Source organism: Oryzias latipes, chromosome 1 (genome assembly GCF_053564925.1).
Source record: "Oryzias latipes strain Hd-rR chromosome 1, Olatipes_Hd-rR_3.1".
NCBI classification, from domain to species: Eukaryota; Metazoa; Chordata; class Actinopteri; order Beloniformes; family Adrianichthyidae; genus Oryzias; species Oryzias latipes.
The window spans coordinates 3,268,167-3,751,461 of record NC_136237.1 but is presented as its reverse complement, the minus strand read 5'-3'; the positions used below and the strand labels follow the sequence as shown (position 1 = coordinate 3,751,461).

Sequence of the window (483,295 nt, the reverse complement as noted above, 5' to 3'; positions counted from 1 at the left end):
TTTTCCACTTTCTAACTCGCAGAAATTTCAGAATTTATTTTATACTGCATGTCTTCCTAATAAAAATAATGATGATAAAACAGTTCTCTATCCTGCCTGATGCTTCTGACTCAATGTAAGTCCGTGAACCAGTTTATTGGATCAGAACCTAGAACCCTGTTTGATTCTCATTTGTTGGCTTGTAAACATTGCTGTTGCTGACTGAGAATCTCTGTCCTCTGCGCCCCCGTCAGCACTCTGGACTTCCACATCTGAAGATTTTATGGCAGAGACTAAATCTCCACCCAGTCTCCTCCCGTCAATGACGTTACACTCCTGGCTCTGTCAGTATCCCTCACATGCTGTACATTTGACCGTCCTCCATGGTCCAAAATCAACCTGCTATAAAATAAATGCTGAGACGGTTCTCACTGCTCAGGTTTTAATATGTCATTCACTGATGTAGTAAAAACTGCTTTCTTTCACTCCAAAATGGATCTGTGACTCTGGGTTGGTGAAACTCCTAGTTGCAGGTGGAACATCCTGTATGTTTCCAAACACTGGATCTGTCAAGACTCTTACTTGTTTCTCTATGAACTCTGGAATGTCAGATTACCTGCATCTTTATCCTGTTTTCTCCTGTAGTTCACAAGCTGCTATCCTCCATTTGTCTCTAATCATGTAGGGAAGTTTCTTGATAACACTGAGCATGTTAGCAGGCACATTAGGACCAGAATGCAAATCCTCCATAACATTGCAACAGCTTCTGAGAAAAAGGCTGTAATCTTGTAGGGCCTTAGCATCTTCTGTTGTAATCAAAGGCCATGACAGAACTTTGTCCATGTGAGCTGCTGCCACCTTGTGTTCATATTGTCCACCTTCACTCATGAGGACAGTTGTGCAGTCTCTGGTCTTGTCACATCTGGAGCATTGCTCAGTCATTTAGTGCCGTGCTGCACAGGGGCATCTAAAAATTTTTTACAATTTGCCCGAAATTCGAGCTGCCAGGGTGGCTCTTGGCTGCTCTTATTGGACCAATGGAAATGAAATGAACAGCACTTTAGGTTGGTTGAGGGTTAAAGACAAATAACAACTCAGTCTTCTATGCTTAATGCATAACACCATATTTGAAAAATGGCCAAAATTGTTGGTAAATAAAGTATCATACAGTGGGTGTTGTCATCTACAGTACAGACCATAAGTTTCCCATTCACTTGAATGAGAAGGTCTGTCCAAACTTTTGCTCTGTACTGTAAATCAAACTCGTCAGCTCAGCTCAGTGATTGGATTGTTCTTTTTTCAAGATCTAATTGTATGAGAAGAACAGTGCTATTTAGATCTTCTGTTGCATAGAATCAACTTTCTGGGAGGACAAGGTTTATTTTAATAACAAATGTCATTTCAAAATGATTTTTATAACTAAGATACATGGTCTACTTACAATATACGATTTGTATGATTTCTTGTTATGAAATGTATGTGTTGTTGATATGCTGGTACAAAAATGAATTTGTTTTTTACTTATTTTAACATGTGAAGCTTTTAAGGTAAATATGATAAATTATTTTGTGAATTTTGTGAAATCGTTTTTGTTTTTTGTGAAATTAGTAAAGTCTATGTATTTTATGCTATTAAGACTAGCGACCACTCTGTGAAAGCTAATGGGGTTCCAAATAAACACATTTTCGAGGTGTTTTTTGCAGTTTTAGAATTTAAATAACCTGTTTGGACTCATGTTTTGACGGCTCCGAACCAGTTCCTCAGACAGACCTTACTGTTCCAAGAAATAACGTTGTTCGCTGTTATCCTCAATCTTTTCTTTACGTTGTTCTTAAATGTTCTCATGAACACGTGGTACTGTAGTGGTTCTCCGGCTTTGGCAAAGATGAAACACTTTGCTGATCTATCAGAAGCCTTGTAATTTTGTTTTGCTTTCTCATTATGTTCAACATTGACTGTTGATTTTCCATCACAGTGATTGTGTGTCTGGTGTCCTGGATGTGGACACTTGGATGGACTGAGGGAACTGTTCCTTTGCCGTTTCAGCCCCCATAAAGGTCTTGATGTGAAAGTGGAGTAAACAGATCATCTTTCCACTCCAGAGTTTGTTGTTTTGTTATTTGTCTTTCCATGTAGGAGTTCATTCCATCTGATGATTTAAAACGCCTTTCACTTGCAACACTTTCAGATTTCCGCATTTTCAGTTTGGCCTTTTGTGCACAGATTTCTTCTTCCAGTTTAAGTTTTTCATTCCTCCTCCTCTTCCAGCAGATGTCTTTGTTTTAACACCCTTTGATTTGCCATCAAAGCAGCCAGATCTACTTCTATTTTAATGTATGATGAAGTTGTAAAGGACACTGTCGACTCTCCAGAATGTGACCTTGTTGGTCGTCCCTCCACATTTGACACACTGCAACTGGGTTTTATGTGATGTATGTTTATGTTTGAGAGCAGCAGAAACATCCTTTTGGACCTTAACCTCATCAAGCCACTGTGTCACGCCTCCTATAAAAGCATTGCTGTGATCACAAATATTAGAAAACGACTCGTCTTGAATATTTTGTTCATCCTGAGGGAACAGAGGAAGAATCATAGCATTGGATTCACCAGCGTTTAGTCACAGTTCTGTTAAGTCCACCATAGACTGATCATGTTCAGCATTGTTTTGGTTCGTCATACGTCTCTTTATTTCTAGAATGAGGCCTTTTATTTTGTTCACAGAAATACATTTGTGTTCCTTTAAAAGTCTTTCATTGTTATAAATGAGAGCTTTCACAGTCAGTCTGATTTTCGTCTTTTTTCGTTTGTCTCAATTGCAGAGCCCTCCACGCCTGGTGGGGGTCCAGTGTGGGGCCCTGTCCCTGGAGAGCACCCCGAGCCCCAGATAAGCAGCCCACAACCATCCAGGAGTTCTGAACCAGGGCACACCGAGGGAGACCCATCATGAAGACAGAGCCGTTCATTTATATCCCAATATATGGGATTTGAGTTTATTTATACACATTTATACATTGAATTTTCATTTTTAATTAAAACAAGGATCACATAAAGTAACTACAATGACCTGTTGACTCCATTATTTTCTAAATGAAAGATTAAAATGTGCAGATTTTGTAAACTGTAAATTCAAATTATAAATCAAATAAAAGACAGACTAATTTCAATTTACAAAAACGTGTAGTTTTCTAGAAACTATTTTTAGAACTAAAGTAAAATAATAAAACAGATTTCACCTGGTTTGAAGATTTCTGTTTATAGTGGGGGGGGTAAACTACAGCCCAAATGCAACCTGTTAATTTAATTATTATTATTATTTAGTCTGGCCCACCAAACTGGAAAAAATGATATTGATAATCTTCATTCATGTTTTATTTTATCTGTGGTTCCGGTTTCCTCCCATAGATGACGTCCTACATACACAAATGCTTTGTTGTGGTGCAGAATGTTATTCTGCATTTATGTGGGTGTCATGTTCTATGTCTCAACAATCAGGGGAGTGGGAGATTTATTTAACTAGATGTCATATTACTCCAATTCAATAAATATTTTTTCCATCTTAATGAATAATGATTCTTGACCTGTCATTTGTCTGAGTTTGAGCTGGCAGATATGCTCATTTTTGTGATGATGGGGGGGGTGACATTGTGTGCTTGTGGGGCTCTCATTCATTTGGGACTTTTCCAACCATGCCCTTATGCTATTGTACTGTAGGGGTGCTATATAAACTCATCATCCTTTCCCTCACTCTCACTCATGGTGCAGAGACATAAGCATAGTAGGACAAAATAACTCGGCAAAACACGGAAAAACACAGTAAAACAGCTAAACAACTAAACACATTTAGTCAAAAAGCCACACTTAAACCCAAATCCGTCCAGACAGGCAAAGGGAATGGTATCCCACAATCCCTTGCGGTGCCGATCTAACAGCAGCACCAAAGTTACTCCTACTTAATTGAATTAATTGAATGAAAGTAAAATAACTGTCTGAAAACTACGTGTTATTTTTAAACTGACTTAACAAAAAAATGATTTATCTTAACTGAAGCAAATAATTAAGTTAGATCAAAGTAAAAAAGTTTATCTTTCCAACATCCATATGTGGTCTTATCACCCTCTCACTGTAGAAAAAGTATTATCTGAGCTTCTTCATCCACTAAATCATCTTTAAATGGACACACCATGCTGCTTCACCTCTCTGAAAACAAACTAAGCTTCAACTAAACCTGCTCCAGACCAGGTTATGTGCAGAGCATGAGTTGCCACGGCAACTTGACGTACCCTGAAACATACCTCCATTTCTGGAACCGAAAACTGAGGTTATCAACTGCCTTAACCTCAAACTTACCGTGGGAGCTAGCATAACCTGCTTTCTGGAACACCCCCCAGCTCCAGGAACCAAACCAAAGACACAACCGGGTAAGGACTAAATTGAATTGAGAATATCGGTTGTGTTGATGCTGATTATTGCTGTTAAATTTAAGAACATTTTGTTATGAGTTTAATTTTATTGAAATGTTGGATTGAAATACAGATTTGTGTCTTTTAAGGTTTTCAACCTATCATTATGTTCATCACCACATTGCCAAAATAAACAGCAAATCAAAGCAGAGTGGTTGAGTTGATTCCATGTTCTTTGGACAACAAGGTATATCAAATCGGTCAGCAGCTGGAGGAGACCAAAAGACTCGACTGTTGAAAAGTGGTGTTAGTAGATTTGTTGTTCTGATGTTTGTGTGTTTTTAGAGTCCTACACGCATATCATCATTCCAACAGCACTTGAACAAAGCATTTCTCTGGCCCTGTGTCTGAACACCCACCCTAATCCCTATATAATGCACTATATAGTATGTTCAACATTTTGTGGTGCTGTCCGAATTGCTTTTTAAGTCCAGGTGACTATATAGTCCACCACTATTTAGGGTTTTAGTGGTTTGGGATGAATGTGGGAATTCGGACACACCCCTAAATTTGTGTTTTTCTCTGGACATCAACCCATGGATGAGATCGGCTCTAAAATGTCACTGATTTCAGAGAATCTCCCAGGAGACAACAGAATGAAAGTCTAGTATTTCCATCGGGGTCAACAACGTTGATGACATGAAGAGTCAGCTATGCATGTTATCTGTGTCATCACCAACTAGAATGTCAACTCCAATATAAAGAAATACTAAAACACTTCCATTACTGAAATATTTTATTTACAAACAGCAGGTTAAAAAGGTTTTAAAACTGATTAAAAAAAAGGATTCTATATAAATATTTCATAGTAAAAATAGCTCAAAGTTGAAATACAACTATGTTTGTAACAAAAAGTATTGCGTTTTTTTCAAAAAACCAGAACTGGAAAATGCTTTGGGACTTTGAAAAAGGTGAAAAAGTGCTATTTGAGTAAACTCCATTTACCATTTTACTCTGTTCTGATCCAGTATTGTGTTTTTCAGTCTCATTCACACACTGATGGCGGCTCCACTGCTGAACACTTCCATCCACCAGAGGCTGTGTGGGGTTCAGGGTCTGGCCAAAGGTGCACGTTCATCCACAGACGCGCTCAGATCACCTCACCTGTCGTTTCTCCAGCAACAGATTCAAACACAGGATCACTATTCCAACGTTTTCATGTCTCTGTGGACAAACGCCTCCAAGAAACGCTCTTCATTACTGAAGACGAGCAAAGCAGCTTTGGAGAGATGGGATGTCTTCACCCCAGAGGAGGTTCCTGAACCTACAAGAAGAAAATAAAGGATGGAAGAAACTGAACATTCCAGCAGAAAGATGAGAGACCAGAGAATTCAGGACTCACTTCTGGTTGTTTCCTCTGAAAGACACAAACAGCAGAGATGATCAATAAGGTCAAAAGTCCAAGAACGATCCAGAGAGCCGGTCTAGAGCGACTGATCCGGATCTGGTCTCCTCCTGGATCTGGAGTGGAGATGATGTCAACCTGGGATGTTTCCATGGTTGGAGCTCTGACTCTGTTTGGGTCTGAAACCAAGAGATGACACAATTTCCTGTCTGCTGTTCAGGACAAATGTTCTTCATCTGCAGAGCAAACTCACCAACAACCAGCTGAACCGTCTCCCTGAAATTCTTCCCAGGAATGAAGCATCTGTACTTCCCCTCATCCTGGAGCGACACGTTCCTGATCTCTAACATTGCATCTCCTCGTCTTAGTCCGTCTGGGTTCAGAGACACTCTCGGGATATACGACTCGTTCATGTGTTTAGTCTTGGTCGTCCCTCCCCAGTACAGACACACCAGTGGGACACGGCCCTGTGGATCTGGCTCCATGTCCAGTTTGGTCCACTCCACTGAGAAATAACGCAGATCCTCCTCAGAGTCCAGGCTGCACGGCAGGATGACATCATCACCAGCAGCAGCAATGATTGGTTCACCTGGAAACAAAGAAAACAGAAACTTTTCTAAATCTGAGTCTTTACCTCCAAGTGAAAATGTCTTCTCAACGTTTGATTTCTGCTTCTAAAAGATCCAAAGTATTTCTGTCCAGATAGATATCAGACCAAAGGACATGTGACTTTGATCTGACCAAATAAAGATCCTTTTGAAAATAGAAAATAAAAAATTACTATTGATTGGCTGAAAGCGAACATGCCTGCTCTGTTTTAACACTATTTATTGAACCTCTAGCTGCTGCTATTAGGCAAAGTCGAGACATTGAAGGCATTCAAACCAAAAATCTAGAACACAAAATAAGTCTTTATGCAGATGATGTTTTACTATTTACTCCAAATTCACAATCTTCCATTTGCCAAATCATCTCCCTAATTAATAGATTTTCCTCAGTTTCAGAATACTCCATAAACTGGTCTAAAAGCACAATTCTACCAATTAATTGCAATTATCTAAATCCGTTATCTATTAAAATACAAACAAGCAACATAAAGTACTTAGGTATAAATATCTCCTCTAGGCTTTCTGATTTATTCAAGCTAAACCACACCCAACTACTTAAAACAACCCAGGCTGATCTCACTAGATGGAAAACTCTACCCATTTCTCTAATCGGGAGAGTTGCAACCATAAAAATGACGATTCTCCCCAAAATTAATTACCTGTTTTCAACGATTCCTTCCAAACCTCCAACTACTTGGTTCAAATCATTAGACTCATTCATTTCCCAATACCTCTGGGAAGGTAAACCCCCACGGATCAGTTTAAAAACTATTAAAAAACCTAAAGATAGAGGAGGACTAGGCCTTCCAGACTTCCAGGACTACTACTCCGCGAACAGATTGTGTTATGTACAAAAATGGCTGAATCCTGGTGTGCTAGATGAATCCTGGCTAGACATAGAACAAAATCTCTGTGATAACCTAGATATTTCTAATCTACCTTTCTTCAGTTCTAAAATTAAACAACACAATTGCTTCAGAAGTTTAAACATCAGCTCATCGTTAACAGTCTGGTGGGATTTTCTTAAAAAAAACAACCTCACATTATTTCCATGTAAACTTACCCCCATTTGGAACAACCCTGACATTTTGATTAACAAAAACATGATTAATTTTGCTTCATGGAAGAACAAAGGAATCCAGCAGTTTCAGCATATAATTCAGAACAGAAAATTTATGTCTCTCTCAACATTATCCTCAACCTATGGAATTAATATAAACAAATTTCTAGAATATCAGCAACTTAAATCAGCTATAAGCACTAAATACTGCCTGACCCAAATAGACCGAGACCTTCCCCTTACAGTAACACATTTCATTGACCTTAAAAATCCCAAGCTCACCTCCAAAATTTATAAGATGTTATCGGACATAGATGAAACAATTTACTTACCCATGAAAAAATGGGAGTCTGAGCTATCATTGAATTCTAGTGATCAATTTTGGCTACAGATCTGTTTGAATGCCTTTAATATGACCAAAAGCCCTAATTTGCAACTTATTCAATACAAGATTCTCCACAGAACTCACTACACTGGACAGAGGCTATTTAAAATGGGTCTCAATCAGTCTGCTATATGCACACAGTGCATAGGTAACAACATAGACGACTATTTGCATGCCCTGTGGGTCTGTCCACCTGTCCAATCATTCTGGCGTAAGGTTTGTGAGGATTTATCATAAGATTCCTGCTTGCCCCAAATTCTGCTTATTAGGTGACCTGAATAACATCAACATGGAATCTAACAAGGCTTATATGGTTCTCACCGCTGTATGTATCGCAAAGAAAACTATCCTCCTAAACTGGAAATCTAAAAATAATCTTAGCATCAACCACTACAGAAACCTCATGTCAGAGCATATTAGTTTAGAGATAATGTCCTCCACAAAAAACCTGTCGGCCTCAGACTCTCCCTGGCTCCAGCTGGTTAGTCACATCACCTAATAGGGGTGGGATGGTGATAGGTTGGGCCGGGTCCTGGGTGGTTGGGTGGGCCGGGGTGGGTTTGGGGGTGTGGGCTCTGCCGGGCCTGCCGTTCACCCGGCTCGGGGCTCTGGTTGCCCGGGTGGTGTGGTGGTGGGGGCGCACACTCTGCCGGCAACTTGGCAGGGGTTCCTGGGCGGATGCCTTCTGGGCGCGGGATAGGCAGTGCGGCTGACCGGGAACGGCGGCCGGGTGCCGTGCTGGGTGGCTGGTAGCCGTGGCGGGGGCTGGGGGGGGGGCTTGGGGCTCTGGGGCCTGGGGTCGTCTGCCCATGGCCGGTGTTTCGCCCGTGGCTGGTAGTTGGCGCGTGGCCTGGCCCCCCGGGGGTCGACGCCGCACTCACAGCAGGGGGTTAAGGGCTTCACTTGGGTGGGTTTATTTCATTATTATTTATTATTATTATTATTACTATTACTATTATTATTATAATTATTATTATTATCATTACTATTATTATTATTATCATTACTATTATTATTATTACTATTATTTATTTATTTATTTTATTATTATTATTTTATTTATTTATTTATTTGGGAGGGGGGGCCTGGGGGGGTAGCGTGCTAGTCCTTAGGGAGGTCAGGGTATGAATGGTGGGGCTGGACCCCCTGCCCCTCCGTTCTGGCGCCGGGACCCTTCCTTGCTGGCTGTCTCTCGGCGCTGCGAGGCTCTGGCCTCCAACTGCGGCTTGTCATTTCTGGCTGCCTGGCCGCTCTGGGAGGGGGGGCGCCTACCGCGGCCGGCTGGGGGGCCGGTCGCTCGGGGGAGCCTTCTCCCCCGGTTGTGCCCATCCGCCTGCTCCTCCCCGCTCTCACCTAAACAAATATTGCACACAGGCACATAGGGCTCCGGGAACTGGATGGGAGGGGTATGCTGGCGGGGCTCACTGGGGATACCCCTCTCTGGGTACTCGTCGGCACCCGCCCTCCTCCCCGCTTTTTACTTGCTTATTAGACACTCTGATTCATCTAGGGCCTTGTGGAGGGGGTCTGGTGGAGGGGGGCACGGTGAAACATCCGTGCTCACCTTTCACTGCCCCCCCCCCCCCCCCCCCCCCCCCACAATTTTAACTTCCTCTTTAGACACACACACTGCATGCTAGCAGCACACACACAGCAAATACACACCACACTCAGAGAGACCCCGGAGTGGGGGGCTCTGCGGCTTGGCAGCGGTGGGGCCCCCCACACTGAGGACCTCCTATTTTACCTGCAGCACACACACAGCACTCCCACACCTCCACACATGGGTGGGGTCGGTGGGGGGGGGGGGGGGCGCTCTTCACCTGCCTGGTCTTCTCAGGGCGGCCGGGCTTATGGGAATCCTGTCGGCTGCTGGGGGGTTCGGGCATGCTGCGCTGGGGGTCTGCCGGCTGGGGGGGGGTTACTGCGTGGCGGCGGGGGGTGGGGAGGGTAACCAGATGATTGTGAGTATGTGTGCGTGAGTGCATGGGTAGGACGGACCTGGGGGCTGGCTCGCTGGGACCCTCTGGGGCTTTCCCTCCCCATCACAGAGAGGGGAGGGCACTGAGAGGGTTGGGGAGGGGGGCTCAGATATTATGGCGGGGGGGGGTTGTAGTGTGTAGGGTTGTAGGGTTATGGGGGGTGGCTGTGGGTGCGTGGCGATCCCTGGGTTGCTTAGGTCGCGTGCCTGGGCTGGCTTGCGGAGACGGGGCGCCGGTCGGGTGGTGGACGGCTCATGGGTTCCGGGGGCCCTGGCTTCGTCCCTGGCCCTTGTCTCGGTGTCCAGTGCCCGGTGGCCCCCATGGCTGCCGCCTGGTACGGCAGACCCCCTCCACAAGCGCTCCTGTCTTGTGGCCTGGGGGCCGGACACTGGGTTCGCTTGTGCCTCTGGGCACTGGGGGGGGGCCCTGTAGGGGGGCCCTCTCTGTGCCTGGCCGGTGGGGTGGGCGGTCCCCTCCTCCTCTCCTCCCGGGCTGCCTGGGTGCGGATGCTCGGGGGGCTCCTGGCCTGGGGGGCTCTCCTCCCCTCTCCTGGTCTGGCTGGTCTAGCTGGGTAGGATCTGGTTCCCCTTATGAACACACGGTTCACGTCGGCAGCATGCATGTATCCCCACCCCCACGTGCACGTGCACACTGTCACACTGCTCCCTGTCTGCTTCATCCCTCCTCCTTACCCACAGTGTATTGATGGACAGATTTTTTCTTTTTTTTTTCCACTCATCTTAGTGTCAGATTTTCAACTTTGATGTAACAATTTACTTTCCGGCAGATCTGGTAGAATTGTAACAGCTTAAAATAATAACTTATTCAAATCAGTGCTTGTATCCCCCACCTTTTCACCTCTTCCTTTTACTCTCTTCCACCCCCCCCTCCCCTCACATTCTCCCCTCTCCCTCCCCACACACAAACAAAATGTAACAAATAAATAAAAACTAATACAACAAAAAGGGGTTTATACAAAGCTACACTCTAGTTTCTCGAAGCTATATAACCTCTTTTTGTGAAAGTAAAACCTGTCCAACACAAAAAGCCTTCAGCTCTAATCTGTTTGCTAAACTGTTGGACAGAACAAGTTAAAAAAATAAAAATAAAAAAAAATAAAAATTAAATAAATCATTTTCTAATTCTATCTAAAGGAACGTGTCAATCAATGATTCCTGATGATTATTAATTTAGTCAAATGTTTCATTTTAACCAAAAACGTATTTAAAGTTGCCCAGAGGTAACCCCAAGTAAGGGCTGTGATGGGCGCCCATTACACCCTCCAGACGTGCGAGGAGTGTTTCCACATTTTAATCATTTTCTGTCCGCTTATAAACAAACTTTCTACCAAATTCTGACGTAAGTTCATTGAATAGCCTTCAGGAAGAACCACGCCGGTAAAAGGTTGAAGTTTCTAAACATCAAACAGAGTTGACTTAAAGAACAGAACATTCATGAACTTACCTGCAACGTGAACAGAGCAAGAACCACAAAAGAGTCGAAATCATCACAGAGGAAGCAGAAACAGTCCAGAATTCTGCTGACATCAGGACTGAACCACGACTGAAACAAGAAGGAGCCGCTGTAAACTCATTTATGGGTTAATTCAGTCTCAATAATCAGAAATGCACACAACCGCTTTCACAAATACACACGCTCTGATTCACAACTGTAATTTTCCGCAAACGTGCAATATACATTTGGAAATGCACACATTGTTTCACAAATGCACACCAAGTGTTTCTCACAAATGGACACAATAAATTCACAATAAACCTTTAAGAAATGCACAATAGATGCTTCACAAACATCATTTTTAGGTACACTTGTAATATAAACTCACAGATCGTGCAAATGTTAGACTGTACATTCACAAACTCGCTCTCATTTGTGAATCTCCCCACATTTGTGAGAGATTTCTCTGCGTTGAATATTGAGACTCCTTTGATGGAGCAGGTCAACTAATGTCACCATTGACTAATGAATCTGTCAATCAAACTCATCAGCAGAGCAGGCATGTTCGCTTTCAGCCAATCAAATAGCCCCTTAGACTTTCCCCAGCTTCCACACAGGTGACAAAAAGCCCTGCCCATCTTTGATTCTGTACCGGTTGGTCGTTAGCGTGTTAGCTTTAGCTTGGCTCATAGGCAGTGGCGGTTTTTCATATGGGCGAGGTGGGCGGTGGCCCAGTGCAGCACATATTAGGTGGGCGGCATTTTCCATGCCTGCAGTGTTACATATAAAGAAATAGCTTATTAAAAGTGGAAGACTTTCAGCTTTTATTTTGACATGCCTGCAACAGCCAGTCTTTTGCACTTTTATTTGGACACATCTGACACTGAACTAGGGTTGTGCCGATGGACGATACCATCAATGCAATGTAAGACGCTTGCATTATGGGGTTTCATGGCTGCCATAAAGTGAAAGGGCCTAAAGACAGCTGAGCGGCCATATTCAGGAACTGAGTGTACTGTTCTGACTCATCATGACCTTGTTTTCCTACTACAATGAAGATTATGTAAAAAAAATTCTAGCGTCTTCAGAGCTATTGAGGATTTTTGACCAGAAATAATATTTGAAATATTGACATATTCTTTATTTTAATATGACAATAAGGTCATGATTAGTCCATGCAGAAGGTTTGGTGACAGTAGCTTTAGTATCTTCATAACTACTGATAACTTTAGTTATGATTCATATCTCTAAACATTTGAAAAAGTATATGCAATAAGATAAAATAAAGATGGACTTTCCTACAAAACCTTTATTGTAACAACAATATGCTGACGAGTCTTCATTTTTACAGAATGGTGTTTCACAGAGTTTACACTTTGTTGATGGTCCCTTGGCAGCCGGCTCGCTGCTCTGTCTGCATTTACAGCTTAAAGCGAACAATTCTGATTAAATGGCAAAAAAATGATCTTTTTTCTTTAGAAATGCATTTGTAGTTCACAGTGACAGAGCAGGATCCCCCCCGCTCAGTTAGAATTGCACCTGCGTGGTTGTAGGGTTCCTCACTCCGTCCCTGAACATGCCCGCTCAGTTGTATTATGACATCTATTTGTCAAGGTAAAAACATAATAAATATAAACATTTGACGAAGACTATGAATCTGCTGTGTTCTGATCATGGAAAACGTGTCTGATTTATAAATAATAAAATTACAAACACATTGATGTACATTTAATGTATAGATACCCTGACCAGACATGAACAACCAAGTTAAACTTAAAGGTTTTTTTTAGTTAAACTTAAGCATTTGTTACTAACTGTGCTCAAGGTTACACAATCTGCTGGGTAAGAGTTTAACATTCTTTTTCAACACTGGATTATGATTTGTATAGTCTGATTACATGAAAACCTTGTGAGTTCAAAGTTTTGTATTTTTGTTGTTTTAAACAAAAATACTTTAATTTTTAAAAATTAATGTGAAAATCCCTCCCAAAAAAACAAAGACACATGAGATTTTCCAGCATTCAAAAATACTTTATAAACTAAAATGCAAGACATCAGAATAGATAGAAACATTCCAAAAATAAGATTTAATTTCTTAAATGAAATAATTAATGTTCCGTTTTACAGGGTCTTCTACATCTCTACTGCTTTGCCAACATAAAGGTGTCTGTCCTGGCCCTCTATGATGATGATCAGTCCGACACAAGACTGGATTTTCGGTTGACCATTGGGCATCTGGTGGAGCAGCTTTGGGTTCCTCACCCTCCGGGGGGGCACTGGGGTCCTGGTGTTCCTTTTCTGGCTGGCATGTGGCACATCTCATGTTGTGGTAGCCAGGGCCACTGTGAGGGACATTGTCCACAGGACGGCAGACCGCATCCTCCAGCTGATGCAGAGGGTCATCCGGCTTCCCAGTGGGATTGAAAGAACCATAAGTCGCCTCTGTTTTTTAGCAGCTGCTTCCTTCTGATGGCTGCCACATAAGAATAAAGGCCCTAAAAGAAAATGCAGCTTGTTATTTGAACAGGAAACTTTTTTATTCCATTCAAATGCAGGCTGTATGTGACTCTAATTCCAAATGTATAGATATTTTTGTTGGGAATCCAGAATCAGGCTCTGATTCACTGATTCTGGACAGCCCAATTTATGAAAAACAAAGATACCCACCCGAAGAATACATCCTTTTGGTGGTGGTGGGTATCCCTGCATTGAACATCCCACCATGCTCCTGACACTCTGACAGAGAAGCCCTGAGGAATTCGGTTGAGGCCCGTTACTGTTGTGTTATTTAAGTTAAGGGAAACAAATAAGGGTCCAACTGTTTGCTTGTTAGGGCGCTTTATCCGTACCTTCCTTAGACAGCCTTCAACATGTGTCTCTCCATCCAGCCACGCTTCCTGATGCCCCGACACAGACGCGACGTCATATCAATTCAACCCTGTAGTTCTTTAAAATATTTCAATTTAAACAACGGCATAACACCACTGGCCGCTCTGTACATTTTGGAGAAAATGTAAGACTTTTGTGTTTGCCTTTTGGTTGTGAAAGTACTGTATGTAGAAAATATGATAAAAAGCAGAGAGCCGCATGCAACTCAAGAGACACCTGCTCTGAAAAATGAAAGTCTGGTAAAATCACAACAGTAGTTAGGGATTTGAGGGGGGGAGTACCTGAGAATGCAGAGAACACACAGAACTCCTCACATGGATGAAAAATTCAAGTTTAAGTGTGAACTTCTGACCCATTAATAAATCAACGGCCTCCCACAAAGTAAGCCACCTTTCCCTCCTCGCATGCTTTCTTGATTTTAGGCCACAGCTTCTGCCATCTCTCCCTGTCCTCTTTTGCTAAGCCCTCATTGAAGACAGGCCTTTACCTTGTTGATACAAGTTCTTCTTGGCCGCTCTCCAAACCTCTTCAGGCACCGGTAGAAGGAAATCCAATGATAACGCCTCAACGCCTCCTGGCGTCGTCTTCCCACATCAACAGCATTGGAAAACTTTTGTTTTTCTGATAGCAAAACATGCTGGCAATTGTGGATCATCTACTCAGGCATGTTATCCTTTTCAGCTTTAGAAAGGTCATAAAAGTGCAACCACCATCTGCTCCAGACTGTGAACCACCAATGAGGTTGACTAGGTGCTGCGACCTGTGCCTTATGCCCTCCGAGATCCAGTTGAAGCTCAGTTGAGTAAAATGGAAGCCAAAGGGGTTCTTACACCTGTTCATTACAGTGAATGGGAGGCCCCTAGAGTTAGCATCCCAAAGATGGATAAATGATGTGCGGGGACTATCAAGTGTCTATCAATCCGTGGCTTGAGGTAGATCAGTACTCCATTCCAAAGCCACAAGACTTGTTCACCAAACTAGCCGGAGGTGAACGATTTCCCAAACTGGACTTGTCCCAAGCTTACCAGTAGGTGGAGCTGGATGAAGGTTCAAAACAATTCCTCACAATCAATCCACATAAGGGATTATATCAAGTGAACAGAATCCCTTATGGTGTTGTCAGCCCACCTGCCATTTTCCAAAAGTTGATAGATCAAGTGTTGCAGGGAACGGAAGGTGTCATTTCTTATTTAGATGATATTCTGATAACAGGAAGTGACACAGAGTCACACATGAGACATTTGGAGGAGGTTTTGAAAAGACTAAAGGCTGACAACCTTAGAGTTAAAAGAGAAAAATGTGAGTTTTTTTCAGCACAGCGTGTTTTATTTAGGACATGTCATTGATGCAGAAGGAATTCACCCCATGCAAAATAAATGTGAAGCTGTAGCCAGTGCATCTGTGCCCACTACAGTCACAGAGCTTAAATCATTTTTGTCATTATTAAGTTATTATGGCAAGTTTATTCCAAACCTTTCAACTATCATTGCACCGTTGACAGACCTGTTGCAAAAAGATGTGAAGTGGGAGTGGTCAGTCTTCTGCAAGAAAGCCTTCGAGGAAGCTAAACCGCAGGTAACCTTGAGGAAAGTGCTTGTTCATTACAACCCAGAGCTGCCACTCATGTTAGCTTGTGATGCATCACCTGTAGGAATTGGGGCGGTGATCTCGCACAAATTGAGTGATGGTAGTGAAAATCAATAGCATTGGCTTCCCGAATGTTGACTAAAACTGAAAAAAAAATGACCAGATTGAAAAAGAGGCTTTGGGCTTAGTTTTTGGAGTGATGAAATTCCATGAGTACTTGTTTGGTCGTAAGTTTACTTTAATTACAGACCACAAGCCTTTGCTAAAAGTCTTAGGTCCAAAAACAGGGGTACCTCCCTTAGCAGTGCCCTGAATTTTAAAAGCTATTCAGACCCCTCAATCACTACTCACTATGTAAGCAGATATAATGTCATCGATTTAACAAAGTTAAAATCTAATTAATAAGAGTGTTTTGAGACAATTATTTATGAGTCCACTGTCTTCAGAAGATAAAAACATTGAAGGTTTATTTGAAAAATAAATTTAAATACATATTATTTGACAAAAATGGGTTCAACGCAATGCATTGTGGTCAATATTTGCTGATTTAGTGAGCATTGATGCACACTGGCTTTTCACAGAGACTTCTGGGAAATTTCTAGGGCACTGGATTTTGGAGTTGTAGATTTGGACCGCACTACAACATTATATAATGCACTTTATGATTGATTTAGTGATTATATTTATTTAAGTGTCATGCACTAATGTGCTCAGCCCACACGGGCTCATATGACACTGAATGTTATGGTTAGGGGTTTTCTTTTATTTGGTTTTGTGTTGTTGTGTTTTGTACTTATGTTTTGTCTGCTTTGTGCTTCTGCAGGGTGGCCTGGGGCAGGAAGCGTGGCCTTCTAGACTGGTGTCTCTGCACACCTGCACCCAATCTACACTGTCCTTTAAAAGCCTCTCCCTGGCTCTTCCAACCTGCCAGGTTATTTTCCTTTCCATGTGGCCTCGCCCTTGTTCCTGTGAAAGCTGTCTGTGGCCTAGCCTCCTGCCTTCACCCCCAGTCTGCCTCCTTTGGTTTTGTTCCTGTGGTGAAGCTAATAAACGTCACTTATCTGACACATCCAGTCTGACTCTGCTCTGGGATCCGTCTACACGCTGTGACACTGAAAGACAAAATACATGAAACATATAGAAACATTCCCATCACAAAAATACAATAACCCCCCAGTCAGAGTCTAGCAGAATACAAAGTGTCCATTCTTATTGTCCATGCCTTTGACACAAAATTTGCCAAACAAAAAAATTCATTTTCAAAAAGCCAATGTAAAATGTTATCTTCAGATAACCAAAACAAATCAGGACATTTCTTTTTTATTACCTCATACATACAAAGTCTCTGTTTTTCGTACAAAGGACAATAAAACAAAAATGAAATTCATCCTCCAACACTTCCAGCTAACAGACCTCACAGAGTCTTTCCTCCTCAGGAACGCTGCTAAAGCGCCCTACGTCCACCTGTAGGGGAATTAATCCTGCTCTAAGTTGAGCACATAAGGATCTTTGTCCTCTTTTTAAGTTATACATAACATATGGCTCAGCAGAAAATGTGTCCTTAATTTGCAAATAAGTTCGTAATTTTGGTTTCTGAAGATGTTTCATTTTCCATTTTTTTTCATAACCAACTAAAGTTTCCTTAACATTATCTATGTAACATTTCGAACAATTAAAAAATAATAATTGTAGGTTCACAGAGGACAGAATGTTCAACACGTCTTTACATCAGGGATAAATATGAGCTCTATCCCAATCAAATATTTTACGTGCAAGTCTCTCTGCAGGTAAAGTCACCAACCGGGTCCATAATATGAGAACTTCTGCTCTTTGTATGATAACACAAGGTTCCCACACCATGTCCCGCCATGGAGGGGGACATGGTGTGGAAACCTTGTGTTAATATAGTGCACTATATTGTGCACTAAATAGTGCCCTATTTTTTTTACTTTTTGTTTAAAACAAGTATGGATAACAAAAACAATAGTCATAACAATGATAATATTGCTGGGGGATGGTACATGTATTACAAATAAATATTACAAAACAGATTACTATGAATTTGTAACCCTGCTTAAGTTACTTAGTTATTTTTCTCTTTTATTTAGTGTAACTTTCAGTTTCGCCACTGGTGGCAGTCAACATTTTAAATGTTGGTTTGTTGGATTTGCCAGGAGTGATCATCCTGTCATTTTTTTTTATCTTTGTCGTCTTTTTATCTTTTCTCAAAGCACTGCGTGAGAGGAAAAAAGACTTGAGCGAGGTAAAGAGAGGAAAAAAAGACTGAAATTAATTGTGGTTGTTAAAACTGTATTTGTTCTAAGTTTGGAAAAAAAAGTCACTTCCAACAAGTTAGTGTGTACCCAGTGTTGGAGTATTGCAGCACCACTGCGTTGAACTCGAAGGGAAGAAGTTTACGGAGGCACTTCAACTTTTCACTTGAGCTTTTATTTTAAACTGCTCACAGGAATTGAATATCCGTACAACAACAAGTTGTTTCATCTTCTCTCAGAGAAAACTTTAAAAAAAAAAAAACGTGCGCCTCCTAGCGGCGGGGATGAAATACTGCTCCATAAAGGTACATAAAATAAATTCACAACTTGAGTACATAAATAAAAGATCTCTCAACACCCCCACTTGTACTCAGGTTGCATACACTTAAACAAAAATACTAATACCGTAAACTAAGGTACAGTTATGTATCTCCCCATTCCTTTAGACACCAAACATACTGTTTGTAAACTTCCTCAGTTTTAGCTTAGAAGCAGGTTTGGTCATAATATCAGCAACCATCTCGTCTGTAGTGCAGTATAATAGACACATTTTCCCTTCATTTACAATCGATCTCACAAAATGATACTTGATGTCCACATGCTTGCATCGCTGCCGGTTCACTGGGTTTTTAGCTAAAGCGATTGTTCCCTGGTTGTCTTCATACACTACTGTCTGTGTGTATTTGTAGTCATCAATACCTTTTAATAACTGCTCTAGATATCTGCATTCCTGCATCGTAGACGCTAGAGCCATGTATTCTGCCTCACAAGTAGAAAGCGCTACTGTAGGCTGTTTCTTAGTTTTCCATGAAACTAAAGAACTGTTTTTACTCAAACTTACACAGTAACCTGTAGTGCTCCGCCTGTCTGCAGTGTCACCTGCCCAGTCAGCATCACTATAAGCTACTATGCCCAACCCTTCAGTGTCGTTTCTCCTGAAACATAGCTCCTTGTTTGTAGTTCCCTTGAGATATCTGAAAACATGTTTCACTGTAACCCATTGTTCCTCTGTTGGTTCATGCAAATATTGAGATAACTTGCTCACCACGAAACATAGATCTGGACGTGTACATGTTGTAAGATATATTAGGCTACCCACAGCCTCTCTGTACATCTTCACATCCTTCATCTTAACAGCATCTTCTGTGTAGCATAGTTTCTGGTCACAGGGAGTTTCCCTGGCTTTCCAGTTTTGCATATTGAACCGTGTCAGTATCTTGTTGACATATTTCTCTTGTGACATTTTCACACATCCATCAGACTGAACAAAATCAATTCCGAGAAAATGTTTAAGTTTGCCCAAATCCTTCATCCTGAACTTTGCTGAAAGCATCTCTTTCACATTTTTCATGAGATTTTCATTGCTTGCTGCAATTATGACATCATCAACCCATATTATTATTATTGTCTTACCACTCGCTGTTTCTTTCGTGTAAACACAGTAGTCGGCTGGGCTTTGTGCAAAATCCTTTTCAGTCAAATAGTCATGTAGAATTCTGTTCCAGTTTCGACCAGACTGTTTCAAGCCGTAAAGAGATTTTTGTAGCTTACAAACCAAATTTTTCCCCTCTTCATAACCTTCTGGCTGGTCAGTGTAGATCTCATAATCGATGGGAGCATGTAAGTAAGCTGTTGTTACGTCCATCTGATGAAGTAACAAGTTCTCTTGAGCTGCTTTTTGTAGCAAAACCCTTATGCTTGTCAAGTTAGCTGTTGGTGAAAAAATTTCACCGTAATCTATTCCTTTCTCCTGGCTGTAGCCCTTAGCCACAAATCTGGCTTTGTACTTGTCATTACCATCATTGTCACTTTTTACAGAGTAGACCCATTTACCCCCCACTGTTTTCTTGCCCTGTGGCAGACTAGTGAGAGTAAAGGTGTTGTTCTCTCTCAGTGACTGAATTTCTGCATCCATGGCTTTAATCCAGTGTTTTGCATTATCTGACTCCACAGCTTCTTTGAATGTTTGTGGGATACCACACACTGCTCTGTAACAATAATCGATGTTACTATGAATCTCAGTTACAAAATCCTTCAGGTGACTGGGTTTTCTCCTCTCCCTCGTTGGATATCTTTCACTGACACATGAATCATCTGCTACACCTGGCTCTCTTTGTTCATGCTCATCAGATGTGTCACTTTGTGATTCTTTGTCTTTCACCGCTTGCTCCTGAACTTCCTTAATGTCTCTGTCGGTGTTGTATGTGTTACTGTCAGGAATATGTAGGTTTACTCTACCATAATCATTTACTTCAACTTCACCTGTCTGTGTTTGTCTCTCTGCGCTCATCTTGCTCAAAAACTTGACAAGGCGATGTTTCTGGACTTTTTCTGTCTCAGGATTATAGACCAAATAGGCGGGGCTGTTTTTGTCATAACCAACGAAAAATCCTTTCTCACACTTTGAATCAAGCTTTCCTCTGTCCTGTTTGTATGTATAACATACAGATCCAAATTTTTGCATTTTTGACAGGTCTGGCTTTCTTCCTGTTAGCATTTGGAGAGGGGTCTTCCCTGTTCGCTTATTAAAGCATCTGTTTCGCACTACGGCTGCTGTTTGAACAGCATAGTTCCATAGACTTTTAGGTAAATGACTTTCAATTAGCATACATCTACCCATCTCGAAAAGAGTACGCCAGCCTCTCTCGGCAGTGCCGTTCTGATGAGGTGAATATGGTGCTGATGTCTCATGTTTTATACCATTCTTCCTCAACAAAGTTTGAAAGTCTCTGCATGTGAACTCTGTGCCGTTATCAGATCGAATGCATTTAACCTTTCCAAACGGGGCAATGTCGGCCAAAAATTTCTCTGTTGCGTTTAGTGCATCACTTTTCGCTTTTAAAAAATATACAAATACTGTGCTGGAGTAGTCATCAGTGAATGACTGCGCATATTTGTACCCATCAATAGATTCATTTGCTATTGGTCCTGCTAAGTCTGTGTGTACCATCTGTAGGGGGGCTGTTGCTCTTTCATCAGGATTCCTATTTCGTGTTTGGGTAAATTTCCCCTGAATACACACCTCACAATCGTGGTCAGGCTTGTCTGCTCTGCCCTTAATAGTCATCCCATCTACTACATTTTGCAACCTTAGAATATCCTCATAGTTGCAGTGGCCTAAGATCTCGTGCCATGTCTGCATATCGTGACAGGTGTTACATTTATCATGGTCTTCAACTTCAGTTTGCAAATAATACAACTTGTCATGCACATGAATATCAAAGTTGGTACCGTCTTTGTCGGTTAACACATCCTGCCCTTGTTTAAAGGTGACTGTCGCTCCTGATGCTGTAGCCATCTTCACTGAGAAAATGTCTTGAGGATATGATGGAATATACAATGCTCCTCTCAGGGTTACTTTGTGTTGTTGACCTGTACTGTCTATCAGGAACACTTCCGCATTTCCTCTTCGTTGAGCGACTCCTTTGCACATCGTTCCATCTGCTAATTCCACAACATGCGTCTCCGGTTTGAAGGTTTCATCAAAGCTTTTGAACTTGGCAATATCATTAATGATGTGTGACGTAGCTCCGGTGTCGACCATCAGGCCCTTCTCCTTAATGTGACGTGCAGGTTGCTGCTGGCCTTTGACGTCTGCATTAGTAATCCGGAAAGCGTAATCCGCAGCTGTAGCTCCAGATTCATTGCCGCTCTCATCTGCGACTTTCCTTGCTCCATCCTGTTTGTCTTTGTGTCTACAGGTGGTATCATTGTGTGTGCTGCTCCTGCAATGGTTGCACCACGTTTTCCTCCTGCATGCTTTTGCCCGGTGGCCCTTCAGTCCGCACTTAAAACATTTAATGTCTACATCGCTGTAGTCTCTGCTCTGTGCGTTCGACTTGATGTGCTTTTGACCTGTTCTTGCCATTGTCTTCATCACATTGTCATTTGACTCTGCTACAGTTAACTTCTCCGTGTCTTCGTAACTGCGCAATTCTGTTTTGAACTCAGGAAATGTCATATCATTCTTATTATGAGTCACATGTATTGCAAATGGTTTAAAACTTTCAGGTAGTCCTTTTAGAGCCATAGCAATCAGCAAGCCATCTGCTAATGTCTCTCCCGCGTTGCGTAGTGCCGTAATGGCGGCCTCGGCTCTGATGACGTAATCAGTAACCGTCTCCTCGCGCCGTTTCTGAAGCGAAGTCAGCGTGGTATACAGGCTGATAATGCGGGGTTTTCCTCTTCCAGCGTAGTAGCCTCTCAAAATTTTCAGTGCAGCTCTTCCATTATCGGACGCATCCCTCATAATTAATGACAGACTTTTATCGTCCAACAGTTGAATCATTTCTGCATATGCGTCTGCATTTTTCTTAGCGTCGGCTGCAACCGCGGCCTCAGTCCTCGGTTCATTCAAAACAGTCTCTTTCAACCCTAACAGGTGCAAATGTCCGAGCACTTTAGTTTCCCAAAGCTCATAATTGCTTTCATCTCCGTCAAACATAAGTCGAGGCAACCTACTTGCTCCTCTTTGATCCATGATGCTAGTTTGCCGTAATAGCACGCTGTCCGTCGCGACTTTCTATCGGCAATAAAACATCAAACTTCTTCGAGTTGCTCCTGGGCCCATAACCTGTTGGAGTATTGCAGCACCACTGCGTTGAACTCGAAGGGAAGAAGTTTACGGAGGCACTTCAACTTTTTGTCACAACCAGGACTTGAGGACCACAAAAGATGACAGACCCAAGGAGTACGAGATCTTTAGTTTATTTAAAGGGGGCCAGAGCCGGCAGGATGTTATGCAGAATCTTGACACCAGGGGGCGTGGAGACAGACTGGTGGGAGGCCAGGAGTGAGGGGAGAGAAACAGACAGAGCAGAGTCCAGTGTTCATGGAAGGGGGCGGGACGCCAATTCCTGAATGAGGAAGTCCGTGACAGAGAGGAGCAGAGGAGATGTCTTACGGCTGAGTTTTGAGGCAGAGCTTGGCGATGACGAACAGGTGGTCCCAGCAACAGGTGAGTCAGTAACAGCAACTCAGGAGAAAGCTTGGTTCAGCACGAGCGGCAGGAGTAGTAACGATAGGAAAACCCAGCAACTCAGACTTGAGAGCGAGGAGCGGAGATCCCGATTTGCAGACGAGCGGCAGACTGGAATACAGAGCGTGAGAGCAGGCTGGTGGTCTAGTAATACACTTAGACGTTCCGGCAAGGGACGGAGCGGTGCGACCGCAATATATACTGACGTGGGCAGGTGAGGAGAGTTAGCCCTGATGAGCAGCCGCTGCGGGGCGTGGCGGCGGTTGCCATGACAGTACCCCCTCTTTAACGACCGGCTCCCGACGGTCGTGCGGGCTGGTCTGGATGGTCCACATGAAACTGGGAAATTAAAGCAGGATCAAGAACAAAACGAGCAGGAACCCATGAACGTTCTTCAGGGCCATAGCCCTCTCAATCCACCAGGTACTGTAACCCTCGTCCACGGCAGCGTGAACGGAGCAGACGCCTGACCGTGTAGACGGGACCCCCGTCGATGAACCGGGCCGGAGGTGGGGCAGTGGCAGGAGGAACAAGAGGACTGGTCTTAACCGGCTTCAACTTGGAGACGTGGAAGGTAGGATGAATGCGGAGCGTTCTGGGCAGCCGCAGACGAACAGCCACTGGGTTGATCACCTTAGAGATGGGAAATGGTCCAACAAACCGTGGTGCCAACTTCTTGTTCTCCACACGGAGAGGTAGATTTGCGGTAGACAGCCAAACCCTTTGGCCCACCTGGTAGGAAGGAGCAGCAACCCTTCGTCTGTTAGCACTGGTGCGATAAGCCTCTACAGTTCGTAGGAGAGCCTGCCGGGCCCTGCGCCAGGCCTGCTGACATCTCCTGACAGAAGCGTGGGCAGAAGGGACAGAGACCTCCCCTTCCTGGGAGGCGAACAGGGGAGGCTGGAAACCATACACCACTTGGAAGGGGGATAAACCTGTGGCAGACGAAGGCAGCGTATTATGAGCGTATTCTGCCCAGACCAGGTTACGGGACCATGAAGCTGGCTCTCGAGCACAGAGGAGACGGAGGCTGGTCTCCAACTGCTGGTTGAGCCGTTCTGATTGACCATTAGACTGCGGATGGAAACCGGAAGAAAGGCTCACAGAGACCCCAAGTAGGCGACAGAACTCCACCCAAAACTTAGCTGTAAATTGGGGACCCCGGTCAGAAACTATATCCCTGGGAATGCCGTGAATTCGAATGACATGATTGAGAAGGGTCTCTGCAGTCTCCTTAGCAGTGGGGAGTTTGGGTAGGGCAATGAAATGAACCATCTTAGAGAATCGGTCGACGACCGTCAGAATTACCGTCATCCCATCAGATGGTGGAAGCCCCGTTACAAAATCCAGTGAGATGTGAGACCAGGGCCTCCTGGGAACTGGCAGTGGCTGTAGCAACCCAGCAGGTGGAGAAGACGTGGTTTTGACCTGAGCACATTCCGGGCAAGCAGAGACGTACTCATTAATGTCCTCTCTCATGCTTGGCCACCAAAAGCGTTGTCTGATAACAGAGTAGGTTCTTCTTTGACCGGGATGACAAAACATACGGGAGGAGTGGAACCATTGCATCACTCTAGCCCTGAGATTGTCAGGAACATATAAACATTCTGTGGGGCAGGCTGATGGGGACTGGGAGTCTAACGTAGCAGACCGTACCTCCTCTTCTATATCAGTATTTGTGACTGCTAGTCGGGCTGAGGCAGGCAGGATGAATTCCGGAGGCGTCTCCTCAGAGGGACCATTCTCCTGTCGGGACAGCGCATCAGCCTTGGTGTTCAGTGACCCTGGTCTATAAGACAGAGAAAAGTTGAACCGGTTAAAAAACAAAGACCAACGGGCCTGGCGAGAATTAACCCTTTTGGCAGTTCTAAGGTACTCCAGATTTTTGTGGTCAGTGAAGACTACAAAAGGTTTCTCGGACCTCTCTAACCAGTGACGCCACTCCTCCAGAGCGTCCTTGATTGCAAGCAGCTCTCTATCTCCGACGTCATAGTTCCTTTCAGAACTGGACAGGCGACGAGAAAAGAAAGCACATGGATGAACTCTGTTGTCCTGGCCCCGTTGAGAGAGCACAGCACCGATCCCTGAGTCAGAAGCATCCACTTCCATGATGAATTGTTTGCTGGGATCAGGTGTACACAATACAGGGGCTGAGGTGAAACGCTGCTTCAGATCCTGGAAGGCGGACTCTGCTTCTTGGTTCCAAGAGAAACTCCTTTTGGATGAGGTCAAGGCATGAAGAGGAGATGCTATTTTGCTGTAATTCTTTATGAACCGCCGATAGAAATTAGCAAACCCGAGGAACCGTTGTAGCTGTTTACGGCTCTCAGGTCTTGGCCACTCCAACACAGCCTTTACCTTCATCGGGTCCATCTTGATAATTCCTTCAGAAATAACTAGGCCCAAAAATGAAGTAGTGGTGGTATGAAATTCACACTTCTCTGCCTTGACGTACAATTGGTTTTGGAGTAACCTCAGCAGAACTTTACGCACATGTTGGACGTGTTCCTCCATAGAGCGTGAGAAAATAAGGATGTCGTCTAGATAAATGAAAACGAAGTGATTGATCATGTCACCCAAAACATCATTGACAAGATTCTGGAAAATGGCAGGGGCGTTGGTTAAACCAAAAGGCATGACCTGATATTCGAAATGGCCCGAAGGTGTGTTGAATGCCGTCTTCCACTCATCACCTGCCCTGATCCTGACCAGATGGTAGGCATTGCGAAGATCCAATTTTGTGAAAATCCTGGCCCCCTGTAGGAGTTCATAAGCAGAAGACATGAGTGGCAGAGGATAGCGGTTACGTACAGTGATCTCATTGAGCCCTCGGTAATCAATACAGGGTCTCAAGCCCCCATCTTTCTTCTTTACGAAGAAGAACCCGGCTCCAGCTGGAGAGGAAGAGGGTCTTATGAGTCCGGCAGCCAACGACTCCTTGATGTAGGTCTCCATAGCCTCTCTCTCAGGAGCCGAAAGGGAGTACAAGTGTCCTCGTGGTGGTGACGTACCTGGCAAGAGTTCAATAGAACAGTCATAGGGGCGGTGTGGAGGTAAGGCGGAGGCTTTTAACTTGTTGAACACCTCCTTTAAGTCATGGTAAACGGTAGGTACTTTGGTGAGATCAGGATATTTATCAACAATGGTCTTGACTTTGTCTGAGGATAGTGGCGTTTTCATGGCACCAAGACAGTTACTATGACAGTTAACATCCCAAGCCAGGATCCGACCAGACCGCCAATTGAGTTGTGGATTGTGTTGTTGTAACCAAGACAGACCTAGGATGATCGGAATCTCAGTGTTACGAAGAATATGAAACCTGACCAACTCAAAATGGTTATCAATTTGCATTTTAATTGATTCAGTAACAAGGTGACTGGTATTAATGATATGTCCATCAATGGCTTTTACACTTAGCGGATGCTGCTGGGAAGACACGCTGACACCCCACTTCCGAACAATCTCTTCAGACATAAAATTGCTGTCTGCTCCAGAGTCTATTAAAACAGCTTCAGAGTGTGCCTGATTCCTGACATAAAATGTCGCCTTGGTTCTTGGGTCAGGCTGGAAGGAGGAAGACAGGGAAAGGCTCACACACGTCTCCTTCCTTCGTGTGGAGCCAGACCTTTTACCGGACAGTTCTCAATGCGGTGATCCGGAGAAGCACAGTAAAAACAAAGGTTCTGCTGGAACCGACGGTCCCTCTCCTCCCTGGAGAGTCGTGTGCGGCCTAACTGCATAGGCTCCTCCGTGTTGGATCCTGAAGCTGGGGACGGCTTTGGACTGAAACGAGACTGGGGTTCATGAAAAACTCTGGGGTTACGTGATCCCTGGTGTCTCTCCCTTCCCCTTTCCTGTATGCGTCTGTCTATGCGGGCTGCGAGTGACATCAAATCATTAATCCTTCTTGGGAGTTCACGTGCTGCCAACTCATCCTTAACGCACTCCGACAGACCTTCGTAAAACATATCATAGAGGGCCTCCTCATTCCATGCACTGCTACATGCTATGGTCCGGAAACGTATGATGTGTCTCTTTGTGAGTTGGCGTGCTGCTTCCCGATGGGGTTTCACAGGATCGAAAATTGCCTTGAGTTCCTCTGAAAACTGTCTGTAAGAAGAACAGATGACAGAATCTCGAGACCACTCAGCGGTAGCCCACTGAGCTGCTCGACCAGTTAACAGCGAAATAACATAGGCAACTTTAGATCTTTCTGACGGGAAAGCGGATTCCTGTAGGGAGAAGTTAATCTCACATTGGCAGAGGAAGGTTCGACATGATGCAGGGTTTCCATCGTACTTATCTGGAGGATTAATCCGAATGTCACTGACAGGTTGCACATTAATGGGGGGAGGAGCTGTCTGTGAAATGCTCATAGCAGAGAGTTTCTCAGTAATGTCACACAGGCGAGAGGTAAATTCCGCCATCCGTCTGTCATAATTATGGAAAGCGCCTTCTACCCGAGCCTGGAACTCCTGGGCCGTCTTTGGGTCCATGTTGGCCGGAACGTACTGTCACAACCAGGACTTGAGGACCACAAAAGATGACAGACCCAAGGAGTACGAGATCTTTAGTTTATTTAAAGGGGGCCAGAGCCGGCAGGATGTTATGCAGAATCTTGACACCAGGGGGCGTGGAGACAGACTGGTGGGAGGCCAGGAGTGAGGGGAGAGAAACAGACAGAGCAGAGTCCAGTGTTCATGGAAGGGGGCGGGACGCCAATTCCTGAATGAGGAAGTCCGTGACAGAGAGGAGCAGAGGAGATGTCTTACGGCTGAGTTTTGAGGCAGAGCTTGGCGATGACGAACAGGTGGTCCCAGCAACAGGTGAGTCAGTAACAGCAACTCAGGAGAAAGCTTGGTTCAGCACGAGCGGCAGGAGTAGTAACGATAGGAAAACCCAGCAACTCAGACTTGAGAGCGAGGAGCGGAGATCCCGATTTGCAGATGAGCGGCAGACTGGAATACAGAGCGTGAGAGCAGGCTGGTGGTCTAGTAATACACTTAGACGTTCCGGCAAGGGACGGAGCGGTGCGACCGCAATATATACTGACGTGGGCAGGTGAGGAGAGTTAGCCCTGATGAGCAGCCGCTGCGGGGCGTGGCGGCGGTTGCCATGACACTTTTCACTTGAGCTTTTATTTTAAACTGTTCACAGGAATTGAATATCCGTACAACAACAAGTTGTTTCATCTTCTCTCAGAGAAAACTTAAAAAAAAAAAAACGTGCGCCTCCTAGCGGCGGGGATGAAATACTGCTCCATAAAGGTACATAAAATAAATTCACAACTTGAGTACATAAATAAAAGATCTCTCAACACCCAGGAAGAGAAATCTGGTTAAAGAGCTACGTTGGACTTTGCTAACTTTGTGGAGAAATAATCTTGGTGAGTGAATAATAGCATTGATGTCGCATTAACCTGCTATATTCACTGGAAAAGTGTATTTAGTGATTTAAAAAAGTGATTTATAAACCAAATACTACAGAAAAAAACAGTTGAGGTAACCATGGAAAAGTGTGATCAGAATGAAGTGTAATGTTTTGTTAAATTTAATGCGTGGAGTCTCCTCAGTTGGCCACGTGTTGCAGGCTAGCTGCACAGTAAGCTAGTTTGACTCTTTTTGTTGTTGCATACATGTTAAGTTATATAATTTCGGTGTGTATATTGACTTAAATTCTTGAAGAAAAAAAAAAGGAAAATGACTGTGAAGTAATGTTAAAAGGACAATATATATGGATAACATTTAATGATTTTCTGCACATTTGTGTAGACTGTTTTTTTCTTGGTGTACAGTAAACCCTTGTTTATCGCGGGGGTTACGTTCCAAAAAGAACCCGTGATAGACAAAATCCTTGAAGTAGAAACCTTTTTTTTTTTTTACAATTATTATACAGTTAAAAACTCTATTATACATTGAAAAGAAAGAACAAACTATTTTACAGGCTCAGGCATTTGTTTCACCAATAAAAGTACTTTAGAAACGTTTTTTTCAACAAATAACTTCTGTACTGTGTGAACAGAAGGCTTCAAATCGCAGAGATTAGCCCCGCCCACCGCGACCTGGGAGTAATTGGATTAAACGGCAGAAAATTTAAAATGATTATGAAAAAAAATACAAAGTACAGTGGGACAAGTGACTCAGGTGTATTTCACTGCTCTTCAGACTGAGCCGCTGCATCCTGACTCCGCTCTGCAGTGTTTTCTTCTTTTGAAGCCCGCGGTGCAGCTGTGTTCGTTCATGAGAAGAACATAGTGATAGGCAGTTGTTGTCGCTCTTTTTTCTATGGGTTTTAGAGAAATTCCAAATTCAAGATGATTTGCACGTAAATTTGGCAAGCTGTTTTACATACGTGTACATATTAAACTGCAACGTTATTGACGCACAGGTAGAGAAGAAGCGATGTGACTTTTTAGCCAATTGGAATGCAGAACACAATGCACGATGCAAATCCGTGAAGTAGCGAAACCGTGAAAAGTAAACCTCGTTATAGCAAGGGATCACTGTACATGTGGATCCCCGACCCTTCTTCGTTCAACTCATCTACTCCATCATCATTCCGTCATCTTACCTCCTTGGTTCATCTCATCTCAACTCATCTACTGTTTGGACATTAAGTGGGTAACCTTTATTTCTTTTTTGAGTGCACTCAAAGGGTTATTTGTTTTTTTCTAAAGAAAAGAGAAATTTGAACTCAGATTTAAGTTTTCTTTTTGAGATCTCAATTTTATTTGATCCTCCTTTTCATGTCAGTGGCCACTTGTTTTTTGTTGTCGTGAAGTGTTAAATATAAGAAATTTACTCAGTTCTGCAGACTGTTATTTTGTGTTATTTTATTGCCTAAACTAAGTAATCTTTTCTGGTTCGACTGTAAATCATACAACTTCTTTAGGGTTGAGTATTCCTTGCTTAATATTGGAGTACATGACAGTAGTGATTTAGAGCTGTCACCCACAGCATCACCACCTAGTGGTTACAAATTAAAAAATGTTCAAAGACCGTTTTCATAAATACGTATGGCCTTTTTGTTTAAGCCATTGGAAATATTTAGTGTGTAAATTCTTTAATTATTCTTTAATTATTACAGGGAAAAATTGTTGTGATGAAGAAAATTTTATTTTGTGAAGATGAAACTGACAATTCTGGAGAGAGACGGAGGCGGGTTTGACTTGAATTACCAATCATGAGGAGAAAATATAGTAATGAAGCAATTTTAAGTCAAAAAATGCAGCTTAATATGGAAAATGAAAAAGCATTACTGGTTTTGACTTAATAATGCTAAGGGGTCTTCCCCACAACTACAGTAAGAGGCAAATTTCTAATGAACTACTGCCACTCAAAATAAAACTATGTGAAACGACACAGGTTTATGTGATTTAGGCTGAAAACAGCATAATCATAATTAAAACACCACTGGGAACGTTTAAAATAGCTCAAAAGATCATCAGAGTGAGACTTTAAAGAATTTTTTTAAGAGAAAAGCTTTTTTTTAAATTATAATTAAATAACAGACTTTTAACACAAAAAAGGGAGAAAAAGGTTGGTCTCTCTTTGAAAATGAATTAGGATGTGTGTCATTGTAGGCTAAACTAGTGTTTCATGCCAGTTTCCCTTTGAACATAGAGGATTCCCTGACAGGGAATTGAACCCGGACCATGGTGGTGAAAGCGCCAAATCCTAGCCATTAAACCAGGGGTCTCAAACTCATTTTGATTCGGGGGACGCATTCAAGGCGTCTTTTTTTTTTAACTTGTCCTGTCCAACAGCTGGGCAGGCAAACCAAAGGTATGTCTGAATAATCCCCTTTTGTAATTGAGGCCAAACTTTATTAATTTCAATCATGTTCGAAAATCTTTTGTGTTGGACCGGACGGAAAAGGAAAAGAAGGGAAGAGGAGAGAGGGATGTTAGAGAGGGGGGGGGGGGGGTAGGAGGGTGCTAATAGGAGGGGAGGGGGGATAAGACCATGAAGCAGCATAAAGCAACACGCATTCAAGGCGTCTGATCCAAAGTGGGCCGGACCAGTAACATAAAAGCAAAAAAAAAATTTTTTTTTTTTTTTTTTTTTTTACTCAGTTGGAAAAAATGCCTCGGCCAACATGGTAGCCTAATCACTTATTATTACACATTCATTCACAGTGGCCAATGGATGTAAAATAAAATGCATTTCACTTAAAAAAAATTGTTTTAATTTTATTCAGACTGCATATTTTACATCTGACACTGAATCAATCCTTATAATAAACTCAAGAGGGGCTATGGAAAAAATGAAACACCTGCCTAAAATTTAAAAGTGCAAATCAATGAATAATTAAACTAAATTAAACTTGCAAACATTTGTGAACATAACACGAATTTGGAGTTAACCTCCTTTCAAACTTAAGCCAGCCACCAATATCAGGATTTAGATCCTGTGCAGAAGCATATTTACTGTCATTCAAGTGTGCAAAACACAATGAAATGTCCAAGAATCTTTTCCTGGTTTCTGCCTGAATTGTGTGGCAACACCTGCTTTCTACCTGACCTTTGATGGGCGCCATCAGTGACCAGACTGACATCACATGACCAGTTCACTCCAACATAGTCCAGCACTGTAACAAAAGAGCTGACTATGTCATCAGTTGTTGTTGTGTCCATCAACTCAAGAAACTCCGCTATGACAGTCTCTTCAGCACCTCTAAGAAATATGCACAGTTGTGCAATATCTGCATCTGTGCTTTCATTAATAGTGACTGAAAATATGATAAATGACTGGATTCCTTAATATTCAACAACCCCAAGTCTCCTCAGAGATGTTGTATCTGTAATCATAATCCTTGACAGACTGCTTTTTGGGAACAAGACTTTTGCAGCCTTCAGCATATACCCTCAAGTTCAGCATCTGAAAATGGTTTGGATGTTTACTCCAACTTGTCTGCAATCAGGTGTCTGTCACTGCTCCATCACTGATGTCACGCTGCAGTAAATGCAGATGTTTGTTTTTTTCAGGCCAGCGGTTAGTTGGTAAATCCTCTCTTTTTTTAACTGCAAATAGTGAAACGTTCCTCATTGTGTCATAGTGGTGCTGAATGTTATATTCTTTGAGCACTGCTTCCTGTTAATGACATAACAAGCATGCAGGTTTTGCATTCAACTCCGTAAACAAATAAAACTTTGCCCACTTTTTCTGGAAAGCTCAGCACTTCACTTCAACCATTTTTTTCTTTTTGACAACATCTTGGTCATTAGGGTGTCACTACTGATCATTCTTATAACAATGTAACAGCAGTGGGGCTTGCGGGGAACCAACTACATCTTATTCAGCCATAGAGCCGTTAGGTTTCACTTTTGGCAGGAACAAAGATATGCATTTTCACCTGTTTTGCTTAGCCTTTGCTCCCCGCAGTGGCAGAATTGCGCATTTCGGTTTTTTCTCTAAAAAAAATCATAACTCGCCACAGGAATGGACTACAAAACATGCTTGTTTTTTTTTTTTAAATTCTCATAATTTTTACTCTTCATGACTGGGCCGGATTGGACCATCTGGCGGACCGAAAATGGCCCACGGGCCGTATGTTTCACACCCCTGCATTAGACCATCAGGGAAATTCTCCTGTGGAAATGCTTCAAGAGAGTTGGCATTGGTGGCATAGGGGATGTCATAGCTGGGCGGGTGAATGGCTTGGAACAATGATGGGTTCTTGGACTGGATGTGGGGACTCTTCCTTGCACAACTTTGCACAGTCTTAGACATTCTAGTTTTAATGCGGTGTCTTTTTGACACAGTGGGCATTGGTGGTATAGTGGTAGCATAGCTGCCTTCCAAGCAGTTGACCTGGGTTCAATTCCCAGCCAATGCATTGATTGCTGATTTTGTTATGTTCAGTAACCTTCTTGTGTCATAGTATTTCATTAAAACATGTAGAATGTCAACGTAAAAAGCCCAATGTCGATCTATGACATGGAAAGCTTAGCTCACACTACTGAAATAATGGCATTTTCGTCTTGTAAGAGAAATCATTCAATGCTGAGAGATGCTTTCATTCATTGGGTTATCTTCTTTAGGATGTGGTCAACACACGAGGTTGGTCTCTCTTTGAAAAATGGTTCAAGATGTGTGTCATTGTAGGTTAAACTAGTGTTTACTTTTGTGTCTACTTTAAAAAGTCAAACAGATGTCCAGATGGATCAGGTAACTCTGCCCCACACATGCTGCTAGTACTCCTGGGCTGATAGTTCAAATGCACATTAATTACTGCATAAACATATACATGGGCAAGTAAATGGCTTGTGCCACTGTGCAACAATGATTGGCTCTTGGACTAGAGGCGGGAACTCTTCCCTGCAGAAATTTGCACAGGCTGGGATAGGGCTGGGCGATATTGGATTTTTCATATCACGATATTGTTTTTTTCATATTGTGCGATAACGATATTAAAAACGATATCAAATAACTATATTTTTCAAAGTAATCTTTATTGCACAAAGTTTTAAAAGACCACAAATAAATTCAAATGTTTGAACTTTCAAGTTTAACAGAGAAATAGACAAAAAATTGACACACAATTATGTCAATATAAAAAAAAGTGCAATAAACTAAAAAAACTCCCAAGAAACTCCTCAGTTTCTTTAAAATGCTCTTCAAGAAATTAAAGAAAGCTTAAAAATAAAATGTTCTTATTTAAATACTTTGTGCAACTTCGAATAGCTTTCAAAGACATGTCAAAAAAGAACAACAGATCAACTTAAATGGCCTCCTATTCTGTGAGGCAACAAATAGGCACCATGGTCAGTGTGATTTCTGCTAAATGAACAAAACAGCCTACAGATTGCGGGCAAGGAAGACTTTTTTGTCGTATGGCGTTACATTGGAAAATGCCGAATGTAAAGACTGCTGCTGCAGCGCAGGTCTTACCGTTGTTTTTGAAGTCTGACATTGAGCATGCTCGAGGGGGTGGTGCTGCTTTAAGTGAGAAAAAAGGTTGGTGGTATTTCCACATTTATTAGGAAGGTATCTTTGGCACAATTTGCAGTAGACTTTTATCCGACTTTAGATAACCGAAAAACGTCCACACGGCGGAACTTTTCGGGCCGGTCCGTTCTACAATGCCTCTTGAACCTTCATCTGCGCCCGCTTGGCTCGAGTTTGTTAACTTCTCTTCAGACGGAACATTCATTTTCTGCAAGTGTTAGGATTTGCAACGCATGCAGATACTAGATTGCATCCTAGCTTGTAAATAAAGTTCACTCTAACTAGACGTGGCGCAGTTTATTCAGTGATTGGTCTAGCCCTGTGATACTTAATTCTGATTGGAAAAGAGGGCGGGTCTTCCGGGGATTTCTCCCGTGTTCATTTAAAACGAAAGTTTATCGCAATAGACTCATTTCACTATCGAAAAAAGGTAATATCGCAATAACAGTAATTATTGTTTTATCGCCCAGCCCTAGGCTGGGAGATTCTACCTTTAATGTGGGGGTAGCATCACTTGAGTGGGCATTGGTGGTATAGTGGTAGCATAGCTGCTTGCCATGCAGTTGACCTGGGTTCAATTCCCAGCCAATGCATTGATTGCTGTTTTTGTTATGTTCTGAGAGATGCTTTTATTCATTGGGTTATCTTCTTTAGGATGTGGTCAACACGCAAGGTTGGTCTCTCTTTGAAAAATGGTTCAGGATGTGTGTCATTGTAGGTTAAACCAGTGTTTCATGCCAGTTTCCTTTTGAACATAGATGATTCCCTGACCGGGAATTGAACCCGGACCGTGGGGGTGAAAGCGCCAAATCCTAGCCATTAGACCATCAGGGAATTTCTCCTGTGGAAATGCTTCAAGAGAGTTGGCATTGGTGGCGTAGGGGATGTAATAGCTGGGCGGGTGAATGGCTTGGGCTACTGTGCAACCATGATGGGTTCTTGGACTAGATGCGGGGACTCTTCCTTGCACAACTTTGCACAGTCTTAGACATTCTAGTTTTGATGCGGTGTCCTTTTGACACAGTGGGCATTGGTGGTATAGTGGTAGCATAGCTGCCTTCCAAGCAGTTGACCTGGGTTCAATTCCCAGCCAATGCATTGATTAGTGTTTTTGAGAATTAAACTTCATGCCAAATATTATTGAAATAAAACCTGTAGAATGTCAACCTGTAATGTCTAATGTTGATCCAAGACATGGAAAACATAGCCCACACACTACTGAAGTGTCGAACTTTCCATCTTCATGTCTATATTGCCAGAGAAATCATTCAATGCTGAGAAATGTTTGCTTCTCTTGGAATCCCTTGTTTAGAATGTGTTCAAATGACAAGGTTGGTTCAAGTCTTAGATAAGTCTCTATTGAAAAGTGGTTTATAATGTGTGTCATTATGTGCATAGGCTAAACTAGGGTTTCAGGTGAGTTCTCCTTTAAACATGGTGGATTCCCTGACCGGGAATTGAACCCAGACCGTGGCGGTGAGAGCACCAAATACTAGCCATTAGACCATCAGGGAAATTCGTGCATGAAGCAAACAACATTTTTAACAGACTACAAGAATTAGCATACGTTGCAAAAGACTGCAATTTTGATGTGGCCTTGTTGTAGATATTTCTGATTTTTGGAACAGTGCCCATTTATTTTTACTGTAGCAAATTTCTTCAGTTTGTTGTGTTGTCCATCTTGCTGCCATTGGGATGTTTGTCTTCTTGACTGCAACATGTGTCTACTTTAAAAAGTCAAACAGATGTCCAGATGGATCAGGTAACTCTGCCCCACACATGCTGCTAGTACTCCTGGGCTGATAGTTCAAATGCACATTAATTACTGCATAAACATATACATGGGCAAGTAAATGGCTTGTGCCACTGTGCAACAATGATGGGCTCTTGGACTAGAGGCGGGAACTCTTCCCTGCAGAAATTTGCACAGGCTGGGAGATTCTACCTTTAATGTGGGGGTAGCATCACTTGTGTGGGCATTGGTGGTATAGTGGTAGCATAGCTGCTTGCCATGCAGTTGACCTGGGTTCAATTCCCAGCCAATTCATTGATTGCTGTTTTTGTTATGTTCAGTAACCTTCTTGTGTCAAAGTATTTCATTAAAACATGTAGAGTGTCAACGTAAAAAGCCCAATGTCGATCTATGACAAGGAAAGCTTAGCTCACACTACTGACATGCTGCTGTTTTCGTCTTGTAAGAGAAATCATTCAATGCTGAGAGATGCTTTCATTCATTGGGTTATCTTCTTTAGGATGTGGTCAACACGCAAGGTTGGTCTCTCTTTGAAAAATGGTTCAGGATGTGTGTCATTGTAGGTTAAACTAGTGTTTCATGCCAGTTTCCTTTTGAACATAGAGGATTCCCTGACCGGGAATTGAACCCGGACCGTGGCGGTGAAAGCGCCAAATCCTAGCCATTAGAACATCAGGGAAATTCTCCGGTGGAAATGCTTCAAGAGAGTTGGCATTGGTAGCATAGGGGATGTCATAGCTGGGCGGGTGAATGGCTTGGGCTACTGTGCAACAATGATGGGTTCTTGGACTGGATGTGGGGACTCTTCCTTGCACAACTTTGCACAGTCTTAGACATTCTAGTTTTAATGCAGTGTCCTTTTGACACAGTGGGCATTGGTGGTATAGTGGTAGCATAGCTGCCTTCCAAGCAGTTGACCTGGGTTCAATTCCCAGCCAATGCATTGATTAGTGTTTTTGAGAATTAAACTTCATGCTAAATATTATTGAAATAAAACCTGTAAAATGTCAACCTGTAATGTCTAATGTTGATCCAAGACATGGAAAACATAGCCCACACACTACTGAAGTGTCGAATTTTCCATTTTCATGTCTATACTGCCAGAGAAATCATTCAATGCTGAGAAATGTTTGCTTCTCTTGGAATCCCTTGTTTAGAATGTGTTCAAATGACAAGGTTGGTTCAAGTCTTAGATAAGTCTCTATTGAAAATTGGTTTATAATGTGTGTCATTATGTGCATAGGCTAAACTAGGGTTTCAGGTGAGTTCTCCTTTAAACATGGTGGATTCCCTGACCGGGAATCGTACCCAGACCGTGGCGGTGAGAGCGCCAAATCCTAGCCATTAGACCATCAGGGAAATTCCTGCATGAAGCAAATAACATTTTTAACAGACTACAAGAATTAGCATACGTTGCAAAAGACTGCAATTTTGATGTGGCCTTGTTGTAGATATTTCTGATTTTTGGAACAGTGCCCATTTATTTTTACTGTAGCAAATTTCTTCAGTTTGTTGTGTTGTTCATCTTGCTGCCATTGGGATGTTTGTCTTCTTGACTGCAACATGTGTCTACTTTAAAAAGTTAAACAGATGTCCAGATGGATCAGGTAACTCTGCCCCACACATGCTGCTAGTACTCCTGGGCTGATAGTTCAAATGCACATTAATTACTGCATAAACATATACATGGGCAAGTAATTTGCTTGTGCCACTGTGCAACAATGATGGGCTCTTGGACTAGAGGCGGGAACTCTTCCCTGCAGAAATTTGCACAGGCTGGGAGATTCTACCTTTAATGTGGGGGTAGCATCACTTGTGTGGGCATTGGTGGTATAGTGGTAGCATAGCTGCTTGCCATGCAGTTGACCTGGGTTCAATTCCCAGCCAATGCATTGATTGCTGTTTTTGTTATGTTCAGTAACCTTCTTGTGTCAAAGTATTTCATTAAAACATGTAGAGTGTCAACGTAAAAAGCCCAATGTCGATCTATGACAAGGAAAGCTTAGCTCACACTACTGAAATGCTGGTGTTTTCGTCTTGTAAGAGAAATCATTCAATGCTGAGAGATGCTTTCATTCATTGGGTTATCTTCTTTAGGATGTGGTCAACACACAAGGTTGGTCTCTCTTTGAAAAATGGTTCAGGATGTGTGTCATTGTAGGTTAAACCAGTGTTTCATGCCAGTTTCCTTTTGAACATAGATGATTCCCTGACCGGGAATTGAACCCGGACCGTGGCGGTGAAAGCGCCAAATCCTAGCCATTAGACCATCAGGGAAATTCTCCGGTGGAAATGCTTCAAGAGAGTTGGCATTGGTAGCATAGGGGATGTCATAGCTGGGCGGGTGAATGGCTTGGGCTACTGTGCAACAATGATGGGTTCTTGGACTGGATGTGGGGACTCTTCCTTGCACAACTTTGCACAGTCTTAGACATTCTAGTTTTAATGCGGTGTCCTTTTGACACAGTAGGCATTGGTGGTATAGTGGTAGCATAGCTGCCTTCCAAGCAGTTGACCTGGGTTCAATTCCCAGCCAATGCATTGATTAGTGTTTTTGAGAATTAAACTTAATGCTAAATATTATTGAAATAAAACCTGTAAAATGTCAACCTGTAATGTCTAATGTTGATCCAAGACATGGAAAACATAGCCCACACACTACTGAAGTGTCGAATTTTCCATCTTCATGTCTATATTGCCAGAGAAATCATTCAATGCTGAGAAATGTTTGCTTCTCTTGGAATCCCTTGTTTAGAATGTGTTCAAATGACAAGGTTGGTTCAAGTCTTAGATAAGTCTCTATTGAAAAGTGGTTTATAATGTGTGTCATTATGTGCATAGGCTAAACTAGGGTTTCAGGTGAGTTCTCCTTTAAACATGGTGGATTCCCTGACCAGGAATTGAACCCGGACCGTGGCGGTGAGAGCGCCAAATCCTAGCCATTAGACCATCAGGGAAATTCCTGCATGAAGCAAACAACATTTTTAACAGACTACAAGAATTAGCATACGTTGCAAAAGACTGCAATTTTGATGTGGCCTTGTTGTAGATATTTCTGATTTTTGGAACAGTGCCCATTTATTTTTACTGTAGCAAATTTCTTCAGTTTGTTGTGTTGTCCATCTTGCTGCCATTGGGATGTTTGTCTTCTTGACTGCAACATGTGTCTACTTTAAAAAGTCAAACAGATGTCCAGATGGATCAGGTAACTCTGCCCCACACATGCTGCTAGTACTCCTGGGCTGATAGTTCAAATGCACATTAATTACTGCATAAACATATACATGGGCAAGTAAATGGCTTGTGCCACTGTGCAACAATGATGGGCTCTTGGACTAGAGGCGGGAACTCTTCCCTGCAGAAATTTGCACAGGCTGGGAGATTCTACCTTTAATGTGGGGGTAGCATCACTTGTGTGGGCATTGGTGGTATAGTGGTAGCATAGCTGCTTGCCATGCAGTTGACCTGGGTTCAATTCCAAGCCAATGCATTGATTGCTGTTTTTGTTATGTTCAGTAACCTTCTTGTGTCAAAGTATTTCATTAAAACATGTAGAGTGTCAACGTAAAAAGCCCAATGTCGATCTATGACAAGGAAAGCTTAGCTCACACTACTGAAATGCTGGCGTTTTCGTCTTGTAAGAGAAATCATTCAATGCTGAGAGATGCTTTCATTCATTGGGTTATCTTATTTAGGATGTGGTCAACACGCAAGGTTGGTCTCTCTTTGAAAAATGGTTCAGGATGTGTGTCATTGTAGGTTAAACCAGTGTTTCATGCCAGTTTCCTTTTGAACATAGATGATTCCCTGACCGGGAATTGAACCCGGACCGTGGGGGTGAAAGCGCCAAATCCTAGCCATTAGACCATCAGGGAATTTCTCCTGTGGAAATGCTTCAAGAGAGTTGGCATTGGTGGCGTAGGGGATGTCATAGCTGGGCGGGTGAATGGCTTGGGCTACTGTGCAACCATGATGGGTTCTTGGACTGGATGCGGGGACTCTTCCTTGCACAACTTTGCACAGTCTTAGACATTCTAGTTTTAATGCGGTGTCCTTTTGACACAGTGGGCATTGGTGGTATAGTGGTAGCATAGCTGCCTTCCAAGCAGTTGACCTGGGTTCAATTCCCAGCCAATGCATTGATTAGTGTTTTTGAGAATTAAACTTCATGCTAAATGTTATTGAAATAAAACCTGTAGAATGTCAACCTGTAATGTCTAATGTTGATCCAAGACATGGAAAACATAGCCCACACACTACTGAAGTGTTGAATTTTCCATCTTCATGTCTATATTGCCAGAGAAATCATTCAAATGCTGAGAAATGTTTGCTTCTCTTGGAATCCCTTGTTTAGAATGTGTTCAAATGACAAGGTTGGTTCAAGTCTTAGATAAGTCTCTATTGAAAATTGGTTTATAATGTGTGTCATTATGTGCATAGGCTAAACTAGGGTTTCAGGTGAGTTCTCCTTTAAACATGGTGGATTCCCTGACTGGGAATCGTACCCAGACCGTGGCGGTGAGAGCGCCAAATCCTAGCCATTAGAGCATCAGGGAAATTCCTGCATGAAGCAAATAACATTTTTAACAGACTACAAGAATTAGCATACGTTGCAAAAGACTGCAATTTTGATGTGGCCTTGTTGTAGATATTTCTGATTTTTGGAACAGTGCCGATTTATTTTTACTGTAGCAAATTTCTTCAGTTTGTTGTGTTGTTCATCTTGCTGCCATTGGGATGTTCGTCTTCTTGACTGCAACATGTGTCTACTTTAAAAAGTCAAACAGATGGATCAGGTAACTCTGCCCCACACATGCTGCTAGTACTCCTGGGCTGATAGTTCAAATGCACATTAATTACTGCATAAACATATACATGGGCAAGTAAATGGCTTGTGCCACTGTGCAACAATGATGGGCTCTTGGACTAGAGGCGGGAACTCTTCCCTGCAGAAATTTGCACAGGCTGGGAGATTCTACCTTTAATGTGGGGGTAGCATCACTTGTGTGGGCATTGGTGGTATAGTGGTAGCATAGCTGCTTGCCATGCAGTTGACCTGGGTTCAATTCCCAGCCAATGCATTGATTGCTGTTTTTGTTATGTTCAGTAACATTCTTTTGTCAAAGTATTTCATTAAAACATGTAGAGTGTCAATGTAAAAAGCCCAATGTCGATCTATGACAAGGAAAGCTTAGCTCACACTACTGAAATGCTGGTGTTTTCGTCTTGTAAGAGAAATCATTCAATGCTGAGAGATGCTTTCATTCATTGGGTTATCTTCTTTAGGATGTGGTCAACACGCAAGGTTGGTCTCTCTTTGAAAAAATGGTTCAGGATGTGTGTCATTGTAGGTTAAACTAGTGTTTCTGGCCAGTTTCCTTTTGAACATAGAGGATTCCCTGACCGGGAATTGAACCAGGACCGTGGCGGTGAAAGCGCCAAATCCTAGCCATTAGACCATCAGGGAAATTCTCCGGTGGAAATGCTTCAAGAGAGTTGGCATTGGTAGCATAGGGGATGTCATAGCTGGGCGGGTGAATGGCTTGGGCTACTGTGCAACAATGATGGGTTCTTGGACTGGATGTGGGGACTCTTCCTTGCACAACTTTGCACAGTCTTAGACATTCTAGTTTTAATGCAGTGTCCTTTTGACACAGTGGGCATTGGTGGTATAGTGGTAGCATAGCTGCCTTCCAAGCAGTTGACCTGGGTTCAATTCCCAGCCAATGCATTGATTAGTGTTTTTGAGAATTAAACTTCATGCTAAATATTATTGAAAGAAAACCTGTAAAATGTCAACATGTAATGTTTAATGTTGATCCAAGACATGGAAAACATAGCCCACACACTACTGAAGTGTCGAATTTTCCATCTTCATGTCTATATTGCCAGAGAAATCATTCAATGCTGAGAAATGTTTGCTTCACTTGGAATCCCTTGTTTAGAATGTGTTCAAATGACAAGGTTGGTTCAAGTCTTAGAAAAGTCTTTATTGAAAAGGGGTTTATAATGTGTGTCATTATGTGCATAGGCTAAACTAGGGTTTCAGGTGAGTTCTCCTTTAAACATGGTGGATTCCCTGACCGGGAATTGAACCCGGACCGTGGCGGTGAGAGCGCCAAATCCTAGCCATTAGACCATCAGGGAAATTCCTGCATGAAGCAAACAACATTTTTAACAGACTACAAGAATTAGCATACGTTGCAAAAGACTGCAATTTTGATGTGGCCTTGTTGTAGATATTTCTGATTTTTGGAACAGTGCCCATTTATTTTTACTGTAGCAAATTTCTTCAGTTTGTTGTGTTGTTCATCTTGCTGCCATTGGGAAGTTTGTCTTCTTGACTGCAACATGTGTCTACTTTAAAAAGTCAAACAGATGTCCAGATGGATCAGGTAACTCTGCCCCACACATGCTGCTAGTACTCCTGGGCTGATAGTTCAAATGCACATTAATTACTGCATAAACATATACATGGGCAAGTAAATGGCTTGTGCCACTGTGCAACAATGATGGGCTCTTGGACTAGAGGCGGGAACTCTTCCCTGCAGAAATTTGCACAGGCTGGGAGATTCTACCTTTAATGTGGGGGTAGCATCACTTGTGTGGGCATTGGTGGTATAGTGGTAGCATAGCTGCTTGCCATGCAGTTGACCTGGGTTCAATTCCCAGCCAATGCATTGATTGCTGTTTTTGTTATGTTCAGTAACCTTCTTGTGTCAAAGTATTTCATTAAAACATGTAGAGTGTCAACGTAAAAAGCCCAATGTCGATCTATGACAAGGAAAGCTTAGCTCACACTACTGAAATGCTGGCGTTTTCGTCTTGTAAGAGAAATCATTCAATGCTGAGAGATGCTTTCATTCATTGGGTTATCTTCTTTAGGATGTGGTCAACACGCAAGGTTGGTCTCTCTTTGAAAAATGGTTCAGGATGTGTGTCATTGTAGGTTAAACTAGTGTTTCATGCCAGTTTCCTTTTGAACATAGAGGATTCCCTGACCGGGAATTGAACCCGGACCGTGGCGGTGAAAGCGCCAAATCCTAGCCATTAGACCATCAGGGAAATTCTCCTGTGGAAATGTTTCAAGAGAGTTGGCGTTGGTAGCATAGGGGATGTCATAGCTGGGCGGGTGAATGGCTTGGGCTACTGTGCAACAATGATGGGTTCTTGGACTGGATGTGGGGACTCTTCCTTGCACAACTTTGCACAGTCTTAGACATTCTAGTTTTAATGCGGTGTCCTTTTGACACAGTAGGCATTGGTGGTATAGTGGTAGCATAGCTGCCTTCCAAGCAGTTGACCTGGGTTCAATTCCCAGCCAATGCATTGTTTAGTGTTTTTGAGAATTAAACTTCATGCTAAATATTATTGAAATAAAACCTGTAAAATGTCAACCTGTAATGTCTAATGTTGATCCAAGACATGGAAAACATAGCCCACACACTACTGAAGTGTCGAATTTTCCATCTTCATGTCTATATTGCCAGAGAAATCATTCAATGCTGAGAAATGTTTGCTTCTCTTGGAATCCCTTGTTTAGAATGTGTTCAAATGACAAGATTGGTTCAAGTCTTAGATAAGTCTCTATTGAAAAGTGGTTTATAATGTGTGTCATTATGTGCATAGGCTAAACTAGGGTTTCAGGTGAGTTCTCCTTTAAACATGGTGGAGTCCCTGACCGGGAATTGAACCCGGACCGTGGCGGTGAGAGCGCCAAATCCTAGCCCTTAGACCATCAGGGAAATGCCTGCATGAAGCAAACAACATTTTTAACAGACTACAAGAATTCGCATACGTTGCAAAAGACTGCAATTTTGATGTGGCCTTGTTGTAGATATTTCTGATTTTTGGAACAGTGCCCATTTATTTTTACTGTAGCAAATTTCTTCAGTTTGTTGTGTTGTTCATCTTGCTGCCATTGGGATGTTTGTCTTCTTGACTGCAACATGTGTCTACTTTAAAAAGTCAAACAGATGTCCAGATGGATCAGGTAACTCTGCCCCACACATGCTGCTAGTACTCCTGGGCTGATAGTTCAAATGCACATTAATTACTGCATAAACATATACATGGGCAAGTAAATGGCTTGTGCCACTGTGCAACAATGATGGGCTCTTGGACTAGAGGCGGGAACTCTTCCCTGCAGAAATTTGCACAGGCTGGGAGATTCTACCTTTAATGTGGGGGTAGCATCACTTGTGTGGGCATTGGTGGTATAGTGGTAGCATAGCTGCTTGCCATGCAGTTGACCTGGGTTCAATTCCCAGCCAATGCATTGATTGCTCTTTTTGTTATGTTCGGTGACCTTCTTGTGTCAAAGTATTTCATTAAAACATGTAGAGTGTCAACGTAAAAAGCCCAATGTCGATCTATGACAAGGAAAGCTTAGCTCACACTACTGAAATGCTGGCGTTTTCGTCTTGTAAGAGAAATCATTCAATGCTGAGAGATGCTTTCATTCATTGGGTTATCTTCTTTAGGATGTGGTCAACACGCAAGGTTGGTCTCTCTTTGAAAAATGGTTCAGGATGTGTGTCATTGTAGGTTAAACTAGTGTTTCATGCCAGTTTCCTTTTGAACATAGAGGATTCCCTGACCGGGAATTGAACCCGGACCGTGGCGGTGAAAGCGCCAAATCCTAGCCATTAGACCATCAGGGAAATTCTCCTGTGGAAATGCTTCAAGAGAGTTGGCATTGGTGGCATAGGGGATGTCATAGCTGGGCGGGTGAATGGCTTGGGCTACTGTGCAACAATGATGGGTTCTTGGACTGGATGTGGGGACTCTTCCTTGCACAACTTTGCACAGTCTTAGACATTCTAGTTTTAATGCGGTGTCCTTTTGACACAGTGGGCATTGGTGGTATAGTGGTAGCATAGCTGCCTTCCAAGCAGTTGACCTGGGTTCAATTCCCAGCCAATGCATTGATTAGTGTTTTTGAGAATTAAACTTCATGCTAAATATTATTGAAATAAAACTTGTAGAATGTCAACCTGTAATGTCTAATGTTGATCCAAGACATGGAAAACATAGCCGACACACTACTGAAGTGTCGAATTTTCCATCTTCATGTCTATATTGCCAGAGAAATCATTCAATGCTGAGAAATGTTTGCTTCTCTTGGAATCCCTTGTTTAGAATGTGTTCAAATGACAAGGTTGGTTCAAGTCTTAGATAAGTCTCTATTGAAAAGTGGTTTATAATGTGTGTCATTATGTGCATAGGCTAAACTAGGGTTTCAGGTGAGTTCTCCTTTAAACATGGTGGATTCCCTGACCGGGAATTGAACCCGGACCGTGGCGGTGAGAGCGCCAAATCCTAGCCATTAGACCATAGGGAAATTCCTGCATGAAGCAAACAACATTTTTAACAGACTACAAGAATTAGCATACGTTGCAAAAGACTGCAATTTTGATGTGGCCTTGTTGTAGATATTTCTGATTTTTGGAACAGTGCCCATTTATTTTTACTGTAGCAAATTTCTTCAGTTTGTTGTGTTGTTCATCTTGCTGCCATTGGGATTTTTGTCTTCTTGACTGCAACATGTGTCTACTTTAAAAAGTCAAACAGATGTCCAGATGGATCAGATAACTCTGCCCCACACATGCTGCTAGTACTCCTGGGCTGATAGTTCAAATGCACATTAATTACTGCATAAACATATACATGGGCAAGTAAATGGCTTGCGCCACTGTGCAACAATGATGGGCTCTTGGACTAGAGGCGGGAACTCTTCCCTGCAGAAATTTGCACAGGCTGGGAGATTCTACCTTTAATGTGGGGGTAGCATCACTTGTGTGGGCATTGGTGGCATAGTGGTAGCATAGCTGCTTGCCATGCAGTTGACCTGGGTTCAATTCCCAGCCAATGCATTGATTGCTGATTTTGTTATGTTCAGTAACCTTCTTGTGTCAAAGTATTTCATTTAAACATGTAGAGTGTCAACGTAAAAAGCCCAATGTCGATCTATGACAAGGAAAGCTTAGCTCACACTACTGAAATGCTGGCGTTTTCGTCTTGTAAGAGAAATCATTCAATGCTGAGAGATGCTTTCATTCATTGGGTTATCTTCTTTAGGATGTGGTCAACACGCAAGGTTGGTCTCTCTTTGAAAAATGGTTCAGGATGTGTGTCATTGTAGGTTAAACTAGTGTTTCATGCCAGTTTCCTTTTGAACATAGAGGATTCCCTGATCGGGAATTGAACACGGACCGTGGCGGTGAAAGCGCCAAATCCTAGCCATTAGACCATCAGGGAAATTTTCCTGTGGAAATGTTTCAAGAGAGTTGGCGTTGGTAGCATAGGGGATGTCATAGCTGGGCGGGTGAATGGCTTGGGCTACTGTGCAACAATGATGGGTTCTTGGACTGGATGTGGGGACTCTTCCTTGCACAACTTTGCACAGTCTTAGACATTCTAGTTTTAATGCGGTGTCCTTTTGACACAGTAGGCATTGGTGGTATAGTGGTAGCATAGCTGCCTTCCAAGCAGTTGACCTGGGTTCAATTCCCTGCCAATGCATTGTTTAGTGTTTTTGAGAATTAAACTTCATGCTAAATATTATTGAAATAAAACCTGTATAATGTCAACCTGTAATGTCTAATGTTGATCCAAGACATGGAAAACATAGCCCACACACTACTGAAGTGTTGAATTTTCCATCTTCATGTCTATATTGCCAGAGAAATCATTCAATGCTGAGAAATGTTTGCTTCTCTTGGAATCCCTTGTTTAGAATGTGTTCAAATGACAAGGTTGGTTCAAGTCTTAGAAAAGTCTCTATTGAAAAGTGGTTTATAATGTGTGTCATTATGTGCATAGGCTAAACTAGGGTTTCAGGTGAGTTCTCCTTTAAACATGGTGGATTCCCTGACCAGGACTTGAACCCGGACCGTGCCGGTGAGAGCGCCAAATCCTAGCCCTTAGACCACAGGGAAAAGCTGCATGAACCAAACAACATTTTTAACAGACTACAAGAATTCGCATACGTTGCAAAAGACTGCAATTTTGATGTGGCCTTGTTGTAGATATTTCTGATTTTTGGAACAGTGCCCATTTATTTTTACTGTAGCAAATTTCTTCAGTTTGTTGTGTTGTTCATCTTGCTGCCATTGGGATGTTTGTCTTCTTGACTGCAACATGTGTCTACTTTAAAAAGTCAAACAGATGTCCAGATGGATCAGGTAACTCTGCCCCACACATGCTGCTAGTACTCCTGGGCTGATAGTTCAAATGCACATTAATTACTGCATAAACATATACATGGGCAAGTAAATGGCTTGTGCCACTGTGCAACAATGATGGGCTCTTGGACTAGAGGCGGGAACTCTTCCCTGCAGAAATTTGCACAGGCTGGGAGATTCTACCTTTAATGTGGGGGTAGCATCACTTGTGTGGGCATTGGTGGTATAGTGGTAGCATAGCTGCTTGCCATGCAGTTGACCTGGGTTCAATTCCCAGCCAATGCATTGATTGCTCTTTTTGTTATGTTCAGTGACCTTCTTGTGTCAAAGTATTTCATTAAAACATGTAGAGTGTCAACGTAAAAAGCCCAATGTCGATCTATGACAAGGAAAGCTTAGCTCACACTACTGAAATGCTGGCGTTTTCGTCTTGTAAGAGAAATCATTCAATGCTGAGAGATGCTTTCATTCATTGGGTTATCTTCTTTAGGATGTGGTCAACACGCAAGGTTGGTCTCTCTTTGAAAAATGGTTCAGGATGTGTGTCATTGTAGGTTAAACTAGTGTTTCATGCCAGTTTCCTTTTGAACATAGAGGATTCCCTGACCGGGAATTGAACCCGGACCGTGGCGGTGAAAGCGCCAAATCCTAGCCATTAGACCATCAGGGAAATTCTCCTGTGGAAATGCTTCAAGAGAGTTGGCATTGGTGGCATAGGGGATGTCATAGCTGGGCGGGTGAATGGCTTGGGCTACTGTGCAACAATGATGGGTTCTTGGACTGGATGTGGGGACTCTTCCTTGCACAACTTTGCACAGTCTTAGACATTCTAGTTTTAATGCGGTGTCCTTTTGACACAGTGGGCATTGGTGGTATAGTGGTAGCATAGCTGCCTTCCAAGCAGTTGACCTGGGTTCAATTCCCAGCCAATGCATTGATTAGTGTTTTTGAGAATTAAACTTCATGCTAAATATTATTGAAATAAAACTTGTAGAATGTCAACCTGTAATGTCTAATGTTGATCCAAGACATGGAAAACATAGCCCACACACTACTGAAGTGTCGAATTTTCCGTCTTCATGTCTATATTGCCAGAGAAATCATTCAATGCTGAGAAATGTTTGCTTCTCTTGGAATCCCTTGTTTAGAATGTGTTCAAATGACAAGGTTGGTTCAAGTCTTAGATACGTCTCTATTGAAAAGTGGTTTATAATGTGTGTCATTATGTGCATAGGCTAAACTAGGGTTTCAGGTGAGTTCTCCTTTAAACATGGTGGATTCCCTGACCGGGAATTGAACCCGGACCGTGGCGTTGAGAGCGCCAAATCCTAGCCATTAGACCATAGGGAAATTCCTGCATGAAGCAAACAACATTTTTAACAGACTACAAGAATTAGCATACGTTGCAAAAGACTGCAATTTTGATGTGGCCTTGTTGTAGATATTTCTGATTTTTGGAACAGTGCCCATTTATTTTTACTGTAGCAAATTTCTTCAGTTTGTTGTGTTGTTCATCTTGCTGCCATTGGGATGTTTGTCTTCTTGACTGCAACATGTGTCTACTTTAAAAAGTCAAACAGATGTCCAGATGGATCAGGTAACTCTGCCCCACACATGCTGCTAGTACTCCTGGGCTGATAGTTCAAATGCACATTAATTACTGCATACACATATACATGGGCAAGTAAATGGCTTGCGCCACTGTGCAACAATGATGGGCTCTTGGACTAGAGGCGGGAACTCTTCCCTGCAGAAATTTGCACAGGCTGGGAGATTCTACCTTTAATGTGGGGGTAGCGTCACTTGTGTGGGCATTGGTGGTATAGTGGTAGCATAGCTGCTTGCCATGCAGTTGACCTGGGTTCAATTCCCAGCCAGTGCATTGATTGCTGTTTTTGTTATGTTCAGTAACCTTCTTGTGTCAAAGTATTTCATTAAAACATGTAGAGTGTCAACGTAAAAAGCCCAATGTCGATCTATGACAAGGAAAGCTTAGCTCAAAATAGTGAAATGCTGGCGTTTTCGTCTTGTAAGAGAAATCATTCAATGCTGAGAGATGCTTTCATTAATTGGGTTATCTTCTTTAGGATGTGGTCAACACGCAAGGTTGGTCTCTCTTTGAAAAATGGTTCAGGATGTGTGTCATTGTAGGTTAAACTAGTGTTTCATGCCAGTTTCCTTTTGAACATAGAGGATTCCCTGACCGGGAATTGAACCCGGACCGTGGCGGTGAAAGCGCCAAATCCTAGCCATTAGACCATCAGGGAAATTTTCCTGTGGAAATGTTTCAAGAGAGTTGGCGTTGGTAGCATAGGGGATGTCATAGCTGGGCGGGTGAATGGCTTGGGCTACTGTGCAACAATGATGGGTTCTTGGACTGGATGTGGGGACTCTTCCTTGCACAACTTTGCACAGTCTTAGACATTCTAGTTTTAATGCGGTGTCCTTTTGACACAGTGGGCATTGGTGGTATAGTGGTAGCATAGCTGCCTTCCAAGCAGTTGACCTGGGTTCAATTCCCTGCCAATGCATTGATTAGTGTTTGTGAGAATTAAACTTCATGCTAAATATTATTGAAATAAAACCTGTAAAATGTCAACCTGTAATGTCTAATGTTGATCCAAGACATGGAAAACATAGCCCACACACTACTGAAGTGTCGAATTTTCCATCTTCATGTCTATATTGCCAGAGAAATCATCCAATGCTGAGAAATGTTTGCTTCTCTTGGAATCCCTTGTTTAGAATGTGTTCAAATGACAAGGTTGGTTCAAGTCTTAGATAAGTCTCTATTGAAAAGTGGTTTATAATGTGTGTCATTATGTGCATAGGCTAAACTAGGGTTTCAGGTGAGTTCTCCTTTAAACATGGTGGATTCCCTGACCGGGACTTGAACCCGGACCGTGGCGGTGAGAGCGCCAAATCCTAGCCCTTAGACCATCAGGGAAATGCTGCATGAACCAAACAACATTTTTAACAGACTACAAGAATTCGCATACGTTGCAAAAGACTGCAATTTTGATGTGGCCTTGTTGTAGATATTTCTGATTTTTGGAACAGTGCCCATTTATTTTTACTGTAGCAAATTTCTTCAGTTTGTTGTGTTGTTCATCTTGCTGCCATTGGGATGTTTGTCTTCTTGACTGCAACATGTGTCTACTTTAAAAAGTCAAACAGATGTCCAGATGGATCAGGTAACTCTGCCCCACACATGCTGCTAGTACTCCTGGGCTGATAGTTCAAATGCACATTAATTACTGCATAAACATATACATGGGCAAGTAAATGGCTTGCGCCACTGTGCAACAATGATGGGCTCTTGGACTAGAGGCGGGAACTCTTCCCTGCAGAAATTTGCACAGGCTGGGAGATTCTACCTTTAATGTGGGGGTAGCATCACTTGTGTGGGCATTGGTGGTATAGTGGTAGCATAGCTGCTTGCCATGCAGTTGACCTGGGTTCAATTCCCAGCCAATGCATTGATTGCTGTTTTTGTTATGTTCAGTAACCTTGTGTCAAAGTATTTCATTAAAACATGTAGAGTGTCAACGTAAAAAGCCCAATGTCGATCTATGACAAGGAAAGCTTAGCTCACACTACTGAAATGCTGGCGTTTTCGTCTTGTAAGAGAAATCATTCAATGCTGAGAGATGCTTTCATTCATTGGGTTATCTTCTTCAGGATGTGGTCAACACGCAAGGTTGGTCTCTCTTTGAAAAATGGTTCAGGATGTGTGTCATTGTAGGTTAAACTAGTGTTTCATGCCAGTTTCCTTTTGAACATAGAGGATTCCCTGACCGGGAATTGAACCCGGACCGTGGCGGTGAAAGCACCAAATCCTAGCCATTAGACCATCAGGGAAATTCTCCTGTGGAAATGCTTCAAGAGAGTTGGCATTGGTGGCATAGGGGATGTCATAGCTGGGCGGGTGAATGGCTTGGGCTACTGTGCAACAATGATGGGTTCTTGGACTGGATGTGGGGACTCTTCCTTGCACAACTTTGCACAGTCTTAGACATTCTAGTTTTAATGCGGTGTCCTTTTGACACAGTGGGCATTGGTGGTATAGTGGTAGCATAGCTGCCTTCCAAGCAGTTGACCTGGGTTCAATTCCCAGCCAATGCATTGATTAGTGTTTTTGAGAATTAAACTTCATGCTAAATATTATTGAAATAAAACTTGTAGAATGTCAACCTGTAATGTCTAATGTTGATCCAAGACATGGAAAACATAGCCCACACACTACTGAAGTGTCGAATTTTCCATCTTCATGTCTATATTGCCAGAGAAATCATTCAATGCTGAGAAATGTTTGCTTCTCTTGGAATCCCTTGTTTAGAATGTGTTCAAATGACAAGGTTGGTTCAAGTCTTAGATAAGTCTCTATTGAAAAGTGGTTTATAATGTGTGTCATTATGTGCATAGGCTAAACTAGGGTTTCAGGTGAGTTCTCCTTTAAACATGGTGGATTCCCTGACCGGGACTTGAACCCGGACCGTGGCGGTGAGAGCGCCAAATCCTAGCCCTTAGACCATCAGGGAAATGCTGCATGAACCAAACAACATTTTTAACAGACTACAAGAATTCGCATACGTTGCAAAAGACTGCAATTTTGATGTGGCCTTGTTGTAGATATTTCTGATTTTTGGAACAGTGCCCATTTATTTTTACTGTAGCAAATTTCTTTAGTTTGTTGTGTTGTCTATCTTGCTGCCATTGGGATGTTTGTCTTCTTGACTGCAACATGTGTCTACTTTAAAAAGTCAAACAGATGTCCAGATGGATCAGGTAACTCTGCCCCACACATGCTGCTAGTACTCCTGGGCTGATAGTTCAAATGCACATTAATTACTGCATAAACATATACATGGGCAAGTAAATGGCTTGTGCCACTGTGCAACAATGATGGGCTCTTGGACTAGAGGCGGGAACTCTTCCCTGCAGAAATTTGCACAGGCTGGGAGATTCTACCTTTAATGTGGGGGTAGCATCACTTGTGTGGGCATTGGTGGTATAGTGGTAGCATAGCTGCTTGCCATGCAGTTGACCTGGGTTCAATTCCCAGCCAATGCATTGATTGCTGTTTTTGTTATGTTCAGTAACCTTGTGTCAAAGTATTTCATTAAAACATGTAGTGTCAACGTAAAAAGCCCAATGTCGATTTATGACAAGGAAAGCTTAGCTCACACTACTGAAATGCTGGCGTTTTCGTCTTGTAAGAGAAATCATTCAATGCTGAGAGATGCTTTCATTCATTGGGTTATCTTCTTTAGGATGTGGTCAACACGCAAGGTTGGTCTCTCTTTGAAAAATGGTTCAGGATGTGTGTCATTGTAGGTTAAACTAGTGTTTCATGCCAGTTTCCTTTTGAACATAGAGGATTCCCTGACCGGGAATTGAACCCGGACCGTGGCGGTGAAAGCGCCAAATCCTAGCCATTAGACCATCAGGGAAATTCTCCTGTGGAAATTTTTCAAGAGAGTTGGCATTGGTAGCATAGGGGATGTCATAGCTGGGCGGGTGAATGGCTTGGGCTACTGTGCAACAATGATGGGTTCTTGGACTGGATGTGGGGACTCTTCCTTGCACAACTTTGCACAGTCTTAGACATTCTAGTTTTAATGCGGTGTCCTTTTGACACAGTGGGCATTGGTGGTATAGTGGTAGCATAGCTGCCTTCCAAGCAGTTGACCTGGGTTCAATTCCCAGCCAATGCATTGATTAGTGTTTTTGAGAATTAAACTTCATGCTAAATATTATTGAAATAAAACTTGTAGAATGTCAACCTGTAATGTTTAATGTTGATCCAAGACATGGAAAACATAGCCCACACACTACTGAAGTGTCGAATTTTCCATCTTCATGTCTATATTGCCAGAGAAATCATTCAAATGCTGAGAAATGTTTGCTTCTCTTGGAATCCCTTGTTTAGAATGTGTTCAAATGACAAGGTTGGTTCAAGTCTTAGATAAGTCTCTATTGAAAAGTGGTTTATAATGTGTGTCATTATGTGCATAGGCTAAACTAGGGTTTCAGGTGAGTTCTCCTTTAAACATGGTGGATTCCCTGACCAGGAATTGAACCCGGACCGTGGCGGTGAGAGCGCCAAATCCTAGCCATTAGACCATCAGGGAAATTCCTGCATGAAGCAAACAACATTTTTAACAGACTACAAGAATTAGCATACGTTGCAAAAGACTGCAATTTTGATGTGGCCTTGTTGTAGATATTTCTGATTTTTGGAACAGTGCCCATTTATTTTTACTGTAGCAAATTTCTTCAGTTTGTTGTGTTGTTCATCTTGCTGCCATTGGGATGTTTGTCTTCTTGACTGCAACATGTGTCTACTTTAAAAAGTCAAACAGATGTCCAGATGGATCAGGTAACTCTGCCCCACACATGCTGCTAGTAATCCTGGGCTGATAGTTCAAATGCACATTAATTACTGCATAAACATATACATGGGCAAGTAAATGGCTTGTGCCACTGTGCAACAATGATGGGCTCTTGGACTAGAGGCGGGAACTCTTCCCTGCAGAAATTTGCACAGGCTGGGAGATTCTACCTTTAATGTGGGGGTAGCATCACTTGTGTGGGCATTGGTGGTATAGTGGTAGCATAGCTGCTTGCCATGCAGTTGACCTGGGTTCAATTCCCAGCCAATGCATTGATTGCTGTTTTTGTTATGTTCAGTAACCTTCTTGTGTCAAAGTATTTCATTAAAACATGTAGAGTGTCAACGTAAAAAGCCCAATGTCGATCTATGACAAGGAAAGCTTAGCTCACACTACTGAAATGCTGGCGTTTTCATCTTGTAAGAGAAATCATTCAATGCTGAGAGATGCTTTCATTCATTGGGTTATCTTCTTTAGGATGTGGTCAACACGCAAGGTTGGTCTCTCTTTGAAAAATGGTTCAGGATGTGTGTCATTGTAGGTTAAACTAGTGTTTCATGCCAGTTTCCTTTTGAACATAGAGGATTCCCTGACCGGGAATTGAACCCGGACCGTGGCGGTGAAAGCGCCAAATCCTAGCCATTAGACCATCAGGGAAATTCTCCTGTGGAAATGCTTCAAGAGAGTTGGCATTGGTGGCATAGGGGATGTCATAGCTGGGCGGGTGAATGGCTTGGGCTACTGTGCAACAATGATGGGTTCTTGGACTGGATGTGGGGACTCTTCCTTGCACAACTTTGCACAGTCTTAGACATTCTAGTTTTAATGCGGTGTCCTTTTGACACAGTGGGCATTGGTGGTATAGTGGTAGCATAGCTGCCTTCCAAGCAGTTGACCTGGATTCAATTCCCAGCCAATGCATTGTTTAGTGTTTTTGAGAATTAAACTTCATGCTAAATATTATTGAAATAAAACCTGTAAAATGTCAACCTGTAATGTCTAATGTTGATCCAAGACATGGAAAACATAGCCCACACACTACTGAAGTGTCGAATTTTCCATCTTTATGTCTATATTGCCAGAGAAATCATTCAATGCTGAGAAATGTTTGCTTCTCTTGGAATCCCTTGTTTAGAATGTGTTCAAATGACAAGGTTGGTTCAAGTCTTAGATAAGTCTCTATTGAAAAGTGGTTTATAATGTGTGTCATTATGTGCATAGGCTAAACTAGGGTTTCAGGTGAGTTCTCCTATAAACATGGTGGATTCCCTGACCGGGAATTGAACCCAGACCGTGGCGGTGAGAGCGCCAAATCCTAGCCATTAGACCATCAGGGAAATGCCTGCATGAAGCAAACAACATTTTTAACAGACTACAAGAATTCGCATACGTTGCAAAAGACTGCAATTTTGATGTGGCCTTGTTGTAGATATTTCTGATTTTTGGAACAGTGCCCATTTATTTTTACTGTAGCAAATTTCTTCAGTTTGTTGTGTTGTTCATCTTGCTGCCATTGGGATGTTTGTCTTCTTGACTGCAACATGTGTCTACTTTAAAAAGTCAAACAGATGTCCAGATGGATCAGGTAACTCTGCCACACACTTTCTGCTAGTACTCCTGGGCTGATAGTTCAAATGCACATTAATTACTGCATAAACATATACATGGGCAAGTAAATGGCTTGTGCCACTGTGCAACAATGATGGACTCTTGGACTAGAGGCGGGAACTCTTCCCTGCAGAAATTTGCACAGGCTGGGAGATTCTACCTTTAATGTGGGGGTAGCATCACTTGAGTGGGCATTGGTGGTATAGTGGTAGCATAGCTGCTTGCCATGCAGTTGACCTGGGTTCAATTCCCAGCCAATGCATTGATTGCTGTTTTTGCTATGTTCAGTAACCTTCTTGTGTCAAAGTATTTCAATAAAACATGTAGAGTGTCAACGTAAAAAGCCCAATGTCGATCTATGACAAGGAAAGCTTAGCTCACACTACTGAAATGCTGCTGTTTTCGTCTTGTAAGAGAAATCATTCAATGCTGAGAGATGCTTTCATTCATTGGGTTATCTTCTTTAGGATGTGGTCAACACGCAAGGTTGGTCTCTCTTTGAAAAATGGTTCAGGATGTGTGTCATTGTAGGTTAAACTAGTGTTTCATGCCAGTTTCCTTTTGAACATAGAGGATTCCCTGACCGGGAATTGAACCCGGACCGTGGCGGTGAAAGCGCCAAATCCTAGCCATTAGACCATCAGGGAAATTCTCCTGTGGAAATGCTTCAAGAGAGTTGGCATTGGTGGCATAGGGGATGTCATAGCTGGGCGGGTGAATGGCTTGGGCTACTGTGCAACAATGATGGGTTCTTGGACTGGATGTGGGGACTCTTCCTTGCACAACTTTGCACAGTCTTAGACATTCTAGTTTTAATGCGGTGTCCTTTTGACACAGTGGGCATTGGTGGTATAGTGGTAGCATAGCTGCCTTCCAAGCAGTTGACCTGGGTTCAATTCCCAGCCAATGCATTGATTAGTGTTTTTGAGAATTAAACTTCATGCCAAATATTATTGAAATAAAACCTGTACAATGTCAACCTGTAATGTCTTTTGATCCAAGACATGGAAAACATAGCCCACACACTACTGAAGTGTTGAATTTTCCATCTTCATGTCTATATTGCCAGAGAAATCATTCAAATGCTGAGAAATGTTTGCTTCTCTTGGAATCCCTTGTTTAGAATGTGTTCAAATGACAAGGTTGGTTCAAGTCTTAGATAAGTCTCTATTGAAAAGTGGTTTATAATGTGTGTCATTATGTGCATAGGCTAAACTAGGGTTTCAGGTGAGTTCTCCTTTAAACATGGTGGATTCCCTGACCAGGAATTGAACCCGGACCGTGGCGGTGAGAGCGCCAAATCCTAGCCATTAGACCATCAGGGAAATTCCTGCATGAAGCAAACAACATTTTTAACAGACTACAAGAATTAGCATACGTTGCAAAAGACTGCAATTTTGATGTGGCCTTGTTGTAGATATTTCTGATTTTTGGAACAGTGCCCATTTATTTTTACTGTAGCAAATTTCTTCAGTTTGTTGTGTTGTTCATCTTGCTGCCATTGGAATGTTTGTCTTCTTGACTGCAACATGTGTCTACTTTAAAAAGTCAAACAGATGTCCAGATGGATCAGGTAACTCTGCCCCACACATGCTGCTAGTAATCCTGGGCTGATAGTTCAAATGCACATTAATTACTGCATAAACATATACATGGGCAAGTAAATGGCTTGTGCCACTGTGCAACAATGATGGGCTCTTGGACTAGAGGCGGGAACTCTTCCCTGCAGAAATTTGCACAGGCTGGGAGATTCTACCTTTAATGTGGGGGTAGCATCACTTGTGTGGGCATTGGTGGTATAGTGGTAGCATAGCTGCTTGCCATGCAGTTGACCTGGGTTCAATTCCCAGCCAATGCATTGATTGCTGATTTTGTTATGTTCAGTAACCTTCTTGTGTCAAAGTATTTCATTAAAACATGTACAGTGTCAACGTAAAAAGCCCAATGTCGATCTATGACAAGGAAAGCTTAGCTCACACTACTGAAATGCTGGCGTTTTCATCTTGTAAGAGAAATCATTCAATGCTGAGAGATGCTTTCATTCATTGGGTTATCTTCTTTAGGATGTGGTCAACACGCAAGGTTGGTCTCTCTTTGAAAAATGGTTCAGGATGTGTGTCATTGTAGGTTAAACTAGTGTTTCATGCCAGTTTCCTTTTGAACATAGAGGATTCCCTGACCGGGAATTGAACCCGGACCGTGGCGGTGAAAGCGCCAAATCCTAGCCATTAGACCCTCAGGGAAATTCTCCTGTGGAAATGCTTCAAGAGAGTTGGCATTGGTGGCATAGGGGATGTCATAGCTGGGCGGGTGAATGGCTTGGGCTACTGTGCAACAATGATGGGTTCTTGGACTGGATGTGGGGACTCTTCCTTGCACAACTTTGCACAGTCTTACACATTCTAGTTTTAATGCGGTGTCCTTTTGACACAGTGGGCATTGGTGGTATAGTGGTAGCATAGCTGCCTTCCAAGCAGTTGACCTGGGTTCAATTCCCAGCCAATGCATTGTTTAGTGTTTTTGAGAATTAAACTTCATGCTAAATATTATTCAAATAAAACCTGTAAAATGTCAACCTGTAATGTCTAATGTTGATCCAAGACATGGAAAACATAGCCCACACACTACTGAAGTGTCGAATTTTCCATCTTTATGTCTATATTGCCAGAGAAATCATTCAATGCTGAGAAATGTTTGCTTCTCTTGGAATCCCTTGTTTAGAATGTGTTCAAATGACAAGGTTGGTTCAAGTCTTAGATAAGTCTCTATTGAAAAGTGGTTTATAATGTGTGTCATTATGTGCATAGGCTAAACTAGGGTTTCAGGTGAGTTCTCCTATAAACATGGTGGATTCCCTGACCGGGAATTGAACCCAGACCGTGGCGGTGAGAGCGCCAAATCCTAGCCATTAGACCATCAGGGAAATGCCTGCATGAAGCAAACAACATTTTTAACAGACTACAAGAATTCGCATACGTTGCAAAAGACTGCAATTTTGATGTGGCCTTGTTGTAGATATTTCCGATTTTTGGAACAGTGCCCATTTATTTTTACTGTAGCAAATTTCTTCAGTTTGTTGTGTTGTTCATCTTGCTGCCATTGGGATGTTTGTCTTCTTGACTGCAACATGTGTCTACTTTAAAAAGTCAAACAGATGTCCAGATGGATCAGATAACTCTGCCCCACACATGCTGCTAGTACTCCTGGGCTGATAGTTCAAATGCACATTAATTACTGCATAAACATATACATGGGCAAGTAAATGGCTTGTGCCACTGTGCAACAATGATGGGCTCTTGGACTAGAGGCGGGAACTCTTCCCTGCAGAAATTTGCACAGGCTGGGAGATTCTACCTTTAATGTGGGGGTAGCATCACTTGTGTGGGCATTGGTGGTATAGTGGTAGCATAGCTGCTTGCCATGCAGTTGACCTGGGTTCAATTCCCATCCAATGTATTGATTGCTGATTTTGTTATGTTCAGTAACCTTTTTGTGTCAAAGTATTTCATTAAAACATGTAGAGTGTCAACGTAAAAAGCCCAATGTCGATCTACGACAAGGAAAGCTTAGCTCACACTACTGAAATGCTGGCGTTTTCGTCTTGTGAGAGAAATCATTCAATGCTTAGAGATGCTTTCATTCATTGGGTTATCTTCTTTAGGATGTGGTCAACACGCAAGGTTGGTCTCTCTTTGAAAAATGGTTCAGGATGTGTGTCATTGTAGGTTAAACTAGTGTTTCATGCCAGTTTCCTTTTGAACATAGAGGATTCCCTGACCGGGAATTGAACCCGGACCGTGGCGGTGAAAGCGCCAAATCCGAGCCATTAGACCATCAGGGAAATTCTCCTGTAGAAATGCTTCAAGAGAGTTGGCATTGGTGGCATAGGGGATGTCATAGCTGGGCGGGTGAATGGCTTGGGCTACTGTGCAACAATGATGGGTTCTTGGACTGGATGTGGGGACTCTTCCTTGCACAACTTTGCACAGTCTTAGACATTCTAGTTTTAATGCGGTGTCCTTTTGACACAGTGGGCATTGGTAGTATAGTGGTAGCATAGCTGCCTTCCAAGCAGTTGACCTGGGTTCAATTCCCAGCCAATGCATTGTTTAGTGTTTTTGAGAATTAAACTTCATGCTAAATATTATTCAAATAAAACCTGTAAAATGTCAACCTGTAATGTCTAATGTTGATCCAAGACATGGAAAACATAGCCCACACACTACTGAAGTGTCGAATTTTCCATCTTCATGTCTATATTGCCAGAGAAATCATTCAATGCTGAGAAATTTTTGCTTCTCTTGGAATCCCTTGTTTAGAATGTGTTCAAATGACAAGGTTGGTTCAAGTCTTAGATAAGTCTCTATTGAAAAGTGGTTTATAATGTGTGTCATTATGTGCATAGGCTAAACTAGGGTTTCAGGTGAGTTCTCCTTTAAACATGGTGGATTCCCTGACCGGGAATTGAACCCGGACCGTGGCGGTGAGAGCGCCAAATCCTAGCCATTAGAGCATCAGGGAAATTCCTGCATGAAGCAAACAACATTTTTAACAGACTACAAGAATTAGCATACGTTGCAAAAGATTGCAATTTTGATGTGGCCTTGTTTTAGATATTTCTGATTTTTGGAACAGTGCCCATTTATTTTTACTGTAGCAAATTTCTTCAGTTTGTTGTGTTGTTCATCTTGCTGCCATTGGGATGTTTGTCTTCTTGACTGCAACATGTGTCTACTTTAAAAAGTCAAACAGATGTCCAGATGGATCAGGTAACTCTGCCCCACACATGCTGCTAGTACTCCTGGGCTGATAGTTCAAATGCACATTAATTACTGCATAAACATATACATGGGCAAGTAAATGGCTTGCGCCACTGTGCAACAATGATGGGCTCTTGGACTAGAGGCGGGAACTCTTCCCTGCAGAAATTTGCACAGGCTGGGAGATTCTACCTTTAATGTGGGGGTAGCATCACTTGTGTGGGCATTGGTGGTATAGTGGTAGCATAGCTGCTTGCCATGCAGTTGACCTGGGTTCAATTCCCAGCCAATGCATTGATTGCTGATTTTGTTATCTTCAGTAACCTTCTTGTGTCAAAGTATTTCATTAAAACATGTAGAGTGTCAACGTAAAAAGCCCAATGTCGATCTATGACAAGGAAAGCTTAGCTCACACTACTGAAATGCTGGCGTTTTCGTCTTGTAAGAGAAATCATTCAATGCTGAGAGATGCTTTCATTCATTGGGTTATCTTCTTTAGGATGTGGTCAACACGCAAGGTTGGTCTCTCTTTGAAAAATGGTTCAGGATGTGTGTCATTGTAGGTTAAACTAGTGTTTCATGCCAGTTTCCTTTTGAACATAGAGGATTCCCTGACCGGGAATTGAACCCGGACCGTGGCGGTGAAAGCGCCAAATCCTAGCCATTAGACCATCAGGGAAATTCTCCTGTGGAAATGCTTCAAGAGAGTTGGCATTGGTGGCATAGGGGATGTCATAGCTGGGCGGGTGAATGGCTTGGGCTACTGTGCAACAATGATGGGTTCTTGGACTGGATGTGGGGACTCTTCCTTGCACAACTTTGCACAGTCTTAGACATTCTAGTTTTAATGCGGTGTCCTTTTGACACAGTGGGCATTGGTGGTATAGTGGTAGCATAGCTGCCTTCCAAGCAGTTGACCTGGGTTCAATTCCCAGCCAATGCATTGTTTAGTGTTTTTGAGAATTAAACTTCATGATAAATATTATTGAAATAAAACCTGTACAATGTCAACCTGTAATGTCTAATGTTGATCCAAGACATGGAAAACACAGCCCACACACTACTGAAGTGTCGAATTTTCCATCTTCATGTCTATATTGCCAGAGAAATCATTCAATGCTGAGAAATTTTTGCTTCTCTTGGAATCCCTTGTTTAGAATGTGTTCAAATGACAAGGTTGGTTCAAGTCTTAGATAAGTCTCTATTGAAAAGTGGTTTATAATGTGTGTCATTATGTGCATAGGCTAAACTAGGGTTTCAGGTGAGTTCTCCTTTAAACATGGTGGATTCCCTGACCGGGAATTGAACCCGGACCGTGGCAGTGAGAGCTCCAAATCCTAGCCATTAGACCATCAGGGAAATTCCTGCATGAAGCAATCAACATTTTTAACAGACTACAAGAATTAGCATACGTTGCAAAAGACTGCAATTTTGATGTGGCCTTGTTGTAGATATTTCCGATTTTTGGAACAGTGCCCATTTATTTTTACTGTAGCAAATTTCTTCAGTTTGTTGTGTTGTTCATCTTGCTGCCATTGGGATGTTTGTCTTCTTGACTGCAACATGTGTCTACTTTAAAAAGTCAAACAGATGTCCAGATGGATCAGGTAACTCTGCCCCACACATGCTGCTAGTACTCCTGGGCTGATAGTTCAAATGCACATTAATTACTGCATAAACATATACATGGGCAAGTAAATGGCTTGTGCCACTGTGCAACAATGATGGGCTCTTGGACTAGAGGCGGGAACTCTTCCCTGCAGAAATTTGCACAGGCTGGGAGATTCTACCTTTAATGTGGGGGTAGCATCACTTGTGTGGGCATTGGTGGTATAGTGGTAGCATAGCTGCTTGCCATGCAGTTGACCTGGGTTCAATTCCCAGCCAATGCATTGATTGCTGTATTTGTTATGTTCAGTAACCTTCTTGTGTCAAAGTATTTCATTAAAACATGTAGAGTGTCAACGTAAAAAGCCCAATGTCGATCTATGACAAGTAAAGCTTAGCTCACACTGCTGAAATGCTGGGGTTTTCGTCTTGTAAGAGAAATCATTCAATGCTGAGAGATGCTTTCATTCATTGGGTTATCTTCTTTAGGATGTGGTCAACACGCAAGGTTGGTCTCTCTTTGAAAAATGGTTCAGGATGTGTGTCATTGTAGGTTAAACTAGTGTTTCTGGCCAGTTTCCTTTTGAACATAGAGGATTCCCTGATCGGGAATTGAACCCGGACCGTGGCGGTGAAAGCGCCAAATCCTAGCCATTAGACCATCAGGGAAATTTTCCTGTGGAAATGCTTCAAGAGAGTTGGCATTGGCTGCATAGGGGATGTCATAGCTGGGCGGGTGAATGGCTTGGGCTACTGTGCAACAATGATGGGTTCTTGGACTGGATGTGGGGACTCTTCCTTGCACAACTTTGCACAGTCTTAGACATTCTAGTTTTAATGCGGTGTCCTTTTGACACAGTGGGCATTGGTGGTATAGTGGTAGCATAGCTGCCTTCCAAGCAGTTGACCTGGGTTCAATTCCCAGCCAATGCATTGATTAGTGTTTTTGAGAATTAAACTTCATGCTAAATATTATTGAAATAAAATTTGTAGAATGTCAACCTGTAATGTCTAATGTTGATCCAAGACATGGAAAACATAGCCCACACACTACTGAAGTGTTGAATTTTCCATCTTCATGTCTATATTGCCAGAGAAATCATTCAATGCTGATAAATGTTTGCTTCTCTTGGAATCCCTTGTTTAGAATGTGTTCAAATGACAAGGTTGGTTCAAGTCTTAGATAAGTCTCTATTGAAAAGTGGTTTATAATGTGTGTCATTATGTGCATAGGCTAAACTAGGGTTTCAGGTGAGTTCTCCTTTAAAGATGGTGGATTCCCTGACCGGGAATTGAACCCGGACCGTGGCGGTGAGAGCGCCAAATCCTAGCCATTAGAGCATCAGGGAAATTCCTGCATGAAGCAAACAACATTTTTAACAGACTACAAGAATTAGCATACGTTGCAAAAGACTGCAATTTTGATGTGGCCTTGTTGTAGATATTTCTGATTTTTGGAACAGTGCCCATTTATTTTTACTGTAGCAAATTTCTTCAGTTTGTTGTGTTGTTCATCTTGCTGCCATTGGGATGTTTGTCTTCTTGACTGCAACATGTGTCTACTTTAAAAAGTCAAACAGATGTCCAGATGGATCAGGTAACTCTGCCCCACACATGCTGCTAGTACTCCTGGGCTGATAGTTCAAATGCACATTAATTACTGCATAAACATATACATGGGCAAGTAAATGGCTTGCGCCACTGTGCAACAATGATGGGCTCTTGGACTAGAGGCGGGAACTCTTCCCTGGAGAAATTTGCACAGGCTGGGAGATTCTACCTTTAATGTGGGGGTAGCATCACTTGTGTGGGCATTGGTGGTATAGTGGTAGCATAGCTGCTTGCCATGCAGTTGACCTGGGTTCAATTCCCATCCAATGTATTGATTGCTGATTTTGTTATGTTCAGTAACCTTTTTGTGTCAAAGTATTTCATTAAAACATGTAGAGTGTCAACGTAAAAAGCCCAATGTCGATCTACGACAAGGAAAGCTTAGCTCACACTACTGAAATGCTGGCATTTTCGTCTTGTGAGAGAAATCATTCAATGCTTAGAGATGCTTTCATTCATTGGGTTATCTTCTTTAGGATGTGGTCAACACGCAAGGTTGGTCTCTCTTTGAAAAATGGTTCAGGATGTGTGTCATTGTAGGTTAAACTAGTGTTTCATGCCAGTTTCCTTTTGAACATAGAGGATTCCCTGACCGGGAATTGAACCCGGACCGTGGCGGTGAAAGCGCCAAATCCGAGCCATTAGACCATCAGGGAAATTCTCCTGTAGAAATGCTTCAAGAGAGTTGGCATTGGTGGCATAGGGGATGTCATAGCTGGGCGGGTGAATGGCTTGGGCTACTGTGCAACAATGATGGGTTCTTGGACTGGATGTGGGGACTCTTCCTTGCACAACTTTGCACAGTCTTAGACATTCTAGTTTTAATGCGGTGTCCTTTTGACACAGTGGGCATTGGTAGTATAGTGGTAGCATAGCTGCCTTCCAAGCAGTTGACCTGGGTTCAATTCCCAGCCAATGCATTGTTTAGTGTTTTTGAGAATTAAACTTCATGCTAAATATTATTGAAATAAAACCTGTAAAATGTCAACCTGTAATGTCTAATGTTGATCCAAGACATGGAAAACATAGCCCACACACTACTGAAGTGTCGAATTTTCCATCTTCATGTCTATATTGCCAGAGAAATCATTCAATGCTGAGAAATTTTTGCTTCTCTTGGAATCCCTTGTTTAGAATGTGTTCAAATGACAAGGTTGGTTCAAGTCTTAGATAAGTCTCTATTGAAAAGTGGTTTATAATGTGTGTCATTATGTGCATAGGCTAAACTAGGGTTTCAGGTGAGTTCTCCTTTAAACATGGTGGATTCCCTGACCGGGAATTGAACCCGGACCGTGGCGGTGAGAGCGCCAAATCCTAGCCATTAGAGCATCAGGGAAATTCCTGCATGAAGCAAACAACATTTTTAACAGACTACAAGAATTAGCATACGTTGCAAAAGATTGCAATTTTGATGTGGCCTTGTTTTAGATATTTCTGATTTTTGGAACAGTGCCCATTTATTTTTACTGTAGCAAATTTCTTCAGTTTGTTGTGTTGTTCATCTTGCTGCCATTGGGATGTTTGTCTTCTTGACTGCAACATGTGTCTACTTTAAAAAGTCAAACAGATGTCCAGATGGATCAGGTAACTCTGCCCCACACATGCTGCTAGTACTCCTGGGCTGATAGTTCAAATGCACATTAATTACTGCATAAACATATACATGGGCAAGTAAATGGCTTGCGCCACTGTGCAACAATGATGGGCTCTTGGACTAGAGGCGGGAACTCTTCCCTGCAGAAATTTGCACAGGCTGGGAGATTCTACCTTTAATGTGGGGGTAGCATCACTTGTGTGGGCATTGGTGGTATAGTGGTAGCATAGCTGCTTGCCATGCAGTTGACCTGGGTTCAATTCCCAGCCAATGCATTGATTGCTGATTTTGTTATGTTCAGTAACCTTCTTGTGTCAAAGTATTTCATTAAAACATGTAGAGTGTCAACGTAAAAAGCCCAATGTCGCTCTATGACAAGGAAAGCTTAGCTCACACTACTGAAATGCTGGCGTTTTCATCTTGTAAGAGAAATCATTCAATGCTGAGAGATGCTTTCATTCATTGGGTTATCTTCTTTAGGATGTGGTCAACACGCAACGTTGGTCTCTCTTTGAAAAATGGTTCAGGATGTGTGTCATTGTGGGTTAAACTAGTGTTTCATGCCAGTTTCCTTTTGAACATAGAGGATTCCCTGATCGGGAATTGAACCCGGACCGTGGCGGTGAAAGCGCCAAATCCTAGCCATTAGACCATCAGGGAAATTCTCCTGTAGAAATGCTTCAAGAGAGTTGGCATTGGTGGCATAGGGGATGTCATAGCTGGGCGGGTGAATGGCTTGGGCTACTGTGCAACAATGATGGGTTCTTGGACTGGATGTGGGGACTCTTCCTTGCACAACTTTGCACAGTCTTAGACATTCTAGTTTTAATGCGGTGTCCTTTTGACACAGTGGGCATTGGTGGTATAGTGGTAGCATAGCTGCCTTCCAAGCAGTTGACCTGGGTTCAATTCCCAGCCAATGCATTGTTTAGTGTTTTTGAGAATTAAACTTCATGCTAAATATTATTGAAATAAAACCTGTAAAATGTCAACCTGTAATGTCTAATGTTGATCCAAGACATGGAAAACATAGCCCACACACTACTGAAGTGTCGAATTTTCCATCTTCATGTCTATATTGCCAGAGAAATCATTCAATGCTGAGAAATGTTTGCTTCTCTTGGAATCCCTTGTTTAGAATGTGTTCAAATGACAAGGTTGGTTCAAGTCTTAGAAAAGTCTCTATTGAAAAGTGGTTTATAATGTGTGTCATTATGTGCATAGGCTAAACTAGGGTTTCAGGTGAGTTCTCCTTTAAACATGGTGGATTCCCTGACCGGGACTTGAACCCGGACCGTGGCGGTGAGAGTGCCAAATCCTAGCCCTTAGACCATCAGGGAAATGCTGCATGAACCAAACAACATTTTTAACAGACTACAAGAATTCGCATACGTTGCAAAAGACTGCAATTTTGATGTGGCCTTGTTGTAGATATTTCTGATTTTTGGAACAGTGCCCATTTATTTTTACTGTAGCAAATTTCTTCAGTTTGTTGTGTTGTTCATCTTGCTGCCATTGGGATGTTTGTCTTCTTGACTGCAACATGTGTCTACTTTAAAAAGTCAAACAGATGTCCAGATGGATCAGGTAACTCTGCCCCACACATGCTGCTAGTACTCCTGGGCTGATAGTTCAAATGCACATTAATTACTGCATAAACATATACATGGGCAAGTAAATGGCTTGTGCCACTGTGCAACAATGATGGGCTCTTGGACTAGAGGCGGGAACTCTTCCCTGCAGAAATTTGCACAGGCTGGGAGATTCTACCTTTAATGTGGGGGTAGCATCACTTGTGTGGGCATTGGTGGTATAGTGGTAGCATAGCTGCTTTCCATGCAGTTGACCTGGGTTCAATTCCCAGCCAATGCATTGATTGCTGTTTTTGTTATGTTCAGTAACCTTCTTGTGTCAAGGTATTTCATTAAAACATGTAGAGTGTCAACGTAAAAAGCCCAATGTCGATCTATGACAAGGAAAGCTTAGCTCACACTACTGAAATGCTGGCGTTTTCGTCTTGTAAGAGAAATCATTCAATGCTGAGAGATGCTTTCATTCATTGGATTATCTTCTTTAGGATGTGGTCAACACGCAAGGTTGGTTTCTCTTTGAAAAATGGTTCAGGATGTGTGTCATTGTAGGTTAAACTAGTGTTTCATGCCAGTTTCCGCGGTGTCCTTTTGACACAGTGGGCATTGGTGGTATAGTGGTAGCATAGCTGCCTTCCAAGCAGTTGACCTGGGTTCAATTCCCAGCCAATGCGTTGATTAGTGTTTTTGAGAATTAAACTTCATGCTAAATATTATTGAAATAAAACTTGTAGAATGTCAACCTGTAATGTCTAATGTTGATCCAAGACATGGAAAACATAGCCCACACACTACTGAAGTGTCGAATTTTCCATCTTCATGTCTATATTGCCAGAGAAATCATTCAATGCTGAGAAATGTTTGCTTCTCTTGGAATCCCTTGTTTAGAATGTGTTCAAATGACAAGGTTGGTTCAAGTCTTAGATAAGTCTCTATTGAAAAGTGGTTTATAATGTGTGTCATTATGTGCATAGGCTAAACTAGGGTTTCAGGTGAGTTCTCCTTTAAACATGGTGGATTCCCTGACCGGGAATTGAACCCGGACCGTGGCGGTGAGAGCGCCAAATCCTAGCCATTAGACCATAGGGAAATTCCTGCATGAAGCAAACAACATTTTTAACAGACTACAAGAATTAGCATACGTTGCAAAAGACTGCAATTTTGATGTGGCCTTGTTGTAGATATTTCTGATTTTTGGAACAGTGCCCATTTATTTTTACTGTAGCAAATTTCTTCAGTTTGTTGTTATGTTCATCTTGCTGCCATTGGGATGTTTGTCTTCTTGACTGCAACATGTGTCTACTTTAAAAAGTCAAACAGATGTCCAGATGGATCAGGTAACTCTGCCCCACACATGCTGCTAGTACTCCTGGGCTGATAGTTCAAATGCACATTAATTACTGCATACACATATACATGGGCAAGTAAATGGCTTGCGCCACTGTGCAACAATGATGGGCTCTTGGACTAGAGGCGGGAACTCTTCCCTGCAGAAATTTGCACAGGCTGGGAGATTCTACCTTTAATGTGGGGGTAGCGTCACTTGTGTGGGCATTGGTGGTATAGTGGTAGCATAGCTGCTTGCCATGCAGTTGACCTGGGTTCAATTCCCAGCCAGTGCATTGATTGCTGTTTTTGTTATGTTCAGTAACCTTCTTGTGTCAAAGTATTTCATTAAAACATGTAGAGTGTCAACGTAAAAAGCCCAATGTCGATCTATGACAAGGAAAGCTTAGCTCAAAATACTGAAATGCTGGCGTTTTCGTCTTGTAAGAGAAATCATTCAATGCTGAGAGATGCTTTCATTCATTGGGTTATCTTCTTTAGGATGTGGTCAACACGCAAGGTTGGTCTCTCTTTGAAAAATGGTTCAGGATGTGTGTCATTGTAGGTTAAACTAGTGTTTCATGCCAGTTTCCTTTTGAACATAGAGGATTCCCTGACCGGGAATTGAACCCGGACCGTGGCGGTGAAAGCGCCAAATCCTAGCCATTAGACCATCAGGGAAATTTTCCTGTGGAAATGTTTCAAGAGAGTTGGCGTTGGTAGCATAGGGGATGTCATAGCTGGGCGGGTGAATGGCTTGGGCTACTGTGCAACAATGATGGGTTCTTGGACTGGATGTGGGGACTCTCCCTTGCACAACTTTGCACAGTCTTAGACATTCTAGTTTTAATGCGGTGTCCTTTTGACACAGTAGGCATTCGTGGTATAGTGGTAGCATAGCTGCCTTCCAAGCAGTTGACCTGGGTTCAATTCCCTGCCAATGCATTGTTTAGTGTTTTTGAGAATTAAACTTCATGCTAAATATTATTCAAATAAAACCTGTAAAATGTCAACCTGTAATGTCTAATGTTGATCCAAGACATGGAAAACATAGCCCACACACTACTGAAGTGTCGAATTTTCCATCTTCATGTCTATATTGCCAGAGAAATCATTCAATGCTGAGAAATGTTTGCTTCTCTTGGAATCCCTTGTTTAGAATGTGTTCAAATGACAAGGTTGGTTCAAGTCTTAGATAAGTCTCTATTGAAAAGTGGTTTATAATGTGTGTCATTATGTGCATAGGCTAAACTAGGGTTTCAGGTGAGTTCTCCTTTAAACATGGTGGATTCCCTGACCGGGACTTGAACCCGGACCGTGGCGGTGAGAGCGCCAAATCCTAGCCCTTAGACCATCAGGGAAATGCTGCAAGAACCAAACAACATTTTTAACAGACTACAAGAATTCGCATACGTTGCAAAAGACTGCAATTTTGATGTGGCCTTGTTGTAGATATTTCTGATTTTTGGAACAGTGCCCATTTATTTTTACTGTAGCAAATTTCTTCAGTTTGTTGTGTTGTTCATCTTGCTGCCATTGGGATGTTTGTCTTCTTGACTGCAACATGTGTCTACTTTAAAAAGTCAAACAGATGTCCAGATGGATCAGATAACTCTGCCCCACACATGCTGCTAGTACTCCTGGGCTGATAGTTCAAATGCACATTAATTACTGCATAAACATATACATGGGCAAGTAAATGGCTTGCGCCACTGTGCAACAATGATGGGCTCTTGGACTAGAGGCGGGAACTCTTCCCTGCAGAAATTTGCACAGGCTGGGAGATTCTACCTTTAATGTGGGGGTAGCATCACTTGTGTGGGCATTGGTGGTATAGTGGTAGCATAGCTGCTTGCCATGCAGTTGACCTGGGTTCAATTCCCAGCCAATGCATTGATTGCTGTTTTTGTTATGTTCAGTAACCTTGTGTCAAAGTATTTCATTAAAACATGTAGAGTGTCAACGTAAAAAGCCCAATGTCGATCTATGACAAGGAAAGCTTAGCTCACACTACTGAAATGCTGGCGTTTTCGTCTTGTAAGAGAAATCATTCAATGCTGAGAGATGCTTTCATTCATTGGGTTATCTTCTTTAGGATGTGGTCAACACGCAAGGTTGGTCTCTCTTTGAAAAATGGTTCAGGATGTGTGTCATTGTAGGTTAAACTAGTGTTTCATGCCAGTTTCCTTTTGAACATAGAGGATTCCCTGACCGGGAATTGAACCCGGACCGTGGCGGTGAAAGCGCCAAATCCTAGCCATTAGACCATCAGGGAAATTCTCCTGTGGAAATTTTTCAAGAGAGTTGGCATTGGTAGCATAGGGGATGTCATAGCTGGGCGGGTGAATGGCTTGGGCTACTGTGCAACAATGATGGGTTCTTGGACTGGATGTGGGGACTCTTCCTTGCACAACTTTGCACAGTCTTAGACATTCTAGTTTTAATGCGGTGTCCTTTTGACACAGTAGGCATTGGTGGTATAGTGGTAGCATAGCTGCCTTCCAAGCAGTTGACCTGGGTTCAATTCCCAGCCAATGCATTGTTTAGTGTTTTTGAGAATTAAACTTCATGCTAAATATTATTCAAATAAAACCTGTAAAATGTCAACCTGTAATGTCTAATGTTAATCCAAGACATGGAAAACATAGCCCACACACTACTGAAGTGTCGAATTTTCCATCTTCATGTCTATATTGCCAGAGAAATCATTCAATGCTGAGAAATGTTTGCTTCTCTTGGAATCCCTTGTTTAGAATGTGTTCAAATGACAACGTTGGTTCAAGTCTTAGATAAGTCTCTATTGAAAAGTGGTTTATGTGTGTCATTATGTGCATAGGCTAAACTAGGGTTTCAGGTGAGTTCTCCTTTAAACATGGTGGATTCCCTGACCGGGAATTGAACCCGGACCGTGGCGTTGAGAGCGCCAAATCCTAGCCATTAGACCATCAGGGAAATTCCTGCATGAAGCAAACAACATTTTTAACAGACTACAAGAATTAGCATACGTTGCAAAAGACTGCAATTTTGATGTGGCCTTGTTGTAGATATTTCTGATTTTTGGAACAGTGCCCATTTATTTTTACTGTAGCAAATTTCTTCAGTTTGTTGTGTTGTTCATCTTGCTGCCATTGGGATGTTTGTCTTCTTGACTGCAACATGTGTCTACTTTAAAAAGTCAAACAGATGTCCATATGGATCAGGTAACTCTGCCCCACACATGCTGCTAGTACTCCTGGGCTGATAGTTCAAATGCACATTAATTACTGCATAAACATATACATGGGCAAGTAAATGGCTTGTGCCACTGTGCAACAATGATGGGCTCTTGGACTAGAGGCGGGAACTCTTCCCTGCAGAAATTTGTACAGGCTGGGAGATTCTACCTTTAATGTGGGGGTAGCATCACTTGTGTGGGCATTGGTGGTATAGTGGTAGCATAGCTGCTTGCCATGCAGTTGACCTGGGTTCAATTCCCAGCCAATGCATTGATTGCTGTTTTTGTTATGTTCAGTAACCTTCTTGTGTCAAGGTATTTCATTAAAACATGTAGAGTGTCAACGTAAAAAGCCCAATGTCGATCTATGACAAGGAAAGCTTAGCTCACACTACTGAAATGCTGGCGTTTTCGTCTTGTAAGAGAAATCATTCAATGCTGAGAGATGCTTTCATTCATTGGGTTATCTTCTTTAGGATGTGGTCAACACGCAAGGTTGGTCTCTCTTTGAAAAATGGTTCAGGATGTGTGTCATTGTAGGTTAAACTAGTGTTTCATGCCAGTTACCCTTTGAACATAGAGGATTCCCTGACCGGGAATTGAACCCGGACCGTGGCGGTAAAAGCGCCAAATCCTAGCCATTAGACCATCAGGGAAATTCTCCTGTAGAAATGCTTCAAGAGAGTTGGCATTGGTGGCATAGGGGATGTCATAGCTGGGCGGGTGAATGGCTTGGGCTACTGTGCAACAATGATGGGTTCTTGGACTGGATGTGGGGACTCTTCCTTGCACAACTTTGCACAGTCTTAGACATTCTAGTTTTAATGCGGTGTCCTTTTGACACAGTGTGCATTGGTGGTATAGTGGTAGCATAGCTGCCTTCCAAGCAGTTGACCTGGGTTCAATTCCCAGCCAATGCATTGTTTAGTGTTTTTGAGAATTAAACTTCATGCTAAATATTATTGAAATAAAACCTGTAAAATGTCAACCTGTAATGTCTAATGTTGATCCAAGACATGGAAAACATAGCCCACACACTACTGAAGTGTCGAATTTTCCATCTTTATGTCTATATTGCCAGAGAAATCATTCAATGCTGAGAAATGTTTGCTTCTCTTGGAATCCCTTGTTTAGAATGTGTTCAAATGACAAGGTTGGTTCAAGTCTTAGATAAGTCTCTATTGAAAAGTGGTTTATAATGTGTGTCATTATGTGCATAGGCTAAACTAGGGTTTCAGGTGAGTTCTCCTATAAACATGGTGGATTCCCTGACCGGGAATTGAACCCAGACCGTGGCGGTGAGAGCGCCAAATCCTAGCCATTAGACCATCAGGGAGATGCCTGCATGAAGCAAACAACATTTTTAACAGACTACAAGAATTCGCATACGTTGCAAAAGACTGCAATTTTGATGTGGCCTTGTTGTAGATATTTCTGATTTTTGGAACAGTGCCCATTTATTTTTACTGTAGCAAATTTCTTCAGTTTGTTGTGTTGTTCATCTTGCTGCCATTGGGATGTTTGTCTTCTTGACTGCAACATGTGTCTACTTTAAAAAGTCAAACAGATGTCCAGATGGATCAGGTAACTCTGCCACACACTTTCTGCTAGTACTCCTGGGCTGATAGTTCAAATGCACATTAATTACTGCATAAACATATACATGGGCAAGTAAATGGCTTGTGCCACTGTGCAACAATGATGGGCTCTTGGACTAGAGGCGGGAACTCTTCCCTGCAGAAATTTGCACAGGCTGGGAGATTCTACCTTTAATGTGGGGGTAGCATCACTTGAGTGGGCATTGGTGGTATAGTGGTAGCATAGCTGCTTGCCATGCAGTTGACCTGGGTTCAATTCCCAGCCAATGCATTGATTGCTGTTTTTGCTATGTTCAGTAACCTTCTTGTGTCAAAGTATTTCAATAAAACATGTAGAGTGTCAACGTAAAAAGCCCAATGTCGATCTATGACAAGGAAAGCTTAGCTCACACTACTGAAATGCTGCTGTTTTCGTCTTGTAAGAGAAATCATTCAATGCTGAGAGATGCTTTCATTCATTGGGTTATCTTCTTTAGGATGTGGTCAACACGCAAGGTTGGTCTCTCTTTGAAAAATGGTTCAGGATGTGTGTCATTGTAGGTTAAACTAGTGTTTCATGCCAGTTTCCTTTTGAACATAGAGGATTCCCTGACCGGGAATTGAACCCGGACCGTGGCGGTGAAAGCGCCAAATCCTAGCCATTAGACCATCAGGGAAATTCTCCTGTAGAAATGCTTCAAGAGAGTTGGCATTGGTGGCATAGGGGATGTCATAGCTGGGCGGGTGAATGGCTTGGGCTACTGTGCAACAATGATGGGTTCTTGGACTGGATGTGGGGACTCTTCCTTGCACAACTTTGCACAGTCTTAGACATTCTAGTTTTAATGCGGTGTCCTTTTGACACAGTGGGCATTGGTGGTATAGTGGTAGCATAGCTGCCTTCCAAGCAGTTGACCTGGGTTCAATTCCCAGCCAATGCATTGATTAGTGTTTTTGAGAATTAAACTTCATGCTAAATATTATTGAAATAAAACCTGTAAAATGTCAACCTGTAATGTCTAATGTTGATCCAAGACATGGAAAACATAGCCCACACACTACTGAAGTGTCGAATTTTCCATCTTTATGTCTATATTGCCAGAGAAATCATTCAATGCTGAGAAATGTTTGCTTCTCTTGGAATCCCTTGTTTAGAATGTGTTCAAATGACAAGGTTGGTTCAAGTCTTAGATAAGTCTCTATTGAAAAGTGGTTTATAATGTGTGTCATTATGTGCATAGGCTAAACTAGGGTTTCAGGTGAGTTCTCCTATAAACATGGTGGATTCCCTGACCGGGAATTGAACCCAGACCGTGTCGGTGAGAGCGCCAAATCCTAGCCATTAGACCATCAGCGAAATGCCTGCATGAAGCAAACAACATTTTTAACAGACTACAAGAATTAGCATACGTTGCAAAAGACTGCAATTTTGATGTGGCCTTGTTGTAGATATTTCTGATTTTTGGAACAGTGCCCATTTATTTTTACTGTAGCAAATTTCTTCAGTTTGTTGTGTTGTTCATCTTGCTGCCATTGGGATGTTTGTCTTCTTGACTGCAACATGTGTCTACTTTAAAAAGTCAAACAGATGTCCAGATGGATCAGGTAACTCTGCCCCACACATGCTGCTAGTACTCCTGGGCTGATAGTTCAAATGCACATTAATTACTGCATAAACATATACATGGGCAAGTAAATGGCTTGTGCCACTGTGCAACAATGATGGACTCTTGGACTAGAGGCGGGAACTCTTCCCTGCAGAAATTTGCACAGGCTGGGAGATTCTACCTTTAATGTGGGGGTAGCATCACTTGTGTGGGCATTGGTGGTATAGTGGTAGCATAGCTGCTTGCCATGCAGTTGACCTGGGTTCAATTCCCAGCCAATGCATTGATTGCTGTTTTTGTTATGTTCAGTAACCTTCTTGTGTCAAAGTATTTCATTAAAACATGTAGAGTGTCAACGTAAAAAGCCCAATGTCGATCTATGACAAGGAAAGCTTAGCTCACACTACAGAAATGCTGGCGTTTTCGTCTTGTAAGAGAAATCATTCAATGCTGAGAGATGCTTTCATTCATTGGGTTATCTTCTTTAGGATGTGGTCAACACGCAAGGTTGGTCTCTCTTTGAAAAATGGTTCAGGATGTGTGTCTTTGTAGGTTAAACTAGTGTTTCATGCCAGTTTCCTTTTGAACATAGAGGATTCCCTGACCGGGAATTGAACCCGGACCGTGGCGGTGAAAGCGCCAAATCCTAGCCATTAGACCATCAGGGAAATTCTCCTGTAGAAATGCTTCAAGAGAGTTGGCATTGGTGGCATAGGGGATGTCATAGCTGGGCGGGTGAATGGCTTGGGCTACTGTGCAACAATGATGGGTTCTTGGACTGGATGTGGGGACTCTTCCTTGCACAACTTTGCACAGTCTTAGACATTCTAGTTTTAATGCGGTGTCCTTTTGACACAGTGGGCATTGGTGGTATAGTGGTAGCATAGCTGCCTTCCAAGCAGTTGACCTGGGTGCAATTCCCAGCCAATGCATTGATTAGAGTTTTTGAGAATTAAACTTCATGCCAAATATTATTGAAATAAAACCTGTACAATGTCAACCTGTAATGTCTGTTGATCCAAGACATGGAAAACATAGCCCACACACTACTGAAGTGTTGAATTTTCCATCTTCATGTCTATATTGCCAGAGAAATCATTCAATGCTGAGAAATGTTGGCTTCTCTTGGAATCCCTTGTTTAGAATGTGTTCAAATGACAAGGTTGGTTCAAGTCTTAGATAAGTCTCTATTGAAAAGTGGTTTATAATGTGTGTCATTATGTGCATAGGCTTAACTAGGGTTTCAGGTGAGTTCTCCTATAAACATGGTGGATTCCCTGACCGGGAATTGAACCCGGACCGTGGCGGTGAGAGCGCCAAATCCTAGCCATTAGACCATCAGGGAAACGCCTGCATGAAGCAAACAACATTTTTAACAGACTACAAGAATTCGCATACGTTGCAAAAGACTGCAATTTTGATGTGGCCTTGTTGTAGATATTTCTGATTTTTGGAACAGTGCCCATTTATTTTTACCGTAGCAAATTTCTTCAGTTTGTTGTGTTGTTCATCTTGCTGCCATTGGGATGTTTGTCTTCTTGACTGCAACATGTGTCTACTTTAAAAAGTCAAACAGATGTCCAGATGGATCAGATAACTCTGCCCCACACATGCTGCTAGTACTCCTGGGCTGATAGTTCAAATGCACATTAATTACTGCATAAACATATACATGGGCAAGTAAATGGCTTGTGCCACTGTGCAACAATGATGGGCTCTTGGACTAGAGGCGGGAACTCTTCTCTGCAGAAATTTGCACAGGCTGGGAGATTCTACCTTTAATGTGGGGGTAGCATCACTTGTGTGGGCATTGGTGGTATAGTGGTAGCATAGCTGCTTGCCATGCAGTTGACCTGGGTTCAATTCCCAGCCAATGCATTGATTGCTGATTTTGTTATCTTCAGTAACCTTCTTGTGTCAAAGTATTTCATTAAAACATGTAGAGTGTCAACGTAAAAAGCCCAATGTCGATCTATGACAAGGAAAGCTTAGCTCACACTACTGAAATGCTGGCGTTTTCGTCTTGTAAGAGAAATCATTCAATGCTGAGAGATGCTTTCATTCATTGGGTTATCTTCTTTAGGATGTGGTCAACACGCAAGGTTGGTCTCTCTTTGAAAAATGGTTCAGGATGTGTGTCATTGTAGGTTAAACTAGTGTTTCATGCCAGTTTCCTTTTGAACATACACTGTAAACAAAAACCCGTAGTTTTTACGGTAAAACGCTGGCAGCTGTGGTTGCCAGAAAAATACCGTAAAAACTACGGTGAAACATTTTTTCATTTTACGGCATGAACATATTTTTTTTGTAGATTTTACGATCAAAAACTGTCGTACAGTCAATATTTCACTGTGGAAAAAAATGTTTTTACTTGATGAAAAATCAAAATTTCACTGTAGAAAAAATTGTTTTTACTTGAAGAAAAATCAGAATTTCACTGTAGAAAAAATGTTTTTACTTGATGAAAAATCAATATTTCACTTTAGAAAAAAATGTTTTTACTTGAAGAAAAATAAAAAATAAACCATAATTTTTACGGTAAAACGCTGTCAGCTGTGGTTGCCAGAAAAGTACCGTAAAAATTACGGTGAAACATTTTTCCATTTTTACGGCATGAACATATTTTTGCTGTTGATTTCACGCTAAAAAAAAACTGTCATACAGTTGACATTTCACTCTAGAAAAAAAATGTTTTTCCTTAAAGGAAAAAAAAAAAATCAATATTTCACCCTTAATAAACAATAAAATAAAGCTAAGTCAATAAAAACAAAAATTTTTCCCTGTAAAGGTTACAATGAAAATGATTTTATAAAAGAAAATTCTGTAAAATTACTATAACTTTAACTTTTCTGAATGCTAATTTTATGATAAAATCCTGGCAGCTTAAATGACAAATTATTTATGTATAGAATTTTTTTTTAAATAGAATTAAAATATCTAACCAACTTTGTAGTTTAATTGCCGTTATCAGAAACTACAAAACTTTTCATACATCTGTACTTTTAGTCATTCTCATCTGCAAGCCTAATACACGAAGTATAGATTATTTAATACAGCACAAGTCAAAATGTCCACGTCAGATTTCAATTTAAGTATTTTATTTAATATCTGAAGAAGAACATCAGATATTTGGATTTTTCCACAAATAAACCAAATAATTTTCTCATTGACATCAAGAATAAGCAATTAAAAAAAAAGTTCTCTTACTTGTGGAAAACCAAACTAGAAGCATAACAATACACCCGCTCAGAGATGTAACTGCACATAAGCAGGTTCAAAGGTCAAGACCGATTAACTGTCAAAAAACATGGCGTCAACAAAGCTAAAAACTTACCAAAATCAAAATTTAAACCAAAAGAAAACATTACAATCCCACTTGAGGCACTGAGATAGCTGAGCAAGTCCTTCCAATTAGTTCTAATCAGTACTTCCACATAAAGTGTCTTATAAAATGCATCAAAATCAAAAACGTCCAACTCACATTCCAAACTGTAACGCTTCCATTAACAGAAGAACATCCTCAAAGTATGTAATCCAGCTCCAAGTTGTTCCACAAAAGATGGGTAGTTCTAGATCCATTCATGGTCAGCAATGTCTGTGATGAGACTTAGGACTCTGGGGTTGACTGAGAACACTTTTTTCTTCTTGCACTCAACCTTCGTGCCTCTCTCGGGATTAATCGAAAAGAAACACCTTCAAATAATGAAAAACACAAAATATAGAGGGTTTTAAACATCTGTGTTTTGATATCAAATTGCTAAATCTGACAAATTCACACAAAAATGTTTTAAAAAAATGCATGTTACCTTTGGAGGAACTCCAGTGTTGAACGAAGTTCCACAGGGTAGTGTATATTAAAACAGTAATAACTCCCAAACATTAGGCAAATGGCGGAGGTGAAGGATGAGATGTTGTCATTGACAATCTGCCTGTCGATGCTTAGCATGAATGTTTCAGCAGAGAAGCAGGAGGAACCTGAAAGAGAAAAAAATTGACAGAATCCTGATCAAAGGCTTGATACTAGTTGAGAAAGCGCAAAAAGAATGAAGGGGAGTGAGACACTTGTGGCACGCCACAAGAAATCACACAGCCCATCAAAAGTTGTCATGTGGTATTGTTAAAAAAAATCTTTCAATAAAGTTTTGCATGTGTATTATGGAAACACAGTTACTGTTAGCCAGTGTCAAGCACCTGGATATCAAACGTCTACAGTCATGTGGTTACACCAGAAAAAAAAAAGAAACTTTTTTTTAGTTACTTACCACAGACAATGATGAAGGGTGTTGGTGGTACGCTGTCCATCTCCACATCTTCTGAATGGCTTGTCATCTCAACACAGCGGAACAGAAGCCGTTCATTCTCATCAAAGTGAACCAGCAACAGAAGCAGCATCTCAATGATTTCTTGTGAGCCTCCGGTGGACTGACCTTTTTCCGTCTGAAGCTTGAGAAGAGCTTTCAGCACATGGTTGCGTTTTTTTGAATCAACACATTTGAGAAAGTTTAGCAGACGTGCCCCCTTTTTGTCAACATTAGCAAGGAAGGTCTCAATCAGATTAACACCAGTCAGTTTTTGGAAATGTTCTTTCATTCCAACCTCATTGAAGAGAAAAGGCCATTCCTCGCAGAGTTTCTGGATGCTTGCCCCTTTGTTGATGTCTTTACGCTGCGTATAGTAGGTGCACTTCACTAGTTCTTTCACAAGATCTACGCTGTAGTTCATTTTCTTGAACAGCTTCTTCATTTCTTCTTTTTTTTCAAGCTGACTCTCCACAGTTTCAGAGAGAGGCAAATACTTTGGCTCCCAGCTAACACAGCCATAAGTGTCTTGAACACTTGCTCTTTGTTCAGCAGGTATTTCATCTGTGTCATCATTATCTGACGCAGCTTTGCGTTTTATAACCTTTGGTGTGTTGGGTCGCTTGACATTTTCAACTCTTGACTGAAGTTGCTTTACTAGAGAATGATATCCTAGTCCAATAACATCACCATCAATCACATCTTGAAAAGACTTTGGATACCTGGCCACCATTTGTTTTGCTATTTCAGTAGTGTTTTGTTTAGTTGGATTCCTACAAAGCTTCATCATTTCAGAGACAACAATACGAACCATTGCTCGTCGTTGTCTTGCACTTGGTCTTTTCTGCCTTTCCAAGTTCTGTATCAGCTCTTCAGGAAACCTCTCCCAGGGTATTTCAAATCTATCTACCCAGTTTGGCATTGTTGGTGTTTGGATTCCTGAAGGTGATGAAGCGATGGTGGAAGACCCAGGTGAAGAAGAGATTGAAGGTGAAGATGAAAGGACACGCAATGGAGAGGAATGTCCAGCACTTGGTGTTGAGGTGCTTGAGGCTGTAAAATAAAATATAGCAATAGATTAAAGTAACAAATACTGCTGTAATGTATTAAGTGTTGTTGAGAAAACTTTAATTTACTTTTTTGTTCCAATAAACTCGTAAGGAAATAATTCTGATTTATTACTTTTTGAAGATCATTCACGATTTTTTTAACAGATGTGCGATTAATTAGGTTTTTTTAATAGATTCCCAGCACATTTTTTAAAAACTTTTTTCTGAATAGCAGATTTATTAAAGCATGGTTAAATAATAAAGATGACAACATGTTTGGATTGAGAAAAACTACTTTTAAACCCCCCCAACTTCTATAATCATGTTTAATAGGTTTGATCATGTTCAATAATAATCTTTTAAATTTACCATTTTGGGTCCAGGAAGCCACCAATCTTCTTGCTTGTATGGGCTTTAACACAGGCAGCAAATCATTTTCTGTGATATACTTCAAATCATCTCTAGTTGTTGCACCAAGTGTTTTCAAAGTTTCTTCAACCAATTGGACAAGTTCATCGGGAAGGTCTGGAAGCACTTCAGTTATTGCATCCCCCATGTTCTTCAGCAACTGTGATTCAGCCATATCTGTGAGGAGATACAGACATACGTTTGGTCTCCAGCCCAGCTGCATTAAGGCATTCAGTCTGACAAGATGCTGTGCTTCAGTGGAACAATCTGGTATCCGTTGTTCACATAAGATGACAATGGCCACAAGTCAATCAGTTCACTGATGAGTCTGCATTCTAATCTTCCAGTGTCATTTTTTATAGAGTACATGTTGTAGGAAGAAAGAAATTCTGCAACATGCATTTTCATCAGAAAATGAACAACAGAATCATCTTTAACAAAAATGAGGAGAAGTTGACCAAACTCCACTGAGTCATCATACTTGGTGACAACAAACTGTCCCTTCCTGTAAGTTATTCCATTGTACATGACATCAAGTGGGATCTTTGTGTTTCTTTCAGTAAAGCCAAAATGTAGAACTGCCGTTTTAACCTGTTCACTGTAAAGCTCTGAGTAAAATGGCGAGCCATCTCTCATTTGCAATGCTGGAGGGCTCATTGACCCAGCAGAAAGGAAAGCCTGGAGCATCTGATGTCTTTCTGAAAGAGTCAAACACAAATTTTTGAAGTTTTTAAGATGTCTGGTACATCTTTTGAAGTAACTATGTTTGCTCTCAAACCGCATTGTCCACAGTCTGATGAGTGGACCAAATTTTAGGATCAGTCCTGGATAATGTCGTAAGTAGTGGTGTTTAGGTCTTAAGTTGATGCTAGGAAACAGTGCCTTTCTGGTTTCTAAATATTCTTGGATGAGAACATCCAAATAGGTGACCTGAGCCTTGGAGATTTGCTGAGCACAAACCAAGTCAACAATGTTCTTGAGCTGCAAGGTTAATTGCCACACATCATCTTGTGGGTCCTGCACTTTGTCACCAATTATGAGAGGTAAAAGTCTCAAGAAGTTCCAATTTTGAACTGCTTGTCCACTAAGTTTCAAGGTTTTTGGACTCAGCTCAGAAGGTTTGGAGGAAGCATCAGTTCCTGTGTACTTAAATTGCTTGATGCGCCTGTTCAGAATTTTGTAAGTGAACCATTTTTTTGTGCTTATGAAGTACTTGAGGTAAAGAGCAAGATCGTAAGAGAGGACACCCTCAAAGATGTCATGACCGAGACATGGCGGCATGCCAGGTGTGCAAACATCAAAGTTTTGTAAAGAATTAAATACAGACCTGAACTTTATTCCATGCACTTCTGACACATCCTCTCTTTTCAACTGTTCTGTGGCAGATCTGTAGGTGTCTGGTGTTCGCGGAGCTCCACAGACTGTTGGATCAGCACCCTGAAATGTAGTTCGAGTTAACAGACAATATCTACAAAAGTACAGTGATGAACTGAAATTTTTCCGTAAAACCCCCAATACAATGAGAGCCCAGGTTGTCTCCAGCAATGCAGTAGAGAGTTCCCTTCACAACATTTTCATCTGCCATTGTTATCCCATTCTCCTCCAGCACCTTCAAATCAGTCATGAGTTCTGAAAAAACTCTGTCATGGCCAAATTCCTTGAAGTCTTTCTCTCTGCAGAGTAAAACTAGCTGCATATGATCAACATTTGATCGAGCATGGGGGGGGATGTTGAGTAGGGAAAAGTACACAGCTAAAACCTTGTGCCTCTTTTTGGCAGAACCAAGTGGGTTTACGACTTCAAATGCATCTTGGTATAGAACCAGCTTGAGACTGTTTGGATTTTCCTGAAAAAATGTGTTTGACAGAAACACATTACCATCACAACAGTCACTCAGAACATCCAGATTTGAGACATTAGGACCCATTGACATAAGACCCTGCCAAAAAGTGGATTCCAGCATGTTCTTCAGAGTTTTTAGTACAGGTACATAATAGGCAAATCTATCTGTCCTGTTCTCATCTCTACCCAAAAACACTTTCTGGGGTTCCACATATTTGAACACATTTTTAAAACATTGAACTCTTGAGTAAGCAGTCCTCATTGGCCCTGTATGACAAGCTGAAAACATGTCTGATTGTTTTACTGAATCACAGATTTTTTTAATGTCTTCATCTGAAACTGACATATCTTTTAGAAGTGAGCTTAGTTTATTAAGTGTGTACATCTGTCCTAATTCGTGAATGTTTTGTATTTCTTCAACAATGGTTTGAATGGTGGATGCAGGTAGAAGATGCTGTCCCTGTAGTTTAATATAAAACATACATACATTTCTAAGATAAAGGTCAACAAAATTGGACCCATCTATGCAAGAATTTTCTGCATTTGAGACACCGGTAACCTCCTGTAGGCTGTCACTTGTAGTTGGATTCTGTGACTGAGTCTCTGAGTTTGACCTGAAAATCACATTTTCTAAACGTTTGTGTTTTCTTGACATATGGGAGGTAAAAGTGGATTTAACAGAAAACACACTTTGGCATCCTTTCACTGGACAAGTCACATGTCGGCCCTCCTCTATGTGTTTCTTTAAATGTGCAACTAAAGCTTTTGTTCCCTCACACTGATGTTCACAAAGGGAGACGGTGCATTTGAATACGTCACACTTTACTTCCTGAAAGTTTCTTGTGGTGTCAATGTGATTGCGGTAAAAGTGAGATTTTAAAGCAGCATAGCCAGAAAACACTTGCTTACAACTTGGATCAACACATTTAAAAATACATCGCGGCTCATTACGATGCAGTCTGCAATATAAAACATAAGCTTTCACAGACTGAACAGATTCTCCGCATATGTTACAGTGATACATGCTATACCACCAAGAAGCAAAGTTAGCTAACCTCTCACAGCAGTGCTAACGAACAAAACGCATGCAACTTACACACTTTTCTTGTCGTGTCGGTGGAAAAAGAGCTGAAAATAAAATAAATTCAGTCCGCAACAGGCGGCGTGATGCCGATTCCGAAGAAAATCTTGAGCCGGTGACGAGCGGGAGGAACAGTCCGAGCAGTCCAAACTGTCTAAGCAGGAGCTCTGCTCAGGAGTCTGATGCAATGCGCTGATTGGCCCGTTTGAATTTAGGCGCCGTGGTGTATCAAGCTTTATTCACACCGCCTGCGATTCGCGCGTCAGGATCGGACAGAAGTGATCGGAGTTCAGCGTAAGATGAGCTTTGGGAGCAGCAGGGCAAGAGTTGAAATATCTGGACTTTGGCGAGGTTGCGGCGTTCATTCGTTGTTTTAACCAGCTGGCGCCGCGAGGTTGCCGGGTACTGAGGGGCGAAAGCAGGAAATACCCATAGCGCGCTGGCAGTGCCCGCCCCGCAGCTGCTCTCTGTATGCTTGTCAGTCAGCTAATCTAAGGAGGCAGCCTACTGCTTGTGCCTTTTCTGAACCTTGTAATATTTTTCTTATTTTAATTGAGACATTAATAAATAAAAAAGACCCTTATTGTTTCCACCTCTCGGGTTAATGTGTATGGAGTCCCTAACTGTTCATAATTAAATAAATAAATCTGAACATGTGAAAATACGCAATCAACCAATAAATCTCTCACAAACACACACACAAACATATATATATATATATATATATATATATATATATATATATATATATATATATATATATATATATATATATATATATATATATATATATATATATATCAATGTAGTTAGGGTGCTGCTGCTAATGTCTGAGTAGAGGAGTTGCCAATCACAAAAGTGTCTCCGCCTTGTCTGGTTTGATTGAAAGACAGACTCATTTGCTGAAAAAGCTCATTATGGAACAAATGTGGGACAGCAAGCCCTCAAAACATAGAAACACAGCGGAAGCTGCATTTGGTTTGCTTTGTCAGAGATTCATTCATTCTGATCATTTCGTTTAGTTGGAAACATTGCAGTATAAATGTATATTTCATAATTCCAACGGTAGGCCATTTATTTATTTATCATGTATGCCATTATGGTTTTATACTTGAAGGAATTCCAAGTAAGGAACTCTCAAAAATAATAGCATTAAAAGTTCTTATTAAGTCCAGAAGGACATAAATTGTAAATTTTACCATACTCTCAAATTTCTGCAAAAATCACAACATATCCCAGCAACTGCACATTAACATTTAACCTTAAAAACCTGTGCTTTTGTCAATAAAAACTTGTAAAAATAACAGTGTTTGACTGTTATACGCATTATGGGAAATTTCCGTTAAAATAACAATGTCCAAGTGATTTACGGTAGGATTATGTATTTTTTCCAAAGAAATTATGTACTAATTACAAATTTTACCTGTGAACTGATTAACAGGAACTTTACGTCAAAATTACAGTTTTAAACAGTTTTATAGTTTACTGGATTTTCCTGTCATGGTTTTATGGTTTTTTACTGTTAAAAATAAATAATGTGTGGGCATTGGTGGTATAGTGGTAGCATAGCTGCTTGCCATGCAGTTGACCTGGTTTCAATTCCCAGCCAATGCATTGATTGCTGTTTTTGTTATGTTCAGTAACCTTCTTGTGTCAAAGTATTTCATTAAAACATGTAGAGTGTCAACGTAAAAAGCCCAATGTCGATCTATGACAAGGAAAGCTTAGCTCACACTACTGAAATGCTGGCGTTTTCGTCTTGTAAGAGAAATCATTCAATGCTGAGAGATGCTTTCATTCATTGGGTTATCTTCTTTAGGATGTGGTCAACACGCAAGGTTGGTCTCTCTTTGAAAAATGGTTCAGGATGTTTGTCATTGTAGGTTAAACTAGTGTTTCATGCCAGTTTCCTTTTGAACATAGAGGATTCCCTGACCGGGAATTGAAGCCGGACCGTGGCGGTGAAAGCGCCAAATCCTAGCCATTAGACCATCAGGGAAATTCTCCTGTGGAAATGCTTCAAGAGAGTTGGCATTGGTGGCATAGGGGATGTCATAGCTGGGCGGGTGAATGGCTTGGGCTACTGTGCAACAATGATGGGTTCTTGGACTGGATGTGGGGACTCTTCCTTGCACAACTTTGCACAGTCTTAGACATTCTAGTTTTAATGCGGTGTCCTTTTGACACAGTAGGCATTGGTGGTATAGTGGTAGCATAGCTGCCTTCCAAGCAGTTGACCTGGGTTCAATTCCCAGCCAATGCATTGATTAGAGTTTTTGAGAATTAAACTTCATGCTAAATATTATTGAAATAAAACCTGTAAAATGTCAACCTGTAATGTCTAATGTTGATCCAAGACATGGAAAACATAGCCCACACACTACTGAAGTGTCGAATTTTCCATCTTCATGTCTATATTGCCAGAGAAATCATTCAATGCTGAGAAATGTTTGCTTCTCTTGGAATCCCTTGTTTAGAATGTGTTCAAATGACAAGGTTGGTTCAAGTCTTAGATAAGTCTCTATTGAAAAGTGGTTTATAATGTGTGTCATTATGTGCATAGGCTAAACTAGGGTTTCAGGTGAGTTCTCCTTTAAACATGGTGGATTCCCTGACCGGGAATTGAACCCGGACCGTGACGGTGAGAGCACCAAATCCTAGCCATTAGACCATCAGGGAAATTCCTGCATGAAGCAAACAACATTTTTAACAGACTACAAGAATTAGCATACGTTGCAAAAGACTGCAATTTTGATGTGGCCTTCTAGTAGATATTTCTGATTTTTGGAGCAGTGCCCATTTATTTTTACTGTAGCAAATTTCTTCAGTTTGTTGTGTTGTTCATCTTGCTGCCATTGGGATGTTTGTCTTCTTGACTGCAACATGTGTCTACTTTAAAAAGTCAAACAGATGTCCATATGGATCAGGTAACTCTGCCCCACACATGCTGCTAGTACTCCTACGCTGATAGTTCAAATGCACATTAATTACTGCATAAACATATACATGGGCAAGTAAATGGCTTGTGCCACTGTGCAACAATGATGGGCTCTTGGACTGGATGTGGGGACTCTTCCTTGCACAACTTTGCACAGTCTTAGACATTCTAGTTTTAATGCGGTGTCCTTTTGACACAGTGGGCATTGGTGGTATAGTGGTAGCATAGCTGCCTTCCAAGCAGTTGACCTGGGTTCAATTCCCAGCCAATGCATTGATTAGTGTTTTTGAGAATTAAACTTCATGCTAAATATTATTGAAATAAAACCTGTAAAATGTCAACCTGTAATGTCTAATGTTGATCCAAGACATGGAAAACATAGCCCACACACTACTGAAGTGTCGAATTTTCCATCTTCATGTCTATATTGCCAGAGAAATCATTCAAATGCTGAGAAATATTTGCTTCTCTTGGAATCCCTTGTTTAGAATGTGTTCAAATGACAAGGTTGGTTCAAGTCTTAGATAAGTCTCTATTGAAAAGTGGTTTATAATGTGTGTCATTATGTGCATAGGCTAAACTAGGGTTTCAGGTGAGTTCTCCTTTAAACATGGTGGATTCCCTGACCGGGAATTGAACCCGGACCGTGGCGGTGAGAGCGCCAAATCCTAGCCATTAGAGCATCAGGGAAATTCCTGCATGAAGCAAACAACATTTTTAACAGACTACAAGAATTAGCATACGTTGCAAAAGACTGCAATTTTGATGTGGCCTTCTAGTAGATATTTCTGATTTTTGGAGCAGTGCCCATTTATTTTTACTGTAGCAAATTTCTTCAGTTTGTTGTGTTGTTCATCTTGCTGCCATTGGGATGTTTGTCTTCTTGACTGCAACATGTGTCTACTTTAAAAAGTCAAACAGATGTCCATATGGATCAGGTAACTCTGCCCCACACATGCTGCTAGTACTCCTACGCTGATAGTTCAAATGCACATTAATTACTGCATAAACATATACATGGGCAAGTAAATGGCTTGTGCCACTGTGCAACAATGATGGGCTCTTGGACTGGATGTGGGGACTCTTCCTTGCACAACTTTGCACAGTCTTAGACATTCTAGTTTTAATGCGGTGTCCTTTTGACACAGTGGGCATTGGTGGTATAGTGGTAGCATAGCTGCCTTCCAAGCAGTTGACCTGGGTTCAATTCCCAGCCAATGCATTGATTAGTGTTTTTGAGAATTAAACTTCATGCTAAATATTATTGAAATAAAACCTGTAAAATGTCAACCTGTAATGTCTAATGTTGATCCAAGACATGGAAAACATAGCCCACACACTACTGAAGTGTCGAATTTTCCATCTTCATGTCTATATTGCCAGATAAATCATTCAAATGCTGAGAAATATTTGCTTCTCTTGGAATCCCTTGTTTAGAATGTGTTCAAATGACAAGGTTGGTTCAAGTCTTAGATAAGTCTCTATTGAAAAGTGGTTTATAATGTGTGTCATTATGTGCATAGGCTAAACTAGGGTTTCAGGTGAGTTCTCCTTTAAACATGGTGGATTCCCTGACCGGGAATTGAACCCGGACCGTGGCGGTGAGAGCGCCAAATCCTAGCCATTAGAGCATCAGGGAAATTCCTGCATGAAGCAAACAACATTTTTAACAGACTACAAGAATTAGCATACGTTGCAAAAGACTGCAATTTTGATGTGGCCTTGTTGTAGATATTTCTGATTTTTGGAACAGTGCCCATTTATTTTTACTGTAGCAAATTTCTTCAGTTTGTTGTGTTGTTCATCTTGCTGCCATTGGGATGTTTGTCTTCTTGACTGCAACATGTGTCTACTTTAAAAAGTCAAACAGATGTCCAGATGGATCAGGTAACTCTGCCCCACACATGCTGCTAGTACTCCTGGGCTAATAGTTCAAATGCACATTAATTACTGCATAAACATATACATGGGCAAGTAAATGGCTTGTGCCACTGTGCAACAATGATGGGCTCTTGGACTAGAGGCGGGAACTCTTCCCTGCAGAAATTTGCACAGGCTGGGAGATTCTACCTTTAATGTGGGGGTAGCATCACTTGTGTGGGCATTGGTGGTATAGTGGTAGCATAGCTGCCTGCCATGCAGTTGACCTGGGTTCAATTCCCAGCCAATGCATTGATTGCTGTTTTTGTTATGTTCAGAAACCTTCTTGTGTCAAAGTATTTCATTAAAACATGTAGAGTGTCAACGTAAAAAGCCCAATGTCGATCTATGACAAGGAAAGCTTAGCTCACACTACTGAAATGCTGGCGTTTTCGTCTTGTAAGAGAAATCATTCAATGCTGAGAGATGCTTTCATTCATTGGGTTATCTTCTGTAGGATGTGGTCAACACGCAAGGTTGGTCTCTCTTTGAAAAATGGTTCAGGATGTGTGTCATTGTAGGTTAAACTAGTGTTTCATGCCAGTTTCCTTTAGAACATAGAGGATTCCCTGACCCGGAATTGAACCCGGACCGTGGCGGTGAAAGCGCCAAATCCTAACCATTAGACCATCAGGGAAATTCTCCTGTGGAAATGCTTCAAGAGAGTTGGCATTGGTAGCATAGGGGATGTCATAGCTGGGCGGGTGAATGGCTTGGGCTACTGTGCAACAATGATGGGTTCTTGGACTGGATGTGGGGACTCTTCCTTGCACAACTTTGCACAGTCTTAGACATTCTAGTTTTAATGCGGTGTCCTTTTGACACAGTGGGCATTGGTGGTATAGTGGTAGCATAGCTGCCTTCCAAGCAGTTGACCTGGGATCAATTCCCAGCCAATGCATTGATTAGTGTTTTTGAGAATTAAACTTCATGCTAAATATTATTGAAATAAAACCTGTAAAATGTCAACCTGTAATGTCTAATGTTGATCCAAGACATGGAAAACATAGCCCACACACTACTGAAGTGTCGAATTTTCCATCTTCATGTCTATATTGCCAGAGAAATCATTCAAATGCTGAGAAATGTTTGCTTCTCTTGGAATCCCTTGTTTAGAATGTGTTCAAATGACAAGGTTGGTTCAAGTCTTAGATAAGTCTCTATTGAAAAGTGGTTTATAATGTGTGTCATTATGTGCATAGGCTAAACTAGGGTTTCAGGTGAGTTCTCCTTTAAACATGGTGGATTCCCTGACCGGGAATTGAACCCGGACCATGGCAGTGAGAGAGCCAAATCCTAGCCATTAGACCATCAGGGAAATTCCTGCATGAAGCAAACAACATTTTTAACAGACTACAAGAATTAGCATACGTTGCAAAAGACTGCAATTTTGATGTGGCCTTGTTGTAGATATTTCTGATTTTTGGAACAGTGCCCATTTATTTTTACTGTAGCAAATTTCTTCAGTTTGTTGTGTTGTTCATCTTGCTGCCATTGGGATGTTTGTCTTCTTGACTGCAACATGTGTCTACTTTAAAAAGTCAAACAGATGTCCAGATGGATCAGGTAACTCTGCCCGACACATGCTGCTAGTACTCCTGGGCTGATAGTTCAAATGCACATTAATTACTGCATAAACATAAACATGGGCAAGTAAATGGCTTGTGCCACTGTGCAACAATGATGGGCTCTTGGACTAGAGGCGGGAACTCTTCCCTGCAGAAATTTGTACAGGCTGGGAGATTCTACCTTTAATGTGGGGGTAGCATCACTTGTGTGGGCATTGGTGGTATAGTGGTAGCATAGCTGCTTGCCATGCAGTTTACCTGGGTTCAATTCCCAGCCAATGCATTGATTGCTGTTTTTGTTATGTTCAGTAACCTTCTTGTGTCAAAGTATTTCATTAAAACATGTAGAGTGTCAACGTAAAAAGCCCAATGTCGATCTATGACAAGGAAAGCTTAGCTCACACTACTGAAATGCTGGCGTTTTCGTCTTGTAAGAGAAATCATTCAATGCTGAGAGATGCTTTCATTCATTGGGTTATCTTCTGTAGGATGTGGTCAACACGCAAGGTTTGTCTCTCTTTGAAAAATGGTTCAGGATGTGTGTCATTGTAGGTTAAACTAGTGTTTCATGCCAGTTTCCTTTTGAACATAGAGGATTCGCTGACCGGGAATTGAACCCAGACCGTGGCAGTGAAAGCGCCAAATCCTAGCCATTAGACCATCAGGGAAATTCTCCTGTGGAAATGCTTCAAGAGAGTTGGCATTGGTGGCATAGGGGATGTCATAGCTGGGCGGGTGAATGGCTTGGGCTACTGTGCAACAATGATGGGTTCTTGGACTGGATGTGGGGACTCTTCCTTGCACAACTTTGCACAGTCTTAGACATTCTAGTTTTAATGCGGTGTCCTTTTGACACAGTGGGGATTGGTGGTATAGTGGTAGCATACCTGCCTTCCAAGCAGTTGACCTGGGTTCAATTCCCAGCCAATGCATTGTTTAGTGTTTTTGATAATTAAACTTCATGATAAATATTATTGAAATAAAACCTGTACAATGTCAACCTGTAATGTCTAATGTTGATCCAAGACATGGAACACAGCCCACACACTACTGAAGTGTCGAATTTTCCATCTTCATGTCTATATTGCCAGAGAAATCATTCAAATGCTGAGAAATGTTTGCTTCTCTTGGAATCCCTTGTTTAGAATGTGTTCCAATGACAAGGTTGGTTCAAGTCTTAGATAAGTCTCTATTGAAAAGTGGTTTATAATGTGTGTCATTATGTGCATAGGCTAAACTAGGGTTTCAGGTGTGTTCTCCTATAAACATGGTGGATTCCCTGACCGGGAATTGAACCCGGACCGTGGCGGTGAGAGCGCCAAATCCTAGCCATTAGACCATCAGGGAAATTCCTGCATGAAGCAAACAACATTTTTAACAGACTACAAGAATTAGCATACGTTGCAAAAGACTGCAATTTTGATGTGGCCTTGTTGTAGATATTTCTGATTTTTGGAACAGTGCCCATTTATTTTTACTGTAGCAAATTTCTTCAGTTTGTTGTGTTGTTCATCTTGCTGCCATTGGGATGTTTGTCTTCTTGACTGCAACATGTGTCTACTTTAAAAAGTCAAACAGATGTCCAGATGGATCAGGTAACTCTGCCCCACACATGCTGCTAGTACTCCTGGGCTGATAGTTCAAATGCACATTAATTACTGCATAAACATATACATGGGCAAGTAAATGGCTTGTGCCACTGTGCAACAATGATGGGCTCTTGGACTAGAGGCGGGAACTCTTCCCTGCAGAAATTTGCACAGGCTGGGAGATTCTACCTTTAATGTGGGGGTAGCATCACTTGTGTGGGCATTGGTGGTATAGTGGTAGCATAGCTGCTTGCCATACAGTTGACCTGGGTTCAATTCCCAGCCAATGCATTGATTGCTGTTTTTGTTATGTTCAGTAACCTTCTTGTGTCAAAGTATTTCATTAAAACATGTAGAGTGTCAACGTAAAAAGCCCAATGTCGATCTATGACAAGGAAAGCTTAGCTCACACTACTGAAATGCTGGCGTTTTCGTCTTGTAAGAGAAATCATTCAATGCTGAGAGATGCTTTCATTCATGGGGTTATCTTCTGTAGGATGTGGTCAACACGCAAGGTTGGTCTCTCTTTGAAAAATGGTTCAGGATGTGTGTCATTGTAGGTTAAACTAGTGTTTCATGCCAGTTTCCTTTTGAACATAGAGGATTCCCTGACCGGGAATTGAACCCGGACCGTGGCGGTGAAAGCGCCAAATCCTAGCCATTAGACCATCAGGGAAATTCTCCTGTGGAAATGCTTCAAGAGAGTTGGCATTGGTAGCATAGGGGATGTCATAGCTGGGCGGGTGAATGGCTTGGGCTACTGTGCAACAATGATGGGTTCTTGGACTGGATGTGGGGACTCTTCCTTGCACAACTTTGCACAGTCTTAGACATTCTAGTTTTAATGCGGTGTCCTTTTGACACAGTGGGCATTGGTGGTATAGTGGTAGCATAGCTGCCTTCCAAGCAGTTGACCTGGGTTCAATTCCCAGCCAATGCATTGATTAGTGTTTTTGAGAATTAAACTTCATGCTAAATATTATTGAAATAAAACCTGTAAAATGTCAACCTGTAATGTCTAATGTTGATCCAAGACATGGAAAACATAGCCCACACACTACTGAAGTGTCGAATTTTCCATCTTCATGTCTATATTGCCAGAGAAATCATTCAAATGCTGAGAAATATTTGCTTCTCTTGGAATCCCTTGTTTAGAATGTGTTCAAATGACAAGGTTGGTTCAAGTCTTAGATAAGTCTCTATTGAAAAGTGGTTTATAATGTGTGTCATTATGTGCATAGGCTAAACTAGGGTTTCAGGTGAGTTCTCCTTTAAACATGGTGGATTCCCTGACCGGGAATTGAACCCGGACCGTGGCGGTGAGAGCGCCAAATCCTAGCCATTAGACCATCAGGGAAATTCCTGCATGAAGCAAACAACATTTTTAACAGACTACAAGAATTAGCATACGTTGCAAAAGACTGCAATTTTGATGTGGCCTTGTTGTAGATATTTCTGATTTTTGGAACAGTGCCCATTTATTTTTACTGTAGCAAATTTCTTCAGTTTGTTGTGTTGTTCATCTTGCTGCCATTGGGATGTTTGTCTTCTTGACTGCAACATGTGTCTACTTTAAAAAGTCAAACAGATGTCCAGATGGATCAGGTAACTCTGCCCCACACATGCTGCTAGTACTCCTGGGCTGATAGTTCAAATGCACATTAATTACTGCATAAACATATACATGGGCAAGTAAATGGCTTGTGCCACTGTGCAACAATGATGGGCTCTTGGACTAGAGGCGGGAACTCTTCCCTGCAGAAATTTGCACAGGCTGGGAGATTCTACCTTTAATGTGGGGGTAGCATCACTTGTGTGGGCATTGGTGGTATAGTGGTAGCATAGCTGCTTGCCATACAGTTGACCTGGGTTCAATTCCCAGCCAATGCATTGATTGCTGTTTTTGTTATGTTCAGTAACCTTCTTGTGTCAAAGTATTTCATTAAAACATGTATAGTGTCAACGTAAAAAGCCCAATGTCGATCTATGACAAGGAAAGCTTAGCTCACACTACTGAAATGCTGGCGTTTTCGTCTTGTAAGAGAAATCATTCAATGCTGAGAGATGCTTTCATTCATGGGGTTATCTTCTGTAGGATGTGGTCAACACGCAAGGTTGGTCTCTCTTTGAAAAATGGTTCAGGATGTGTGTCATTGTAGGTTAAACTAGTGTTTCATGCCAGTTTCCTTTTGAACATAGAGGATTCCCTGACCGGGAATTGAACCCGGACCGTGGCGGTGAAAGCGCCAAATCCTAGCCATTAGACCATCAGGGAAATTCTCCTGTGGAAATGCTTCAAGAGAGTTGGCATTGGTAGCATAGGGGATGTCATAGCTGGGCGGGTGAATGGCTTGGGCTACTGTGCAACAATGATGGGTTCTTGGACTGGATGTGGGGACTCTTCCTTGCACAACTTTGCACAGTCTTAGACATTCTAGTTTTAATGCGGTGTCCTTTTGACACAGTGGGCATTGGTGGTATAGTGGTAGCATAGCTGCCTTCCAAGCAGTTGACCTGTGTTCAATTCCCAGCCAATGCATTGATTAGTGTTTTTGAGAATTAAACTTCATGCTAAATATTATTGAAATAAAACCTGTAAAATGTCAACCTGTAATGTCTAATGTTGATCCAAGACATGGAAAACATAGCCCACACACTACTGAAGTGTCGAATTTTCCATCTTCATGTCTATATTGCCAGAGAAATCATTCAAATGCTGAGAAATATTTGCTTCTCTTGGAATCCCTTGTTTAGAACGTGTTCAAATGACAAGGTTGGTTCAAGTCTTAGATAAGTCTCTATTGAAAAGTGGTTTATAATGTGTGTCATTATGTGCATAGGCTAAACTAGGGTTTCAGGTGAGTTCTCCTTTAAACATGGTGGATTCCCTGACCGGGAATTGAACCCGGACCGTGGCGGTGAGAGCGCCAAATCCTAGCCATTAGACCATCAGGGAAATTCCTGCATGAAGCAAACAACATTTTTAACAGACTACAAGAATTAGCATACGTTGCAAAAGACTGCAATTTTGATGTGGCCTTGTTGTAGATATTTCTGATTTTTGGAACAGTGCCCATTTATTTTTACTGTAGCAAATTTCTTCAGTTTGTTGTGTTGTTCATCTTGCTGCCATTGGGATGTTTGTCTTCTTGACTGCAACATGTGTCTACTTTAAAAAGTCAAACAGATGTCCAGATGGATCAGGTAACTCTGCCCCACACATGCTGCTAGTACTCCTGGGCTGATAGTTCAAATGCACATTAATTACTGCATAAACATATACATGGGCAAGTAAATGGCTTGTGCCACTGTGCAACAATGATGGGCTCTTGGACTAGAGGCGGGAACTCTTCCCTGCAGAAATTTGCACAGGCTGGGAGATTCTACCTTTAATGTGGGGGTAGCATCACTTGTGTGGGCATTGGTGGTATAGTGGTAGCATAGCTGCTTGCCATACAGTTGACCTGGGTTCAATTCCCAGCCAATGCATTGATTGCTGTTTTTGTTATGTTCAGTAACCTTCTTGTGTCAAAGTATTTCATTAAAACATGTATAGTGTCAACGTAAAAAGCCCAATGTCGATCTATGACAAGGAAAGCTTAGCTCACACTACTGAAATGCTGGCGTTTTCGTCTTGTAAGAGAAATCATTCAATGCTGAGAGATGCTTTCATTCATGGGGTTATCTTCTGTAGGATGTGGTCAACACGCAAGGTTGGTCTCTCTTTGAAAAATGGTTCAGGATGTGTGTCATTGTAGGTTAAACTAGTGTTTCATGCCAGTTTCCTTTTGAACATAGAGGATTCCCTGACCGGGAATTGAACCCGGACCGTGGCGGTGAAAGCGCCAAATCCTAGCCATTAGACCATCAGGGAAATTCTCCTGTGGAAATGCTTCAAGAGAGTTGGCATTGGTAGCATAGGGGATGTCATAGCTGGGCGGGTGAATGGCTTGGGCTACTGTGCAACAATGATGGGTTCTTGGACTGGATGTGGGGACTCTTCCTTGCACAACTTTGCACAGTCTTAGACATTCTAGTTTTAATGCGGTGTCCTTTTGACACAGTGGGCATTGGTGGTATAGTGGTAGCATAGCTGCCTTCCAAGCAGTTGACCTGTGTTCAATTCCCAGCCAATGCATTGATTAGTGTTTTTGAGAATTAAACTTCATGCTAAATATTATTGAAATAAAACCTGTAAAATGTCAACCTGTAATGTCTAATGTTGATCCAAGACATGGAAAACATAGCCCACACACTACTGAAGTGTCGAATTTTCCATCTTCATGTCTATATTGCCAGAGAAATCATTCAAATGCTGAGAAATATTTGCTTCTCTTGGAATCCCTTGTTTAGAACGTGTTCAAATGACAAGGTTGGTTCAAGTCTTAGATAAGTCTCTATTGAAAAGTGGTTTATAATGTGTGTCATTATGTGCATAGGCTAAACTAGGGTTTCAGGTGAGTTCTCCTTTAAACATGGTGGATTCCCTGACCGGGAATTGAACCCGGACCGTGGCGGTGAGAGCGCCAAATCCTAGCCATTAGACCATCAGGGAAATTCCTGCATGAAGCAAACAACATTTTTAACAGACTACAAGAATTAGCATACGTTGCAAAAGACTGCAATTTTGATGTGGCCTTGTTGTAGATATTTCTGATTTTTGGAACAGTGCCCATTTATTTTTACTGTAGCAAATTTCTTCAGTTTGTTGTGTTGTTCATCTTGCTGCCATTGGGATGTTTGTCTTCTTGACTGCAACATGTGTCTACTTTAAAAAGTCAAACAGATGTCCAGATGGATCAGGTAACTCTGCCCCACACATGCTGCTAGTACTCCTGGGCTGATAGTTCAAATGCACATTAATTACTGCATAAACATATACAAGGGCAAGTAAATGGCTTGTGCCACTGTGCAACAATGATGCGCTCTTGGACTAGAGGCGGGAACTCTTCCCTGCAGAAATTTGCACAGGCTGGGAGATTCTACCTTTAATGTGGGGGTAGCATCACTTTTGTGGGCATTGGTGGTATAGTGGTAGCATAGCTGCTTGCCATGCAGTTGACCTGGGTTCAATTCCCAGCCAATGCATTGATTGCTGTTTTTGTTATGTTCAGTAACCTTCTTGTGTCAAAGTATTTCATTAAAACATGTAGAGTGTCAACGTAAAAAGCCCAATGTCGATCTATGACAAGGAAAGCTTAGCTCACACTGCTGAAATGCTGGTGTTTTCGTCTTGTAAGAGAAATCATTCAATGCTGAGAGATGCTTTCATTCATTGGGTTATCTTCTTTAGGATGTGGTCAACACGCAAGGTTGGTCTCTCTTTGAAAAATGGTTCAGGATGTGTGTCATTGTAGGTTAAACTAGTGTTTCTGGCCAGTTTCCTTTTGAACATAGAGGATTCCCTGACCGGGAATTGGACCCGGACCGTGGCGGTGAAAGCGCCAAATCCTAGCCATTAGACCATCAGGGAAATTCTCCTGTGGAAATGCTTCAAGAGAGTTGGCATTGGTAGCATAGGGGATGTCATAGCTGGGCGGGTGAATGGCTTGGGCTACTGTGCAACAATGATGGGTTCTTGGACTGGATGTGGGGACCCTTCTTTGCACAACTTTGCACAGTCTTAGACATTCTAGTTTTAATGCGGTGTCCTTTTGACACAGTGGGCATTGGTGGTATAGTGGTAGCATAGCTGCCTTCCAAGCAGTTGACCTGGGTTCAATTCCCAGCCAATGCATTGTTTAGTGTTTGTGAGAATTAAACTTCATGCTAAATATTATTGAAATAAAACCTGTAAAATGTCAACCTGTAATGTCTAATGTTGATCCAAGACATGGAAAACATAGCCCACACACTACTGAAGTGTCGAATTTTCCATCTTCATGTCTATATTGCCAGAGAAATCATTCAATGCTGAGAAATGTTTGCTTCTCTTGGAATCCCTTGTTTAGAATGTGTTCAAATGACAAGGTTGGTTCAAGTCTTAGATAAGTCTCTATTGAAAAGTGGTTTATAATGTGTGTCATTATGTGCATAGGCTAAACTAAGGTTTCAGGTGAGTTCTCCTTTAAACATGGTGGATTCCCTGACCGGGAATTGAACCCGGACCGTGGCGGTGAGAGCACCAAATCCTAGCCATTAGACCATCAGGGAAATTCCTGCATGAAGCAAACAACATTTTTAACAGACTACAAGAATTAGCATACGTTGCAAAAGACTGCAATTTTGATGTGGCCTTGTTGTAGATATTTCTGATTTTTGGAACAGTGCCCATTTATTTTTACTGTAGCAAATTTCTTCAGTTTGTTGTGTTGTTCATCTTGCTGCCATTGGGATGTTTGTCTTCTTGACTGCAACATGTGTCTACTTTAAAAAGTCAAACAGATGTCCAGATGGATCAGGTAACTCTGCCCCACACATGCTGCTAGTACTCCTGGGCTGATAGTTCAAATGCACATTAATTACTGCATAAACATATACATGGGCAAGTAAATGGCTTGTGCCACTGTGCAACAATGATGGGCTCTTGGACTAGAGGCGGGAACTCTTCCCTGCAGAAATTTGCACAGGCTGGGAGATTCTACCTTTAATGTGGGGGTAGCATCACTTGTGTGGGCATTGGTGGTATAGTGGTAGCATAGCTGCTTGCCATACAGTTGACCTGGGTTCAATTCCCAGCCAATGCATTGATTGCTGTTTTTGTTATGTTCAGTAACCTTCTTGTGTCAAAGTATTTCATTAAAACATGTATAGTGTCAACGTAAAAAGCCCAATGTCGATCTATGACAAGGAAAGCTTAGCTCACACTACTGAAATGCTGGCGTTTTCGTCTTGTAAGAGAAATCATTCAATGCTGAGAGATGCTTTCATTCATGGGGTTATCTTCTGTAGGATGTGGTCAACACGCAAGGTTGGTCTCTCTTTGAAAAATGGTTCAGGATGTGTGTCATTGTAGGTTAAACTAGTGTTTCATGCCAGTTTCCTTTTGAACATAGAGGATTCCCTGACCGGGAATTGAACCCGGACCGTGGCGGTGAAAGCGCCAAATCCTAGCCATTAGACCATCAGGGAAATTCTCCTGTGGAAATGCTTCAAGAGAGTTGGCATTGGTAGCATAGGGGATGTCATAGCTTGGCGGGTGAATGGCTTGGGCTACTGTGCAACAATGATGGGTTCTTGGACTGGATGTGGGGACTCTTCCTTGCACAACTTTGCACAGTCTTAGACATTCTAGTTTTAATGCGGTGTCCTTTTGACACAGTGGTATAGTGGTAGCATAGCTGCCTTCCAAGCAGTTGACCTGGGTTCAATTCCCAGCCAATGCATTGATTAGAGTTTTTGAGAATTAAACTTCATGCTAAATATTATTGAAATAAAACCTGTAAAATGTCAACCTGTAATGTCTAATGTTGATCCAAGACATGGAAAACATAGCCCACACACTACTGAAGTGTCGAATTTTCCATCTTCATGTCTATATTGCCAGAGAAATCATTCAATGCTGAGAAATGTTTGCTTCTCTTGGAATCCCTTGTTTAGAATGTGTTCAAATGACAAGGTTGGTTCAAGTCTTAGATAAGTCTCTATTGAAAAGTGGTTTATCTTCTTTTCTCTTTCGGCTTTTCCCATCAGGGGTCGCCACAGCGAATCATCCTTTTCCACCTCACTCTATCATGGACATCTTCTACCCTAACATTAGCCAACTTCATGTCCTCTGTTAAGACATCCATGTATCTCCTCTTTGGCCGTCCTCTCGCCCATGTATCTCCTCTTTGGCCGTCCTCTCGCCCTCCTGCCAGGCAGCTCCATCTCCAACATCCTTCTACCAATATATCCACTATCCCTCCTCTGAACATGTCCAAACCATCTCAGTCTGGCTTCTCTGACTTTGTCCCTAACACAGGCAACATGAGCCGTCCCTCTGATGTACTCGTTCCTTATCCTGTCTAACCTGGTCACTCCTAAGGAGAACCTCAACATCTTCATCTCCGCTACCTCCAAATCATCTTCTTGTCTCTGTCTCACTGCTACCGTCTCTAACCCATAGAGCAGAGCTGGTCTCACCACTGTCTTGTACACCTTTCCTTTGAGTCTTGCTGGCACTCTTCTGTCACACAACACTCCTGACACTTTCCTCCACCCGCTCCAACCTGCCTGCACTCGCCTCTTCACCTCTTTTCCACACTCCCCATCACACTGAACTGTTGACCCCAAGTACTTAAACTCCTGCACCTTCTTCACCTCAGCCCCCTGTAACCTAACGCTTCTACCTTGATCCCTCTCGTTCAGACACATGTATTCTGTCTTACTACGACTGACCTTCATGCCTCTTCTTTCCAGAGCAAACCTCCACCTCTCTAGCTGTTCCTCCACCTGCTCTCTACTCTCACTGCAAATTACAATGTCATCCGCAAACATCATTGTCCAGGGAGATTCCTGTCTTACCTCGTCTGTCAGCCTGTCCATCAACATAGCAAACAAAAAAGGACTCAAAGCTGATCCTTGGTGTAGTCCCACCTCCCCTCCTCCCTCCTCCTCCTGAAAAGTGGTTTATAATGTGTGTCATTATGTGCATAGGCTAAACTAGGGTTTCAGGTGAGTTCTCCTTTAAACATGGTGGATTCCCTGACCGGGAATTGAACCCGGACCGTGGCGGTGAGAGCGCCAAATCCTAGCCATTAGACCATCAGGGAAATTCCTGCATGAAGCAAACAACATTTTTAACAGACTACAAGAATTAGCATACGTTGCAAAAGACTGCAATTTTGATGTGGCCTTGTTGTAGATATTTCTGATTTTTGGAACAGTGCCCATTTATTTTTACTGTAGCAAATTTCTTCAGTTTGTTGTGTTGTTCATCTTGCTGCCATTGGGATGTTTGTCTTCTTGACTGCAACATATGTCTACTTTAAAAAGTCAAACAGATGTCCAGATGGATCAGGTAACTCTGCCCCACACATGCTGCTAGTACTCCTGGGCTGATAGTTCAAATGCACATTAATTACTGCATAAACATATACAAGGGCAAGTAAATGGCTTGTGCCACTGTGCAACAATGATGGGCTCTTGGACTAGAGGCGGGAACTCTTCCCTGCAGAAATTTGCACAGGCTGGGAGATTCTACCTTTAATGTGGGGGTATCATCACTTGTGTGGGCATTGGTGGTATAGTGGTAGCATAGCTGCTTGCCATGCAGTTGACCTGGGTTCAATTCCCAGCCAATGCATTGATTGCTGTTTTTGTTATGTTCAGTAACCTTCTTGTGTCAAAGTATTTCATTAAAACATGTAGAGTGTCAATGTAAAAAGCCCAATGTCGATCTATGACAAGGAAAGCTTAGCTCACACTGCTGAAATGCTGGTGTTTTCGTCTTGTAAGAGAAATCATTCAATGCTGAGAGATGCTTTCATTCATTGGGTTATCTTCTTTAGGATGTGGTCAACACGCAAGGTTGGTCTCTCTTTGAAAAATGGTTCAGGATGTGTGTCATTGTAGGTTAAACTAGTGTTTCTGGCCAGTTTCCTTTTGAACATAGAGGATTCCCTGACCGGGAATTGAACCCGGACCGTGGCGGTGAAAGCGCCAAATCCTAGCCATTAGACCATCAGGGAAATTCTCCTGTGGAAATGCTTCAAGAGAGTTGGCATTGGTAGCATAGGGGATGTCATAGCTGGGCGGGTGAATGGCTTGGGCTACTGTGCAACAATGATGGGTTCTTGGACTGGATGTGGGGACTCTTCCTTGCACAACTTTGCACAGTCTTAGACATTCTAGTTTTAATGCGGTGTCCTTTTGACACAGTGGGCATTGGTGGTATAGTGGTAGCATAGCTGCCTTCCAAGCAGTTGACCTGGATTCAATTCCCAGCCAATGCATTGTTTAGTGTTTGTGAGAATTAAACTTCATGCTAAATATTATTGAAATAAAACCTGTAAAATGTCAACCTGTAATGTCTAATGTTGATCCAAGACATGGAAAACATAGCCCACACACTACTGAAGTGTCGAATTTTCCATCTTCATGTCTATATTGCCAGAGAAATCATTCAATGCTGAGAAATGTTTGCTTCTCTTGGAATCCCTTGTTTAGAATGTGTTCAAAGGACAAGGTTGGTTCAAGTCTTAGATAAGTCTCTATTGAAAAGTGGTTTATAATGTGTGTCATTATGTGCATAGGCTAAACTAGGGTTTCAGGTGAGTTCTCCTTTAAACATGGTGGATTCCCTGACCGGGAATTGAACCCGGACCGTGGCGGTGAGAGCGCCAAATCCTAGCCATTAGACCATCAGGGAAATTCCTGCATGAAGCAAACAACATTTTTAACAGACTACAAGAATTAGCATACGTTGCAAAAGACTGCAATTTTGATGTGGCCTTGTTGTAGATATTTCTGATTTTTGGAACAGTGACCATTTATTTTTACTGTAGCAAATTTCTTCAGTTTGTTGTGTTGTTCATCTTGCTGCCATTGGGATGTTTGTCTTCTTGACTGCAACATGTGTCTACTTTAAAAAGTCAAACAGATGTCCAGATGGATCAGGTAACTCTGCCCCACACATGCTGCTAGTACTCCTGGGCTGATAGTTCAAATGCACATTAATTACTGCATAAACATATACATGGGCAAGTAAATGGCTTGTGCCACTGTGCAACAATGATGGGCTCTTGGACTAGAGGCGGGAACTCTTCCCTGCAGAAATTTGCACAGGCTGGGAGATTCTACCTTTAATGTGGGGGTAGCATCACTTGTGTGGGCATTGGTGGTATAGTGGTAGCATAGCTGCCTGCCATGCAGTTTACCTGGGTTCAATTCCCAGCCAATGCATTGATTGCTGTTTTTGTTATGTTCAGAAACCTTCTTGTGTCAAAGTATTTCATTAAAACATGTAGAGTGTCAACGTAAAAAGCCCAATGTCGATCTATGACAAGGAAAGCTTAGCTCACACTACTGAAATGCTGGCGTTTTCGTCTTGTAAGAGAAATCATTCAATGCTGAGAGATGCTTTCATTCATTGAGTTATCTTCTTTAGGATGTGGTCAACACACAAGGTTGGTGTCTCTTTGAAAAATGGTTCAGGATGTGTGTCATTGTAGGTTAAAGTAGTGTTTCATGCCAGTTTCCTTTTGAACATAGAGGATTCGCTGACCGGGAATTGAACCCAGACCGTGGCGGTGAAAGCGCCAAATCCTAGCCATTAGACCATCAGGGAAATTCTCCTGTGCAAATGCTTCAAGAGAGTTGGCATTGGTAGCATAGGGGATGTCATAGCTGGGCGGGTGAATGGCTTGGGCTACTGTGCAACAATGATGGGTTCTTGGACTGGATGTGGGGACTCTTCCTTGCACAACTTTGCACAGTCTTAGACATTCTAGTTTTAATGCGGTGTCCTTTTGACACAGTGGGCATTGGTGGTATAGTGGTAGCATAGCTGCCTTCCAAGCAGTTGACCTGGGTTCAATTCCCAGCCAATGCATTGATTAGCGTTTTTGAGAATTAAACTTCATGCAAAATATTATTGAAATAAAACCTGTAAAATGTCAACCTGTAATGTCTAATGTTGATCCAAGACATGGAAAACATAGCCCACACACTACTGAAGTGTCGAATTTTCCATCTTCATGTCTATATTGCCAGAGAAATCATTCAAATGCTGAGAAATATTTGCTTCTCTTGGAATCCCTTGTTTAGAATGTGTTCAAATGACAAGGTTGGTTCAAGTCTTAGATAAGTCTCTATTGAAAAGTGGTTTATAATGTGTGTCATTATGTGCATAGGCTAAACTAGGGTGGATTCCCTGACCGGGAATTGAACCCGGTCCGTGGCGGTGAAAGCGCCAAATCCTAGCCATTAGACCATCAGGGAAATTCTCCTGTGGTAATGCTTCAAGAGAGTTGGCATTGGTGGCGTAGGGGATGTCATAGCTGGGTGGGTGAATGGCTTGGGCTACTGTGCAACAATGATGGGTTCTTGGACTGGATGTGGGGACTCTTCCTTGCACAACTTTGCACAGTCTTAGACATTCTAGTTTTAATGCGGTGTCCTTTTGACACAGTGGGCATTGGTGGTAAAGTGTTAGCATAGCTGCCTTCCAAGCAGTTGACCTGGGTTCAATTCCCAGCCAATGCATTGATTAGTGTTTTTGAGAATTAAACTTCATGCTAAATATTATTGAAATAAAACCTGTAAAATGTCAACCTGTAATGTCTTATGTTGATCCAAGACATGGAAAACATAGCCCACACACTACTGAAGTGTCGAATTTTCCATCTTCATGTCTATATTGCCAGAGAAATCATTCAAATGCTGAGAAATATTTGCTTCTCTTGGAATCCCTTGTTTAGAATGTGTTCAAATGACAAGGTTGGTTCAAGTCTTAGATAAGTCTCTATTGAAAAGTGGTTTATAATGTGTGTCATTATGTGCATAGGCTAAACTAGGGTTTCAGGTGAGTTCTCCTTTAAACATGGTGGATTCCCTGACCGGGAATTGAACCCGGACCGTGGCGGTGAGAGCGCCAAATCCTAGCCATTAGACCATCAGGGAAATTCCTGCATGAAGCAAACAACATTTTTAACAGACTACAAGAATTAGCATACGTTGCAAAAGACTGCAATTTTGATGTGGCCTTGTTGTAGATATTTCTGATTTTTGGAACAGTGCCCATTTATTTTTACTGTAGCAAATTTCTTCAGTTTGTTGTGTTGTTCATCTTGCTGCCATTGGGATGTTTGTCTTCTTGACTGCAACATGTGTCTACTTTAAAAAGTCAAACAGATGTCCAGATGGATCAGGTAACTCTGCCCCACACATGCTGCTAGTACTCCTGGGCTGATAGTTCAAATGCACATTAATTACTGCATAAACATATACATGGGCAAGTAAATGGCTTGTGCCACTGTGCAACAATGATGGGCTCTTGGACTAGAGGCGGGAACTCTTCCCTGCAGAAATTTGCACAGGCTGGGAGATTCTACCTTTAATGTGGGGGTAGCATCACTTGTGTGGGCATTGGTGGTATAGTGGTAGCATAGCTGCTTGCCATGCAGTTGACCTGGGTTCAATTCCCAGCCAATGCATTGATTGCTGTTTTTGTTATGTTCAGTAACCTTCTTGTGTCAAAGTATTTCATTAAAACATGTAGAGTGTCAACGTAAAAAGCCCAATGTCGATCTATGACAAGGAAAGCTTAGCTCACACTACAGAAATGCTGGCGTTTTCGTCTTGTAAGAGAAATCATTCAATGCTGAGAGATGCTTTCATTCATTGGGTTATCTTGTTTAGGATGTTGTCAACACGCAAGGTTGGTCTCTCTTTGAAAAATGGTTCAGGATGTGTGTCATTGTAGGTTAAACTAGTGTTTCATGCCAGTTTCCTTTTGAACATAGAGGATTCCCTGACCGGGAATTGAACCCAGACCGTGTCGGTGAAAGCACCAAATCCTAGCCATTAGACCATCAGGGAAATTCTCCTGTGGAAATGCTTCAAGAGAGTTGGCATTGGTAGCATAGGGGATGTCATAGCTGGGCGGGTGAATGGCTTGGGCTACTGTGCAACAATGATGGGTTCTTGGACTGGATGTGGGGAATCTTCCTTGCACAACTTTGCACAGTCTTAGACATTCTAGTTTTAATACGGTGTCCTTTTGACACAGTGGGCATTGGTGGTATAGTGGTAGCATAGCTGCCTTCCAAGCAGTTGACCTGGGTTCAATTCCCAGCCAATGCATTGATTAGCGTTTTTGAGAATTAAACTTCATGCTAAATATTATTGAAATAAAACCTGTAAAATGTCAACCTGTAATGTCTAATGTTGATCCAAGACATGGAAAACATAGCCCACACACTACTGAAGTGTCGAATTTTCCATCTTCATGTCTATATTGCCACAGAAATCATTCAATGCTGAGAAATATTTGCTTCTCTTGGAATCCCTTGTTTAGAATGTGTTCAAATGACAATGTTGGTTCAAGTCTTAGATAAGTCTCTATTGAAAAGTGGTTTATAATGTGTGTCATTATGTGCATAGGCTAAACTAGGGTTTAGGGTGAGTTCTCCTTTAAACATGGTGGATTCCCTGACCGGGAATTGAACCCGGACCGTGGCAGTGAGAGCGCCAAATCCTAGCCATTGGACCATCAGGGAAATGCCTGCATGAAGCAAACAACATTTTTAACAGACTACAAGAATTCGCATACGTTGCAAAAGACTGCAATTTTGATGTGGCCTTGTTGTAGATATTTCTGATTTTTGGAACAGTGCCCATTTATTTTTACTGTAGCAAATTTCTTCAGTTTGTTGTGTTGTTCATCTTGCTGCCATTGGGATGTTTGTCTTCTTGACTGCAACATGTGTCTACTTTAAAAAGTCAAACAGATGTCCAGATGGATCAGGTAACTCTGCCCCACACATGCTGCTAGTACTCCTGGGCTGATAGTTCAAATGCACATTAATTACTACATAAACACATACATGGGCAAGTAAATGGCTTGTGCCACTGTGCAACAATGATGGGCTCTTGGACTAGAGGCGGGAACTCTTCCCTGCAGAAATTTGCACAGGCTGGGAGATTCTACCTTTAATGTGGGGGTAGCATCACTTGTGTGGGCATTGGTGGTATAGTGGTAGCATAGCTGCTTGCCATGCAGTTGACCTGGGTTCAATTCCCAGCCAATGCATTGATTGCTGTTTTTGTTATGTTCAGTAACCTTCTTGTGTCAAAGTATTTCATTAAAACATGTAGAGTGTCAACGTAAAAAGCCCAATGTCGATCTATGACAAGGAAAGCTTAGCTCACACTACTGAAATGCTGGCGTTTTCGTCTTGTAAGAGAAATCATTCAATGCTGAGAGATGCTTTCATTCATTGGGTTATCTTCTTTAGGATGTGGTCAACACGCAAGGTTGGTCTCTCTTTGAAAAATGGTTCAGGATGTGTGTCATTGTAGGTTAAACTAGTGTTTCATGCCAGTTTCCTTTTGAACATAGAGGATTCCCTGACCGGGAATTGAAACCGGACCGTGGCGGTGAAAGCACCAAATCCTAGCCATTAGACCATCAGGGAAATTCTCCTGTGGAAATGCTTCAAGAGAGTTGGCATTGGTGGCATAGGGGATGTCATAGCTGGGCGGGTGAATGGTTTGGGCTACTGTGCAACAATGATGGGTTCTTGGACTGGATGTGGGGACTCTTCCTTGCACAACTTTGCACAGTCTTAGACATTCTAGTTTTAATGCGGTGTCCTTTTGACACAGTGGGCATTGGTGGTATACTGGTAGCATAGCTGCCTTCCAAGCAGTTGACCTGGGTTCAATTCCCAGCCAATGCATTGATTAGTGTTTTTGAGAATTAAACTTCATGCTAAATATTATTGAAATAAAACCTGTAAAATGTCAACCTGTAATGTCTAATGTTGATCCAAGACATGGAAAACATAGCCCACACACTACTGAAGTGTCGAATTTTCCATCTTCATGTCTATATTGCCAGAGAAATCATTCAATGCTGAGAAATGTTTGCTTCTCTTGGAATCCCTTGTTTAGAATGTGTTCAAATGACAAGGTTGGTTCAAGTCTTAGATAAGTCTCTATTGAAAAGTGGTTTATAATATGTGTCATTATGTGCATAGGCTAAACTAGGGTTTCAGGTAAGTTCTCCTTTAAACATGGTGGATTCCCTGACCGGGAATTGAACCCAGACCGTGGCGGTGAGAGCAGCAAATCCTAGCCATTAGACCATCAGGGAAATGCCTGCATGAAGCAAACAACATTTTTAACAGACTACAAGAATTAGCATACGTTGCAAAAGACTGCAATTTTGATGTGGCCTTGTAGATATTTCTGATTTTTGGAACAGTGCCCATTTATTTTTACTGTAGCAAATTTCTTCAGTTTGTTGTGTTGTTCATCTTGCTGCCATTGGGATGTTTGTCTTCTTGACTTCAACATGTGTCTACTTTAAAAAGTCAAACAGATGTCCATATGGATCAGGTAACTCTGCCCCACACATGCTGCTAGTACTCCTGGGCTGATAGTTCAAATGCACATTAATTACTGCATAAACATATACATGGGCAAGTAAATGGCTTGTGCCACTGTGCAACAATGATGGGCTCTTGGACTAGAGGCGGGAACTCTTCCCTGCAGAAATTTGCACAGGCTGGGAGATTCTACCTTTAATGTGGGGGTAGCATCACTTGTGTGGGCATTGGTGGTATAGTGGTAGCATAGCTGCTTGCCATGCAGTTGACCTGGGTTCAATTCCCAGCCAATGCATTGATTGCTGTTTTTGTTATGTTCAGTAACCTTCTTGTGTCAAAGTATTTCATTAAAACATGTAGAGTGTCAACGTAAAAAGCCCAATGTCGATCTATGACAAGGAAAGCTTAGCTCACACTACTGAAATGCTGGCGTTTTCGTCTTGTAAGAGAAATCATTCAATGCTGAGAGATGCTTTCATTCATTGGGTTATCTTCTTTAGGATGTGGTCAACACGCAAGGTTGGTCTCTCTTTGAAAAATGGTTCAGGATGTGTGTCATTGTAGGTTAAAGTAGTGTTTCATGCCAGTTTCCTTTTGAACATAGAGGATTCCCTGACCGGGAATTGAAACCGGACCGTGTCGGTGAAAGCGCCAAATCCTAGCCATTAGACCATCAGGGAAATTCTCCTGTGGAAATGCTTCAAGAGAGTTGGCATTGGTAGCATAGGGGATGTCATAGCTGGGCGGGTGAATGGCTTGGGCTACTGTGCAACAATGATGGGTTCTTGGACTGGATGTGGGGACTCTTCCTTGCACAACTTTGCACAGTCTTAGACATTCTAGTTTTAATGCGGTGTCCTTTTGACACAGTGGGCATTGGTGGTATAGTGGTAGCATAGCTGCCTTCCAAGCAGTTGACCTGGGTTCAATTCCCAGCCAATGCATTGATTAGAGTGTTTGAGAATTAAACTTCATGCTAAATATTATTGAAATAAAACCTGTAAAATGTCAACCTGTAATGTCTAATGTTGATCCAAGACATGGAAAACATAGCCCACACACTACTGAAGTGTCGAATTTTCCATCTTCATGTCTATATTGCCAGAGAAATCATTCAAATGCTGAGAAATATTTGCTTCTCTTGGAATCCCTTGTTTAGAATGTGTTCAAATGACAAGGTTGGTTCAAGTCTTAGATAAGTCTCTATTGAAAAGTGGTTTATAATATGTGTCATTATGTGCATAGGCTAAACTAGGGTTTCAGGTAAGTTCTCCTTTAAAAACGGTGGATTCCCTGACCGGGAATTGAACCCAGACCGTGGCGGTGAGAGCAGCAAATCCTAGCCATTAGACCATCAGGGAAATGCCTGCATGAAGCAAACAACATTTTTAACAGACTACAAGAATTAGCATACGTTGCAAAAGACTGCAATTTTGATGTGGCCTTGTTGTAGATATTTCTGATTTTTGGAACAGTGCCCATTTATTTTTACTGTAGCAAATTTCTTCAGTTTGTTGTGTTGTTCATCTTGCTGCCATTGGGATGTTTGTCTTCTTGACTGCAACATGTGTCTACTTTAAAAAGTCAAACAGATGTCCAGATGGATCAGGTAACTCTGCCCCACACATGCTGCTAGTACTCCTGGGCTGATAGTTCAAATGCACATTAATTACTGCATAAACATATACATGGGCAAGTAAATGGCTTGTGCCACTGTGCAACAATGATGGGCTCTTGGACTAGAGGCGGGAACTCTTCCCTGCAGAAATTTGCACAGGCTGGGAGATTCTACCTTTAATGTGGGGGTAGCATCACTTGTGTGGGCATTGGTGGTATAGTGGTAGCATAGCTGCTTGCCATGCAGTTGACCTGGGTTCAATTCCCAGCCAATGCATTGATTGCTGTTTTTGTTATGTTCAGTAACCTTCTTGTGTCAAAGTATTTCATTAAAACATGTAAAGTGTCAACGTAAAAAGCCCAATGTCGATCTATGACAAGGAAAGCTTAGCTCACACTACTGAAATGCTGGCGTTTTCGTCTTGTAAGAGAAATCATTCAATGCTGAGAGATGCTTTCATTCATTGGGTTATCTTCTTTAGGATGTGGTCAACACGCAAGGTTGGTCTCTCTTTGAAAAATGGTTCAGGATGTGTGTCCTTGTAGGTTAAACTAGTGTTTCATGCCAGTTTCCTTTTGAACATAGAGGATTCCCTGACCGGGAATTGAAACCGGACCGTGTCGGTGAAAGCGCCAAATCCTAGCCATTAGACCATCAGGGAAATTCTCCTGTGGAAATGCTTCAAGAGAGTTGGCATTGGTGGCATAGGGGATGTCATAGCTGGGCAGGTGAATGGCTTGGGCTACTGTGCAACAATGATGGGTTCTTGGACTGGATGTGGGGACTCTTCCTTGCACAACTTTGCACAGTCTTAGACATTCTAGTTTTAATGCGGTGTCCTTTTGACACAGTGGGCATTGGTGGTATAGTGGTAGCATAGCTGCCTTCCAAGCAGTTGACCTGGGTTCAATTCCCAGCCAATGCATTGATTAGTGTTTTTGAGAATTAAACTTCATGCTAAATATTATTGAAATAAAACTTGTAGAATGTCAACCTGTAATGTCTAATGTTGATCCAAGACATGGAAAACATAGCCCACACACTACTGAAGTGTCGAATTTTCCATCTTCATGTCTATATTGCCAGAGAAATCATTCAAATGCTGAGAAATATTTGCTTCTCTTGGAATCCCTTGTTTAGAATGTGTTCAAATGACAAGGTTGGTTCAAGTCTTAGATAAGTCTCTATTGAAAAGTGGTTTATAATGTGTGTCATTATGTGCATAGGCTAAACTAGGGTTTCAGGTGAGTTCTCCTTTAAACATGGTGGATTCCTAGACCGGGAATTGAACCCGGACCGTGGCGGTGAAAGCGCCAAATCCTAGCCATTAGACCATCAGGGAAATTCTCCTGTGGAAATGCTTCAAGAGAGTTGGCATTGGTAGCATAGGGGATGTCATAGCTGGGCAGGTGAATGGCTTGGGCTACTGTGCAACAATGATGGGTTCTTGGACTGGATGTGGGGACTCTTCCTTGCACAACTTTGCACAGTCTTAGACATTCTAGTTTTAATGCGGTGTCCTTTTGACACAGTGGGCATTGGTGGTATAGTGGTAGCATAGCTGCCTTCCAAGCAGTTGACATGGGTTCAATTCCCAGCCAATGCATTGATTAGTGTTTTTGAGAATTAAACTTCATGCTAAATATTATTCAAATAAAACCTGTAAAATGTCAACCTGTAATGTCTAATGTTGATCCAAGACATGGAAAAAATAGCCCACACACTACTGAAGTGTCGAATTTTCCATCTTCATGTCTATATTGCCAGAGAAATCATTCAAATGCTGAGAAATATTTGCTTCTCTTGGAATCCCTTGTTTAGAATGTGTTCAAATGACAAGGTTGGTTCAAGTCTTAGATAAGTCTCTATTGAAAAGTGGTTTATAATGTGTGTCATTATGTGCATGGGCTAAACTAGGGTGGATTCCCTGACCGGGAATTGAACCCGGACTGTGGCGGTGAGAGCGCCAAATCCTAGCCATTAGACCATGAGGGAAATTCCTGCATGAAGCAAACAACATTTTTAACAGACTACAAGAATTAGCATACGTTGCAAAAGACTGCAATTTTGATGTGGCCTTGTTGTAGATATTTCTGATTTTTGGAACAGTGCCCATTTATTTTTACTGTAGCAAATTTCTTCAGTTTGTTGTGTTGTTCATCTTGCTGCCATTGGGATGTTTGTCTTCTTGACTGCAACATGTGTCTACTTTAAAAAGTCAAACAGATGTCCAGATGGATCAGGTAACTCTGCCCCACACATGCTGCTAGTACTCCTGGGCTGATAGTTCAAATGCACATTAATTACTGCATAAACATATACATGGGCAAGTAAATGGCTTGTGCCACTGTGCTACAATGATGGGCTCTTGGACTAGTGGCGGGAACTCTTCCCTGCAGAAATTTGCACAGGCTGGGAGATTCTACCTTTAATGTGGGGGTAGCATCACTTGTGTGGGCATTGGTGGTATAGTGGTAGCATAGCTGCTTGCCATGCAGTTAACCTGGGTTCAATTCCCAGCCGATGCATTGATTGCTGTTTTTGTTATGTTCAGTAACCTTCTTGTGTCAAAGTATTTCATTAAAACATGTAGAGTGTCAACGTAAAAAGCCCAATGTCGATCTATGACAAGGAAAGCTTAGCTCACACTACAGAAATGCTGGCGTTTTCGTCTTGTAAGAGAAATCATTCAATGCTGAGAGATGCTTTCATTCATTGGGTTATCTTCTTTAGGATGTGGTCAACACGCAAGGTTGGTCTCTCTTTGAAAAATGGTTCAGGATGTGTGTCATTGTAGGTTAAACTAGTGTTTCATGCCAGTTTCCTTTTGAACATAGAGGATTCCCTGACCGGGAATTGAACCCGGACCTTGGCGGTGAAAGCGCCAAATCCTAGCCATTAGACCATCAGGGAAATTCTCCTGTGGAAATGCTTCAAGAGAGTTGGCATTGGTAGCATAGGGGATGTCATAGCTGGGCGGGTGAATGGCTTGGGCTACTGTGCAACAATGATGGGTTCTTGGACTGGATGTGGGGACTCTTCCTTGCACAACTTTGCACAGTCTTAGACATTCTAGTTTTAATGCGGTGTCCTTTTGACACAGTGGGCATTGGTGGTATAGTGGTAGCATAGCTGCCTTCCAAGCAGTTGACCTGGGTTCAATTCCCAGCCAATGCATTGATTAGTGTTTTTGAGAATTAAACTTCATGCTAAATATTATTCAAATAAAACCTGTAAAATGTCAACCTGTAATGTCTAATGTTGATCCAAGACATGGAAAACAGCCCACACACTACTGAAGTGTCGAATTTTCCATCTTCATGTCTATATTGCCAGAGAAATCATTCAATGCTGAGAAATGTTTGCTTCTCTTGGAATCCCTTGTTTAGAATGTGTTCAAATGACAAGGTTGGTTCAAGTCATAGATAAGTCTCTATTGAAAAGTGGTTTATAATGTGTGTCATTATGTGCATAGGCTAAACTAGGGTTTCAGGTGAGTTCTCCTATAAACATGGTGGATTCCCTGACCGGGAATTGAACCCGGACTGTGGCGGTGAGAGCGCCAAATCCTAGCCATTAGACCATGAGGGAAATTCCTGCATGAAGCAAACAACATTTTTAACAGACTACAAGAATTAGCATACGTTGCAAAAGACTGCAATTTTGATGTGGCCTTGTTGTAGATATTTCTGATTTTTGGAACAGTGCCCATTTATTTTTACTGTAGCAAATTTCTTCAGTTTGTTGTGTTGTTCATCTTGCTGCCATTGGGATGTTTGTCTTCTTGACTGCAACATGTGTCTACTTTAAAAAGTCAAACAGATGTCCAGATGGATCAGGTAACTCTGCCCCACACATGCTGCTAGTACTCCTGGGCTGATAGTTCAAATGCACATTAATTACTGCATAAACATATACATGGGCAAGTAAATGGCTTGTGCCACTGTGCAACAATGATGGGCTCTTGGACTAGAGGCGGGAACTCTTCCCTGCAGAAATTTGCACAGGCTGGGAGATTCTACCTTTAATGTGGGGGTAGCATCACTTGTGTGGGCATTGGTGGTATAGTGGTAGCATAGCTGCTTGCCATGCAGTTGACCTGGGTTCAATTCCCAGCCAATGCATTGATTGCTGTTTTTGTTATGTTCAGTAACCTTCTTGTGTCAAAGTATTTCATTAAAACATGTAGAGTGTCAACGTAAAAAGCCCAATGTCGATCTATGACAAGGAAAGCTTAGCTCACACTACAGAAATGCTGGCGTTTTCGTCTTGTAAGAGAAATCATTCAATGCTGAGAGATGCTTTCATTCATTGGGTTATCTTCTTTAGGATGTGGTCAACACGCAAGGTTGGTCTCTCTTTGAAAAATGGTTCAGGATGTGTGTCATTGTAGGTTAAACTAGTGTTTCATGCCAGTTTCCTTTTGAACATAGAGGATTCCCTGACCGTGGCGGTGAAAGCGCCAAATCCTAGCCATTAGACCATCAGGGAAATTCTCCTGTGGAAATGCTTCAAGAGAGTTGGCATTGGTAGCATAGGGGATGTCATAGCTGGGCGGGTGAATGGCTTGGGCTACTGTGCAACAATGATGGGTTCTTGGACTGGATGTGGGGACTCTTCCTTGCACAACTTTGCACAGTCTTAGACATTCTAGTTTAAATGCGGTGTCCTTTTGACACAGTGGGCATTGGTGGTATAGTGGTAGCATAGCTGCCTTCCAAGCAGTTGACCTGGGTTCAATTCCCAGCCAATGCATTGATTAGTGTTTTTGAGAATTAAACTTCATGCTAAATATTATTCAAATAAAACCTGTAAAATGTCAACCTGTAATGTCTAATGTTGATCCAAGACATGGAAAACATAGCCCACACACTACTGAAGTGTCAAATTTTCCATCTTCATGTCTATATTGCCAGAGAAATCATTCAAATGCTGAGAAATACTTGCTTCTCTTGGAATCCCTTGTTTAGAATGTGTTCAAATGACAAGGTTGGTTCAAGTCTTAGATAAGTCTCTATTGAAAAGTGGTTTATAATGTGTGTCATTATGTGCATAGGCTTAACTAGGGTTTCAGGTGAGTTCTCCTATAAACATGGTGGATTCCCTGACCGGGAATTGAACCCGGACCGTAGCGGTGAGAGCGCCAAATCCTAGCCATTAGACCATCAGGGAAATGCCTGCATGAAGCAAACAACATTTTTAACAGACTACAAGAATTAGCATACGTTGCAAAAGACTGCAATTTTGATGTGGCCTTGTTGTAGATATTTCTGATTTTTGGAACAGTGCCCATTTATTTTTACTGTAGCAAATTTCTTCAGTTTGTTGTGTTGTTCATCTTGCTGCCATTGGGATGTTTGTCTTCTTGACTGCAACATGTGTCTACTTTAAAAAGTCAAACAGATGTCCAGATGGATCAGGTAACTCTGCCCCACACATGCTGCTAGTACTCCTGGGCTGATAGTTCAAATGCACATTAATTACTGCATAAACATATACATGGGCAAGTAAATGGCTTGTGCCACTGTGCAACAATGATGGGCTCTTGGACTAGAGGCGGGAACTCTTCCCTGCAGAAATTTGCACAGGCTGGGAGATTCTACCTTTAATGTGGGGGTAGCATCACTTGTGTGGGCATTGGTGGTATAGTGGTAGCATAGCTGCTTGCCATGCAGTTGACCTGGGTTCAATTCCCAGCCAATGCATTGATTGCTGTTTTTGTTATGTTCAGTAACCTTCTTGTGTCAAAGTATTTCATTAAAACATGTAGAGTGTCAAAGTAAAAAGCCCAATGTCGATCTATGACAAGGAAAGCTTAGCTCACACTACAGAAATGCTGGCGTTTTCATCTTGTAAGAGAAATCATTCAATGCTGAGAGATGCTTTCATTCATTGGGTTATCTTCTTTAGGATGTGGTCAACACGCAAGGTTGGTCTCTCTTTGAAAAATGGTTCAGGATGTGTGTCATTGTAGGTTAAACTAATGTTTCTGGCCAGTTTCCTTTAGAACATAGAGGATTCGCTGACCGGGAATTGAACCCGGACCGTGGCGGTGAAAGCACCAAATCCTAGCCATTAGACCATCAGGGAAATTCTCCTGTGGAAATGCTTCAAGAGAGTTGGCATTGGTAGCATAGGGGATGTCATAGCTGGGCGGGTGAATGGCTTGGGCTACTGTGCAACAATGATGGGTTCTTGGACTGGATGTGGGGACTCTTCCTTGCACAACTTTGCACAGTCTTAGACATTCTAGTTTTAATGCGGTGTCCTTTTGACACAGTGGGCATTGGTGGTATAGTGGTAGCATAGCTGCCTTCCAAGCAGTTGACCTGGGTTCAATTCCCAGCCAATGCATTGATTAGAGTTTTTGAGAATTAAACTTCATGCTAAATATTATTGAAATAAAACCTGTAAAATGTCAACCTGTAATGTCTAATGTTGATCCAAGACATGGAAAACATAGCCCACACACTACTGAAGTGTCAAATTTTCCATCTTCATGTCTATATTGCCAGAGAAATCATTCAAATGCTGAGAAATACTTGCTTCTCTTGGAATCCCTTGTTTAGAATGTGTTCAAATGACAAGGTTGGTTCAAGTCTTAGATAAGTCTCTATTGAAAAGTGGTTTATAATGTGTGTCATTATGTGCATAGGCTTAACTAGGGTTTCAGGTGAGTTCTCCTATAAACATGGTGGATTCCCTGACCGGGAATTGAACCCGGACCGTGGCGGTGAGAGCGCCAAATCCTAGCCATTAGACCATCAGGGAAATGCCTGCATGAAGCAAACAACATTTTTAACAGACTACAAGAATTAGCATACGTTGCAAAAGACTGCAATTTTGATGTGGCCTTGTTGTAGATATTTCTGATTTTTGGAACAGTGCCCATTTATTTTTACTGTAGCAAATTTCTTCAGTTTGTTGTGTTGTTCATCTTGCTGCCATTGGGATGTTTGTCTTCTTGACTGCAACATGTGTCTACTTTAAAAAGTCAAACAGATGTCCAGATGGATCAGGTAACTCTGCCCCACACATGCTGCTAGTACTCCTGGGCTGATAGTTCAAATGCACATTAATTACTGCATAAACATATACATGGGCAAGTAAATGGCTTGTGCCACTGTGCAACAATGATGGGCTCTTGGACTAGAGGCGGGAACTCTTCCCTGCAGAAATTTGCACAGGCTGGGAGATTCTACCTTTAATGTGGGGGTAGCATCACTTGTGTGGGCATTGGTGGTATAGTGGTAGCATAGCTGCTTGCCATGCAGTTGACCTGGGTTCAATTCCCAGCCAATGCATTGATTGCTGATTTTGTTATGTTCAGTAACCTTCTTGTGTCAAAGTATTTCATTAAAACATGTAGAGTGTCAACGTAAAAAGCCCAATGTCGATCTATGACAAGGAAAGCTTAGCTCACACTACAGAAATGCTGGCGTTTTCATCTTGTAAGAGAAATCATTCAATGCTGAGAGATGCTTTCATTCATTGGGTTATCTTCTTTAGGATGTGGTCAACACGCAAGGTTGGTCTCTCTTTGAAAAATGGTTCAGGATGTGTGTCATTGTAGGTTAAACTAATGTTTCTGGCCAGTTTCCTTTTGAACATAGAGGATTCGCTGACCGGGAATTGAACCCGGACCGTGGCGGTGAAAGCACCAAATCCTAGCCATTAGACCATCAGGGAAATTCTCCTGTGGAAATGCTTCAAGAGAGTTGGCATTGGTAGCATAGGGGATGTCATAGCTGGGCGGGTGAATGGCTTGGGCTACTGTGCAACAATGATGGGTTCTTGGACTGGATGTGGGGACTCTTCCTTGCACAACTTTGCACAGTCTTAGACATTCTAGTTTTAATGCGGTGTCCTTTTGACACAGTGGGCATTGGTGGTATAGTGGTAGCATAGCTGCCTTCCAAGCAGTTGACCTGGGTTCAATTCCCAGCCAATGCATTGATTAGAGTTTTTGAGAATTAAACTTCATGCTAAATATTATTGAAATAAAACCTGTAAAATGTCAACCTGTAATGTCTAATGTTGATCCAAGACATGGAAAACATAGCCCAAACACTACTGAAGTGTTGAATTTTCCATCTTCATGTCTATATTGCCAGAGAAATCATTCAAATGCTGAGAAATATTTGCTTCTCTTGGAATCCCTTGTTTAGAATGTGTTCAAATGACAAGGTTGGTTCAAGTCTTAGATAAGTCTCTATTGAAAAGTGGTTTATAATGTGTGTCATTATGTGCATAGGCTAAACTAGGGTGGATTCCCTGACCGGGAATTGAACCCGGACTGTGGCGGTGAGAGCGCCAAATCCTAGCCATTAGACCATGAGGGAAATTCCTGCATGAAGCAAACAACATTTTTAACAGACTACAAGAATTAGCATACGTTGCAAAAGACTGCAATTTTGATGTGGCCTTGTTGTAGATATTTCTGATTTTTGGAACAGTGCCCATTTATTTTTACTGTAGCAAATTTCTTCAGTTTGTTGTGTTGTTCATCTTGCTGCCATTGGGATGTTTGTCTTCTTGACTGCAACATGTGTCTACTTTAAAAAGTCAAACAGATGTCCAGATGGATCAGGTAACTCTGCCCCACACATGCTGCTAGTACTCCTGGGCTGATAGTTCAAATGCACATTAATTACTGCATAAACATATACATGGGCAAGTAAATGGCTTGTGCCACTGTGCTACAATGATGGGCTCTAGGACTAGAGGCGGGAACTCTTCCCTGCAGAAATTTGCACAGGCTGGGAGATTCTACCTTTAATGTGGGGGTAGCATCACTTGTGTGGGCATTGGTGGTATAGTGGTAGCATAGCTGCTTGCCATGCAGTTGACCTGGGTTCAATTCCCAGCCAATGCATTGATTGCTGTTTTTGTTATGTTCAGTAACCTTCTTGTGTCAAAGTATTTCATTAAAACATGTAGAGTGTCAACGTAAAAAGCCCAATGTCGATCTATGACAAGGAAAGCTTAGCTCACACTACAGAAATGCTGGCGTTTTCGTCTTGTAAGAGAAATCATTCAATGCTGAGAGATGCTTTCATTCATTGGGTTATCTTCTTTAGGATGTGGTCAACACGCAAGGTTGGTCTCTCTTTGAAAAATGGTTCAGGATGTGTGTCATTGTAGGTTAAACTAGTGTTTCATGCCAGTTTCCTTTTGAACATAGAGGATTCCCTGACCGTGGCGGTGAAAGCGCCAAATCCTAGCCATTAGACCATCAGGGAAATTCTCCTGTGGAAATGCTTCAAGAGAGTTGGCATTGGTAGCATAGGGGATGTCATAGCTGGGCGGGTGAATGGCTTGGGCTACTGTGCAACAATGATGGGTTCTTGGACTGGATGTGGGGACTCTTCCTTGCACAACTTTGCACAGTCTTAGACATTCTAGTTTTAATGCGGTGTCCTTTTGACACAGTGGGCATTGGTGGTATAGTGGTAGCATAGCTGCCTTCCAAGCAGTTGACCTGGGTTCAATTCCCAGCCAATGCATTGATTAGTGTTTTTGAGAATTAAACTTCATGCTAAATATTATTCAAATAAAACCTGTAAAATGTCAACCTGTAATGTCTAATATTGATCCAAGACATGGAAAACATAGCCCACACACTACTGAAGTGTCAAATTTTCCATCTTCATGTCTATATTGCCAGAGAAATCATTCAAATGCTGAGAAATACTTGCTTCTCTTGGAATCCCTTGTTTAGAATGTGTTCAAATGACAAGGTTGGTTCAAGTCTTAGATAAGTCTCTATTGAAAAGTGGTTTATAATGTGTGTCATTATGTGCATAGGCTTAACTAGGGTTTCAGGTGAGTTCTCCTATAAACATGGTGGATTCCCTGACCGGGAATTGAACCCGGACCGTAGCGGTGAGAGCGCCAAATCCTAGCCATTAGACCATCAGGGAAATGCCTGCATGAAGCAAACAACATTTTTAACAGACTACAAGAATTAGCATACGTTGCAAAAGACTGCAATTTTGATGTGGCCTTGTTGTAGATATTTCTGATTTTTGGAACAGTGCCCATTTATTTTTACTGTAGCAAATTTCTTCAGTTTATTGTGTTGTTCATCTTGCTGCCATTGGGATGTTTGTCTTCTTGACTGCAACATGTGTCTACTTTAAAAAGTCAAACAGATGTCCAGATGGATCAGGTAACTCTGCCCCACACATGCTGCTAGTACTCCTGGGCTGATAGTTCAAATGCACATTAATTACTGCATAAACATATACATGGGCAAGTAAATGGCTTGTGCCACTGTGCAACAATGATGGGCTCTTGGACTAGAGGCGGGAACTCTTCCCTGCAGAAATTTGCACAGGCTGGGAGATTCTACCTTTAATGTGGGGGTAGCATCACTTGTGTGGGCATTGGTGGTATAGTGGTAGCATAGCTGCTTGCCATGCAGTTGACCTGGGTTCAATTCCCAGCCAATGCATTGATTGCTGTTTTTGTTATGTTCAGTAACCTTCTTGTGTCAAAGTATTTCATTAAAACATGTAGAGTGTCAACGTAAAAAGCCCAATGTCGATCTATGACAAGGAAAGCTTAGCTCACACTACAGAAATGCTGGCGTTTTCGTCTTGTAAGAGAAATCATTCAATGCTGAGAGATGCTTTCATTCATTGGGTTATCTTCTTTAGGATGTGGTCAACACGCAAGGTTGGTCTCTCTTTGAAAAATGGTTCAGGATGTGTGTCATTGTAGGTTAAACTAGTGTTTCATGCCAGTTTCCTTTTGAACATAGAGGATTCCCTGACCGGGAATTGAACCCGGACCGTGGCGGTGAAAGCGCCAAATCCTAGCCATTAGACCATCAGGGAAATTCTCCTGTGGAAATGCTTCAAGAGAGTTGGCATTGGTAGCATAGGGGATGTCATAGCTGGGCGGGTGAATGGCTTGGGCTACTGTGCAACAATGATGGGTTCTTGGACTGGATGTGGGGACTCTTCCTTGCACAACTTTGCACAGTCTTAGACATTCTAGTTTTAATGCGGTGTCCTTTTGACACAGTGGGCATTGGTGGTATAGTGGTAGCATAGCTGCCTTCCAAGCAGTTGACCTGGGTTCAATTCCCAGCCAATGCATTGATTAGTGTTTTTGAGAATTAAACTTCATGCTAAATATTATTCAAATAAAACCTGTAAAATGTCAACCTGTAATGTCTAATGTTGATCCAAGACATGGAAAACATAGCCCACACACTACTGAAGTGTCGAATTTTCCATCTTCATGTCTATATTGCCAGAGAAATCATTCAATGCTGAGAAATGTTTGCTTCTCTTGGAATCCCTTGTTTAGAATGTGTTCAAATGACAAGGTTGGTTCAAGTCATAGATAAGTCTCTATTGAAAAGTGGTTTATAATGTGTGTCATTATGTGCATAGGCTAAACTAGGGTTTCAGGTGAGTTCTCCTTTAAACATGGTGGATTCCCTGACCGGGAATTGAACCCGGACCGTGGCGGTGAGAGCGCCAAATCCTAGCCATTAGACCATCAGGGAAATGCCTGCATGAAGCAAACAACATTTTTAACAGACTACAAGAATTAGCATACGTTGCAAAAGACTGCAATTTTGATGTGGCCTTGTTGTAGATATTTCTGATTTTTGGAACAGTGCCCATTTATTTTTACTGTAGCAAATTTCTTCAGTTTATTGTGTTGTTCATCTTGCTGCCATTGGGATGTTTGTCTTCTTGACTGCAACATGTGTCTACTTTAAAAAGTCAAACAGATGTCCAGATGGATCAGGTAACTCTGCCCCACACATGCTGCTAGTACTCCTGGGCTGATAGTTCAAATGCACATTAATTACTGCATAAACATATACATGGGCAAGTAAATGGCTTGTGCCACTGTGCAACAATGATGGGCTCTTGGACTAGAGGCGGGAACTCTTCCCTGCAGAAATTTGCACAGGCTGGGAGATTCTACCTTTAATGTGGGGGTAGCATCACTTGTGTGGGCATTGGTGGTATAGTGGTAGCATAGCTGCTTGCCATGCAGTTGACCTGGGTTCAATTCCCAGCCAATGCATTGATTGCTGTTTTTGTTATGTTCAGTAACCTTCTTGTGTCAAAGTATTTCATTAAAACATGTAGAGTGTCAACGTAAAAAGCCCAATGTCGATCTATGACAAGGAAAGCTTAGCTCACACTACAGAAATGCTGGCGTTTTCGTCTTGTAAGAGAAATCATTCAATGCTGAGAGATGCTTTCATTCATTGGGTTATCTTCTTTAGGATGTGGTCAACACGCAAGGTTGGTCTCTCTTTGAAAAATGGTTCAGGATGTGTGTCATTGTAGGTTAAACTAGTGTTTCATGCCAGTTTCCTTTTGAACATAGAGGATTCCCTGACCGTGGCGGTGAAAGCACCAAATCCTAGCCATTAGACCATCAGGGAAATTCTCCTGTGGAAATGCTTCAAGAGAGTTGGCATTGGTAGCATAGGGGATGTCATAGCTGGGCGGGTGAATGGCTTGGGCTACTGTGCAACAATGATGGGTTCTTGGACTGGATGTGGGGACTCTTCCTTGCACAACTTTGCACAGTCTTAGACATTCTAGTTTTAATGCGGTGTCCTTTTGACACAGTGGGCATTGGTGGTATAGTGGTAGCATAGCTGCCTTCCAAGCAGTTGACCTGGGTTCAATTCCCAGCCAATGCATTGATTAGTGTTTTTGAGAATTAAACTTCATGCTAAATATTATTCAAATAAAACCTGTAAAATGTCAACCTGTAATGTCTAATGTTGATCCAAGACATGGAAAACATAGCCCACACACTACTGAAGTGTCAAATTTTCCATCTTCATGTCTATATTGCCAGAGAAATCATTCAAATGCTGAGAAATACTTGCTTCTCTTGGAATCCCTTGTTTAGAATGTGTTCAAATGACAAGGTTGGTTCAAGTCTTAGATAAGTCTCTATTGAAAAGTGGTTTATAATGTGTGTCATTATGTGCATAGGCTTAACTAGGGTTTCAGGTGAGTTCTCCTATAAACATGGTGGATTCCCTGACCGGGAATTGAACCCGGACCGTAGCGGTGAGAGCGCCAAATCCTAGCCATTAGACCATCAGGGAAATGCCTGCATGAAGCAAACAACATTTTTAACAGACTACAAGAATTAGCATACGTTGCAAAAGACTGCAATTTTGATGTGGCCTTGTTGTAGATATTTCTGATTTTTGGAACAGTGCCCATTTATTTTTACTGTAGCAAATTTCTTCAGTTTGTTGTGTTGTTCATCTTGCTGCCATTGGGATGTTTGTCTTCTTGACTGCAACATGTGTCTACTTTAAAAAGTCAAACAGATGTCCAGATGGATCAGGTAACTCTGCCCCACACATGCTGCTAGTACTCCTGGGCTGATAGTTCAAATGCACATTAATTACTGCATAAACATATACATGGGCAAGTAAATGGCTTGTGCCACTGTGCAACAATGATGGGCTCTTGGACTAGAGGCGGGAACTCTTCCCTGCAGAAATTTGCACAGGCTGGGAGATTCTACCTTTAATGTGGGGGTAGCATCACTTGTGTGGGCATTGGTGGTATAGTGGTAGCATAGCTGCTTGCCATGCAGTTGACCTGGGTTCAATTCCCAGCCAATGCATTGATTGCTGTTTTTGTTATGTTCAGTAACCTTCTTGTGTCAAAGTATTTCATTAAAACATGTAGAGTGTCAAAGTAAAAAGCCCAATGTCGATCTATGACAAGGAAAGCTTAGCTCACACTACAGAAATGCTGGCGTTTTCATCTTGTAAGAGAAATCATTCAATGCTGAGAGATGCTTTCATTCATTGGGTTATCTTCTTTAGGATGTGGTCAACACGCAAGGTTGGTCTCTCTTTGAAAAATGGTTCAGGATGTGTGTCATTGTAGGTTAAACTAATGTTTCTGGCCAGTTTCCTTTAGAACATAGAGGATTCGCTGACCGGGAATTGAACCCGGACCGTGGCGGTGAAAGCACCAAATCCTAGCCATTAGACCATCAGGGAAATTCTCCTGTGGAAATGCTTCAAGAGAGTTGGCATTGGTAGCATAGGGGATGTCATAGCTGGGCGGGTGAATGGCTTGGGCTACTGTGCAACAATGATGGGTTCTTGGACTGGATGTGGGGACTCTTCCTTGCACAACTTTGCACAGTCTTAGACATTCTAGTTTTAATGCGGTGTCCTTTTGACACAGTGGGCATTGGTGGTATAGTGGTAGCATAGCTGCCTTCCAAGCAGTTGACCTGGGTTCAATTCCCAGCCAATGCATTGATTAGAGTTTTTGAGAATTAAACTTCATGCTAAATATTATTGAAATAAAACCTGTAAAATGTCAACCTGTAATGTCTAATGTTGATCCAAGACATGGAAAACATAGCCCACACACTACTGAAGTGTCAAATTTTCCATCTTCATGTCTATATTGCCAGAGAAATCATTCAAATGCTGAGAAATACTTGCTTCTCTTGGAATCCCTTGTTTAGAATGTGTTCAAATGACAAGGTTGGTTCAAGTCTTAGATAAGTCTCTATTGAAAAGTGGTTTATAATGTGTGTCATTATGTGCATAGGCTTAACTAGGGTTTCAGGTGAGTTCTCCTATAAACATGGTGGATTCCCTGACCGGGAATTGAACCCGGACCGTGGCGGTGAGAGCGCCAAATCCTAGCCATTAGACCATCAGGGAAATGCCTGCATGAAGCAAACAACATTTTTAACAGACTACAAGAATTAGCATACGTTGCAAAAGACTGCAATTTTGATGTGGCCTTGTTGTAGATATTTCTGATTTTTGGAACAGTGCCCATTTATTTTTACTGTAGCAAATTTCTTCAGTTTGTTGTGTTGTTCATCTTGCTGCCATTGGGATGTTTGTCTTCTTGACTGCAACATGTGTCTACTTTAAAAAGTCAAACAGATGTCCAGATGGATCAGGTAACTCTGCCCCACACATGCTGCTAGTACTCCTGGGCTGATAGTTCAAATGCACATTAATTACTGCATAAACATATACATGGGCAAGTAAATGGCTTGTGCCACTGTGCAACAATGATGGGCTCTTGGACTAGAGGCGGGAACTCTTCCCTGCAGAAATTTGCACAGGCTGGGAGATTCTACCTTTAATGTGGGGGTAGCATCACTTGTGTGGGCATTGGTGGTATAGTGGTAGCATAGCTGCTTGCCATGCAGTTGACCTGGGTTCAATTCCCAGCCAATGCATTGATTGCTGATTTTGTTATGTTCAGTAACCTTCTTGTGTCAAAGTATTTCATTAAAACATGTAGAGTGTCAACGTAAAAAGCCCAATGTCGATCTATGACAAGGAAAGCTTAGCTCACACTACAGAAATGCTGGCGTTTTCATCTTGTAAGAGAAATCATTCAATGCTGAGAGATGCTTTCATTCATTGGGTTATCTTCTTTAGGATGTGGTCAACACGCAAGGTTGGTCTCTCTTTGAAAAATGGTTCAGGATGTGTGTCATTGTAGGTTAAACTAATGTTTCTGGCCAGTTTCCTTTTGAACATAGAGGATTCGCTGACCGGGAATTGAACCCGGACCGTGGCGGTGAAAGCACCAAATCCTAGCCATTAGACCATCAGGGAAATTCTCCTGTGGAAATGCTTCAAGAGAGTTGGCATTGGTAGCATAGGGGATGTCATAGCTGGGCGGGTGAATGGCTTGGGCTACTGTGCAACAATGATGGGTTCTTGGACTGGATGTGGGGACTCTTCCTTGCACAACTTTGCACAGTCTTAGACATTCTAGTTTTAATGCGGTGTCCTTTTGACACAGTGGGCATTGGTGGTATAGTGGTAGCATAGCTGCCTTCCAAGCAGTTGACCTGGGTTCAATTCCCAGCCAATGCATTGATTAGAGTTTTTGAGAATTAAACTTCATGCTAAATATTATTGAAATAAAACCTGTAAAATGTCAACCTGTAATGTCTAATGTTGATCCAAGACATGGAAAACATAGCCCAAACACTACTGAAGTGTTGAATTTTCCATCTTCATGTCTATATTGCCAGAGAAATCATTCAAATGCTGAGAAATATTTGCTTCTCTTGGAATCCCTTGTTTAGAATGTGTTCAAATGACAAGGTTGGTTCAAGTCTTAGATAAGTCTCTATTGAAAAGTGGTTTATAATGTGTGTCATTATGTGCATAGGCTAAACTAGGGTGGATTCCCTGACCGGGAATTGAACCCGGACTGTGGCGGTGAGAGCGCCAAATCCTAGCCATTAGACCATGAGGGAAATTCCTGCATGAAGCAAACAACATTTTTAACAGACTACAAGAATTAGCATACGTTGCAAAAGACTGCAATTTTGATGTGGCCTTGTTGTAGATATTTCTGATTTTTGGAACAGTGCCCATTTATTTTTACTGTAGCAAATTTCTTCAGTTTGTTGTGTTGTTCATCTTGCTGCCATTGGGATGTTTGTCTTCTTGACTGCAACATGTGTCTACTTTAAAAAGTCAAACAGATGTCCAGATGGATCAGGTAACTCTGCCCCACACATGCTGCTAGTACTCCTGGGCTGATAGTTCAAATGCACATTAATTACTGCATAAACATATACATGGGCAAGTAAATGGCTTGTGCCACTGTGCTACAATGATGGGCTCTAGGACTAGAGGCGGGAACTCTTCCCTGCAGAAATTTGCACAGGCTGGGAGATTCTACCTTTAATGTGGGGGTAGCATCACTTGTGTGGGCATTGGTGGTATAGTGGTAGCATAGCTGCTTGCCATGCAGTTGACCTGGGTTCAATTCCCAGCCAATGCATTGATTGCTGTTTTTGTTATGTTCAGTAACCTTCTTGTGTCAAAGTATTTCATTAAAACATGTAGAGTGTCAACGTAAAAAGCCCAATGTCGATCTATGACAAGGAAAGCTTAGCTCACACTACAGAAATGCTGGCGTTTTCGTCTTGTAAGAGAAATCATTCAATGCTGAGAGATGCTTTCATTCATTGGGTTATCTTCTTTAGGATGTGGTCAACACGCAAGGTTGGTCTCTCTTTGAAAAATGGTTCAGGATGTGTGTCATTGTAGGTTAAACTAGTGTTTCATGCCAGTTTCCTTTTGAACATAGAGGATTCCCTGACCGTGGCGGTGAAAGCGCCAAATCCTAGCCATTAGACCATCAGGGAAATTCTCCTGTGGAAATGCTTCAAGAGAGTTGGCATTGGTAGCATAGGGGATGTCATAGCTGGGCGGGTGAATGGCTTGGGCTACTGTGCAACAATGATGGGTTCTTGGACTGGATGTGGGGACTCTTCCTTGCACAACTTTGCACAGTCTTAGACATTCTAGTTTTAATGCGGTGTCCTTTTGACACAGTGGGCATTGGTGGTATAGTGGTAGCATAGCTGCCTTCCAAGCAGTTGACCTGGGTTCAATTCCCAGCCAATGCATTGATTAGTGTTTTTGAGAATTAAACTTCATGCTAAATATTATTCAAATAAAACCTGTAAAATGTCAACCTGTAATGTCTAATATTGATCCAAGACATGGAAAACATAGCCCACACACTACTGAAGTGTCAAATTTTCCATCTTCATGTCTATATTGCCAGAGAAATCATTCAAATGCTGAGAAATACTTGCTTCTCTTGGAATCCCTTGTTTAGAATGTGTTCAAATGACAAGGTTGGTTCAAGTCTTAGATAAGTCTCTATTGAAAAGTGGTTTATAATGTGTGTCATTATGTGCATAGGCTTAACTAGGGTTTCAGGTGAGTTCTCCTATAAACATGGTGGATTCCCTGACCGGGAATTGAACCCGGACCGTAGCGGTGAGAGCGCCAAATCCTAGCCATTAGACCATCAGGGAAATTCCTGCATGAAGCAAACAACATTTTTAACAGACTACAAGAATTAGCATACGTTGCAAAAGACTGCAATTTTGATGTGGCCTTGTTGTAGATATTTCTGATTTTTGGAACAGTGCCCATTTATTTTTACTGTAGCAAATTTCTTCAGTTTGTTGTGTTGTTCATCTTGCTGCCATTGGGATGTTTGTCTTCTTGACTGCAACATGTGTCTACTTTAAAAAGTCAAACAGATGTCCAGATGGATCAGGTAACTCTGCCCCACACATGCTGCTAGTACTCCTGGGCTGATAGTTCAAATGCACATTAATTACTGCATAAACATATACATGGGCAAGTAAATGGCTTGTGCCACTGTGCAACAATGATGGGCTCTTGGACTAGAGGCGGGAACTCTTCCCTGCAGAAATTTGCACAGGCTGGGAGATTCTACCTTTAATGTGGGGGTAGCATCACTTGTGTGGGCATTGGTGGTATAGTGGTAGCATAGCTGCTTGCCATGCAGTTGACCTGGGTTCAATTCCCAGCCAATGCATTGATTGCTGTTTTTGTTATGTTCAGTAACCTTCTTGTGTCAAAGTATTTCATTAAAACATGTAGAGTGTCAACGTAAAAAGCCCAATGTCTATCTATGACAAGGAAAGCTTAGCTCACACTACAGAAATGCTGGCGTTTTCGTCTTGTAAGAGAAATCATTCAATGCTGAGAGATGCTTTCATTCATTGGGTTATCTTCTTTAGGATGTGGTCAACACGCAAGGTTGGTCTCTCTTTGAAAAATGGTTCAGGATGTGTGTCATTGTAGGTTAAACTAGTGTTTCATGCCAGTTTCCTTTTGAACATAGAGGATTCCCTGACCGGGAATTGAACCCGGACCGTGGCGGTGAAAGCGCCAAATCCTAGCCATTAGACCATCAGGGAAATTCTCCTGTGGAAATGCTTCAAGAGAGTTGGCATTGGTAGCATAGGGGATGTCATAGCTGGGCGGGTGAATGGCTTGGGCTACTGTGCAACAATGATGGGTTCTTGGACTGGATGTGGGGACTCTTCCTTGCACAACTTTGCACAGTCTTAGACATTCTAGTTTTAATGCGGTGTCCTTTTGACACAGTGGGCATTGGTGGTATAGTGGTAGCATAGCTGCCTTCCAAGCAGTTGACCTGGGTTCAATTCCCAGCCAATGCATTGATTAGTGTTTTTGAGAATTAAACTTCATGCTAAATATTATTCAAATAAAACCTGTAAAATGTCAACCTGTAATGTCTAATGTTGATCCAAGACATGGAAAACATAGCCCACACACTACTGAAGTGTCGAATTTTCCATCTTCATGTCTATATTGCCAGAGAAATCATTCAATGCTGAGAAATGTTTGCTTCTCTTGGAATCCCTTGTTTAGAATGTGTTCAAATGACAAGGTTGGTTCAAGTCATAGATAAGTCTCTATTGAAAAGTGGTTTATAATGTGTGTCATTATGTGCATAGGCTAAACTAGGGTTTCAGGTGAGTTCTCCTTTAAACATGGTGGATTCCCTGACCGGGAATTGAACCCGGACCGTGGCGGTGAGAGCGCCAAATCCTAGCCATTAGACCATCAGGGAAATGCCTGCATGAAGCAAACAACATTTTTAACAGACTACAAGAATTAGCATACGTTGCAAAAGACTGCAATTTTGATGTGGCCTTGTTGTAGATATTTCTGATTTTTGGAACAGTGCCCATTTATTTTTACTGTAGCAAATTTCTTCAGTTTATTGTGTTGTTCATCTTGCTGCCATTGGGATGTTTGTCTTCTTGACTGCAACATGTGTCTACTTTAAAAAGTCAAACAGATGTCCAGATGGATCAGGTAACTCTGCCCCACACATGCTGCTAGTACTCCTGGGCTGATAGTTCAAATGCACATTAATTACTGCATAAACATATACATGGGCAAGTAAATGGCTTGTGCCACTGTGCAACAATGATGGGCTCTTGGACTAGAGGCGGGAACTCTTCCCTGCAGAAATTTGCACAGGCTGGGAGATTCTACCTTTAATGTGGGGGTAGCATCACTTGTGTGGGCATTGGTGGTATAGTGGTAGCATAGCTGCTTGCCATGCAGTTGACCTGGGTTCAATTCCCAGCCAATGCATTGATTGCTGTTTTTGTTATGTTCAGTAACCTTCTTGTGTCAAAGTATTTCATTAAAACATGTAGAGTGTCAACGTAAAAAGCCCAATGTCGATCTATGACAAGGAAAGCTTAGCTCACACTACAGAAATGCTGGCGTTTTCGTCTTGTAAGAGAAATCATTCAATGCTGAGAGATGCTTTCATTCATTGGGTTATCTTCTTTAGGATGTGGTCAACACGCAAGGTTGGTCTCTCTTTGAAAAATGGTTCAGGATGTGTGTCATTGTAGGTTAAACTAGTGTTTCATGCCAGTTTCCTTTTGAACATAGAGGATTCCCTGACCGTGGCGGTGAAAGCACCAAATCCTAGCCATTAGACCATCAGGGAAATTCTCCTGTGGAAATGCTTCAAGAGAGTTGGCATTGGTAGCATAGGGGATGTCATAGCTGGGCGGGTGAATGGCTTGGGCTACTGTGCAACAATGATGGGTTCTTGGACTGGATGTGGGGACTCTTCCTTGCACAACTTTGCACAGTCTTAGACATTCTAGTTTTAATGCGGTGTCCTTTTGACACAGTGGGCATTGGTGGTATAGTGGTAGCATAGCTGCCTTCCAAGCAGTTGACCTGGGTTCAATTCCCAGCCAATGCATTGATTAGAGTTTTTGAGAATTAAACTTCATGCTAAATATTATCCAAATAAAACCTGTAAAATGTCAACCTGTAATGTCTAATGTTGATCCAAGACATGGAAAACATAGCCCACACACTACTGAAGTGTCAAATTTTCCATCTTCATGTCTATATTGCCAGAGAAATCATTCAAATGCTGAGAAATACTTGCTTCTCTTGGAATCCCTTGTTTAGAATGTGTTCAAATGACAAGGTTGGTTCAAGTCTTAGATAAGTCTCTATTGAAAAGTGGTTTATAATGTGTGTCATTATGTGCATAGGCTTAACTAGGGTTTCAGGTGAGTTCTCCTTTAAACATGGTGGATTCCCTGACCGGGAATTGAACCCGGACCGTGGCGGTGAGAGCGCCAAATCCTAGCCATTAGACCATCAGGGAAATGCCTGCATGAAGCAAACAACATTTTTAACAGACTACAAGAATTAGCATACGTTGCAAAAGACTGCAATTTTGATGTGGCCTTGTTGTAGATATTTCTGATTTTTGGAACAGTGCCCATTTATTTTTACTGTAGCAAATTTCTTCAGTTTATTGTGTTGTTCATCTTGCTGCCATTGGGATGTTTGTCTTCTTGACTGCAACATGTGTCTACTTTAAAAAGTCAAACAGATGTCCAGATGGATCAGGTAACTCTGCCCCACACATGCTGCTAGTACTCCTGGGCTGATAGTTCAAATGCACATTAATTACTGCATAAACATATACATGGGCAAGTAAATGGCTTGTGCCACTGTGCAACAATGATGGGCTCTTGGACTAGAGGCGGGAACTCTTCCCTGCAGAAATTTGCACAGGCTGGGAGATTCTACCTTTAATGTGGGGGTAGCATCACTTGTGTGGGCATTGGTGGTATAGTGGTAGCATAGCTGCTTGCCATGCAGTTGACCTGGGTTCAATTCCCAGCCAATGCATTGATTGCTGTTTTTGTTATGTTCAGTAACCTTCTTGTGTCAAAGTATTTCATTAAAACATGTAGAGTGTCAACGTAAAAAGCCCAATGTCGATCTATGACAAGGAAAGCTTAGCTCACACTACAGAAATGCTGGCGTTTTCGTCTTGTAAGAGAAATCATTCAATGCTGAGAGATGCTTTCATTCATTGGGTTATCTTCTTTAGGATGTGGTCAACACGCAAGGTTGGTCTCTCTTTGAAAAATGGTTCAGGATGTGTGTCATTGTAGGTTAAACTAGTGTTTCATGCCAGTTTCCTTTTGAACATAGAGGATTCCCTGACCGTGGCGGTGAAAGCACCAAATCCTAGCCATTAGACCATCAGGGAAATTCTCCTGTGGAAATGCTTCAAGAGAGTTGGCATTGGTAGCATAGGGGATGTCATAGCTGGGCGGGTGAATGGCTTGGGCTACTGTGCAACAATGATGGGTTCTTGGACTGGATGTGGGGACTCTTCCTTGCACAACTTTGCACAGTCTTAGACATTCTAGTTTTAATGCGGTGTCCTTTTGACACAGTGGGCATTGGTGGTATAGTGGTAGCATAGCTGCCTTCCAAGCAGTTGACCTGGGTTCAATTCCCAGCCAATGCATTGATTAGAGTTTTTGAGAATTAAACTTCATGCTAAATATTATCCAAATAAAACCTGTAAAATGTCAACCTGTAATGTCTAATGTTGATCCAAGACATGGAAAACATAGCCCACACACTACTGAAGTGTCAAATTTTCCATCTTCATGTCTATATTGCCAGAGAAATCATTCAAATGCTGAGAAATACTTGCTTCTCTTGGAATCCCTTGTTTAGAATGTGTTCAAATGACAAGGTTGGTTCAAGTCTTAGATAAGTCTCTATTGAAAAGTGGTTTATAATGTGTGTCATTATGTGCATAGGCTTAACTAGGGTTTCAGGTGAGTTCTCCTATAAACATGGTGGATTCCCTGACCGGGAATTGAACCCGGACCGTGGCGGTGAGAGCGCCAAATCCTAGCCATTAGACCATCAGGGAAATGCCTGCATGAAGCAAACAACATTTTTAACAGACTACAAGAATTAGCATACGTTGCAAAAGACTGCAATTTTGATGTGGCCTTGTTGTAGATATTTCTGATTTTTGGAACAGTGCCCATTTATTTTTACTGTAGCAAATTTCTTCAGTTTGTTGTGTTGTTCATCTTGCTGCCATTGGGATGTTTGTCTTCTTGACTGCAACATGTGTCTACTTTAAAAAGTCAAACAGATGTCCAGATGGATCAGGTAACTCTGCCCCACACATGCTGCTAGTACTCCTGGGCTGATAGTTCAAATGCACATTAATTACTGCATAAACATATACATGGGCAAGTAAATGGCTTGTGCCACTGTGCAACAATGATGGGCTCTTGGACTAGAGGCGGGAACTCTTCCCTGCAGAAATTTGCACAGGCTGGGAGATTCTACCTTTAATGTGGGGGTAGCATCACTTGTGTGGGCATTGGTGGTATAGTGGTAGCATAGCTGCTTGCCATGCAGTTGACCTGGGTTCAATTCCCAGCCAATGCATTGATTGCTGTTTTTGTTATGTTCAGTAACCTTCTTGTGTCAAAGTATTTCATTAAAACATGTAGAGTGTCAACGTAAAAAGCCCAATGTCGATCTATGACAAGGAAAGCTTAGCTCACACTACAGAAATGCTGGCGTTTTCGTCTTGTAAGAGAAATCATTCAATGCTGAGAGATGCTTTCATTCATTGGGTTATCTTCTTTAGGATGTGGTCAACACGCAAGGTTGGTCTCTCTTTGAAAAATGGTTCAGGATGTGTGTCATTGTAGGTTAAACTAATGTTTCTGGCCAGTTTCCTTTTGAACATAGAGGATTCGCTGACCGGGAATTGAACCCGGACCGTGGCGGTGAAAGCACCAAATCCTAGCCATTAGACCATCAGGGAAATTCTCCTGTGGAAATGCTTCAAGAGAGTTGGCATTGGTAGCATAGGGGATGTCATAGCTGGGCGGGTGAATGGCTTGGGCTACTGTGCAACAATGATGGGTTCTTGGACTGGATGTGGGGACTCTTCCTTGCACAACTTTGCACAGTCTTAGACATTCTAGTTTTAATGCGGTGTCCTTTTGACACAGTGGGCATTGGTGGTATAGTGGTAGCATAGCTGCCTTCCAAGCAGTTGACCTGGGTTCAATTCCCAGCCAATGCATTGATTAGAGTTTTTGAGAATTAAACTTCATGGTAAATATTATTGAAATAAAACCTGTAAAATGTCAACCTGTAATGTCTAATGTTGATCCAAGACATGGAAAACATAGCCCACACACTACTGAAGTGTTGAATTTTCCATCTTCATGTCTATATTGCCAGAGAAATCATTCAAATGCTGAGAAATATTTGCTTCTCTTGGAATCCCTTGTTTAGAATGTGTTCAAATGACAAGGTTGGTTCAAGTCTTAGATAAGTCTCTATTGAAAAGTGGTTTATAATGTGTGTCATTATGTGCATAGGCTAAACTAGGGTGGATTCCCTGACCGGGAATTGAACCCGGACTGTGGCGGTGAGAGCGCCAAATCCTAGCCATTAGACCATGAGGGAAATTCCTGCATGAAGCAAACAACATTTTTAACAGACTACAAGAATTAGCATACGTTGCAAAAGACTGCAATTTTGATGTGGCCTTGTTGTAGATATTTCTGATTTTTGGAACAGTGCCCATTTATTTTTACTGTAGCAAATTTCTTCAGTTTGTTGTGTTGTTCATCTTGCTGCCATTGGGATGTTTGTCTTCTTGACTGCAACATGTGTCTACTTTAAAAAGTCAAACAGATGTCCAGATGGATCAGGTAACTCTGCCCCACACATGCTGCTAGTACTCCTGGGCTGATAGTTCAAATGCACATTAATTACTGCATAAACATATACATGGGCAAGTAAATGGCTTGTGCCACTGTGCTACAATGATGGGCTCTAGGACTAGAGGCGGGAACTCTTCCCTGCAGAAATTTGCACAGGCTGGGAGATTCTACCTTTAATGTGGGGGTAGCATCACTTGTGTGGGCATTGGTGGTATAGTGGTAGCATAGCTGCTTGCCATGCAGTTGACCTGGGTTCAATTCCCAGCCAATGCATTGATTGCTGTTTTTGTTATGTTCAGTAACCTTCTTGTGTCAAAGTATTTCATTAAAACATGTAGAGTGTCAACGTAAAAAGCCCAATGTCGATCTATGACAAGGAAAGCTTAGCTCACACTACAGAAATGCTGGCGTTTTCGTCTTGTAAGAGAAATCATTCAATGCTGAGAGATGCTTTCATTCATTGGGTTATCTTCTTTAGGATGTGGTCAACACGCAAGGTTGGTTTCTCTTTGAAAAATGGTTCAGGATGTGTGTCATTGTAGGTTAAACTAGTGTTTCATGCCAGTTTCCTTTTGAACATAGAGGATTCCCTGACCGTGGCGGTGAAAGCGCCAAATCCTAGCCATTAGACCATCAGGGAAATTCTCCTGTGGAAATGCTTCAAGAGAGTTGGCATTGGTAGCATAGGGGATGTCATAGCTGGGCGGGTGAATGGCTTGGGCTACTGTGCAACAATGATGGGTTCTTGGACTGGATGTGGGGACTCTTCCTTGCACAACTTTGCACAGTCTTAGACATTCTAGTTTTAATGCGGTGTCCTTTTGACACAGTGGGCATTGGTGGTATAGTGGTAGCATAGCTGCCTTCCAAGCAGTTGACCTGGGTTCAATTCCCAGCCAATGCATTGATTAGTGTTTTTGAGAATTAAACTTCATGCTAAATATTATTCAAATAAAACCTGTAAAATGTCAACCTGTAATGTCTAATATTGATCCAAGACATGGAAAACATAGCCCACACACTACTGAAGTGTCAAATTTTCCATCTTCATGTCTATATTGCCAGAGAAATCATTCAAATGCTGAGAAATACTTGCTTCTCTTGGAATCCCTTGTTTAGAATGTGTTCAAATGACAAGGTTGGTTCAAGTCTTAGATAAGTCTCTATTGAAAAGTGGTTTATAATGTGTGTCATTATGTGCATAGGCTTAACTAGGGTTTCAGGTGAGTTCTCCTATAAACATGGTGGATTCCCTGACCGGGAATTGAACCCGGACCGTAGCGGTGAGAGCGCCAAATCCTAGCCATTAGACCATCAGGGAAATGCCTGCATGAAGCAAACAACATTTTTAACAGACTACAAGAATTAGCATACGTTGCAAAAGACTGCAATTTTGATGTGGCCTTGTTGTAGATATTTCTGATTTTTGGAACAGTGCCCATTTATTTTTACTGTAGCAAATTTCTTCAGTTTGTTGTGTTGTTCATCTTGCTGCCATTGGGATGTTTGTCTTCTTGACTGCAACATGTGTCTACTTTAAAAAGTCAAACAGATGTCCAGATGGATCAGGTAACTCTGCCCCACACATGCTGCTAGTACTCCTGGGCTGATAGTTCAAATGCACATTAATTACTGCATAAACATATACATGGGCAAGTAAATGGCTTGTGCCACTGTGCAACAATGATGGGCTCTTGGACTAGAGGCGGGAACTCTTCCCTGCAGAAATTTGCACAGGCTGGGAGATTCTACCTTTAATGTGGGGGTAGCATCACTTGTGTGGGCATTGGTGGTATAGTGGTAGCATAGCTGCTTGCCATGCAGTTGACCTGGGTTCAATTCCCAGCCAATGCATTGATTGCTGTTTTTGTTATGTTCAGTAACCTTCTTGTGTCAAAGTATTTCATTAAAACATGTAGAGTGTCAACGTAAAAAGCCCAATGTCGATCTATGACAAGGAAAGCTTAGCTCACACTACAGAAATGCTGGCGTTTTCGTCTTGTAAGAGAAATCATTCAATGCTGAGAGATGCTTTCATTCATTGGGTTATCTTCTTTAGGATGTGGTCAACACGCAAGGTTGGTCTCTCTTTGAAAAATGGTTCAGGATGTGTGTCATTGTAGGTTAAACTAGTGTTTCATGCCAGTTTCCTTTTGAACATAGAGGATTCCCTGACCGTGGCGGTGAAAGCGCCAAATCCTAGCCATTAGACCATCAGGGAAATTCTCCTGTGGAAATGCTTCAAGAGAGTTGGCATTGGTAGCATAGGGGATGTCATAGCTGGGCGGGTGAATGGCTTGGGCTACTGTGCAACAATGATGGGTTCTTGGACTGGATGTGGGGACTCTTCCTTGCACAACTTTGCACAGTCTTAGACATTCTAGTTTTAATGCGGTGTCCTTTTGACACAGTGGGCATTGGTGGTATAGTGGTAGCATAGCTGCCTTCCAAGCAGTTGACCTGGGTTCAATTCCCAGCCAATGCATTGATTAGTGTTTTTGAGAATTAAACTTCATGCTAAATATTATCCAAATAAAACCTGTAAAATGTCAACCTGTAATGTCTAATGTTGATCCAAGACATGGAAAACATAGCCCACACACTACTGAAGTGTCAAATTTTCCATCTTCATGTCTATATTGCCAGAGAAATCATTCAAATGCTGAGAAATACTTGCTTCTCTTGGAATCCCTTGTTTAGAATGTGTTCAAATGACAAGGTTGGTTCAAGTCTTAGATAAGTCTCTATTGAAAAGTGGTTTATAATGTGTGTCATTATGTGCATAGGCTTAACTAGGGTTTCAGGTGAGTTCTCCTATAAACATGGTGGATTCCCTGACCGGGAATTGAACCCGGACCGTAGCGGTGAGAGCGCCAAATCCTAGCCATTAGACCATCAGGGAAATTCCTGCATGAAGCAAACAACATTTTTAACAGACTACAAGAATTAGCATACGTTGCAAAAGACTGCAATTTTGATGTGGCCTTGTTGTAGATATTTCTGATTTTTGGAACAGTGCCCATTTATTTTTACTGTAGCAAATTTCTTCAGTTTGTTGTGTTGTTCATCTTGCTGCCATTGGGATGTTTGTCTTCTTGACTGCAACATGTGTCTACTTTAAAAAGTCAAACAGATGTCCAGATGGATCAGGTAACTCTGCCCCACACATGCTGCTAGTACTCCTGGGCTGATAGTTCAAATGCACATTAATTACTGCATAAACATATACATGGGCAAGTAAATGGCTTGTGCCACTGTGCAACAATGATGGGCTCTTGGACTAGAGGCGGGAACTCTTCCCTGCAGAAATTTGCACAGGCTGGGAGATTCTACCTTTAATGTGGGGGTAGCATCACTTGCGTGGGCATTGGTGGTATAGTGGTAGCATAGCTGCTTGCCATGCAGTTGACCTGGGGTCAATTCCCAGCCAATGCATTGATTGCTGTTTTTGTTATGTTCAGTAACCTTCTTGTGTCAAAGTATTTCATTAAAACATGTAGAGTGTCAACGTAAAAAGCCCAATGTCGATCTATGACAAGGAAAGCTTAGCTCACACTACAGAAATGCTGGCGTTTTCATCTTGTAAGAGAAATCATTCAATGCTGATAGATGCTTTCATTCATTGGGTTATCTTCTTTAGGATGTGGTCAACACGCAAGGTTGGTCTCTCTTTGAAAAATGGTTCAGGATGTGTGTCATTGTAGGTTAAACTAATGTTTCTGGCCAGTTTCCTTTAGAACATAGAGGATTCGCTGACCGGGAATTGAACCCGGACCGTGGCGGTGAAAGCACCAAATCCTAGCCATTAGACCATCAGGGAAATTCTCCTGTGGAAATGCTTCAAGAGAGTTGGCATTGGTAGCATAGGGGATGTCATAGCTGGGCGGGTGAATGGCTTGGGCTACTGTGCAACAATGATGGGTTCTTGGACTGGATGTGGGGACTCTTCCTTGCACAACTTTGCACAGTCTTAGACATTCTAGTTTTAATGCGGTGTCCTTTTGACACAGTGGGCATTGGTGGTATAGTGGTAGCATAGCTGCCTTCCAAGCAGTTGACCTGGGTTCAATTCCCAGCCAATGCATTGATTAGTGTTTTTGAGAATTAAACTTCATGCTAAATATTATCCAAATAAAACCTGTAAAATGTCAACCTGTAATGTCTAATGTTGATCCAAGACATGGAAAACATAGCCCACACACTACTGAAGTGTCAAATTTTCCATCTTCATGTCTATATTGCCAGAGAAATCATTCAAATGCTGAGAAATACTTGCTTCTCTTGGAATCCCTTGTTTAGAATGTGTTCAAATGACAAGGTTGGTTCAAGTCTTAGATAAGTCTCTATTGAAAAGTGGTTTATAATGTGTGTCATTATGTGCATAGGCTTAACTAGGGTTTCAGGTGAGTTCTCCTATAAACATGGTGGATTCCCTGACCGGGAATTGAACCCGGACCGTAGCGGTGAGAGCGCCAAATCCTAGCCATTAGACCATCAGGGAAATTCCTGCATGAAGCAAACAACATTTTTAACAGACTACAAGAATTAGCATACGTTGCAAAAGACTGCAATTTTGATGTGGCCTTGTTGTAGATATTTCTGATTTTTGGAACAGTGCCCATTTATTTTTACTGTAGCAAATTTCTTCAGTTTGTTGTGTTGTTCATCTTGCTGCCATTGGGATGTTTGTCTTCTTGACTGCAACATGTGTCTACTTTAAAAAGTCAAACAGATGTCCAGATGGATCAGGTAACTCTGCCCCACACATGCTGCTAGTACTCCTGGGCTGATAGTTCAAATGCACATTAATTACTGCATAAACATATACATGGGCAAGTAAATGGCTTGTGCCACTGTGCAACAATGATGGGCTCTTGGACTAGAGGCGGGAACTCTTCCCTGCAGAAATTTGCACAGGCTGGGAGATTCTACCTTTAATGTGGGGGTAGCATCACTTGCGTGGGCATTGGTGGTATAGTGGTAGCATAGCTGCTTGCCATGCAGTTGACCTGGGGTCAATTCCCAGCCAATGCATTGATTGCTGTTTTTGTTATGTTCAGTAACCTTCTTGTGTCAAAGTATTTCATTAAAACATGTAGAGTGTCAACGTAAAAAGCCCAATGTCGATCTATGACAAGGAAAGCTTAGCTCACACTACAGAAATGCTGGCGTTTTCATCTTGTAAGAGAAATCATTCAATGCTGATAGATGCTTTCATTCATTGGGTTATCTTCTTTAGGATGTGGTCAACACGCAAGGTTGGTCTCTCTTTGAAAAATGGTTCAGGATGTGTGTCATTGTAGGTTAAACTAATGTTTCTGGCCAGTTTCCTTTAGAACATAGAGGATTCGCTGACCGGGAATTGAACCCGGACCGTGGCGGTGAAAGCACCAAATCCTAGCCATTAGACCATCAGGGAAATTCTCCTGTGGAAATGCTTCAAGAGAGTTGGCATTGGTAGCATAGGGGATGTCATAGCTGGGCGGGTGAATGGCTTGGGCTACTGTGCAACAATGATGGGTTCTTGGACTGGATGTGGGGACTCTTCCTTGCACAACTTTGCACAGTCTTAGACATTCTAGTTTTAATGCGGTGTCCTTTTGACACAGTGGGCATTGGTGGTATAGTGGTAGCATAGCTGCCTTCCAAGCAGTTGACCTGGGTTCAATTCCCAGCCAATGCATTGATTAGTGTTTTTGAGAATTAAACTTCATGCTAAATATTATCCAAATAAAACCTGTAAAATGTCAACCTGTAATGTCTAATGTTGATCCAAGACATGGAAAACATAGCCCACACACTACTGAAGTGTCAAATTTTCCATCTTCATGTCTATATTGCCAGAGAAATCATTCAAATGCTGAGAAATACTTGCTTCTCTTGGAATCCCTTGTTTAGAATGTGTTCAAATGACAAGGTTGGTTCAAGTCTTAGATAAGTCTCTATTGAAAAGTGGTTTATAATGTGTGTCATTATGTGCATAGGCTTAACTAGGGTTTCAGGTGAGTTCTCCTATAAACATGGTGGATTCCCTGACCGGGAATTGAACCCGGACCGTAGCGGTGAGAGCGCCAAATCCTAGCCATTAGACCATCAGGGAAATTCTCCTGTGGAAATGCTTAAAGAGAGTTGGCATTGGTAGCATAGGGGATGTCATAGCTGGGCGGTTGAATGGCTTGGGCTACTGTGCAACAATGATGGGTTCTTGGACTGGATGTGGGGACTCTTCCTTGCACAACTTTGCACAGTCTTAGACATTCTAGTTTTAATGCGGTGTCCTTTTGACACAGTGGTCATTGGTGGTATAGTGGTAGCATAGCTGCCTTCCAAGCAGTTGACCTGGGTTCAATTCCCAGCCAATGCATTGATTAGAGTTTTTGAGAATTAAACTTCATGCTAAATATTATTGAAATAAAACCTGTAAAATGTCAACCTGTAATGTCTAATGTTGATCCAAGACATGGAAAACATAGCCCACACACTACTCAAGTGTCGAATTTTCCATCTTCATGTCTATATTGCCAGAGAAATCATTCAAATGCTGAGAAATATTTGCTTCTCTTGGAATCCCTTGTTTAGAATGTGTTCAAATGACAAGGTTGGTTCAAGTCTTAGATAAGTCTCTATTGAAAAGTGGTTTATAATGTGTGTCATTATGTGCATAGGCTTAACTAGGGTTTCAGGTGAGTTCTCCTATAAACATGGTGGATTCCCTGACCGGGAATTGAACCCGGACCGTAGCGGTGAGAGCGCCAAATCCTAGCCATTAGACCATCAGGGAAATTCCTGCATGAAGCAAACAACATTTTTAACAGACTACAAGAATTAGCATACGTTGCAAAAGACTGCAATTTTGATGTGGCCTTGTTGTAGATATTTCTGATTTTTGGAACAGTGCCCATTTATTTTTACTGTAGCAAATTTCTTCAGTTTGTTGTGTTGTTCATCTTGCTGCCATTGGGATGTTTGTCTTCTTGACTGCAACATGTGTCTACTTTAAAAAGTCAAACAGATGTCCAGATGGATCAGGTAACTCTGCCCCACACATGCTGCTAGTACTCCTGGGCTGATAGTTCAAATGCACATTAATTACTGCATAAACATATACATGGGCAAGTAAATGGCTTGTGCCACTGTGCAACAATGATGGGCTCTTGGACTAGAGGCGGGAACTCTTCCCTGCAGAAATTTGCACAGGCTGGGAGATTCTACCTTTAATGTGGGGGTAGCATCACTTGTGTGGGCATTGGTGGTATAGTGGTAGCATAGCTGCTTGCCATGCAGTTGACCTGGGTTCAATTCCCAGCCAATGCATTGATTGCTGTTTTTGTTATGTTCAGTAACCTTCTTGTGTCAAAGTATTTCATTAAAACATGTAGAGTGTCAACGTAAAAAGCCCAATGTCGATCTATGACAAGGAAAGCTTAGCTCACACTACAGAAATGCTGGCGTTTTCATCTTGTAAGAGAAATCATTCAATGCTGAGAGATGCTTTCATTCATTGGGTTATCTTCTTTAGGATGTGGTCAACACGCAAGGTCGGTCTCTCTTTGAAAAATGGTTCAGGATGTGTGTCATTGTAGGTTAAACTAATGTTTCTGGCCAGTTTCCTTTAGAACATAGAGGATTCGCTGACCGGGAATTGAACCCGGACCGTGGCGGTGAAAGCACCAAATCCTAGCCATTAGACCATCAGGGAAATTCTCCTGTGGAAATGCTTAAAGAGAGTTGGCATTGGTAGCATAGGGGATGTCATAGCTGGGCGGGTGAATGGCTTGGGCTACTGTGCAACAATGATGGGTTCTTGGACTGGATGTGGGGACTCTTCCTTGCACAACTTTGCACAGTCTTAGACATTCTAGTTTTAATGCGGTGTCCTTTTGACACAGTGGGCATTGGTGGTATAGTGGTAGCATAGCTGCCTTCCAAGCAGTTGACCTGGGTTCAATTCCCAGCCAATGCATTGATTAGAGTTTTTGAGAATTAAACTTCATGCTAAATATTATTGAAATAAAACCTGTAAAATGTCAACCTGTAATGTCTAATGTTGATCCAAGACATGGAAAACATAGCCCACACACTACTGAAGTGTCGAATTTTCCATCTTCATGTCTATATTGCCAGAGAAATCATTCAAATGCTGAGAAATATTTGCTTCTCTTGGAATCCCTTGTTTAGAATGTGTTCAAATGACAAGGTTGGTTCAAGTCTTAGATAAGTCTCTATTGAAAAGTGGTTTATAATGTGTGTCATTATGTGCATAGGCTAAACTAGGGTGGATTCCCTGACCGGGAATTGAACCCGGACCGTGGCGGTGAGAGTGCCAAATCCTAGCCATTAGACCATGAGGGAAATTCCTGCATGAAGCAAACAACATTTTTAACAGACTACAAGAATTAGCATACGTTGCAAAAGACTGCAATTTTGATGTGGCCTTGTTGTAGATATTTCTGATTTTTGGAACAGTGCCCATTTATTTTTACTGTAGCAAATTTCTTCAGTTTGTTGTGTTGTTCATCTTGCTGCCATTGGGATATTTGTCTTCTTGACTGCAACATGTGTCTACTTTAAAAAGTCAAACAGATGTCCAGATGGATCAGGTAACTCTGCCCCACACATGCTGCTAGTACTCCTGGGCTGATAGTTCAAATGCACATTAATTACTGCATAAACATATACATGGGCAAGTAAATGGCTTGTGCCACTGTGCAACAATGATGGGCTCTTGGACTAGAGGCGGGAACTCTTCCCTGCAGAAATTTGCACAGGCTGGGAGATTCTACCTTTAATGTGGGGGTAGCATCACTTGTGTGGGCATTGGTGGTATAGTGGTAGCATAGCTGCTTGCCATGCAGTTGACCTGGGTTCAATTCCCAGCCAATGCATTGATTGCTGTTTTTGTTATGTTCAGTAACCTTCTTGTGTCAAAGTATTTCATTAAAACATGTAGAGTGTCAACGTAAAAAGCCCAATGTCGATCTATGACAAGGAAAGCTTAGCTCACACTACTGAAATGCTGGCGTTTTCGTCTTGTAAGAGAAATCATTCAATGCTGAGAGATGCTTTCATTCATTGGGTTATCTTCTTTAGGATGTGGTCAACACGCAAGGTTGGTCTCTCTTTGAAAAATGGTTCAGGATGTGTGTCATTGTAGGTTCAACTAGTGTTTCATGCCAGTTTCCTTTTGAACATAGAGGATTCCCTGACCGGGAATTGAACCCGGACCGTGTCGGTGAAAGCACCAAATCCTAGCCATTAGACCATCAGGGAAATTCTCCTGTGGAAATGCTTCAAGAGAGTTGGCATTGGTAGCATAGGGGATGTCATAGCTGGGCGGGTGAATGGCTTGGGCTACTGTGCAACAATGATGGGTTCTTGGACTGGATGTGGGGACTCTTCCTTGCACAACTTTGCACAGTCTTAGACATTCTAGTTTTAATGCGGTGTCCTTTTGACACAGTGGGCATTGGTGGTATAGTGGTAGCATAGCTGCCTTCCAAGCAGTTGACCTGGGTTCAATTCCCAACCAATGCATTGATTAGTGTTTTTGAGAATTAAACTTCATGCTAAATATTATTCAAATAAAACCTGTAAAATGTCAACCTGTAATGTCTAATGTTGATCCAAGACATGGAAAACATAGCCCACACACTACTGAAGTGTCGAATTTTCCATCTTCATGTCTATATTGCCAGAGAAATCATTCAATGCTGAGAAATGTTTGCTTCTCTTGGAATCCCTTGTTTAGAATGTGTTCAAATGACAAGGTTGGTTCTAGTCATAGATAAGTCTCTATTGAAAAGTGGTTTATAATGTGTGTCATTATGTGCATAGGCTAAACTAGTGTTTCAGGTGAGTTCTCCTTTAAACATGGTGGATTCCCTGACCGGGAATTGAACCCGGACCGTGGCGGTGAGAGCGCCAAATCCTAGCCATTAGACCATCAGGGAAATGCCTGCATGAAGCAAACAACATTTTTAACAGACTACAAGAATTAGCATACGTTGCAAAAGACTGCAATTTTGATGTGGCCTTGTTGTAGATATTTCTGATTTTTGGAACAGTGCCCATTTATTTTTACTGTAGCAAATTTCTTCAGTTTGTTGTGTTGTTCATCTTGCTGCCATTGGGATGTTTGTCTTCTTGACTGCAACATGTGTCTACTTTAAAAAGTCAAACAGATGTCCAGATGGATCAGGTAACTCTGCCCCACACATGCTGCTAGTACTCCTGGGCTGATAGTTCAAATGCACATTAATTACTGCATAAACATATACATGGGCAAGTAAATGGCTTGTGCCACTGTGCAACAATGATGGGCTCTTGGACTAGAGGCGGGAACTCTTCCCTGCAGAAATTTGCACAGGCTGGGAGATTCTACCTTTAATGTGGGGGTAGCATCACTTGTGTGGGCATTGGTGGTATAGTGGTAGCATAGCTGCTTGCCATGCAATTCACCTGGGTTCAATTCCCAGCCAATGCATTGATTGCTGTTTTTGTTATGTTCAGTAACCTTCTTGTGTCAAAGTATTTCATTAAAACATGTAGAGTGTCAACGTAAAAAGCCCAATGTCGATCTATGACAAGGAAAGCTTAGCTCACACTACAGAAATGCTGGCGTTTTCGTCTTGTAAGAGAAATCATTCAATGCTGAGAGATGCTTTCATTCATTGGGTTATCTTCTTTAGGATGTGGTCAACACGCAAGGTTGGTCTCTCTTTGAAAAATGGTTCAGGATGTGTGTCATTGTAGGTTGAACTAGTGTTTCATGCCAGTTTCCTTTTGAACATAGAGGATTCCCTGACCGGGAATTGAACCCGGACCGTGGCGGTGAAAGCGCCAAATCCTAGCCATTAGACCATCAGGGAAATTCTCCTGTGGAAATGCTTCAAGAGAGTTGGCATTGGTAGCATAGGGGATGTCATAGCTGGGCGGGTGAATGACTTGGGCTACTGTGCAACAATGATGGGTTCTTGGACTGGATGTGGGGACTCTTCCTTGCACAACTTTGCACAGTCTTAGACATTCTAGTTTTAATGCGGTGTCCTTTTGACACAGTGGGCATTGGTGGTATAGTGGTAGCATAGCTGCCTTCCAAGCAGTTGACCTGGGTTCAATTCCCAGCCAATGCATTGATTAGTGTTTTTGAGAATTAAACTTCATGCTAAATATTATTCAAATAAAACCTGTAAAATGTCAACCTGTAATGTCTAATGTTGATCCAAGACATGGAAAACATAGCCCACACACTACTGAAGTGTCGAATTTTCCATCTTCATGTCTATATTGCCAGAGAAATCATTCAATGCTGAGAAATGTTTGCTTCTCTTGGAATCCCTTGTTTAGAATGTGTTCAAATGACAAGGTTGGTTCAAGTCTTAGATAAGTCTCTATTGAAAAGTGGTTTATAATGTGTGTCATTATGTGCATAGGCTTAACTAGGGTTTCAGGTGAGTTCTCCTATAAACATGGTGGATTCCCTGACCGGGAATTGAACCCGGACCGTGGCGGTGAGAGCGCCAAATCCTAGCCATTAGACCATCAGGGAAATGCCTGCATGAAGCAAACAACATTTTTAACAGACTACAAGAATTAGCATACGTTGCAAAAGACTGCAATTTTGATGTGGCCTTGTTGTAGATATTTCTGATTTTTGGAACAGTGCCCATTTATTTTTACTGTAGCAAATTTCTTCAGTTTGTTGTGTTGTTCATCTTGCTGCCATTGGGATGTTTGTCTTCTTGACTGCAACATGTGTCTACTTTAAAAAGTCAAACAGATGTCCAGATGGATCAGGTAACTCTGCCCCACACATGCTGCTAGTACTCCTGGGCTGATAGTTCAAATGCACATTAATTACTGCATAAACATATACATGGGCAAGTAAATGGCTTGTGCCACTGTGCAACAATGATGGGCTCTTGGACTAGAGGCGGGAACTCTTCCCTGCAGAAATTTGCACAGGCTGGGAGATTCTACCTTTAATGTGGGGGTAGCATCACTTGTGTGGGCATTGGTGGTATAGTGGTAGCATAGCTGCTTGCCATGCAGTTGACCTGGGTTCAATTCCCAGCCAATGCATTGATTGCTGTTTTTGTTATGTTCAGTAACCTTCTTGTGTCAAAGTATTTCATTAAAACATGTAGAGTGTCAACGTAAAAAGCCCAATGTCGATCTATGACAAGGAAAGCTTAGCTCACACTACAGAAATGCTGGCGTTTTCGTCTTGTAAGAGAAATCATTCAATGCTGAGAGATGCTTTCATTCATTGGGTTATCTTCTTTAGGATGTGGTCAACACGCAAGGTTGGTCTCTCTTTGAAAAATGGTTCGGGATGTGTGTCATTGTAGGTTAAACTAGTGTTTCATGCCAGTTTCCTTTTGAACATAGAGGATTCCCTGACCGGGAATTGAACCCGGATCGTGGCGGTGAAAGCGCCAAATCCTAGCCATTAGACCATCAGGGAAATTCTCCTGTGGAAATGCTTCAAGAGAGTTGGCATTGGTAGCATAGGGGATGTCATAGCTGGGCTGGTGAATGACTTGGGCTACTGTGCAACAATGATGGGTTCTTGGACTGGATGTGGGGACTCTTCCTTGCACAACTTTGCACAGTCTTAGACATTCTAGTTTTAATGCGGTGTCCTTTTGACACAGTGGGCATTGGTGGTATAGTGGTAGCATAGCTGCCTTCCAAGCACTTGACCTGTGTTCAATTCCCAGCCAATGCATTGATTAGAGTTTTTGAGAATTAAACTTCATGCTAAATATTATTGAAATAAAACCTGTAAAATGTCAACCTGTAATGTCTAATGTTGATCCAAGACATGGAAAACATAGCACACACACTACTGAAGTGTCAAATTTTCCATCTTCATGTCTATATTGCCAGAGAAATCATTCAATGCTGAGAAATGTTTGCTTCTCTTGGAATCCCTTGTTTAGAATGTGTTCAAATGACAAGGTTGGTTCAAGTCTTAGATAAGTCTCTATTGAAAAGTGGTTTATAATGTGTGTCATTATGTGCATAGGCTTAACTAGGGTTTCAGGTGAGTTCTCCTTTAAACATGGTGGATTCCCTGACCGGGAATTGAACCCGGACCGTGGCGGTGAGAGCGCCAAATCCTAGCCATTAGACCATGAGGGAAATTCCTGCATGAAGCAAACAACATTTTTAACAGACTACAAGAATTAGCATACGTTGCAAAAGACTGCAATTTTGATGTGGCCTTGTTGTAGATATTTCTGATTTTTGGAACAGTGCCCATTTATTTTTACTGTAGCAAATTTCTTCAGTTTGTTGTGTTGTTCATCTTGCTGCCATTGGGATGTTTGTCTTCTTGACTGCAACATGTGTCTACTTTAAAAAGTCAAACAGATGTCCAGATGGATCAGGTAACTCTGCCCCACACATGCTGCTAGTACTCCTGGGCTGATAGTTCAAATGCACATTAATTACTGCATAAACATATACATGGGCAAGTAAATGGCTTGTGCCACTGTGCAACAATGATGGGCTCTTGGACTAGAGGCGGGAACTCTTCCCTGCAGAAATTTGCACAGGCTGGGAGATTCTACCTTTAATGTGGGGGTAGCATCAATTGTGTGGGCATTGGTGGTATAGTGGTAGCATAGCTGCTTGCCATGCAGTTGACCTGGGTTCAATTCCCAGCCAATGCATTGATTGCTGTTTTTGTTATGTTCAGTAACCTTCTTGTGTCAAAGTATTTCATTAAAACATGTAGAGTGTCAACGTAAAAAGCCCAATGTCGATCTATGACAAGGAAAGCTTAGCTCACACTACAGAAATGCTGGCGTTTTCATCTTGTAAGAGAAATCATTCAATGCTGAGAGATGCTTTCATTCATTGGGTTATCTTCTTTAGGATGTGGTCAACACGCAAGGTTGGTCTCTCTTTGAAAAATGGTTCAGGATGTGTGTCATTGTAGGTTAAACTAGTGTTTCTGGCCAGTTTCCTTTTGAACATAGAGGATTCGCTGACCGGGAATTGAACCCGGACCGTGGCGGTGAAAGCACCAAATCCTAGCCATTAGACCATCAGGGAAATTCTCCTGTGGAAATGCTTCAAGAGAGTTGGCATTGGTAGCATAGGGGATGTCATAGCTGGGCGGGTGAATGGCTTGGGCTACTGTGCAACAATGATGGGTTCTTGGACTGGATGTGGGGACTCTTCCTTGCACAACTTTGCACAGTCTTAGACATTCTAGTTTTAATGCGGTGTCCTTTTGACACAGTGGGCATTGGTGGTATAGTGGTAGCATAGCTGCCTTCCAAGCAGTTGACCTGGGTTCAATTCCCAGCCAATGCATTGATTAGAGTTTTTGAGAATTAAACTTCATGCTAAATATTATTGAAATAAAACCTGTAAAATGTCAACCTGTAATGTCTAATGTTGATCCAAGACATGGAAAACATAGCCCACACACTACTGAAGTGTCGAATTTTCCATCTTCATGTCTATATTGCCAGAGAAATCATTCAAATGCTGAGAAATATTTGCTTCTCTTGGAATCCCTTGTTTAGAATGTGTTCAAATGACAAGGTTGGTTCAAGTCTTAGATAAGTCTCTATTGAAAAGTGGTTTATAATGTGTGTCATTATGTGCATAGGCTAAACTAGGGTGGATTCCCTGACCGGGAATTGAACCCGGACTGTGGCGGTGAGAGCGCCAAATCCTAGCCATTAGACCATGAGGGAAATTCCTGCATGAAGCAAACAACATTTTTAACAGACTACAAGAATTAGCATACGTTGCAAAAGACTGCAATTTTGATGTGGCCTTGTTGTAGATATTTCTGATTTTTGGAACAGTGCCCATTTATTTTTACTGTAGCAAATTTCTTCAGTTTGTTGTGTTGTTCATCTTGCTGCCATTGGGATGTTTGTCTTCTTGACTGCAACATGTGTCTACTTTAAAAAGTCAAACAGATGTCCAGATGGATCAGGTAACTCTGCCCCACACATGCTGCTAGTACTCCTGGGCTGATAGTTCAAATGCACATTAATTACTGCATAAACATATACATGGGCAAGTAAATGGCTTGTGCCACTGTGCAACAATGATGGGCTCTTGGACTAGAGGCGGGAACTCTTCCCTGCAGAAATTTGCACAGGCTGGGAGATTCTACCTTTAATGTGGGGGTAGCATCACTTGTGTGGTTATTGGTGGTATAGTGGTAGCATAGCTGCTTGCCATGCAGTTGACCTGGGTTCAATTCCCAGCCAATGCATTGATTGCTGTTTTTGTTATGTTCAGTAACCTTCTTGTGTCAAAGTATTTCATTAAAACATGTAGAGTGTCAACGTAAAAAGCCCAATGTCGATCTATGACAAGGAAAGCTTAGCTCACACTACAGAAATGCTGGCGTTTTCGTCTTGTAAGAGAAATCATTCAATGCTGAGAGATGCTTTCATTCATTGGGTTATCTTCTTTAGGATGTGGTCAACACGCAAGGTTGGTCTCTCTTTGAAAAATGGTTCAGGATGTGTGTCATTGTAGGTTAAACTAGTGTTTCATGCCAGTTTCCTTTTGAACATAGAGGATTCCCTGACCGGGAATTGAACCCGGACCGTGGCGGTGAAAGCGCCAAATCCTAGCCATTAGACCATCAGGGAAATTCTCCTGTGGAAATGCTTCAAGAGAGTTGGCATTGGTAGCATAGGGGATGTCATAGCTGGGCGGGTGAATGGCTTGGGCTACTGTGCAACAATGATGGGTTCTTGGACTGGATGTGGGGACTCTTCCTTGCACAACTTTGCACAGTCTTAGACATTCTAGTTTTAATGCGGTGTCCTTTTGACACAGTGGGCATTGGTGGTATAGTGGTAGCATAGCTGCCTTCCAAGCAGTTGACCTGGGTTCAATTCCCAGCCAATGCATTGATTAGTGTTTTTGAGAATTAAACTTCATGCTAAATATTATTCAAATAAAACCTGTAAAATGTCAACCTGTAATGTCTAATGTTGATCCAAGACATGGAAAACATAGCCCACACACTACTGAAGTGTCGAATTTTCCATTTTCATGTCTATATTGCCAGAGAAATCATTCAATGCTGAGAAATGTTTGCTTCTCTTGGAATCCCTTGTTTAGAATGTGTTCAAATGACAAGGTTGGTTCAAGTCATAGATAAGTCTCTATTGAAAAGTGGTTTATAATGTGTGTCATTATGTGCATAGGCTAAACTAGGGTTTCAGGTGAGTTCTCCTTTAAACATGGTGGATTCCCTGACCGGGAATTGAACCCAGACCGTGGCGGTGAGAGCGCCAAATCCTAGCCATTAGACCATGAGGGAAATTCCTGCATGAAGCAAACAACATTTTTAACAGACTACAAGAATTAGCATACGTTGCAAAAGACTGCAATTTTGATGTGGCCTTGTTGTAGATATTTCTGATTTTTGGAACAGTGCCCATTTATTTTTACTGTAGCAAATTTCTTCAGTTTGTTGTGTTGTTCATCTTGCTGCCATTGGGATGTTTGTCTTCTTGACTGCAACATGTGTCTACTTTAAAAAGTCAAACAGATGTCCAGATGGATCAGGTAACTCTGCCCCACACATGCTGCTAGTACTCCTGGGCTGATAGTTCAAATGCACATTAATTACTGCATAAACATATACATGGGCAAGTAAATGGCTTGTGCCACTGTGCAACAATGATGGGCTCTTGGACTAGAGGCGGGAACTCTTCCCTGCAGAAATTTGCACAGGCTGGGAGATTCTACCTTTAATGTGGGGGTAGCATCACTTGTGTGGGCATTGGTGGTATAGTGGTAGCATAGCTGCTTGCCATGCAGTTGACCTGGGTTCAATTCCCAGCCAATGCATTGATTGCTGTTTTTGTTATGTTCAGTAACCTTCTTGTGTCGAAGTATTTCATTAAAACATGTAGAGTGTCAACGTAAAAAGCCCAATGTCGATCTATGACAAGGAAAGCTTAGCTCACACTACAGAAATGCTGGCGTTTTCGTCTTGTAAGAGAAATCATTCAATGCTGAGAGATGCTTTCATTCATTGGGTTATCTTCTTTAGGATGTGGTCAACACGCAAGGTTGGTCTCTCTTTGAAAAATGGTTCAGGATGTGTGTCATTGTAGGTTAAACTAATGTTTCTGGCCAGTTTCCTTTTGAACATAGAGGATTCGCTGACCGGGAATTGAACCCGGACCGTGGCGGTGAAAGCACCAAATCCTAGCCATTAGACCATCAGGGAAATTCTCCTGTGGAAATGCTTCAAGAGAGTTGGCATTGGTAGCATAGGGGATGTCATAGCTGGGCGGGTGAATGGCTTGGGCTACTGTGCAACAATGATGGGTTCTTGGACTGGATGTGGGGACTCTTCCTTGCACAACTTTGCACAGTCTTAGACATTCTAGTTTTAATGCGGTGTCCTTTTGACACAGTGGGCATTGGTGGTATAGTGGTAGCATAGCTGCCTTCCAAGCAGTTGACCTGGGTTCAATTCCCAGCCAATGCATTGATTAGAGTTTTTGAGAATTAAACTTCATGGTAAATATTATTGAAATAAAACCTGTAAAATGTCAACCTGTAATGTCTAATGTTGATCCAAGACATGGAAAACATAGCCCACACACTACTGAAGTGTTGAATTTTCCATCTTCATGTCTATATTGCCAGAGAAATCATTCAAATGCTGAGAAATATTTGCTTCTCTTGGAATCCCTTGTTTAGAATGTGTTCAAATGACAAGGTTGGTTCAAGTCTTAGATAAGTCTCTATTGAAAAGTGGTTTATAATGTGTGTCATTATGTGCATAGGCTAAACTAGGGTGGATTCCCTGACCGGGAATTGAACCCGGACTGTGGCGGTGAGAGCGCCAAATCCTAGCCATTAGACCATGAGGGAAATTCCTGCATGAAGCAAACAACATTTTTAACAGACTACAAGAATTAGCATACGTTGCAAAAGACTGCAATTTTGATGTGGCCTTGTTGTAGATATTTCTGATTTTTGGAACAGTGCCCATTTATTTTTACTGTAGCAAATTTCTTCAGTTTGTTGTGTTGTTCATCTTGCTGCCATTGGGATGTTTGTCTTCTTGACTGCAACATGTGTCTACTTTAAAAAGTCAAACAGATGTCCAGATGGATCAGGTAACTCTGCCCCACACATGCTGCTAGTACTCCTGGGCTGATAGTTCAAATGCACATTAATTACTGCATAAACATATACATGGGCAAGTAAATGGCTTGTGCCACTGTGCTACAATGATGGGCTCTAGGACTAGAGGCGGGAACTCTTCCCTGCAGAAATTTGCACAGGCTGGGAGATTCTACCTTTAATGTGGGGGTAGCATCACTTGTGTGGGCATTGGTGGTATAGTGGTAGCATAGCTGCTTGCCATGCAGTTGACCTGGGTTCAATTCCCAGCCAATGCATTGATTGCTGTTTTTGTTATGTTCAGTAACCTTCTTGTGTCAAAGTATTTCATTAAAACATGTAGAGTGTCAACGTAAAAAGCCCAATGTCGATCTATGACAAGGAAAGCTTAGCTCACACTACAGAAATGCTGGCGTTTTCGTCTTGTAAGAGAAATCATTCAATGCTGAGAGATGCTTTCATTCATTGGGTTATCTTCTTTAGGATGTGGTCAACACGCAAGGTTGGTTTCTCTTTGAAAAATGGTTCAGGATGTGTGTCATTGTAGGTTAAACTAGTGTTTCATGCCAGTTTCCTTTTGAACATAGAGGATTCCCTGACCGTGGCGGTGAAAGCGCCAAATCCTAGCCATTAGACCATCAGGGAAATTCTCCTGTGGAAATGCTTCAAGAGAGTTGGCATTGGTAGCATAGGGGATGTCATAGCTGGGCGGGTGAATGGCTTGGGCTACTGTGCAACAATGATGGGTTCTTGGACTGGATGTGGGGACTCTTCCTTGCACAACTTTGCACAGTCTTAGACATTCTAGTTTTAATGCGGTGTCCTTTTGACACAGTGGGCATTGGTGGTATAGTGGTAGCATAGCTGCCTTCCAAGCAGTTGACCTGGGTTCAATTCCCAGCCAATGCATTGATTAGTGTTTTTGAGAATTAAACTTCATGCTAAATATTATTCAAATAAAACCTGTAAAATGTCAACCTGTAATGTCTAATATTGATCCAAGACATGGAAAACATAGCCCACACACTACTGAAGTGTCAAATTTTCCATCTTCATGTCTATATTGCCAGAGAAATCATTCAAATGCTGAGAAATACTTGCTTCTCTTGGAATCCCTTGTTTAGAATGTGTTCAAATGACAAGGTTGGTTCAAGTCTTAGATAAGTCTCTATTGAAAAGTGGTTTATAATGTGTGTCATTATGTGCATAGGCTTAACTAGGGTTTCAGGTGAGTTCTCCTATAAACATGGTGGATTCCCTGACCGGGAATTGAACCCGGACCGTAGCGGTGAGAGCGCCAAATCCTAGCCATTAGACCATCAGGGAAATGCCTGCATGAAGCAAACAACATTTTTAACAGACTACAAGAATTAGCATACGTTGCAAAAGACTGCAATTTTGATGTGGCCTTGTTGTAGATATTTCTGATTTTTGGAACAGTGCCCATTTATTTTTACTGTAGCAAATTTCTTCAGTTTGTTGTGTTGTTCATCTTGCTGCCATTGGGATGTTTGTCTTCTTGACTGCAACATGTGTCTACTTTAAAAAGTCAAACAGATGTCCAGATGGATCAGGTAACTCTGCCCCACACATGCTGCTAGTACTCCTGGGCTGATAGTTCAAATGCACATTAATTACTGCATAAACATATACATGGGCAAGTAAATGGCTTGTGCCACTGTGCAACAATGATGGGCTCTTGGACTAGAGGCGGGAACTCTTCCCTGCAGAAATTTGCACAGGCTGGGAGATTCTACCTTTAATGTGGGGGTAGCATCACTTGTGTGGGCATTGGTGGTATAGTGGTAGCATAGCTGCTTGCCATGCAGTTGACCTGGGTTCAATTCCCAGCCAATGCATTGATTGCTGTTTTTGTTATGTTCAGTAACCTTCTTGTGTCAAAGTATTTCATTAAAACATGTAGAGTGTCAACGTAAAAAGCCCAATGTCGATCTATGACAAGGAAAGCTTAGCTCACACTACAGAAATGCTGGCGTTTTCGTCTTGTAAGAGAAATCATTCAATGCTGAGAGATGCTTTCATTCATTGGGTTATCTTCTTTAGGATGTGGTCAACACGCAAGGTTGGTCTCTCTTTGAAAAATGGTTCAGGATGTGTGTCATTGTAGGTTAAACTAGTGTTTCATGCCAGTTTCCTTTTGAACATAGAGGATTCCCTGACCGTGGCGGTGAAAGCGCCAAATCCTAGCCATTAGACCATCAGGGAAATTCTCCTGTGGAAATGCTTCAAGAGAGTTGGCATTGGTAGCATAGGGGATGTCATAGCTGGGCGGGTGAATGGCTTGGGCTACTGTGCAACAATGATGGGTTCTTGGACTGGATGTGGGGACTCTTCCTTGCACAACTTTGCACAGTCTTAGACATTCTAGTTTTAATGCGGTGTCCTTTTGACACAGTGGGCATTGGTGGTATAGTGGTAGCATAGCTGCCTTCCAAGCAGTTGACCTGGGTTCAATTCCCAGCCAATGCATTGATTAGTGTTTTTGAGAATTAAACTTCATGCTAAATATTATCCAAATAAAACCTGTAAAATGTCAACCTGTAATGTCTAATGTTGATCCAAGACATGGAAAACATAGCCCACACACTACTGAAGTGTCAAATTTTCCATCTTCATGTCTATATTGCCAGAGAAATCATTCAAATGCTGAGAAATACTTGCTTCTCTTGGAATCCCTTGTTTAGAATGTGTTCAAATGACAAGGTTGGTTCAAGTCTTAGATAAGTCTCTATTGAAAAGTGGTTTATAATGTGTGTCATTATGTGCATAGGCTTAACTAGGGTTTCAGGTGAGTTCTCCTATAAACATGGTGGATTCCCTGACCGGGAATTGAACCCGGACCGTAGCGGTGAGAGCGCCAAATCCTAGCCATTAGACCATCAGGGAAATTCCTGCATGAAGCAAACAACATTTTTAACAGACTACAAGAATTAGCATACGTTGCAAAAGACTGCAATTTTGATGTGGCCTTGTTGTAGATATTTCTGATTTTTGGAACAGTGCCCATTTATTTTTACTGTAGCAAATTTCTTCAGTTTGTTGTGTTGTTCATCTTGCTGCCATTGGGATGTTTGTCTTCTTGACTGCAACATGTGTCTACTTTAAAAAGTCAAACAGATGTCCAGATGGATCAGGTAACTCTGCCCCACACATGCTGCTAGTACTCCTGGGCTGATAGTTCAAATGCACATTAATTACTGCATAAACATATACATGGGCAAGTAAATGGCTTGTGCCACTGTGCAACAATGATGGGCTCTTGGACTAGAGGCGGGAACTCTTCCCTGCAGAAATTTGCACAGGCTGGGTGATTCTACCTTTAATGTGGGGGTAGCATCACTTGCGTGGGCATTGGTGGTATAGTGGTAGCATAGCTGCTTGCCATGCAGTTGACCTGGGTTCAATTCCCAGCCAATGCATTGATTGCTGTTTTTGTTATGTTCAGTAACCTTCTTGTGTCAAAGTATTTCATTAAAACATGTAGAGTGTCAACGTAAAAAGCCCAATGTCGATCTATGACAAGGAAAGCTTAGCTCACACTACAGAAATGCTGGCGTTTTCATCTTGTAAGAGAAATCATTCAATGCTGAGAGATGCTTTCATTCATTGGGTTATCTTCTTTAGGATGTGGTCAACACGCAAGGTTGGTCTCTCTTTGAAAAATGGTTCAGGATGTGTGTCATTGTAGGTTAAACTAATGTTTCTGGCCAGTTTCCTTTAGAACATAGAGGATTCGCTGACCGGGAATTGAACCCGGACCGTGGCGGTGAAAGCACCAAATCCTAGCCATTAGACCATCAGGGAAATTCTCCTGTGGAAGTGCTTAAAGAGAGTTGGCATTGGTAGCATAGGGGATGTCATAGCTGGGCGGTTGAATGGCTTGGGCTACTGTGCAACAATGATGGGTTCTTGGACTGGATGTGGGGACTCTTCCTTGCACAACTTTGCACAGTCTTAGACATTCTAGTTTTAATGCGGTGTCCTTTTGACACAGTGGTCATTGGTGGTATAGTGGTAGCATAGCTGCCTTCCAAGCAGTTGACCTGGGTTCAATTCCCAGCCAATGCATTGATTAGAGTTTTTGAGAATTAAACTTCATGCTAAATATTATTGAAATAAAACCTGTAAAATGTCAACCTGTAATGTCTAATGTTGATCCAAGACATGGAAAACATAGCCCACACACTACTCAAGTGTCGAATTTTCCATCTTCATGTCTATATTGCCAGAGAAATCATTCAAATGCTGAGAAATATTTGCTTCTCTTGGAATCCCTTGTTTAGAATGTGTTCAAATGACAAGGTTGGTTCAAGTCTTAGATAAGTCTCTATTGAAAAGTGGTTTATAATGTGTGTCATTATGTGCATAGGCTTAACTAGGGTTTCAGGTGAGTTCTCCTATAAACATGGTGGATTCCCTGACCGGGAATTGAACCCGGACCGTAGCGGTGAGAGCGCCAAATCCTAGCCATTAGACCATCAGGGAAATTCCTGCATGAAGCAAACAACATTTTTAACAGACTACAAGAATTAGCATACGTTGCAAAAGACTGCAATTTTGATGTGGCCTTGTTGTAGATATTTCTGATTTTTGGAACAGTGCCCATTTATTTTTACTGTAGCAAATTTCTTCAGTTTGTTGTGTTGTTCATCTTGCTGCCATTGGGATGTTTGTCTTCTTGACTGCAACATGTGTCTACTTTAAAAAGTCAAACAGATGTCCAGATGGATCAGGTAACTCTGCCCCACACATGCTGCTAGTACTCCTGGGCTGATAGTTCAAATGCACATTAATTACTGCATAAACATATACATGGGCAAGTAAATGGCTTGTGCCACTGTGCAACAATGATGGGCTCTTGGACTAGAGGCGGGAACTCTTCCCTGCAGAAATTTGCACAGGCTGGGAGATTCTACCTTTAATGTGGGGGTAGCATCACTTGTGTGGGCATTGGTGGTATAGTGGTAGCATAGCTGCTTGCCATGCAGTTGACCTGGGTTCAATTCCCAGCCAATGCATTGATTGCTGTTTTTGTTATGTTCAGTAACCTTCTTGTGTCAAAGTATTTCATTAAAACATGTAGAGTGTCAACGTAAAAAGCCCAATGTCGATCTATGACAAGGAAAGCTTAGCTCACACTACAGAAATGCTGGCGTTTTCATCTTGTAAGAGAAATCATTCAATGCTGAGAGATGCTTTCATTCATTGGGTTATCTTCATTAGGATGTGGTCAACACGCAAGGTCGGTCTCTCTTTGAAAAATGGTTCAGGATGTGTGTCATTGTAGGTTAAACTAATGTTTCTGGCCAGTTTCCTTTAGAACATAGAGGATTCCCTGACCGGGAATTGAACCCGGACCGTGGCGGTGAAAGCACCAAATCCTAGCCATTAGACCATCAGGGAAATTCTCCTGTGGAAATGCTTAAAGAGAGTTGGCATTGGTAGCATAGGGGATGTCATAGCTGGGCGGGTGAATGGCTTGGGCTACTGTGCAACAATGATGGGTTCTTGGACTGGATGTGGGGACTCTTCCTTGCACAACTTTGCACAGTCTTAGACATTCTAGTTTTAATGCGGTGTCCTTTTGACACAGTGGGCATTGGTGGTATAGTGGTAGCATAGCTGCCTTCCAAGCAGTTGACCTGGGTTCAATTCCCAGCCAATGCATTGATTAGAGTTTTTGAGAATTAAACTTCATGCTAAATATTATTGAAATAAAACCTGTAAAATGTCAACCTGTAATGTCTAATGTTGATCCAAGACATGGAAAACATAGCCCACACACTACTGAAGTGTCGAATTTTCCATCTTCATGTCTATATTGCCAGAGAAATCATTCAAATGCTGAGAAATATTTGCTTCTCTTGGAATCCCTTGTTTAGAATGTGTTCAAATGACAAGGTTGGTTCAAGTCTTAGATAAGTCTCTATTGAAAAGTGGTTTATAATGTGTGTCATTATGTGCATAGGCTAAACTAGGGTGGATTCCCTGACCGGGAATTGAACCCGGACCGTGGCGGTGAGAGTGCCAAATCCTAGCCATTAGACCATGAGGGAAATTCCTGCATGAAGCAAACAACATTTTTAACAGACTACAAGAATTAGCATACGTTGCAAAAGACTGCAATTTTGATGTGGCCTTGTTGTAGATATTTCTGATTTTTGGAACAGTGCCCATTTATTTTTACTGTAGCAAATTTCTTCAGTTTGTTGTGTTGTTCATCTTGCTGCCATTGGGATATTTGTCTTCTTGACTGCAACATGTGTCTACTTTAAAAAGTCAAACAGATGTCCAGATGGATCAGGTAACTCTGCCCCACACATGCTGCTAGTACTCCTGGGCTGATAGTTCAAATGCACATTAATTACTGCATAAACATATACATGGGCAAGTAAATGGCTTGTGCCACTGTGCAACAATGATGGGCTCTTGGACTAGAGGCGGGAACTCTTCCCTGCAGAAATTTGCACAGGCTGGGAGATTCTACCTTTAATGTGGGGGTAGCATCACTTGTGTGGGCATTGGTGGTATAGTGGTAGCATAGCTGCTTGCCATGCAGTTGACCTGGGTTCAATTCCCAGCCAATGCATTGATTGCTGTTTTTGTTATGTTCAGTAACCTTCTTGTGTCAAAGTATTTCATTAAAACATGTAGAGTGTCAACGTAAAAAGCCCAATGTCGATCTATGACAAGGAAAGCTTAGCTCACACTACTGAAATGCTGGCGTTTTCGTCTTGTAAGAGAAATCATTCAATGCTGAGAGATGCTTTCATTCATTGGGTTATCTTCTTTAGGATGTGGTCAACACGCAAGGTTGGTCTCTCTTTGAAAAATGGTTCAGGATGTGTGTCATTGTAGGTTCAACTAGTGTTTCATGCCAGTTTCCTTTTGAACATAGAGGATTCCCTGACCGGGAATTGAACCCGGACCGTGTCGGTGAAAGCACCAAATCCTAGCGATTAGACCATCAGGGAAATTCTCCTGTGGAAATGCTTCAAGAGAGTTGGCATTGGTAGCATAGGGGATGTCATAGCTGGGCGGGTGAATGGCTTGGGCTACTGTGCAACAATGATGGGTTCTTGGACTGGATGTGGGGACTCTTCCTTGCACAACTTTGCACAGTCTTAGACATTCTAGTTTTAATGCGGTGTCCTTTTGACACAGTGGGCATTGGTGGTATAGTGGTAGCATAGCTGCCTTCCAAGCAGTTGACCTGGGTTCAATTCCCAACCAATGCATTGATTAGTGTTTTTGAGAATTAAACTTCATGCTAAATATTATTCAAATAAAACCTGTAAAATGTCAACCTGTAATGTCTAATGTTGATCCAAGACATGGAAAACATAGCCCACACACTACTGAAGTGTCGAATTTTCCATCTTCATGTCTATATTGCCAGAGAAATCATTCAATGCTGAGAAATGTTTGCTTCTCTTGGAATCCCTTGTTTAGAATGTGTTCAAATGACAAGGTTGGTTCTAGTCATAGATAAGTCTCTATTGAAAAGTGGTTTATAATGTGTGTCATTATGTGCATAGGCTAAACTAGTGTTTCAGGTGAGTTCTCCTTTAAACATGGTGGATTCCCTGACCGGGAATTGAACCCGGACCGTGGCGGTGAGAGCGCCAAATCCTAGCCATTAGACCATCAGGGAAATGCCTGCATGAAGCAAACAACATTTTTAACAGACTACAAGAATTAGCATACGTTGCAAAAGACTGCAATTTTGATGTGGCCTTGTTGTAGATATTTCTGATTTTTGGAACAGTGCCCATTTATTTTTACTGTAGCAAATTTCTTCAGTTTGTTGTGTTGTTCATCTTGCTGCCATTGGGATGTTTGTCTTCTTGACTGCAACATGTGTCTACTTTAAAAAGTCAAACAGATGTCCAGATGGATCAGGTAACTCTGCCCCACACATGCTGCTAGTACTCCTGGGCTGATAGTTCAAATGCACATTAATTACTGCATAAACATATACATGGGCAAGTAAATGGCTTGTGCCACTGTGCAACAATGATGGGCTCTTGGACTAGAGGCGGGAACTCTTCCCTGCAGAAATTTGCACAGGCTGGGAGATTCTACCTTTAATGTGGGGGTAGCATCACTTGTGTGGGCATTGGTGGTATAGTGGTAGCATAGCTGCTTGCCATGCAATTCACCTGGGTTCAATTCCCAGCCAATGCATTGATTGCTGTTTTTGTTATGTTCAGTAACCTTCTTGTGTCAAAGTATTTCATTAAAACATGTAGAGTGTCAACGTAAAAAGCCCAATGTCGATCTATGACAAGGAAAGCTTAGCTCACACTACAGAAATGCTGGCGTTTTCGTCTTGTAAGAGAAATCATTCAATGCTGAGAGATGCTTTCATTCATTGGGTTATCTTCTTTAGGATGTGGTCAACACGCAAGGTTGGTCTCTCTTTGAAAAATGGTTCAGGATGTGTGTCATTGTAGGTTAAACTAGTGTTTCATGCCAGTTTCCTTTTGAACATAGAGGATTCCCTGACCGGGAATTGAACCCGGACCGTGGCGGTGAAAGCGCCAAATCCTAGCCATTAGACCATCAGGGAAATTCTCCTGTGGAAATGCTTCAAGAGAGTTGGCATTGGTAGCATAGGGGATGTCATAGCTGGGCGGGTGAATGACTTGGGCTACTGTGCAACAATGATGGGTTCTTGGACTGGATGTGGGGACTCTTCCTTGCACAACTTTGCACAGTCTTAGACATTCTAGTTTTAATGCGGTGTCCTTTTGACACAGTGGGCATTGGTGGTATAGTGGTAGCATAGCTGCCTTCCAAGCACTTGACCTGTGTTCAATTCCCAGCCAATGCATTGATTAGAGTTTTTGAGAATTAAACTTCATGCTAAATATTATTCAAATAAAACCTGTAAAATGTCAACCTGTAATGTCTAATGTTGATCCAAGACATGGAAAACATAGCCCACACACTACTGAAGTGTCAAATTTTCCATCTTCATGTCTATATTGCCAGAGAAATCATTCAATGCTGAGAAATGTTTGCTTCTCTTGGAATCCCTTGTTTAGAATGTGTTCAAATGACAAGGTTGGTTCAAGTCTTAGATAAGTCTCTATTGAAAAGTGGTTTATAATGTGTGTCATTATGTGCATAGGCTTAACTAGGGTTTCAGGTGAGTTCTCCTTTAAACATGGTGGATTCCCTGACCGGGAATTGAACCCGGACCGTGGCAGTGAGAGCGCCAAATCCTAGCCATTAGACCATGAGGGAAATTCCTGCATGAAGCAAACAACATTTTTAACAGACTACAAGAATTAGCATACGTTGCAAAAGACTGCAATTTTGATGTGGCCTTGTTGTAGATATTTCTGATTTTTGGAACAGTGCCCATTTATTTTTACTGTAGCAAATTTCTTCAGTTTGTTGTGTTGTTCATCTTGCTGCCATTGGGATGTTTGTCTTCTTGACTGCAACATGTGTCTACTTTAAAAAGTCAAACAGATGTCCAGATGGATCAGGTAACTCTGCCCCACACATGCTGCTAGTACTCCTGGGCTGATAGTTCAAATGCACATTAATTACTGCATAAACATATACATGGGCAAGTAAATGGCTTGTGCCACTGTGCAACAATGATGGGCTCTTGGACTAGAGGCGGGAACTCTTCCCTGCAGAAATTTGCACAGGCTGGGAGATTCTACCTTTAATGTGGGGGTAGCATCACTTGTGTGGGCATTGGTGGTATAGTGGTAGCATAGCTGCTTGCCATGCAGTTGACCTGGGTTCAATTCCCAGCCAATGCATTGATTGCTGTTTTTGTTATGTTGAGTAACCTTCTTGTGTCAAAGTATTTCATTAAAACATGTAGAGTGTCAACGTAAAAAGCCCAATGTCGATCTATGACAAGGAAAGCTTAGCTCACACTACTGAAATGCTGGCGTTTTCGTCTTGTAAGAGAAATCAATCAATGCTGAGAGATGCTTTCATTTATTGGGTTATCTTCTTTAGGATGTGGTCAACACGCAAGGTTGGTCTCTCTTTGAAAAATGGTTCGGGATGTGTGTCATTGTAGGTTAAACTAGTGTTTCATGCCAGTTTCCTTTTGAACATAGAGGATTCCCTGACCGGGAATTGAACCCGGATCGTGGCGGTGAAAGCGCCAAATCCTAGCCATTAGACCATCAGGGAAATTCTCCTGTGGAAATGCTTCAAGAGAGTTGGCATTGGTAGCATAGGGGATGTCATAGCTGGGCTGGTGAATGACTTGGGCTACTGTGCAACAATGATGGGTTCTTGGACTGGATGTGGGGACTCTTCCTTGCACAACTTTGCACAGTCTTAGACATTCTAGTTTTAATGCGGTGTCCTTTTGACACAGTGGGCATTGGTGGTATAGTGGTAGCATAGCTGCCTTCCAAGCAGTTGACCTGGGTTCAATTCCCAGCCAATGCATTGATTAGAGTTTTTGAGAATTAAACTTCATGCTAAATATTATTGAAATAAAACCTGTAAAATGTCAACCTGTAATGTCTAATGTTGATCCAAGACATGGAAAACATAGCCCACACACTACTGAAGTGTCAAATTTTCCATCTTCATGTCTATATTGCCAGAGAAATCATTCAATGCTGAGAAATGTTTGCTTCTCTTGGAATCCCTTGTTTAGAATGTGTTCAAATGACAAGGTTGGTTCAAGTCTTAGATAAGTCTCTATTGAAAAGTGGTTTATAATGTGTGTCATTATGTGCATAGGCTTAACTAGGGTTTCAGGTGAGTTCTCCTATAAACATGGTGGATTCCCTGACCGGGAATTGAACCCGGACCGTGGCGGTGAGAGCGCCAAATCCGAGCCATTAGACCATCAGGGAAATGCCTGCATGAAGCAAACAACATTTTTAACAGACTACAAGAATTAGCATACGTTGCAAAAGACTGCAATTTTGATGTGGCCTTCTTGTAGATATTTCTGATTTTTGGAACAGTGCCCATTTATTTTTACTGTAGCAAATTTCTTCAGTTTATTGTGTTGTTCATCTTGCTGCCATTGGGATGTTTGTCTTCTTGACTGCAACATGTGTCTACTTTAAAAAGTCAAACAGATGTCCAGATGGATCAGGTAACTCTGCCCCACACATGCTGCTAGTACTCCTGGGCTGATAGTTCAAATGCACATTAATTACTGCATAAACATATACATGGGCAAGTAAATGGCTTGTGCCACTGTGCAACAATGATGGGCTCTTGGACTAGAGGCGGGAACTCTTCCCTGCAGAAATTTGCACAGGCTGGGAGATTCTACCTTTAATGTGGGGGTAGCATCAATTGTGTGGGCATTGGTGGTATAGTGGTAGCATAGCTGCTTGCCATGCAGTTGACCTGGGTTCAATTCCCAGCCAATGCATTGATTGCTGTTTTTGTTATGTTCAGTAACCTTCTTGTGTCAAAGTATTTCATTAAAACATGTAGAGTGTCAACGTAAAAAGCCCAATGTCGATCTATGACAAGGAAAGCTTAGCTCACACTACAGAAATGCTGGCGTTTTCATCTTGTAAGAGAAATCATTCAATGCTGAGAGATGCTTTCATTCATTGGGTTATCTTCTTTAGGATGTGGTCAACACGCAAGGTTGGTCTCTCTTTGAAAAATGGTTCAGGATGTGTGTCATTGTAGGTTAAACTAGTGTTTCTGGCCAGTTTCCTTTTGAACATAGAGGATTCGCTGACCGGGAATTGAACCCGGACCGTGGCGGTGAAAGCACCAAATCCTAGCCATTAGACCATCAGGGAAATTCTCCTGTGGAAATGCTTCAAGAGAGTTGGCATTGGTAGCATAGGGGATGTCATAGCTGGGCGGGTGAATGGCTTGGGCTACTGTGCAACAATGATGGGTTCTTGGACTGGATGTGGGGACTCTTCCTTGCACAACTTTGCACAGTCTTAGACATTCTAGTTTTAATGCGGTGTCCTTTTGACACAGTGGGCATTGGTGGTATAGTGGTAGCATAGCTGCCTTCCAAGCAGTTGACCTGGGTTCAATTCCCAGCCAATGCATTGATTAGAGTTTTTGAGAATTAAACTTCATGCTAAATATTATTGAAATAAAACCTGTAAAATGTCAACCTGTAATGTCTAATGTTGATCCAAGACATGGAAAACATAGCCCACACACTACTGAAGTGTCGAATTTTCCATCTTCATGTCTATATTGCCAGAGAAATCATTCAAATGCTGAGAAATATTTGCTTCTCTTGGAATCCCTTGTTTAGAATGTGTTCAAATGACAAGGTTGGTTCAAGTCTTAGATAAGTCTCTATTGAAAAGTGGTTTATAATGTGTGTCATTATGTGCATAGGCTAAACTAGGGTGGATTCCCTGACCGGGAATTGAACCCGGACTGTGGCGGTGAGAGCGCCAAATCCTAGCCATTAGACCATCAGGGAAATTCCTGCATGAAGCAAACAACATTTTTAACAGACTACAAGAATTAGCATACGTTGCAAAAGACTGCAATTTTGATGTGGCCTTGTTGTAGATATTTCTGATTTTTGGAACAGTGCCCATTTATTTTTACTGTAGCAAATTTCTTCAGTTTGTTGTGTTGTTCATCTTGCTGCCATTGGGATGTTTGTCTTCTTGACTGCAACATGTGTCTACTTTAAAAAGTCAAACAGATGTCCAGATGGATCAGGTAACTCTGCCCCACACATGCTGCTAGTACTCCTGGGCTGATAGTTCAAATGCACATTAATTACTGCATAAACATATACATGGGCAAGTAAATGGCTTGTGCCACTGTGCAACAATGATGGGCTCTTGGACTAGAGGCGGGAACTCTTCCCTGCAGAAATTTGCACAGGCTGGGAGATTCTACCTTTAATGTGGGGGTAGCATCACTTGTGTGGTTATTGGTGGTATAGTGGTAGCATAGCTGCTTGCCATGCAGTTGACCTGGGTTCAATTCCCAGCCAATGCATTGATTGCTGTTTTTGTTATGTTCAGTAACCTTCTTGTGTCAAAGTATTTCATTAAAACATGTAGAGTGTCAACGTAAAAAGCCCAATGTCGATCTATGACAAGGAAAGCTTAGCTCACACTACAGAAATGCTGGCGTTTTCGTCTTGTAAGAGAAATCATTCAATGCTGAGAGATGCTTTCATTCATTGGGTTATCTTCTTTAGGATGTGGTCAACACGCAAGGTTGGTCTCTCTTTGAAAAATGGTTCAGGATGTGTGTCATTGTAGGTTAAACTAGTGTTTCATGCCAGTTTCCTTTTGAACATAGAGGATTCCCTGACCGGGAATTGAACCCGGACCGTGGCGGTGAAAGCGCCAAATCCTAGCCATTAGACCATCAGGGAAATTCTCCTGTGGAAATGCTTCAAGAGAGTTGGCATTGGTAGCATAGGGGATGTCATAGCTGGGCGGGTGAATGGCTTGGGCTACTGTGCAACAATGATGGGTTCTTGGACTGGATGTGGGGACTCTTCCTTGCACAACTTTGCACAGTCTTAGACATTCTAGTTTTAATGCGGTGTCCTTTTGACACAGTGGGCATTGGTGGTATAGTGGTAGCATAGCTGCCTTCCAAGCAGTTGACCTGGGTTCAATTCCCAGCCAATGCATTGATTAGTGTTTTTGAGAATTAAACTTCATGCTAAATATTATTCAAATAAAACCTGTAAAATGTCAACCTGTAATGTCTAATGTTGATCCAAGACATGGAAAACATAGCCCACACACTACTGAAGTGTCGAATTTTCCATTTTCATGTCTATATTGCCAGAGAAATCATTCAATGCTGAGAAATGTTTGCTTCTCTTGGAATCCCTTGTTTAGAATGTGTTCAAATGACAAGGTTGGTTCAAGTCATAGATAAGTCTCTATTGAAAAGTGGTTTATAATGTGTGTCATTATGTGCATAGGCTAAACTAGGGTTTCAGGTGAGTTCTCCTTTAAACATGGTGGATTCCCTGACCGGGAATTGAACCCAGACCGTGGCGGTGAGAGCGCCAAATCCTAGCCATTAGACCATGAGGGAAATTCCTGCATGAAGCAAACAACATTTTTAACAGACTACAAGAATTAGCATACGTTGCAAAAGACTGCAATTTTGATGTGGCCTTGTTGTAGATATTTCTGATTTTTGGAACAGTGCCCATTTATTTTTACTGTAGCAAATTTCTTCAGTTTGTTGTGTTGTTCATCTTGCTGCCATTGGGATGTTTGTCTTCTTGACTGCAACATGTGTCTACTTTAAAAAGTCAAACAGATGTCCAGATGGATCAGGTAACTCTGCCCCACACATGCTGCTAGTACTCCTGGGCTGATAGTTCAAATGCACATTAATTACTGCATAAACATATACATGGGCAAGTAAATGGCTTGTGCCACTGTGCAACAATGATGGGCTCTTGGACTAGAGGCGGGAACTCTTCCCTGCAGAAATTTGCACAGGCTGGGAGATTCTACCTTTAATGTGGGGGTAGCATCACTTGTGTGGGCATTGGTGGTATAGTGGTAGCATAGCTGCTTGCCATGCAGTTGACCTGGGTTCAATTCCCAGCCAATGCATTGATTGCTGTTTTTGTTATGTTCAGTAACCTTCTTGTGTCAAAGTATTTCATTAAAACATGTAGAGTGTCAACGTAAAAAGCCCAATGTCGATCTATGACAAGGAAAGCTTAGCTCACACTACAGAAATGCTGGCGTTTTCATCTTGTAAGAGAAATCATTCAATGCTGAGAGATGCTTTCATTCATTGGGTTATCTTCTTTAGGATGTGGTCAACACGCAAGGTTGGTCTCTCTTTGAAAAATGGTTCAGGATGTGTGTCATTGTAGGTTAAACTAGTGTTTCTGGCCAGTTTCCTTTTGAACATAGAGGATTCGCTGACCGGGAATTGAACCTGGACCGTGGCGGTGAAAGCACCAAATCCTAGCCATTAGACCATCAGGGAAATTCTCCTGTGGAAATGCTTCAAGAGAGTTGGCATTGGTAGCATAGGGGATGTCATAGCTGGGCGGGTGAATGGCTTGGGCTACTGTGCAACAATGATGGGTTCTTGGACTGGATGTGGGGACTCTTCCTTGCACAACTTTGCACAGTCTTAGACATTCTAGTTTTAATGCGGTGTCCTTTTGACACAGTGGGCATTGGTGGTATAGTGGTAGCATAGCTGCCTTTCAAGCAGTTGACCTGGGTTCAATTCCCAGCCAATGCATTGATTAGTGTTTTTGAGAATTAAACTTCATGCTAAATATTATTGAAATAAAACCTGTAAAATGTCAACCTGTAATGTCTAATGTTGATCCAAGACATGGAAAACATAGCCCACACGCTACTGAAGTGTCGAATTTTCCATCTTCATGTCTATATTGCCAGAGAAATCATTCAAATGCTGAGAAATATTTGCTTCTCTTGGAATCCCTTGTTTAGAATGTGTTCAAATGACAAGGTTGGTTCAAGTCTTAGATAAGTCTCTATTGAAAAGTGGTTTATAATGTGTGTCATTACGTGCATAGGCTAAACTAGGGTGGATTCCCTGACCGGGAATTGAACCCGGACTGTGGCGGTGAGAGCGCCAAATCCTAGCCATTAGACCATGAGGGAAATTCCTGCATGAAGCAAACAACATTTTTAACAGACTACAAGAATTAGCATACGTTGCAAAAGACTGCAATTTTGATGTGGCCTTGTTGTAGATATTTCTGATTTTTGGAACAGTGCCCATTTATTTTTACTGTAGCAAATTTCTTCAGTTTGTTGTGTTGTTCATCTTGCTGCCATTGGGATGTTTGTCTTCTTGACTGCAACATGTGTCTACTTTAAAAAGTCAAACAGATGTCCAGATGGATCAGGTAACTCTGCCCCACACATGCTGCTAGTACTCCTGGGCTGATAGTTCAAATGCACATTAATTACTGCATAAACATATACATGGGCAAGTAAATGGCTTGTGCCACTGTGCTACAATGATGGGCTCTTGGACTAGAGGCGGGAACTCTTCCCTGCAGAAATTTGCACAGGCTGGGAGATTCTACCTTTAATGTGGGGGTAGCATCACTTGTGTGGTTATTGGTGGTATAGTGGTAGCATAGCTGCTTGCCATGCAGTTGACCTGGGTTCAATTCCCAGCCAATGCATTGATTGCTGTTTTTGTTATGTTCAGTAACCTTCTTGTGTCAAAGTATTTCATTAAAACATGTAGAGTGTCAACGTAAAAAGCCCAATGTCGATCTATGACAAGGAAAGCTTAGCTCACACTACAGAAATGCTGGCGTTTTCGTCTTGTAAGAGAAATCATTCAATGCTGAGAGATGCTTTCATTCATTGGGTTATCTTCTTTAGGATGTGGTCAACACGCAAGGTTGGTCTCTCTTTGAAAAATGGTTCAGGATGTGTGTCATTGTAGGTTAAACTAGTGTTTCATGCCAGTTTCCTTTTGAACATAGAGGATTCCCTGACCGGGAATTGAACCCGGACCGTGGCGGTGAAAGCGCCAAATCCTAGCCATTAGACCATCAGGGAAATTCTCCTGTGGAAATGCTTCAAGAGAGTTGGCATTGGTAGCATAGGGGATGTCATAGCTGGGCGGGTGAATGGCTTGGGCTACTGTGCAACAATGATGGGTTCTTGGACTGGATGTGGGGACTCTTCCTTGCACAACTTTGCACAGTCTTAGACATTCTAGTTTTAATGCGGTGTCCTTTTGACACAGTGGGCATTGGTGGTATAGTGGTAGCATAGCTGCCTTCCAAGCAGTTGACCTGGGTTCAATTCCCAGCCAATGCATTGATTAGTGTTTTTGAGAATTAAACTTCATGCTAAATATTATTCAAATAAAACCTGTAAAATGTCAACCTGTAATGTCTAATGTTGATCCAAGACATGGAAAACATAGCCCACACACTACTGAAGTGTCGAATTTTCCATTTTCATGTCTATATTGCCAGAGAAATCATTCAATGCTGAGAAATGTTTGCTTCTCTTGGAATCCCTTGTTTAGAATGTGTTCAAATGACAAGGTTGGTTCAAGTCATAGATAAGTCTCTATTGAAAAGTGGTTTATAATGTGTGTCATTATGTGCATAGGCTAAACTAGGGTTTCAGGTGAGTTCTCCTTTAAACATGGTGGATTCCCTGACCGGGAATTGAACCCAGACCGTGGCGGTGAGAGCGCCAAATCCTAGCCATTAGACCATGAGGGAAATTCCTGCATGAAGCAAACAACATTTTTAACAGACTACAAGAATTAGCATACGTTGCAAAAGACTGCAATTTTGATGTGGCCTTGTTGTAGATATTTCTGATTTTTGGAACAGTGCCCATTTATTTTTACTGTAGCAAATTTCTTCAGTTTGTTGTGTTGTTCATCTTGCTGCCATTGGGATGTTTGTCTTCTTGACTGCAACATGTGTCTACTTTAAAAAGTCAAACAGATGTCCAGATGGATCAGGTAACTCTGCCCCACACATGCTGCTAGTACTCCTGGGCTGATAGTTCAAATGCACATTAATTACTGCATAAACATATACATGGGCAAGTAAATGGCTTGTGCCACTGTGCAACAATGATGGGCTCTTGGACTAGAGGCGGGAACTCTTCCCTGCAGAAATTTGCACAGGCTGGGAGATTCTACCTTTAATGTGGGGGTAGCATCACTTGTGTGGGCATTGGTGGTATAGTGGTAGCATAGCTGCTTGCCATGCAGTTGACCTGGGTTCAATTCCCAGCCAATGCATTGATTGCTGTTTTTGTTATGTTCAGTAACCTTCTTGTGTCAAAGTATTTCATTAAAACATGTAGAGTGTCAACGTAAAAAGCCCAATGTCGATCTATGACAAGGAAAGCTTAGCTCACACTACAGAAATGCTGGCGTTTTCATCTTGTAAGAGAAATCATTCAATGCTGAGAGATGCTTTCATTCATTGGGTTATCTTCTTTAGGATGTGGTCAACACGCAAGGTTGGTCTCTCTTTGAAAAATGGTTCAGGATGTGTGTCATTGTAGGTTAAACTAGTGTTTCTGGCCAGTTTCCTTTTGAACATAGAGGATTCGCTGACAGGGAATTGAACCCGGACCGTGGCGGTGAAAGCACCAAATCCTAGCCATTAGACCATCAGGGAAATTCTCCTGTGGAAATGCTTCAAGAGAGTTGGCATTGGTAGCATAGGGGATGTCATAGCTGGGCGGGTGAATGGCTTGGGCTACTGTGCAACAATGATGGGTTCTTGGACTGGATGTGGGGACTCTTCCTTGCACAACTTTGCACAGTCTTAGACATTCTAGTTTTAATGCGGTGTCCTTTTGACACAGTGGGCATTGGTGGTATAGTGGTAGCATAGCTGCCTTTCAAGCAGTTGACCTGGGTTCAATTCCCAGCCAATGCATTGATTAGTGTTTTTGAGAATTAAACTTCATGCTAAATATTATTGAAATAAAACCTGTAAAATGTCAACCTGTAATGTCTAATGTTGATCCAAGACATGGAAAACATAGCCCACACGCTACTGAAGCTTCGAATTTTCCATCTTCATGTCTATATTGCCAGAGAAATCATTCAAATGCTGAGAAATATTTGCTTCTCTTGGAATCCCTTGTTTAGAATGTGTTCAAATGACAAGGTTGGTTCAAGTCTTAGATAAGTCTCTATTGAAAAGTGGTTTATAATGTGTGTCATTACGTGCATAGGCTAAACTAGGATGGATTCCCTGACCGGGAATTGAACCCGGACTGTGGCGGTGAGAGCGCCAAATCCTAGCCATTAGACCATGAGGGAAATTCCTGCATGAAGCAAACAACATTTTTAACAGACTACAAGAATTAGCATACGTTGCAAAAGACTGCAATTTTGATGTGGCCTTGTTGTAGATATTTCTGATTTTTGGAACAGTGCCCATTTATTTTTACTGTAGCAAATTTCTTCAGTTTGTTGTGTTGTTCATCTTGCTGCCATTGGGATGTTTGTCTTCTTGACTGCAACATGTGTCTACTTTAAAAAGTCAAACAGATGTCCAGATGGATCAGGTAACTCTGCCCCACACATGCTGCTAGTACTCCTGGGCTGATAGTTCAAATGCACATTAATTACTGCATAAACATATACATGGGCAAGTAAATGGCTTGTGCCACTGTGCTACAATGATGGGCTCTTGGACTAGAGGCGGGAACTCTTCCCTGCAGAAATTTGCACAGGCTGGGAGATTGTACCTTTAATGTGGGGGTAGCATCACTTGTGTGGGCATTGGTGGTATAGTGGTAGCATAGCTGCTTGCCATGCAGTTGACCTGGGTTCAATTCCCAGCCAATGCATTGATTGCTGTTTTTGTTATGTTCAGTAACCTTCTTGTGTCAAAGTATTTCATTAAAACATGTAGAGTGTCAACGTAAAAAGCCCAATGTCGATCTATGACAAGGAAAGCTTAGCTCACACTACAGAAATGCTGGCGTTTTCGTCTTGTAAGAGAAATCATTCAATGCTGAGAGATGCTTTCATTCATTGGGTTATCTTCTTTAGGATGTGGTCAACACGCAAGGTTGGTCTCTCTTTGAAAAATGGTTCAGGATGTGTGTCATTGTAGGTTAAACTAGTGTTTCATGCCAGTTTCCTTTTGAACATAGAGGATTCCCTGACCGGGAATTGAACCCAGACCGTGGCGGTGAAAGCACCAAATCCTAGCCATTAGACCATCAGGGAAATTCTCCTGTGGAAATGCTTCAAGAGAGTTGGCATTGGTAGCATAGGGGATGTCATAGCTGGGCGGGTGAATGGCTTGGGCTACTGTGCAACAATGATGGGTTCTTGGACTGGATGTGGGGACTCTTCCTTGCACAACTTTGCACAGTCTTAGACATTCTAGTTTTAATGCGGTGTCCTTTTGACACAGTGGGCATTGGTGGTATAGTGGTAGCATAGCTGCCTTCCAAGCAGTTGACCTGGGTTCAATTCCCAGCCAATGCATTGATTGGAGTTTTTGAGAATTAAACTTCATGCTAAATATTATTGAAATAAAACCTGTAAAATGTCAACCTGTAATGTCTAATGTTGATCCAAGACATGGAAAACATAGCCCACACACTACTGAAGTGTCGAATTTTCCATCTTCATGTCTATATTGCCAGAGAAATCATTCAATGCTGAGAAATGTTTGCTTCTCTTGGAATCCCTTGTTTAGAATGTGTTCAAATGACAAGGTTGGTTCAAGTCTTAGATAAGTCTCTATTGAAAAGTGGTTTATAATGTGTGTCATTATGTGCATAGGTTAAACTAGGGTTTCAGGTGAGTTCTCCTTTAAACATGGTGGATTCCCTGACCGGGAATTGAACCCGGACCGTGGCGGTGAGAGCGCCAAATCCTAGCCATTAGACCATCAGGGAAATGCCTGCATGAAGCAAACAACATTTTTAACAGACTACAAGAATTAGCATACGTTGCAAAAGACTGCAATTTTGATGTGGCCTTGTTGTAGATATTTCTGATTTTTGGAACAGTGCCCATTTATTTTTACTGTAGCAAATTTCTTCAGTTTATTGTGTTGTTCATCTTGCTGCCATTGGGATGTTTGTCTTCTTGACTGCAACATGTGTCTACTTTAAAAAGTCAAACAGATGTCCAGATGGATCAGGTAACTCTGCCCCACACATGCTGCTAGTACTCCTGGGCTGATAGTTCAAATGCACATTAATTACTGCATAAACATATACATGGGCAAGTAAATGGCTTGTGCCACTGTGCAACAATGATGGGCTCTTGGACTAGAGGCGGGAACTCTTCCCTGCAGAAATTTGCACAGGCTGGGAGATTCTACCTTTAATGTGGGGGTAGCATCACTTGTGTGGGCATTGGTGGTATAGTGGTAGCATAGCTGCTTGCCATGCAGTTGACCTGGGTTCAATTCCCAGCCAATGCATTGATTGCTGTTTTTGTTATGTTCAGTAACCTTCTTGTGTCAAAGTATTTCATTAAAACATGTAGAGTGTCAACGTAAAAAGCCCAATGTCGATCTATGACAAGGAAAGCTTAGCTCACACTACAGAAATGCTGGCGTTTTCGTCTTGTAAGAGAAATCATTCAATGCTGAGAGATGCTTTCATTCATTGGGTTATCTTCTTTAGGATGTGGTCAACACGCAAGGTTGGTCTCTCTTTGAAAAATGGTTCAGGATGTGTGTCATTGTAGGTTAAACTAGTGTTTCATGCCAGTTTCCTTTTGAACATAGAGGATTCCCTGACCGGGAATTGAAACCGGACCGTGTCGGTGAAAGCGCCAAATCCTAGCCATTAGACCATCAGGGAAATTCTCCTGTGGAAATGCTTCAAGAGAGTTGGCATTGGTAGCATAGGGGATGTCATAGCTGGGCGGGTGAATGGCTTGGGCTACTGTGCAACAATGATTGGTTCTTGGACTGAATGTGGGGACTCTTCCTTGCACAACTTTGCACAGTCTTAGACATTCTAGTTTTAATGCGGTGTCCTTTTGACACAGTGGGCATTGGTGGTATAGTGGTAGCATAGCTGCCTTCCAAGCAGTTGACCTGGGTTCAATTCCCAGCCAATGCATTGATTAGAGTTTTTGAGAATTAAACTTCATGCTAAATATTATTGAAATAAAACCTGTAAAATGTCAACCTGTAATGTCTAATGTTGATCCAAGACATGGAAAACATAGCCCACACACTACTGAAGTGTCGAATTTTCCATCTTCATGTCTATATTGCCAGAGAAATCATTCAAATGCTGAGAAATATTTGCTTCTCTTGGAATCCCTTGTTTAGAATGTGTTCAAATGACAAGGTTGGTTCAAGTCTTAGATAAGTCTCTATTGAAAAGTGGTTTATAATGTGTGTCATTATGTGCATAGGCTAAACTAGGGTTTCAGGTGAGTTCTCCTTTAAACATGGTGAATTCCCTGACCGGGAATTGAACCCGGACCGTGGCGGTGAGAGCGCCAAATCCTAGCCATTAGACCATGAGGGAAATTCCTGCATGAAGCAAACAACATTTTTAACAGACTACAAGAATTAGCATACGTTGCAAAAGACTGCAATTTTGATGTGGCCTTGTTGTAGATATTTCTGATTTTTGGAACAGTGCCCATTTATTTTTACTGTAGCAAATTTCTTCAGTTTGTTGTGTTGTTCATCTTGCTGCCATTGGGATGTTTGTCTTCTTGACTGCAACATGTGTCTACTTTAAAAAGTCAAACAGATGTCCAGATGGATCAGGTAACTCTGCCCCACACATGCTGCTAGTACTCCTGGGCTGATAGTTCAAATGCACATTAATTACTGCATAAACATATACATGGGCAAGTAAATGGCTTGTGCCACTGTGCAACAATGATGGGCTCTTGGACTAGAGGCGGGAACTCTTCCCTGCAGAAATTTGCACAGGCTGGGAGATTCTACCTTTAATGTGGGGGTAGCATCACTTGTGTGGGCATTGGTGGTATAGTGGTAGCATAGCTGCTTGCCATGCAGTTGACCTGGGTTCAATTCCCAGCCAATGCATTGATTGCTGTTTTTGTTATGTTCAGTAACCTTCTTGTGTCAAAGTATTTCATTAAAACATGTAGAGTGTCAACGTAAAAAGCCCAATGTCGATCTATGACAAGGAAAGCTTAGCTCACACTACAGAAATGCTGGCGTTTTCATCTTGTAAGAGAAATCATTCAATGCTGAGAGATGCTTTCATTCATTGGGTTATCTTCTTTAGGATGTGGTCAACACGCAAGGTTGGTCTCTCTTTGAAAAATGGTTCAGGATGTGTGTCATTGTAGGTTAAACTAGTGTTTCTGGCCAGTTTCCTTTTGAACATAGAGGATTCGCTGACCGGGAATTGAACCTGGACCGTGGCGGTGAAAGCACCAAATCCTAGCCATTAGACCATCAGGGAAATTCTCCTGTGGAAATGCTTCAAGAGAGTTGGCATTGGTAGCATAGGGGATGTCATAGCTGGGCGGGTGAATGGCTTGGGCTACTGTGCAACAATGATGGGTTCTTGGACTGGATGTGGGGACTCTTCCTTGCACAACTTTGCACAGTCTTAGACATTCTAGTTTTAATGCGGTGTCCTTTTGACACAGTGGGCATTGGTGGTATAGTGGTAGCATAGCTGCCTTCCAAGCAGTTGACCTGGGTTCAATTCCCAGCCAATGCATTGATTAGAGTTTTTGAGAATTAAACTTCATGCTAAATATTATTCAAATAAAACCTGTAAAATGTCAACCTGTAATGTCTAATGTTGATCCAAGACATGGAAAACATAGCCGACACACTACTGAAGTGTCGAATTTTCCATCTTCATGTCTATATTGCCAGAGAAATCATTAAAATGCTGAGAAATATTTGCTTCTCTTGGAATCCCTTGTTTAGAATGTGTTCAAATGACAAGGTTGGTTCAAGTCTTAGATAAGTCTCTATTGAAAAGTGGTTTATAATGTGTGTCATTATGTGCATAGGCTAAACTAGGGTGGATTCCCTGACCGGGAATTGAACCCGGACTGTGGCGGTGAGAGCGCCAAATCCTAGCCATTAGACCATGAGGGAAATTCCTGCATGAAGCAAACAACATTTTTAACAGACTACAAGAATTAGCATACTTTGCAAAAGACTGCAATTTTGATGTGGCCTTGTTGTAGATATTTCTGATTTTTGGAACAGTGCCCATTTATTTTTACTGTAGCAAATTTCTTCAGTTTGTTGTGTTGTTCATCTTGCTGCCATTGGGATGTTTGTCTTCTTGACTGCAACATGTGTCTACTTTAAAAAGTCAAACAGATGTCCAGATGGATCAGGTAACTCTGCCCCACACATGCTGCTAGTACTCCTGGGCTGATAGTTCAAATGCACATTAATTACTGCATAAACATATACATGGGCAAGTAAATGGCTTGTGCCACTGTGCTACAATGATGGGCTCTTGGACTAGAGGCGGGAACTCTTCCCTGCAGAAATTTGCACAGGCTGGGAGATTGTACCTTTAATGTGGGGGTAGCATCACTTGTGTGGGCATTGGTGGTATAGTGGTAGCATAGCTGCTTGCCATGCAGTTGACCTGGGTTCAATTCCCAGCCAATGCATTGATTGCTGTTTTTGTTATGTTCAGTAACCTTCTTGTGTCAATTTCATTAAAACATGTAGAGTGTCAACGTAAAAAGCCCAATGTCGATCTATGACAAGGAAAGCTTAGCTCACACTACAGAAATGCTGGCGTTTTCGTCTTGTAAGAGAAATCATTCAATGCTGAGAGATGCTTTCATTCATTGGGTTATCTTCTTTAGGATGTGGTCAACACGCAAGGTTGGTCTCTCTTTGAAAAATGGTTCAGGATGTGTGTCATTGTAGGTTCAACTAGTGTTTCATGCCAGTTTCCTTTTGAACATAGAGGATTCCCTGACCGGGAATTGAACCCGGACCGTGGCGGTGAAAGCGCCAAATCCTAGCCATTAGACCATCAGGGAAATTCTCCTGTGGAAATGCTTCAAGAGAGTTGGCATTGGTAGCATAGGGGATGTCATAGCTGGGCGGGTGAATGGCTTGGGCTACTGTGCAACAATGATGGGTTCTTGGACTGGATGTGGGGACTCTTCCTTGCACAACTTTGCACAGTCTTAGACATTCTAGTTTTAATGCGGTGTCCTTTTGACACAGTGGGCATTGGTGGTATAGTGGTAGCATAGCTGCTTTCCAAGCATTTGACCTGGGTTCAATTCCCAGCCAATGCATTGATTGGAGTTTTTGAGAATTAAACTTCATGCTAAATATTATTGAAATAAAACCTGTAAAATGTCAACCTGTAATGTCTAATGTTGATCCAAGACATGGAAAACATAGCCGACACACTACTGAAGTGTCGAATTTTCCATCTTCATGTCTATATTGCCAGAGAAATCATTCAAATGCTGAGAAATATTTGCTTCTCTTGGAATCCCTTGTTTAGAATGTGTTCAAATGACAAGGTTGGTTCAAGTCATAGATAAGTCTCTATTGAAAAGTGGTTTATAATGTGTGTCATCATGTGCATAGGCTAAACTAGGGTTTCAGGTGAGTTCTCCTTTAAACATGGTGGATTCCCTGACCGGGAATTGAACCCGGACCGTGGCGGTGAGAGCGCCAAATCCTAGCCATTAGACCATCAGGGAAATGCCTGCATGAAGCAAACAACATTTTTAACAGACTACAAGAATTAGCATACGTTGCAAAAGACTGCAATTTTGATGTGGCCTTGTTGTAGATATTTCTGATTTTTGGAACAGTGCCCATTTATTTTTACTGTAGCAAATTTCTTCAGTTTATTGTGTTGTTCATCTTGCTGCCATTGGGATGTTTGTCTTCTTGACTGCAACATGTGTCTACTTTAAAAAGTCAAACAGATGTCCAGATGGATCAGGTAACTCTGCCCCACACATGCTGCTAGTACTCCTGGGCTGATAGTTCAAATGCACATTAATTACTGCATAAACATATACATGGGCAAGTAAATGGCTTGTGCCACTGTGCAACATTGATGGGCTCTTGGACTAGAGGCGGGAACTCTTCCCTGCAGAAATTTGCACAGGCTGGGAGATTCTACCTTTAATGTGGGGGTAGCATCACTTGTGTGGGCATTGGTGGTATAGTGGTAGCATAGCTGCTTGCCATGCAGTTGACCTGGGTTCAATTCCCAGCCAATGCATTGATTGCTGTTTTTGTTATGTTCAGTAACCTTCTTGTGTCAAAGTATTTCATTAAAACATGTAGAGTGTCAACGTAAAAAGCCCAATGTCGATCTATGACAAGGAAAGCTTAGCTCACACTACAGAAATGCTGGCGTTTTCGTCTTGTGAGAGAAATCAGTCAATGCTGAGAGATGCTTTCATTCATTGGGTTATCTTCTTTAGGATGTGGTCAACACGCAAGGTTGGTCTCTCTTTGAAAAATGGTTCAGGATGTGTGTCATTGTAGGTTAAACTAGTGTTTCTGGCCAGTTTCCTTTTGAACATAGAGGATTCCCTGACCGGGAATTGAACCCAGACCGTGGCGGTGAAAGCGCCAAATCCTAGCCATTAGACCATCAGGGAAATTCTCCTGTGGAAATGCTTCAAGAGAGTTGGCATTGGTAGCATAGGGGATGTCATAGCTGGGCTGGTGAATGGCTTGGGCTACTGTGCAACAATGATGGGTTCTTGGACTGGATGTGGGGACTCTTCCTTGCACAACTTTGCACAGTCTTAGACATTCTAGTTTTAATGCGGTGTCCTTTTGACACAGTGGGGATTGGTGGTATAGTGGTAGCATAGCTGCCTTCCAAGCAGTTGACCTGGGTTCAATTCCCAGCCAATGCATTGATTAGTGTTTTTGAGAATTAAACTTCATGCTAAATATTATTCAAATAAAACCTGTAAAATGTCAACCTCTAATGTCTAATGTTGATCCAAGACATGGAAAACATAGCCCACACACTACTGAAGTGTTGAATTTTCCATCTTCATGTCTATATTGCCAGAGAAATCATTCAATGCTGAGAAATGTTTGCTTCTCTTGGAATCCCTTGTTTAGAATGTGTTCAAATGACAAGGTTGGTTCAAGTCTTAGATAAGTCTCTATTGAAAAGTGGTTTATAATGTGTGTCATTATGTGCATAGGCTAAACTAAGGTTTCAGGTGAGTTCTCCTTCAAACATGGTGGATTCCCTGACCGGGAATTGAACCCAGACCGTGGCGGTGAGAGCGCCAAATCCTAGCCATTAGAGCATGAGGGAAATGCCTGCATGAAGCAAACAACATTTTTAACAGACTACAAGAATTAGCATACGTTGCAAAAGACTGCAATTTTGATGTGGCCTTGTTGTAGATATTTCTGATTTTTGGAACAGTGCCCATTTATTTTTACTGTAGCAAATTTCTTCAGTTTGTTGTGTTGTTCATCTTGCTGCCATTGGGATGTTTGTCTTCTTGACTGCAACATGTCTCTACTTTAAAAAGTCAAACAGATGTCCAGATGGATCAGGTAACTCTGCCCCACACATGCTGCTAGTACTCTTGGGCTGATAGTTCAAATGCACATTAATTACTGCATAAACATATACATGGGCAAGTAAATGGCTTGTGCCACTGTGCAACAATGATGGGCTCTTGGACTAGAGGCGGGAACTCTTCCCTGCAGAAATTTGCACAGGCTGGGAGATTCTACCTTTAATGTGGGGGTAGCATCACTTGTGTGGGCATTGGTGGTATAGTGGTAGCATAGCTGCTTGCCATGCAGTTGACCTGGGTTCAATTCCCAGCCAATGCATTGATTGCTGTTTTTCTTATGTTCAGTAACCTTCTTGTGTCAAAGTATTTCATTAAAACATGTAGAGTGTCAACGTAAAAAGCCCAATGTCGATCTATGACAAGGAAAGCTTAGCTCACACTACAGAAATGCTGGCGTTTTCATCTTGTAAGAGAAATCATTCAATGCTGAGAGATGCTTTCATTCATTGGGTTATCTTCTTTAGGATGTGGTCAACACGCAAGGTTGGTCTCTCTTTGAAAAATGGTTCAGGATGTGTGTCATTGTAGGTTAAACTAGTGTTTCTGGCCAGTTTCCTTTTGAACATAGAGGATTCGCTGACCGGGAATTGAACCCGGACCGTGGCGGTGAAAGCACCAAATCCTAGCCATTAGACCATCAGGGAAATTCTCCTGTGGAAATGCTTCAAGAGAGTTGGCATTGGTAGCATAGGGGATGTCAAAGCTGGGCGGGTGAATGGCTTGGGCTACTGTGCAACAATGATGGGTTCTTGGACTGGATGTGGGGACTCTTCCTTGCACAACTTTGCACAGTCTTAGACATTCTAGTTTTAATGCGGTGTCCTTTTGACACAGTGGGCATTGGTGGTATAGTGGTAGCATAGCTGCCTTCCAAGCAGTTGACCTGGGTTCAATTCCCAGCCAATGCATTGATTAGAGTTTTTGAGAATTAAACTTCATGCTAAATATTATTGAAATAAAAACTGTAAAATGTCAACCTGTAATGTCTAATGTTGATCCAAGACATGGAAAACATAGCCCACACACTACTGAAGTGTCGAATTTTCCATCTTCATGTCTATATTGCCAGAGAAATCATTCAAATGCTGAGAAATATTTGCTTCTCTTGGAATCCCTTGTTTAGAATGTGTTCAAATGACAAGGTTGGTTCAAGTCTTAGATAAGTCTCTATTGAAAAGTGGTTTATAATGTGTGTCATTACGTGCATAGGCTAAACTAGGGTGGATTCCCTGACCGGGAATTGAACCCGGACTGTGGCGGTGAGAGCGCCAAATCCTAGCCATTAGACCATGAGGGAAATTCCTGCATGAAGCAAACAACATTTTTAACAGACTACAAGAATTAGCATACGTTGCAAAAGACTGCAATTTTGATGTGGCCTTGTTGTAGATATTTCTGATTTTTGGAACAGTGCCCATTTATTTTTACTGTAGCAAATTTCTTCAGTTTGTTGTGTTGTTCATCTTGCTGCCATTGGGATGTTTGTCTTCTTGACTGCAACATGTGTCTACTTTAAAAAGTCAAACAGATGTCCAGATGGATCAGGTAACTCTGCCCCACACATGCTGCTAGTACTCCTGGGCTGATAGTTCAAATGCACATTAATTACTGCATAAACATATACATGGGCAAGTAAATGGCTTGTGCCACTGTGCTACAATGATGGGCTCTTGGACTAGAGGCGGGAACTCTTCCCTGCAGAAATTTGCACAGGCTGGGAGATTGTACCTTTAATGTGGGGGTAGCATCACTTGTGTGGGCATTGGTGGTATAGTGGTAGCATAGCTGCTTGCCATGCAGTTGACCTGGGTTCAATTCCCAGCCAATGCATTGATTGCTGTTTTTGTTATGTTCAGTAACCTTCTTGTGTCAAAGTATTTCATTAAAACATGTAGAGTGTCAACGTAAAAAGCCCAATGTCGATCTATGACAAGGAAAGCTTAGCTCACACTACAGAAATGCTGGCGTTTTCGTCTTGTAAGAGAAATCATTCAATGCTGAGAGATGCTTTCATTCATTGGGTTATCTTCTTTAGGATGTGGTCAACACGCAAGGTTGGTCTCTCTTTGAAAAATGGTTCAGGATGTGTGTCATTGTAGGTTAAACTAGTGTTTCATGCCAGTTTCCTTTTGAACATAGAGGATTCCCTGACCGGGAATTGAACCCGGACCGTGGCGGTGAAAGCGCCAAATCCTAGCCATTAGACCATCAGGGAAATTCTCCTGTGGAAATGCTTCAAGAGAGTTGGCATTGGTAGCATAGGGGATGTCATAGCTGGGCGGGTGAATGGCTTGGGCTACTGTGCAACAATGATGGGTTCTTGGACTGGATGTGGGGACTCTTCCTTGCACAACTTTGCACAGTCTTAGACATTCTAGTTTTAATGCGGTGTCCTTTTGACACAGTGGGCATTGGTGGTATAGTGGTAGCATAGCTGCCTTCCAAGCAGTTGACCTGGGTTCAATTCCCAGCCAATGCATTGATTAGTGTTTTTGAGAATTAAACTTCATGCTAAATATTATTCAAATAAAACCTGTTAAATGTCAACCTGTAATGTCTAATGTTGATCCAAGACATGGAAAACATAGCCCACACACTACTGAAGTGTCGAATTTTCCATCTTCATGTCTATATTGCCAGAGAAATCATTCAATGCTGAGAAATGTTTGCTTCTCTTGGAATCCCTTGTTTAGAATGTGTTCAAATGACAAGGTTGGTTCAAGTCATAGATAAGTGTCTATTGAAAAGTGGTTTATAATGTGTGTCATTATGTGCATAGGCTAAACTAGGGTTTCAGGTGAGTTCTCCTTTAAACATGGTGGATTCCCTGACCGGGAATTGAACCCAGACCGTGGCGGTGAGAGCGCCAAATCCTAGCCATTAGACCATGAGGGAAATTCCTGCATGAAGCAAACAACATTTTTAACAGACTACAAGAATTAGCATACGTTGCAAAAGACTGCAATTTTGATGTGGCCTTGTTGTAGATATTTCTGATTTTTGGAACAGTGCCCATTTATTTTTACTGTAGCAAATTTCTTCAGTTTGTTGTGTTGTTCATCTTGCTGCCATTGGGATGTTTGTCTTCTTGACTGCAACATGTGTCTACTTTAAAAAGTCAAACAGATGTCCAGATGGATCAGGTAACTCTGCCCCACACATGCTGCTAGTACTCCTGGGCTGATAGTTCAAATGCACATTAATTACTGCATAAACATATACATGGGCAAGTAAATGGCTTGTGCCACTGTGCAACAATGATGGGCTCTTGGACTAGAGGCGGGAACTCTTCCCTGCAGAAATTTGCACAGGCTGGGAGATTGTACCTTTAATGTGGGGGTAGCATCACTTGTGTGGGCATTGGTGGTATAGTGGTAGCATAGCTGCTTGCCATGCAGTTGACCTGGGTTCAATTCCCAGCCAATGCATTGATTGCTGTTTTTCTTATGTTCAGTAACCTTCTTGTGTCAAAGTATTTCATTAAAACATGTAGAGTGTCAACGTAAAAAGCCCAATGTCGATCTATGACAAGGAAAGCTTAGCTCACACTACAGAAATGCTGGCGTTTTCGTCTTGTAAGAGAAATCATTCAATGCTGAGAGATGCTTTCATTCATTGGGTTATCTTCTTTAGGATGTGGTCAACACGCAAGGTTGGTCTCTCTTTGAAAAATGGTTTAGGATGTGTGTCATTGTAGGTTAAACTAGTGTTTCATGCCAGTTTCCTTTTGAACATAGAGGATTCCCTGACCGGGAATTGAACCCGGACCGTGGCGGTGAAAGCGCCAAATCCTAGCCATTAGACCATCAGGGAAATTCTCCTGTGGAAATGCTTCAAGAGAGTTGGCATTGGTAGCATAGGGGATGTCATAGCTGGGCGGGTGAATGGCTTGGGCTACTGTGCAACAATGATGGGTTCTTGGACTGGATGTGGGGACTCTTCCTTGCACAACTTTGCACAGTCTTAGACATTCTAGTTTTAATGCGGTGTCCTTTTGACACAGTGGGCATTGGTGGTATAGTGGTAGCATAGCTGCCTTCCAAGCAGTTGACCTGGGTTCAATTCCCAGCCAATGCATTGATTAGTGTTTTTGAGAATTAAACTTCATGCTAAATATTATTCAAATAAAACCTGTTAAATGTCAACCTGTAATGTCTAATGTTGATCCAAGACATGGAAAACATAGCCCACACACTACTGAAGTGTCGAATTTTCCATCTTCATGTCTATATTGCCAGAGAAATCATTCAATGCTGAGAAATGTTTGCTTCTCTTGGAATCCCTTGTTTAGAATGTGTTCAAATGACAAGGTTGGTTCAAGTCATAGATAAGTCTCTATTGAAAAGTGGTTTATAATGTGTGTCATTATGTGCATAGGCTAAACTAGGGTTTCAGGTGAGTTCTCCTTTAAACATGGTGGATTCCCTGACCGGGAATTGAACCCAGACCGTGGCGGTGAGAGCGCCAAATCCTAGCCATTAGACCATGAGGGAAATTCCTGCATGTAGCAAACAACATTTTTAACAGACTACAAGAATTAGCATACGTTGCAAAAGACTGCAATTTTGATGTGGCCTTGTTGTAGATATTTCTGATTTTTGGAACAGTGCCCATTTATTTTTACTGTAGCAAATTTCTTCAGTTTGTTGTGTTGTTCATCTTGCTGCCATTGGGATGTTTGTCTTCTTGACTGCAACATGTGTCTACTTTAAAAAGTCAAACAGATGTCCAGATGGATCAGGTAACTCTGCCCCACACATGCTGCTAGTACTCCTGGGCTGATAGTTCAAATGCACATTAATTACTGCATAAACATATACATGGGCAAGTAAATGGCTTGTGCCACTGTGCAACAATGATGGGCTCTTGGACTAGAGGCGGGAACTCTTCCCTGCAGAAATTTGCACAGGCTGGGAGATTCTACCTTTAATGTGGGGGTAGCATCACTTGTGTGGGCATTGGTGGTATAGTGGTAGCATAGCTGCTTGCCATGCAGTTGACCTGGGTTCAATTCCCAGCCAATGCATTGATTGCTGTTTTTGTTATGTTCAGTAACCTTCTTGTGTCAAAGTATTTCATTAAAACATGTAGAGTGTCAACGTAAAAAGCCCAATGTCGATCTATGACAAGGAAAGCTTAGCTCACACTACAGAAATGCTGGCGTTTTCATCTTGTAAGAGAAATCATTCAATGCTGAGAGATGCTTTCATTCATTGGGTTATCTTCTTTAGGATGTGGTCAACACGCAAGGTTGGTCTCTCTTTGAAAAATGGTTCAGGATGTGTGTCATTGTAGGTTAAACTAGTGTTTCTGGCCAGTTTCCTTTTGAACATAGAGGATTCGCTGACCGGGAATTGAACCCGGACCGTGGCGGTGAAAGCACCAAATCCTAGCCATTAGACCATCAGGGAAATTCTCCTGTGGAAATGCTTCAAGAGAGTTGGCATTGGTAGCATAGGGGATGTCATAGCTGGGCGGGTGAATGGCTTGGGCTACTGTGCAACAATGATGGGTTCTTGGACTGGATGTGGGGACTCTTCCTTGCACAACTTTGCACAGTCTTAGACATTCTAGTTTTAATGCGGTGTCCTTTTGACACAGTGGGCATTGGTGGTATAGTGGTAGCATAGCTGCCTTCCAAGCAGTTGACCTGGGTTCAATTCCCAGCCAATGCATTGATTAGAGTTTTTGAGAATTAAACTTCATGCTAAATATTATTGAAATAAAACCTGTAAAATGTCAACCTGTAATGTCTAATGTTGATCCAAGACATGGAAAACATAGCCCACACACTACTGAAGTGTCGAATTTTCCATCTTCATGTCTATATTGCCAGAGAAATCATTCAAATGCTGAGAAATATTTGCTTCTCTTGGAATCCCTTGTTTAGAATGTGTTCAAATGACAAGGTTGGTTCAAGTCTTAGATAAGTCTCTATTGAAAAGTGGTTTATAATGTGTGTCATTATGTGCATAGGCTAAACTAGGGTTTTAGGTGAGTTCTCCTTTAAACATGGTGGATTCCCTGACCGGGAATTGAACCCGGACCGTGGCGGTGAGAGCGCCAAATCCTAGCCATTAGACCATCAGGGAAATGCCTGCATGAAGCAAACAACATTTTTAACAGACTACAAGAATTAGCATACGTTGCAAAAGACTGCAATTTTGATGTGGCCTTGTTGTAGATATTTCTGATTTTTGGAACAGTGCCCATTTATTTTTACTGTAGCAAATTTCTTCAGTTTATTGTGTTGTTCATCTTGCTGCCATTGGGATGTTTGTCTTCTTGACTGCAACATGTGTCTACTTTAAAAAGTCAAACAGATGTCCAGATGGATCAGGTAACTCTGCCCCACACATGCTGCTAGTACTCCTGGGCTGATAGTTCAAATGCACATTAATTACTGCATAAACATATACATGGGCAAGTAAATGGCTTGTGCCACTGTGCAACAATGATGGGCTCTTGGACTAGAGGCGGGAACTCTTCCCTGCAGAAATTTGCACAGGCTGGGAGATTCTACCTTTAATGTGGGGGTAGCATCACTTGTGTGGGCATTGGTGGTATAGTGGTAGCATAGCTGCTTGCCATGCAGTTGACCTGGGTTCAATTCCCAGCCAATGCATTGATTGCTGTTTTTGTTATGTTCAGTAACCTTCTTGTGTCAAAGTATTTCATTAAAACATGTAGAGTGTCAACGTAAAAAGCCCAATGTCGATCTATGACAAGGAAAGCTTAGCTCACACTACAGAAATGCTGGCGTTTTCGTCTTGTAAGAGAAATCATTCAATGCTGAGAGATGCTTTCATTCATTGGGTTATCTTCTTTAGGATGTGGTCAACACGCAAGGTTGGTCTCTCTTTGAAAAATGGTTCAGGATGTGTGTCATTGTAGGTTAAACTAGTGTTTCATGCCAGTTTCCTTTAGAACATAGAGGATTCCCTGACCCGGAATTGAACCCGGACCGTGGCGGTGAAAGCGCCAAATCCTAACCATTAGACCATCAGGGAAATTCTCCTGTGGAAATGCTTCAAGAGAGTTGGCATTGGTAGCATAGGGGATGTCATAGCTGGGCGGGTGAATGGCTTGGGCTACTGTGCAACAATGATGGGTTCTTGGACTGGATGTGGGGACTCTTCCTTGCACAACTTTGCACAGTCTTAGACATTCTAGTTTTAATGCGGTGTCCTTTTGACACAGTGGGCATTGGTGGTATAGTGGTAGCATAGCTGCCTTCCAAGCAGTTGACCTGGGTTCAATTCCCAGCCAATGCATTGATTAGTGTTTTTGAGAATTAAACTTCATGCTAAATATTATTGAAATAAAACCTGTAAAATGTCAACCTGTAATGTCTAATGTTGATCCAAGACATGGAAAACATAGCCCACACACTACTGAAGTGTCGAATTTTCCATCTTCATGTCTATATTGCCAGAGAAATCATTCAAATGCTGAGAAATGTTTGCTTCTCTTGGAATCCCTTGTTTAGAATGTGTTCAAATGACAAGGTTGGTTCAAGTCTTAGATAAGTCTCTATTGAAAAGTGGTTTATAATGTGTGTCATTATGTGCATAGGCTAAACTAGGGTTTCAGGTGAGTTCTCCTTTAAACATGGTGGATTCCCTGACCGGGAATTGAACCCGGACCATGGCAGTGAGAGAGCCAAATCCTAGCCATTAGACCATCAGGGAAATTCCTGCATGAAGCAAACAACATTTTTAACAGACTACAAGAATTAGCATACGTTGCAAAAGACTGCAATTTTGATGTGGCCTTGTTGTAGATATTTCTGATTTTTGGAACAGTGCCCATTTATTTTTACTGTAGCAAATTTCTTCAGTTTGTTGTGTTGTTCATCTTGCTGCCATTGGGATGTTTGTCTTCTTGACTGCAACATGTGTCTACTTTAAAAAGTCAAACAGATGTCCAGATGGATCAGGTAACTCTGCCCCACACATGCTGCTAGTACTCCTGGGCTGATAGTTCAAATGCACATTAATTACTGCATAAACATAAACATGGGCAAGTAAATGGCTTGTGCCACTGTGCAACAATGATGGGCTCTTGGACTAGAGGCGGGAACTCTTCCCTGCAGAAATTTGCACAGGCTGGGAGATTCTACCTTTAATGTGGGGGTAGCATCACTTGTGTGGGCATTGGTGGTATAGTGGTAGCATAGCTGCTTGCCATGCAGTTTACCTGGGTTCAATTCCCAGCCAATGCATTGATTGCTGTTTTTGTTATGTTCAGTAACCTTCTTGTGTCAAAGTATTTCATTAAAACATGTAGAGTGTCAACGTAAAAAGCCCAATGTCGATCTATGACAAGGAAAGCTTAGCTCACACTACTGAAATGCTGGCGTTTTCGTCTTGTAAGAGAAATCATTCAATGCTGAGAGATGCTTTCATTCATTGGGTTATCTTCTGTAGGATGTGGTCAACACGCAAGGTTTGTCTCTCTTTGAAAAATGGTTCAGGATGTGTGTCATTGTAGGTTAAACTAGCGTTTCATGCCAGTTTCCTTTTGAACATAGAGGATTCGCTGACCGGGAATTGAACCCAGACCGTGGCAGTGAAAGCGCCAAATCCTAGCCATTAGACCATCAGGGAAATTCTCCTGTGGAAATGCTTCAAGAGAGTTGGCATTGGTAGCATAGGGGATGTCATAGCTGGGCGGGTGAATGGCTTGGGCTACTGTGCAACAATGATGGGTTCTTGGACTGGATGTGGGGACTCTTCCTTGCACAACTTTGCAAAGTCTTAGACATTCTAGTTTTAATGCGGTGTCCTTTTGACACAGTGGGGATTGGTGGTATAGTGGTAGCATAGCTGCCTTCCAAGCAGTTGACCTGGGTTCAATTCCCAGCCAATGCATTGTTTAGTGTTTTTGATAATTAAACTTCATGATAAATATTATTGAAATAAAACCTGTACAATGTCAACCTGTAATGTCTAATGTTGATCCAAGACATGGAACACAGCCCACACACTACTGAAGTGTCGAATTTTCCATCTTCATGTCTATATTGCCAGAGAAATCATTCAAATGCTGAGAAATGTTTGCTTCTCTTGGAATCCCTTGTTTAGAATGTGTTCCAATGACAAGGTTGGTTCAAGTCTTAGATAAGTCTCTATTGAAAAGTGGTTTATAATGTGTGTCATTATGTGCATAGGCTAAACTAGGGTTTCAGGTGTGTTCTCCTATAAACATGGTGGATTCCCTGACCGGGAATTGAACCCGGACCGTGGCGGTGAGAGCGCCAAATCCTAGCCATTAGACCATGAGGGAAATTCCTGCATGAAGCAAACAACATTTTTAACAGACTACAAGAATTAGCATACGTTGCAAAAGACTGCAATTTTGATGTGGCCTTGTTGTAGATATTTCTGATTTTTGGAACAGTGCCCATTTATTTTTACTGTAGCAAATTTCTTCAGTTTGTTGTGTTGTTCATCTTGCTGCCATTGGGATGTTTGTCTTCTTGACTGCAACATGTGTCTACTTTAAAAAGTCAAACAGATGTCCAGATGGATCAGGTAACTCTGCCCCACACATGCTGCTAGTACTCCTGGGCTGATAGTTCAAATGCACATTAATTACTGCATAAACATATACATGGGCAAGTAAATGGCTTGTGCCACTGTGCAACAATGATGGGCTCTTGGACTAGAGGCGGGAACTCTTCCCTGCAGAAATTTGCACAGGCTGGGAGATTCTACCTTTAATGTGGGGGTAGCATCACTTGTGTGGGCATTGGTGGTATAGTGGTAGCATAGCTGCCTGCCATGCAGTTGACCTGGGTTCAATTCCCAGCCAATGCATTGATTGCTGTTTTTGTTATGTTCAGTAACCTTCTTGTGTCAAAGTATTTCATTAAAACATGTAGAGTGTCAACGTAAAAAGCCCAATGTCGATCTATGACAAGGAAAGCTTAGCTCACACTACTGAAATGCTGGCGTTTTCGTCTTGTAAGAGAAATCATTCAATGCTGAGAGATGCTTTCATTCATTGGGTTATCTTCTTTAGGATGTGGTCAACACGCAAGGTTGGTCTCTCTTTGAAAAATGGTTCAGGATGTGTGTCATTGTAGGTTAAACTAGTGTTTCTGGCCAGTTTCCTTTTGAACATAGAGGATTCCCTGACCCGGAATTGAACCCGGACCGTGGTGGTGAAAGCGCCAAATCCTAGCCATTAGACCATCAGGGAAATTCTCCTGTGGAAATGCTTCAAGAGAGTTGGCATTGGTAGCATAGGGGATGTCATAGCTGGGCGGGTGAATGGCTTGGGCTACTGTGCAACAATGATGGGTTCTTGGACTGGATGTGGGGACTCTTCCTTGCACAACTTTGCACAGTCTTAGACATTCTAGTTTTAATGCGGTGTCCTTTTGACACAGTGGGCATTGGTGGTATAGTGGTAGCATAGCTGCCTTCCAAGCAGTTGACCTGGGTTCAATTCCCAGCCAATGCATTGTTTAGTGTTTGTGAGAATTAAACTTCATGCTAAATATTATTGAAATAAAACCTGTAAAATGTCAACCTGTAATGTCTAATGTTGATCCAAGACATGGAAAACATAGCCCACACACTACTGAAGTGTCGAATTTTCCATCTTCATGTCTATATTGCCAGAGAAATCATTCAATGCTGAGAAATGTTTGCTTCTCTTGGAATTCCTTGTTTAGAATGTGTTCAAATGACAAGGTTGGTTCAAGTCTTAGATAAGTCTCTATTGAAAAGTGGTTTATAATGTGTGTCATTATGTGCATAGGCTAAACTAGGGTTTCAGGTGAGTTCTCCTTTAAACATGGTGGATTCCCTGACCGGGAATTGAACCCGGACCGTGGCGGTGAGAGCGCCAAATCCTAGCCATTAGACCATCAGGGAAATGCCTGCATGAAGCAAACAACATTTTTAACAGACTACAAGAATTAGCATACGTTGCAAAAGACTGCAATTTTGATGTGGCCTTGTTGTAGATATTTCTGATTTTTGGAACAGTGCCCATTTATTTTTACTGTAGCAAATTTCTTCAGTTTGTTGTGTTGTTCATCTTGCTGCCATTGGGATGTTTGTCTTCTTGACTGCAACATGTGTCTACTTTAAAAAGTCAAACAGATGTCCAGATGGATCAGGTAACTCTGCCCCACACATGCTGCTAGTACTCCTGGGCTGATAGTTCAAATGCACATTAATTACTGCATAAACATATACATGGGCAAGTAAATGGCTTGTGCCACTGTGCAACAATGATGGGCTCTTGGACTAGAGGCGGGAACTCTTCCCTGCAGAAATTTGCACAGGCTGGGAGATTCTACCTTTAATGTGGGGGTAGCATCACTTGTGTGGGCATTGGTGGTATAGTGGTAGCATAGCTGCTTGCCATACAGTTGACCTGGGTTCAATTCCCAGCCAATGCATTGATTGCTGTTTTTGTTATGTTCAGTAACCTTCTTGTGTCAAAGTATTTCATTAAAACATGTAGAGTGTCAACGTAAAAAGCCCAATGTCGATCTATGACAAGGAAAGCTTAGCTCACACTACTGAAATGCTGGCGTTTTCGTCTTGTAAGAGAAATCATTCAATGCTGAGAGATGCTTTCATTCATGGGGTTATCTTCTGTAGGATGTGGTCAACACGCAAGGTTGGTCTCTCTTCGAAAAATGGTTCAGGATGTGTGTCATTGTAGGTTAAACTAGTGTTTCATGCCAGTTTCCTTTTGAACATAGAGGATTCCCTGACCGGGAATTGAACCCGGACCGTGGCGGTGAAAGCGCCAAATCCTAGCCATTAGACCATCAGGGAAATTCTCCTGTGGAAATGCTTCAAGAGAGTTGGCATTGGTAGCATAGGGGATGTCATAGCTGGGCGGGTGAATGGCTTGGGCTACTGTGCAACAATGATGGGTTCTTGGACTGGATGTGGGGACTCTTCCTTGCACAACTTTGCACAGTCTTAGACATTCTAGTTTTAATGCGGTGTCCTTTTGACACAGTGGGCATTGGTGGTATAGTGGTAGCATAGCTGCCTTCCAAGCAGTTGACCTGGGTTCAATTCCCAGCCAATGCATTGATTAGTGTTTTTGAGAATTAAACTTCATGCTAAATATTATTGAAATAAAACCTGTAAAATGTCAACCTGTAATGTCTAATGTTGATCCAAGACATGGAAAACATAGCCCACACACTACTGAAGTGTCGAATTTTCCATCTTCATGTCTATATTGCCAGAGAAATCATTCAAATGCTGAGAAATATTTGCTTCTCTTGGAATCCCTTGTTTAGAATGTGTTCAAATGACAAGGTTGGTTCAAGTCTTAGATAAGTCTCTATTGAAAAGTGGTTTATAATGTGTGTCATTATGTGCATAGGCTAAACTAGGGTTTCAGGTGAGTTCTCCTTTAAACATGGTGGATTCCCTGACCGGGAATTGAACCCGGACCGTGGCGGTGAGAGCGCCAAATCCTAGCCATTAGACCATCAGGGAAATTCCTGCATGAAGCAAACAACATTTTTAACAGACTACAAGAATTAGCATACGTTGCAAAAGACTGCAATTTTGATGTGGCCTTGTTGTAGATATTTCTGATTTTTGGAACAGTGCCCATTTATTTTTACTGTAGCAAATTTCTTCAGTTTGTTGTGTTGTTCATCTTGCTGCCATTGGGATGTTTGTCTTCTTGACTGCAACATGTGTCTACTTTAAAAAGTCAAACAGATGTCCAGATGGATCAGGTAACTCTGCCCCACACATGCTGCTAGTACTCCTGGGCTGATAGTTCAAATGCACATTAATTACTGCATAAACATATACATGGGCAAGTAAATGGCTTGTGCCACTGTGCAACAATGATGGGCTCTTGGACTAGAGGCGGGAACTCTTCCCTGCAGAAATTTGCACAGGCTGGGAGATTCTACCTTTAATGTGGGGGTAGCATCACTTGTGTGGGCATTGGTGGTATAGTGGTAGCATAGCTGCTTGCCATACAGTTGACCTGGGTTCAATTCCCAGCCAATGCATTGATTGCTGTTTTTGTTATGTTCAGTAACCTTCTTGTGTCAAAGTATTTCATTAAAACATGTATAGTGTCAACGTAAAAAGCCCAATGTCGATCTATGACAAGGAAAGCTTAGCTCACACTACTGAAATGCTGGCGTTTTCGTCTTGTAAGAGAAATCATTCAATGCTGAGAGATGCTTTCATTCATGGGGTTATCTTCTGTAGGATGTGGTCAACACGCAAGGTTGGTCTCTCTTTGAAAAATGGTTCAGGATGTGTGTCATTGTAGGTTAAACTAGTGTTTCATGCCAGTTTCCTTTTGAACATAGAGGATTCCCTGACCGGGAATTGAACCCGGACCGTGGCGGTGAAAGCGCCAAATCCTAGCCATTAGACCATCAGGGAAATTCTCCTGTGGAAATGCTTCAAGAGAGTTGGCATTGGTAGCATAGGGGATGTCATAGCTGGGCGGGTGAATGGCTTGGGCTACTGTGCAACAATGATGGGTTCTTGGACTGGATGTGGGGACTCTTCCTTGCACAACTTTGCACAGTCTTAGACATTCTAGTTTTAATGCGGTGTCCTTTTGACACAGTGGGCATTGGTGGTATAGTGGTAGCATAGCTGCCTTCCAAGCAGTTGACCTGTGTTCAATTCCCAGCCAATGCATTGATTAGTGTTTTTGAGAATTAAACTTCATGCTAAATATTATTGAAATAAAACCTGTAAAATGTCAACCTGTAATGTCTAATGTTGATCCAAGACATGGAAAACATAGCCCACACACTACTGAAGTGTCGAATTTTCCATCTTCATGTCTATATTGCCAGAGAAATCATTCAAATGCTGAGAAATATTTGCTTCTCTTGGAATCCCTTGTTTAGAACGTGTTCAAATGACAAGGTTGGTTCAAGTCTTAGATAAGTCTCTATTGAAAAGTGGTTTATAATGTGTGTCATTATGTGCATAGGCTAAACAAGGGTTTCAGGTGAGTTCTCCTTTAAACATGGTGGATTCCCTGACCGGGAATTGAACCCGGACCGTGGCGGTGAGAGCGCCAAATCCTAGCCATTAGACCATCAGGGAAATTCCTGCATGAAGCAAACAACATTTTTAACAGACTACAAGAATTAGCATACGTTGCAAAAGACTGCAATTTTGATGTGGCCTTGTTGTAGATATTTCTGATTTTTGGAACAGTGCCCATTTATTTTTACTGTAGCAAATTTCTTCAGTTTGTTGTGTTGTTCATCTTGCTGCCATTGGGATGTTTGTCTTCTTGACTGCAACATGTGTCTACTTTAAAAAGTCAAACAGATGTCCAGATGGATCAGGTAACTCTGCCCCACACATGCTGCTAGTACTCCTGGGCTGATAGTTCAAATGCACATTAATTACTGCATAAACATATACAAGGGCAAGTAAATGGCTTGTGCCACTGTGCAACAATGATGCGCTCTTGGACTAGAGGCGGGAACTCTTCCCTGCAGAAATTTGCACAGGCTGGGAGATTCTACCTTTAATGTGGGGGTAGCATCACTTTTGTGGGCATTGGTGGTATAGTGGTAGCATAGCTGCTTGCCATGCAGTTGACCTGGGTTCAATTCCCAGCCAATGCATTGATTGCTGTTTTTGTTATGTTCAGTAACCTTCTTGTGTCAAAGTATTTCATTAAAACATGTAGAGTGTCAACGTAAAAAGCCCAATGTCGATCTATGACAAGGAAAGCTTAGCTCACACTGCTGAAATGCTGGTGTTTTCGTCTTGTAAGAGAAATCATTCAATGCTGAGAGATGCTTTCATTCATTGGGTTATCTTCTTTAGGATGTGGTCAACACGCAAGGTTGGTCTCTCTTTGAAAAATGGTTCAGGATGTGTGTCATTGTAGGTTAAACTAGTGTTTCTGGCCAGTTTCCTTTTGAACATAGAGGATTCCCTGACCGGGAATTGGACCCGGACCGTGGCGGTGAAAGCGCCAAATCCTAGCCATTAGACCATCAGGGAAATTCTCCTGTGGAAATGCTTCAAGAGAGTTGGCATTGGTAGCATAGGGGATGTCATAGCTGGGCGGGTGAATGGCTTGGGCTACTGTGCAACAATGATGGGTTCTTGGACTGGATGTGGGGACTCTTCCTTGCACAACTTTGCACAGTCTTAGACATTCTAGTTTTAATGCGGTGTCCTTTTGACACAGTGGGCATTGGTGGTATAGTGGTAGCATAGCTGCCTTCCAAGCAGTTGACCTGTGTTCAATTCCCAGCCAATGCATTGATTAGTGTTTTTGAGAATTAAACTTCATGCTAAATATTATTGAAATAAAACCTGTAAAATGTCAACCTGTAATGTCTAATGTTGATCCAAGACATGGAAAACATAGCCCACACACTACTGAAGTGTCGAATTTTCCATCTTCATGTCTATATTGCCAGAGAAATCATTCAAATGCTGAGAAATATTTGCTTCTCTTGGAATCCCTTGTTTAGAACGTGTTCAAATGACAAGGTTGGTTCAAGTCTTAGATAAGTCTCTATTGAAAAGTGGTTTATAATGTGTGTCATTATGTGCATAGGCTAAACTAGGGTTTCAGGTGAGTTCTCCTTTAAACATGGTGGATTCCCTGACCGGGAATTGAACCCGGACCGTGGCGGTGAGAGCACCAAATCCTAGCCATTAGACCATCAGGGAAATTCCTGCATGAAGCAAACAACATTTTTAACAGACTACAAGAATTAGCATACGTTGCAAAAGACTGCAATTTTGATGTGGCCTTGTTGTAGATATTTCTGATTTTTGGAACAGTGCCCATTTATTTTTACTGTAGCAAATTTCTTCAGTTTGTTGTGTTGTTCATCTTGCTGCCATTGGGATGTTTGTCTTCTTGACTGCAACATGTGTCTACTTTAAAAAGTCAAACAGATGTCCAGATGGATCAGGTAACTCTGCCCCACACATGCTGCTAGTACTCCTGGGCTGATAGTTCAAATGCACATTAATTACTGCATAAACATATACATGGGAAAGTAAATGGCTTGTGCCACTGTGCAACAATGATGGGCTCTTGGACTAGAGGCGGGAACTCTTCCCTGCAGAAATTTGCACAGGCTGGGAGATTCTACCTTTAATGTGGGGGTAGCATCACTTGTGTGGGCATTGGTGGTATAGTGGTAGCATAGCTGCTTGCCATACAGTTGACCTGGGTTCAATTCCCAGCCAATGCATTGATTGCTGTTTTTGTTATGTTCAGTAACCTTCTTGTGTCAAAGTATTTCATTAAAACATGTAGAGTGTCAACGTAAAAAGCCCAATGTCGATCTATGACAAGGAAAGCTTAGCTCACACTACTGAAATGCTGGCGTTTTCGTCTTGTAAGAGAAATCATTCAATGCTGAGAGATGCTTTCATTCATGGGGTTATCTTCTGTAGGATGTGGTCAACACGCAAGGTTGGTCTCTCTTCGAAAAATGGTTCAGGATGTGTGTCATTGTAGGTTAAACTAGTGTTTCATGCCAGTTTCCTTTTGAACATAGAGGATTCCCTGACCGGGAATTGAACCCGGACCGTGGCGGTGAAAGCGCCAAATCCTAGCCATTAGACCATCAGGGAAATTCTCCTGTGGAAATGCTTCAAGAGAGTTGGCATTGGTAGCATAGGGGATGTCATAGCTGGGCGGGTGAATGGCTTGGGCTACTGTGCAACAATGATGGGTTCTTGGACTGGATGTGGGGACTCTTCCTTGCACAACTTTGCACAGTCTTAGACATTCTAGTTTTAATGCGGTGTCCTTTTGACACAGTGGTATAGTGGTAGCATAGCTGCCTTCCAAGCAGTTGACCTGGGTTCAATTCCCAGCCAATGCATTGATTAGAGTTTTTGAGAATTAAACTTCATGCTAAATATTATTGAAATAAAACCTGTAAAATGTCAACCTGTAATGTCTAATGTTGATCCAAGACATGGAAAACATAGCCCACACACTACTGAAGTGTCGAATTTTCCATCTTCATGTCTATATTGCCAGAGAAATCATTCAATGCTGAGAAATGTTTGCTTCTCTTGGAATCCCTTGTTTAGAATGTGTTCAAATGACAAGGTTGGTTCAAGTCTTAGATAAGTCTCTATTGAAAAGTGGTTTATAATGTGTGTCATTATGTGCATAGGCTAAACTAGGGTTTCAGGTGAGTTCTCCTTTAAACATGGTGGATTCCCTGACTGGGAATTGAACCCGGACCGTGGCGGTGAGAGCGCCAAATCCTAGCCATTAGAGCATCAGGGAAATTCCTGCATGAAGCAAACAACATTTTTAACAGACTACAAGAATTAGCATACGTTGCAAAAGACTGCAATTTTGATGTGGCCTTGTTGTAGATATTTCTGATTTTTGGAACAGTGCCCATTTATTTTTACTGTAGCAAATTTCTTCAGTTTGTTGTGTTGTTCATCTTGCTGCCATTGGGATGTTTGTCTTCTTGACTGCAACATGTGTCTACTTTAAAAAGTCAAACAGATGTCCAGATGGATCAGGTAACTCTGCCCCACACATGCTGCTAGTACTCCTGGGCTGATAGTTCAAATGCACATTAATTACTGCATAAACATATACATGGGCAAGTAAATGGCTTGTGCCACTGTGCAACAATGATGGGCTCTTGGACTAGAGGCGGGAACTCTTCCCTGCAGAAATTTGCACAGGCTGGGAGATTCTACCTTTAATGTGGGGGTAGCATCACTTGTGTGGGCATTGGTGGTATAGTGGTAGCATAGCTGCTTGCCATACAGTTGACCTGGGTTCAATTCCCAGCCAATGCATTGATTGCTGTTTTTGTTATGTTCAGTAACCTTCTTGTGTCAAAGTATTTCATTAAAACATGTAGAGTGTCAACGTAAAAAGCCCAATGTCGATCTATGACAAGGAAAGCTTAGCTCACACTACTGAAATGCTGGCGTTTTCGTCTTGTAAGAGAAATCATTCAATGCTGAGAGATGCTTTCATTCATGGGGTTATCTTCTGTAGGATGTGGTCAACACGCAAGGTTGGTCTCTCTTTGAAAAATGGTTCAGGATGTGTGTCATTGTAGGTTAAACTAGTGTTTCATGCCAGTTTCCTTTTGAACATAGAGGATTCCCTGACCGGGAATTGAACCCGGACCGTGGCGGTGAAAGCGCCAAATCCTAGCCATTAGACCATCAGGGAAATTCTCCTGTGGAAATGCTTCAAGAGAGTTGGCATTGGTAGCATAGGGGATGTCATAGCTTGGCGGGTGAATGGCTTGGGCTACTGTGCAACAATGATGGGTTCTTGGACTGGATGTGGGGACTCTTCCTTGCACAACTTTGCACAGTCTTAGACATTCTAGTTTTAATGCGGTGTCCTTTTGACACAGTGGTATAGTGGTAGCATAGCTGCCTTCCAAGCAGTTGACCTGGGTTCAATTCCCAGCCAATGCATTGATTAGAGTTTTTGAGAATTAAACTTCATGCTAAATATTATTGAAATAAAACCTGTAAAATGTCAACCTGTAATGTCTAATGTTGATCCAAGACATGGAAAACATAGCCCACACACTACTGAAGTGTCGAATTTTCCATCTTCATGTCTATATTGCCAGAGAAATCATTCAATGCTGAGAAATGTTTGCTTCTCTTGGAATCCCTTGTTTAGAATGTGTTCAAATGACAAGGTTGGTTCAAGTCTTAGATAAGTCTCTATTGAAAAGTGGTTTATCTTCTTTTCTCTTTCGGCTTTTCCCATCAGGGGTCGCCACAGCGAATCATCCTTTTCCACCTCACTCTATCATGGACATCTTCTACCCTAACATTAGCCAACTTCATGTCCTCTGTTAAGACATCCATGTATCTCCTCTTTGGCCGTCCTCTCGCCCATGTATCTCCTCTTTGGCCGTCCTCTCGCCCTCCTGCCAGGCAGCTCCATCTCCAACATCCTTCTACCAATATATCCACTATCCCTCCTCTGAACATGTCCAAACCATCTCAGTCTGGCTTCTCTGACTTTGTCCCTAACACAGGCAACATGAGCCGTCCCTCTGATGTACTCGTTCCTTATCCTGTCTAACCTGGTCACTCCTAAGGAGAACCTCAACATCTTCATCTCCGCTACCTCCATCTCAGCCTCTTGTCTCTGTCTCACTGCTACCGTCTCTAACCCATAGAGCAGAGCTGGTCTCACCACTGTCTTGTACACCTTTCCTTTGAGTCTTGCTGGCACTCTTCTGTCACACAACACTCCTGACACTTTCCTCCACCCGCTCCAACCTGCCTGCACTCGCCTCTTCACCTCTTTTCCACACTCCCCATCACACTGAACTGTTGACCCCAAGTACTTAAACTCCTGCACCTTCTTCACCTCAGCCCCCTGTAACCTAACGCTTCTACCTTGATCCCTCTCGTTCAGACACATGTATTCTGTCTTACTACGACTGACCTTCATGCCTCTTCTTTCCAGAGCAAACCTCCACCTCTCTAGCTGTTCCTCCACCTGCTCTCTACTCTCACTGCAAATTACAATGTCATCCGCAAACATCATTGTCCAGGGAGATTCCTGTCTTACCTCGTCTGTCAGCCTGTCCATCAACATAGCAAACAAAAAAGGACTCAAAGCTGATCCTTGGTGTAGTCCCACCTCCCCTCCTCCCTCCTCCTCCTGAAAAGTGGTTTATAATGTGTGTCATTATGTGCATAGGCTAAACTAGGGTTTCAGGTGAGTTCTCCTTTAAACATGGTGGATTCCCTGACCGGGAATTGAACCCGGACCGTGGCGGTGAGAGCGCCAAATCCTAGCCATTAGACCATCAGGGAAATTCCTGCATGAAGCAAACAACATTTTTAACAGACTACAAGAATTAGCATACGTTGCAAAAGACTGCAATTTTGATGTGGCCTTGTTGTAGATATTTCTGATTTTTGGAACAGTGCCCATTTATTTTTACTGTAGCAAATTTCTTCAGTTTGTTGTGTTGTTCATCTTGCTGCCATTGGGATGTTTGTCTTCTTGACTGCAACATGTGTCTACTTTAAAAAGTCAAACAGATGTCCAGATGGATCAGGTAACTCTGCCCCACACATGCTGCTAGTACTCCTGGGCTGATAGTTCAAATGCACATTAATTACTGCATAAACATATACAAGGGCAAGTAAATGGCTTGTGCCACTGTGCAACAATGATGGGCTCTTGGACTAGAGGCGGGAACTCTTCCCTGCAGAAATTTGCACAGGCTGGGAGATTCTACCTTTAATGTGGGGGTATCATCACTTGTGTGGGCATTGGTGGTATAGTGGTAGCATAGCTGCTTGCCATGCAGTTGACCTGGGTTCAATTCCCAGACAATGCATTGATTGCTGTTTTTGTTATGTTCAGTAACCTTCTTGTGTCAAAGTATTTCATTAAAACATGTAGAGTGTCAATGTAAAAAGCCCAATGTCGATCTATGACAAGGAAAGCTTAGCTCACACTGCTGAAATGCTGGTGTTTTCGTCTTGTAAGAGAAATCATTCAATGCTGAGAGATGCTTTCATTCATTGGGTTATCTTCTTTAGGATGTGGTCAACACGCAAGGTTGGTCTCTCTTTGAAAAATGGTTCAGGATGTGTGTCATTGTAGGTTAAACTAGTGTTTCTGGCCAGTTTCCTTTTGAACATAGAGGATTCCCTGACCGGGAATTGAACCCGGACCGTGGCGGTGAAAGCGCCAAATCCTAGCCATTAGACCATCAGGGAAATTCTCCTGTGGAAATGCTTCAAGAGAGTTGGCATTGGTAGCATAGGGGATGTCATAGCTGGGCGGGTGAATGGCTTGGGCTACTGTGCAACAATGATGGGTTCTTGGACTGGATGTGGGGACTCTTCCTTGCACAACTTTGCACAGTCTTAGACATTCTAGTTTTAATGCGGTGTCCTTTTGACACAGTGGGCATTGGTGGTATAGTGGTAGCATAGCTGCCTTCCAAGCAGTTGACCTGGATTCAATTCCCAGCCAATGCATTGTTTAGTGTTTGTGAGAATTAAACTTCATGCTAAATATTATTGAAATAAAACCTGTAAAATGTCAACCTGTAATGTCTAATGTTGATCCAAGACATGGAAAACATAGCCCACACACTACTGAAGTGTCGAATTTTCCATCTTCATGTCTATATTGCCAGAGAAATCATTCAATGCTGAGAAATGTTTGCTTCTCTTGGAATCCCTTGTTTAGAATGTGTTCAAAGGACAAGGTTGGTTCAAGTCTTAGATAAGTCTCTATTGAAAAGTGGTTTATAATGTGTGTCATTATGTGCATAGGCTAAACTAGGGTTTCAGGTGAGTTCTCCTTTAAACATGGTGGATTCCCTGACCGGGAATTGAACCCGGACCGTGGCGGTGAGAGCGCCAAATCCTAGCCATTAGACCATCAGGGAAATTCCTGCATGAAGCAAACAACATTTTTAACAGACTACAAGAATTAGCATACGTTGCAAAAGACTGCAATTTTGATGTGGCCTTGTTGTAGATATTTCTGATTTTTGGAACAGTGACCATTTATTTTTACTGTAGCAAATTTCTTCAGTTTGTTGTGTTGTTCATCTTGCTGCCATTGGGATGTTTGTCTTCTTGACTGCAACATGTGTCTACTTTAAAAAGTCAAACAGATGTCCAGATGGATCAGGTAACTCTGCCCCACACATGCTGCTAGTACTCCTGGGCTGATAGTTCAAATGCACATTAATTACTGCATAAACATATACATGGGCAAGTAAATGGCTTGTGCCACTGTGCAACAATGATGGGCTCTTGGACTAGAGGCGGGAACTCTTCCCTGCAGAAATTTGCACAGGCTGGGAGATTCTACCTTTAATGTGGGGGTAGCATCACTTGTGTGGGCATTGGTGGTATAGTGGTAGCATAGCTGCCTGCCATGCAGTTTACCTGGGTTCAATTCCCAGCCAATGCATTGATTGCTGTTTTTGTTATGTTCAGAAACCTTCTTGTGTCAAAGTATTTCATTAAAACATGTAGAGTGTCAACGTAAAAAGCCCAATGTCGATCTATGACAAGGAAAGCTTAGCTCACACTACTGAAATGCTGGCGTTTTCGTCTTGTAAGAGAAATCATTCAATGCTGAGAGATGCTTTCATTCATTGAGTTATCTTCTTTAGGATGTGGTCAACACACAAGGTTGGTGTCTCTTTGAAAAATGGTTCAGGATGTGTGTCATTGTAGGTTAAAGTAGTGTTTCATGCCAGTTTCCTTTTGAACATAGAGGATTCGCTGACCGGGAATTGAACCCAGACCGTGGCGGTGAAAGCGCCAAATCCTAGCCATTAGACCATCAGGGAAATTCTCCTGTGGAAATGCTTCAAGAGAGTTGGCATTGGTAGCATAGGGGATGTCATAGCTGGGCGGGTGAATGGCTTGGGCTACTGTGCAACAATGATGGGTTCTTGGACTGGATGTGGGGACTCTTCCTTGCACAACTTTGCACAGTCTTAGACATTCTAGTTTTAATGCGGTGTCCTTTTGACACAGTGGGCATTGGTGGTATAGTGGTAGCATAGCTGCCTTCCAAGCAGTTGACCTGGGTTCAATTCCCAGCCAATGCATTGATTAGCGTTTTTGAGAATTAAACTTCATGCTAAATATTATTGAAATAAAACCTGTAAAATGTCAACCTGTAATGTCTAATGTTGATCCAAGACATGGAAAACATAGCCCACACACTACTGAAGTGTCGAATTTTCCATCTTCATGTCTATATTGCCAGAGAAATCATTCAAATGCTGAGAAATATTTGCTTCTCTTGGAATCCCTTGTTTAGAATGTGTTCAAATGACAAGGTTGGTTCAAGTCTTAGATAAGTCTCTATTGAAAAGTGGTTTATAATGTGTGTCATTATGTGCATAGGCTAAACTAGGGTGGATTCCCTGACCGGGAATTGAACCCGGTCCGTGGCGGTGAAAGCGCCAAATCCTAGCCATTAGACCATCAGGGAAATTCTCCTGTGGTAATGCTTCAAGAGAGTTGGCATTGGTGGCGTAGGGGATGTCATAGCTGGGTGGGTGAATGGCTTGGGCTACTGTGCAACAATGATGGGTTCTTGGACTGGATGTGGGGACTCTTCCTTGCACAACTTTGCACAGTCTTAGACATTCTAGTTTTAATGCGGTGTCCTTTTGACACAGTGGGCATTGGTGGTATAGTGTTAGCATAGCTGCCTTCCAAGCAGTTGACCTGGGTTCAATTCCCAGCCAATGCATTGATTAGTGTTTTTGAGAATTAAACTTCATGCTAAATATTATTGAAATAAAACCTGTAAAATGTCAACCTGTAATGTCTTATGTTGATCCAAGACATGGAAAACATAGCCCACACACTACTGAAGTGTCGAATTTTCCATCTTCATGTCTATATTGCCAGAGAAATCATTCAAATGCTGAGAAATATTTGCTTCTCTTGGAATCCCTTGTTTAGAATGTGTTCAAATGACAAGGTTGGTTCAAGTCTTAGTTAAGTCTCTATTGAAAAGTGGTTTATAATGTGTGTCATTATGTGCATAGGCTAAACTAGGGTTTCAGGTGAGTTCTCCTTTAAACATGGTGGATTCCCTGACCGGGAATTGAACCCGGACCGTGGCGGTGAGAGCGCCAAATCCTAGCCATTAGACCATCAGGGAAATTCCTGCATGAAGCAAACAACATTTTTAACAGACTACAAGAATTAGCATACGTTGCAAAAGACTGCAATTTTGATGTGGCCTTGTTGTAGATATTTCTGATTTTTGGAACAGTGCCCATTTATTTTTACTGTAGCAAATTTCTTCAGTTTGTTGTGTTGTTCATCTTGCTGCCATTGGGATGTTTGTCTTCTTGACTGCAACATGTGTCTACTTTAAAAAGTCAAACAGATGTCCAGATGGATCAGGTAACTCTGCCCCACACATGCTGCTAGTACTCCTGGGCTGATAGTTCAAATGCACATTAATTACTGCATAAACATATACATGGGCAAGTAAATGGCTTGTGCCACTGTGCAACAATGATGGGCTCTTGGACTAGAGGCGGGAACTCTTCCCTGCAGAAATTTGCACAGGCTGGGAGATTCTACCTTTAATGTGGGGGTAGCATCACTTGTGTGGGCATTGGTGGTATAGTGGTAGCATAGCTGCTTGCCATGCAGTTGACCTGGGTTCAATTCCCAGCCAATGCATTGATTGCTGTTTTTGTTATGTTCAGTAACCTTCTTGTGTCAAAGTATTTCATTAAAACATGTAGAGTGTCAACGTAAAAAGCCCAATGTCGATCTATGACAAGGAAAGCTTAGCTCACACTACAGAAATGCTGGCGTTTTCGTCTTGTAAGAGAAATCATTCAATGCTGAGAGATGCTTTCATTCATTGGGTTATCTTGTTTAGGATGTTGTCAACACGCAAGGTTGGTCTCTCTTTGAAAAATGGTTCAGGATGTGTGTCATTGTAGGTTAAACTAGTGTTTCATGCCAGTTTCCTTTTGAACATAGAGGATTCCCTGACCGGGAATTGAACCCAGACCGTGTCGGTGAAAGCACCAAATCCTAGCCATTAGACCATCAGGGAAATTCTCCTGTGGAAATGCTTCAAGAGAGTTGGCATTGGTAGCATAGGGGATGTCATAGCTGGGCGGGTGAATGGCTTGGGCTACTGTGCAACAATGATGGGTTCTTGGACTGGATGTGGGGAATCTTCCTTGCACAACTTTGCACAGTCTTAGACATTCTAGTTTTAATACGGTGTCCTTTTGACACAGTGGGCATTGGTGGTATAGTGGTAGCATAGCTGCCTTCCAAGCAGTTGACCTGGGTTCAATTCCCAGCCAATGCATTGATTAGCGTTTTTGAGAATTAAACTTCATGCTAAATATTATTGAAATAAAACCTGTAAAATGTCAACCTGTAATGTCTAATGTTGATCCAAGACATGGAAAACATAGCCCACACACTACTGAAGTGTCGAATTTTCCATCTTCATGTCTATATTGCCAGAGAAATCATTCAATGCTGAGAAATATTTGCTTCTCTTGGAATCCCTTGTTTAGAATGTGTTCAAATGACAAGGTTGGTTCAAGTCTTAGATAAGTCTCTATTGAAAAGTGGTTTATAATGTGTGTCATTATGTGCATAGGCTAAACTAGGGTGGATTCCCTGACCGGGAATTGAACCCGGTCCGTGGCGGTGAAAGCGCCAAATCCTAGCCATTAGACCATCAGGGAAATTCTCCTGTGGTAATGCTTCAAGAGAGTTGGCATTGGTGGCGTAGGGGATGTCATAGCTGGGTGGGTGAATGGCTTGGGCTACTGTGCAACAATGATGGGTTCTTGGACTGGATGTGGGGACTCTTCCTTGCACAACTTTGCACAGTCTTAGACATTCTAGTTTTAATGCGGTGTCCTTTTGACACAGTGGGCATTGGTGGTATAGTGTTAGCATAGCTGCCTTCCAAGCAGTTGACCTGGGTTCAATTCCCAGCCAATGCATTGATTAGTGTTTTTGAGAATTAAACTTCATGCTAAATATTATTGAAATAAAACCTGTAAAATGTCAACCTGTAATGTCTTATGTTGATCCAAGACATGGAAAACATAGCCCACACACTACTGAAGTGTCGAATTTTCCATCTTCATGTCTATATTGCCAGAGAAATCATTCAAATGCTGAGAAATATTTGCTTCTCTTGGAATCCCTTGTTTAGAATGTGTTCAAATGACAATGTTGGTTCAAGTCTTAGATAAGTCTCTATTGAAAAGTGGTTTATAATGTGTGTCATTATGTGCATAGGCTAAACTAGGGTTTAGGGTGAGTTCTCCTTTAAACATGGTGGATTCCCTGACCGGGAATTGAACCCGGACCGTGGCAGTGAGAGCGCCAAATCCTAGCCATTGGACCATCAGGGAAATGCCTGCATGAAGCAAACAACATTTTTAACAGACTACAAGAATTCGCATACGTTGCAAAAGACTGCAATTTTGATGTGGCCTTGTTGTAGATATTTCTGATTTTTGGAACAGTGCCCATTTATTTTTACTGTAGCAAATTTCTTCAGTTTGTTGTGTTGTTCATCTTGCTGCCATTGGGATGTTTGTCTTCTTGACTGCAACATGTGTCTACTTTAAAAAGTCAAACAGATGTCCAGATGGATCAGGTAACTCTGCCCCACACATGCTGCTAGTACTCCTGGGCTGATAGTTCAAATGCACATTAATTACTACATAAACACATACATGGGCAAGTAAATGGCTTGTGCCACTGTGCAACAATGATGGGCTCTTGGACTAGAGGCGGGAACTCTTCCCTGCAGAAATTTGCACAGGCTGGGAGATTCTACCTTTAATGTGGGGGTAGCATCACTTGTGTGGGCATTGGTGGTATAGTGGTAGCATAGCTGCTTGCCATGCAGTTGACCTGGGTTCAATTCCCAGCCAATGCATTGATTGCTGTTTTTGTTATGTTCAGTAACCTTCTTGTGTCAAAGTATTTCATTAAAACATGTAGAGTGTCAACGTAAAAAGCCCAATGTCGATCTATGACAAGGAAAGCTTAGCTCACACTACTGAAATGCTGGCGTTTTCGTCTTGTAAGAGAAATCATTCAATGCTGAGAGATGCTTTCATTCATTGGGTTATCTTCTTTAGGATGTGGTCAACACGCAAGGTTGGTCTCTCTTTGAAAAATGGTTCAGGATGTGTGTCATTGTAGGTTAAACTAGTGTTTCATGCCAGTTTCCTTTTGAACATAGAGGATTCCCTGACCGGGAATTGAAACCGGACCGTGGCGGTGAAAGCACCAAATCCTAGCCATTAGACCATCAGGGAAATTCTCCTGTGGAAATGCTTCAAGAGAGTTGGCATTGGTGGCATAGGGGATGTCATAGCTGGGCGGGTGAATGGTTTGGGCTACTGTGCAACAATGATGGGTTCTTGGACTGGATGTGGGGACTCTTCCTTGCACAACTTTGCACAGTCTTAGACATTCTAGTTTTAATGCGGTGTCCTTTTGACACAGTGGGCATTGGTGGTATACTGGTAGCATAGCTGCCTTCCAAGCAGTTGACCTGGGTTCAATTCCCAGCCAATGCATTGATTAGTGTTTTTGAGAATTAAACTTCATGCTAAATATTATTGAAATAAAACCTGTAAAATGTCAACCTGTAATGTCTAATGTTGATCCAAGACATGGAAAACATAGCCCACACACTACTGAAGTGTCGAATTTTCCATCTTCATGTCTATATTGCCAGAGAAATCATTCAATGCTGAGAAATGTTTGCTTCTCTTGGAATCCCTTGTTTAGAATGTGTTCAAATGACAAGGTTGGTTCAAGTCTTAGATAAGTCTCTATTGAAAAGTGGTTTATAATATGTGTCATTATGTGCATAGGCTAAACTAGGGTTTCAGGTAAGTTCTCCTTTAAACATGGTGGATTCCCTGACCGGGAATTGAACCCAGACCGTGGCGGTGAGAGCAGCAAATCCTAGCCATTAGACCATCAGGGAAATGCCTGCATGAAGCAAACAACATTTTTAACAGACTACAAGAATTAGCATACGTTGCAAAAGACTGCAATTTTGATGTGGCCTTGTAGATATTTCTGATTTTTGGAACAGTGCCCATTTATTTTTACTGTAGCAAATTTCTTCAGTTTGTTGTGTTGTTCATCTTGCTGCCATTGGGATGTTTGTCTTCTTGACTTCAACATGTGTCTACTTTAAAAAGTCAAACAGATGTCCATATGGATCAGGTAACTCTGCCCCACACATGCTGCTAGTACTCCTGGGCTGATAGTTCAAATGCACATTAATTACTGCATAAACATATACATGGGCAAGTAAATGGCTTGTGCCACTGTGCAACAATGATGGGCTCTTGGACTAGAGGCGGGAACTCTTCCCTGCAGAAATTTGCACAGGCTGGGAGATTCTACCTTTAATGTGGGGGTAGCATCACTTGTGTGGGCATTGGTGGTATAGTGGTAGCATAGCTGCTTGCCATGCAGTTGACCTGGGTTCAATTCCCAGCCAATGCATTGATTGCTGTTTTTGTTATGTTCAGTAACCTTCTTGTGTCAAAGTATTTCATTAAAACATGTAGAGTGTCAACGTAAAAAGCCCAATGTCGATCTATGACAAGGAAAGCTTAGCTCACACTACTGAAATGCTGGCGTTTTCGTCTTGTAAGAGAAATCATTCAATGCTGAGAGATGCTTTCATTCATTGGGTTATCTTCTTTAGGATGTGGTCAACACGCAAGGTTGGTCTCTCTTTGAAAAATGGTTCAGGATGTGTGTCATTGTAGGTTAAAGTAGTGTTTCATGCCAGTTTCCTTTTGAACATAGAGGATTCCCTGACCGGGAATTGAAACCGGACCGTGTCAGTGAAAGCGCCAAATCCTAGCCATTAGACCATCAGGGAAATTCTCCTGTGGAAATGCTTCAAGAGAGTTGGCATTGGTAGCATAGGGGATGTCATAGCTGGGCGGGTGAATGGCTTGGGCTACTGTGCAACAATGATGGGTTCTTGGACTGGATGTGGGGACTCTTCCTTGCACAACTTTGCACAGTCTTAGACATTCTAGTTTTAATGCGGTGTCCTTTTGACACAGTGGGCATTGGTGGTATAGTGGTAGCATAGCTGCCTTCCAAGCAGTTGACCTGGGTTCAATTCCCAGCCAATGCATTGATTAGCGTTTTTGAGAATTAAACTTCATGCTAAATATTATTGAAATAAAACCTGTAAAATGTCAACCTGTAATGTCTAATGTTGATCCAAGACATGGAAAACATAGCCCACACACTACTGAAGTGTCGAATTTTCCATATTCATGTCTATATTGCCAGAGAAATCATTCAAATGCTGAGAAATATTTGCTTCTCTTGGAATCCCTTGTTTAGAATGTGTTCAAATGACAAGGTTGGTTCAAGTCTTAGATAAGTCTCTATTGAAAAGTGGTTTATAATGTGTGTCATTATGTGCATAGGCTAAACTAGGGTGGATTCCCTGACCGGGAATTGAACCCGGTCCGTGGCGGTGAAAGCGCCAAATCCTAGCCATTAGACCATCAGGGAAATTCTCCTGTGGTAATGCTTCAAGAGAGTTGGCATTGGTGGCGTAGGGGATGTCATAGCTGGGTGGGTGAATGGCTTGGGCTACTGTGCAACAATGATGGGTTCTTGGACTGGATGTGGGGACTCTTCCTTGCACAACTTTGCACAGTCTTAGACATTCTAGTTTTAATGCGGTGTCCTTTTGACACAGTGGGCATTGGTGGTATAGTGTTAGCATAGCTGCCTTCCAAGCAGTTGACCTGGGTTCAATTCCCAGCCAATGCATTGATTAGTGTTTTTGAGAATTAAACTTCATGCTAAATATTATTGAAATAAAACCTGTAAAATGTCAACCTGTAATGTCTTATGTTGATCCAAGACATGGAAAACATAGCCCACACACTACTGAAGTGTCGAATTTTCCATCTTCATGTCTATATTGCCAGAGAAATCATTCAAATGCTGAGAAATATTTGCTTCTCTTGGAATCCCTTGTTTAGAATGTGTTCAAATGACAAGGTTGGTTCAAGTCTTAGATAAGTCTCTATTGAAAAGTGGTTTATAATATGTGTCATTATGTGCATAGGCTAAACTAGGGTTTCAGGTAAGTTCTCCTTTAAAAACGGTGGATTCCCTGACCGGGAATTGAACCCAGACCGTGGCGGTGAGAGCAGCAAATCCTAGCCATTAGACCATCAGGGAAATGCCTGCATGAAGCAAACAACATTTTTAACAGACTACAAGAATTAGCATACGTTGCAAAAGACTGCAATTTTGATGTGGCCTTGTTGTAGATATTTCTGATTTTTGGAACAGTGCCCATTTATTTTTACTGTAGCAAATTTCTTCAGTTTGTTGTGTTGTTCATCTTGCTGCCATTGGGATGTTTGTCTTCTTGACTGCAACATGTGTCTACTTTAAAAAGTCAAACAGATGTCCAGATGGATCAGGTAACTCTGCCCCACACATGCTGCTAGTACTCCTGGGCTGATAGTTCAAATGCACATTAATTACTGCATAAACATATACATGGGCAAGTAAATGGCTTGTGCCACTGTGCAACAATGATGGGCTCTTGGACTAGAGGCGGGAACTCTTCCCTGCAGAAATTTGCACAGGCTGGGAGATTCTACCTTTAATGTGGGGGTAGCATCACTTGTGTGGGCATTGGTGGTATAGTGGTAGCATAGCTGCTTGCCATGCAGTTGACCTGGGTTCAATTCCCAGCCAATGCATTGATTGCTGTTTTTGTTATGTTCAGTAACCTTCTTGTGTCAAAGTATTTCATTAAAACATGTAAAGTGTCAACGTAAAAAGCCCAATGTCGATCTATGACAAGGAAAGCTTAGCTCACACTACTGAAATGCTGGCGTTTTCGTCTTGTAAGAGAAATCATTCAATGCTGAGAGATGCTTTCATTCATTGGGTTATCTTCTTTAGGATGTGGTCAACACGCAAGGTTGGTCTCTCTTTGAAAAATGGTTCAGGATGTGTGTCCTTGTAGGTTAAACTAGTGTTTCATGCCAGTTTCCTTTTGAACATAGAGGATTCCCTGACCGGGAATTGAAACCGGACCGTGTCGGTGAAAGCGCCAAATCCTAGCCATTAGACCATCAGGGAAATTCTCCTGTGGAAATGCTTCAAGAGAGTTGGCATTGGTGGCATAGGGGATGTCATAGCTGGGCAGGTGAATGGCTTGGGCTACTGTGCAACAATGATGGGTTCTTGGACTGGATGTGGGGACTCTTCCTTGCACAACTTTGCACAGTCTTAGACATTCTAGTTTTAATGCGGTGTCCTTTTGACACAGTGGGCATTGGTGGTATAGTGGTAGCATAGCTGCCTTCCAAGCAGTTGACCTGGGTTCAATTCCCAGCCAATGCATTGATTAGTGTTTTTGAGAATTAAACTTCATGCTAAATATTATTGAAATAAAACTTGTAGAATGTCAACCTGTAATGTCTAATGTTGATCCAAGACATGGAAAACATAGCCCACACACTACTGAAGTGTCGAATTTTCCATCTTCATGTCTATATTGCCAGAGAAATCATTCAAATGCTGAGAAATATTTGCTTCTCTTGGAATCCCTTGTTTAGAATGTGTTCAAATGACAAGGTTGGTTCAAGTCTTAGATAAGTCTCTATTGAAAAGTGGTTTATAATGTGTGTCATTATGTGCATAGGCTAAACTAGGGTTTCAGGTGAGTTCTCCTTTAAACATGGTGGATTCCTAGACCGGGAATTGAACCCGGACCGTGGCGGTGAGAGCGCCAAATCCTAGCCATTAGACCATCAGGGAAATTCCTGCATGAAGCAAACAACATTTTTAACAGACTACAAGAATTAGCATACGTTGGAAAAGACTGCAATTTTGATGTGGCCTTGTTGTAGATATTTCTGATTTTTGGAACAGTGCCCATTTATTTTTACTGTAGCAAATTTCTTCAGTTTGTTGTGTTGTTCATCTTGCTGCCATTGGGATGTTTGTCTTCTTGACTGCAACATGTGTCTACTTTAAAAAGTCAAACAGATGTCCAGATGGATCAGGTAACTCTGCCCCACACATGCTGCTAGTACTCCTGGGCTGATAGTTCAAATGCACATTAATTACTGCATAAACATATACATGGGCAAGTAAATGGCTTGTGCCACTGTGCAACAATGATGGGCTCTTGGACTAGAGGCGGGAACTCTTCCCTGCAGAAATTTGCACAGGCTGGGAGATTCTACCTTTAATGTTGGGGTAGCATCACTTGTGTGGGCATTGGTGGTATAGTGGTAGCATAGCTGCTTGCCATGCAGTTGACCTGGGTTCAATTCCCAGCCAATGCATTGATTGCTGTTTTTGTTATGTTCAGTAACCTTCTTGTGTCAAAGTATTTCATTAAAACATGTAGAGTGTCAACGTAAAAAGCCCAATGTCGATCTATGACAAGGAAAGCTTAGCTCACACTACTGAAATGCTGGCGTTTTCGTCTTGTAAGAGAAATCATTCAATGCTGAGAGATGCTTTCATTCATTGGGTTATCTTCTTTAGGATGTGGTCAACACGCAAGGTTGGTCTCTCTTTGAAAAATGGTTCAGGATGTGTGTCATTGTAGGTTAAACTAGTGTTTCATGCCAGTTTCCTTTTGAACATAGAGGATTCCCTGACCGGGAATTGAAACCGGACCGTGTCGGTGAAAGCGCCAAATCCTAGCCATTAGACCATCAGGGAAATTCTCCTGTGGAAATGCTTCAAGAGAGTTGGCATTGGTGGCATAGGGGATGTCATAGCTGGGCGGGTGAATGGCTTGGGCTACTGTGCAACAATGATGGGTTCTTGGACTGGATGTGGGGACTCTTCCTTGCACAACTTTGCACAGTCTTACACATTCTAGTTTTAATGCGGTGTCCTTTTGACACAGTGGGCATTGGTGGTATAGTGGTAGCATAGCTGCCTTCCAAGCAGTTGACCTGGGCTCAATTCCTAGCCAATGCATTGATTAGTGTTTTTGAGAATTAAACTTCATGCTAAATATTATTGAAATAAAACTTGTACAATGTCAACCTGTAATGTCTAATGTTGATCCAAGACATGGAAAACATAGCCCACACACTACTGAAGTGTCGAATTTTCCATCTTCATGTCTATATTGCCAGAGAAATCATTCAAATGCTGAGAAATATTTGCTTCTCTTGGAATCCCTTGTTTAGAATGTGTTCAAATGACAAGGTTGGTTCAAGTCTTAGATAAGTCTCTATTGAAAAGTGGTTTATAATGTGTGTCATTATGTGCATAGGCTAAACTAGGGTTTCAGGTGAGTTCTCCTTTAAACATGGTGGATTCCCTGACCGGGAATTGAACCCGGACCGTGGCGGTGAGAGCGCCAAATCCTAGCCATTAGAGCATCAGGGAAATTCCTGCATGAAGCAAACAACATTTTTAACAGACTACAAGAATTAGCATACGTTGCAAAAGACTGCAATTTTGATGTGGCCTTGTTGTAGATATTTCTGATTTTTGGAACAGTGCCCATTTATTTTTACTGTAGCAAATTTCTTCAGTTTGTTGTGTTGTTCATCTTGCTGCCATTGGGATGTTTGTCTTCTTGACTGCAACATGTGTCTACTTTAAAAAGTCAAACAGATGTCCAGATGGATCAGGTAACTCTGCCCCACACATGCTGCTAGTACTCCTGGGCTGATAGTTCAAATGCACATTAATTACTGCATAAACATATACATGGGCAAGTAAATGGCTTGTGCCACTGTGCAACAATGATGGGCTCTTGGACTAGAGGCGGGAACTCTTCCCTGCAGAAATTTGCACAGGCTGGGAGATTCTACCTTTAATGTGGGGGTAGCATCACTTGTGTGGGCATTGGTGGTATAGTGGTAGCATAGCTGCTTGCCATGCAGTTGACCTGGGTTCAATTCCCAGCCAATGCATTGATTGCTGTTTTTGTTATGTTCAGTAACCTTCTTGTGTCAAAGTATTTCATTAAAACATGTAGAGTGTCAACGTAAAAAGCCCAATGTCGATCTATGACAAGGAAAGCTTAGCTCACACTACTGAAATGCTGGCGTTTTCGTCTTGTAAGAGAAATCATTCAATGCTGAGAGATGCTTTCATTCATTGGGTTATCTTCTTTAGGATGTGGTCAACACACAAGGTTGGTCTCTCTTTGAAAAATGGTTCAGGATGTGTGTCATTGTAGGTTAAAGTAGTGTTTCATGCCAGTTTCCTTTTGAACATAGGGGATTCCCTGACCGGGAATTGAAACCGGACCGTGTCGGCAAAAGCGCCAAATCCTAGCCATTAGACCATCAGGGAAATTTTCCTGTGGAAATGCTTCAAGAGAGTTGGCATTGGTAGCATAGGGGATGTCATAGCTGGGCGGGTGAATGGCTTGGGCTACTGTGCAACAATGATGGGTTCTTGGACTGGATGTGGGGACTCTTCCTTGCACAACTTTGCACAGTCTTAGACATTCTAGTTTTAATGCGGTGTCCTTTTGACACAGTGGGCATTGGTGGTATAGTGGTAGCATAGCTGCCTTCCAAGCAGTTGACCTGGGTTCAATTCCCAGCCAATGCATTGATTAGTGTTTTTGAGAATTAAACTTCATGCTAAATATTATTGAAATAAAACCTGTAAAATGTCAACCTGTAATGTCTAATGTTGATCCAAGACATGGAAAACATAGCCCACACACTACTGAAGTGTTGAATTTTCCATCTTCATGTCTATATTGCCAGAGAAATCATTCAATGCTGAGAAATGTTTGCTTCTCTTGGAATCCCTTGTTTAGAATGTGTTCAAATGACAAGGTTGGTTCAAGACTTAGATAAGTCTCTATTGAAAAGTGGTTTATAATGTGTGTCATTATGTGCATAGGCTAAACTAGGGTTTCAGGTGAGTTCTGCTTTAAAAATGGTGGATTCCCTGACCAGGAATTGAACCCGGACCGTGGCGGTGAGAGCGCCAAATCCTAGCCATTAGACCATCAGGGAAATGCCTGCATGAAGCAAACAACATTTTTAACAGACTACAAGAATTAGCATACGTTGCAAAAGACTGCAATTTTGATGTGGCCTTGTTGTAGATATTTCTGATTTTTGGAACAGTGCCCATTTATTTTTACTGTAGCAAATTTCTTCAGTTTGTTGTGTTGTTCATCTTGCTGCCATTGGGATGTTTGTCTTCTTGACTGCAACATGTGTCTACTTTAAAAAGTCAAACAGATGTCCAGATGGATCAGGTAACTCTGCCCCACACATGCTGCTAGTACTCCTGGGCTGATAGTTCAAATGCACATTAATTACTGCATAAACATATACATGGGCAAGTAAATGGCTTGTGCCACTGTGCAACAATGATGGGCTCTTGGACTAGAGGCGGGAACTCTTCCCTGCAGAAATTTGCACAGGCTGGGAGATTCTACCTTTAATGTGGGGGTAGCATCACTTGTGTGGGCATTGGTGGTATAGTGGTAGCATAGCTGCCTGCCATGCAGTTGACCTGGGTTCAATTCCCAGCCAATGCATTGATTGCTGTTTTTGTTATGTTCAGAAACCTTCTTGTGTCAAAGTATTTCATTAAAACATGTAGAGTGTCAACGTAAAAAGCCCAATGTCGATCTATGACAAGGAAAGCTTAGCTCACACTGCTGAAATGCTGGTGTTTTCGTCTTGTAAGAGAAATCATTCAATGCTGAGAGATGCTTTCATTCATTGGGTTATCTTCTCTAGGATGTGGTCAACACGCAAGGTTGGTCTCTCTTTGAAAAATGGTTCAGGATGTGTGTCATTGTAGGTTAAACTAGTGTTTCTGGCCAGTTTCCTTTTGAACATAGAGGATTCCCTGACCGGGAATTGGACCCGGACCGTGGCGGTGAAAGCGCCAAATCCTAGCCATTAGACCATCAGGGAAATTCTCCTGTGGAAATGCTTCAAGAGAGTTGGCATTGGTAGCATAGGGGATGTCATAGCTGGGCGGGTGAATGGCTTGGGCTACTGTGCAACAATGATGGGTTCTTGGACTGGATGTGGGGACTCTTCCTTGCACAACTTTGCACAGTCTTAGACATTCTAGTTTTAATGCGGTGTCCTTTTGACACAGTGGGCATTGGTGGTATAGTGGTAGCATAGCTGCCTTCCAAGCAGTTGACCTGGATTCAATTCCCAGCCAATGCATTGTTTAGTGTTTGTGAGAATTAAACTTCATGCTAAATATTATTGAAATAAAACCTGTAAAATGTCAACCTGTAATGTCTAATGTTGATCCAAGACATGGAAAACATAGCCCACACACTACTGAAGTGTCGAATTTTCCATCTTCATGTCTATATTGCCAGAGAAATCATTCAATGCTGAGAAATGTTTGCTTCTCTTGGAATCCCTTGTTTAGAATGTGTTCAAATGACAAGGTTGGTTCAAGTCTTAGATAAGTCTCTATTGAAAAGTGGTTTATAATGTGTGTCATTATGTGCATAGGCTAAACTAGGGTTTCAGGTGAGTTCTCCTTTAAACATGGTGGATTCCCTGACCGGGAATTGAACCCGGACCGTGGCGGTGAGAGCGCCAAATCCTAGCCATTAGACCATCAGGGAAATTCCTGCATGAAGCAAACAACATTTTTAACAGACTACAAGAATTAGCATACGTTGCAAAAGACTGCAATTTTGATGTGGCCTTGTTGTAGATATTTCTGATTTTTGGAACAGTGACCATTTATTTTTACTGTAGCAAATTTCTTCAGTTTGTTGTGTTGTTCATCTTGCTGCCATTGGGATGTTTGTCTTCTTGACTGCAACATGTGTCTACTTTAAAAAGTCAAACAGATGTCCAGATGGATCAGGTAACTCTGCCCCACACATGCTGCTAGTACTCCTGGGCTGATAGTTCAAATGCACATTAATTACTGCATAAACATATACATGGGCAAGTAAATGGCTTGTGCCACTGTGCAACAATGATGGGCTCTTGGACTAGAGGCGGGAACTCTTCCCTGCAGAAATTTGCACAGGCTGGGAGATTCTACCTTTAATGTGGGGGTAGCATCACTTGTGTGGGCATTGGTGGTATAGTGGTAGCATAGCTGCCTGCCATGCAGTTGACCTGGGTTCAATTCCCAGCCAATGCATTGATTGCTGTTTTTGTTATGTTCAGAAACCTTCTTGTGTCAAAGTATTTCATTAAAACATGTAGAGTGTCAACGTAAAAAGCCCAATGTCGATCTATGACAAGGAAAGCTTAGCTCACACTACTGAAATGCTGGCGTTTTCGTCTTGTAAGAGAAATCATTCAATGCTGAGAGATGCTTTCATTCATTGGGTTATCTTCTTTAGGATGTGGTCAACACACAAGGTTGTTCTCTCTTTGAAAAATGGTTCAGGATGTGTGTCATTGTAGGTTAAACTAGTGTTTCATGCCAGTTTCCTTTTGAACATAGAGGATTCGCTGACCGGGAATTGAACCCAGACCGTGGCGGTGAAAGCGCCAAATCCTAGCCATTAGACCATCAGGGAAATTCTCCTGTGGAAATGCTTCAAGAGAGTTGGCATTGGTAGCATAGGGGATGTCATAGCTGGGCGGGTGAATGGCTTGGGCTACTGTGCAACAATGATGGGTTCTTGGACTGGATGTGGGGACTCTTCCTTGCACAACTTTGCACAGTCTTAGACATTCTAGTTTTAATGCGGTGTCCTTTTGACACAGTGGGCATTGGTGGTATAGTGGTAGCATAGCTGCCTTCCAAGCAGTTGACCTGGGTTCAATTCCCAGCCAATGCATTGATTAGCGTTTTTGAGAATTAAACTTCATGCTAAATATTATTGAAATAAAACCTGTAAAATGTCAGCCTGTAATGTCTAATGTTGATCCAAGACATGGAAAACATAGCCCACACACTACTGAAGTGTTGAATTTTCCATCTTCATGTCTATATTGCCAGAGAAATCATTCAATGCTGAAAAATGTTTGCTTCTCTTGGAATCCCTTGTTTAGAATGTGTTCAAATGACAAGGTTGGTTCAAGACTTAGATAAGTCTCTATTGAAAAGTGGTTTATAATGTGTGTCATTATGTGCATAGGCTAAACTAGGGTGGATTCCCTGACCGGGAATTGAACCCGAACCGTGGCAGTGAGAGCGCCAAATCCTAGCCATTAGACCATCAGGGAAATGCCTGCATGAAGCAAACAACATTTTTAACAGACTACAAGAATTCGCATACGTTGCAAAAGACTGCAATTTTGATGTGGCCTTGTTGTAGATATTTCTGATTTTTGGAACAGTGCCCATTTATTTTTACTGTAGCAAATTTCTTCAGTTTGTTGTGTTGTTCATCTTGCTGCCATTGGGATGTTTGTCTTCTTGACTGCAACATGTGTCTACTTTAAAAAGTCAAACAGATGTCCAGATGGATCAGGTAACTCTGCCCCACACATGCTGCTAGTACTCCTGGGCTGATAGTTCAAATGCACATTAATTACTGCATAAACATATACATGGGCAAGTAAATGGCTTGTGCCACTGTGCAACAATGATGGGCTCTGGGACTAGAGGCGGGAACTCTTCCCTGCAGAAATTTGCACAGGCTGGGAGATTCTACCTTTAATGTGGGGGTAGCATCACTTGTGTGGGCATTGGTGGTATAGTGGTAGCATAGCTGCCTGCCATGCAGTTGACCTGGGTTCAATTCCCAGCCAATGCATTGATTGCTGTTTTTGTTATGTTCAGTAACCTTCTTGTGTCAAATTATTTCATTAAAACATGTAGAGTGTCAACGTAAAAAGCCCAATGTCGATCTATGACAAGGAAAGCTTAGCTCACACTACTGAAATGCTGGCGTTTTCGTCTTGTAAGAGAAATCATTCAATGCTGAGAGATGCTTTCATTCATTGGGTTATCTTCTTTAGGATGTGGTCAACACGCAAGGTTGGTCTCTCTTTGAAAAATGGTTCAGGGTGTGTGTCATTGTAGGTTAAACTAGTGTTTCATGCCAGTTTCCTTTTGAACATAGAGGATTCCCTGACCGGGAATTGAACCCGGACCGTGGCGGTGAAAGCTCCAAATCCTAGCCATTAGACCATCAGGGAAATTCTCCTGTGGAAATGCTTCAAGTGAGTTGGCATTGGTAGCATAGGGGATGTCATAGCTGGGCGGGTGAATGGCTTGGGCTACTGTGCAACAATGATGGGTTCTTGGACTGGATGTGGGGACTCTTCCTTGCACAACTTTGCACAGTCTTAGACATTCTAGTTTTAATGCGGTGTCCTTTTGACACAGTGGTATAGTGGTAGCATAGCTGCCTTCCAAGCAGTTGACCTGGGTTCAATTCCCAGCCAATGCATTGATTAGAGTTTTTGAGAATTAAACTTCATGCTAAATATTATTGAAATAAAACCTGTAAAATGTCAACCTGTAATGTCTAATGTTGATCCAAGACATGGAAAACATAGCCCACACACTACTGAAGTGTCGAATTTTCCATCTTCATGTCTATATTGCCAGAGAAATCATTCAATGCTGAGAAATGTTTGCTTCTCTTGGAATCCCTTGTTTAGAATGTGTTCAAATGACAAGGTTGGTTCAAGTCTTAGATAAGTCTCTATTGAAAAGTGGTTTATAATGTGTGTCATTATGTGCATAGGCTAAACTAGGGTTTCAGGTGAGTTCTCCTTTAAACATGGTGGATTCCCTGACCGGGAATTGAACCCGGACCGTGGCGGTGAGAGCGCCAAATCCTAGCCATTAGACCATCAGGGAAATTCCTGCATGAAGCAAACAACATTTTTAACAGACTACAAGAATTAGCATACGTTGCAAAAGACTGCAATTTTGATGTGGCCTTGTTGTAGATATTTCTGATTTTTGGAACAGTGCCCATTTATTTTTACTGTAGCAAATTTCTTCAGTTTGTTGTGTTGTTCATCTTGCTGCCATTGGGATGTTTGTCTTCTTGACTGCAACATGTGTCTACTTTAAAAAGTCAAACAGATGTCCATATGGATCAGGTAACTCTGCCCCACACATGCTGCTAGTACTCCTGGGCTGATAGTTCAAATGCACATTAATTACTGCATAAACATATACATGGGCAAGTAAATGGCTTGTGCCACTGTGCAACAATGATGGGCTCTTGGACTAGAGGCGGGAACTCTTCCCTGCAGAAATTTGCACAGGCTGGGAGATTCTACCTTTAATGTGGGGGTAGCATCACTTGTGTGGGCATTGGTGGTATAGTGGTAGCATAGCTGCTTGCCATGCAGTTGACCTGGGTTCAATTCCCAGCCAATGCATTGATTGCTGTTTTTGTTATGTTCAGTAACCTTCTTGTGTCAAAGTATTTCATTAAAACATGTAGAGTGTCAACGTAAAAAGCCCAATGTCGATCTATGACAAGGAAAGCTTAGCTCACACTACTGAAATGCTGGCGTTTTCGTCTTGTAAGAGAAATCATTCAATGCTGAGAGATGCTTTCATTCATTGGGTTATCTTCTTTAGGATGTGGTCAACACGCAAGGTTGGTCTCTCTTTGAAAAATGGTTCAGGATGTGTGTCATTGTAGGTTAAAGTAGTGTTTCATGCCAGTTTCCTTTTGAACATAGAGGATTCCCTGACCGGGAATTGAAACCGGACCGTGTCGGTGAAAGCGCCAAATCCTAGCCATTAGACCATCAGGGAAATTCTCCTGTGGAAATGCTTCAAGAGAGTTGGCATTGGTAGCATAGGGGATGTCATAGCTGGGCGGGTGAATGGCTTGGGCTACTGTGCAACAATGATGGGTTCTTGGACTGGATGTGGGGACTCTTCCTTGCACAACTTTGCACAGTCTTAGACATTCTAGTTTTAATGCGGTGTCCTTTTGACACAGTGGGCATTGGTGGTATACTGGTAGCATAGCTGCCTTCCAAGCAGTTGACCTGGGTTCAATTCCCAGCCAATGCATTGATTAGTGTTTTTGAGAATTAAACTTCATGCTAAATATTATTGAAATAAAACCTGTAAAATGTCAACCTGTAATGTCTAATGTTGATCCAAGACATGGAAAACATAGCCCACACACTACTGAAGTGTCGAATTTTCCATCTTCATGTCTATATTGCCAGAGAAATCATTCAATGCTGAGAAATGTTTGCTTCTCTTGGAATCCCTTGTTTAGAATGTGTTCAAATGACAAGGTTGGTTCAAGTCTTAGATAAGTCTCTATGGAAAAGTGGTTTATAATATGTGTCATTATGTGCATAGGCTAAACTAGGGTTTCAGGTGAGTTCTCCTTTAAACATGGTGGATTCCCTGACCGGGAATTGAACCCGGACCGTGGCGGTGAGAGCGCCAAATCCTAGCCATTAGACCATGAGGGAAATTCCTGCATGAAACAAACAACATTTTTAACAGACTACAAGAATTAGCATACGTTGCAAAAGACTGCAATTTTGATGTGGCCTTGTTGTAGATATTTCTGATTTTTGGAACAGTGCCCATTTATTTTTACTGTAGCAAAATTCTTCAGTTTGTTGTGTTGTTCATCTTGCTGCCATTGGGATGTTTGTCTTCTTGACTGCAACATGTGTCTACTTTAAAAAGTCAAACAGATGTCCAGATGGATCAGGTAACTCTGCCCCACACATGCTGCTAGTACTCCTGGGCTGATAGTTCAAATGCACATTAATTACTGCATAAACATATACATGGGCAAGTAAATGGCTTGTGCCACTGTGCAACAATGATGGGCTCTTGGACTAGAGGCGGGAACTCTTCCCTGCAGAAATTTGCACAGGCTGGGAGATTCTACCTTTAATGTGGGGGTAGCATCACTTGTGTGGGCATTGGTGGTATAGTGGTAGCATAGCTGCTTGCCATGCAGTTGACCTGGGTTCAATTCCCAGCCAATGCATTGATTGCTGTTTTTGTTATGTTCAGTAACCTTCTTGTGTCAAAGTATTTCATTAAAACATGTAGAGTGTCAACGTAAAAAGCCCAATGTCGATCTATGACAAGGAAAGCTTAGCTCACACTACTGAAATGCTGGCGTTTTCGTCTTGTAAGAGAAATCATTCAATGCTGAGAGATGCTTTCATTCATTGGGTTATCTTCTTTAGGATGTGGTCAACACACAAGGTTGGTCTCTCTTTGAAAAATGGTTCAGGATGTGTGTCATTGTAGGTTAAAGTAGTGTTTCATGCCAGTTTCCTTTTGAACATAGGGGATTCCCTGACCGGGAATTGAAACCGGACCGTGTCGGCAAAAGCGCCAAATCCTAGCCATTAGACCATCAGGGAAATTTTCCTGTGGAAATGCTTCAAGAGAGTTGGCATTGGTAGCATAGGGGATGTCATAGCTGGGCGGGTGAATGGCTTGGGCTACTGTGCAACAATGATGGGTTCTTGGACTGGATGTGGGGACTCTTCCTTGCACAACTTTGCACAGTCTTAGACATTCTAGTTTTAATGCGGTGTCCTTTTGACACAGTGGGCATTGGTGGTATAGTGGTAGCATAGCTGCCTTCCAAGCAGTTGACCTGGGTTCAATTCCCAGCCAATGCATTGATTAGTGTTTTTGAGAATTAAACTTCATGCTAAATATTATTGAAATAAAACCTGTAAAATGTCAACCTGTAATGTCTAATGTTGATCCAAGACATGGAAAACATAGCCCACACACTACTGAAGTGTTGAATTTTCCATCTTCATGTCTATATTGCCAGAGAAATCATTCAATGCTGAGAAATGTTTGCTTCTCTTGGAATCCCTTGTTTAGAATGTGTTCAAATGACAAGGTTGGTTCAAGACTTAGATAAGTCTCTATTGAAAAGTGGTTTATAATGTGTGTCATTATGTGCATAGGCTAAACTAGGGTTTCAGGTGAGTTCTGCTTTAAAAATGGTGGATTCCCTGACCAGGAATTGAACCCGGACCGTGGCGGTGAGAGCGCCAAATCCTAGCCATTAGACCATCAGGGAAATGCCTGCATGAAGCAAACAACATTTTTAACAGACTACAAGAATTAGCATACGTTGCAAAAGACTGCAATTTTGATGTGGCCTTGTTGTAGATATTTCTGATTTTTGGAACAGTGCCCATTTATTTTTACTGTAGCAAATTTCTTCAGTTTGTTGTGTTGTTCATCTTGCTGCCATTGGGATGTTTGTCTTCTTGACTGCAACATGTGTCTACTTTAAAAAGTCAAACAGATGTCCAGATGGATCAGGTAACTCTGCCCCACACATGCTGCTAGTACTCCTGGGCTGATAGTTCAAATGCACATTAATTACTGCATAAACATATACATGGGCAAGTAAATGGCTTGTGCCACTGTGCAACAATGATGGGCTCTTGGACTAGAGGCGGGAACTCTTCCCTGCAGAAATTTGCACAGGCTGGGAGATTCTACCTTTAATGTGGGGGTAGCATCACTTGTGTGGGCATTGGTGGTATAGTGGTAGCATAGCTGCCTGCCATGCAGTTGACCTGGGTTCAATTCCCAGCCAATGCATTGATTGCTGTTTTTGTTATGTTCAGAAACCTTCTTGTGTCAAAGTATTTCATTAAAACATGTAGAGTGTCAACGTAAAAAGCCCAATGTCGATCTATGACAAGGAAAGCTTAGCTCACACTGCTGAAATGCTGGTGTTTTCGTCTTGTAAGAGAAATCATTCAATGCTGAGAGATGCTTTCATTCATTGGGTTATCTTCTCTAGGATGTGGTCAACACGCAAGGTTGGTCTCTCTTTGAAAAATGGTTCAGGATGTGTGTCATTGTAGGTTAAACTAGTGTTTCTGGCCAGTTTCCTTTTGAACATAGAGGATTCCCTGACCGGGAATTGGACCCGGACCGTGGCGGTGAAAGCGCCAAATCCTAGCCATTAGACCATCAGGGAAATTCTCCTGTGGAAATGCTTCAAGAGAGTTGGCATTGGTAGCATAGGGGATGTCATAGCTGGGCGGGTGAATGGCTTGGGCTACTGTGCAACAATGATGGGTTCTTGGACTGGATGTGGGGACTCTTCCTTGCACAACTTTGCACAGTCTTAGACATTCTAGTTTTAATGCGGTGTCCTTTTGACACAGTGGGCATTGGTGGTATAGTGGTAGCATAGCTGCCTTCCAAGCAGTTGACCTGGATTCAATTCCCAGCCAATGCATTGTTTAGTGTTTGTGAGAATTAAACTTCATGCTAAATATTATTGAAATAAAACCTGTAAAATGTCAACCTGTAATGTCTAATGTTGATCCAAGACATGGAAAACATAGCCCACACACTACTGAAGTGTCGAATTTTCCATCTTCATGTCTATATTGCCAGAGAAATCATTCAATGCTGAGAAATGTTTGCTTCTCTTGGAATCCCTTGTTTAGAATGTGTTCAAATGACAAGGTTGGTTCAAGTCTTAGATAAGTCTCTATTGAAAAGTGGTTTATAATGTGTGTCATTATGTGCATAGGCTAAACTAGGGTTTCAGGTGAGTTCTCCTTTAAACATGGTGGATTCCCTGACCGGGAATTGAACCCGGACCGTGGCGGTGAGAGCGCCAAATCCTAGCCATTAGACCATCAGGGAAATTCCTGCATGAAGCAAACAACATTTTTAACAGACTACAAGAATTAGCATACGTTGCAAAAGACTGCAATTTTGATGTGGCCTTGTTGTAGATATTTCTGATTTTTGGAACAGTGACCATTTATTTTTACTGTAGCAAATTTCTTCAGTTTGTTGTGTTGTTCATCTTGCTGCCATTGGGATGTTTGTCTTCTTGACTGCAACATGTGTCTACTTTAAAAAGTCAAACAGATGTCCAGATGGATCAGGTAACTCTGCCCCACACATGCTGCTAGTACTCCTGGGCTGATAGTTCAAATGCACATTAATTACTGCATAAACATATACATGGGCAAGTAAATGGCTTGTGCCACTGTGCAACAATGATGGGCTCTTGGACTAGAGGCGGGAACTCTTCCCTGCAGAAATTTGCACAGGCTGGGAGATTCTACCTTTAATGTGGGGGTAGCATCACTTGTGTGGGCATTGGTGGTATAGTGGTAGCATAGCTGCCTGCCATGCAGTTGACCTGGGTTCAATTCCCAGCCAATGCATTGATTGCTGTTTTTGTTATGTTCAGAAACCTTCTTGTGTCAAAGTATTTCATTAAAACATGTAGAGTGTCAACGTAAAAAGCCCAATGTCGATCTATGACAAGGAAAGCTTAGCTCACACTACTGAAATGCTGGCGTTTTCGTCTTGTAAGAGAAATCATTCAATGCTGAGAGATGCTTTCATTCATTGGGTTATCTTCTTTAGGATGTGGTCAACACACAAGGTTGTTCTCTCTTTGAAAAATGGTTCAGGATGTGTGTCATTGTAGGTTAAACTAGTGTTTCATGCCAGTTTCCTTTTGAACATAGAGGATTCGCTGACCGGGAATTGAACCCAGACCGTGGCGGTGAAAGCGCCAAATCCTAGCCATTAGACCATCAGGGAAATTCTCCTGTGGAAATGCTTCAAGAGAGTTGGCATTGGTAGCATAGGGGATGTCATAGCTGGGCGGGTGAATGGCTTGGGCTACTGTGCAACAATGATGGGTTCTTGGACTGGATGTGGGGACTCTTCCTTGCACAACTTTGCACAGTCTTAGACATTCTAGTTTTAATGCGGTGTCCTTTTGACACAGTGGGCATTGGTGGTATAGTGGTAGCATAGCTGCCTTCCAAGCAGTTGACCTGGGTTCAATTCCCAGCCAATGCATTGATTAGCGTTTTTGAGAATTAAACTTCATGCTAAATATTATTGAAATAAAACCTGTAAAATGTCAGCCTGTAATGTCTAATGTTGATCCAAGACATGGAAAACATAGCCCACACACTACTGAAGTGTTGAATTTTCCATCTTCATGTCTATATTGCCAGAGAAATCATTCAATGCTGAAAAATGTTTGCTTCTCTTGGAATCCCTTGTTTAGAATGTGTTCAAATGACAAGGTTGGTTCAAGACTTAGATAAGTCTCTATTGAAAAGTGGTTTATAATGTGTGTCATTATGTGCATAGGCTAAACTAGGGTGGATTCCCTGACCGGGAATTGAACCCGAACCGTGGCAGTGAGAGCGCCAAATCCTAGCCATTAGACCATCAGGGAAATGCCTGCATGAAGCAAACAACATTTTTAACAGACTACAAGAATTCGCATACGTTGCAAAAGACTGCAATTTTGATGTGGCCTTGTTGTAGATATTTCTGATTTTTGGAACAGTGCCCATTTATTTTTACTGTAGCAAATTTCTTCAGTTTGTTGTGTTGTTCATCTTGCTGCCATTGGGATGTTTGTCTTCTTGACTGCAACATGTGTCTACTTTAAAAAGTCAAACAGATGTCCAGATGGATCAGGTAACTCTGCCCCACACATGCTGCTAGTACTCCTGGGCTGATAGTTCAAATGCACATTAATTACTGCATAAACATATACATGGGCAAGTAAATGGCTTGTGCCACTGTGCAACAATGATGGGCTCTGGGACTAGAGGCGGGAACTCTTCCCTGCAGAAATTTGCACAGGCTGGGAGATTCTACCTTTAATGTGGGGGTAGCATCACTTGTGTGGGCATTGGTGGTATAGTGGTAGCATAGCTGCCTGCCATGCAGTTGACCTGGGTTCAATTCCCAGCCAATGCATTGATTGCTGTTTTTGTTATGTTCAGTAACCTTCTTGTGTCAAATTATTTCATTAAAACATGTAGAGTGTCAACGTAAAAAGCCCAATGTCGATCTATGACAAGGAAAGCTTAGCTCACACTACTGAAATGCTGGCGTTTTCGTCTTGTAAGAGAAATCATTCAATGCTGAGAGATGCTTTCATTCATTGGGTTATCTTCTTTAGGATGTGGTCAACACGCAAGGTTGGTCTCTCTTTGAAAAATGGTTCAGGGTGTGTGTCATTGTAGGTTAAACTAGTGTTTCATGCCAGTTTCCTTTTGAACATAGAGGATTCCCTGACCGGGAATTGAACCCGGACCGTGGCGGTGAAAGCTCCAAATCCTAGCCATTAGACCATCAGGGAAATTCTCCTGTGGAAATGCTTCAAGTGAGTTGGCATTGGTAGCATAGGGGATGTCATAGCTGGGCGGGTGAATGGCTTGGGCTACTGTGCAACAATGATGGGTTCTTGGACTGGATGTGGGGACTCTTCCTTGCACAACTTTGCACAGTCTTAGACATTCTAGTTTTAATGCGGTGTCCTTTTGACACAGTGGTATAGTGGTAGCATAGCTGCCTTCCAAGCAGTTGACCTGGGTTCAATTCCCAGCCAATGCATTGATTAGAGTTTTTGAGAATTAAACTTCATGCTAAATATTATTGAAATAAAACCTGTAAAATGTCAACCTGTAATGTCTAATGTTGATCCAAGACATGGAAAACATAGCCCACACACTACTGAAGTGTCGAATTTTCCATCTTCATGTCTATATTGCCAGAGAAATCATTCAATGCTGAGAAATGTTTGCTTCTCTTGGAATCCCTTGTTTAGAATGTGTTCAAATGACAAGGTTGGTTCAAGTCTTAGATAAGTCTCTATTGAAAAGTGGTTTATAATGTGTGTCATTATGTGCATAGGCTAAACTAGGGTTTCAGGTGAGTTCTCCTTTAAACATGGTGGATTCCCTGACCGGGAATTGAACCCGGACCGTGGCGGTGAGAGCGCCAAATCCTAGCCATTAGACCATCAGGGAAATTCCTGCATGAAGCAAACAACATTTTTAACAGACTACAAGAATTAGCATACGTTGCAAAAGACTGCAATTTTGATGTGGCCTTGTTGTAGATATTTCTGATTTTTGGAACAGTGCCCATTTATTTTTACTGTAGCAAATTTCTTCAGTTTGTTGTGTTGTTCATCTTGCTGCCATTGGGATGTTTGTCTTCTTGACTGCAACATGTGTCTACTTTAAAAAGTCAAACAGATGTCCATATGGATCAGGTAACTCTGCCCCACACATGCTGCTAGTACTCCTGGGCTGATAGTTCAAATGCACATTAATTACTGCATAAACATATACATGGGCAAGTAAATGGCTTGTGCCACTGTGCAACAATGATGGGCTCTTGGACTAGAGGCGGGAACTCTTCCCTGCAGAAATTTGCACAGGCTGGGAGATTCTACCTTTAATGTGGGGGTAGCATCACTTGTGTGGGCATTGGTGGTATAGTGGTAGCATAGCTGCTTGCCATGCAGTTGACCTGGGTTCAATTCCCAGCCAATGCATTGATTGCTGTTTTTGTTATGTTCAGTAACCTTCTTGTGTCAAAGTATTTCATTAAAACATGTAGAGTGTCAACGTAAAAAGCCCAATGTCGATCTATGACAAGGAAAGCTTAGCTCACACTACTGAAATGCTGGCGTTTTCGTCTTGTAAGAGAAATCATTCAATGCTGAGAGATGCTTTCATTCATTGGGTTATCTTCTTTAGGATGTGGTCAACACGCAAGGTTGGTCTCTCTTTGAAAAATGGTTCAGGATGTGTGTCATTGTAGGTTAAAGTAGTGTTTCATGCCAGTTTCCTTTTGAACATAGAGGATTCCCTGACCGGGAATTGAAACCGGACCGTGTCGGTGAAAGCGCCAAATCCTAGCCATTAGACCATCAGGGAAATTCTCCTGTGGAAATGCTTCAAGAGAGTTGGCATTGGTAGCATAGGGGATGTCATAGCTGGGCGGGTGAATGGCTTGGGCTACTGTGCAACAATGATGGGTTCTTGGACTGGATGTGGGGACTCTTCCTTGCACAACTTTGCACAGTCTTAGACATTCTAGTTTTAATGCGGTGTCCTTTTGACACAGTGGGCATTGGTGGTATACTGGTAGCATAGCTGCCTTCCAAGCAGTTGACCTGGGTTCAATTCCCAGCCAATGCATTGATTAGTGTTTTTGAGAATTAAACTTCATGCTAAATATTATTGAAATAAAACCTGTAAAATGTCAACCTGTAATGTCTAATGTTGATCCAAGACATGGAAAACATAGCCCACACACTACTGAAGTGTCGAATTTTCCATCTTCATGTCTATATTGCCAGAGAAATCATTCAATGCTGAGAAATGTTTGCTTCTCTTGGAATCCCTTGTTTAGAATGTGTTCAAATGACAAGGTTGGTTCAAGTCTTAGATAAGTCTCTATGGAAAAGTGGTTTATAATATGTGTCATTATGTGCATAGGCTAAACTAGGGTTTCAGGTGAGTTCTCCTTTAAACATGGTGGATTCCCTGACCGGGAATTGAACCCGGACCGTGGCGGTGAGAGCGCCAAATCCTAGCCATTAGACCATGAGGGAAATTCCTGCATGAAACAAACAACATTTTTAACAGACTACAAGAATTAGCATACGTTGCAAAAGACTGCAATTTTGATGTGGCCTTGTTGTAGATATTTCTGATTTTTGGAACAGTGCCCATTTATTTTTACTGTAGCAAAATTCTTCAGTTTGTTGTGTTGTTCATCTTGCTGCCATTGGGATGTTTGTCTTCTTGACTGCAACATGTGTCTACTTTAAAAAGTCAAACAGATGTCCAGATGGATCAGGTAACTCTGCCCCACACATGCTGCTAGTACTCCTGGGCTGATAGTTCAAATGCACATTAATTACTGCATAAACATATACATGGGCAAGTAAATGGCTTGTGCCACTGTGCAACAATGATGGGCTCTTGGACTAGAGGCGGGAACTCTTCCCTGCAGAAATTTGCACAGGCTGGGAGATTCTACCTTTAATGTTGGGGTAGCATCACTTGTGTGGGCATTGGTGGTATAGTGGTAGCATAGCTGCTTGCCATGCAGTTGACCTGGGTTCAATTCCCAGCCAATGCATTGATTGCTGTTTTTGTTATGTTCAGTAACCTTCTTGTGTCAAAGTATTTCATTAAAACATGTAGAGTGTCAACGTAAAAAGCCCAATGTCGATCTATGACAAGGAAAGCTTAGCTCACACTACTGAAATGCTGGCGTTTTCGTCTTGTAAGAGAAATCATTCAATGCTGAGAGATGCTTTCATTCATTGGGTTATCTTCTTTAGGATGTGGTCAACACGCAAGGTTGGTCTCTCTTTGAAAAATGGTTCAGGATGTGTGTCATTGTAAGTTAAACTAGTGTTTCATGCCAGTTTCCTTTTGAACATAGAGGATTCCCTGACCGGGAATTGAAACCGGACCGTGTCGGTGAAAGCGCCAAATCCTAGCCATTAGACCATCAGGGAAATTCTCCTGTGGAAATGCTTCAAGAGAGTTGGCATTGGTGGCATAGGGGATGTCATAGCTGGGCGGGTGAATGGCTTGGGCTACTGTGCAACAATGATGGGTTCTTGGACTGGATGTGGGGACTCTTCCTTGCACAACTTTGCACAGTCTTAGACATTCTAGTTTTAATGCGGTGTCCTTTTGACACAGTGGGCATTGGTGGTATAGTGGTAGCATAGCTGCCTTCCAAGCAGTTGACCTGGGTTCAATTCCCAGCCAATGCATTGATTAGTGTTTTTGAGAATTAAACTTCATGCTAAATATTATTGAAATAAAACTTGTAGAATGTCAACCTGTAATGTCTAATGTTGATCCAAGACATGGAAAACATAGCCCACACACTACTGAAGTGTCGAATTTTCCATCTTCATGTCTATATTGCCAGAGAAATCATTCAAATGCTGAGAAATATTTGCTTCTCTTGGAATCCCTTGTTTAGAATGTGTTCAAATGACAAGGTTGGTTCAAGTCTTAGATAAGTCTCTATTGAAAAGTGGTTTATAATGTGTGTCATTATGTGCATAGGCTAAACTAGGGTGGATTCCCTGACCGGGAATTGAACCCGGACCGTGGCGGTGAGAGCGCCAAATCCTAGCCATTAGACCATGAGGGAAATTCCTGCATGAAGCAAACAACATTTTTAACAGACTACAAGAATTAGCATACGTTGCAAAAGACTGCAATTTTGATGTGGCCTTGTTGTAGATATTTCTGATTTTTGGAACAGTGCCCATTTATTTTTACTGTAGCAAATTTCTTCAGTTTGTTGTGTTGTTCATCTTGCTGCCATTGGGATATTTGTCTTCTTGACTGCAACATGTGTCTACTTTAAAAAGTCAAACAGATGTCCAGATGGATCAGGTAACTCTGCCCCACACATGCTGCTAGTACTCCTGGGCTGATAGTTCAAATGCACATTAATTACTGCATAAACATATACATGGGCAAGTAAATGGCTTGTGCCACTGTGCAACAATGATGGGCTCTTGGACTAGAGGCGGGAACTCTTCCCTGCAGAAATTTGCACAGGCTGGGAGATTCTACCTTTAATGTGGGGGTAGCATCACTTGTGTGGGCATTGGTGGTATAGTGGTAGCATAGCTACTTGCCATGCAGTTGACCTGGGTTCAATTCCCAGCCAATGCATTGATTGCTGTTTTTGTTATGTTCAGTAACCTTCTTGTGTCAAAGTATTTCATTAAAACATGTAGAGTGTCAACGTAAAAAGCCCAATGTCAATCTATGACAAGGAAAGCTTAGCTCACACTGCTGAAATGCTGGTGTTTTCGTCTTGTAAGAGAAATCATTCAATGCTGAGAGATGCTTTCATTCATTGGGTTATCTTCTTTAGGATGTGGTCAACACGCAAGGTTGGTCTCTCTTTGAAAAATGGTTCAGGATGTGTGTCATTGTAGGTTAAACTAGTGTTTCTGGCCAGTTTCCTTTTGAACATAGAGGATTCCCTGACCGGGAATTGAACCCGGATCGTGGCGGTGAAAGCGCCAAATCCTAGCCATTAGACCATCAGGGAAATTCTCCTGTGGAAATGCTTCAAGAGAGTTGGCATTGGTAGCATAGGGGATGTCATAGCTGGGCGGGTGAATGGCTTGGGCTACTGTGCAACAATGATGGGTTCTTGGATTGGATGTGGGGACTCTTCCTTGCACAACTTTGCACAGTCTTAGACATTCTAGTTTTAATGCGGTGTCCTTTTGACACAGTGGGCATTGGTGGTATAGTGGTAGCATAGCTGCCTTCCAAGCAGTTGACCTGGGTTCAATTCCCAGCCAATGCATTGATTAGAGTGTTTGAGAATTAAACTTCATGCTAAATATTATTGAAATAAAACCTGTAAAATGTCAACCTGTAATGTCTAATGTTGATCCAAGACATGGAAAACATAGCCCACACACTACTGAAGTGTCGAATTTTCCATCTTCATGTCTATATTGCCAGAGAAATCATTCAAATGCTGAGAAATATTTGCTTCTCTTGTAATCCCTTGTTTAGAATGTGTTCAAATGACAAGGTTGGTTCAAGTCTTAGATAAGTCTCTATTGAAAAGTGGTTTATAATGTGAGTCATTATGTGCATAGGCTAAACTAGGGTTTCAGGTGAGTTCTCCTTTAAACATGGTGGATTCCCTGACCGGGAATTGAACCCGGACCGTGGCGGTGAGAGCAGCAAATCCTAGCCATTAGACCATCAGGGAAATGCCTGCATGAAGCAAACAACATTTTTAACAGACTACAAGATCTAGCATACGTTGCAAAAGACTGCAATTTTGATGTGGCCTTGTTGTAGATATTTCTGATTTTTGGAACAGTGCCCATTTATTTTTACTGTAGCAAATTTCTTCAGTTTGTTGTGTTGTTCATCTTGCTGCCATTGGGATGTTTGTCTTCTTGACTGCAACATGTGTCTACTTTAAAAAGTCAAACAGATGTCCATATGGATCAGGTAACTCTGCCCCACACATGCTGCTAGTACTCCTGGGCTGATAGTTCAAATGCACATTAATTACTGCATAAACATATACATGGGCAAGTAAATGGCTTGTGCCACTGTGCAACAATGATGGGCTCTTGGACTAGAGGCGGGAACTCTTCCCTGCAGAAATTTGCACAGGCTGGGAGATTCTACCTTTAATGTGGGGGTAGCATCACTTGTGTGGGCATTGGTGGTATAGTGGTAGCATAGCTGCTTGCCATGCAGTTGACCTGGGTTCAATTCCCAGCCAATGCATTGATTGCTGTTTTTGTTATGTTCAGTAACCTTCTTGTGTCAAAGTATTTCATTAAAACATGTAGAGTGTCAACGTAAAAAGCCCAATGTCGATCTATGACAAGGAAAGCTTAGCTCACACTACTGAAATGCTGGCGTTTTCGTCTTGTAAGAGAAATCATTCAATGCTGAGAGATGCTTTCATTCATTGGGTTATCTTCTTTAGGATGTGGTCAACACGCAAGGTTGGTCTCTCTTTGAAAAATGGTTCAGGATGTGTGTCATTGTAGGTTAAAGTAGTGTTTCATGCCAGTTTCCTTTTGAACATAGAGGATTCCCTGACCGGGAATTGAAACCGGACCGTGTCGGTGAAAGCGCCAAATCCTAGCCATTAGACCATCAGGGAAATTCTCCTGTGGAAATGCTTCAAGAGAGTTGGCATTGGTAGCATAGGGGATGTCATAGCTGGGCGGGTGAATGGCTTGGGCTACTGTGCAACAATGATGGGTTCTTGGACTGGATGTGGGGACTCTTCCTTGCACAACTTTGCACAGTCTTAGACATTCTAGTTTTAATGCGGTGTCCTTTTGACACAGTGGGCATTGGTGGTATAGTGGTAGCATAGCTGCCTTCCAAGCAGTTGACCTGGGTTCAATTCCCAGCCAATGCATTGATTAGAGTGTTTGAGAATTAAACTTCATGCTAAATATTATTGAAATAAAACCTGTAAAATGTCAACCTGTAATGTCTAATGTTGATCCAAGACATGGAAAACATAGCCCACACACTACTGAAGTGTCGAATTTTCCATCTTCATGTCTATATTGCCAGAGAAATCATTCAAATGCTGAGAAATATTTGCTTCTCTTGGAATCCCTTGTTTAGAATGTGTTCAAATGACAAGGTTGGTTCAAGTCTTAGATAAGTCTCTATTGAAAAGTGGTTTATAATGTGTGTCATTATGTGCATAGGCTAAACTAGGGTTTCAGGTGAGTTCTCCTTTAAACATGGTGGATTCCCTGACCGGGAATTGAACCCGGACCGTGGCGGTGAGAGCGCCAAATCCTAACCATTAGACCATGAGGGAAATTCCTGCATGAAGCAAACAACATTTTTAACAGACTACAAGAATTAGCATACGTTGCAAAAGACTGCAATTTTGATGTGGCCTTGTTGTAGATATTTCTGATTTTTGGAACAGTGCCCATTTATTTTTACTGTAGCAAAATTCTTCAGTTTGTTGTGTTGTTCATCTTGCTGCCATTGGGATGTTTGTCTTCTTGACTGCAACATGTGTCTACTTTAAAAAGTCAAACAGATGTCCAGATGGATCAGGTAACTCTGCCCCACACATGCTGCTAGTACTCCTGGGCTGATAGTTCAAATGCACATTAATTACTGCATAAACATATACATGGGCAAGTAAATGGCTTGTGCCACTGTGCAACAATGATGGGCTCTTGGACTAGAGGCGGGAACTCTTCCCTGCAGAAATTTGCACAGGCTGGGAGATTCTACCTTTAATGTTGGGGTAGCATCACTTGTGTGGGCATTGGTGGTATAGTGGTAGCATAGCTGCTTGCCATGCAGTTGACCTGGGTTCAATTCCCAGCCAATGCATTGATTGCTGTTTTTGTTATGTTCAGTAACCTTCTTGTGTCAAAGTATTTCATTAAAACATGTAGAGTGTCAACGTAAAAAGCCCAATGTCGATCTATGACAAGGAAAGCTTAGCTCACACTACTGAAATGCTGGCGTTTTCGTCTTGTAAGAGAAATCATTCAATGCTGAGAGATGCTTTCATTCATTGGGTTATCTTCTTTAGGATGTGGTCAACACGCAAGGTTGGACTCTCTTTGAAAAATGGTTCAGGATGTGTGTCATTGTAGGTTAAACTAGTGTTTCATGCCAGTTTCCTTTTGAACATAGAGGATTCCCTGACCGGGAATTGAAACCGGACCGTGTCGGTGAAAGCGCCAAATCCTAGCCATTAGACCATCAGGGAAATTCTCCTGTGGAAATGCTTCAAGAGAGTTGGCATTGGTGGCATAGGGGATGTCATAGCTGGGCGGGTGAATGGCTTGGGCTACTGTGCAACAATGATGGGTTCTTGGACTGGATGTGGGGACTCTTCCTTGCACAACTTTGCACAGTCTTAGACATTCTAGTTTTAATGCGGTGTCCTTTTGACACAGTGGGCATTGGTGGTATAGTGGTAGCATAGCTGCCTTCCAAGCAGTTGACCTGGGTTCAATTCCCAGCCAATGCATTGATTAGTGTTTTTGAGAATTAAACTTCATGCTAAATATTATTGAAATAAAACTTGTAGAATGTCAACCTGTAATGTCTAATGTTGATCCAAGACATGGAAAACATAGCCCACACACTACTGAAGTGTCGAATTTTCCATCTTCATGTCTATATTGCCAGAGAAATCATTCAAATGCTGAGAAATATTTGCTTCTCTTGGAATCCCTTGTTTAGAATGTGTTCAAATGACAAGGTTGGTTCAAGTCTTAGATAAGTCTCTATTGAAAGTGGTTTATAATGTGTGTCATTATGTGCATAGGCTAAACTAGGGTTTCAGGTGAAATCTCCTTTAAACATGGTGGATTCCCTGACCAGGAATTGAATCCAGACCATGGCGGTGAGAGCGCCAAATCCTAGCCATTAGACCATGAGGGAAATTCCTGCATGAAGCAAACAACATTTTTAACAGACTACAAGAATTAGCATACGTTGCAAAAGACTGCAATTTTGATGTGGCCTTGTTGTAGATATTTCTGATTTTTGGAACAGTGCCCATTTATTTTTACTGTAGCAAATTTCTTCAGTTTGTTGTGTTGTTCATCTTGCTGCCATTGGGATGTTTGTCTTCTTGACTGCAACATGTGTCTACTTTAAAAAGTCAAACAGATGTCCAGATGGATCAGGTAACTCTGCCCCACACATGCTGCTAGTACTCCTGGGCTGATAGTTCAAATGCACATTAATTACTGCATAAACATATACATGGGCAAGTAAATGGCTTGTGCCACTGTGCAACAATGATGGGCTCTTGGACTAGAGGCGGGAACTCTTCCCTGCAGAAATTTGCACAGGCTGGGAGATTCTACCTTTAATGTTGGGGTAGCATTACTTGTGTGGGCATTGGTGGTATAGTGGTAGCATAGCTGCTTGCCATGCAGTTGACCTGGGTTCAATTCCCAGCCAATGCATTGATTGCTGTTTTTGTTATGTTCAGTAATCTTCTTGTGTCAAAGTATTTCATTAAAACATGTAGAGTGTCAACGTAAAAAGCCCAATGTCGATCTATGACAAGGAAAGCTTAGCTCACACTACTGAAATGCTGGCGTTTTCGTCTTGTAAGAGAAATCATTCAATGCTGATAGATGCTTTCATTCATTGGGTTATCTTCTTTAGGATGTGGTCAACACGCAAGGTTGGTCTCTCTTTGAAAAATGGTTCAGGATGTGTGTCATTGTAGGTTAAACTAGTGTTTCATGCCAGTTTCCTTTTGAACATAGAGGATTCCCTGACCGGGAATTGAAACCGGACCGTGTCGGTGAAAGCGCCAAATCCTAGCCATTAGACCATCAGGGAAATTCTCCTGTGGAAATGCTTCAAGAGAGTTGGCATTGGTGGCATAGGGGATGTCATAGCTGGGCGGGTGAATGGCTTGGGCTACTGTGCAACAATGATGGGTTCTTGGACTGGATGTGGGGACTCTTCCTTGCACAACTTTGCACAGTCTTAGACATTCTAGTTTTAATGCGGTGTCCTTTTGACACAGTGGGCATTGGTGGTATAGTGGTAGCATAGCTGCCTTCCAAGCAGTTGACCTGGGTTCAATTCCCAGCCAATGCATTGATTAGTGTTTTTGAGAATTAAACTTCATGCTAAATATTATTGAAATAAAACTTGTAGAATGTCAACCTGTAATGTCTAATGTTGATCCAAGACATGGAAAACATAGCCCACACACTACTGAAGTGTCGAATTTTCCATCTTCATGTCTATATTGCCAGAGAAATCATTCAAATGCTGAGAAATATTTGCTTCTCTTGGAATCCCTTGTTTAGAATGTGTTCAAATGACAAGGTTGGTTCAAGTCTTAGATAAGTCTCTATTGAAAAGTGGTTTATAATGTGTGTCATTATGTGCATAGGCTAAACTAGGGTGGATTCCCTGACCGGGAATTGAACCCGGACCGTGGCGGTGAGAGCGCCAAATCCTAGCCATTAGACCATGAGGGAAATTCCTGCATGAAGCAAACAACATTTTTAACAGACTACAAGAATTAGCATACGTTGCAAAAGACTGCAATTTTGATGTGGCCTTGTTGTAGATATTTCTGATTTTTGGAACAGTGCCCATTTATTTTTACTGTAGCAAATTTCTTCAGTTTGTTGTGTTGTTCATCTTGCTGCCATTGGGATATTTGTCTTCTTGACTGCAACATGTGTCTACTTTAAAAAGTCAAACAGATGTCCAGATGGATCAGGTAACTCTGCCCCACACATGCTGCTAGTACTCCTGGGCTGATAGTTCAAATGCACATTAATTACTGCATAAACATATACATGGGCAAGTAAATGGCTTGTGCCACTGTGCAACAATGATGGGCTCTTGGACTAGAGGCGGGAACTCTTCCCTGCAGAAATTTGCACAGGCTGGGAGATTCTACCTTTAATGTGGGGGTAGCATCACTTGTGTGGGCATTGGTGGTATAGTGGTAGCATAGCTGCTTGCCATGCAGTTGACCTGGGTTCAATTCCCAGCCAATGCATTGATTGCTGTTTTTGTTATGTTCAGTAACCTTCTTGTGTCAAAGTATTTCATTAAAACATGTAGAGTGTCAACGTAAAAAGCCCAATGTCGATCTATGACAAGGAAAGCTTAGCTCACACTACTGAAATGCTGGCGTTTTCGTCTTGTAAGAGAAATCATTCAATGCTGAGAGATGCTTTCATTCATTGGGTTATCTTCTTTAGGATGTGGTCAACACGCAAGGTTGGTCTCTCTTTGAAAAATGGTTCAGGATGTGTGTCATTGTAGGTTCAACTAGTGTTTCATGCCAGTTTCCTTTTGAACATAGAGGATTCCCTGACCGGGAATTGAACCCGGACCGTGTCGGTGAAAGCGCCAAATCCTAGCCATTAGACCATCAGGGAAATTCTCCTGTGGAAATGCTTCAAGAGAGTTGGCATTGGTAGCATAGGGGATGTCATAGCTGGGCGGGTGAATGGCTTGGGCTACTGTGCAACAATGATGGGTTCTTGGACTGGATGTGGGGACTCTTCCTTGCACAACTTTGCACAGTCTTAGACATTCTAGTTTTAATGCGGTGTCCTTTTGACACAGTGGGCATTGGTGGTATAGTGCTAGCATAGCTGCCTTCCAAGCAGTTGACCTGGGTTCAATTCCCAGCCAATGCATTGATTAGAGTTTTTGAGAATTAAACTTCATGCTAAATATTATTGAAATAAAACCTGTAAAATGTCAACCTGTAATGTCTAATGTTGATCCAAGACATGGAAAACATAGCCCACACACTACTGAAGTGTCGAATTTTCCATCTTCATGTCTATATTGCCAGAGAAATCATTCAAATGCTGAGAAATATTTGCTTCTCTTGGAATCCCTTGTATAGAATGTGTTCAAATGACAAGGTTGGTTCAAGTCTTAGATAAGTCTCTATTGAAAAGTGGTTTATAATGTGTGTCATTATGTGCATAGGCTAAACTAGGGTTTCAGGTGAGTTCTCCTTTAAACATGGTGGATTCCCTGACCGGGAATTGAACCCAGACCGTGGCGGTGAGAGCGCCAAATCCTAGCCATTAGACCATGAGGGAAATTCCTGCATGAAGCAAACAACATTTTTAACAGACTACAAGAATTAGCATACGTTGCAAAAGACTGCAATTTTGATGTGGCCTTGTTGTAGATATTTCTGATTTTTGGAACAGTGACCATTTATTTTTACTGTAGCAAATTTCTTCAGTTTGTTGTGTTGTTCATCTTGCTGCCATTGGGATGTTTGTCTTCTTGACTGCAACATGTGTCTACTTTAAAAAGTCAAACAGATGTCCAGATGGATCAGGTAACTCTGCCCCACACATGCTGCTAGTACTCCTGGGCTGATAGTTCAAATGCACATTAATTACTGCATAAACATATACATGGGCAAGTAAATGGCTTGTGCCACTGTGCTACAATGATGGGCTCTTGGACTAGAGGCGGGAACTCTTCCCTGCAGAAATTTGCACAGGCTGGGAGATTCTACCTTTAATGTGGGGGTAGCATCACTTCTGTGGGCATTGGTGGTATAGTGGTAGCATAGCTGCTTGCCATGCAGTTGACCTGGGTTCAATTCCCAGCCAATGCATTGATTGCTGTTTTTGTTCTGTTCAGTAACCTTCTTGTGTCAAAGTATTTCATTAAAACATGTAGAGTGTCAACGTAAAAAGCCCAATGTCGATCTATGACAAGGAAAGCTTAGCTCACACTACTGAAATGCTGGCATTTTTGTCTTGTAAGAGAAATCATTCAATGCTAAGAGATGCTTTCATTCATTGGGTTATCTTCTTTAGGATGTGGTCAACACGCAAGGTTGGTCTCTTTTTGAAAAATGGTTCAGGATGTGTGTCATTGTAGGTTAAACTAGTGTTTCATGCCAGTTTCCTTTTGAACATAGAGGATTCCCTGACCGAGAATTGAACCCGGACCGTGTCGGTGAAAGCACCAAATCCTAGCCATTAGACCATCAGGGAAATTCTCCTGTGGAAATGCTTCAAGAGAGTTGGCATTGGTGGCATAGGGGATGTCATAGCTGGGCGGGTGAATGGCTTGGGCTACTCTGCAACAATGATGGGCTCTTGGACTAGAGGCGGGAACTCTTCCCTGCAGAAATTTGCACAGGCTGGGAGATTCTACCTTTAATGTGGGGGTAGCATCACTTGTGTGGGCATTGGTGGTATAGTGGTAGCATAGCTGCTTGCCATGCAGTTGACCTGGGTTCAATTCCCAGCCAATGCATTGATTGCTGTTTTTGTTATGTTCAGTAACCTTCTTGTGTCAAAGTATTTCATTAAAACATGTAGAGTGTCAACGTAAAAAGCCCAATGTCGATCTATGACAAGGAAAGCTTAGCTCACACTACAGAAATCCTGGCGTTTTTGTCTTGTAAGAGAAATCATTCAATGCTGAGAGATGCTTTCATTCATTGGGTTATCTTCTTTAGGATGTGGTCAACACGCAAGGTTGGTCTCTCTTTGAAAAATGGTTCAGGATGTGTGTCATTGTAGGTTAAAGTAGTGTTTCATGCCAGTTTCCTTTTGAACATAGAGGATTCCCGGACCGGGAATTGAACCCGGACCGTGGCGGTGAAAGCGCCAAATCCTAGCCATTAGACCATCAGGGAAATTCTCCTGTGGAAATGCTTCAAGAGAGTTGGCATTGGTAGCATAGGGGATGTCATAGCTGGGCGGGTGAATGGCTTGGGCTACTGTGCAACAATGATGGGTTCTTGGACTGGATGTGGGGACTCTTCCTTGCACAACTTTGCACAGTCTTAGACATTCTAGTTTTAATGCGGTGTCCTTTTGACACAGTGGGCATTGGTGGTATAGTGGTAGCATAGCTGCCTTCCAAGCAGTTGACCTGGGTTCAATTCCCAGCCAATGCATTGATTAGTGTTTTTGAGAATTAAACTTCATGCTAAATATTATTGAAATAAAACCTGTAAAATGTCAACCTGTAATGTCTAATGTTGATCCAAGACATGGAAAACATAGCCCACACACTACTGAAGTGTCGAATTTTCCATCTTCATGTCTACATTGCCAGAGAAATCATTCAATGCTGAGAAATGTTTGCTTCTCTTGGAATCCCTTGTTTAGAATGTGTTCAAATGACAAGGTTGGTTCAAGTCTTAGATAAGTCTCTATTGAAAAGTGGTTTATAATGTGTGTCATTATGTGCATAGGCTAAACTAGGGTTTCAGGTGAGTTCTCCTTTAAACATGGTGGATTCCCTGACCGGGAGTTGAACCCGGACCGTGGCGGTGAGAGCGCCAAATCCTAGCCATTAGACTATCAGGGAAATTCTCCTGTGGAAATGCTTCAAGAGAGTTGGCATTGGTGGCATAGGGGATGTCATAGCTGGGCGGGTGAATGGCTTGGGCTACTGTGCAACAATGATGGGTTCTTGGACTGGATGTGGGGACTCTTCCTTGCACAACTTTGCACAGTCTTAGACATTCTAGTTTTAATGCGGTGTCCTTTTGACACAGTGGGCATTGGTGGTATAGTGGTAGCATAGCTGCCTTCCAAGCAGTTGACCTGGGTTCAATTCCCAGCCAATGCATTGATTAGTGTTTTTGAGAATTAAACTTCATGCTAAATATTATTGAAATAAAACCTGTAAAATGTCAACCTGTAATGTCTAATGTTGATCCAAGACATGGAAAACATAGCCCACACACTACTGAAGTGTCGAATTTTCCATCTTCATGTCTATATTGCCAGAGAAATCATTCAAATGCTGAGAAATATTTGCTTCTCTTGGAATCCCTTGTTTAGAATGTGTTCAAATGACAAGGTTGGTTCAAGTCTTAGATAAGTCTCTATTGAAAAGTGGTTTATAATGTGTGTCATTATGTGCATAGGCTAAACTAGGGTTTCAGGTGAGTTCTCCTTTAAACATGGTGGATTCCGTGACCGGGAATTGAACCCAGACCGTGGCGGTGAGAGCGCCAAATCCTAGCCATTAGACCATGAGGGAAACTCCTGCATGAAGCAAACAACATCTTTAACAGACTACAAGAATTAGCATACGTTGCAAAAGACTGCAATTTTGATGTGGCCTTGTAAATATTTCTGATTTTTGGAACAGTGCCCATTTATTTTTACTGTAGCAAATTTCTTCAGTTTGTTGTGTTGTTCATCTTGCTGCCATTGGGATGTTTGTCTTCTTGACTGCAACATGTGTCTACTTTAAAAAGTCAAACAGATGTCCAGATGGATCAGGTAACTCTGCCCCACACATGCTGCTAGTACTCCTGGGCTGATAGTTCAAATGCACATTAATTACTGCATAAACATATACATAGGCAAGTAAATGGCTTGTGCCACTGTGCAACAATGATGGGCTCTTGGACTAGAGGCGGGAACTCTTCCCTGCAGAAATTTGCACAGGCTGGGAGATTCTACCTTTAATGTGGGGGTAGCATCACTTGTGTGGGCATTGGTGGTATAGTGGTAGCATAGCTGCTTGCCATGCAGTTGACCTGGGTTCAATTCCCAGCCAATGCATTGATTGCTGTTTTTGTTATGTTCAGTAACCTTCTTGTGTCAAAGTATTTCATTAAAACATGTAGAGTGTCAACGTAAAAAGCCCAATGTCGATCTATGACAAGGAAAGCTTAGCTCACACTACTGAAATGCTGGCGTTTTCGTCTTGTAAGAGAAATCATTCAATGCTGAGAGATGCTTTCATTCATTGGGTTATCTTCTTTAGGATGTGGTCAACACGCAAGGTTGGTCTCTCTTTGAAAAATGGTTCAGGATGTGTGTCATTGTAGGTTAAACTAGTGTTTCATGCCAGTTTCCTTTTGAACATAGAGGATTCCCTGACCGGGAATTGAAACCGGACCGTGTCGGTGAAAGCGCCAAATCCTAGCCATTAGACCATCAGGGAAATTCTCCTGTGGAAATGCTTCAAGAGAGTTGGCATTGGTAGCATAGGGGATGTCATAGCTGGGCGGGTGAATGGCTTGGGCTACTGTGCAACAATGATGGGTTCTTGGACTGGATGTGGGGACTCTTCCTTGTACAACTTTGCACAGTCTTAGACATTCTAGTTTTAATGCGGTGTCCTTTTGACACAGTGGGCATTGGTGGTATAGTGGTAGCATAGCTGCCTTCCAAGCAGTTGACCTGGGTTCAATTCCCAGCCAATGCATTGATTAGTGTTTTTGAGAATTAAACTTCATGCTAAATATTATTGAAATAAAACCTGTAAAATGTCAACCTGTAATGTCTAATGTTGATCCAAGACATGGAAAACATAGCCCACACACTACTGAAGTGTCGAATTTTCCATCTTCATGTCTATATTGCCAGAGAAATCATTCAAATGCTGAGAAATATTTGCTTCTCTTGGAATCCCTTGTTTAGAATGTGTTCAAATGACAAGGTTGGTTCAAGTCTTAGATAAGTCTCTATTGAAAAGTGGTTTATAATGTGTGTCATTATGTGCATAGGCTAAACTAGGGTTTCAGGTGAGTTCTCCTTTAAACATGGTGGATTCCGTGACCGGGAATTGAACCCAGACCGTGGCGGTGAGAGCGCCAAATCCTAGCCATTAGACCATGAGGGAAATTCCTGCATGAAGCAAACAACATTTTTAACAGACTACAAGAATTAGCATACGTTGCAAAAGACTGCAATTTTGATGTGGCCTTGTTGTAGATATTTCTGATTTTTGGAACAGTGCCCATTTATTTTTACTGTAGCAAATTTCTTCAGTTTGTTGTGTTGTTCATCTTGCTGCCATTGGGATGTTTGTCTTCTTGACTGCAACATGTGTCTACTTTAAAAAGTCAAACAGATGTCCAGATGGATCAGGTAACTCTGCCCCACACATGCTGCTAGTACTCCTGGGCTGATAGTTAAAATGCACATTAATTACTGCATAAACATATACATGGGCAAGTAAATGGCTTGTGCCACTGTGCAACAATGATGGGCTCTTGGACTAGAGGCGGGAACTCTTCCCTGCAGAAATTTGCACAGGCTGGGAGATTCTACCTTGAATGTGGGGGTAGCATCACTTGTGTGGGCATTGGTGGTATAGTGGTAGCATAGCTGCTTGCCATGCAGTTGACCTGGGTTCAATTCCCAGCCAATGCATTGATTGCTGTTTTTGTTATGTTCAGTAACCTTCTTGTGTCAAAGTATTTCATTAAAACATGTAGAGTGTCAACGTAAAAAGCCCAATGTCGATCTATGACAAGGAAAGCTTAGCTCACACTACTGAAATGCTGGCGTTTTCGTCTTGTAAGAGAAATCATTCAATGCTGAGAGATGCTTTCATTCATTGGGTTATCTTCTTTAGGATGTGGTCAACACGCAAGGTTGGTGTCTCTTTGAAAAATGGTTCAGGATGTGTGTCATTGTAGGTTAAACTAGTGTTTCATGCCAGTTTCCTTTTGAACATAGAGGATTCCCTGACCGGGAATTGAAACCGGACCGTGTCGGTGAAAGCGCCAAATCCTAGCCATTAGACCATCAGGGAAATTCTCCTGTGGAAATGCTTCAAGAGAGTTGGCATTGGTAGCATAGGGGATGTCATAGCTGGGCGGGTGAATGGCTTGGGCTACTGTGCAACAATGATGGGTTCTTGGACTGGATGTGGGGACTCTTCCTTGTACAACTTTGCACAGTCTTAGACATTCTAGTTTTAATGCGGTGTCCTTTTGACACAGTGGGCATTGGTGGTATAGTGGTAGCATAGCTGCCTTCCAAGCAGTTGACCTGGGTTCAATTCCCAGCCAATGCATTGATTAGTGTTTTTGAGAATTAAACTTCATGCTAAATATTATTGAAATAAAACCTGTAAAATGTCAACGTGTAATGTCTAATGTTGATCCAAGACATGGAAAACATAGCCCACACACTACTGAAGTGTCGAATTTTCCATCTTCATGTCTATATTGCCAGAGAAATCATTCAAATGCTGAGAAATATTTGCTTCTCTTGGAATCCCTTGTTTAGAATGTGTTCAAATGACAAGGTTGGTTCAAGTCTTAGATAAGTCTCTATTGAAAAGTGGTTTATAATGTGTGTCATTATGTGCATAGGCTAAACTAGGGTTTCAGGTGAGTTCTCCTTTAAACATGGTGGATTCCGTGACCGGGAATTGAACCCAGACCGTGGCGGTGAGAGCGCCAAATCCTAGCCATTAGACCATGAGGGAAATTCCTGCATGAAGCAAACAACATTTTTAACAGACTACAAGAATTAGCATACGTTGCAAAAGACTGCAATTTTGATGTGGCCTTGTTGTAGATATTTCTGATTTTTGGAACAGTGCCCATTTATTTTTACTGTAGCAAATTTCTTCAGTTTGTTGTGTTGTTCATCTTGCTGCCATTGGGATGTTTGTCTTCTTGACTGCAACATGTGTCTACTTTAAAAAGTCAAACAGATGTCCAGATGGATCAGGTAACTCTGCCCCACACATGCTGCTAGTACTCCTGGGCTGATAGTTAAAATGCACATTAATTACTGCATAAACATATACATGGGCAAGTAAATGGCTTGTGCCACTGTGCAACAATGATGGGCTCTTGGACTAGAGGCGGGAACTCTTCCCTGCAGAAATTTGCACAGGCTGGGAGATTCTACCTTGAATGTGGGGGTAGCATCACTTGTGTGGGCATTGGTGGTATAGTGGTAGCATAGCTGCTTGCCATGCAGTTGACCTGGGTTCAATTCCCAGCCAATGCATTGATTGCTGTTTTTGTTATGTTCAGTAACCTTCTTGTGTCAAAGTATTTCATTAAAACATGTAGAGTGTCAACGTAAAAAGCCCAATGTCGATCTATGACAAGGAAAGCTTAGCTCACACTACTGAAATGCTGGCGTTTTCGTCTTGTAAGAGAAATCATTCAATGCTGAGAGATGCTTTCATTCATTGGGTTATCTTCTTTAGGATGTGGTCAACACGCAAGGTTGGTGTCTCTTTGAAAAATGGTTCAGGATGTGTGTCATTGTAGGTTAAACTAGTGTTTCATGCCAGTTTCCTTTTGAACATAGAGGATTCCCTGACCGGGAATTGAAACCGGACCGTGTCGGTGAAAGCGCCAAATCCTAGCCATTAGACCATCAGGGAAATTCTCCTGTGGAAATGCTTCAAGAGAGTTGGCATTGGTAGCATAGGGGATGTCATAGCTGGGCGGGTGAATGGCTTGGGCTACTGTGCAACAATGATGGGTTCTTGGACTGGATGTGGGGACTCTTCCTTGCACAACTTTGCACAGTCTTAGACATTCTAGTTTTAATGCGGTGTCCTTTTGACACAGTGGGCATTGGTGGTATAGTGGTAGCATAGCTGCCTTCCAAGCAGTTGACCTGGGTTCAATTCCCAGCCAATGCATTGATTAGTGTTTTTGAGAATTAAACTTCATGCTAAATATTATTGAAATAAAACCTGTAAAATGTCAACCTGTAATGTCTAATGTTGATCCAAGACATGGAAAACATAGCCCACACACTACTGAAGTGTCGAATTTTCCATCTTCATGTCTATATTGCCAGAGAAATCATTCAAATGCTGAGAAATATTTGCTTCTCTTGGAATCCCTTGTTTAGAATGTGTTCAAATGACAAGGTTGGTTCAAGTCTTAGATAAGTCTCTATTGAAAAGTGGTTTATAATGTGTGTCATTATGTGCATAGGCTAAACTAGGGTTTCAGGTGAGTTCTCCTTTAAACATGGTGGATTCCGTGACCGGGAATTGAACCCAGACCGTGGCGGTGAGAGCGCCAAATCCTAGCCATTAGACCATGAGGGAAATTCCTGCATGAAGCAAACAACATTTTTAACAGACTACAAGAATTAGCATACGTTGCAAAAGACTGCAATTTTGATGTGGCCTTGTAAATATTTCTGATTTTTGGAACAGTGCCCATTTATTTTTACTGTAGCAAATTTCTTCAGTTTGTTGTGTTGTTCATCTTGCTGCCATTGGGATGTTTGTCTTCTTGACTGCAACATGTGTCTACTTTAAAAAGTCAAACAGATGTCCAGATGGATCAGGTAACTCTGCCCCACACATGCTGCTAGTACTCCTGGGCTGATAGTTCAAATGCACATTAATTACTGCATAAACATATACATGGGCAAGTAAATGGCTTGTGCCACTGTGCAACAATGATGGGCTCTTGGACTAGAGGCGGGAACTCTTCCCTGCAGAAATTTGCACAGGCTGGGAGATTCTACCTTTAATGTGGGGGTAGCATCACTTGTGTGGGCATTGGTGGTATAGTGGTAGCATAGCTGCTTGCCATGCAGTTGACCTGGGTTCAATTCCCAGCCAATGCATTGATTGCTGTTTTTGTTATGTTCAGTAACCTTCTTGTGTCAAAGTATTTCATTAAAACATGTAGAGTGTCAACGTAAAAAGCCCAATGTCGATCTATGACAAGGAAAGCTTAGCTCACACTACTGAAATGCTGGCGTTTTCGTCTTGTAAGAGAAATCATTCAATGCTGAGAGATGCTTTCATTCATTGGGTTATCTTCTTTAGGATGTGGTCAACACGCAAGGTTGGTCTCTCTTTGAAAAATGGTTCAGGATGTGTGTCATTGTAGGTTAAACTAGTGTTTCATGCCAGTTTCCTTTTGAACATAGAGGATTCCCTGACCGGGAATTGAAACCGGACCGTGTCGGTGAAAGCGCCAAATCCTAGCCATTAGACCATCAGGGAAATTCTCCTGTGGAAATGCTTCAAGAGAGTTGGCATTGGTAGCATAGGGGATGTCATAGCTGGGCGGGTGAATGGCTTGGGCTACTGTGCAACAATGATGGGTTCTTGGACTGGATGTGGGGACTCTTCCTTGCACAACTTTGCACAGTCTTAGACATTCTAGTTTTAATGCGGTGTCCTTTTGACACAGTGGGCATTGGTGGTATAGTGGTAGCATAGCTGCCTTCCAAGCAGTTGACCTGGGTTCAATTCCCAGCCAATGCATTGATTAGTGTTTTTGAGAATTAAACTTCATGCTAAATATTATTCAAATAAAACCTGTAAAATGTCAACCTGTAATGTCTAATGTTGATCCAAGACATGGAAAACATAGCCCACACACTACTGAAGTGTCGAATTTTCCATCTTCATGTCTATATTGCCAGAGAAATCATTCAAATGCTGAGAAATATTTGCTTCTCTTGGAATCCCTTGTTTAGAATGTGTTCAAATGACAAGGTTGGTTCAAGTCTTAGATAAGTCTCTATTGAAAAGTGGTTTATAATGTGTGTCATTATGTGCATAGGCTAAACTAGGGTTTCAGGTGAGTTCTCCTTTAAACATGGTGGATTCCGTGACCGGGAATTGAACCCAGACCGTGGCGGTGAGAGCGCCAAATCCTAGCCATTAGACCATGAGGGAAATTCCTGCATGAAGCAAACAACATTTTTAACAGACTACAAGAATTAGCATACGTTGCAAAAGACTGCAATTTTGATGTGGCCTTGTAAATATTTCTGATTTTTGGAACAGTGCCCATTTATTTTTACTGTAGCAAATTTCTTCAGTTTGTTGTGTTGTTCATCTTGCTGCCATTGGGATGTTTGTCTTCTTGACTGCAACATGTGTCTACTTTAAAAAGTCAAACAGATGTCCAGATGGATCAGGTAACTCTGCCCCACACATGCTGCTAGTACTCCTGGGCTGATAGTTCAAATGCACATTAATTACTGCATAAACATATACATGGGCAAGTAAATGGCTTGTGCCACTGTGCAACAATGATGGGCTCTTGGACTAGAGGCGGGAACTCTTCCCTGCAGAAATTTGCACAGGCTGGGAGATTCTACCTTTAATGTGGGGGTAGCATCACTTGTGTGGGCATTGGTGGTATAGTGGTAGCATAGCTGCTTGCCATGCAGTTGACCTGGGTTCAATTCCCAGCCAATGCATTGATTGCTGTTTTTGTTATGTTCAGTAACCTTCTTGTGTCAAAGTATTTCATTAAAACATGTAGAGTGTCAACGTAAAAAGCCCAATGTCGATCTATGACAAGGAAAGCTTAGCTCACACTACTGAAATGCTGGCGTTTTCGTCTTGTAAGAGAAATCATTCAATGCTGAGAGATGCTTTCATTCATTGGGTTATCTTCTTTAGGATGTGGTCAACACGCAAGGTTGGTCTCTCTTTGAAAAATGGTTCAGGATGTGTGTCATTGTAGGTTAAACTAGTGTTTCATGCCAGTTTCCTTTTGAACAGAGAGGATTCCCTGACCGGGAATTGAAACCGGACCGTGTCGGTGAAAGCGCCAAATCCTAGCCATTAGACCATCAGGGAAATTCTCCTGTGGAAATGCTTCAAGAGAGTTGGCATTGGTAGCATAGGGGATGTCATAGCTGGGCGGGTGAATGGCTTGGGCTACTGTGCAACAATGATGGGTTCTTGGACTGGATGTGGGGACTCTTCCTTGCACAACTTTGCACAGTCTTAGACATTCTAGTTTTAATGCGGTGTCCTTTTGACACAGTGGGCATTGGTGGTATAGTGGTAGCATAGCTGCCTTCCAAGCAGTTGAGCTGGGTTCAATTCCCAGCCAATGCATTGATTAGAGTTTTTGAGAATTAAACTTCATGCTAAATATTATTGAAATAAAACCGGTAAAATGTCAACCTGTAATGTCTAATGTTGATCCAAGACATGGAAAACATAGCCAACACACTACTGAAGTGTCGAATTTTCCATCTTCATGTCTATATTGCCAGAGAAATCATTCAAATGCTGAGAAATATTTGCTTCTCTTGGAATCCCTTGTTTAGAATGTGTTCAAATGACAAGGTTGGTTCAAGTCTTAGATAGGTCTCTATTGAAAAGTGGTTTATAATGTGTGTCATTATGTGCATAGGCTAAACTAGGGTTTCAGGTGAGTTCTCCTTTAAACATGGTGGATTCCCTGACCGGGAATTGAACCCGGCCCGTGGCGGTGAGAGCACCAAATCCTAGCCATTAGACCATGAGGGAAATTCCTGCATGAAGCAAACAACATTTTTAACAGACTACAAGAATTAGCATACGTTGCAAAAGACTGCAATTTTGATGTGGCCTTGTTGTAGATATTTCTGATTTTTGGAACAGTGCCCATTTATTTTTACTGTAGCAGATTTCTTCAGTTTGTTGTGTTGTTCATCTTGCTGCCATTGGGATGTTTGTCTTCTTGACTGCAACATGTGTCTACTTTAAAAAGTCAAACAGATGTCCAGATGGATCAGGTAACTCTGCCCCACACATGCTGCTAGTACTCCTGGGCTGATAGTTAAAATGCACATTAATTACTGCATAAACATATACATGGGCAAGTAAATGGCTTGTGCCACTGTGCAACAATGATGGGCTCTTGGACTAGAGGCGGGAACTCTTCCCTGCAGAAATTTGCACAGGCTGGGAGATTCTACCTTTAATGTGGGGGTAGCATCAATTGTGTGGGCATTGGTGGTATAGTGGTAGCATAGCTGCTTGCCATGCAGTTGACCTGGGTTCAATTCCCAGCCAATGCATTGATTGCTGTTTTTGTTATGTTCAGTAACCTTCTTGTGTCAAAGTATTTCATTAAAACATGTAGAGTGTCAACGTAAAAAGCCCAATGTCGATCTATGACAAGGAAAGCTTAGCTCACACTACTGAAATGCTGGCGTTTTCGTCTTGTAAGAGAAATCATTCAATGCTGAGAGATGCTTTCATTCATTGGGTTATCTTCTTTAGGATGTGGTCAACACGCAAGGTTGGTCTCTCTTTGAAAAATGGTTCAGGATGTGTGTCATTGTAGGTTAAACTAGTGTTTCATGCCAGTTTCCTTTTGAACATAGAGGATTCCCGGACCGGGAATTGAACCCGGACCGTGGCGGTGAAAGCGCCAAATCCTAGCCATTAGACCATCAGGGAAATTCTCCTGTGGAAGTGCTTCAAGAGAGTTGGCATTGGTAGCATAGGGGATGTCATAGCTGGGCGGGTGAATGGCTTGGGCTACTGTGCAACAATGATGGGTTCTTGGACTGGATGTGGGGACTCTTCCTTGCACAACTTTGCACAGTCTTAGACATTCTAGTTTTAATGCGGTGTCCTTTTGACACAGTGGGCATTGGTGGTATAGTGGTAGCATAGCTGCCTTCCAAGCAGTTGACCTGGGTTCAATTCCCAGCCAATGCATTGATTAGAGTTTTTGAGAATTAAACTTCATGCTAAATATTATTGAAATAAAACCTGTAAAATGTCAACCTGTAATGTCTAATGTTGATCCAAGACATGGAAAACATAGCCCACACACTACTGAAGTGTCGAATTTTCCATCTTCATGTCTATATTGCCAGAGAAATCATTCAATGCTGAGAAATGTTTGCTTCTCTTGGAATCCCTTGTTTAGAATGTGTTCAAATGACAAGGTTGGTTCAAGTCTTAGATAAGTCTCTATTGAAAAGTGGTTTATAATGTGTGTCATTATGTGCATAGGCTAAACTAGGGTTTCAGGTGAGTTCTCCTTTAAACATGGTGGATTCCCTGACCGGGAATTGAACCCGGACCGTGGCGGTGAGAGCGCCAAATCCTAGCCATTAGACCATGAGGGAAATTCCTGCATGAAGCAAACAACATTTTTAACAGACTACAAGAATTAGCATACGTTGCAAAAGACTGCAATTTTGATGTGGCCTTGTTGTAGATATTTCTGATTTTTGGAACAGTGCCCATTTATTTTTACTGTAGCCAATTTCTTCAGTTTGTTGTGTTGTTCATCTTGCTGCCATTGGGATGTTTGTCTTCTTGACTGCAACATGTGTCTACTTTAAAAAGTCAAACAGATGTCCAGATGGATCAGGTAACTCTGCCCCACACATGCTGCTAGTACTCCTGGGCTGATAGTTCAAATGCACATTAATTACTGCATAAACATATACATGGGCAAGTAAATGGCTTGTGCCACTGTGCAACAATGATGGGCTCTTGGACTAGAGGCGGGAACTCTTCCCTGCAGAAATTTGCACAGGCTGGGAGATTCTACCTTTAATGTGGGGGTAGCATCACTTGTGTGGGCATTGGTGGTATAGTGGTAGCATAGCTGCTTGCCATGCAGTTGACCTGGGTTCAATTCCCAGCCAATGCATTGATTGCTGTTTTTGTTATGTTCAGTAACCTTCTTGTGTCAAAGTATTTCATTAAAACATGTAGAGTGTCAACGTAAAAAGCCCAATGTCGATCTATGACAAGGAAAGCTTAGCTCACACTACAGAAATGCTGGCGTTTTCATCTTGTAAGAGAAATCATTCAATGCTGAGAGATGCTTTCATTCATTGGGTTATCTTCTTTAGGATGTGGTCAACACGCAAGGTTGGTCTCTCTTTGAAAAATGGTTCAGGATGTGTGTTATTGTAGGTTAAACTAGTGTTTCATGCCAGTTTCCTTTTGAACATAGAGGATTCCCTGACCGGGAATTGAAACCGGACCGTGTCGGTGAAAGCGCCAAATCCTAGCCATTAGACCATCAGGGAAATTCTCCTGTGGAAATGCTTCAAGAGAGTTGGCATTGGTAGCATAGGGGATGTCATAGCTGGGCGGGTGAATGGCTTGGGCTACTGTGCAACAATGATGGGTTCTTGGACTGGATGTGGGGACTCTTCCTTGCACAACTTTGCACAGTCTTAGACATTCTAGTTTTAATGCGGTGTCCTTTTGACACAGTGGGCATTGGTGGTATAGTGGTAGCATAGCTGCCTTCCAAGCAGTTGACCTGGGTTCAATTCCCAGCCAATGCATTGATTAGTGTTTTTGAGAATTAAACTTCATGCTAAATATTATTCAAATAAAACCTGTAAAATGTCAACCTGTAATGTCTAATGTTGATCCAAGACATGGAAAACATAGCCCACACACTACTGAAGTGTCGAATTTTCCATCTTCATGTCTATATTGCCAGAGAAATCATTCAAATGCTGAGAAATATTTGCTTCTCTTGGAATCCCTTGTTTAGAATGTGTTCAAATGACAAGGTTGGTTCAAGTCTTAGATAAGTCTCTATTGAAAAGTGGTTTATAATGTGTGTCATTATGTGCATAGGCTAAACTAGGGTTTCAGGTGAGTTCTCCTTTAAACATGGTGGATTCCGTGACCGGGAATTGAACCCAGACCGTGGCGGTGAGAGCGCCAAATCCTAGCCATTAGACCATGAGGGAAATTCCTGCATGAAGCAAACAACATTTTTAACAGACTACAAGAATTAGCATACGTTGCAAAAGACTGCAATTTTGATGTGGCCTTGTAAATATTTCTGATTTTTGGAACAGTGCCCATTTATTTTTACTGTAGCAAATTTCTTCAGTTTGTTGTGTTGTTCATCTTGCTGCCATTGGGATGTTTGTCTTCTTGACTGCAACATGTGTCTACTTTAAAAAGTCAAACAGATGTCCAGATGGATCAGGTAACTCTGCCCCACACATGCTGCTAGTACTCCTGGGCTGATAGTTCAAATGCACATTAATTACTGCATAAACATATACATGGGCAAGTAAATGGCTTGTGCCACTGTGCAACAATGATGGGCTCTTGGACTAGAGGCGGGAACTCTTCCCTGCAGAAATTTGCACAGGCTGGGAGATTCTACCTTTAATGTGGGGGTAGCATCACTTGTGTGGGCATTGGTGGTATAGTGGTAGCATAGCTGCTTGCCATGCAGTTGACCTGGGTTCAATTCCCAGCCAATGCATTGATTGCTGTTTTTGTTATGTTCAGTAACCTTCTTGTGTCAAAGTATTTCATTAAAACATGTAGAGTGTCAACGTAAAAAGCCCAATGTCGATCTATGACAAGGAAAGCTTAGCTCACACTACTGAAATGCTGGCGTTTTCGTCTTGTAAGAGAAATCATTCAATGCTGAGAGATGCTTTCATTCATTGGGTTATCTTCTTTAGGATGTGGTCAACACGCAAGGTTGGTCTCTCTTTGAAAAATGGTTCAGGATGTGTGTCATTGTAGGTTAAACTAGTGTTTCATGCCAGTTTCCTTTTGAACAGAGAGGATTCCCTGACCGGGAATTGAAACCGGACCGTGTCGGTGAAAGCGCCAAATCCTAGCCATTAGACCATCAGGGAAATTCTCCTGTGGAAATGCTTCAAGAGAGTTGGCATTGGTAGCATAGGGGATGTCATAGCTGGGCGGGTGAATGGCTTGGGCTACTGTGCAACAATGATGGGTTCTTGGACTGGATGTGGGGACTCTTCCTTGCACAACTTTGCACAGTCTTAGACATTCTAGTTTTAATGCGGTGTCCTTTTGACACAGTGGGCATTGGTGGTATAGTGGTAGCATAGCTGCCTTCCAAGCAGTTGAGCTGGGTTCAATTCCCAGCCAATGCATTGATTAGAGTTTTTGAGAATTAAACTTCATGCTAAATATTATTGAAATAAAACCGGTAAAATGTCAACCTGTAATGTCTAATGTTGATCCAAGACATGGAAAACATAGCCAACACACTACTGAAGTGTCGAATTTTCCATCTTCATGTCTATATTGCCAGAGAAATCATTCAAATGCTGAGAAATATTTGCTTCTCTTGGAATCCCTTGTTTAGAATGTGTTCAAATGACAAGGTTGGTTCAAGTCTTAGATAGGTCTCTATTGAAAAGTGGTTTATAATGTGTGTCATTATGTGCATAGGCTAAACTAGGGTTTCAGGTGAGTTCTCCTTTAAACATGGTGGATTCCCTGACCGGGAATTGAACCCGGCCCGTGGCGGTGAGAGCACCAAATCCTAGCCATTAGACCATGAGGGAAATTCCTGCATGAAGCAAACAACATTTTTAACAGACTACAAGAATTAGCATACGTTGCAAAAGACTGCAATTTTGATGTGGCCTTGTTGTAGATATTTCTGATTTTTGGAACAGTGCCCATTTATTTTTACTGTAGCAGATTTCTTCAGTTTGTTGTGTTGTTCATCTTGCTGCCATTGGGATGTTTGTCTTCTTGACTGCAACATGTGTCTACTTTAAAAAGTCAAACAGATGTCCAGATGGATCAGGTAACTCTGCCCCACACATGCTGCTAGTACTCCTGGGCTGATAGTTAAAATGCACATTAATTACTGCATAAACATATACATGGGCAAGTAAATGGCTTGTGCCACTGTGCAACAATGATGGGCTCTTGGACTAGAGGCGGGAACTCTTCCCTGCAGAAATTTGCACAGGCTGGGAGATTCTACCTTTAATGTGGGGGTAGCATCAATTGTGTGGGCATTGGTGGTATAGTGGTAGCATAGCTGCTTGCCATGCAGTTGGCCTGGGTTCAATTCCCAGCCAATGCATTGATTGCTGTTTTTGTTATGTTCAGTAACCTTCTTGTGTCAAAGTATTTCATTAAAACATGTAGAGTGTCAACGTAAAAAGCCCAATGTCGATCTATGACAAGGAAAGCTTAGCTCACACTACTGAAATGCTGGCGTTTTCGTCTTGTAAGAGAAATCATTCAATGCTGAGAGATGCTTTCATTCATTGGGTTATCTTCTTTAGGATGTGGTCAACACGCAAGGTTGGTCTCTCTTTGAAAAATGGTTCAGGATGTGTGTCATTGTAGGTTAAACTAGTGTTTCATGCCAGTTTCCTTTTGAACATAGAGGATTCCCGGACCGGGAATTGAACCCGGACCGTGGCGGTGAAAGCGCCAAATCCTAGCCATTAGACCATCAGGGAAATTCTCCTGTGGAAGTGCTTCAAGAGAGTTGGCATTGGTAGCATAGGGGATGTCATAGCTGGGCGGGTGAATGGCTTGGGCTACTGTGCAACAATGATGGGTTCTTGGACTGGATGTGGGGACTCTTCCTTGCACAACTTTGCACAGTCTTAGACATTCTAGTTTTAATGCGGTGTCCTTTTGACACAGTGGGCATTGGTGGTATAGTGGTAGCATAGCTGCCTTCCAAGCAGTTGACCTGGGTTCAATTCCCAGCCAATGCATTGATTAGTGTTTTTGAGAATTAAACTTCATGCTAAATATTATTGAAATAAAACCTGTAAAATGTCAACCTGTAATGTCTAATGTTGATCCAAGACATGGAAAACATAGCCCACACACTACTGAAGTGTCGAATTTTCCATCTTCATGTCTATATTGCCAGAGAAATCATTCAATGCTGAGAAATGTTTGCTTCTCTTGGAATCCCTTGTTTAGAATGTGTTCAAATGACAAGGTTGGTTCAAGTCTTAGATAAGTCTCTATTGAAAAGTGGTTTATAATGTGTGTCATTATGTGCATAGGCTAAACTAGGGTTTCAGGTGAGTTCTCCTTTAAACATGGTGGATTCCCTGACCGGGAATTGAACCCGGACCGTGGCGGTGAGAGCGCCAAATCCTAGCCATTAGACCATGAGGGAAATTCCTGCATGAAGCAAACAACATTTTTAACAGACTACAAGAATTAGCATACGTTGCAAAAGACTGCAATTTTGATGTGGCCTTGTTGTAGATATTTCTGATTTTTGGAACAGTGCCCATTTATTTTTACTGTAGCCAATTTCTTCAGTTTGTTGTGTTGTTCATCTTGCTGCCATTGGGATGTTTGTCTTCTTGACTGCAACATGTGTCTACTTTAAAAAGTCAAACAGATGTCCAGATGGATCAGGTAACTCTGCCCCACACATGCTGCTAGTACTCCTGGGCTGATAGTTCAAATGCACATTAATTACTGCATAAACATATACATGGGCAAGTAAATGGCTTGTGCCACTGTGCAACAATGATGGGCTCTTGGACTAGAGGCGGGAACTCTTCCCTGCAGAAATTTGCACAGGCTGGGAGATTCTACCTTTAATGTGGGGGTAGCATCACTTGTGTGGGCATTGGTGGTATAGTGGTAGCATAGCTGCTTGCCATGCAGTTGACCTGGGTTCAATTCCCAGCCAATGCATTGATTGCTGTTTTTGTTATGTTCAGTAACCTTCTTGTGTCAAAGTATTTCATTAAAACATGTAGAGTGTCAACGTAAAAAGCCCAATGTCGATCTATGACAAGGAAAGCTTAGCTCACACTACAGAAATGCTGGCGTTTTCATCTTGTAAGAGAAATCATTCAATGCTGAGAGATGCTTTCATTCATTGGGTTATCTTCTTTAGGATGTGGTCAACACGCAAGGTTGGTCTCTCTTTGAAAAATGGTTCAGGATGTGTGTCATTGTAGGTTAAACTAGTGTTTCATGCCAGTTTCCTTTTGAACATAGAGGATTCCCTGACCGGGAATTGAACCCGGACCGTGGCGGTGAAAGCGCCAAATCCTAGCCATTAGACCATCAGGGAAATTCTCCTGTGGAAGTGCTTCAAGAGAGTTGGCATTGGTAGCATAGGGGATGTCATAGCTGGGCAGGTGAATGGCTTGGGCTACTGTGCAACAATGATGGGTTCTTGGACTGGATGTGGGGACTCTTCCTTGCACAACTTTGCACAGTCTTAGACATTCTAGTTTTAATGCGGTGTCCTTTTGACACAGTGGGCATTGGTGGTATAGTGGTAGCATAGCTGCCTTCCAAGCAGTTGACCTGGGTTCAATTCCCAGCCAATGCATTGATTAGTGTTTTTGAGAATTAAACTTCATGCTAAATATTATTCAAATAAAACCTGTAAAATGTCAACCTGTAATGTCTAATGTTGATCCAAGACATGGAAAAAATAGCCCACACACTACTGAAGTGTCGAATTTTCCATCTTCATGTCTATATTGCCAGAGAAATCATTCAAATGCTGAGAAATATTTGCTTCTCTTGGAATCCCTTGTTTAGAATGTGTTCAAATGACAAGGTTGGTTCAAGTCTTAGATAAGTCTCTATTGAAAAGTGGTTTATAATGTGTGTCATTATGTGCATAGGCTAAACTAGGGTGGATTCCCTGACCGGGAATTGAACCCGGACTGTGGCGGTGAGAGCGCCAAATCCTAGCCATTAGACCATGAGGGAAATTCCTGCATGAAGCAAACAACATTTTTAACAGACTACAAGAATTAGCATACGTTGCAAAAGACTGCAATTTTGATGTGGCCTTGTTGTAGATATTTCTGATTTTTGGAACAGTGCCCATTTATTTTTACTGTAGCAAATTTCTTCAGTTTGTTGTGTTGTTCATCTTGCTGCCATTGGGATGTTTGTCTTCTTGACTGCAACATGTGTCTACTTTAAAAAGTCAAACAGATGTCCAGATGGATCAGGTAACTCTGCCCCACACATGCTGCTAGTACTCCTGGGCTGATAGTTCAAATGCACATTAATTACTGCATAAACATATACATGGGCAAGTAAATGGCTTGTGCCACTGTGCTACAATGATGGGCTCTTGGACTAGTGGCGGGAACTCTTCCCTGCAGAAATTTGCACAGGCTGGGAGATTGTACCTTTAATGTGGGGGTAGCATCACTTGTGTGGGCATTGGTGGTATAGTGGTAGCATAGCTGCTTGCCATGCAGTTGACCTGGGTTCAATTCCCAGCCGATGCATTGATTGCTGTTTTTGTTATGTTCAGTAACCTTCTTGTGTCAAAGTATTTCATTAAAACATGTAGAGTGTCAACGTAAAAAGCCCAATGTCGATCTATGACAAGGAAAGCTTAGCTCACACTACAGAAATGCTGGCGTTTTCGTCTTGTAAGAGAAATCATTCAATGCTGAGAGATGCTTTCATTCATTGGGTTATCTTCTTTAGGATGTGGTCAACACGCAAGGTTGGTCTCTCTTTGAAAAATGGTTCAGGATGTGTGTCATTGTAGGTTAAACTAGTGTTTCATGCCAGTTTCCTTTTGAACATAGAGGATTCCCTGACCGGGAATTGAACCCGGACCTTGGCAGTGAAAGCGCCAAATCCTAGCCATTAGACCATCAGGGAAATTCTCCTGTGGAAATGCTTCAAGAGAGTTGGCATTGGTAGCATAGGGGATGTCATAGCTGGGCGGGTGAATGGCTTGGGCTACTGTGCAACAATGATGGGTTCTTGGACTGGATGTGGGGACTCTTCCTTGCACAACTTTGCACAGTCTTAGACATTCTAGTTTTAATGCGGTGTCCTTTTGACACAGTGGGCATTGGTGGTATAGTGGTAGCATAGCTGCCTTCCAAGCAGTTGACCTGGGTTCAATTCCCAGCCAATGCATTGATTAGTGTTTTTGAGAATTAAACTTCATGCTAAATATTATTCAAATAAAACCTGTAAAATGTCAACCTGTAATGTCTAATGTTGATCCAAGACATGGAAAACAGCCCACACACTACTGAAGTGTCGAATTTTCCATCTTCATGTCTATATTGCCAGAGAAATCATTCAATGCTGAGAAATGTTTGCTTCTCTTGGAATCCCTTGTTTAGAATGTGTTCAAATGACAAGGTTGGTTCAAGTCATAGATAAGTCTCTATTGAAAAGTGGTTTATAATGTGTGTCATTATGTGCATAGGCTAAACTAGGGTTTCAGGTGAGTTCTCCTATAAACATGGTGGATTCCCTGACCGGGAATTGAACCCGGACTGTGGCGGTGAGAGCGCCAAATCCTAGCCATTAGACCATGAGGGAAATTCCTGCATGAAGCAAACAACATTTTTAACAGACTACAAGAATTAGCATACGTTGCAAAAGACTGCAATTTTGATGTGGCCTTGTTGTAGATATTTCTGATTTTTGGAACAGTGCCCATTTATTTTTACTGTAGCAAATTTCTTCAGTTTGTTGTGTTGTTCATCTTGCTGCCATTGGGATGTTTGTCTTCTTGACTGCAACATGTGTCTACTTTAAAAAGTCAAACAGATGTCCAGATGGATCAGGTAACTCTGCCCCACACATGCTGCTAGTACTCCTGGGCTGATAGTTCAAATGCACATTAATTACTGCATAAACATATACATGGGCAAGTAAATGGCTTGTGCCACTGTGCAACAATGATGGGCTCTTGGACTAGAGGCGGGAACTCTTCCCTGCAGAAATTTGCACAGGCTGGGAGATTCTACCTTTAATGTGGGGGTAGCATCAATTGTGTGGGCATTGGTGGTATAGTGGTAGCATAGCTGCTTGCCATGCAGTTGACCTGGGTTCAATTCCCAGCCAATGCATTGATTGCTGTTTTTGTTATGTTCAGTAACCTTCTTGTGTCAAAGTATTTCATTAAAACATGTAGAGTGTCAACGTAAAAAGCCCAATGTCGATCTATGACAAGGAAAGCTTAGCTCACACTACTGAAATGCTGGCGTTTTCGTCTTGTAAGAGAAATCATTCAATGCTGAGAGATGCTTTCATTCATTGGGTTATCTTCTTTAGGATGTGGTCAACACGCAAGGTTGGTCTCTCTTTGAAAAATGGTTCAGGATGTGTGTCATTGTAGGTTAAACTAGTGTTTCATGCCAGTTTCCTTTTGAACATAGAGGATTCCCTGACCGGGAATTGAACCCGGACCTTGGCGGTGAAAGCGCCAAATCCTAGCCATTAGACCATCAGGGAAATTCTCCTGTGGAAATGCTTCAAGAGAGTTGGCATTGGTAGCATAGGGGATGTCATAGCTGGGCGGGTGAATGGCTTGGGCTACTGTGCAACAATGATGGGTTCTTGGACTGGATGTGGGGACTCTTCCTTGCACAACTTTGCACAGTCTTAGACATTCTAGTTTTAATGCGGTGTCCTTTTGACACAGTGGGCATTGGTGGTATAGTGGTAGCATAGCTGCCTTCCAAGCAGTTGACCTGGGTTCAATTCCCAGCCAATGCATTGATTAGTGTTTTTGAGAATTAAACTTCATGCTAAATATTATTCAAATAAAACCTGTAAAATGTCAACCTGTAATGTCTAATGTTGATCCAAGACATGGAAAACAGCCCACACACTACTGAAGTGTCGAATTTTCCATCTTCATGTCTATATTGCCAGAGAAATCATTCAATGCTGAGAAATGTTTGCTTCTCTTGGAATCCCTTGTTTAGAATGTGTTCAAATGACAAGGTTGGTTCAAGTCATAGATAAGTCTCTATTGAAAAGTGGTTTATAATGTGTGTCATTATGTGCATAGGCTAAACTAGGGTTTCAGGTGAGTTCTCCTATAAACATGGTGGATTCCCTGACCGGGAATTGAACCCGGACTGTGGCGGTGAGAGCGCCAAATCCTAGCCATTAGACCATGAGGGAAATTCCTGCATGAAGCAAACAACATTTTTAACAGACTACAAGAATTAGCATACGTTGCAAAAGACTGCAATTTTGATGTGGCCTTGTTGTAGATATTTCTGATTTTTGGAACAGTGCCCATTTATTTTTACTGTAGCAAATTTCTTCAGTTTGTTGTGTTGTTCATCTTGCTGCCATTGGGATGTTTGTCTTCTTGACTGCAACATGTGTCTACTTTAAAAAGTCAAACAGATGTCCAGATGGATCAGGTAACTCTGCCCCACACATGCTGCTAGTACTCCTGGGCTGATAGTTCAAATGCACATTAATTACTGCATAAACATATACATGGGCAAGTAAATGGCTTGTGCCACTGTGCAACAATGATGGGCTCTTGGACTAGAGGCGGGAACTCTTCCCTGCAGAAATTTGCACAGGCTGGGAGATTCTACCTTTAATGTGGGGGTAGCATCACTTGTGTGGGCATTGGTGGTATAGTGGTAGCATAGCTGCTTGCCATGCAGTTGACCTGGGTTCAATTCCCAGCCAATGCATTGATTGCTGTTTTTGTTATGTTCAGTAACCTTCTTGTGTCAAAGTATTTCATTAAAACATGTAGAGTGTCAACGTAAAAAGCCCAATGTCGATCTATGACAAGGAAAGCTTAGCTCACACTACAGAAATGCTGGCGTTTTCGTCTTGTAAGAGAAATCATTCAATGCTGAGAGATGCTTTCATTCATTGGGTTATCTTCTTTAGGATGTGGTCAACACGCAAGGTTGGTCTCTCTTTGAAAAATGGTTCAGGATGTGTGTCATTGTAGGTTAAACTAGTGTTTCATGCCAGTTTCCTTTTGAACATAGAGGATTCCCTGACCGTGGCGGTGAAAGCGCCAAATCCTAGCCATTAGACCATCAGGGAAATTCTCCTGTGGAAATGCTTCAAGAGAGTTGGCATTGGTAGCATAGGGGATGTCATAGCTGGGCGGGTGAATGGCTTGGGCTACTGTGCAACAATGATGGGTTCTTGGACTGGATGTGGGGACTCTTCCTTGCACAACTTTGCACAGTCTTAGACATTCTAGTTTTAATGCGGTGTCCTTTTGACACAGTGGGCATTGGTGGTATAGTGGTAGCATAGCTGCCTTCCAAGCAGTTGACCTGGGTTCAATTCCCAGCCAATGCATTGATTAGTGTTTTTGAGAATTAAACTTCATGCTAAATATTATTCAAATAAAACCTGTAAAATGTCAACCTGTAATGTCTAATGTTGATCCAAGACATGGAAAACATAGCCCACACACTACTGAAGTGTCAAATTTTCCATCTTCATGTCTATATTGCCAGAGAAATCATTCAAATGCTGAGAAATACTTGCTTCTCTTGGAATCCCTTGTTTAGAATGTGTTCAAATGACAAGGTTGGTTCAAGTCTTAGATAAGTCTCTATTGAAAAGTGGTTTATAATGTGTGTCATTATGTGCATAGGCTTAACTAGGGTTTCAGGTGAGTTCTCCTATAAACATGGTGGATTCCCTGACCGGGAATTGAACCCGGACCGTAGCGGTGAGAGCGCCAAATCCTAGCCATTAGACCATCAGGGAAATGCCTGCATGAAGCAAACAACATTTTTAACAGACTACAAGAATTAGCATACGTTGCAAAAGACTGCAATTTTGATGTGGCCTTGTTGTAGATATTTCTGATTTTTGGAACAGTGCCCATTTATTTTTACTGTAGCAAATTTCTTCAGTTTGTTGTGTTGTTCATCTTGCTGCCATTGGGATGTTTGTCTTCTTGACTGCAACATGTGTCTACTTTAAAAAGTCAAACAGATGTCCAGATGGATCAGGTAACTCTGCCCCACACATGCTGCTAGTACTCCTGGGCTGATAGTTCAAATGCACATTAATTACTGCATAAACATATACATGGGCAAGTAAATGGCTTGTGCCACTGTGCAACAATGATGGGCTCTTGGACTAGAGGCGGGAACTCTTCCCTGCAGAAATTTGCACAGGCTGGGAGATTCTACCTTTAATGTGGGGGTAGCATCACTTGTGTGGGCATTGGTGGTATAGTGGTAGCATAGCTGCTTGCCATGCAGTTGACCTGGGTTCAATTCCCAGCCAATGCATTGATTGCTGTTTTTGTTATGTTCAGTAACCTTCTTGTGTCAAAGTATTTCATTAAAACATGTAGAGTGTCAAAGTAAAAAGCCCAATGTCGATCTATGACAAGGAAAGCTTAGCTCACACTACAGAAATGCTGGCGTTTTCATCTTGTAAGAGAAATCATTCAATGCTGAGAGATGCTTTCATTCATTGGGTTATCTTCTTTAGGATGTGGTCAACACGCAAGGTTGGTCTCTCTTTGAAAAATGGTTCAGGATGTGTGTCATTGTAGGTTAAACTAATGTTTCTGGCCAGTTTCCTTTAGAACATAGAGGATTCGCTGACCGGGAATTGAACCCGGACCGTGGCGGTGAAAGCACCAAATCCTAGCCATTAGACCATCAGGGAAATTCTCCTGTGGAAATGCTTCAAGAGAGTTGGCATTGGTAGCATAGGGGATGTCATAGCTGGGCGGGTGAATGGCTTGGGCTACTGTGCAACAATGATGGGTTCTTGGACTGGATGTGGGGACTCTTCCTTGCACAACTTTGCACAGTCTTAGACATTCTAGTTTTAATGCGGTGTCCTTTTGACACAGTGGGCATTGGTGGTATAGTGGTAGCATAGCTGCCTTCCAAGCAGTTGACCTGGGTTCAATTCCCAGCCAATGCATTGATTAGAGTTTTTGAGAATTAAACTTCATGCTAAATATTATTGAAATAAAACCTGTAAAATGTCAACCTGTAATGTCTAATGTTGATCCAAGACATGGAAAACATAGCCCACACACTACTGAAGTGTCAAATTTTCCATCTTCATGTCTATATTGCCAGAGAAATCATTCAAATGCTGAGAAATACTTGCTTCTCTTGGAATCCCTTGTTTAGAATGTGTTCAAATGACAAGGTTGGTTCAAGTCTTAGATAAGTCTCTATTGAAAAGTGGTTTATAATGTGTGTCATTATGTGCATAGGCTTAACTAGGGTTTCAGGTGAGTTCTCCTATAAACATGGTGGATTCCCTGACCGGGAATTGAACCCGGACCGTGGCGGTGAGAGCGCCAAATCCTAGCCATTAGACCATCAGGGAAATGCCTGCATGAAGCAAACAACATTTTTAACAGACTACAAGAATTAGCATACGTTGCAAAAGACTGCAATTTTGATGTGGCCTTGTTGTAGATATTTCTGATTTTTGGAACAGTGCCCATTTATTTTTACTGTAGCAAATTTCTTCAGTTTGTTGTGTTGTTCATCTTGCTGCCATTGGGATGTTTGTCTTCTTGACTGCAACATGTGTCTACTTTAAAAAGTCAAACAGATGTCCAGATGGATCAGGTAACTCTGCCCCACACATGCTGCTAGTACTCCTGGGCTGATAGTTCAAATGCACATTAATTACTGCATAAACATATACATGGGCAAGTAAATGGCTTGTGCCACTGTGCAACAATGATGGGCTCTTGGACTAGAGGCGGGAACTCTTCCCTGCAGAAATTTGCACAGGCTGGGAGATTCTACCTTTAATGTGGGGGTAGCATCACTTGTGTGGGCATTGGTGGTATAGTGGTAGCATAGCTGCTTGCCATGCAGTTGACCTGGGTTCAATTCCCAGCCAATGCATTGATTGCTGATTTTGTTATGTTCAGTAACCTTCTTGTGTCAAAGTATTTCATTAAAACATGTAGAGTGTCAACGTAAAAAGCCCAATGTCGATCTATGACAAGGAAAGCTTAGCTCACACTACAGAAATGCTGGCGTTTTCATCTTGTAAGAGAAATCATTCAATGCTGAGAGATGCTTTCATTCATTGGGTTATCTTCTTTAGGATGTGGTCAACACGCAAGGTTGGTCTCTCTTTGAAAAATGGTTCAGGATGTGTGTCATTGTAGGTTAAACTAATGTTTCTGGCCAGTTTCCTTTTGAACATAGAGGATTCGCTGACCGGGAATTGAACCCGGACCGTGGCGGTGAAAGCACCAAATCCTAGCCATTAGACCATCAGGGAAATTCTCCTGTGGAAATGCTTCAAGAGAGTTGGCATTGGTAGCATAGGGGATGTCATAGCTGGGCGGGTGAATGGCTTGGGCTACTGTGCAACAATGATGGGTTCTTGGACTGGATGTGGGGACTCTTCCTTGCACAACTTTGCACAGTCTTAGACATTCTAGTTTTAATGCGGTGTCCTTTTGACACAGTGGGCATTGGTGGTATAGTGGTAGCATAGCTGCCTTCCAAGCAGTTGACCTGGGTTCAATTCCCAGCCAATGCATTGATTAGAGTTTTTGAGAATTAAACTTCATGCTAAATATTATTGAAATAAAACCTGTTAAATGTCAACCTGTAATGTCTAATGTTGATCCAAGACATGGAAAACATAGCCCACACACTACTGAAGTGTTGAATTTTCCATCTTCATGTCTATATTGCCAGAGAAATCATTCAAATGCTGAGAAATATTTGCTTCTCTTGGAATCCCTTGTTTAGAATGTGTTCAAATGACAAGGTTGGTTCAAGTCTTAGATAAGTCTCTATTGAAAAGTGGTTTATAATGTGTGTCATTATGTGCATAGGCTAAACTAGGGTGGATTCCCTGACCGGGAATTGAACCCGGACTGTGGCGGTGAGAGCGCCAAATCCTAGCCATTAGACCATGAGGGAAATTCCTGCATGAAGCAAACAACATTTTTAACAGACTACAAGAATTAGCATACGTTGCAAAAGACTGCAATTTTGATGTGGCCTTGTTGTAGATATTTCTGATTTTTGGAACAGTGCCCATTTATTTTTACTGTAGCAAATTTCTTCAGTTTGTTGTGTTGTTCATCTTGCTGCCATTGGGATGTTTGTCTTCTTGACTGCAACATGTGTCTACTTTAAAAAGTCAAACAGATGTCCAGATGGATCAGGTAACTCTGCCCCACACATGCTGCTAGTACTCCTGGGCTGATAGTTCAAATGCACATTAATTACTGCATAAACATATACATGGGCAAGTAAATGGCTTGTGCCACTGTGCTACAATGATGGGCTCTAGGACTAGAGGCGGGAACTCTTCCCTGCAGAAATTTGCACAGGCTGGGAGATTCTACCTTTAATGTGGGGGTAGCATCACTTGTGTGGGCATTGGTGGTATAGTGGTAGCATAGCTGCTTGCCATGCAGTTGACCTGGGTTCAATTCCCAGCCAATGCATTGATTGCTGTTTTTGTTATGTTCAGTAACCTTCTTGTGTCAAAGTATTTCATTAAAACATGTAGAGTGTCAACGTAAAAAGCCCAATGTCGATCTATGACAAGGAAAGCTTAGCTCACACTACAGAAATGCTGGCGTTTTCGTCTTGTAAGAGAAATCATTCAATGCTGAGAGATGCTTTCATTCATTGGGTTATCTTCTTTAGGATGTGGTCAACACGCAAGGTTGGTTTCTCTTTGAAAAATGGTTCAGGATGTGTGTCATTGTAGGTTAAACTAGTGTTTCATGCCAGTTTCCTTTTGAACATAGAGGATTCCCTGACCGGGAATTGAACCCGGACCGTGGCGGTGAAAGCGCCAAATCCTAGCCATTAGACCATCAGGGAAATTCTCCTGTGGAAATGCTTCAAGAGAGTTGGCATTGGTAGCATAGGGGATGTCATAGCTGGGCGGGTGAATGGCTTGGGCTACTGTGCAACAATGATGGGTTCTTGGACTGGATGTGGGGACTCTTCCTTGCACAACTTTGCACAGTCTTAGACATTCTAGTTTTAATGCGGTGTCCTTTTGACACAGTGGGCATTGGTGGTATAGTGGTAGCATAGCTGCCTTCCAAGCAGTTGACCTGGGTTCAATTCCCAGCCAATGCATTGATTAGTGTTTTTGAGAATTAAACTTCATGCTAAATATTATTCAAATAAAACCTGTAAAATGTCAACCTGTAATGTCTAATATTGATCCAAGACATGGAAAACATAGCCCACACACTACTGAAGTGTCAAATTTTCCATCTTCATGTCTATATTGCCAGAGAAATCATTCAAATGCTGAGAAATACTTGCTTCTCTTGGAATCCCTTGTTTAGAATGTGTTCAAATGACAAGGTTGGTTCAAGTCTTAGATAAGTCTCTATTGAAAAGTGGTTTATAATGTGTGTCATTATGTGCATAGGCTTAACTAGGGTTTCAGGTGAGTTCTCCTATAAACATGGTGGATTCCCTGACCGGGAATTGAACCCGGACCGTAGCGGTGAGAGCGCCAAATCCTAGCCATTAGACCATCAGGGAAATGCCTGCATGAAGCAAACAACATTTTTAACAGACTACAAGAATTAGCATACGTTGCAAAAGACTGCAATTTTGATGTGGCCTTGTTGTAGATATTTCTGATTTTTGGAACAGTGCCCATTTATTTTTACTGTAGCAAATTTCTTCAGTTTGTTGTGTTGTTCATCTTGCTGCCATTGGGATGTTTGTCTTCTTGACTGCAACATGTGTCTACTTTAAAAAGTCAAACAGATGTCCAGATGGATCAGGTAACTCTGCCCCACACATGCTGCTAGTACTCCTGGGCTGATAGTTCAAATGCACATTAATTACTGCATAAACATATACATGGGCAAGTAAATGGCTTGTGCCACTGTGCAACAATGATGGGCTCTTGGACTAGAGGCGGGAACTCTTCCCTGCAGAAATTTGCACAGGCTGGGAGATTCTACCTTTAATGTGGGGGTAGCATCACTTGTGTGGGCATTGGTGGTATAGTGGTAGCATAGCTGCTTGCCATGCAGTTGACCTGGGTTCAATTCCCAGCCAATGCATTGATTGCTGTTTTTGTTATGTTCAGTAACCTTCTTGTGTCAAAGTATTTCATTAAAACATGTAGAGTGTCAACGTAAAAAGCCCAATGTCGATCTATGACAAGGAAAGCTTAGCTCACACTACAGAAATGCTGGCGTTTTCGTCTTGTAAGAGAAATCATTCAATGCTGAGAGATGCTTTCATTCATTGGGTTATCTTCTTTAGGATGTGGTCAACACGCAAGGTTGGTCTCTCTTTGAAAAATGGTTCAGGATGTGTGTCATTGTAGGTTAAACTAGTGTTTCATGCCAGTTTCCTTTTGAACATAGAGGATTCCCTGACCGGGAATTGAACCCGGACCGTGGCGGTGAAAGCGCCAAATCCTAGCCATTAGACCATCAGGGAAATTCTCCTGTGGAAATGCTTCAAGAGAGTTGGCATTGGTAGCATAGGGGATGTCATAGCTGGGCGGGTGAATGGCTTGGGCTACTGTGCAACAATGATGGGTTCTTGGACTGGATGTGGGGACTCTTCCTTGCACAACTTTGCACAGTCTTAGACATTCTAGTTTTAATGCGGTGTCCTTTTGACACAGTGGGCATTGGTGGTATAGTGGTAGCATAGCTGCCTTCCAAGCAGTTGACCTGGGTTCAATTCCCAGCCAATGCATTGATTAGTGTTTTTGAGAATTAAACTTCATGCTAAATATTATTCAAATAAAACCTGTAAAATGTCAACCTGTAATGTCTAATGTTGATCCAAGACATGGAAAACATAGCCCACACACTACTGAAGTGTCGAATTTTCCATCTTCATGTCTATATTGCCAGAGAAATCATTCAATGCTGAGAAATGTTTGCTTCTCTTGGAATCCCTTGTTTAGAATGTGTTCAAATGACAAGGTTGGTTCAAGTCATAGATAAGTCTCTATTGAAAAGTGGTTTATAATGTGTGTCATTATGTGCATAGGCTAAACTAGGGTTTCAGGTGAGTTCTCCTTTAAACATGGTGGATTCCCTGACCGGGAATTGAACCCGGACCGTGGCGGTGAGAGCGCCAAATCCTAGCCATTAGACCATCAGGGAAATGCCTGCATGAAGCAAACAACATTTTTAACAGACTACAAGAATTAGCATACGTTGCAAAAGACTGCAATTTTGATGTGGCCTTGTTGTAGATATTTCTGATTTTTGGAACAGTGCCCATTTATTTTTACTGTAGCAAATTTCTTCAGTTTATTGTGTTGTTCATCTTGCTGCCATTGGGATGTTTGTCTTCTTGACTGCAACATGTGTCTACTTTAAAAAGTCAAACAGATGTCCAGATGGATCAGGTAACTCTGCCCCACACATGCTGCTAGTACTCCTGGGCTGATAGTTCAAATGCACATTAATTACTGCATAAACATATACATGGGCAAGTAAATGGCTTGTGCCACTGTGCAACAATGATGGGCTCTTGGACTAGAGGCGGGAACTCTTCCCTGCAGAAATTTGCACAGGCTGGGAGATTCTACCTTTAATGTGGGGGTAGCACCACTTGTGTGGGCATTGGTGGTATAGTGGTAGCATAGCTGCTTGCCATGCAGTTGACCTGGGTTCAATTCCCAGCCAATGCATTGATTGCTGTTTTTGTTATGTTCAGTAACCTTCTTGTGTCAAAGTATTTCATTAAAACATGTAGAGTGTCAACGTAAAAAGCCCAATGTCGATCTATGACAAGGAAAGCTTAGCTCACACTACAGAAATGCTGGCGTTTTCGTCTTGTAAGAGAAATCATTCAATGCTGAGAGATGCTTTCATTCATTGGGTTATCTTCTTTAGGATGTGGTCAACACGCAAGGTTGGTCTCTCTTTGAAAAATGGTTCAGGATGTGTGTCATTGTAGGTTAAACTAGTGTTTCATGCCAGTTTCCTTTTGAACATAGAGGATTCCCTGACCGTGGCGGTGAAAGCGCCAAATCCTAGCCATTAGACCATCAGGGAAATTCTCCTGTGGAAATGCTTCAAGAGAGTTGGCATTGGTAGCATAGGGGATGTCATAGCTGGGCGGGTGAATGGCTTGGGCTACTGTGCAACAATGATGGGTTCTTGGACTGGATGTGGGGACTCTTCCTTGCACAACTTTGCACAGTCTTAGACATTCTAGTTTTAATGCGGTGTCCTTTTGACACAGTGGGCATTGGTTGTATAGTGGTAGCATAGCTGCCTTCCAAGCAGTTGACCTGGGTTCAATTCCCAGCCAATGCATTGATTAGTGTTTTTGAGAATTAAACTTCATGCTAAATATTATCCAAATAAAACCTGTAAAATGTCAACCTGTAATGTCTAATGTTGATCCAAGACATGGAAAACATAGCCCACACACTACTGAAGTGTCAAATTTTCCATCTTCATGTCTATATTGCCAGAGAAATCATTCAAATGCTGAGAAATACTTGCTTCTCTTGGAATCCCTTGTTTAGAATGTGTTCAAATGACAAGGTTGGTTCAAGTCTTAGATAAGTCTCTATTGAAAAGTGGTTTATAATGTGTGTCATTATGTGCATAGGCTTAACTAGGGTTTCAGGTGAGTTCTCCTATAAACATGGTGGATTCCCTGACCGGGAATTGAACCCGGACCGTAGCGGTGAGAGCACCAAATCCTAGCCATTAGACCATCAGGGAAATGCCTGCATGAAGCAAACAACATTTTTAACAGACTACAAGAATTAGCATACGTTGCAAAAGACTGCAATTTTGATGTGGCCTTGTTGTAGATATTTCTGATTTTTGGAACAGTGCCCATTTATTTTTACTGTAGCAAATTTCTTCAGTTTGTTGTGTTGTTCATCTTGCTGCCATTGGGATGTTTGTCTTCTTGACTGCAACATGTGTCTACTTTAAAAAGTCAAACAGATGTCCAGATGGATCAGGTAACTCTGCCCCACACATGCTGCTAGTACTCCTGGGCTGATAGTTCAAATGCACATTAATTACTGCATAAACATATACATGGGCAAGTAAATGGCTTGTGCCACTGTGCAACAATGATGGGCTCTTGGACTAGAGGCGGGAACTCTTCCCTGCAGAAATTTGCACAGGCTGGGAGATTCTACCTTTAATGTGGGGGTAGCATCACTTGTGTGGGCATTGGTGGTATAGTGGTAGCATAGCTGCTTGCCATGCAGTTGACCTGGGTTCAATTCCCAGCCAATGCATTGATTGCTGTTTTTGTTATGTTCAGTAACCTTCTTGTGTCAAAGTATTTCATTAAAACATGTAGAGTGTCAAAGTAAAAAGCCCAATGTCGATCTATGACAAGGAAAGCTTAGCTCACACTACAGAAATGCTGGCGTTTTCATCTTGTAAGAGAAATCATTCAATGCTGAGAGATGCTTTCATTCATTGGGTTATCTTCTTTAGGATGTGGTCAACACGCAAGGTTGGTCTCTCTTTGAAAAATGGTTCAGGATGTGTGTCATTGTAGGTTAAACTAATGTTTCTGGCCAGTTTCCTTTAGAACATAGAGGATTCGCTGACCGGGAATTGAACCCGGACCGTGGCGGTGAAAGCACCAAATCCTAGCCATTAGACCATCAGGGAAATTCTCCTGTGGAAATGCTTCAAGAGAGTTGGCATTGGTAGCATAGGGGATGTCATAGCTGGGCGGGTGAATGGCTTGGGCTACTGTGCAACAATGATGGGTTCTTGGACTGGATGTGGGGACTCTTCCTTGCACAACTTTGCACAGTCTTAGACATTCTAGTTTTAATGCGGTGTCCTTTTGACACAGTGGGCATTGGTGGTATAGTGGTAGCATAGCTGCCTTCCAAGCAGTTGACCTGGGTTCAATTCCCAGCCAATGCATTGATTAGAGTTTTTGAGAATTAAACTTCATGCTAAATATTATTGAAATAAAACCTGTAAAATGTCAACCTGTAATGTCTAATGTTGATCCAAGACATGGAAAACATAGCCCACACACTACTGAAGTGTCAAATTTTCCATCTTCATGTCTATATTGCCAGAGAAATCATTCAAATGCTGAGAAATACTTGCTTCTCTTGGAATCCCTTGTTTAGAATGTGTTCAAATGACAAGGTTGGTTCAAGTCTTAGATAAGTCTCTATTGAAAAGTGGTTTATAATGTGTGTCATTATGTGCATAGGCTTAACTAGGGTTTCAGGTGAGTTCTCCTATAAACATGGTGGATTCCCTGACCGGGAATTGAACCCGGACCGTGGCGGTGAGAGCGCCAAATCCTAGCCATTAGACCATCAGGGAAATGCCTGCATGAAGCAAACAACATTTTTAACAGACTACAAGAATTAGCATACGTTGCAAAAGACTGCAATTTTGATGTGGCCTTGTTGTAGATATTTCTGATTTTTGGAACAGTGCCCATTTATTTTTACTGTAGCAAATTTCTTCAGTTTGTTGTGTTGTTCATCTTGCTGCCATTGGGATGTTTGTCTTCTTGACTGCAACATGTGTCTACTTTAAAAAGTCAAACAGATGTCCAGATGGATCAGGTAACTCTGCCCCACACATGCTGCTAGTACTCCTGGGCTGATAGTTCAAATGCACATTAATTACTGCATAAACATATACATGGGCAAGTAAATGGCTTGTGCCACTGTGCAACAATGATGGGCTCTTGGACTAGAGGCGGGAACTCTTCCCTGCAGAAATTTGCACAGGCTGGGAGATTCTACCTTTAATGTGGGGGTAGCATCACTTGTGTGGGCATTGGTGGTATAGTGGTAGCATAGCTGCTTGCCATGCAGTTGACCTGGGTTCAATTCCCAGCCAATGCATTGATTGCTGATTTTGTTATGTTCAGTAACCTTCTTGTGTCAAAGTATTTCATTAAAACATGTAGAGTGTCAACGTAAAAAGCCCAATGTCGATCTATGACAAGGAAAGCTTAGCTCACACTACAGAAATGCTGGCGTTTTCATCTTGTAAGAGAAATCATTCAATGCTGAGAGATGCTTTCATTCATTGGGTTATCTTCTTTAGGATGTGGTCAACACGCAAGGTTGGTCTCTCTTTGAAAAATGGTTCAGGATGTGTGTCATTGTAGGTTAAACTAATGTTTCTGGCCAGTTTCCTTTTGAACATAGAGGATTCGCTGACCGGGAATTGAACCCGGACCGTGGCGGTGAAAGCACCAAATCCTAGCCATTAGACCATCAGGGAAATTCTCCTGTGGAAATGCTTCAAGAGAGTTGGCATTGGTAGCATAGGGGATGTCATAGCTGGGCGGGTGAATGGCTTGGGCTACTGTGCAACAATGATGGGTTCTTGGACTGGATGTGGGGACTCTTCCTTGCACAACTTTGCACAGTCTTAGACATTCTAGTTTTAATGCGGTGTCCTTTTGACACAGTGGGCATTGGTGGTATAGTGGTAGCATAGCTGCCTTCCAAGCAGTTGACCTGGGTTCAATTCCCAGCCAATGCATTGATTAGAGTTTTTGAGAATTAAACTTCATGCTAAATATTATTGAAATAAAACCTGTAAAATGTCAACCTGTAATGTCTAATGTTGATCCAAGACATGGAAAACATAGCCCACACACTACTGAAGTGTTGAATTTTCCATCTTCATGTCTATATTGCCAGAGAAATCATTCAAATGCTGAGAAATATTTGCTTCTCTTGGAATCCCTTGTTTAGAATGTGTTCAAATGACAAGGTTGGTTCAAGTCTTAGATAAGTCTCTATTGAAAAGTGGTTTATAATGTGTGTCATTATGTGCATAGGCTAAACTAGGGTGGATTCCCTGACCGGGAATTGAACCCGGACTGTGGCGGTGAGAGCGCCAAATCCTAGCCATTAGACCATGAGGGAAATTCCTGCATGAAGCAAACAACATTTTTAACAGACTACAAGAATTAGCATACGTTGCAAAAGACTGCAATTTTGATGTGGCCTTGTTGTAGATATTTCTGATTTTTGGAACAGTTCCCATTTATTTTTACTGTAGCAAATTTCTTCAGTTTGTTGTGTTGTTCATCTTGCTGCCATTGGGATGTTTGTCTTCTTGACTGCAACATGTGTCTACTTTAAAAAGTCAAACAGATGTCCAGATGGATCAGGTAACTCTGCCCCACACATGCTGCTAGTACTCCTGGGCTGATAGTTCAAATGCACATTAATTACTGCATAAACATATACATGGGCAAGTAAATGGCTTGTGCCACTGTGCTACAATGATGGGCTCTAGGACTAGAGGCGGGAACTCTTCCCTGCAGAAATTTGCACAGGCTGGGAGATTCTACCTTTAATGTGGGGGTAGCATCACTTGTGTGGGCATTGGTGGTATAGTGGTAGCATAGCTGCTTGCCATGCAGTTGACCTGGGTTCAATTCCCAGCCAATGCATTGATTGCTGTTTTTGTTATGTTCAGTAACCTTCTTGTGTCAAAGTATTTCATTAAAACATGTAGAGTGTCAACGTAAAAAGCCCAATGTCGATCTATGACAAGGAAAGCTTAGCTCACACTACAGAAATGCTGGCGTTTTCGTCTTGTAAGAGAAATCATTCAATGCTGAGAGATGCTTTCATTCATTGGGTTATCTTCTTTAGGATGTGGTCAACACGCAAGGTTGGTTTCTCTTTGAAAAATGGTTCAGGATGTGTGTCATTGTAGGTTAAACTAGTGTTTCATGCCAGTTTCCTTTTGAACATAGAGGATTCCCTGACCGTGGCGGTGAAAGCGCCAAATCCTAGCCATTAGACCATCAGGGAAATTCTCCTGTGGAAATGCTTCAAGAGAGTTGGCATTGGTAGCATAGGGGATGTCATAGCTGGGCGGGTGAATGGCTTGGGCTACTGTGCAACAATGATGGGTTCTTGGACTGGATGTGGGGACTCTTCCTTGCACAACTTTGCACAGTCTTAGACATTCTAGTTTTAATGCGGTGTCCTTTTGACACAGTGGGCATTGGTGGTATAGTGGTAGCATAGCTGCCTTCCAAGCAGTTGACCTGGGTTCAATTCCCAGCCAATGCATTGATTAGTGTTTTTGAGAATTAAACTTCATGCTAAATATTATTCAAATAAAACCTGTAAAATGTCAACCTGTAATGTCTAATATTGATCCAAGACATGGAAAACATAGCCCACACACTACTGAAGTGTCAAATTTTCCATCTTCATGTCTATATTGCCAGAGTAATCATTCAAATGCTGAGAAATACTTGCTTCTCTTGGAATCCCTTGTTTAGAATGTGTTCAAATGACAAGGTTGGTTCAAGTCTTAGATAAGTCTCTATTGAAAAGTGGTTTATAATGTGTGTCATTATGTGCATAGGCTTAACTAGGGTTTCAGGTGAGTTCTCCTATAAACATGGTGGATTCCCTGACCGGGAATTGAACCCGGACCGTAGCGGTGAGAGCGCCAAATCCTAGCCATTAGACCATCAGGGAAATGCCTGCATGAAGCAAACAACATTTTTAACAGACTACAAGAATTAGCATACGTTGCAAAAGACTGCAATTTTGATGTGGCCTTGTTGTAGATATTTCTGATTTTTGGAACAGTGCCCATTTATTTTTACTGTAGCAAATTTCTTCAGTTTGTTGTGTTGTTCATCTTGCTGCCATTGGGATGTTTGTCTTCTTGACTGCAACATGTGTCTACTTTAAAAAGTCAAACAGATGTCCAGATGGATCAGGTAACTCTGCCCCACACATGCTGCTAGTACTCCTGGGCTGATAGTTCAAATGCACATTAATTACTGCATAAACATATACATGGGCAAGTAAATGGCTTGTGCCACTGTGCAACAATGATGGGCTCTTGGACTAGAGGCGGGAACTCTTCCCTGCAGAAATTTGCACAGGCTGGGAGATTCTACCTTTAATGTGGGGGTAGCATCACTTGTGTGGGCATTGGTGGTATAGTGGTAGCATAGCTGCTTGCCATGCAGTTGACCTGGGTTCAATTCCCAGCCAATGCATTGATTGCTGTTTTTGTTATGTTCAGTAACCTTCTTGTGTCAAAGTATTTCATTAAAACATGTAGAGTGTCAACGTAAAAAGCCCAATGTCGATCTATGACAAGGAAAGCTTAGCTCACACTACAGAAATGCTGGCGTTTTCGTCTTGTAAGAGAAATCATTCAATGCTGAGAGATGCTTTCATTCATTGGGTTATCTTCTTTAGGATGTGGTCAACACGCAAGGTTGGTCTCTCTTTGAAAAATGGTTCAGGATGTGTGTCATTGTAGGTTAAACTAGTGTTTCATGCCAGTTTCCTTTTGAACATAGAGGATTCCCTGACCGTGGCGGTGAAAGCGCCAAATCCTAGCCATTAGACCATCAGGGAAATTCTCCTGTGGAAATGCTTCAAGAGAGTTGGCATTGGTAGCATAGGGGATGTCATAGCTGGGCGGGTGAATGGCTTGGGCTACTGTGCAACAATGATGGGTTCTTGGACTGGATGTGGGGACTCTTCCTTGCACAACTTTGCACAGTCTTAGACATTCTAGTTTTAATGCGGTGTCCTTTTGACACAGTGGGCATTGGTGGTATAGTGGTAGCATAGCTGCCTTCCAAGCAGTTGACCTGGGTTCAATTCCCAGCCAATGCATTGATTAGTGTTTTTGAGAATTAAACTTCATGCTAAATATTATCCAAATAAAACCTGTAAAATGTCAACCTGTAATGTCTAATGTTGATCCAAGACATGGAAAACATAGCCCACACACTACTGAAGTGTCAAATTTTCCATCTTCATGTCTATATTGCCAGAGAAATCATTCAAATGCTGAGAAATACTTGCTTCTCTTGGAATCCCTTGTTTAGAATGTGTTCAAATGACAAGGTTGGTTCAAGTCTTAGATAAGTCTCTATTGAAAAGTGGTTTATAATGTGTGTCATTATGTGCATAGGCTTAACTAGGGTTTCAGGTGAGTTCTCCTATAAACATGGTGGATTCCCTGACCGGGAATTGAACCCGGACCGCAGCGGTGAGAGCGCCAAATCCTAGCCATTAGACCATCAGGGAAATGCCTGCATGAAGCAAACAACATTTTTAACAGACTACAAGAATTAGCATACGTTGCAAAAGACTGCAATTTTGATGTGGCCTTGTTGTAGATATTTCTGATTTTTGGAACAGTGCCCATTTATTTTTACTGTAGCAAATTTCTTCAGTTTGTTGTGTTGTTCATCTTGCTGCCATTGGGATGTTTGTCTTCTTGACTGCAACATGTGTCTACTTTAAAAAGTCAAACAGATGTCCAGATGGATCAGGTAACTCTGCCCCACACATGCTGCTAGTACTCCTGGGCTGATAGTTCAAATGCACATTAATTACTGCATAAACATATACATGGGCAAGTAAATGGCTTGTGCCACTGTGCAACAATGATGGGCTCTTGGACTAGAGGCGGGAACTCTTCCCTGCAGAAATTTGCACAGGCTGGGAGATTCTACCTTTAATGTGGGGGTAGCATCACTTGTGTGGGCATTGGTGGTATAGTGGTAGCATAGCTGCTTGCCATGCAGTTGACCTGGGTTCAATTCCCAGCCAATGCATTGATTGCTGTTTTTGTTATGTTCAGTAACCTTCTTGTGTCAAAGTATTTCATTAAAACATGTAGAGTGTCAAAGTAAAAAGCCCAATGTCGATCTATGACAAGGAAAGCTTAGCTCACACTACAGAAATGCTGGCGTTTTCATCTTGTAAGAGAAATCATTCAATGCTGAGAGATGCTTTCATTCATTGGGTTATCTTCTTTAGGATGTGGTCAACACGCAAGGTTGGTCTCTCTTTGAAAAATGGTTCAGGATGTGTGTCATTGTAGGTTAAACTAATGTTTCTGGCCAGTTTCCTTTAGAACATAGAGGATTCGCTGACCGGGAATTGAACCGGGACCGTGGCGGTGAAAGCACCAAATCCTAGCCATTAGACCATCAGGGAAATTCTCCTGTGGAAATGCTTAAAGAGAGTTGGCATTGGTAGCATAGGGGATGTCATAGCTGGGCGGTTGAATGGCTTGGGCTACTGTGCAACAATGATGGGTTCTTGGACTGGATGTGGGGACTCTTCCTTGCACAACTTTGCACAGTCTTAGACATTCTAGTTTTAATGCGGTGTCCTTTTGACACAGTGGGCATTGGTGGTATAGTGGTAGCATAGCTGCCTTCCAAGCAGTTGACCTGGGTTCAATTCCCAGCCAATGCATTGATTAGAGTTTTTGAGAATTAAACTTCATGCTAAATATTATTGAAATAAAACCTGTAAAATGTCAACCTGTAATGTCTAATGTTGATCCAAGACATGGAAAACATAGCCCACACACTACTCAAGTGTCGAATTTTCCATCTTCATGTCTATATTGCCAGAGAAATCATTCAAATGCTGAGAAATATTTGCTTCTCTTGGAATCCCTTGTTTAGAATGTGTTCAAATGACAAGGTTGGTTCAAGTCTTAGATAAGTCTCTATTGAAAAGTGGTTTATAATGTGTGTCATTATGTGCATAGGCTTAACTAGGGTTTCAGGTGAGTTCTCCTATAAACATGGTGGATTCCCTGACCGGGAATTGAACCCGGACCGTAGCGGTGAGAGCGCCAAATCCTAGCCATTAGACCATCAGGGAAATTCCTGCATGAAGCAAACAACATTTTTAACAGACTACAAGAATTAGCATACGTTGCAAAAGACTGCAATTTTGATGTGGCCTTCTTGTAGATATTTCTGATTTTTGGAACAGTGCCCATTTATTTTTACTGTAGCAAATTTCTTCAGTTTGTTGTGTTGTTCATCTTGCTGCCATTGGGATGTTTGTCTTCTTGACTGCAACATGTGTCTACTTTAAAAAGTCAAACAGATGTCCAGATGGATCAGGTAACTCTGCCCCACACATGCTGCTAGTACTCCTGGGCTGATAGTTCAAATGCACATTAATTACTGCATAAACATATACATGGGCAAGTAAATGGCTTGTGCCACTGTGCAACAATGATGGGCTCTTGGACTAGAGGCGGGAACTCTTCCCTGCAGAAATTTGCACAGGCTGGGAGATTCTACCTTTAATGTGGGGGTAGCATCACTTGTGTGGGCATTGGTGGTATAGTGGTAGCATAGCTGCTTGCCATGCAGTTGACCTGGGTTCAATTCCCAGCCAATGCATTGATTGCTGTTTTTGTTATGTTCAGTAACCTTCTTGTGTCAAAGTATTTCATTAAAACATGTAGAGTGTCAACGTAAAAAGCCCAATGTCGATCTATGACAAGGAAAGCTTAGCTCACACTACAGAAATGCTGGCGTTTTCATCTTGTAAGAGAAATCATTCAATGCTGAGAGATGCTTTCATTCATTGGGTTATCTTCTTTAGGATGTGGTCAACACGCAAGGTCGGTCTCTCTTTGAAAAATGGTTCAGGATGTGTGTCATTGTAGGTTAAACTAATGTTTCTGGCCAGTTTCCTTTAGAACATAGAGGATTCGCTGACCGGGAATTGAACCCGGACCGTGGCGGTGAAAGCACCAAATCCTAGCCATTAGACCATCAGGGAAATTCTCCTGTGGAAATGCTTAAAGAGAGTTGGCATTGGTAGCATAGGGGATGTCATAGCTGGGCGGGTGAATGGCTTGGGCTACTGTGCAACAATGATGGGTTCTTGGACTGGATGTGGGGACTCTTCCTTGCACAACTTTGCACAGTCTTAGACATTCTAGTTTTAATGCGGTGTCCTTTTGACACAGTGGGCATTGGTGGTATAGTGGTAGCATAGCTGCCTTCCAAGCAGTTGACCTGGGTTCAATTCCCAGCCAATGCATTGATTAGAGTTTTTGAGAATTAAACTTCATGCTAAATATTATTGAAATAAAACCTGTAAAATGTCAACCTGTAATGTCTAATGTTTATCCAAGACATGGAAAACATAGCCCACACACTACTGAAGTGTCGAATTTTCCATCTTCATGTCTATATTGCCAGAGAAATCATTCAAATGCTGAGAAATATTTGCTTCTCTTGGAATCCCTTGTTTAGAATGTGTTCAAATGACAAGGTTGGTTCAAGTCTTAGATAAGTCTCTATTGAAAAGTGGTTTATAATGTGTGTCATTATGTGCATAGGCTAAACTAGGGTGGATTCCCTGACCGGGAATTGAACCCGGACCGTGGCGGTGAGAGTGCCAAATCCTAGCCATTAGACCATGAGGGAAATTCCTGCATGAAGCAAACAACATTTTTAACAGACTACAAGAATTAGCATACGTTGCAAAAGACTGCAATTTTGATGTGGCCTTGTTGTAGATATTTCTGATTTTTGGAACAGTGCCCATTTATTTTTACTGTAGCAAATTTCTTCAGTTTGTTGTGTTGTTCATCTTGCTGCCATTGGGATATTTGTCTTCTTGACTGCAACATGTGTCTACTTTAAAAAGTCAAACAGATGTCCAGATGGATCAGGTAACTCTGCCCCACACATGCTGCTAGTACTCCTGGGCTGATAGTTCAAATGCACATTAATTACTGCATAAACATATACATGGGCAAGTAAATGGCTTGTGCCACTGTGCAACAATGATGGGCTCTTGGACTAGAGGCGGGAACTCTTCCCTGCAGAAATTTGCACAGGCTGGGAGATTCTACCTTTAATGTGGGGGTAGCATCACTTGTGTGGGCATTGGTGGTATAGTGGTAGCATAGCTGCTTGCCATGCAGTTGACCTGGGTTCAATTCCCAGCCAATGCATTGATTGCTGTTTTTGTTATGTTCAGTAACCTTCTTGTGTCAAAGTATTTCATTAAAACATGTAGAGTGTCAACGTAAAAAGCCCAATGTCGATCTATGACAAGGAAAGCTTAGCTCACACTACTGAAATGCTGGCGTTTTCGTCTTGTAAGAGAAATCATTCAATGCTGAGAGATGCTTTCATTCATTGGGTTATCTTCTTTAGGATGTGGTCAACACGCAAGGTTGGTCTCTCTTTGAAAAATGGTTCAGGATGTGTGTCATTGTAGGTTCAACTAGTGTTTCATGCCAGTTTCCTTTTGAACATAGAGGATTCCCTGACCGGGAATTGAACCCGGACCGTGTCGGTGAAAGCACCAAATCCTAGCCATTAGACCATCAGGGAAATTCTCCTGTGGAAATGCTTCAAGAGAGTTGGCATTGGTAGCATAGGGGATGTCATAGCTGGGCGGGTGAATGGCTTGGGCTACTGTGCAACAATGATGGGTTCTTGGACTGGATGTGGGGACTCTTCCTTGCACAACTTTGCACAGTCTTAGACATTCTAGTTTTAATGCGGTGTCCTTTTGACACAGTGGGCATTGGTGGTATAGTGGTAGCATAGCTGCCTTCCAAGCAGTTGACCTGGGTTCAATTCCCAGCCAATGCATTGATTAGTGTTTTTGAGAATTAAACTTCATGCTAAATATTATTCAAATAAAACCTGTAAAATGTCAACCTGTAATGTCTAATGTTGATCCAAGACATGGAAAACATAGCCCACACACTACTGAAGTGTCGAATTTTCCATCTTCATGTCTATATTGCCAGAGAAATCATTCAATGCTGAGAAATGTTTGCTTCTCTTGGAATCCCTTGTTTAGAATGTGTTCAAATGACAAGGTTGGTTCAAGTCTTAGATAAGTCTCTATTGAAAAGTGGTTTATAATGTGTGTCATTATGTGCATAGGCTTAACTAGGGTTTCAGGTGAGTTCTCCTTTAAACATGGTGGATTCCCTGACCGGGAATTGAACCCGGACCGTGGCGGTGAGAGCGCCAAATCCTAGCCATTAGACCATGAGGGAAATTCCTGCATGAAGCAAACAACATTTTTAACAGACTACAAGAATTAGCATACGTTGCAAAAGACTGCAATTTTGATGTGGCCTTGTTGTAGATATTTCTGATTTTTGGAACAGTGCCCATTTATTTTTACTGTAGCAAATTTCTTCAGTTTGTTGTGTTGTTCATCTTGCTGCCATTGGGATGTTTGTCTTCTTGACTGCAACATGTGTCTACTTTAAAAAGTCAAACAGATGTCCAGATGGATCAGGTAACTCTGCCCCACACATGCTGCTAGTACTCCTGGGCTGATAGTTCAAATGCACATTAATTACTGCATAAACATATACATGGGCAAGTAAATGGCTTGTGCCACTGTGCAACAATGATGGGCTCTTGGACTAGAGGCGGGAACTCTTCCCTGCAGAAATTTGCACAGGCTGGGAGATTCTACCTTTAATGTGGGGGTAGCATCACTTGTGTGGGCATTGGTGGTATAGTGGTAGCATAGCTGCTTGCCATGCAGTTGACCTGGGTTCAATTCCCAGCCAATGCATTGATTGCTGTTTTTGTTATGTTGAGTAACCTTCTTGTGTCAAAGTATTTCATTAAAACATGTAGAGTGTCAACGTAAAAAGCCCAATGTCGATCTATGACAAGGAAAGCTTAGCTCACACTACTGAAATGCTGGCGTTTTCGTCTTGTAAGAGAAATCATTCAATGCTGAGAGATGCTTTCATTTATTGGGTTATCTTCTTTAGGATGTGGTCAACACGCAAGGTTGGTCTCTCTTTGAAAAATGGTTCGGGATGTGTGTCATTGTAGGTTAAACTAGTGTTTCATGCCAGTTTCCTTTTGAACATAGAGGATTCCCTGACCGGGAATTGAACCCGGATCGTGGCGGTGAAAGCGCCAAATCCTAGCCATTAGACCATCAGGGAAATTCTCCTGTGGAAATGCTTCAAGAGAGTTGGCATTGGTAGCATAGGGGATGTCATAGCTGGGCTGGTGAATGACTTGGGCTACTGTGCAACAATGATTGGTTCTTGGACTGAATGTGGGGACTCTTCCTTGCACAACTTTGCACAGTCTTAGACATTCTAGTTTTAATGCGGTGTCCTTTTGACACAGTGGGCATTGGTGGTATAGTGGTAGCATAGCTGCCTTCCAAGCAGTTGACCTGGGTTCAATTCCCAGCCAATGCATTGATTAGAGTTTTGAGAATTAAACTTCATGCTAAATATTATTGAAATAAAACCTGTAAAATGTCAACCTGTAATGTCTAATGTTGATCCAAGACATGGAAAACATAGCCCACACACTACTGAAGTGTCGAATTTTCCATCTTCATGTCTATATTGCCAGAGAAATCATTCAAATGCTGAGAAATATTTGCTTCTCTTGGAATCCCTTGTTTAGAATGTGTTCAAATGACAAGGTTGGTTCAAGTCTTAGATAAGTCTCTATTGAAAAGTGGTTTATAATGTGTGTCATTATGTGCATAGGCTAAACTAGGGTGGATTCCCTGACCGGGAATTGAACCCGGACTGTGGCGGTGAGAGCGCCAAATCCTAGCCATTAGACCATGAGGGAAATTCCTGCATGAAGCAAACAACATTTTTAACAGACTACAAGAATTAGCATACTTTGCAAAAGACTGCAATTTTGATGTGGCCTTGTTGTAGATATTTCTGATTTTTGGAACAGTGCCCATTTATTTTTACTGTAGCAAATTTCTTCAGTTTGTTGTGTTGTTCATCTTGCTGCCATTGGGATGTTTGTCTTCTTGACTGCAACATGTGTCTACTTTAAAAAGTCAAACAGATGTCCAGATGGATCAGGTAACTCTGCCCCACACATGCTGCTAGTACTCCTGGGCTGATAGTTCAAATGCACATTAATTACTGCATAAACATATACATGGGCAAGTAAATGGCTTGTGCCACTGTGCTACAATGATGGGCTCTTGGACTAGAGGCGGGAACTCTTCCCTGCAGAAATTTGCACAGGCTGGGAGATTCTACCTTTAATGTGGGGGTAGCATCACTTGTGTGGGCATTGGTGGTATAGTGGTAGCATAGCTGCTTGCCATGCAGTTGACCTGGGTTCAATTCCCAGCCAATGCATTGATTGCTGTTTTTGTTATGTTCAGTAACCTTCTTGTGTCAATTTCATTAAAACATGTAGAGTGTCAACGTAAAAAGCCCAATGTCGATCTATGACAAGGAAAGCTTAGCTCACACTACAGAAATGCTGGCGTTTTCGTCTTGTAAGAGAAATCATTCAATGCTGAGAGATGCTTTCATTCATTGGGTTATCTTCTTTAGGATGTGGTCAACACGCAAGGTTGGTCTCTCTTTGAAAAATGGTTCAGGATGTGTGTCATTGTAGGTTAAACTAGTGTTTCATGCCAGTTTCCTTTTGAACATAGAGGATTCCCTGACCGGGAATTGAACCCGGACCGTGGCGGTGAAAGCGCCAAATCCTAGCCATTAGACCATCAGGGAAATTCTCCTGTGGAAATGCTTCAAGAGAGTTGGCATTGGTAGCATAGGGGATGTCATAGCTGGGCGGGTGAATGGCTTGGGCTACTGTGCAACAATGATGGGTTCTTGGACTGGATGTGGGGACTCTTCCTTGCACAACTTTGCACAGTCTTAGACATTCTAGTTTTAATGCGGTGTCCTTTTGACACAGTGGGCATTGGTGGTATAGTGGTAGCATAGCTGCTTTCCAAGCAGTTGACCTGGGTTCAATTCCCAGCCAATGCATTGATTGGAGTTTTTGAGAATTAAACTTCATGCTAAATATTATTGAAATAAAACCTGTAAAATGTCAACCTGTAATGTCTAATGTTGATCCAAGACATGGAAAACATAGCCGACACACTACTGAAGTGTCGAATTTTCCATCTTCATGTCTATATTGCCAGAGAAATCATTCAAATGCTGAGAAATATTTGCTTCTCTTGGAATCCCTTGTTTAGAATGTGTTCAAATGACAAGGTTGGTTCAAGTCATAGATAAGTCTCTATTGAAAAGTGGTTTATAATGTGTGTCATCATGTGCATAGGCTAAACTAGGGTTTCAGGTGAGTTCTCCTTTAAACATGGTGGATTCCCTGACCGGGAATTGAACCCGGACCGTGGCGGTGAGAGCGCCAAATCCTAGCCATTAGACCATCAGGGAAATGCCTGCATGAAGCAAACAACATTTTTAACAGACTACAAGAATTAGCATACGTTGCAAAAGACTGCAATTTTGATGTGGCCTTGTTGTAGATATTTCTGATTTTTGGAACAGTGCCCATTTATTTTTACTGTAGCAAATTTCTTCAGTTTATTGTGTTGTTCATCTTGCTGCCATTGGGATGTTTGTCTTCTTGACTGCAACATGTGTCTACTTTAAAAAGTCAAACAGATGTCCAGATGGATCAGGTAACTCTGCCCCACACATGCTGCTAGTACTCCTGGGCTGATAGTTCAAATGCACATTAATTACTGCATAAACATATACATGGGCAAGTAAATGGCTTGTGCCACTGTGCAACATTGATGGGCTCTTGGACTAGAGGCGGGAACTCTTCCCTGCAGAAATTTGCACAGGCTGGGAGATTCTACCTTTAATGTGGGGGTAGCATCACTTGTGTGGGCATTGGTGGTATAGTGGTAGCATAGCTGCTTGCCATGCAGTTGACCTGGGTTCAATTCCCAGCCAATGCATTGATTGCTGTTTTTGTTATGTTCAGTAACCTTCTTGTGTCAAAGTATTTCATTAAAACATGTAGAGTGTCAACGTAAAAAGCCCAATGTCGATCTATGACAAGGAAAGCTTAGCTCACACTACAGAAATGCTGGCGTTTTCGTCTTGTGAGAGAAATCAGTCAATGCTGAGAGATGCTTTCATTCATTGGGTTATCTTCTTTAGGATGTGGTCAACACGCAAGGTTGGTCTCTCTTTGAAAAATGGTTCAGGATGTGTGTCATTGTAGGTTAAACTAGTGTTTCTGGCCAGTTTCCTTTTGAACATAGAGGATTCCCTGACCGGGAATTGAACCCAGACCGTGGCGGTGAAAGCGCCAAATCCTAGCCATTAGACCATCAGGGAAATTCTCCTGTGGAAATGCTTCAAGAGAGTTGGCATTGGTAGCATAGGGGATGTCATAGCTGGGCTGGTGAATGGCTTGGGCTACTGTGCAACAATGATGGGTTCTTGGACTGGATGTGGGGACTCTTCCTTGCACAACTTTGCACAGTCTTAGACATTCTAGTTTTAATGCGGTGTCCTTTTGACACAGTGGGGATTGGTGGTATAGTGGTAGCATAGCTGCCTTCCAAGCAGTTGACCTGGGTTCAATTCCCAGCCAATGCATTGATTAGTGTTTTTGAGAATTAAACTTCATGCTAAATATTATTCAAATAAAACCTGTAAAATGTCAACCTCTATTGTCTAATGTTGATCCAAGACATGGAAAACATAGCCCACACACTACTGAAGTGTTGAATTTTCCATCTTCATGTCTATATTGCCAGAGAAATCATTCAATGCTGAGAAATGTTTGCTTCTCTTGGAATCCCTTGTTTAGAATGTGTTCAAATGACAAGGTTGGTTCAAGTCTTAGATAAGTCTCTATTGAAAAGTGGTTTATAATGTGTGTCATTATGTGCATAGGCTAAACTAAGGTTTCAGGTGAGTTCTCCTTCAAACATGGTGGATTCCCTGACCGGGAATTGAACCCAGACCGTGGCGGTGAGAGCGCCAAATCCTAGCCATTAGAGCATGAGGGAAATGCCTGCATGAAGCAAACAACATTTTTAACAGACTACAAGAATTAGCATACGTTGCAAAAGACTGCAATTTTGATGTGGCCTTGTTGTAGATATTTCTGATTTTTGGAACAGTGCCCATTTATTTTTACTGTAGCAAATTTCTTCAGTTTGTTGTGTTGTTCATCTTGCTGCCATTGGGATGTTTGTCTTCTTGACTGCAACATGTCTCTACTTTAAAAAGTCAAACAGATGTCCAGATGGATCAGGTAACTCTGCCCCACACATGCTGCTAGTACTCTTGGGCTGATAGTTCAAATGCACATTAATTACTGCATAAACATATACATGGGCAAGTAAATGGCTTGTGCCACTGTGCAACAATGATGGGCTCTTGGACTAGAGGCGGGAACTCTTCCCTGCAGAAATTTGCACAGGCTGGGAGATTCTACCTTTAATGTGGGGGTAGCATCACTTGTGTGGGCATTGGTGGTATAGTGGTAGCATAGCTGCTTGCCATGCAGTTGACCTGGGTTCAATTCCCAGCCAATGCATTGATTGCTGTTTTTGTTATGTTCAGTAACCTTCTTGTGTCAAAGTATTTCATTAAAACATGTAGAGTGTCAACGTAAAAAGCCCAATGTCGATCTATGACAAGGAAAGCTTAGCTCACACTACAGAAATGCTGGCGTTTTCATCTTGTAAGAGAAATCATTCAATGCTGAGAGATGCTTTCATTCATTGGGTTATCTTCTTTAGGATGTGGTCAACACGCAAGGTTGGTCTCTCTTTGAAAAATGGTTCAGGATGTGTGTCATTGTAGGTTAAACTAGTGTTTCTGGCCAGTTTCCTTTTGAACATAGAGGATTCGCTGACCGGGAATTGAACCCGGACCGTGGCGGTGAAAGCACCAAATCCTAGCCATTAGACCATCAGGGAAATTCTCCTGTGGAAATGCTTCAAGAGAGTTGGCATTGGTAGCATAGGGGATGTCAAAGCTGGGCGGGTGAATGGCTTGGGCTACTGTGCAACAATGATGGGTTCTTGGACTGGATGTGGGGACTCTTCCTTGCACAACTTTGCACAGTCTTAGACATTCTAGTTTTAATGCGGTGTCCTTTTGACACAGTGGGCATTGGTGGTATAGTGGTAGCATAGCTGCCTTCCAAGCAGTTGACCTGGGTTCAATTCCCAGCCAATGCATTGATTAGAGTTTTTGAGAATTAAACTTCATGCTAAATATTATTGAAATAAAAACTGTAAAATGTCAACCTGTAATGTCTAATGTTGATCCAAGACATGGAAAACATAGCCCACACACTACTGAAGTGTCGAATTTTCCATCTTCATGTCTATATTGCCAGAGAAATCATTCAAATGCTGAGAAATATTTGCTTCTCTTGGAATCCCTTGTTTAGAATGTGTTCAAATGACAAGGTTGGTTCAAGTCTTAGATAAGTCTCTATTGAAAAGTGGTTTATAATGTGTGTCATTATGTGCATAGGCTAAACTAGGGTGGATTCCCTGACCGGGAATTGAACCCGGACTGTGGCGGTGAGAGCGCCAAATCCTAGCCATTAGACCATGAGGGAAATTCCTGCATGAAGCAAACAACATTTTTAACAGACTACAAGAATTAGCATACGTTGCAAAAGACTGCAATTTTGATGTGGCCTTGTTGTAGATATTTCTGATTTTTGGAACAGTGCCCATTTATTTTTACTGTAGCAAATTTCTTCAGTTTGTTGTGTTGTTCATCTTGCTGCCATTGGGATGTTTGTCTTCTTGACTGCAACATGTGTCTACTTTAAAAAGTCAAACAGATGTCCAGATGGATCAGGTAACTCTGCCCCACACATGCTGCTAGTACTCCTGGGCTGATAGTTCAAATGCACATTAATTACTGCATAAACATATACATGGGCAAGTAAATGGCTTGTGCCACTGTGCTACAATGATGGGCTCTTGGACTAGAGGCGGGAACTCTTCCCTGCAGAAATTTGCACAGGCTGGGAGATTGTACCTTTAATGTGGGGGTAGCATCACTTGTGTGGGCATTGGTGGTATAGTGGTAGCATAGCTGCTTGCCATGCAGTTGACCTGGGTTCAATTCCCAGCCAATGCATTGATTGCTGTTTTTGTTATGTTCAGTAACCTTCTTGTGTCAAAGTATTTCATTAAAACATGTAGAGTGTCAACGTAAAAAGCCCAATGTCGATCTATGACAAGGAAAGCTTAGCTCACACTACAGAAATGCTGGCGTTTTCGTCTTGTAAGAGAAATCATTCAATGCTGAGAGATGCTTTCATTCATTGGGTTATCTTCTTTAGGATGTGGTCAACACGCAAGGTTGGTCTCTCTTTGAAAAATGGTTCAGGATGTGTGTCATTGTAGGTTAAACTAGTGTTTCATGCCAGTTTCCTTTTGAACATAGAGGATTCCCTGACCGGGAATTGAACCCGGACCGTGGCGGTGAAAGCGCCAAATCCTAGCCATTAGACCATCAGGGAAATTCTCCTGTGGAAATGCTTCAAGAGAGTTGGCATTGGTAGCATAGGGGATGTCATAGCTGGGCGGGTGAATGGCTTGGGCTACTGTGCAACAATGATGGGTTCTTGGACTGGATGTGGGGACTCTTCCTTGCACAACTTTGCACAGTCTTAGACATTCTAGTTTTAATGCGGTGTCCTTTTGACACAGTGGGCATTGGTGGTATAGTGGTAGCATAGCTGCCTTCCAAGCAGTTGACCTGGGTTCAATTCCCAGCCAATGCATTGATTAGTGTTTTTGAGAATTAAACTTCATGCTAAATATTATTCAAATAAAACCTGTTAAATGTCAACCTGTAATGTCTAATGTTGATCCAACACATGGAAAACATAGCCCACACACTACTGAAGTGTCGAATTTTCCATCTTCATGTCTATATTGCCAGAGAAATCATTCAATGCTGAGAAATGTTTGCTTCTCTTGGAATCCCTTGTTTAGAATGTGTTCAAATGACAAGGTTGGTTCAAGTCATAGATAAGTGTCTATTGAAAAGTGGTTTATAATGTGTGTCATTATGTGCATAGGCTAAACTAGGGTTTCAGGTGAGTTCTCCTTTAAACATGGTGGATTCCCTGACCGGGAATTGAACCCAGACCGTGGCGGTGAGAGCGCCAAATCCTAGCCATTAGACCATGAGGGAAATTCCTGCATGAAGCAAACAACATTTTTAACAGACTACAAGAATTAGCATACGTTGCAAAAGACTGCAATTTTGATGTGGCCTTGTTGTAGATATTTCTGATTTTTGGAACAGTGCCCATTTATTTTTACTGTAGCAAATTTCTTCAGTTTGTTGTGTTGTTCATCTTGCTGCCATTGGGATGTTTGTCTTCTTGACTGCAACATGTGTCTACTTTAAAAAGTCAAACAGATGTCCAGATGGATCAGGTAACTCTGCCCCACACATGCTGCTAGTACTCCTGGGCTGATAGTTAAAATGCACATTAATTACTGCATAAACATATACATGGGCAAGTAAATGGCTTGTGCCACTGTGCAACAATGATGGGCTCTTGGACTAGAGGCGGGAACTCTTCCCTGCAGAAATTTGCACAGGCTGGGAGATTGTACCTTTAATGTGGGGGTAGCATCACTTGTGTGGGCATTGGTGGTATAGTGGTAGCATAGCTGCTTGCCATGCAGTTGACCTGGGTTCAATTCCCAGCCAATGCATTGATTGCTGTTTTTCTTATGTTCATTAACCTTCTTGTGTCAAAGTATTTCATTAAAACATGTAGAGTGTCAACGTAAAAAGCCCAATGTCGATCTATGACAAGGAAAGCTTAGCTCACACTACAGAAATGCTGGCGTTTTCGTCTTGTAAGAGAAATCATTCAATGCTGAGAGATGCTTTCATTCATTGGGTTATCTTCTTTAGGATGTGGTCAACACGCAAGGTTGGTCTCTCTTTGAAAAATGGTTCAGGATGTGTGTCATTGTAGGTTAAACTAGTGTTTCATGCCAGTTTCCTTTTGAACATAGAGGATTCCCTGACCGGGAATTGAACCCGGACCGTGGCGGTGAAAGCGCCAAATCCTAGCCATTAGACCATCAGGGAAATTCTCCTGTGGAAATGCTTCAAGAGAGTTGGCATTGGTAGCATAGGGGATGTCATAGCTGGGCGGGTGAATGGCTTGGGCTACTGTGCAACAATGATGGGTTCTTGGACTGGATGTGGGGACTCTTCCTTGCACAACTTTGCACAGTCTTAGACATTCTAGTTTTAATGCGGTGTCCTTTTGACACAGTGGGCATTGGTGGTATAGTGGTAGCATAGCTGCCTTCCAAGCAGTTGACCTGGGTTCAATTCCCAGCCAATGCATTGATTAGTGTTTTTGAGAATTAAACTTCATGCTAAATATTATTCAAATAAAACCTGTTAAATGTCAACCTGTAATGTCTAATGTTGATCCAACACATGGAAAACATAGCCCACACACTACTGAAGTGTCGAATTTTCCATCTTCATGTCTATATTGCCAGAGAAATCATTCAATGCTGAGAAATGTTTGCTTCTCTTGGAATCCCTTGTTTAGAATGTGTTCAAATGACAAGGTTGGTTCAAGTCATAGATAAGTGTCTATTGAAAAGTGGTTTATAATGTGTGTCATTATGTGCATAGGCTAAACTAGGGTTTCAGGTGAGTTCTCCTTTAAACATGGTGGATTCCCTGACCGGGAATTGAACCCAGACCGTGGCGGTGAGAGCGCCAAATCCTAGCCATTAGACCATGAGGGAAATTCCTGCATGAAGCAAACAACATTTTTAACAGACTACAAGAATTAGCATACGTTGCAAAAGACTGCAATTTTGATGTGGCCTTGTTGTAGATATTTCTGATTTTTGGAACAGTGCCCATTTATTTTTACTGTAGCAAATTTCTTCAGTTTGTTGTGTTGTTCATCTTGCTGCCATTGGGATGTTTGTCTTCTTGACTGCAACATGTGTCTACTTTAAAAAGTCAAACAGATGTCCAGATGGATCAGGTAACTCTGCCCCACACATGCTGCTAGTACTCCTGGGCTGATAGTTAAAATGCACATTAATTACTGCATAAACATATACATGGGCAAGTAAATGGCTTGTGCCACTGTGCAACAATGATGGGCTCTTGGACTAGAGGCGGGAACTCTTCCCTGCAGAAATTTGCACAGGCTGGGAGATTGTACCTTTAATGTGGGGGTAGCATCACTTGTGTGGGCATTGGTGGTATAGTGGTAGCATAGCTGCTTGCCATGCAGTTGACCTGGGTTCAATTCCCAGCCAATGCATTGATTGCTGTTTTTCTTATGTTCATTAACCTTCTTGTGTCAAAGTATTTCATTAAAACATGTAGAGTGTCAACGTAAAAAGCCCAATGTCGATCTATGACAAGGAAAGCTTAGCTCACACTACAGAAATGCTGGCGTTTTCGTCTTGTAAGAGAAATCATTCAATGCTGAGAGATGCTTTCATTCATTGGGTTATCTTCTTTAGGATGTGGTCAACACGCAAGGTTGGTCTCTCTTTGAAAAATGGTTTAGGATGTGTGTCATTGTAGGTTAAACTAGTGTTTCATGCCAGTTTCCTTTTGAACATAGAGGATTCCCTGACCGGGAATTGAACCCGGACCGTGGCGGTGAAAGCGCCAAATCCTAGCCATTAGACCATCAGGGAAATTCTCCTGTGGAAATGCTTCAAGAGAGTTGGCATTGGTAGCATAGGGGATGTCATAGCTGGGCGGGTGAATGGCTTGGGCTACTGTGCAACAATGATGGGTTCTTGGACTGGATGTGGGGACTCTTCTTTGCACAACTTTGCACAGTCTTAGACATTCTAGTTTTAATGCGGTGTCCTTTTGACACAGTGGGCATTGGTGGTATAGTGGTAGCATAGCTGCCTTCCAAGCAGTTGACCTGGGTTCAATTCCCAGCCAATGCATTGATTAGTGTTTTTGAGAATTAAACTTCATGCTAAATATTATTCAAATAAAACCTGTAAAATGTCAACCTGTAATGTCTAATGTTGATCCAAGACATGGAAAACATAGCCCACACACTACTGAAGTGTCGAATTTTCCATCTTCATGTCTATATTGCCAGAGAAATCATTCAATGCTGAGAAATGTTTGCTTCTCTTGGAATCCCTTGTTTAGAATGTGTTCAAATGACAAGGTTGGTTCAAGTCATAGATAAGTCTCTATTGAAAAGTGGTTTATAATGTGTGTCATTATGTGCATAGGCTAAACTAGGGTTTCAGGTGAGTTCTCCTTTAAACATGGTGGATTCCCTGACCGGGAATTGAACCCAGACCGTGGCGGTGAGAGCGCCAAATCCTAGCCATTAGACCATGAGGGAAATTCCTGCATGTAGCAAACAACATTTTTAACAGACTACAAGAATTAGCATACGTTGCAAAAGACTGCAATTTTGATGTGGCCTTGTTGTAGATATTTCTGATTTTTGGAACAGTGCCCATTTATTTTTACTGTAGCAAATTTCTTCAGTTTGTTGTGTTGTTCATCTTGCTGCCATTGGGATGTTTGTCTTCTTGACTGCAACATGTGTCTACTTTAAAAAGTCAAACAGATGTCCAGATGGATCAGGTAACTCTGCCCCACACATGCTGCTAGTACTCCTGGGCTGATAGTTCAAATGCACATTAATTACTGCATAAACATATACATGGGCAAGTAAATGGCTTGTGCCACTGTGCAACAATGATGGGCTCTTGGACTGGATGTGGGGACTCTTCCTTGCACAACTTTGCACAGTCTTAGACATTCTAGTTTTAATGCGGTGTCCTTTTGACATAGTGGGCATTGGTGATATAGTGGTAGCATAGCTGCCTTCCAAGCAGTTGACCTGGGTTCAATTTCCAGCCAATGCATTGATTAGTGTTTTTGAGAATTAAACTTCATGCTAAATATTATTCAAATAAAACCTGTAAAATGTCAACCTGTAATGTCTAATGTTGATCCAAGACATGGAAAACATAGCCCACACACTACTGAAGTGTCGAATTTTCCATCTTCATGTCTATATTGCCAGAGAAATCATTCAATGCTGAGAAATGTTTGCTTCTCTTGGAATCCCTTGTTTAGAATGTGTTCAAATGACAAGGTTGGTTCAAGTCTTAGATAAGTCTCTATTGAAAAGTGGTTTATAATGTGTGTCATTATGTGCATAGGCTAAACTAAGGTTTCAGGTGAGTTCTCCTTTAAACATGGTGGATTCGCTGACCGGGAATTGAACCCGGACCGTGGCGGTGAGAGCACCAAATCCTAGCCATTAGACCATCAGGGAAATTCCTGCATGAAGCAAACAACATTTTTAACAGACTACAAGAATTAGCATACGTTGCAAAAGACTGCAATTTTGATGTGGCCTTGTTGTAGATATTTCTGATTTTTGGAACAGTGCCCATTTATTTTTACTGTAGCAAATTTCTTCAGTTTGTTGTGTTGTTCATCTTGCTGCCATTGGGATGTTTGTCTTCTTGACTGCAACATGTGTCTACTTTAAAAAGTCAAACAGATGTCCAGATGGATCAGGTAACTCTGCCCCACACATGCTGCTAGTACTCCTGGGCTGATAGTTCAAATGCACATTAATTACTGCATAAACATATACATGGGCAAGTAAATGGCTTGTGCCACTGTGCAACAATGATGGGCTCTTGGACTAGAGGCGGGAACTCTTCCCTGCAGAAATTTGCACAGGCTGGGAGATTCTACCTTTAATGTGGGGGTAGCATCACTTGTGTGGGCATTGGTGGTATAGTGGTAGCATAGCTGCTTGCCATGCAGTTGACCTGGGTTCAATTCCCAGCCAATGCATTGATTGCTGTTTTTGTTATGTTCAGTAACCTTCTTGTGTCAAAGTATTTCATTAAAACATGTAGAGTGTCAACGTAAAAAGCCCAATGTCGATCTATGACAAGGAAAGCTTAGCTCACACTACAGAAATGCTGGCGTTTTCATCTTGTAAGAGAAATCATTCAATGCTGAGAGATGCTTTCATTCATTGGGTTATCTTCTTTAGGATGTGGTCAACACGCAAGGTTGGTCTTTCTTTGAAAAATGGTTCAGGATGTGTGTCATTGTAGGTTAAACTAGTGTTTCTGGCCAGTTTCCTTTTGAACATAGAGGATTCGCTGACCGGGAATTGAACCCGGACCGTGGCGGTGAAAGCACCAAATCCTAGCCATTAGACCATCAGGGAAATTCTCCTGTGGAAATGCTTCAAGAGAGTTGGCATTGGTAGCATAGGGGATGTCATAGCTGGGCGGGTGAATGACTTGGGCTACTGTGCAACAATGATGGGTTCTTGGACTGGATGTGGGGACTCTTCCTTGCACAACTTTGCACAGTCTTAGACATTCTAGTTTTAATGCGGTGTCCTTTTGACACAGTGGGCATTGGTGGTATAGTGGTAGCATAGCTGCCTTCCAAGCAGTTGACCTGGGTTCAATTCCCAGCCAATGCATTGATTAGTGTTTTTGAGAATTAAACTTCATGCTAAATATTATTCAAATAAAACCTGTAAAATGTCAACCTGTAATGTCTAATGTTGATCCAAGAGATGGAAAACATAGCCCACACACTACTGAAGTGTCGAATTTTCCATCTTCATGTCTATATTGCCAGAGAAATCATTCAATGCTGAGAAATGTTTGCTTCTCTTGGAATCCCTTGTTTAGAATGTGTTCAAATGACAAGGTTGGTTCAAGTCTTAGATAAGTCTCTATTGAAAAGTGGTTTATAATGTGTGTCATTATGTGCATAGGCTAAACTAAGGTTTCAGGTGAGTTCTCCTTTAAACATGGTGGATTCCCTGACCGGGAATTGAACCCGGACCGTGGCGGCGAGAGCACCAAATCCTAGCCATTAGACCATCAGGGAAATTCCTGCATGAAGCAAACAACATTTTTAACAGACTACAAGAATTAGCATACGTTGCAAAAGACTGCAATTTTGATGTGGCCTTGTTGTAGATATTTCTGATTTTTGGAACAGTGCCCATTTATTTTTACTGTAGCAAATTTCTTCAGTTTGTTGTGTTGTTCATCTTGCTGCCATTGGGATGTTTGTCTTCTTGACTGCAACATGTGTCTACTTTAAAAAGTCAAACAGATGTCCAGATGGATCAGGTAACTCTGCCCCACACATGCTGCTAGTACTCCTGGGCTGATAGTTCAAATGCACATTAATTACTGCATAAACATATACATGGGCAAGTAAATGGCTTGTGCCACTGTGCAACAATGATGGGCTCTTGGACTAGAGGCGGGAACTCTTCCCTGCAGAAATTTGCACAGGCTGGGAGATTCTACCTTTAATGTGGGGGTAGCATCACTTGTGTGGGCATTGGTGGTATAGTGGTAGCATAGCTGCTTGCCATGCAGTTGACCTGGGTTCAATTCCCAGCCAATGCATTGATTGCTGTTTTTGTTATGTTCAGTAACCTTCTTGTGTCAAAGTATTTCATTAAAACATGTAGAGTGTCAACGTAAAAAGCCCAATGTCGATCTATGACAAGGAAAGCTTAGCTCACACTACAGAAATGCTGGCGTTTTCATCTTGTAAGAGAAATCATTCAATGCTGAGAGATGCTTTCATTCATTGGGTTATCTTCTTTAGGATGTGGTCAACACGCAAGGTTGGTCTCTCTTTGAAAAATGGTTCAGGATGTGTGTCATTGTAGGTTAAACTAGTGTTTCTGGCCAGTTTCCTTTTGAACATAGAGGATTCGCTGACCGGGAATTGAACCCGGACCGTGGCGGTGAAAGCACCAAATCCTAGCCATTAGACCATCAGGGAAATTCTCCTGTGGAAATGCTTCAAGAGAGTTGGCATTGGTAGCATAGGGGATGTCATAGCTGGGCGGGTGAATGGCTTGGGCTACTGTGCAACAATGATGGGTTCTTGGACTGGATGTGGGGACTCTTCCTTGCACAACTTTGCACAGTCTTAGACATTCTAGTTTTAATGCGGTGTCCTTTTGACACAGTGGGCATTGGTGGTATAGTGGTAGCATAGCTGCCTTCCAAGCAGTTGACCTGGGTTCAATTCCCAGCCAATGCATTGATTAGAGTTTTTGAGAATTAAACTTCATGCTAAATATTATTGAAATAAAACCTGTAAAATGTCAACCTGTAATGTCTAATGTTGATCCAAGACATGGAAAACATAGCCCACACACTACTGAAGTGTCGAATTTTCCATCTTCATGTCTATATTGCCAGAGAAATCATTCAAATGCTGAGAAATATTTGCTTCTCTTGGAATCCCTTGTTTAGAATGTGTTCAAATGACAAGGTTGGTTCAAGTCTTAGATAAGTCTCTATTGAAAAGTGGTTTATAATGTGTGTCATTATGTGCATAGGTTAAACTAGGGTTTCAGGTGAGTTCTCCTTTAAACATGGTGGATTCCCTGACCGGGAATTGAACCCGGACCGTGGCGGTGAGAGCGCCAAATCCTAGCCATTAGACCATCAGGGAAATGCCTGCATGAAGCAAACAACATTTTTAACAGACTACAAGAATTAGCATACGTTGCAAAAGACTGCAATTTTGATGTGGCCTTGTTGTAGATATTTCTGATTTTTGGAACAGTGCCCATTTATTTTTACTGTAGCAAATTTCTTCAGTTTGTTGTGTTGTTCATCTTGCTGCCATTGGGATGTTTGTCTTCTTGACTGCAACATGTGTCTACTTTAAAAAGTCAAACAGATGTCCAGATGGATCAGGTAACTCTGCCCCACACATGCTGCTAGTACTCCTGGGCTGATAGTTCAAATGCACATTAATTACTGCATAAACATATACATGGGCAAGTAAATGGCTTGTGCCACTGTGCAACAATGATGGGCTCTTGGACTAGAGGCGGGAACTCTTCCCTGCAGAAATTTGCACAGGCTGGGAGATTGTACCTTTAATGTGGGGGTAGCATCACTTGTGTGGGCATTGGTGGTATAGTGGTAGCATAGCTGCTTGCCATGCAGTTGACCTGGGTTCAATTCCCAGCCAATGCATTGATTGCTGTTTTTGTTATGTTCAGTAACCTTCTTGTGTCAAAGTATTTCATTAAAACATGTAGAGTGTCAACGTAAAAAGCCCAATGTCGATCTATGACAAGGAAAGCTTAGCTCACACTACAGAAATGCTGGCGTTTTCGTCTTGTAAGAGAAATCATTCAATGCTGAGAGATGCTTTCATTCATTGGGTTATCTTCTTTAGGATGTGGTCAACACGCAAGGTTGGTCTCTCTTTGAAAAATGGTTCAGGATGTGTGTCATTGTAGGTTAAACTAGTGTTTCATGCCAGTTTCCTTTTGAACATAGAGGATTCCCTGACCGGGAATTGAACCCGGACCGTGGCGGTGAAAGCGCCAAATCCTAGCCATTAGACCATCAGGGAAATTCTCCTGTGGAAATGCTTCAAGAGAGTTGGCATTGGTAGCATAGGGGATGTCATAGCTGGGCGGGTGAATGGCTTGGGCTACTGTGCAACAATGATGGGTTCTTGGACTGGATGTGGGGACTCTTCCTTGCACAACTTTGCACAGTCTTAGACATTCTAGTTTTAATGCGGTGTCCTTTTGACACAGTGGGCATTGGTGGTATAGTGGTAGCATAGCTGCCTTCCAAGCAGTTGACCTGGGTTCAATTCCCAGCCAATGCATTGATTAGTTTTTTTGAGAATTAAACTTCATGCTAAATATTATTCAAATAAAACCTGTTAAATGTCAACCTGTAATGTCTAATGTTGATCCAACACATGGAAAACATAGCCCACACACTACTGAAGTGTCGAATTTTCCATCTTCATGTCTATATTGCCAGAGAAATCATTCAATGCTGAGAAATGTTTGCTTCTCTTGGAATCCCTTGTTTAGAATGTGTTCAAATGACAAGGTTGGTTCAAGTCATAGATAAGTGTCTATTGAAAAGTGGTTTATAATGTGTGTCATTATGTGCATAGGCTAAACTAGGGTTTCAGGTGAGTTCTCCTTTAAACATGGTGGATTCCCTGACCGGGAATTGAACCCAGACCGTGGCGGTGAGAGCGCCAAATCCTAGCCATTAGACCATGAGGGAAATTCCTGCATGAAGCAAACAACATTTTTAACAGACTACAAGAATTAGCATACGTTGCAAAAGACTGCAATTTTGATGTGGCCTTGTTGTAGATATTTCTGATTTTTGGAACAGTGCCCATTTATTTTTACTGTAGCAAATTTCTTCAGTTTGTTGTGTTGTTCATCTTGCTGCCATTGGGATGTTTGTCTTCTTGACTGCAACATGTGTCTACTTTAAAAAGTCAAACAGATGTCCAGATGGATCAGGTAACTCTGCCCCACACATGCTGCTAGTACTCCTGGGCTGATAGTTCAAATGCACATTAATTACTGCATAAACATATACATGGGCAAGTAAATGGCTTGTGCCACTGTGCAACAATGATGGGCTCTTGGACTAGAGGCGGGAACTCTTCCCTGCAGAAATTTGCACAGGCTGGGAGATTCTACCTTTAATGTGGGGGTAGCATCACTTGTGTGGGCATTGGTGGTATAGTGGTAGCATAGCTGCTTGCCATGCAGTTGACCTGGGTTCAATTCCCAGCCAATGCATTGATTGCTGTTTTTCTTATGTTCATTAACCTTCTTGTGTCAAAGTATTTCATTAAAACATGTAGAGTGTCAACGTAAAAAGCCCAATGTCGATCTATGACAAGGAAAGCTTAGCTCACACTACAGAAATGCTGGCGTTTTCGTCTTGTAAGAGAAATCATTCAATGCTGAGAGATGCTTTCATTCATTGGGTTATCTTCTTTAGGATGTGGTCAACACGCAAGGTTGGTCTCTCTTTGAAAAATGGTTTAGGATGTGTGTCATTGTAGGTTAAACTAGTGTTTCATGCCAGTTTCCTTTTGAACATAGAGGATTCCCTGACCGGGAATTGAACCCGGACCGTGGCGGTGAAAGCGCCAAATCCTAGCCATTAGACCATCAGGGAAATTCTCCTGTGGAAATGCTTCAAGAGAGTTGGCATTGGTAGCATAGGGGATGTCATAGCTGGGCGGGTGAATGGCTTGGGCTACTGTGCAACAATGATGGGTTCTTGGACTGGATGTGGGGACTCTTCTTTGCACAACTTTGCACAGTCTTAGACATTCTAGTTTTAATGCGGTGTCCTTTTGACACAGTGGGCATTGGTGGTATAGTGGTAGCATAGCTGCCTTCCAAGCAGTTGACCTGGGTTCAATTCCCAGCCAATGCATTGATTAGTGTTTTTGAGAATTAAACTTCATGCTAAATATTATTCAAATAAAACCTGTAAAATGTCAACCTGTAATGTCTAATGTTGATCCAAGACATGGAAAACATAGCCCACACACTACTGAAGTGTCGAATTTTCCATCTTCATGTCTATATTGCCAGAGAAATCATTCAATGCTGAGAAATGTTTGCTTCTCTTGGAATCCCTTGTTTAGAATGTGTTCAAATGACAAGGTTGGTTCAAGTCATAGATAAGTCTCTATTGAAAAGTGGTTTATAATGTGTGTCATTATGTGCATAGGCTAAACTAGGGTTTCAGGTGAGTTCTCCTTTAAACATGGTGGATTCCCTGACCGGGAATTGAACCCAGACCGTGGCGGTGAGAGCGCCAAATCCTAGCCATTAGACCATGAGGGAAATTCCTGCATGTAGCAAACAACATTTTTAACAGACTACAAGAATTAGCATACGTTGCAAAAGACTGCAATTTTGATGTGGCCTTGTTGTAGATATTTCTGATTTTTGGAACAGTGCCCATTTATTTTTACTGTAGCAAATTTCTTCAGTTTGTTGTGTTGTTCATCTTGCTGCCATTGGGATGTTTGTCTTCTTGACTGCAACATGTGTCTACTTTAAAAAGTCAAACAGATGTCCAGATGGATCAGGTAACTCTGCCCCACACATGCTGCTAGTACTCCTGGGCTGATAGTTCAAATGCACATTAATTACTGCATAAACATATACATGGGCAAGTAAATGGCTTGTGCCACTGTGCAACAATGATGGGCTCTTGGACTGGATGTGGGGACTCTTCCTTGCACAACTTTGCACAGTCTTAGACATTCTAGTTTTAATGCGGTGTCCTTTTGACATAGTGGGCATTGGTGATATAGTGGTAGCATAGCTGCCTTCCAAGCAGTTGACCTGGGTTCAATTTCCAGCCAATGCATTGATTAGTGTTTTTGAGAATTAAACTTCATGCTAAATATTATTCAAATAAAACCTGTAAAATGTCAACCTGTAATGTCTAATGTTGATCCAAGACATGGAAAACATAGCCCACACACTACTGAAGTGTCGAATTTTCCATCTTCATGTCTATATTGCCAGAGAAATCATTCAATGCTGAGAAATGTTTGCTTCTCTTGGAATCCCTTGTTTAGAATGTGTTCAAATGACAAGGTTGGTTCAAGTCTTAGATAAGTCTCTATTGAAAAGTGGTTTATAATGTGTGTCATTATGTGCATAGGCTAAACTAAGGTTTCAGGTGAGTTCTCCTTTAAACATGGTGGATTCGCTGACCGGGAATTGAACCCGGACCGTGGCGGTGAGAGCACCAAATCCTAGCCATTAGACCATCAGGGAAATTCCTGCATGAAGCAAACAACATTTTTAACAGACTACAAGAATTAGCATACGTTGCAAAAGACTGCAATTTTGATGTGGCCTTGTTGTAGATATTTCTGATTTTTGGAACAGTGCCCATTTATTTTTACTGTAGCAAATTTCTTCAGTTTGTTGTGTTGTTCATCTTGCTGCCATTGGGATGTTTGTCTTCTTGACTGCAACATGTGTCTACTTTAAAAAGTCAAACAGATGTCCAGATGGATCAGGTAACTCTGCCCCACACATGCTGCTAGTACTCCTGGGCTGATAGTTCAAATGCACATTAATTACTGCATAAACATATACATGGGCAAGTAAATGGCTTGTGCCACTGTGCAACAATGATGGGCTCTTGGACTAGAGGCGGGAACTCTTCCCTGCAGAAATTTGCACAGGCTGGGAGATTCTACCTTTAATGTGGGGGTAGCATCACTTGTGTGGGCATTGGTGGTATAGTGGTAGCATAGCTGCTTGCCATGCAGTTGACCTGGGTTCAATTCCCAGCCAATGCATTGATTGCTGTTTTTGTTATGTTCAGTAACCTTCTTGTGTCAAAGTATTTCATTAAAACATGTAGAGTGTCAACGTAAAAAGCCCAATGTCGATCTATGACAAGGAAAGCTTAGCTCACACTACAGAAATGCTGGCGTTTTCATCTTGTAAGAGAAATCATTCAATGCTGAGAGATGCTTTCATTCATTGGGTTATCTTCTTTAGGATGTGGTCAACACGCAAGGTTGGTCTTTCTTTGAAAAATGGTTCAGGATGTGTGTCATTGTAGGTTAAACTAGTGTTTCTGGCCAGTTTCCTTTTGAACATAGAGGATTCGCTGACCGGGAATTGAACCCGGACCGTGGCGGTGAAAGCACCAAATCCTAGCCATTAGACCATCAGGGAAATTCTCCTGTGGAAATGCTTCAAGAGAGTTGGCATTGGTAGCATAGGGGATGTCATAGCTGGGCGGGTGAATGACTTGGGCTACTGTGCAACAATGATGGGTTCTTGGACTGGATGTGGGGACTCTTCCTTGCACAACTTTGCACAGTCTTAGACATTCTAGTTTTAATGCGGTGTCCTTTTGACACAGTGGGCATTGGTGGTATAGTGGTAGCATAGCTGCCTTCCAAGCAGTTGACCTGGGTTCAATTCCCAGCCAATGCATTGATTAGTGTTTTTGAGAATTAAACTTCATGCTAAATATTATTCAAATAAAACCTGTAAAATGTCAACCTGTAATGTCTAATGTTGATCCAAGAGATGGAAAACATAGCCCACACACTACTGAAGTGTCGAATTTTCCATCTTCATGTCTATATTGCCAGAGAAATCATTCAATGCTGAGAAATGTTTGCTTCTCTTGGAATCCCTTGTTTAGAATGTGTTCAAATGACAAGGTTGGTTCAAGTCTTAGATAAGTCTCTATTGAAAAGTGGTTTATAATGTGTGTCATTATGTGCATAGGCTAAACTAAGGTTTCAGGTGAGTTCTCCTTTAAACATGGTGGATTCCCTGACCGGGAATTGAACCCGGACCGTGGCGGCGAGAGCACCAAATCCTAGCCATTAGACCATCAGGGAAATTCCTGCATGAAGCAAACAACATTTTTAACAGACTACAAGAATTAGCATACGTTGCAAAAGACTGCAATTTTGATGTGGCCTTGTTGTAGATATTTCTGATTTTTGGAACAGTGCCCATTTATTTTTACTGTAGCAAATTTCTTCAGTTTGTTGTGTTGTTCATCTTGCTGCCATTGGGATGTTTGTCTTCTTGACTGCAACATGTGTCTACTTTAAAAAGTCAAACAGATGTCCAGATGGATCAGGTAACTCTGCCCCACACATGCTGCTAGTACTCCTGGGCTGATAGTTCAAATGCACATTAATTACTGCATAAACATATACATGGGCAAGTAAATGGCTTGTGCCACTGTGCAACAATGATGGGCTCTTGGACTAGAGGCGGGAACTCTTCCCTGCAGAAATTTGCACAGGCTGGGAGATTCTACCTTTAATGTGGGGGTAGCATCACTTGTGTGGGCATTGGTGGTATAGTGGTAGCATAGCTGCTTGCCATGCAGTTGACCTGGGTTCAATTCCCAGCCAATGCATTGATTGCTGTTTTTGTTATGTTCAGTAACCTTCTTGTGTCAAAGTATTTCATTAAAACATGTAGAGTGTCAACGTAAAAAGCCCAATGTCGATCTATGACAAGGAAAGCTTAGCTCACACTACAGAAATGCTGGCGTTTTCATCTTGTAAGAGAAATCATTCAATGCTGAGAGATGCTTTCATTCATTGGGTTATCTTCTTTAGGATGTGGTCAACACGCAAGGTTGGTCTCTCTTTGAAAAATGGTTCAGGATGTGTGTCATTGTAGGTTAAACTAGTGTTTCTGGCCAGTTTCCTTTTGAACATAGAGGATTCGCTGACCGGGAATTGAACCCGGACCGTGGCGGTGAAAGCACCAAATCCTAGCCATTAGACCATCAGGGAAATTCTCCTGTGGAAATGCTTCAAGAGAGTTGGCATTGGTAGCATAGGGGATGTCATAGCTGGGCGGGTGAATGGCTTGGGCTACTGTGCAACAATGATGGGTTCTTGGACTGGATGTGGGGACTCTTCCTTGCACAACTTTGCACAGTCTTAGACATTCTAGTTTTAATGCGGTGTCCTTTTGACACAGTGGGCATTGGTGGTATAGTGGTAGCATAGCTGCCTTCCAAGCAGTTGACCTGGGTTCAATTCCCAGCCAATGCATTGATTAGAGTTTTTGAGAATTAAACTTCATGCTAAATATTATTGAAATAAAACCTGTAAAATGTCAACCTGTAATGTCTAATGTTGATCCAAGACATGGAAAACATAGCCCACACACTACTGAAGTGTCGAATTTTCCATCTTCATGTCTATATTGCCAGAGAAATCATTCAATGCTGAGAAATGTTTGCTTCTCTTGGAATCCCTTGTTTAGAATGTGTTCAAATGACAAGGTTGGTTCAAGTCTTAGATAACTCTCTATTGAAAAGTGGTTTATAATGTGTGTCATTATGTGCATAGGCTTAACTAGGGTTTCAGGTGAGTTCTCCTATAAACATGGTGGATTCCCTGACCGGGAATTGAACCCGGACCGTGGCGGTGAGAGCGCCAAATCCTAGCCATTAGACCATCAGGGAAATGCCTGCATGAAGCAAACAACATTTTTAACAGACTACAAGAATTAGCATACGTTGCAAAAGACTGCAATTTTGATGTGGCCTTGTTGTAGATATTTCTGATTTTTGGAACAGTGCCCATTTATTTTTACTGTAGCAAATTTCTTCAGTTTGTTGTGTTGTTCATCTTGCTGCCATTGGGATGTTTGTCTTCTTGACTGCAACATGTGTCTACTTTAAAAAGTCAAACAGATGTCCAGATGGATCAGGTAACTCTGCCCCACACATGCTGCTAGTACTCCTGGGCTGATAGTTCAAATGCACATTAATTACTGCATAAACATATACATGGGCAAGTAAATGGCTTGTGCCACTGTGCAACAATGATGGGCTCTTGGACTGGATGTGGGGACTCTTCCTTGCACAACTTTGCACAGTCTTAGACATTCTAGTTTTAATGCGGTGTCCTTTTGACATAGTGGGCATTGGTGATATAGTGGTAGCATAGCTGCCTTCCAAGCAGTTGACCTGGGTTCAATTTCCAGCCAATGCATTGATTAGTGTTTTTGAGAATTAAACTTCATGCTAAATATTATTCAAATAAAACCTGTAAAATGTCAACCTGTAATGTCTAATGTTGATCCAAGACATGGAAAACATAGCCCACACACTACTGAAGTGTCGAATTTTCCATCTTCATGTCTATATTGCCAGAGAAATCATTCAATGCTGAGAAATGTTTGCTTCTCTTGGAATCCCTTGTTTAGAATGTGTTCAAATGACAAGGTTGGTTCAAGTCTTAGATAAGTCTCTATTGAAAAGTGGTTTATAATGTGTGTCATTATGTGCATAGGCTAAACTAAGGTTTCAGGTGAGTTCTCCTTTAAACATGGTGGATTCGCTGACCGGGAATTGAACCCGGACCGTGGCGGTGAGAGCACCAAATCCTAGCCATTAGACCATCAGGGAAATTCCTGCATGAAGCAAACAACATTTTTAACAGACTACAAGAATTAGCATACGTTGCAAAAGACTGCAATTTTGATGTGGCCTTGTTGTAGATATTTCTGATTTTTGGAACAGTGCCCATTTATTTTTACTGTAGCAAATTTCTTCAGTTTGTTGTGTTGTTCATCTTGCTGCCATTGGGATGTTTGTCTTCTTGACTGCAACATGTGTCTACTTTAAAAAGTCAAACAGATGTCCAGATGGATCAGGTAACTCTGCCCCACACATGCTGCTAGTACTCCTGGGCTGATAGTTCAAATGCACATTAATTACTGCATAAACATATACATGGGCAAGTAAATGGCTTGTGCCACTGTGCAACAATGATGGGCTCTTGGACTAGAGGCGGGAACTCTTCCCTGCAGAAATTTGCACAGGCTGGGAGATTCTACCTTTAATGTGGGGGTAGCATCACTTGTGTGGGCATTGGTGGTATAGTGGTAGCATAGCTGCTTGCCATGCAGTTGACCTGGGTTCAATTCCCAGCCAATGCATTGATTGCTGTTTTTGTTATGTTCAGTAACCTTCTTGTGTCAAAGTATTTCATTAAAACATGTAGAGTGTCAACGTAAAAAGCCCAATGTCGATCTATGACAAGGAAAGCTTAGCTCACACTACAGAAATGCTGGCGTTTTCATCTTGTAAGAGAAATCATTCAATGCTGAGAGATGCTTTCATTCATTGGGTTATCTTCTTTAGGATGTGGTCAACACGCAAGGTTGGTCTCTCTTTGAAAAATGGTTCAGGATGTGTGTCATTGTAGGTTAAACTAGTGTTTCTGGCCAGTTTCCTTTTGAACATAGAGGATTCGCTGACCGGGAATTGAACCCGGACCGTGGCGGTGAAAGCACCAAATCCTAGCCATTAGACCATCAGGGAAATTCTCCTGTGGAAATGCTTCAAGAGAGTTGGCATTGGTAGCATAGGGGATGTCATAGCTGGGCGGGTGAATGACTTGGGCTACTGTGCAACAATGATGGGTTCTTGGACTGGATGTGGGGACTCTTCCTTGCACAACTTTGCACAGTCTTAGACATTCTAGTTTTAATGCGGTGTCCTTTTGACACAGTGGGCATTGGTGGTATAGTGGTAGCATAGCTGCCTTCCAAGCAGTTGACCTGGGTTCAATTCCCAGCCAATGCATTGATTAGTGTTTTTGAGAATTAAACTTCATGCTAAATATTATTCAAATAAAACCTGTAAAATGTCAACCTGTAATGTCTAATGTTGATCCAAGACATGGAAAACATAGCCCACACACTACTGAAGTGTCTAATTTTCCATCTTCATGTCTATATTGCCAGAGAAATCATTCAATGCTGAGAAATGTTTGCTTCTCTTGGAATCCCTTGTTTAGAATGTGTTCAAATGACAAGGTTGGTTCAAGTCTTAGATAAGTCTCTATTGAAAAGTGGTTTATAATGTGTGTCATTATGTGCATAGGCTAAACTAGGGTTTCAGGTGAGTTCTCCTTTAAACATGGTGGATTCCCTGACCGGGAATTGAACCCAGACCGTGGCGGTGAGAGCGCCAAATCCTAGCCATTAGACCATGAGGGAAATTCCTGCATGAAGCAAACAACATTTTTAACAGACTACAAGAATTAGCATACGTTGCAAAAGACTGCAATTTTGATGTGGCCTTGTTGTAGATATTTCTGATTTTTGGAACAGTGCCCATTTATTTTTACTGTAGCAAATTTCTTCAGTTTGTTGTGTTGTTCATCTTGCTGCCATTGGGATGTTTGTCTTCTTGACTGCAACATGTGTCTACTTTAAAAAGTCAAACAGATGTCCAGATGGATCAGGTAACTCTGCCCCACACATGCTGCTAGTACTCCTGGGCTGATAGTTCAAATGCACATTAATTACTGCATAAACATATACATGGGCAAGTAAATGGCTTGTGCCACTGTGCAACAATGATGGGCTCTTGGACTAGAGGCGGGAACTCTTCCCTGCAGAAATTTGCACAGGCTGGGAGATTCTACCTTTAATGTGGGGGTAGCATCACTTGTGTGGGCATTGGTGGTATAGTGGTAGCATAGCTGCTTGCCATGCAGTTGACCTGGGTTCAATTCCCAGCCAATGCATTGATTGCTGTTTTTGTTATGTTCAGTAACCTTCTTGTGTCAAAGTATTTCATTAAAACATGTAGAGTGTCAACGTAAAAAGCCCAATGTCGATCTATGACAAGGAAAGCTTAGCTCACACTACAGAAATGCTGGCGTTTTCATCTTGTAAGAGAAATCATTCAATGCTGAGAGATGCTTTCATTCATTGGGTTATCTTCTTTAGGATGTGGTCAACACGCAAGGTTGGTCTCTCTTTGAAAAATGGTTCAGGATGTGTGTCATTGTAGGTTAAACTAGTGTTTCTGGCCAGTTTCCTTTTGAACATAGAGGATTCGCTGACCGGGAATTGAACCCGGACCGTGGCGGTGAAAGCACCAAATCCTAGCCATTAGACCATCAGGGAAATTCTCCTGTGGAAATGCTTCAAGAGAGTTGGCATTGGTAGCATAGGGGATGTCATAGCTGGGCGGGTGAATGGCTTGGGCTACTGTGCAACAATGATGGGTTCTTGGACTGGATGTGGGGACTCTTCCTTGCACAACTTTGCACAGTCTTAGACATTCTAGTTTTAATGCGGTGTCCTTTTGACACAGTGGGCATTGGTGGTATAGTGGTAGCATAGCTGCCTTCCAAGCAGTTGACCTGGGTTCAATTCCCAGCCAATGCATTGATTAGAGTTTTTGAGAATTAAACTTCATGCTAAATATTATTGAAATAAAACCTGTAAAATGTCAACCTGTAATGTCTAATGTTGATCCAAGACATGGAAAACATAGCCCACACACTACTGAAGTGTCGAATTTTCCATCTTCATGTCTATATTGCCAGAGAAATCATTCAAATGCTGAGAAATATTTGCTTCTCTTGGAATCCCTTGTTTAGAATGTGTTCAAATGACAAGGTTGGTTCAAGTCTTAGATAAGTCTCTATTGAAAAGTGGTTTATAATGTGTGTCATTATGTGCATAGGCTAAACTAGGGTTTTAGGTGAGTTCTCCTTTAAACATGGTGGATTCCCTGACCGGGAATTGAACCCGGACCGTGGCGGTGAGAGCGCCAAATCCTAGCCATTAGACCATCAGGGAAATGCCTGCATGAAGCAAACAACATTTTTAACAGACTACAAGAATTAGCATACGTTGCAAAAGACTGCAATTTTGATGTGGCCTTGTTGTAGATATTTCTGATTTTTGGAACAGTGCCCATTTATTTTTACTGTAGCAAATTTCTTCAGTTTATTGTGTTGTTCATCTTGCTGCCATTGGGATGTTTGTCTTCTTGACTGCAACATGTGTCTACTTTAAAAAGTCAAACAGATGTCCAGATGGATCAGGTAACTCTGCCCCACACATGCTGCTAGTACTCCTGGGCTGATAGTTCAAATGCACATTAATTACTGCATAAACATATACATGGGCAAGTAAATGGCTTGTGCCACTGTGCAACAATGATGGGCTCTTGGACTAGAGGCGGGAACTCTTCCCTGCAGAAATTTGCACAGGCTGGGAGATTCTACCTTTAATGTGGGGGTAGCATCACTTGTGTGGGCATTGGTGGTATAGTGGTAGCATAGCTGCTTGCCATGCAGTTGACCTGGGTTCAATTCCCAGCCAATGCATTGATTGCTGTTTTTGTTATGTTCAGTAACCTTCTTGTGTCAAAGTATTTCATTAAAACATGTAGAGTGTCAACGTAAAAAGCCCAATGTCGATCTATGACAAGGAAAGCTTAGCTCACACTACAGAAATGCTGGCGTTTTCGTCTTGTAAGAGAAATCATTCAATGCTGAGAGATGCTTTCATTCATTGGGTTATCTTGTTTAGGATGTTGTCAACACGCAAGGTTGGTCTCTCTTTGAAAAATGGTTCAGGATGTGTGTCATTGTAGGTTAAACTAGTGTTTCATGCCAGTTTCCTTTTGAACATAGAGGATTCCCTGACCGGGAATTGAAACCGGACCGTGTCGGTGAAAGCGCCAAATCCTAGCCATTAGACCATCAGGGAAATTCTCCTGTGGAAATGCTTCAAGAGAGTTGGCATTGGTAGCATAGGGGATGTCATAGCTGGGCGGGTGAATGGCTTGTGCCACTGTGCAACAATGATGGGCTCTTGGACTGGATGTGGGGACTCTTCCTTGCACAACTTTGCACAGTCTTAGACATTCTAGTTTTAATGCGGTGTCCTTTTGACATAGTGGGCATTGGTGATATAGTGGTAGCATAGCTGCCTTCCAAGCAGTTGACCTGGGTTCAATTTCCAGCCAATGCATTGATTAGTGTTTTTGAGAATTAAACTTCATGCTAAATATTATTCAAATAAAACCTGTAAAATGTCAACCTGTAATGTCTAATGTTGATCCAAGACATGGAAAACATAGCCCACACACTACTGAAGTGTCGAATTTTCCATCTTCATGTCTATATTGCCAGAGAAATCATTCAATGCTGAGAAATGTTTGCTTCTCTTGGAATCCCTTGTTTAGAATGTGTTCAAATGACAAGGTTGGTTCAAGTCTTAGATAAGTCTCTATTGAAAAGTGGTTTATAATGTGTGTCATTATGTGCATAGGCTAAACTAAGGTTTCAGGTGAGTTCTCCTTTAAACATGGTGGATTCGCTGACCGGGAATTGAACCCGGACCGTGGCGGTGAGAGCACCAAATCCTAGCCATTAGACCATCAGGGAAATTCCTGCACGAAGCAAACAACATTTTTAACAGACTACAAGAATTAGCATACGTTGCAAAAGACTGCAATTTTGATGTGGCCTTGTTGTAGATATTTCTGATTTTTGGAACAGTGCCCATTTATTTTTACTGTAGCAAATTTCTTCAGTTTATTGTGTTGTTCATCTTGCTGCCATTGGGATGTTTGTCTTCTTGACTGCAACATGTGTCTACTTTAAAAAGTCAAACAGATGTCCAGATGGATCAGGTAACTCTGCCCCACACATGCTGCTAGTACTCCTGGGCTGATAGTTCAAATGCACATTAATTACTGCATGAACATATACATGGGCAAGTAAATGGCTTGTGCCACTGTGCAACAATGATGGGCTCTTGGACTAGAGGCGGGAACTCTTCCCTGCAGAAATTTGCACAGGCTGGGAGATTCTACCTTTAATGTGGGGGTAGCATCACTTGTGTGGGCATTGGTGGTATAGTGGTAGCATAGCTGCTTGCCATGCAGTTGACCTGGGTTCAATTCCCAGCCAATACATTGATTGCTGTTTTTGTTATGTTCAGTAACCTTCTTGTGTCAAAGTATTTCATTAAAACATGTAGAGTGTCAACGTAAAAAGCCCAATGTCGATCTATGACAAGGAAAGCTTAGCTCACACTACTGAAATGCTGGCGATTTCGTCTTGTAAGAGAAATCATTCAATGCTGAGAGATGCTTTCATTCATTGGGTTATCTTCTTTAGGATGTGGTCAACACGCAAGGTTGGTCTCTCTTTGAAAAATGGTTCAGGATGTGTGTCATTGTAGGTTAAACTAGTGTTTCATGCCAGTTTCCTTTTGAACATAGAGGATTCCCTGACCGGGAATTGAAACCGGACCGTGTCGGTGAAAGCACCAAATCCTAGCCATTAGACCATCAGGGAAATTCTCCTGTGGAAATGCTTCAAGAGAGTTGGCATTGGTAGCATAGGGGATGTCATAGCTGGGCGGGTGAATGGCTTGGGCTACTGTGCAACAATGATGGGTTCTTGGACTGGATGTGGGGACTCTTCCTTGCACAACTTTGCACAGTCTTAGACATTCTAGTTTTAATGCGGTGTCCTTTTGACACAGTGGGCATTGGTGGTATAGTGGTAGCATAGCTGCCTTCCAAGCAGTTGTCCTGGGTTCAATTCCCAGCCAATGCATTGATTAGTGTTTTTGAGAATTAAACTTCATGCTAAATATTATTGAAATAAAACCTGTAAAATGTCAACCTGTAATGTCTAATGTTGATCCAAGACATGGAAAACATAGCCCACACACTACTGAAGTGTCGAATTTTCCATCTTCATGTCTATATTGCCAGAGAAATCATTCAAATGCTGAGAAATATTTGCTTCTCTTGGAATCCCTTGTTTAGAATGTGTTCAAATGACAAGGTTGGTTCAAGTCTTAGATAAGTCTCTATTGAAAAGTGGTTTATAATGTGTGTCATTATGTGCATAGGCTAAACTAGGGTGGATTCCCTGACCGGGAATTGAACCCGGACTGTGGCGGTGAGAGCGCCAAATCCTAGCCATTAGACCATGAGGGAAATTCCTGCATGAAGCAAACAACATTTTTAACAGACTACAAGAATTAGCATACGTTGCAAAAGACTGCAATTTTGATGTGGCCTTGTTGTAGATATTTCAGATTTTTGGAACATTGCCCATTTATTTTTACTGTAGCAAATTTCTTCAGTTTGTTGTGTTGTTCATCTTGCTGCCATTGGGATGTTTGTCTTCTTGACTGCAACATGTGTCTACTTTAAAAAGTCAAACAGATGTCCAGATGGATCAGGTAACTCTGCCCCACACATGCTGCTAGTACTCCTGGGCTGATAGTTCAAATGCACATTAATTACTGCATAAACATATACATGGGCAAGTAAATGGCTTGTGCCACTGTGCAACAATGATGGGCTCTTGGACTAGAGGCGGGAACTCTTCCCTGCAGAAATTTGCACAGGCTGGAAGATTCTACCTTTAATGTGGGGGTAGCATCACTTGTGTGGGCATTGGTGGTATAGTGTTAGCATAGCTGCTTGCCATGCAGTTGACCTGGGTTCAATTCCCAGCCAATGCATTGATTGCTGTTTTTGTTATGTTGAGTAACCTTTTTGTGTCAAAGTATTTCATTAAAACATGTAGAGTGTCAACGTAAAAAGCCCAATGTCGATCTATGACAAGGAAAGCTTAGCTCACACTACTGAAATGCTGGCGTTTTCGTCTTGTAAGAGAAATCATTCAATGCTGAGAGATGCTTTCATTTATTGGGTTATCTTCTTTAGGATGTGGTCAACACGCAAGGTTGGTCTCTCTTTGAAAAATGGTTCAGGATGTGTGTCATTGTAGGTTAAACTAGTGTTTCATGCCAGTTTCCTTTTGAACATACAGGATTCCCTGACCGGGAATTGAACCCGGACCGTGGCGGTGAAAGCGCCAAATCCTAGCCATTAGACCATCAGGGAAATTCTCCTGTGGAAATGCTTCAAGAGAGTTGGCATTGGTGGCATAGGGGATGTCATAGCTGGGCGGGTGAATGGCTTGGGCTACTGTGCAACAATGATGGGTTCTTGGACTGGATGTGGGGACTCTTCCTTGCACAACTTTGCACAGTCTTAGACATTCTAGTTTTAATGCGGTGTCCTTTTGACACAGTGGGCATTGGTGGTATAGTGGTAGCATAGCTGCCTTCCAAGCAGTTGACCTGGGTTCAATTCCCAGCCAATGCATTGATTAGTGTTTTTGAGAATTAAACTTCATGCTAAATATTATTGAAATAAAACCTGTAAAATGTCAACCTGTAATGTCTAATGTTGATCCAAGACATGGAAAACATAGCCCACACACTACTGAAGTGTCGAATTTTCCATCTTCATGTCTATATTGCCAGAGAAATCATTCAATGCTGAGAAATGTTTGCTTCTCTTGGAATCCCTTGTTTAGAATGTGTTCAAATGACAAGGTTGGTTCAAGTCTTAGATAAGTCTCTATTGAAAAGTGGTTTATAATGTGTGTCATTATGTGCATAGGCTTAACTAGGGTTTCAGGTGAGTTCTCCTATAAACATGGTGGATTCCCTGACCGGGAATTGAACCCGGACCGTGGCGGTGAGAGCGCCAAATCCTAGCCATTAGACCATGAGGGAAATGCCTGCATGAAGCAAACAACATTTTTAACAGACTACAAGAATTAGCATACGTTGCAAAAGACTGCAATTTTGATGTGGCCTTCTTGTAGATATTTCTGATTTTTGGAACAGTGCCCATTTATTTTTACTGTAGCAAATTTCTTCAGTTTGTTGTGTTGTTCATCTTGCTGCCATTGGGATGTTTGTCTTCTTGACTGCAACATGTGTCTACTTTAAAAAGTCAAACAGATGTCCAGATGGATCAGGTAACTCTGCCCCACACATGCTGCTAGTACTCCTGGGCTGATAGTTCAAATGCACATTAATTACTGCATAAACATATACATGGGCAAGTAAATGGCTTGTGCCACTGTGCAACAATGATGGGCTCTTGGACTAGAGGCGGGAACTCTTCCCTGCAGAAATTTGCACAGGCTGGGAGATTCTACCTTTAATGTGGGGGTAGCATCACTTGTGTGGGCATTGGTGGTATAGTGGTAGCATAGCTGCTTGCCATGCAGTTGACCTGGGTTCAATTCCCAGCCAATGCATTGATTGCTGTTTTTGTTATGTTCAGTAACCTTCTTGTGTCAAAGTATTTCATTAAAACATGTAGAGTGTCAACGTAAAAAGCCCAATGTCGATCTATGACAAAGAAAGCTTAGCTCACACTACAGAAATGCTGGCGTTTTCATCTTGTAAGAGAAATCATTCAATGCTGAGAGATGCTTTCATTCATTGGGTTATCTTCTTTAGGATGTGGTCAACACGCAAGGTTGGTCTCTCTTCGAAAAATGGTTCAGGATGTGTGTCATTGTAGGTTAAACTAGTGTTTCTGGCCAGTTTCCTTTTGAACATAGAGGATTCGCTGACCGGGAATTGAACCCGGACCGTGGCGGTGAAAGCACCAAATCCTAGCCATTAGACCATCAGGGAAATTCTCCTGTGGAAATGCTTCAAGAGAGTTGGCATTGGTAGCATAGGGGATGTCATAGCTGGGCGGGTGAATGGCTTGGGCTACTGTGCAACAATGATGGGTTCTTGGACTGGATGTGGGGACTCTTCCTTGCACAACTTTGCACAGTCTTAGACATTCTAGTTTTAATGCGGTGTCCTTTTGACACAGTGGGCATTGGTGGTATAGTGGTAACATAGCTGCCTTCCAAGCAGTTGACCTGGGTTCAATTCCCAGCCAATGCATTGATTAGAGTTTTTGAGAATTAAACTTCATGCTAAATATTATTGAAATAAAACCTGTAAAATGTCAACCTGTAATGTCTAATGTTGATCCAAGACATGGAAAACATAGCCCACACACTACTGAAGTGTCGAATTTTCCATCTTCATGTCTATATTGCCAGAGAAATCATTCAAATGCTGAGAAATATTTGCTTCTCTTGGAATCCCTTGTTTAGAATGTGTTCAAATGACAAGGTTGGTTCAAGTCTTAGATAAGTCTCTATTGAAAAGTGGTTTATAATGTGTGTCATTATGTGCATAGGCTAAACTAGGGTGGATTCCCTGACCGGGAACTGAACCCGGACTGTGGCGGTGAGAGCGCCAAATCCTAGCCATTAGACCATGAGGGAAATTCCTGCATGAAGCAAACAACATTTTTAACAGACTACAAGAATTAGCATACGTTGCAAAAGACTGCAATTTTGATGTGGCCTTGTTGTAGATATTTCTGATTTTTGGAACAGTGCCCATTTATTTTTACTGTAGCAAATTTCTTCAGTTTGTTGTGTTGTTCATCTTGCTGCCATTGGGATGTTTGTCTTCTTGACTGCAACATGTGTCTACTTTAAAAAGTCAAACAGATGTCCAGATGGATCAGGTAACTCTGCCCCACACATGCTGCTAGTACTCCTGGGCTGATAGTTCAAATGCACATTAATTACTGCATAAACATATACATGGGCAAGTAAATGGCTTGTGCCACTGTGCAACAATGATGGGCTCTTGGACTAGAGGCGGGAACTCTTCCCTGCAGAAATTTGCACAGGCTGGGAGATTCTACCTTTAATGTGGGGGTAGCATCACTTGTGTGGGCATTGGTGGTATAGTGGTAGCATAGCTGCTTGCCATGCAGTTGACCTGGGTTCAATTCCCAGCCAATGCATTGATTGCTGTTTTTGTTATGTTCAGTAACCTTCTTGTGTCAAAGTATTTCATTAAAACATGTAGAGTGTCAACGTAAAAAGCCCAATGTCGATCTATGACAAGGAAAGCTTAGCTCACACTACAGAAATGCTGGCGTTTTCATCTTGTAAGAGAAATCATTCAATGCTGAGAGATGCTTTCATTCATTGGGTTATCTTCTTTAGGATGTGGTCAACACGCAAGGTTGGTCTCTCTTTGAAAAATGGTTCAGGATGTGTGTCATTGTAGGTTAAACTAGTGTTTCTGGCCAGTTTCCTTTTGAACATAGAGGATTCGCTGACCGGGAATTGAACCCGGACCGTGGCGGTGAAAGCACCAAATCCTAGCCATTAGACCATCAGGGAAATTCTCCTGTGGAAATGCTTCAAGAGAGTTGGCATTGGTAGCATAGGGGATGTCATAGCTGGGCGGGTGAATGGCTTGGGCTACTGTGCAACAATGATGGGTTCTTGGACTGGATGTGGGGACTCTTCCTTGCACAACTTTGCACAGTCTTAGACATTCTAGTTTTAATGCGGTGTCCTTTTGACACAGTGGGCATTGGTGGTATAGTGGTAGCATAGCTGCCTTCCAAGCAGTTGACCTGGGTTCAATTCCCAGCCAATGCATTGATTAGAGTTTTTGAGAATTAAACTTCATGCTAAATATTATTGAAATAAAACCTGTAAAATGTCAACCTGTAATGTCTAATGTTGATCCAAGACATGGAAAACATAGCCCACACACTACTGAAGTGTCGAATTTTCCATCTTCATGTCTATATTGCCAGAGAAATCATTCAAATGCTGAGAAATATTTGCTTCTCTTGGAATCCCTTGTTTAGAATGTGTTCAAATGACAAGGTTGGTTCAAGTCTTAGATAAGTCTGTATTGAAAAGTGGTTTATAATGTGTGTCATTATGTGCATAGGCTAAACTAGGGTGGATTCCCTGACCGGGAATTGAACCCGGACTGTGGCGGTGAGAGCGCCAAATCCTAGCCATTAGACCATGAGGGAAATTCCTGCATGAAGCAAACAACATTTTTAACAGACTACAAGAATTAGCATACGTTGCAAAAGACTGCAATTTTGATGTGGCCTTGTTGTAGATATTTCTGATTTTTGGAACAGTGCCCATTTATTTTTACTGTAGCAAATTTCTTCAGTTTGTTGTGTTGTTCATCTTGCTGCCATTGGGATGTTTGTCTTCTTGACTGCAACATGTGTCTACTTTAAAAAGTCAAACAGATGTCCAGATGGATCAGGTAACTCTGCCCCACACATGCTGCTAGTACTCCTGGGCTGATAGTTCAAATGCACATTAATTACTGCATAAACATATACATGGGCAAGTAAATGGCTTGTGCCACTGTGCTACAATGATGGGCTCTTGGACTAGAGGCGGGAACTCTTCCCTGCAGAAATTTGCACAGGCTGGGAGATTCTACCTTTAATGTGGGGGTAGCATCACTTGTGTGGGCATTGGTGGTATAGTGGTAGCATAGCTGCTTGCCATGCAGTTGACCTGGGTTCAATTCCCAGCCAATGCATTGATTGCTGTTTTTGTTATGTTCAGTAACCTTCTTGTGTCAAAGTATTTCATTAAAACATGTAGAGTGTCAACGTAAAAAGCCCAATGTCGATCTATGACAAGGAAAGCTTAGCTCACACTACAGAAATGCTGGCGTTTTCGTCTTGTAAGAGAAATCATTCAATGCTGAGAGATGCTTTCATTTATTGGGTTATCTTCTTTAGGATGTGGTCAACACGCAAGGTTGGTCTCTCTTTGAAAAATGGTTCAGGATGTGTGTCATTGTAGGTTAAACTAGTGTTTCATGCCAGTTTCCTTTTGAACATAGAGGATTCCCTGACCGGGAATTGAACCCGGACCGTGGCGGTGAAAGCGCCAAATCCTAGCCATTAGACCATCAGGGAAATTCTCCTGTGGAAATGCTTCAAGAGAGTTGGCATTGGTAGCATAGGGGATGTCATAGCTGGGCGGGTGAATGGCTTGGGCTACTGTGCAACAATGATGGGTTCTTGGACTGGATGTGGGGACTCTTCCTTGCACAACTTTGCACAGTCTTAGACATTCTAGTTTTAATGCGGTGTCCTTTTGACACAGTGGGCATTGGTGGTATAGTGGTAGCATAGCTGCCTTCCAAGCAGTTGACCTGGGTTCAATTCCCAGCCAATGCATTGATTAGTGTTTTTGAGAATTAAACTTCATGCTAAATATTATTCAAATAAAACCTGTAAAATGTCAACCTGTAATGTCTAATGTTGATCCAAGACATGGAAAACATAGCCCACACACTACTGAAGTGTCGAATTTTCCATTTTCATGTCTATATTGCCAGAGAAATCATTCAATGCTGAGAAATGTTTGCTTCTCTTGGAATCCCTTGTTTAGAATGTGTTCAAATGACAAGGTTGGTTCAAGTCATAGATAAGTCTCTATTGAAAAGTGGTTTATAATGTGTGTCATTATGTGCATAGGCTAAACTAGGGTTTCAGGTGAGTTCTCCTTTAAACATGGTGGATTCCCTGACCGGGAATTGAACCCAGACCGTGGCGGTGAGAGCGCCAAATCCTAGCCATTAGACCATGAGGGAAATTCCTGCATGAAGCAAACAACATTTTTAACAGACTACAAGAATTAGCATACGTTGCAAAAGACTGCAATTTTGATGTGGCCTTGTTGTAGATATTTCTGATTTTTGGAACAGTGCCCATTTATTTTTACTGTATCAAATTTCTTCAGTTTGTTGTGTTGTTCATCTTGCTGCCATTGGGATGTTTGTCTTCTTGACTGCAACATGTGTCTACTTTAAAAAGTCAAACAGATGTCCAGATGGATCAGGTAACTCTGCCCCACACATGCTGCTAGTACTCCTGGGCTGATAGTTCAAATGCACATTAATTACTGCATAAACATATACATGGGCAAGTAAATGGCTTGTGCCACTGTGCAACAATGATGGGCTCTTGGACTAGAGGCGGGAACTCTTCCCTGCAGAAATTTGCACAGGCTGGGAGATTCTACCTTTAATGTGGGGGTAGCATCACTTGTGTGGGCATTGGTGGTATAGTGGTAGCATAGCTGCTTGCCATGCAGTTGACCTGGGTTCAATTCCCAGCCAATGCATTGATTGCTGTTTTTGTTATGTTCAGTAACCTTCTTGTGTCAAAGTATTTCATTAAAACATGTAGAGTGTCAACGTAAAAAGCCCAATGTCGATCTAAGACAAGGAAAACTTAGCTCACACTACAGAAATGCTGGCGTTTTCATCTTGTAAGAGAAATCATTCAATGCTGAGAGATGCTTTCATTCATTGGGTTATCTTCTTTAGGATGTGGTCAACACGCAAGGTTGGTCTCTCTTTGAAAAATGGTTCAGGATGTGTGTCATTGTAGGTTAAACTAGTGTTTCTGGCCAGTTTCCTTTTGAACATAGAGGATTCGCTGACCGGGAATTGAACCCGGACCGTGGCGGTGAAAGCACCAAATCCTAGCCATTAGACCATCAGGGAAATTCTCCTGTGGAAATGCTTCAAGAGAGTTGGCATTGGTAGCATAGGGGATGTCATAGCTGGGCGGGTGAATGGCTTGGGCTACTGTGCAACAATGATGGGTTCTTGGACTGGATGTGGGGACTCTTCCTTGCACAACTTTGCACAGTCTTAGACATTCTAGTTTTAATGCGGTGTCCTTTTGACACAGTGGGCATTGGTGGTATAGTGGTAGCATAGCTGCCTTCCAAGCAGTTGACCTGGGTTCAATTCCCAGCCAATGCATTGATTAGAGTTTTTGAGAATTAAACTTCATGCTAAATATTATTGAAATAAAACCTGTAAAATGTCAACCTGTAATGTCTAATGTTGATCCAAGACATGGAAAACATAGCCCACACACTACTGAAGTGTCGAATTTTCCATCTTCATGTCTATATTGCCAGAGAAATCATTCAAATGCTGAGAAATATTAGCTTCTCTTGGAATCCCTTGTTTAGAATGTGTTCAAATGACAAGGTTGGTTCAAGTCTTAGATAAGTGTCTATTGAAAAGTGGTTTATAATGTGTGTCATTATGTGCATAGGCTAAACTAGGGTGGATTCCCTGACCGGGAATTGAACCCGGACTGTGGCGGTGAGAGCGCCAAATCCTAGCCATTAGACCATCAGGGAAATGCCTGCATGAAGCAAACAACATTTTTAACAGACTACAAGAATTAGCATACGTTGCAAAAGACTGCAATTTTGATGTGGCCTTGTTGTAGATATTTCTGATTTTTGGAACAGTGCCCATTTATTTTTACTGTAGCAAATTTCTTCAGTTTGTTGTGTTGTTCATCTTGCTGCCATTGGGATGTTTGTCTTCTTGACTGCAACATGTGTCTACTTTAAAAAGTCAAACAGATGTCCAGATGGATCAGGTAACTCTGCCCCACACATGCTGCTAGTACTCCTGGGCTGATAGTTCAAATGCACATTAATTACTGCATAAACATATACATGGGCAAGTAAATGGCTTGTGCCACTGTGCTACAATGATGGGCTCTTGGACTAGAGGCGGGAACTCTTCCCTGCAGAAATTTGCACAGGCTGGGAGATTCTACCTTTAATGTGGGGGTAGCATCACTTGTGTGGTTATTGGTGGTATAGTGGTAGCATAGCTGCTTGCCATGCAGTTGACCTGGGTTCAATTCCCAGCCAATGCATTGATTGCTGTTTTTGTTATGTTCAGTAACCTTCTTGTGTCAAAGTATTTCATTAAAACATGTAGAGTGTCAACGTAAAAAGCCCAATGTCGATCTATGACAAGGAAAACTTAGCTCACACTACAGAAATGCTGGCGTTTTCATCTTGTAAGAGAAATCATTCAATGCTGAGAGATGCTTTCATTCATTGGGTTATCTTCTTTAGGATGTGGTCAACACGCAAGGTTGGTCTCTCTTTGAAAAATGGTTCAGGATGTGTGTCATTGTAGGTTAAACTAGTGTTTCTGGCCAGTTTCCTTTTGAACATAGAGGATTCGCTGACCGGGAATTGAACCCGGACCGTGGCGGTGAAAGCACCAAATCCTAGCCATTAGACCATCAGGGAAATTCTCCTGTGGAAATGCTTCAAGAGAGTTGGCATTGGTAGCATAGGGGATGTCATAGCTGGGCGGGTGAATGGCTTGGGCTACTGTGCAACAATGATGGGTTCTTGGACTGGATGTGGGGACTCTTCCTTGCACAACTTTGCACAGTCTTAGACATTCTAGTTTTAATGCGGTGTCCTTTTGACACAGTGGGCATTGGTGGTATAGTGGTAGCATAGCTGCCTTCCAAGCAGTTGACCTGGGTTCAATTCCCAGCCAATGCATTGATTAGAGTTTTTGAGAATTAAACTTCATGCTAAATATTATTGAAATAAAACCTGTAAAATGTCAACCTGTAATGTCTAATGTTGATCCAAGACATGGAAAACATAGCCCACACACTACTGAAGTGTCGAATTTTCCATCTTCATGTCTATATTGCCAGAGAAATCATTCAAATGCTGAGAAATATTAGCTTCTCTTGGAATCCCTTGTTTAGAATGTGTTCAAATGACAAGGTTGGTTCAAGTCTTAGATAAGTGTCTATTGAAAAGTGGTTTATAATGTGTGTCATTATGTGCATAGGCTAAACTAGGGTGGATTCCCTGACCGGGAATTGAACCCGGACTGTGGCGGTGAGAGCGCCAAATCCTAGCCATTAGACCATCAGGGAAATGCCTGCATGAAGCAAACAACATTTTTAACAGACTACAAGAATTAGCATACGTTGCAAAAGACTGCAATTTTGATGTGGCCTTGTTGTAGATATTTCTGATTTTTGGAACAGTGCCCATTTATTTTTACTGTAGCAAATTTCTTCAGTTTGTTGTGTTGTTCATTTTGCTGCCATTGGGATGTTTGTCTTCTTGACTGCAACATGTGTCTACTTTAAAAAGTCAAACAGATGTCCAGATGGATCAGGTAACTCTGCCCCACACATGCTGCTAGTACTCCTGGGCTGATAGTTCAAATGCACATTAATTACTGCATAAACATATACATGGGCAAGTAAATGGCTTGTGCCACTGTGCTACAATGATGGGCTCTTGGACTAGAGGCGGGAACTCTTCCCTGCAGAAATTTGCACAGGCTGGGAGATTCTACCTTTAATGTGGGGGTAGCATCACTTGTGTGGGCATTGGTGGTATAGTGGTAGCATAGCTGCTTGCCATGCAGTTGACCTGGGTTCAATTCCCAGCCAATGCATTGATTGCTGTTTTTGTTATGTTCAGTAACCTTCTTGTGTCAAAGTATTTCATTAAAACATGTAGAGTGTCAACGTAAAAAGCCCAATGTCGATCTATGACAAGGAAAGCTTAGGTCACACTACAGAAATGCTGGCGTTTTCGTCTTGTAAGAGAAATCATTCAATGCTGAGAGATGCTTTCATTCATTGGGTTATCTTCTTTAGGATGTGGTCAACACGCAAGGTTGGTCTCTCTTTGAAAAATGGTTCAGGATGTGTGTCATTGTAGGTTAAACTAGTGTTTCATGCCAGTTTCCTTTTGAACATAAAGGATTCCCTGACCGGGAATTGAACCCGGACCGTGGCGGTGAAAGCGCCAAATCCTAGCCATTAGACCATCAGGGAAATTCTCCTGTGGAAATGCTTCAAGAGAGTTGGCATTGGTAGCATAGGGGATGTCATAGCTGGGCGGGTGAATGGCTTGGGCTACTGTGCAACAATGATGGGTTCTTGGACTGGATGTGGGGACTCTTCCTTGCACAACTTTGCACAGTCTTAGACATTCTAGTTTTAATGCGGTGTCCTTTTCACACAGTGGGCATTGGTGGTATAGTGGTAGCATAGCTGCCTTCCAAGCAGTTGACCTGGGTTCAATTCCCAGCCAATGCATTGATTAGTGTTTTTGAGAATTAAACTTCATGCTAAATATTATTCAAATAAAACCTGTAAAATGTCAACCTGTAATGTCTAATGTTGATCCAAGACATGGAAAACATAGCCCACACACTACTGAAGTGTCGAATTTTCCATCTTCATGTCTATATTGCCAGAGAAATCATTCAATGCTGAGAAATGTTTGCTTCTCTTGGAATCCCTTGTTTAGAATGTGTTCAAATGACAAGGTTGGTTCAAGTCATAGATAAGTCTCTATTGAAAAGTGGTTTATAATGTGTGTCATTATGTGCATAGGCTAAACTAGGGTTTCAGGTGAGTTCTCCTTTAAACATGGTGGATTCCCTGACCGGGAATTGAACCCGGACCGTGGCGGTGAGAGCGCCAAATCCTAGCCATTAGACCATCAGGGAAATGCCTGCATGAAGCAAACAACATTTTTAACAGACTACAAGAATTAGCATACGTTGCAAAAGACTGAAATTTTGATGTGGCCTTGTTGTAGATATTTCTGATTTTTGGAACAGTGCCCATTTATTTTTACTGTAGCAAATTTCTTCAGTTTATTGTGTTGTTCATCTTGCTGCCATTGGGATGTTTGTCTTCTTGACTGCAACATGTGTCTACTTTAAAAAGTCAAACAGATGTCCAGATGGATCAGGTAACTCTGCCCCACACATGCTGCTACTACTCCTGGGCTGATAGTTCAAATGTACATTAATTACTGCATAAACATATACATGGGCAAGTAAAAAGCTTGTGCCACTGTGCAACAATGATGGGCTCTTGGACTAGAGGCGGGAACTCTTCCCTGCAGAAATTTGCACAGGCTGGGAGATTCTACCTTTAATGTGGGGGTAGCATCACTTGTGTGGGCATTGGTGGTATAGTGGTAGCATAGCTGCTTGCCATGCAGTTGACCTGGGTTCAATTCCCAGCCAATGCATTGATTGCTGTTTTTGTTATGTTCAGTAACCTTCTTGTGTCAAAGTATTTCATTAAAACATGTAGAGTGTCAACGTAAAAAGCCCAATGTCGATCTATGACAAGGAAAGCTTAGGTCACACTACAGAAATGCTGGCGTTTTCGTCTTGTAAGAGAAATCATTCAATGCTGAGAGATGCTTTCATTCATTGGGTTATCTTCTTTAGGATGTGGTCAACACGCAAGGTTGGTCTCTCTTTGAAAAATGGTTCAGGATGTGTGTCATTGTAGGTTAAACTAGTGTTTCATGCCAGTTTCCTTTTGAACATAGAGGATTCCCTGACCGGGAATTGAAACCGGACCGTGGCGGTGAAAGCGCCAAATCCTAGCCATTAGACCATCAGGGAAATTCTCCTGTGGAAATGCTTCAAGAGAGTTGGCATTGGTAGCATAGGGGATGTCATAGCTGGGCGGGTGAATGGCTTGGGCTACTGTGCAACAATGATTGGTTCTTGGACTGAATGTGGGGACTCTTCCTTGCACAACTTTGCACAGTCTTAGACATTCTAGTTTTAATGCGGTGTCCTTTTGACACACTGGACATTGGTGGTATAGTGGTAGCATAGCTGCCTTCCAAGCAGTTGACCTCGGTTCAATTCCCAGCCAATGCATTGATTACAGTTTTTGAGAATTAAACTTCATGCTAAATATTATTGAAATAAAACCTGTAAAATGTCAACCTGTAATGTCTAATGTTGATCCAAGACATGGAAAACATAGCCCACACACTACTGAAGTGTCGAATTTTCCATCTTCATGTCTATATTGCCAGAGAAATCATTCAAATGCTGAGAAATATTTGCTTCTCTTGGAATCCCTTGTTTGGAATGTGTTCAAATGACAAGGTTGGTTCAAGTCTTAGATAAGTCTCTATTGAAAAGTGGTTTATAATGTGTGTCATTATGTGCATAGGCTAAACTAGGGTTTCAGGTGAGTTCTCCTTTAAACATGGTGGATTCCCTGACCGGGAATTGAACCCAGACCATGGCGGTGAGAGCGCCAAATCCTAGCCATTAGACCATGAGGGAAATTCCTGCATGAAGCAAACAACATTTTTATCAGACTACAAGAATTAGCATACGTTGCAAAAGACTGCAATTTTGATGTGGCCTTGTTGTAGATATTTCTGATTTTTGGAACAGTGCCCATTTATTTTTACTGTAGCAAATTTCTTCAGTTTGTTGTGTTGTTCATCTTGCTGCCATTGGGATGTTTGTCTTCTTGACTGCAACATGTGTCTACTTTAAAAAGTCAAACAGATGTCCAGATGGATCAGGTAACTCTGCCCCACACATGCTGCTAGTACTCCTGGGCTGATAGTTCAAATGCACATTAATTACTGCATAAACATATACATGGGCAAGTAAATGGCTTGTGCCACTGTGCTACAATGATGGGCTCTTGGACTAGAGGCGGGAACTCTTCCCTGCAGAAATTTGCACAGGCTGGGAGATTCTACCTTTAATGTGGGGGTAGCATCACTTGTGTGGGCATTGGTGGTATAGTGGTAGCATAGCTGCTTGCCATGCAGTTGACCTGGGTTCAATTCCCAGCCAATGCATTGATTGCTGTTTTTGTTATGTTCAGTAACCTTCTTGTGTCAAAGTATTTCATTAAAACATGTAGAGTGTCAACGTAAAAAGCCCAATGTCGATCTATGACAAGGAAAGCTTAGCTCACACTACAGAAATGCTGGCGTTTTCGTCTTGTGAGAGAAATCAGTCAATGCTGAGAGATGCTTTCATTCATTGGGTTATCTTCTTTAGGATGTGGTCAACACGCAAGGTTGGTCTCTCTTTGAAAAATGGTTCAGGATGTGTGTCATTGTAGGTTAAACTAGTGTTTCATGCCAGTTTCCTTCTGAACATAGAGGATTCCCTGACCGGGAATTGAACCCGGACCGTGGCGGTGAAAGCGCCAAATCCTAGCCATTAGACCATCAGGGAAATTCTCCTGTGGAAATGCTTCAAGAGAGTTGGCATTGGTAGCATAGGGGATGTCATAGCTGGGCGGGTGAATGGCTTGGGCTACTGTGCAACAATGATGGGTTCTTGGACTGGATGTGGGGACTCTTCCTTGCACAACTTTGCACAGTCTTAGACATTCTAGTTTTAATGCGGTGTCCTTTTGACACAGTGGGCATTGGTGGTATAGTGGTAGCATAGCTGCCTTCCAAGCAGTTGACCTGGGTTCAATTCCCAGCCAATGCATTGATTAGTGTTTTTGAGAATTAAACTTCATGCTAAATATTATTCAAATAAAACCTGTAAAATGTCAACCTCTAATGTCTAATGTTGATCCAAGACATGGAAAACATAGCCCACACACTACTGAAGTGTTGAATTTTCCATCTTCATGTCTATATTGCCAGAGAAATCATTCAATGCTGAGAAATGTTTGCTTCTCTTGGAATCCCTTGTTTAGAATGTGTTCAAATGACAAGGTTGGTTCAAGTCTTAGATAAGTCTCTATTGAAAAGTGGTTTATAATGTGTGTCATTATGTGCATAGGCTAAACTAGGGTTTCAGGTGAGTTCTCCTTTAAACATGGTGGATTCCCTGACCGGGAATTGAACCCGGACCGTGGCGGTGAGAGCGCCAAATCCTAGCCATTAGACCATCAGGGAAATGCCTGCATGAAGCAAACAACATTTTTAACAGACTACAAGAATTAGCATACGTTGCAAAAGACTGCAATTTTGATGTGGCCTTGTTGTAGATATTTCTGATTTTTGGAACAGTGCCCATTTATTTTTACTGTAGCAAATTTCTTCAGTTTGTTGTGTTGTTCATCTTGCTGCCATTGGGATGTTTGTCTTCTTGACTGCAACATGTGTCTACTTTAAAAAGTCAAACAGATGTCCAGATGGATCAGGTAACTCTGCCCCACACATGCTGCTAGTACTCCTGGGCTGATAGTTCAAATGCACATTAATTACTGCATAAACATATACATGGGCAAGTAAATGGCTTGTGCCACTGTGCAACAATGATGGGCTCTTGGACTAAAGGGCGGGAACTCTTCCCTGCAGAAATTTGCACAGGCTGGGAGATTCTACCTTTAATGTGGGGGTAGCATCACTTGTGTGGGCATTGGTGGTATAGTGGTAGCATAGCTGCTTGCCATGCAGTTGACCTGGGTTCAATTCCCAGCCAATGCATTGATTGCTGTTTTTGTTATGTTCAGTAACCTTCTTGTGTCAAAGTATTTCATTAAAACATGTAGAGTGTAAACGTAAAAAGCCCAATGTCGATCTATGACAAGGAAAGCTTAGCTCACACTACTGAAATGCTGGCGTTTTCGTCTTGTAAGAGAAATCATTCAATGCTGAGAGATGCTTTCATTCATTGGGTTATCTTCTTTAGGATGTGGTCAACACGCAAGGTTGGTCTCTCTTTGAAAAATGGTTCAGGATGTGTGTCATTGTAGGTTAAACTAGTGTTTCATGCCAGTTTCCTTTTGAACATAGAGGATTCCCTGACCGGGAATTGAAACCGGACCGTGTCGGTGAAAGCGCCAAATCCTAGCCATTAGACCATCAGGGAAATTCTCCTGTGGAAATGCTTCAAGAGAGTTGGCATTGGTAGCATAGGGGATGTCATAGCTGGGCGGGTGAATGGCTTGGGCTACTGTGCAACAATGATTGGTTCTTGGACTGAATGTGGGGACTCTTCCTTGCACAACTTTGCACAGTCTTAGACATTCTAGTTTTAATGCGGTGTCCTTTTGACACAGTGGGCATTGGTGGTATAGTGGTAGCATAGCTGCCTTCCAAGCAGTTGACCTGGGTTCAATTACCAGCCAATGCATTGATTAGAGTTTTTGAGAATAAAACTTCATGCTAAATATTATTGAAATAAAACCTGTAAAATGTCAACCTGTAATGTCTAATGTTGATCCAAGACATGGAAAACATAGCCCACACACTACTGAAGTGTCGAATTTTCCATCTTCATGTCTATATTGCCAGAGAAATCATTCAATGCTGAGAAATGTTTGCTTCTCTTGGAATCCCTTGTTTAGAATGTGTTCAAATGACAAGGTTGGTTCAAGTCATAGATAAGTCTCTATTGAAAAGTGGTTTATAATGTGTGTCATTATGTGCATAGGCTAAACTAGGGTTTCAGGTGAGTTCTCCTTTAAACATGGTGGATTCCCTGACCGGGAATTGAACCCAGACCGTGGCGGTGAGAGCGCCAAATCCTAGCCATTAGACCATGAGGGAAATTCCTGCATGAAGCAAACAACATTTTTAACAGAGTACAAGAATTAGCATACGTTGCAAAAGACTGCAATTTTGATGTGGCCTTGTTGTAGATATTTCTGATTTTTGGAACAGTGCCCATTTATTTTTACTGTAGCAAATTTCTTCAGTTTATTGTGTTGTTCATCTTGCTGCCATTGGGATGTTTGTCTTCTTGACTGCAACATGTGTCTACTTTAAAAAGTCAAACAGATGTCCAGATGGATCAGGTAACTCTGCCCCACACATGCTGCTAGTACTCCTGGGCTGATAGTTCAAATGCACATTAATTACTGCATAAACATATACATGGGCAAGTAAATGGCTTGTGCCACTGTGCAACAATGATGGGCTCTTGGACTAGAGGCGGGAACTCTTCCCTGCAGAAATTTGCACAGGCTGGGAGATTCTACCTTTAATGTGGGGGTAGCATCACTTGTGTGGGCATTGGTGGTATAGTGGTAGCATAGCTGCTTGCCATGCAGTTGACCTGGGTTCAATTCCCAGCCAATGCATTGATTGCTGTTTTTGTTATGTTCAGTAACCTTCTTGTGTCAAAGTATTTCATTAAAACATGTAGAGTGTCAACGTAAAAAGCCCAATGTCGATCTATGACAAGGAAAGCTTAGCTCACACTACTGAAATGCTGGTGTTTTCGTCTTGTAAGAGAAATCATTCAATGCTGAGAGATGCTTTCATTCATTGGGTTATCTTCTTTAGGATGTGGTCAACACGCAAGGTTGGTCTCTCTTTGAAAAATGGTTCAGGATGTGTGTCATTGTAGGTTAAACTAGTGTTTCATGCCAGTTTCCTTTTGAACATAGAGGATTCCCTGACCGGGAATTGAAACCGGACCGTGTCGGTGAAAGCGCCAAATCCTAGCCATTAGACCATCAGGGAAATTGTCCTGTGGAAATGCTTCAAGAGAGTTGGCATTGGTAGCATAGGGGATGTCATAGCTGGGCGGGTGAATGGCTTGGGCTACTGTGCAACAATGATTGGTTCTTGGACTGAATGTGGGGACTCTTCCTTGCACAACTTTGCACAGTCTTAGACATTCTAGTTTTAATGCGGTGTCATTTTGACACAGTGGGCATTGGTGGTATAGTGGTAGCATAGCTGCCTTCCAAGCAGTTGACCTGGGTTCAATTCCCAGCCAATGCATTTATTAGAGTTTTTGAGAATTAAACTTCATGCTAAATATTATTGAAATAAAACCTGTAAAATGTCAACCTGTAATGTCTAATGTTGATCCAAGACATGGAAAACATAGCCCACACACTACTGAAGTGTCGAATTTTCCATCTTCATGTCTATATTGCCAGAGAAATCATTCAATGCTGAGAAATGTTTGCTTCTCTTGGAATCCCTTGTTTAGAATGTGTTCAAATGACAAGGTTGGTTCAAGTCATAGATAAGTCTCTATTGAAAAGTGGTTTATAATGTGTGTCATTATGTGCATAGGCTAAACTAGGGTTTCAGGTGAGTTCTCCTTTAAACATGGTGGATTCCCTGACCGGGAATTGAACCCGGACCGTGGCGGTGAGAGCGCCAAATCCTAGCCATTAGACCATGAGGGAAATGCCTGCATGAAGCAAACAACATTTTTAACAGACTACAAGAATTAGCATACTTTGCAAAAGACTGCAATTTTGATGTGGCCTTGTTGTAGATATTTCTGATTTTTGGAACAGTGCCCATTTATTTTTACTGTAGCAAATTTCTTCAGTTTATTGTGTTGTTCATCTTGCTGCCATTGGGATGTTTGTCTTCTTGACTTCAACATGTGTCTACTTTAAAAAGTCAAACAGATGTCCAGATGGATCAGGTAACTCTGCCCCACACATGCTGCTAGTACTCCTGGGCTGATAGTTCAAATGCACATTAATTACTGCATAAACATATACATGGGCAAGTAAATGGCTTGTGCCACTGTGCAACAATGATGGGCTCTTGGACTAGAGGCGGGAACTCTTCCCTGCAGAAATTTGCACAGGCTGGGAGATTCTACCTTTAATGTGGGGGTAGCATCACTTGTGTGGGCATTGGTGGTATAGTGGTAGCATAGCTGCTTGCCATGCAGTTGACCTGGGTTCAATTCCCAGCCAATGCATTGATTGCTGTTTTTGTTATGTTCAGTAACCTTCTTGTGTCAAAGTATTTCATTAAAACATGTAGAGTGTCAACGTAAAAAGCCCAATGTCGATTTATGTCAAGGAAAGCTTAGCTCACACTACAGAAATGCTGGCGTTTTCGTCTTGTAAGAGAAATCATTCAATGCTGAGAGATGCTTTCATTCATTGGGTTATCTTCTTTAGGATGTGGTCAACACGCAAGGTTGGTCTCTCTTTGAAAAATGGTTCAGGATGTGTGTCATTGTAGGTTAAACTAGTGTTTCATGCCAGTTTCCTTTTGAACATAGAGGATTCCCTGACCGGGAATTTAAACCGGACCGTGGCGGTGAAAGCGCCAAATCCTAGCCATTAGACCATCAGGGAAATTCTCCTGTGGAAATGCTTCAAGAGAGTTGGCATTGGTAGCATAGGGGATGTCATAGCTGGGCGGGTGAATGGCTTGGGCTACTGTGCAACAATGATGGGTTCTTGGACTGGATGTGGGGACTCTTCCTTGCACAACTTTGCACAGTCTTAGACATTCTAGTTTTAATGCGGTGTCCTTTTGACACAGTGGGCATTGGTGGTATAGTGGTAGCATAGCTGCATTCCAAGCAGTTGACCTGGGTTCAATTCCCAGCCAATGCATTAATTAGTGTTTTTGAGAATTAAACTTCATGCTAAATATTATTCAAATAAAACCTGTAAAATGTCAACCTGTAATGTCTAATGTTGATCCAAGACATGGAAAACATAGCCCACACACTACTGAAGTGTCGAATTTTCCATCTTCATGTCTATATTGCCAGAGAAATCATTCAAATGCTGAGAAATATTTGCTTCTCTTGGAATCCCTTGTTTAGAATGTGTTCAAGTGACAAGGTTGGTTCAAGTCTTAGATAAGTCTCTATTGAAAAGTGGTTTATAATGTGTGTCATTATGTGCATAGGCTAAACTAGGGTTTCAGGTGAGTTCTCCTTTAAACATGGTGGATTCCGTGACCGGGAATTGAACCCGGACCGTGGCGGTGAGAGCGCCAAATCCTAGCCATTAGACCATGAGGGAAATTCCTGCATGAAGCAAACAACATTTTTAACAGACTACAAGAATTAGCATACGTTGCAAAAGACTGCAATTTTGATGTGGCCTTGTTGTAGATATTTCTGATTTTTGGAACAGTGCCCATTTATTTTTACTGTAGCAAATTTCTTCAGTTTGTTGTGTTGTTCATCTTGCTGCCATTGGGATGTTTGTCTTCTTGACTGCAACATGTGTCTACTTTAAAAAGTCAAACAGATGTCCAGATGGATCAGGTAACTCTGCCCCACACATGCTGCTAGTACTCCTGGGCTGATAGTTCAAATGCACATTAATTACTGCATAAACATATACATGGGCAAGTAAATGGCTTGTGCCACTGTGCTACAATGATGGGCTCTTGGACTAGAGGCGGGAACTCTTCCCTGCAGAAATTTGCACAGGCTGGGAGATTCTACCTTTAATGTGGGGGTAGCATCACTTGTGTGGGCATTGGTGGTATAGTGGTAGCATAGCTGCTTGCCATGCAGTTGACCTGGGTTCAATTCCCAGCCAATGCATTGATTGCTGTTTTTGTTATGTTCAGTAACCTTCTTGTGTCAAAGTATTTCATTAAAACATGTAGAGTGTCAACGTAAAAAGCCCAATGTCGATCTATGACAAGGAAAGCTTAGCTCACACTACAGAAATGCTGGTGTTTTCGTCTTGTAAGAGAAATCATTCAATGCTGAGAGATGCTTTCATTCATTGGGTTATCTTCTTTAGGATGTGGTCAACACGCAAGGTTGGTCTCTCTTTGAAAAATGGTTCAGGATGTGTGTCATTGTAGGTTAAACTAGTGTTTCATGCCAGTTTCCTTTTGAACATAAAGGATTCCCTGACCGGGAATTGAACCCGGACCGTGGCGGTGAAAGCGCCAAATCCTAGCCATTAGACCATCAGGGAAATTCTCCTGTGGAAATGCTTCAAGAGAGTTGGCATTGGTAGCATAGGGGATGTCATAGCTGGGCGGGTGAATGGCTTGGGCTACTGTGCAACAATGATGGGTTCTTGGACTGGATGTGGGGACTCTTCCTTGCACAACTTTGCACAGTCTTAGACATTCTAGTTTTAATGCGGTGTCCTTTTGACACAGTGGGCATTGGTGGTATAGTGGTAGCATAGCTGCCTTCCAAGCAGTTGACCTGGGTTCAATTCCCAGCCAATGCATTGATTAGTGTTTTTGAGAATTAAACTTCATGCTAAATATTATTCAAATAAAACCTGTAAAATGTCAACCTGTAATGTCTAATGTTGATCCAAGACATGGAAAACATAGCCCACACACTACTGAAGTGTCGAATTTTCCATCTTCATGTCTATATTGCCAGAGAAATCATTCAATGCTGAGAAATGTTTGCTTCTCTTGGAATCCCTTGTTTAGAATGTGTTCAAATGACAAGGTTGGTTCAAGTCTTAGATAAGTCTCTATTGAAAAGTGGTTTATAATGTGTCTCATTATGTGCATAGGCTAAACTAGGGTTTCAGGTGAGTTCTCCTTTAAACATGGTGGATTCCCTGACCGGGAATTGAACCCGGACCGTTGCGGTGAGAGCGCCAAATCCTAGCCATTAGACCATCAGGGAAATGCCTGCATGAAGCAAACAACATTTTTAACAGACTACAAGAATTAGCATACGTTGCAAAAGACTGCAATTTTGATGTGGCCTTGTAGTAGATATTTCTGATTTTTGGAACAGTGCCCATTTATTTTTACTGTAGCAAATTTCTTCAGTTTGTTGTGTTGTTCATCTTGCTGCCATAGGGATGTTTGTCTTCTTGACTGCAACATGTGTCTACTTTAAAAAGTCAAACAGATGTCCAGATGGATCAGGTAACTCTGCCCCACACATGCTGCTAGTACTCCTGGGCTGATAGTTCAAATGCACATTAATTACTGCATAAACATATACATGGGCAAGTAAAAGGCTTGTGCCACTGTGCAACAATGATGGGCTCTTGGACTAGAGGCGGGAACTCTTCCCTGCAGAAATTTGCACAGGCTGGGAGATTCTACCTTTAATGTGGGCGTAGCATCACTTGTGTGGGCATTGGTGGTATAGTGGTAGCATAGCTGCTTGCCATGCAGTTGACCTGGGTTCAATTCCCAGCCAATGCATTGATTGCTGTTTTTGTTATGTTCAGTAACCTTCTTGTGTCAAAGTATTTCATTAAAACATGTAGAGTGTCAACGTAAAAAGCCCAATGTCGATCTATGACAAGGAAAGCTTAGCTCACACTACTGAAATGCTGGCGTTTTCATCTTGTAAGAGAAATCATTCAATGCTGAGAGATGCTTTCATTCATTGGGTTATCTTCTTTAGGATGTGGTCAACACGCAAGGTTGGTCTCTCTTTGAAAAATGGTTCAGGATGTGTGTCATTGTAGGTTAAACTAGTGTTTCTGGCCAGTTTCCTTTTGAACATAGAGGATTCGCTGACCGGGAATTGAACCCGGACCGTGGCGGTGAAAGCACCAAATCCTAGCCATTAGACCATCAGGGAAATTCTCCTGTGGAAATGCTTCAAGAGAGTTGGCATTGGTAGCATAGGGGATGTCATAGCTGGGCGGGTGAATGGCTTGGGCTACTGTGCAACAATGATGGGTTCTTGGACTGGATGTGGGGACTATTCCTTGCACAACTTTGCACAGTCTTAGACATTCTAGTTTTAATGCGGTGTCCTTTTGACACAGTGGGCATTGGTGGTATAGTGGTAGCATAGCTGCCTTCCAAGCAGTTGACCTGGGTTCAATTCCCAGCCAATTCATTGATTAGAGTTTTTGAGAATTAATCTTCATGCTAAATATTATTGAAATAAAACCTGTAAAATGTCAACCTGTAATGTCTAATGTTGATCCAAGACATGGAAAACATAGCCCACACACTACTGAAGTGTCAAATTTTCCATCTTCATGTCTATATTGCCAGAGAAATCATTCAAATGCTGAGAAATATTTGCTTCTCTTGGAATCCCTTGTTTAGAATGTGTTCAAATGACAAGGTTGGTTCAAGTCTTAGATAAGTCTCTATTGAAAAGTGGTTTATAATGTGTGTCATTATGTGCATAGGCTTAACTAGGGTTTCAGGTGAGTTCTCCTATAAACATGGTGGATTCCCTGACCGGGAATTGAACCCGGACCGTGGCGGTGAGAGCGCCAAATCCTAGCCATTAGACCATCAGGGAAATGCCTGCATGAAGCAAACAACATTTTTAACAGACTACAAGAATTAGCATACGTTGCAAAAGACTGCAATTTTGATGTGGCCTTCTTGTAGATATTTCTGATTTTTGGAACAGTGCCCATTTATTTTTACTGTAGCAAATTTCTTCAGTTTGTTGTGTTGTTCATCTTGCTGCCATTGGGATGTTTGTCTTCTTGACTGCAACATGTGTCTACTTTAAAAAGTCAAACAGATGTCCAGATGGATCAGGTAACTCTGCCCCACACATGCTGCTAGTACTCCTGGGCTGATAGTTCAAATGCACATTAATTACTGCATAAACATATACATGGGCAAGTAAATGGCTTGTGCCACTGTGCAACAATGATGGGCTCTTGGACTAGAGGCGGGAACTCTTCCCTGCAGAAATTTGCACAGGCTGGGAGATTCTACCTTTAATGTGGGGGTAGCATCACTTGTGTGGGCATTGGTGGTATAGTGGTAGCATAGCTGCTTGCCATGCAGTTGACCTGGGTTCAATTCCCAGCCAATGCATTGATTGCTGTTTTTGTTATGTTCAGTAACCTTCTTGTGTCAAAGTATTTCATTAAAACATGTAGAGTGTCAACGTAAAAAGCCCAATGTCGATCTATGACAAGGTAAGCTTAGCTCACACTACAGAAATGCTGGCGTTTTCATCTTGTAAGAGAAATCATTCAATGCTGAGAGATGCTTTCATTCATTGGGTTATCTTCTTTAGGATGTGGTCAACACGCAAGGTTGGTCTCTCTTTGAAAAATGGTTCAGGATGTGTGTCATTGTAGGTTAAACTAGTGTTTCTGGCCAGTTTCCTTTTGAACATAGAGGATTCGCTGACCGGGAATTGAACCCGGACCGTGGCGGTGAAAGCACCAAATCCTAGCCATTAGACCATCAGGGAAATTCTCCTGTGGAAATGCTTCAAGAGAGTTGGCATTGGTAGCATAGGGGATGTCATAGCTGGGCGGGTGAATGGCTTGGGCTACTGTGCAACAATGATGGGTTCTTGGACTGGATGTGGGGACTCTTCCTTGCACAACTTTGCACAGTCTTAGACATTCTAGTTTTAATGCGGTGTCCTTTTGACACAGTGGGCATTGGTGGTATAGTGGTAGCATAGCTGCCTTCCAAGCAGTTGACCTGGGTTCAATTCCCAGCCAATGCATTGATTAGAGTTTTTGAGAATTAAACTTCATGCTAAATATTATTGAAATAAAACCTGTAAAATGTCAACCTGTAATGTCTAATGTTGATCCAAGACATGGAAAACATAGCCCACACACTACTGAAGTGTCGAATTTTCCATCTTGATGTCTATATTGCCAGAGAAATCATTCAAATGCTGAGAAATATTTGCTTCTCTTGGAATCCCTTGTTTAGAATGTGTTCAAATGACAAGGTTGGTTCAAGTCATAGATAAGTCTCTATTGAAAAGTGGTTTATAATGTGTGTCATCATGTGCATAGGCTAAACTAGGGTTTCAGGTGAGTTCTCCTTTAAACATGGTGGATTCCCTGACCGGGAATTGAACCCGGACCGTGGCGGTGAGAGCGCCAAATCCTAGCCATTAGACCATCAGGGAAATGCCTGCATGAAGCAAACAACATTTTTAACAGACTACAAGAATTAGCATACGTTGCAAAAGACTGCAATTTTGATGTGGCCTTGTTGTAGATATTTCAGATTTTTGGAACAGTGCCCATTTATTTTTACTGTAGCAAATTTCTTCAGTTTATTGTGTTGTTCATCTTGCTGCCATTGGGATGTTTGTCTTCTTGACTGCAACATGTGTCTACTTTAAAAAGTCAAACAGATGTCCAGATGGATCAGGTAACTCTGCCCCACACATGCTGCTAGTACTCCTGGGCTGATAGTTCAAATGCACATTAATTACTGCATAAACATATACATGGGCAAGTAAATGGCTTGTGCCACTGTGCAACAATGATGGGCTCTTGGACTAGAGGCGGGAACTCTTCCCTGCAGAAATTTGCACAGGCTGGGAGATTCTACCTTTAATGTGGGGGTAGCATCACTTGTGTGGGCATTGGTGGTATAGTGGTAGCATAGCTGCTTGCCATGCAGTTGACCTGGGTTCAATTCCCAGCCAATGCATTGATTGCTGTTTTTGTTATGTTCAGTAACCTTCTTGTGTCAAAGTATTTCATTAAAACATGTAGAGTGTCAACGTAAAAAGCCCAATGTCGATCTATGACAAGGAAAGCTTAGCTCACACTACAGAAATGCTGGCGTTTTCATCTTGTAAGAGAAATCATTCAATGCTGAGAGATGCTTTCATTCATTGGGTTATCTTCTTTAGGATGTGGTCAACACGCAAGGTTGGTCTCTCTTTGAAAAATGGTTCAGGATGTGTGTCATTGTAGGTTAAACTAGTGTTTCTGGCCAGTTTCCTTTTGAACATAGAGGATTCGCTGACCGGGAATTGAACCCGGACCGTGGCGGTGAAAGCACCAAATCCTAGCCATTAGACCATCAGGGAAATTCTCCTGTGGAAATGCTTCAAGAGAGTTGGCATTGGTAGCATAGGGGATGTCATAGCTGGGCGGGTGAATGGCTTGGGCTACTGTGCAACAATGATGGGTTCTTGGACTGGATGTGGGGACTCTTCCTTGCACAACTTTGCACAGTCTTAGACATTCTAGTTTTAATGCGGTGTCCTTTTGACACAGTGGGCATTGGTGGTATAGTGGTAGCATAGCTGCCTTCCAAGCAGTTGACCTGGGTTCAATTCCCAGCCAATGCATTGATTGGAGTTTTTGAGAATTAAACTTCATGCTAAATATTATTGAAATAAAACCTGTAAAATGTCAACCTGTAATGTCTAATGTTGATCCAAGACATGGAAAACATAGCCCACACACTACTGAAGTGTCGAATTTTCCATCTTGATGTCTATATTGCCAGAGAAATCATTCAAATGCTGAGAAATATTTGCTTCTCTTGGAATCCCTTGTTTAGAATGTGTTCAAATGACAAGGTTGGTTCAAGTCATAGATAAGTCTCTATTGAAAAGTGGTTTATAATGTGTGTCATCATGTGCATAGGCTAAACTAGGGTTTCAGGTGAGTTCTCCTTTAAACATGGTGGATTCCCTGACCGGGAATTGAACCCGGACCGTGGCGGTGAGAGCGCCAAATCCTAGCCATTAGACCATGAGGGAAATGCCTGCATGAAGCAAACAACATTTTTAACAGACTACAAGAATTAGCATACGTTGCAAAAGACTGCAATTTTGATGTGGCCTTGTTGTAGATATTTCTGATTTTTGGAACAGTGCCCATTTATTTTTACTGTAGCAAATTTCTTCAGTTTATTGTGTTGTTCATCTTGCTGCCATTGGGATGTTTGTCTTCTTGACTGCAACATGTGTCTACTTTAAAAAGTCAAACAGATGTCCAGATGGATCAGGTAACTCTGCCCCACACATGCTGCTAGTACTCCTGGGCTGATAGTTCAAATGCACATTAATTACTGCATAAACATATACATGGGCAAGTAAATGGCTTGTGCCACTGTGCAACATTGATGGGCTCTTGGACTAGAGGCGGGAACTCTTCCCTGCAGAAATTTGCACAGGCTGGGAGATTCTACCTTTAATGTGGGGGTAGCATCACTTGTGTGGGCATTGGTGGTATAGTGGTAGCATAGCCACTTGCCATGCAGTTGACCTGGGTTCAATTCCCAGCCAATGCATTGATTGCTGTTTTTGTTATGTTCAGTAACCTTCTTGTGTCAAAGTATTTCATTAAAACATGTAGAGTGTCAACGTAAAAAGCCCAATGTCGATCTATGACAAGGAAAGCTTAGCTCACACTACTGAAATGCTGGCGTTTTTGTCTTGTAAGAGAAATCATTCAATGCTGAGAGATGCTTTCATTCATTGGGTTATCTTCTTTAGGATGTGGTCAACACGCAAGGTTGGTCTCTCTTTGAAAAATGGTTCAGGATGTGTGTCATTGTAGGTTAAACTAGTGTTTCATATCAGTTTCCTTTTGAACATAGAGGATTCCCTGACCGGGAATTGAAACCGGACCGTGTCGGTGAAAGCGCCAAATCCTAGCCATTAGACCATCAGGGAAATTCTCCTGTGGAAATGCTTCAAGAGAGTTGGCATTGGTAGCATAGGGGATGTCATAGCTGGGCGGGTGAATGGCTTGGGCTACTGTGCAACAATGATGGGTTCTTGGACTGGATGTGGGGACTCTTCCTTGCACAACTTTGCACAGTCTTAGACATTCTAGTTTTAATGCGGTGTCCTTTTGACACAGTGGGCATTGGTGGTATAGTGGTAGCATAGCTGCCTTCCAAGCAGTTGACCTGGGTTCAATTCCCAGCCAATGCATTGATTAGTGTTTTTCAGAATTAAACTTCATGCTAAATATTATTGAAATAAAACCTGTAAAATGTCAACCTGTAATGTCTAATGTTGATCCAAGACATGGAAAACATAGCCCACACACTACTGAAGTGTCGAATTTTCCATCTTCATGTCTATATTGCCAGAGAAATCATTCAAATGCTGAGAAATATTTGCTTCTCTTGGAATCCCTTGTTTAGAATGTGTTCAAATGACAAGGTTGGTTCAAGTCTTAGATAAGTCTCTATTGAAAAGTGGTTTATAATGTGTGTCATTATGTGCATAGGCTAAACTAGGGTTTCAGGTGAGTTCTCCTTTAAACATGGTGGATTCCCTGACCGGGAATTGAACCCGGACCGTGGCGGTGAGAGCGCCAAATCCTAGCCATTAGACCATGAGGGAAATTCCTGCATGAAGCAAACAACATTTTTAACAGACTACAAGAATTAGCATACGTTGCAAAAGACTGCAATTTTGATGTGGCCTTGTTGTAGATATTTCTGATTTTTGGAACAGTGCCCATTTATTTTTACTGTAGCAAATTTCTTCAGTTTGTTGTGTTGTTCATCTTGCTGCCATTGGGATGTTTGTCTTCTTGACTGCAACATGTGTCTACTTTAAAAAGTCAAACAGATGTCCAGATGGATCAGGTAACTCTTCCCCACACATGCTGCTAGTACTCCTGGGCTGATAGTTCAAATGCACATTAATTACTGCATAAACATATACATGGGCAAGTAAATGGCTTGTGCCACTGTGCAACAATGATGGGCTCTTGGATTAGAGGCGGGAACTCTTCCCTGCAGAAATTTGCACAGGCTGGGAGATTCTACCTTTAATGTGGGGGTAGCATCACTTGTGTGGGCATTGGTGGTATAGTGGTAGCATAGCTGCTTGCCATGCCGTTGACCTGGGTTCAATTCCCAGCCAATGCATTGATTGCTGTTTTTGTTATGTTCAGTAACCTTCTTGTGTCAAAGTATTTCATTAAAACATGTAGAGTGTCAACGTAAAAAGCCCAATGTCGATCTATGACAAGGAAAGCTTAGCCTACATTACTGAAATGCTGGCGTTTTCGTCTTGTAAGAGAAATCATTCAATGCTGAGAGATGCTTTCATTCATTGGGTTATCTTCTTTAGGATGTGGTCAACACGCAAGGTTGGTCTCTCTTTGAAAAATGGTTCAGGATGTGTGTCATTGTAGGTTAAACTAGTGTTTCTGGCCAGTTTCCTTTTGAACATAGAGGATTCGCTGACCGGGAATTGAACCCGGACCGTGGCGGTGAAAGCACCAAATCCTAGCCATTAGACCATCAGGGAAATTCTCCTGTGGAAATGCTTCAAGAGAGTTGGCATTGGTAGCATAGGGGATGTCATAGCTGGGCGGGTGAATGGCTTGGGCTACTGTGCAACAATGATGGGTTCTTGGACTGGATGTGGGGACTCTTCCTTGCACAACTTTGCACAGTCTTAGACATTCTAGTTTTAATGCGGTGTCCTTTTGACACAGTGGGCATTGGTGGTATAGTGGTAGCATAGCTGCCTTCCAAGCAGTTGACCTGGGTTCAATTCCCAGCCAATGCATTGATTGGAGTTTTTGAGAATTAAACTTCATGCTAAATATTATTGAAATAAAACCTGTAAAATGTCAACCTGTAATGTCTAATGTTGATCCAAGACATGGAAAACATAGCCCACACACTACTGAAGTGTCGAATTTTCCATCTTGATGTCTATATTGCCAGAGAAATCATTCAAATGCTGAGAAATATTTGCTTCTCTTGGAATCCCTTGTTTAGAATGTGTTCAAATGACAAGGTTGGTTCAAGTCATAGATAAGTCTCTATTGAAAAGTGGTTTATAATGTGTGTCATCATGTGCATAGGCTAAACTAGGGTTTCAGGTGAGTTCTCCTTTAAACATGGTGGATTCCCTGACCGGGAATTGAACCCGGACCGTGGCGGTGAGAGCGCCAAATCCTAGCCATTAGACCATGAGGGAAATGCCTGCATGAAGCAAACAACATTTTTAACAGACTACAAGAATTAGCATACGTTGCAAAAGACTGCAATTTTGATGTGGCCTTGTTGTAGATATTTCTGATTTTTGGAACAGTGCCCATTTATTTTTACTGTAGCAAATTTCTTCAGTTTATTGTGTTGTTCATCTTGCTGCCATTGGGATGTTTGTCTTCTTGACTGCAACATGTGTCTACTTTAAAAAGTCAAACAGATGTCCAGATGGATCAGGTAACTCTGCCCCACACATGCTGCTAGTACTCCTGGGCTGATAGTTCAAATGCACATTAATTACTGCATAAACATATACATGGGCAAGTAAATGGCTTGTGCCACTGTGCAACATTGATGGGCTCTTGGACTAGAGGCGGGAACTCTTCCCTGCAGAAATTTGCACAGGCTGGGAGATTCTACCTTTAATGTGGGGGTAGCATCACTTGTGTGGGCATTGGTGGTATAGTGGTAGCATAGCCACTTGCCATGCAGTTGACCTGGGTTCAATTCCCAGCCAATGCATTGATTGCTGTTTTTGTTATGTTCAGTAACCTTCTTGTGTCAAAGTATTTCATTAAAACATGTAGAGTGTCAACGTAAAAAGCCCAATGTCGATCTATGACAAGGAAAGCTTAGCTCACACTACTGAAATGCTGGCGTTTTTGTCTTGTAAGAGAAATCATTCAATGCTGAGAGATGCTTTCATTCATTGGGTTATCTTCTTTAGGATGTGGTCAACACGCAAGGTTGGTCTCTCTTTGAAAAATGGTTCAGGATGTGTGTCATTGTAGGTTAAACTAGTGTTTCATATCAGTTTCCTTTTGAACATAGAGGATTCCCTGACCGGGAATTGAAACCGGACCGTGTCGGTGAAAGCGCCAAATCCTAGCCATTAGACCATCAGGGAAATTCTCCTGTGGAAATGCTTCAAGAGAGTTGGCATTGGTAGCATAGGGGATGTCATAGCTGGGCGGGTGAATGGCTTGGGCTACTGTGCAACAATGATGGGTTCTTGGACTGGATGTGGGGACTCTTCCTTGCACAACTTTGCACAGTCTTAGACATTCTAGTTTTAATGCGGTGTCCTTTTGACACAGTGGGCATTGGTGGTATAGTGGTAGCATAGCTGCCTTCCAAGCAGTTGACCTGGGTTCAATTCCCAGCCAATGCATTGATTAGTGTTTTTCAGAATTAAACTTCATGCTAAATATTATTGAAATAAAACCTGTAAAATGTCAACCTGTAATGTCTAATGTTGATCCAAGACATGGAAAACATAGCCCACACACTACTGAAGTGTCGAATTTTCCATCTTCATGTCTATATTGCCAGAGAAATCATTCAAATGCTGAGAAATATTTGCTTCTCTTGGAATCCCTTGTTTAGAATGTGTTCAAATGACAAGGTTGGTTCAAGTCTTAGATAAGTCTCTATTGAAAAGTGGTTTATAATGTGTGTCATTATGTGCATAGGCTAAACTAGGGTTTCAGGTGAGTTCTCCTTTAAACATGGTGGATTCCCTGACCGGGAATTGAACCCGGACCGTGGCGGTGAGAGCGCCAAATCCTAGCCATTAGACCATGAGGGAAATTCCTGCATGAAGCAAACAACATTTTTAACAGACTACAAGAATTAGCATACGTTGCAAAAGACTGCAATTTTGATGTGGCCTTGTTGTAGATATTTCTGATTTTTGGAACAGTGCCCATTTATTTTTACTGTAGCAAATTTCTTCAGTTTGTTGTGTTGTTCATCTTGCTGCCATTGGGATGTTTGTCTTCTTGACTGCAACATGTGTCTACTTTAAAAAGTCAAACAGATGTCCAGATGGATCAGGTAACTCTTCCCCACACATGCTGCTAGTACTCCTGGGCTGATAGTTCAAATGCACATTAATTACTGCATAAACATATACATGGGCAAGTAAATGGCTTGTGCCACTGTGCAACAATGATGGGCTCTTGGATTAGAGGCGGGAACTCTTCCCTGCAGAAATTTGCACAGGCTGGGAGATTCTACCTTTAATGTGGGGGTAGCATCACTTGTGTGGGCATTGGTGGTATAGTGGTAGCATAGCTGCTTGCCATGCCGTTGACCTGGGTTCAATTCCCAGCCAATGCATTGATTGCTGTTTTTGTTATGTTCAGTAACCTTCTTGTGTCAAAGTATTTCATTAAAACATGTAGAGTGTCAACGTAAAAAGCCCAATGTCGATCTATGACAAGGAAAGCTTAGCCTACATTACTGAAATGCTGGCGTTTTCGTCTTGTAAGAGAAATCATTCAATGCTGAGAGATGCTTTCATTCACGGGGTTATCTTCTTTAGGATGTGGTCAACACGCAAGGTTGGTCTCTCTTTGAAAAATGGTTCAGGATGTGTGTCATTGTAGGTTAAACTAGTGTTTCATGCCAGTTTCCTTTTGAACATAGAGGATTCCCTGACAGGGAATTGAACCCGGACCGTGGCGGTGAAAGCACCAAATCCTAGCCATTAGACCATCAGGGAAATTCTCCTGTGGAAATGCTTCAAGAGAGTTGGCATTGGTAGCATAGGGGATGTCATAGCTGGGCGGGTGAATGGCTTGGGCTACTGTGCAACAATGATGGGTTCTTGGACTGGATGTGGGGACTCTTCCTTGCACAACTTTGCACAGTCTTAGACATTCTAGTTTTAATGCGGTGTCCTTTTGACACAGTGGGCATTGGTGGTATAGTGGTAGCATAGCTGCCTTCCAAGCAGTTGACCTGGGTTCAATTCCCAGCCAATGCATTGATTAGAGTTTTTGAGAATTAAACTTCATGCTAAATATTATTGAAATAAAACCTGTAAAATGTCAACCTGTAATGTCTAATGTTGATCCAAGACATGGAAAACATAGCCCACACACTACTGAAGTGTCGAATTTTCCATCTTCATGTCTATATTGCCAGAGAAATCATTCAAATGCTGAGAAATATTTGCTTCTCTTGGAATCCCTTGTTTAGAATGTGTTCAAATGACAAGGTTGGTTCAAGTCTTAGATAAGTCTCTATTGAAAAGTGGTTTATAATGTGTGTCATTATGTGCATAGGCTAAACTAGGGTTTCAGGTGAGTTCTCCTTTAAACATGGTGGATTCCCTGACCGGGAATTGAACCCGGACCGTGGCGGTGAGAGCGCCAAATCCTAGCCATTAGACCATCAGGGAAATGCCTGCATGAAGCAAACAACATTTTTAACAGACTACAAGAATAAGCATACGTTGCAAAAGACTGCAATTTTGATGTGGCCTTGTTGTAGATATTTCTGATTTTTGGAACAGTGCCCATTTATTTTTATTGTAGCAAATTTCTTCAGTTTGTTGTGTTGTTCATCTTGCTGCCATTGGGATGTTTGTCTTCTTGACTGCAACATGTGTCTACTTTAAAAAGTCAAACAGATGTCCAGATGGATCAGGTAACTCTGCCCCACACATGCTGCTAGTACTCCTGGGCTGATAGTTCAAATGCACATTAATTACTGCATAAACATATACATGGGCAAGTAAATGGCTTGTGCCACTGTGCAACAATGATGGGCTCTTGGACTAGAGGCGGGAACTCTTCCCTGCAGAAATTTGCACAGGCTGGGAGATTCTACCTTTAATGTGGGGGTAGCATCACTTGTGTGGGCATTGGTGGTATAGTGGTAGCATAGCTGCTTGCCATGCAGTTGACCTGGGTTCAATTCCCAGCCAATGCATTGATTGCTGTTTTTGTTATGTTCAGTAACCTTCTTGTGTCAAAGTATTTCATTAAAACATGTAGAGTGTCAACGTAAAAAGCCCAATGTCGATCTATGACAAGGAAAGCTTAGCTCACACTACTGAAATGCTGGCGTTTTCGTCTTGCAAGAGAAATCATTCAATGCTGAGAGATGCTTTCATTCATTGGGTTATCTTCTTTAGGATGTGGTCAACACGCAAGGTTGTTCTCTCTTTGAAAAATGGTTCAGGATCTGTGTCATTGTAGGTTAACCTAGTGTTTCATGCCAGTTTCCTTTTGAACATAGAGGATTCCCTGACCGGGAATTGAACCCGGACCGTGTCAGTGAAAGCACCAAATCCTAGCCATTAGACCATCAGGGAAATTCTCCTGTGGAAATGCTTCAAGAGAGTTGGCATTGGTAGCATAGGGGATGTCATAGCTGGGCGGGTGAATGGCTTGGGCTACTGTGCAACAATGATGGGTTCTTGGACTGGATGTGGGGACTCTTCCTTGCACAACTTTGCACAGTCTTAGACATTCTAGTTTTAATGCGGTGTCCTTTTGACACAGTGGGCATTGGTGGTATAGTGGTAGCATAGCTGCCTTCCAAGCAGTTGACCTGGGTTCAATTCCCAGCCAATGCATTGATTAGAGTTTTTGAGAATTAAACTTCATGCTAAATATTATTGAAATAAAACCTGTAAAATGTCAACCTGTAATGTCTAATGTTGATCCAAGACATGGAAAACATAGCCCACACACTACTGAAGTGTCGAATTTTCCATCTTCATGTCTATATTGCCAGAGAAATCATTCAAATGCTGAGAAATATTTGCTTCTCTTGGAATCCCTTGTTTAGAATGTGTTCAAATGACAAGGTTGGTTCAAGTCTTAGATAAGTCTCTATTGAAAAGTGGTTTATAATGTGTGTCATTATGTGCATAGGCTAAACTAGGGTTTTAGGTGAGTTCTCCTTTAAACATGGTGGATTCCCTGACCGGGAATTGAATCCAGACCGTGGCGGTGAGAGCGCCAAATCCTAGCCATTAGACCATCAGGGAAATGCCTGCATGAAGCAAACAACATTTTTAACAGACTACAAGAATAAGCATACGTTGCAAAAGACTGCAATTTTGATGTGGCCTTGTTGTAGATATTTCTGATTTTTGGAACAGTGCCCATTTATTTTTACTGTAGCAAATTTCTTCAGTTTGTTGTGTTGTTCATCTTGCTGCCATTGGGATGTTTGTCTTCTTGACTGCAACATGTGTCTACTTTAAAAAGTCAAACAGATGTCCAGATGGATCAGGTAACTCTGCCCCACACATGCTGCTAGTACTCCTGGGCTGATAGTTCAAATGCACATTAATTACTGCATAAACATATACATGGGCAAGTAAATGGCTTGTGCCACTGTGCAACAATGATGGGCTCTTGGACTAGAGGCGGGAACTCTTCCCTGCAGAAATTTGCACAGGCTGGGAGATTCTACCTTTAATGTGGGGGTAGCATCACTTGTGTGGGCATTGGTGGTATAGTGGTAGCATAGCTGCTTGCCATGCAGTTGACCTGGGTTCAATTCCCAGCCAATGCATTGATTGCTGTTTTTGTTATGTTCAGTAACCTTCTTGTGTCAAAGTATTTCATTAAAACATGTAGAGTGTCAACGTAAAAAGCCCAATGTCGATCTATGACAAGGAAAGCTTAGCTCACACTACTGAAATGCTGGCGTTTTCGTCTTGTAAGAGAAATCATTCAATGCTGAGAGATGCTTTCATTCATGGGGTTATCTTCTTTAGGATGTGGTCAACACGCAAGGTTGGTCTCTCTTTGAAAAATGGTTCAGGATGTGTGTCATTGTAGGTTAAACTAGTGTTTCATGCCAGTTTCCTTTTGAACATAGAGGATTCCCTGACCGGGAATTGAACCCGGACCGTGGCGGTGAAAGCGCCAAATCCTAGCCATTAGACCATCAGGGAAATTCTCCTGTGGAAATGCTTCAAGAGAGTTGGCATTGGTGGCATAGGGGATGTCATAGCTGGGCGGGTGAATGGCTTGGGCTACTGTGCAACAACGATGGGTTCTTGGACTGGATGTGGGGACTCTTCCTTGCACAACTTTGCACAGTCTTAGACATTCTAGTTTTAATGCGGTGTCCTTTTGACACAGTGGGCATTGGTGGAATAGTGGTAGCATAGCTGCCTTCCAAGCAGTTGACCTGGGTTCAATTCCCAACCAATGCATTGATTAGTGTTTTTGAGAATTAAACTTCATGCTAAATATTATTGAAATAAAACCTGTAAAATGTCAACCTGTAATGTCTAATGTTGATCCAAGACATGGAAAACATAGCCCACACACTACTGAAGTGTCGAATTTTCCATCTTCATGTCTATATAGCCAGAGAAATCATTCAATGCTGAGAAATGTTTGCTTCTCTTGGAATCCCTTGTTTAGAATGTGTTCAAATGACAAGGTTGGTTCAAGTCTTAGATAAGTCTCTATTGAAAAGTGGTTTATAATGTGTGTCATTATGTGCATAGGCTAAACTAGGGTTTCTGGTGAGTTCTCCTTTAAACATGGTGGATTCACTGACCGGGAATTGAACCCGGACCGTGGCGGTGAGAGCGCCAAATCCTAGCCATTAGACCATCAGGGAAATTCCTGCATGAAGCAAACAACATTTTTAACAGACTACAAGAATTAGCAAACGTTGCAAAAGACTGCAATTTTGATGTGGCCTTCTTGTAGATATTTCTCGTTTTTGGAACAGTGCCCATTTATTTTTACTGTAGCAAATTTCTTCAGTTTGTTGTGTTGTTCATCTTGCTGCCATTGGGATGTTTGTCTTCTTGACTGCAACATGTGTCTACTTTAAAAAGTCAAACAGATGTCCAGATGGATCAGGTAACTCTGCCCCACACATGCTGCTAGTACTCCTGGGCTGATAGTTCAAATGCACATTAATTACTGCATAAACATATACATGGGCAAGTAAATGGCTTGTGCCACTGTGCAACAATGATGGGCTCTTGGACTAGAGGCGGGAACTCTTCCCTGCAGAAATTTGCACAGGCTGGGAGATTCTACCTTTAATGTGGGGGTAGCATCACTTGTGTGGGCATTGGTGGTATAGTGGTAGCATAGCTGCTTGCCATGCAGTTGACCTGGGTTCAATTCCAAGCCAATGCATTTATTGCTGTTTTTGTTATGTTCAGTAACCTTCTTGTGTCAAAGTATTTCATTAAAACATGTAGAGTGTCAACGTAAAAAGCCCAATGTCGATCTATGACAAGGAAAGCTTAGCCTACATTACTGAAATGCTGGCGTTTTCGTCTTGTAAGAGAAATCATTCAATGCTGAGAGATGCTTTCATTCACGGGGTTATCTTCTTTAGGATGTGGTCAACACGCAAGGTTGGTCTCTCTTTGAAAAATGGTTCAGGATGTGTGTCATTGTAGGTTAAACTAGTGTTTCATGCCAGTTTCCTTTTGAACATAGAGGATTCCCTGACAGGGAATTGAACCCGGACCGTGGCGGTGAAAGCACCAAATCCTACCCATTAGACCATCAGGGAAATTCTCCTGTGGAAATGCTTCAAGAGAGTTGGCATTGGTAGCATAGGGGATGTCATAGCTGGGCGGGTGAATGGCTTGGGCTACTGTGCAACAATGATGGGTTCTTGGACTGGATGTGGGGACTCTTCCTTGCACAACTTTGCACAGTCTTAGACATTCTAGTTTTAATGCGGTGTCCTTTTGACACAGTGGGCATTGGTGGTATAGTGGTAGCATAGCTGCCTTCCAAGCAGTTGACCTGGGTTCAATTCCCAGCCAATGCATTGATTAGAGTTTTTGAGAATTAAACTTCATGCTAAATATTATTGAAATAAAACCTGTAAAATGTCAACCTGTAATGTCTAATGTTGATCCAAGACATGGAAAACATAGCCCACACACTACTGAAGTGTCGAATTTTCCATCTTCATGTCTATATTGCCAGAGAAATCATTCAAATGCTGAGAAATATTTGCTTCTCTTGGAATCCCTTGTTTAGAATGTGTTCAAATGACAAGGTTGGTTCAAGTCTTAGATAAGTCTCTATTGAAAAGTGGTTTATAATGTGTGTCATTATGTGCATAGGCTAAACTAGGGTTTCAGGTGAGTTCTCCTTTAAACATGGTGGATTCCCTGACCGGGAATTGAACCCGGACCGTGGCGGTGAGAGCGCCAAATCCTAGCCATTAGACCATCAGGGAAATGCCTGCATGAAGCAAACAACATTTTTAACAGACTACAAGAATAAGCATACGTTGCAAAAGACTGCAATTTTGATGTGGCCTTGTTGTAGATATTTCTGATTTTTGGAACAGTGCCCATTTATTTTTATTGTAGCAAATTTCTTCAGTTTGTTGTGTTGTTCATCTTGCTGCCATTGGGATGTTTGTCTTCTTGACTGCAACATGTGTCTACTTTAAAAAGTCAAACAGATGTCCAGATGGATCAGGTAACTCTGCCCCACACATGCTGCTAGTACTCCTGGGCTGATAGTTCAAATGCACATTAATTACTGCATAAACATATACATGGGCAAGTAAATGGCTTGTGCCACTGTGCAACAATGATGGGCTCTTGGACTAGAGGCGGGAACTCTTCCCTGCAGAAATTTGCACAGGCTGGGAGATTCTACCTTTAATGTGGGGGTAGCATCACTTGTGTGGGCATTGGTGGTATAGTGGTAGCATAGCTGCTTGCCATGCAGTTGACCTGGGTTCAATTCCCAGCCAATGCATTGATTGCTGTTTTTGTTATGTTCAGTAACCTTCTTGTGTCAAAGTATTTCATTAAAACATGTAGAGTGTCAACGTAAAAAGCCCAATGTCGATCTATGACAAGGAAAGCTTAGCTCACACTACTGAAATGCTGGCGTTTTCGTCTTGTAAGAGAAATCATTCAATGCTGAGAGATGCTTTCATTCATGGGGTTATCTTCTTTAGGATGTGGTCAACACGCAAGGTTGGTCTCTCTTTGAAAAATGGTTCAGGATGTGTGTCATTGTAGGTTAAACTAGTGTTTCATGCCAGTTTCCTTTTGAACATAGAGGATTCCCTGACCGGGAATTGAACCCGGACCGTGGCGGTGAAAGCGCCAAATCCTAGCCATTAGACCATCAGGGAAATTCTCCTGTGGAAATGCTTCAAGAGAGTTGGCATTGGTGGCATAGGGGATGTCATAGCTGGGCGGGTGAATGGCTTGGGCTACTGTGCAACAATGATGGGTTCTTGGACTGGATGTGGGGACTCTTCCTTGCACAACTTTGCACAGTCTTAGACATTCTAGTTTTAATGTGGTGTCCTTTTGACGCATTGGTGGTATAGTGGTAGCATAGCTGCCTTCCAAGCAGTTGACCTGGGTTCAATTCCCAGCCAATGCATTGATTAGTGTTTTTGAGAATTAAACTTCATGCTAAATATTATTGAAATAAAACCTGTAGAATGTGAAGCTGTAATGTCTAATGTTGATCCAAGACATGGAAAACATAGCCCACACACTACTGAAGTGTCGAATTTTCCATCTTCATGTCTATATTGCCAGAGAAATCATTCAATGCTGAGAAATGTTTGCTTCTCTTGGAATCCCTTGTTTAGAATGTGTTCAAATGACAAGGTTGGTTCAAGTCTTAGATAAGTCTCTATTGAAAAGTGGTTTATAATGTGTGTCATTATGTGCATAGGCTAAACTAGGGTTTCAGGTGAGTTCTCCTTTAAACATGGTGGATTCCCTGACCGGGAATTGAACCCGGACCGTGGCGGTGAGAGCGCCAAATCCTAGCCATTAGACCATCAGGGAAATGCCTGCATGAAGCAAACAACATTTTTAACAGACTACAAGAATAAGCATACGTTGCAAAAGACTGCAATTTTGATGTGGCCTTGTTGTAGATATTTCTGATTTTTGGAACAGTGCCCATTTATTTTTATTGTAGCAAATTTCTTCAGTTTGTTGTGTTGTTCATCTTGCTGCCATTGGGATGTTTGTCTTCTTGACTGCAACATGTGTCTACTTTAAAAAGTCAAACAGATGTCCAGATGGATCAGGTAACTCTGCCCCACACATGCTGCTAGTACTCCTGGGCTGATAGTTCAAATGCACATTAATTACTGCATAAACATATACATGGGCAAGTAAATGGCTTGTGCCACTGTGCAACAATGATGGGCTCTTGGACTAGAGGCGGGAACTCTTCCCTGCAGAAATTTGCACAGGCTGGGAGATTCTACCTTTAATGTGGGGGTAGCATCACTTGTGTGGGCATTGGTGGTATAGTGGTAGCATAGCTGCTTGCCATGCAGTTGACCTGGGTTCAATTCCCAGCCAATGCATTGATTGCTGTTTTTGTTATGTTCAGTAACCTTCTTGTGTCAAAGTATTTCATTAAAACATGTAGAGTGTCAACGTAAAAAGCCCAATGTCGATCTATGACAAGGAAAGCTTAGCTCACACTACTGAAATGCTGGCGTTTTCGTCTTGTAAGAGAAATCATTCAATGCTGAGAGATGCTTTCATTCATGGGGTTATCTTCTTTAGGATGTGGTCAACACGCAAGGTTGGTCTCTCTTTGAAAAATGGTTCAGGATGTGTGTCATTGTAGGTTAAACTAGTGTTTCATGCCAGTTTCCTTTTGAACATAGAGGATTCCCTGACCGGGAATTGAACCCGGACCGTGGCGGTGAAAGCGCCAAATCCTAGCCATTAGACCATCAGGGAAATTCTCCTGTGGAAATGCTTCAAGAGAGTTGGCATTGGTGGCATAGGGGATGTCATAGCTGGGCGGGTGAATGGCTTGGGCTACTGTGCAACAATGATGGGTTCTTGGACTGGATGTGGGGACTCTTCCTTGCACAACTTTGCACAGTCTTAGACATTCTAGTTTTAATGTGGTGTCCTTTTGACGCATTGGTGGTATAGTGGTAGCATAGCTGCCTTCCAAGCAGTTGACCTGGGTTCAATTCCCAGCCAATGCATTGATTAGTGTTTTTGAGAATTAAACTTCATGCTAAATATTATTGAAATAAAACCTGTAGAATGTGAAGCTGTAATGTCTAATGTTGATCCAAGACATGGAAAACATAGCCCACACACTACTGAAGTGTCGAATTTTCCATCTTCATGTCTATATTGCCAGAGAAATCATTCAATGCTGAGAAATGTTTGCTTCTCTTGGAATCCCTTGTTTAGAATGTGTTCAAATGACAAGGTTGGTTCAAGTCTTAGATCAGTCTCTATTGAAAATTGGTTTATAATGTGTGTCATTATGTGCATAGGCTAAACTAGGGTTTCAGGTGAGTTCTCCTTTAAACATGGTGGATTCCCTGACCGGGAATTGAACCCGGACCGTGGCGGTGAGAGCGCCAAATCCTAGCCATTAGACCATCAGGGAAATTCCTGCATGAAGCAAACAACATTTTTAACAGACTACAAGAATTAGCATACGTTGCAAAAGACTGCAATTTTGATGTGGCCTTGTTGTAGATATTTCTGATTTTTGGAACAGTGCCCATTTATTTTTACCGTAGCAAATTTCTTCAGTTTGTTGTGTTGTTCATCTTGCTGCCATTGGGATGTTTGTCTTCTTGACTGCAACATGTGTCTACTTTAAAAAGTCAAACAGATGTCCAGATGGATCAGGTAACTCTGCCCCACACAAGCTGCTAGTACTCCTGGGCTGATAGTTCAAATGCACATTAATTACTGCATAAACATATACATGGGCAAGTAAATGGCTTGTGCCACTGTGCAACAATGATGGGCTCTTGGACTAGAGGCGGGAACTCTTCCCTGCAGAAATTTGCACAGGCTGGGAGATTCTACCTTTAATGTGGGGGTAGCATCACTTGTGTGGGCATTGGTGGTATAGTGGTAGCATAGCTGCTTGCCATGCAGTTGACCTGGGTTCAATTCCCAGCCAATGCATTGATTGCTGTTTTTGTTATGTTCAGTAACCTTCTTGTGTCAAAGTAATTCATTAAAACATGTAGAGTGTCAACGTAAAAAGCCCAATGTCGATCTATGACAAGGAAAGCTTAGCTCACACTACTGAAATGCTGGCGTTTTCGTCTTGTAAGAGAAATCATTCAATGCTGAGAGATGCTTTCATTCATGGGGTTATCTTCTTTAGGATGTGGTCAACATGCAAGGTTGGTCTCTCTTTGAAAAATGGTTCAGGATGTGTGTCATTGTAGGTTAAACTAGTGTTTCATGCCAGTTTCCTTTTGAACATAGAGGATTCCCTGACCGGGAATTGAACCCGGACCGTGGCGGTGAAAGCGCCAAATCCTAGCCATTAGACCATCAGGGAAATTCTCCTGTGGAAATGCTTCAAGAGAGTTGGCATTGGTGGCATAGGGGATGTCATAGCTGGGCGGGTGAATGGCTTGGGCTACTGTGCAACAATGATGGGTTCTTGGACTGGATGTGGGGACTCTTCCTTGCACAACTTTGCACAGTCTTAGACATTCTAGTTTTAAAACAGTGTCCTTTTGACACAGTGGGCATTGGTGGTATAGTGGTAGCATAGCTGCCTTCCAAGCAGTTGACCTGGGTTCAATTCCCAGCCAATTCATTGATTAGTGTTTTTGAGAATTAAACTTCATGCTAAATATTATTGAAATAAAACCTGTAGAATGTCAACCTGTAATGTCTGATGTTGATCCAAGACATGGAAAACATAGCCCACACACTACTGAAGTGTCGAATTTTCCATCTTCATGTCTATATTGCCAGAGAAATCATTCAATGCTGAGAAATGTTTGCTTCTCTTGGAATCCCTTGTTTAGAATGTGTTCAAATGACAAGGTTGGTTCAAGTCTTAGATCAGTCTCTATTGAAAAGTGGTTTATAATGTGTGTCATTATGTGCATAGGCTAAACTAGGGTTTCAGGTGAGTTCTCCTTTAAACATGGTGGATTCCCTGACCAGGAATTGAACCCGGACCGTGGCGGTGAGAGCGCCAAATCCTAGCCATTAGACCATCAGGGAAATTCCTGCATGAAGCAAACAACATTTTTAACAGACTACAAGAATTAGCATACGTTGCAAAAGACTGCAATTTTGATGTGGCCTTCTTGTAGATATTTCTGATTTTTGGAACAGTGCCCATTTATTTTTACCGTAGCAAATTTCTTCAGTTTGTTGTGTTGTTCATCTTGCTGCCATTGGGATGTTTGTCTTCTTGACTGCAACATGTGTCTACTTTAAAAAGTCAAACAGATGTCCAGATGGATCAGGTAACTCTGCCCCACACATGCTGCTAGTACTCCTGGGCTGATAGTTCAAATGCACATTAATTACTGCATAAACATATACATGGGCAAGTAAATGGCTTGTGCCACTGTGCAACAATGATGGGCTCTTGGACTAGAGGCGGGAACTCTTCCCTGCAGAAATTTGCACAGGCTGGGAGATTCTACCTTTAATGTGGGGGTAGCATCACTTGCATGGGCATTGGTGGTATAGTGGTAGCATAGCTGCTTGCCATGCAGTTGACCTGGGTTCAATTCCCAGCCAATGCTTTGATTGCTGTTTTTGTTATGTTCAGTAACCTTCTTGTGTCAAAGTATTTCATTAAAACATGTAGAGTGTCAACGTAAAAAGCCCAATATCGATCTATGACAAGGAAAGCTTAGCTCACAATACTGAAATGCTGGCGTTTTCGTCTTGTAAGAGAAATCATTCAATGCTGAGAGATGCTTTCATTCATTGGGTTATCTTCTTTAGGATGTGGTCAACACGCAAGGTTGGTCTCTCTTTGAAAAATGGTTCAGGATGTGTGTCATTGTAGGTTAAACTAGTGTTTCATGCCAGTTTCCTTTTGAACATAGAGGATTCCCTGACCGGGAATTGAACCCGGACCGTGGCGGTGAAAGCGCCAAATCCTAGCCATTAGACCATCAGGGAAATTCTCCTGTGGAAATGCTTCAAGAGAGTCGGCATTGGTAGCATAGGGGATGTCATAGCTGGGCGGGTGAATGGCTTGGGCTACTGTGCAACAATGATGGGTTCTTGGACTGGATGTGGGGACTCTTCCTTGCACAACTTTGCACAGTCTTAGACATTCTAGTTTTAATGCGGTGTCCTTTTGACGCATTGGTGGTATAGTGGTAGCATAGCTGCCTTCCAAGCAGTTGACCTGGGTTCAATTCCCAGCCAATGCATTGATTAGTGTTTTTGAGAATTAAACTTCATGCTAAATATTATTGAAATAAAACCTGTAGAATGTGAAGCTGTAATGTCTAATGTTGATCCAAGACATGGAAAACATAGCCCACACACTACTGAAGTGTCGAATTTTCCATGTTCATGTCTATATTGCCAGAGAAATCATTCAATGCTGAGAAATGTTTGCTTCTCTTGGAATCCCTTGTTTAGAATGTGTTCAAATGACAAGGTTGGTTCAAGTCTTAGATCAATCTCTATTGAAAATTGGTTTATAATGTGTGTCATTATGTGCATAGGCTAAACTAGGGTTTCAGGTGAGTTCTCCTTTAAACATGGTGGATTCCCTGACCGGGAATTGAACCCGGCCCGTGGCGGTGAGAGCGCCAAATCCTAGCCATTAGACCATCAGGGAAATTCCTGTATGAAGCAAACAACATTTTTAACAGACTACAAGAATTAGCATACGTTGCAAAAGACTGCAATTTTGATGTGGCCTTGTTGTAGATATTTCTGATTTTTGGAACAGTGCCCATTTATTTTTACCGTAGCAAATTTCTTCAGTTTGTTGTGTTGTTCATCTTGCTGCCATTGGGATGTTTGTCTTCTTGACTGCAACATGTGTCTACTTTAAAAAGTCAAACAGATGTCCAGATGGATCAGGTAACTCTGCCCCACACATGCTGCTTGTACTCCTGGGCTGATAGTTCAAATGCACATTAATTACTGCATAAACATATACATGGGCAAGTAAATGGCTTGTGCCACTGTGCTACAATGATGGGCTCTTGGACTAGAGGCGGGAACTCTTCCCTGCAGAAATTTGCACAGGCTGGGAGATTCTACCTTTAATGTGGGTGTAGCATCACTTGTGTGGGCATTGGTGGTATAGTGGTAGCATAGCTGCTTGCCATGCAGTTGACCTGGGTTCAATTCCCAGCCAATGCATTGATTGCTGTTTTTGTTATGTTCAGTAACCTTCTTGTGTCAAAGTAATTCATTAAAACATGTAGAGTGTCAACGTAAAAAGCCCAATGTCGATCTATGACAAGGAAAGCTTAGCTCACACTACTGAAATGCTGGCGTTTTCGTCTTGTAAGAGAAATCATTCAATGCTGAGAGATGCTTTCATTCATGGGGTTATCTTCTTTAGGATGTGGTCAACACGCAAGGTTGGTCTCTCTTTGAAAAATGGTTCAGGATGTGTGTCATTGTAGGTTAAACTAGTGTTTCATGCCAGTTTCCTTTTGAACATAGAGGATTCCCTGACCGGGAATTGAACCCGGACCGTGGCGGTGAAAGCGCCAAATCCTAGCCATTAGACCATCAGGGAAATTCTCCTGTGGAAATGCTTCAAGAGAGTCGGCATTGGTAGCATAGGGGATGTCATAGCTGGGCGGGTGAATGGCTTGGGCTACTGTGCAACAATGATGGGTTCTTGGACTGGATGTGGGGACTCTTCCTTGCACAACTTTGCACAGTCTTAGACATTCTAGTTCTAATGCGGTGTCCTTTTGACACAGTGGGCATTGGCGGTATAGTGGTAGCATAGCTGCCTTCCAAGCAGTTGACCTGTGTTCAATTCCCAGCCAATGCATTGATTAGTGTTTTTGAGAATTAAACTTCATGCTAAATATTATTGAAATAAAACCTGTAAAATGTCAACCTGTAATGTCTAATGTTGATCCAAGACATGGAAAACATAGCCCACACACTACTGAAGTGTCGAATTTTCCATCTTCATGTCTATATTGCCAGAGAAATCATTCAAATGCTGAGAAATATTTGCTTCTCTTGGAATCCCTTGTTTAGAATGTGTTCAAATGACAAGGTTGGTTCAAGTCTTAGATAAGTCTCTATTGAAAAGTGGTTTATAATGTGTGTCATTATGTGCATAGGCTAAACTAGGGTTTCAGGTGAGTTCTCCTTTAAACATGGTGGATTCCCTGACCGGGAATTGAACCCGGACCGTGGCGGTGAGAGCGCCAAATCCTAGCCATTAGACCATCAGGGAAATTCCTGCATGAAGCAAACAACATTTTTAACAGACTACAAGAATTAGCATACGTTGCAAAAGACTGCAATTTTGATGTGGCCTTCTTGTAGATATTTCTGATTTTTGGAACAGTGCCCATTTATTTTTACCGTAGCAAATTTCTTCAGTTTGTTGTGTTGTTCATCTTGCTGCCATTGGGATGTTTGTCTTCTTGACTGCAACATGTGTCTACTTTAAAAAGTCAAACAGATGTCCATATGGATCAGGTAACTCTGCCCCACACATGCTGCTAGTACTCCTGGGCTGATAGTTCAAATGCACATTAATTACTGCATAAACATATACATGGGCAAGTAAATGGCTTGTGCCACTGTGCAACAATGATGGGCTCTTGGACTAGAGGCGGGAACTCTTCCCTGCAGAAATTTGCACAGGCTGGGAGATTCTACCTTTAATGTGGGGGTAGCATCACTTGTGTGGGCATTGGTGTTATAGTGGTAGCATAGCTGCTTGCCATGCAGTTGACCTGGGTTCAATTCCCAGCCAATGCATTGATTGCTGTTTTTGTTATGTTCAGTAACCTTCTTGTGTCAAAGTATTTCATTAAAACATGTAGAGTGTCAACGTAAAAAGCCCAATGTCGATCTATGACAAGGAAAGCTTAGCTCACACTACTGAAATGCTGGCGTTTTCGTCTTGTAAGAGAAATCATTCAATGCTGAGAGATGCTTTCATTCATGGGGTTATCTTCTTTAGGATGTGGTCAACACGCAAGGTTGGTCTCTCTTTGAAAAATGGTTCAGGATGTGTGTCATTGTAGGTTAAACTAGTGTTTCATGCCAGTTTCCTTTTGAACATAGAGGATTCCCTGACCGGGAATTGAACCCGGACCGTGGCGGTGAAAGCGCCAAATCCTAGCCATTAGACCATCAGGGAAATTCTCCTGTGGAAATGCTTCAAGAGAGTCGGCATTGGTAGCATAGGGGATGTCATAGCTGGGCGGGTGAATGGCTTGGGCTACTGTGCAACAATGATGGGTTCTTGGACTGGATGTGGGGACTCTTCCTTGCACAACTTTGCACAGTCTTAGACATTCTAGTTCTAATGCGGTGTCCTTTTGACACAGTGGGCATTGGCGGTATAGTGGTAGCATAGCTGCCTTCCAAGCAGTTGACCTGTGTTCAATTCCCAGCCAATGCATTGATTAGTGTTTTTGAGAATTAAACTTCATGCTAAATATTATTGAAATAAAACCTGTAAAATGTCAACCTGTAATGTCTAATGTTGATCCAAGACATGGAAAACATAGCCCACACACTACTGAAGTGTCGAATTTTCCATCTTCATGTCTATATTGCCAGAGAAATCATTCAAATGCTGAGAAATATTTGCTTCTCTTGGAATCCCTTGTTTAGAATGTGTTCAAATGACAAGGTTGGTTCAAGTCTTAGATAAGTCTCTATTGAAAAGTGGTTTATAATGTGTGTCATTATGTGCATAGGCTAAACTAGGGTTTCAGGTGAGTTCTCCTTTAAACATGGTGGATTCCCTGACCGGGAATTAAACCCGGACCGTGGCGGTGAGAGCGCCAAATCCTAGCCATTAGACCATCAGGGAAATTCCTGCATGAAGCAAACAACATTTTTAACAGACTACAAGAATTAGCATACGTTGCAAAAGACTGCAATTTTGATGTGGCCTTCTTGTAGATATTTCTGATTTTTGGAACAGTGCCCATTTATTTTTACCGTAGCAAATTTCTTCAGTTTGTTGTGTTGTTCATCTTGCTGCCATTGGGATGTTTGTCTTCTTGACTGCAACATGTGTCTACTTTAAAAAGTCAAACAGATGTCCAGATGGATCAGGTAACTCTGCCCCACACATGCTGCTAGTACTCCTGGGCTGATAGTTCAAATGCACATTAATTACTGCATAAACATATACATGGGCAAGTAAATGGCTTGTGCCACTGTGCAACAATGATGGGCTCTTGGACTAGAGGCGGGAACTCTTCCCTGCAGAAATTTGCACAGGCTGGGAGATTCTACCTTTAATGTGGGGGTAGCATCACTTGTGTGGGCATTGGTGGTATAGTGGTAGCATAGCTGCTTGCCATGCAGTTGACCTGGGTTCAATTCCCAGCCAATGCATTGATTGCTGTTTTTGTTATGTTCAGTAACCTTCTTGTGTCAAAGTATTTCATTAAAACATGTAGAGTGTCAACGTAAAAAGCCCAATGTCGATCTATGACAAGGAAAGCTTAGCTCACACTACTGAAATGCTGGCGTTTTCGTCTTGTAAGAGAAATCATTCAATGCTGAGAGATGCTTTCATTCATGGGGTTATCTTCTTTAGGATGTGGTCAACACGCAAGGTTGGTCTCTCTTTGAAAAATGGTTCAGGATGTGTGTCATTGTAGGTTAAACTAGTGTTTCATGCCAGTTTCCTTTTGAACATAGAGGATTCCCTGACCGGGAATTGAACCCGGACCGTGGCGGTGAAAGCGCCAAATCCTAGCCATTAGACCATCAGGGAAATTCTCCTGTGGAAATGCTTCAAGAGAGTCGGCATTGGTAGCATAGGGGATGTCATAGCTGGGCGGGTGAATGGCTTGGGCTACTGTGCAACAATGATGGGTTCTTGGACTGGATGTGGGGACTCTTCCTTGCACAACTTTGCACAGTCTTAGACATTCTAGTTCTAATGCGGTGTCCTTTTGACACAGTGGGCATTGGCGGTATAGTGGTAGCATAGCTGCCTTCCAAGCAGTTGACCTGTGTTCAATTCCCAGCCAATGCATTGATTAGTGTTTTTGAGAATTAAACTTCATGCTAAATATTATTGAAATAAAACCTGTAAAATGTCAACCTGTAATGTCTAATGTTGATCCAAGACATGGAAAACATAGCCCACACACTACTGAAGTGTCGAATTTTCCATCTTCATGTCTATATTGCCAGAGAAATCATTCAAATGCTGAGAAATATTTGCTTCTCTTGGAATCCCTTGTTTAGAATGTGTTCAAATGACAAGGTTGGTTCAAGTCTTAGATAAGTCTCTATTGAAAAGTGGTTTATAATGTGTGTCATTATGTGCATAGGCTAAACTAGGGTTTCAGGTGAGTTCTCCTTTAAACATGGTGGATTCCCTGACCGGGAATTGAACCCGGACCGTGGCGGTGAGAGCGCCAAATCCTAGCCATTAGACCATCAGGGAAATTCCTGCATGAAGCAAACAACATTTTTAACAGACTACAAGAATTAGCATACGTTGCAAAAGACTGCAATTTTGATGTGGCCTTCTTGTAGATATTTCTGATTTTTGGAACAGTGCCCATTTATTTTTACCGTAGCAAATTTCTTCAGTTTGTTGTGTTGTTCATCTTGCTGCCATTGGGATGTTTGTCTTCTTGACTGCAACATGTGTCTACTTTAAAATGTCAAACAGATGTCCAGATGGATCAGGTAACTCTGCCCCACACATGCTGCTAGTACTCCTGGGCTGATAGTTCAAATGCACATTAATTACTGCATAAACATATACATGGGCAAGTAAATGGCTTGTGCCACTGTGCAACAATGATGGGCTCTTGGACTAGAGGCGGGAACTCTTCCCTGCAGAAATTTGCACAGGCTGGGAGATTCTACCTTTAATGTGGGGGTAGCATCACTTGTGTGGGCATTGGTGGTATAGTGGTAGCATAGCTGCTTGCCATGCAGTTGACCTGGGTTCAATTCCCAGCCAATGCATTAATTGCTGTTTTTGTTATGTTCAGTAACCTTCTTGTGTCAAAGTATTTCATTAAAACATGTAGAGTGTCAACGTAAAAAGCCCAATGTCGATCTATGACAAGGAAAGCTTAGCTCACACTACTGAAATGCTGGCGTTTTCGTCTTGTAAGAGAAATCATTCAATGCTGAGAGATGCTTTCATTCATGGGGTTATCTTCTTTAGGATGTGGTCAACACGCAAGGTTGGTCTCTCTTTGAAAAATGGTTCAGGATGTGTGTCATTGTAGGTTAAACTAGTGTTTCATGCCAGTTTCCTTTTGAACATAGAGGATTCCCTGACCGGGAATTGAACCCGGACCGTGGCGGTGAAAGCGCCAAATCCTAGCCATTAGACCATCAGGGAAATTCTCCTGTGGAAATGCTTCAAGAGAGTCGGCATTGGTAGCATAGGGGATGTCATAGCTGGGCGGGTGAATGGCTTGGGCTACTGTGCAACAATGATGGGTTCTTGGACTGGATGTGGGGACTCTTCCTTGCACAACTTTGCACAGTCTTAGACATTCTAGTTCTAATGCGGTGTCCTTTTGACACAGTGGGCATTGGCGGTATAGTGGTAGCATAGCTGCCTTCCAAGCAGTTGACCTGTGTTCAATTCCCAGCCAATGCATTGATTAGTGTTTTTGAGAATTAAACTTCATGCTAAATATTATTGAAATAAAACCTGTAAAATGTCAACCTGTAATGTCTAATGTTGATCCAAGACATGGAAAACATAGCCCACACACTACTGAAGTGTCGAATTTTCCATCTTCATGTCTATATTGCCAGAGAAATCATTCAAATGCTGAGAAATATTTGCTTCTCTTGGAATCCCTTGTTTAGAATGTGTTCAAATGACAAGGTTGGTTCAAGTCTTAGATAAGTCTCTATTGAAAAGTGGTTTATAATGTGTGTCATTATGTGCATAGGCTAAACTAGGGTTTCAGGTGAGTTCTCCTTTAAACATGGTGGATTCCCTGACCGGGAATTGAACCCGGACCGTGGCGGTGAGAGCGCCAAATCCTAGCCATTAGACCATCAGGGAAATTCCTGCATGAAGCAAACAACATTTTTAACAGACTACAAGAATTAGCATACGTTGCAAAAGACTGCAATTTTGATGTGGCCTTCTTGTAGATATTTCTGATTTTTGGAACAGTGCCCATTTATTTTTACCGTAGCAAATTTCTTCAGTTTGTTGTGTTGTTCATCTTGCTGCCATTGGGATGTTTGTCTTCTTGACTGCAACATGTGTCTACTTTAAAAAGTCAAACAGATGTCCAGATGGATCAGGTAACTCTGCCCCACACATGCTGCTAGTACTCCTGGGCTGATAGTTCAAATGCACATTAATTACTGCATAAACATATACATGGGCAAGTAAATGGCTTGTGCCACTGTGCAACAATGATGGGCTCTTGGACTAGAGGCGGGAACTCTTCCCTGCAGAAATTTGCACAGGCTGGGAGATTCTACCTTTAATGTGGGGGTAGCATCACTTGTGTGGGCATTGGTGGTATAGTGGTAGCATAGCTGCTTGCCATGCAGTTGACCTGGGTTCAATTCCCAGCCAATGCATTGATTGCTGTTTTTGTTATGTTCAGTAACCTTCTTGTGTCAAAGTAATTCATTAAAACATGTAGAGTGTCAACGTAAAAAGCCCAATGTCGATCTATGACAAGGAAAGCTTAGCTCACACTACTGAAATGCTGGCGTTTTCGTCTTGTAAGAGAAATCATTCAATGCTGAGAGATGCTTTCATTCATGGGGTTATCTTCTTTAGGATGTGGTCAACACGCAAGGTTGGTCTCTCTTTGAAAAATGGTTCAGGATGTGTGTCATTGTAGGTTAAACTAGTGTTTCATGCCAGTTTCCTTTTGAACATAGAGGATTCCCTGACCGGGAATTGAACCCGGACCGTGGCGGTGAAAGCGCCAAATCCTAGCCATTAGACCATCAGGGAAATTCTCCTGTGGAAATGCTTCAAGAGAGTTGGCATTTGTGGCATAGGGGATGTCATAGCTGGGCGGGTGAATGGCTTGGGCTACTGTGCAACAATGATGGGTTCTTGGACTGGATGTGGGGACTCTTCCTTGCACAACTTTGCACAGTCTTAGACATTCTAGTTCTAATGCGGTGTCCTTTTGACACAGTGGGCATTGGCGGTATAGTGGTAGCATAGCTGCCTTCCAAGCAGTTGACCTGTGTTCAATTCCCAGCCAATGCATTGATTAGTGTTTTTGAGAATTAAACTTCATGCTAAATATTATTGAAATAAAACCTGTAAAATGTCAACCTGTAATGTCTAATGTTGATCCAAGACATGGAAAACATAGCCCACACACTACTGAAGTGTCGAATTTTCCATCTTCATGTCTATATTGCCAGAGAAATCATTCAAATGCTGAGAAATATTTGCTTCTCTTGGAATCCCTTGTTTAGAATGTGTTCAAATGACAAGGTTGGTTCAAGTCTTAGATAAGTCTCTATTGAAAAGTGGTTTATAATGTGTGTCATTATGTGCATAGGCTAAACTAGGGTTTCAGGTGAGTTCTCCTTTAAACATGGTGGATTCCCTGACCGGGAATTGAACCCAGACCGTGGCGGTGAGAGCGCCAAATCCTAGCCATTAGACCATCAGGGAAATTCCTGCATGAAGCAAACAACATTTTTAACAGACTACAAGAATTAGCATACGTTGCAAAAGACTGCAATTTTGATGTGGCCTTCTTGTAGATATTTCTGATTTTTGGAACAGTGCCCATTTATTTTTACCGTAGCAAATTTCTTCAGTTTGTTGTGTTGTTCATCTTGCTGCCATTGGGATGTTTGTCTTCTTGACTGCAACATGTGTCTACTTTAAAAAGTCAAACAGATGTCCAGATGGATCAGGTAACTCTGCCCCACACATGCTGCTAGTACTCCTGGGCTGATAGTTCAAATGCACATTAATTACTGCATAAACATATACATGGGCAAGTAAATGGCTTGTGCCACTGTGCAACAATGATGGGCTCTTGGACTAGAGGCGGGAACTCTTCCCTGCAGAAATTTGCACAGGCTGGGAGATTCTACCTTTAATGTGGGGGTAGCATCACTTGTGTGGGCATTGGTGGTATAGTGGTAGCATAGCTGCTTGCCATGCAGTTGACCTGGGTTCAATTCCCAGCCAATGCATTGATTGCTGTTTTTGTTATGTTCAGTAACCTTCTTGTGTCAAAGTATTTCATTAAAACATGTAGAGTGTCAACGTAAAAAGCCCAATGTCGATCTATGACAAGGAAAGCTTAGCTCACACTACTGAAATGCTGGCGTTTTCGTCTTGTAAGAGAAATCATTCAATGCTGAGAGATGCTTTCATTCATGGGGTTATCTTCTTTAGGATGTGGTCAACACGCAAGGTTGGTCTCTCTTTGAAAAATGGTTCAGGATGTGTGTCATTGTAGGTTAAACTAGTGTTTCATGCCAGTTTCCTTTTGAACATAGAGGATTCCCTGACCGGGAATTGAACCCGGACCGTGGCGGTGAAAGCGCCAAATCCTAGCCATTAGACCATCAGGGAAATTCTCCTGTGGAAATGCTTCAAGAGAGTCGGCATTGGTAGCATAGGGGATGTCATAGCTGGGCGGGTGAATGGCTTGGGCTACTGTGCAACAATGATGGGTTCTTGGACTGGATGTGGGGACTCTTCCTTGCACAACTTTGCACAGTCTTAGACATTCTAGTTCTAATGCGGTGTCCTTTTGACACAGTGGGCATTGGCGGTATAGTGGTAGCATAGCTGCCTTCCAAGCAGTTGACCTGGGTTCAATTCCCAGCCAATGCATTGATTAGTGTTTTTGAGAATTAAACTTCATGCTAAATATTATTGAAATAAAACCTGTAAAATGTCAACCTGTAATGTCTAATGTTGATCCAAGACATGGAAAACATAGCCCACACACTACTGAAGTGTCGAATTTTCCATCTTCATGTCTATATTGCCAGAGAAATCATTCAAATGCTGAGAAATATTTGCTTCTCTTGGAATCCCTTGTTTAGAATGTGTTCAAATGACAAGGTTGGTTCAAGTCTTAGATAAGTCTCTATTGAAAAGTGGTTTATAATGTGTGTCATTATGTGCATAGGCTAAACTAGGGTTTCAGGTGAGTTCTCCTTTAAACATGGTGGATTCCCTGACCGGGAATTGAACCCGGACCGTGGCGGTGAGAGCGCCAAATCCTAGCCATTAGACCATCAGGGAAATTCCTGCATGAAGCAAACAACATTTTTAACAGACTACAAGAATTAGCATACGTTGCAAAAGACTGCAATTTTGATGTGGCCTTCTTGTAGATATTTCTGATTTTTGGAACAGTGCCCATTTATTTTTACCGTAGCAAATTTCTTCAGTTTGTTGTGTTGTTCATCTTGCTGCCATTGGGATGTTTGTCTTCTTGACTGCAACATGTGTCTACTTTAAAAAGTCAAACAGATGTCCAGATGGATCAGGTAACTCTGCCCCACACATGCTGCTAGTACTCCTGGGCTGATAGTTCAAATGCACATTAATTACTGCATAAACATATACATGGGCAAGTAAATGGCTTGTGCCACTGTGCAACAATGATGGGCTCTTGGACTAGAGGCGGGAACTCTTCCCTGCAGAAATTTGCACAGGCTGGGAGATTCTACCTTTAATGTGGGGGTAGCATCACTTGTGTGGGCATTGGTGGTATAGTGGTAGCATAGCTGCTTGCCATGCAGTTGACCTGGGTTCAATTCCCAGCCAATGCATTGATTGCTGTTTTTGTTATGTTCAGTAACCTTCTTGTGTCAAAGTATTTCATTAAAACATGTAGAGTGTCAACGTAAAAAGCCCAATGTCGATCTATGACAAGGAAAGCTTAGCTCACACTACTGAAATGCTGGCGTTTTCGTCTTGTAAGAGAAATCATTCAATGCTGAGAGATGCTTTCATTCATGGGGTTATCTTCTTTAGGATGTGGTCAACACGCAAGGTTGGTCTCTCTTTGAAAAATGGTTCAGGATGTGTGTCATTGTAGGTTAAACTAGTGTTTCATGCCAGTTTCCTTTTGAACATAGAGGATTCCCTGACCGGGAATTGAACCCGGACCGTGGCGGTGAAAGCGCCAAATCCTAGCCATTAGACCATCAGGGAAATTCTCCTGTGGAAATGCTTCAAGAGAGTCGGCATTGGTAGCATAGGGGATGTCATAGCTGGGCGGGTGAATGGCTTGGGCTACTGTGCAACAATGATGGGTTCTTGGACTGGATGTGGGGACTCTTCCTTGCACAACTTTGCACAGTCTTAGACATTCTAGTTCTAATGCGGTGTCCTTTTGACACAGTGGGCATTGGCGGTATAGTGGTAGCATAGCTGCCTTCCAAGCAGTTGACCTGTGTTCAATTCCCAGCCAATGCATTGATTAGTGTTTTTGAGAATTAAACTTCATGCTAAATATTATTGAAATAAAACCTGTAAAATGTCAACCTGTAATGTCTAATGTTGATCCAAGACATGGAAAACATAGCCCACACACTACTGAAGTGTCGAATTTTCCATCTTCATGTCTATATTGCCAGAGAAATCATTCAAATGCTGAGAAATATTTGCTTCTCTTGGAATCCCTTGTTTAGAATGTGTTCAAATGACAAGGTTGGTTCAAGTCTTAGATAAGTCTCTATTGAAAAGTGGTTTATAATGTGTGTCATTATGTGCATAGGCTAAACTAGGGTTTCAGGTGAGTTCTCCTTTAAACATGGTGGATTCCCTGACCGGGAATTAAACCCGGACCGTGGCGGTGAGAGCGCCAAATCCTAGCCATTAGACCATCAGGGAAATTCCTGCATGAAGCAAACAACATTTTTAACAGACTACAAGAATTAGCATACGTTGCAAAAGACTGCAATTTTGATGTGGCCTTCTTGTAGATATTTCTGATTTTTGGAACAGTGCCCATTTATTTTTACCGTAGCAAATTTCTTCAGTTTGTTGTGTTGTTCATCTTGCTGCCATTGGGATGTTTGTCTTCTTGACTGCAACATGTGTCTACTTTAAAAAGTCAAACAGATGTCCAGATGGATCAGGTAACTCTGCCCCACACATGCTGCTAGTACTCCTGGGCTGATAGTTCAAATGCACATTAATTACTGCATAAACATATACATGGGCAAGTAAATGGCTTGTGCCACTGTGCAACAATGATGGGCTCTTGGACTAGAGGCGGGAACTCTTCCCTGCAGAAATTTGCACAGGCTGGGAGATTCTACCTTTAATGTGGGGGTAGCATCACTTGTGTGGGCATTGGTGGTATAGTGGTAGCATAGCTGCTTGCCATGCAGTTGACCTGGGTTCAATTCCCAGCCAATGCATTGATTGCTGTTTTTGTTATGTTCAGTAACCTTCTTGTGTCAAAGTATTTCATTAAAACATGTAGAGTGTCAACGTAAAAAGCCCAATGTCGATCTATGACAAGGAAAGCTTAGCTCACACTACTGAAATGCTGGCGTTTTCGTCTTGTAAGAGAAATCATTCAATGCTGAGAGATGCTTTCATTCATGGGGTTATCTTCTTTAGGATGTGGTCAACACGCAAGGTTGGTCTCTCTTTGAAAAATGGTTCAGGATGTGTGTCATTGTAGGTTAAACTAGTGTTTCATGCCAGTTTCCTTTTGAACATAGAGGATTCCCTGACCGGGAATTGAACCCGGACCGTGGCGGTGAAAGCGCCAAATCCTAGCCATTAGACCATCAGGGAAATTCTCCTGTGGAAATGCTTCCAGAGAGTCGGCATTGGTAGCATAGGGGATGTCATAGCTGGGCGGGTGAATGGCTTGGGCTACTGTGCAACAATGATGGGTTCTTGGACTGGATGTGGGGACTCTTCCTTGCACAACTTTGCACAGTCTTAGACATTCTAGTTTTAATGCGGTGTCCTTTTGACGCATTGGTGGTATAGTGGTAGCATAGCTGCCTTCCAAGCAGTTGACCTGGGTTCAATTCCCAGCCAATGCATTGATTAGTGTTTTTGAGAATTAAACTTCATGCTAAATATTATTGAAATAAAACCTGTAGAATGTGAAGCTGTAATGTCTAATGTTGATCCAAGACATGGAAAACATAGCCCACACACTACTGAAGTGTCGAATTTTCCATCTTCATGTCTATATTGCCAGAGAAATCATTCAATGCTGAGAAATGTTTGCTTCTCTTGGAATCCCTTGTTTAGAATGTGTTCAAATGACAAGGTTGGTTCAAGTCTTAGATCAATCTCTATTGAAAATTGGTTTATAATGTGTGTCATTATGTGCATAGGCTAAACTAGGGTTTCAGGTGAGTTCTCCTTTAAACATGGTGGATTCCCTGACCGGGAATTGAACCCGGACCGTGGCGGTGAGAGCGCCAAATCCTAGCCATTAGACCATCAGGGAAATTCCTGTATGAAGCAAACAACATTTTTAACAGACTACAAGAATTAGCATACGTTGCAAAAGACTGCAATTTTGATGTGGCCTTCTTGTAGATATTTCTGATTTTTGGAACAGTGCCCATTTATTTTTACCGTAGCAAATTTCTTCAGTTTGTTGTGTTGTTCATCTTGCTGCCATTGGGATGTTTGTCTTCTTGACTGCAACATGTGTCTACTTTAAAAAGTCAAACAGATGTCCAGATGGATCAGGTAACTCTGCCCCACACATGCTGCTAGTACTCCTGGGCTGATAGTTCAAATGCACATTAATTACTGCATAAACATATACATGGGCAAGTAAATGGCTTGTGCCACTGTGCAACAATGATGGGCTCTTGGACTAGAGGCGGGAACTCTTCCCTGCAGAAATTTGCACAGGCTGGGAGATTCTACCTTTAATGTGGGTGTAGCATCACTTGTGTGGGCATTGGTGGTATAGTGGTAGCATAGCTGCTTGCCATGCAGTTGACCTGGGTTCAATTCCCAGCCAATGCATTGATTGCTGTTTTTGTTATGTTCAGTAACCTTCTTGTGTCAAAGTAATTCATTAAAACATGTAGAGTGTCAACGTAAAAAGCCCAATGTCGATCTATGACAAGGAAAGCTTAGCTCACACTACTGAAATGCTGGCGTTTTCGTCTTGTAAGAGAAATCATTCAATGCTGAGAGATGCTTTCATTCATGGGGTTATCTTCTTTAGGATGTGGTCAACACGCAAGGTTGGTCTCTCTTTGAAAAATGGTTCAGGATGTGTGTCATTGTAGGTTAAACTAGTGTTTCATGCCAGTTTCCTTTTGAACATAGAGGATTCCCTGACCGGGAATTGAACCCGGACCGTGGCGGTGAAAGCGCCAAATCCTAGCCATTAGACCATCAGGGAAATTCTCCTGTGGAAATGCTTCAAGAGAGTCGGCATTGGTAGCATAGGGGATGTCATAGCTGGGCGGGTGAATGGCTTGGGCTACTGTGCAACAATGATGGGTTCTTGGACTGGATGTGGGGACTCTTCCTTGCACAACTTTGCACAGTCTTAGACATTCTAGTTTTAATGCCGTGTCCTTTTGACACAGTGGGCATTGGTGGTATAGTGGTAGCATAGCTGCCTTCCAAGCAGTTGACCTGGGTTCAATTCCCAGCCAATGCATTGATTAGTGTTTTTGAGAATTAAACTTCATGCTAAATATTATTGAAATAAAACCTGTAGAATGAAAACCTGTAATGTCTAATGTTGATCCAAGACATGGAAAACATAGCCCACACACTACTGAAGTGTCGAATTTTCCATCTTCATGTCTATATTGCCAGAGAAATCATTCAATGCTGAGAAATGTTTGCTTCTCTTGGAATCCCTTGTTTAGAATGTGTTCAAATGACAAGGTTGGTTCAAGTCTTAGATAAGTCTCTATTGAAAAGTGGTTTATAATGTGTGTCATTATGTGCATAGGCTTAACTAGGGTTTCAGGTGAGTTCTCCTTTAAACATGGTGGATTCCCTGACCGGGAATTGAACCCGGACCGTGGCGGTGAGAGCGCCAAATCCTAGCCATTAGACCATCAGGGAAATTCCTGCATGAAGCAAACAACATTTTTAACAGACTACAAGAATTAGCATACGTTGCAAAAGACTGCAATTTTGATGTGGCCTTGTTGTAGATATTTCTGATTTTTTGAACAGTGCCCATTTATTTTTACCGTAGCAAATTTCTTCAGTTTGTTGTGTTGTTCATCTTGCTGCCATTGGGATGTTTGTCTTCTTGACTGCAACATGTGTCTACTTTAAAAAGTCAAACAGATGTCCAGATGGATCAGGTAACTCTGCCCCACACATGCTGCTAGTACTCCTGGGCTGATAGTTCAAATGCACATTAATTACTGCATAAACATATACATGGGCAAGTAAATGGCTTGTGCCACTGTGCAACAATGATGGGCTCTTGGACTAGAGGCGGGAACTCTTCCCTGCAGAAATTTGCACAGGCTGGGAGATTCTACCTTTAATGTGGGGGTAGCATCACTTGTGTGGGCATTGGTGGTATAGTGGTAGCATAGCTGCTTGCCATGCAGTTGACCTGGGTTCAATTCCCAGCCAATGCATTGATTGCTGTTTTTGTTATGTTCAGTAACCTTCTTGTGTCAAAGTATTTCATTAAAACATGTAGAGTGTCAACGTAAAAAGCCCAATGTCGATCTATGACAAGGAAAGCTTAGCTCACACTACTGAAATGCTGGCGTTTTCGTCTTGTAAGAGAAATCATTCAATGCTGAGAGATGCTTTCATTCATGGGGTTATCTTCTTTAGGATGTGGTCAACACGCAAGGTTGGTCTCTCTTTGAAAAATTGTTCAGGATGTGTGTCATTGTAGGTTAAACTAGTGTTTCATGCCAGTTTCCTTTTGAACATAGAGGATTCCCTGACCGGGAATTGAACCCGGACCGTGGCGGTGAAAGCGCCAAATCCTAGCCATTAGACCATCAGGGAAATTCTCCTGTGGAAATGCTTCAAGAGAGTTGGCATTGGTTGCATAGGGGATGTCATAGCTGGGCGGGTGAATGGCTTGGGCTACTGTGCAACAATGATGGGTTCTTGGACTGGATGTGGGGACTCTTCCTTGCACAACTTTGCACAGTCTTAGACATTCTAGTTCTAATGCAGTGTCCTTTTGACACAGTGGGCATTGGTGGTATAGTGGTAGCATAGCTGCCTTCCAAGCAGTTGACCTGTGTTCAATTCCCAGCCAATTCATTGATTAGTGTCTTTGAGAATTAAACTTCATGCTAAATATTATTGAAATAAAACCTGTAGAATGAAAACCTGTAATGTCTAATGTTGATCCAAGACATGGAAAACATAGCGCACACACTACTGAAGTGTCGAATTTTCCATCTTCATGTCTATATTGCCAGAGAAATCATTCAATGCTGAGAAATGTTTGCTTCTCTTGGAATCCCTTGTTTAGAATGTGTTCAAATGACAAGGTTGGTTCAAGTCTTAGATCAGTCTCTATTGAAAAGTGGTTTATAATGTGTGTCATTATGTGCATAGGCTAAACTAGGGTTTCAGGTGAGTTCTCCTTTAAACATGGTGGATTCCCTGACCGGGAATTGAACCCGGACCGTGGCGGTGAGAGCGCCAAATCCTAGCCATTAGACCATCAGGGAAATTCCTGCATGAAGCAAACAACATTTTTAACAGACTACAAGAATTAGCATACGTTGCAAAAGACTGCAATTTTGATGTGGCCTTCTTGTAGATATTTCTGATTTTTGGAACAGTGCCCATTTATTTTTACCGTAGCAAATTTCTTCAGTTTGTTGTGTTGTTCATCTTGCTGCCATTGGGATGTTTGTCTTCTTGACTGCAACATGTGTCTACTTTAAAAAGTCAAACAGATGTCCAGATGGATCAGGTAACTCTGCCCCACACATGCTGCTAGTACTCCTGGGCTGATAGTTCAAATGCACATTAATTACTGCATAAACATATACATGGGCAAGTAAATGGCTTGTGCCACTGTGCAACAATGATGGGCTCTTGGACTAGAGGCGGGAACTCTTCCCTGCAGAAATTTGCACAGGCTGGGAGATTCTACCTTTAATGTGGGGGTAGCATCACTTGTGTGGGCATTGGTGGTATAGTGGTAGCATAGCTGCTTGCCATGCAGTTGACCTGGGTTCAATTCCCAGCCAATGCATTGATTGCTGTTTTTGTTATGTTCAGTAACCTTCTTGTGTCAAAGTATTTCATTAAAACATGTAGAGTGTCAACGTAAAAAGCCCAATGTCGATCTATGACAAGGAAAGCTTAGCTCACACTACTGAAATGCTGGCGTTTTCGTCTTGTAAGAGAAATCATTCAATGCTGAGAGATGCTTTCATTCATGGGGTTATCTTCGTTAGGATGTGGTCAACACGCAAGGTTGGTCTCTCTTTGAAAAATGGTTCAGGATGTGTGTCATTGTAGGTTAAACTAGTGTTTCATGCCAGTTTCCTTTTGAACATAGAGGATTCCCTGACCGGGAATTGAACCCGGACCGTGGCGGTGAAAGCGCCAAATCCTAGCCATTAGACCATCAGGGAAATTCTCCTGTGGAAATGCTTCAAGAGAGTTGGCATTGGTGGCATAGGGGATGTCATAGCTGGGCGGGTGAATGGCTTGGGCTACTGTGCAACAATGATGGGTTCTTGGACTGGATGTGGGGACTCTTCCTTGCACAACTTTGCACAGTCTTAGACATTCTAGTTCTAATGCGGTGTCCTTTTGACACAGTGGGCATTGGTGGTATAGTGGTAGCATAGCTGCCTTCCAAGCAGTTGACCTGGGTTCAATTCCCAGCCAATGCATTGATTAGTGTTTTTGAGAATTAAACTTCATGCTAAATATTATTGAAATAAAACCTGTAGAATGAAAACCTGTAATGTCTAATGTTGATCCAAGACATGGAAAACATAGCCCACACACTACTGAAGTGACGAATTTTCCATCTTCATGTCTATATTGCCAGAGAAATCATTCAATGCTGAGAAATGTTTGCTTCTCTTGGAATCCCTTGTTTAGAATGTGTTCAAATGACAAGGTTGGTTCAAGTCTTAGATCAGTCTCTATTGAAAAGTGGTTTATAATGTGTGTCATTATGTGCATAGGCTAAACTAGGGTTTCAGGTGAGTTCTCCTTTAAACATGGTGGATTCCCTGACCGGGAATTGAACCCGGACCGTGGCGGTGAGAGCGCCAAATCCTAGCCATTAGACCATCAGGGAAATTCCTGCATGAAGCAAACAACATTTTTAACAGACTACAAGAATTAGCATACGTTGCAAAAGACTGCAATTTTGATGTGGCCTTCTTGTAGATATTTCTGATTTTTGGAACAGTGCCCATTTATTTTTACCGTAGCAAATTTCTTCAGTTTGTTGTGTTGTTCATCTTGCTGCCATTGGGATGTTTGTCTTCTTGACTGCAACATGTGTCTACTTTAAAAAGTCAAACAGATGTCCAGATGGATCAGGTAACTCTGCCCCACACATGCTGCTAGTACTCCTGGGCTGATAGTTCAAATGCACATTAATTACTGCATAAACATATACATGGGCAAGTAAATGGCTTGTGCCACTGTGCAACAATGATGGGCTCTTGGACTAGAGGCGGGAACTCTTCCCTGCAGAAATTTGCACAGGCTGGGAGATTCTACCTTTAATGTGGGGGTAGCATCACTTGTGTGGGCATTGGTGGTATAGTGGTAGCATAGCTGCTTGCCATGCAGTTGACCTGGGTTCAATTCCCAGCCAATGCATTGATTGCTGTTTTTGTTATGTTCAGTAACCTTCTTGTGTCAAAGTATTTCATTAAAACATGTAGAGTGTCAACGTAAAAAGCCCAATGTCGATCTATGACAAGGAAAGCTTAGCTCACACTACTGAAATGCTGGCGTTTTCGTCTTGTAAGAGAAATCATTCAATGCTGAGAGATGCTTTCATTCATGGGGTTATCTTCGTTAGGATGTGGTCAACACGCAAGGTTGGTCTCTCTTTGAAAAATGGTTCAGGATGTGTGTCATTGTAGGTTAAACTAGTGTTTCATGCCAGTTTCCTTTTGAACATAGAGGATTCCCTGACCGGGAATTGAACCCGGACCGTGGCGGTGAAAGCGCCAAATCCTAGCCATTAGACCATCAGGGAAATTCTCCTGTGGAAATGCTTCAAGAGAGTTGGCATTGGTGGCATAGGGGATGTCATAGCTGGGCGGGTGAATGGCTTGGGCTACTGTGCAACAATGATGGGTTCTTGGACTGGATGTGGGGACTCTTCCTTGCACAACTTTGCACAGTCTTAGACATTCTAGTTCTAATGCGGTGTCCTTTTGACACAGTGGGCATTGGTGGTATAGTGGTAGCATAGCTGCCTTCCAAGCAGTTGACCTGGGTTCAATTCCCAGCCAATGCATTGATTAGTGTTTTTGAGAATTAAACTTCATGCTAAATATTATTGAAATAAAACCTGTAGAATGAAAACCTGTAATGTCTAATGTTGATCCAAGACATGGAAAACATAGCCCACACACTACTGAAGTGTCGAATTTTCCATCTTCATGTCTATATTGCCAGAGAAATCATTCAATGCTGAGAAATGTTTGCTTCTCTTGGAATCCCTTGTTTAGAATGTGTTCAAATGACAAGGTTGGTTCAAGTCTTAGATCAGTCTCTATTGAAAAGTGGTTTATAATGTGTGTCATTATGTGCATAGGCTAAACTAGGGTTTCAGGTGAGTTCTCCTTTAAACATGGTGGATTCCCTGACCGGGAATTGAACCCGGACCGTGGCGGTGAGAGCGCCAAATCCTAGCCATTAGACCATCAGGGAAATTCCTGCATGAAGCAAACAACATTTTTAACAGACTACAAGAATTAGCATACGTTGCAAAAGACTGCAATTTTGATGTGGCCTTCTTGTAGATATTTCTGATTTTTGGAACAGTGCCCATTTATTTTTACCGTAGCAAATTTCTTCAGTTTGTTGTGTTGTTCATCTTGCTGCCATTGGGATGTTTGTCTTCTTGACTGCAACATGTGTCTACTTTAAAAAGTCAAACAGATGTCCAGATGGATCAGGTAACTCTGCCCCACACATGCTGCTAGTACTCCTGGGCTGATAGTTCAAATGCACATTAATTACTGCATAAACATATACATGGGCAAGTAAATGGCTTGTGCCACTGTGCAACAATGATGGGCTCTTGGACTAGAGGCGGGAACTCTTCCCTGCAGAAATTTGCACAGGCTGGGAGATTCTACCTTTAATGTGGGGGTAGCATCACTTGTGTGGGCATTGGTGGTATAGTGGTAGCATAGCTGCTTGCCATGCAGTTGACCTGGGTTCAATTCCCAGCCAATGCATTGATTGCTGTTTTTGTTATGTTCAGTAACCTTCTTGTGTCAAAGTAATTCATTAAAACATGTAGAGTGTCAACGTAAAAAGCCCAATGTCGATCTATGACAAGGAAAGCTTAGCTCACACTACTGAAATGCTGGCGTTTTCGTCTTGTAAGAGAAATCATTCAATGCTGAGAGATGCTTTCATTCACGGGGTTATCTTCTTTAGGATGTGGTCAACACGCAAGGTTGGTCTCTCTTTGAAAAATGGTTCAGGATGTGTGTCATTGTAGGTTAAACTAGTGTTTCATGCCAGTTTCCTTTTGAACATAGAGGATTCCCTGACCGGGAATTGAACCCGGACCGTGGCGGTGAAAGCGCCAAATCCTAGCCATTAGACCATCAGGGAAATTCTCCTGTGGAAATGCTTCAAGAGAGTCGGCATTGGTAGCATAGGGGATGTCATAGCTGGGCGGGTGAATGGCTTGGGCTACTGTGCAACAATGATGGGTTCTTGGACTGGATGTGGGGACTCTTCCTTGCACAACTTTGCACAGTCTTAGACATTCTAGTTCTAATGCGGTGTCCTTTTGACACAGTGGGCATTGGTGGTATATTGGTAGCATAGCTGCTTTCCAAGCAGTTGACCTGTGTTCAATTCCCAGCCAATGCATTGATTAGTGTTTTTGAGAATTAAACTTCATGCTAAATATTATTGAAATAAAACCTGTAGAATGAAAACCTGTAATGTCTAATGTTGATCCAAGACATGGAAAACATAGCCCACACACTACTGAAGTGTCGAATTTTCCATCTTCATGTCTATATTGCCAGAGAAATCATTCAATGCTGAGAAATGTTTGCTTCTCTTGGAATCCCTTGTTTAGAATGTGTTCAAATGACAAGGTTGGTTCAAGTCTTAGATCAGTCTCTATTGAAAAGTGGTTTATAATGTGTGTCATTATGTGCATAGGCTAAACTAGGGTTTCAGGTGAGTTCTCCTTTAAACATGGTGGATTCCCTGACCGGGAATTGAACCCGGACCGTGGCGGTGAGAGCGCCAAATCCTAGCCATTAGACCATCAGGGAAATTCCTGCATGAAGCAAACAACATTTTTAACAGACTACAAGAATTAGCATACGTTGCAAAAGACTGCAATTTTGATGTGGCCTTCTTGTAGATATTTCTGATTTTTGGAACAGTGCCCATTTATTTTTACCGTAGCAAATTTCTTCAGTTTGTTGTGTTGTTCATCTTGCTGCCATTGGGATGTTTGTCTTCTTGACTGCAACATGTGTCTACTTTAAAAAGTCAAACAGATGTCCAGATGGATCAGGTAACTCTGCCCCACACATGCTGCTAGTACTCCTGGGCTGATAGTTCAAATGCACATTAATTACTGCATAAACATATACATGGGCAAGTAAATGGCTTGTGCCACTGTGCAACAATGATGGGCTCTTGGACTAGAGGCGGGAACTCTTCCCTGCAGAAATTTGCACAGGCTGGGAGATTCTACCTTTAATGTGGGGGTAGCATCACTTGCGTGGGCATTGGTGGTATAGTGGTAACATAGCTGCTTGCCATGCAGTTGACCTGGGTTCAATTCCCAGCCAATGCATTGATTGCTGTTTTTGTTATGTTCAGTAACCTTCTTGTGTCAAAGTATTTCATTTAAACATGTAGAGTGTCAACGTAAAAAGCCCAATGTCGATCTATGACAAGGAAAGCTTAGCTCACACTACTGAAATGCTGGCGTTTTCGTCTTGTAAGAGAAATCATTCAATGCTGAGAGATGCTTTCATTCATGGGGTTATCTTCGTTAGGATGTGGTCAACACGCAAGGTTGGTCTCTCTTTGAAAAATGGTTCAGGATGTGTGTCATTGTAGGTTAAACTAGTGTTTCATGCCAGTTTCCCTTTGAACATAGAGGTTTCCCTGACCGGGAATTGAACCCGGACCGTGGCGGTGAAAGCGCCAAATCCTAGCCATTAGACCATCAGGGAAATTCTCCTGTGGAAATGCTTCAAGAGAGTTGGCATTGGTGGCATAGGGGATGTCATAGCTGGGCGGGTGAATGGCTTGGGCTACTGTGCAACAATGATGGGTTCTTGGACTGGATGTGGGGACTCTTCCTTGCACAACTTTGCACAGTCTTAGACATTCTAGTTTTAATGCGGTGTCTTTTTGACACAGTCGGCATTGGTGGTATAGTGGTAGCATAGCTGCCTTCCAAGCAGTTGACCTGGGTTCAATTCCCAGCCAATGCATTGATTAGTGTTTTTGAGAATTAAACTTCATGCTAAATATTATTGAAATAAAACCTGTAGAATGTCAACCTGTAATGTCTGATGTTGATCCAAGACATGGAAAACATAGCCCACACACTACTGAAGTGTCGAATTTTCCATCTTCATGTCTATATTGCCAGAGAAATCATTCAATGCTGAGAAATGTTTGCTTCTCTTGGAATCCCTTGTTTAGAATGTGTTCAAATGACAAGGTTGGTTCAAGTCTTAGATAAGTCTCTATTGAAAAGTGGTTTATAATGTGTGTCATTATGTGCATAGGCTAAACTAGGGTTTCAGGTGAGTTTTCCTTTAAACATGGTGGATTCCCTGACCGGGAATTGAACCCGGACCGTGGCGGTGAGAGCGCCAAATCCTAGCCATTAGACCATCAGGGAAATTCCTGCATGAAGCAAACAACATTTTTAACAGACTACAAGAATTAGCATACGTTGCAAAAGACTGCAATTTTGATGTGGCCTTGTTGTAGATATTTCTGATTTTTGGAACAGTGCCCATTTATTTTTACCGTAGCAAATTTCTTCAGTTTGTTGTGTTGTTCATCTTGCTGCCATTGGGATGTTTGTCTTCTTGACTGCAACATGTGTCTACTTTAAAAAGTCAAACAGATGTCCAGATGGATCAGGTAACTCTGCCCCACACATGCTGCTAGTACTCCTGGGCTGATAGTTCAAATGCACATTAATTACTGCATAAACATATACATGGGCAAGTAAATGGCTTGTGCCACTGTGCAACAATGATGGGCTCTTGGACTAGAGGCGGGAACTCTTCCCTGCAGAAATTTGCACAGGCTGGGAGATTCTACCTTTAATGTGGGGGTAGCATCACTTGTGTGGGCATTGGTGGTATAGTGGTAGCATAGCTGCTTGCCATGCAGTTGACCTGGGTTCAATTCCCAGCCAATGCATTGATTGCTGTTTTTGTTATGTTCAGTAACCTTCTTGTGTCAAAGTATTTCATTAAAACATGTAGAGTGTCAACGTAAAAAGCCCAATGTCGATCTATGACAAGGAAAGCTTAGCTCACACTACTGAAATGCTGGCGTTTTCGTCTTGTAAGAGAAATCATTCAATGCTGAGAGATGCTTTCATTCATGGGGTTATCTTCGTTAGGATGTGGTCAACACGCAAGGTTGGTCTCTCTTTGAAAAATGGTTCAGGATGTGTGTCATTGTAGGTTAAACTAGTGTTTCATGCCAGTTTCCTTTTGAACATAGAGGATTCCCTGACCGGGAATTGAACCCGGACCGTGGCGGTGAAAGCGCCAAATCCTAGCCATTAGACCATCAGGGAAATTCTCCTGTGGAAATGCTTCAAGAGAGTCGGCATTGGTAGCATAGGGGATGTCATAGCTGGGCGGGTGAATGGCTTGGGCTACTGTGCAACAATGATGGGTTCTTGGACTGGATGTGGGGACTCTTCCTTGCACAACTTTGCACAGTCTTAGACATTCTAGTTCTAATGCGGTGTCCTTTTGACACAGTGGGCATTGGTGGTATAGTGGTAGCATAGCTGCCTTCCAAGCAGTTGACCTGTGTTCAATTCCCAGCCAATGCATTGATTAGTGTTTTTGAGAATTAAACTTCATGCTAAATATTATTGAAATAAAACCTGTAAAATGTCAACCTGTAATGTCTAATGTTGATCCAAGACATGGAAAACATAGCCCACACACTACTGAAGTGTCGAATTTTCCATCTTCATGTCTATATTGCCAGAGAAATCATTCAAATGCTGAGAAATATTTGCTTCTCTTGGAATCCCTTGTTTAGAATGTGTTCAAATGACAAGGTTGGTTCAAGTCTTAGATAAGTCTCTATTGAAAAGTGGTTTATAATGTGTGTCATTATGTGCATAGGCTAAACTAGGGTTTCAGGTGAGTTCTCCTTTAAACATGGTGGATTCCCTGACCGGGAATTGAACCCGGACCGTGGCGGTGAGAGCGCCAAATCCTAGCCATTAGACCATCAGGGAAATTCCTGCATGAAGCAAACAACATTTTTAACAGACTACAAGAATTAGCATACGTTGCAAAAGACTGCAATTTTGATGTGGCCTTGTTGTAGATATTTCTGATTTTTGGAACAGTGCCCATTTATTTTTACCGTAGCAAATTTCTTCAGTTTGTTGTGTTGTTCATCTTGCTGCCATTGGGATGTTTGTCTTCTTGACTGCAACATGTGTCTACTTTAAAAAGTCAAACAGATGTCCAGATGGATCAGGTAACTCTGCCCCACACATGCTGCTAGTACTCCTGGGCTGATAGTTCAAATGCACATTAATTACTGCATAAACATATACATGGGCAAGTAAATGGCTTGTGCCACTGTGCAACAATGATGGGCTCTTGGACTAGAGGCGGGAACTCTTCCCTGCAGAAATTTGCACAGGCTGGGAGATTCTACCTTTAATGTGGGGGTAGCATCACTTGTATGGGCATTGGTGGTATAGTGGTAGCATAGCTGCTTGCCATGCAGTTGACCTGGGTTCAATTCCCAGCCAATGCATTGATTGCTGTTTCTGTTATGTTCAGTAACCTTCTTGTGTCAAAGTATTTCATTAAAACATGTAGAGTGTCAACGTAAAAAGCCCAATGTCGATCTATGACAAGGAAAGCTTAGCTCACACTACTGAAATGCTGGCGTTTTCGTCTTGTAAGAGAAATCATTCAATGCTGAGAGATGCTTTCATTCATGGGGTTATCTTCTTTAGGATGTGGTCAACACGCAAGGTTGGTCTCTCTTTGAAAAATGGTTCAGGATGTGTGTCATTGTAGGTTAAACTAGTGTTTCATGCCAGTTTCCTTTTGAACATAGAGGATTCCCTGACCGGGAATTGAACCCGGACCGTGGCGGTGAAAGCGCCAAATCCTAGCCATTAGACCATCAGGGAAATTCTCCTGTGGAAATGCTTCAAGAGAGTTGGCATTGGTAGCATAGGGGATGTCATAGCTGGGCGGGTGAATGGCTTGGGCTACTGTGCAACAATGATTGGTTCTTGGACTGAATGTGGGGACTCTTCCTTGCACAACTTTGCACAGTCTTAGACATTCTAGTTCTAATGCGGTGTCCTTTTGACACAGTGGGCATTGGTGGTATAGTGGTAGCATAGCTGCCTTCCAAGCAGTTGACCTGTGTTCAATTCCCAGCCAATGCATTGATTAGTGTTTTTGAGAATTAAACTTCATGCTAAATATTATTGAAATAAAACCTGTAAAATGTCAACCTGTAATGTCTAATGTTGATCCAAGACATGGAAAACATAGCCCACACACTACTGAAGTGTCGAATTTTCCATCTTCATGTCTATATTGCCAGAGAAATCATTCAAATGCTGAGAAATATTTGCTTCTCTTGGAATCCCTTGTTTAGAATGTGTTCAAATGACAAGGTTGGTTCAAGTCTTAGATAAGTCTCTATTGAAAAGTGGTTTATAATGTGTGTCATTATGTGCATAGGCTAAACTAGGGTTTCAGGTGAGTTCTCCTTTAAACATGGTGGATTCCCTGACCGGGAATTGAACCCGGACCGTGGCGGTGAGAGCGCCAAATCCTAGCCATTAGACCATCAGGGAAATTCCTGCATGAAGCAAACAACATTTTTAACAGACTACAAGAATTAGCATACGTTGCAAAAGACTGCAATTTTGATGTGGCCTTCTTGTAGATATTTCTGATTTTTGGAACAGTGCCCATTTATTTTTACCGTAGCAAATTTCTTCAGTTTGTTGTGTTGTTCATCTTGCTGCCATTGGGATGTTTGTCTTCTTGACTGCAACATGTGTCTACTTTAAAAAGTCAAACAGATGTCCAGATGGATCAGGTAACTCTGCCCCACACATGCTGCTAGTACTCCTGGGCTGATAGTTCAAATGCACATTAATTACTGCATAAACATATACATGGGCAAGTAAATGGCTTGTGCCACTGTGCAACAATGATGGGCTCTTGGACTAGAGGCGGGAACTCTTCCCTGCAGAAATTTGCACAGGCTGGGAGATTCTACCTTTAATGTGGGGGTAGCATCACTTGTGTGGGCATTGGTGGTATAGTGGTAGCATAGCTGCTTGCCATGCAGTTGACCTGGGTTCAATTCCCAGCCAATGCATTGATTGCTGTTTTTGTTATGTTCAGTAACCTTCTTGTGTCAAAGTATTTCATTAAAACATGTAGAGTGTCAACGTAAAAAGCCCAATGTCGATCTATGACAAGGAAAGCTTAGCTCACAATACTGAAATGCTGGCGTTTTCGTCTTGTAAGAGAAATCATTCAATGCTGAGAGATGCTTTCATTCATGGGGTTATCTTCTTTAGGATGTGGTCAACACGCAAGGTTGGTCTCTCTTTGAAAAATGGTTCAGGATGTGTGTCCTTGTAGGTTAAACTAGTGTTTCATGCCAGTTTCCTTTTGAACATAGAGGATTCCCTGACCGGGAATTGAACCCGGACCGTGGCGGTGAAAGCGCCAAATCCTAGCCATTAGACCATCAGGGAAATTCTCCTGTGGAAATGCTTCAAGAGAGTCGGCATTGGTAGCATAGGGGATGTCATAGCTGGGCGGGTGAATGGCTTGGGCTACTGTGCAACAATGATGGGTTCTTGGACTGGATGTGGGGACTCTTCCTTGCACAACTTTGCACAGTCTTAGACATTCTAGTTCTAATGCGGTGTCCTTTTGACACAGTGGGCATTGGTGGTATAGTGGTAGCATAGCTGCCTTCCAAGCAGTTGACCTGTGTTCAATTCCCAGCCAATGCATTGATTAGTGTTTTTGAGAATTAAACTTCATGCTAAATATTATTGAAATAAAACCTGTAAAATGTCAACCTGTAATGTCTAATGTTGATCCAAGACATGGAAAACATAGCCCACACACTACTGAAGTGTCGAATTTTCCATCTTCATGTCTATATTGCCAGAGAAATCATTCAAATGCTGAGAAATATTTGCTTCTCTTGGAATCCCTTGTTTAGAATGTGTTCAAATGACAAGGTTGGTTCAAGTCTTAGATAAGTCTCTATTGAAAAGTGGTTTATAATGTGTGTCATTATGTGCATAGGCTAAACTAGGGTTTCAGGTGAGTTCTCCTTTAAACATGGTGGATTCCCTGATCGGGAATTGAACCCGGACCGTGGCGGTGAGAGCGCCAAATCCTAGCCATTAGACCATCAGGGAAATTCCTGCATGAAGCAAACAACATTTTTAACAGACTACAAGAATTAGCATACGTTGCAAAAGACTGCAATTTTGATGTGGCCTTGTTGTAGATATTTCTGATTTTTTGAACAGTGCCCATTTATTTTTACCGTAGCAAATTTCTTCAGTTTGTTGTGTTGTTCATCTTGCTGCCATTGGGATGTTTGTCTTCTTGACTGCAACATGTGTCTACTTTAAAAAGTCAAACAGATGTCCAGATGGATCAGGTAACTCTGCCCCACACATGCTGCTAGTACTCCTGGGCTGATAGTTCAAATGCACATTAATTACTGCATAAACATATACATGGGCAAGTAAATGGCTTGTGCCACTGTGCAACAATGATGGGCTCTTGGACTAGAGGCGGGAACTCTTCCCTGCAGAAATTTGCACAGGCTGGGAGATTCTACCTTTAATGTGGGGGTAGCATCACTTGTGTGGGCATTGGTGGTATAGTGGTAGCATAGCTGCTTGCCATGCAGTTGACCTGGGTTCAATTCCCAGCCAATGCATTGATTGCTGTTTTTGTTATGTTCAGTAACCTTCTTGTGTCAAAGTAATTCATTAAAACATGTAGAGTGTCAACGTAAAAAGCCCAATGTCGATCTATGACAAGGAAAGCTTAGCTCACACTACTGAAATGCTGGCGTTTTCGTCTTGTAAGAGAAATCATTCAATGCTGAGAGATGCTTTCATTCATGGGGTTATCTTCTTTAGGATGTGGTCAACACGCAAGGTTGGTCTCTCTTTGAAAAATGGTTCAGGATGTGTGTCATTGTAGGTTAAACTAGTGTTTCATGCCAGTTTCCTTTTGAACATAGAGGATTCCCTGACCGGGAATTGAACCCGGACCGTGGCGGTGAAAGCGCCAATTCCTAGCCATTAGACCATCAGGGAAATTCTCCTGTGGAAATGCTTCAAGAGAGTCGGCATTGGTAGCATAGGGGATGTCATAGCTGGGCGGGTGAATGGCTTGGGCTACTGTGCAACAATGATGGGTTCTTGGACTGGATGTGGGGACTCTTCCTTGCACAACTTTGCACAGTCTTAGACATTCTAGTTCTAATGCGGTGTCCTTTTGACACAGTGGGCATTGGTGGTATATTGGTAGCATAGCTGCTTTCCAAGCAGTTGACCTGTGTTCAATTCCCAGCCAATGCATTGATTAGTGTTTTTGAGAATTAAACTTCATGCTAAATATTATTGAAATAAAACCTGTAGAATGAAAACCTGTAATGTCTAATGTTGATCCAAGACATGGAAAACATAGCCCACACACTACTGAAGTGTCGAATTTTCCATCTTCATGTCTATATTGCCAGAGAAATCATTCAATGCTGAGAAATGTTTGCTTCTCTTGGAATCCCTTGTTTAGAATGTGTTCAAATGACAAGGTTGGTTCAAGTCTTAGATCAGTCTCTATTGAAAAGTGGTTTATAATGTGTGTCATTATGTGCATAGGCTAAACTAGGGTTTCAGGTGAGTTCTCCTTTAAACATGGTGGATTCCCTGACCGGGAATTGAACCCGGACCGTGGCGGTGAGAGCGCCAAATCCTAGCCATTAGACCATCAGGGAAATTCCTGCATGAAGCAAACAACATTTTTAACAGACTACAAGAATTAGCATACGTTGCAAAAGACTGCAATTTTGATGTGGCCTTGTTGTAGATATTTCTGATTTTTGGAACAGTGCCCATTTATTTTTACCGTAGCAAATTTCTTCAGTTTGTTGTGTTGTTCATCTTGCTGCCATTGGGATGTTTGTCTTCTTGACTGCAACATGTGTCTACTTTAAAAAGTCAAACAGATGTCCAGATGGATCAGGTAACTCTGCCCCACACATGCTGCTAGTACTCCTGGGCTGATAGTTCAAATGCACATTAATTACTGCATAAACATATACATGGGCAAGTAAATGGCTTGTGCCACTGTGCAACAATGATGGGCTCTTGGACTAGAGGCGGGAACTCTTCCCTGCAGAAATTTGCACAGGCTGGGAGATTCTACCTTTAATGTGGGGGTAGCATCACTTGTGTGGGCATTGGTGGTATAGTGGTAGCATAGCTGCTTGCCATGCAGTTGACCTGGGTTCAATTCCCAGCCAATGCATTGATTGCTGTTTTTGTTATGTTCAGTAACCTTCTTGTGTCAAAGTATTTCATTAAAACATGTAGAGTGTCAACGTAAAAAGCCCAATGTCGATCTATGACAAGGAAAGCTTAGCTCACACTACTGAAATGCTGGCGTTTTCGTCTTGTAAGAGAAATCATTCAATGCTGAGAGATGCTTTCATTCATGGGGTTATCTTCGTTAGGATGTGGTCAACACGCAAGGTTGGTCTCTCTTTGAAAAATGGTTCAGGATGTGTGTCATTGTAGGTTAAACTAGTGTTTCATGCCAGTTTCCTTTTGAACATAGAGGATTCCCTGACCGGGAATTGAACCCGGACCGTGGCGGTGAAAGCGCCAAATCCTAGCCATTAGACCATCAGGGAAATTCTCCTGTGGAAATGCTTCAAGAGAGTCGGCATTGGTAGCATAGGGGATGTCATAGCTGGGCGGGTGAATGGCTTGGGCTACTGTGCAACAATGATGGGTTCTTGGACTGGATGTGGGGACTCTTCCTTGCACAACTTTGCACAGTCTTAGACATTCTAGTTCTAATGCGGTGTCCTTTTGACACAGTGGGCATTGGTGGTATATTGGTAGCATAGCTGCTTTCCAAGCAGTTGACCTGTGTTCAATTCCCAGCCAATGCATTGATTAGTGTTTTTGAGAATTAAACTTCATGCTAAATATTATTGAAATAAAACCTGTAAAATGTCAACCTGTAATGTCTAATGTTGATCCAAGACATGGAAAACATAGCCCACACACTACTGAAGTGTCGAATTTTCCATCTTCATGTCTATATTGCCAGAGAAATCATTCAATGCTGAGAAATGTTTGCTTCTCTTGGAATCCCTTGTTTAGAATGTGTTCAAATGACAAGGTTGGTTCAAGTCTTAGATCAGTCTCTATTGAAAAGTGGTTTATAATGTGTGTCATTATGTGCATAGGCTAAACTAGGGTTTCAGGTGAGTTCTCCTTTAAACATGGTGGATTCCCTGACCGGGAATTGAACCCGGACCGTGGCGGTGAGAGCGCCAAATCCTAGCCATTAGACCATCAGGGAAATTCCTGCATGAAGCAAACAACATTTTTAACAGACTACAAGAATTAGCATACGTTGCAAAAGACTGCAATTTTGATGTGGCCTTCTTGTAGATATTTCTGATTTTTGGAACAGTGCCCATTTATTTTTACCGTAGCAAATTTCTTCAGTTTGTTGTGTTGTTCATCTTGCTGCCATTGGGATGTTTGTCTTCTTGACTGCAACATGTGTCTACTTTAAAAAGTCAAACAGATGTCCAGATGGATCAGGTAACTCTGCCCCACACATGCTGCTAGTACTCCTGGGCTGATAGTTCAAATGCACATTAATTACTGCATAAACATATACATGGGCAAGTAAATGGCTTGTGCCACTGTGCAACAATGATGGGCTCTTGGACTAGAGGCGGGAACTCTTCCCTGCAGAAATTTGCACAGGCTGGGAGATTCTACCTTTAATGTGGGGGTAGCATCACTTGTGTGGGCATTGGTGGTATAGTGGTAGCATAGCTGCTTGCCATGCAGTTGACCTGGGTTCAATTCCCAGCCAATGCATTGATTGCTGTTTTTGTTATGTTCAGTAACCTTCTTGTGTCAAAGTATTTCATTAAAACATGTAGAGTGTCAACGTAAAAAGCCCAATGTCGATCTATGACAAGGAAAGCTTAGCTCACACTACTGAAATGTTGGCGTTTTCGTCTTGTAAGAGAAATCATTCAATGCTGACAGATGCTTTCATTCATGGGGTTATCTTCTTTAGGATGCGGTCAACACGCAAGGTTGGTCTCTCTTTGAAAAATGGTTCAGGATGTGTGTCATTGTAGGTTAAACTAGTGTTTCATGCCAGTTTCCTTTTGAACATAGAGGATTCCCTGACCGGGAATTGAACCCGGACCGTGGCGGTGAAAGCGCCAAATCCTAGCCATTAGACCATCAGGGAAATTCTCCTGTGGAAATGCTTCAAGAGAGTCGGCATTGGTAGCATAGGGGATGTCATAGCTGGGCGGGTGAATGGCTTGGGCTACTGTGCAACAATGATGGGTTCTTGGACTGGATGTGGGGACTCTTCCTTGCACAACTTTGCACAGTCTTAGACATTCTAGTTCTAATGCGGTGTCCTTTTGACACAGTGGGCATTGGTGGTATAGTGGTAGCATAGCTGCCTTCCAAGCAGTTGACCTGTGTTCAATTCCCAGCCAATGCATTGATTAGTGTTTTTGAGAATTAAACTTCATGCTAAATATTATTGAAATAAAACCTGTAAAATGTCAACCTGTAATGTCTAATGTTGATCCAAGACATGGAAAACATAGCCCACACACTACTGAAGTGTTGAATTTTCCATCTTCATGTCTATATTGCCAGAGAAATCATTCAAATGCTGAGAAATATTTGCTTCTCTTGGAATCCCTTGTTTAGAATGTGTTCAAATGACAAGGTTGGTTCAAGTCTTAGATAAGTCTCTATTGAAAAGTGATTTATAATGTGTGTCATTATGTGCATAGGCTAAACTAGGGTTTCAGGTGAGTTCTCCTTTAAACATGGTGGATTCCCTGACCGGGAATTGAACCCGGACCGTGGCGGTGAGAGCGCCAAATCCTAGCCATTAGACCATCAGGGAAATTCCTGCATGAAGCAAACAACATTTTTAACAGACTACAAGAATTAGCATACGTTGCAAAAGACTGCAATTTTGATGTGGCCTTGTTGTAGATATTTCTGATTTTTGGAACAGTGCCCATTTATTTTTACCGTAGCAAATTTCTTCAGTTTGTTGTGTTGTTCATCTTGCTGCCATTGGGATGTTTGTCTTCTTGACTGCAACATGTGTCTACTTTAAAAAGTCAAACAGATGTCCAGATGGATCAGGTAACTCTGCCCCACACATGCTGCTAGTACTCCTGGGCTGATAGTTCAAATGCACATTAATTACTGCATAAACATATACATGGGCAAGTAAATGGCTTGTGCCACTGTGCAACAATGATGGGCTCTTGGACTAGAGGCGGGAACTCTTCCCTGCAGAAATTTGCACAGGCTGGGAGATTCTACCTTTAATGTGGGGGTAGCATCACTTGTGTGGGCATTGGTGGTATAGTGGTAGCATAGCCGCTTGCCATGCAGTTGACCTGGGTTCAATTCCCAGCCAATGCATTGATTGCTGTTTTTGTTATGTTCAGTAACCTTCTTGTGTCAAAGTATTTCATTAAAACATGTAGAGTGTCAACGTAAAAAGCCCAATGTCGATCTATGACAAGGAAAGCTTAGCTCACACTACTGAAATGCTGGTGTTTTCGTCTTGTAAGAGAAATCATTCAATGCTGAGAGATGCTTTCATTCATGGGGTTATCTTCTTTAGGATGTGGTCAACACGCAAGGTTGGTCTCTCTTTGAAAAATGGTTCAGGATGTGTGTCATTGTAGGTTAAACTAGTGTTTCATGCCAGTTTCCTTTTGAACATAGAAGATTCCCTGACCGGGAATTGAACCCGGACCGTGGCGGTGAAAGCGCCAAATCCTAGCCATTAGACCATCAGGGAAATTCTCCTGTGGAAATGCTTCAAGAGAGTTGGCATTGGTGGCATAGGGGATGTCATAGCTGGGCGGGTGAATGGCTTGGGCTACTGTGCAACGATGATGGGTTCTTGGACTGGATGTGGGGACTCTTCCTTGCACAACTTTGCACAGTCTTAGACATTCTAGTTTTAATGCGGTGTCCTTTTGACACAGTGGGCATTGGTGGTATAGTGGTAGCATAGCTGCCTTCCAAGCAGTTGACCTGGGTTCAATTCCCAGCCAATGCATTGATTAGTGTTTTTGAGAATTAAACTTCATGCTAAATATTATTGAAATAAAACCTGTAGAATGTCAACCTGTAATGTCTAATGTTGATCCAAGACATGGAAAACATAGCCCACACACTACTGAAGTGTCGAATTTTCCATCTTCATGTCTATATTGCCAGAGAAATCATTCAATGCTGAGAAATGTTTGCTTCTCTTGGAATCCCTTGTTTAGAATGTGTTCAAATGACAAGGTTGGTTCAAGTCTTAGATAAGTCTCTATTGAAAAGTGGTTTATAATGTGTGTCATTATGTGCATAGGCTAAACTAGGGTTTCAGGTGAGTTCTCCTTTAAACATGGTGGATTCCCTGACCGGGAATTGAACCCGGACCGTGGCGGTGAGAGCGCCAAATCCTAGCCATTAGACCATCAGGGAAATTCCTGCATGAAGCAAACAACATTTTTAACAGACTACAAGAATTAGCATACGTTGCAAAAGACTGCAATTTTGATGTGGCCTTCTTGTAGATATTTCTGATTTTTGGAACAGTGCCCATTTATTTTTACCGTAGCAAATTTCTTCAGTTTGTTGTGTTGTTCATCTTGCTGCCATTGGGATGTTTGTCTTCTTGACTGCAACATGTGTCTACTTTAAAAAGTCAAACAGATGTCCAGATGGATCAGGTAACTCTGCCCCACACATGCTGCTAGTACTCCTGGGCTGATAGTTCAAATGCACATTAATTACTGCATAAACATATACATGGACAAGTAAATGGCTTGTGCCACTGTGCAACAATGATGGGCTCTTGGACTAGAGGCGGGAACTCTTCCCTGCAGAAATTTGCACAGGCTGGGAGATTGTACCTTTAATGTGGGGGTAGCATCACTTGTGTGGGCATTGGTGGTATAGTGGTAGCATAGCTGCTTGCCATGCAGTTGACCTGGGTTCAATTCCCAGCCAATGCATTGATTGCTGTTTTTGTTATGTTCAGTAACCTTCTTGTGTCAAAGTAATTCATTAAAACATGTAGAGTGTCAACGTAAAAAGCCCAATGTCGATCTATGACAAGGAAAGCTTAGCTCACACTACTGAAATGCTGGTGTTTTCGTCTTGTAAGAGAAATCATTCAATGCTGAGAGATGCTTTCATTCATGGGGTTATCTTCTTTAGGATGTGGTCAACACGCAAGGTTGGTCTCTCTTTGAAAAATGGTTCAGGATGTGTGTCATTGTAGGTTAAACTAGTGTTTCATGCCAGTTTCCTTTTGAACATAGAGGATTCCCTGACCGGGAATTGAACCCGGACCGTGGCGGTGAAAGCGCCAAATCCTAGCCATTAGACCATCAGGGAAATTCTCCTGTGGAAATGCTTCAAGAGAGTCGGCATTGGTAGCATAGGGGATGTCATAGCTGGGCGGGTGAATGGCTTGGGCTACTGTGCAACAATGATGGGTTCTTGGACTGGATGTGGGGACTCTTCCTTGCACAACTTTGCACAGTCTTAGACATTCTAGTTCTAATGCGGTGTCCTTTTGACACAGTGGGCATTGGTGGTATAGTGGTAGCATAGCTGCCTTCCAAGCAGTTGACCTGGGTTCAATTCCCAGCCAATGCATTGATTAGTGTTTTTGAGAATTAAACTTCATGCTAAATATTATTGAAATAAAACCTGTAAAATGTCAACCTGTAATGTCTAATGTTGATCCAAGACATGGAAAACATAGCCCACACACTACTGAAGTGTCGAATTTTCCATCTTCATGTCTATATTGCCAGAGAAATCATTCAAATGCTGAGAACTATTTGCTTCTCTTGGAATCCCTTGTTTAGAATGTGTTCAAATGACAAGGTTGGTTCAAGTCTTAGATAAGTCTCTATTGAAAAGTGGTTTATAATGTGTGTCATTATGTGCATAGGCTAAACTAGGGTTTCAGGTGAGTTCTCCTTTAAACATGGTTGATTCCCTGACCGGGAATTGAACCCGGACCGTGGCGGTGAGAGCGCCAAATCCTAGCCATTAGACCATCAGGGAAATTCCTGCATGAAGCAAACAACATTTTTAACAGACTACAAGAATTAGCATACGTTGCAAAAGACTGCAATTTTGATGTGGCCTTCTTGTAGATATTTCTGATTTTTGGAACAGTGCCCATTTATTTTTACCGTAGCAAATTTCTTCAGTTTGTTGTGTTGTTCATCTTGCTGCCATTGGGATGTTTGTCTTCTTGACTGCAACATGTGTCTACTTTAAAAAGTCAAACAGATGTCCAGATGGATCAGGTAACTCTGCCCCACACATGCTGCTAGTACTCCTGGGCTGATAGTTCAAATGCACATTAATTACTGCATAAACATATACATGGGCAAGTAAATGGCTTGTGCCACTGTGCAACAATGATGGGCTCTTGGACTAGAGGCGGGAACTCTTCCCTGCAGAAATTTGCACAGGCTGGGAGATTCTACCTTTAATGTGGGGGTAGCATCACTTGTGTGGGCATTGGTGGTATAGTGGTAGCATAGCTGCTTGCCATGCAGTTGACCTGGGTTCAATTCCCAGCCAATGCATTGATTGCTGTTTTTGTTATGTTCAGTAACCTTCTTGTGTCAAAGTATTTCATTAAAACATGTAGAGTGTCAACGTAAAAAGCCCAATGTCGATCTATGACAAGGAAAGCTTAGCTCACACTACTGAAATGCTGGTGTTTTCGTCTTGTAAGAGAAATCATTCAATGCTGAGAGATGCTTTCATTCATGGGGTTATCTTCTTTAGGATGTGGTCAACACGCAAGGTTGGTCTCTCTTTGAAAAATGGTTCAGGATGTGTGTCATTGTAGGTTAAACTAGTGTTTCATGCCAGTTTCCTTTTGAACATAGAGGATTCCCTGACCGGGAATTGAACCCGGACCGTGGCGGTGAAAGCGCCAAATCCTAGCCATTAGACCATCAGGGAAATTCTCCTGTGGAAATGCTTCAAGAGAGTCGGCATTGGTAGCATAGGGGATGTCATAGCTGGGCGGGTGAATGGCTTGGGCTACTGTGCAACAATGATGGGTTCTTGGACTGGATGTGGGGACTCTTCCTTGCACAACTTTGCACAGTCTTAGACATTCTAGTTCTAATGCGGTGTCCTTTTGACACAGTGGGCATTGGTGGTATAGTGGTAGCATAGCTGCCTTCCAAGCAGTTGACCTGGGTTCAATTCCCAGCCAATGCATTGATTAGTGTTTTTGAGAATTAAACTTCATGCTAAATATTATTGAAATAAAACCTGTAAAATGTCAACCTGTAATGTCTAATGTTGATCCAAGACATGGAAAACATAGCCCACACACTACTGAAGTGTCGAATTTTCCATCTTCATGTCTATATTGCCAGAGAAATCATTCAAATGCTGAGAACTATTTGCTTCTCTTGGAATCCCTTGTTTAGAATGTGTTCAAATGACAAGGTTGGTTCAAGTCTTAGATAAGTCTCTATTGAAAAGTGGTTTATAATGTGTGTCATTATGTGCATAGGCAAAACTAGGGTTTCAGGTGAGTTCTCCTTTAAACATGGTTGATTCCCTGACCGGGAATTGAACCCGGACCGTGGCGGTGAGAGCGCCAAATCCTAGCCATTAGACCATCAGGGAAATTCCTGCATGAAGCAAACAACATTTTTAACAGACTACAAGAATTAGCATACGTTGCAAAAGACTGCAATTTTGATGTGGCCTTCTTGTAGATATTTCTGATTTTTGGAACAGTGCCCATTTATTTTTACCGTAGCAAATTTCTTCAGTTTGTTGTGTTGTTCATCTTGCTGCCATTGGGATGTTTGTCTTCTTGACTGCAACATGTGTCTACTTTAAAAAGTCAAACAGATGTCCAGATGGATCAGGTAACTCTGCCCCACACATGCTGCTAGTACTCCTGGGCTGATAGTTCAAATGCACATTAATTACTGCATAAACATATACATGGGCAAGTAAATGGCTTGTGCCACTGTGCAACAATGATGGGCTCTTGGACTAGAGGCGGGAACTCTTCCCTGCAGAAATTTGCACAGGCTGGGAGATTCTACCTTTAATGTGGGGGTAGCATCACTTGTGTGGGCATTGGTGGTATAGTGGTAGCATAGCTGCTTGCCATGCAGTTGACCTGGGTTCAATTCCCAGCCAATGCATTGATTGCTGTTTTTGTTATGTTCAGTAACCTTCTTGTGTCAAAGTATTTCATTAAAACATGTAGAGTGTCAACGTAAAAAGCCCAATGTCGATCTATGACAAGGAAAGCTTAGCTCACACTACTGAAATGCTGGTGTTTTCGTCTTGTAAGAGAAATCATTCAATGCTGAGAGATGCTTTCATTCATGGGGTTATCTTCTTTAGGATGTGGTCAACACGCAAGGTTGGTCTCTCTTTGAAAAATGGTTCAGGATGTGTGTCATTGTAGGTTAAACTAGTGTTTCATGCCAGTTTCCTTTTGAACATAGAGGATTCCCTGACCGGGAATTGAACCCGGACCGTGGCGGTGAAAGCGCCAAATCCTAGCCATTAGACCATCAGGGAAATTCTCCTGTGGAAATGCTTCAAGAGAGTTGGCATTGGTGGCATAGGGGATGTCATAGCTGGGCGGGTGAATGGCTTGGGCTACTGTGCAACAATGATGGGTTCTTGGACTGGATGTGGGGACTCTTCCTTGCACAACTTTGCACAGTCTTAGACATTCTAGTTCTAATGCGGTGTCCTTTTGACACAGTGGGCATTGGTGGTATAGTGGTAGCATAGCTGCCTTCCAAGCAGTTGACCTGGGTTCAATTCCCAGCCAATGCATTGATTAGTGTTTTTGAGAATTAAACTTCATGCTAAATATTATTGAAATAAAACCTGTAGAATGTCAACCTGTAATGTCTAATGTTGATCCAAGACATGGAAAACATAGCCCACACACTACTGAAGTGTCGAATTTTCCATCTTCATGTCTATATTGCCAGAGAAATCATTCAATGCTGAGAAATGTTTGCTTCTCTTGGAATCCCTTGTTTAGAATGTGTTCAAATGACAAGGTTGGTTCAAGTCTTAGATAAGTCTCTATTGAAAAGTGGTTTATAATGTGTGTCATTATGTGCATAGGCTAAACTAGGGTTTCAGGTGAGTTCTCCTTTAAACATGGTGGATTCCCTGACCGGGAATTGAACCCGGACCGTGGCGGTGAGAGCGCCAAATCCTAGCCATTAGACCATCAGGGAAATTCCTGCATGAAGCAAACAACATTTTTAACAGACTACAAGAATTAGCATACGTTGCAAAAGACTGCAATTTTGATGTGGCCTTCTTGTAGATATTTCTGATTTTTGGAACAGTGCCCATTTATTTTTACCGTAGCAAATTTCTTCAGTTTGTTGTGTTGTTCATCTTGCTGCCATTGGGATGTTTGTCTTCTTGACTGCAACATGTGTCTACTTTAAAAAGTCAAACAGATGTCCAGATGGATCAGGTAACTCTGCCCCACACATGCTGCTAGTACTCCTGGGCTGATAGTTCAAATGCACATTAATTACTGCATAAACATATACATGGGCAAGTAAATGGCTTGTGCCACTGTGCAACAATGATGGGCTCTTGGACTAGAGGCGGGAACTCTTCCCTGCAGAAATTTGCACAGGCTGGGAGATTCTACCTTTAATGTGGGGGTAGCATCACTTGTGTGGGCATTGGTGGTATAGTGGTAGCATAGCTGCTTGCCATGCAGTTGACCTGGGTTCAATTCCCAGCCAATGCATTGATTGCTGTTTTTGTTATGTTCAGTAACCTTCTTGTGTCAAAGTATTTCATTAAAACATGTAGAGTGTCAACGTAAAAAGCCCAATGTCGATCTATGACAAGGAAAGCTTAGCTCACACTACTGAAATGCTGGCGTTTTCGTCTTGTAAGAGAAATCATTCAATGCTGAGAGATGCTTTCATTCATGGGGTTATCTTCTTTAGGATGTGGTCAACACGCAAGGTTGGTCTCTCTTTGAAAAATGGTTCAGGATGTGTGTCATTGTAGGTTAAACTAGTGTTTCATGCCAGTTTCCTTTTGAACATAGAGGATTCCCTGACCGGGAATTGAACCCGGACCGTGGCAGTGAAAGCGCCAAATCCTAGCCATTAGACCATCAGGGAAATTCTCCTGTGGAAATGCTTCAAGAGAGTTGGCATTGGTGGCATAGGGGATGTCATAGCTGGGCGGGTGAATGGCTTGGGCTACTGTGCAACAATGATGGGTTCTTGGACTGGATGTGGGGACTCTTCCTTGCACAACTTTGCACAGTCTTAGACATTCTAGTTTTAATGCAGTGTCCTTTTGACACAGTGGGCATTGGTGGTATAGTGGTAGCATAGCTGCCTTCCAAGCAGTTGACCTGGGTTCAATTCCCAGCCAATTCATTGATTAGTGTTTTTGAGAATTAAACTTCATGCTAAATATTATTGAAATAAAACCTGTACAATGTCAACCTGTAATGTCTAATGTTGATCCAAGACATGGAAAACATAGCCCACACACTACTGAAGTGTCGAATTTTCCATCTTCATGTCTATATTGCCAGAGAAATCATTCAATGCTGAGAAATGTTTGCTTCTCTTGGAATCCCTTGTTTAGAATGTGTTCAAATGACAAGGTTGGTTCAAGTCTTAGATAAGTCTCTATTGAAAAGTGGTTTATAATGTGTGTCATTATGTGCATAGGCTAAACTAGGGTTTCAGGTGAGTTCTCCTTTAAACATGGTGGATTCCCTGACCGGGAATTGAACCCGGACCGTGGCGGTGAGAGCGCCAAATCCTAGCCATTAGACCATGAGGGAAATTCCTGCATGAAGCAAACAACATTTTTAACAGACTACAAGAATTAGCATACGTTGCAAAAGACTGCAATTTTGATGTGGCCTTCTTGTAGATATTTCTGATTTTTGGAACAGTGCCCATTTATTTTTACCGTAGCAAATTTCTTCAGTTTGTTGTGTTGTTCATCTTGCTGCCATTGGGATGTTTGTCTTCTTGACTGCAACATGTGTCTACTTTAAAAAGTCAAACAGATGTCCAGATGGATCAGGTAACTCTGCCCCACACATGCTGCTAGTACTCCTGGGCTGATAGTTCAAATGCACATTAATTACTGCATAAACATATACATGGGCAAGTAAATGGCTTGTGCCACTGTGCAACAATGATGGGCTCTTGGACTAGAGGCGGGAACTCTTCCCTGCAGAAATTTGCACAGGCTGGGAGATTCTACCTTTAATGTGGGGGTAGCATCACTTGCGTGGGCATTGGTGGTATAGTGGTAGCATAGCTGCTTGCCATGCAGTTGACCTGGGTTCAATTCCCAGCCAATGCATTGATTGCTGTTTTTGTTATGTTCAGTAACCTTCTTGTGTCAAAGTATTTCATTAAAACATGTAGAGTGTCAACGTAAAAAGCCCAATGTCGATCTATGACAAGGAAAGCTTAGCTCACACTACTGAAATGCTGGCGTTTTCGTCTTGTAAGAGAAATCATTCAATGCTGAGAGATGCTTTCATTCATGGGGTTATCTTCTTTAGGATGTGGTCAACACGCAAGGTTGGTCTCTCTTTGAAAAATGGTTCAGGATGTGTGTCATTGTAGGTTAAACTAGTGTTTCATGCCAGTTTCCTTTTGAACATAGAGGATTCCCTGACCGGGAATTGAACCTGGACCGTGGCGGTGAAAGCGCCAAATCCTAGCCATTAGACCATCAGGGAAATTCTCCTGTGGAAATGCTTCAAGAGAGTTGGCATTGGTGGCATAGGGGATGTCATAGCTGGGCGGGTGAATGGCTTGGGCTACTGTGCAACAATGATGGGTTCTTGGACTGGATGTGGGGACTCTTCCTTGCACAACTTTGCACAGTCTTAGACATTCTAGTTTTAATGCAGTGTCCTTTTGACACAGTGGGCATTGGTGGTATAGTGGTAGCATAGCTGCCTTCCAAGCAGTTGACCTGGGTTCAATTCCCAGCCAATTCATTGATTAGTGTTTTTGAGAATTAAACTTCATGCTAAATATTATTGAAATAAAACCTGTACAATGTCAACCTGTAATGTCTAATGTTGATCCAAGACATGGAAAACATAGCCCACACACTACTGAAGTGTCGAATTTTCCATCTTCATGTCTATATTGCCAGAGAAATCATTCAATGCTGAGAAATGTTTGCTTCTCTTGGAATCCCTTGTTTAGAATGTGTTCAAATGACAAGGTTGGTTCAAGTCTTAGATCAGTCTCTATTGAAAAGTGGTTTATAATGTGTGTCATTATGTGCATAGGCTAAACTAGGGTTTCAGGTGAGTTCTCCTTTAAACATGGTGGATTCCCTGACCGGGAATTGAACCCGGACCGTGGCGGTGAGAGCGCCAAATCCTAGCCATTAGACCATCAGGGAAATTCCTGCATGAAGCAAACAACATTTTTAACAGACTACAAGAATTAGCATACGTTGCAAAAGACTGCAATTTTGATGTGGCCTTCTTGTAGATATTTCTGATTTTTGGAACAGTGCCCATTTATTTTTACCGTAGCAAATTTCTTCAGTTTGTTGTGTTGTTCATCTTGCTGCCATTGGGATGTTTGTCTTCTTGACTGCAACATGTGTCTACTTTAAAAAGTCAAACAGATGTCCAGATGGATCAGGTAACTCTGCCCCACACATGCTGCTAGTACTCCTGGGCTGATAGTTCAAATGCACATTAATTACTGCATAAACATATACATGGGCAAGTAAATGGCTTGTGCCACTGTGCAACAATGATGGGCTCTTGGACTAGAGGCGGGAACTCTTCCCTGCAGAAATTTGCACAGGCTGGGAGATTCTACCTTTAATGTGGGGGTAGCATCACTTGTGTGGGCATTGGTGGTATAGTGGTAGCATAGCTGCTTGCCATGCATTTGACCTGGGTTCAATTCCCAGCCAATGCATTGATTGCTGTTTTTGTTATGTTCAGTAACCTTCTTGTGTCAAAGTATTTCATTAAAACATGTAGAGTGTCAACGTAAAAAGCCCAATGTCGATCTATGACAAGGAAAGCTTAGCTCACACTACTGAAATGCTGGCGTTTTCGTCTTGTAAGAGAAATCATTCAATGCTGAGAGATGCTTTCATTCATGGGGTAATCTTCTTTAGGATGTGGTCAACACGCAAGGTTGGTCTCTCTTTGAAAAATGGTTCAGGATGTGTGTCATTGTAGGTTAAACTAGTGTTTCATGCCAGTTTCCTTTTGAACATAGAGGATTCCCTGACCGGGAATTGAACCCGGACCGTGGCAGTGAAAGCGCCAAATCCTAGCCATTAGACCATCAGGGAAATTCTCCTGTGGAAATGCTTCAAGAGAGTCGGCATTGGTAGCATAGGGGATGTCATAGCTGGGCGGGTGAATGGCTTGGGCTACTGTGCAACAATGATGGGTTCTTGGACTGGATGTGGGGACTCTTCCTTGCACAACTTTGCACAGTCTTAGACATTCTAGTTCTAATGCGGTGTCCTTTTGACACAGTGGGCATTGGTGGTATAGTGGTAGCATAGCTGCCTTCCAAGCAGTTGACCTGTGTTCAATTCCCAGCCAATGCATTGATTAGTGTTTTTGAGAATTAAACTTCATGCTAAATATTATTGAAATAAAACCTGTAAAATGTCAACCTGTAATGTCTAATGTTGATCCAAGACATGGAAAACATAGCCCACACACTACTGAAGTGTCGAATTTTCCATCTTCATGTCTATATTGCCAGAGAAATCATTCAAATGCTGAGAAATATTTGCTTCTCTTGGAATCCCTTGTTTAGAATGTGTTCAAATGACAAGGTTGGTTCAAGTCTTAGATAAGTCTCTATTGAAAAGTGGTTTATAATGTGTGTCATTATGTGCATAGGCTAAACTAGGGTTTCAGGTGAGTTCTCCTTTAAACATGGTGGATTCCCTGACCGGGAATTGAACCCGGACCGTGGCGGTGAGAGCGCCAAATCCTAGCCATTAGACCATCAGGGAAATTCCTGCATGAAGCAAACAACATTTTTAACAGACTACAAGAATTAGCATACGTTGCAAAAGACTGCAATTTTGATGTGGCCTTGTTGTAGATATTTCTGATTTTTGGAACAGTGCCCATTTATTTTTACCGTAGCAAATTTCTTCAGTTTGTTGTGTTGTTCATCTTGCTGCCATTGGGATGTTTGTCTTCTTGACTGCAACATGTGTCTACTTTAAAAAGTCAAACAGATGTCCAGATGGATCAGGTAACTCTGCCCCACACATGCTGCTAGTACTCCTGGGCTGATAGTTCAAATGCACATTAATTACTGCATAAACATATACATGGGCAAGTAAATGGCTTGTGCCACTGTGCAACAATGATGGGCTCTTGGACTAGAGGCGGGAACTCTTCCCTGCAGAAATTTGCACAGGCTGGGAGATTGTACCTTTAATGTGGGGGTAGCATCACTTGTGTGGGCATTGGTGGTATAGTGGTAGCATAGCTGCTTGCCATGCAGTTGACCTGGGTTCAATTCCCAGCCAATGCATTGATTGCTGTTTTTGTTATGTTCTGTAACCTTCTTGTGTCAAAGTATTTCATTAAAACATGTAGAGTGTCAACGTAAAAAGCCCAATGTCGATCTATGACAAGGAAAGCTTAGCTCACACTACTGAAATGCTGGCGTTTTCGTCTTGTAAGAGAAATCATTCAATGCTGAGAGATGCTTTCATTCATGGGGTTATCTTCTTTAGGATGTGGTCAACACGCAAGGTTGGTCTCTCTTTGAAAAATGGTTCAGGATGTGTGTCATTGTAGGTTAAACTAGTGTTTCATGCCAGTTTCCTTTTGAACATAGAGGATTCCCTGACCGGGAATTGAACCCGGACCGTGGCGGTGAAAGCGCCAAATCCTAGCCATTAGACCATCAGGGAAATTCTCCTGTGGAAATGCTTCAAGAGAGTCGGCATTGGTAGCATAGGGGATGTCATAGCTGGGCGGGTGAATGGCTTGGGCTACTGTGCAACAATGATGGGTTCTTGGACTGGATGTGGGGACTCTTCCTTGCACAACTTTGCACAGTCTTAGACATTCTAGTTCTAATGCGGTGTCCTTTTGACACAGTGGGCATTGGTGGTATAGTGGTAGCATAGCTGCCTTCCAAGCAGTTGACCTGTGTTCAATTCCCAGCCAATGCATTGATTAGTGTTTTTGAGAATTAAACTTCATGCTAAATATTATTGAAATAAAACCTGTAAAATGTCAACCTGTAATGTCTAATGTTGATCCAAGACATGGAAAACATAGCCCACACACTACTGAAGTGTCGAATTTTCCATCTTCATGTCTATATTGCCAGAGAAATCATTCAAATGCTGAGAAATATTTGCTTCTCTTGGAATCCCTTGTTTAGAATGTGTTCAAATGACAAGGTTGGTTCAAGTCTTAGATAAGTCTCTATTGAAAAGTGGTTTATAATGTGTGTCATTATGTGCATAGGCTAAACTAGGGTTTCAGGTGAGTTCTCCTTTAAACATGGTGGATTCCCTGACCGGGAATTGAACCCGGACCGTGGCGGTGAGAGCGCCAAATCCTAGCCATTAGACCATCAGGGAAATTCCTGCATGAAGCAAACAACATTTTTAACAGACTACAAGAATTAGCATACGTTGCAAAAGACTGCAATTTTGATGTGGCCTTGTTGTAGATATTTCTGATTTTTGGAACAGTGCCCATTTATTTTTACCGTAGCAAATTTCTTCAGTTTGTTGTGTTGTTCATCTTGCTGCCATTGGGATGTTTGTCTTCTTGACTGCAACATGTGTCTACTTTAAAAAGTCAAACAGATGTCCAGATGGATCAGGTAACTCTGCCCCACACATGCTGCTAGTACTCCTGGGCTGATAGTTCAAATGCACATTAATTACTGCATAAACATATACATGGGCAAGTAAATGGCTTGTGCCACTGTGCAACAATGATGGGCTCTTGGACTAGAGGCGGGAACTCTTCCCTGCAGAAATTTGCACAGGCTGGGAGATTCTACCTTTAATGTGGGGGTAGCATCACTTGTGTGGGCATTGGTGGTATAGTGGTAGCATAGCTGCTTGCCATGCAGTTGACCTGGGTTCAATTCCCAGCCAATGCATTGATTGCTGTTTTTGTTATGTTCAGTAACCTTCTTGTGTCAAAGTATTTCATTAAAACATGTAGAGTGTCAACGTAAAAAGCCCAATGTCGATCTATGACAAGGAAAGCTTAGCTCACACTACTGAAATGCTGGCGTTTTCGTCTTGTAAGAGAAATCATTCAATGCTGAGAGATGCTTTCATTCATGGGGTTATCTTCTTTAGGATGTGGTCAACACGCAAGGTTGGTCTCTCTTTGAAAAATGGTTCAGGATGTGTGTCATTGTAGGTTAAACTAGTGTTTCATGCCAGTTTCCTTTTGAACATAGAGGATTCCCTGACCGGGAATTGAACCCGGACCGTGGCGGTGAAAGCGCCAAATCCTAGCCATTAGACCATCAGGGAAATTCTCCTGTGGAAATGCTTCAAGAGAGTCGGCATTGGTAGCATAGGGGATGTCATAGCTGGGCGGGTGAATGGCTTGGGCTACTGTGCAACAATGATGGGTTCTTGGACTGGATGTGGGGACTCTTCCTTGCACAACTTTGCACAGTCTTAGACATTCTAGTTTTAATGCGGTGTCCTTTTGACACAGTGGGCATTGGTGGTATAGTGGTAGCATAGCTGCCTTCCAAGCAGTTGACCTGGGTTCAATTCCCAGCCAATGCATTCATTAGTGTTTTTGAGAATTAAACTTCATGCTAAATATTATTGAAATAAAACCTGTAAAATGTCAACCTGTAATGTCTAATGTTGATCCAAGACATGGAAAACATAGCCCACACACTACTGAAGTGTCGAATTTTCCATCTTCATGTCTATATTGCCAGAGAAATCATTCAAATGCTGAGAAATATTTGCTTCTCTTGGAATCCCTTGTTTAGAATGTGTTCAAATGACAAGGTTGGTTCAAGTCTTAGATAAGTCTCTATTGAAAAGTGGTTTATAATGTGTGTCATTATGTGCATAGGCTAAACTAGGGTTTCAGGTGAGTTCTCCTTTAAACATGGTGGATTCCCTGACCGGGAATTGAACCCGGACCGTGGCGGTGAGAGCGCCAAATCCTAGCCATTAGACCATCAGGGAAATTCCTGCATGAAGCAAACAACATTTTTAACAGACTACAAGAATTAGCATACGTTGCAAAAGACTGCAATTTTGATGTGGCCTTGTTGTAGATATTTCTGATTTTTGGAACAGTGCCCATTTATTTTTACCGTAGCAAATTTCTTCAGTTTGTTGTGTTGTTCATCTTGCTGCCATTGGGATGTTTGTCTTCTTGACTGCAACATGTGTCTACTTTAAAAAGTCAAACAGATGTCCAGATGGATCAGGTAACTCTGCCCCACACATGCTGCTAGTACTCCTGGGCTGATAGTTCAAATGCACATTAATTACTGCATAAACATATACATGGGCAAGTAAATGGCTTGTGCCACTGTGCAACAATGATGGGCTCTTGGACTAGAGGCGGGAACTCTTCCCTGCAGAAATTTGCACAGGCTGGGAGATTCTACCTTTAATGTGGGGGTAGCATCACTTGTGTGGGCATTGGTGGTATAGTGGTAGCATAGCTGCTTGCCATGCAGTTGACCTGGGTTCAATTCCCAGCCAATGCATTGATTGCTGTTTTTGTTATGTTCAGTAACCTTCTTGTGTCAAAGTATTTCATTAAAACATGTAGAGTGTCAACGTAAAAAGCCCAATGTCGATCTATGACAAGGAAAGCTTAGCTCACACTACTGAAATGTTGGCGTTTTCGTCTTGTAAGAGAAATCATTCAATGCTGACAGATGCTTTCATTCATGGGGTTATCTTCTTTAGGATGCGGTCAACACGCAAGGTTGGTCTCTCTTTGAAAAATGGTTCAGGATGTGTGTCATTGTAGGTTAAACTAGTGTTTCATGCCAGTTTCCTTTTGAACATAGAGGATTCCCTGACCGGGAATTGAACCCGGACCGTGGCGGTGAAAGCGCCAAATCCTAGCCATTAGACCATCAGGGAAATTCTCCTGTGGAAATGCTTCAAGAGAGTCGGCATTGGTAGCATAGGGGATGTCATAGCTGGGCGGGTGAATGGCTTGGGCTACTGTGCAACAATGATGGGTTCTTGGACTGGATGTGGGGACTCTTCCTTGCACAACTTTGCACAGTCTTAGACATTCTAGTTCTAATGCGGTGTCCTTTTGACACAGTGGGCATTGGTGGTATAGTGGTAGCATAGCTGCCTTCCAAGCAGTTGACCTGTGTTCAATTCCCAGCCAATGCATTGATTAGTGTTTTTGAGAATTAAACTTCATGCTAAATATTATTGAAATAAAACCTGTAAAATGTCAACCTGTAATGTCTAATGTTGATCCAAGACATGGAAAACATAGACCACACACTACTGAAGTGTCGAATTTTCCATCTTCATGTCTATATTGCCAGAGAAATCATTCAAATGCTGAGAAATATTTGCTTCTCTTGGAATCCCTTGTTTAGAATGTGTTCAAATGACAAGGTTGGTTCAAGTCTTAGATAAGTCTCTATTGAAAAGTGATTTATAATGTGTGTCATTATGTGCATAGGCTAAACTAGGGTTTCAGGTGAGTTCTCCTTTAAACATGGTGGATTCCCTGACCAGGAATTGAACCCGGACCGTGGCGGTGAGAGCGCCAAATCCTAGCCATTAGACCATCAGGGAAATTCCTGCATGAAGCAAACAACATTTTTAACAGACTACAAGAATTAGCATACGTTGCAAAAGACTGCAATTTTGATGTGGCCTTGTTGTAGATATTTCTGATTTTTGGAACAGTGCCCATTTATTTTTACCGTAGCAAATTTCTTCAGTTTGTTGTGTTGTTCATCTTGCTGCCATTGGGATGTTTGTCTTCTTGACTGCAACATGTGTCTACTTTAAAAAGTCAAACAGATGTCCAGATGGATCAGGTAACTCTGCCCCACACATGCTGCTAGTACTCCTGGGCTGATAGTTCAAATGCACATTAATTACTGCATAAACATATACATGGGCAAGTAAATGGCTTGTGCCACTGTGCAACAATGATGGGCTCTTGGACTAGAGGCGGGAACTCTTCCCTGCAGAAATTTGCACAGGCTGGGAGATTCTACCTTTAATGTGGGGGTAGCATCACTTGTGTGGGCATTGGTGGTATAGTGGTAGCATAGCCGCTTGCCATGCAGTTGACCTGGGTTCAATTCCCAGCCAATGCATTGATTGCTGTTTTTGTTATGTTCAGTAACCTTCTTGTGTCAAAGTATTTCATTAAAACATGTAGAGTGTCAACGTAAAAAGCCCAATGTCGATCTATGACAAGGAAAGCTTAGCTCACACTACTGAAATGCTGGTGTTTTCGTCTTGTAAGAGAAATCATTCAATGCTGAGACATGCTTTCATTCATGGGGTTATCTTCTTTAGGATGTGGTCAACACGCAAGGTTGGTCTCTCTTTGAAAAATGGTTCAGGATGTGTGTCATTGTAGGTTAAACTAGTGTTTCATGCCAGTTTCCTTTTGAACATAGAGGATTCCCTGACCGGGAATTGAACCCGGACCGTGGCGGTGAAAGCGCCAAATCCTAGCCATTAGACCATCAGGGAAATTCTCCTGTGGAAATGCTTCAAGAGAGTTGGCATTGGTGGCATAGGGGATGTCATAGCTGGGCGGGTGAATGGCTTGGGCTACTGTGCAACAATGATGGGTTCTTGGACTGGATGTGGGGACTCTTCCTTGCACAACTTTGCACAGTCTTAGACATTCTAGTTTTAATGCGGTGTCCTTTTGACACAGTGGGCATTGGTGGTATAGTGGTAGCATAGCTGCCTTCCAAGCAGTTGACCTGGGTTCAATTCCCAGCCAATGCATTGATTAGTGTTTTTGAGAATTAAACTTCATGCTAAATATTATTGAAATAAAACCTGTAGAATGTCAACCTGTAATGTCTAATGTTGATCCAAGACATGGAAAACATAGCCCACACACTACTGAAGTGTCGAATTTTCCATCTTCATGTCTATATTGCCAGAGAAATCATTCAATGCTGAGAAATGTTTGCTTCTCTTGGAATCCCTTGTTTAGAATGTGTTCAAATGACAAGGTTGGTTCAAGTCTTAGATAAGTCTCTATTGAAAAGTGATTTATAATGTGTGTCATTATGTGCATAGGCTAAACTAGGGTTTCAGGTGAGTTCTCCTTTAAACATGGTGGATTCCCTGACCGGGAATTGAACCCGGACCGTGGCGGTGAGAGCGCCAAATCCTAGCCATTAGACCATCAGGGAAATTCCTGCATGAAGCAAACAACATTTTTAACAGACTACAAGAATTAGCATACGTTGCAAAAGACTGCAATTTTGATGTGGCCTTGTTGTAGATATTTCTGATTTTTGGAACAGTGCCCATTTATTTTTACCGTAGCAAATTTCTTCAGTTTGTTGTGTTGTTCATCTTGCTGCCATTGGGATGTTTGTCTTCTTGACTGCAACATGTGTCTACTTTAAAAAGTCAAACAGATGTCCAGATGGATCAGGTAACTCTGCCCCACACATGCTGCTAGTACTCCTGGGCTGATAGTTCAAATGCACATTAATTACTGCATAAACATATACATGGGCAAGTAAATGGCTTGTGCCACTGTGCAACAATGATGGGCTCTTGGACTAGAGGCGGGAACTCTTCCCTGCAGAAATTTGCACAGGCTGGGAGATTCTACCTTTAATGTGGGGGTAGCATCACTTGTGTGGGCATTGGTGGTATAGTGGTAGCATAGCTGCTTGCCATGCAGTTGACCTGGGTTCAATTCCCAGCCAATGCATTGATTGCTGTTTTTGTTATGTTCAGTAACCTTCTTGTGTCAAAGTAATTCATTAAAACATGTAGAGTGTCAACGTAAAAAGCCCAATGTCGATCTATGACAAGGAAAGCTTAGCTCACACTACTGAAATGCTGGTGTTTTCGTCTTGTAAGAGAAATCATTCAATGCTGAGAGATGCTTTCATTCATGGGGTTATCTTCTTTAGGATGTGGTCAACACGCAAGGTTGGTCTCTCTTTGAAAAATGGTTCAGGATGTGTGTCATTGTAGGTTAAACTAGTGTTTCATGCCAGTTTCCTTTTGAACATAGAGGATTCCCTGACCAGGAATTGAACCCGGACCGTGGCGGTGAAAGCGCCAAATCCTAGCCATTAGACCATCAGGGAAATTCTCCTGTGGAAATGCTTCAAGAGAGTCGGCATTGGTAGCATAGGGGATGTCATAGCTGGGCGGGTGAATGGCTTGGGCTACTGTGCAACAATGATGGGTTCTTGGACTGGATGTGGGGACTCTTCCTTGCACAACTTTGCACAGTCTTAGACATTCTAGTTCTAATGCGGTGTCCTTTTGACACAGTGGGCATTGGTGGTATAGTGGTAGCATAGCTGCCTTCCAAGCAGTTGACCTGGGTTCAATTCCCAGCCAATGCATTGATTGGTGTTTTTGAGAATTAAACTTCATGCTAAATATTATTGAAATAAAACCTGTAAAATGTCAACCTGTAATGTCTAATGTTGATCCAAGACATGGAAAACATAGCCCACACACTACTGAAGTGTCGAATTTTCCATCTTCATGTCTATATTGCCAGAGAAATCATTCAAATGCTGAGAACTATTTGCTTCTCTTGGAATCCCTTGTTTAGAATGTGTTCAAATGACAAGGTTGGTTCAAGTCTTAGATAAGTCTCTATTGAAAAGTGGTTTATAATGTGTGTCATTATGTGCATAGGCTAAACTAGGGTTTCAGGTGAGTTCTCCTTTAAACATGGTGGATTCCCTGACCGGGAATTGAACCCGGACCGTGGCGGTGAGAGCGCCAAATCCTAGCCATTAGACCATCAGGGAAATTCCTGCATGAAGCAAACAACATTTTTAACAGACTACAAGAATTAGCATACGTTGCAAAAGACTGCAATTTTGATGTGGCCTTCTTGTAGATATTTCTGATTTTTGGAACAGTGCCCATTTATTTTTACCGTAGCAAATTTCTTCAGTTTGTTGTGTTGTTCATCTTGCTGCCATTGGGATGTTTGTCTTGTTGACTGCAACATGTGTCTACTTTAAAAAGTCAAACAGATGTCCAGATGGATCAGGTAACTCTGCCCCACACATGCTGCTAGTACTCCTGGGCTGATAGTTCAAATGCACATTAATTACTGCATAAACATATACATGGGCAAGTAAATGGCTTGTGCCACTGTGCAACAATGATGGGCTCTTGGACTAGAGGCGGGAACTCTTCCCTGCAGAAATTTGCACAGGCTGGGAGATTCTACCTTTAATGTGGGGGTAGCATCACTTGTGTGGGCATTGGTGGTATAGTGGTAGCATAGCTGCTTGCCATGCAGTTGACCTGGGTTCAATTCCCAGCCAATGCATTGATTGCTGTTTTTGTTATGTTCAGTAACCTTCTTGTGTCAAAGTATTTCATTAAAACATGTAGAGTGTCAACGTAAAAAGCCCAATGTCGATCTATGACAAGGAAAGCTTAGCTCACACTACTGAAATGCTGGTGTTTTCGTCTTGTAAGAGAAATCATTCAATGCTGAGAGATGCTTTCATTCATGGGGTTATCTTCTTTAGGATGTGGTCAACACGCAAGGTTGGTCTCTCTTTGAAAAATGGTTCAGGATGTGTGTCATTGTAGGTTAAACTAGTGTTTCATGCCAGTTTCCTTTTGAACATAGAGGATTCCCTGACCGGGAATTGAACCCGGACCGTGGCGGTGAAAGCGCCAAATCCTAGCCATTAGACCATCAGGGAAATTCTCCTGTGGAAATGCTTCAAGAGAGTTGGCATTGGTGGCATAGGGGATGTCATAGCTGGGCGGGTGAATGGCTTGGGCTACTGTGCAACAATGATGGGTTCTTGGACTGGATGTGGGGACTCTTCCTTGCACAACTTTGCACAGTCTTAGACATTCTAGTTCTAATGCGGTGTCCTTTTGACACAGTGGGCATTGGTGGTATAGTGGTAGCATAGCTGCCTTCCAAGCAGTTGACCTGGGTTCAATTCCCAGCCAATGCATTGATTAGTGTTTTTGAGAATTAAACTTCATGCTAAATATTATTGAAATAAAACCTGTAGAATGTCAACCTGTAATGTCTAATGTTGATCCAAGACATGGAAAACATAGCCCACACACTACTGAAGTGTCGAATTTTCCATCTTCATGTCTATATTGCCAGAGAAATCATTCAATGCTGAGAAATGTTTGCTTCTCTTGGAATCCCTTGTTTAGAATGTGTTCAAATGACAAGGTTGGTTCAAGTCTTAGATAAGTCTCTATTGAAAAGTGGTTTATAATGTGTGTCATTATGTGCATAGGCTAAACTAGGGTTTCAGGTGAGTTCTCCTTTAAACATGGTGGATTCCCTGACCGGGAATTGAACCCGGACCGTGGCGGTGAGAGCGCCAAATCCTAGCCATTAGACCATCAGGGAAATTCCTGCATGAAGCAAACAACATTTTTAACAGACTACAAGAATTAGCATACGTTGCAAAAGACTGCAATTTTGATGTGGCCTTCTTGTAGATATTTCTGATTTTTGGAACAGTGCCCATTTATTTTTACCGTAGCAAATTTCTTCAGTTTGTTGTGTTGTTCATCTTGCTGCCATTGGGATGTTTGTCTTCTTGACTGCAACATGTGTCTACTTTAAAAAGTCAAACAGATGTCCAGATGGATCAGGTAACTCTGCCCCACACATGCTGCTAGTACTCCTGGGCTGATAGTTCAAATGCACATTAATTACTGCATAAACATATACATGGGCAAGTAAATGGCTTGTGCCACTGTGCAACAATGATGGGCTCTTGGACTAGAGGCGGGAACTCTTCCCTGCAGAAATTTGCACAGGCTGGGAGATTGTACCTTTAATGTGGGGGTAGCATCACTTGTGTGGGCATTGGTGGTATAGTGGTAGCATAGCTGCTTGCCATGCAGTTGACCTGGGTTCAATTCCCAGCCAATGCATTGATTGCTGTTTTTGTTATGTTCAGTAACCTTCTTGTGTCAAAGTATTTCATTAAAACATGTAGAGTGTCAACGTAAAAAGCCCAATGTCGATCTATGACAAGGAAAGCTTAGCTCACACTACTGAAATGCTGGCGTTTTCGTCTTGTAAGAGAAATCATTCAATGCTGACAGATGCTTTCATTCATGGGGTTATCTTCTTTAGGATGTGGTCAACACGCAAGGTTGGTCTCTCTTTGAAAAATGGTTCAGGATGTGTGTCATTGTAGGTTAAACTAGTGTTTCATGCCAGTTTCCTTTTGAACATAGAGGATTCCCTGACCGGGAATTGAACCCGGACCGTGGCAGTGAAAGCGCCAAATCCTAGCCATTAGACCATCAGGGAAATTCTCCTGTGGAAATGCTTCAAGAGAGTTGGCATTGGTGGCATAGGGGATGTCATAGCTGGGCGGGTGAATGGCTTGGGCTACTGTGCAACAATGATGGGTTCTTGGACTGGATGTGGGGACTCTTCCTTGCACAACTTTGCACAGTCTTAGACATTCTAGTTTTAATGCAGTGTCCTTTTGACACAGTGGGCATTGGTGGTATAGTGGTAGCATAGCTGCCTTCCAAGCAGTTGACCTGGGTTCAATTCCCAGCCAATTCATTGATTAGTGTTTTTGAGAATTAAACTTCATGCTAAATATTATTGAAATAAAACCTGTACAATGTCAACCTGTAATGTCTAATGTTGATCCAAGACATGGAAAACATAGCCCACACACTACTGAAGTGTCGAATTTTCCATCTTCATGTCTATATTGCCAGAGAAATCATTCAATGCTGAGAAATGTTTGCTTCTCTTGGAATCCCTTGTTTAGAATGTGTTCAAATGACAAGGTTGGTTCAAGTCTTAGATAAGTCTCTATTGAAAAGTGGTTTATAATGTGTGTCATTATGTGCATAGGCTAAACTAGGGTTTCAGGTGAGTTCTCCTTTAAACATGGTGGATTCCCTGACCGGGAATTGAACCCGGACCGTGGCGGTGAGAGCGCCAAATCCTAGCCATTAGACCATGAGGGAAATTCCTGCATGAAGCAAACAACATTTTTAACAGACTACAAGAATTAGCATACGTTGCAAAAGACTGCAATTTTGATGTGGCCTTCTTGTAGATATTTCTGATTTTTGGAACAGTGCCCATTTATTTTTACCGTAGCAAATTTCTTCAGTTTGTTGTGTTGTTCATCTTGCTGCCATTGGGATGTTTGTCTTCTTGACTGCAACATGTGTCTACTTTAAAAAGTCAAACAGATGTCCAGATGGATCAGGTAACTCTGCCCCACACATGCTGCTAGTACTCCTGGGCTGATAGTTCAAATGCACATTAATTACTGCATAAACATATACATGGGCAAGTAAATGGCTTGTGCCACTGTGCAACAATGATGGGCTCTTGGACTAGAGGCGGGAACTCTTCCCTGCAGAAATTTGCACAGGCTGGGAGATTCTACCTTTAATGTGGGGGTAGCATCACTTGCGTGGGCATTGGTGGTATAGTGGTAGCATAGCTGCTTGCCATGCAGTTGACCTGGGTTCAATTCCCAGCCAATGCATTGATTGCTGTTTTTGTTATGTTCAGTAACCTTCTTGTGTCAAAGTATTTCATTAAAACATGTAGAGTGTCAACGTAAAAAGCCCAATGTCGATCTATGACAAGGAAAGCTTAGCTCACACTACTGAAATGCTGGCGTTTTCGTCTTGTAAGAGAAATCATTCAATGCTGAGAGATGCTTTCATTCATGGGGTTATCTTCTTTAGGATGTGGTCAACACGCAAGGTTGGTCTCTCTTTGAAAAATGGTTCAGGATGTGTGTCATTGTAGGTTAAACTAGTGTTTCATGCCAGTTTCCTTTTGAACATAGAGGATTCCCCGACCGGGAATTGAACCTGGACCGTGGCAGTGAAAGCGCCAAATCCTAGCCATTAGACCATCAGGGAAATTCTCCTGTGGAAATGCTTCAAGAGAGTTGGCATTGGTGGCATAGGGGATGTCATAGCTGGGCGGGTGAATGGCTTGGGCTACTGTGCAACAATGATGGGTTCTTGGACTGGATGTGGGGACTCTTCCTTGCACAACTTTGCACAGTCTTAGACATTCTAGTTTTAATGCAGTGTCCTTTTGACACAGTGGGCATTGGTGGTATAGTGGTAGCATAGCTGCCTTCCAAGCAGTTGACCTGGGTTCAATTCCCAGCCAATTCATTGATTAGTGTTTTTGAGAATTAAACTTCATGCTAAATATTATTGAAATAAAACCTGTACAATGTCAACCTGTAATGTCTAATGTTGATCCAAGACATGGAAAACATAGCCCACACACTACTGAAGTGTCGAATTTTCCATCTTCATGTCTATATTGCCAGAGAAATCATTCAATGCTGAGAAATGTTTGCTTCTCTTGGAATCCCTTGTTTAGAATGTGTTCAAATGACAAGGTTGGTTCAAGTCTTAGATAAGTCTCTATTGAAAAGTGGTTTATAATGTGTGTCATTATGTGCATAGGCTAAACTAGGGTTTCAGGTGAGTTCTCCTTTAAACATGGTGGATTCCCTGACCGGGAATTGAACCCGGACCGTGGCGGTGAGAGCGCCAAATCCTAGCCATTAGACCATCAGGGAAATTCCTGCATGAAGCAAACAACATTTTTAACAGACTACAAGAATTAGCATACGTTGCAAAAGACTGCAATTTTGATGTGGCCTTCTTGTAGATATTTCTGATTTTTGGAACAGTGCCCATTTATTTTTACCGTAGCAAATTTCTTCAGTTTGTTGTGTTGTTCATCTTGCTGCCATTGGGATGTTTGTCTTCTTGACTGCAACATGTGTCTACTTTAAAAAGTCAAACAGATGTCCAGATGGATCAGGTAACTCTGCCCCACACATGCTGCTAGTACTCCTGGGCTGATAGTTCAAATGCACATTAATTACTGCATAAACATATACATGGGCAAGTAAATGGCTTGTGCCACTGTGCAACAATGATGGGCTCTTGGACTAGAGGCGGGAACTCTTCCCTGCAGAAATTTGCACAGGCTGGGAGATTCTACCTTTAATGTGGGGGTAGCATCACTTGTGTGGGCATTGGTGGTATAGTGGTAGCATAGCTGCTTGCCATGCAGTTGACCTGGGTTCAATTCCCAGCCAATGCATTGATTGCTGTTTTTGTTATGTTCAGTAACCTTCTTGTGTCAAAGTATTTCATTAAAACATGTAGAGTGTCAACGTAAAAAGCCCAATGTCGATCTATGACAAGGAAAGCTTAGCTCACACTACTGAAATGCTGGTGTTTTCGTCTTGTAAGAGAAATCATTCAATGCTGAGAGATGCTTTCATTCATGGGGTTATCTTCTTTAGGATGTGGTCAACACGCAAGGTTGGTCTCTCTTTGAAAAATGGTTCAGGATGTGTGTCATTGTAGATTAAACTAGTGTTTCATGCCAGTTTCCTTTTGAACATAGAGGATCCCCTGACCGGGAATTGAATCCGGACCGTGGCGGTGAAAGCGCCAAATCCTAGCCATTAGACCATCAGGGAAATTCTCCTGTGGAAATGCTTCAAGAGAGTTGGCATTGGTGGCATAGGGGATGTCATAGCTGGGCGGGTGAATGGCTTGGGCTACTGTGCAACAATGATGGGTTCTTGGACTGGATGTGGGGACTCTTCCTTGCACAACTTTGCACAGTCTTAGACATTCTAGTTTTAATGCAGTGTCCTTTTGACACAGTGGGCATTGGTGGTATAGTGGTAGCATAGCTGCCTTCCAAGCAGTTGACCTGTGTTCAATTCCCAGCCAATGCATTCATTAGTGTTTTTGAGAATTAAACTTCATGCTAAATATTATTGAAATAAAACCTGTAGAATGTCAACCTGTTATGTCTAATGTTGATCCAAGACATGGAAAACATAGCCCACACACTACTGAAGTGTCGAATTTTCCATCTTCATGTCTATATTGCCAGAGAAATCATTCAATGCTGAGAAATGTTTGCTTCTCTTGGAATCCCTTGTTTAGAATGTGTTCAAATGACAAGGTTGGTTCAAGTCTTAGATAAGTCTCTATTGAAAAGTGGTTTATAATGTGTGTCATTATGTGCATAGGCTAAACTAAGATTTCAGGTGAGTTCTCCTTTAAACATGGTGGATTCCCTGACCGGGAATTGAACCCGGACCGTGGCGGTGAGAGCACCAAATCCTAGCCATTAGACCATCAGGGAAATTCCTGCATGAAGCAAACAACATTTTTAACAGACTACAAGAATTAGCATACGTTGAAAAAGACTGCAATTTTGATGTGGCCTTCTTGTAGATATTTCTGATTTTTGGAACAGTGCCCATTTATTTTTACCGTAGCAAATTTCTTCAGTTTGTTGTGTTGTTCATCTTGCTGCCATTGGGATGTTTGTCTTCTTGACTGCAACATGTGTCTACTTTAAAAAGTCAAACAGATGTCCAGATGGATCAGGTAACTCTGCCCCACACATGCTGCTAGTACTCCTGGGCTGATAGTTCAAATGCACATTAATTACTGCATAAACATATACATGGGCAAGTAAATGGCTTGTGCCACTGTGCAACAATGATGGGCTCTTGGACTAGAGGCGGGAACTCTTCCCTGCAGAAATTTGCACAGGCTGGGAGATTCTACCTTTAATGTGGGGGTAGCATCACTTGCGTGGGCATTGGTGGTATAGTGGTAGCATAGCTGCTTGCCATGCAGTTGACCTGGGTTCAATTCCCAGCCAATGCATTGTTTGCAGTTTTTGTTATGTTCAGTAACCTTCTTGTGTCAAAGTATTTCAATAAAACATGTAGAGTGTCAACGTAAAAAGCCCAATGTCGATCTATGACAAGGAAAGCTTAGCTCACACTACTGAAATGCTGGCGTTTTCGTCTTGTAAGAGAAATCATTCAATGCTGAGAGATGCTTTCATTCATGGGGTTATCTTTTTTAGGATGTGGTCAACACGCAAGGTTGGTCTCTCTTTGAAAAATGGTTCAGGATGTGTGTCATTGTAGGTTAAACTAGTGTTTCATGCCAGTTTCCTTTTGAACATAGAGGATTCCCTGACCGGGAATTGAACCCGGACCGTGGCGGTGAAAGCGCCAAATCCTAGCCATTAGACCATCAGGGAAATTCTCCTGCGGAAATGCTTCAAGAGAGTTGGCATTGGTGGCATAGGGGATGTCATAGCTGGGCGGGTGAATGGCTTGGGCTACTGTGCAACAATGATGGGTTCTTGGACTGGATGTGGGGACTCTTCCTTGCACAACTTTGCACAGTCTTAGACATTCTAGTTTTAATGCAGTGTCCTTTTGACACAGTGGGCATTGGTGGTATAGTGGTAGCATAGCTGCCTTCCAAGCAGTTGACCTGGGTTCAATTCCCAGCCAATTCATTGATTAGTGTTTTTGAGAATTAAACTTCATGCTAAATATTATTGAAATAAAACCTGTACAATGTCAACCTGTAATGTCTAATGTTGATCCAAGACATGGAAAACATAGCCCACACACTACTGAAGTGTCGAATTTTCCATCTTCATGTCTATATTGCCAGAGAAATCATTCAATGCTGAGAAATGTTTGCTTCTCTTGGAATCCCTTGTTTAGAATGTGTTCAAATGACAAGGTTGGTTCAAGTCTTAGATCAGTCTCTATTGAAAAGTGGTTTATAATGTGTGTCATTATGTGCATAGGCTAAACTAGGGTTTCAGGTGAGTTCTCCTTTAAACATGGTGGATTCCCTGACCGGGAATTGAACCCGGACCGTGGCGGTGAGAGCGCCAAATCCTAGCCATTAGACCATCAGGGAAATTCCTGCATGAAGCAAACAACATTTTTAACAGACTACAAGAATTAGCATACGTTGCAAAAGACTGCAATTTTGATGTGGCCTTCTTGTAGATCTTCTTCTTTCTCTTTCGGCTTTTCCCATCAGGGGTCGCCACAGCGAATCATCCTTTTCCACCTCACTCTATCATGAACATCTTCTATCCTAACATTAGCCAACTTCATGTCCTCTGTTAAGACATCCATATATCTCCTCTTTGGCCGTCCTCTTGCCCTCCGGCCAGGCAGCTCCATCTCCAACATCCTTCTACCAATGTATCCACTATCCCTCCTCTGAACATGTCCAAACCATCTCAGTCTGGCTTCTCTGACTTTGTCGCTAACACAGGCAACATGAGCCGTCCCTCTGATGTACTCGTTCCTTATCCTGTCTAACCTGGTCACTCCTAAGGAGAACCTCAACATCTTCTTGTAGATATTTCTGATTTTTGGAACAGTGCCCATTTATTTTTACCGTAGCAAATTTCTTCAGTTTGTTGTGTTGTTCATCTTGCTGCCATTGGGATGTTTGTCTTCTTGACTGCAACATGTGTCTACTTTAAAAAGTCAAACAGATGTCCAGATGGATCAGGTAACTCTGCCCCACACATGCTGCTAGTACTCCTGGGCTGATAGTTCAAATGCACATTAATTACTGCATAAACATATACATGGGCAAGTAAATGGCTTGTGCCACTGTGCAACAATGATGGGCTCTTGGACTAGAGGCGGGAACTCTTCCCTGCAGAAATTTGCACAGGCTGGGAGATTCTACCTTTAATGTGGGGGTAGCATCACTTGTGTGGGCATTGGTGGTATAGTGGTAGCATAGCTGCTTGCCATGCAGTTGACCTGGGTTCAATTCCCAGCCAATGCATTGATTGCTGTTTTTGTTATGTTCAGTAACCTTCTTGTGTCAAAGTATTTCATTAAAACATGTAGAGTGTCAACGTAAAAAGCCCAATGTCGATCTATGACAAGGAAAGCTTAGCTCACACTACTGAAATGCTGGCGTTTTCGTCTTGTAAGAGAAATCATTCAATGCTGAGAGATGCTTTCATTCATGGGGTTATCTTCTTTAGGATGTGGTCAACACGCAAGGTTGGTCTCTCTTTGAAAAATGGTTCAGGATGTGTGTCATTGTAGGTTAAACTAGTGTTTCATGCCAGTTTCCTTTTGAACATAGAGGATTCCCTGACCGGGAATTGAACCCGGACCGTGGCGGTGAAAGCGCCAAATCCTAGCCATTAGACCATCAGGGAAATTCTCCTGTGGAAATGCTTCAAGAGAGTTGGCATTGGTGGCATAGGGGATGTCATAGCTGGGCGGGTGAATGGCTTGGGCTACTGTGCAACAATGATGGGTTCTTGGACTGGATGTGGGGACTCTTCCTTGCACAACTTTGCACAGTCTTAGACATTCTAGTTTTAATGCGGTGTCCTTTTGACACAGTGGGCATTGGTGGTATAGTGGTAGCATAGCTGCCTTCCAAGCAGTTGACCTGGGTTCAATTCCCAGCCAATGCATTGATTAGTGTTTTTGAGAATTAAACTTCATGCTAAATATTATTGAAATAAAACCTGTAAAATGTCAACCTGTAATGTCTAATGTTGATCCAAGACATGGAAAACATAGCCCACACACTACTGAAGTGTCGAATTTTCCATCTTCATGTCTATATTGCCAGAGAAATCATTCAATGCTGAGAAATGTTTGCTTCTCTTGGAATCCCTTGTTTAGAATGTGTTCAAATGACAAGGTTGGTTCAAGTCTTAGATAAGTCTCTATTGAAAAGTGGTTTATAATGTGTGTCATTATGTGCATAGGCTAAACTAGGGTTTCAGGTGAGTTCTCCTTTAAACATGGTGGATTCCCTGACCGGGAATTGAACCCGGACCGTGGCGGTGAGAGCGCCAAATCCTAGCCATTAGACCATGAGGGAAATTCCTGCATGAAGCAAACAACATTTTTAACAGACTACAAGAATTAGCATACGTTGCAAAAGACTGCAATTTTGATGTGGCCTTCTTGTAGATATTTCTGATTTTTGGAACAGTGCCCATTTATTTTTACCGTAGCAAATTTCTTCAGTTTGTTGTGTTGTTCATCTTGCTGCCATTGGGATGTTTGTCTTCTTGACTGCAACATGTGTCTACTTTAAAAAGTCAAACAGATGTCCAGATGGATCAGGTAACTCTGCCCCACACATGCTGCTAGTACTCCTGGGCTGATAGTTCAAATGCACATTAATTACTGCATAAACATATACATGGGCAAGTAAATGGCTTGTGCCACTGTGCAACAATGATGGGCTCTTGGACTAGAGGCGGGAACTCTTCCCTGCAGAAATTTGCACAGGCTGGGAGATTCTACCTTTAATGTGGGGGTAGCATCACTTGTGTGGGCATTGGTGGTATAGTGGTAGCATAGCTGCTTGCCATGCAGTTGACCTGGGTTCAATTCCCAGCCAATGCATTGATTGCTGTTTTTGTTATGTTCAGTAACCTTCTTGTGTCAAAGTATTTCATTAAAACATGTAGAGTGTCAACGTAAAAAGCCCAATGTCGATCTATGACAAGGAAAGCTTAGCTCACACTACTGAAATGCTGGCGTTTTCGTCTTGTAAGAGAAATCATTCAATGCTGAGAGATGCTTTCATTCATGGGGTTATCTTCGTTAGGATGTGGTCAACACGCAAGGTTGGTCTCTCTTTGAAAAATGGTTCAGGATGTGTGTCATTGTAGGTTAAACTAGTGTTTCATGCCAGTTTCCTTTTGAACATAGAGGATTCCCTGACCGGGAATTGAACCCGGACCGTGGCGGTGAAAGCGCCAAATCCTAGCCATTAGACCATCAGGGAAATTCTCCTGTGGAAATGCTTCAAGAGAGTCGGCATTGGTAGCATAGGGGATGTCAAAGCTGGGCGGGTGAATGGCTTGGGCTACTGTGCAACAATGATGGGTTCTTGGACTGGATGTGGGGACTCTTCCTTGCACAACTTTGCACAGTCTTAGACATTCTAGTTCTAATGCGGTGTCCTTTTGACACAGTGGGCTTTGGTGGTATAGTGGTAGCATAGCTGCCTTCCAAGCAGTTGACCTGTGTTCAATTCCCAGCCAATGCATTGATTAGTGTTTTTGAGAATTAAACTTCATGCTAAATATTATTGAAATAAAACCTGTACAATGTCAACCTGTAATGTCTAATGTTGATCCAAGACATGGAAAACATAGCCCACACACTACTGAAGTGTCGAATTTTCCATCTTCATGTCTATATTGCCAGAGAAATCATTCAATGCTGAGAAATGTTTGCTTCTCTTGGAATCCCTTGTTTAGAATGTGTTCAAATGACAAGGTTGGTTCAAGTCTTAGATAAGTGTCTATTGAAAAGTGGTTTATAATGTGTGTCATTATGTGCATAGGCTAAACTAGGGTTTCAGGTGAGTTCTCCTTTAAACATGGTGGATTCCCTGACCGGGAATTGAACCCGGACCGTGGCGGTGAGAGCGCCAAATCCTAGCCATTAGACCATCAGTGAAATTCCTGCATGAAGCAAACAAAATTTTCAACAGACTACAAGAATTAGCATACGTTGCAAAAGACGGCAATTTTGATGTGGCCTTCTTGTAGATATTTCTGATTTTTGGAACAGTGCCCATTTATTTTTACCGTAGCAAATTTCTTCAGTTTGTTGTGTTGTTCATCTTGCTGCCATTGGGATGTTTGTCTTCTTGACTGCAACATGTGTCTACTTTAAAAAGTCAAACAGATGTCCAGATGGATCAGGTAACTCTGCCCCACACATGCTGCTAGTACTCCTGGGCTGATAGTTCAAATGCACATTAATTACTGCATAAACATATACATGGGCAAGTAAATGGCTTGTGCCACTGTGCAACAATGATGGGCTCTTGGACTAGAGGCGGGAACTCTTCCCTGCAGAAATTAGCACAGGCTGGGAGATTCTACCTTTAATGTGGGGGTAGCATCACTTGCGTGGGCATTGGTGGTATAGTGGTAGCATAGCTGCTTGCCATGCAGTTGACCTGGGTTCAATTCCCAGCCAATGCATTGATTGCTGTTTTTGTTATGTTCAGTAACCTTCTTGTGTCAAAGTATTTCATTAAAACATGTAGAGTGTCAACGTAAGAAGCCCAATGTCGATCTATGACAAGGAAAGCTTAGCTCACACTACTGAAATGCTGGCGTTTTCGTCTTGTAAGAGAAATCATTCAATGCTGAGAGATGCTTTCATTCATGGGGTTATCTTCGTTAGGATGTGGTCAACACGCAAGGTTGGTCTCTCTTTGAAAAATGGTTCAGGATGTGTGTCATTGTAGGTTAAACTAGTGTTTCATGCCAGTTTCCTTTTGAACATAGAGGATTCCCTGACCGGGAATTGAACCCGGACCGTGGCGGTGAAAGCGCCAAATCCTAGCCATTAGACCATCAGGGAAATTCTCCTGTGGAAATGCTTCAAGAGAGTCGGCATTGGTAGCATAGGGGATGTCAAAGCTGGGCGGGTGAATGGCTTGGGCTACTGTGCAACAATGATGGGTTCTTGGACTGGATGTGGGGACTCTTCCTTGCACAACTTTGCACAGTCTTAGACATTCTAGTTCTAATGCGGTGTCCTTTTGACACAGTGGGCTTTGGTGGTATAGTGGTAGCATAGCTGCCTTCCAAGCAGTTGACCTGTGTTCAATTCCCAGCCAATGCATTGATTAGTGTTTTTGAGAATTAAACTTCATGCTAAATATTATTGAAATAAAACCTGTACAATGTCAACCTGTAATGTCTAATGTTGATCCAAGACATGGAAAACATAGCCCACACACTACTGAAGTGTCGAATTTTCCATCTTCATGTCTATATTGCCAGAGAAATCATTCAATGCTGAGAAATGTTTGCTTCTCTTGGAATCCCTTGTTTAGAATGTGTTCAAATGACAAGGTTGGTTCAAGTCTTAGATAAGTCTCTATTGAAAAGTGGTTTATAATGTGTGTCATTATGTGCATAGGCTAAACTAGGGTTTCAGGTGAGTTCTCCTTTAAACATGGTGGATTCCCTGACCGGGAATTGAACCCGGACCGTGGCGGTGAGAGCGCCAAATCCTAGCCATTAGACCATCAGTGAAATTCCTGCATGAAGCAAACAAAATTTTCAACAGACTACAAGAATTAGCATACGTTGCAAAAGACTGCAATTTTGATGTGGCCTTCTTGTAGATATTTCTGATTTTTGGAACAGTGCCCATTTATTTTTACCGTAGCAAATTTCTTCAGTTTGTTGTGTTGTTCATCTTGCTGCCATTGGGATGTTTGTCTTCTTGACTGCAACATGTGTCTACTTTAAAAAGTCAAACAGATGTCCAGATGGATCAGGTAACTCTGCCCCACACATGCTGCTAGTACTCCTGGGCTGATAGTTCAAATGCACATTAATTACTGCATAAACATATACATGGGCAAGTAAATGGCTTGTGCCACTGTGCAACAATGATGGGCTCTTGGACTAGAGGCGGGAACTCTTCCCTGCAGAAATTAGCACAGGCTGGGAGATTCTACCTTTAATGTGGGGGTAGCATCACTTGCGTGGGCATTGGTGGTATAGTGGTAGCATAGCTGCTTGCCATGCAGTTGACCTGGGTTCAATTCCCAGCCAATGCATTGATTGCTGTTTTTGTTATGTTCAGTAACCTTCTTGTGTCAAAGTATTTCATTAAAACATGTAGAGTGTCAACGTAAGAAGCCCAATGTCGATCTATGACAAGGAAAGCTTAGCTCACACTACTGAAATGCTGGCGTTTTCGTCTTGTAAGAGAAATCATTCAATGCTGAGAGATGCTTTCATTCATGGGGTTATCTTCTTTAGGATGTGGTCAACACGCAAGGTTGGTCTCTCTTTGAAAAATGGTTCAGGATGTGTGTCATTGTAGGTTAAACTAGTGTTTCATGCCAGTTTCCTTTTGAACATAGAGGATTCCCTGACCGGGAACTGAACCTGGACCGTGGCGGTGAAAGCGCCAAATCCTAGCCATTAGACCATCAGGGAAATTCTCCTGTGGAAATGCTTCAAGAGAGTTGGCATTGGTGGCATAGGGGATGTCATAGCTGGGCGGGTGAATGGCTTGGGCTACTGTGCAACAATGATGGGTTCTTGGACTGGATGTGGGGACTCTTCCTTGCACAACTTTGCACAGTCTTAGACATTCTAGTTTTAATGCAGTGTCCTTTTGACACAGTGGGCATTGGTGGTATAGTGGTAGCATAGCTGCCTTCCAAGCAGTTGACCTGGGTTCAATTTCCAGCCAATTCATTGATTAGTGTTTTTGAGAATTAAACTTCATGCTAAATATTATTGAAATAAAACCTGTAGAATGTCAACCTGTAATGTCTAATGTTGATCCAAGACATGGAAAACATAGCCCACACACTACTGAAGTGTCGAATTTTCCATCTTCATGTCTATATTACCAGAGAAATCATTCAATGCTGAGAAATGTTTGCTTCTCTTGGAATCCCTTGTTTAGAATGTGTTCAAATGACAAGGTTGGTTCAAGTCTTAGATAAGTCTCTATTGAAAAGTGGTTTATAATGTGTGTCATTATGTGCATAGGCTAAACTAGGGTTTCAGGTGAGTTCTCCTTTAAACATGGTGGATTCCCTGACCGGGAATTGAACCCGGACCGTGGCGGTGAGAGCGCCAAATCCTAGCCATTAGACCATCAGGGAAATTCCTGCATGAAGCAAACAACATTTTTAACAGATTACAAGAATTAGCATACGTTGCAAAAGACTGCAATTTTGATGTGGCCTTCTTGTAGATATTTCTGATTTTTGGAACAGTGCCCATTTATTTTTACCGTAGCAAATTTCTTCAGTTTGTTGTGTTGTTCATCTTGCTGCCATTGGGATGTTTGTCTTCTTGACTGCAACATGTGTCTACTTTAAAAAGTCAAACAGATGTCCAGATGGATCAGGTAACTCTGCCCCACACATGCTGCTAGTACTCCTGGGCTGATAGTTCAAATGCACATTAATTACTGCATAAACATATACATGGGCAAGTAAATGGCTTGTGCCACTGTGCAACAATGATGGGCTCTTGGACTAGAGGCGGGAACTCTTCCCTGCAGAAATTTGCACAGGCTGGGAGATTCTACCTTTAATGTGGGGGTAGCATCACTTGTGTGGGCATTGGTGGTATAGTGGTAGCATAGCTGCTTGCCATGCAGTTGACCTGGGTTCAATTCCCAGCCAATGCATTGATTGCTGTTTTCGTTATGTTCAGTAACCTTCTTGTGTCAAAGTATTTCATTAAAACATGTAGAGTGTCAACGTAAAAAGCCTAATGTCGATCTATGACAAGGAAAGCTTAGCTCACACTACTGAAATGCTGGCGTTTTCGTCTTGTAAGAGAAATCATTCAATGCTGAGAGATGCTTTCATTCATGGGGTTATCTTCTTTAGGATGTGGTCAACACGCAAGGTTGGTCTCTCTTTGAAAAATGGTTCAGGATGTGTGTCATTGTAGGTTAAACTAGTGTTTCATGCCAGTTTCCTTTTGAACATAGAGGATTCCCTGACCGGGAATTGAACCCGGACCGTGGCGGTGAAAGCGCCAAATCCTAGCCATTAGACCATCAGGGAAATTCTCCTGTGGAAATGCTTCAAGAGAGTTGGCATTGGTGGCATAGGGGATGTCATAGCTGGGCGGGTGAATGGCTTGGGCTACTGTGCAACAATGATGGGTTCTCGGACTGGGTGTGGGGACTCTTCCTTGCACAACTTTGCACAGTCTTAGACATTCTAGTTTTAATGCAGTGTCCTTTTGACACAGTGGGCATTGGTGGTATAGTGGTAGCATAGCTGCCTTCCAAGCAGTTGACCTGGGTTCAATTCCCAGCCAATTCATTGATTAGTGTTTTTGAGAATTAAACTTCATGCTAAATATTATTGAAATAAAACCTGTACAATGTCAACCTGTAATGTCTAATGTTGATCCAAGACATGGAAAACATAGCCCACACACTACTGAAGTGTCGAATTTTCCATCTTCATGTCTATATTGCCAGAGAAATCATTCAAATGCTGCGAAATGTTTGCTTCTCTTGGAATCCCTTGTTTAGAATGTGTTCAAATGACAAGATTGGTTCAAGTCTTAGATAAGTCTCTATTGAAAAGTGGTTTATAATGTGTGTCATTATGTGCATAGGCTAAACTAGGGTTTCAGGTGAGTTCTCCTTTAAACATGGTGGATTCCCTGACCGGGAATTGAACCCGGACCGTGGCGGTGAGAGCGCCAAATCCTAGCCATTAGACCATCAGGGAAATTCCTGCATGAAGCAAACAACATTTTTAACAGACTACAAGAATTAGCATACGTTGCAAAAGACTGCAATTTTGATGTGGCCTTCTTGTAGATATTTCTGATTTTTGGAACAGTGGCCATTTATTTTTACCGTAGCAAATTTCTTCAGTTTGTTGTGTTGTTCATCTTGCTGCCATTGGGATGTTTGTCTTCTTGACTGCAACATGTGTCTACTTTAAAAAGTCAAACAGATGTCCAGATGGATCAGGTAACTCTGCCCCACACATGCTGCTAGTACTCCTGGGCTGATAGTTCAAATGCACATTAATTACTGCATAAACATATACATGGGCAAGTAAATGGCTTGTGCCACTGTGCAACAATGATGGGCTCTTGGACTAGAGGCGGGAACTCTTCCCTGCAGAAATTTGCACAGGCTGGGAGATTCTACCTTTAATGTGGGGGTAGCATCACTTGCGTGGGCATTGGTGGTATAGTGGTAGCATAGCTGCTTGCCATGCATTTGACCTGGGTTCAATTCCCAGCCAATGCATTGATTGCTGTTTTTGTTATGTTCAGTAACCTTCTTGTGTCAAAGTATTTCATTAAAACATGTAGAGTGTCAACGTAAAAAGCCCAATGTCGATCTATGACAAGGAAAGCTTAGCTCACACTACTGAAATGCTGGCGTTTTCGTCTTGTAAGAGAAATCATTCAATGCTGAGAGATGCTTTCATTCATGGGGTTATCTTCGTTAGGATGTGGTCAACACGCAAGGTTGGTCTCTCTTTGAAAAATGGTTCAGGATGTGTGTCATTGTAGGTTAAACTAGTGTTTCATGCCAGTTTCCTTTTGAACATAGAGGATTCCCTGACCGGGAATTGAACCCGGACCGTGGCGGGGAAAGCGCCAAATCCTAGCCATTAGACCATCAGGGAAATTCTCCTGTGGAAATGCTTCAAGAGAGTTGGCATTGGTGGCATAGGGGATGTCATAGCTGGGCGGGTGAATGGCTTGGGCTACTGTGCAACAATGATGGGTTCTTGGACTGGATGTGGGGACTCTTCCTTGCACAACTTTGCACAGTCTTAGACATTCTAGTTTTAATGCGGTGTCCTTTTGACACAGTGGGCATTGGTGGTATAGTGGTAGCATAGCTGCCTTCCAAGCAGTTGACCTGGGTTCAATTCCCAGCCAATGCATTGATTAGTGTTTTTGAGAATTAAACTTCATGCTAAATATTATTGAAATAAAACCTGTAGAATGAAAACCTGTAATGTCTAATGTTGATCCAAGACATGGAAAACATAGCCCACACACTACTGAAGTGTCGAATTTTCCATCTTCATGTCTATATTGCCAGAGAAATCATTCAATGCTGAGAAATGTTTGCTTCTCTTGGAATCCCTTGTTTAGAATGTGTTCAAATGACAAGATTGGTTCAAGTCTTAGATCAGTCTCTATTGAAAAGTGGTTTATAATGTGTGTCATTATGTGCATAGGCTAAACTAGGGTTTCAGGTGAGTTCTCCTTTAAACATGGTGGATTCCCTGACCGGGAATTGAACCCGGACCGTGGCGATGAGAGCGCCAAATCCTAGCCATTAGACCATCAGGGAAATTCCTGCATGAAGCAAACAACATTTTTAACAGACTACAAGAATTAGCATACGTTGCAAAAGACTGCAATTTTGATGTGGCCTTCTTGTAGATATTTCTGATTTTTGGAACAGTGCCCATTTATTTTTACCGTAGCAAATTTCTTCAGTTTGTTGTGTTGTTCATCTTGCTGCCATTGGGATGTTTGTCTTCTTGACTGCAACATGTGTCTACTTTAAAAAGTCAAACAGATGTCCAGATGGATCAGGTAACTCTGCCCCACACATGCTGCTAGTACTCCTGGGCTGATAGTTCAAATGCACATTAATTACTGCATAAACATATACATGGGCAAGTAAATGGCTTGTGCCACTGTGCAATAATGATGGGCTCTTGGACTAGAGGCGGGAACTCTTCCCTGCAGAAATTTGCACAGGCTGGGAGATTCTACCTTTAATGTGGGGGTAGCATCACTTGTGTCGGCATTGGTGGTATAGTGGTAGCATAGCTGCTTGCCATGCAGTTGACCTGGGTTCAATTCCCAGCCAATGCATTAATTGCTGTTTTTGTTGTGTTCAGTAACCTTCTTGTGTCAAAGTATTTCATTAAAACATGTAGAGTGTCAACGTAAAAAGCCCAATGTCGATCTATGACAAGGAAAGCTTAGCTCACACTACTGAAATGCTGGCGTTTTCGTCTTGTAAGAGAAATCATTCAATGCTGAGAGATGCTTTCATTCATTGGGTTATCTTCTTTAGGATGTGGTCAACACGCAAGGTTGGTCTCTCTTTGAAAAATGGTTCAGGATGTGTGTCATTGTAGGTTAAACTAGTGTTTCATGCCAGTTTCCTTTTGAACATAGAGGATTCCCTGACCAGGAATTGAACCCGGACCGTGGCGGGGAAAGCGCCAAATCCTAGCCATTAGACCATCAGGGAAATTCTCCTGTGGAAATGCTTCAAGGGAGTTGGCATTGGTGGCATAGGGGATGTCATAGCTGGGCGGGTGAATGGCTTGGGCTACTGTGCAACAACTATGGGTTCTTGGACTGGATGTGGGGACTCTTCCTTGCACAACTTTGCACAGTCCTAGACATTCTAGTTTTAATGCAGTGTCCTTTTGACACAGTGGGCATTGGTGGTATAGTGGTAGCATAGCTGCCTTCCAAGCAGTTGACCTGGGTTCAATTCCCAGCCAATGCATTGATTAGTGTTTTTGAGAATTAAACTTCATGCTAAATATTATTGAAATAAAACCTGTAGAATGTCAACCTGTAATGTCTAATGTTGATCCAAGACATGGAAAACATAGCCCACACACTACTGAAGTGTCAAATTTTCCATCTTCATGTCTATATTGCCAGAGAAATCATTCAATGCTGAGAAATGTTTGCTTCTCTTGGAATCCCTTGTTTAGAATGTGTTCAAATGACAAGGTTGGTTCAAGTCTTAGATAAGTCTCTATTGAAAAGTGGTTTATAATGTGTGTCATTATGTGCATAGGCTAAACTAGGGTTTCAGGTGAGTTCTCCTTTAAACATGGTGGATTCCCTGACCGGGAATTGAACCCGGACCGTGGCGGTGAGAGCGCCAAATCCTAGCCATTAGACCATGAGGGAAATTCCTGCATGAAGCAAACAACATTTTTAACAGACTACAAGAATTAGCATACGTTGCAAAAGACTGCAATTTTGATGTGGCCTTCTTGTAGATATTTCTGATTTTTGGAACAGTGCCCATTTATTTTTACCGTAGCAAATTTCTTCAGTTTGTTGTGTTGTTCATCTTGCTGCCATTGGGATGTTTGTCTTCTTGACTGCAACATGTGTCTACTTTAAAAAGTCAAACAGATGTCCAGATGGATCAGGTAACTCTGCCCCACACATGCTGCTAGAACTCCTGGGCTGATAGTTCATATGCACATTAATTACTGCATAAACATATACATGGGCAAGTAAATGGCTTGTGCCACTGTGCAACAATGATGGGCTCTTGGACTAGAGGCGGGAACTCTTCCCTGCAGAAATTTGCACAGGCTGGGAGATTCTACCTTTAATGTGGGGGTAGCATCACTTGTGTGGGCATTGGTGGTATAGTGGTAGCATAGCTGCTTGCCATGCAGTTGACCTGGGTTCAATTCCCAGCCAATGCATTGATTGCTGTTTTCGTTATGTTCAGTAACCTTCTTGTGTCAAAGTATTTCATTAAAACATGTAGAGTGTCAACGTAAAAAGCCCAATGTCGATCTATGGCAAGGAAAGCTTAGCTCACACTACTGAAATGCTGGCGTTTTCGTCTTGTAAGAGAAATCATTCAATGCTGAGAGATGCTTTCATTCATGGGGTTATCTTCTTTAGGATGTGGTCAACACGCAAGGTTGGTCTCTCTTTGAAAAATGGTTCAGGATGTGTGTCATTGTAGGTTAAACTAGTGTTTCATGCCAGTTTCCTTTTGAACATAGAGGATTCCCTGACCGGGAATTGAACCCGGACCGTGGCGGTGAAAGCGCCAAATCCTAGCCATTAGACCATCAGGGAAATTCTCCTGTGGAAATGCTTCAAGAGAGTTGGCATTGGTGGCATAGGGGATGTCATAGCTGGGCGGGTGAATGGCTTGGGCTACTGTGCAACAATGATGGGTTCTTGGACTGGATGTGGGGACTCTTCCTTGCACAACTTTGCACAGTCTTAGACATTCTAGTTTTAATGCGGTGTCCTTTTGACACAGTGGGCATTGGTGGTATAGTGGTAGCATAGCTGCCTTCCAAGCAGTTGACCTGGGTTCAATTCCCAGCCAATGCATTGATTAGTGTTTTTGAGAATTAAACTTCATGCTAAATATTATTGAAATAAAACCTGTAGAATGAAAACCTGTAATGTCTAATGTTGATCCAAGACATGGAAAACATAGCCCACACACTACTGAAGTGTCGAATTTTCCATCTTCATGTCTATATTGCCAGAGAAATCATTCAATGCTGAGAAATGTTTGCTTCTCTTGGAATCCCTTGTTTAGAATGTGTTCAAATGACAAGATTGGTTCAAGTCTTAGATCAGTCTCTATTGAAAAGTGGTTTATAATGTGTGTCATTATGTGCATAGGCTAAACTAGGGTTTCAGGTGAGTTCTCCTTTAAACATGGTGGATTCCCTGACCGGGAATTGAACCCGGACCGTGGCGATGAGAGCGCCAAATCCTAGCCATTAGACCATCAGGGAAATTCCTGCATGAAGCAAACAACATTTTTAACAGACTACAAGAATTAGCATACGTTGCAAAAGACTGCAATTTTGATGTGGCCTTCTTGTAGATATTTCTGATTTTTGGAACAGTGCCCATTTATTTTTACCGTAGCAAATTTCTTCAGTTTGTTGTGTTGTTCATCTTGCTGCCATTGGGATGTTTGTCTTCTTGACTGCAACATGTGTCTACTTTAAAAAGTCAAACAGATGTCCAGATGGATCAGGTAACTCTGCCCCACACATGCTGCTAGTACTCCTGGGCTGATAGTTCAAATGCACATTAATTACTGCATAAACATATACATGGGCAAGTAAATGGCTTGTGCCACTGTGCAATAATGATGGGCTCTTGGACTAGAGGCGGGAACTCTTCCCTGCAGAAATTTGCACAGGCTGGGAGATTCTACCTTTAATGTGGGGGTAGCATCACTTGTGTCGGCATTGGTGGTATAGTGGTAGCATAGCTGCTTGCCATGCAGTTGACCTGGGTTCAATTCCCAGCCAATGCATTAATTGCTGTTTTTGTTGTGTTCAGTAACCTTCTTGTGTCAAAGTATTTCATTAAAACATGTAGAGTGTCAACGTAAAAAGCCCAATGTCGATCTATGACAAGGAAAGCTTAGCTCACACTACTGAAATGCTGGCGTTTTCGTCTTGTAAGAGAAATCATTCAATGCTGAGAGATGCTTTCATTCATTGGGTTATCTTCTTTAGGATGTGGTCAACACGCAAGGTTGGTCTCTCTTTGAAAAATGGTTCAGGATGTGTGTCATTGTAGGTTAAACTAGTGTTTCATGCCAGTTTCCTTTTGAACATAGAGGATTCCCTGACCAGGAATTGAACCCGGACCGTGGCGGGGAAAGCGCCAAATCCTAGCCATTAGACCATCAGGGAAATTCTCCTGTGGAAATGCTTCAAGGGAGTTGGCATTGGTGGCATAGGGGATGTCATAGCTGGGCGGGTGAATGGCTTGGGCTACTGTGCAACAACTATGGGTTCTTGGACTGGATGTGGGGACTCTTCCTTGCACAACTTTGCACAGTCCTAGACATTCTAGTTTTAATGCAGTGTCCTTTTGACACAGTGGGCATTGGTGGTATAGTGGTAGCATAGCTGCCTTCCAAGCAGTTGACCTGGGTTCAATTCCCAGCCAATGCATTGATTAGTGTTTTTGAGAATTAAACTTCATGCTAAATATTATTGAAATAAAACCTGTAGAATGTCAACCTGTAATGTCTAATGTTGATCCAAGACATGGAAAACATAGCCCACACACTACTGAAGTGTCGAATTTTCCATCTTCATGTCTATATTGCCAGAGAAATCATTCAATGCTGAGAAATGTTTGCTTCTCTTGGAATCCCTTGTTTAGAATGTGTTCAAATGACAAGGTTGGTTCAAGTCTTAGATAAGTCTCTATTGAAAAGTGGTTTATAATGTGTGTCATTATGTGCATAGGCTAAACTAGGGTTTCAGGTGAGTTCTCCTTTAAACATGGTGGATTCCCTGACCGGGAATTGAACCCGGACCGTGGCGGTGAGAGCGCCAAATCCTAGCCATTAGACCATGAGGGAAATTCCTGCATGAAGCAAACAACATTTTTAACAGACTACAAGAATTAGCATACGTTGCAAAAGACTGCAATTTTGATGTGGCCTTCTTGTAGATATTTCTGATTTTTGGAACAGTGCCCATTTATTTTTACCGTAGCAAATTTCTTCAGTTTGTTGTGTTGTTCATCTTGCTGCCATTGGGATGTTTGTCTTCTTGACTGCAACATGTGTCTACTTTAAAAAGTCAAACAGATGTCCAGATGGATCAGGTAACTCTGCCCCACACATGCTGCTAGAACTCCTGGGCTGATAGTTCATATGCACATTAATTACTGCATAAACATATACATGGGCAAGTAAATGGCTTGTGCCACTGTGCAACAATGATGGGCTCTTGGACTAGAGGCGGGAACTCTTCCCTGCAGAAATTTGCACAGGCTGGGAGATTCTACCTTTAATGTGGGGGTAGCATCACTTGTGTGGGCATTGGTGGTATAGTGGTAGCATAGCTGCTTGCCATGCAGTTGACCTGGGTTCAATTCCCAGCCAATGCATTGATTGCTGTTTTCGTTATGTTCAGTAACCTTCTTGTGTCAAAGTATTTCATTAAAACATGTAGAGTGTCAACGTAAAAAGCCCAATGTCGATCTATGGCAAGGAAAGCTTAGCTCACACTACTGAAATGCTGGCGTTTTCGTCTTGTAAGAGAAATCATTCAATGCTGAGAGATGCTTTCATTCATGGGGTTATCTTCTTTAGGATGTGGTCAACACGCAAGGTTGGTCTCTCTTTGAAAAATGGTTCAGGATGTGTGTCATTGTAGGTTAAACTAGTGTTTCATGCCAGTTTCCTTTTGAACATAGAGGATTCCCTGACCGGGAATTGAACCCGGACCGTGGCGGTGAAAGCGCCAAATCCTAGCCATTAGACCATCAGGGAAATTCTCCTGTGGAAATGCTTCAAGAGAGTTGGCATTGGTGGCATAGGGGATGTCATAGCTGGGCGGGTGAATGGCTTGGGCTACTGTGCAACAATGATGGGTTCTTGGACTGGATGTGGGGACTCTTCCTTGCACAACTTTGCACAGTCTTAGACATTCTAGTTTTAATGCAGTGTCCTTTTGACACAGTGGGCATTGGTGGTATAGTGGTAGCATAGCTGCCTTCCAAGCAGTTGACCTGGGTTCAATTCCCAGCCAATTCATTGATTAGTGTTTTTGAGAATTAAACTTCATGCTAAATATTATTGAAATAAAACCTGTACAATGTCAACCTGTAATGTCTAATGTTGATCCAAGACATGGAAAACATAGCCCACACACTACTGAAGTGTCGAATTTTCCATCTTCATGTCTATATTGCCAGAGAAATCATTCAATGCTGAGAAATGTTTGCTTCTCTTGGAATCCCTTGTTTAGAATGTGTTCAAATGACAAGGTTGGTTCAAGTCTTAGATCAGTCTCTATTGAAAAGTGGTTTATAATGTGTGTCATTATGTGCATAGGCTAAACTAGGGTTTCAGGTGAGTTCTCCTTTAAACATGGTGGATTCCCTGACCGGGAATTGAACCCGGACCGTGGCGGTGAGAGCGCCAAATCCTAGCCATTAGACCATCAGGGAAATTCCTGCATGAAGCAAACAACATTTTTAACAGACTACAAGAATTAGCATACGTTGCAAAAGACTGCAATTTTGATGTGGCCTTCTTGTAGATATTTCTGATTTTTGGAACAGTGCCCATTTATTTTTACCGTAGCAAATTTCTTCAGTTTGTTGTGTTGTTCATCTTGCTGCCATTGGGATGTTTGTCTTCTTGACTGCAACATGTGTCTACTTTAAAAAGTCAAACAGATGTCCAGATGGATCAGGTAACTCTGCCCCACACATGCTGCTAGTACTCCTGGGCTGATAGTTCAAATGCACATTAATTACTGCATAAACATATACATGGGCAAGTAAATGGCTTGTGCCACTGTGCAACAATGATGGGCTCTTGGACTAGAGGCGGGAACTCTTCCCTGCAGAAATTTGCACAGGCTGGGAGATTCTACCTTTAATGTGGGGGTAGCATCACTTGCGTGGGCATTGGTGGTATAGTGGTAGCATAGCTGCTTGCCATGCAGTTGACCTGGGTTCAATTCCCAGCCAATGCATTGATTGCTGTTTTTGTTATGTTCAGTAACCTTCTTGTGTCAAAGTATTTCATTAAAACATGTAGAGTGTCAACGTAAAAAGCCCAATGTCGATCTATGACAAGGAAAGCTTAGCTCACACTACAGAAATGCTGGCGTTTTCGTCTTGTAAGAGAAATCATTCAATGCTGAGAGATGCTTTCATTCATGGGGTTATCTTCTTTAGGATGTGGTCAACACGCAAGGTTGGTCTCTCTTTGAAAAATGGTTCAGGATGTGTGTCATTGTAGGTTAAACTAGTGTTTCATTCCAGTTTCCTTTTGAACATAGAAGATTCCCTGACCGGGAATTGAACCCGGACCGTGGCGGTGAGAGCGCCAAATCCTAGCCATTAGACCATCAGGGAAATTCCTGCATGAAACAAACAACATTTTTAACAGACTACAAGAATTAGCATACGTTGCAAAAGACTGCAATTTTGATGTGGCCTTCTTGTAGATATTTCTGATTTTTGGAACAGTGCCCATTTATTTTTACCGTAGCAAATTTCTTCAGTTTGTTGTGTTGTTCATCTTGCTGCCATTGGGATGTTTGATACCAGCACTTTACAAATTTGCCTTTGCCATCATGTACGTTGTTGTTGGCTTCCCGTCCGGTCTTCGTAGATTCGGATGGTTTAGGACGTCCAAAAATGAAATGTGCAGTTGGGAAACGAAGAGACTCACAAGAGTTTTCATGAATTTTCCATCCTTTTGCAAAAGAGGAGAGGTGGAGAAACATGACCCGTTAGGATCTGTGGCTGTCCGCTCTTTCTGTCGTCAAGGCAAAAAAGCTTTTTTATTATTCAGTTAAGGAAGATGAAAACATACAAAATACGTCATTAGAGTGGTGTACTTTTGTCTAGTCTGCATTGCAGGTGGCGTGGCTCCATAAACACTCCAGTACAGAAAGAAAACAGACCACAAGTCAGAAACAGGCCTACTGGTGACCTCTGTACATATTATCTGTTACTGAGGACAGGAATCAAGAATATTTCTGCAATACAATATACATACATATATAGAATCCATTAAATGCATAATAACAAGAACATAAAAAATATAATAGAACCCCTGTTCACCTCCACATTCTACACTGGAAAGAAAGAATTCTCACAGAAATAGTCACACATTGTGTTGTTTTATATTTTTTCTTTATCACTTTCACATTGAAGTTACACAGAGCTTAGTTTAAGCAGATGTTGTAAGTCCAGTCCACCACCAGGTGTCGCTGTTCTGTGTGGTTTCAAAGCCCCACATGGTTGTTTCATTTTTCCGGCAGAATTACATGAATCCAGTGAAAGCTTTATGGGCTTCTACTCCCTAATAACAGATATTCTCAGTTCTTTTTAGTCCTTACCTTTTGTGTCTTTGGTTTGGTTCTGGAGCTGGAGTGGAATCAGACCAACCAAAGATGAAGCTGTGAGAGCTTTTTAGTAAAGACTGAGGTGAGGTGGCTGTTTGGTGTTGACATGGGCATGTCTGGCTCGGGTGGAGACACTCCCAATTGCTGAGACATTGAACGTGACACCTCCCACTTGAAATCCTGGTTCTTGAACCCAAGGAGGTCAGAAACTGGTTTCAACAATATCTGCAATCAGCTGATGATGAAGATGAAGAAAGAGGTGCAGAGGAGAGGGCCGGGACAAGGCATTACTCAGAACATCCCACTGAACGGTCTTCACCTCACAGAATTAGAGACTCATTGAGGCAAAACATGGTTGAAAAATGAGAAATTTATAAATGAGATTCATATATTTCAACAGAAAGGAAGTCTGTGGGTGTGTGGTTAGCTTGAGGAGGGGGTGCATGAGGTGTTTCATGGTGTGCATTTTGTAATAATACTATGAAATTGGGTAGTCACTAATTGATGACAGTTGCATCCTGTCAGGTTCCTCCAGAACAGGGGTTCAACTTTTTCCAGTGAGGGCCACATGACGTTTCCATTCTCTGATCAGGGGCCGGGGTCAGTTTGAAATAGAGAAAGTGTGTCGATCGCGGGGTGGCCTATATTGTAAACTGAAAGCCACACATGACCAAATATTAATAACCCAATTTGATATCAAATAATCCTCTCTGGGTTCTCTACATAAAAAGTCATGAAAAATAGATTTGATTTTAGAAAATCAATTATAACCAAATCAATATCTGTGGTTGTTCACAGAAATAAAGCTTCTGTTCTCCATGCACAATCTCAGGTAAATGTTCAACTTCAGTTGTAGAGCAGAATCTCTTAAATGACTGATGTGAACAGTCTCTTCAGGTTTTTGTGTTCTTCCCTGATAATCCAGTTTCGGAGGTTTCCAGGAGGCTAACCTACAGACACCACTGTTTGTTCTCTCTGATCAACTTCCTGCATTCTGGATCAATGTTTGTCTTACGTAACCTTTTTGTCTTTTTCCTGTTTTGAATGGGGGGGGGGGTCAAGTTCTAAGACTGGGGCAAAGTGAGGTTGCTGTAGCAACATTTTTAGCTTGGCTCACATTTCAATTCAAATAAACTTTATTGATGTGAAAAAACAATTCCATGGATTCTGTGTTCCATACTTCCATGAGTCTCGATCACGTGGCCAGCCTAAAGAAAAAAAAAAAAGGTCCCACTCTGGCATCGTTCAGGGGGGCCGGGTCAAGGTGGAGGGCGGGTCGGGTCCAGCCCCCGAGTCGTAGTTTGGGGCCCCCTGCTGTAAGATGATGGAGGTGATTCAGTGGTGCTCCCACTTTGACTTTTTTTGGGGGGGAGGTCTCAGACCTCTGGGGGAGCTTTCTGCCTTCCTGGTCACGGAAAGACGGACGCGCTGTCACTGACTTCACAACCATAAGATGCACTGACATGGTTCAATGGCAGCGGCTCCATCTTCTTATTTCAGTCATGGTTCAGTGCTGATGGCAGCAGAATTCTCTGTTTCTGCTTCTCTGTGGATTTTGACATTTGTGTGGTTCTGGTTCTGTTCACATGTTGAAGGTAAGTTCATGAATGTTCTGTTCTTTAATTCTGAAGAAAAGTTTCTGTTTGATGTTTAGAAAATTCAACCTTTAATGGTTGTGGTTCTTTCGGAAGGCTATTTAATGAACAAACATCTGAATTTTGTTAAAGTTTGTTTTTAAGCAGGAAGTGAAAACACCACAGCAGAAGATGGAGGAAAAAAATGAACCAAAGTGAGCAGCTGCTAATGGAAAAGCAATACCATCAATACAGGATGTGACACAAAAACTTTACCTAAACATTGTTTTCATTTTTATTGTAGTAATACAATTAAAAAATTGTTTTGGACTGTTTCATGTATTTATAATGTCCACATAAAGACAACAGTAATAAATAACTAAATAAATATTTCATTATGTCATGTTTTTCTACAACTGACTGCAAAAACGGTGGATGTAATATCATTAAAAATGTGTCCAAGTTTTGTTTTCAATCAAATCAGGAAGTAAAGAATAATGGATGCATAATCAATGCTAATTAATTAATCATTGATATTTTAAGAGGGTTTTTTCAATTTGGGTCTGGTGGTCTCTGAATGACATTTAGGCTGGAAAACTGTGACTATCTGGCAACACTGGCAGAGATTAAATGATGATTTAAAGCTTTTTTTAAAAAGTGGTCAAATGAAGCAGAGAGATCTGAGGGGCTGTGAAAAGAGGAAAAAGGCAAAGAGAAAGCAAAACATTTGTTTTTAAAGTTCCAAAAGGGCTGGAAGACAAATGAAATAGGAAGAACAAGACACAATAATAATAAAAAAAAAACTGTTCCTTTTGCTATTTTAGTAAAACCTGACAAAGAAAAACAGAAAATCCTCATAATCCTCATTTGTTCCTTCTTGGAAGTGAGGGATGAACAAATTAGTCCATTTAATAGAACCTAAAAAATGTTATTTTCAAGTAAAAATAATGTAAATGAAATAAAATTCCTTTAACATTTAAATGTGATGTTTTTGAGTTTTTGACATTGACGTTGTCTTGAAGTGGACCACTGAGGAAGTTATTCTGCGTTTCCCCTGATAGGTAAGGATGTTTCTTTTAATTTTTCTCTAATAAAACCACTGCAGAGGGCCCCATGTTACTGTTTGCCTGGGGCCCCCAAACACCTAAATCTGCCGCTGATTGCTTCAGTGAGGTCACCTGGTCTGTTTGAGCCCCAAAAAGATCCCGTTACTCCAGCAGTTGGCTGAATCGTCCAGCACAGCAATGATCCAAACGCACAGCCCACAGGAGTGAAAAGCACCAAAGGTTTGCCGTTTGGAGCCGTTCTCAGTCATTTCTATACTGCTGCTGCACTGCAAGGACTTCTGACTTGGACTTTCTAAGGGGGACTTGTGGACATCTCGGTTATTCCTGCCGTCATTCTGTTGCAGGGAAGTAACTGTTCCACTTCCAGCATTTTCCTCAAAGCACCTGAAGAGATGCTCCGTTTGGTCTGCAGGTGAAACCCTGTTGATTGTTAAAAATATATATATATTTTATGCACTGGAGCAAGGGGGTGTGTATTGGCAAGAGTCTGGCGATACGATACGTATCCTGATATTTTACCAAAACATGTTTTCTTTCTGTTTTTTTTAAATATGACTTTGAAAAAACTCAACCTGAATTTTAATGTCTTCCACTGTAATAAAATGGTCAAATTCGGTTTAATGATCATAATGTTAAGCACTGCAATTGTATCTTATATACAAGTTTCGTTTACCAAAGGAAATTCATAGTGCTTTTATTTTGGTAAGTTAAAATATAGAAAGGGAACAGTCAAAACATTGTCTGATTTAAAAAAAATATATATATATATATTTTTAAGTGTAAGAAAAAACAAAGAATGAATGAGCCTTAACCAATAAGTTTCTATTGAGGAAATAAAATGCTGTTTATTTTCAGCATTAATGTAGCTTCTCTAGTGCTTTTAAACAGTTCAGGAGACTGAATGGTGCTTTAAAAATAAAGAGTGGGGGACACAGACTGATTCTTTCCAGAAACAAAGTCTGATGATGAGGCAGATGACAGAACGAAGGAAAGTTGCTTTAATGTGCCAAAAAATGGCTTTGTTTACATTTTGCAAAGGTGCAGCAGAGCAGAAATGTAACCCTTGTGACACACGGAAGTAAACTGGTAACGCTGATCACCACAACGTCAACCTTTTTCAGAGCGTTGTACACATCCCTCTGATCCATCAGGTCCCTAAACTAGAATCCATTGCTTTGAGGTTCTGCAGAACTTTAGCCCGCTTTGCTAACATGTCAGCAGATGCTAAGCGCATTAGCCTATTAGCTGCTGCAGTGCTTCATTGTCTCTTATTTATCTGAGCCGCTAAAAAGCACAGAAATCCACGTTTTCATATCTTACTGGTTCAGAGTTTCTGTTTGGTATCCATTCCAAGTAAAAACTAAAAAGTTCATGTCTCATAACAACAGAACAAGCTGCCTCTGGCTACAGTCTTCATGTTGTCTTGTGCAGAGTTGGGGCTGCTCAAAGGGGCTCCGTGTTCTCTGCTGCCAACTAGCGGTCGGAGGGTGAAGTGGACAACAAGAGTCAGAAGCTGAAGGACGCTCAGAAATAATTAAATAAATATCGATCTGGCAGCATTTTGAATCGATACAAGTATTGCCAACTGACGTATTGCGATATATTGCAGAATCGATTTTTTCTTACACCCCTAACTGGAGCTTTCTCTCTCTTGTTCAAGTTGTTTATCCCTCTCCATGGGGGGTTACCACATGGGTTTGGTTTTTCCATCATCCACAGTCGTCTGCATCTGATGTGGTAAGTCAAAGGGAGGCTGAGTCAGATCTAAAGAAGTAAAGCGTATTTAAACTCCTTCAGATATTTGTTCATAAATATTTTCATGAAACAGGACCTAAACTGTGCTGAACGATGAATCCTTTACAAAACGACAAAACAGTTCAGCCAGATGACCAAAAGAAAAACATCAAATAATTACTTCTCAGCCATATAGTGAATAAATGACATCAAACAGGTGAAACATGAATAAATGTTGGTTTATACTCTGGTTTCAGACTGTGGCTCTGTGTTTCTATCTGGTGGAGAATCTGTGGAAGTGTCTGTATGGAGTGGAGGAGACGTTTCCTCTGCAGATGAGTGCAGAACTGTGTGAACTGAGGCATGTATGAACCCAGGAGAATAGAATAAAGTCCAACTCCTCTACATGTTGCGCTTCAGCTTTAGCATCCAACTATCCTCCAACTATTTAAAGTTATAACAGCCGGTCACTTGAGAATGATCGTTTTATCAACAGAAATGATAGTTTTCAAATATTTCAGGCTAAAATGAAAGGACACCTTATTTTAGCAAACGTTTTTGTTGAAGAAAATCTTTGACATCTTTAGTGTCTCTGCTAAATAGTAGCTTTTTTTTAGATCCATGAAGTTCACCTCGTGCTTCCTACAAAGCATTCCCAGTGGTAGCAAGTAGAAAGAAAATAGCAATGGTTCCAGAACCCACTTCTTGGATGAGTGAGGGCCCATTCTAACGCAGAAAAACCTGTCTTTAAAGTAAGGCCACATCCACAATAGGGCTACCCCAGAAAGCCCTGCCCATTGTTCCTGCCAACCAATCATGATCAACTGTGTCAAGAGCTGCTGATAGATCCAATAACAAAAGAACGATCAGTTCACCTGCATCAGGTTTCATCAGGTTCCATCATTAAAAAACATGATAAAAGTATGTCTGTCTCCAGACCTGAATCCTGACTATAAAGGTTCCAGGATCTCATGTGCATTTAAGAAAGTGACCAACTGCTTGTAGACGGTGTTCTCAAGGACTTCAGCACAGAAAGGTAGGTTGGATGTTGACCTACAGTTTGAAAACGAAGAAGAACCAAGCCCTTGCTTTTTCAGCAGTGGTCTCTCTACTGCCAGACGAACCTGAGTGGACACAAGAAGACTAAATTGACCCGTCAGAGACGGCCCTGAAAGTTTATTGCGGTCAAGCCAGCCATACTTCGGATTTGCGGTGTCAAATCAGCCGCTTCTGAATTTTTAGTGCTCTCATATTCTCAGCTTTTGTTGCTTTTCTTTTTTTCTTATTTTGAAAACCAGAAATGGATTTAGGCTAATTTGAAAATCGCAGAACCGAATGACGGAAATCCTCCGGTTTCATCGCAGATCGGGGAAACGTTTCTACTCGAACTGAAGAAGAGATTCAAAGACACCAGTATCAGGACATGGCTAAATGATGGATGGACACAAAAGCAGAGGCGGGAAAACACAGCTGTGTTATCAAAACAGAGACGGTAATGTGGACTGACAGTGATGAAGAGGGAGAGGAAGACTCTAAAGTCAATTCTTAAAGCCATCAGATGTTTCACTGCCACAGATTTGGACACATTGCTGCTGTTGGAAAGGAAAGCAGAGATGTCCCAGGTGTGGAGAGGATCACCGCTATGAATCCTGGGAACAAGTTGAAACCTATGTGGGGGTCATGGTGCAGCGTATGCAGGCTGTCAGGTCACGAGGAGAGAAGTCCATCAAAAAACCAGAGTATGAAACAGAATGTCATCTGCAGATGTAGTCACAATGGTTGGTAAAGATTCTGACAGACAAACGTATTGTAGAAAAAAAGAATAAAAAGTCCCACGTACAAAGAAACTGTCTGACCAATTTTCCACATTTTAATCATTTCATCTCCTCTGAAAAACTACGGTGGCTCAGAGGTGCAAGACACATTTATATTGAAGATCCAACAACAGCAAATCCTGGTACACAATAACAAATCTTGAAGAACCAAAAACAACCACTGTACAAATGAACAAATCCAGAAACACAACAGCAAAAGCAGAGGAAAAGCTTCTAACAGAAAGAGACATAATATAAAACTAATCATGTATGAGATTTTAAAGTTATTTATTACAGTTTTTTTAAGTGGGCATTATAAATACACGAAACAGTCCAAAAGCATTGTTTAAAGTGTATTGCTACAATAAAAATTACATAAATATTTAGCAAAATAAAATTTTGCGTCACATCCTGTATTAATGGTATTCCTTTTCTGTTGCAGCTGCTCACTTTGGTTCATTTTTTCTCCATCTTCTGCTGTCGTGCTTTCACTTCAAAATTCAGACGTTATTTTATTAAATAGCCTTTGGAAAGAACCGCGACAATTAAAGGTTAAATTGTAAATTGTAAATAAAAAACAGAAACTTTTCTTTAGAACTAAAGAACAGAACATTCATGAACTTACTTTCAACATACTCAATGTTTAGAAATTATTTTTAAAAATTCTTTGTAATAATTTTTTTATTTGTAAGAAGTCCTGCAACAATGCATTTTCATTCAAGTTTGAGCTTTTAAGGCTGACTGTTTCTCTTCTTTAACAACAACAAATGATGTATCTATATATATATTATATACATAAATGTATAAATATATTTATATAAATGTATAAATATATTTAAATCTAAAAATATATACAGTTTATAAAAGCTACTTAGACACCACTAAAATCAATAGAAATCAATGTCATGTGGGCGTCGTCGACCTCACCAAGATGGCGTCGCGCTCCGCCACCGTCGGCCAGGCTTCTAAAGCGGGCGTGTCTCCTCTAGTGATAAAACTCATTTGGTGCACCCGGGCCAGACGTGTACGACAACGCCTCCTAATGTGCATCTCGCGATAACTAACAAATCTCACAGTTACTGCCTGCGCCCAACGGTCTTTTTGAAGAATGTTTCTCCGGACTCGGTACTCATCCCAAGTCTTTACTGAAAAAGCTCTCACACCTGCATCTTTGGTTGGTTTGATTAATGAAACCGTAATCAAATTCAGACATTACTTCATTGACTGGTCTTTAGAAAGAACCGTGACGGCAAAAAAAGGTTGAAGTTTCTAAACATCGAACAGAAATTTTTCTTCAGAGCTAAATAACAGAATATTCACGAACTTACCTTCAACATTTGAACAGAACCACAAAAAGGTAAAAATCCACAGAGAAAAACAGGCAGAAACAGAGAATTCTGCTGCCATCAGGACTGACGGACGGAGCCGCTGTTAACAGCCCTGTTTTGCTGATCTACCGCTGTGCTGAATGTTTGTCGGAGTCACATGTTCACTGTAGAACACGAATGAATCTCTGCAGGTCTGCACCGAGCCGTCGCTCTAAGAAATGACTCAAGCGGTTATTGAAGCTGAAAAAAGAGACCTTGCTCCCAGCCTGAAAAGTACCGCCGTGACGATTGGTGGCTGGCCGGTTCGTGAATCGTGATTTGCTCAGACGGGACGGAAACAGTGAGAGAGAAAGAGAGGGTGGCGTAACTTTACCGAAGTCTGTTTGGTTTCACTTCTACCAAGGCGGGGCGATTGTCGGGGGTTGGGCGGATGGTGTCCACCAATAACTCATTGGTTCTTACTACCGGTACTTTTTTTTCAGGGTCTTTGATTTTATTTTATTATTAAATAAAATTGAGATAAAAATGTCTTATCATAATTAACGTAACCAAATAAGATGTTTTTCCACGTGAAAGTAAAATGTGGATAAATTTGAGCTTTTATCAAGTTTGTTAATTTGTCCCATATTTTTCAGTGTACTTGCAGGTCTAAAAAATATGCACCAACGTTTTCCTCAGAGTGAGAACAGAAAGAACAGTTTAATCAATATCCCTTTTCAGCCTTTGCATATACTGATTTGTTGGATAAAACCTATGAATGTTCTTGAATGAAACCTCTTTCACTTTGTTGCTTAGAAGATATTTGTGTGGCAGAAGCCAAACCTTTTCCCAACACATTTGACCATGAAGTGAAGTCCAGAAAGTTACGGCCGGGGATTCAGTTTTTAGTTCCTGCTGGAACCGTCTTTGGACGGCTTTGTTTTGATTTGTCAAAGCAGAGAAGCAGAGTTTTCCACAGCAGTGTCCGTCACGTGAAGCTGTGGTTGGGGAGCAGATGGAGATCCTTTATAAAGATGGGTGAGGTTGAGGGAAACGGCATCAAAAACAACTGAAAGGTCCTTCACAGAAACAGGGATCTGGTAGAACTGAAGGAATTCGGGTTAAAGTTTAAATAGTTTAAAGTTAGATAGTTTAAAGTTGACCTTGTTGATTGAATAATTGACCAACTAGTCTGATATTATTATCAAACCACTGTTGGATAAAGATAGTTTTCTTTCTGCAAAGAATATATCTATTGTTCCAAATGTAAAATCTGTGAGGAGAAAAGTTATGTTTATAAATCAGGGACGAAGCAAGTAGCATCTGTTTATGAAATGAAGACAGTTTGATGGACACTTTGTCGGGCTTGTAGGCGCAGAGCAGTAAAAAGTCGAGGCCACCAACCTGGGAGAAAATATAATTGGGAATGAATTTTGATTTTTCAGAAACTTTCTTATCCAATTAATTTTAAAAGTCATATTTAAGGTACTGATATCCAGAAAGTTCAGACCCCCACTAGTATAATCATTCATTAGAACAGATTTCCTTATATGAAGAGTTCGTCTTTTCCAGACAAAGTCGCATAGCAGTTTATCAACAGTTTTGCTAATCATGCTGCTGACATAAATGACTCTGGAGAGCCCTTCAGCCTTGGAGAGGAGAACTCGACCTTTAATGGAAAGGTCACGTAAGAGCCAGAGGTTAAACCTCTTTTTCAGTTTATCAATAATTGGAAGAAAGTTAGTATTACCTCTATCATTTTCAGTATTGGATATTATTATACCAAGATATGTGACTGATATCTTTACAGGAACATTAAAGAGTGAATCAGAATCACAAGATGTAATTGGGAGGAGTTCACATCTTTTCAAATTTAATGAAAGACCAGATGCTTTGGAAAAATATTTAATTATTGCTAACCACTTTATTTTAAAAGAGTCTTTTAAAGTTTCAAAGGTTAATACATCCATGCCCCCATGTTTTCTGGTGTTACACAAAACAAATTTTGCTTAAGTAATGACATTTTTTCCTCCAAATAAAATCGAATAATGTTTTGTTTAATAGGTTACAGATGTGTTTTGGCATTTCTATAGACAGAGACACACAGACAGATCTAGAGATTCCTTCAGCTTTAGATAACAGAATTCTACCGTTCAGAGAAAGATTTCTCATTAACCACATGTTATAAGGCGCGGTGGAGTTTAGAAACAAAGGATTTGTATGTTTGTGTCAGTGTGGGGGGGCTCCAAAATATTCTAATTTTCAGAAAGGGGGGCCCTGCAGAAAAAGTTTGGGAACCACTGAGTGAATCCATCAGTTCTTGGAGATTTATTTGGTTTTAACAGCTTGATGCAGTCACAGACTTCTCCAAGACTTCCTGGATCATCACAAAGTTCTTTTTCAGAGACTTTAATTGTTCTGGTATTGTTTAAAGAGTTCAGAAAGATTTCAGCTTCCAATTCAGAATATTGTGATGAATATAGATTCTTATAATTGATAAACAATAGTTGGAGATTATTTTAGCATCACTACAATTTATGTCATTAATTTTTAACCCGTTAATAGTGTTTATTTGTCCTTGATGCTTCTCCATTTAAGAGTTTTGTTCTCCTTGCTCGACCCATTGCTTTCTGGATCTAATAAAAGCTCCTTCTGCTTTTCTTCTATAAACTTGATCCAAGTCTTCCTGTAGTTTAACCATTTGTAGTTTCTGCTCATCTGACAGGCTGTCCAGAGGTTTTTGCGATAGTACTGAGATGCCTGTGATTAGGTCATGCTCTTGTTGCTTTCTTAGTTTAGCTAAGTTACCACCAAATGTTCTTAAAAACTTGGCTGATTCATATTTGAATAACTCCCAGTTAACGGAGAAAGAGTTCTCCAATTTGGCCTTATTAAACATTTTTGAAACAAGATTGTAAATTTTTGTTTGCACTTCTGTCATTTGGAGCAGCGAGTTATTTATTTTTAAATGAGATTTACTGACATTTTGTGAGGGACATTTAACAATATCTATATGGACAGCTTGATGGTCACTTGACCACTTGACTTTTGGACCAGCAGCAGCCTGGCTATTGTAGCCTTGGGTGATCCAGCATACAAAGAACTGCAATCATTTAGTCTGGACAACAGGAAGGCATGGGTGATGACTGTGAGGTTCGTTTTTAATGTAGAAGACTTCATCCTACCAAGACGGTGCATCTGAAAAAGCAGGACCTGGTCACAGCGTTTATTTGGAGGAGGAGCTTCTGTTTCACACCCAGGTTCCCGACCACAGACTGTTCAAAAGGGGCGAGAGATCAAGACTGGGCTCTTTTCTATCACTAGGGGAAAACACAATCATTATCCACAACCTAACTTAATCATGGCATTCAATTATTGTTTTAATCGTGCGGTCAGGTCCCTTACATATAGGGACATAGATTTGGCAGTCATCTGCATAAAGGTAAAAGTTTACCTCATACTTCCAACACAGCATTCCCAGTGGCAGCAAGTAGATAGAATAAAGCAATGGGCCCAGAACTGACCCATGAAGGCCCCCCCACTTCAGGGGGTAACACTTGAATGAGTGAAGGTCCATTCTAACACAGAAAGACCTGTATGTAGGCCAAGACAACATCCACCGTGGGGCTATCCCGGAAAAGAAAGCCTAGTTAATTGTTCTGGCCGGCCAATCGTGATCAACTGTGTCCAAAGCTGCTGATAGATCCGATAACAAAAGAACAACCAGTTCACCTGCATCAGGTATCATCAGAACATCATTAAAAAACATGTTAAAAGTTTGGTCTCTGGGCCATGTCCAGACCTGTAAAGATTCCAGAATCTCATGTGCTTTTAAGAAAGTGACCAACTGTTTGCAGACTGTGTTCTCAAGGACTTTAGCACAGAAACGTAGGTTGGATATTTACCTATAGTTTGAAAACAAAGCAGAACCAAGCCCTTGTTTTGTCAGCAGTGGTCTCACTTCCGCCTGTTTAAAACTAAGGGGAGTGGATGCAAGAAGACGAGTGTTGAGAACAGTTCAAACTGCTGGTCCTAAGACTGAAAATATGTTCTGAAAAAAACCAGACCGTGAAACACCACTAAAGGATCCAGCTGGATTTCTCAATACCACACCAATGAAAGAGTTGTACCTGATGGTGTCGGTGGAGAATCAATGGACAGGACCTGTTGACTGTGGAACATTCAGGACATTTCATCACTGGGTTTGTTGCGTCCTGTAACGGTTCCACGCTGGAATTCACTGAGCTCCTGAGAGAAGAACATTCTTTCACCAATGTTTGTGAAAACAGTCTGCATACCTGAGGGATAAAGGTTTTATACACATGTGGTCTCTATACTTTGGGTAATGTAGTGTAATGTAGTGACAGACAAAAATGTTTTTGTGTCAGTCAGTTAAAAAACATCTAATGTATAGGCCTAGTGGTTAAAAATGAAGGATGTTCAACTTTGACAGAGTTTATAGAAACCCGTAAACCTGCAGGAGAGAATCTCTGAGTAACAATTCTGTCCTACAACAATCCATGGAGGGATATTTATGCCACCATGTTGCTATCAAAACTTTCTGAGTTGCAAATAAAACTATTAGCTTTCAAATACTTTTTCTTTGCCTTTAAATTTTTTTTTTTTACACTAAACGGAAAAATTTAAAGAAAGGGAAAAAACCAAATGAGACAACGCACACAAAAACCATGGCTTTGCAAACGCAAAAATACTTTATGAAAAAAAAGTAAAAGCCAAAAAGAAAATAAATACAAAATAAAAAACTTGAAAGCAAATATTTTATATTTTAATTTGCATCTTAGAAAGTTTTGTGTGCAGAGTGTTGGCATGAATATCACTCCATACAATCCTTTTTGGCATATTGCATGCATAAATTTATTTATAAGAAAAACATTTCAATCAAATACAACAAATAATTGCACCACAGACAGAAGAGGGTGTTATACATTTATTATTGAACCAGCTTTTGAGTCCAAAAGGTGGAGTAAGGGATTAAAAAATCATTGCACTACTTAATAAAGTCTTACTAGAAGTAACTCTCATACAAAATGTACAAATGTTTGTTAAAAATGTCATCATCATCATAGCAAGCCTTCAAATGATTTTGGTTACAGATATAATACATAATGAGACTACTATGACACCGTAGTAAGGAAACAGTTTCATAAAGTTTGTGGGAATAATATTCAACCGACTCTGCATGACCAGCAAAAGGCCAGAAAGAAAACTACTTGTGCCATTTTCTGAAAAGACATAAATAGTGAGCTTGAGGTGATTTCTAGTGTACCAAACAAGGAAATAACAGAAACTCTCCTATAACACAACGTAAATGCCTCGACGGCGACCTCTAGAGGACAGGAAACGCCGTTTCCCCCCCATTCCCATGATTCCTACGGGATTTCACACACATAATGCTTTTAAATTAAGGAGGAAGTGATGCGTCTGAAGTGGCTTTATGACGAGGCTCTACAATCCAAGCATTTCACAGATTGATCTTCATCAACAAGCAGACAGAAGCGTGAGATGAACATATGAACAACTTGACCTAAAAAGGTTTCCGTAGATCCTTGAAATGTTTGTTCAGAGTGGACAAGGGTACGTCTTCCATCTACGCTTTAAAGTGCTGAAGTGGCTAATCTACTAGCTGAGACCTCACAGGTTGATCCCTTTTAGTGGTGAGAGAAACACAGAGCTGCTAAGAGGAACCGGGAGAAGTAACAGGAGGAACTGGAAGGAATGGAGGGTCAGGAGGTCGACCGCTGCCACTGGGGCCTCCGTTCTGCGCCGCCGACCTGATTCATTTGCACGTGCACCGCGTCCTCGTCGATGTCCTGGACTGTTGGACGTCTGTGAGGATGAAGAGCATCGCAGACGGGTGATAGCCCCTGAAGCGGCGCCGTGGGCAGACTGGGCCGGGTTGCAGTGACAGACCGGGATCCTGAATGGAAACGACCGCCTGGCGGCACACCGGGTACCTGTTCGGTTACTCTGAACACCACGCGGTGAGCGGTCTTCGTGGTGGGGCGCGGCCTGCAGACGGTCGGGGACACGTCCAGCCCAAAGGCGGAGAGGCATCTGATGCTGAGATGATGCGCTTCCGGCCCGGAGCTTTGTTTGTGGGACTCTGTACTGCATCCCTGCCCCTGCCAGCCCCTTCCACCCATAAAAACGCACATTTTCTGAGCGGGAGACGGGACCCTGCAGCCCGCAGCCGCGTTAAAAACACAAACCATGTACCAACGTTAGAGCCAGACGGAGTGAAAAACCCAAAGAACCTGCAGATAAACTAACAAAAAGTGTTGCCGGTCCTAAACTTCTCTCAACGACTTGAACAGAAGTTCCACGCTGTCCATATAGAAAATGTAATCGTAGATGTACAGTAAACGCACTCTTTCACATGTTAACAGTCACACTCCCACAAACGCACACACTCACACACGCCTGCTTTCCAGGAAAAAACAACAACAACAGGTCCACTTCCTCTTCCTCACACGGAGGAAAGTGTTGCTTTGAAGCTGAAGAACCAACGTCTTCCTCTTCAACTCCTCTCTGAACAGTGGAACAGTGGGAACGACACGGATTTCCCCGAATGGGTGTTTAGTTACCATCTTTGGAATGAGTACAACAAGAGTCTTTAGGTCACATGTGCTGGGAGGGGCCGCCAGGACCACTCCAACACGCCAGGACCAGAGACGGCTTCTCATCGTCATCAGCGCCGACCAAGTCCAGCGGAAAAACGGGAGGAAGAGTCCGCGGAGGAACCGCGTGAGACGAAGAGCCACGGGGGGCGGAGAGGCGGTCACTCGGAGTCCCGCTGGACCTCGGAGGCGTCGGCTCGACAGATGGGACAGGTCCGGTTCGCCTGTCAGACACAGAACCGCTTTACAATCTCAAACTTCACGCGTGAGGCGTCCGTTTCACCACGAGTCCGGCGTTTTACACTCTGCAGGATATCAATCGGCAATGGAAACACGTTCAAACCTGCACCTTAAAGAGAAGATTTTAAAAGATGTTTTTCACTACACATTAACAAAAACATGTAAGTACAAAAAGTTAACGTGTCTGAAAGAAACACGGCTGGTTTATTTACCAAAAATCTACTAAATAAAACTTTAAAATCGACACTAAACAGAATTACTATGAAATACCAGTCATTATATATATATATCAATATATAGTTCTGAATTGTTTATCAATACATACCCATACTATACCTCACACCTGGAGACTTTCTAAGGCTTTTACTTAACTGTTGGCTTTGTCAAATCATGAGATTCATCTGCGCTTCTTCCTCGTTTAAGTTCTAAAAATAAGGTGAAATCTGGGATAACAGATATAAACTCTCAGACTTCAAACCTTCACAGAAACGTAAGTCCGGTTCCACAGACTAAAAACAAAGATCGGATCAAAGAGAGCTCATTCTGTACGGAGACGCGGCGAACACGGATCCACGAGGACGCCAAAGGTGGACCGGGAGACCGCTGCAACGACTTTACGCCGCCATACGAGAAAGAACATCAAAGGAATCTGAACCTTTGGTCTTTTCTGGTGTTACAGCAGTAAAGTTGATCTTTATTGTTGAAAAAACGAATGTAATTCATAAATGTTTGCCATTTTTACCACCGTCAGAGTCAAAGATTAGACCTAAATTTGCCCTTAATGGTGCAGAAACTGAGCAACCGTAAACCACTAACTGGCATAATTGACCTGTTAGATCATTGGCATTTAACTAGTAGTGGGTCTGTGTACCGGTACTCCATTGGACTATGAGTCTGGAATAAAATCTATCCATATAGTTTGAACTCTAAAACGACTTGTGGCTACATGACCGCCGACCCGGACGCAGCAACGCCGTCCGTCACTTACCTTCAGCCACTTGTCCACACACTTGGCATGGAACTCGTGATTACAGGGCAACACGCGGAGCAGCTGGCGGGATTCAAAGTCGCACATACACACGACACACCTGTGACGACAAAGATCAGCGGCTTCAAGCTCATAGTCTGCGGCGGGCAAAAGCCCCCGTCTGCTCTGAAACCCTGCAGCTGCAGACTCACAGTGTTTGCTCAGACTGACGGTTGTTGGGGTTGAAGCGGTACGACGGGAGCTGCTCGATGTCCGCCTTGGTCAGACCGCGAGGCTTCGCCTCCCCGAGACGTTCCGCGAGGTTCAGCAGCGCCTGGAGGGTCAAAGGCCGTGAGGAAGAGGCGTCACTTGGGGAACCTGCAGCACGCCGCAGCAAAGCTGGCGGCTCCGCCTACCTCGTAGTTCTCCACCTCCCCGTCGTCTACGTCCAGCTCCAGGCTGATGGTGGGAGTCACATTCGGGGGAACAGGAAGCATGGAGCTGCGAGGGGGGGGGGGCAGAGAGAACAAGCATGGAGTCATCATCAACCTCCAGCACCTTCACCTGCACGACCCACAGCTGGAGACACTTACAGGAAGTAAGGCAGAAAGCTGGGGTGGTAGGGAGACGGGGGCACAGCTTGCTGGTAGCGGTAACGTCTGCTGGCGAATCGACGAGGCATGAAGTGTGGATAAGGCTGCAATGGGAGGGGGGGGGCACCGAGAAAGAGAATAAATGACTAGGAAAGAAGGGAAAACAACCAAGACATTGTGACTCCGGGAAAGTGGCCTCACCATGGTGAACAGCTCCTGCGGCAGCGGGTCGTGGTGCGAGAGGAACTGCAGATGCGCAGACGGCGGCAGGCTGGAGGGAGGCTGGTGGTGGTGGTGGTGGGCATAGCTGAAGTTCCCAGTGACGGACAGCTGCTCTCCCACTATATCCACCTCGTTTTCGATCCGCTGTAAGGGCTGAGAGGAAAACACAGACTGAGCATCTGAACAGGAAGTTTGATTTATTTCTTTTTTGTTTTCCTGTTTCTCTTTCTTTATTCCAGGCGCTTCCACCATGTTTTGGCGCTCAACTCCTTCTACGTTTCATCTATTTCAACCGTTTAACTATTCGGATGTTCAGCTCTTTCAGCTTTTTCCAGCTGTGACTTTTGGTCCTTCAAATCCTTGAACTTTTTCAGATATTCCAGGATTTCTGCCTCCATAGAAATCCATGGGGAATCCTTGGTGCAGAAGCTCACTGGTTCGATACCCGGCTCTGGCATTTTCCACAAACGTATCTTTATTGTTATTGTGCTGTTTTCACTTTATTTATGGTCAACTTTGATCATTTCTTTATTTCTTTTTTTGCCAATTATTACACTAAACAATTCTTTTTTATTCAGCAATATAGCATCTACCCTGCATTTCCTTCTGGAAATGCAGCCCCTTGTAGTTTTTATTGCAGATTTAATAGTTTAAATGGTATAAATACTTTAGAAAAAATATGAAAAGACAGAGTTTAACCCTTGTGCTATCTTGTGGGGTCCAGATGACCCCACTCCCAACGTAAACATGCCTCCAAGGGAGTGATAGCACAAGGGTTCAAAAAATATGGGGGGAAAAAACTTCTTAAAACTTTGGTTTAGTCGTGAAACACAAAGCTTCGGTCTTTCTTTTGTTCCCGCCGATGCAAACGGAAGTGAAGCGTCTGCTGGCGTGAAGCAGCGGACGTACCGAACGCGGCTGTTGTGGCTGGAAGGGCAGGAACTGTGCGGCCGTTGGGAGGTGAGGCGGATGGTGGCTGAGATGAGGCGCCGAGGAGATCAGGAACTGAGGGTCACTGGACAGCAGCTGGGGAAACGCATAGGGAACGGGCAAATGCTGCATCGAGCACGCCTGTAACATCTGTGAAGAGTCGAGAAGGCAGAGACACCCATCAGAACATTAACTGTAGTGAACGCTTCCGCCACTAGGGGGCAGTCACGTGTCATACAAGTTAAATGTCAACATGTAACACAAAAACAAAAACCCTTCTTTTCACCAGACTCCATTGAGTTCTCACAAACAAAAAAGCAGAGTGGACAGAGGTTTGGGCCTCTCACCGGGTGATAGTGTTGTCCTGTGCTGAACACCACACTGCAGGGGGGGACCTGCTGTTGGGAGGAGCAGGAAGGAGGGAGATGCTGGCTGCTGCACAGAGGTGCCGTGAGGCCGTGAGGAGGAACCGGGGTCACCGTGTAGGAGACCGGCATGTTGCCCTGCTGCAGCTGGAGGAGAAGCAAACATCAATTAATGGTCAAATTCACACGCTGATGGCGGCTCTGCTGCAGAACGCTGGCGCCATCCCTCCACCAGAGACGAGGGGATCGACGTCCCACCCAAGAACATTTTGACATGTATGGCCGGGCCTACCGCTGCACCACGGCCGCCATAAAGAGCCCTATTCACACAATATCACAACCTGCAAAGACTAGGGCTGCAACGAGTTTCCAAATACTCCGATGTCAGTGTGGTGGCCTTCAGGCAATGTGAATGTTACTCTAAATTGCAGAATAATGTTGGATTTTAAGTATATAATCGAGGTAAACCAAATGCGCTACTGTCACCAGAAGTAATAAAAACCTTCAAAGTAGAGCGTCGATGAAGCTCGTCTGTTTCAAAGTAAAACTATCAAGTGCTTCCTGTGGATGACTTGAGTTCAGTTTACTGCAATAAGCTTCTGAAAAGCCCGACTTGTTTGAAATATAGTCGACAAAACTGTAGTCAGTGGAAGTTTGAGGGCGGAAAAACTAGATTTGAGTTTCTGTTAATTTAATTGATTGTGATCTCCTGTTTTAACTAAAAGTATAAATGATAAATAAATATTCTTCTATTTTTTCGTATATTCAGTAGGAAGACATACATAAAGCAGCCATTTCAGTATAATAAGCTGAATAGAAAGACTTGGGTTTTGATGGTAAACCGATCTACGGCTCTAGAAGGCGCCGCACCCGTTCATGAAGGTCCATGACCATGGCGCCCTGCTGCTGCTGCGCTCCATGAGGCTGTTGCTGTAGATGGTGAGGGTGGTGGTGAGCCGCTGGGTGCAGAAGTCGGGGTGAAACGGTGGGGGGGTGGAAAGCTCGAGGCTCCTCTGCCGCCGCCGCTCCACCACCGGGGGCGGGAGGCTGGGCGTAGGCGGGAGGCGTGTGCGTTGGGTACGTCTGGTGGGCGGATGACGGCGGGTTGCGGTTGTAGTTCTCGTCCTGGAGCTCTGCTGGCGACGGCCGAGGCGTGGCGCCTTGGATGGGAGAATGGTGATGAGGAGGCGGGGGGCGGGAGGGTCTGGAGAGTCGGCCACGCTGCCGCCTTGCTGGGGGGCTGAAGGAGACACAACAGTTAGCTGGATTTCAGGAACCCGGGGGGGAAACCCGGCCACAGCGGAACGGTTTATCGCAGAAAAAAACGGTACCTGCGTCTGAGCCGCACAGGAGTGAGGCACCTCTCCTGATGGTAGAGCGGGTGGTGGTGAGGCTGTCTCCGACTTGGCGGTCCCGACTCCCACGGGCGAATGGGGGGAGAGGGCGTGGACGGAGGGGGTGCGGATGAAGTGAGCTGTTCCAGGACAGAATGGCTGGACATCCTCTGGCGCTTTGGACTTGGACTTTCCTCACTCTACGCATGGAGGATGAGGAGGAAGAGACGGGGAAAAGAAAAAAGTGAAGGGTAAGAGAGCGACTCATCGTTATTCACGGCCCTTTAGACCGTTTTCAAAGCACGCCGCTGCAGAATCCCCATATTCCTCAGTGACTCACAGCATTTCCCGTACGTTGCGGAGCGTTTGTGAGCGTACACGCCAAGACGTGATTGTGAAAGACGACATGTTACTCCACTGGCGCTCGGGCCCCTCCAGGGCTCAAAGGTACTTCCTCTTGCAGCGAGCAAACGCAAACAGAGGACAGGCTCTCACAGGCCCATGTGTGAACCTCAAGTACACACCCACAGATGGGAGGGGGGGGTCGACTAATATTTACTAGCGAGTGTAAAGGAAGCGTGAGATCCATAATAAAAGTGTGACACAGCTAGCTGTAGTCATCTGGTTTGTTGTGACTCAGGAGTTATCATATACCGTTACAATCTTCTTGACTCATCTGTGAGTCACGTCAATTCCTCCACCACGGTGAGGCAAGGAAACAGACGCGCCTGTAAGTCAGCGAGTCAGTCATAGTCTTTAACTGGGAGCTTCCTGTGTCCTAATCCCAAACTTTCACTCAAACTGATCCTGGTTTTCACTGCCCTCTTTGATGAGACGAGCGGTAGTTATGTGCGACACAAATGACTCGCCAACTGTAACACAAACACACACACACAAACGCACAGGACAGGAGAGAGTTAAGAGGAAACAGCTGAAAAGCAGAGACGCCTCCAGACATCCGCAGTTTCACGTTCACACATCGACAGCTGCTACCGCTTCTGAAGCACAACATCTTCTGAAGCTCCGCAGAGGTCGACTGCAACCAGAGACACAACCCCGAAGAACATTTGTGTGTGAACTGTGGTGCCAAGTGGAGCGTACCGCTCACTCGTAGCGTTCCACGTGACTGGGGCCTGACTGGTTTACGGGAAAACAACAATGACCTCATCAAGATGTGACCAGAGTGAATGAAATGATGACAGCTGGAAGGAAATGAAAGGAGATGTGCGCGATGTGAGATCCTAAACACAACTCATAAAAATGATGGAGAAATAAGTCTGGATAGGGTGACACACCTCCTAGAAGAGGCACTCTGTGTGTAATCTGTACATAAAGAGTGTTCTTCATCTTTTGATATTTTGTAAGAGTGTTCCTAGTAGTCTTTTAAGTAAGATGAAGCAGTTTCTGCAGAGCGAAATTCACCTGAGTTGTGGGCGGGACTTTTTAGCGCAGAGTAAGCCTGCCCCCACTTCCTGTCATCCATCTGTTTACAAGTACAGGTTGCTAGTTCACGGCCTCCGCCACCCCCGACCTAACATCACTGGTTCAATAAAACTGGTGAGCCATGTCGGAGCTATCCGGCTGTACCGTTTTGATCCGGATTCCAGCTCAGACCAGGAAAACAAAGATGTTTGTTTTGTACGTCACAACTAAACCCATTTCCAAACAGTAATTATATCAATATATCTATATATATATATATATAGATATATAGATATATGATTTTAAGCTTATAAATGTCCTCCATAATCAGAAAAAAGAACATGATAAAAACACCCTTTTCATGGGAGTGGGTCTTTAAGAAGAGACCGAGTCTCACCCTTTGAGTCTGAGATCTTTCCGCTCCCCTTCCTAGCATAGCATCTTTTGGGTTTTTACCGCCCCGGCTTTGACCCACAGCGGTTCTACCACTGTGCCAATTTTCCTATCTAAGCCAGACTACTCAACCACACACCCTCCTGAACAATTTCCTCCCATCCCCCACCTCCTCCATATCAGATAAACCAACCCCGTGGTTGGTGCCCCCTTTTTTTTCCGTCTCCCCCTTCCCTCCATTCATCCACGTTTGACCCGTCCCAGAACCTGGCCTTGAAATCTGAGGGGGGGCGTGAGAAGAACCGAACCAGTGCAGTGGACCCCCGCGTGTGGGGGCTACTGCCCATTACTATGAAACTTTGATGGGCCTGTCTCCCCGTGTTAGTGGGAGGGGAGCGTCGGCAGACAAAGGAGTGTGTGTTTCCTCAAGCAATATGCTCCAATGTCGCCTTTTTCGCTGCACTTCAGCGTCTGGAACGCACAAAAACAGACAAGCGGGTGAGAAATCGGCAGCTGAAACATGGCCGTTTTAGCCTGAAAACAACCACGCGTTCTTTCGTACCGTCGACTCATTCGGCGCGTGCACAAACCCGCCTGGACGCACACTGTGACGCACCCCTTCCACACACTTTCACAATGTCTACAGTTGTATCCATGCTGGCTCAGAGCAGCTGTGCAGCTTCCCCGCTTCTACAAAGATGACCTGCACACACCTACGTTTCTGCTAAATGTTGCTGATAACAACGTTTTTTGTCTATTAGGGAACTCAGCTAAGTATCAGAGGGGTGGTGGTTCAATCTCATTCCTTCAATACGTCTGCGTGCCCTCAGGCAACACAGGAAACCCCATGAAGGCCCAGATGTGCTGGTTGGTGTGGCTTTGGAGACAAAGCTCCTCCTTCAATACTTCATTTCTATTTCAGTTAATGGCTTCATCTCACAGATTAAAAAGCCTAAACAAAAAGTCAAAAACCATTCATCATTGATGCTCCAACTAGGCTTCCCAGACTGAGAAAAAACCATCAACTTTATCACTCGACACTCTTCTTTCCTTCACCTCCACCATGTTTATCAACGGTTTACTTTTTAGAGAGGTCGCTTTGTCGATGGTGGCAGTAATTTTAACTAAGTCGCATCTCTGAAATAATGTATAATGGACTGGTGTCCATGGATTACATGAAATCTTTCCACCTTTATCCACCTTTGTCATGGTAAGGAGAACACGCTATCTTGTGGGGACATTTTGACCCCACAAGATAGCACAAGGGATAAAAGTATTTTTTTTTTTTATTATGGTTAAAAACAGCATAACCAGAATTAAAAGACCATCGGAAAGGCTTTAAAATCGATTAAAAGACAATCAGGGTGGGACTAGAAGCCATTTTCACACCACTTTGTATTTGCCAGGACTCCCTTGGAAAATAGACTCTTAATCACAATGGGACAATTCCTGGGTAAATAAAGGTTAAATAAAAAAATTAAAAAACAACATTGCGGAATGTAGTTTTTGAAACATTTACAACTGTGATGTTCCAATTGTGGCAACACATTCAAAACTAACAAACATCGGTTTGTCTGACCTGCTATGATCAGTGTTAATACACATTACCTATAAATGTTTTTCCTGAACAGGGTAAAACTCACAATTGTAGAATATGTGCAAGTAGAATTCCATGATTGATAAAGACTAAAGGACCAATTTCATGCAAAAGAGACTTGGCATGTTCTCCCCGTGAATGCGTGTTTTTTTTCTGGGGACTACGGCTTCCTCCCACCGTTTAAAAAACATGCTTCATTGGTTCATTGGTTAAAGTGTCCCCATGTGTGAATGTGAGGTTGTATGGGTGTGTGATTGTGGCCCTGCGACAGACAGGCAACCTGTCCAGGATGCCCCCTGCCTTCACCCGCGAGTGATCGGGACAAAGCCGGTTAAGAAGAATCACGCAAAAGCAACTCTGTTCAGCTTTAAAGTGCATTATCATGTTAATTCATCACGAAAAACCACCCAAAGCGATATTTTGATCCATTCACACATTTCTAAGTTAAGAACCGCCCCTTCCAGGAAGAGGTTGGCTGCCAGCTCCACCCCCAAGCTAACAGACACACCCACTTTCTCAGTGGAGCTGGCGGTGATCGGCTCAACGGTTTCATTTTATATGAACAATATCAACATCCATCTCTGCACAAGGATATCGTTTGTATTCATGGGAGAAAAACAGACAGGCTGCAGAGGCCGACTCTCTGGGTTGATGTCATATAATGGGCGTAACCCACAAGAAGCGAAAGGCGGAGCCTCAGAGATCAAGTCGTCTTACTTCTGGGTAGGAAAATGAGCTGCGAAATTAACCATTTCATTAAAAAAATGTATCAGATATATAGACATAGTTTACTCTTGTACGGATAACATGATATAGACCCTTCAAGTCTATTATAGAATTATAGACTATAGTCTATAATTAAAGCACAAAGCAGGAAATAGCAGAAAAATGCTTTAATGTCCAACATTACAAAGTTCCTATCAGTGTTCAGAACACTTTTCCTAAGCTTTGTTCCAGCTCCCCTTTGGTCTGTCAGGACTTTGTCTACAGCGCGATTGAACTTTTGACATCCAACCAACATCAACAAATCCTTTAGAATTCGTAGGTTAGCTCTAGTCATTTTTCACATTTGGTCATTTATCCTGAACTGATCTCTAATCCACAATTACACCATCATGCATCAGAGGGGTTAGACATTTGCCCTTCATCTGAAACAAAAAGTACAACATCCATCAAAAACGCCACATTACCGTAACCCACCAGTTAGTCTCCACATGTCAGTTAGCATTTAACCAGACGGCAGTGTTCCAGACACAAAAACCAACCCAAGATAAAAGCTGATGATTATATAAAAAAAAAAAAAAAAATTCTTTTTATTTGGCATGTTCGGCCTTCAGTTGATGGTTGACAACTGAGAGCTGGCTTAAAAAAAAAGGCAAATACTATGCAGTACCAGGTCATGTGACTCCCCTGATAACAGTGAACCTATATGAACCACATTTCCTACTTATAGGAAAAGTGAGCCGTCACATCCAGGTTTTCATAGGTCTGGACTTCTCTGTTCAGTTAGACAAGAAACCTTGACTCTTTTCTCTCTTTCTACTTCAACCAGCATCGAATTTCAGCCGTGGCACAAACGCAGAGGAAAACACGTCGTCTGACTTACCTTGTCTCGCTCCTCTCCATATGCGCGGTCTGGGTGGCAGTGGTACGACCCAACAGAGGCTCCTGCACGAAAACAGAGGCGAGTCAGACATGTTTTCCACGTTTGTTCAGAATCTGAATTCTCCAAAGGAACTCAGAAGAGACCTTGTAGTTTGACAAGTCATTTTGAAATGAACAGACATTTCATACAAATGAATAATTTCATTAAACGTTCGTCGTACATTCAAATCAGTAAAGTCAGTGTGTCAACCTCCGATCTAATGTGCAGACGTGCCAAACCTACCTTTGTGTGCCAATTATGTGCAGGCATTATGAAGGTCCCTGTTTATGTCTGAACTCCTTTAATCCCCTTGTTTTTAGTTTTCTAATGTAACCAGGATTGAGCACACGGGTAAAAAAGACAAAAACATGTTTGTGGAAAAAGCTGCTGATTGGGAATACAGAGGAGGAACGGCTGACACACATATGGCACCCCCCCCCCCCCCCCCCAAGTCTCTGTGCATGTGAGTGCACACGCATGTGCACCCACAAAATAAACACAGTAATCCTGGATTAGAGGAGCTCTCTGATGATACAGAAGCTCTCATCACAGCTAAGACTTTTACTCTATTGTTTTTGTTTTTTCCTCAATCCTTTCATCTTCCCATTGTCTTCACCCACCGCGGCTTTTGTCCCCACATTGTCACGGGCACGTCTTTCGTCCTTTACCACAGATGGTGGCAGTGGTACACACTCCAAGGGTAAGCGCTCCCAAGGGCTCTTCAAAACAAGGCTACCTTCACAAAAGCGACGAATGGAAACTAACCCAGAGGGGAGCAGATGCAGAGCTGCTCTTTGGAAAAAATCTCAAGACTTTCGGCTGTAATTCGTCTCCTTCTCTTCTGAACTTTTTTGTTTCCAGGTACCCAAAGCGGGGCATTGAAAAGCCAATATTTAATGCAAAGATTTTTCATTTACAACCATGCATTCCATTGTGAATACCATAAGTGGTGCCTTGCTTCTTTTTTCTTTTACTACATACTAGGGCTGCTCGATATGAGGAAAACTCACGATATCAGTGATCAATATTGCGTTGACAAATACAACTTGCAATCTTTGAACAAATGGTAAACCAACAAAGTCAACAAACCTTAAATTCTACTGCAAATGACCCCGGTCTAGATGGGACGTGAGCATCTAACAAGAAAGGGCTTCATCCGATTGGATTCATTTAAGGGGTTTTTATGGTTCACTAAATACTTCAAGCTGCCATAAGATCGTTTCGGCACATTTAACTTTTTTCATTAATTGAAGAGTGCAAAGATAAAAATATTCACGAGTAGTCTAATAAAGCTGAGCAAAGCGTGTTCAGCAGTCTTCCACTTCAAATGTACGATACAGATGACTGTAATCAACACCAGCCTGAAGTGATAATGTGCAGAAGTAACACATGCCATCCAACTCTGCCGCTTTCACACTTTACCGCTCCGTACCAGCGGCTGCAGAAAACCATCGGCAGCCAGGCGTTCCTTCTGGAAATTCATCAAATCATGATCACCACAAACGAGATGAAAGCCAACGACAAGAAAGGGTTAAGTGGAAGTCTGGTGGGGGTAGAAACCTTTAGGTACGGGGTCAGAACACAAAGGAGAAATAGAAATGGCCCAAGAGTAGACAGGAATGGAGGAAAAGGACTGAAGGAAGGCAGGATCGGTGGGTGTAAGAACAGGCAGGGAGACGAGGGTGGGGGGTTGTGTCTTCCCTCTTGACTGCTATTGATTTTCTGGAAGCCTCAGAGTGCATCAGCTATTTCTATCCATTTCCTTCACATTTCTCTTCCCTCCCCCTTTGCACACAGCTCAAACACCTGCCTTCCACATCCTCCTCCTGACCCTCTCCATGACAGCCCTTCCTGTCACCTATCTGTTCCCCTATCAGCCAGCCTGTCTGCTTCCCCGATCCTCCTGCTGCTTTATCACACGGCATCCACATTTCCTCTGCCCGCTCTATCGCAGCATCTCTGTTCAGGATGTCCATCGCTCTCCGGGTCCAACTGGAGACACGGCAGACGGGATGGATGGACAGGGAGATATGGTGACGAATGCACGACAAGCTCGGTTTGAGAAAAAATATACCAGGTCCAGCACACGGACTGATGCAGCCCTGGTGTGTCCAGTACAAAAACTGCGTCTGAGGCCCAAACGTGCACATAAATGTGCTTTCTTATCACCTTGCCTCACGCACACATCACGCTACATCACACTTTCGTAAAGCAGTCAAGTAACGTGCCGACATACAGGCTTGAAAGAGGCGGGAAAGTGACGGCCGCCGACACGGCGTGCTTCACACGAGAGCCACGGCAAAAGTGAGGGATCTTAGTGAAACCTAGCTCCAGTTCAATGGCCCTTTCCTCACAAGCCGTCTCCACAGGCCAGCTTCCTTTTGCCTAATACATCCTCTCAAGATCACGGAAAAATGTGTTTATTTTATTTTGCTGGAATCATCTACCAGTGATGCAGATGACTTGTTTGCCTCTTGTTCTTCCCTCAAGGTCACTAAAGTGAAATCCGATGTTTCCAGATCCGATAGAAATGGGTTAGGCACAGACCTGATGATGGACGATCGACTCCCTGATAAGGTTTTCAGACAGCAACCTCCTGGTTTCAATGACTAGTCCTAGTCCGACGCTATGATCCCATTAATGCAAAACTGGACCTGCAGTTATCATCCCGCAAAGTCAGTCTGATGCAAATTATCAATCAGTTTAGGTTCATTAAAAACAAGCCAATCCCAAAGAAGCTTGTATCAAATCAACTTTTCAACCAAATGACGTAAAAATCTATTGAAAATTATACAACTGCGACGATAGATGTGGTTACACGCTGCCTGGAGGTCTCCTTGCTAGCATCTTAACACAAATCTACCAGAATCTGATATGTAATTTGTGTGAGATCACCTCACATTCTTTCTGCACTTGTCACAAATGTGCTAAAGTACAAAGCAGAGGACAACATTAGCACGATGCTAAAGTCAGAGACGAGGCGTTCTACTGGTCTGGACAGCAGGACTACGATAGGTGGACAAACACACACAAGGTTACTGATGCACTTTAAGGTTTGGGGTTCTCATCAGCCAGAATCAAGAACAGTTGTCACACTTCCTTATACAAACTACTTAACAAAAATTTTATACATTACATCACTTTGGAGTCATTTTTAGAACCTAAATATAAGTAATAGCACCCCTTTCATCATGCTTGATTGGGATTTCTTGATATTTCTAACTTTTGAAGCTGGAAAAGATCATAATTCTCTCATCTCTGTTGGGCAGAATTTAAATAAACAACTAAACCATTTTTCTGTTTGCATAAAAAGCTTCTGTCAACGAGGACCTCGTAAATATGGACAGGGCCTTAGTTATGATTAGGTAGACCTTCATATCCCATCATCCCACAGAGGTCTTCCTCTTGTTCAACCACCTTTATCTCAGTTGTAAAACGAGTTTCACAGAGTTTCTTTGCTTTTCTGCTTCTGAATTACCTGCAGGGTAAATCAGATGGTGTACTTCCACGCCAACCTCTTTGTGCCAAGATGCTGTAATCTCAGATCAAGGAACTGAACCAAAACAAAGATTTGTGGGTTTTAGACAACTAAGTATAACCTGGTTCCAAATTGGAGCGGGGAACATTCCTGGAAGGTTTACGTCTGCATTGACCAGTTCTTTGTTGGTTGACCCAAGCCTGTATTTAGGCCTGCACAATAAATCGCAGATTAATGGTTATCGCCATATCAAGCTGTGCAATATCGCAAAAGACGGCGAAAATTTCAATAAATTGTTATTTTAAATGTGCTATAAGAATCCTTTGGCAGCTTGAAGTAGTTAGCTAATCAAATAAATCCATTTATGCATTTGACCAATCAGGTGAAGCCCTTTTATGCTAGATGTTCGCATCCCATGTAGACCATTTTCTTTTGGAGTATAATTTAACGTATCTTGACTCTTGTTTAAATTAAACTGCAGTGAAATGGAAATGATGTTTTTGGTTGTTTTGCTATTTGTTCATGTATCCTAAGTTATACTGTCATCGCAATATTGATCACTGATATTGCATATTGCGAGTTTTCCTCATATCGTGTATTTTTTGTTATCTGACAGAATATTTGACAGAGTTTTTACTCATCTACAGCATATAACTCAAGATAAAACCTATGCGTCTTTCGAAAACTTGAAAGGACGTTATGGTATAATCTGAGTTTTTCACTGACTTTTTGCGCACAAAGATCTTAGCGTCCTTCAGCCGTTTGAGTGAGCAGACAGAGTGTGGAAACGTTTGTTGAGTCAGCACGCTCAGAAAAGCTGGAGGAAGTCAATGCAAGAGACCAAAGGTAGATGTCAGAGATGGTGGTGAGTTTAAAGAAAACTTCACAGAGACGTATTGATGTCAACGCAGACATGGATGAATCAACTTTCCACTGTGGTGCCTAATTTAGCAGTGAGGGTGTTTCCAGGCCTGCTGATTGGAGGAGCTTCTCAGAAACGTTCATGTAAAGACTTCTTCTCACTTCTTTTGCTTATTTGGAGCATCAAATACAGTAAAGTCAGACAAACCACAGCTAAACTGTAGGCAACCTTTTCCTTTCTGCACAGTAAAGCAGCTGTTGGTTAATTTTACATCGGTTTGTTTTTGGTGAGGGGGGGGGGGGGGGTGTTTAAATCAAAGTTATGACAACACTGTGTGCGTAAAATAAAAGCTTAGCCTAAGTCCCAACTGCCCTTACGAGCGGATACAGGCAGTCTGCGGGTAAATAATCGGATCTGGAGAAGCCTTTTGGTCAACGAGGATCTTAAACGAAAAGACAAACATCCTTTAGAGTTTATTAACATTTCAATCATATCGATGAGCAATTTTCCGATCGTCTGATGCTCTTCTTGCACTATTTTTCTGTTCTGTGTTGGACAAATGAGCTGTCCCAAAGTTCCAGGTCTCGTCCCCTTCGTTTGGCCCCCACATGCAGGTTTTGGGCTGCAGGGTCATGGGGGGGGGGGGTCCTGTTAAAATTCAGCCGTTAACGGTGTCCATCGAGAAAATAAGTCGACAACGTTTTTGAAACAAGCACCTTTGCTACACACTCCCGGATATTTCAACAAATCTGAAAGGCAAGCAATAAAAAGTGGATATTTTGACACAAAAAGCATCTGATTGGTCACAGAAACGGCTTCTCGACACCCCCCCCCCCCCCAATTTAAATAAATTCAGGAGAAAATGTAGTTCATGTAATAAAAGACGCACAACATTTCAAGAAACAATCTTAAAAGACAATTTTTGTATATTGAATTGTAAATAATTTGTTTTTTTAACCTAATCAACTCGTCTTTTGGGGGGGTTGTATCGCATACGACAGCCCGACCGACCACATACCACAAACGGGTCCAACGTGCAGAGAGCAGCAGCAACGAACAGCGCCGGCTCATCCCCCACAATGCTCTGCTGCAAATGCCTTTCCCTCTCCACCAGGGAGGCCCTCGCCCTCCCCAAAGTCACTCTCATAAGCTGCTCCTCCAGTCAGCATTATGCCATGAAAGTTCCTCTCATCCTCCCTTTGTTATGACTCCAGCTTCAGTCCAATTATCGCTGTCCTTCCCTCCCCAGCCCCTCTTCACCTGACCTTCCTGCTGAAGCCGAAGAAAACACCCACACTGCCCTTCCTCACCACACTCCTACAACCGTAAGCTTTTCCACTCCTTCCTCTTCCCCGATCATTCGTTCCTTTTTTATCCTTCATTTGAATTTTGCCTCAAATCTCCACAAACTGACTTCACCTCAAGTTTCAAATGACTTGTTGCCTTTCCGCGTTCTCTCCCCATAATATCATCACTCCATGTTTTCCCCCCCATTTCAATCATTGTTTATGATAAAGAACAAAAAGGGAGGGGCGCCGCTTGATCAATTTGTGAGTAAAAGTCATGTCCTCGAACATAAGACTCCTAAAAAAAAAAACAGGGGGAGTTTCTTCTTGGGTTGCAGACGAGAGGGATGCAGAGGATGGGAGTGGAGGGGCAGATTTAAAGTGGTTGGAGTGTCTGCTTCTCCTGTGCTCTGGGCAATCCATTAAAACGATCCCTCCATTAGACAAATGTGAGGGAGGAGGCCAGAGAAAATGGGCAGGAAGGGGACAGAAAAGGTTGACTTATCCGGAGGGGAGGGAGAAGCGAGCATGACGGAGAGAGGACAGACGGTGACAGAAGAGGGTCAGAATCGGGGAGGAGGAGTATCAAGTGCTGCAGAGGACATTTTTATCCACTTGCACCAAATTGGCAGGAGTTCTGAGCGTTTTGTGAGCCCGTTTCCCTCAAGAGACGCCGAGAACCGGTGGGAAGAGGCATGCGAAAAGGTGAATTCAGCAGTAAACAAACTGGGTCTAAAAGAAAGCAAACAAGGGTTTGATGATGTGGAATAATTTGTCATTTGCATTGCAGCTGATTTACATGCGTAGAATTTATTAAAGATATTAATTTCTTCGTTACTATAAACCCCCCCCCCCAAAAAAATAGTATTCTGGCACTAAACAGTGAGTCGGATAAAAGGTGTGTCAGACTGTGAAAGCGCCAGATATTCAGCTGCGTCCTCATAAGAAGAAGGTTTTATGCTCTAAATTAAACCAACTCGCACTTAATAACTCAAAAATAAAGATTAAGGTGGACAAGTTCAGTTTAAAAAACAGAAGCTAGATATAGCAGCCCAACTTCAGCAGAACCAAAGAATACTAATGATAAGATCATCTAGAAAAGTGTTTACCTTCTCACAGTTATGTTAACATCCAGAAAAACCAGCTGGTCGGTGACTCTTTGAACGCACCACAGCACAAAAAGCAGAAGCTGAAACCAGCACAACCACCTCAAGGGGACACATTTGCTAACCTGTGTGGGTTTGAACCCATCATGGCTGAATTTATGTCCAATTGCATAAAAAAAAATAATGATCTTTTTTTCCTTTCAAGGTGAGCCTTAATTTCTGCAGCATGTCCCAGATTAAATGGTACATTCCAAATTAGCAACATAAGTAAGAAGGGGTTGAAAAATAAAAATATATTTAAAAGCAAAGTTTACCATTCAATTTGACGACAAACATACTTTCTGAGAATATTTGATTCATTTATTAGGTTTTGAATGTTTACTATCAAATTCACAAACATATCAAAGTAAAACCGTGATCAAAATTCAAAAGATCCTTCAATAAAGCGATTTCCCATCAGAAAATAAAGCTGCTCAGTGAAGACTACCGTCCAGCCAAACTGGACGTTTGGCTTCAGAATCAAAACAGAGAACGATAATGTCCAAGTCGGCGGCCACCTGCCCCCCCCAGTATGAACAGGTTTCTGCTCAGAAGGGGAGGCAGCTTTTGTTGACATGAACTCAGCTGTGCAGGACAGGTATTTCCAGTCTGCATTAGGGCCGACTCTGTGCACACACTACAGAATGGGAGACCAGCCGTGTGCGTGTGCACACACTACAGAGGTTCGTGTTGTGACATTTGGACCGGCAGATTCTTGCGTGGCTGAGAAGCAATAATGGCGGAAAAAATCCTGGCAAGTGAGCCCGGCTGTCTTATTTTGTTAGAATGTTAAGTGATTTCCACTAAAGAGTTCATTTTATCAAAGTAAAGTGTTACGTACACATATGAGCTTTAGTCTTTCTGAACAGAAATATCTACTGAGGTCTTTTCGGGTGTGTTGCTAGGCTTTGGAGGGGGGGCGGGGGCCTTCCCATGGATGAGGGTGAAACTCTAGCTGGCCTGTTTGTATGTGATCTGCTTGGCTGCATTTCATTTGCTGTGTAAGAGTGCCCTCCCTTGTATTCCTCGTCCAGCTCTTTTCCATAAGCGCTCTCAAAGTTCAGCTTTGCAAAGCAAAATATCGGTTTGAGACCGCACCTTTGCAAAAGTTCTAAAAAAAAAAATGCATTCAATGCACACCAACCATCGTTTCCATAGAAGTCACTTCAGTTTCAGTCACTTCTTTGAGGACCGTCTAGAGTAAACTGGTTTATACATTTGCAGAAACGCGTGTAGCTGCTCAGTTCAGACTTCTCTGCTCGTTTTAAACCACTGGCTCATGATGGATTCTCACTGGTTATGTGATCTATTTTTGAAAGATGGATACTTTAACCAAGAACCACCTTAAAGCACACGTTCTAAGTTAATTAATTGAGCTTCTAAAACCATTTTTGTTCCCTTTCAGGGTCACGGGGCTGCTGGAGCCTATCCTGGCCACACAGGTCGCCAGTCTGTCGCCGGACCACAATCACACACCCACAAACACTCACACCTATGAACAATTTAGAGTAACCAATGAAGCATGTTTTTGGACGGTGGGAGGAAGCCGGAGTCCCCGGAGAGAACCCACGCATGTATGGTGAGAACATGCAAACTCCACACAGAAAGGCCCCCCCTTGCTGTTCAGGTCCCCCAGCCGGGACTTGAACCAGGGGCCTTCTTGCTGTGAGGCAAGAGGGCTAACCACTGCAACCATAAGTTGATGATGTAAATGATTTTTTTTATTTCTTAAACATGATTTGGTTTCATTTGGTGAAAACAGAAAGAGGAAATGTCCAATTTTCAAAGGTTTCACCTTAGAATTGAATTTGAGATCGTTATCCAGCACAATTCTGATTATATTTTTCATTCTCTCTCAATATTATACTAAGTACATTATTAAAGTTCATAGTAGAACTGGATTCGTATGAAATAAGTAATAATTTTGGGGCAAACAAACAAACATCAAACCTGTAGTAACAAGTCAAAACTGTCAAACAAACAGTAGATTTTTCCTCGATCCCCAACGGCTGTCATTGTATTTTCCAGCCAAACAAGTGTTACTGCACACATGAACAGGAATTCATGTCCTTTGGTATCATTCCACATCAAAAGAATCCAAAGGGAACATTATTAGAAGATTCCAGCACGCTGTATGGTCACAGTGAGGTCATGGGTCAAAATTCAAAGTTTTTCCACACATTGGACTGTAACGACGGTTGATCAGTTTTTGCTGTCATCATGCGTGTTGTCCGCTTCATACCCAATAGTCAAATAAACCGACCATGCCTTAATCCAAATGTTTTTTGTTTCCCAAGGTCGATTTTTCTAGTTGTAAAGGTCTATTCGATTCTGCCTCAGACATATAAGATGTTTTTGGGTTGTAGGATAGGCTCCAGCAGCCCCGTGACCGCGAAAGGAACGAAACACGTTTAGAAGATGAACGAATTAACGGATTGAAGGATAGAAATCGATTCATCGACACACCCCTACTGCTTACTGACTATGTCAGGCTTCAACATGGTAGCGTTCACATTGCTTTAACCCTTGTGCTGTCCACACCACTTTAACATCGGGAGTTGGGTCATCTAGACCCACTAGACAGTGCTCTGAACCTTTTTTCTTCAAGGATTTGTGATCTTCACTGGTGTCCATGGATTACATGAAATCTTTCCACCTTTGTCATGGTAAGGATAACAGGTTAAGGGTCATTTTGACCCCACAAGATAGCACAAGGGTTATTTGGTGGGAGCCAGAGGCCAAGATGGTAATAACCTATAACTTAGCCTTCTCTGGCCCTGTTCATTTAACTAAGACAAGTTTGTTTGTTTTTTAAATCTGGAAAACATTGAGAAGACATTTGCCTGATCTGGAGAAATTTCTCTATCTCTGATAAATGTCCCAATGACCTTTTTGGATAAGAAGTGTGTCTTTAGTTTAATGTCCTGGTGAGCTTTTTTAAAAAAACTTTTCCTGCTTTAATAATGAAACACATCATGATATAGACCCTGCTGTCATGCAGCCCCCCCCCCCCACACACACACATCTCTCCTGCAGCCATCAACTGCCCCCTTCCTCGTATATTTACCTGCCGCCTGGATGCGATGCGCTCCGGGGACCGCGGAGAGCCTCTGGACGCCGGGAGAGACGTTGGTTCCCGGCGTCCGCGGCTGGCTGTCCGCCGGTGTGCCGTGAGCTCCGAGCTGCTGCTGTGGCTGCTGGTTGGATCCCGGCGTCGCGTTGCTATTCCCGACACCGTACTGCTGGTAATATCCAGACCGGGAGCGTGAGCGGGTCCGCGGCGCCTGCATGGCCATCTGATGGTGGAGCGGGTGGAAGAGCAGCGAGGAGGACGCGGCCGGGGACTGCGGCGGGGAGCCGCTGCTAGTCGGTCGGGGCTGGAGGAAGCCCCCCGCCAGGCTCTGGCTGAAACTGTAGCCCCCGAGTCCTCTGCCCCCCTCCGAGCCCCCGTACTCTGTGCGCTGCGGCGCCCCCGCGTCGTCGAACAGATCGGTGCCTTTGGGGACCGGCTCCGGGGCGGAGGGCAGCAGCAGGGGGCAAACTCTGGGCTCCTGGGTCGTCGGCTGACCGGCGGCTGCGATTGGCATTTCCTTTCGGGGGATTTCCTCCGTTTCTTCGGTCCCTGCTTCTCTCCTGTCGCTTCCTCTCACAGCAGCAGCAGCTTGTCGAGCCTGAAGCGGAACACAAAGTTAGTCCGAGTCACAACCCCCCCCGGCCGGAACCCCCCCTCCCCTCCCTGGACCGTGAAAACCTGCCCGCGTGACACACAACTCACTTCACACTTCTGGTCATTCCGCCTCAACAAAGAGGAATTTCCGCTACTTTACCGACAGGAACCAACGAACCGGGTCAGCAGCCAACGTTTGACGGATACGGGGACGTGAGAATGATCATTTTTCTCTCGTTACGGGGCAGATTTGAGAGAAAAAGAGGATCAAAAAGACGTTTTGTTTTACTCCCCAAACACTGAGGCTCGCTAACTCCGAGACACAGGCTAGCACGGTTCTCCAGCTACTACTGGCGGCTATCACGCCTTTTTCTTTCTCTCCACGTCAAACCTCAACTACCTCGTTGCCCCATGTCGGTCTGACACAACCCTTCCGAGCCACGGACGGAGTTTCAAAGAACTTTACCGAGTTTCCTCGCTACCAGAACTAGTTTAGCCGGTCTGCGTAACGTCGCTCGCTAGCTTGGCAACCCCTCCTCCTCCTCCTCCTCCTCCAGCCACCAAAAGAGAAAAATCCCGTGGCTAACCACCCACGCCTCAAACCGAATTAAAATTCCCCTTTTACCGCCCCCCCAAAAAGGCCAACTTTTCTGAATTAAAACGGATTCCAGGAAAGTTCTGACAGATTTCTTCAACGTTGAGGCTAACGACGAGAAGCAGTGAGAGACACAGAAGATATTACATATAAAAAGTGGTCAATCTAAAACTACAAAGAGAACGAACGGCGGCTAAAATTAACCCGATCTACAAGAATAACTTCGCCTGTGAAACTAGAATGGGTAAAAAATGTCACGGGTGGTAATTTAAATCCTGAGCAACTTACCTACGAAGCGCTGCCTCGCATGTATGTAGTCCTGTCTGTCGATATTATTGTGAGCCGTGTGTGTGTGTGTGAGAGAGAGAGAGCCCAGCCTGGTGTCAGCGTGAAATGTGACAGACCGTCAACGCTCCTGTCGGGTTTCAACCAGACCCGACCAGTAGATTTCAGAAAACACTCACCCGTTTAACAGTTCTCATTTTAAAAAAAATGGTGATCAGAAAAAAAGAGACAAAACACTACAAGCATTATTAACTCTTTTGAATGCATACTGTATATATGTATTTTTTTTTTAATTAAAAAAGTCCAAGGACCTAGTTGACTGATCGATTTCTCGGTAGTTGATTTGTAATGCCTGTTGAATCAGAAGCCGTGGATAGGCTTTAAATTATTTATTTACAAATGCCGAGCCCTCACGCTGCAGCTGTTTCCTCTGGAGTGCGCTTAAAAAATAAGTATACCCGGTGTTTGTTAAAGTTCCATGAAACTACTTTTAAGGAGGCGACTGTTTTGCAATCGCAAAACCTTTAATCAATCTTGAAAAATACTGGTTTAATCTGATTTTATTTATTTATTTTTTGCAAATAAGTTGTCAGCATATTTTGTCAGTTTTATGTTTCTGAAGGTGTGTGAGGAAAACTGCTGAAAGGAGAGTGTAGTGCTGATGGCGTTTGTGTGTGTGTGTGCGTGTGTGTGGGAGTGTGTAACTAGGTGGTTGTCAAGGATGTGAAGGAAAATGTGTGCTTTCCTGCACACACACACACACACACATCAATAGTACCGTTTCTCATGTTTTCATTCAGTCCGAGGCCATAAACTTCTACAATACACACTTGTACAGCCTACACACAAAAAACACACTAACACACACCCTCAGTCTGCTCACTACACTCCCTTTCCTTACTTTGATGATATGCAAATATCCCTCCCACCCTCTTTCCCCTTTCTCCTCCCTTCCTCTCTGCCACATGCACATCTCGCATGCACGCACGCGCGCACACTCATCACATGCATACAGCATTAGCCTGCATGTGATGAGTATGTGTGTGTGTGCGCACACACACACACAGTCATCACATGCAGGCTAAAGCTATGTGGCAGCGTCCACAGACAGGCGGGGAGGATCAATTCCTCACCCAGTGTGCTGCCGATATTCATAAGATAAGGCCGCAGAGGACAGCAGGGGAGGGATGGAGAGGTGGAGGAAGATGGGAGAAGCACAATGAGTGGGAGTGATGGAGGAGAGGGTCAGCAGCACGAAAAAAACAAAAAAAAAAGCCGTGAAATGAACAGGGATCCCCAATTGGGGAGGGGGGGGGGGTGATCGGGGTCAGAAAGTGAAGAGGGTGGGGAAGTCTCGTGGGGTGTGTATGGAGGGTGGAGGCAGGATGAGTAAGTGGGTTAGGGGGTGGCAGGAAGGGGGGGATGGGTGTACAGAGAGGTCTCTGGGGGGATGGGGCTGATGCTGTGTGTTTTGGATGGGGGGGGGGTTATTTTGCTGACGCGCTCGCTCATTGGCTCGTTCAAATGCTGGGGGAGGGGCAGCCGCCGCCGACGCTCTCACCAGCTGTAGGAAAGAGGAGAGAAACAAAGGCAGGCGGCGAGCTAAGACGGAGGGGGGCAGAGATGTGTTTTAAGGTTGATATTCGGATTAAATTAGATTATGCCTGAGTGGCGGACGGAATGGCGGGCAACGAGGATTTCTGATTTCTATAGAGAGGGCCCAAAAATAAGACGCAGGGACTCCCTCCCTCCCAAAGCTGACGTTTGCGTTTGATGGGAACGACTTAAAGTTGTGCGCTTCATCACTACGCATCACGTCCTCCATTTGTTTACCAATACATGTTTGGGAATTCTGGACCTTCATGGACGTGAACTTTGTGTACCTTTTTTGTTGTTGTAGTACCTTTTTACAACATGTGTTTGTGGATCACTGGCATGTTGTTGGTGATGCACAACATCAAAAAACAATCACATTTCCTTCTGTATTGTGTTCCTTAACCCTTTAGCTGACAACTAAAAGGTCCTATATCCTGCTTTCCTTGAGCCTTGTGCTATGTTGTGGGGTCAAAATGACCCTGCCCTTCTATTGACGTGTTATTCCTACCATGACAAAGGTGGATAAAAGTGGAGAGGATTTCACGTAATCCATGGTCATTACTGAAGATTAAAAATATTTGAAGAAAAAAGGTTCAGCGCACTGTGTGAAGCGGCTGGGATGAGGGTCAGCACCGCTAAATCTGAGGCCATGGTCCTTGACCGGAGAAAGGTAGTTTGCCATCTCTCGGTCGGTGGAGTGTCCTTGCCCCAGGTGGAGGAGTTTAAATACCTTGGGGTCTTGTTCACGAGTGAGGGAAGATTGGAGCGTGAGATTGACAGGCGGATCGGAGCAGCGTCCGTAGTTATGCGGTCGCTCTATCGGTCCGTCGTGGTGAAGAGAGAGCTGAGCCGAAAAGCAAAGCTCTCAATTTACTGGTAGATCTACGTTCCAGTACTCACCTATGGTCATGAGCTATGGGTCATGACCGAAAGAACGAGGTCCCGAATACAAGCGGCTATATCCCTTAGAGATAGGGTGAGAAGCTCGGTCACCCGCGGAGAGCTCGGAGTAGAACCGCTTCTCCTCCACATCGAAAGGAGCCAGTTGAGGTGGCTCGGGCATCTAGTTCGGATGCCTCCTGGACGCCTCCCTGGAGAGGTGTTCCGGGCATGTCCCACTGGGCGGAGGCCCCGGGGAAGACCCAGGACACGCTGGAGAGACTACGTCTCTCGGCTGGCCTGGGAACGTCTCGGGGTCCCCCCAGAGGAGCTGGAGGAAGTGGCTGGGGTGAGGGAAGTCTGGGCATCTCTGCTCAGTCTGCTGCCCCCGCGACCCGGTCCCGGATAAGCGGAGGAAGATGGATGGATGGATGGATGGTTCAGCGCACTGACTTGTGGGGTCCAGATGACCCCACTCCCAACGTTACAGTGCCTTGGATAACACAAGGGTTAACCTATATCCACATATATGGTAATATATTACCTTTGGCACACTAAAGAACCATTTTTTTCAATGAAACATTATTTATTTTTGGGAGTTCACTCTCCTACCCGGACATAAGACAAATTAATCTCTGAGGCTCCGCCTTGGTCTTCTTGAGAGTGGCCCCCATTTCATGACGTTGACCTGGAGTCGGCCTTGGCAGGGTGTCTCCGTTTCACCCACGAAAACAAACAACATCCGAACTTTTGCTAAGATGGATGTGCGTATTGTGCACAGAAAATGAGAGTGTTAACCCGATTGCCGATGGCTCTGGAGAGAAAGTGGGCGGGTCTGTTAGCCTGGGGACGGAGCTGGCAGCGGAGACTCTTCCTGGAAGGGGCAGTTCCGCACTTTGTGATGTCACAATGTGAGGACCCATTCGTTTTTATGGATTAGGAGAGACTGGTGCTCAGAGAGCAGATTTTTAGAAGAATGTATCAAAATACAGTTCTACATACATTAGAATACATCCAAATTCTTTTCTTACCTCTACGGCTTCTTTCTACCCTTACATTTGGCCCTCCAAGCAAAGAGTTATGCAAATATTTGGACAACCTTACCCCTCGATGACGTCATGCATAGTTGCTGGTGAGCTATGTTAGCCCATGGCTGCCCTTGGTCGGAAAATACATAACAGTATCGGATTTTATATCTTTAGGAAGTCCTGCAAAAACCAAAACTCATTACTTACATTTTGTAAACGTCTGTGCTTCAGAGCACACCCACAATGCCTTTCTCTGCACGGCACAGCACGATGCAGAACATCCTCCCAGGAAAAGGATATCCAGTCCGAAGTCACGAAGGCTTTCCATTACAAAAACAAGTTTGAACACCAATTTGGCTCCAAATGCCCCTTCAATTGGAGGGGTAAGGGTAGAATTCAAATGGAGCCCACACTCTTCCTGGAAAGGGCTGTTCCTCACTTTGTGATGTCACAGGATGAGAACCCTTTCGTCTTTTACAGACTGGGGGGGGGGGCTGGTGCTCAGAGAGCAGGTTTTTAGAGGAATACTCAAAAATGCATGACTGGAAATGGTTGAAGACTGATGGTAGTCGAAGGAATATCAATACTGGAGCTAAGCTCCGCTGTCGAAGATTTAAAGAACAACTGATAAAAACGGCCTTTTTGGTGTTTTTAACATGTTCTTGAAGCATTTTTCTGATGTTTGATGACATAAATAAAAAATGTAACCTCAAAATTGCATTTGTGAGCATTTCTTTATTCAAATTATTGCGAATGCAGAGCAAACAAAAAAAATACCATTTGAAAAAGATTGTATTTGTGATGCAGAAGATACGCTGGTGGGTCGAAAGGTATGTGCTCCGTTCCATTCTGATGAATCCACCTTCAGACAAATAGATCCATGTACGTCTTGGTTTTTCACTGTCCGAGCTGGAGTCTGGATCAAAACTGTACACGCTGGATTACTCCAATATTGCTCGCCATTTTTGTCCCACCCGTATTGTTAAGTTGGGGGTGTGAGGGGCTGTAGGCTAGCAGGAAAACAGGTAAACAGAGAGCTCTCAGCAACAGATAGCTGAAGGCGGGGCAGGGTCATTGGTCAACAGTGGTTCTGCCCACAACTCAGAGTTGAATTTCTAATAACCTATATTTCTGCCGCTCAGCAGAAACTATGTCCTAGAAAGCAATACAGGTTTTTTGATTTTGGCCAAAAATGGCATAATCATAATTTATTAATGAAAATATTAATGTGTTGGAGCCTCAGAGACCTTAAACTTTTTTTTTCATGGTACATAAAGATTTTGATGACGCACTCGTCCATCTAACAGATAAACAGACAATCACACCACTCAAGAGTCGCCCCTCATTTGCTCCCTGTCCATAACTATCTCTCACTCAAAAACACAGCTAAAGAACAACTGTATGGGTATCAATTTTTGGACTTGACCCACGTACATGAAGCTCTGTAAGTACAGAAAACCAAGGCTTGACTTCTCTGATCTCCGCTTTTAAGACAGGAGTCACATGTATTTACTACAGAATCCTGAGAAAAAGTGGATCCACATTAAAAACTCCCAAATGAAAAAGAAAAACAAACTTGAAATATTTCAGCTGAGTTAAAAGTCCCAAACCAGACGACGAGAAAAGACTCTTCTTTTAAATCATATTAAAAGCTGTACAAAATCATGGCGAAACAAATAATGAAACAGAGAAGACAACTTCACTGTTACTCTCTGACATGATCTGCGGCAGCTCACCTTAAGGTGGCTGTTATTGATCAGGCTAAAGTGTGACCAGTCTTAAGGCATCTGACTGTGCCAAACTCTGTGGTGGAACTAGACTTATCCCCTCAGAGACTCTGTAAACCCCGCTCAAACTCCATTTGGTGGTTTAGCCCCACTTTCACCCTGGATGCTGAGTGCAGAGCAGAGAAGCTGGCTCTCACTTTAAACAGTTTTTTTGGTGAGAACCAAATCCATCCCATAATTTCCCTGCCTCACTGCTCTGCAGTCATGTTTCTTGGTGATTTCAGACTGCACCGTTGTGAGAACATGAACTGGTTTGTATTTTCATAAACATCTTTTAGATGCAGACTGACACCGTAGTCAAGCTGGCTTTTGGGATTGCTGCTGCTGAAGCTGACTTACACATGTTTGAATATTTGAAAAACGAGTGTTATTAATGACGTAAAAGCAAGAAAAGTGTGACCCGTGAGAGCAGAGTTGATCATTTAAGTAAAGGATGACACATGTATATCATTTTCAGGTAGGGGGCAATGCTTTCCCTTTCTTTTTGTCATCTCTGTGGAGCTCTGAGGTATCTTCTCATTCTTATGTACACAGGCAAATCATTTACTTAAAATGCTGATTTATTTTTGTTATTCACTACTGTTCAATGCATTTGTTTTGTTCAAACAAGGTATTGCTCCAACTCCGGGCAAGACTTCTGGATGATGTCAGCGCGAGGAAAAGATGTTCACCAGTTCTTCTTCATCTCTGTTTTCATGTGTTTGTTCGATGATGTTCCAAATGTTTTCTGGAAGGTCTGGACTGCAGCGAGGTGGAGCGGCGGGAATTAAATTCACGTGTTTGTAACAGACACAGCATGTGGTTTAACGTGGTCTAGCCTTTTGACTGTGTATAGAGAACTGGACAGAGCACGTGTGACGTCACCCATAGAAAAGGCCTTACCGCTTGGAGCCAGTCGACAGTGATTGGTCTGAGTCGGTTTAAGTCACGTTTCTGGCAACTACTGTCGCCAATCATGAGAATGCTTGGTATCCACACTCCTTCCACTAAAAGCGGCTCGGGAGAATCTGTCAATCAAACGTTTAAGGTGGGGGCCAGTGGGCACCACATGCTTTTACTGAGGCATCTGATTGGTCAGTTTATAACTTGAATAACTTGCAATAAAGAAAAATCCTGAAGAAATTAGGATTTTGCAAGAAGGTTTTAAGAAAAAAAGTATCAGAGCAAGAATGGTTCTTCTGACCAATAGAAACAGCTGTTTATCCCTGGTGCTATCCTATGGGGTCAAGATGACCATTGACGTGTTCTTCCTACCAGGACAAAGGTGGATAAAGGTGGAGAGGACTTCATGTAATCCATGGACACCAGTGAAGATAACAAATTATTGAAGAAAAAAGTTCAGCGCACAGTCTAGTGGGTCTAGATGACCTCACTGCCAATGTCAAAGTGCCTAGGATAGCACAAGGTTTATTTCTCTAAAGGAGCCTATGGGATTTTGGCTTTTTGGAGCCAGCAGGTACTTCTTATTTGCGTCATGGTGTCCAATTCTCATATACAGTCACAGGGTCACAAATGCACACAAGGTCTGCCATGAAGAGGGTTGTTAAATCCAGAATCATCTGTTGTTCTCGAACCTGCAGTGGACGACATCAGGGCTGTTCATTCCTGGTCCTTGAGATCTACCACCCTGCCAGTTTTCCAGCTCTCCCTGCACTGCTTTCTGTTGATTACCTGGACCAGGTGGGCTCATTCAACCACAATGGACAGACATCTGATTGAGCTAATCAGCAGCTAGCAGAGCTGGATCAGGACATCTGGAAAACAGTCAGGGTGGTAGATCCCTGAGGACCAGGAATAAGCAGCCCTGGTGTACCTTCACACCATGACGTGCCAACTTCAAACTCCTATGATAGAAATTACACAGCATTAGATTCCAAAAGAATTCCAGGTTTTGAATAATTTTCCCACATTGTAGTTTTGACACAGTCCATTTCAAATGAACGCCACACCAAGACCCCCGACCAGTGGCAACCAGAGCCCCTCCAGACACCTTTGTGGGATAGCAGATCAAGGGAATCCACCCACCAGGCAACCCAACGTCAGCCACCCAGACCAGGGCCGGAAGGACTACCACAGGGGCCCCCAGCACCAGAAAGCAGGGAGGCACATGGGCATGGGCAGTGTAAACCCCAGCCTAGCAAAAGGATAGCTCTCCCAGGAGTTCGGAGCATCCCTGCATGCCAGCACTCAGGCACAAACTAGGGCTCCCCAAGGCATACAAATTTCCAGTTAACTCCTGCCTCCTAGCAGAAACTATGCCCTAGAAAACAACACAGGTTTTTTGGTTAAGGCTAAAAACGACACAATCATAATGAAAGGACCCCTGGGAACACTTTATGATCACAGCTGGACTTTTGGATCTTTTGATAGTTTACAATGATGTGCGTGTTCCTACAGATGTTTTATTTTTTAATTTTACATATTACCATTAGATGTAATCACTCATTAAAAATGCTTTACTTCCAGCTCCAACCAAATTAAGTCAATTCAGTCTACATTTTTTTCTGATACGGACGCTGATACGACTGTTGGAGCCACACATCATCATCAATCAGGGATTGGCAATTCCTATGGCAACCACTCTCGCCAATCAGGAGTGAGTTTGTTGAAAGTCCACACCCCTACAACTGAAAGCGGGCTCAAGAGGATCTGTCAATCAAACCTATCGAACATACAATGCCAGACCGCCTACTCTTATTGAGGCACATGATTGGTCAGTCCATAACTTGAATAACCTGCACTACAGAAACACTATTAAGAAAAAAATGAGGTTTATCAAGAACATGTTCTTTTAAGAAAAAGGTATCAGAGTAAGAATGATTATTGTGACCAACTGAGTAACAGCTGTTTGTGGCTTCTTGGAGCCAATGGGCACTTCCTGTTTGGAACGCAAAGGGGAGGAGTCACTCAGTCTAGTTCATATATTCAGTCAATGTGACTTTTTTTCTTAGGAACGTTGTTGCTGTCATTTTTGAAATATGTTGAAGATTTTAAATAAAACTGTCAAATATCAAACATTAACGTAACTCAAAAAAGCGTTTCTTAATTAAGTAAATTCTGCATGGATCGTTAAAAGATGAGTTATCTTTTCCTTTACAAAATGTGACGTGTTGTGGTGTTGGGCTGTATGTAAGTGTGAAAACAAAAATAATAAAAAAAAGAGTATAGATGATAAACACAGAAAAGAGAATCTGGTCCCCCGCACATGAAGGGAGGCAGATTGGGCGCCATGTGTTTATGGAGCCCAGCTGCACTCTGCCTGCTAAACCAGTCCTCTGGTTGTGACAGACAGCCCGTCAGGCGGGGGGTATTTCTGAGAAGGAGTTTGTTAGAATGACAAATGCTGTCGTCTGTGGGACGAAGATCCAATCAGATCAATGTCGACAGATATGCCAAAGTAGGTAATAAACACTGAATTGTGAATATTAAATGAATACGTAAGTGTATTTTCTGGTCCCATGTAAAGAATAAGAAAAAGAGAGAGAGCAGAGGGAGGATGAGGCCAGGCATTCTGTGGCTTAGCCAGACTGGAGCGGTGGGGCTTGGCTGCTCGTGGACCCTTGGCTTCTATATTAAAGAAAAGAGGAAGAAAAAAAAATCACAGTCAAAAAGTTTAAAAAAAAAAAAAAGCAACAAGCTATGCCAAGAATGCACAGGCAAGAAGCAACACATAAGGTTCTTTCCTTCTGACTGCCTTTCTGTTTCCCCAAGCAGTTGGGAACAATAAACTAGAACAATCAACAGCTTCAACATGCATGTTGAAGCAAGAAACAGTCCGAGCGCATGGAGGAACACACGGAGAGTAAAGCCTCTTTCTGATTGGGACAGTGCAAACCACCAGCACTGCAAAGCACATTCATAAAGACAAAGTCTGGAGATGTCCACAGCTGCCTTTCCATTGACTATGAAATCAAGCAAATTGGATTTGCAATAATAGAAACACAACAGTTTCGGGGGGAAAAAAGGTTTTTGCACTTGGAGGAGGTGGTTATAAAGGCGTATGGAAATTCACATATTTTGCAAACTGCAATAGAAACACTTTTTTTTTTAATGAAATAAGTCAAGTGACCACATGCAACCAGTTTTAGATAGCGATGGCGATGCACTTCTTGGTAGGAACTGGCGGCCTTGGGCGCTGCACAGCGGGCGCCAACAGAGGTCCCACAGCGTCACACAGCTCATCCGAAGTTGAGCGTGTCATGTGCTCCTCAGTAAAATCACCATTTCCCAAAGTGGCCTCATCCATAACCCCTCCCACGTGTAAGGAGCTCGCCGCTCCACGGCCTGAAGAAGACGCCAGTTCCCACATTTTCAGCAACCCTTTTGCTCTCAGGTTCAATTTTAGACTTTTACAGAATTTCTGTTGCATTTTGTGTTTTGGCTTGTTCAACCGGCATGTTTCGCAACACGACGAAGGCCCAAATCCTACTGTTCCTGCCTGCAGAGAATTCCAGGACGACGCTTTGACTCATGTTCATTTTGAACAAGTGCAACATTTCTCAGTGTCGCTTCATGCCAAACCATGAACTGATCTAATCTCTATTCAAGCTTTGCAGTTGGATTATGGTTTTGCCACAGGCCAAAGTAAACGTTGGCGTTTTTTGTGTGCACCAGACTGAAATAACACCACAATCAACGGGCGTAGGAGCCGTTTTGTTGTAGCTGTAGCTTACACGCCTTTAAACATTCTCTGAAGCACCATTCTGCATTCATGTATATAAAAACTGTCATAATGTAGTATAATGTAAACATATTATGTTAAAAGAAAGGAATAAAATCAGAGAATAACTCAAAGTACTTCTGTTTTTTTTAGGACAACTTTTTTTCAAAGTTGGGTCTCGATTGGGTCAATCCACAAAATCTCACATCTGTTCCTAAACTACCACGGTGGCCCGGAATTGCTTCACTGTTGGGCTAATTCAGGAATGTGGTAATTTTCTGAGGTTTCACAACACTTGAGGGTTTTGCAGATCATAGGTGCCATGACAGGAGGGATCAATGACTGCATGAGCAACGGGTTAGGAATCCCAAAAATGGTCTTTGCTTTCATTTGAAGACTTAGTCCGATGAAAATGGGGTTTTGAGGCACGTTCCTGTGTCATTTTTCTGATGATGGAGGACAAATCTAAAGATAATTAAGATCAAATTGCACTTCTGAGGAGTTCTTTATTTACATTTTTGTGAATCAGGACCAGACAGGAAAAAGAATGCAGTTGGACCAAAGATCTTACTACAGAAAAGGTCATGGCCACAAGCTCCCTGCTCCGCTCCATTCTGGTGCGGACAAAGAGATCCATGGATGTGTTTGTTTTCCACAGATGAGCTGGAATCTGGCTCAAAACTCTGGCTGGATGGCTATGATATTGGTCAGGTCAGGTTAGGGGTGTGAGGGGCTGTAAGCTAGCAGGAGAGAGTATAAACAGAGATCTTTAATCTGCCCGCAACTCAGAGAGAATATGACATTTTTTTTTATTTTTGGTTAAAAACAGCCTAATCATAATTAAAAGACCACTGAGAATGCTTTGGATCAAGAAATGACCCGAGTGGGTCTTAATAGTGAGCTTTTCTTTGTTCATATTTTTGGCGTAATCTTGTGAGTGGGCTGCACGGTGGGGTAGGGGTTAGCGCCTTCACCTCAGATTGGAAGGCCCTGGTTCAAGTCGCAGCTGGGTCCTTGCTGTGTGGCGTTTGCATGTTCTTCCTGTGCTCATGTGGGTTTTCTCTGGGCACTCTGGGTACCTCAAACAAACACACTGCAAGGTTTAATTGACTCTAAATCGTCCCTTAGGTGTGAGTGGTTGTGTGCTGCTGAGATGAACTGGCAACAGAAGCTGGGTGGGTTCCAGCAACCCCTTGACCCATAAATAAGCAGCTATAGAAAACTGACGACCAATACATCTTATTTCATACTAAACAAAAACTCAGATATTTTTTTTTGCTTGCCTTACTGCTTCTTTTTTTTTTAAATGGAAGTTTGTTTTGCAAATGTCCAAACTCTTCTTTGGTTTCAGAGGTTGACCCGTGAAAATCAGATTAAAATAGTATGAAAATTGATAATGAACTTGTGACCTTTACAGGGGATGAAAACACATTTGCTTGTAATCATGAGAAGGTTATTATAAAGGCTTTTAAGTTTTTTTTTTCATTGTCTGGATCAGGCTACTGGTTGCGTTTTATGAAAGACTCAATTTTTCAAGATGGTACACTGTATTTTGTTTTATAAAATGATGGCTCTCCAAAAGCCTGGTCTTAACATGGGCAGATAGGCAGGGCCACATCAACATGTTGAGGGTTCCCATAGCTATTTCTTAATTTTTTCCAAGTTCTCTTTAGATATAGCCTAAAAATGTCACAGCCCTGGAGATAGGAGGAGCATTTGAACCTTTCTGTGAAAAGAAAAGCTCACTTTTTAAATATAGTCCACCAGTATCAATTTAAAATCTTAGTAATACAGTTGATCAAATACTGTAATCCGTTTCTTTCCACCCACTGTTTTTATCTCCAACATTTCCTCAAGCTAAAAACCTTAAAAATATCCAAAACATTATGTTCATTATTGATTCTATTTTATTGTGAACTTCAAGGTTTTAGTTTAGAAAAAAATACTGTGTTCAAGAAGATTTAATATAAACTCTAATGGTTTTTCATTTGTTAGAGTATTTGGAAAAATAATATTAGCACAATAATTTGGAATGCGCTGGTTGTCATCTTTTATTCTTCGAGGATGCTTTTATTTTGACAGTTTAATCCTCTGTGTTTCCTCTGACAGTCCTCTTTGTAAAGCAAACGTGAAAGCTCAACTAAACTCTGTTGGGAATCAAACAATCAAACGGCAATCAAACAATTGTTTCCCGTTCCACTTCAGAACAAAAGTCTCAGTTTGCTAAAAGACTTTGGTTTGCTTAACTTGAGTTTGAATCCAGACAAACGTCTGAAAGAGGAAACATACCAAAGAGAGTTAGTCATACGCACGCTACGAATCAGCAGTAATAAAGAAAAACAAACAGTGGGTCTGACTGAGTGTGAATCATGAAAGACAAGTGTCCAGTGGGTGTGGTGAGGAGGTGGAGGCACTCACTAAATACAAGATGGTCAAAGGAATTTGAAGACCTGTCAGAAGTCAGAATTCAGTCTCCTCTTCTGGTCACCAGCGGGAACCATCTCCAGAGTTCTTGCCACACTTCCTGGATGCTGCACACCTGCCTCTCATTTACTTAATCCATTACAGTATTCTTAAGCACTGCACTGAGCTCAGTGCAAAGTATTGTTTGTGCCACTCTGTCTTCCTTACCGAGTGATATATCTGGACCTTCTGTCTCCTGCCCCTGACTCTGTTTGCCGCCGCTTGCCCTGACCCTCGCCTGGATTTTGACCATCCTGTCTCTTTGCTGATGAACTTATTGCCTGTTATTGACTCCTGCCTGCTTGACCCTGATTTAGCTTTGTGGACTGTTAGCTGAGCTAATAAACCTGCTGCATCTGGATCCAGCCGTCCGCCAGTTCTTGTGACAGGACCACTTGTGCTTCTTTTTCTTCTTTTAGAGTTTGTTTCATGCAATTTGTTTCCCTAATCAGCAGCTGTTGGAACTGCATGTTTTATTCTTAGGCTTTGGTCCTCATTGGTCCTCAATGGTCATTCACCCTTGTGAAAGTGCAGTGTATGAAGGCGAAAGTTGCCCAATGCACTGAATTGGTTCTTGTATTTGCACTTGAACCCTTCTCAGGCATGGAAGGGTCGACCTGCTTACCGAGGTGTGTAGCCCGTTTCAGACTCATGAGTTTGGCTAGATAATGAGGTTAATTTCTGACCAAAGGCTTCCACGTACAAGCAAAACATAGACAGGCAGGATTTATGCCGTAGTCACATGGATCCGGACGAGTGGTTGACTTGTACGGATGCTGCATGCTTTTGGATTGCCCAGGCTCTTGGAAAATTGTAGTAAGGAGCGGCTGCATCTTAAGGAGGGAAGGGGTGTCTTGCAATTTCCTTGAGGCTCGTGCTGCCACCTCAAGGGACGTCAAACTGGAACGTACCATTGTGGTAAGTGTTCTGAAATATTTGTGAGACTAACGTCACTTGTACGCACTTGTGATGGGTGATGCTGTTGTCCTCATGCTACACTCCAACTGTTAGTAATGTGCACGTACTGGCTCCTCACTGGTCACATGCTAATGCAAATGCACAGGGTGTGGAGGTAATACACAAGTGTCCCTAGTACAACCATTTAAACTGCACTCTGATTGCCTAATTCTTTATTTCTAACAGTAGCCATAGAGTGCACACTTATCACGTGAACAGCACTAACGGAATTCTTTGCAATCAGCAAGATTGTGGGGTTAAAAAAAACAATAACGCCCCTTCGCCTCACTACCGTCACCCTTACATTCTATACGTGTTCTCTGACACCTGTTGCTCAAAGCATGCTGGTAGGAAAAAATCTGCACGAACACTTGTCATGACTTGAAGGATTGACAGACCCAGACGCTGAAACCCAGAATGAGGACGAAGATAGGTGAAAGGTAAGTAATGAGTTTTATTTTCCTTCCAGGAAAGTTGGTGTGGCTTGGTGGGCAGCCGGAGAGGAAAGCGGCTTGTGGCGTGGCTGGAGTTAATAGCGCGGCTTGGCAAAGCTTGAGGTTTCCACCGGACTGCTGGAGGACTCGGACTGACATCCACACTGGGGACACTTGGAGGCTGGAATCCTGAGACAGAGAGAGGCAGGTTAAGCACGAAGCCAGACTTGAACAAGGAAACATGAACTAGACTTGAGACCAGGTAGAGTCACCATAGAGGGCAATGAACTGGCGATGGCTAATGGGTCTGGATCTCCTTAAGAGCAGAGCAGGTGATGAGGTGAATTGGTCCCAGCTGGTGGAGTCAGGAGCAGAGCACGAGAGGGAGGGGGAGGAGACTGACAGGCACCATAACAATTTTTGCTCTATGGGCTCACTGAGGGGTCTGCGACCTTGATATTTTGGGCGGGCCACCTTTGTGTTTCATACAAATTTGCCCATTTTTTGCCCCACAGCCCATATCCACCCGTAGGGACAGTTGTAACTAACAACGTCTCAATCCACTCTTCATAACAGTAACTAAGGCTTTAATGAATAGGGCACTACGACACCCCTTGTCCACAACAGTTTACTTTCTCTTTCATTAGGAAGTGTGTAAGCTTACCTGAGCTTTGGGGTGTACTAAATCTGCCTGTAAACGGGGATCTAGTCTGTTCAGACCCAGTTCAGACGAGCAGACCAAAGAGAGGAAGTGGCACAAGGGCTGCATTACACGTAGGTATATTTAAGCCTTGTGGGTTGGACCTCCAACCAATGCGTTGGACCTATGGAAAAATGCAGCAGACTAGCTAGGGCGGAGCTACTGTTGATTGGCTGAAGGTCGTTTGAAAGCTCCAAAAAAGTGGCTGTATTCCTCTTCGTCGCCCGCAATCTTCTCTCAAACAACATTAAATGCTTTGTATCTACAAAGAACCAAAAGCCAAGCAGAAGAAAAAAGAATTGCTAGATGACCTCCATTGTTGTTGTTGTTAGCTTCACCCCGCATGCGCCGTGACGTTCCATTTTCACCTGAATATCCTGGACCATTCTAGACCGGACTGGACCGGACCGTCCTGCTCAGTAGAAACAAGGCTTTACAGAAGAAATGGGAAAAGAGGAAAACAAGAAAATATATCTTATTTCTAAATGTGGTGTTGTTAGGAGGGGCAGGTGTTTACCCATGCAGGTAGATAGAGATTTGCAGAAATAGCCAGTTTTCCTCTTCAGTTGTTATTTTCTGTGATGAGGAATGGTAACAACACAAGAAACTGACGTTCTCCCCCCAAAAATTGTGCTTTAACCCCTGCAAACTGACCCCAACTGGGTCAATGTTTAACCTATAGGAAGTTAAGCTGCAATAGAGAATACAAAAATACATAAACAACTTTAAAATTGGTTAAGACTTGGAAATCAAAAAAAAGCTGATGATCCCATAATGCAATCTGAGTGACCCAGCCACTCTGCTACTGATGATGAAGTAGTGGCTGCCCTGCTGTCATCATATCACTAGAGGGATGAGGGGATTTATGAGCTTTGCAGATTAATGGTGAAAAACAAAGAATTATTCTTCCCAACTTTTCCATTTGTCAATACCCTGAAAGGAGGATTATAGCCTTTCGGATCATCCCAGTCCAGTAAAACCATTGCGGAGGGAAAGACACACCCTGAAAAGAATTCACTAAACACCACCAGGGCCAGCACCCCAAAATAACATCTTACTGCTCAATCTAAGCCTGAAGAAACTCACTCTGTACTTTGCGAGAAAGGAAGAACTATTCCAATAGATTTAGCTGCTGTGACACAAGGACAAAGTCCCTTTCTAACCGACTCCTTCACCAAATACCTCAGAGAAAATGTCTGTGTGCTGTTTTGGTTCTCTTCCCCTATCAAGTGTTTGAAGTGCGGCTTGATTCTCCTCGCCATGTGTCTTGTACTGTGAGGCTGACTGAGTGAGTATGCAGCTGAGGCACAGCCCTAATGCCGTGTCATATTCTGGGCTTTGAGGAGAAAGGAGGATGCCAAGAGCTGAAATGTGATGACTGGTTTCTGTGTGAGAGCGAGCGAGGGGGAAAAAAAACACAGAAACCTTCCAACGGCTTGTTTTTGCTCCGCCAGAGCACGTTCATGTGTGCGCACATGTGATCGCCAGCGCACTTTACAGTATGTGTGGGAAGAAGGAATCTTTCCAGACGTTTTCTTTCTCGAGCCTCTTCCTGTGTTCCACAATCCCCTTTCCTCCCAACCCTACGGCAGCCCATCCCACCCCACATCCAGTTCCCAAAGCCGGCGCCGCACCAGCGAGAGGAGTCAGTGTTTCTCTTCGTCTCCGCGCGTTCAGCCTGTTTCCAACACTTTCCCCAACGTTACCATAAATCCCACACTTCGGCGGACTCGTTTTCCCACATTCTCCCCGTCCAGTGTGTGTTGGTGTTTCCCATGTGACTTGGCAGACGTGAGCTGTGCACGAGTGCGTGCCAGTGCGGTAATGTGTCTGTTGAGAGCTTGGCAGTTTTCTTAACATGGCCTTACCAAAGGATCCACCGGGAGATGTGGTTTTGACGCCCCCTCCTCTCCAGCCTCCTCTTTCCTTTCACTCTCCATTTTACAAACGACATTGTGTGTTTCTACCCGTTTTTCCTCCCCCCCCCCTCTCATCTGGATCAATCAACCAGACCCGTGGAAAACTGCTTCCTTTGATTTGGACCACAATGAAAACACGGCTGTTTGAGTCTAAATTCATATCAAACGTACATTTTGATTTGGGTTGCATGTCCACACACGGTGCTTTCCGATGGAAGGACTTGATAACCATGCGGCGCAGAAGGCCGGTAAGATGAAATAACTACTTGGTATTCCATTCCTCTGCATAGCACAACACAGAGAAGGGATGCTGGCAAATATGCAAATGAGGGGTGGCGTCACAGTCCTCAGAAGTTCATCAAATCTTTGTGATAATTAAAGGGTTCACACGATTTTTCACGTGTGTTCTATTTAACATTTCCAATTAAATGTTGACAAGAAATATTCCAAATGAAGTGTATCTTTTTAACCTTTGTGCTATCTTGTGGGGTCCAGATGGAGGCACGTTCACATTGGGAGTGGGGTCATCTGGACCCCACAAGATAGCAAAAGGGTTCATGAAAGGTAAAAAAATGTTGGAAAAAGTCCAGCCAGATCCTCTGTTTTAAACTGAAGCCATTGTGAGTCTATCCTGAATTATTTATCGTACGACTATCCCTCTGAAGAGCTCAGCGACTTCAGGTCATCAGCTGTGCGACCCTTTTACCACAATGCGTCTAGGAGAAGCAGCAAATGATTTTTGGAGCATGAAAGTCTGTAAGGCTCTGTTGATTCCCTACAGGGTAAGTTTGAAACTGCACAAGCACACTATCTACTGTCATCTAGTGGTTGTAGCTCTGTTCACACCACCAAAGAAACATATTTTTTTTTGCAGAAAATGCACAGGAATAGCAGAGTTCACAAACAGATAATCGGCTTAGGCTTCCTCAATACCACTGGGTTCGGAGAGCATATATAACACCAGCCCAAATGAACCGGTATCTGGGATATTACTGTCTTTTACTGGGTCTTTTTTGGGAGGAGGTTGGAAAAGCAATGGAGGCGATTGTTTCAAAGACTGTTCCTGGTGATCCTGCTGTGTTTTGTTTTGGGTGTATGTCTCTAAAAGGCACACGTTTACTAAAAGCGAACAAATTATGATTGACATGTGTTTTGTTTTTGTTTTTTTCCAAGCAGAAAGAACCACTTGTAGGCCCAAGTCAGCAGACTGGGTGAAACAGATGCTCGTAGTTTATCCATTGTAAAGGATTGCATGGATTAAGAAAGGAAAGTTGGAATTGTTCAAAGACATGTGGGGTCCTAAGTCTTAATTTGGAGAACTGATCTGTTAAAGACTCACTAAAAATACTCTGTAAACCTTCTTTTATTTAACAAAAAAAAAAGCATTTGTATTGGGAATTTCCAGACTTGTAGTGGTTAATGGTGTATACTTATATAGTGCTTTCTATCCTCTTTCAAAGGCCCAAAATGCTTAACAGTCACACACATATTGATGGTGGCTCCTTCCACCAAAGTTAAGGTGGGGTTCAGTGTCTTGCCCAAGCAGGGAATCAAACCTGCAATCTTCTGATCATGGGTCAACCGCCCTACCGCTGCACCACAGCCACCCATGACTGGTTGATCTGTTTTGTTCTTGTTCTTATTTTTTTTTTTTTTTTTTGCTTTTCTTTTGACGTACAAATTGGGTCTAAAGCTTGTAATTATGTTTGATAATGTACCAAAAATGTAAAAAAAAACAAAAAAAACAATATTACAAAAAAGAAATGCACAGGAATAAATTTGAAAGAAATGTTTTCTGAAATGTAAAGATTTCATACAACTACAATCCTTACGAGGCACATTTAAGATTGGAAACAGAGCAATCGTTGCTTGTCGTCACGAGTGAAGACGGAGAGCATGGAAGTTGCTCTTATACTTTTGAGGCAAATCTGTTTTTCTATTGTTACTTTTGATATATTCAACCAAATGTCTCAAAAGTTTATGCAGATCTATAATTTAAAAAACATAAATTAAAAATGTCTTAAATTCAGAAATAGTGGTTTTGGTAAATGTCTTATTGTGTTATGTTGTTGGGTTGATAAACAGTCTATTAAGATTCGGCTTCCTAATAGGGGGAAAGAACAAATGAAATTTTTCTCTTCAATCTGCCCTTCTCCAACCATGCTTTGCAGTGCAATTTGTGTAGCTTTGGAAGTTGTGTATGCACATTGTGTGGTGTTGTGTACTCTCAAATACTAAACTACAAAGCCAGAATTCTCTAACGTCTGCGTGTTCACCATCACCCAGCTTTACTTCCTTTTTGGAGGTTTGCACCCAAGACATTATTGATGGTCTACTCAGTTTTAAATGTACAGATCTTCATTTGCATTTCTTGTTTTCTCAGATAAATGCATTTTATATGTAGACGTTTAAGCCTGTTAACAAAGATTAAAATAGGCAAAACCTCACATGTTGGTGGTGTACATGGAGATATAAGGCTGTCTAGTCTTCTGTCAATTGTTTTTTACTAAAAACAAAAGAGAAAGAAAGAAAGAAAAGAAAAAATATGCATTCCATTAAAATAAAGGCAATGTTCCAATAATGGTTTGATAAAATTGTCTGT

At 42.2% G+C, this 483,295-nt stretch overlaps 1 protein-coding gene, 4 long non-coding RNA genes and 778 other non-coding genes across 785 annotated transcripts; 434 read left to right on the top strand and 349 right to left on the bottom strand.

The window, feature by feature from the left end:
* Positions 1-32,767: 32,767 nt before the first annotated feature.
* trnag-ucc (transfer RNA glycine (anticodon UCC)) lies at positions 32,768-32,838 on the top strand. The gene has a single exon. It is a non-coding gene; the product is annotated as a tRNA-Gly (tRNA).
* Positions 32,839-34,472: 1,634 nt separating this feature from the next.
* Positions 34,473-34,543, top strand: trnag-gcc (transfer RNA glycine (anticodon GCC)). The gene has a single exon. It is a non-coding gene; the product is annotated as a tRNA-Gly (tRNA).
* A 169-nt stretch (positions 34,544-34,712) lies between these two features.
* trnae-uuc (transfer RNA glutamic acid (anticodon UUC)) lies at positions 34,713-34,784 on the bottom strand. Its single transcript has one exon. It is a non-coding gene; the product is annotated as a tRNA-Glu (tRNA).
* Positions 34,785-34,977: 193 nt separating this feature from the next.
* trnag-ucc (transfer RNA glycine (anticodon UCC)) lies at positions 34,978-35,048 on the top strand. Its single transcript has one exon. It is a non-coding gene; the product is annotated as a tRNA-Gly (tRNA).
* A 1,262-nt stretch (positions 35,049-36,310) lies between these two features.
* Positions 36,311-36,382, bottom strand: trnae-cuc (transfer RNA glutamic acid (anticodon CUC)). The gene has a single exon. It is a non-coding gene; the product is annotated as a tRNA-Glu (tRNA).
* A 193-nt stretch (positions 36,383-36,575) lies between these two features.
* On the top strand, positions 36,576-36,646 carry trnag-ucc (transfer RNA glycine (anticodon UCC)). Its single transcript has one exon. It is a non-coding gene; the product is annotated as a tRNA-Gly (tRNA).
* An 878-nt stretch (positions 36,647-37,524) lies between these two features.
* Positions 37,525-37,595, top strand: trnag-gcc (transfer RNA glycine (anticodon GCC)). The gene has a single exon. It is a non-coding gene; the product is annotated as a tRNA-Gly (tRNA).
* A 313-nt stretch (positions 37,596-37,908) lies between these two features.
* On the bottom strand, positions 37,909-37,980 carry trnae-uuc (transfer RNA glutamic acid (anticodon UUC)). Its single transcript has one exon. It is a non-coding gene; the product is annotated as a tRNA-Glu (tRNA).
* A 193-nt stretch (positions 37,981-38,173) lies between these two features.
* On the top strand, positions 38,174-38,244 carry trnag-ucc (transfer RNA glycine (anticodon UCC)). Its single transcript has one exon. It is a non-coding gene; the product is annotated as a tRNA-Gly (tRNA).
* A 344-nt stretch (positions 38,245-38,588) lies between these two features.
* On the bottom strand, positions 38,589-38,660 carry trnae-cuc (transfer RNA glutamic acid (anticodon CUC)). Its single transcript has one exon. It is a non-coding gene; the product is annotated as a tRNA-Glu (tRNA).
* An 846-nt stretch (positions 38,661-39,506) lies between these two features.
* trnae-uuc (transfer RNA glutamic acid (anticodon UUC)) lies at positions 39,507-39,578 on the bottom strand. The gene has a single exon. It is a non-coding gene; the product is annotated as a tRNA-Glu (tRNA).
* A 193-nt stretch (positions 39,579-39,771) lies between these two features.
* On the top strand, positions 39,772-39,842 carry trnag-ucc (transfer RNA glycine (anticodon UCC)). Its single transcript has one exon. It is a non-coding gene; the product is annotated as a tRNA-Gly (tRNA).
* Positions 39,843-40,713: 871 nt separating this feature from the next.
* trnag-gcc (transfer RNA glycine (anticodon GCC)) lies at positions 40,714-40,784 on the top strand. Its single transcript has one exon. It is a non-coding gene; the product is annotated as a tRNA-Gly (tRNA).
* Positions 40,785-41,098: 314 nt separating this feature from the next.
* trnae-uuc (transfer RNA glutamic acid (anticodon UUC)) lies at positions 41,099-41,170 on the bottom strand. The gene has a single exon. It is a non-coding gene; the product is annotated as a tRNA-Glu (tRNA).
* A 193-nt stretch (positions 41,171-41,363) lies between these two features.
* trnag-ucc (transfer RNA glycine (anticodon UCC)) lies at positions 41,364-41,434 on the top strand. Its single transcript has one exon. It is a non-coding gene; the product is annotated as a tRNA-Gly (tRNA).
* Positions 41,435-41,778: 344 nt separating this feature from the next.
* Positions 41,779-41,850, bottom strand: trnae-cuc (transfer RNA glutamic acid (anticodon CUC)). The gene has a single exon. It is a non-coding gene; the product is annotated as a tRNA-Glu (tRNA).
* Positions 41,851-42,312: 462 nt separating this feature from the next.
* Positions 42,313-42,383, top strand: trnag-gcc (transfer RNA glycine (anticodon GCC)). Its single transcript has one exon. It is a non-coding gene; the product is annotated as a tRNA-Gly (tRNA).
* Positions 42,384-42,696: 313 nt separating this feature from the next.
* trnae-uuc (transfer RNA glutamic acid (anticodon UUC)) lies at positions 42,697-42,768 on the bottom strand. The gene has a single exon. It is a non-coding gene; the product is annotated as a tRNA-Glu (tRNA).
* Positions 42,769-42,961: 193 nt separating this feature from the next.
* On the top strand, positions 42,962-43,032 carry trnag-ucc (transfer RNA glycine (anticodon UCC)). The gene has a single exon. It is a non-coding gene; the product is annotated as a tRNA-Gly (tRNA).
* Positions 43,033-43,376: 344 nt separating this feature from the next.
* trnae-cuc (transfer RNA glutamic acid (anticodon CUC)) lies at positions 43,377-43,448 on the bottom strand. The gene has a single exon. It is a non-coding gene; the product is annotated as a tRNA-Glu (tRNA).
* A 462-nt stretch (positions 43,449-43,910) lies between these two features.
* Positions 43,911-43,981, top strand: trnag-gcc (transfer RNA glycine (anticodon GCC)). The gene has a single exon. It is a non-coding gene; the product is annotated as a tRNA-Gly (tRNA).
* Positions 43,982-44,294: 313 nt separating this feature from the next.
* On the bottom strand, positions 44,295-44,366 carry trnae-uuc (transfer RNA glutamic acid (anticodon UUC)). Its single transcript has one exon. It is a non-coding gene; the product is annotated as a tRNA-Glu (tRNA).
* A 193-nt stretch (positions 44,367-44,559) lies between these two features.
* On the top strand, positions 44,560-44,630 carry trnag-ucc (transfer RNA glycine (anticodon UCC)). The gene has a single exon. It is a non-coding gene; the product is annotated as a tRNA-Gly (tRNA).
* Positions 44,631-45,507: 877 nt separating this feature from the next.
* trnag-gcc (transfer RNA glycine (anticodon GCC)) lies at positions 45,508-45,578 on the top strand. Its single transcript has one exon. It is a non-coding gene; the product is annotated as a tRNA-Gly (tRNA).
* A 578-nt stretch (positions 45,579-46,156) lies between these two features.
* On the top strand, positions 46,157-46,227 carry trnag-ucc (transfer RNA glycine (anticodon UCC)). Its single transcript has one exon. It is a non-coding gene; the product is annotated as a tRNA-Gly (tRNA).
* An 876-nt stretch (positions 46,228-47,103) lies between these two features.
* Positions 47,104-47,174, top strand: trnag-gcc (transfer RNA glycine (anticodon GCC)). The gene has a single exon. It is a non-coding gene; the product is annotated as a tRNA-Gly (tRNA).
* A 313-nt stretch (positions 47,175-47,487) lies between these two features.
* trnae-uuc (transfer RNA glutamic acid (anticodon UUC)) lies at positions 47,488-47,559 on the bottom strand. Its single transcript has one exon. It is a non-coding gene; the product is annotated as a tRNA-Glu (tRNA).
* A 193-nt stretch (positions 47,560-47,752) lies between these two features.
* Positions 47,753-47,823, top strand: trnag-ucc (transfer RNA glycine (anticodon UCC)). The gene has a single exon. It is a non-coding gene; the product is annotated as a tRNA-Gly (tRNA).
* An 877-nt stretch (positions 47,824-48,700) lies between these two features.
* Positions 48,701-48,771, top strand: trnag-gcc (transfer RNA glycine (anticodon GCC)). Its single transcript has one exon. It is a non-coding gene; the product is annotated as a tRNA-Gly (tRNA).
* A 313-nt stretch (positions 48,772-49,084) lies between these two features.
* On the bottom strand, positions 49,085-49,156 carry trnae-uuc (transfer RNA glutamic acid (anticodon UUC)). Its single transcript has one exon. It is a non-coding gene; the product is annotated as a tRNA-Glu (tRNA).
* Positions 49,157-49,349: 193 nt separating this feature from the next.
* trnag-ucc (transfer RNA glycine (anticodon UCC)) lies at positions 49,350-49,420 on the top strand. The gene has a single exon. It is a non-coding gene; the product is annotated as a tRNA-Gly (tRNA).
* Positions 49,421-49,764: 344 nt separating this feature from the next.
* Positions 49,765-49,836, bottom strand: trnae-cuc (transfer RNA glutamic acid (anticodon CUC)). Its single transcript has one exon. It is a non-coding gene; the product is annotated as a tRNA-Glu (tRNA).
* Positions 49,837-50,297: 461 nt separating this feature from the next.
* Positions 50,298-50,368, top strand: trnag-gcc (transfer RNA glycine (anticodon GCC)). The gene has a single exon. It is a non-coding gene; the product is annotated as a tRNA-Gly (tRNA).
* Positions 50,369-50,678: 310 nt separating this feature from the next.
* Positions 50,679-50,750, bottom strand: trnae-uuc (transfer RNA glutamic acid (anticodon UUC)). Its single transcript has one exon. It is a non-coding gene; the product is annotated as a tRNA-Glu (tRNA).
* Positions 50,751-50,943: 193 nt separating this feature from the next.
* trnag-ucc (transfer RNA glycine (anticodon UCC)) lies at positions 50,944-51,014 on the top strand. Its single transcript has one exon. It is a non-coding gene; the product is annotated as a tRNA-Gly (tRNA).
* A 344-nt stretch (positions 51,015-51,358) lies between these two features.
* Positions 51,359-51,430, bottom strand: trnae-cuc (transfer RNA glutamic acid (anticodon CUC)). The gene has a single exon. It is a non-coding gene; the product is annotated as a tRNA-Glu (tRNA).
* A 461-nt stretch (positions 51,431-51,891) lies between these two features.
* On the top strand, positions 51,892-51,962 carry trnag-gcc (transfer RNA glycine (anticodon GCC)). Its single transcript has one exon. It is a non-coding gene; the product is annotated as a tRNA-Gly (tRNA).
* Positions 51,963-52,270: 308 nt separating this feature from the next.
* Positions 52,271-52,342, bottom strand: trnae-uuc (transfer RNA glutamic acid (anticodon UUC)). Its single transcript has one exon. It is a non-coding gene; the product is annotated as a tRNA-Glu (tRNA).
* A 193-nt stretch (positions 52,343-52,535) lies between these two features.
* trnag-ucc (transfer RNA glycine (anticodon UCC)) lies at positions 52,536-52,606 on the top strand. Its single transcript has one exon. It is a non-coding gene; the product is annotated as a tRNA-Gly (tRNA).
* Positions 52,607-52,951: 345 nt separating this feature from the next.
* Positions 52,952-53,023, bottom strand: trnae-cuc (transfer RNA glutamic acid (anticodon CUC)). Its single transcript has one exon. It is a non-coding gene; the product is annotated as a tRNA-Glu (tRNA).
* Positions 53,024-53,485: 462 nt separating this feature from the next.
* trnag-gcc (transfer RNA glycine (anticodon GCC)) lies at positions 53,486-53,556 on the top strand. The gene has a single exon. It is a non-coding gene; the product is annotated as a tRNA-Gly (tRNA).
* A 313-nt stretch (positions 53,557-53,869) lies between these two features.
* trnae-uuc (transfer RNA glutamic acid (anticodon UUC)) lies at positions 53,870-53,941 on the bottom strand. The gene has a single exon. It is a non-coding gene; the product is annotated as a tRNA-Glu (tRNA).
* Positions 53,942-54,134: 193 nt separating this feature from the next.
* Positions 54,135-54,205, top strand: trnag-ucc (transfer RNA glycine (anticodon UCC)). The gene has a single exon. It is a non-coding gene; the product is annotated as a tRNA-Gly (tRNA).
* Positions 54,206-54,549: 344 nt separating this feature from the next.
* trnae-cuc (transfer RNA glutamic acid (anticodon CUC)) lies at positions 54,550-54,621 on the bottom strand. Its single transcript has one exon. It is a non-coding gene; the product is annotated as a tRNA-Glu (tRNA).
* Positions 54,622-55,083: 462 nt separating this feature from the next.
* trnag-gcc (transfer RNA glycine (anticodon GCC)) lies at positions 55,084-55,154 on the top strand. Its single transcript has one exon. It is a non-coding gene; the product is annotated as a tRNA-Gly (tRNA).
* Positions 55,155-55,467: 313 nt separating this feature from the next.
* trnae-uuc (transfer RNA glutamic acid (anticodon UUC)) lies at positions 55,468-55,539 on the bottom strand. Its single transcript has one exon. It is a non-coding gene; the product is annotated as a tRNA-Glu (tRNA).
* A 193-nt stretch (positions 55,540-55,732) lies between these two features.
* On the top strand, positions 55,733-55,803 carry trnag-ucc (transfer RNA glycine (anticodon UCC)). The gene has a single exon. It is a non-coding gene; the product is annotated as a tRNA-Gly (tRNA).
* Positions 55,804-56,145: 342 nt separating this feature from the next.
* Positions 56,146-56,217, bottom strand: trnae-cuc (transfer RNA glutamic acid (anticodon CUC)). Its single transcript has one exon. It is a non-coding gene; the product is annotated as a tRNA-Glu (tRNA).
* Positions 56,218-56,679: 462 nt separating this feature from the next.
* trnag-gcc (transfer RNA glycine (anticodon GCC)) lies at positions 56,680-56,750 on the top strand. Its single transcript has one exon. It is a non-coding gene; the product is annotated as a tRNA-Gly (tRNA).
* A 313-nt stretch (positions 56,751-57,063) lies between these two features.
* trnae-uuc (transfer RNA glutamic acid (anticodon UUC)) lies at positions 57,064-57,135 on the bottom strand. Its single transcript has one exon. It is a non-coding gene; the product is annotated as a tRNA-Glu (tRNA).
* Positions 57,136-57,328: 193 nt separating this feature from the next.
* Positions 57,329-57,399, top strand: trnag-ucc (transfer RNA glycine (anticodon UCC)). Its single transcript has one exon. It is a non-coding gene; the product is annotated as a tRNA-Gly (tRNA).
* Positions 57,400-57,743: 344 nt separating this feature from the next.
* On the bottom strand, positions 57,744-57,815 carry trnae-cuc (transfer RNA glutamic acid (anticodon CUC)). The gene has a single exon. It is a non-coding gene; the product is annotated as a tRNA-Glu (tRNA).
* Positions 57,816-58,661: 846 nt separating this feature from the next.
* Positions 58,662-58,733, bottom strand: trnae-uuc (transfer RNA glutamic acid (anticodon UUC)). Its single transcript has one exon. It is a non-coding gene; the product is annotated as a tRNA-Glu (tRNA).
* A 193-nt stretch (positions 58,734-58,926) lies between these two features.
* trnag-ucc (transfer RNA glycine (anticodon UCC)) lies at positions 58,927-58,997 on the top strand. The gene has a single exon. It is a non-coding gene; the product is annotated as a tRNA-Gly (tRNA).
* A 344-nt stretch (positions 58,998-59,341) lies between these two features.
* Positions 59,342-59,413, bottom strand: trnae-cuc (transfer RNA glutamic acid (anticodon CUC)). Its single transcript has one exon. It is a non-coding gene; the product is annotated as a tRNA-Glu (tRNA).
* A 462-nt stretch (positions 59,414-59,875) lies between these two features.
* Positions 59,876-59,946, top strand: trnag-gcc (transfer RNA glycine (anticodon GCC)). Its single transcript has one exon. It is a non-coding gene; the product is annotated as a tRNA-Gly (tRNA).
* A 313-nt stretch (positions 59,947-60,259) lies between these two features.
* Positions 60,260-60,331, bottom strand: trnae-uuc (transfer RNA glutamic acid (anticodon UUC)). The gene has a single exon. It is a non-coding gene; the product is annotated as a tRNA-Glu (tRNA).
* Positions 60,332-60,524: 193 nt separating this feature from the next.
* trnag-ucc (transfer RNA glycine (anticodon UCC)) lies at positions 60,525-60,595 on the top strand. Its single transcript has one exon. It is a non-coding gene; the product is annotated as a tRNA-Gly (tRNA).
* An 878-nt stretch (positions 60,596-61,473) lies between these two features.
* Positions 61,474-61,544, top strand: trnag-gcc (transfer RNA glycine (anticodon GCC)). Its single transcript has one exon. It is a non-coding gene; the product is annotated as a tRNA-Gly (tRNA).
* A 313-nt stretch (positions 61,545-61,857) lies between these two features.
* Positions 61,858-61,929, bottom strand: trnae-uuc (transfer RNA glutamic acid (anticodon UUC)). The gene has a single exon. It is a non-coding gene; the product is annotated as a tRNA-Glu (tRNA).
* Positions 61,930-62,122: 193 nt separating this feature from the next.
* Positions 62,123-62,193, top strand: trnag-ucc (transfer RNA glycine (anticodon UCC)). The gene has a single exon. It is a non-coding gene; the product is annotated as a tRNA-Gly (tRNA).
* Positions 62,194-62,537: 344 nt separating this feature from the next.
* Positions 62,538-62,609, bottom strand: trnae-cuc (transfer RNA glutamic acid (anticodon CUC)). Its single transcript has one exon. It is a non-coding gene; the product is annotated as a tRNA-Glu (tRNA).
* Positions 62,610-63,455: 846 nt separating this feature from the next.
* On the bottom strand, positions 63,456-63,527 carry trnae-uuc (transfer RNA glutamic acid (anticodon UUC)). The gene has a single exon. It is a non-coding gene; the product is annotated as a tRNA-Glu (tRNA).
* Positions 63,528-63,720: 193 nt separating this feature from the next.
* On the top strand, positions 63,721-63,791 carry trnag-ucc (transfer RNA glycine (anticodon UCC)). Its single transcript has one exon. It is a non-coding gene; the product is annotated as a tRNA-Gly (tRNA).
* Positions 63,792-64,135: 344 nt separating this feature from the next.
* On the bottom strand, positions 64,136-64,207 carry trnae-cuc (transfer RNA glutamic acid (anticodon CUC)). The gene has a single exon. It is a non-coding gene; the product is annotated as a tRNA-Glu (tRNA).
* Positions 64,208-64,669: 462 nt separating this feature from the next.
* trnag-gcc (transfer RNA glycine (anticodon GCC)) lies at positions 64,670-64,740 on the top strand. Its single transcript has one exon. It is a non-coding gene; the product is annotated as a tRNA-Gly (tRNA).
* A 313-nt stretch (positions 64,741-65,053) lies between these two features.
* Positions 65,054-65,125, bottom strand: trnae-uuc (transfer RNA glutamic acid (anticodon UUC)). The gene has a single exon. It is a non-coding gene; the product is annotated as a tRNA-Glu (tRNA).
* A 193-nt stretch (positions 65,126-65,318) lies between these two features.
* On the top strand, positions 65,319-65,389 carry trnag-ucc (transfer RNA glycine (anticodon UCC)). The gene has a single exon. It is a non-coding gene; the product is annotated as a tRNA-Gly (tRNA).
* An 877-nt stretch (positions 65,390-66,266) lies between these two features.
* On the top strand, positions 66,267-66,337 carry trnag-ucc (transfer RNA glycine (anticodon UCC)). Its single transcript has one exon. It is a non-coding gene; the product is annotated as a tRNA-Gly (tRNA).
* A 320-nt stretch (positions 66,338-66,657) lies between these two features.
* On the top strand, positions 66,658-66,728 carry trnag-ucc (transfer RNA glycine (anticodon UCC)). Its single transcript has one exon. It is a non-coding gene; the product is annotated as a tRNA-Gly (tRNA).
* An 877-nt stretch (positions 66,729-67,605) lies between these two features.
* On the top strand, positions 67,606-67,676 carry trnag-gcc (transfer RNA glycine (anticodon GCC)). The gene has a single exon. It is a non-coding gene; the product is annotated as a tRNA-Gly (tRNA).
* Positions 67,677-67,989: 313 nt separating this feature from the next.
* trnae-uuc (transfer RNA glutamic acid (anticodon UUC)) lies at positions 67,990-68,061 on the bottom strand. Its single transcript has one exon. It is a non-coding gene; the product is annotated as a tRNA-Glu (tRNA).
* Positions 68,062-68,669: 608 nt separating this feature from the next.
* trnae-cuc (transfer RNA glutamic acid (anticodon CUC)) lies at positions 68,670-68,741 on the bottom strand. The gene has a single exon. It is a non-coding gene; the product is annotated as a tRNA-Glu (tRNA).
* Positions 68,742-69,202: 461 nt separating this feature from the next.
* Positions 69,203-69,273, top strand: trnag-gcc (transfer RNA glycine (anticodon GCC)). The gene has a single exon. It is a non-coding gene; the product is annotated as a tRNA-Gly (tRNA).
* Positions 69,274-69,583: 310 nt separating this feature from the next.
* trnae-uuc (transfer RNA glutamic acid (anticodon UUC)) lies at positions 69,584-69,655 on the bottom strand. The gene has a single exon. It is a non-coding gene; the product is annotated as a tRNA-Glu (tRNA).
* Positions 69,656-69,848: 193 nt separating this feature from the next.
* trnag-ucc (transfer RNA glycine (anticodon UCC)) lies at positions 69,849-69,919 on the top strand. Its single transcript has one exon. It is a non-coding gene; the product is annotated as a tRNA-Gly (tRNA).
* A 341-nt stretch (positions 69,920-70,260) lies between these two features.
* trnae-cuc (transfer RNA glutamic acid (anticodon CUC)) lies at positions 70,261-70,332 on the bottom strand. The gene has a single exon. It is a non-coding gene; the product is annotated as a tRNA-Glu (tRNA).
* Positions 70,333-70,794: 462 nt separating this feature from the next.
* Positions 70,795-70,865, top strand: trnag-gcc (transfer RNA glycine (anticodon GCC)). The gene has a single exon. It is a non-coding gene; the product is annotated as a tRNA-Gly (tRNA).
* Positions 70,866-71,443: 578 nt separating this feature from the next.
* On the top strand, positions 71,444-71,514 carry trnag-ucc (transfer RNA glycine (anticodon UCC)). Its single transcript has one exon. It is a non-coding gene; the product is annotated as a tRNA-Gly (tRNA).
* Positions 71,515-71,858: 344 nt separating this feature from the next.
* trnae-cuc (transfer RNA glutamic acid (anticodon CUC)) lies at positions 71,859-71,930 on the bottom strand. The gene has a single exon. It is a non-coding gene; the product is annotated as a tRNA-Glu (tRNA).
* Positions 71,931-72,392: 462 nt separating this feature from the next.
* Positions 72,393-72,463, top strand: trnag-gcc (transfer RNA glycine (anticodon GCC)). The gene has a single exon. It is a non-coding gene; the product is annotated as a tRNA-Gly (tRNA).
* Positions 72,464-72,776: 313 nt separating this feature from the next.
* trnae-uuc (transfer RNA glutamic acid (anticodon UUC)) lies at positions 72,777-72,848 on the bottom strand. The gene has a single exon. It is a non-coding gene; the product is annotated as a tRNA-Glu (tRNA).
* A 193-nt stretch (positions 72,849-73,041) lies between these two features.
* On the top strand, positions 73,042-73,112 carry trnag-ucc (transfer RNA glycine (anticodon UCC)). Its single transcript has one exon. It is a non-coding gene; the product is annotated as a tRNA-Gly (tRNA).
* Positions 73,113-73,990: 878 nt separating this feature from the next.
* trnag-gcc (transfer RNA glycine (anticodon GCC)) lies at positions 73,991-74,061 on the top strand. Its single transcript has one exon. It is a non-coding gene; the product is annotated as a tRNA-Gly (tRNA).
* A 313-nt stretch (positions 74,062-74,374) lies between these two features.
* trnae-uuc (transfer RNA glutamic acid (anticodon UUC)) lies at positions 74,375-74,446 on the bottom strand. The gene has a single exon. It is a non-coding gene; the product is annotated as a tRNA-Glu (tRNA).
* A 193-nt stretch (positions 74,447-74,639) lies between these two features.
* Positions 74,640-74,710, top strand: trnag-ucc (transfer RNA glycine (anticodon UCC)). The gene has a single exon. It is a non-coding gene; the product is annotated as a tRNA-Gly (tRNA).
* A 341-nt stretch (positions 74,711-75,051) lies between these two features.
* On the bottom strand, positions 75,052-75,123 carry trnae-cuc (transfer RNA glutamic acid (anticodon CUC)). Its single transcript has one exon. It is a non-coding gene; the product is annotated as a tRNA-Glu (tRNA).
* A 462-nt stretch (positions 75,124-75,585) lies between these two features.
* On the top strand, positions 75,586-75,656 carry trnag-gcc (transfer RNA glycine (anticodon GCC)). The gene has a single exon. It is a non-coding gene; the product is annotated as a tRNA-Gly (tRNA).
* Positions 75,657-76,718: 1,062 nt separating this feature from the next.
* Positions 76,719-77,905, bottom strand: LOC144992980 (uncharacterized). The gene is made up of 2 exons (XR_013657011.1): positions 77,585-77,905; positions 76,719-77,471 (listed from the first exon to the last, which is right to left on the bottom strand). It is a non-coding gene; the product is annotated as an uncharacterized LOC144992980 (long non-coding RNA).
* Positions 77,906-78,200: 295 nt separating this feature from the next.
* Positions 78,201-80,999, bottom strand: LOC110015774 (uncharacterized). The gene is made up of 3 exons (XR_013657003.1): positions 80,861-80,999; positions 79,495-79,710; positions 78,201-79,129 (listed from the first exon to the last, which is right to left on the bottom strand). It is a non-coding gene; the product is annotated as an uncharacterized LOC110015774 (long non-coding RNA).
* Positions 81,000-84,383: 3,384 nt separating this feature from the next.
* On the bottom strand, positions 84,384-84,455 carry trnae-uuc (transfer RNA glutamic acid (anticodon UUC)). Its single transcript has one exon. It is a non-coding gene; the product is annotated as a tRNA-Glu (tRNA).
* Positions 84,456-84,648: 193 nt separating this feature from the next.
* Positions 84,649-84,719, top strand: trnag-ucc (transfer RNA glycine (anticodon UCC)). The gene has a single exon. It is a non-coding gene; the product is annotated as a tRNA-Gly (tRNA).
* A 344-nt stretch (positions 84,720-85,063) lies between these two features.
* trnae-cuc (transfer RNA glutamic acid (anticodon CUC)) lies at positions 85,064-85,135 on the bottom strand. Its single transcript has one exon. It is a non-coding gene; the product is annotated as a tRNA-Glu (tRNA).
* A 461-nt stretch (positions 85,136-85,596) lies between these two features.
* On the top strand, positions 85,597-85,667 carry trnag-ucc (transfer RNA glycine (anticodon UCC)). Its single transcript has one exon. It is a non-coding gene; the product is annotated as a tRNA-Gly (tRNA).
* A 345-nt stretch (positions 85,668-86,012) lies between these two features.
* trnae-cuc (transfer RNA glutamic acid (anticodon CUC)) lies at positions 86,013-86,084 on the bottom strand. The gene has a single exon. It is a non-coding gene; the product is annotated as a tRNA-Glu (tRNA).
* Positions 86,085-86,545: 461 nt separating this feature from the next.
* Positions 86,546-86,616, top strand: trnag-ucc (transfer RNA glycine (anticodon UCC)). The gene has a single exon. It is a non-coding gene; the product is annotated as a tRNA-Gly (tRNA).
* A 345-nt stretch (positions 86,617-86,961) lies between these two features.
* trnae-cuc (transfer RNA glutamic acid (anticodon CUC)) lies at positions 86,962-87,033 on the bottom strand. Its single transcript has one exon. It is a non-coding gene; the product is annotated as a tRNA-Glu (tRNA).
* A 462-nt stretch (positions 87,034-87,495) lies between these two features.
* Positions 87,496-87,566, top strand: trnag-gcc (transfer RNA glycine (anticodon GCC)). The gene has a single exon. It is a non-coding gene; the product is annotated as a tRNA-Gly (tRNA).
* Positions 87,567-87,879: 313 nt separating this feature from the next.
* trnae-uuc (transfer RNA glutamic acid (anticodon UUC)) lies at positions 87,880-87,951 on the bottom strand. Its single transcript has one exon. It is a non-coding gene; the product is annotated as a tRNA-Glu (tRNA).
* Positions 87,952-88,144: 193 nt separating this feature from the next.
* Positions 88,145-88,215, top strand: trnag-ucc (transfer RNA glycine (anticodon UCC)). Its single transcript has one exon. It is a non-coding gene; the product is annotated as a tRNA-Gly (tRNA).
* Positions 88,216-88,560: 345 nt separating this feature from the next.
* On the bottom strand, positions 88,561-88,632 carry trnae-cuc (transfer RNA glutamic acid (anticodon CUC)). Its single transcript has one exon. It is a non-coding gene; the product is annotated as a tRNA-Glu (tRNA).
* Positions 88,633-89,094: 462 nt separating this feature from the next.
* On the top strand, positions 89,095-89,165 carry trnag-gcc (transfer RNA glycine (anticodon GCC)). The gene has a single exon. It is a non-coding gene; the product is annotated as a tRNA-Gly (tRNA).
* Positions 89,166-90,157: 992 nt separating this feature from the next.
* Positions 90,158-90,229, bottom strand: trnae-cuc (transfer RNA glutamic acid (anticodon CUC)). Its single transcript has one exon. It is a non-coding gene; the product is annotated as a tRNA-Glu (tRNA).
* A 462-nt stretch (positions 90,230-90,691) lies between these two features.
* Positions 90,692-90,762, top strand: trnag-gcc (transfer RNA glycine (anticodon GCC)). The gene has a single exon. It is a non-coding gene; the product is annotated as a tRNA-Gly (tRNA).
* Positions 90,763-91,075: 313 nt separating this feature from the next.
* Positions 91,076-91,147, bottom strand: trnae-uuc (transfer RNA glutamic acid (anticodon UUC)). The gene has a single exon. It is a non-coding gene; the product is annotated as a tRNA-Glu (tRNA).
* A 193-nt stretch (positions 91,148-91,340) lies between these two features.
* On the top strand, positions 91,341-91,411 carry trnag-ucc (transfer RNA glycine (anticodon UCC)). The gene has a single exon. It is a non-coding gene; the product is annotated as a tRNA-Gly (tRNA).
* A 345-nt stretch (positions 91,412-91,756) lies between these two features.
* On the bottom strand, positions 91,757-91,828 carry trnae-cuc (transfer RNA glutamic acid (anticodon CUC)). Its single transcript has one exon. It is a non-coding gene; the product is annotated as a tRNA-Glu (tRNA).
* A 462-nt stretch (positions 91,829-92,290) lies between these two features.
* trnag-gcc (transfer RNA glycine (anticodon GCC)) lies at positions 92,291-92,361 on the top strand. Its single transcript has one exon. It is a non-coding gene; the product is annotated as a tRNA-Gly (tRNA).
* A 313-nt stretch (positions 92,362-92,674) lies between these two features.
* On the bottom strand, positions 92,675-92,746 carry trnae-uuc (transfer RNA glutamic acid (anticodon UUC)). Its single transcript has one exon. It is a non-coding gene; the product is annotated as a tRNA-Glu (tRNA).
* A 609-nt stretch (positions 92,747-93,355) lies between these two features.
* Positions 93,356-93,427, bottom strand: trnae-cuc (transfer RNA glutamic acid (anticodon CUC)). The gene has a single exon. It is a non-coding gene; the product is annotated as a tRNA-Glu (tRNA).
* Positions 93,428-93,889: 462 nt separating this feature from the next.
* trnag-gcc (transfer RNA glycine (anticodon GCC)) lies at positions 93,890-93,960 on the top strand. Its single transcript has one exon. It is a non-coding gene; the product is annotated as a tRNA-Gly (tRNA).
* Positions 93,961-94,273: 313 nt separating this feature from the next.
* Positions 94,274-94,345, bottom strand: trnae-uuc (transfer RNA glutamic acid (anticodon UUC)). Its single transcript has one exon. It is a non-coding gene; the product is annotated as a tRNA-Glu (tRNA).
* Positions 94,346-94,538: 193 nt separating this feature from the next.
* Positions 94,539-94,609, top strand: trnag-ucc (transfer RNA glycine (anticodon UCC)). The gene has a single exon. It is a non-coding gene; the product is annotated as a tRNA-Gly (tRNA).
* Positions 94,610-94,954: 345 nt separating this feature from the next.
* On the bottom strand, positions 94,955-95,026 carry trnae-cuc (transfer RNA glutamic acid (anticodon CUC)). Its single transcript has one exon. It is a non-coding gene; the product is annotated as a tRNA-Glu (tRNA).
* A 462-nt stretch (positions 95,027-95,488) lies between these two features.
* trnag-gcc (transfer RNA glycine (anticodon GCC)) lies at positions 95,489-95,559 on the top strand. The gene has a single exon. It is a non-coding gene; the product is annotated as a tRNA-Gly (tRNA).
* Positions 95,560-95,872: 313 nt separating this feature from the next.
* trnae-uuc (transfer RNA glutamic acid (anticodon UUC)) lies at positions 95,873-95,944 on the bottom strand. The gene has a single exon. It is a non-coding gene; the product is annotated as a tRNA-Glu (tRNA).
* Positions 95,945-96,137: 193 nt separating this feature from the next.
* Positions 96,138-96,208, top strand: trnag-ucc (transfer RNA glycine (anticodon UCC)). The gene has a single exon. It is a non-coding gene; the product is annotated as a tRNA-Gly (tRNA).
* Positions 96,209-96,552: 344 nt separating this feature from the next.
* trnae-cuc (transfer RNA glutamic acid (anticodon CUC)) lies at positions 96,553-96,624 on the bottom strand. The gene has a single exon. It is a non-coding gene; the product is annotated as a tRNA-Glu (tRNA).
* A 462-nt stretch (positions 96,625-97,086) lies between these two features.
* trnag-gcc (transfer RNA glycine (anticodon GCC)) lies at positions 97,087-97,157 on the top strand. The gene has a single exon. It is a non-coding gene; the product is annotated as a tRNA-Gly (tRNA).
* A 313-nt stretch (positions 97,158-97,470) lies between these two features.
* On the bottom strand, positions 97,471-97,542 carry trnae-uuc (transfer RNA glutamic acid (anticodon UUC)). Its single transcript has one exon. It is a non-coding gene; the product is annotated as a tRNA-Glu (tRNA).
* Positions 97,543-99,092: 1,550 nt separating this feature from the next.
* On the bottom strand, positions 99,093-99,164 carry trnae-cuc (transfer RNA glutamic acid (anticodon CUC)). The gene has a single exon. It is a non-coding gene; the product is annotated as a tRNA-Glu (tRNA).
* A 462-nt stretch (positions 99,165-99,626) lies between these two features.
* trnag-gcc (transfer RNA glycine (anticodon GCC)) lies at positions 99,627-99,697 on the top strand. The gene has a single exon. It is a non-coding gene; the product is annotated as a tRNA-Gly (tRNA).
* Positions 99,698-100,010: 313 nt separating this feature from the next.
* trnae-uuc (transfer RNA glutamic acid (anticodon UUC)) lies at positions 100,011-100,082 on the bottom strand. Its single transcript has one exon. It is a non-coding gene; the product is annotated as a tRNA-Glu (tRNA).
* A 193-nt stretch (positions 100,083-100,275) lies between these two features.
* Positions 100,276-100,346, top strand: trnag-ucc (transfer RNA glycine (anticodon UCC)). The gene has a single exon. It is a non-coding gene; the product is annotated as a tRNA-Gly (tRNA).
* A 344-nt stretch (positions 100,347-100,690) lies between these two features.
* Positions 100,691-100,762, bottom strand: trnae-cuc (transfer RNA glutamic acid (anticodon CUC)). Its single transcript has one exon. It is a non-coding gene; the product is annotated as a tRNA-Glu (tRNA).
* A 462-nt stretch (positions 100,763-101,224) lies between these two features.
* Positions 101,225-101,295, top strand: trnag-gcc (transfer RNA glycine (anticodon GCC)). The gene has a single exon. It is a non-coding gene; the product is annotated as a tRNA-Gly (tRNA).
* Positions 101,296-101,873: 578 nt separating this feature from the next.
* Positions 101,874-101,944, top strand: trnag-ucc (transfer RNA glycine (anticodon UCC)). The gene has a single exon. It is a non-coding gene; the product is annotated as a tRNA-Gly (tRNA).
* Positions 101,945-102,261: 317 nt separating this feature from the next.
* trnae-uuc (transfer RNA glutamic acid (anticodon UUC)) lies at positions 102,262-102,333 on the bottom strand. The gene has a single exon. It is a non-coding gene; the product is annotated as a tRNA-Glu (tRNA).
* A 609-nt stretch (positions 102,334-102,942) lies between these two features.
* Positions 102,943-103,014, bottom strand: trnae-cuc (transfer RNA glutamic acid (anticodon CUC)). The gene has a single exon. It is a non-coding gene; the product is annotated as a tRNA-Glu (tRNA).
* A 462-nt stretch (positions 103,015-103,476) lies between these two features.
* trnag-gcc (transfer RNA glycine (anticodon GCC)) lies at positions 103,477-103,547 on the top strand. Its single transcript has one exon. It is a non-coding gene; the product is annotated as a tRNA-Gly (tRNA).
* Positions 103,548-104,125: 578 nt separating this feature from the next.
* On the top strand, positions 104,126-104,196 carry trnag-ucc (transfer RNA glycine (anticodon UCC)). The gene has a single exon. It is a non-coding gene; the product is annotated as a tRNA-Gly (tRNA).
* A 344-nt stretch (positions 104,197-104,540) lies between these two features.
* trnae-cuc (transfer RNA glutamic acid (anticodon CUC)) lies at positions 104,541-104,612 on the bottom strand. Its single transcript has one exon. It is a non-coding gene; the product is annotated as a tRNA-Glu (tRNA).
* Positions 104,613-105,074: 462 nt separating this feature from the next.
* trnag-gcc (transfer RNA glycine (anticodon GCC)) lies at positions 105,075-105,145 on the top strand. Its single transcript has one exon. It is a non-coding gene; the product is annotated as a tRNA-Gly (tRNA).
* Positions 105,146-105,458: 313 nt separating this feature from the next.
* trnae-uuc (transfer RNA glutamic acid (anticodon UUC)) lies at positions 105,459-105,530 on the bottom strand. Its single transcript has one exon. It is a non-coding gene; the product is annotated as a tRNA-Glu (tRNA).
* Positions 105,531-105,723: 193 nt separating this feature from the next.
* On the top strand, positions 105,724-105,794 carry trnag-ucc (transfer RNA glycine (anticodon UCC)). The gene has a single exon. It is a non-coding gene; the product is annotated as a tRNA-Gly (tRNA).
* Positions 105,795-106,669: 875 nt separating this feature from the next.
* On the top strand, positions 106,670-106,740 carry trnag-gcc (transfer RNA glycine (anticodon GCC)). The gene has a single exon. It is a non-coding gene; the product is annotated as a tRNA-Gly (tRNA).
* A 578-nt stretch (positions 106,741-107,318) lies between these two features.
* Positions 107,319-107,389, top strand: trnag-ucc (transfer RNA glycine (anticodon UCC)). The gene has a single exon. It is a non-coding gene; the product is annotated as a tRNA-Gly (tRNA).
* An 879-nt stretch (positions 107,390-108,268) lies between these two features.
* On the top strand, positions 108,269-108,339 carry trnag-gcc (transfer RNA glycine (anticodon GCC)). The gene has a single exon. It is a non-coding gene; the product is annotated as a tRNA-Gly (tRNA).
* Positions 108,340-108,917: 578 nt separating this feature from the next.
* Positions 108,918-108,988, top strand: trnag-ucc (transfer RNA glycine (anticodon UCC)). Its single transcript has one exon. It is a non-coding gene; the product is annotated as a tRNA-Gly (tRNA).
* A 345-nt stretch (positions 108,989-109,333) lies between these two features.
* Positions 109,334-109,405, bottom strand: trnae-uuc (transfer RNA glutamic acid (anticodon UUC)). The gene has a single exon. It is a non-coding gene; the product is annotated as a tRNA-Glu (tRNA).
* Positions 109,406-109,598: 193 nt separating this feature from the next.
* Positions 109,599-109,669, top strand: trnag-ucc (transfer RNA glycine (anticodon UCC)). Its single transcript has one exon. It is a non-coding gene; the product is annotated as a tRNA-Gly (tRNA).
* Positions 109,670-110,520: 851 nt separating this feature from the next.
* On the top strand, positions 110,521-110,591 carry trnag-gcc (transfer RNA glycine (anticodon GCC)). The gene has a single exon. It is a non-coding gene; the product is annotated as a tRNA-Gly (tRNA).
* A 313-nt stretch (positions 110,592-110,904) lies between these two features.
* On the bottom strand, positions 110,905-110,976 carry trnae-uuc (transfer RNA glutamic acid (anticodon UUC)). Its single transcript has one exon. It is a non-coding gene; the product is annotated as a tRNA-Glu (tRNA).
* Positions 110,977-111,169: 193 nt separating this feature from the next.
* On the top strand, positions 111,170-111,240 carry trnag-ucc (transfer RNA glycine (anticodon UCC)). The gene has a single exon. It is a non-coding gene; the product is annotated as a tRNA-Gly (tRNA).
* An 876-nt stretch (positions 111,241-112,116) lies between these two features.
* On the top strand, positions 112,117-112,187 carry trnag-gcc (transfer RNA glycine (anticodon GCC)). Its single transcript has one exon. It is a non-coding gene; the product is annotated as a tRNA-Gly (tRNA).
* A 560-nt stretch (positions 112,188-112,747) lies between these two features.
* Positions 112,748-112,818, top strand: trnag-ucc (transfer RNA glycine (anticodon UCC)). The gene has a single exon. It is a non-coding gene; the product is annotated as a tRNA-Gly (tRNA).
* Positions 112,819-113,163: 345 nt separating this feature from the next.
* Positions 113,164-113,235, bottom strand: trnae-cuc (transfer RNA glutamic acid (anticodon CUC)). The gene has a single exon. It is a non-coding gene; the product is annotated as a tRNA-Glu (tRNA).
* Positions 113,236-113,697: 462 nt separating this feature from the next.
* trnag-gcc (transfer RNA glycine (anticodon GCC)) lies at positions 113,698-113,768 on the top strand. The gene has a single exon. It is a non-coding gene; the product is annotated as a tRNA-Gly (tRNA).
* Positions 113,769-114,081: 313 nt separating this feature from the next.
* trnae-uuc (transfer RNA glutamic acid (anticodon UUC)) lies at positions 114,082-114,153 on the bottom strand. The gene has a single exon. It is a non-coding gene; the product is annotated as a tRNA-Glu (tRNA).
* Positions 114,154-114,346: 193 nt separating this feature from the next.
* Positions 114,347-114,417, top strand: trnag-ucc (transfer RNA glycine (anticodon UCC)). The gene has a single exon. It is a non-coding gene; the product is annotated as a tRNA-Gly (tRNA).
* A 345-nt stretch (positions 114,418-114,762) lies between these two features.
* trnae-cuc (transfer RNA glutamic acid (anticodon CUC)) lies at positions 114,763-114,834 on the bottom strand. The gene has a single exon. It is a non-coding gene; the product is annotated as a tRNA-Glu (tRNA).
* A 462-nt stretch (positions 114,835-115,296) lies between these two features.
* On the top strand, positions 115,297-115,367 carry trnag-gcc (transfer RNA glycine (anticodon GCC)). The gene has a single exon. It is a non-coding gene; the product is annotated as a tRNA-Gly (tRNA).
* Positions 115,368-115,680: 313 nt separating this feature from the next.
* On the bottom strand, positions 115,681-115,752 carry trnae-uuc (transfer RNA glutamic acid (anticodon UUC)). Its single transcript has one exon. It is a non-coding gene; the product is annotated as a tRNA-Glu (tRNA).
* Positions 115,753-115,945: 193 nt separating this feature from the next.
* trnag-ucc (transfer RNA glycine (anticodon UCC)) lies at positions 115,946-116,016 on the top strand. Its single transcript has one exon. It is a non-coding gene; the product is annotated as a tRNA-Gly (tRNA).
* Positions 116,017-116,867: 851 nt separating this feature from the next.
* Positions 116,868-116,938, top strand: trnag-gcc (transfer RNA glycine (anticodon GCC)). Its single transcript has one exon. It is a non-coding gene; the product is annotated as a tRNA-Gly (tRNA).
* A 560-nt stretch (positions 116,939-117,498) lies between these two features.
* trnag-ucc (transfer RNA glycine (anticodon UCC)) lies at positions 117,499-117,569 on the top strand. Its single transcript has one exon. It is a non-coding gene; the product is annotated as a tRNA-Gly (tRNA).
* A 345-nt stretch (positions 117,570-117,914) lies between these two features.
* On the bottom strand, positions 117,915-117,986 carry trnae-cuc (transfer RNA glutamic acid (anticodon CUC)). The gene has a single exon. It is a non-coding gene; the product is annotated as a tRNA-Glu (tRNA).
* Positions 117,987-118,448: 462 nt separating this feature from the next.
* Positions 118,449-118,519, top strand: trnag-gcc (transfer RNA glycine (anticodon GCC)). Its single transcript has one exon. It is a non-coding gene; the product is annotated as a tRNA-Gly (tRNA).
* Positions 118,520-118,832: 313 nt separating this feature from the next.
* trnae-uuc (transfer RNA glutamic acid (anticodon UUC)) lies at positions 118,833-118,904 on the bottom strand. Its single transcript has one exon. It is a non-coding gene; the product is annotated as a tRNA-Glu (tRNA).
* Positions 118,905-119,097: 193 nt separating this feature from the next.
* trnag-ucc (transfer RNA glycine (anticodon UCC)) lies at positions 119,098-119,168 on the top strand. The gene has a single exon. It is a non-coding gene; the product is annotated as a tRNA-Gly (tRNA).
* Positions 119,169-119,512: 344 nt separating this feature from the next.
* Positions 119,513-119,584, bottom strand: trnae-cuc (transfer RNA glutamic acid (anticodon CUC)). Its single transcript has one exon. It is a non-coding gene; the product is annotated as a tRNA-Glu (tRNA).
* A 462-nt stretch (positions 119,585-120,046) lies between these two features.
* trnag-gcc (transfer RNA glycine (anticodon GCC)) lies at positions 120,047-120,117 on the top strand. The gene has a single exon. It is a non-coding gene; the product is annotated as a tRNA-Gly (tRNA).
* A 560-nt stretch (positions 120,118-120,677) lies between these two features.
* On the top strand, positions 120,678-120,748 carry trnag-ucc (transfer RNA glycine (anticodon UCC)). Its single transcript has one exon. It is a non-coding gene; the product is annotated as a tRNA-Gly (tRNA).
* A 345-nt stretch (positions 120,749-121,093) lies between these two features.
* trnae-cuc (transfer RNA glutamic acid (anticodon CUC)) lies at positions 121,094-121,165 on the bottom strand. The gene has a single exon. It is a non-coding gene; the product is annotated as a tRNA-Glu (tRNA).
* A 462-nt stretch (positions 121,166-121,627) lies between these two features.
* On the top strand, positions 121,628-121,698 carry trnag-gcc (transfer RNA glycine (anticodon GCC)). Its single transcript has one exon. It is a non-coding gene; the product is annotated as a tRNA-Gly (tRNA).
* Positions 121,699-122,011: 313 nt separating this feature from the next.
* trnae-uuc (transfer RNA glutamic acid (anticodon UUC)) lies at positions 122,012-122,083 on the bottom strand. The gene has a single exon. It is a non-coding gene; the product is annotated as a tRNA-Glu (tRNA).
* Positions 122,084-122,276: 193 nt separating this feature from the next.
* trnag-ucc (transfer RNA glycine (anticodon UCC)) lies at positions 122,277-122,347 on the top strand. The gene has a single exon. It is a non-coding gene; the product is annotated as a tRNA-Gly (tRNA).
* Positions 122,348-122,692: 345 nt separating this feature from the next.
* trnae-cuc (transfer RNA glutamic acid (anticodon CUC)) lies at positions 122,693-122,764 on the bottom strand. The gene has a single exon. It is a non-coding gene; the product is annotated as a tRNA-Glu (tRNA).
* Positions 122,765-123,226: 462 nt separating this feature from the next.
* Positions 123,227-123,297, top strand: trnag-gcc (transfer RNA glycine (anticodon GCC)). Its single transcript has one exon. It is a non-coding gene; the product is annotated as a tRNA-Gly (tRNA).
* Positions 123,298-123,610: 313 nt separating this feature from the next.
* trnae-uuc (transfer RNA glutamic acid (anticodon UUC)) lies at positions 123,611-123,682 on the bottom strand. The gene has a single exon. It is a non-coding gene; the product is annotated as a tRNA-Glu (tRNA).
* Positions 123,683-123,875: 193 nt separating this feature from the next.
* On the top strand, positions 123,876-123,946 carry trnag-ucc (transfer RNA glycine (anticodon UCC)). Its single transcript has one exon. It is a non-coding gene; the product is annotated as a tRNA-Gly (tRNA).
* Positions 123,947-124,797: 851 nt separating this feature from the next.
* On the top strand, positions 124,798-124,868 carry trnag-gcc (transfer RNA glycine (anticodon GCC)). Its single transcript has one exon. It is a non-coding gene; the product is annotated as a tRNA-Gly (tRNA).
* A 560-nt stretch (positions 124,869-125,428) lies between these two features.
* On the top strand, positions 125,429-125,499 carry trnag-ucc (transfer RNA glycine (anticodon UCC)). Its single transcript has one exon. It is a non-coding gene; the product is annotated as a tRNA-Gly (tRNA).
* Positions 125,500-125,844: 345 nt separating this feature from the next.
* Positions 125,845-125,916, bottom strand: trnae-cuc (transfer RNA glutamic acid (anticodon CUC)). The gene has a single exon. It is a non-coding gene; the product is annotated as a tRNA-Glu (tRNA).
* A 462-nt stretch (positions 125,917-126,378) lies between these two features.
* Positions 126,379-126,449, top strand: trnag-gcc (transfer RNA glycine (anticodon GCC)). The gene has a single exon. It is a non-coding gene; the product is annotated as a tRNA-Gly (tRNA).
* A 313-nt stretch (positions 126,450-126,762) lies between these two features.
* trnae-uuc (transfer RNA glutamic acid (anticodon UUC)) lies at positions 126,763-126,834 on the bottom strand. The gene has a single exon. It is a non-coding gene; the product is annotated as a tRNA-Glu (tRNA).
* Positions 126,835-127,027: 193 nt separating this feature from the next.
* Positions 127,028-127,098, top strand: trnag-ucc (transfer RNA glycine (anticodon UCC)). The gene has a single exon. It is a non-coding gene; the product is annotated as a tRNA-Gly (tRNA).
* Positions 127,099-127,442: 344 nt separating this feature from the next.
* Positions 127,443-127,514, bottom strand: trnae-cuc (transfer RNA glutamic acid (anticodon CUC)). The gene has a single exon. It is a non-coding gene; the product is annotated as a tRNA-Glu (tRNA).
* Positions 127,515-127,976: 462 nt separating this feature from the next.
* On the top strand, positions 127,977-128,047 carry trnag-gcc (transfer RNA glycine (anticodon GCC)). Its single transcript has one exon. It is a non-coding gene; the product is annotated as a tRNA-Gly (tRNA).
* A 560-nt stretch (positions 128,048-128,607) lies between these two features.
* trnag-ucc (transfer RNA glycine (anticodon UCC)) lies at positions 128,608-128,678 on the top strand. Its single transcript has one exon. It is a non-coding gene; the product is annotated as a tRNA-Gly (tRNA).
* A 345-nt stretch (positions 128,679-129,023) lies between these two features.
* Positions 129,024-129,095, bottom strand: trnae-cuc (transfer RNA glutamic acid (anticodon CUC)). The gene has a single exon. It is a non-coding gene; the product is annotated as a tRNA-Glu (tRNA).
* Positions 129,096-129,557: 462 nt separating this feature from the next.
* trnag-gcc (transfer RNA glycine (anticodon GCC)) lies at positions 129,558-129,628 on the top strand. Its single transcript has one exon. It is a non-coding gene; the product is annotated as a tRNA-Gly (tRNA).
* A 560-nt stretch (positions 129,629-130,188) lies between these two features.
* On the top strand, positions 130,189-130,259 carry trnag-ucc (transfer RNA glycine (anticodon UCC)). The gene has a single exon. It is a non-coding gene; the product is annotated as a tRNA-Gly (tRNA).
* Positions 130,260-130,604: 345 nt separating this feature from the next.
* trnae-cuc (transfer RNA glutamic acid (anticodon CUC)) lies at positions 130,605-130,676 on the bottom strand. The gene has a single exon. It is a non-coding gene; the product is annotated as a tRNA-Glu (tRNA).
* Positions 130,677-131,138: 462 nt separating this feature from the next.
* On the top strand, positions 131,139-131,209 carry trnag-gcc (transfer RNA glycine (anticodon GCC)). Its single transcript has one exon. It is a non-coding gene; the product is annotated as a tRNA-Gly (tRNA).
* A 313-nt stretch (positions 131,210-131,522) lies between these two features.
* On the bottom strand, positions 131,523-131,594 carry trnae-uuc (transfer RNA glutamic acid (anticodon UUC)). The gene has a single exon. It is a non-coding gene; the product is annotated as a tRNA-Glu (tRNA).
* A 193-nt stretch (positions 131,595-131,787) lies between these two features.
* Positions 131,788-131,858, top strand: trnag-ucc (transfer RNA glycine (anticodon UCC)). Its single transcript has one exon. It is a non-coding gene; the product is annotated as a tRNA-Gly (tRNA).
* Positions 131,859-132,709: 851 nt separating this feature from the next.
* trnag-gcc (transfer RNA glycine (anticodon GCC)) lies at positions 132,710-132,780 on the top strand. Its single transcript has one exon. It is a non-coding gene; the product is annotated as a tRNA-Gly (tRNA).
* Positions 132,781-133,340: 560 nt separating this feature from the next.
* On the top strand, positions 133,341-133,411 carry trnag-ucc (transfer RNA glycine (anticodon UCC)). Its single transcript has one exon. It is a non-coding gene; the product is annotated as a tRNA-Gly (tRNA).
* Positions 133,412-133,756: 345 nt separating this feature from the next.
* On the bottom strand, positions 133,757-133,828 carry trnae-cuc (transfer RNA glutamic acid (anticodon CUC)). The gene has a single exon. It is a non-coding gene; the product is annotated as a tRNA-Glu (tRNA).
* A 462-nt stretch (positions 133,829-134,290) lies between these two features.
* On the top strand, positions 134,291-134,361 carry trnag-gcc (transfer RNA glycine (anticodon GCC)). The gene has a single exon. It is a non-coding gene; the product is annotated as a tRNA-Gly (tRNA).
* Positions 134,362-134,921: 560 nt separating this feature from the next.
* Positions 134,922-134,992, top strand: trnag-ucc (transfer RNA glycine (anticodon UCC)). The gene has a single exon. It is a non-coding gene; the product is annotated as a tRNA-Gly (tRNA).
* A 345-nt stretch (positions 134,993-135,337) lies between these two features.
* trnae-cuc (transfer RNA glutamic acid (anticodon CUC)) lies at positions 135,338-135,409 on the bottom strand. The gene has a single exon. It is a non-coding gene; the product is annotated as a tRNA-Glu (tRNA).
* An 846-nt stretch (positions 135,410-136,255) lies between these two features.
* trnae-uuc (transfer RNA glutamic acid (anticodon UUC)) lies at positions 136,256-136,327 on the bottom strand. Its single transcript has one exon. It is a non-coding gene; the product is annotated as a tRNA-Glu (tRNA).
* Positions 136,328-136,520: 193 nt separating this feature from the next.
* trnag-ucc (transfer RNA glycine (anticodon UCC)) lies at positions 136,521-136,591 on the top strand. Its single transcript has one exon. It is a non-coding gene; the product is annotated as a tRNA-Gly (tRNA).
* Positions 136,592-136,936: 345 nt separating this feature from the next.
* Positions 136,937-137,008, bottom strand: trnae-cuc (transfer RNA glutamic acid (anticodon CUC)). Its single transcript has one exon. It is a non-coding gene; the product is annotated as a tRNA-Glu (tRNA).
* An 846-nt stretch (positions 137,009-137,854) lies between these two features.
* On the bottom strand, positions 137,855-137,926 carry trnae-uuc (transfer RNA glutamic acid (anticodon UUC)). Its single transcript has one exon. It is a non-coding gene; the product is annotated as a tRNA-Glu (tRNA).
* Positions 137,927-138,119: 193 nt separating this feature from the next.
* Positions 138,120-138,190, top strand: trnag-ucc (transfer RNA glycine (anticodon UCC)). The gene has a single exon. It is a non-coding gene; the product is annotated as a tRNA-Gly (tRNA).
* Positions 138,191-138,535: 345 nt separating this feature from the next.
* On the bottom strand, positions 138,536-138,607 carry trnae-cuc (transfer RNA glutamic acid (anticodon CUC)). Its single transcript has one exon. It is a non-coding gene; the product is annotated as a tRNA-Glu (tRNA).
* Positions 138,608-138,800: 193 nt separating this feature from the next.
* Positions 138,801-138,871, top strand: trnag-ucc (transfer RNA glycine (anticodon UCC)). Its single transcript has one exon. It is a non-coding gene; the product is annotated as a tRNA-Gly (tRNA).
* Positions 138,872-139,216: 345 nt separating this feature from the next.
* Positions 139,217-139,288, bottom strand: trnae-cuc (transfer RNA glutamic acid (anticodon CUC)). Its single transcript has one exon. It is a non-coding gene; the product is annotated as a tRNA-Glu (tRNA).
* Positions 139,289-139,750: 462 nt separating this feature from the next.
* trnag-gcc (transfer RNA glycine (anticodon GCC)) lies at positions 139,751-139,821 on the top strand. Its single transcript has one exon. It is a non-coding gene; the product is annotated as a tRNA-Gly (tRNA).
* Positions 139,822-140,134: 313 nt separating this feature from the next.
* On the bottom strand, positions 140,135-140,206 carry trnae-uuc (transfer RNA glutamic acid (anticodon UUC)). The gene has a single exon. It is a non-coding gene; the product is annotated as a tRNA-Glu (tRNA).
* Positions 140,207-140,399: 193 nt separating this feature from the next.
* trnag-ucc (transfer RNA glycine (anticodon UCC)) lies at positions 140,400-140,470 on the top strand. Its single transcript has one exon. It is a non-coding gene; the product is annotated as a tRNA-Gly (tRNA).
* Positions 140,471-141,321: 851 nt separating this feature from the next.
* trnag-gcc (transfer RNA glycine (anticodon GCC)) lies at positions 141,322-141,392 on the top strand. Its single transcript has one exon. It is a non-coding gene; the product is annotated as a tRNA-Gly (tRNA).
* Positions 141,393-141,705: 313 nt separating this feature from the next.
* On the bottom strand, positions 141,706-141,777 carry trnae-uuc (transfer RNA glutamic acid (anticodon UUC)). Its single transcript has one exon. It is a non-coding gene; the product is annotated as a tRNA-Glu (tRNA).
* A 193-nt stretch (positions 141,778-141,970) lies between these two features.
* trnag-ucc (transfer RNA glycine (anticodon UCC)) lies at positions 141,971-142,041 on the top strand. The gene has a single exon. It is a non-coding gene; the product is annotated as a tRNA-Gly (tRNA).
* A 344-nt stretch (positions 142,042-142,385) lies between these two features.
* On the bottom strand, positions 142,386-142,457 carry trnae-cuc (transfer RNA glutamic acid (anticodon CUC)). Its single transcript has one exon. It is a non-coding gene; the product is annotated as a tRNA-Glu (tRNA).
* An 846-nt stretch (positions 142,458-143,303) lies between these two features.
* trnae-uuc (transfer RNA glutamic acid (anticodon UUC)) lies at positions 143,304-143,375 on the bottom strand. Its single transcript has one exon. It is a non-coding gene; the product is annotated as a tRNA-Glu (tRNA).
* A 193-nt stretch (positions 143,376-143,568) lies between these two features.
* trnag-ucc (transfer RNA glycine (anticodon UCC)) lies at positions 143,569-143,639 on the top strand. Its single transcript has one exon. It is a non-coding gene; the product is annotated as a tRNA-Gly (tRNA).
* A 344-nt stretch (positions 143,640-143,983) lies between these two features.
* On the bottom strand, positions 143,984-144,055 carry trnae-cuc (transfer RNA glutamic acid (anticodon CUC)). Its single transcript has one exon. It is a non-coding gene; the product is annotated as a tRNA-Glu (tRNA).
* Positions 144,056-144,517: 462 nt separating this feature from the next.
* Positions 144,518-144,588, top strand: trnag-gcc (transfer RNA glycine (anticodon GCC)). The gene has a single exon. It is a non-coding gene; the product is annotated as a tRNA-Gly (tRNA).
* Positions 144,589-144,901: 313 nt separating this feature from the next.
* trnae-uuc (transfer RNA glutamic acid (anticodon UUC)) lies at positions 144,902-144,973 on the bottom strand. The gene has a single exon. It is a non-coding gene; the product is annotated as a tRNA-Glu (tRNA).
* A 608-nt stretch (positions 144,974-145,581) lies between these two features.
* On the bottom strand, positions 145,582-145,653 carry trnae-cuc (transfer RNA glutamic acid (anticodon CUC)). Its single transcript has one exon. It is a non-coding gene; the product is annotated as a tRNA-Glu (tRNA).
* Positions 145,654-146,115: 462 nt separating this feature from the next.
* Positions 146,116-146,186, top strand: trnag-gcc (transfer RNA glycine (anticodon GCC)). Its single transcript has one exon. It is a non-coding gene; the product is annotated as a tRNA-Gly (tRNA).
* A 313-nt stretch (positions 146,187-146,499) lies between these two features.
* Positions 146,500-146,571, bottom strand: trnae-uuc (transfer RNA glutamic acid (anticodon UUC)). Its single transcript has one exon. It is a non-coding gene; the product is annotated as a tRNA-Glu (tRNA).
* Positions 146,572-146,764: 193 nt separating this feature from the next.
* trnag-ucc (transfer RNA glycine (anticodon UCC)) lies at positions 146,765-146,835 on the top strand. Its single transcript has one exon. It is a non-coding gene; the product is annotated as a tRNA-Gly (tRNA).
* Positions 146,836-148,070: 1,235 nt separating this feature from the next.
* On the bottom strand, positions 148,071-148,142 carry trnae-uuc (transfer RNA glutamic acid (anticodon UUC)). Its single transcript has one exon. It is a non-coding gene; the product is annotated as a tRNA-Glu (tRNA).
* Positions 148,143-148,335: 193 nt separating this feature from the next.
* On the top strand, positions 148,336-148,406 carry trnag-ucc (transfer RNA glycine (anticodon UCC)). The gene has a single exon. It is a non-coding gene; the product is annotated as a tRNA-Gly (tRNA).
* An 878-nt stretch (positions 148,407-149,284) lies between these two features.
* trnag-gcc (transfer RNA glycine (anticodon GCC)) lies at positions 149,285-149,355 on the top strand. Its single transcript has one exon. It is a non-coding gene; the product is annotated as a tRNA-Gly (tRNA).
* A 313-nt stretch (positions 149,356-149,668) lies between these two features.
* trnae-uuc (transfer RNA glutamic acid (anticodon UUC)) lies at positions 149,669-149,740 on the bottom strand. Its single transcript has one exon. It is a non-coding gene; the product is annotated as a tRNA-Glu (tRNA).
* A 193-nt stretch (positions 149,741-149,933) lies between these two features.
* On the top strand, positions 149,934-150,004 carry trnag-ucc (transfer RNA glycine (anticodon UCC)). Its single transcript has one exon. It is a non-coding gene; the product is annotated as a tRNA-Gly (tRNA).
* An 851-nt stretch (positions 150,005-150,855) lies between these two features.
* On the top strand, positions 150,856-150,926 carry trnag-gcc (transfer RNA glycine (anticodon GCC)). Its single transcript has one exon. It is a non-coding gene; the product is annotated as a tRNA-Gly (tRNA).
* A 560-nt stretch (positions 150,927-151,486) lies between these two features.
* trnag-ucc (transfer RNA glycine (anticodon UCC)) lies at positions 151,487-151,557 on the top strand. The gene has a single exon. It is a non-coding gene; the product is annotated as a tRNA-Gly (tRNA).
* Positions 151,558-151,902: 345 nt separating this feature from the next.
* trnae-cuc (transfer RNA glutamic acid (anticodon CUC)) lies at positions 151,903-151,974 on the bottom strand. Its single transcript has one exon. It is a non-coding gene; the product is annotated as a tRNA-Glu (tRNA).
* Positions 151,975-152,436: 462 nt separating this feature from the next.
* Positions 152,437-152,507, top strand: trnag-gcc (transfer RNA glycine (anticodon GCC)). Its single transcript has one exon. It is a non-coding gene; the product is annotated as a tRNA-Gly (tRNA).
* A 560-nt stretch (positions 152,508-153,067) lies between these two features.
* trnag-ucc (transfer RNA glycine (anticodon UCC)) lies at positions 153,068-153,138 on the top strand. The gene has a single exon. It is a non-coding gene; the product is annotated as a tRNA-Gly (tRNA).
* Positions 153,139-153,483: 345 nt separating this feature from the next.
* Positions 153,484-153,555, bottom strand: trnae-cuc (transfer RNA glutamic acid (anticodon CUC)). The gene has a single exon. It is a non-coding gene; the product is annotated as a tRNA-Glu (tRNA).
* Positions 153,556-154,017: 462 nt separating this feature from the next.
* trnag-gcc (transfer RNA glycine (anticodon GCC)) lies at positions 154,018-154,088 on the top strand. Its single transcript has one exon. It is a non-coding gene; the product is annotated as a tRNA-Gly (tRNA).
* A 313-nt stretch (positions 154,089-154,401) lies between these two features.
* trnae-uuc (transfer RNA glutamic acid (anticodon UUC)) lies at positions 154,402-154,473 on the bottom strand. Its single transcript has one exon. It is a non-coding gene; the product is annotated as a tRNA-Glu (tRNA).
* A 193-nt stretch (positions 154,474-154,666) lies between these two features.
* trnag-ucc (transfer RNA glycine (anticodon UCC)) lies at positions 154,667-154,737 on the top strand. The gene has a single exon. It is a non-coding gene; the product is annotated as a tRNA-Gly (tRNA).
* A 345-nt stretch (positions 154,738-155,082) lies between these two features.
* trnae-cuc (transfer RNA glutamic acid (anticodon CUC)) lies at positions 155,083-155,154 on the bottom strand. The gene has a single exon. It is a non-coding gene; the product is annotated as a tRNA-Glu (tRNA).
* Positions 155,155-155,616: 462 nt separating this feature from the next.
* trnag-gcc (transfer RNA glycine (anticodon GCC)) lies at positions 155,617-155,687 on the top strand. The gene has a single exon. It is a non-coding gene; the product is annotated as a tRNA-Gly (tRNA).
* A 313-nt stretch (positions 155,688-156,000) lies between these two features.
* trnae-uuc (transfer RNA glutamic acid (anticodon UUC)) lies at positions 156,001-156,072 on the bottom strand. The gene has a single exon. It is a non-coding gene; the product is annotated as a tRNA-Glu (tRNA).
* A 193-nt stretch (positions 156,073-156,265) lies between these two features.
* trnag-ucc (transfer RNA glycine (anticodon UCC)) lies at positions 156,266-156,336 on the top strand. The gene has a single exon. It is a non-coding gene; the product is annotated as a tRNA-Gly (tRNA).
* Positions 156,337-157,187: 851 nt separating this feature from the next.
* trnag-gcc (transfer RNA glycine (anticodon GCC)) lies at positions 157,188-157,258 on the top strand. The gene has a single exon. It is a non-coding gene; the product is annotated as a tRNA-Gly (tRNA).
* A 578-nt stretch (positions 157,259-157,836) lies between these two features.
* Positions 157,837-157,907, top strand: trnag-ucc (transfer RNA glycine (anticodon UCC)). The gene has a single exon. It is a non-coding gene; the product is annotated as a tRNA-Gly (tRNA).
* Positions 157,908-158,251: 344 nt separating this feature from the next.
* Positions 158,252-158,323, bottom strand: trnae-cuc (transfer RNA glutamic acid (anticodon CUC)). Its single transcript has one exon. It is a non-coding gene; the product is annotated as a tRNA-Glu (tRNA).
* An 846-nt stretch (positions 158,324-159,169) lies between these two features.
* Positions 159,170-159,241, bottom strand: trnae-uuc (transfer RNA glutamic acid (anticodon UUC)). Its single transcript has one exon. It is a non-coding gene; the product is annotated as a tRNA-Glu (tRNA).
* Positions 159,242-160,383: 1,142 nt separating this feature from the next.
* On the top strand, positions 160,384-160,454 carry trnag-gcc (transfer RNA glycine (anticodon GCC)). The gene has a single exon. It is a non-coding gene; the product is annotated as a tRNA-Gly (tRNA).
* Positions 160,455-160,767: 313 nt separating this feature from the next.
* trnae-uuc (transfer RNA glutamic acid (anticodon UUC)) lies at positions 160,768-160,839 on the bottom strand. Its single transcript has one exon. It is a non-coding gene; the product is annotated as a tRNA-Glu (tRNA).
* A 193-nt stretch (positions 160,840-161,032) lies between these two features.
* On the top strand, positions 161,033-161,103 carry trnag-ucc (transfer RNA glycine (anticodon UCC)). The gene has a single exon. It is a non-coding gene; the product is annotated as a tRNA-Gly (tRNA).
* A 344-nt stretch (positions 161,104-161,447) lies between these two features.
* On the bottom strand, positions 161,448-161,519 carry trnae-cuc (transfer RNA glutamic acid (anticodon CUC)). Its single transcript has one exon. It is a non-coding gene; the product is annotated as a tRNA-Glu (tRNA).
* A 462-nt stretch (positions 161,520-161,981) lies between these two features.
* trnag-gcc (transfer RNA glycine (anticodon GCC)) lies at positions 161,982-162,052 on the top strand. The gene has a single exon. It is a non-coding gene; the product is annotated as a tRNA-Gly (tRNA).
* A 313-nt stretch (positions 162,053-162,365) lies between these two features.
* Positions 162,366-162,437, bottom strand: trnae-uuc (transfer RNA glutamic acid (anticodon UUC)). The gene has a single exon. It is a non-coding gene; the product is annotated as a tRNA-Glu (tRNA).
* A 193-nt stretch (positions 162,438-162,630) lies between these two features.
* trnag-ucc (transfer RNA glycine (anticodon UCC)) lies at positions 162,631-162,701 on the top strand. The gene has a single exon. It is a non-coding gene; the product is annotated as a tRNA-Gly (tRNA).
* A 317-nt stretch (positions 162,702-163,018) lies between these two features.
* On the bottom strand, positions 163,019-163,090 carry trnae-cuc (transfer RNA glutamic acid (anticodon CUC)). Its single transcript has one exon. It is a non-coding gene; the product is annotated as a tRNA-Glu (tRNA).
* An 846-nt stretch (positions 163,091-163,936) lies between these two features.
* trnae-uuc (transfer RNA glutamic acid (anticodon UUC)) lies at positions 163,937-164,008 on the bottom strand. Its single transcript has one exon. It is a non-coding gene; the product is annotated as a tRNA-Glu (tRNA).
* Positions 164,009-164,201: 193 nt separating this feature from the next.
* trnag-ucc (transfer RNA glycine (anticodon UCC)) lies at positions 164,202-164,272 on the top strand. The gene has a single exon. It is a non-coding gene; the product is annotated as a tRNA-Gly (tRNA).
* Positions 164,273-165,150: 878 nt separating this feature from the next.
* On the top strand, positions 165,151-165,221 carry trnag-gcc (transfer RNA glycine (anticodon GCC)). The gene has a single exon. It is a non-coding gene; the product is annotated as a tRNA-Gly (tRNA).
* A 578-nt stretch (positions 165,222-165,799) lies between these two features.
* On the top strand, positions 165,800-165,870 carry trnae-uuc (transfer RNA glutamic acid (anticodon UUC)). The gene has a single exon. It is a non-coding gene; the product is annotated as a tRNA-Glu (tRNA).
* A 1,235-nt stretch (positions 165,871-167,105) lies between these two features.
* trnae-uuc (transfer RNA glutamic acid (anticodon UUC)) lies at positions 167,106-167,177 on the bottom strand. The gene has a single exon. It is a non-coding gene; the product is annotated as a tRNA-Glu (tRNA).
* A 193-nt stretch (positions 167,178-167,370) lies between these two features.
* Positions 167,371-167,441, top strand: trnag-ucc (transfer RNA glycine (anticodon UCC)). Its single transcript has one exon. It is a non-coding gene; the product is annotated as a tRNA-Gly (tRNA).
* Positions 167,442-168,319: 878 nt separating this feature from the next.
* On the top strand, positions 168,320-168,390 carry trnag-gcc (transfer RNA glycine (anticodon GCC)). The gene has a single exon. It is a non-coding gene; the product is annotated as a tRNA-Gly (tRNA).
* A 578-nt stretch (positions 168,391-168,968) lies between these two features.
* trnae-uuc (transfer RNA glutamic acid (anticodon UUC)) lies at positions 168,969-169,039 on the top strand. Its single transcript has one exon. It is a non-coding gene; the product is annotated as a tRNA-Glu (tRNA).
* An 851-nt stretch (positions 169,040-169,890) lies between these two features.
* Positions 169,891-169,961, top strand: trnag-gcc (transfer RNA glycine (anticodon GCC)). The gene has a single exon. It is a non-coding gene; the product is annotated as a tRNA-Gly (tRNA).
* Positions 169,962-170,274: 313 nt separating this feature from the next.
* On the bottom strand, positions 170,275-170,346 carry trnae-uuc (transfer RNA glutamic acid (anticodon UUC)). Its single transcript has one exon. It is a non-coding gene; the product is annotated as a tRNA-Glu (tRNA).
* Positions 170,347-170,539: 193 nt separating this feature from the next.
* trnag-ucc (transfer RNA glycine (anticodon UCC)) lies at positions 170,540-170,610 on the top strand. The gene has a single exon. It is a non-coding gene; the product is annotated as a tRNA-Gly (tRNA).
* A 344-nt stretch (positions 170,611-170,954) lies between these two features.
* trnae-cuc (transfer RNA glutamic acid (anticodon CUC)) lies at positions 170,955-171,026 on the bottom strand. Its single transcript has one exon. It is a non-coding gene; the product is annotated as a tRNA-Glu (tRNA).
* Positions 171,027-171,488: 462 nt separating this feature from the next.
* Positions 171,489-171,559, top strand: trnag-gcc (transfer RNA glycine (anticodon GCC)). Its single transcript has one exon. It is a non-coding gene; the product is annotated as a tRNA-Gly (tRNA).
* A 578-nt stretch (positions 171,560-172,137) lies between these two features.
* trnag-ucc (transfer RNA glycine (anticodon UCC)) lies at positions 172,138-172,208 on the top strand. Its single transcript has one exon. It is a non-coding gene; the product is annotated as a tRNA-Gly (tRNA).
* A 345-nt stretch (positions 172,209-172,553) lies between these two features.
* Positions 172,554-172,625, bottom strand: trnae-cuc (transfer RNA glutamic acid (anticodon CUC)). The gene has a single exon. It is a non-coding gene; the product is annotated as a tRNA-Glu (tRNA).
* Positions 172,626-173,087: 462 nt separating this feature from the next.
* trnag-gcc (transfer RNA glycine (anticodon GCC)) lies at positions 173,088-173,158 on the top strand. The gene has a single exon. It is a non-coding gene; the product is annotated as a tRNA-Gly (tRNA).
* A 578-nt stretch (positions 173,159-173,736) lies between these two features.
* trnag-ucc (transfer RNA glycine (anticodon UCC)) lies at positions 173,737-173,807 on the top strand. Its single transcript has one exon. It is a non-coding gene; the product is annotated as a tRNA-Gly (tRNA).
* Positions 173,808-174,658: 851 nt separating this feature from the next.
* On the top strand, positions 174,659-174,729 carry trnag-gcc (transfer RNA glycine (anticodon GCC)). Its single transcript has one exon. It is a non-coding gene; the product is annotated as a tRNA-Gly (tRNA).
* Positions 174,730-175,038: 309 nt separating this feature from the next.
* trnae-uuc (transfer RNA glutamic acid (anticodon UUC)) lies at positions 175,039-175,110 on the bottom strand. Its single transcript has one exon. It is a non-coding gene; the product is annotated as a tRNA-Glu (tRNA).
* Positions 175,111-175,303: 193 nt separating this feature from the next.
* Positions 175,304-175,374, top strand: trnag-ucc (transfer RNA glycine (anticodon UCC)). Its single transcript has one exon. It is a non-coding gene; the product is annotated as a tRNA-Gly (tRNA).
* Positions 175,375-175,719: 345 nt separating this feature from the next.
* trnae-cuc (transfer RNA glutamic acid (anticodon CUC)) lies at positions 175,720-175,791 on the bottom strand. The gene has a single exon. It is a non-coding gene; the product is annotated as a tRNA-Glu (tRNA).
* A 462-nt stretch (positions 175,792-176,253) lies between these two features.
* On the top strand, positions 176,254-176,324 carry trnag-gcc (transfer RNA glycine (anticodon GCC)). Its single transcript has one exon. It is a non-coding gene; the product is annotated as a tRNA-Gly (tRNA).
* Positions 176,325-176,637: 313 nt separating this feature from the next.
* trnae-uuc (transfer RNA glutamic acid (anticodon UUC)) lies at positions 176,638-176,709 on the bottom strand. Its single transcript has one exon. It is a non-coding gene; the product is annotated as a tRNA-Glu (tRNA).
* A 193-nt stretch (positions 176,710-176,902) lies between these two features.
* trnag-ucc (transfer RNA glycine (anticodon UCC)) lies at positions 176,903-176,973 on the top strand. Its single transcript has one exon. It is a non-coding gene; the product is annotated as a tRNA-Gly (tRNA).
* Positions 176,974-177,851: 878 nt separating this feature from the next.
* trnag-gcc (transfer RNA glycine (anticodon GCC)) lies at positions 177,852-177,922 on the top strand. Its single transcript has one exon. It is a non-coding gene; the product is annotated as a tRNA-Gly (tRNA).
* Positions 177,923-178,235: 313 nt separating this feature from the next.
* On the bottom strand, positions 178,236-178,307 carry trnae-uuc (transfer RNA glutamic acid (anticodon UUC)). The gene has a single exon. It is a non-coding gene; the product is annotated as a tRNA-Glu (tRNA).
* A 193-nt stretch (positions 178,308-178,500) lies between these two features.
* Positions 178,501-178,571, top strand: trnag-ucc (transfer RNA glycine (anticodon UCC)). Its single transcript has one exon. It is a non-coding gene; the product is annotated as a tRNA-Gly (tRNA).
* An 851-nt stretch (positions 178,572-179,422) lies between these two features.
* trnag-gcc (transfer RNA glycine (anticodon GCC)) lies at positions 179,423-179,493 on the top strand. The gene has a single exon. It is a non-coding gene; the product is annotated as a tRNA-Gly (tRNA).
* Positions 179,494-179,806: 313 nt separating this feature from the next.
* Positions 179,807-179,878, bottom strand: trnae-uuc (transfer RNA glutamic acid (anticodon UUC)). The gene has a single exon. It is a non-coding gene; the product is annotated as a tRNA-Glu (tRNA).
* A 193-nt stretch (positions 179,879-180,071) lies between these two features.
* Positions 180,072-180,142, top strand: trnag-ucc (transfer RNA glycine (anticodon UCC)). The gene has a single exon. It is a non-coding gene; the product is annotated as a tRNA-Gly (tRNA).
* Positions 180,143-181,020: 878 nt separating this feature from the next.
* trnag-gcc (transfer RNA glycine (anticodon GCC)) lies at positions 181,021-181,091 on the top strand. Its single transcript has one exon. It is a non-coding gene; the product is annotated as a tRNA-Gly (tRNA).
* Positions 181,092-181,404: 313 nt separating this feature from the next.
* On the bottom strand, positions 181,405-181,476 carry trnae-uuc (transfer RNA glutamic acid (anticodon UUC)). The gene has a single exon. It is a non-coding gene; the product is annotated as a tRNA-Glu (tRNA).
* A 193-nt stretch (positions 181,477-181,669) lies between these two features.
* trnag-ucc (transfer RNA glycine (anticodon UCC)) lies at positions 181,670-181,740 on the top strand. Its single transcript has one exon. It is a non-coding gene; the product is annotated as a tRNA-Gly (tRNA).
* An 878-nt stretch (positions 181,741-182,618) lies between these two features.
* On the top strand, positions 182,619-182,689 carry trnag-gcc (transfer RNA glycine (anticodon GCC)). Its single transcript has one exon. It is a non-coding gene; the product is annotated as a tRNA-Gly (tRNA).
* Positions 182,690-183,002: 313 nt separating this feature from the next.
* On the bottom strand, positions 183,003-183,074 carry trnae-uuc (transfer RNA glutamic acid (anticodon UUC)). The gene has a single exon. It is a non-coding gene; the product is annotated as a tRNA-Glu (tRNA).
* Positions 183,075-183,267: 193 nt separating this feature from the next.
* Positions 183,268-183,338, top strand: trnag-ucc (transfer RNA glycine (anticodon UCC)). Its single transcript has one exon. It is a non-coding gene; the product is annotated as a tRNA-Gly (tRNA).
* Positions 183,339-183,683: 345 nt separating this feature from the next.
* On the bottom strand, positions 183,684-183,755 carry trnae-cuc (transfer RNA glutamic acid (anticodon CUC)). The gene has a single exon. It is a non-coding gene; the product is annotated as a tRNA-Glu (tRNA).
* Positions 183,756-184,217: 462 nt separating this feature from the next.
* On the top strand, positions 184,218-184,288 carry trnag-gcc (transfer RNA glycine (anticodon GCC)). The gene has a single exon. It is a non-coding gene; the product is annotated as a tRNA-Gly (tRNA).
* Positions 184,289-184,601: 313 nt separating this feature from the next.
* trnae-uuc (transfer RNA glutamic acid (anticodon UUC)) lies at positions 184,602-184,673 on the bottom strand. Its single transcript has one exon. It is a non-coding gene; the product is annotated as a tRNA-Glu (tRNA).
* Positions 184,674-184,866: 193 nt separating this feature from the next.
* trnag-ucc (transfer RNA glycine (anticodon UCC)) lies at positions 184,867-184,937 on the top strand. The gene has a single exon. It is a non-coding gene; the product is annotated as a tRNA-Gly (tRNA).
* A 345-nt stretch (positions 184,938-185,282) lies between these two features.
* Positions 185,283-185,354, bottom strand: trnae-cuc (transfer RNA glutamic acid (anticodon CUC)). Its single transcript has one exon. It is a non-coding gene; the product is annotated as a tRNA-Glu (tRNA).
* A 462-nt stretch (positions 185,355-185,816) lies between these two features.
* On the top strand, positions 185,817-185,887 carry trnag-gcc (transfer RNA glycine (anticodon GCC)). Its single transcript has one exon. It is a non-coding gene; the product is annotated as a tRNA-Gly (tRNA).
* A 578-nt stretch (positions 185,888-186,465) lies between these two features.
* Positions 186,466-186,536, top strand: trnag-ucc (transfer RNA glycine (anticodon UCC)). Its single transcript has one exon. It is a non-coding gene; the product is annotated as a tRNA-Gly (tRNA).
* A 343-nt stretch (positions 186,537-186,879) lies between these two features.
* Positions 186,880-186,951, bottom strand: trnae-cuc (transfer RNA glutamic acid (anticodon CUC)). Its single transcript has one exon. It is a non-coding gene; the product is annotated as a tRNA-Glu (tRNA).
* A 462-nt stretch (positions 186,952-187,413) lies between these two features.
* trnag-gcc (transfer RNA glycine (anticodon GCC)) lies at positions 187,414-187,484 on the top strand. Its single transcript has one exon. It is a non-coding gene; the product is annotated as a tRNA-Gly (tRNA).
* Positions 187,485-188,062: 578 nt separating this feature from the next.
* trnag-ucc (transfer RNA glycine (anticodon UCC)) lies at positions 188,063-188,133 on the top strand. The gene has a single exon. It is a non-coding gene; the product is annotated as a tRNA-Gly (tRNA).
* A 344-nt stretch (positions 188,134-188,477) lies between these two features.
* On the bottom strand, positions 188,478-188,549 carry trnae-cuc (transfer RNA glutamic acid (anticodon CUC)). Its single transcript has one exon. It is a non-coding gene; the product is annotated as a tRNA-Glu (tRNA).
* Positions 188,550-189,011: 462 nt separating this feature from the next.
* On the top strand, positions 189,012-189,082 carry trnag-gcc (transfer RNA glycine (anticodon GCC)). Its single transcript has one exon. It is a non-coding gene; the product is annotated as a tRNA-Gly (tRNA).
* A 313-nt stretch (positions 189,083-189,395) lies between these two features.
* trnae-uuc (transfer RNA glutamic acid (anticodon UUC)) lies at positions 189,396-189,467 on the bottom strand. The gene has a single exon. It is a non-coding gene; the product is annotated as a tRNA-Glu (tRNA).
* Positions 189,468-189,660: 193 nt separating this feature from the next.
* On the top strand, positions 189,661-189,731 carry trnag-ucc (transfer RNA glycine (anticodon UCC)). The gene has a single exon. It is a non-coding gene; the product is annotated as a tRNA-Gly (tRNA).
* A 345-nt stretch (positions 189,732-190,076) lies between these two features.
* On the bottom strand, positions 190,077-190,148 carry trnae-cuc (transfer RNA glutamic acid (anticodon CUC)). Its single transcript has one exon. It is a non-coding gene; the product is annotated as a tRNA-Glu (tRNA).
* A 462-nt stretch (positions 190,149-190,610) lies between these two features.
* trnag-gcc (transfer RNA glycine (anticodon GCC)) lies at positions 190,611-190,681 on the top strand. The gene has a single exon. It is a non-coding gene; the product is annotated as a tRNA-Gly (tRNA).
* A 313-nt stretch (positions 190,682-190,994) lies between these two features.
* trnae-uuc (transfer RNA glutamic acid (anticodon UUC)) lies at positions 190,995-191,066 on the bottom strand. Its single transcript has one exon. It is a non-coding gene; the product is annotated as a tRNA-Glu (tRNA).
* A 193-nt stretch (positions 191,067-191,259) lies between these two features.
* trnag-ucc (transfer RNA glycine (anticodon UCC)) lies at positions 191,260-191,330 on the top strand. Its single transcript has one exon. It is a non-coding gene; the product is annotated as a tRNA-Gly (tRNA).
* Positions 191,331-191,675: 345 nt separating this feature from the next.
* On the bottom strand, positions 191,676-191,747 carry trnae-cuc (transfer RNA glutamic acid (anticodon CUC)). Its single transcript has one exon. It is a non-coding gene; the product is annotated as a tRNA-Glu (tRNA).
* A 462-nt stretch (positions 191,748-192,209) lies between these two features.
* On the top strand, positions 192,210-192,280 carry trnag-gcc (transfer RNA glycine (anticodon GCC)). The gene has a single exon. It is a non-coding gene; the product is annotated as a tRNA-Gly (tRNA).
* Positions 192,281-192,593: 313 nt separating this feature from the next.
* trnae-uuc (transfer RNA glutamic acid (anticodon UUC)) lies at positions 192,594-192,665 on the bottom strand. The gene has a single exon. It is a non-coding gene; the product is annotated as a tRNA-Glu (tRNA).
* A 193-nt stretch (positions 192,666-192,858) lies between these two features.
* trnag-ucc (transfer RNA glycine (anticodon UCC)) lies at positions 192,859-192,929 on the top strand. The gene has a single exon. It is a non-coding gene; the product is annotated as a tRNA-Gly (tRNA).
* Positions 192,930-193,274: 345 nt separating this feature from the next.
* Positions 193,275-193,346, bottom strand: trnae-cuc (transfer RNA glutamic acid (anticodon CUC)). The gene has a single exon. It is a non-coding gene; the product is annotated as a tRNA-Glu (tRNA).
* A 462-nt stretch (positions 193,347-193,808) lies between these two features.
* trnag-gcc (transfer RNA glycine (anticodon GCC)) lies at positions 193,809-193,879 on the top strand. The gene has a single exon. It is a non-coding gene; the product is annotated as a tRNA-Gly (tRNA).
* Positions 193,880-194,192: 313 nt separating this feature from the next.
* Positions 194,193-194,264, bottom strand: trnae-uuc (transfer RNA glutamic acid (anticodon UUC)). The gene has a single exon. It is a non-coding gene; the product is annotated as a tRNA-Glu (tRNA).
* A 1,132-nt stretch (positions 194,265-195,396) lies between these two features.
* trnag-gcc (transfer RNA glycine (anticodon GCC)) lies at positions 195,397-195,467 on the top strand. Its single transcript has one exon. It is a non-coding gene; the product is annotated as a tRNA-Gly (tRNA).
* A 313-nt stretch (positions 195,468-195,780) lies between these two features.
* trnae-uuc (transfer RNA glutamic acid (anticodon UUC)) lies at positions 195,781-195,852 on the bottom strand. The gene has a single exon. It is a non-coding gene; the product is annotated as a tRNA-Glu (tRNA).
* Positions 195,853-197,402: 1,550 nt separating this feature from the next.
* trnae-cuc (transfer RNA glutamic acid (anticodon CUC)) lies at positions 197,403-197,474 on the bottom strand. The gene has a single exon. It is a non-coding gene; the product is annotated as a tRNA-Glu (tRNA).
* A 462-nt stretch (positions 197,475-197,936) lies between these two features.
* On the top strand, positions 197,937-198,007 carry trnag-gcc (transfer RNA glycine (anticodon GCC)). Its single transcript has one exon. It is a non-coding gene; the product is annotated as a tRNA-Gly (tRNA).
* A 313-nt stretch (positions 198,008-198,320) lies between these two features.
* On the bottom strand, positions 198,321-198,392 carry trnae-uuc (transfer RNA glutamic acid (anticodon UUC)). The gene has a single exon. It is a non-coding gene; the product is annotated as a tRNA-Glu (tRNA).
* Positions 198,393-198,585: 193 nt separating this feature from the next.
* Positions 198,586-198,656, top strand: trnag-ucc (transfer RNA glycine (anticodon UCC)). Its single transcript has one exon. It is a non-coding gene; the product is annotated as a tRNA-Gly (tRNA).
* A 344-nt stretch (positions 198,657-199,000) lies between these two features.
* trnae-cuc (transfer RNA glutamic acid (anticodon CUC)) lies at positions 199,001-199,072 on the bottom strand. Its single transcript has one exon. It is a non-coding gene; the product is annotated as a tRNA-Glu (tRNA).
* Positions 199,073-199,534: 462 nt separating this feature from the next.
* trnag-gcc (transfer RNA glycine (anticodon GCC)) lies at positions 199,535-199,605 on the top strand. The gene has a single exon. It is a non-coding gene; the product is annotated as a tRNA-Gly (tRNA).
* Positions 199,606-200,183: 578 nt separating this feature from the next.
* Positions 200,184-200,254, top strand: trnag-ucc (transfer RNA glycine (anticodon UCC)). The gene has a single exon. It is a non-coding gene; the product is annotated as a tRNA-Gly (tRNA).
* A 317-nt stretch (positions 200,255-200,571) lies between these two features.
* trnae-uuc (transfer RNA glutamic acid (anticodon UUC)) lies at positions 200,572-200,643 on the bottom strand. The gene has a single exon. It is a non-coding gene; the product is annotated as a tRNA-Glu (tRNA).
* Positions 200,644-200,836: 193 nt separating this feature from the next.
* On the top strand, positions 200,837-200,907 carry trnag-ucc (transfer RNA glycine (anticodon UCC)). Its single transcript has one exon. It is a non-coding gene; the product is annotated as a tRNA-Gly (tRNA).
* Positions 200,908-201,252: 345 nt separating this feature from the next.
* Positions 201,253-201,324, bottom strand: trnae-cuc (transfer RNA glutamic acid (anticodon CUC)). The gene has a single exon. It is a non-coding gene; the product is annotated as a tRNA-Glu (tRNA).
* A 462-nt stretch (positions 201,325-201,786) lies between these two features.
* trnag-gcc (transfer RNA glycine (anticodon GCC)) lies at positions 201,787-201,857 on the top strand. Its single transcript has one exon. It is a non-coding gene; the product is annotated as a tRNA-Gly (tRNA).
* Positions 201,858-202,435: 578 nt separating this feature from the next.
* Positions 202,436-202,506, top strand: trnag-ucc (transfer RNA glycine (anticodon UCC)). Its single transcript has one exon. It is a non-coding gene; the product is annotated as a tRNA-Gly (tRNA).
* Positions 202,507-202,822: 316 nt separating this feature from the next.
* trnae-uuc (transfer RNA glutamic acid (anticodon UUC)) lies at positions 202,823-202,894 on the bottom strand. The gene has a single exon. It is a non-coding gene; the product is annotated as a tRNA-Glu (tRNA).
* Positions 202,895-203,087: 193 nt separating this feature from the next.
* trnag-ucc (transfer RNA glycine (anticodon UCC)) lies at positions 203,088-203,158 on the top strand. Its single transcript has one exon. It is a non-coding gene; the product is annotated as a tRNA-Gly (tRNA).
* Positions 203,159-203,503: 345 nt separating this feature from the next.
* On the bottom strand, positions 203,504-203,575 carry trnae-cuc (transfer RNA glutamic acid (anticodon CUC)). Its single transcript has one exon. It is a non-coding gene; the product is annotated as a tRNA-Glu (tRNA).
* A 462-nt stretch (positions 203,576-204,037) lies between these two features.
* On the top strand, positions 204,038-204,108 carry trnag-gcc (transfer RNA glycine (anticodon GCC)). Its single transcript has one exon. It is a non-coding gene; the product is annotated as a tRNA-Gly (tRNA).
* A 313-nt stretch (positions 204,109-204,421) lies between these two features.
* Positions 204,422-204,493, bottom strand: trnae-uuc (transfer RNA glutamic acid (anticodon UUC)). The gene has a single exon. It is a non-coding gene; the product is annotated as a tRNA-Glu (tRNA).
* A 193-nt stretch (positions 204,494-204,686) lies between these two features.
* On the top strand, positions 204,687-204,757 carry trnag-ucc (transfer RNA glycine (anticodon UCC)). The gene has a single exon. It is a non-coding gene; the product is annotated as a tRNA-Gly (tRNA).
* Positions 204,758-205,632: 875 nt separating this feature from the next.
* Positions 205,633-205,703, top strand: trnag-gcc (transfer RNA glycine (anticodon GCC)). The gene has a single exon. It is a non-coding gene; the product is annotated as a tRNA-Gly (tRNA).
* A 578-nt stretch (positions 205,704-206,281) lies between these two features.
* On the top strand, positions 206,282-206,352 carry trnag-ucc (transfer RNA glycine (anticodon UCC)). The gene has a single exon. It is a non-coding gene; the product is annotated as a tRNA-Gly (tRNA).
* A 317-nt stretch (positions 206,353-206,669) lies between these two features.
* On the bottom strand, positions 206,670-206,741 carry trnae-uuc (transfer RNA glutamic acid (anticodon UUC)). The gene has a single exon. It is a non-coding gene; the product is annotated as a tRNA-Glu (tRNA).
* A 193-nt stretch (positions 206,742-206,934) lies between these two features.
* On the top strand, positions 206,935-207,005 carry trnag-ucc (transfer RNA glycine (anticodon UCC)). The gene has a single exon. It is a non-coding gene; the product is annotated as a tRNA-Gly (tRNA).
* An 879-nt stretch (positions 207,006-207,884) lies between these two features.
* On the top strand, positions 207,885-207,955 carry trnag-gcc (transfer RNA glycine (anticodon GCC)). The gene has a single exon. It is a non-coding gene; the product is annotated as a tRNA-Gly (tRNA).
* Positions 207,956-208,533: 578 nt separating this feature from the next.
* trnag-ucc (transfer RNA glycine (anticodon UCC)) lies at positions 208,534-208,604 on the top strand. Its single transcript has one exon. It is a non-coding gene; the product is annotated as a tRNA-Gly (tRNA).
* Positions 208,605-208,949: 345 nt separating this feature from the next.
* trnae-cuc (transfer RNA glutamic acid (anticodon CUC)) lies at positions 208,950-209,021 on the bottom strand. The gene has a single exon. It is a non-coding gene; the product is annotated as a tRNA-Glu (tRNA).
* Positions 209,022-209,483: 462 nt separating this feature from the next.
* On the top strand, positions 209,484-209,554 carry trnag-gcc (transfer RNA glycine (anticodon GCC)). Its single transcript has one exon. It is a non-coding gene; the product is annotated as a tRNA-Gly (tRNA).
* Positions 209,555-210,548: 994 nt separating this feature from the next.
* trnae-cuc (transfer RNA glutamic acid (anticodon CUC)) lies at positions 210,549-210,620 on the bottom strand. The gene has a single exon. It is a non-coding gene; the product is annotated as a tRNA-Glu (tRNA).
* A 462-nt stretch (positions 210,621-211,082) lies between these two features.
* trnag-gcc (transfer RNA glycine (anticodon GCC)) lies at positions 211,083-211,153 on the top strand. The gene has a single exon. It is a non-coding gene; the product is annotated as a tRNA-Gly (tRNA).
* A 578-nt stretch (positions 211,154-211,731) lies between these two features.
* On the top strand, positions 211,732-211,802 carry trnag-ucc (transfer RNA glycine (anticodon UCC)). The gene has a single exon. It is a non-coding gene; the product is annotated as a tRNA-Gly (tRNA).
* A 344-nt stretch (positions 211,803-212,146) lies between these two features.
* On the bottom strand, positions 212,147-212,218 carry trnae-cuc (transfer RNA glutamic acid (anticodon CUC)). Its single transcript has one exon. It is a non-coding gene; the product is annotated as a tRNA-Glu (tRNA).
* A 462-nt stretch (positions 212,219-212,680) lies between these two features.
* trnag-gcc (transfer RNA glycine (anticodon GCC)) lies at positions 212,681-212,751 on the top strand. Its single transcript has one exon. It is a non-coding gene; the product is annotated as a tRNA-Gly (tRNA).
* Positions 212,752-213,064: 313 nt separating this feature from the next.
* trnae-uuc (transfer RNA glutamic acid (anticodon UUC)) lies at positions 213,065-213,136 on the bottom strand. Its single transcript has one exon. It is a non-coding gene; the product is annotated as a tRNA-Glu (tRNA).
* A 193-nt stretch (positions 213,137-213,329) lies between these two features.
* On the top strand, positions 213,330-213,400 carry trnag-ucc (transfer RNA glycine (anticodon UCC)). The gene has a single exon. It is a non-coding gene; the product is annotated as a tRNA-Gly (tRNA).
* A 344-nt stretch (positions 213,401-213,744) lies between these two features.
* Positions 213,745-213,816, bottom strand: trnae-cuc (transfer RNA glutamic acid (anticodon CUC)). The gene has a single exon. It is a non-coding gene; the product is annotated as a tRNA-Glu (tRNA).
* Positions 213,817-214,278: 462 nt separating this feature from the next.
* trnag-gcc (transfer RNA glycine (anticodon GCC)) lies at positions 214,279-214,349 on the top strand. The gene has a single exon. It is a non-coding gene; the product is annotated as a tRNA-Gly (tRNA).
* A 578-nt stretch (positions 214,350-214,927) lies between these two features.
* trnag-ucc (transfer RNA glycine (anticodon UCC)) lies at positions 214,928-214,998 on the top strand. The gene has a single exon. It is a non-coding gene; the product is annotated as a tRNA-Gly (tRNA).
* An 850-nt stretch (positions 214,999-215,848) lies between these two features.
* On the top strand, positions 215,849-215,919 carry trnag-gcc (transfer RNA glycine (anticodon GCC)). The gene has a single exon. It is a non-coding gene; the product is annotated as a tRNA-Gly (tRNA).
* A 313-nt stretch (positions 215,920-216,232) lies between these two features.
* Positions 216,233-216,304, bottom strand: trnae-uuc (transfer RNA glutamic acid (anticodon UUC)). The gene has a single exon. It is a non-coding gene; the product is annotated as a tRNA-Glu (tRNA).
* Positions 216,305-216,902: 598 nt separating this feature from the next.
* On the bottom strand, positions 216,903-216,974 carry trnae-cuc (transfer RNA glutamic acid (anticodon CUC)). Its single transcript has one exon. It is a non-coding gene; the product is annotated as a tRNA-Glu (tRNA).
* A 462-nt stretch (positions 216,975-217,436) lies between these two features.
* trnag-gcc (transfer RNA glycine (anticodon GCC)) lies at positions 217,437-217,507 on the top strand. The gene has a single exon. It is a non-coding gene; the product is annotated as a tRNA-Gly (tRNA).
* A 578-nt stretch (positions 217,508-218,085) lies between these two features.
* trnag-ucc (transfer RNA glycine (anticodon UCC)) lies at positions 218,086-218,156 on the top strand. The gene has a single exon. It is a non-coding gene; the product is annotated as a tRNA-Gly (tRNA).
* Positions 218,157-218,500: 344 nt separating this feature from the next.
* trnae-cuc (transfer RNA glutamic acid (anticodon CUC)) lies at positions 218,501-218,572 on the bottom strand. Its single transcript has one exon. It is a non-coding gene; the product is annotated as a tRNA-Glu (tRNA).
* A 462-nt stretch (positions 218,573-219,034) lies between these two features.
* Positions 219,035-219,105, top strand: trnag-gcc (transfer RNA glycine (anticodon GCC)). Its single transcript has one exon. It is a non-coding gene; the product is annotated as a tRNA-Gly (tRNA).
* A 578-nt stretch (positions 219,106-219,683) lies between these two features.
* Positions 219,684-219,754, top strand: trnag-ucc (transfer RNA glycine (anticodon UCC)). Its single transcript has one exon. It is a non-coding gene; the product is annotated as a tRNA-Gly (tRNA).
* A 344-nt stretch (positions 219,755-220,098) lies between these two features.
* Positions 220,099-220,170, bottom strand: trnae-cuc (transfer RNA glutamic acid (anticodon CUC)). Its single transcript has one exon. It is a non-coding gene; the product is annotated as a tRNA-Glu (tRNA).
* A 462-nt stretch (positions 220,171-220,632) lies between these two features.
* Positions 220,633-220,703, top strand: trnag-gcc (transfer RNA glycine (anticodon GCC)). Its single transcript has one exon. It is a non-coding gene; the product is annotated as a tRNA-Gly (tRNA).
* Positions 220,704-221,016: 313 nt separating this feature from the next.
* Positions 221,017-221,088, bottom strand: trnae-uuc (transfer RNA glutamic acid (anticodon UUC)). Its single transcript has one exon. It is a non-coding gene; the product is annotated as a tRNA-Glu (tRNA).
* A 193-nt stretch (positions 221,089-221,281) lies between these two features.
* Positions 221,282-221,352, top strand: trnag-ucc (transfer RNA glycine (anticodon UCC)). Its single transcript has one exon. It is a non-coding gene; the product is annotated as a tRNA-Gly (tRNA).
* Positions 221,353-221,696: 344 nt separating this feature from the next.
* On the bottom strand, positions 221,697-221,768 carry trnae-cuc (transfer RNA glutamic acid (anticodon CUC)). Its single transcript has one exon. It is a non-coding gene; the product is annotated as a tRNA-Glu (tRNA).
* A 462-nt stretch (positions 221,769-222,230) lies between these two features.
* On the top strand, positions 222,231-222,301 carry trnag-gcc (transfer RNA glycine (anticodon GCC)). The gene has a single exon. It is a non-coding gene; the product is annotated as a tRNA-Gly (tRNA).
* Positions 222,302-222,879: 578 nt separating this feature from the next.
* On the top strand, positions 222,880-222,950 carry trnag-ucc (transfer RNA glycine (anticodon UCC)). The gene has a single exon. It is a non-coding gene; the product is annotated as a tRNA-Gly (tRNA).
* An 850-nt stretch (positions 222,951-223,800) lies between these two features.
* trnag-gcc (transfer RNA glycine (anticodon GCC)) lies at positions 223,801-223,871 on the top strand. Its single transcript has one exon. It is a non-coding gene; the product is annotated as a tRNA-Gly (tRNA).
* A 313-nt stretch (positions 223,872-224,184) lies between these two features.
* Positions 224,185-224,256, bottom strand: trnae-uuc (transfer RNA glutamic acid (anticodon UUC)). Its single transcript has one exon. It is a non-coding gene; the product is annotated as a tRNA-Glu (tRNA).
* A 598-nt stretch (positions 224,257-224,854) lies between these two features.
* Positions 224,855-224,926, bottom strand: trnae-cuc (transfer RNA glutamic acid (anticodon CUC)). The gene has a single exon. It is a non-coding gene; the product is annotated as a tRNA-Glu (tRNA).
* Positions 224,927-225,388: 462 nt separating this feature from the next.
* On the top strand, positions 225,389-225,459 carry trnag-gcc (transfer RNA glycine (anticodon GCC)). The gene has a single exon. It is a non-coding gene; the product is annotated as a tRNA-Gly (tRNA).
* Positions 225,460-226,037: 578 nt separating this feature from the next.
* On the top strand, positions 226,038-226,108 carry trnag-ucc (transfer RNA glycine (anticodon UCC)). Its single transcript has one exon. It is a non-coding gene; the product is annotated as a tRNA-Gly (tRNA).
* A 344-nt stretch (positions 226,109-226,452) lies between these two features.
* On the bottom strand, positions 226,453-226,524 carry trnae-cuc (transfer RNA glutamic acid (anticodon CUC)). Its single transcript has one exon. It is a non-coding gene; the product is annotated as a tRNA-Glu (tRNA).
* Positions 226,525-226,986: 462 nt separating this feature from the next.
* On the top strand, positions 226,987-227,057 carry trnag-gcc (transfer RNA glycine (anticodon GCC)). Its single transcript has one exon. It is a non-coding gene; the product is annotated as a tRNA-Gly (tRNA).
* A 578-nt stretch (positions 227,058-227,635) lies between these two features.
* On the top strand, positions 227,636-227,706 carry trnag-ucc (transfer RNA glycine (anticodon UCC)). The gene has a single exon. It is a non-coding gene; the product is annotated as a tRNA-Gly (tRNA).
* Positions 227,707-228,023: 317 nt separating this feature from the next.
* trnae-cuc (transfer RNA glutamic acid (anticodon CUC)) lies at positions 228,024-228,095 on the bottom strand. The gene has a single exon. It is a non-coding gene; the product is annotated as a tRNA-Glu (tRNA).
* Positions 228,096-228,557: 462 nt separating this feature from the next.
* Positions 228,558-228,628, top strand: trnag-gcc (transfer RNA glycine (anticodon GCC)). The gene has a single exon. It is a non-coding gene; the product is annotated as a tRNA-Gly (tRNA).
* Positions 228,629-228,941: 313 nt separating this feature from the next.
* Positions 228,942-229,013, bottom strand: trnae-uuc (transfer RNA glutamic acid (anticodon UUC)). Its single transcript has one exon. It is a non-coding gene; the product is annotated as a tRNA-Glu (tRNA).
* Positions 229,014-229,206: 193 nt separating this feature from the next.
* trnag-ucc (transfer RNA glycine (anticodon UCC)) lies at positions 229,207-229,277 on the top strand. Its single transcript has one exon. It is a non-coding gene; the product is annotated as a tRNA-Gly (tRNA).
* An 879-nt stretch (positions 229,278-230,156) lies between these two features.
* trnag-gcc (transfer RNA glycine (anticodon GCC)) lies at positions 230,157-230,227 on the top strand. Its single transcript has one exon. It is a non-coding gene; the product is annotated as a tRNA-Gly (tRNA).
* Positions 230,228-230,805: 578 nt separating this feature from the next.
* trnag-ucc (transfer RNA glycine (anticodon UCC)) lies at positions 230,806-230,876 on the top strand. The gene has a single exon. It is a non-coding gene; the product is annotated as a tRNA-Gly (tRNA).
* Positions 230,877-231,221: 345 nt separating this feature from the next.
* trnae-cuc (transfer RNA glutamic acid (anticodon CUC)) lies at positions 231,222-231,293 on the bottom strand. The gene has a single exon. It is a non-coding gene; the product is annotated as a tRNA-Glu (tRNA).
* A 462-nt stretch (positions 231,294-231,755) lies between these two features.
* On the top strand, positions 231,756-231,826 carry trnag-gcc (transfer RNA glycine (anticodon GCC)). The gene has a single exon. It is a non-coding gene; the product is annotated as a tRNA-Gly (tRNA).
* Positions 231,827-232,404: 578 nt separating this feature from the next.
* On the top strand, positions 232,405-232,475 carry trnag-ucc (transfer RNA glycine (anticodon UCC)). Its single transcript has one exon. It is a non-coding gene; the product is annotated as a tRNA-Gly (tRNA).
* An 878-nt stretch (positions 232,476-233,353) lies between these two features.
* Positions 233,354-233,424, top strand: trnag-gcc (transfer RNA glycine (anticodon GCC)). The gene has a single exon. It is a non-coding gene; the product is annotated as a tRNA-Gly (tRNA).
* A 578-nt stretch (positions 233,425-234,002) lies between these two features.
* trnag-ucc (transfer RNA glycine (anticodon UCC)) lies at positions 234,003-234,073 on the top strand. The gene has a single exon. It is a non-coding gene; the product is annotated as a tRNA-Gly (tRNA).
* A 317-nt stretch (positions 234,074-234,390) lies between these two features.
* trnae-cuc (transfer RNA glutamic acid (anticodon CUC)) lies at positions 234,391-234,462 on the bottom strand. Its single transcript has one exon. It is a non-coding gene; the product is annotated as a tRNA-Glu (tRNA).
* A 462-nt stretch (positions 234,463-234,924) lies between these two features.
* trnag-gcc (transfer RNA glycine (anticodon GCC)) lies at positions 234,925-234,995 on the top strand. Its single transcript has one exon. It is a non-coding gene; the product is annotated as a tRNA-Gly (tRNA).
* A 313-nt stretch (positions 234,996-235,308) lies between these two features.
* trnae-uuc (transfer RNA glutamic acid (anticodon UUC)) lies at positions 235,309-235,380 on the bottom strand. Its single transcript has one exon. It is a non-coding gene; the product is annotated as a tRNA-Glu (tRNA).
* A 193-nt stretch (positions 235,381-235,573) lies between these two features.
* On the top strand, positions 235,574-235,644 carry trnag-ucc (transfer RNA glycine (anticodon UCC)). The gene has a single exon. It is a non-coding gene; the product is annotated as a tRNA-Gly (tRNA).
* An 879-nt stretch (positions 235,645-236,523) lies between these two features.
* On the top strand, positions 236,524-236,594 carry trnag-gcc (transfer RNA glycine (anticodon GCC)). Its single transcript has one exon. It is a non-coding gene; the product is annotated as a tRNA-Gly (tRNA).
* Positions 236,595-237,173: 579 nt separating this feature from the next.
* On the top strand, positions 237,174-237,244 carry trnag-gcc (transfer RNA glycine (anticodon GCC)). Its single transcript has one exon. It is a non-coding gene; the product is annotated as a tRNA-Gly (tRNA).
* Positions 237,245-237,557: 313 nt separating this feature from the next.
* trnae-uuc (transfer RNA glutamic acid (anticodon UUC)) lies at positions 237,558-237,629 on the bottom strand. The gene has a single exon. It is a non-coding gene; the product is annotated as a tRNA-Glu (tRNA).
* Positions 237,630-237,822: 193 nt separating this feature from the next.
* trnag-ucc (transfer RNA glycine (anticodon UCC)) lies at positions 237,823-237,893 on the top strand. The gene has a single exon. It is a non-coding gene; the product is annotated as a tRNA-Gly (tRNA).
* Positions 237,894-238,237: 344 nt separating this feature from the next.
* trnae-cuc (transfer RNA glutamic acid (anticodon CUC)) lies at positions 238,238-238,309 on the bottom strand. Its single transcript has one exon. It is a non-coding gene; the product is annotated as a tRNA-Glu (tRNA).
* Positions 238,310-238,502: 193 nt separating this feature from the next.
* On the top strand, positions 238,503-238,573 carry trnag-ucc (transfer RNA glycine (anticodon UCC)). The gene has a single exon. It is a non-coding gene; the product is annotated as a tRNA-Gly (tRNA).
* An 876-nt stretch (positions 238,574-239,449) lies between these two features.
* On the top strand, positions 239,450-239,520 carry trnag-gcc (transfer RNA glycine (anticodon GCC)). The gene has a single exon. It is a non-coding gene; the product is annotated as a tRNA-Gly (tRNA).
* Positions 239,521-240,098: 578 nt separating this feature from the next.
* On the top strand, positions 240,099-240,169 carry trnag-ucc (transfer RNA glycine (anticodon UCC)). The gene has a single exon. It is a non-coding gene; the product is annotated as a tRNA-Gly (tRNA).
* An 879-nt stretch (positions 240,170-241,048) lies between these two features.
* On the top strand, positions 241,049-241,119 carry trnag-gcc (transfer RNA glycine (anticodon GCC)). Its single transcript has one exon. It is a non-coding gene; the product is annotated as a tRNA-Gly (tRNA).
* Positions 241,120-241,697: 578 nt separating this feature from the next.
* On the top strand, positions 241,698-241,768 carry trnag-ucc (transfer RNA glycine (anticodon UCC)). Its single transcript has one exon. It is a non-coding gene; the product is annotated as a tRNA-Gly (tRNA).
* Positions 241,769-242,647: 879 nt separating this feature from the next.
* trnag-gcc (transfer RNA glycine (anticodon GCC)) lies at positions 242,648-242,718 on the top strand. The gene has a single exon. It is a non-coding gene; the product is annotated as a tRNA-Gly (tRNA).
* A 578-nt stretch (positions 242,719-243,296) lies between these two features.
* On the top strand, positions 243,297-243,367 carry trnag-ucc (transfer RNA glycine (anticodon UCC)). Its single transcript has one exon. It is a non-coding gene; the product is annotated as a tRNA-Gly (tRNA).
* An 876-nt stretch (positions 243,368-244,243) lies between these two features.
* Positions 244,244-244,314, top strand: trnag-gcc (transfer RNA glycine (anticodon GCC)). The gene has a single exon. It is a non-coding gene; the product is annotated as a tRNA-Gly (tRNA).
* Positions 244,315-244,892: 578 nt separating this feature from the next.
* On the top strand, positions 244,893-244,963 carry trnag-ucc (transfer RNA glycine (anticodon UCC)). Its single transcript has one exon. It is a non-coding gene; the product is annotated as a tRNA-Gly (tRNA).
* Positions 244,964-245,839: 876 nt separating this feature from the next.
* trnag-gcc (transfer RNA glycine (anticodon GCC)) lies at positions 245,840-245,910 on the top strand. Its single transcript has one exon. It is a non-coding gene; the product is annotated as a tRNA-Gly (tRNA).
* A 578-nt stretch (positions 245,911-246,488) lies between these two features.
* Positions 246,489-246,559, top strand: trnag-ucc (transfer RNA glycine (anticodon UCC)). The gene has a single exon. It is a non-coding gene; the product is annotated as a tRNA-Gly (tRNA).
* An 879-nt stretch (positions 246,560-247,438) lies between these two features.
* trnag-gcc (transfer RNA glycine (anticodon GCC)) lies at positions 247,439-247,509 on the top strand. Its single transcript has one exon. It is a non-coding gene; the product is annotated as a tRNA-Gly (tRNA).
* A 313-nt stretch (positions 247,510-247,822) lies between these two features.
* Positions 247,823-247,894, bottom strand: trnae-uuc (transfer RNA glutamic acid (anticodon UUC)). Its single transcript has one exon. It is a non-coding gene; the product is annotated as a tRNA-Glu (tRNA).
* Positions 247,895-248,087: 193 nt separating this feature from the next.
* trnag-ucc (transfer RNA glycine (anticodon UCC)) lies at positions 248,088-248,158 on the top strand. The gene has a single exon. It is a non-coding gene; the product is annotated as a tRNA-Gly (tRNA).
* Positions 248,159-248,502: 344 nt separating this feature from the next.
* trnae-cuc (transfer RNA glutamic acid (anticodon CUC)) lies at positions 248,503-248,574 on the bottom strand. The gene has a single exon. It is a non-coding gene; the product is annotated as a tRNA-Glu (tRNA).
* A 462-nt stretch (positions 248,575-249,036) lies between these two features.
* Positions 249,037-249,107, top strand: trnag-gcc (transfer RNA glycine (anticodon GCC)). The gene has a single exon. It is a non-coding gene; the product is annotated as a tRNA-Gly (tRNA).
* A 578-nt stretch (positions 249,108-249,685) lies between these two features.
* On the top strand, positions 249,686-249,756 carry trnag-ucc (transfer RNA glycine (anticodon UCC)). Its single transcript has one exon. It is a non-coding gene; the product is annotated as a tRNA-Gly (tRNA).
* An 876-nt stretch (positions 249,757-250,632) lies between these two features.
* Positions 250,633-250,703, top strand: trnag-gcc (transfer RNA glycine (anticodon GCC)). The gene has a single exon. It is a non-coding gene; the product is annotated as a tRNA-Gly (tRNA).
* A 578-nt stretch (positions 250,704-251,281) lies between these two features.
* On the top strand, positions 251,282-251,352 carry trnag-ucc (transfer RNA glycine (anticodon UCC)). The gene has a single exon. It is a non-coding gene; the product is annotated as a tRNA-Gly (tRNA).
* An 879-nt stretch (positions 251,353-252,231) lies between these two features.
* trnag-gcc (transfer RNA glycine (anticodon GCC)) lies at positions 252,232-252,302 on the top strand. The gene has a single exon. It is a non-coding gene; the product is annotated as a tRNA-Gly (tRNA).
* Positions 252,303-252,615: 313 nt separating this feature from the next.
* trnae-uuc (transfer RNA glutamic acid (anticodon UUC)) lies at positions 252,616-252,687 on the bottom strand. The gene has a single exon. It is a non-coding gene; the product is annotated as a tRNA-Glu (tRNA).
* Positions 252,688-252,880: 193 nt separating this feature from the next.
* trnag-ucc (transfer RNA glycine (anticodon UCC)) lies at positions 252,881-252,951 on the top strand. The gene has a single exon. It is a non-coding gene; the product is annotated as a tRNA-Gly (tRNA).
* A 344-nt stretch (positions 252,952-253,295) lies between these two features.
* On the bottom strand, positions 253,296-253,367 carry trnae-cuc (transfer RNA glutamic acid (anticodon CUC)). Its single transcript has one exon. It is a non-coding gene; the product is annotated as a tRNA-Glu (tRNA).
* A 462-nt stretch (positions 253,368-253,829) lies between these two features.
* On the top strand, positions 253,830-253,900 carry trnag-gcc (transfer RNA glycine (anticodon GCC)). The gene has a single exon. It is a non-coding gene; the product is annotated as a tRNA-Gly (tRNA).
* A 313-nt stretch (positions 253,901-254,213) lies between these two features.
* Positions 254,214-254,285, bottom strand: trnae-uuc (transfer RNA glutamic acid (anticodon UUC)). The gene has a single exon. It is a non-coding gene; the product is annotated as a tRNA-Glu (tRNA).
* A 193-nt stretch (positions 254,286-254,478) lies between these two features.
* On the top strand, positions 254,479-254,549 carry trnag-ucc (transfer RNA glycine (anticodon UCC)). The gene has a single exon. It is a non-coding gene; the product is annotated as a tRNA-Gly (tRNA).
* Positions 254,550-255,400: 851 nt separating this feature from the next.
* trnag-gcc (transfer RNA glycine (anticodon GCC)) lies at positions 255,401-255,471 on the top strand. The gene has a single exon. It is a non-coding gene; the product is annotated as a tRNA-Gly (tRNA).
* Positions 255,472-255,784: 313 nt separating this feature from the next.
* trnae-uuc (transfer RNA glutamic acid (anticodon UUC)) lies at positions 255,785-255,856 on the bottom strand. The gene has a single exon. It is a non-coding gene; the product is annotated as a tRNA-Glu (tRNA).
* A 193-nt stretch (positions 255,857-256,049) lies between these two features.
* Positions 256,050-256,120, top strand: trnag-ucc (transfer RNA glycine (anticodon UCC)). The gene has a single exon. It is a non-coding gene; the product is annotated as a tRNA-Gly (tRNA).
* An 876-nt stretch (positions 256,121-256,996) lies between these two features.
* Positions 256,997-257,067, top strand: trnag-gcc (transfer RNA glycine (anticodon GCC)). The gene has a single exon. It is a non-coding gene; the product is annotated as a tRNA-Gly (tRNA).
* A 313-nt stretch (positions 257,068-257,380) lies between these two features.
* trnae-uuc (transfer RNA glutamic acid (anticodon UUC)) lies at positions 257,381-257,452 on the bottom strand. Its single transcript has one exon. It is a non-coding gene; the product is annotated as a tRNA-Glu (tRNA).
* A 193-nt stretch (positions 257,453-257,645) lies between these two features.
* On the top strand, positions 257,646-257,716 carry trnag-ucc (transfer RNA glycine (anticodon UCC)). Its single transcript has one exon. It is a non-coding gene; the product is annotated as a tRNA-Gly (tRNA).
* Positions 257,717-258,592: 876 nt separating this feature from the next.
* trnag-gcc (transfer RNA glycine (anticodon GCC)) lies at positions 258,593-258,663 on the top strand. The gene has a single exon. It is a non-coding gene; the product is annotated as a tRNA-Gly (tRNA).
* Positions 258,664-259,223: 560 nt separating this feature from the next.
* Positions 259,224-259,294, top strand: trnag-ucc (transfer RNA glycine (anticodon UCC)). Its single transcript has one exon. It is a non-coding gene; the product is annotated as a tRNA-Gly (tRNA).
* A 345-nt stretch (positions 259,295-259,639) lies between these two features.
* On the bottom strand, positions 259,640-259,711 carry trnae-cuc (transfer RNA glutamic acid (anticodon CUC)). The gene has a single exon. It is a non-coding gene; the product is annotated as a tRNA-Glu (tRNA).
* Positions 259,712-260,173: 462 nt separating this feature from the next.
* trnag-gcc (transfer RNA glycine (anticodon GCC)) lies at positions 260,174-260,244 on the top strand. Its single transcript has one exon. It is a non-coding gene; the product is annotated as a tRNA-Gly (tRNA).
* A 313-nt stretch (positions 260,245-260,557) lies between these two features.
* trnae-uuc (transfer RNA glutamic acid (anticodon UUC)) lies at positions 260,558-260,629 on the bottom strand. Its single transcript has one exon. It is a non-coding gene; the product is annotated as a tRNA-Glu (tRNA).
* Positions 260,630-260,822: 193 nt separating this feature from the next.
* On the top strand, positions 260,823-260,893 carry trnag-ucc (transfer RNA glycine (anticodon UCC)). The gene has a single exon. It is a non-coding gene; the product is annotated as a tRNA-Gly (tRNA).
* Positions 260,894-261,238: 345 nt separating this feature from the next.
* Positions 261,239-261,310, bottom strand: trnae-cuc (transfer RNA glutamic acid (anticodon CUC)). Its single transcript has one exon. It is a non-coding gene; the product is annotated as a tRNA-Glu (tRNA).
* A 462-nt stretch (positions 261,311-261,772) lies between these two features.
* On the top strand, positions 261,773-261,843 carry trnag-gcc (transfer RNA glycine (anticodon GCC)). The gene has a single exon. It is a non-coding gene; the product is annotated as a tRNA-Gly (tRNA).
* Positions 261,844-262,156: 313 nt separating this feature from the next.
* On the bottom strand, positions 262,157-262,228 carry trnae-uuc (transfer RNA glutamic acid (anticodon UUC)). The gene has a single exon. It is a non-coding gene; the product is annotated as a tRNA-Glu (tRNA).
* A 193-nt stretch (positions 262,229-262,421) lies between these two features.
* On the top strand, positions 262,422-262,492 carry trnag-ucc (transfer RNA glycine (anticodon UCC)). The gene has a single exon. It is a non-coding gene; the product is annotated as a tRNA-Gly (tRNA).
* Positions 262,493-263,343: 851 nt separating this feature from the next.
* trnag-gcc (transfer RNA glycine (anticodon GCC)) lies at positions 263,344-263,414 on the top strand. Its single transcript has one exon. It is a non-coding gene; the product is annotated as a tRNA-Gly (tRNA).
* Positions 263,415-263,727: 313 nt separating this feature from the next.
* trnae-uuc (transfer RNA glutamic acid (anticodon UUC)) lies at positions 263,728-263,799 on the bottom strand. The gene has a single exon. It is a non-coding gene; the product is annotated as a tRNA-Glu (tRNA).
* A 193-nt stretch (positions 263,800-263,992) lies between these two features.
* Positions 263,993-264,063, top strand: trnag-ucc (transfer RNA glycine (anticodon UCC)). The gene has a single exon. It is a non-coding gene; the product is annotated as a tRNA-Gly (tRNA).
* Positions 264,064-264,408: 345 nt separating this feature from the next.
* On the bottom strand, positions 264,409-264,480 carry trnae-cuc (transfer RNA glutamic acid (anticodon CUC)). Its single transcript has one exon. It is a non-coding gene; the product is annotated as a tRNA-Glu (tRNA).
* A 462-nt stretch (positions 264,481-264,942) lies between these two features.
* Positions 264,943-265,013, top strand: trnag-gcc (transfer RNA glycine (anticodon GCC)). Its single transcript has one exon. It is a non-coding gene; the product is annotated as a tRNA-Gly (tRNA).
* A 313-nt stretch (positions 265,014-265,326) lies between these two features.
* Positions 265,327-265,398, bottom strand: trnae-uuc (transfer RNA glutamic acid (anticodon UUC)). The gene has a single exon. It is a non-coding gene; the product is annotated as a tRNA-Glu (tRNA).
* Positions 265,399-265,591: 193 nt separating this feature from the next.
* Positions 265,592-265,662, top strand: trnag-ucc (transfer RNA glycine (anticodon UCC)). The gene has a single exon. It is a non-coding gene; the product is annotated as a tRNA-Gly (tRNA).
* Positions 265,663-266,006: 344 nt separating this feature from the next.
* On the bottom strand, positions 266,007-266,078 carry trnae-cuc (transfer RNA glutamic acid (anticodon CUC)). Its single transcript has one exon. It is a non-coding gene; the product is annotated as a tRNA-Glu (tRNA).
* A 462-nt stretch (positions 266,079-266,540) lies between these two features.
* On the top strand, positions 266,541-266,611 carry trnag-gcc (transfer RNA glycine (anticodon GCC)). Its single transcript has one exon. It is a non-coding gene; the product is annotated as a tRNA-Gly (tRNA).
* A 560-nt stretch (positions 266,612-267,171) lies between these two features.
* On the top strand, positions 267,172-267,242 carry trnag-ucc (transfer RNA glycine (anticodon UCC)). Its single transcript has one exon. It is a non-coding gene; the product is annotated as a tRNA-Gly (tRNA).
* Positions 267,243-267,587: 345 nt separating this feature from the next.
* Positions 267,588-267,659, bottom strand: trnae-cuc (transfer RNA glutamic acid (anticodon CUC)). The gene has a single exon. It is a non-coding gene; the product is annotated as a tRNA-Glu (tRNA).
* A 462-nt stretch (positions 267,660-268,121) lies between these two features.
* On the top strand, positions 268,122-268,192 carry trnag-gcc (transfer RNA glycine (anticodon GCC)). The gene has a single exon. It is a non-coding gene; the product is annotated as a tRNA-Gly (tRNA).
* A 313-nt stretch (positions 268,193-268,505) lies between these two features.
* Positions 268,506-268,577, bottom strand: trnae-uuc (transfer RNA glutamic acid (anticodon UUC)). Its single transcript has one exon. It is a non-coding gene; the product is annotated as a tRNA-Glu (tRNA).
* A 193-nt stretch (positions 268,578-268,770) lies between these two features.
* trnag-ucc (transfer RNA glycine (anticodon UCC)) lies at positions 268,771-268,841 on the top strand. Its single transcript has one exon. It is a non-coding gene; the product is annotated as a tRNA-Gly (tRNA).
* Positions 268,842-269,186: 345 nt separating this feature from the next.
* On the bottom strand, positions 269,187-269,258 carry trnae-cuc (transfer RNA glutamic acid (anticodon CUC)). Its single transcript has one exon. It is a non-coding gene; the product is annotated as a tRNA-Glu (tRNA).
* A 462-nt stretch (positions 269,259-269,720) lies between these two features.
* On the top strand, positions 269,721-269,791 carry trnag-gcc (transfer RNA glycine (anticodon GCC)). The gene has a single exon. It is a non-coding gene; the product is annotated as a tRNA-Gly (tRNA).
* A 313-nt stretch (positions 269,792-270,104) lies between these two features.
* trnae-uuc (transfer RNA glutamic acid (anticodon UUC)) lies at positions 270,105-270,176 on the bottom strand. The gene has a single exon. It is a non-coding gene; the product is annotated as a tRNA-Glu (tRNA).
* A 193-nt stretch (positions 270,177-270,369) lies between these two features.
* trnag-ucc (transfer RNA glycine (anticodon UCC)) lies at positions 270,370-270,440 on the top strand. The gene has a single exon. It is a non-coding gene; the product is annotated as a tRNA-Gly (tRNA).
* An 851-nt stretch (positions 270,441-271,291) lies between these two features.
* trnag-gcc (transfer RNA glycine (anticodon GCC)) lies at positions 271,292-271,362 on the top strand. The gene has a single exon. It is a non-coding gene; the product is annotated as a tRNA-Gly (tRNA).
* A 560-nt stretch (positions 271,363-271,922) lies between these two features.
* Positions 271,923-271,993, top strand: trnag-ucc (transfer RNA glycine (anticodon UCC)). Its single transcript has one exon. It is a non-coding gene; the product is annotated as a tRNA-Gly (tRNA).
* Positions 271,994-272,338: 345 nt separating this feature from the next.
* Positions 272,339-272,410, bottom strand: trnae-cuc (transfer RNA glutamic acid (anticodon CUC)). The gene has a single exon. It is a non-coding gene; the product is annotated as a tRNA-Glu (tRNA).
* A 462-nt stretch (positions 272,411-272,872) lies between these two features.
* On the top strand, positions 272,873-272,943 carry trnag-gcc (transfer RNA glycine (anticodon GCC)). The gene has a single exon. It is a non-coding gene; the product is annotated as a tRNA-Gly (tRNA).
* Positions 272,944-273,503: 560 nt separating this feature from the next.
* On the top strand, positions 273,504-273,574 carry trnag-ucc (transfer RNA glycine (anticodon UCC)). The gene has a single exon. It is a non-coding gene; the product is annotated as a tRNA-Gly (tRNA).
* A 345-nt stretch (positions 273,575-273,919) lies between these two features.
* On the bottom strand, positions 273,920-273,991 carry trnae-cuc (transfer RNA glutamic acid (anticodon CUC)). Its single transcript has one exon. It is a non-coding gene; the product is annotated as a tRNA-Glu (tRNA).
* A 462-nt stretch (positions 273,992-274,453) lies between these two features.
* Positions 274,454-274,524, top strand: trnag-gcc (transfer RNA glycine (anticodon GCC)). Its single transcript has one exon. It is a non-coding gene; the product is annotated as a tRNA-Gly (tRNA).
* Positions 274,525-275,102: 578 nt separating this feature from the next.
* On the top strand, positions 275,103-275,173 carry trnag-ucc (transfer RNA glycine (anticodon UCC)). The gene has a single exon. It is a non-coding gene; the product is annotated as a tRNA-Gly (tRNA).
* A 345-nt stretch (positions 275,174-275,518) lies between these two features.
* Positions 275,519-275,590, bottom strand: trnae-cuc (transfer RNA glutamic acid (anticodon CUC)). The gene has a single exon. It is a non-coding gene; the product is annotated as a tRNA-Glu (tRNA).
* A 462-nt stretch (positions 275,591-276,052) lies between these two features.
* On the top strand, positions 276,053-276,123 carry trnag-gcc (transfer RNA glycine (anticodon GCC)). The gene has a single exon. It is a non-coding gene; the product is annotated as a tRNA-Gly (tRNA).
* A 313-nt stretch (positions 276,124-276,436) lies between these two features.
* trnae-uuc (transfer RNA glutamic acid (anticodon UUC)) lies at positions 276,437-276,508 on the bottom strand. The gene has a single exon. It is a non-coding gene; the product is annotated as a tRNA-Glu (tRNA).
* A 193-nt stretch (positions 276,509-276,701) lies between these two features.
* trnag-ucc (transfer RNA glycine (anticodon UCC)) lies at positions 276,702-276,772 on the top strand. The gene has a single exon. It is a non-coding gene; the product is annotated as a tRNA-Gly (tRNA).
* An 851-nt stretch (positions 276,773-277,623) lies between these two features.
* On the top strand, positions 277,624-277,694 carry trnag-gcc (transfer RNA glycine (anticodon GCC)). The gene has a single exon. It is a non-coding gene; the product is annotated as a tRNA-Gly (tRNA).
* A 313-nt stretch (positions 277,695-278,007) lies between these two features.
* Positions 278,008-278,079, bottom strand: trnae-uuc (transfer RNA glutamic acid (anticodon UUC)). The gene has a single exon. It is a non-coding gene; the product is annotated as a tRNA-Glu (tRNA).
* Positions 278,080-278,272: 193 nt separating this feature from the next.
* On the top strand, positions 278,273-278,343 carry trnag-ucc (transfer RNA glycine (anticodon UCC)). The gene has a single exon. It is a non-coding gene; the product is annotated as a tRNA-Gly (tRNA).
* A 344-nt stretch (positions 278,344-278,687) lies between these two features.
* trnae-cuc (transfer RNA glutamic acid (anticodon CUC)) lies at positions 278,688-278,759 on the bottom strand. The gene has a single exon. It is a non-coding gene; the product is annotated as a tRNA-Glu (tRNA).
* Positions 278,760-279,221: 462 nt separating this feature from the next.
* trnag-gcc (transfer RNA glycine (anticodon GCC)) lies at positions 279,222-279,292 on the top strand. Its single transcript has one exon. It is a non-coding gene; the product is annotated as a tRNA-Gly (tRNA).
* A 313-nt stretch (positions 279,293-279,605) lies between these two features.
* Positions 279,606-279,677, bottom strand: trnae-uuc (transfer RNA glutamic acid (anticodon UUC)). Its single transcript has one exon. It is a non-coding gene; the product is annotated as a tRNA-Glu (tRNA).
* A 193-nt stretch (positions 279,678-279,870) lies between these two features.
* On the top strand, positions 279,871-279,941 carry trnag-ucc (transfer RNA glycine (anticodon UCC)). Its single transcript has one exon. It is a non-coding gene; the product is annotated as a tRNA-Gly (tRNA).
* An 850-nt stretch (positions 279,942-280,791) lies between these two features.
* Positions 280,792-280,862, top strand: trnag-gcc (transfer RNA glycine (anticodon GCC)). Its single transcript has one exon. It is a non-coding gene; the product is annotated as a tRNA-Gly (tRNA).
* Positions 280,863-281,171: 309 nt separating this feature from the next.
* On the bottom strand, positions 281,172-281,243 carry trnae-uuc (transfer RNA glutamic acid (anticodon UUC)). The gene has a single exon. It is a non-coding gene; the product is annotated as a tRNA-Glu (tRNA).
* A 193-nt stretch (positions 281,244-281,436) lies between these two features.
* Positions 281,437-281,507, top strand: trnag-ucc (transfer RNA glycine (anticodon UCC)). Its single transcript has one exon. It is a non-coding gene; the product is annotated as a tRNA-Gly (tRNA).
* Positions 281,508-281,852: 345 nt separating this feature from the next.
* Positions 281,853-281,924, bottom strand: trnae-cuc (transfer RNA glutamic acid (anticodon CUC)). The gene has a single exon. It is a non-coding gene; the product is annotated as a tRNA-Glu (tRNA).
* A 462-nt stretch (positions 281,925-282,386) lies between these two features.
* On the top strand, positions 282,387-282,457 carry trnag-gcc (transfer RNA glycine (anticodon GCC)). The gene has a single exon. It is a non-coding gene; the product is annotated as a tRNA-Gly (tRNA).
* Positions 282,458-282,770: 313 nt separating this feature from the next.
* trnae-uuc (transfer RNA glutamic acid (anticodon UUC)) lies at positions 282,771-282,842 on the bottom strand. Its single transcript has one exon. It is a non-coding gene; the product is annotated as a tRNA-Glu (tRNA).
* Positions 282,843-283,035: 193 nt separating this feature from the next.
* trnag-ucc (transfer RNA glycine (anticodon UCC)) lies at positions 283,036-283,106 on the top strand. Its single transcript has one exon. It is a non-coding gene; the product is annotated as a tRNA-Gly (tRNA).
* An 878-nt stretch (positions 283,107-283,984) lies between these two features.
* On the top strand, positions 283,985-284,055 carry trnag-gcc (transfer RNA glycine (anticodon GCC)). The gene has a single exon. It is a non-coding gene; the product is annotated as a tRNA-Gly (tRNA).
* A 313-nt stretch (positions 284,056-284,368) lies between these two features.
* trnae-uuc (transfer RNA glutamic acid (anticodon UUC)) lies at positions 284,369-284,440 on the bottom strand. Its single transcript has one exon. It is a non-coding gene; the product is annotated as a tRNA-Glu (tRNA).
* A 193-nt stretch (positions 284,441-284,633) lies between these two features.
* trnag-ucc (transfer RNA glycine (anticodon UCC)) lies at positions 284,634-284,704 on the top strand. The gene has a single exon. It is a non-coding gene; the product is annotated as a tRNA-Gly (tRNA).
* An 851-nt stretch (positions 284,705-285,555) lies between these two features.
* On the top strand, positions 285,556-285,626 carry trnag-gcc (transfer RNA glycine (anticodon GCC)). The gene has a single exon. It is a non-coding gene; the product is annotated as a tRNA-Gly (tRNA).
* Positions 285,627-285,939: 313 nt separating this feature from the next.
* trnae-uuc (transfer RNA glutamic acid (anticodon UUC)) lies at positions 285,940-286,011 on the bottom strand. The gene has a single exon. It is a non-coding gene; the product is annotated as a tRNA-Glu (tRNA).
* A 193-nt stretch (positions 286,012-286,204) lies between these two features.
* trnag-ucc (transfer RNA glycine (anticodon UCC)) lies at positions 286,205-286,275 on the top strand. The gene has a single exon. It is a non-coding gene; the product is annotated as a tRNA-Gly (tRNA).
* An 878-nt stretch (positions 286,276-287,153) lies between these two features.
* trnag-gcc (transfer RNA glycine (anticodon GCC)) lies at positions 287,154-287,224 on the top strand. The gene has a single exon. It is a non-coding gene; the product is annotated as a tRNA-Gly (tRNA).
* Positions 287,225-287,537: 313 nt separating this feature from the next.
* Positions 287,538-287,609, bottom strand: trnae-uuc (transfer RNA glutamic acid (anticodon UUC)). The gene has a single exon. It is a non-coding gene; the product is annotated as a tRNA-Glu (tRNA).
* A 193-nt stretch (positions 287,610-287,802) lies between these two features.
* Positions 287,803-287,873, top strand: trnag-ucc (transfer RNA glycine (anticodon UCC)). Its single transcript has one exon. It is a non-coding gene; the product is annotated as a tRNA-Gly (tRNA).
* An 878-nt stretch (positions 287,874-288,751) lies between these two features.
* On the top strand, positions 288,752-288,822 carry trnag-gcc (transfer RNA glycine (anticodon GCC)). Its single transcript has one exon. It is a non-coding gene; the product is annotated as a tRNA-Gly (tRNA).
* A 313-nt stretch (positions 288,823-289,135) lies between these two features.
* On the bottom strand, positions 289,136-289,207 carry trnae-uuc (transfer RNA glutamic acid (anticodon UUC)). The gene has a single exon. It is a non-coding gene; the product is annotated as a tRNA-Glu (tRNA).
* A 193-nt stretch (positions 289,208-289,400) lies between these two features.
* Positions 289,401-289,471, top strand: trnag-ucc (transfer RNA glycine (anticodon UCC)). Its single transcript has one exon. It is a non-coding gene; the product is annotated as a tRNA-Gly (tRNA).
* A 1,292-nt stretch (positions 289,472-290,763) lies between these two features.
* Positions 290,764-290,835, bottom strand: trnae-cuc (transfer RNA glutamic acid (anticodon CUC)). The gene has a single exon. It is a non-coding gene; the product is annotated as a tRNA-Glu (tRNA).
* Positions 290,836-291,297: 462 nt separating this feature from the next.
* Positions 291,298-291,368, top strand: trnag-gcc (transfer RNA glycine (anticodon GCC)). The gene has a single exon. It is a non-coding gene; the product is annotated as a tRNA-Gly (tRNA).
* Positions 291,369-291,681: 313 nt separating this feature from the next.
* Positions 291,682-291,753, bottom strand: trnae-uuc (transfer RNA glutamic acid (anticodon UUC)). Its single transcript has one exon. It is a non-coding gene; the product is annotated as a tRNA-Glu (tRNA).
* A 193-nt stretch (positions 291,754-291,946) lies between these two features.
* trnag-ucc (transfer RNA glycine (anticodon UCC)) lies at positions 291,947-292,017 on the top strand. The gene has a single exon. It is a non-coding gene; the product is annotated as a tRNA-Gly (tRNA).
* Positions 292,018-292,361: 344 nt separating this feature from the next.
* Positions 292,362-292,433, bottom strand: trnae-cuc (transfer RNA glutamic acid (anticodon CUC)). Its single transcript has one exon. It is a non-coding gene; the product is annotated as a tRNA-Glu (tRNA).
* Positions 292,434-292,895: 462 nt separating this feature from the next.
* Positions 292,896-292,966, top strand: trnag-gcc (transfer RNA glycine (anticodon GCC)). The gene has a single exon. It is a non-coding gene; the product is annotated as a tRNA-Gly (tRNA).
* A 313-nt stretch (positions 292,967-293,279) lies between these two features.
* On the bottom strand, positions 293,280-293,351 carry trnae-uuc (transfer RNA glutamic acid (anticodon UUC)). The gene has a single exon. It is a non-coding gene; the product is annotated as a tRNA-Glu (tRNA).
* Positions 293,352-293,544: 193 nt separating this feature from the next.
* trnag-ucc (transfer RNA glycine (anticodon UCC)) lies at positions 293,545-293,615 on the top strand. The gene has a single exon. It is a non-coding gene; the product is annotated as a tRNA-Gly (tRNA).
* Positions 293,616-293,960: 345 nt separating this feature from the next.
* Positions 293,961-294,032, bottom strand: trnae-cuc (transfer RNA glutamic acid (anticodon CUC)). Its single transcript has one exon. It is a non-coding gene; the product is annotated as a tRNA-Glu (tRNA).
* Positions 294,033-294,494: 462 nt separating this feature from the next.
* trnag-gcc (transfer RNA glycine (anticodon GCC)) lies at positions 294,495-294,565 on the top strand. The gene has a single exon. It is a non-coding gene; the product is annotated as a tRNA-Gly (tRNA).
* A 313-nt stretch (positions 294,566-294,878) lies between these two features.
* Positions 294,879-294,950, bottom strand: trnae-uuc (transfer RNA glutamic acid (anticodon UUC)). The gene has a single exon. It is a non-coding gene; the product is annotated as a tRNA-Glu (tRNA).
* Positions 294,951-295,143: 193 nt separating this feature from the next.
* trnag-ucc (transfer RNA glycine (anticodon UCC)) lies at positions 295,144-295,214 on the top strand. Its single transcript has one exon. It is a non-coding gene; the product is annotated as a tRNA-Gly (tRNA).
* Positions 295,215-296,092: 878 nt separating this feature from the next.
* On the top strand, positions 296,093-296,163 carry trnag-gcc (transfer RNA glycine (anticodon GCC)). The gene has a single exon. It is a non-coding gene; the product is annotated as a tRNA-Gly (tRNA).
* A 313-nt stretch (positions 296,164-296,476) lies between these two features.
* On the bottom strand, positions 296,477-296,548 carry trnae-uuc (transfer RNA glutamic acid (anticodon UUC)). Its single transcript has one exon. It is a non-coding gene; the product is annotated as a tRNA-Glu (tRNA).
* A 193-nt stretch (positions 296,549-296,741) lies between these two features.
* On the top strand, positions 296,742-296,812 carry trnag-ucc (transfer RNA glycine (anticodon UCC)). Its single transcript has one exon. It is a non-coding gene; the product is annotated as a tRNA-Gly (tRNA).
* Positions 296,813-298,104: 1,292 nt separating this feature from the next.
* On the bottom strand, positions 298,105-298,176 carry trnae-cuc (transfer RNA glutamic acid (anticodon CUC)). The gene has a single exon. It is a non-coding gene; the product is annotated as a tRNA-Glu (tRNA).
* Positions 298,177-298,638: 462 nt separating this feature from the next.
* On the top strand, positions 298,639-298,709 carry trnag-gcc (transfer RNA glycine (anticodon GCC)). Its single transcript has one exon. It is a non-coding gene; the product is annotated as a tRNA-Gly (tRNA).
* A 313-nt stretch (positions 298,710-299,022) lies between these two features.
* On the bottom strand, positions 299,023-299,094 carry trnae-uuc (transfer RNA glutamic acid (anticodon UUC)). Its single transcript has one exon. It is a non-coding gene; the product is annotated as a tRNA-Glu (tRNA).
* A 193-nt stretch (positions 299,095-299,287) lies between these two features.
* trnag-ucc (transfer RNA glycine (anticodon UCC)) lies at positions 299,288-299,358 on the top strand. The gene has a single exon. It is a non-coding gene; the product is annotated as a tRNA-Gly (tRNA).
* A 344-nt stretch (positions 299,359-299,702) lies between these two features.
* On the bottom strand, positions 299,703-299,774 carry trnae-cuc (transfer RNA glutamic acid (anticodon CUC)). Its single transcript has one exon. It is a non-coding gene; the product is annotated as a tRNA-Glu (tRNA).
* Positions 299,775-300,236: 462 nt separating this feature from the next.
* Positions 300,237-300,307, top strand: trnag-gcc (transfer RNA glycine (anticodon GCC)). The gene has a single exon. It is a non-coding gene; the product is annotated as a tRNA-Gly (tRNA).
* Positions 300,308-300,620: 313 nt separating this feature from the next.
* trnae-uuc (transfer RNA glutamic acid (anticodon UUC)) lies at positions 300,621-300,692 on the bottom strand. Its single transcript has one exon. It is a non-coding gene; the product is annotated as a tRNA-Glu (tRNA).
* Positions 300,693-300,885: 193 nt separating this feature from the next.
* On the top strand, positions 300,886-300,956 carry trnag-ucc (transfer RNA glycine (anticodon UCC)). Its single transcript has one exon. It is a non-coding gene; the product is annotated as a tRNA-Gly (tRNA).
* A 344-nt stretch (positions 300,957-301,300) lies between these two features.
* On the bottom strand, positions 301,301-301,372 carry trnae-cuc (transfer RNA glutamic acid (anticodon CUC)). Its single transcript has one exon. It is a non-coding gene; the product is annotated as a tRNA-Glu (tRNA).
* Positions 301,373-302,248: 876 nt separating this feature from the next.
* Positions 302,249-302,320, bottom strand: trnae-cuc (transfer RNA glutamic acid (anticodon CUC)). The gene has a single exon. It is a non-coding gene; the product is annotated as a tRNA-Glu (tRNA).
* Positions 302,321-302,782: 462 nt separating this feature from the next.
* Positions 302,783-302,853, top strand: trnag-gcc (transfer RNA glycine (anticodon GCC)). The gene has a single exon. It is a non-coding gene; the product is annotated as a tRNA-Gly (tRNA).
* Positions 302,854-303,166: 313 nt separating this feature from the next.
* trnae-uuc (transfer RNA glutamic acid (anticodon UUC)) lies at positions 303,167-303,238 on the bottom strand. The gene has a single exon. It is a non-coding gene; the product is annotated as a tRNA-Glu (tRNA).
* A 193-nt stretch (positions 303,239-303,431) lies between these two features.
* On the top strand, positions 303,432-303,502 carry trnag-ucc (transfer RNA glycine (anticodon UCC)). Its single transcript has one exon. It is a non-coding gene; the product is annotated as a tRNA-Gly (tRNA).
* Positions 303,503-304,380: 878 nt separating this feature from the next.
* Positions 304,381-304,451, top strand: trnag-gcc (transfer RNA glycine (anticodon GCC)). Its single transcript has one exon. It is a non-coding gene; the product is annotated as a tRNA-Gly (tRNA).
* Positions 304,452-304,764: 313 nt separating this feature from the next.
* Positions 304,765-304,836, bottom strand: trnae-uuc (transfer RNA glutamic acid (anticodon UUC)). Its single transcript has one exon. It is a non-coding gene; the product is annotated as a tRNA-Glu (tRNA).
* Positions 304,837-305,029: 193 nt separating this feature from the next.
* Positions 305,030-305,100, top strand: trnag-ucc (transfer RNA glycine (anticodon UCC)). The gene has a single exon. It is a non-coding gene; the product is annotated as a tRNA-Gly (tRNA).
* Positions 305,101-305,445: 345 nt separating this feature from the next.
* Positions 305,446-305,517, bottom strand: trnae-cuc (transfer RNA glutamic acid (anticodon CUC)). Its single transcript has one exon. It is a non-coding gene; the product is annotated as a tRNA-Glu (tRNA).
* A 462-nt stretch (positions 305,518-305,979) lies between these two features.
* Positions 305,980-306,050, top strand: trnag-gcc (transfer RNA glycine (anticodon GCC)). Its single transcript has one exon. It is a non-coding gene; the product is annotated as a tRNA-Gly (tRNA).
* A 993-nt stretch (positions 306,051-307,043) lies between these two features.
* trnae-cuc (transfer RNA glutamic acid (anticodon CUC)) lies at positions 307,044-307,115 on the bottom strand. The gene has a single exon. It is a non-coding gene; the product is annotated as a tRNA-Glu (tRNA).
* Positions 307,116-307,577: 462 nt separating this feature from the next.
* Positions 307,578-307,648, top strand: trnag-gcc (transfer RNA glycine (anticodon GCC)). Its single transcript has one exon. It is a non-coding gene; the product is annotated as a tRNA-Gly (tRNA).
* A 578-nt stretch (positions 307,649-308,226) lies between these two features.
* trnag-ucc (transfer RNA glycine (anticodon UCC)) lies at positions 308,227-308,297 on the top strand. The gene has a single exon. It is a non-coding gene; the product is annotated as a tRNA-Gly (tRNA).
* Positions 308,298-309,532: 1,235 nt separating this feature from the next.
* Positions 309,533-309,604, bottom strand: trnae-uuc (transfer RNA glutamic acid (anticodon UUC)). Its single transcript has one exon. It is a non-coding gene; the product is annotated as a tRNA-Glu (tRNA).
* Positions 309,605-309,797: 193 nt separating this feature from the next.
* Positions 309,798-309,868, top strand: trnag-ucc (transfer RNA glycine (anticodon UCC)). The gene has a single exon. It is a non-coding gene; the product is annotated as a tRNA-Gly (tRNA).
* Positions 309,869-310,212: 344 nt separating this feature from the next.
* trnae-cuc (transfer RNA glutamic acid (anticodon CUC)) lies at positions 310,213-310,284 on the bottom strand. The gene has a single exon. It is a non-coding gene; the product is annotated as a tRNA-Glu (tRNA).
* A 462-nt stretch (positions 310,285-310,746) lies between these two features.
* Positions 310,747-310,817, top strand: trnag-gcc (transfer RNA glycine (anticodon GCC)). The gene has a single exon. It is a non-coding gene; the product is annotated as a tRNA-Gly (tRNA).
* Positions 310,818-311,130: 313 nt separating this feature from the next.
* On the bottom strand, positions 311,131-311,202 carry trnae-uuc (transfer RNA glutamic acid (anticodon UUC)). Its single transcript has one exon. It is a non-coding gene; the product is annotated as a tRNA-Glu (tRNA).
* A 193-nt stretch (positions 311,203-311,395) lies between these two features.
* trnag-ucc (transfer RNA glycine (anticodon UCC)) lies at positions 311,396-311,466 on the top strand. The gene has a single exon. It is a non-coding gene; the product is annotated as a tRNA-Gly (tRNA).
* Positions 311,467-312,317: 851 nt separating this feature from the next.
* trnag-gcc (transfer RNA glycine (anticodon GCC)) lies at positions 312,318-312,388 on the top strand. The gene has a single exon. It is a non-coding gene; the product is annotated as a tRNA-Gly (tRNA).
* A 313-nt stretch (positions 312,389-312,701) lies between these two features.
* trnae-uuc (transfer RNA glutamic acid (anticodon UUC)) lies at positions 312,702-312,773 on the bottom strand. Its single transcript has one exon. It is a non-coding gene; the product is annotated as a tRNA-Glu (tRNA).
* A 193-nt stretch (positions 312,774-312,966) lies between these two features.
* Positions 312,967-313,037, top strand: trnag-ucc (transfer RNA glycine (anticodon UCC)). The gene has a single exon. It is a non-coding gene; the product is annotated as a tRNA-Gly (tRNA).
* Positions 313,038-313,888: 851 nt separating this feature from the next.
* Positions 313,889-313,959, top strand: trnag-gcc (transfer RNA glycine (anticodon GCC)). Its single transcript has one exon. It is a non-coding gene; the product is annotated as a tRNA-Gly (tRNA).
* Positions 313,960-314,272: 313 nt separating this feature from the next.
* trnae-uuc (transfer RNA glutamic acid (anticodon UUC)) lies at positions 314,273-314,344 on the bottom strand. The gene has a single exon. It is a non-coding gene; the product is annotated as a tRNA-Glu (tRNA).
* Positions 314,345-314,537: 193 nt separating this feature from the next.
* On the top strand, positions 314,538-314,608 carry trnag-ucc (transfer RNA glycine (anticodon UCC)). Its single transcript has one exon. It is a non-coding gene; the product is annotated as a tRNA-Gly (tRNA).
* An 878-nt stretch (positions 314,609-315,486) lies between these two features.
* On the top strand, positions 315,487-315,557 carry trnag-gcc (transfer RNA glycine (anticodon GCC)). The gene has a single exon. It is a non-coding gene; the product is annotated as a tRNA-Gly (tRNA).
* A 313-nt stretch (positions 315,558-315,870) lies between these two features.
* trnae-uuc (transfer RNA glutamic acid (anticodon UUC)) lies at positions 315,871-315,942 on the bottom strand. Its single transcript has one exon. It is a non-coding gene; the product is annotated as a tRNA-Glu (tRNA).
* A 193-nt stretch (positions 315,943-316,135) lies between these two features.
* Positions 316,136-316,206, top strand: trnag-ucc (transfer RNA glycine (anticodon UCC)). The gene has a single exon. It is a non-coding gene; the product is annotated as a tRNA-Gly (tRNA).
* A 317-nt stretch (positions 316,207-316,523) lies between these two features.
* Positions 316,524-316,595, bottom strand: trnae-cuc (transfer RNA glutamic acid (anticodon CUC)). The gene has a single exon. It is a non-coding gene; the product is annotated as a tRNA-Glu (tRNA).
* Positions 316,596-317,441: 846 nt separating this feature from the next.
* trnae-uuc (transfer RNA glutamic acid (anticodon UUC)) lies at positions 317,442-317,513 on the bottom strand. The gene has a single exon. It is a non-coding gene; the product is annotated as a tRNA-Glu (tRNA).
* Positions 317,514-317,706: 193 nt separating this feature from the next.
* On the top strand, positions 317,707-317,777 carry trnag-ucc (transfer RNA glycine (anticodon UCC)). Its single transcript has one exon. It is a non-coding gene; the product is annotated as a tRNA-Gly (tRNA).
* Positions 317,778-318,094: 317 nt separating this feature from the next.
* On the bottom strand, positions 318,095-318,166 carry trnae-cuc (transfer RNA glutamic acid (anticodon CUC)). Its single transcript has one exon. It is a non-coding gene; the product is annotated as a tRNA-Glu (tRNA).
* Positions 318,167-318,628: 462 nt separating this feature from the next.
* trnag-gcc (transfer RNA glycine (anticodon GCC)) lies at positions 318,629-318,699 on the top strand. Its single transcript has one exon. It is a non-coding gene; the product is annotated as a tRNA-Gly (tRNA).
* Positions 318,700-319,012: 313 nt separating this feature from the next.
* On the bottom strand, positions 319,013-319,084 carry trnae-uuc (transfer RNA glutamic acid (anticodon UUC)). Its single transcript has one exon. It is a non-coding gene; the product is annotated as a tRNA-Glu (tRNA).
* A 193-nt stretch (positions 319,085-319,277) lies between these two features.
* On the top strand, positions 319,278-319,348 carry trnag-ucc (transfer RNA glycine (anticodon UCC)). The gene has a single exon. It is a non-coding gene; the product is annotated as a tRNA-Gly (tRNA).
* A 344-nt stretch (positions 319,349-319,692) lies between these two features.
* On the bottom strand, positions 319,693-319,764 carry trnae-cuc (transfer RNA glutamic acid (anticodon CUC)). Its single transcript has one exon. It is a non-coding gene; the product is annotated as a tRNA-Glu (tRNA).
* A 462-nt stretch (positions 319,765-320,226) lies between these two features.
* On the top strand, positions 320,227-320,297 carry trnag-gcc (transfer RNA glycine (anticodon GCC)). The gene has a single exon. It is a non-coding gene; the product is annotated as a tRNA-Gly (tRNA).
* A 313-nt stretch (positions 320,298-320,610) lies between these two features.
* trnae-uuc (transfer RNA glutamic acid (anticodon UUC)) lies at positions 320,611-320,682 on the bottom strand. Its single transcript has one exon. It is a non-coding gene; the product is annotated as a tRNA-Glu (tRNA).
* A 1,143-nt stretch (positions 320,683-321,825) lies between these two features.
* Positions 321,826-321,896, top strand: trnag-gcc (transfer RNA glycine (anticodon GCC)). The gene has a single exon. It is a non-coding gene; the product is annotated as a tRNA-Gly (tRNA).
* A 313-nt stretch (positions 321,897-322,209) lies between these two features.
* Positions 322,210-322,281, bottom strand: trnae-uuc (transfer RNA glutamic acid (anticodon UUC)). The gene has a single exon. It is a non-coding gene; the product is annotated as a tRNA-Glu (tRNA).
* A 193-nt stretch (positions 322,282-322,474) lies between these two features.
* trnag-ucc (transfer RNA glycine (anticodon UCC)) lies at positions 322,475-322,545 on the top strand. The gene has a single exon. It is a non-coding gene; the product is annotated as a tRNA-Gly (tRNA).
* A 344-nt stretch (positions 322,546-322,889) lies between these two features.
* Positions 322,890-322,961, bottom strand: trnae-cuc (transfer RNA glutamic acid (anticodon CUC)). Its single transcript has one exon. It is a non-coding gene; the product is annotated as a tRNA-Glu (tRNA).
* Positions 322,962-323,424: 463 nt separating this feature from the next.
* On the top strand, positions 323,425-323,495 carry trnag-gcc (transfer RNA glycine (anticodon GCC)). The gene has a single exon. It is a non-coding gene; the product is annotated as a tRNA-Gly (tRNA).
* Positions 323,496-324,073: 578 nt separating this feature from the next.
* On the top strand, positions 324,074-324,144 carry trnag-ucc (transfer RNA glycine (anticodon UCC)). The gene has a single exon. It is a non-coding gene; the product is annotated as a tRNA-Gly (tRNA).
* Positions 324,145-325,022: 878 nt separating this feature from the next.
* trnag-gcc (transfer RNA glycine (anticodon GCC)) lies at positions 325,023-325,093 on the top strand. The gene has a single exon. It is a non-coding gene; the product is annotated as a tRNA-Gly (tRNA).
* Positions 325,094-325,671: 578 nt separating this feature from the next.
* Positions 325,672-325,742, top strand: trnag-ucc (transfer RNA glycine (anticodon UCC)). The gene has a single exon. It is a non-coding gene; the product is annotated as a tRNA-Gly (tRNA).
* Positions 325,743-326,086: 344 nt separating this feature from the next.
* trnae-cuc (transfer RNA glutamic acid (anticodon CUC)) lies at positions 326,087-326,158 on the bottom strand. The gene has a single exon. It is a non-coding gene; the product is annotated as a tRNA-Glu (tRNA).
* Positions 326,159-326,620: 462 nt separating this feature from the next.
* On the top strand, positions 326,621-326,691 carry trnag-gcc (transfer RNA glycine (anticodon GCC)). Its single transcript has one exon. It is a non-coding gene; the product is annotated as a tRNA-Gly (tRNA).
* Positions 326,692-327,269: 578 nt separating this feature from the next.
* On the top strand, positions 327,270-327,340 carry trnag-ucc (transfer RNA glycine (anticodon UCC)). The gene has a single exon. It is a non-coding gene; the product is annotated as a tRNA-Gly (tRNA).
* Positions 327,341-328,219: 879 nt separating this feature from the next.
* On the top strand, positions 328,220-328,290 carry trnag-gcc (transfer RNA glycine (anticodon GCC)). Its single transcript has one exon. It is a non-coding gene; the product is annotated as a tRNA-Gly (tRNA).
* Positions 328,291-328,603: 313 nt separating this feature from the next.
* On the bottom strand, positions 328,604-328,675 carry trnae-uuc (transfer RNA glutamic acid (anticodon UUC)). Its single transcript has one exon. It is a non-coding gene; the product is annotated as a tRNA-Glu (tRNA).
* Positions 328,676-328,868: 193 nt separating this feature from the next.
* On the top strand, positions 328,869-328,939 carry trnag-ucc (transfer RNA glycine (anticodon UCC)). The gene has a single exon. It is a non-coding gene; the product is annotated as a tRNA-Gly (tRNA).
* Positions 328,940-329,283: 344 nt separating this feature from the next.
* trnae-cuc (transfer RNA glutamic acid (anticodon CUC)) lies at positions 329,284-329,355 on the bottom strand. Its single transcript has one exon. It is a non-coding gene; the product is annotated as a tRNA-Glu (tRNA).
* Positions 329,356-329,817: 462 nt separating this feature from the next.
* On the top strand, positions 329,818-329,888 carry trnag-gcc (transfer RNA glycine (anticodon GCC)). Its single transcript has one exon. It is a non-coding gene; the product is annotated as a tRNA-Gly (tRNA).
* Positions 329,889-330,201: 313 nt separating this feature from the next.
* On the bottom strand, positions 330,202-330,273 carry trnae-uuc (transfer RNA glutamic acid (anticodon UUC)). Its single transcript has one exon. It is a non-coding gene; the product is annotated as a tRNA-Glu (tRNA).
* Positions 330,274-330,466: 193 nt separating this feature from the next.
* On the top strand, positions 330,467-330,537 carry trnag-ucc (transfer RNA glycine (anticodon UCC)). The gene has a single exon. It is a non-coding gene; the product is annotated as a tRNA-Gly (tRNA).
* Positions 330,538-330,882: 345 nt separating this feature from the next.
* trnae-cuc (transfer RNA glutamic acid (anticodon CUC)) lies at positions 330,883-330,954 on the bottom strand. The gene has a single exon. It is a non-coding gene; the product is annotated as a tRNA-Glu (tRNA).
* A 462-nt stretch (positions 330,955-331,416) lies between these two features.
* On the top strand, positions 331,417-331,487 carry trnag-gcc (transfer RNA glycine (anticodon GCC)). The gene has a single exon. It is a non-coding gene; the product is annotated as a tRNA-Gly (tRNA).
* Positions 331,488-331,800: 313 nt separating this feature from the next.
* trnae-uuc (transfer RNA glutamic acid (anticodon UUC)) lies at positions 331,801-331,872 on the bottom strand. The gene has a single exon. It is a non-coding gene; the product is annotated as a tRNA-Glu (tRNA).
* Positions 331,873-332,065: 193 nt separating this feature from the next.
* Positions 332,066-332,136, top strand: trnag-ucc (transfer RNA glycine (anticodon UCC)). The gene has a single exon. It is a non-coding gene; the product is annotated as a tRNA-Gly (tRNA).
* Positions 332,137-332,481: 345 nt separating this feature from the next.
* trnae-cuc (transfer RNA glutamic acid (anticodon CUC)) lies at positions 332,482-332,553 on the bottom strand. Its single transcript has one exon. It is a non-coding gene; the product is annotated as a tRNA-Glu (tRNA).
* A 462-nt stretch (positions 332,554-333,015) lies between these two features.
* On the top strand, positions 333,016-333,086 carry trnag-gcc (transfer RNA glycine (anticodon GCC)). Its single transcript has one exon. It is a non-coding gene; the product is annotated as a tRNA-Gly (tRNA).
* A 313-nt stretch (positions 333,087-333,399) lies between these two features.
* Positions 333,400-333,471, bottom strand: trnae-uuc (transfer RNA glutamic acid (anticodon UUC)). Its single transcript has one exon. It is a non-coding gene; the product is annotated as a tRNA-Glu (tRNA).
* A 193-nt stretch (positions 333,472-333,664) lies between these two features.
* On the top strand, positions 333,665-333,735 carry trnag-ucc (transfer RNA glycine (anticodon UCC)). Its single transcript has one exon. It is a non-coding gene; the product is annotated as a tRNA-Gly (tRNA).
* Positions 333,736-334,080: 345 nt separating this feature from the next.
* trnae-cuc (transfer RNA glutamic acid (anticodon CUC)) lies at positions 334,081-334,152 on the bottom strand. The gene has a single exon. It is a non-coding gene; the product is annotated as a tRNA-Glu (tRNA).
* Positions 334,153-335,263: 1,111 nt separating this feature from the next.
* trnag-ucc (transfer RNA glycine (anticodon UCC)) lies at positions 335,264-335,334 on the top strand. Its single transcript has one exon. It is a non-coding gene; the product is annotated as a tRNA-Gly (tRNA).
* A 345-nt stretch (positions 335,335-335,679) lies between these two features.
* trnae-cuc (transfer RNA glutamic acid (anticodon CUC)) lies at positions 335,680-335,751 on the bottom strand. The gene has a single exon. It is a non-coding gene; the product is annotated as a tRNA-Glu (tRNA).
* Positions 335,752-336,597: 846 nt separating this feature from the next.
* Positions 336,598-336,669, bottom strand: trnae-uuc (transfer RNA glutamic acid (anticodon UUC)). Its single transcript has one exon. It is a non-coding gene; the product is annotated as a tRNA-Glu (tRNA).
* A 193-nt stretch (positions 336,670-336,862) lies between these two features.
* On the top strand, positions 336,863-336,933 carry trnag-ucc (transfer RNA glycine (anticodon UCC)). The gene has a single exon. It is a non-coding gene; the product is annotated as a tRNA-Gly (tRNA).
* Positions 336,934-337,278: 345 nt separating this feature from the next.
* trnae-cuc (transfer RNA glutamic acid (anticodon CUC)) lies at positions 337,279-337,350 on the bottom strand. The gene has a single exon. It is a non-coding gene; the product is annotated as a tRNA-Glu (tRNA).
* A 1,111-nt stretch (positions 337,351-338,461) lies between these two features.
* trnag-ucc (transfer RNA glycine (anticodon UCC)) lies at positions 338,462-338,532 on the top strand. Its single transcript has one exon. It is a non-coding gene; the product is annotated as a tRNA-Gly (tRNA).
* Positions 338,533-338,877: 345 nt separating this feature from the next.
* Positions 338,878-338,949, bottom strand: trnae-cuc (transfer RNA glutamic acid (anticodon CUC)). Its single transcript has one exon. It is a non-coding gene; the product is annotated as a tRNA-Glu (tRNA).
* An 846-nt stretch (positions 338,950-339,795) lies between these two features.
* On the bottom strand, positions 339,796-339,867 carry trnae-uuc (transfer RNA glutamic acid (anticodon UUC)). The gene has a single exon. It is a non-coding gene; the product is annotated as a tRNA-Glu (tRNA).
* A 193-nt stretch (positions 339,868-340,060) lies between these two features.
* On the top strand, positions 340,061-340,131 carry trnag-ucc (transfer RNA glycine (anticodon UCC)). Its single transcript has one exon. It is a non-coding gene; the product is annotated as a tRNA-Gly (tRNA).
* Positions 340,132-340,476: 345 nt separating this feature from the next.
* Positions 340,477-340,548, bottom strand: trnae-cuc (transfer RNA glutamic acid (anticodon CUC)). Its single transcript has one exon. It is a non-coding gene; the product is annotated as a tRNA-Glu (tRNA).
* A 462-nt stretch (positions 340,549-341,010) lies between these two features.
* trnag-gcc (transfer RNA glycine (anticodon GCC)) lies at positions 341,011-341,081 on the top strand. Its single transcript has one exon. It is a non-coding gene; the product is annotated as a tRNA-Gly (tRNA).
* Positions 341,082-341,659: 578 nt separating this feature from the next.
* Positions 341,660-341,730, top strand: trnag-ucc (transfer RNA glycine (anticodon UCC)). Its single transcript has one exon. It is a non-coding gene; the product is annotated as a tRNA-Gly (tRNA).
* Positions 341,731-342,609: 879 nt separating this feature from the next.
* Positions 342,610-342,680, top strand: trnag-gcc (transfer RNA glycine (anticodon GCC)). The gene has a single exon. It is a non-coding gene; the product is annotated as a tRNA-Gly (tRNA).
* A 313-nt stretch (positions 342,681-342,993) lies between these two features.
* Positions 342,994-343,065, bottom strand: trnae-uuc (transfer RNA glutamic acid (anticodon UUC)). Its single transcript has one exon. It is a non-coding gene; the product is annotated as a tRNA-Glu (tRNA).
* A 608-nt stretch (positions 343,066-343,673) lies between these two features.
* Positions 343,674-343,745, bottom strand: trnae-cuc (transfer RNA glutamic acid (anticodon CUC)). The gene has a single exon. It is a non-coding gene; the product is annotated as a tRNA-Glu (tRNA).
* Positions 343,746-344,591: 846 nt separating this feature from the next.
* Positions 344,592-344,663, bottom strand: trnae-uuc (transfer RNA glutamic acid (anticodon UUC)). The gene has a single exon. It is a non-coding gene; the product is annotated as a tRNA-Glu (tRNA).
* A 193-nt stretch (positions 344,664-344,856) lies between these two features.
* On the top strand, positions 344,857-344,927 carry trnag-ucc (transfer RNA glycine (anticodon UCC)). The gene has a single exon. It is a non-coding gene; the product is annotated as a tRNA-Gly (tRNA).
* Positions 344,928-345,272: 345 nt separating this feature from the next.
* Positions 345,273-345,344, bottom strand: trnae-cuc (transfer RNA glutamic acid (anticodon CUC)). The gene has a single exon. It is a non-coding gene; the product is annotated as a tRNA-Glu (tRNA).
* A 462-nt stretch (positions 345,345-345,806) lies between these two features.
* On the top strand, positions 345,807-345,877 carry trnag-gcc (transfer RNA glycine (anticodon GCC)). The gene has a single exon. It is a non-coding gene; the product is annotated as a tRNA-Gly (tRNA).
* Positions 345,878-346,190: 313 nt separating this feature from the next.
* On the bottom strand, positions 346,191-346,262 carry trnae-uuc (transfer RNA glutamic acid (anticodon UUC)). Its single transcript has one exon. It is a non-coding gene; the product is annotated as a tRNA-Glu (tRNA).
* A 186-nt stretch (positions 346,263-346,448) lies between these two features.
* Positions 346,449-346,519, top strand: trnag-ucc (transfer RNA glycine (anticodon UCC)). The gene has a single exon. It is a non-coding gene; the product is annotated as a tRNA-Gly (tRNA).
* A 344-nt stretch (positions 346,520-346,863) lies between these two features.
* trnae-cuc (transfer RNA glutamic acid (anticodon CUC)) lies at positions 346,864-346,935 on the bottom strand. Its single transcript has one exon. It is a non-coding gene; the product is annotated as a tRNA-Glu (tRNA).
* Positions 346,936-347,397: 462 nt separating this feature from the next.
* trnag-gcc (transfer RNA glycine (anticodon GCC)) lies at positions 347,398-347,468 on the top strand. Its single transcript has one exon. It is a non-coding gene; the product is annotated as a tRNA-Gly (tRNA).
* Positions 347,469-347,781: 313 nt separating this feature from the next.
* Positions 347,782-347,853, bottom strand: trnae-uuc (transfer RNA glutamic acid (anticodon UUC)). The gene has a single exon. It is a non-coding gene; the product is annotated as a tRNA-Glu (tRNA).
* A 186-nt stretch (positions 347,854-348,039) lies between these two features.
* trnag-ucc (transfer RNA glycine (anticodon UCC)) lies at positions 348,040-348,110 on the top strand. The gene has a single exon. It is a non-coding gene; the product is annotated as a tRNA-Gly (tRNA).
* Positions 348,111-348,454: 344 nt separating this feature from the next.
* Positions 348,455-348,526, bottom strand: trnae-cuc (transfer RNA glutamic acid (anticodon CUC)). Its single transcript has one exon. It is a non-coding gene; the product is annotated as a tRNA-Glu (tRNA).
* Positions 348,527-348,988: 462 nt separating this feature from the next.
* On the top strand, positions 348,989-349,059 carry trnag-gcc (transfer RNA glycine (anticodon GCC)). The gene has a single exon. It is a non-coding gene; the product is annotated as a tRNA-Gly (tRNA).
* A 313-nt stretch (positions 349,060-349,372) lies between these two features.
* Positions 349,373-349,444, bottom strand: trnae-uuc (transfer RNA glutamic acid (anticodon UUC)). Its single transcript has one exon. It is a non-coding gene; the product is annotated as a tRNA-Glu (tRNA).
* A 193-nt stretch (positions 349,445-349,637) lies between these two features.
* On the top strand, positions 349,638-349,708 carry trnag-ucc (transfer RNA glycine (anticodon UCC)). Its single transcript has one exon. It is a non-coding gene; the product is annotated as a tRNA-Gly (tRNA).
* Positions 349,709-350,052: 344 nt separating this feature from the next.
* trnae-cuc (transfer RNA glutamic acid (anticodon CUC)) lies at positions 350,053-350,124 on the bottom strand. The gene has a single exon. It is a non-coding gene; the product is annotated as a tRNA-Glu (tRNA).
* A 462-nt stretch (positions 350,125-350,586) lies between these two features.
* Positions 350,587-350,657, top strand: trnag-gcc (transfer RNA glycine (anticodon GCC)). Its single transcript has one exon. It is a non-coding gene; the product is annotated as a tRNA-Gly (tRNA).
* Positions 350,658-350,970: 313 nt separating this feature from the next.
* trnae-uuc (transfer RNA glutamic acid (anticodon UUC)) lies at positions 350,971-351,042 on the bottom strand. The gene has a single exon. It is a non-coding gene; the product is annotated as a tRNA-Glu (tRNA).
* A 186-nt stretch (positions 351,043-351,228) lies between these two features.
* Positions 351,229-351,299, top strand: trnag-ucc (transfer RNA glycine (anticodon UCC)). Its single transcript has one exon. It is a non-coding gene; the product is annotated as a tRNA-Gly (tRNA).
* Positions 351,300-351,643: 344 nt separating this feature from the next.
* On the bottom strand, positions 351,644-351,715 carry trnae-cuc (transfer RNA glutamic acid (anticodon CUC)). Its single transcript has one exon. It is a non-coding gene; the product is annotated as a tRNA-Glu (tRNA).
* Positions 351,716-352,177: 462 nt separating this feature from the next.
* Positions 352,178-352,248, top strand: trnag-gcc (transfer RNA glycine (anticodon GCC)). Its single transcript has one exon. It is a non-coding gene; the product is annotated as a tRNA-Gly (tRNA).
* A 313-nt stretch (positions 352,249-352,561) lies between these two features.
* On the bottom strand, positions 352,562-352,633 carry trnae-uuc (transfer RNA glutamic acid (anticodon UUC)). The gene has a single exon. It is a non-coding gene; the product is annotated as a tRNA-Glu (tRNA).
* A 609-nt stretch (positions 352,634-353,242) lies between these two features.
* Positions 353,243-353,314, bottom strand: trnae-cuc (transfer RNA glutamic acid (anticodon CUC)). Its single transcript has one exon. It is a non-coding gene; the product is annotated as a tRNA-Glu (tRNA).
* An 846-nt stretch (positions 353,315-354,160) lies between these two features.
* trnae-uuc (transfer RNA glutamic acid (anticodon UUC)) lies at positions 354,161-354,232 on the bottom strand. The gene has a single exon. It is a non-coding gene; the product is annotated as a tRNA-Glu (tRNA).
* Positions 354,233-354,841: 609 nt separating this feature from the next.
* On the bottom strand, positions 354,842-354,913 carry trnae-cuc (transfer RNA glutamic acid (anticodon CUC)). The gene has a single exon. It is a non-coding gene; the product is annotated as a tRNA-Glu (tRNA).
* A 462-nt stretch (positions 354,914-355,375) lies between these two features.
* On the top strand, positions 355,376-355,446 carry trnag-gcc (transfer RNA glycine (anticodon GCC)). The gene has a single exon. It is a non-coding gene; the product is annotated as a tRNA-Gly (tRNA).
* A 313-nt stretch (positions 355,447-355,759) lies between these two features.
* trnae-uuc (transfer RNA glutamic acid (anticodon UUC)) lies at positions 355,760-355,831 on the bottom strand. Its single transcript has one exon. It is a non-coding gene; the product is annotated as a tRNA-Glu (tRNA).
* A 609-nt stretch (positions 355,832-356,440) lies between these two features.
* trnae-cuc (transfer RNA glutamic acid (anticodon CUC)) lies at positions 356,441-356,512 on the bottom strand. Its single transcript has one exon. It is a non-coding gene; the product is annotated as a tRNA-Glu (tRNA).
* Positions 356,513-356,974: 462 nt separating this feature from the next.
* trnag-gcc (transfer RNA glycine (anticodon GCC)) lies at positions 356,975-357,045 on the top strand. Its single transcript has one exon. It is a non-coding gene; the product is annotated as a tRNA-Gly (tRNA).
* A 313-nt stretch (positions 357,046-357,358) lies between these two features.
* Positions 357,359-357,430, bottom strand: trnae-uuc (transfer RNA glutamic acid (anticodon UUC)). The gene has a single exon. It is a non-coding gene; the product is annotated as a tRNA-Glu (tRNA).
* Positions 357,431-358,039: 609 nt separating this feature from the next.
* trnae-cuc (transfer RNA glutamic acid (anticodon CUC)) lies at positions 358,040-358,111 on the bottom strand. The gene has a single exon. It is a non-coding gene; the product is annotated as a tRNA-Glu (tRNA).
* A 462-nt stretch (positions 358,112-358,573) lies between these two features.
* On the top strand, positions 358,574-358,644 carry trnag-gcc (transfer RNA glycine (anticodon GCC)). Its single transcript has one exon. It is a non-coding gene; the product is annotated as a tRNA-Gly (tRNA).
* A 313-nt stretch (positions 358,645-358,957) lies between these two features.
* Positions 358,958-359,029, bottom strand: trnae-uuc (transfer RNA glutamic acid (anticodon UUC)). Its single transcript has one exon. It is a non-coding gene; the product is annotated as a tRNA-Glu (tRNA).
* A 609-nt stretch (positions 359,030-359,638) lies between these two features.
* On the bottom strand, positions 359,639-359,710 carry trnae-cuc (transfer RNA glutamic acid (anticodon CUC)). Its single transcript has one exon. It is a non-coding gene; the product is annotated as a tRNA-Glu (tRNA).
* A 462-nt stretch (positions 359,711-360,172) lies between these two features.
* trnag-gcc (transfer RNA glycine (anticodon GCC)) lies at positions 360,173-360,243 on the top strand. Its single transcript has one exon. It is a non-coding gene; the product is annotated as a tRNA-Gly (tRNA).
* A 313-nt stretch (positions 360,244-360,556) lies between these two features.
* On the bottom strand, positions 360,557-360,628 carry trnae-uuc (transfer RNA glutamic acid (anticodon UUC)). The gene has a single exon. It is a non-coding gene; the product is annotated as a tRNA-Glu (tRNA).
* A 193-nt stretch (positions 360,629-360,821) lies between these two features.
* On the top strand, positions 360,822-360,892 carry trnag-ucc (transfer RNA glycine (anticodon UCC)). The gene has a single exon. It is a non-coding gene; the product is annotated as a tRNA-Gly (tRNA).
* Positions 360,893-361,237: 345 nt separating this feature from the next.
* trnae-cuc (transfer RNA glutamic acid (anticodon CUC)) lies at positions 361,238-361,309 on the bottom strand. Its single transcript has one exon. It is a non-coding gene; the product is annotated as a tRNA-Glu (tRNA).
* A 462-nt stretch (positions 361,310-361,771) lies between these two features.
* On the top strand, positions 361,772-361,842 carry trnag-gcc (transfer RNA glycine (anticodon GCC)). Its single transcript has one exon. It is a non-coding gene; the product is annotated as a tRNA-Gly (tRNA).
* A 313-nt stretch (positions 361,843-362,155) lies between these two features.
* Positions 362,156-362,227, bottom strand: trnae-uuc (transfer RNA glutamic acid (anticodon UUC)). Its single transcript has one exon. It is a non-coding gene; the product is annotated as a tRNA-Glu (tRNA).
* A 609-nt stretch (positions 362,228-362,836) lies between these two features.
* On the bottom strand, positions 362,837-362,908 carry trnae-cuc (transfer RNA glutamic acid (anticodon CUC)). Its single transcript has one exon. It is a non-coding gene; the product is annotated as a tRNA-Glu (tRNA).
* A 462-nt stretch (positions 362,909-363,370) lies between these two features.
* On the top strand, positions 363,371-363,441 carry trnag-gcc (transfer RNA glycine (anticodon GCC)). Its single transcript has one exon. It is a non-coding gene; the product is annotated as a tRNA-Gly (tRNA).
* Positions 363,442-363,754: 313 nt separating this feature from the next.
* Positions 363,755-363,826, bottom strand: trnae-uuc (transfer RNA glutamic acid (anticodon UUC)). The gene has a single exon. It is a non-coding gene; the product is annotated as a tRNA-Glu (tRNA).
* Positions 363,827-364,012: 186 nt separating this feature from the next.
* Positions 364,013-364,083, top strand: trnag-ucc (transfer RNA glycine (anticodon UCC)). The gene has a single exon. It is a non-coding gene; the product is annotated as a tRNA-Gly (tRNA).
* A 344-nt stretch (positions 364,084-364,427) lies between these two features.
* trnae-cuc (transfer RNA glutamic acid (anticodon CUC)) lies at positions 364,428-364,499 on the bottom strand. Its single transcript has one exon. It is a non-coding gene; the product is annotated as a tRNA-Glu (tRNA).
* A 462-nt stretch (positions 364,500-364,961) lies between these two features.
* trnag-gcc (transfer RNA glycine (anticodon GCC)) lies at positions 364,962-365,032 on the top strand. The gene has a single exon. It is a non-coding gene; the product is annotated as a tRNA-Gly (tRNA).
* Positions 365,033-365,345: 313 nt separating this feature from the next.
* trnae-uuc (transfer RNA glutamic acid (anticodon UUC)) lies at positions 365,346-365,417 on the bottom strand. Its single transcript has one exon. It is a non-coding gene; the product is annotated as a tRNA-Glu (tRNA).
* Positions 365,418-365,610: 193 nt separating this feature from the next.
* Positions 365,611-365,681, top strand: trnag-ucc (transfer RNA glycine (anticodon UCC)). The gene has a single exon. It is a non-coding gene; the product is annotated as a tRNA-Gly (tRNA).
* Positions 365,682-366,025: 344 nt separating this feature from the next.
* On the bottom strand, positions 366,026-366,097 carry trnae-cuc (transfer RNA glutamic acid (anticodon CUC)). Its single transcript has one exon. It is a non-coding gene; the product is annotated as a tRNA-Glu (tRNA).
* A 462-nt stretch (positions 366,098-366,559) lies between these two features.
* On the top strand, positions 366,560-366,630 carry trnag-gcc (transfer RNA glycine (anticodon GCC)). Its single transcript has one exon. It is a non-coding gene; the product is annotated as a tRNA-Gly (tRNA).
* A 313-nt stretch (positions 366,631-366,943) lies between these two features.
* Positions 366,944-367,015, bottom strand: trnae-uuc (transfer RNA glutamic acid (anticodon UUC)). Its single transcript has one exon. It is a non-coding gene; the product is annotated as a tRNA-Glu (tRNA).
* A 608-nt stretch (positions 367,016-367,623) lies between these two features.
* trnae-cuc (transfer RNA glutamic acid (anticodon CUC)) lies at positions 367,624-367,695 on the bottom strand. The gene has a single exon. It is a non-coding gene; the product is annotated as a tRNA-Glu (tRNA).
* Positions 367,696-368,157: 462 nt separating this feature from the next.
* Positions 368,158-368,228, top strand: trnag-gcc (transfer RNA glycine (anticodon GCC)). Its single transcript has one exon. It is a non-coding gene; the product is annotated as a tRNA-Gly (tRNA).
* Positions 368,229-368,541: 313 nt separating this feature from the next.
* On the bottom strand, positions 368,542-368,613 carry trnae-uuc (transfer RNA glutamic acid (anticodon UUC)). The gene has a single exon. It is a non-coding gene; the product is annotated as a tRNA-Glu (tRNA).
* A 193-nt stretch (positions 368,614-368,806) lies between these two features.
* Positions 368,807-368,877, top strand: trnag-ucc (transfer RNA glycine (anticodon UCC)). Its single transcript has one exon. It is a non-coding gene; the product is annotated as a tRNA-Gly (tRNA).
* A 344-nt stretch (positions 368,878-369,221) lies between these two features.
* On the bottom strand, positions 369,222-369,293 carry trnae-cuc (transfer RNA glutamic acid (anticodon CUC)). The gene has a single exon. It is a non-coding gene; the product is annotated as a tRNA-Glu (tRNA).
* A 462-nt stretch (positions 369,294-369,755) lies between these two features.
* On the top strand, positions 369,756-369,826 carry trnag-gcc (transfer RNA glycine (anticodon GCC)). Its single transcript has one exon. It is a non-coding gene; the product is annotated as a tRNA-Gly (tRNA).
* A 313-nt stretch (positions 369,827-370,139) lies between these two features.
* On the bottom strand, positions 370,140-370,211 carry trnae-uuc (transfer RNA glutamic acid (anticodon UUC)). The gene has a single exon. It is a non-coding gene; the product is annotated as a tRNA-Glu (tRNA).
* A 193-nt stretch (positions 370,212-370,404) lies between these two features.
* On the top strand, positions 370,405-370,475 carry trnag-ucc (transfer RNA glycine (anticodon UCC)). Its single transcript has one exon. It is a non-coding gene; the product is annotated as a tRNA-Gly (tRNA).
* A 344-nt stretch (positions 370,476-370,819) lies between these two features.
* trnae-cuc (transfer RNA glutamic acid (anticodon CUC)) lies at positions 370,820-370,891 on the bottom strand. The gene has a single exon. It is a non-coding gene; the product is annotated as a tRNA-Glu (tRNA).
* Positions 370,892-371,353: 462 nt separating this feature from the next.
* Positions 371,354-371,424, top strand: trnag-gcc (transfer RNA glycine (anticodon GCC)). The gene has a single exon. It is a non-coding gene; the product is annotated as a tRNA-Gly (tRNA).
* A 313-nt stretch (positions 371,425-371,737) lies between these two features.
* trnae-uuc (transfer RNA glutamic acid (anticodon UUC)) lies at positions 371,738-371,809 on the bottom strand. The gene has a single exon. It is a non-coding gene; the product is annotated as a tRNA-Glu (tRNA).
* Positions 371,810-372,417: 608 nt separating this feature from the next.
* Positions 372,418-372,489, bottom strand: trnae-cuc (transfer RNA glutamic acid (anticodon CUC)). The gene has a single exon. It is a non-coding gene; the product is annotated as a tRNA-Glu (tRNA).
* A 462-nt stretch (positions 372,490-372,951) lies between these two features.
* trnag-gcc (transfer RNA glycine (anticodon GCC)) lies at positions 372,952-373,022 on the top strand. Its single transcript has one exon. It is a non-coding gene; the product is annotated as a tRNA-Gly (tRNA).
* Positions 373,023-373,335: 313 nt separating this feature from the next.
* Positions 373,336-373,407, bottom strand: trnae-uuc (transfer RNA glutamic acid (anticodon UUC)). Its single transcript has one exon. It is a non-coding gene; the product is annotated as a tRNA-Glu (tRNA).
* Positions 373,408-373,600: 193 nt separating this feature from the next.
* Positions 373,601-373,671, top strand: trnag-ucc (transfer RNA glycine (anticodon UCC)). Its single transcript has one exon. It is a non-coding gene; the product is annotated as a tRNA-Gly (tRNA).
* Positions 373,672-374,015: 344 nt separating this feature from the next.
* On the bottom strand, positions 374,016-374,087 carry trnae-cuc (transfer RNA glutamic acid (anticodon CUC)). Its single transcript has one exon. It is a non-coding gene; the product is annotated as a tRNA-Glu (tRNA).
* Positions 374,088-374,549: 462 nt separating this feature from the next.
* On the top strand, positions 374,550-374,620 carry trnag-gcc (transfer RNA glycine (anticodon GCC)). The gene has a single exon. It is a non-coding gene; the product is annotated as a tRNA-Gly (tRNA).
* A 313-nt stretch (positions 374,621-374,933) lies between these two features.
* Positions 374,934-375,005, bottom strand: trnae-uuc (transfer RNA glutamic acid (anticodon UUC)). The gene has a single exon. It is a non-coding gene; the product is annotated as a tRNA-Glu (tRNA).
* A 193-nt stretch (positions 375,006-375,198) lies between these two features.
* trnag-ucc (transfer RNA glycine (anticodon UCC)) lies at positions 375,199-375,269 on the top strand. The gene has a single exon. It is a non-coding gene; the product is annotated as a tRNA-Gly (tRNA).
* A 345-nt stretch (positions 375,270-375,614) lies between these two features.
* On the bottom strand, positions 375,615-375,686 carry trnae-cuc (transfer RNA glutamic acid (anticodon CUC)). Its single transcript has one exon. It is a non-coding gene; the product is annotated as a tRNA-Glu (tRNA).
* A 462-nt stretch (positions 375,687-376,148) lies between these two features.
* Positions 376,149-376,219, top strand: trnag-gcc (transfer RNA glycine (anticodon GCC)). Its single transcript has one exon. It is a non-coding gene; the product is annotated as a tRNA-Gly (tRNA).
* A 313-nt stretch (positions 376,220-376,532) lies between these two features.
* On the bottom strand, positions 376,533-376,604 carry trnae-uuc (transfer RNA glutamic acid (anticodon UUC)). Its single transcript has one exon. It is a non-coding gene; the product is annotated as a tRNA-Glu (tRNA).
* A 193-nt stretch (positions 376,605-376,797) lies between these two features.
* Positions 376,798-376,868, top strand: trnag-ucc (transfer RNA glycine (anticodon UCC)). Its single transcript has one exon. It is a non-coding gene; the product is annotated as a tRNA-Gly (tRNA).
* Positions 376,869-377,213: 345 nt separating this feature from the next.
* trnae-cuc (transfer RNA glutamic acid (anticodon CUC)) lies at positions 377,214-377,285 on the bottom strand. Its single transcript has one exon. It is a non-coding gene; the product is annotated as a tRNA-Glu (tRNA).
* Positions 377,286-377,747: 462 nt separating this feature from the next.
* trnag-gcc (transfer RNA glycine (anticodon GCC)) lies at positions 377,748-377,818 on the top strand. Its single transcript has one exon. It is a non-coding gene; the product is annotated as a tRNA-Gly (tRNA).
* Positions 377,819-378,131: 313 nt separating this feature from the next.
* trnae-uuc (transfer RNA glutamic acid (anticodon UUC)) lies at positions 378,132-378,203 on the bottom strand. The gene has a single exon. It is a non-coding gene; the product is annotated as a tRNA-Glu (tRNA).
* Positions 378,204-378,396: 193 nt separating this feature from the next.
* Positions 378,397-378,467, top strand: trnag-ucc (transfer RNA glycine (anticodon UCC)). The gene has a single exon. It is a non-coding gene; the product is annotated as a tRNA-Gly (tRNA).
* Positions 378,468-378,812: 345 nt separating this feature from the next.
* On the bottom strand, positions 378,813-378,884 carry trnae-cuc (transfer RNA glutamic acid (anticodon CUC)). The gene has a single exon. It is a non-coding gene; the product is annotated as a tRNA-Glu (tRNA).
* Positions 378,885-379,346: 462 nt separating this feature from the next.
* Positions 379,347-379,417, top strand: trnag-gcc (transfer RNA glycine (anticodon GCC)). Its single transcript has one exon. It is a non-coding gene; the product is annotated as a tRNA-Gly (tRNA).
* Positions 379,418-379,730: 313 nt separating this feature from the next.
* On the bottom strand, positions 379,731-379,802 carry trnae-uuc (transfer RNA glutamic acid (anticodon UUC)). The gene has a single exon. It is a non-coding gene; the product is annotated as a tRNA-Glu (tRNA).
* A 608-nt stretch (positions 379,803-380,410) lies between these two features.
* trnae-cuc (transfer RNA glutamic acid (anticodon CUC)) lies at positions 380,411-380,482 on the bottom strand. Its single transcript has one exon. It is a non-coding gene; the product is annotated as a tRNA-Glu (tRNA).
* A 462-nt stretch (positions 380,483-380,944) lies between these two features.
* Positions 380,945-381,015, top strand: trnag-gcc (transfer RNA glycine (anticodon GCC)). Its single transcript has one exon. It is a non-coding gene; the product is annotated as a tRNA-Gly (tRNA).
* A 313-nt stretch (positions 381,016-381,328) lies between these two features.
* On the bottom strand, positions 381,329-381,400 carry trnae-uuc (transfer RNA glutamic acid (anticodon UUC)). The gene has a single exon. It is a non-coding gene; the product is annotated as a tRNA-Glu (tRNA).
* A 608-nt stretch (positions 381,401-382,008) lies between these two features.
* Positions 382,009-382,080, bottom strand: trnae-cuc (transfer RNA glutamic acid (anticodon CUC)). Its single transcript has one exon. It is a non-coding gene; the product is annotated as a tRNA-Glu (tRNA).
* A 462-nt stretch (positions 382,081-382,542) lies between these two features.
* Positions 382,543-382,613, top strand: trnag-gcc (transfer RNA glycine (anticodon GCC)). Its single transcript has one exon. It is a non-coding gene; the product is annotated as a tRNA-Gly (tRNA).
* A 313-nt stretch (positions 382,614-382,926) lies between these two features.
* Positions 382,927-382,998, bottom strand: trnae-uuc (transfer RNA glutamic acid (anticodon UUC)). Its single transcript has one exon. It is a non-coding gene; the product is annotated as a tRNA-Glu (tRNA).
* A 193-nt stretch (positions 382,999-383,191) lies between these two features.
* On the top strand, positions 383,192-383,262 carry trnag-ucc (transfer RNA glycine (anticodon UCC)). The gene has a single exon. It is a non-coding gene; the product is annotated as a tRNA-Gly (tRNA).
* A 345-nt stretch (positions 383,263-383,607) lies between these two features.
* Positions 383,608-383,679, bottom strand: trnae-cuc (transfer RNA glutamic acid (anticodon CUC)). Its single transcript has one exon. It is a non-coding gene; the product is annotated as a tRNA-Glu (tRNA).
* A 462-nt stretch (positions 383,680-384,141) lies between these two features.
* On the top strand, positions 384,142-384,212 carry trnag-gcc (transfer RNA glycine (anticodon GCC)). The gene has a single exon. It is a non-coding gene; the product is annotated as a tRNA-Gly (tRNA).
* Positions 384,213-384,525: 313 nt separating this feature from the next.
* Positions 384,526-384,597, bottom strand: trnae-uuc (transfer RNA glutamic acid (anticodon UUC)). The gene has a single exon. It is a non-coding gene; the product is annotated as a tRNA-Glu (tRNA).
* A 193-nt stretch (positions 384,598-384,790) lies between these two features.
* trnag-ucc (transfer RNA glycine (anticodon UCC)) lies at positions 384,791-384,861 on the top strand. The gene has a single exon. It is a non-coding gene; the product is annotated as a tRNA-Gly (tRNA).
* A 344-nt stretch (positions 384,862-385,205) lies between these two features.
* Positions 385,206-385,277, bottom strand: trnae-cuc (transfer RNA glutamic acid (anticodon CUC)). The gene has a single exon. It is a non-coding gene; the product is annotated as a tRNA-Glu (tRNA).
* Positions 385,278-385,739: 462 nt separating this feature from the next.
* Positions 385,740-385,810, top strand: trnag-gcc (transfer RNA glycine (anticodon GCC)). Its single transcript has one exon. It is a non-coding gene; the product is annotated as a tRNA-Gly (tRNA).
* A 313-nt stretch (positions 385,811-386,123) lies between these two features.
* Positions 386,124-386,195, bottom strand: trnae-uuc (transfer RNA glutamic acid (anticodon UUC)). Its single transcript has one exon. It is a non-coding gene; the product is annotated as a tRNA-Glu (tRNA).
* Positions 386,196-386,388: 193 nt separating this feature from the next.
* On the top strand, positions 386,389-386,459 carry trnag-ucc (transfer RNA glycine (anticodon UCC)). Its single transcript has one exon. It is a non-coding gene; the product is annotated as a tRNA-Gly (tRNA).
* Positions 386,460-386,804: 345 nt separating this feature from the next.
* Positions 386,805-386,876, bottom strand: trnae-cuc (transfer RNA glutamic acid (anticodon CUC)). Its single transcript has one exon. It is a non-coding gene; the product is annotated as a tRNA-Glu (tRNA).
* Positions 386,877-387,338: 462 nt separating this feature from the next.
* On the top strand, positions 387,339-387,409 carry trnag-gcc (transfer RNA glycine (anticodon GCC)). Its single transcript has one exon. It is a non-coding gene; the product is annotated as a tRNA-Gly (tRNA).
* A 313-nt stretch (positions 387,410-387,722) lies between these two features.
* Positions 387,723-387,794, bottom strand: trnae-uuc (transfer RNA glutamic acid (anticodon UUC)). Its single transcript has one exon. It is a non-coding gene; the product is annotated as a tRNA-Glu (tRNA).
* A 193-nt stretch (positions 387,795-387,987) lies between these two features.
* Positions 387,988-388,058, top strand: trnag-ucc (transfer RNA glycine (anticodon UCC)). Its single transcript has one exon. It is a non-coding gene; the product is annotated as a tRNA-Gly (tRNA).
* A 345-nt stretch (positions 388,059-388,403) lies between these two features.
* Positions 388,404-388,475, bottom strand: trnae-cuc (transfer RNA glutamic acid (anticodon CUC)). The gene has a single exon. It is a non-coding gene; the product is annotated as a tRNA-Glu (tRNA).
* Positions 388,476-388,937: 462 nt separating this feature from the next.
* trnag-gcc (transfer RNA glycine (anticodon GCC)) lies at positions 388,938-389,008 on the top strand. The gene has a single exon. It is a non-coding gene; the product is annotated as a tRNA-Gly (tRNA).
* A 313-nt stretch (positions 389,009-389,321) lies between these two features.
* trnae-uuc (transfer RNA glutamic acid (anticodon UUC)) lies at positions 389,322-389,393 on the bottom strand. Its single transcript has one exon. It is a non-coding gene; the product is annotated as a tRNA-Glu (tRNA).
* Positions 389,394-389,586: 193 nt separating this feature from the next.
* Positions 389,587-389,657, top strand: trnag-ucc (transfer RNA glycine (anticodon UCC)). Its single transcript has one exon. It is a non-coding gene; the product is annotated as a tRNA-Gly (tRNA).
* A 344-nt stretch (positions 389,658-390,001) lies between these two features.
* On the bottom strand, positions 390,002-390,073 carry trnae-cuc (transfer RNA glutamic acid (anticodon CUC)). The gene has a single exon. It is a non-coding gene; the product is annotated as a tRNA-Glu (tRNA).
* A 462-nt stretch (positions 390,074-390,535) lies between these two features.
* trnag-gcc (transfer RNA glycine (anticodon GCC)) lies at positions 390,536-390,606 on the top strand. Its single transcript has one exon. It is a non-coding gene; the product is annotated as a tRNA-Gly (tRNA).
* Positions 390,607-390,919: 313 nt separating this feature from the next.
* Positions 390,920-390,991, bottom strand: trnae-uuc (transfer RNA glutamic acid (anticodon UUC)). The gene has a single exon. It is a non-coding gene; the product is annotated as a tRNA-Glu (tRNA).
* Positions 390,992-391,184: 193 nt separating this feature from the next.
* Positions 391,185-391,255, top strand: trnag-ucc (transfer RNA glycine (anticodon UCC)). Its single transcript has one exon. It is a non-coding gene; the product is annotated as a tRNA-Gly (tRNA).
* Positions 391,256-391,599: 344 nt separating this feature from the next.
* On the bottom strand, positions 391,600-391,671 carry trnae-cuc (transfer RNA glutamic acid (anticodon CUC)). Its single transcript has one exon. It is a non-coding gene; the product is annotated as a tRNA-Glu (tRNA).
* A 462-nt stretch (positions 391,672-392,133) lies between these two features.
* On the top strand, positions 392,134-392,204 carry trnag-gcc (transfer RNA glycine (anticodon GCC)). The gene has a single exon. It is a non-coding gene; the product is annotated as a tRNA-Gly (tRNA).
* A 313-nt stretch (positions 392,205-392,517) lies between these two features.
* Positions 392,518-392,589, bottom strand: trnae-uuc (transfer RNA glutamic acid (anticodon UUC)). Its single transcript has one exon. It is a non-coding gene; the product is annotated as a tRNA-Glu (tRNA).
* Positions 392,590-392,782: 193 nt separating this feature from the next.
* trnag-ucc (transfer RNA glycine (anticodon UCC)) lies at positions 392,783-392,853 on the top strand. Its single transcript has one exon. It is a non-coding gene; the product is annotated as a tRNA-Gly (tRNA).
* Positions 392,854-393,197: 344 nt separating this feature from the next.
* On the bottom strand, positions 393,198-393,269 carry trnae-cuc (transfer RNA glutamic acid (anticodon CUC)). The gene has a single exon. It is a non-coding gene; the product is annotated as a tRNA-Glu (tRNA).
* A 462-nt stretch (positions 393,270-393,731) lies between these two features.
* trnag-gcc (transfer RNA glycine (anticodon GCC)) lies at positions 393,732-393,802 on the top strand. The gene has a single exon. It is a non-coding gene; the product is annotated as a tRNA-Gly (tRNA).
* Positions 393,803-394,115: 313 nt separating this feature from the next.
* On the bottom strand, positions 394,116-394,187 carry trnae-uuc (transfer RNA glutamic acid (anticodon UUC)). Its single transcript has one exon. It is a non-coding gene; the product is annotated as a tRNA-Glu (tRNA).
* Positions 394,188-394,380: 193 nt separating this feature from the next.
* On the top strand, positions 394,381-394,451 carry trnag-ucc (transfer RNA glycine (anticodon UCC)). The gene has a single exon. It is a non-coding gene; the product is annotated as a tRNA-Gly (tRNA).
* A 345-nt stretch (positions 394,452-394,796) lies between these two features.
* On the bottom strand, positions 394,797-394,868 carry trnae-cuc (transfer RNA glutamic acid (anticodon CUC)). Its single transcript has one exon. It is a non-coding gene; the product is annotated as a tRNA-Glu (tRNA).
* A 462-nt stretch (positions 394,869-395,330) lies between these two features.
* On the top strand, positions 395,331-395,401 carry trnag-gcc (transfer RNA glycine (anticodon GCC)). Its single transcript has one exon. It is a non-coding gene; the product is annotated as a tRNA-Gly (tRNA).
* A 313-nt stretch (positions 395,402-395,714) lies between these two features.
* On the bottom strand, positions 395,715-395,786 carry trnae-uuc (transfer RNA glutamic acid (anticodon UUC)). Its single transcript has one exon. It is a non-coding gene; the product is annotated as a tRNA-Glu (tRNA).
* A 193-nt stretch (positions 395,787-395,979) lies between these two features.
* trnag-ucc (transfer RNA glycine (anticodon UCC)) lies at positions 395,980-396,050 on the top strand. The gene has a single exon. It is a non-coding gene; the product is annotated as a tRNA-Gly (tRNA).
* A 345-nt stretch (positions 396,051-396,395) lies between these two features.
* On the bottom strand, positions 396,396-396,467 carry trnae-cuc (transfer RNA glutamic acid (anticodon CUC)). The gene has a single exon. It is a non-coding gene; the product is annotated as a tRNA-Glu (tRNA).
* Positions 396,468-396,929: 462 nt separating this feature from the next.
* trnag-gcc (transfer RNA glycine (anticodon GCC)) lies at positions 396,930-397,000 on the top strand. The gene has a single exon. It is a non-coding gene; the product is annotated as a tRNA-Gly (tRNA).
* A 313-nt stretch (positions 397,001-397,313) lies between these two features.
* Positions 397,314-397,385, bottom strand: trnae-uuc (transfer RNA glutamic acid (anticodon UUC)). Its single transcript has one exon. It is a non-coding gene; the product is annotated as a tRNA-Glu (tRNA).
* A 193-nt stretch (positions 397,386-397,578) lies between these two features.
* On the top strand, positions 397,579-397,649 carry trnag-ucc (transfer RNA glycine (anticodon UCC)). The gene has a single exon. It is a non-coding gene; the product is annotated as a tRNA-Gly (tRNA).
* Positions 397,650-397,994: 345 nt separating this feature from the next.
* On the bottom strand, positions 397,995-398,066 carry trnae-cuc (transfer RNA glutamic acid (anticodon CUC)). Its single transcript has one exon. It is a non-coding gene; the product is annotated as a tRNA-Glu (tRNA).
* Positions 398,067-398,528: 462 nt separating this feature from the next.
* On the top strand, positions 398,529-398,599 carry trnag-gcc (transfer RNA glycine (anticodon GCC)). The gene has a single exon. It is a non-coding gene; the product is annotated as a tRNA-Gly (tRNA).
* Positions 398,600-398,912: 313 nt separating this feature from the next.
* trnae-uuc (transfer RNA glutamic acid (anticodon UUC)) lies at positions 398,913-398,984 on the bottom strand. Its single transcript has one exon. It is a non-coding gene; the product is annotated as a tRNA-Glu (tRNA).
* Positions 398,985-399,177: 193 nt separating this feature from the next.
* trnag-ucc (transfer RNA glycine (anticodon UCC)) lies at positions 399,178-399,248 on the top strand. Its single transcript has one exon. It is a non-coding gene; the product is annotated as a tRNA-Gly (tRNA).
* A 345-nt stretch (positions 399,249-399,593) lies between these two features.
* Positions 399,594-399,665, bottom strand: trnae-cuc (transfer RNA glutamic acid (anticodon CUC)). Its single transcript has one exon. It is a non-coding gene; the product is annotated as a tRNA-Glu (tRNA).
* A 462-nt stretch (positions 399,666-400,127) lies between these two features.
* Positions 400,128-400,198, top strand: trnag-gcc (transfer RNA glycine (anticodon GCC)). Its single transcript has one exon. It is a non-coding gene; the product is annotated as a tRNA-Gly (tRNA).
* Positions 400,199-400,511: 313 nt separating this feature from the next.
* Positions 400,512-400,583, bottom strand: trnae-uuc (transfer RNA glutamic acid (anticodon UUC)). Its single transcript has one exon. It is a non-coding gene; the product is annotated as a tRNA-Glu (tRNA).
* Positions 400,584-400,776: 193 nt separating this feature from the next.
* trnag-ucc (transfer RNA glycine (anticodon UCC)) lies at positions 400,777-400,847 on the top strand. The gene has a single exon. It is a non-coding gene; the product is annotated as a tRNA-Gly (tRNA).
* A 344-nt stretch (positions 400,848-401,191) lies between these two features.
* trnae-cuc (transfer RNA glutamic acid (anticodon CUC)) lies at positions 401,192-401,263 on the bottom strand. The gene has a single exon. It is a non-coding gene; the product is annotated as a tRNA-Glu (tRNA).
* Positions 401,264-401,725: 462 nt separating this feature from the next.
* On the top strand, positions 401,726-401,796 carry trnag-gcc (transfer RNA glycine (anticodon GCC)). Its single transcript has one exon. It is a non-coding gene; the product is annotated as a tRNA-Gly (tRNA).
* A 313-nt stretch (positions 401,797-402,109) lies between these two features.
* Positions 402,110-402,181, bottom strand: trnae-uuc (transfer RNA glutamic acid (anticodon UUC)). The gene has a single exon. It is a non-coding gene; the product is annotated as a tRNA-Glu (tRNA).
* Positions 402,182-402,374: 193 nt separating this feature from the next.
* On the top strand, positions 402,375-402,445 carry trnag-ucc (transfer RNA glycine (anticodon UCC)). Its single transcript has one exon. It is a non-coding gene; the product is annotated as a tRNA-Gly (tRNA).
* A 345-nt stretch (positions 402,446-402,790) lies between these two features.
* Positions 402,791-402,862, bottom strand: trnae-cuc (transfer RNA glutamic acid (anticodon CUC)). The gene has a single exon. It is a non-coding gene; the product is annotated as a tRNA-Glu (tRNA).
* A 462-nt stretch (positions 402,863-403,324) lies between these two features.
* On the top strand, positions 403,325-403,395 carry trnag-gcc (transfer RNA glycine (anticodon GCC)). Its single transcript has one exon. It is a non-coding gene; the product is annotated as a tRNA-Gly (tRNA).
* Positions 403,396-403,708: 313 nt separating this feature from the next.
* On the bottom strand, positions 403,709-403,780 carry trnae-uuc (transfer RNA glutamic acid (anticodon UUC)). Its single transcript has one exon. It is a non-coding gene; the product is annotated as a tRNA-Glu (tRNA).
* Positions 403,781-403,973: 193 nt separating this feature from the next.
* On the top strand, positions 403,974-404,044 carry trnag-ucc (transfer RNA glycine (anticodon UCC)). Its single transcript has one exon. It is a non-coding gene; the product is annotated as a tRNA-Gly (tRNA).
* A 344-nt stretch (positions 404,045-404,388) lies between these two features.
* Positions 404,389-404,460, bottom strand: trnae-cuc (transfer RNA glutamic acid (anticodon CUC)). Its single transcript has one exon. It is a non-coding gene; the product is annotated as a tRNA-Glu (tRNA).
* A 462-nt stretch (positions 404,461-404,922) lies between these two features.
* On the top strand, positions 404,923-404,993 carry trnag-gcc (transfer RNA glycine (anticodon GCC)). Its single transcript has one exon. It is a non-coding gene; the product is annotated as a tRNA-Gly (tRNA).
* A 313-nt stretch (positions 404,994-405,306) lies between these two features.
* Positions 405,307-405,378, bottom strand: trnae-uuc (transfer RNA glutamic acid (anticodon UUC)). The gene has a single exon. It is a non-coding gene; the product is annotated as a tRNA-Glu (tRNA).
* A 193-nt stretch (positions 405,379-405,571) lies between these two features.
* On the top strand, positions 405,572-405,642 carry trnag-ucc (transfer RNA glycine (anticodon UCC)). Its single transcript has one exon. It is a non-coding gene; the product is annotated as a tRNA-Gly (tRNA).
* A 344-nt stretch (positions 405,643-405,986) lies between these two features.
* On the bottom strand, positions 405,987-406,058 carry trnae-cuc (transfer RNA glutamic acid (anticodon CUC)). The gene has a single exon. It is a non-coding gene; the product is annotated as a tRNA-Glu (tRNA).
* Positions 406,059-406,520: 462 nt separating this feature from the next.
* trnag-gcc (transfer RNA glycine (anticodon GCC)) lies at positions 406,521-406,591 on the top strand. The gene has a single exon. It is a non-coding gene; the product is annotated as a tRNA-Gly (tRNA).
* A 578-nt stretch (positions 406,592-407,169) lies between these two features.
* Positions 407,170-407,240, top strand: trnag-ucc (transfer RNA glycine (anticodon UCC)). The gene has a single exon. It is a non-coding gene; the product is annotated as a tRNA-Gly (tRNA).
* A 344-nt stretch (positions 407,241-407,584) lies between these two features.
* trnae-cuc (transfer RNA glutamic acid (anticodon CUC)) lies at positions 407,585-407,656 on the bottom strand. Its single transcript has one exon. It is a non-coding gene; the product is annotated as a tRNA-Glu (tRNA).
* A 462-nt stretch (positions 407,657-408,118) lies between these two features.
* trnag-gcc (transfer RNA glycine (anticodon GCC)) lies at positions 408,119-408,189 on the top strand. The gene has a single exon. It is a non-coding gene; the product is annotated as a tRNA-Gly (tRNA).
* A 578-nt stretch (positions 408,190-408,767) lies between these two features.
* On the top strand, positions 408,768-408,838 carry trnag-ucc (transfer RNA glycine (anticodon UCC)). Its single transcript has one exon. It is a non-coding gene; the product is annotated as a tRNA-Gly (tRNA).
* Positions 408,839-409,182: 344 nt separating this feature from the next.
* On the bottom strand, positions 409,183-409,254 carry trnae-cuc (transfer RNA glutamic acid (anticodon CUC)). Its single transcript has one exon. It is a non-coding gene; the product is annotated as a tRNA-Glu (tRNA).
* A 462-nt stretch (positions 409,255-409,716) lies between these two features.
* On the top strand, positions 409,717-409,787 carry trnag-gcc (transfer RNA glycine (anticodon GCC)). The gene has a single exon. It is a non-coding gene; the product is annotated as a tRNA-Gly (tRNA).
* Positions 409,788-410,100: 313 nt separating this feature from the next.
* On the bottom strand, positions 410,101-410,172 carry trnae-uuc (transfer RNA glutamic acid (anticodon UUC)). The gene has a single exon. It is a non-coding gene; the product is annotated as a tRNA-Glu (tRNA).
* Positions 410,173-410,365: 193 nt separating this feature from the next.
* On the top strand, positions 410,366-410,436 carry trnag-ucc (transfer RNA glycine (anticodon UCC)). The gene has a single exon. It is a non-coding gene; the product is annotated as a tRNA-Gly (tRNA).
* A 344-nt stretch (positions 410,437-410,780) lies between these two features.
* On the bottom strand, positions 410,781-410,852 carry trnae-cuc (transfer RNA glutamic acid (anticodon CUC)). The gene has a single exon. It is a non-coding gene; the product is annotated as a tRNA-Glu (tRNA).
* Positions 410,853-411,675: 823 nt separating this feature from the next.
* On the top strand, positions 411,676-411,746 carry trnag-gcc (transfer RNA glycine (anticodon GCC)). The gene has a single exon. It is a non-coding gene; the product is annotated as a tRNA-Gly (tRNA).
* A 313-nt stretch (positions 411,747-412,059) lies between these two features.
* trnae-uuc (transfer RNA glutamic acid (anticodon UUC)) lies at positions 412,060-412,131 on the bottom strand. Its single transcript has one exon. It is a non-coding gene; the product is annotated as a tRNA-Glu (tRNA).
* Positions 412,132-412,324: 193 nt separating this feature from the next.
* On the top strand, positions 412,325-412,395 carry trnag-ucc (transfer RNA glycine (anticodon UCC)). Its single transcript has one exon. It is a non-coding gene; the product is annotated as a tRNA-Gly (tRNA).
* A 344-nt stretch (positions 412,396-412,739) lies between these two features.
* Positions 412,740-412,811, bottom strand: trnae-cuc (transfer RNA glutamic acid (anticodon CUC)). The gene has a single exon. It is a non-coding gene; the product is annotated as a tRNA-Glu (tRNA).
* A 462-nt stretch (positions 412,812-413,273) lies between these two features.
* On the top strand, positions 413,274-413,344 carry trnag-gcc (transfer RNA glycine (anticodon GCC)). The gene has a single exon. It is a non-coding gene; the product is annotated as a tRNA-Gly (tRNA).
* A 313-nt stretch (positions 413,345-413,657) lies between these two features.
* trnae-uuc (transfer RNA glutamic acid (anticodon UUC)) lies at positions 413,658-413,729 on the bottom strand. Its single transcript has one exon. It is a non-coding gene; the product is annotated as a tRNA-Glu (tRNA).
* A 608-nt stretch (positions 413,730-414,337) lies between these two features.
* On the bottom strand, positions 414,338-414,409 carry trnae-cuc (transfer RNA glutamic acid (anticodon CUC)). Its single transcript has one exon. It is a non-coding gene; the product is annotated as a tRNA-Glu (tRNA).
* Positions 414,410-414,871: 462 nt separating this feature from the next.
* Positions 414,872-414,942, top strand: trnag-gcc (transfer RNA glycine (anticodon GCC)). The gene has a single exon. It is a non-coding gene; the product is annotated as a tRNA-Gly (tRNA).
* A 313-nt stretch (positions 414,943-415,255) lies between these two features.
* On the bottom strand, positions 415,256-415,327 carry trnae-uuc (transfer RNA glutamic acid (anticodon UUC)). Its single transcript has one exon. It is a non-coding gene; the product is annotated as a tRNA-Glu (tRNA).
* A 608-nt stretch (positions 415,328-415,935) lies between these two features.
* trnae-cuc (transfer RNA glutamic acid (anticodon CUC)) lies at positions 415,936-416,007 on the bottom strand. Its single transcript has one exon. It is a non-coding gene; the product is annotated as a tRNA-Glu (tRNA).
* A 462-nt stretch (positions 416,008-416,469) lies between these two features.
* trnag-gcc (transfer RNA glycine (anticodon GCC)) lies at positions 416,470-416,540 on the top strand. Its single transcript has one exon. It is a non-coding gene; the product is annotated as a tRNA-Gly (tRNA).
* Positions 416,541-417,533: 993 nt separating this feature from the next.
* On the bottom strand, positions 417,534-417,605 carry trnae-cuc (transfer RNA glutamic acid (anticodon CUC)). The gene has a single exon. It is a non-coding gene; the product is annotated as a tRNA-Glu (tRNA).
* A 462-nt stretch (positions 417,606-418,067) lies between these two features.
* trnag-gcc (transfer RNA glycine (anticodon GCC)) lies at positions 418,068-418,138 on the top strand. Its single transcript has one exon. It is a non-coding gene; the product is annotated as a tRNA-Gly (tRNA).
* Positions 418,139-418,451: 313 nt separating this feature from the next.
* Positions 418,452-418,523, bottom strand: trnae-uuc (transfer RNA glutamic acid (anticodon UUC)). The gene has a single exon. It is a non-coding gene; the product is annotated as a tRNA-Glu (tRNA).
* Positions 418,524-418,716: 193 nt separating this feature from the next.
* On the top strand, positions 418,717-418,787 carry trnag-ucc (transfer RNA glycine (anticodon UCC)). Its single transcript has one exon. It is a non-coding gene; the product is annotated as a tRNA-Gly (tRNA).
* A 345-nt stretch (positions 418,788-419,132) lies between these two features.
* trnae-cuc (transfer RNA glutamic acid (anticodon CUC)) lies at positions 419,133-419,204 on the bottom strand. The gene has a single exon. It is a non-coding gene; the product is annotated as a tRNA-Glu (tRNA).
* Positions 419,205-419,666: 462 nt separating this feature from the next.
* On the top strand, positions 419,667-419,737 carry trnag-gcc (transfer RNA glycine (anticodon GCC)). Its single transcript has one exon. It is a non-coding gene; the product is annotated as a tRNA-Gly (tRNA).
* A 313-nt stretch (positions 419,738-420,050) lies between these two features.
* Positions 420,051-420,122, bottom strand: trnae-uuc (transfer RNA glutamic acid (anticodon UUC)). Its single transcript has one exon. It is a non-coding gene; the product is annotated as a tRNA-Glu (tRNA).
* A 193-nt stretch (positions 420,123-420,315) lies between these two features.
* Positions 420,316-420,386, top strand: trnag-ucc (transfer RNA glycine (anticodon UCC)). The gene has a single exon. It is a non-coding gene; the product is annotated as a tRNA-Gly (tRNA).
* A 344-nt stretch (positions 420,387-420,730) lies between these two features.
* Positions 420,731-420,802, bottom strand: trnae-cuc (transfer RNA glutamic acid (anticodon CUC)). Its single transcript has one exon. It is a non-coding gene; the product is annotated as a tRNA-Glu (tRNA).
* A 462-nt stretch (positions 420,803-421,264) lies between these two features.
* On the top strand, positions 421,265-421,335 carry trnag-gcc (transfer RNA glycine (anticodon GCC)). The gene has a single exon. It is a non-coding gene; the product is annotated as a tRNA-Gly (tRNA).
* Positions 421,336-421,913: 578 nt separating this feature from the next.
* trnag-ucc (transfer RNA glycine (anticodon UCC)) lies at positions 421,914-421,984 on the top strand. Its single transcript has one exon. It is a non-coding gene; the product is annotated as a tRNA-Gly (tRNA).
* Positions 421,985-422,328: 344 nt separating this feature from the next.
* trnae-cuc (transfer RNA glutamic acid (anticodon CUC)) lies at positions 422,329-422,400 on the bottom strand. Its single transcript has one exon. It is a non-coding gene; the product is annotated as a tRNA-Glu (tRNA).
* Positions 422,401-422,862: 462 nt separating this feature from the next.
* On the top strand, positions 422,863-422,933 carry trnag-gcc (transfer RNA glycine (anticodon GCC)). Its single transcript has one exon. It is a non-coding gene; the product is annotated as a tRNA-Gly (tRNA).
* Positions 422,934-423,246: 313 nt separating this feature from the next.
* trnae-uuc (transfer RNA glutamic acid (anticodon UUC)) lies at positions 423,247-423,318 on the bottom strand. Its single transcript has one exon. It is a non-coding gene; the product is annotated as a tRNA-Glu (tRNA).
* Positions 423,319-423,511: 193 nt separating this feature from the next.
* On the top strand, positions 423,512-423,582 carry trnag-ucc (transfer RNA glycine (anticodon UCC)). The gene has a single exon. It is a non-coding gene; the product is annotated as a tRNA-Gly (tRNA).
* Positions 423,583-423,926: 344 nt separating this feature from the next.
* On the bottom strand, positions 423,927-423,998 carry trnae-cuc (transfer RNA glutamic acid (anticodon CUC)). Its single transcript has one exon. It is a non-coding gene; the product is annotated as a tRNA-Glu (tRNA).
* Positions 423,999-424,460: 462 nt separating this feature from the next.
* trnag-gcc (transfer RNA glycine (anticodon GCC)) lies at positions 424,461-424,531 on the top strand. The gene has a single exon. It is a non-coding gene; the product is annotated as a tRNA-Gly (tRNA).
* Positions 424,532-425,109: 578 nt separating this feature from the next.
* On the top strand, positions 425,110-425,180 carry trnag-ucc (transfer RNA glycine (anticodon UCC)). Its single transcript has one exon. It is a non-coding gene; the product is annotated as a tRNA-Gly (tRNA).
* A 344-nt stretch (positions 425,181-425,524) lies between these two features.
* On the bottom strand, positions 425,525-425,596 carry trnae-cuc (transfer RNA glutamic acid (anticodon CUC)). The gene has a single exon. It is a non-coding gene; the product is annotated as a tRNA-Glu (tRNA).
* A 462-nt stretch (positions 425,597-426,058) lies between these two features.
* On the top strand, positions 426,059-426,129 carry trnag-gcc (transfer RNA glycine (anticodon GCC)). The gene has a single exon. It is a non-coding gene; the product is annotated as a tRNA-Gly (tRNA).
* Positions 426,130-426,442: 313 nt separating this feature from the next.
* trnae-uuc (transfer RNA glutamic acid (anticodon UUC)) lies at positions 426,443-426,514 on the bottom strand. Its single transcript has one exon. It is a non-coding gene; the product is annotated as a tRNA-Glu (tRNA).
* Positions 426,515-426,707: 193 nt separating this feature from the next.
* trnag-ucc (transfer RNA glycine (anticodon UCC)) lies at positions 426,708-426,778 on the top strand. Its single transcript has one exon. It is a non-coding gene; the product is annotated as a tRNA-Gly (tRNA).
* Positions 426,779-427,122: 344 nt separating this feature from the next.
* On the bottom strand, positions 427,123-427,194 carry trnae-cuc (transfer RNA glutamic acid (anticodon CUC)). The gene has a single exon. It is a non-coding gene; the product is annotated as a tRNA-Glu (tRNA).
* A 462-nt stretch (positions 427,195-427,656) lies between these two features.
* On the top strand, positions 427,657-427,727 carry trnag-ucc (transfer RNA glycine (anticodon UCC)). The gene has a single exon. It is a non-coding gene; the product is annotated as a tRNA-Gly (tRNA).
* Positions 427,728-428,040: 313 nt separating this feature from the next.
* trnae-cuc (transfer RNA glutamic acid (anticodon CUC)) lies at positions 428,041-428,112 on the bottom strand. The gene has a single exon. It is a non-coding gene; the product is annotated as a tRNA-Glu (tRNA).
* A 13,427-nt stretch (positions 428,113-441,539) lies between these two features.
* Positions 441,540-464,415, bottom strand: rnf38 (ring finger protein 38). Of its 3 annotated transcripts, none has more exons than XM_020706116.3 (13): positions 464,274-464,415; positions 462,791-463,394; positions 452,914-452,975; positions 447,893-448,095; positions 447,432-447,801; positions 446,544-446,708; positions 446,176-446,346; positions 445,246-445,419; positions 445,045-445,148; positions 444,868-444,952; positions 444,664-444,785; positions 444,473-444,572; positions 441,540-443,468 (listed from the first exon to the last, which is right to left on the bottom strand). In XM_020706116.3, exons 2-13 carry the CDS (start codon positions 463,308-463,310, stop codon positions 443,406-443,408), a joined length of 2,139 nt encoding a protein of 712 aa, XP_020561775.1. In that variant the 5' UTR covers positions 463,311-463,394; positions 464,274-464,415; the 3' UTR covers positions 441,540-443,405. The 3 variants fall into 3 exon arrangements, with proteins under 3 accessions (XP_020561775.1, XP_078805613.1, XP_011478854.1); XM_078949487.1 differs by lacking the exon at positions 464,274-464,415 and adding an exon at positions 463,857-463,945; XM_011480552.4 differs by lacking the exon at positions 464,274-464,415 and adding an exon at positions 463,499-463,903.
* LOC144993815 (uncharacterized) lies at positions 459,077-461,996 on the top strand. Its single transcript, XR_013657077.1, has 2 exons — positions 459,077-459,283; positions 461,129-461,996. It is a non-coding gene; the product is annotated as an uncharacterized LOC144993815 (long non-coding RNA).
* Positions 464,416-478,074: 13,659 nt separating the features above from the next.
* On the bottom strand, positions 478,075-481,059 carry LOC144993814 (uncharacterized). The gene is made up of 2 exons (XR_013657076.1): positions 478,347-481,059; positions 478,075-478,263 (listed from the first exon to the last, which is right to left on the bottom strand). It is a non-coding gene; the product is annotated as an uncharacterized LOC144993814 (long non-coding RNA).
* Positions 481,060-483,295: the final 2,236 nt, after the last annotated feature.

What these genes read in the sequence shown, in the direction of transcription:
- rnf38 (XM_020706116.3), bottom strand. Translation starts at nt 463,310, where the DNA reads ATGCCAATCGCAGCCGCCGGTCAGCCGACGACCCAGGAGCCCAGAGTT. An exon ending in CAGGACAACACTATCACCCG is followed by an intron (nt 446,347 to 446,543) that starts GTGAGAGGCCCA and finishes GACTCTTCACAG; the next exon opens with ATGTTACAGGCGTGCTCGAT. An exon ending in AGCTTTCTGCCTTACTTCCT is followed by an intron (nt 444,953 to 445,044) that starts GTAAGTGTCTCC and finishes CCCCCCTCGCAG; the next exon opens with CTCCATGCTTCCTGTTCCCC.